Here is a 576,716-nt window from a genome sequence, read left to right as displayed (position 1 = left end):
TCCTTCCTCCTGTTACCTGCTAGAGGAGTTTGCATGGGCTTGCACTTCTCCATGTGGAATTGCCTTAGTATCTCATTGGCATACTTGCCTTGAGACACAAACACTTCCCCATCCTTCTGCCACACTTCCATGCCTAGAAAGTAGTGCATAAGACCTATGTCTTTCATCTCGAACTCTCTTGCAAGGTCCTCCTTGCAAGACTTGATCAACTGATCATCACCTGTCAATATCAGATCATCAACATAAAGAATAATGATCAATGGCTTACCCTCTACCACGATGTGGTAAAGGTTCACATCCGCTTCACTCTTTGTGAAGCCCAACTCGGTGAAATAGGTGTCGATCCTGGTGTACCAAGCACGATGTACTTTCTTCAGCCCATACAAATCTCTCTTGAGTTGGCACACAAGCCACTCACGATCGAAGGTCTCAAATCCTTCCGGCTGTTCAATGTACACCTCTTCCTCAATCTTGCCATTGAGGAACATAGTCTTCACATCCATCTGATGGATCTTCCAACCCATCTGAGTTGATAGTGCCAACATCGATCTGATATATGAGTACTTTACTACATGAGCAAAGGTCTCATCATAGTCGATCCCCTCGACCTGTGAGAAACCGTGGGAAACAAACCTTGCCTTATGTTTCTCCACATTGCCATTAGTTGCTTGCTTTACCTTGTAAAGCCATCGGGAACTCACCACTGACTTGTCCTCCGGTCTTGGGACAACATCCCAAACACTGTTCCGAATGATGGAATCATACTCCTCCACCATAGCATCAATCCAGATTGGTTGCTGCACTCCCTCCTCGAAGGAAGATGGTTCGATCTCTACACACTCCCCAACCAGGGCCATGTAACAAGTGTACCGCTCGGGTGATCTCCTCTCTCTGCGCTGAGAGGATGGTTGTCCCACATTCTCTCTCACATCCATCACCAATATGTCAGCTTCCCTTGAGCATTTCCTCCCATATCTGGAAGACTTTGCATGAGTGGATGTCTCCACTCCCGAATCCTCTGCATGCGGCTGCTCCACAACAATCTGAGGCTCCTCCTCCTTTATAACCAAAATTTCCTCCTCTGCATGCAACTTGAGCTCCCTCTCAAGGGACAATCGCATGGCTTTCTGCTCGTCAAACTTCAGATCTATGTGTATCACTATCCTCTGACTAGTAGGCAAGAACACCCGATAGTTGTGGGGTGTATTAGTCTACCCCACAAGTATCCCCAACTCAGTTGTTGGCTCTAGCTTCTTCTGGGAAACTTTGGTCACATGGAAATAAACCGATGATCCAAAGATCCTGAAGTGACTCACATCTGGTCTCTTCCCAGAGAAGGCCTCCACTGGTGTCTTCATCCCCAGTATACGATGCAGGCTTCTATTCTGCAAGTATACTGTTGTATTGCATGCCTCAGCCCACAAATGAAGTGGTAGGCTTTGGTCATGCAATATCGCCTGAGCTGCTCCCACAATCGAACTGTTCTTCCTTTTGGTCACCCCATTCTGCTGTGGGTTATGGGGTGTCGTCAACTCCTGTTTAATTCCTTCTGTTGCATAGAAGTCCTTAAATTATTGGGAGACATACTCTCCACCATTGTCGCTTCACAAGGCTCTTATTGTCTTTCCAGATTCTTTCTCAACCAAGGCTTTGAACTCACAAAACCTTGAGAAGGTTTGATCCTTCTTGTGCATGAAGTAGGTTCAACATCTACGAGAAAAATCATCAATAAAAATAACATAGTACCTTTGTTTAGCGGTGGAGGCTGTAGATAATGGTCCACATACATCTGTATGCTCCAGGATTGCTCCAACTCTATTGTCTCGATCCTGAAAGGAAGATTTTGCATAATTACCCAAGATACAAGCTTTGCATGTATCCACTTGCTCCAGTTTGCCCTTGGGAAGTCCAGTAGAAATTTGTTGCATGATCTTCAAGGCCCCATGGCGCAAGTGGCCGAATCTTCTATGCCATAGCTCGCCAACATCTTGGCTTTGCATCAACTCTACTTTGGAACTTAATGCAGCACAGTCGTCTACCTCCAGCTTGTAGAGATTCTTTACTCGAATCCAAATCCTCTTGGTCTGTCCAGTGCCGATATGCCTCAAGAATGCATTTCCTTTACTAAAGACTACATCATAGCCTTTGTCTTCCAGCATAGCGACAGACACAAGGTTCTTCTTCAGACCAGGCACATACTTTGCATCAGTCAGGGTGACAGGAGCTCCATGCTCCCTCTGAAACACAACCATACCTTCACCTGAAACACGGTATTTTCCATCATCGCCCATCTCTATGCGCATATGGAGGTCCTTCTCCTCCAAGGTACTGAATAGACTCTTGTCGTCGGTCATGTGGAATGAGGCTCCACTGTCTAGGTACCAAACACAACCCACCATTGATGAAACCATGCATGCGATGAGGGTGAAATCCAATTCGAATTGTGAGGCCAGTGCCTCACCATCTGATCCCTTTGAGGATCCCTTCTTGGATTTCTTTTGTGGACAATTTGTAGCATAATGGCCCACCTCATGACAATGAAAGCATCGTGCTTTTGATTTTTCAATCTTCTTCCTGCCATGGGAAGAACTCGATTTGGAATGGGGAGAATTCCCCTTCCCTTTCCTCACCTTACTCGCTAAGGCTAGATTTTCTTCATCATCTTGATTTGATGAAGATCCATATCTGGTGCTTCTCTTTATCTCCTCTTGCATCAGATCCGAGCAAAGTCATTCCCAATCTGGCAGTTTCTCTCTTCCATTTACTGAGTCTTGGTAGTTATGCCAGCTTTCAGGAAGACCGAGGGGAGCAAGACTCACGATGTCATCATTGACTGTCGTGATCCCTACACTTCCAAGCTCATCCCTGTAGGTGGTGAGCTTGTTCAGATATGTAGAGATCGTGTCGCCCTTTTCACACTTGATTTTCTGAAGCTTGTCTTTCAGCGCCAGCTTCCTCTGATCGTTGTTGTTCTGATATATATCCTTCAATGTTTTCCACATTGAAAATGGTGTCTCCTTCCCACAGAGACTCGAGACAATGTGGTCTCGAACTCCCTCCAGAAGGATTCTCCTCGCTCTAGCCACACATTTCTTCCATTCCACCAATTCTTAGGCATTAGCAGCTACTGGCTTGGGGACTTCTTGATCAATGAAGTCCTTCAAACCATTGTCCTCTAATACTGCTTCCATGTGATCCTTCCAGGCTATTTAATTCGAGTTGTTATCAAGGGCATACTCGAGTCTCAAACCGTTGAACGCCATTGGTGGAATTTGAGATGTGATAAGAATTCATGTTCTATAATTAGGAACTTCAAACTTCTCCCTTCTCCCTTCTTTGTATACTATTCTTCGCATTGATCACCTTTGCTCTGATACCATGTAGAAATTCCCACTGTAGATCACCTAATAATGCAATATACTAAAGAAAAATACTTGATCTACTTCTACAAACAAACTTGCGGAAGCTTAATCGATTTTGAGCAAGGTCAATTAGAACACATATAACAAAGAATGAGAAATCAATCACACATGAACACAGAAGAATACTCTGGGAAAAGCCTTAGCTAAAAACCTCGCTATCTGTATTATCATACAAGTGGAAATATCTCTGGATTACACAAAGCTTTAGCTCACAAACTATCCAGCTCTCAATAAAATCCCTCAATGCTGCTCATAGAATGAATAGACACAACATATGCCTTCCTCCAGTCCTCCAAGCCTCCTATTTCCTTGCGCAGTTTCTCCTAGGTCCTCTAGCTGCCACCTATGTGAATTCACCTCTCACACAACTCACCAAACTCAGAAGTAACTGCGCAATCTCCAAGGAATGAATTCCTTTTGCATGCAAGAGATATCCTCAATGGAATATTCCTGCAACTAATAGTACAATGTCCCATCATCTAGTATCAACTGGGTCTCTGACTGAACTGACATGCATGAGTTCTTTCTAAGAGAATATTCAGTTATCTGAAGTAGAGTAGTTACATGCATTCATGCATTAACTAACTGAACTCACAATCAGTTCCTCAAACTATTGGAACTAATCTAACTGGACTTAAATCAGTTAACTGATCTAACTAATTACAACTCAAAGTACAACTCATCATGATCACTTTAATTAAGGGATAACTTCCTCAATCAAAGGGAAAATTGTTGCATGTCTTCACACAGACTTCATGTTTGATTTTCTCCAACTAATTAACTCAAGATGAATTAATTAATTATTTTTCAAACAGCTGCTAAGATCAAATTTTAATTTTAATTCTCAATTTTAGTTCAGGGACTAACTAAAATTGGAATGTATCCCGAAATGCTATTTATAGCAATGCTATTTTTAGCACTTCTATATTTAGCATTTCTTTTTTATATTTTCAACAAAAGGTTCACCAAGATTTCGGATCAAATGGGTTTTAATTTCAGCTTCTTAAGCTTCTTAGAAAAATAGTTATAACTAAAATTACACGATGACCTATTTGAAGCAGTGAAACCCTGGAATCCAAAGCTCTGATACCAAATGTTATGCAACCAGCTCACAAAATAGAAGAAGAGATAAATCAAAGACTTCAAAATAAGCCTATTTGAGGAGGAAACCTCCTTCAAATTACACAAATGAACAATTCTTGGATGATTCAAATGAAAAAACCTCCTTTCTATATATAGGAGTCTAAGGGGTCACAATATAATCAGAGTTGACATAACAATAATAATGTAAGGGCACAAAAATAACAATAGTGGGCTTCTATGGAGAAAAACAATAACAATATGGGGACTACATGGGCATAACAATAACAATAACGGGGCTACACTAATAACAATGAGGGAATACACTAGTATTATAGGGACCTAACATGTATTGATTATTCATGTATGTCAGTTGCATGTGTGTCTCTTACACTTGCAATTCATGTGCTTGGTGTATTTGCTTAATGATTAATTATGGTTGTAGTATGGTTATCATGGAGAATTTGATATTGCTTTTGTGGAATGCATTTGTCGTGAGTAAGTGACTGGTTGTACATGGGTTATATGTCGCTTGTATGTTGATTTCTTGTCGCCTACTTACATCCTTGTATGTTGGGTTGCACTCTTGAATATTTTGATTACATGTATCAGTCTTGTAGGTTGATTACAAGAATTGATCACTTATGCTTGACTATATGTGTTTATACGTATCTGTAGTTGGTTAGGCATTGCTTATGCATATTTTTGGTTACATATGGCAATGTGTTTCATGGAGTAATGGTTGTTGTCATGAATGAGGTCATAGCATGCATTGTTGTTATGGCCTTGCATTGATAACTGGACCCTAACTAGAGTAATGTTTATGTGTTGAATATTTATTTCTAAATGTCTAGATGATGATATGTTTATGTTATACATGTATCATGTTGCTCATTGATTTTGCAGACAAGGTATCCTCCCCAATCTATATTAAGGTATGTTGATTTATTATGATTTGGTTTATCTGACATATTATCCATTGTAAGAAGAAATATCAAATGGCTAGCAAGATGATTGATTACAAAGACTCTCCCTTTGAATCCAAAGAGAAGTATGGCACTGGAAACCCTTCCAATTTGGCAGTTACATTAAGAAGCTTGAAGGAAGAGATAAGGAGTTGTAAGGCAGATAATGACTGGATCATACATGCACAAGAGAAACAAGCAAAGGTTAATGCTATACTTCTTCAGAGTTTGTCAAAATTGTAGCGACAAGGACCACTTCGGATCAACCATGGATAGGACGACATAATTAATGGGGCATATGGTAGTAGGTCTCCTGGTAGACATGGGTCAGAGAGATCTGACATAGTGAGAGATGGCAGGTTGTTGGATACTCCGTATAGGAGGGGCGATGAGTATAGGTGCTATTCTAGTTCTGGTTCTGATAGACATCATGATTGTCATCGCTATCATCCTTACAGGAGGAATGGCAGGGAATACTTGCCAGATTAATTTAAGAAAGAAAAGCCACCTACTTTTGATGGATATGTGAAGAAGCCGGAAGAGGCAGAGGCTTGGATACTTGGAATGAAGAAATTCTTTGAGTTTCATGAGTACACAGATAACATGAAGGCTAGAATAGCTATCTTCAGTTTGAAAGGTGAAGCAGATATCTGGTGGGAAGATGTTAAGCGGGTCAGAGACATCATGACAGATGACTTGAGTTGGCATGAGCTCAAGAGGCTTTTCAAAAAGAGGTACTTATCAAAGAGGTACTACGACAATAAGGCCAAAGAATTTTATGAGCTAAAGATGGGATCAATGACAGATGAAGTGTACATGGCCAAAGTTTCTGGAGCTATTGAGGTATGTACCATATCTTACTGATGAGAAGGCTAAATTTCATAGATTTTTCAATGGTTTTCCATTAGCATTTAGAGATCAGATTGAGTATGATGAGGTCACTTGAGGAAGTCATTGGGAAGTTGAAGCATTGCTATGGACAGGCAAAGCGTAAGAATGAATCTCAGCAAGGATGGAAAGGGAAAAAAAAATGTAAAGGTAAATTGAATCCAGAGAACAAGGCCTACACATGCAGATGGGAAAGAAAAAACGACACCACAAAAGAGATTCAATGCAGCTAAACAGGGACATGGGTCACAACAATAACAGCAGCATAGAGGTGAGGGCACTAGTGGGCTGGAGTGTTGGACATGTGGGGAAGAACACCTTAGGAGATATTGTCCACGGCATCAGGGTGGAAGGCCTAAGATATACAGTGCACAGGAGGCACAAACTATTGGAGTTTTGGGGCATAGTATTCCTCGCATTTATGCAGTCGTGGACAACAGATAGGTAGAACATCAGGAATCTATCATTGAGATGGACGATAAGATTTGCAATCAAGTTATTTCTATTTTGATTGACCTTAGATTTAATTATAGCTATGTTATTCTTGACTTGGTGGATAAGTGTGGTTTGAGTAAGGAATTGCATCCAAAATATTGGTGAGTGCAGTTGGCTACAAGTACAAAGAAGCGATTTCATCATTGGGTAAAAGCTTGCACATTTGATTTGAATGGTATGCCTACATCCGCACATTTAAATGTATTATCGTTGGGATCATACAGTATGTTGTTGGGCATGGATTGGTTGTATCTTCATAGAACTAAGGTAGAATGTTATGATAAAGCTATAGAGTGTGTTGATGACAATGGAGAACCAAGAGTCTTACAGGGTAAGAAGAAAGCCACATCAGTTAGGATGGTAACAGCTATGCAAGCAAAGCATAGCTGCAGGAAAGGATGCAAGTTATTTGCAATACACATTTCTAGTGATAAGGGTAAGGCGGTTGAGGATGTAGATGTGTAGAGCAGGTACCCAGTTTTGCAACAATTCAAGAATGTGTTTCCTAAGGACATTATAGAGTTGTCACCTCATAGGGAGGTAGACTTTTATATTGAGTTAGTGCTAGGGGCGGCTCCAACATCGAAAGCACCTTATAGGATGAGCACACCTAAGTTGGTTGAGTTAAAGCTATAGGTTAAGGAAATGTTGGACAAGGGATACATTAGGCCAAATATATCACCTTGGGGCGCACTGGTCTTGTTTGTGAGGAAGAAATATGGTACTCTCATATTATGCATTGATTACAGGCAGTTGAACAAAGTAACTATCAAGAACAGGTACCCTTTGCCGAGGATTGATGACTTGTTAGATCAGTTGAAGGGAGCAGCAGTGTTCTTGAAGATTGAATTGAGATGTGGATACGATCATGTACACATCAAAGAGGAGAACATTTACAAGACTGTGTTCAGGACCAGGTATGGGCATTATGAGTTTGTTGTTGTTCCATTTGGCTTAACTAATGCTCTAGTTACATTCATGTGTTTGATGAATAGCGTGTTGTGTTCGTACTTGGATAATTTTTTTATTGTGTTCATTAATGATATACTGATATTTATTAAGAAGATTTTCGGCGTAAATCACATGTAGAAAACCTTTGTCGACGCGTTTCGAACCAACTATTGTGGTTCATCGTCAGGACAAGTTGAGGAGTCAGAACATGGCTGATAATTATATAGGGAGAGCAGATCATCCGAACAGCTAGGTTGACTGGGTTGACCATCAATGGCTATCTAAAACGGCTAGATTAAAAATAATATTAAAATATTAATAAGTCAAAGGTAATAGAATAAATAACTACTTGTAATATATTAGTTATTCAATTTTATCATATTAATATATTTTTCTTAGGTTAATAAACTATTCAATTTAACTCATTTATAATTTATTTAATCATATACGTAAAAAGGGGGGTTTTTTATATAAAAGAATGTTATATTATTTTATTTTAATTATTATACTAAGATACCTAATTCTAATTTATTTAATCACTTGAATTGCTAGAGATGAGAAAGGGGGTTTATATATTAGAAAATATTATTTAATTAATTATTTATTTAATTATTTATTTATTTATTTATTTATTTTAATTATGATTTAATGGAATAAATTATGAGTATTGGTTAAAACTTATCTATATTTCTATTTTTATTTTTATTTTATTTATATGGTAAGGTTGAAACTTAGTAACAAATAAGAATAATAATATTCATAAAATTTTGATAAGGAAATAGTAATTAAAACGAGCGTCAATTTTTTAAAACAAGGAGGACAAGAACAGGACAATAGTAAAAAAATAACCAAAAGGAGAACCCTAGGAGGAAGGAAAAAATAGCTTTAAGGAGAAGGAACCGGGGAATAAGGGGAAACCTCGACAAGACTAAGAAGAAAGGGCAGGGATTCAACATCGAGCAATTGAGCAAGTTAAAGTGCAATGGAAGCACTTTGGGCTTGATGAAGCTACATGGGAGATGGCGAATCAGAAGCGGGCTATGTATCCTTCCTAGTTTTCCAGTGGAGGCAAAGCATCTTTATGGTGGTTTGTTATATGCTTTATGGTGGTTTGGTATATGCTTTGATATGGTGTTTTTGTATATGCTTTGATATGATGTTTTGATATATGCTTAGATATGGTGTTTAGTATATGTTTTGATATATGATTTAGTATTTGTTTTAATATATGTTTTGGTATCTATTTTGATGATGTTGCTATATGTAAATATGTGTATGGATGTAAATACCACCATGAGCTATGTTATAAAGCCCCCACTATGTGGTATGTGTTAGTGTCGGTCTTGAAAGCCCTCCATCAGCGATCAAAACTCTTTGCATTTGCATTAGTAGGTGTCTCATCAGTGTCAAATTTTGCATCCCGTTACGCATGCCATAACCCTGATGGAGGAGCTGGTCTATTTATACCCCTCTTGGCTTTGCTGGATCAGGTCATATCAGTCATTAAGTTTTTCAAGATTGTCTTGTTTTGTCTTGAGGTCAAAGTCCTAGGTCTAGGGTTTTGGTCATTTATCTCTACAAGGTCATGTCTCTGAAAATCCATGAGTGCTCAGCAAGCCAGAGGGAGGATTGTAAACATGTTTCTTCGATATTTTTTATCTTGTACAGTGAGCTTCCACCTTGGATTTAAAAACTTTGTTTTTAAAGCCAAGGTCATTTTCTCAGTTTTTGTAAATAAGTGATGAAATTTCAAAAGTCTTCAGCGGACAAAAAGCAACCCTGGTCCCCTTGCCAAGATCCCTCAGATGATCTACCTGCAAAAAGAATCAAGTCAAAGCACTCAATGAGTCAAATTCAGGATAAAGGAAACCAAAAGTCAGTGTTATAAAAGTGTCAAAGATAAACTTTAGAAAGTGGGTTTATGAATGAAATTTTTTCAAATGGAGTTTATAAAAGTTCAAATTCCCTCCTTTCACTCTCATTGTGCATTCCAACGCTTGCAAGAGAGGTTTGAAAGAGTGATTGAGAGAAAGGAGCAAAGGCACAGCGATTTCGGGCAGCAGAGAGGGGCGCGACCCATCGAGAGACGTGCGCGACCCGTTGGGTGGTGCGCGACCCGTCAGAAGCTCTTCCGCAGTTCAGAAAAACAACGTGCGCGACCCGTTGGGCGGCCTGCGCGACCCGTTGAACCGGCTTGCTGCAAACTTCAAAGAAATTTCCCAATCTCCCTCCAAATCATCTAATTTGTTCGAGGTAGGCTCTTTACACATTATTTTTGTGGTTGGTGATGAATGTAAGCCCTCATGCTTGTATTATAACCTCAAATCATGTAAGTGAAAGGACATTATATGGCTGCAAATGTTAATGAGCAAACTGTGCTAGGGTTTGTGTTGTTTCAAGCTATTTTTCCCTTTGGTTTGTTTCCCTCCTTTCCCTTTCACTCACACTTATATGTTCATCTCTTTTCCCATATTATTTTGTAAATGTAATGCAAATCTTTCCCCATCCCTAGTCACTAAAAATGAAAACCCTACCCCTCTCCCAAAGCATCAAAAAACAAAATTCAAAACCCTAATCCCCCTCTACCATATGCATGTGTAAATAAAAATGTTGGTAAATATGTCAGCATGTTTTGTGCATGGTTTCCCTTTTTCCCCTATTAAACATGTATACATATTCCCATGTTCACTTTCATACATGTTTTTCCCATATGCAATAATCTTTGCAAATGATTTCCCAATTACAAATATGTGTTCCTATATGCATAATGATTTGCAAAATTTCCCTTAAAAATTCCCTGTTATATTTACATATTCCCATTCCTTGTTAAAAGATCCCTCCCCTAACATTTCCCTCATATCTTTTTCCCCTTGAAAAAGCATAGAGTTCAACACTTTTTGCAGGCAGAGACAGCAGTTTAGTTTGTCCACTTTGCTCCTAAACCATGTCAGAAACCGAAACTTATGAGCAAAGTGATGACCATTCATCATCTACAGAGGTTGAGGTACAGAGGAGGCCTCGAAAAGGGGGTAAGGGTGGACATCATAAGCGAGAGGAGCCCACCTCTTTGGCAGAATTACAGGCCTGTCCTATGGCAGTCACTTGTTTTCAGTACATGTCTTGTTATCAGTTTTGTGAGAGCATCTCTCGGATTCAACATCACAGAGAGTTGGCTCGCCTCTTTGTTTTACATTTGCATGATGGACATGTCAACCTAGCAGGGGTAGATTTTACATTGACACCCGAGGTGATCTCACATGCTACAGGGATACCGAATGTGGGTGAGGTGTGGCCTAAGCGCAGGTTGCTAGATTTTGTTCACTTTGAGCCCTATGTCCGGCCACCATTCATGAGACATTTGGCGGGTGTTTTTCCATTCAGATTTCTCCGGAGCGAGTATGCTCCCATCATGAGGCTTATTATGCACTATTTTACCTGTGAGGGCAGATTTTCACAGGTGTACTCATATCACATTCGCCTTTTGATGCATTTCACCCGACTGAGGATGACGAACATCCCGGTCTTCTTCTTTCATAACATTCAGAGGATGGTTACCATGTTGTAGAAGAAGACCCCGGCCCAGCAGTACAGGAGCTTATGTCATTATGGTTTGATTCAGCTCATAGTCTTGCATCAGTTGACTCAGCAGGGCATCTCATGGGAGGAGTTCATTTCCCGTGAGTTTTTCACAGCACCACCCCAGCCACATCCAGAGATCATTCAGGAGGAGGGAGGACCATCTCAGCAGCCTGATATTCCGATCACTCGACATGTTAGTTCTTCACCTCAGCTCACTTATCAGAGAGGCCAGAGGGCCTTATTTGCAGCAGCCAGGCGAGTACTATCTCCACAGCAGGTGGAAGGGGTCTCGCCTTCATCATCAGCACATCGAGTGTTATCTCCACATCAGGTGGAAGGGGCCTCACTTTCTTCACCAGCACAGGTACCACAGAGGGGCAAACAGCCCATGATTCATGAGGGTCCATCAGGAGTTCCAGACACTGAGGTGATTGATCTTGAGGCCAGTTCTCCTAGCCGAGAGGCAAAGGAGATCATTCAGCATCTCAGGGCTGAAAATGATGTTTTGCAGAGGAGACTTGAGGGTGCCCAATGGACTATCACTTACCTGGAGCAGCGGAATAAACAGCTGGAGGAGGAGAAAGTATTTGATGAGTTATGGAGGATTCGTAGTGACCGAGTCTTGAACCGAAGAAGACCTGGTGATCCATTGCCTGCTGACCGAGAGTCTATGCTCATCCAGGTGAATGCACACTTAGAGAGGCTATTGGCTAAGGCCAACCAAGAGAAAAAGCTGCTGAGGAATATGAAAAATCATTATTGGGCAAGGATGCATGTATGCAAAGCCAAAATGAAGATGTTTCAAAAGAGGTTGACCGAGGCTCAAAAATGGAGAAAGAAGCCAAATCCCCTCTGTATCTTGGTTGAGGCTTCACTCAAGGATCATGGCACTCATTAGCCTAGCCACAGCTCAAATCCCAAAAAATTCTGAAAATTTTGGGTAATTTTGGCAATTTTTGGAAATTTACAGGTTTTGGCTCCTCAACGGGTCTCACCCCCCGCGCGACCCTTCATCAGGGCAACTTATTTTTGCAAAAACTCAGCATTTCTGGATTTTTCATGCAAAGTTACATATGCCTGTGGATGGACTTGAGTTTTTATGGAGTTTTGGGCCTCCAAAAGGTCAAAATACATGCAAAATTTGACTTTCTGCCCCTTTTTTGAGTTGCAGAAACCAGTCTTGGGAGAATTAAGTTTTGACAGGGCAAATGACCTCCAAATTCAAAAATTCCAGTTGGGTTGGAAAGTAGACTCATAGACCTTTACAACAAGCCCACTTTTGCTCAATTTTTCCACCTGAAAGTGCCTCAAACAGAGCTCCAAAGGGGCGCGACCCGTTGAGCAGGGGGGCGCGACCCGTTGAGCAGATTTTGCCAGAATTGACTTGTTCAACCCAGAAAACGCAGATTTGACTCTTTTTTACTTTTTGAGGTTAATGATGGTCCTCTTGGATGTAATTGTGACACTTTTTAGATACTTTTACTCTTGTTTAACACTTCTAGAAGATTCATTCATGTAAAGGGTAAAAATTGAATGTATGAACTGGTTTCCAAGTTTATAGAGGCAAGTTGTTTTGACTGCCTATTTTCTAGTGTCTAGTTTAGAAGTGGTTGAAACAGCTCCTAGGATAGTGAGCTCGACCCATGGAGGCAGGGAAAGAGGTTAGATCATCTATATTATGTACTTTCTTGCTCATTTTCATGGTTGGACTCTTGAGGGAGAAGCTATCATTGTATTATTCACTTGTATCTCTGCAATTTTTGGCTAAGGAAGACCAGGGTTTTGCAGTCCTCTTTGGGATTCTTGTGGACTCATGTGTTGATGGTGTGTCTCTTAATGTACTTGTAAGTGTCTTTATGTGATTCATCTCCTTTCTTTACTTCCGCATATTAAACAAATGAAGTGTTAAAGTAAGAATTCATGCTTGCCATGCTCTGCTTTTAAGTTTGTTTAATTTCTATGTTTTATGTTGTCTAAAGAGAATTCAAAGACATTGTTTGCTCTCTTTAGCTCCTCCTCTTTCATTCCTGACCATCCACCTCAGTTAAAGGCATCAACACTGTCTCCTACCTCGCCCCAAGGAACCCCCTGCAGAAGCTGTGTCCAATCCCCGCACCCTAAATTGCAATTCCTCAATTTGCCACCAAAAACCCCAAAAAAAAAACCCCAAATCAATTTTTTATATCAGTTTACTAGCCTAATATCAGTGTTACCGTATTGGTCATCTCATCCATTTGAAAATCTACCGAGATTGACCGGAGAGAGCCTTCTCCTGCCCCGTAGGGCTAGCTACGGGGCTGAATGGTTTGATGTTGCCTTGAGGTTTGCCTTTCTCAGCCTGAGGTGAAATCTCAAGCGCTAACATACTGGCGACCATACTGGGGAGAACAAATTGATTGTTTGCTCATTGATGTGTTTAATTCATAAGCTTAGACGGAGTCTGAAGATACGCCAGGTAGCCTTCGAAAACGCTCTTGTTTTACATCAGCGTAAGTAGATAAACGCTGCTTCAGTCGACCTCCGTGAGCTAGTGAATGTAACATGGCAATCTGCAGCTTAACCCCAGCGTGTTGATAAACTCTGAACTTTCGGATGATTAAGTTAAGAGTTTTCATAGGCTGATTGGTTATTTGTTCCTTGATTTTCAAACTGGCTTCCAATTCTGATCGAACATTTAAATCTCATTCATGCCCAGCTATTTTTGAGTATCTTGAAGATATTGATTTCGACGAGAGTTTTGAGTTGTCATTGTTCAAAACCAAATCTGAAAGTGCTGCTATTGAATTTGAGAGGCATAATAAATTGGTTGAAAATTTCATCTTGAGAAATCTTCAGACACGTGTACAGGCTACTACCCTCGCTGATTTTCTTGAAAATATCTCTGGTCATATTGGATCTTCTATCACGGCGCATGAACAGTCAAATCCTCCTTTTATTGCTATTTCTCCCATAGTTACTCATCCCCCATCTACAGTTGGTTCGCCTTCAACATCCCATACTGCTTCTCCTCCTCTTACTCCTCATACAGCTACACCTACTCCGCCTGCTACTCCAAGACCCACTTTACCTAGAACAATGGCAGCCCGTTTTGCCCCACTTGCTTTGCCTGCAAATCTCCATGACATGCCAGCAAATTATCAAAGTAAAATTCCCATGTTCGATGGTACCCCGCAAAGCATTACTGCTCAGCAACATATCGACAAAATGACCACTTTCTTTGATCTATATGAGTTAGATGAAGAAGATGTTACCATGCGGTTGTTCGTGCAAACATTCGCCGGAGAAGTTAGAAAACGGTTCAGAGGGTTACAAGCTAACAGCATTGCCACCTTGGAAGTACTTCAAAATCAGTTTTTAGATCGGTGGGAAATCAGAAAGGATCCGCTTCAGATTAATGCCGAATACAACAACCTCAAGCGTAGTCCGGGTGAGTCAGTTCAAGATTACATAATCAGATTCAATACGGTTTATAATGCTATTCCCGATGATTTGACACTGTCAAGGAAGTCAGCTCTACTTAAGTTCCCGGATGGCTTTGATCCGGAGATGGCATATTCATTGAGAGATAGAGATCCTCCTACCTTGGAGGATATGCAGAAAATTGTTGTTAGTGTTGAGGAAAATTTAAATGACAAAAGGGCGAGGATGAAGGCTGAAAAGCGAGTTACAATCAAAGAAGAAGGATCAACTTCAAATCAGATACTTCGTGATATGGAGCAGGTGAAAAGGTTACTTGAAAAGGTTACTATTGATAAGCCGGAGCCTCAGATTCGTAATCCAAATTTCAGAGGTCAGCAACAGCAGCAATATAGAATCAAGCAGCGTGAAACAAAGACACAAGAAGGAGCAGCTCAGCAGCAAATAAAACCTCCTTTTCAGCAGAACTTTGCCGGTCAAGAATCTGAAGATGAAGGTGACAATGTTGGAGAAGAGAATCACTTCTTCACTCCTGATGATCTGCCCACTTTTGTTACAGAAGAAGATGAGTTGGTAAGCAATTCCAATATTCCCCAAGATGAAAATTATATTTTGTCACATGATGCAATCCTTGAAGAGGAATCTGAAGAGTATCAAAGAGGATATTTGCATGCCTTGTCAGCTCAGCAAGGACAGCAAAGACAATTGAGAAATCGATCTATTCCCATAAATCCTATTCAAAAAAGGAAAGATGTTGCAGCAAAGAATGATTTGGTTTCCCAAAATGCAAAAGGAAAAGACATAGTCGGTCCTTCAACAACTCCATCATCACCAGCAGCTAAGATAGATCAGCCATCAAATGCACCAAAGGATAAAGCTGAGAAAAGAGATAATCCGGCAAAAGAAGGTGAGAAGCTTCCAGTTTTCAGTTTGGAGAATGAAATTGCAAAGTTGAAAGTGCCTATTCCTTTGATAGAAATCATGAAAAACAACACCTACCGAAGCCAGCTTTCCAAGATGTTGAATTTTGATCCAATGCTAGACACGGTAAATGTACAAGATGATCAGCCGGAAATGATTTTTGGACCAGCTTTAAATGGTGAATCTCCTGAAAGTGATGTTCCTCCATTTTATATCAGTTTGCGATTGCATGAGTTTGTGCTGCACAATGCCATGTTTGACTCGGGAGCTTCACATAATTTGATGCCAAAAACGATTATGGAGAAGCTGGGACTTGACATCACAAGGAAGTATCATGATTTGTACTCATTTGATTCCAGCCGAGTAAGGTGTATTGGTTTGATCAAAGACTTGGTGGTAAGCCTAGATCAAATTCCAGCAAAGAATGTTTTGATGGATGTGGTGGTGGCAGACATTCCTCCGCGGTTTGGCATGTTGCTGTCGAGATCATGGGGAGCCAAACTCAAAGGTACGCTTCAGCTAGATTTCTCATATGCTACAATTCCAGTTTTCGGTCAAATGAGGAAGTTATATCGAGAACAAAAGATGAAATACATGATCGCTAGTAAGGAAAAGCCCGTCAATCATCCTGTAAATTATGTACAGACAGATTTAGAATATTTTGTTTTGTTTGCGGAAAATTTCAATGAGGTAGATAGTCAGTTAGTTCAAGTAGACGATATACCAGACATTTCAGAAAATTTCAGGGAAGTTTTGAGAAAGGAAAGTGAAGAAAGGTCTGCTGTCATGAGGCCAATTGCTGAAATAAAAGGGCAGCAAACAGAACATGAATCAAAGTCAGATTTTCAGCACTTAGAAGATGATGAGGATGGTCTTTGGACCATGGATTTTGACGGTGCAGTGGGCAGCGATGGTGCTGGTATAGGTGTGTGGATTCGAATCCCATTCTCAGCCCAAAATCAAGTTCCAAGCAAGGTACGGGTATGTTCTTATAAATTGGCTTTTGATTGTTCAAATAATGAGGCGGAATATGAAGCTCTAATTGCTGGTCTGAAAATCCTTCGAAAGTTGAAGGCAAAGAAGATAGCGGCATATGGCGACTCCGAGTTAGTTATCAAGCAAGTGAAAGGTGAATTTCAGGCCAAACATCCTCGTATGAGAGCATATCGGAATGTTGTTTTAGATATTTTAAAAAGATTTTCTGAACATACTTTGACATGTGTGCCCCGGATTCAAAATGGTGTTGCGGATGCATTGGCTAAGGCAGCGAGTAATCTGAAAATACCCATGAATTCCAGCAATAAGTTTGAGATATATGTAAAGCATCGTCCTACAATTCCAGATAACCAAAGGTGTTGGCAAGTTTTCCAAGATGACGAAGAGATCAAAGATTTTCTGCAAATTGAAGGTAAATTTGAGGACATCTCAATAGATACGGAAGCTGAAGGAGTGAATCACATGGATGTATTGCAGCTCAAGGACAATTACATTCCTAAAGGATTGATTCCTTTGGAAGAATTGTTCGATCAAGATGATGTGGCCCGCAAGCCAACTTTGAGGCCAACGGATGAAGGAGTTGAAGATGTGAATCTCGGGACAGCTGAAAATCCGAAGATGGTGAAGCTCTCAAAAGCATTGCCGCCTAAGGTAAAGAGTGAGTATATCAGATTATTGTCTTTGTATTCTAATGTTTTTGCATGGGACTATTCAGATTTGAAAACTTATGACACAAGTATCATTCAGCATACCATTCCCATAAAACCAAATCAAAAGCCTTTCCGGCAAAAGTTGAGAAGAATTAATCCTAAATTGCTGCCATTGATTGAGAAGGAAGTCAACAGGTTGTATAAGTCTGGAATTATAGTGCCAATCCGATTTTCTGATTGGATTTCCAACTTGGTGCCCGTGCGAAAGAAAACCGGTGAGATTCGCTTATGTATAGACTTCAGAAATCTGAACAAGGTGTCATTAAAGGACAATTATCCGCTGCCCAAAATGGATCACATATTGCAGCAGGTAGTGGGGGCATCTAGGATGTCATTGCTTGATGGTTACTCCGGGTACAATCAGATTTTGGTGCACGAAGATGATCGTGACAAGACAGCATTTACTACTCCATGGGGTACATTTCATTATGCCAAGATGTCGTTTGGATTGAAGAACGCGGGTGCCACATTTCAGCGGGAAATGGACATGGCTTTTGCAAATGAGAAAGATGTCTTTTTAGTTGTTTATCTTGATGATCTGACCGTGTTTTCTAAATCAGATGAAGAGCATTTGTTTCATTTGACTAAGGTGTTTCAAAAGTGCAGAAAATATGGCATCTCATTGAATCCAAAGAAGAGTCTTTTTGCTATGAGCGAAGGCAAGCTGTTGGGCCATATCATTTCTAAAGATGGCATTCGTATAGATCCTGCACGAGTGGAAGCAATTCAGCAATTGGAGCAGCCACGTAGCAAGAAAGAAATTCAGTCCTTCAATGGTAAATTGAATTTTCTGCGTCGTTTCATTCCCAATCTTGCTGAACATCTTAGAGAGATAACAAATATGCTCAAGAAGGACAGCGAGCTCAAATGGACCAAAGAGGCGGTGAAGTCTTTTAATTTGATAAAGGTAATCTTATCTTCAGCCCCAACTTTGATCAGCCCAGATTATACACAGGATTTCATTTTGTTTTCATTCGCTTCTGAGCATACATTGGCAGCCGTATTGATGCAAAAGAGAGATGGAGTTGAGAGGCCCATAACTTTTTTCAGCCGCATCATAAGAGATGGAGTGCTGAATTATAATATCATTGAGAAGCAAGCATTGGCGCTGATCAAAGCTTTAAAAGATTTCCGGGTTTACATATTGAATTCTCATATTTTAGCATATGTTCCTAATGCAGTTGTTAAGGATGTTTTAGTGCAAACGGAACCGGAAGGAAGAAGGGGTAAGTGGATCGCTGCACTCTTAGAGTATGATGTAGAAATTAAGCCTACCAAGTTGATTAGAGGTCAAGGTCTAGCTAAGTTGATGGCTGAAACAAATCTTCACGTCCTTGATATCAACTTGATTGCTGCCTTATCCGACGAAGATGAAGAGAATCCAGCTGTACAGGTATCCAATATCTTTGTGTCCTCTCCTTGGTATGCTGATATAGTTTATGTACTTCAAAATCTGTCTGCACCCCCTGGTATGTCTAGAAACAAAGCTAGAACATTGAAGCTAAAGGCTGCCAAATTTTGTATCATGAAATCTGCACTTTATTGGAAAGATCCCGGTGGCATCTTGCTGAACTGTTTGGTCGAAGAGGAAGCTAAGACAACAGTAGATGATTTCCATAAAGGTGACTGTGGGGGTCACTTATTTTGGAAGACCACGGCTAATAAGATTTTGAGAGCTGGTTTCTATTGGCCTTATTTATTTTCTGATGTGTATAAAGCAGTAAAGAGCTGTCATGAATGTCAAATTTTTCAAGGAAAGCAAAAAGTACAGCCATTGCCTCTCAAACCCATAGAAATCAGTGCACCTTTTCAGCAGTGGGGCTTGGATTTTATTGGCGAAATCCACCCAGCATCTTCCGGGCAGCATCGATGGATCTTGACCGCCACAGATTACTTCACAAAGTGGATTGAAGCCATTCCAACTCGGCAAGCTACAGATTCGGTAATTATTTCTTTCCTTGAGAATAATATCTTATCACGTTTTGGCTGTCCACACAAGTTGATTACAGATAATGCAGCAGCGTTTAAATCAAAGAAAATGGTTGATTTTTGTTATAAGTACAACATCAGCTTGGGGCATTCGACGGCCTATCATCCGCAAGGTAATGGGCTGGCCGAATCTTCGAATAAATCTCTAGTGAACATCATCAAGAAAATGCTGGAAATCAACAAGAAGAGCTGGCATAAAAAGTTGGTAAATGCATTATGGGCTGATCGGGTAAGTCAAAAGAAGTCAATTGGTATGTCGCCATTTGAAATAGTCTATGGGATTGATGCAGTGTTTCCAACTTCACTTAGTGTTCCGGTCGCAAGGTTTCTTCAAGAAATAGGTGATGAGGAGGATGCTATGCAACGACGGATCAATCAAATGATTCATTTACAGCAGACACGAGAAGAAGTTCATCAAAATTCCTTGAAGTTGCAAGAGCGCATCAAGAAGATCTATGACAAAAAGGCCAAAGCAGATGATTTTCAGATTGATGATGTTGTGTTGAGATGGGATGCCCGCAATGAAGACAAAGGGAAGCATGGAAAATTTGACAACTTATGGAAAGGTCCCTACAAAATTGCAGCATACCGTGGTCCAAATGCTTTTCTTCTCAAAGAAATGAACGGTGATGAATGTCTTGGTGGGTTGGTGAATGGTCGGCTGCTCAAAAGTTTGGGGCCCGCGGTGAAGGCTATAATTCTGAAAATGGTGATTAGTTGGTGTGAGTTTTACAAGTTGTTTCATGTCAATTCATTTTCTGCATAAAGTAAGTGAGTTAGTGTCAAAGTTAGTTTAGAATTTCAGTCAATTGTCCAAGTCAAATAAAGTTGTTTTAAATTTGGTCACATGTGAATAAGTTGACTCCATTGCCCAATGAATAAAGCACTGGTCTGCTCTCCCAGAGGTCTAAGGTTCTTGGTACCTCCAAGGAGCTACCATCCCCATTGGAGCCAATGTTAGTGTCGGTCTTGAAAGCCCTCCATCAGCGATCAAAACTCTTTGCATTTGCATTAGTAGGTGTCTCATCAGTGTCAAATTTTGCATCCCGTTAGGCATGCCATAACCCTGATGGAGGAGCTGGTCTATTTATACCCCTCTTGGCTTTGCTGGATCAGGTCATATCAGTCATTAAGTTTTTCAAGATTGTCTTGTTTTGTCTTGAGGTCAAAGTCCTAGGTCTAGGGTTTTGGTCATTTATCTCTGCAAGGTCATGTCTCTGAAAATCCATGAGTGCTCAGCAAGCCAGAGGGAGGATTGTAAACATGTTTCTTCGATATTTTTTATCTTGTACAGTGAGCTTCCACCTTGGATTTAAAAACTCTGTTTTTAAAGCCAAGGTCATTTTCTCAGTTTTTGTAAATAAGTGATGAAATTTCAAAAGTCTTCAGCGGACAAAATGCAACCCTGGTCTCCTTGCCAAGATCCCTCAGATGATCTACCTGCAAAAAGAATCAAGTCAAAGCACTCAATGAGTCAAATTTAGGATAAAGGAAACCAAAAGTCAGTGTTATAAAAGTGTCAAAGATAAACTTTAGAAAGTGGGTTTATGAATGAAATTTTTTCAAATGGAGTTTATAAAAGTTCAAATTCCCTCCTTTCACTCTCATTGTGCATTCCAACGCTTGCAAGAGAGGTTTGAAAGAGTGATTGAGAGAAAGGAGCAAAGGCACAGTGATTTCGGGTAGCAGAGAGGGGCGCGACCCATCGAGAGACGTGCGCGACCCGTCAGAAGCTCTTCCGCAGTTCAGAAAAACAACATGCACGACCCGTTGGGAGGGGCGCGACCCGTTGGGCGGCCTGCGCGACCCGTTGAACCGACTTGCTGCAAACTTCAAAGAAATTTCCCAATCTCCCTCCAAATCATCTAATTTGTTCGAGGTAGGCTCTTTACACATTATTTTTGTGGTTGGTGATGAATGTAAGCCCTCATGCTTGTATTATAACCTCAAATCATGTAAGTGAAAGGACATTATATGGCTGCAAATGTTAATGAGCAAACTATGCTAGGGTTTGTGTTGTTTCAAGCTATTTTTCCCTTTGGTTTGTTTCCCTCCTTTCCCTTTCACTCACACTTATATGTTCATCTCTTTTCCCATATTATTTTGTAAATGTAATGCAAATCTTTCCCCATCCCTAGTCACTAAAAATGAAAACCCTACCCCTCTCCCAAAGCATCAAAAAACAAAATTCAAAACCCTAATCCCCCTCTACCATATGCATGTGTAAATAAAAATGTTGGTAAATATGTCAGCATGTTTTGTGCATGGTTTCCCTTTTTCCCCTATTAAACATGTATACATATTCCCATGTTCACTTTCATACATGTTTTTCCCATATGCAATAATCTTTGCAAATGATTTCCCAATTACAAATATGTGTTCCTATATGCATAATGATTTGCAAAATTTCCCTTAAAAATTCCCTGTTATATTTACATATTCCCATTCCTTGTTAAAAGATCCCTCCCCTAACATTTCCCTCATATCTTTTTCCCCTTGAAACAGCATAGAGTTCAGCACTTTTTGCAGGCAGAGACAGCAGTTCAGTTTGTCCACTTTGCTCCTAAACCATGTCAGAAACCGAAACTTATGAGCAAAGTGATGACCATTCATCATCTACAGAGGTTGAGGTACAGAGGAGGCCTCAAAAAGGGGGTAAGGGTGGACATCATAAGCGAGAGGAGCCCACCTCTTTGGCAGAATTACAAGCCTGTCCTATGGCAGTCACTTGTTTTCAGTACATGTCTTGTTATCAGTTTTGTGAGAGGATCTCTCGGATTCAACATCACAGAGAGTTGGCTCGCCTCTTTGTTTTACATTTTCATGATGGACATGTCAACCTAGCAGGGGTAGATTTTACATTGACACCTGAGGTGATCTCACATGCTACAGGGATACTGAATGTGGGTGAGGTGTGGCCTAAGCGCAGGTTGCTAGATTTTGTTCACTTTGAGCCCTATGTCCGGCCACCATTCATGAGACATTTGGCGGGTGTTTTTCCATTCAAATTTCTCCAGAGCGAGTATGCTCCCATCATGAGGCTTATTATGCACTATTTTACCTGTGAGAGCAGATTTTCACAGGTGTACTCATATCACATTCGCCTTTTGATGCATTTCACCCGAGTGAGGATGATGAACATCTCGGTCTTCTTCTTTCATAACATTCAGAGGATGGTTCCCATGTTGCAGAAGAAGACCCCAGCCCAGCAGTACAGGAGCTTATGTCATTATGGTTTGATTCAGCTCATAGTCTTGCATCAGTTGACTCAGCAGGGCATCTCATGGGAGGAGTTCATTTCCCGTGAGTTTTTCACAGCACCACCCCAGCCACATCCAGAGATCATTCAGGAGGAGGGAGGACCATCTCAGCAGCCTGATATTCCGGTCACTCGACATGTTAGTTCTTCACCTCAGCTCACTTATCAGAGAGGCCAGAGGGCCTTATTTGCAGCAGCCAGGCGAGTACTATCTCCACAGCAGGTGGAAGGGGTCTCGCCTTCATCATCAGCACAGCGAGTGTTATCTCCACATCAGGTGGAAGGGGCCTCGCTTTCTTCACCAGCACAGGTACCACAGAGGGGCAAACAGCCCATGATTCATGAGGGTCCATCAGGAGTTCCAGACACTGAGGTGATTGATCTTGAGGCCAGTTCTCCTAGCCGAGAGGCAAAGGAGATCATTCAGCATCTCAGGGCTGAAAATGATGTTTTGCAGAGGAGACTTGAGGGTGCCCAATGGACTATCACTTACCTGGAGCAGCAGAATAAACAGCTGGAGGAGGAGAAAGTACTTGATGAGTTATGGAGGATTCGTAGTGACCGAGTCTTGAACCGAAGAAGACCTGGTGATCCATTGCCTGCTGACCGAGAGTCTATTCTCATCCAGGTGAATGCACACTTAGAGAGGCTGTTGGCTAAGGCCAACCAAGAGAAAAAGCTGCTGAGGGATATGAAAAATCATTATTGGGCAAGGATGCATGTATGCAAAGCCAAAATGAAGATGTTTCAAAAGAGGTTGACCGAGGCTCAAAAATGGAGAAAGAAGCCAAATCCCCTCCGTATCTTGGCTGAGGCTTCACTCAAGGATCATGGCACTCATTAGCCTAGCCACAGCTCAAATCCCAAAAAATTCTGAAAATTTTGGGTAATTTTGGCAATTTTTGGAAATTTACAGGTTTTGGCTCCTCAACGGGTCTCACCCCCCGCGCGACCCTTCATCAGGGCAACTTCTTTTTGCAAAAACTCAGCATTTCTGGATTTTTCATGCAAAGTTACATATGCCTGTGGATGGACTTGAGTTTTTATGGAGTTTTGGGCCTCCAAAAGGTCAAAATACATGCAAAATTTGACTTTCTGCCCCTTTTTTGAGTTGCAGAAACCAGTCTTGGGAGAATTAAGTTTTGACAGGGCAAATGACCTCCAAATTCAAAAATTCCAGTTGGGTTGGAAAGTAGACTCACAGACCTTTCCAACAAGCCCACTTTGGCTCAATTTGGCCACCTGCAAGTGCCTCACATAGAGCTCCAAAGGGGCGCGACCCGTTGAGCAGGGGGGCACGACCCGTTGAGCAGATTTTGCCATAATTGACTTGTTCAGCCCAGAAAACGCAGATTTGACTCTTTTTGACTTTTTGAGGTTAATGATGGTCCTCTTGGATGTAATTGTGACACTTTTTAGATACTTTTACTCTTGTTTAACACTTCTAGAAGATTCATTCATGTAAAGGGTAAAAATTGAATGTATGAACTGGTTTCCAAGTTTATAGAGGCAAGTTGTTTTGACTGCCTATTTTCTAGTGTCTAGTTTAGAAGTGGTTGAAACAACTCCTAGGATAGTGAGCTCGACCCATGGAGGCAGGGAAAGAGGTTAGATCATCTATATTATGTACTTTCTTGCTCATTTTCATGGTTGGACTCTTGAGGGAGAAGCTATCATTGTATTATTCACTTGTATCTCTGCAATTTTTTGCTAAGGAAGACCAGGGTTTTGCAGTCCTCTTTGGGATTCTTGTGGACTCATGTGTTGATGGTGTGTCTCTTAATGTACTTGTAAGTGTGTTTATGTGATTCATCTCCTTTCTTTACTTCCGCATATTAAACAAATGAAGTGTTAAAGTAAGAATTCATGCTTGCCATGCTCTGCTTTTAAGTTTGTTTAATTTCTATGTTTTCTGTTGTCTAAAGAGAATTCAAAGACATTGTTTGCTCTCTTTAGCTCCTCCTCTTTCATTCCTGACCATCCACCTCAGTTAAAGGCATCAACATTGTCTCCTACCTCGCCCCAAGGAACCCCCTGCAGAAGTTGTGTCCAATCCCTGCACCCTAAATTGCAATTCCTCAATTTGCCACCAAAAACCCCAAATCAATTTTTTATATCAGTTTACTAGCCTAATATCAGTGTTACCGTATTGGTCATCTCATCCATTTGAAAATCTACCGAGATTGACCAGAGAGAGCCTTCTCCTGCCCCGTAGGGCTAGCTACGGGGCTGAATGGTTTGATGTTGCCTTGAGGTTTGCCTTTCTCAGCCTAAGGTGAAATCTCAAGCGCTAACAGTATGGATGTCAGGTTGTTATGATTACGTTTTCATGTTACTATGTTATCATGTGGTTATGTTATCATGATGTTATGATATCATGTGGATCGGCACTAAGCACGATGATCATTGTAAATACCGTAATGAGTTGTGTTATAAAGCTCCATTATGCGGCATGTTGTCATGATGTCTTGTCTTGAGAAGGTCTTTCATTGTAAATATTACATCGACATGTGTTATAAATCTTCATGAGAAATATGTCTTCTTTCAACAGGTTGGTGAGGTAAATGTGTGATTGAACACAGGGGACGGTGTCCCCCAAGGGGAAGGGTTTTGTAACAGCCTTGGTGAAAATTCCATGTAATAAAAGTTAAAAACAATAACCATAGTCGATGGGAAACTTATTCCAAGCTGAATCTTGGCCAGAACATCCTAGGGGGTGTTCATTTGGTTGTTTATGGCTAAGGCAATTGGAAAAGGAAATGTCTAAGGCTTTGGAAAGGTAAAATGGCATTTTTGGCACATATTTATGAAAATAATGGAAATTAGGAAAAAAGTAAGGTGAAAGGTCACATGTTGCATGTGAGGAGGAAAATGAAGGAAAATAATGGAAAATGAAGAAAATAGAGGCCCCGTTGATAAAAAGGCTTCTGAGGACCAGTTCATGGCTTTTGTCAGTTCAACCTTTGGTTAGTTTAGCTTTGGAGCTCTGTCATTATTCTCTCTCTCTCATACTCTTGCACGCTTAGAGTTTTTCTTGGAGCACTTTGGCATTGGAGCAAGAAATGAAAAGAAGGCAAGAGGAAGCAAAGATCAAGCAGGGAAAGGCAGGATCAAGCAGCTACATTAGGCTTCATTGCAGGTATCAACTTGCATGTGTATTTTCCTTGCTACATTTGGAATTCATGGCATTACATGTGGTTCTTTTCTATCATGGCATGGGTTTTTCCAGGTGTAATAGTGTTTTTCAACCTAAACTTGCCATTTCCGGATAGCCATGGCGTGATGGGGTTCTCATGTTTTGGTTGAGCTAGATTTCCAGATGGATTCGAAGTTGAGTGAGGTGGATCCCCTAATGATAGAGCACATGGCCTAGTGGTCCCTGAATTGGACTGTGGATCACAGTAAAGCCACTGGACTAGTGACCCTTGAGCCAGACTATGGTTTGGGGTAAATCCAGGATTGTGTTGCCTCGGTGCGCCTACGAATCCTTATCAGTGAATGGTAGGATATATGGTAAAGCCAAGAGGTGGTTTCTCTCTGTTGGGCATAGTAATACCGGGTTGGGATATGCGGTAAATCCTAGAGAGTGGGTCTCAATTTAGGACCTAGTGATCCAGGTTTGGATTGCGGTAAAGCCTAAGAGACTAGGAGGCAAGAAAATTCCTCACAGTGTAGGTGAAGAAATCCGGTGGAATCAATGCTTATTTGGCCTAGTGGTTGGGTGGAGATCACGGTAAATTCTGTTATGATGTTTTTATTGTGTTGGCCTAGTGATCCAGGATGGATTACGGTAAAGCCTGGTTTCTATTGATGAGGGTGAGGTGGTTTAGCCTCAGTATGCCCTAGTTGGCTCTTTTGGTTGAGACCCACATTCATGCTTGGAATATGGCATGGGGGTGATTGGATGAAGAGAGACTTGACTCATCCAATCTATGGTCAGGTGGAACGTGGTAGTCCCATTTCTAGTTGGCTAATTGAATTCATTAATGAGGAATTCATTCTCTTGATTTTCATGTGTAAATGTACTGATGTCTATATGGATTTTGATGGTTGATATGTTTATGGTATTTTTGTTCCTATTATGTTGGTTATATGTATATTTTGTGACATGAGCTATGTATGGCTCTCAGCATGTTTTTAATTGTATATGAATGGATAACGTGTCTATGACCTAATAGACAATAAGACAACAAATCACATGAGGAAGCAATGGTTTATGGTGATTCTCAGATAAGTATGAGATCCCTACACTTAATTCCATTATTTACACCTATAGGTTACATGTTGATGATATGTTTGAAGAAATGCTTATCATGGCTAGTAGGGGTCTGGTTAAGGTCTTGATAAAATTATTACTTTTTCATCATTGTTTCCCTATAATTTTATTAATTTCAAGCTATGACTTCATTATGGGCAGTGGCCTAGGCTTTGGGCCTGAAAAAGTGGCTTAAATCCCAGGGTCACTGGCACAAAACTGGAAACTTTTGTCTCTGGTCACTGGCAAGGAAACCTGTGAGAGTGACTTTGGGTTGTTGGTTGCTCCCTTGCCCATAGCATGAGAGTGATTATGGCCTAAGAGATCTAGAACAACAATGGAACCCAGGGACTGGCTAACTTGTCTCTTGAGGGCTTTGTTGATGATGTTGGATGATTGTTTGTGATGTTTCTATCGATTCCACTTCCTTAAGGTCACATAGGAGGTCAAATATGATCGTAGTAGCCTCTCGTCTCATGTTTACCCCGGTTCGCATGGTTACTTGGGTGGATGTGTGTTGTGGGGAAAAGTGTCTATTCAGAATGACCCTATCCCACTAAGGTGTGACAGTGCCTTAGCAACAAACAGAGAAAACTACTTTTGTATTCTTCTTTATGAATTATAAACGAAGAGGAATAGGATGAACCAACCTGTGTCTTGCGCTAGTCCTTTGATCCAATCTCTCTCCTCTTTGACAGCTTACAGCTACCTGCTCCCTTACTTGCCCAGCTTCACCAAGTTCCTGTAAGATCATAGAAGAAGAAAACTACACAAAGACATGGATTTATATTCATAAATAGCTCAGGATCAGATTTAAGCTAAACATACAAATGTAACAAGCATCAATGATACACAAGCATATAGGAGAAACTCAAATAGTTTTATTGATATAACAAGGAGATCCAGGAGGAGATACAACCAAGTGATTCCCGATCCAGCATCAACCTCCCAGCAAAGGAATCCCTTCTTCACCTCCAACAAAGCATAAATCACCCAATGCACTGATCTCAATCTCAAAACCAACAGCAATTCTCTGCAATGTACAAAATTCCAGCCTCTGGATCTCTGGGATGAGGGATCCATATATAGATGTATGCAAAGAGGATGAGTCAGCTTGCCATATGACTAGTGGCTTCTCTTTGTCAGTTCTTACTTCCACTTGGAGGCTGAGAGCCTCTTACTCATCCTTGGTCAAACTCAGTGAGGCAAGTGTCATGGAGGAATATTCTGGAAGCTTCCATTGTCTTTCCACCTCGCGGAATGGCACTGCCATTTGTCATTTCCCGCTCAGCGCACCCTGGTAGTGCATTTAGGTGCGTTGCAATGCACCTAGCTAGTGTACTGGGGTGCTATGCAACGCAGGTAGCTAGTGGAGCAGCTGAAATGATCCTGGTTTGACTGATTTTGAGCAGTTTCTGGTGGAGAACTTCTGGGAGAAGCTGTAGTTTGTTGACCTTGTTCCTTTAGGGGCAGGAACAACACTTTTAGGGACTTAGGATCCCTTGGTTTATGGACATTTCATGCTTAGAGCTGTAAGGCACAAAAATGTCTATAACAGTTGCCCCCTAAAGTATGAGGCCGTTTATCGGGTGAAATGCTTTATTAGGAGGATCCGAAGTTCTTTCAATGCTGAGAGGAGACCTGTAATAAGATACAATACAATACATTATCTTCATACTATTCTTCATGATCTAGCTGAGACGGGCATTCCCATGCTCAGCTTTATAAATTCATTTTTTATGTACATAGGACAGACAATCGTCTGATGGTAGACTGATGATTCTGATAGAGCCATCATCCTTTTGGTAGGATGATTATCTGTGCTGCAATGTTGTACATTTCAATGTCTTTATTTTCCTGAATATATATCGCAGCCCGGATGGATGAAACTAGATCCGGAGTCTTCAATCTCGCCCGATCTTCACTCGAAGTACAAGTCGATCCATGTGAGAAATGTTCTGAAGTCGAACATGGAAAGACATCGCTTGATTACCAGTCAATGATGTAAATTGTTAACAAGCGCGAGAGGAATCACCGATAATGATGATGACCCTCAAGGTACTGCAGTACAATTCACGTGGTGTGAATAAAGGACTTGGCGTCGAACACCACGCAAAATCTTTTGGTCAAAGGTCATTGATGTATACCTGTCGCCGGAAGTGAGAAACTTGCCATTGAGGCATGCAAGCTTTAAAGTACTGAAGGGGGTGTTCCTAGATCAACTTCTTGGATAATGAGCTGATGTCGACAAGAAGCGATCCGTCAAAGGAGGGCCTTAATGTATCCCACATCAGTGACACGGAACGGAGCAAATGATTTTGATGGAGGTGAAAACGATCTGATGATATATGGTTCAGGATGGCGGTCATGAAAGAATGAAGTATAATGTATGGTAGTGGATGGGACACAGGTGACTTCTCTGGATGACTTCTCTTGAACATATCGGCGACACTTATGTGATGGATTGGTAGCATTTACCCCAAATGTGGATGGTATGGCGTGACCATGGTGATGTGACCGGTGAATGAAACAACCCAACCCGACTCAGGCACGGAGTGGAAGTGTCATGTTCAAGAGAGACTTGCTACCAATAAAGATTCTTTGAGTTTTTCCCAATTTTTCCCCAGTCATTGTTGACCAGTACCTCTTTATTTTTGTCAAGCTTGAGGAGGATAACATATGCTTGTTCTATAATTTGCCCTTCGGGAAAACCCATCGCTATGTTTTAATGAGCCTAGCGATAGTGAAACTCGTTCTCGTCTAAAGACAAGTTTGTCGCTATTAATCTTTTTAACGAGTCTAACGACAAAAATAACTCGGTCCTTTTCATTTTTAGAGAGTCTGAAAAGGTACGTAAAGTTAACTCCGGAATTCCTTTTTCGTCATCTTATCCCTTAAGTCCGAAAAAGTATAAAATAATACAGAAGGGATGAATTTTTTATAGTTTTAACGAGCCGAACAAAACAAGCGCTCGATCTTTTTGTGCAATAATCCCTCAAGTCCAAAAAGATTAAAATCTAGAGGAGGGATAGCACTTCCGGACGCTTTAACGAGCTGGAAGGCCAAAACTCGGCAATCTTTTCATATTTTACGAGTCAGATGAAAAGAGCTTAAAGAAGACTCATCTTTTGAGGAACGAGTGATAAAATGGGTAGCAGCTGATTCCAGGTAAGGTTTGGAATTTTCCAATCACGGCAGTGTCACAAGGATGGCTAGTGAAATCACTCTTCGCAGCTGTTCCTCAAAATGGGTAAACAATCAAATGGAGGTGAATGATCAGCCAATGGAAAAGTGGAGGTGACGGTGCAAACACGACCAAGGCTTTAATGGCTGATAATGCTACATTCACGGTGGTTATTTACCGGAGGATAGTTCATTTTTTAACGAGCTTAAAAGCGGATTGAAACACTTGCTCGATCTTATGGTTATTTTTTAACGAGCTTGAACTATGTGCTAAAACTGCTCGATGATAAGTTTGCATGCCCCCAGCATAATAACGCAAATCGAGGTGCATGCCCCCCAAGCTTCATTGCATTCAACTCGGTTGTTGGAATGAAGGTTTACCTTTGAGACTTGGAAAGGTGATTTGTTTCATTTTTTAATGAGGTTGACACAGTAAAAGAACTATCCTCATGACTCCTTGTTTCATTTTTTAACGAGGTCGACACGAGATAAGAACTGTCCTCGGAATCCAAATCCATTAGATATAGAAGGTTTCATATTCCACTGAGGCCACTTCCGCCAGATTACTCGGAGGCGGTAGGGCAAAAGTACCCATTAAGGTAGGGTCTTTTAGGAGACCTACTCCGATGTTTTGGAGCGAATGATTGCTTCCATGGATCATTGGAATGCTTCCAGTAACTTGAGAACCATTGGGGAGGAAATTTTGTTGGTCGACGATTGTAATCCCTCCTTGAAAGGGAAATGCAATCTTTCTAAAATAGGTCGATACAACAGCTGCCATGGCATATATCCATGGTCTTCCTAGTAGGATGTTGTAATCAAGATTCCCATCGATGACTTCAACATCTATTTCTACCGTTTTCCCTCCTAGTTCAACTTTCAAGTTATTTAGGATACCATATGGGGTATATGTCCGTCCATCAAATGCTTTTAATGTCGTCGAAGATCGCGACAAGGTTGGAGATCCTAAAGTTTTCCAGCAATTCATCGACATAATGCATGTAGATGCCCCCTCATCAATAATTGTTCGATGAACAGTTTTGTTGAGGGCTTTCACTTGAACAAGGAAAGCTAGTTGAGCTGGTAACTGAGGATCGTATCCTTTATGATCGAAGGATACAATATTGGAATCCTTTGGGTCAATCCCACCAACGGCTGATAATAAAGCCTGCCTTTGGGATGGGCAATTTTGTAGTACTTCAAGAGTCGACATAGCGGATGGCGATTGGGCCAAATCTTCCACTATGTTATAACACTGCGCCGCTCTAGCGCGGGGATTAAATGTCGACTTGTGTACTACTCCCTTCGGCGGTTTTATCGTCAATTCAGGGATGGTGGGTGTTACAACTTCTGTCGAAGTTGTTGTCGAACTACTTGGTTGATCTTTATCCTTGTTGTTCGACAGCTGCGGATTCCCATAATCTTTGTTCCTTGTCGAAATCAAAGCATCATTCTGCTGTTTTGAAATCGACAACATTAGCACTTGAGACGGGGAAGCATTTCCACTCTCAACCAGATTTGCTCCTAGATTTGGAAACGGATCTGTTAACACTGCTGAGGTTTTCGAATTCTTAAAGAATTTTTTAAGCTCAGCTCTGTGTGGACAATCTAAAGTCCGATGATCCTCATCGCATATCATGCATGGATATTTTTGTTTCCTATTTCCAGGAGGGTTTGAAGAAGATTTTTCAGGTGATGACTCATCCTGTTTCTTCTTCTTCCCTTTGCCTTTCTTCTTGCTTCCTGGTTGTTTGGTTTCTTTGCCCTTATCTGTCGATACGGCATTTACTTCCGAAGCAAGAATTTCGTCTTTTGCATTTTGATCTGAAATCTTACGGGCCTTCTTGGATGTAGCCTTTGTCGATTTCGCGTCTGTTGTGCCAATCACGCCATCGCCGGCGTGAGAGTCATTGTTTGATTTAGGAGGAGGAGGAATTGAGAATTCTGGTCTAGGGGCGTCAGGTATTTTGTCGTAGAGCGTGCCAGACTGAGTATAGATCAAGTCCAGATATTGCACACAAGCTATAACTTGCTCTTCCGTTACGACTCCCCCCTTTGCCACATCTTCCGTGATGGAAGGTAGTAATGACTTGATAAACCATTCAGCTAATAGCTGATCGGGGACGTACGTTTTTACCATCCTACGACGACGTCGCCACTCATGTATATGATCAGATATGTGAGTGGCCATTGTCTGTTTGAAGTTGGTAAGGAGTTCCGTTCCCGTTTCATACCTTATCGGTAATTGAAAATGGGTTAAGAAGGTTGTGGCTAAGGTACTGAAGTTGTCGAACGAAGCTCTAGGCAATTCAATGTACCATTTTGCTGATGGACCCATTAACGTCCTCTGAAAGAGGAGAAGTCTTATCGAATCATCATTTAGGGTGTTTTATGAACACCATAGATGAAATGTCATCACGTGATTCGATGGATCTTCACCCAGATTTCCATTAAATTTAGGAATATCTAATGGAAGTTTATGCGGAATCGCTGGCCACCAAGGGGCGTAAGCAATTGGATCGTTTGTTAACCGGTGTAAATCAGGTAACTCTAAAGTTGCCACGAATGGTAACTGTTGATTCAGGTTAGGTGAAGCATACCCAGGATACGATGGAATCGCCTGAGCAGTTGGCCTTTGCATACCAGCATAATGCAGTTGATGCTGGTATGACTGATAAGGTTGGTGGACATGACCATTGTAAAATGGTTGATTTTGACCGTTTTGAATGTACGACTGTCCACTGTTCGCAAAGATCTGCTGCTCAGAACCTTGGTATACTTGTTGGAATTGTGGTTGTTGGTATTGCACCAGCCACGGTTGTGAAGCCATGTGTTGTTGCGCTATACTAACCGTTGGACCAAGGTGTGGGGTAATCGTACCCGTCTGGACCTATGTCGCCCCACTAGTTGGCGATTGTGGTTAAGTCACAGGGTCAATGGGCTGTTGCATTACAACCTGAGAAATCTAAGGTTGGCATACAACAGGCAGCATTTGAACTTGTGACACCGTGACAATAGCTGGTGTAGTCGGGATGTTCGACATAGGTACACATTGTTGCATTGAATACACAACTCTTGGTTGTTGAGGTAGCATAGGTACCCAACCACTTGAGGTGATTCCAGTGTAACCTGAATATTGTTGTGAACTCCCGTATGGATATCCTCCCAGAGGGGGTAATGAAAGGGCATACTGCCCCCCATACGGTGGTAATCCGGAACTCAAGGGGATTGTCTGCCCTTGGGGACTGGATTGCCCAAATTGACCTCCAAATGGATCAATTTGTTGAGACTCAACATAAGAGTTGCCAGATATTATTCTGGAGGAACAAACAGGAACGGACCATACTGTCGTAATAGCCCCTGAGCGGGCTCCTTCTAGCGGCTGAGAGCTAGTCGGGACAGATGGTATGTCGGCGAACATTTTCGAAGTGACGGCAGGGAGTTCTGTTGTCGCTGTGTCAGGTGCCACAGTCCTAGATGTTGACGGTTGTTCAGACATTTGTAGTCTATCCAAAAGATTCCCTAGCGATTCTACAGGAACTTCCGCTGGTGGTAGACTAACTTCTGATGAAGAAGGATATAGAGTGACCCCGACTCCAAAGTGTGTTGGAGTACTTGTTTGAGCATCTTCTACAATTTCTTCGATTGCAATCAGACCAGGTGGAAGGGGAAGACCGTCAGGTCCGTAAAATATTTCTGGTGTCGAAGAAGGTGTGGAATCGACAGCAACAGATGTTTGAAGAGCAAGACTCTCCGAACCGGTTATAGATGGAACTGGTTCGGTAACACAAGTGTTTACTCTCAGACTAGGATCAGTGTCACTGTCCCTCTATGGCTGTTGAACTTCTTCTATAGAGGCAGGGATCTCAGAAATGTTTGGAGTAACCGGAATCTCTGATGTCGTTGGAACACTTGTTCTAACTTTAATAGGAGATTTGGAACCAGTTAAACGAGTTCGCTTTGTCCGTACTGGTTTCGATTCCGGAGACAAAGACGGTTGACTCGTAAGCCTCCGCGAACGACGGGGTTTCAATTGACTTTCTTCCACAATTGCGGATTACTCGATCAACTAAAAATACAAAAGGGGAAGTATGTTTCTGAATTAAATGAATTTTAGACGCTTTAGACACAACTTGTTTTTTCAGTTTTTAAGAGTCGAGAAAAAACAAAAGATGACTCTAGTCTCCTTCGATTTTTAATGAGCCTGAAGTGACAAGTGCTCAGATGGACCTTTTCTGTTAAGGAGTCTGAAAAGGAACGAAAGGGACTGCTCTGGAGATCTAGGTAGAGGGAGTACCAAACCAATCACAAAACTGCAGAATACGTTTTACGGTACGGCAGTCAATCTTCCCGAATGTTGTGTTCGGTGCATTGCGATCAGTAGGGCGGCCGACACGGCTTCCTATGGATAAAAGGTTTTAAGCCTATAGGGGTCTCCCAATATATACTCGACGGTACGTGGGAGCACAAGTCCGTACTTGCACTTATCGTCTCACAGTGGAGGAATCACCCAACCATCAGTGAGGACAACAGTTACCAGGCTTTACGACGCCGGAACACGTCTCTAGCCTAGACCTCTATGTTGTGTGTTAAGTTCCAATGCGTTGTTAGATTCATTCAATTTATTTTAAGTTGATATTTCTTAGAAGTTTGCCTTTTGGGTTCACCACGAGATGTAGATGTAATTCCTAAATGCAATCTAAAGATGATAAGCAAATCTTTTATCTCTTTTCAACAATGAAAATCCTAGCTACAAGGGGAAAAGAAAGACACAATCTTTTCTCAAAGAGCAAAGAGCACACTGTAAATGCACTTTTCCTAAATCAAGCCATACAAACTATCAATATGCAAATGCACAAGTGCATGTATTTGTTTTTCACTTTCTTAATATTGATGCCTAAAAAGAAAGTTGATGTACAAATCTGAATTCGCTTTCAAATGACAAACACAAACAAGCTTCTTTTCGAAATCAAAAGGTAGAGATGATTACGACACTTTACGATTTTCGAAATAAATACTCGTTTCGACACTAGAAAGTCACAAATTCAAACCAAAGGCAAAAGTAAAAGCATAATCGACTGTCAACAGCAAATGAACTTTCTCCTAAGACCAAAATCGACAGTTACGACAGATCTAAATCGGAGGACGACAGCATGACTATTTCACTTTTGCAATGGAAAACTGTAAATGATGCCACAAACACACAAAAACACCTACAGTATTTTTGTACAAAGGAAGCGGAATTAAGGCAAAGAAAAGGAGTTTTCAGACAGGTACACACACTGATCACAGGCTGCAAAAATCAGAGACAAAACTGGAAAAAGTGAAGCAAAGAACCTCAGCTGCACAGGGCAAAGGCTGATCAGCGCACCTGTTGCACAGAGAAACTAAATTGCAGCGCAGGTAGCCTTCTCGGGACCTGCGTTGAAATGCAGAACCTCTTCACAGAGCCTGCGTTGGGGCAGAAACGAGACTTCTATTCAGGTTCTGGGTCACGGTTTGCAGTTTAATCTATGGTTTTTGGCCGAGTAAAAGCAATCAGTAAGGTACAATCAGAGGGATGATTTAAAGGAGGACTAAGAGCTATCACAAAGGGCAATCAGATCATTTGTGAATCCACTGTTCAAATCATAAACAGATCCAGTGAATGGATTGAAGTAGCAGGTGTCTACTTTGCATTTGTAAATGGCAAATGCAGTTCGATTGCTACTTCTAAGTCTATGACACAAACAACAAGAGAAACACAAATAAACTAATTAGACAATCGTCCCCAGCGGAGTCGCCATTTTTTTGTGGGGAAAAGTGTCTATTCAGAACGATCCTATCCCACTAAGGTGTGACAGTGCCTTAGCAACAAACAGAGAAAACTACTTTTATATTCTTCTTTATGAATTATAAACGAAGAGGAATAGGATGAACCAACCTGTGTCTTGCGCTAGTCCTTTGATCCAATCTCTCTCCTCTTTGACAGCTTCCAGCTACCTGCTCCCTTACTTGCCCAGCTTCACCAAGTTCCTGTAAGATCACAGAAGAAGAAAACTACACAAAGACATGGATTTATATTCATAAATAGCTTAGGATCAGATTTAAGCTAAACATACAAATGTAACAAGCATCAATGATACACAAGCATATAGGAGAAACTCAAATATTTTTATTGATATAACAAGGAGATCCAGGAGGAGATACAACCAAGTGAGTCCCGATCCAGCATCAACCTCCCAGCAAAGGAATCCCTTCTTCACCTCCAACAAAGCATAAATCACCCAATGCACTGATCTCAATCTCAAAACCAACAGCAATTCTCTGCAATGTACAAAATTCCAGCCTCTGGATCTCTGGGATGAGGGATCCATATATAGATGTATGCAAAGAGGATGAGTCAGCTTGCCATCTGACTAGTGGCTTCTCTCTGTCAGTTCTTGCTTCCACTTGGAGGCTGAGAGCCTCTTACTCATCCTTGGTCGAACTCAGTGAGGCAAGTGTCATGGAGGAAGATTCTGGAAGCTTCCATTGTCTTTCCACCTCGCGGAATGGCACTGCCATTTGTCATTTCCCGCTCAGCGCACCCTGGTAGTGCATTTAGGTGCGTTGCAACGCACCTAGCTAGTGTACTGGGGTGCTATGCAACGCAGGTAGCTAGTGGAGCAGCTGAAATGATCCTGGTTTGACTGATTTTGAGCAGTTTCTGGTGGAGAACTTCTGGGAGAAGCTGTAGTTTGTTGACCTTGTTCCTTTAGGGGCAAGAACAACACTTTTAGGGACTTAGGATCCCTTGGTTTATGGACATTTCATGCTTAGAGCTGTAAGGCACAAAAATGTCTATAACAATGTGGGAGGAGGGTGTTACATCAGATAAGGGAATGTGTATTTTTTATGTGAAGCCCACAATATGACATTTGGTTAGGTTGGCCTAGAGGAAAAACTCCTCCAACTCCTATAAATACAAGTGACCTCCACCTTATTTGGACACTCAACAATTCACACATCTTCTCTCTCCTCTCCTCATTGGTTCATACAAAATTGCAGGGTCTCTTCACATGTGTGGGCTAAAACAAAGACAAATTACAGGTGGCTGAAATTTGAAGCAGTTCTGCAACTTTGTCCAATGTTGACCAACAGTGACTTTGAATTTCTAGGTTGATTTTTGATTTGATATTTTGAGGGAATTTCTATTTAGGGAAGCTACAATTTTTGGCACATAAATCGAGGTGTTTGAATTGGATTGACTGTAGAAGAAATTGTAGACTTATCCGCATAGTTTTCTCTCTCCTTTGATCGAGTTTGACTGGATTTTTGTTAACTATTTTGGGATGACTTGGACCATCAATTGAGGTTGAAGTTGTGGGTTTTTTACTGATCTCTTGAAGGTTTGTTTGACCGTTGACTAAAGAACTAGTTAGGGCACACGGATTGCTATCGACTCTTTCAGAATTGCAGACTTTATGCCAGTTGACCAGATTTGACTATTGACTTATATTTTGGATATTGGTTGGTTATATTGTTTAATTTCATTTTATTTATGGACTTAGGCTCATTGTACTCTATAATGAACATTTGAAGACAATCTAATAGAAGAAGAATTTCAAAGGGTTTTCCCCCTGTGGGCTTTTTCCCAGGTCTTTGACCAAATTGGTGTCTCTTGTTGATGTGTTGATTATATTCTATTATCATTGCATTTACTATTCTATCTTCATTTACTTAATTATTTATTGGAAGAACTAATTGGTACTAAAAGATTTCTAATTGAATGATTGAATTGGGCTAAAGTAATTGAAACAACATAGAGCAGTGCAAAAATTAACATGGTATTAGAGCTAAGGTGAAGGACAAGACCAAAGGAGCCAATAGTTGAAGGAATCGTCTTTCAAAAATTTAAAGGAGACTATCTAATCAAGTTAAGATGTCTACTTCTTACTTCAAGGAAAATGAGAAGTTGGGTAACTCATCTAAATTTGCTACTTAGAAGATCAGGTTGGAAATCATATTAGAGGACAATGATCTTTTGGAGTACATATAAGGAAAATTCCCCGAGCCTCCAGAGAATGTTCCTGCTACTTCCAATACCAAGTACAAGAAAGGTGAGTTAAAAGCAAAGAAAAATATAGTTTATGGTTTACAAGATCATTTACTTGCATATGTTGGAAATTTAAATAAGTATAAGAAGATGTATGATAAGCTGGTCGACATGTATGAAGTCAACAATTTGAATGAAATCATCTCCTAGAAAGATCAACTCAAAGATATGAAGATGAATAAAGGAGAATCTGTATAATCCTACATTATGAGGATATCTCGTCTTAGAGATAAATTACAAAGAGTTGGGGAAATTGTGCATGACAAGGAGCTGGTTTTATTAACTCTTAGAGGTCTCCATCCTATTTTGGAAACCTTCATGAATACCACAAGTAATAACAATAGTTTCCCGTCATTTGATGAGTTCGTTGGAAAACTTACTCAAGAAGAATCAAGGATGATCTCAAGGGGCAAGATACAAAAGCATGAAGAAGGAGAGCCCACTGCTTTCATCATTCGTAACAAGAAAAATAAAGGAAAATGATATTCATCAAGTTCAGGGAAGCCTCCTCCTCTAAATTCAAATAGAAGGAATTGAAGAGACAAGGAATCATCGTACGTTGAATGTTACAATTGTCAAAAGAAAGGTCACTATGCTCAAGACTACCCTGAGAAGAACAATGTGGCATGATACAACACTAGAGGCAACCATAACATGTTTAATAATCAAAGAAGAGGAGATGATCATAATGAAGAGATGAAAGAAGAAGAAGAGATGATTTGAATGATCACAATGAAGAACATTGTCCTCAAAAGAAATCAAGAAATACTAGGTATGAAAGTAACGTTGCTACTAATCAATTTGAATATAACCTTATTTTTTCACTTTCTAGTTCCTCTCCTCTAGATACTTAGGATAGTTGGTTGGTTCATAGTGGGGCCTCTAATAATTTCTTTGGGTATAAATATTTTCTCTCCAACTTGATAGAGAGGGAGTACAATTTGAAGGTTGTTCTTGGGGACAACTCCACTCATCTCATTAAAGGCTTTGGTTCTATTAAATTTCATTTGGACTACGGGGAATCTTTTTTGCTTCAAGATGTGATGTATGTGTCGGGATTGAAGAATATTTAGTATTTATATCTGCATTGGAGGACAAAGGAATAAGAGTGGCCTTCATCAAAGGAAAAATACTTACTTGGCCTATGGGATCCTCTATGAGAGATGCTTTCACATTGGGGTCTAGATTTGAAGGACTCTATAGAGTCACTAGAAGACCCATTCAAGCAATGATCCATGAAACTAATCATCAAATCAAGTTGTGGCACCATAGATTAGCTCATCTCCACTATGAATCTCTTCCAAAATTGAAAAAGTTGGTCTTTGGGATTCCTGACGTTCAAGCCCAACATGATGGATTATGTCCAGGATGTGCCAATGGAAAGAATACAAGGGGAACATTCCCCTCTAGCAAGAACGAGAGTAATGACTTCCTCCAACTCATTCATTCTAACATATGTGGATCGATGCCCATACATTCTCTTGGTGGCCATCTCTATTACATAACCTTCATCGATGATTTCTCAAAGAAGACTTGGATATATTACTTGAAGAATAACGATGAGGACTTCGATTTATTCAAGGACTTCAAGGCTTTGGTCAAAAATCAAACGGGGAAGAAAATTAAGGTATTTAGGTCTGACAATGGTGGAGAGTATATTTCAAACGAATTCGTAGATTTTTGCAAGAAGGAAGGCATCAAGAAGGAGACAATTGTGCCTTATAATCCTAAACAAAATGGAGTGGTTGAGGGAAAGAATAGGTCTATTGTGGAATTTGTCTTAGCCATGATTCATGATCAAAAAATACCAAAGTTCCTTTAGGGAGAAGCAACAAATACAAAAGTATACGTTCAAAACATGGTGCCTCATCAAGCATTAGACAACAAGCCTCCTGAAGAAGTATTCACAGGTGTCAAGCCTGACATTCGTCACCTCCGTATATTTTGTTGCCCTGAATATTTCCATGCATTGAAAGATAAAATAAACAAGTTGGAAGCCACTAAAAGAAAAGGTATGTTTGTTGATTATTGTGAAGATTCCAAAACATTTAGAATATATATTACTGGTCAAAGAAAGGTTGAAATTAGTAGGGATTTAACGTTCGATGAAGATGTTTCCCTTGGGAAAGCAAGGAACCTTCATCTGCCTCCTCGTCCTAAGAAGGAAAGTGATGACATGGATATTTTAGAAGGTCCTTCCATACCTAAATCTGAGAGAGACATTATGATGATCCCATGGACCCATTGGATCCTCCTCCATGTGATCCCCTTACTAGGAAGAGGCCACTTTGGCTTCGTGACACATTAACCCATATCAAGGGACACATTCCCGCTAGAGGGACCATTAGAGAAAGTAAGAAGTCGTGCAAGTACCAGGGGTATGTTGTAGCGATGAGCAATATGATTCAAGCCGATCCTCCCACCTTTCAAGAAGTCATTAAACAACAAGTCTGGAAGTATTCCATGGCCGAAGAATACAAATTGATTATGAAGAACAACGTATGGGATGTTGTGCCGAGACTAAAGGGAAAATTAGTGGTGAATTAAAAATGGTTATTTAATATCAAGCATGGAGTCAATGAAAGTATTGAAAAATATAAGTCAAGGCTTGTGGCAAGAGGATTCTCACATAAAGAGAGGGAATATTATGATGATATATTTTCTCCTCTAGCTCGATACACCACCATTCGTTCAATAGTTTCCCTTGTCGCAAGTCAAGGATGGAACCTTCATCAGATGGATGTAAAGATGACATTCCTCCATTGCATGTTACAGGAAGAAGTTTATGTTGAGCAATCACATGGATTTGGAGTAGAGGAGTGAAAGACACACATTTGTAGGTTGAATAAGCCATTGTATGGCTTGAAGCAATCCCCCAAAGCATGGTACGCCCACATAGATAACTACCTATTGAAGATTAGATTCACAAGAAGCAGCATCGATCCAAACCTCTACTTCAAGGTGGCCCAAGGTATGCCATCAATTTTAGTTTTATATGTTGATGATCTATTCTTAACAGGTAGTGAGCCCTTGATGATCGAGTGTAAGAGGGAGCTAGCCTCTGAATTTGAGATGAAGGACCTTGGAATCATGCACTACTTTCTAGGTCTTGAGGTGTGGTAAAGGCCCGATGAGATTTTCCTTTCACAAGGAGAATATGTCGTGAAGTTGTTGAATATATTTAAAATGACATAACGCAAGTCCCTTCCAACACCAATGGAGATGAATTTCAAGAAGCTATATGAAGAAGATGCAAAACCTCATTTGGTGAATCCATCTAAGTATAGACAGTTGATTGGGACTCTGATGTTCTTATTAAACACCCATATGGACATATGCTATGCAGTGAACACATTGAATTAATTCACGACCGAGCCTCTCCATGCACATTGGATTGTTTCCATACACATTTTGAGATACTTGCTTGGGACAATCACCCTTGGTCTAAAATATTCTGCCGAAGACGTGAGACTTCATGGATATACCGATGTTGATTGGACAAGAAATGTTGTTGACAAGAAGAGAACTTCAGGTTGTTGTTTTAGCCTTGAATAGAAAACATGAGTTTGTATCTCTAAGTATCATTGAGGTAGAGTATATTTCTGCTAACATGGCTAGCTGTGAGGCAAATTGGTTGAGAAAGCTCTTTGGAAAGCTATTTGAGCAGGTCTTGGACACTATTATGATATATTGTGACAACAAGAGTGGTATGCGATTGGTGGAAAATCTCGTCTTTCATGACCAGTCCAATCACATAGAGATTATATATCATTACATTTGAGACGTGGTGTAGAGAGGAGTAGTTAGACTACATCACATATCTACAGATGAGCAGATATAAAATATTCTCACCAAGGCTTTGTCGAAAGGAAAGTTCTTGGTATTGAGAGAGAAAATTGGACTGATAGATCTGAGCCCTCCTGATAAGGGGCTTCACTGATCGAGAACATTGAGCATAACTCTTCCTCCTTGGTTGAGCTCCCAAGGTGGGCGTTGAGGACTCCTAGGGTTTAGGGATCTATGGAAAATATGGTATCTCCCCTATTTGTCACCCATAGGGTGTGTGTGTGATACTTTTCGCTTTTGACAAGTTAGCTATCTCCCCCTATTTTAGTCTAGTATAGTATACTCTGGTTGGCATCATACCCACAAGTTGGGCTTGTTGGGATTGTCCCTTCCCATCTAGAAAATGGGTTGACGAGGCTTGGGGGTGTGTGATCACTTTTGGTAATTCAGTATTTCACCCAAGCTCGGATTATAATGCAGGTGTTCTACCATATGACTCTTGAGGGTCATTATTTCGAAGATCGATAAGCAATAGGATGGATGTGATCCTTACCTCTTATATAGCAAGTGGTATATTTCCCATTGATTACATAATGGAATGGTTGTGATCCTTGCTTGGTAAGTTGTATCTAACCTATTTCTTGATATAGGGTGGAAGTCTTATGCTCCCCTATGAGATGACTTGGGGTGAGAGTGTCCCATAGGACCTTCCCCAATATCATAGACATGATGTGAGAGTGTCCCATAGGACCTTCCTCAATGTCCCTAGAGGATGGTAATTGTAGCCCCTCGATGATTCTTCTTCTTTAGATTCAAGAATGTTTCAGCAGATAGAGTTGAGAAAAAATGGTACATTATTTGATGACAGGATGTAACACCCTACATCTATATGATCTTTCTAAGCATTCTTTTTTTTGTTTGACATGGTTGAGCGACTCAATGCAATAGCTAATAATGATGTAATTTCATCTTCTTCTTTATCTTACTAACGAGGAAATATATGCCTGAATAAGATAAATCATATTTTATTATTATTATTATTATTGTTAATCTATAAGAACCACCATTAATAATAATTTAAAATTTAACAATGGTCAACTAAATATACTACAACTACATGACAATTAATGATTATAATTGTATATAACCATTATAATTGTGTAATTATATAATAATCTCTAAAATAAATAATTATTATAGTTGCATAGTAGTTTTTATAATTGTAACCAAAACATAAATGATAAAAACAAGCCGTAAAGAAGAGTTGAACTAATACAAACTTATTATATTGCTAAATTTGTGGATAGTGATGTATAACCAACTTGAGTAATGTACATAGTCACCCCAATAACAAACATGAATGATTTGATGATGAATCATGGAACTGTTACAATATGATTTATATTCTTACAAAAGTGGTTATATTCATCAACATTGGATAAAAGTTACCTATATTAATGATGGAATCTAGGAGCGATTTTTTTTTTTCGAGGAGAAGAGAGGTCAGGTTTGAGAGTCGACTTACCACTGCCACAATTAATAAATAAATATATATATATATATATATATATATATATATATATATATATGTTAGTTTCCCACCACTCGATTCTTTCATGTGTAAGCACTGGTAGCTTCACATAGAAGGAAACTCGAAGAGTTCTCTTTTAAAAATAGGGGGGAAATGGAGAAGAGGAGAGGGTGGACATGAAGGTGTTGATCATGTTACCTATTGAAATTACCTATTTTCATAGGGCAGATCTTGCATACTGAAGAAGACTAGATTGGTAAACCAGTGCTTACTGGCGCTGAAAATCCATGATGTCGTTGTCATTGTGCTTGTTTCCAGTTGACAAACCATCAGTATGGAAATTACCGGTGCTTATCAGGATTGATAAACCACTCTACCTCATGCTTATCCTATTTGATAAACCTAGGTTTGAGATATATATACACACACACACACACATATATATATGTATATATATCTGTATATAGATATATATACATATATATATATATGTGTGTGTGTGTGTGTGTGTATATATAACACACACACACATATATATATGTATATATATCTATATACAGATATATATACATATATATATATGTGTGTGTGTGTGTGTTATATATATATATATATGTGTGTGTGTGTGTGTGTGTGTGTGTGTGTGTGTGTGCGTGTGTGTGTGTGTGTGTGTGTGTGTGTGTGTATCTCAAACCTAGGTTTATCAAATAGGATAAGCATGAGGTAGAGTGGTTTATCAATCCTGATAAGCACCGGTAATTTCCATACCGATGGTTTGTCAACTGGAAACAAGCACAACGACAACAACATCATGGCTATCTATATCTATACATATTTGTATATATATGTATACATATATGTATATATATGTATATATATATATATATATATATATATATATATATATATATATATATAGATATATATATATATATATATATATATATATATATATATATATATATATAGATATATATATATATTGTGTGTGTATATATATATGTATAGATATATGTATATATATATCTATATAAATTACGGGTGCTTATCAGGACTGATAAACCACGCTACTTCATGCTTGTCCTATTTATAAACCATATGCAAAATTGTTTATCCCTTCTACCCACTAGTAACTTGGCTCAAGAGGATCAGATACTCAAACCTGAACCTAGCACGAGAGAGGAAAGTTGCAGAACAAACTCGTGACTACATATGGTTGGGGGGTGAAGTGTTCCTCTTCTCAAGTCATCATCAAGAATTCAATCAACCAGATAAGTAGTCGATCCTTGTCTGTGAAATTTCAAATTTGGAGTAACTCGTGATAATTTGTGTCTTGAATAATATGGTTGCACTGTATAGCTAACATGTTATATATACTGCCTCTGCAGTCGATTCATATTGAATGAATTGTTTGTGATAACCGCTCTCTCTCTAACTATCGTGTGCCTAAGTGTTTAAATCATGTTCATATTTGAGGCAACATATGAGTTTTATGTACCTGTATATGAGTCTCTGCATCTTGATTAAATTCTAGAAACTACTGTTCCATAAATAAAATTACCCAAAACCAAGGTTCTTCTTCAAGAATATAATGTTGCACATAGTATTTCTTAGAAAAAATAAATATATTATAGAAGATAGAAGTACATGCCTTAAACAGGGGCATATGAGACTATTAAGAGAATTTAATTATTGTTCTTAGATTTATGGAAATAATTGCAACAAATCCTTTGGCATAGAATATCACTTGTAACTCCTCTATCGAATTCGAAGTCATCCAATTTAGCAGATTATTTTTGTCTGTAAACAAAACACAACCAAAATTAAGAATAGTAAAATCTTCTATAACCATTCTTCTTGACATGTGACCATTGCATTCAGAAATTTCTTTAGAGCTACAAGATTATTGTGTAAATTCATTCATGTTGTTTATGATACAATTTTGTGTTTTCTTCAACGAAGCATTTGAATTTGGACTTTTAAATCCGAGAAGTCACATACCAATTTACTTCCTAATGTCATACGTTGACGAGAGGTGAACGTGAAGTTAACACATAGTTTCTCTTCATGTTGTAACTGCACATGGGCTAGTTGGATGATTGACCTAAATTAATAGTTAAAAAAAAAACCTCAAAATTCAACTGTGCCTTAGGTTCAATCACACAAGTGAGACGCCCATGTTAGATGGGAGTTTACCAATAACTTGTATTTATCATAATCATTACTATGTGTTGAATGAAAGGAAGGAGATGTTTGACAAAAACTCATATGAAGGAGATATTTTTAAGATATGTATCAATCTCTTGCTAAAATGATCTAATGTACAATGTCTAAACTGCAAAAGCCAAAGGCTGTTAACAACAAATCACTCTAATGAAACCGAATAAATAACTAAAACCAAAGTTAGTAAGTAGGGGACTTGTGCAACAATAATTAAGTCGACAGGATTTTTATGGTGAGGTTCCTCCTCACGACACCGTAGCAGATTCGTCAACCTTCAAAGAATATACCATTTCGACAGTGTGATTGGTCATGGACCTCTGATCTACGATTTTCTCCACCAGAGGTTCTTTGACATGACTATGGAACCACATCGCATGCATGGGACCATATCACACGCACCTGGGCCTTTATAATATAGTGGAATCGCAATCGGCGATTCCACAATGTAGCATTTGGTTGCTGTCCAAAAACTTGCGATCTCCTATGAGTGACGTGGCCTAATCAACGTGGAGAGGAAATGAGTGAAGCCCCAAATCAGAGCCCTCTATATCGGTGATTTCCAATCAGAGGTGTAACTTTGGTGCACAGCATGTCAATTCGTCAATTGGCAATCGCCGATCACCTTATGCATTTGGGCCTTGGTCTTGTGGCTCTTCCCTTGGCCGCAGTCTAGCCCCCATATTAGAGCCCCTCAATCAAAGGTTATCAATCGGAGGTTTCACTTCAATGCACAATATGCCTCAACCTCCGATCGTTGATCTCCCATACATGATGCCATCACTACCACGTGTCACCTTTTCAATAATGCCACATGCTAACCTTGATAACTTTGAACTCTTTGTGACCATGGTGCTAGCCCTGAAATCAAAGCCCTCTCTATTGGCGATTTCTAATCAGAGGTGTAACCTTGGTGTACACCGTATCAATTCATTGATTGTTGATCGTCGATCACCTTCTACGTCTGGGCCTTGGTCCTGTGGATCTTCACGTGACCGCAATCTAGCCCCCGTATTGGAGCCCTTCGATCGGAGGTTATGAAGCGGAGGTTTCACTTCGATTGACAAATCACCTCAACCTTCGATAGTTGATCTCCCATACATGACATCATCACTGCCACGTATATGCCACGTATAACCTTTTGAATAATGCCACTTGTCACCCTTTTTTGGCCTGTTGTGAGCCTTGAAACTGTCGAATCTACCTAGCACTTGTCAACCCTTTTGGCATGTCGTGATGACGCCAGCCTCCTCACTTCACTTGTTGCAACTAATTGCTGCTTGCAACGCATCCAGTCGTGTGTCGCTTATCAGATCCAATATTTTGCTACCATGTGTCCCTTTAGGAGCAGAGAGAAAAGGCTCGAGGTTCTTTGGTTTTGTAGACAAATCCTTTGTTAATTTTTTATCGTGCATCCCAACACTTTAACACTAACAGCCCATTGTCGATGGTTTCCTCGCATATCACAACTCGCGTATTGCAACTCACAATATCAACACTTTTAAGATGTGACCTCTTCTCGGAAAGTTTCTCTTGAGAGTGGATACGATGTTCTATTGAATTCTTTTTCATACCTCAGGAGGGTCCAGATATCAAAAGGAATAGCAATATCCAAAGTCAGAAGCTGAAACTTGAAAAAAACAAAGCATTTCGAGGTAGACAAGGATCGCTAGCTATCTGAAACAGATAAGGCACTAACACCTCGGAGCTCCAGGACATTATTGTTGGTCTGTTGGTCGAACTAACCTCTTTATAATAGAGTTATGTTGGACTAATAACATCAGGGAAATTATTTTCAAAATTTTCAATACATGTAGCATTGGTCCTATATAATAATAAACAAATATCTAAATTCTGAATCTCTGAACTATGTTATGGACCTCCAACCACTAATATGCACCCTCGATTGTTTTATCATACCAAACTTAAATGTGAAATCGCATCCGCTCCTTATCGTATCTTTTGGAGTACGATCTCTGATAAGATCCCCTCTCTATGCATGTACCTTTCTCTCGTTGTCTATTTTTATTCATTAATTACCACTGGTTAGCCAACTATGTGCATTTACTGTCATTTTATTCTCCCTCATACGAAGATCGCATGTTTTACGCCCTTGTACAAAGGCAAATTAATATAATCAATCGACATTTTTTTCCCACAAATTTACAAAATATTTCTTCTGGTGTGAAGGTTTCAATGCCCAAAAACTTTGATATATATTTAATCAATATGCCACATTTTTTTAACGATTGCAACTTAAAACCTCTACACGCATCTTGGTCTCGGCGACTACTCTATTCATTAATCTAATTAATGGACCGACCATGTGCGTTTACTTTCGCTTTATTCCCTCTTGCACGAAAGTGATATGTTTTATGCTCTGGGCACTTTATTATATGCATCTATTCAAAGGAGCCACAATGATATTCTGGAGCGGAATTTCGACTTGCAAGATTTCAAAAAGGATTCTTCTCATGTCAAAGTTTCAAAACCCTGAAACTCCCTTGTATATCTAATCAATATGTGAGATTTTCCTTTGATTAAGGTTTGAAACTTATCCACACATCCTGACGTCGAGGACTGTTCTATTCAACAATCTAATTAATGGCCCACTTATGTGCATTTATTCTCACTTTACTCTCACTCGGACGAGCATCTTTATCATTGTCTCTATCATTGGTAACCTTGCAACCTTTTCCAGGTGTCTTGACTCTGATTTATTGGTCCCTCTGCTTAGTTGGTAGATGGGCATGTGCTCTATTTAGCCTCTTCACATCTCACCATTTTGCTGATTTTTCAAGTTGCATTTTTTGTTGTTGTTATTGTGTTATTGCTAGTCTCTTATTGTTGCTACTGCACATCATGTTGTTGTCTTCAACCAAATAACTACCCCAGAATTTCAATAACAAACAAGTGAGAATCGAGAACCTGCTAACCATATCGTCTTATGCACTCAAATGGCAAGTATAAATGTTTTCATACTACATGTATAGCTTAGAATACTATGTGCTTTGTCACAACGTGCAAAACACCCGCTTGTAGAGTTTTTGAAATGCCATATATAGACATCCAACTTTCTATGCTTAAAATTTTCAATTTTCCTTTCCCCTTGCCTTTGACTATTGGCAAGAATCTAAATTGTAAATCTTTCTTCTTTCATTTGGCTCCAAGTATGCCAATCATGTGAACGATTGCACTCATTGCTTTATTTCCACTTCTCTTCCAATGTTGACAGCATTTTACAGGCTTTCACCTTTTAGGACATCTCCTTTCCTCGTCATCATGGAAGTTTCCTTGACAACGAATGCCATCACTTTATTTCTCGCTAGCTCTACATCGATCCAACTATCGCTCCAAATCATTGAACTCGACCTTCTTGCTTCCGCAAAGACATTGTCCCCACGCTACCGCATTTCTCTCCAACGGTACCTCTCAGCACAAAACTTTGCTTCTATATACTTACAATGGCCACGTGGTCTCTGGTGCCCTCCAATTGGGTTCGATTATCATTCTCAAAGAAGTTAGTTGCACTTTTTTGCAAAACTATGCATATGTTCACTCTTCACCATATTCTTGATGTTTTTCTGTTCCTTCCCTCTCTTCACCACCGTCACTTCGACTAATTTCGTGTTGCTTTTATCTTTCTTTCCTTCTTTTCAGGAATCTACAAATTATTGAACTGGAAGTTCTCAAACATCATGCAACTTTGAATTGGGCCACAGACCTTCTTCAAATTGTACAAACGTCAACATACCAACCAACCTCTTCAACGTCACATGCCCCCACCTCGTCTACTACTGCTTCGACACAAGAGTTTGGGTCATCATCAACTTAGTTGTCCTCCGCTCTACCTGTTGTCATTCCATTCATGGTGTTAAGACCCATATCGTAAACAATGGATGATCTAGGGTAGGGTGCTTAGAAAAATACAATCCATTTCTCTGCCTTCGGTGATCTGGAAAATTCATTGCATGACCTTGTCCAGATTGGGAAGCTTTACATGGTTTCAAATGGCACTGTGAAACCAACAAACATAAACTACAACCATCTTGATAGCAAATGGGAAGTCTCCCTCTCTGTAAATTCCACTGTTGAACCTTCTTGAGATGATGTTCTGACAATTCCTTTGCACCGTTTCCGTTTTAAATCTATAGATGAAATTAGATTTGCAAACCTCAGCTCAATTGTTGACATCTTTGGCATTGTCAGGTCCACTTCTCCAACTTCCACCATTCGTCGAAGTGATGGCTCTGAAACACCTAGGAAAACTCTCAGCTTGGAAGACATGTCTAGCTATAATATAGACATGACCCTATGGGGGGATCATTTCCACACCTTGGGCAAGAAACTCATTGAAATCACCTCTTCTGGTGCTTCGACCATGCTTGCAATCAAAGGAGGTCGCATGGCCGAATTTAATAGAAGGATTGTTGGGACTATCTCAACCACCAGCCTTGTACTATATCCTGCCATTCTAAAGGTTGAACAACTCCAATCATGGTTTCATCAAAGAGACCACTTATCCTTTTCACCATCATTATGTAGAAAATTCTCGAGAACTTCCAAGCAAGGCCACCCACAACGTACAATTGTCGACCTCATAAACTCGCATCCCAGCAGAAAACCAACACGGTTCTCTATTCATGGAACCATCACCTCTATTGACATGCAATATTTATACTTCCTTGCATGCCCTCTCTCATCTAATGGCATGTAATGCATGAAAAAAGTTGTCAACCACTCAAATGGAATGTGGCACTACACAAAATGTGGTGGGGCCTTCTTGAAATATGACTATCAGTATGTGCTGAAATTTGAAATTCATGACCACACAGGCATACTGGAAAATGTCATCGCATTTGATAATGTTGCAACTGAACTCACGTGTGCCCAAGAAAAATACTTGTTCATACTCTCCAGTGATCCTAGTGCTATCCACGAGCTTCGTACAAGGGTTTCATACTGTCCTTTCCTCTTCACACCGTCTGTGAAAACATATATCTTCAATGGTGTGGATCATTTGAAGTTTGTACTAATCAATTCAGAGGAAATCACCTATAACTCTACATGTTCTCTTCTCCTTCAGGAAATCGAAAAAATGTCTATTGCTCCAGTTGTTTGGCGCCTTTGAAAGTCGATTTCTTTTCCTCGTGCCATCGTGAAGTGTAAACAATAACTTCTATATGCTTTTCCATTCATTTTCTTTTTGTCCCTTGCCGTACCCCTTCTTTTTGTTCAATTCATCATTGTACTTCTCTTCTTTATGTATATACACCTATGATACATGTTGCAGCTTCCACCTTTGCATATTTTTCCATCTTTTACTTTTACATATAGTATATATGTTTTTTTCTTCTTCCTTCTAAGAAAAGAAAAAAAAGAATATTTACATCCTTTTATATTGTTCTTTGTGCACCTAAATACAAACATTGGCGTCTTACAAAGGGTTTTCGTTTGGTTGCCTTAAATCTACTTGGTAAATGAATGATAGACAGTTATCGAGCACCATAAAAATACTTCACTGAAATAAGCTTGATTCTAATCTCGTTCTAAACTGCAACATAGCTTTGACAAAGTTCCAACAACAAAATTCAAATTGCACAACATTAGTACATAATATAAAAGAAACATAAACTCTATTATAAAAAATGTCTCTCTGGCCACTAAACTTCAACTACTTTGTCAAAAGACACATCTACTTTATAAGCTAAAAGGCAGTACTTCGAAAATATACCCACTAATGAAGTTCTTGCTTTTGGGCACTATGTACTCTATCTTTGCGCTTAAGACAACTCTTTCTGATCACCTATATTCACTTGAACTTGTCTCCCCATGTTTGTATCAAGATGGAAATTCCAACGTCTTATATAAAACCCTCAAGAAATGCTCGGAAGAGACTCCTTTATGCACAGAATAAGGATGCGTCCAACAAACAAAGACGCCTCAAATATAAATCTGATTTAAACACCCAAACCTTTCCATCTATACCCCCGTCTAATGTTTCTCTTCCTCAACATCCCGAAGATTCACTTGCAAACCCATCTCCTTCAACATTCCCTGCTCTGACTGTACCTACCCTTCAACTTCCTCCATTCACTGCCACTTCTTACCCATATACATCGCACACCCCACCATAGACTCATCCTTCTTCACCCTCCCATCCCCATATTTTGGTCAACCCTCAACTTAACCATGCACACCACCGATTTCTTGAAAGGATAGATGACCTCTCTCCCTTGCATACCTGATCCATATGCAAAGAATCATACCCAAATATGAAAATAAAATTCTTACATGGTAACCTTTGTTGCTCCCGGTGTGCAACAACAAAATCCACCCATCGCTTCTCCCTTTTGAACAACATGGACCCTGGCGACCAACCGCTTGTCCTTGTTGCTCTAACACAAATAGAAGAAATGTTCATATCACATTTTAGTCCAATCTTGCAATTCACCCATGCACGAGGTGGAAAGTAAAAATACATTGGTCATACTATTTGTTTCCCACAAGACATCACTGCTATCGCAACCATTTTACTGCGCTTGGTTTCTGAATTGTACATCATCGTTGTTACTAGGCATGGTTGTGATCACAAAACATATGATTTCATTGTTAGCGAGACACGTGTTCTTGTGGCTTTGAGAGTACAAACTAGCCCATGATCCCAACTACAAGGATGTCCAACTAGACCAAGTTGCAATATTTGCCTTGTCAACTCACCCTACCGATATGTCTTCTATCGTCCATCACATCTCCCCCTCCTCTCCTGAACCATGACTTGACTTCCCTACTTTCAATGATAACATTATTGCACACCCCACTCCAACAAACCTCCAACCATCCTCTTTTGTATCAACACTCCCTAATTCCCATTCTAAGCTTGAAGAAATACGCAACTACCTGTAGTCTTCCCATCCTAATTCCACTACTTCACTTTCTTGGCCCTCTGTTTCCCCCTCGCTATCAATGAATATACCACAGAAGGTCTCCTTGCTATGGCATTCCCCACACTCTTCCCCATAGGGGCTGCCATGATTGGTCAACCACGTCTTAGAAAAGTTGAAATGAAATAATATGTTGTTCACCTCATACGCTACTATGATAACCATTTTTCCCAACATCCAAGATTATGGTATTACTTGTACAATCTTATGTTGTGACATCGTAGTCAAGAAATTGTTGTTGTTTTTGTGAAGAAAAACCTTGAAGAGGGCTTTCCAATGATCATTGTAGACCTTTGTGCATGCCTCCATGGCATGCATGATTCCATGCTTCTTGACCAGATTATGTGCTTTGGATCAGGCCTTAGAGGGACACACTCGTTTTGGAACAAACGCAGAGGTGAACTCACTAATATGATCATACAAATAGGTAGCCCTACTTTCTTCTTCACCCTAAGTGCAGCTGACACCAAATGGCATGACATGCACATGGTCATGCCTAGCAGCCCCCCCACAAGGATTCATCTGAGCTGTCTCGATGGAAATTCAAGAATATAATCAACAATCCACATCTTGCAGTGTAGTACATTCATTGTTAATTCACAATCTTCCTCGAAGAGGTCTTGCAAAAAGGTTTACATGCAAAGGACTTTTGGTGCAGGTATTTCCTTGACCATCCTTCTCCTTTTTGTTTCTTTGTCTGGATGTATAGTCGCCTCACAAAATTTCATTTTTCATCTTTGCAGGTATGAGTGGCAACATAGGGGCTCCACACACATACATGGTTTCCTTTGGCTCGAAAACGCACCTGATATGGACAACCTCGATTGGGATGACCAAGTCACGATGGATAGAGCCAGGTGCTTTTTCGATGAACACATTTCTACTTGGAATCCTTGCCCTCCTAAACAATGTGGACCTTATGTACACATCTCTACAAAGAATGACCCATGCATCCTCCCATCGCCATTGATATTTTCATCCTCTCACCTTCAAGACTACAAGAATCTTCTTAATTGTGTTCAACGACATACAAAATGCCACCCCTCTTCATGTCTTCGCAAAAAAGGTCCTACTCTTGTTTGTCGTTATGGAGTTCCATGTGATTTGAATCCCACCTCCTCTTGGATCATTGATGACAGTGGATGAAAGAAATATGCCCCCACTCGGAATGATGACAGGATTAATGTACACAACTCTGACATGTTATACATATGGAGAGAAAACATCGATTGCCAGTCGATTTTGTCTCGGTATGCTATTCTGCTCTACATTACGAAATATGCATCGAAACCAGAAACAAAATCAGAAAGTTATTGAAAAATATTGTCACATGTCTCCTAGGTTGTCCACCCCGAAAGACTTGTCGTTAATTTTGTCCAAAAAATTTTAACAAAAAAAATTACCGATAGGGACATCAGCGCACATGAAACATGCCACATGCTACAAAAACTACCCCTTTCACTTTGTAGTCACTCATTTGTTTCCCTCAATTTTACTCAAACTATTTTCCGTGTGTCTCTCATGGTCTAGGTTCCCCCTTCCCAACACCGGCCTTCATTGTAGCATACATTAATAGACCTACTTCGCTTGAAACACTAACTCTTCTTGAAGCTGCACGTTCCTGGTCCTTTTTTGCTCGTCGAAAACATAACCAATGGAAACAAATAAATCCTTGCAATATTGTTCATGTCCTCCCTTCCTATTCCTCAATCCATTCTCCTACTGATGCATCCTATGCTTCTTTCTGTTGGAGTGAACTACTTCTATACTTCCCTTTTCGCACACTCCCATCAGACATAGGCTCCGTTGAGGAAGCAATCATTTCACATTGGGAACAAAAAAGATATGTGTATGTTCCATGGCATGTTCATCAAGCCCCTGAAACCACCCTTTCCCCTTGCTCTGATGACATCTCCACTAATGATATGTTGAACCCCCGTGAATCCGTAGACATAGATCATTGCAAATTCCTTTCTCAGGTACACCCTGGAAACAACATGGAAATAGATGACATTGACATGCTTGGACACCGTGACTTTGAATCTAACCAAAATTGGGCCCATACTACAATCCCTCTCCCTTTTCAAGAGACAACCATATGTTTCATAGACTTTAGTCGCTCATCCACCCAAATCCATTCTAGCCCGTCTCCAGTTCCCCGCTCACTCACCTCACTATCGCCCACCTAGCAAGTTGATTTCACCATTGTTCTCACCCACTTTAGGACCACTTGCTCTATTCCTCCACTTAGAATGCTCATCCAAGGCACTGCTGGCACGAGGAATTCTCATTTAATTGATTGCCTAAAAGATACATTTCTTGTTGCATCTCTTCCAATTCAAGTCCATTGCTCCTACTCGCTCCAACAGGAGTTGCAACATTTAACATAAAGGTGCTTACAATCCATTATGCCCTTTGCATTCCTTTAGTATCAATGCATCCTCTTGAGGACCAACCACTTCTGAATCTCCAAGAAAAACTTTGTCACCTCAAATACATTTTAATAAATGAAATGAGCTTTATTGACCCTAAACTTCTTTCACAGATAGACGATCACTTAAGGGAGGTATTTCCTTCGTATCAGAATGTGCCTTTCGGCAATCAGTCTATCATACTTGTTGGTGATCTTGGGAAACTACCTCCTATGAAGGACATCCCCATGTATGTCGAAACATCACGCGACAATGCCATGTGGCACAGCTTTGACACAGTCGTCACACTATCTACCATCTTTTGTCAACAAGGGACGAACCCTCTTCAAATTGCATTCTGACAATTGCTCACGAATCTTAGAAATGCAACACCAACAGTCGAAGACTGGAACCTTCTCATGTCAAGGACAAATTCATTTTTTTCAAAGGATGAGTAGCAGGAATTTGACAATGCAATCCACCTATATCCAACCAACCTAGTTGTCGAATTGCATAACAAACAAATGCTCAAAAAATTGAACATGCCAATTGCATGCTGCTACGCAGAGAAAAGGAACCACCATCCTACTGGTGCACACAAAGAAGATGAATAGTTAAATTAAAAAGTTCTTATTTGCAATGAACAACATGTTTTCCTCACATGTAACTTGTGGGTTGAAGTAGGTTTTATAAATGGAGCACTTGGAAAATTAATTTCCATTTTCTATGCAACTGGATCAAAACCCCCTCAATTACCATCCTTTGTTGTTTTTGACTTCTTCTAATACAAAGGTCCGCCATGGGATGCCTTCAACCCATATTACGTTCCACTTGTCCCAATAATGCAAGGGTATCGTAGGCAAATTCCCCTTCGAATGGCATGGGGTTTGACAATACATAAATCGCAAGGAATGACATTACCAAAGGTGACAGTGGACATTGGCAACATAGACTGACAAGGCTTAACATTCATTTTTATCTCCAGAGTTCAAACGTTGGCTGATCTTCGCATCTCTCCACCATTTTCCTTCAGCCGCTACTCCCGCATGCAAGGCAATGCTTACATCAAGCGTAGGTAGCAAGAGGATCGATACTAGCATCAAAGTCTTTGCAACCACCTCCAGTCTAATCGCTGTGTCTAGCCCCTTTTGATTCGCTTTAAGTAAGTACACTTTGCATTCAATTTCACAACAGTTGCTTTATTTTACAAGTAGTTGTTGTGAAACTCAGTTAAAATTCCATACATTTTCCCCTTTCTACAAAAAAACATATTGTGTGCATTCGTCTTTAGAAGAAAAAAAATACAAACTTTACAAGTTCATATTTCGCTGATTGATATGAGCATACTTTTACAACTCTACTTCAAATCAGATACTTTTACAAACGCTTGACAGTGAAATAGAAACTAAAATATTTGTTCTCACTTACTGCCAAATCTCTTTTCAACTCTCCAAGGAGTGAATTACCACAAAAGTTCACAGTGATTTTTCCAAACAACAAAAGGACTCAAAATGAACAAACTTTCCAAATTGTTGTAGTAAAAAAGACCACACTCCCAACTTGACTTTATTGTTATCATATTGGTAATGGGGACCCCTATGTATTTGCAATTTCCCTTTGGATCATTTGTTATTTCACTTTTTCTTATTCTGTTGTTTTGTTTTATTTTTCAACTTGACTTAATCTTATTTTACAACTTCTTTTTTATTATTCATTAATTAGAATAAATGAAACAAATAACCCTCGAGTCCAACACTTGTATTGTCATGCGACTTTAACCCTTTTATATTGAACTAACCCCTTCCGATTTCATTTTAGTAAGCATACTTTTGATTCAATTTTAAAATATTTACTTTCTTTTACGGATAGTTTCTGCGAAACTCAGTTAAAATTCCAAAATTTTCCCTTTCTAAAAAAAATATAATGTTTGTTTGTGTTTAGAAAGAAAAAAAAATGGACAAATTTTACAAGGTCGCATTTCGGTGATAGAAATGAACATGGTTTTACAACTCTAATTCAAATCAAATACTTTCAAAACACTTGACAACAAAAAAGAAAGAAAAAGAAAATTTCTCTCGCTTACTCTCAAATCTCTTTTCATCCTTAAAGGTGCCTATTCCAATGTGTGATTGCCTCTAACCTCTGATATCGGAGACCCTACGAGATTAGCATATCGCAATATCGAAGTCCAACCCTTTATCACATATCGGAGAGCAGAGATTTTGAATCGTGTCACATAACAAAATCATCGATAGGGAATCTCTGATTTGCTAAAAAGGAGTCTAATATGCCATGTGGGCTCCTCTAATAATGCTTATTATAATACGCCAAAAACTTTTAAAAGCACTATCACTTATGTGTTTCGGAGTTTAGATATTTGCTTATTATTATAAATAACCAATGTTATATGTATTAAAGTTTTACTATCGGATATTTCTAAAATAATTCCTCCAATGTCATAACTTTGATATAACTCTATTATCAAAAGGTTCCTCCCACCAATAGACTACAACCACTCTATGGATTTTCTGCCACATCATTCTGACCAATCACGTGAGGGGAAATCTGGTTCCACCAATCAAAAGCCTCCCTTGACTAGGGTTTTGACCATCAAAAGGATAAGATTATCCCAAAATTTCCTTTAAGTTCATGGCCTCACTCCTATGGACCGCAACAAAGCCTTCTCTACGATTCTTGTCATGACTCGACCAAGGGACCTCAACTCTGCATCACGTAATGTCTTAGCCGAAGAGCTCTAGAACCTCCCTGGTTATAAGCTCTGTTGTTGCAAAGGCTTCTTCGATCCAGTCTTGCCGACTATGTCTCTATCTCAGGAATCACATACACTCCCAGACGTGATTGACGGTTTGATGATGATACCTTTGGTTACTTAGGACAATCCACAATGTTATCCCTCTTGAGCTTGGGTCATACGTTCTCCAATCGATTCATGGCCGGCTAGTCTTCCCTTCCCACTGTTAGGGAATCCTACACAAGGCGGCATAGGTGCTCCTGCGTTGCTTACCTACCAAGGTTTTGGTGTGGAATCCTGAGAGGTTCCTACCTCTCCTCCTACAGGCCGACGGTTCTAGACCCTATGCTAAGCCTACAAGCAGCTCCATGGTGCTTCACAAAATCTTTCGGTGCCTCGACAACCATCCTAAGATGCCAATAATAGATATCCATCCTGCTGAGAAGGCCAGGTTGCAAGTCATTTAGGAAAAGTTGCCAGATCGTCTGATCCCAAGGGAAAACTCCCCTTGACATTAATCTAATGATTTCCATGCAACACAACAACTTGTAACTTGGAAAACAAAAGGCATGCAAGTGAATAAAGACCCTACTATCCAGCGAGTCTTCCATGTAATCTTCATATTAATAAAAGGGTCTCATAACCCAATATCTTTCAAGTTTGATCAAACCTCTCATGGGTCGACGTGACATGTAATGATTTCTATCTCTTCCTTAATAAGTTATTAATCTTTGTTGTCATGCAGTTTGTTATAGCATGTGATTGTTATGCCTCTTAAGCATCAAACATTCTATGTTTACCTTTGGCAGTCATTACACACATCTTTGCCTTCAACTTTTACACACACACACACACATATATATAAGTCATCCCCACAGGGATGTACCACATATGAAAACATAATCAACATAATGTAGTCCTTCAATCTAGAACCAGTAGTGGAATTAGAGGTTTACTCGTAGGAACATTCAAAATGAGACAACACAAAACATTTGCAATATGGGTACCTCTGATCTGGAATGGATGCGATAACATAATTAACTCATTTTAATAATTGTATCGGGTCCATAATATCAAAGGTTTGATATTGAAGATAATCGCAACATTCCACAGTTTGCAAATTTGCACTATAATAAAGCTCTGATATGGTGCACGTCAAATTACAATTAAACTTGTTTTAATATCAATATCGCATCCATATTGTCGGCCATTTTAGATGATGGCACATAACAAAAGTTCCAATAAACAAATGCGATCTTAGATTAAATCAAATCTTATAATTATACTGGGTCCGCAAGTGAATCGATGATCGACGATTTGATATCGAAGGTTTCATACAAAAGTCCCAATATCAAGGTAGACGTGAAAATCTTAATAATCAACGTTAATACACCATATCGGATATGCATATTAGGGATTGGAGCAAATCCAAGGTCGGAGATTATCGCATATTGAAACACACGCTTTCAAGAATATCGGCGGGATATGGATATCGGAGGAAGTTCTCTATCGCAAGTCAGAGATCGGGGGGTTTCAAGTGATATCATATAACAAAAATATTGAATCGTCAACTGCACATATATGATATCATTGTTCGTCTATATACTTAACATATTTTGATTGAAACACATCAATGGTGATACTGATTTAATCGCATAGAATAAGATGTATGAAAAACTAGAATTAAAACAATACTTCAGCCCAAAAACATAGCATCAACGTAAAGATAATAGTACCTGATACAAATTCGCTCTGCTCATAAGTAAAATCATTGTGCTTCTTCTTTCTATTAAAACTTGTTTACAACTATAGTAGTAAAAACCAAAATACTTCCCGCAAAATTTCAGAACCCCCTTTCTTCATAACAACGAAGGGGATTTAATGTTTAAAATTGAAACTCAAACATAGAAAAGTCCATAAAAAGTTGTGTTGGACCAAACAAACCACACTTAAAATAAAAATACAAATTAATATTACAATCTTGTTACAACAAGTTGATCAACACTTGGACAAAGACTGCTTTGGCAATCGTTGTTGAAGTTCACATATATCTGTCATCTCCTTCAATTCAGGTGGATGTTTAGGCCTAATGCGCATCCGTGCAGTGAATAACGCATTGCTGAGTGCTGGCAGCACCTGACTGGTTGTATTTAGAAGACACCTCAGCATCAACCATTTCCCATGTGGTTTGACTAGCAAATGCCAATGGAATTCCAAGACAATATTGGATAGATATTTTATCCGCTAAGCCTTCTTCTCTGATGATTCTTGCCAAGATTTTGTCAATATTTTAACATCGGGCAACGTATCTTCTGGGCACTCCGAGATTAAATTTTCCTACAAGAGGTTATCGTTGATTAATTGAATCATGTTGCTAGATACGTCCCTGACACTATAGATTGTCATCTTCGTATTTTTAAGCCTTATCTCCCATTCTTGGAAGACAATCTCTTTCTCAGATTCTTCTATTTTGGGCAGATTTGCTAATCGGGGCTTAGAGTTGTTCTACTAGACAATGAAATCAAAGATTTTCTCTTCAACTTCCTTGCTATATGTCCTCGGAGCGGACAATTGATTCACAAGTGCATTAGCTGATTGGCACATCTCTTCGATAATACCTAGTTTTTGGCAAAGTAGAACCTACTGATGAGAAAGCGGGTTATTTAGCTCTCCTGCTTCATTCATGAATTTTGTCGTCTCAGGATTAGCCTTCAGTTTCCCAATCCTGCTCTCTAGCTCTTGTATGTGGGCATCCCAACTCTTCATGTCAGATTCATATTGAATCTTCAGCCCAATGAAATTGGTTTGCAATTGTGCAAATTGAGCTTGCCATTGCTGGATGATTCCTTGCTTTTCATTTTCTAAATTTTGTTCAAGGTGCCTTATTCTATTATCTTTCTCCCTTAGAAGTTGTTGCACTTTTGTGGCTTTGTCAATTGTTGCACTAGCATAAGTTCCTGCATATTGTGATAGTCTCCCAAGATCTTTAGTAGGGGTCTCTTGGGCATCTTTCCACAATACTTGAAAGGAGGTATTTGCAGGGACCAAAGCCTGCCTTTGTTCAGTCCTTCCCCTCTTTCTTTGCATGCTGACTACTTCTCTGTGTTTCGGACTGTAAAATATGTCCAAAGGAGGAATCTCCTCAATATTGAGAACGACCTTAGAGGTTAGAAAAACTGGGATGATTTCTAGATCATCATTGTCCATAGTTTCCTTAGAAGGCTCAACAGTGAACGAGCTCTTCTCATTGATTACAGAAGTCTGAGCAATCTATGTCTGTGATGAAGTTTGTTGTTTTTTAGGGTCACTGTCTTTAATAAACTAATCCCAAATCCCATCCAGACTTTCTTATGTCACTACCTTCTCTGCCTTTTATTCACTAGTTGTCGATGTTTCAGTTACATGAACTGCATCTTAACTCTGAGATGTGCTCGCTCTTGTGTCTTGTTCTGTGTTCTTGATGAAACTACACTAATTCCTTGGGGTTGAGTCGTGTTGTTGCTTCTCTATCAACCTCTGCATAATTTAACGCCGATTGAAATAAATAATCAAATTTATCAGGCTCGTTTGTAAACTACCTGATCTTTGCCTATGTTGTAATACTTTTCGTAGTATCAATTAGATCATATTGCTGATTTGGAATTGTTGGAAAGTTCATCAATTGGCTTTCCTCCATCTCCTTAGTAGCATGTTTGAAATCCTCTAAAGAATAATCCACAATGAAACGAAAAAACATGCCACATTATCTTTTTACTTTCTTTCACGACCTTAGATAGGTCGTTTCCCACATTCTAGTAGGCTATTTCATGGGCTAGGAGCTTATTGGGGACATACAGGGGCAACACATGAGGTTGTGCAAGGCTGCCAAAAACTCGAACATAAGTAAATGATTCCTCCCCAAACCATCTTCCAACTGATAACAAGGCAATGTTGCCTTCATTGGAGATTCTAGGGCACTTCTCATTGAAAACAAACTGGTAAATGGAAAGACAACACCATGGCTAATCTTGTAAAAATGAGATCAGTGTCGGGTCTCCAAAATGTCATCCACTTTCACTTTACTTTCCATTATTTTACCCTCATTTCGTAACTCTGTAACTCTATAAACCCTACATTAGTAACCATTTTCATGACCATATGGGTTTATTATTATTATTTTCCAAAGTCATTAATTTTAAGTATTTTAAGTGAATTTGTGATTAATTATTAGGAAATTAACATATTTTCATATATATATATATATATATAAAGTGTTATGAGTTTTATGATATGGTAGGCCTACTTGAAGATTCTAGAAGGGTCCTACTTGGCCTCCTAACTACAAATTCGAATTTCAAATACCAACTCATGAGGATTTGTAGAATATTTGAGGAAGATATGGATCATTAAGCTAAGCACATTCAAAGGAGAAGAATCATGGAGGTTTTGATATGTGTCCTTATCAAAACTATGAGAGAATTTGGAGAGGATTTGTATCTTGTATTTTTAGGAGATTGGTTGAGACAAATGTGGATTTAGGAGAGATTTGAGGGATATGTATTTATTGATCAGTTATCCCTAGTTTTTGTATAAATAGGGGTGCATCCTTCAAAGGAGCCCATGTATCTAATGTATATCCTATCTATGTATTCATCCATCTTGTAATCTTTTTGGAGCTTTTCTCCATCTTTATGAAATATAAGTTGTTGTTTTGATCTCCAAGATGTGATAGTTGTTCGGTGTGCATACTGAGGCATGGAGGGCCCCCATCAACCACAGTTTGCATATCTTTGTATATATTGGTAACATAGTATAGTTTTGTCATTTCATTTCCTTTCAACAAGTGTGCTTTCAATTATGCAAGTGTGAGTGTGATTTCCTTTCAGCAAGTGTGCTTTCAATTATGCAAGTGTGAGTATGATTTCCTTTCCGCAAGTGTGATTTCAATTATGCAAGTGTAGTGTAATTTTCAATTCTGCAAGCGTGGTGTGATTTCCTTTATGCAATTGTGATTTTCATTTATGCATGTAGAAATTTTGAATAATATGACACTTATTCACAGAGATTATCCCGATTATACACTATTTGTGGAATGCATGCATAATACATAACCTCCTCTACGTTGATCATCAATTTTGCAAAATTAAAAACAATGAAACATCAATCGCATGCGCACATTAACACAGTATGTAACCGGGGAAAGCATACAGCTGAAAACCCCCAACTATCTGTATATTATAATGATAGAGAACATGTAACAATACATAGTACAATACTCCTCACAAGTACTCAGTACTATCTCCACCTGCTACACACAAACTAGCTCAGATCTGAATCAAGTCACAGATTCAAATCTCCTCCGCTGCCTGCCTGCCTCTACTGCGCAATCCAAAGCAAGAATAGGAATGATCCAAGCTCGTTTTCCTTGGCTTGTACTGCACAATCCTCATTGGCAATCTCCATCAATGCATGTGCAAATCTCATGCATAGCTATAGTCACAACTGATAGCAGTCTCACTCTTTCACCCACCTCTAACACTTGTCTCCACTCAACTGTCCATGCACTGAGTTAACTGATGTATTCTTTAGTTGCTTTATGAGTTAATAATTAGTGAATTAATTAATAATTAATTCACATCACTCATCACTAGTGTATTCTGCAGTTAGACTAAATACAACTAGTTCAACCAAGTCAAACTGAACACAACTCCATCAACTCCTCAATCAACTCCACCAAACTCAATCACTTGAGTTCTAACTGAAGTCCATCATGCAATAGCTCAACTGACCCATAAGAAAAGCGTATTTCCTTCTGACAGCTGCATGTGCCACATCCGTAGCTCGAACTGAAGTGCTCCAAGAGGATAAGATAATGTTTATAGTCCAAATATTATTAAGAGCTAATAATATTCGACTGTTCTATTTTTAGCCTGGCAGTCTAAAAATAGACTCCGCCCATATGTCTAAAAATAGAAGTCCATCTATTTTTACCAACATGACCAATCATCCACAAATAGCATCCTGCAACTCATAAACCATGATCCATATGTCTAAAAATAGACTTTGCGCCAAAAATAGCCTGCGGGCCCACTTAGTGAAGGCGACTCCTTTCCAATAAGCTCCATCATCTTGTTGCATTTTCAACAATGCAAGCGTGGTGTGATTTCCCTTATGCAAGTGTGATTTCAATTTCTTTGGTTTGGATTTAGTTTTATTTGTTTTATTAGTTTCAATTGCATTAAATTAATCTAATCTGAAAGATAACCACCTAGTACATATAGTACAAGTATACCGCGTCAGTTTACAAAACCCAGGGTTAACAACTTAAATGATAGGGATTTAACTAACAATTAAATCACCCTACATTTTGGCATTGTTGCCGGGGAGGTATACATAGGTGTTTATTTTGAAAGATTAGACAACTCATTATAGTTGCATTCATTTTTAGATGCATGGTTAAAAGCATGTTAAAATCATTTTGCATTCTAGATTTTAATAATTTTTCAATACTGTGTACTGATCTGTGTGCATGACAGGAATTATCAATCTATTGGAGTAATTCACAGACAATTAAGGAGTTTGAAGAATGTCCTTCCAAGAACTCTCTCGAATCCTAACAACAACTGGAATATCTGCTTCTCAGGAAGAGTATATTTTAACTGCATTCAAAAATCTAATTGTCTCACGACCTCCACAAGAAGATCTTCAAGTCTCTTTTGATTCCTCTTGTCAATTTGTTGAAGTGACTAAAGAATCATGCAATAATGTTGATGGGGAGAAACTACTAGAATCTAAGGAATGCATAATAAAGGAGGATATTCAAAGTGATTTAAACCAAGAAAGGAATCAAGAATTTCATGACCTTATTGAAAGATGGTTCCAATCAAGGATCAAATCACATCACTCTTCCATTCTTCCTTACTTCTTGATTGTATTATCAAAACAATTGGTTTTTCATGCTTTGATGTGTTTTAATGCATATTTCTCAAATCTTAGCATGAATATATTTTTACCCTGTTACGCACATGGTTACACTGGAAATATGCCTACACTTAAAATAATTTTTCTATTTCGAGTAAAGTAGAGTAGGATAGATGAATAAAACCAAGTTTTGGTGATGTTTTTTTTTAGTTTTTAAGTTAGATTTCATTTTATTTGCAATTTTGTTTTTTTGTGGTGCAGTAAGAGCCACCCAGCTCACTAATAATTTGCAGGAGGATGTAGAAAGAGAATGAATATTTGAGAAGAAGGAGAATAAATAAGAGTTTTGAGAGCCACAATATGAATTTAGAGATCAAATCCTTTCACTTTGTCTTTTTAATTTCACATTCCAAATGAATAAAGAGCTTCAATATTGCTAAGTATGCTCTCTACTTGTGCTCCTTGTGATCTCGAAGATCAGAAAAGAAAATCGAACAAAATTAGTTTTAGAATTTTTCAATAAAAAATGGATAAGAAATATAAATTCACAATAAAAAGTATAATTACAAACCTTTAGAAAGCTCAAACAGCAAAATTGATGTCTCTAATGGATCCATCCCTGTCGAAAACCCCTGTTTTGACTCTTTTTGCACCTCAATTGGCCGAAATTTGAGAAATATATGACTCTTTTAAGTTTCTACCCAATTCTGTTGTTAATGAGCCTACAATTAAACCCAAACTCGGTCATGCACCAAGAAATCGGGAACGGCGCATGAATCTAGCCTTCCCGACCGGTGGGCGAATTTGTAGGATGGTTAAAACCACTCGCAATTCTCCGCGCCATGGTCATATTGTGTTGCATGGGACCAGGGGCTAAGGCTTAGCCCTGACCCCCTCCCCCAAAAGGGCACATTTTAAACTTAAATATAGTTTTTTGGTTATATTTAACAATGAACAATATAGTTGAGTTGGTAAAGAGATTTGGTGGTGTGTGTGAGGTCTCAGGTTCAATTCTTGTTGAGGCCATTCAACTTCAAAACATAATTTTGGTCGCCATGAGGAGGCCACGTGGCAACCAATGGTTTGTCCACATGGAACTTCTTCATTGGCCCACCACTCCAACGTGGCAACCAATGGTTGGTCCACGTGGAACTTCTTCATTGGCCCACAAATCCAACTCGTTGACCAATAAAAATTAAACACGTCAACCAATGAAACAGTGAGACTTGTCAATCACACATTAGTCGATGAGGCACATTTAACTTGCTGCGTCAACGTACGATGTGCTAACTGGGCATCCCTACAAACTCAAACTTTCTTTTTTTCGTTGTTTCCTAAAATTATCAGAACGCAATTTCAAGAGAATTCGAAGTCGGATTTTAGTGAAACAAAGTGTGTTGGATTCAGAATGACGAGATCTACGCTTTGGCGTTGGTTTCAAGCTGATCCAAGAATTTTGAATTTTTAGCATTTTCTTGATCCACAGGATCATGGACAAGGGTGGAGTGCTAAATAAAAAGGAAAAACACAGTTATAGGTTTCAATCTTCATAAAAACCTGAAAATATTAACAAACCCAACTGCGATAATTGAAAAACCACCATTTGAGTCTAATTGCAGGTTGTAAAGCAGTAAGGCAGTGCAACAATCCATGTTTTTGGTAGCTGTAGAATTGACACAATTCAATAGCTTATGTAAATTTGGCTTATGGTATATTGATGAAGCATTAAGTGTGTGGAGCTCAAAATTGGATAGAAACAAGTAAAAGTGCATTTAATTTTTCTTGAATTTGTTTTATTAGTACTATTTCTGAAGTTTTTTGTGTATATATCAGATGAAGAGGGACTAATCACCTCTCTTTTGATAGTCTTACATTTTATTGCAGAAAAAGTGCTAAGTTTTTGCAAGTTCCAGGATGATGAAGGAGATCACTATATGCACAGACCAAGTTTCTTTCAGAAGAGCATGATCATTTCATGTCAAATCACACAGATCCATTACACCATTGCTACTAAACAGATACCAATTTTACCATTGCTACTCATTCTAAGCCTACAGTCGATCCATAATTGTCCATCTCCCTACTACCAAAAACTCATTTCCCTTTGCAATCTTCATATTTTCTTGCCCAATTTTCACTCACCCTTAACCCAAAAATAAAGTCATTCAACTCCCTTACAAAGTTGAATCATCCCATTTTCCATTTCCTTCCCGTCAAATAAACCTTGCTTCAATGCAAATTTTCCATCTATAGTTCTTCAAATTATTATTTCATACTCGCATTAGATGATGGAGGATTCACTAAGGCCTTCCTTCTAACAAGTTTTGACCCATCGACTCTGACACATCATTTGGGATCAAAACTAGAGATCTTTCAACTACCTTGAGTCTTGCATGCCTTAATGGCAAGATCTCTCACCAATAAACAGTGGGAATACATCAATGTCCCTTGTTTACCAGATCTTCTAGGTGACTCGACTACGACACATCTATTCGTACCTAGTAAGATGTACTTAGGCATCTTGACTCTCATTGGCATCAATGGTGAGTAGTCTCGTGTTGGTTAATGGCATTTATTAAGGGCCAGTAATCCAACAATTTATTTTCTACGTTCGACATCGACACATATATTCACATAGATCAGAATTATGCCACCAAGTGGAAATGATTGAAGACTACATGATTTCAGTAGTTTGCAACACCACTTAATTCAAAACTTAGAAGTCATAACAATAAAGATCCCAATCTCATCCACACATACAACCAAGAGAAGGAAAAAGCAAATCAAATTATTTTACTACATATTCCATGATCTAATAGCAGCAGCCACACTCTTTGATATACATAATTTGTCCACTTTTAAGGTAAGTGAAGGTATGTTGTTTTCTAATCTTTACTCATGTAATTCCTTAAATGCTAAAATTGTGATTTTGGAAAATCCATCACCACATTCATATTCCCTTTCTCATTTGCCAAAAACTGAAAACACCTTTAGTTGGGGGGAAGGGATATTCACATTTCATGCCACATGACACATTTCATTTCATTTTAACCAACATATTTTTCCCAATCAACTATTATTGCATTTTGATTCCAAAAGATTATGTGTTTTGAAATGATCAATAGATGAGCATATTAAATGGTTGATAGTCCCTATGGGACTTAAAAAAGGAATTCTCAATATTTTCAAGCATTTTGATGCAACAAGTATTGTTACACAAGAACCAATACTTATAAATTTTGGTTGTCACACAAGAACCAACCATAAAAATATATGTTGCAATCAAATATTTTCAAAGTACACTTTGCAAATAAAACTTATCAAATGATACGATTATGCAAAGTTAAAAGAGAATTAATATAAAGCCAAAGCTCATATAAAAGCAAAACATTTCAAGAAGATAAACTAATGATTAAGGGAATCAATGCAATAGGTACATGGGGACATGCAACAACTTTAGTTGGGTGTATGTTGGGTATCCAAAATGTCATCGACTTTCACCTTTTTTCCATTATTTTACCCTTATTCCATAACTTTGTAACTCTATAAACCCTACCTTAGTAACCATTTTCATGACCATGTGGGTTTATTATTATTATTTTCCAAAGTCATTAATTTTAAGTATTTTAAGTGAATTTGTGATTAATTATTAGGAAATTAACATATTTTCACATACATAGATATATATATATATATATATATATATATAAGTGTTATGAGTTTTATGATATGGTAGGCCTACTTGAAGATTCTAGAAGGGTCCTACTTGGCCTCCTAACTACAAATTCGAATTTCAAATACCAACTCATGAGAATTGTAGAATATTTGAGAAAGATATGGATCATTAAGCTAAGCACATTCAAAGGAGAAGAATCATGGAGGTTTTGATATGTATCATTATCAAAACTATGAGAGAATTTGAATCTTGTATTTTTAGGATATTGGTTGAGACAAATGTGGATTTATGAGAGATTTGAGGGATATGTATTTATTGATCAGTTATCCCTAGTTTTTGTATAAATAGGGGTGCATCCTTCAAAGGAGCCCATGTATCTAATGTATATCCTATCTATGTATTCATCCATCTTGTAATCATTTTGGAGCTTTTCTCCATCTTTATGAAATATAAGTTGTTGTTTTGATCTCCAAGATGTGATAGTTGTTCGGTGTGCATACTGAGGCATGGAGGGCCCCCATCAACCACAATTTGCATATCTTTGTATATATTGGTAACATAGTATAGTTTTTTCATTTCATTTCCTTTCAGCGAGTGTGCTTTCAATTATACAAGTGTGAGTGTGATTTCCTTTCAGCAAGTGTGCTTTCAATTATGCAAGTGTAAGTATGATTTCCCTTCCATAAGTGTGATTTCAATTATAGTATAATTTTCAATTTTGCAAGTGTGGTGTGATTTCTCTTATGCAAGTGTGATTTTCATTTGTGCAAGCGCACTAGTGTGATTTCCCTTATGCAAGTGTGATTTTAATTTCTTTGGTTTGGATTTAGTTTTATTTATTTTCTTAGTTTCAATTGCATTAGATTAATCTAATCTGAAAGATAACCACCTAGTACATATAGTACAGGTATACCTCGTCAGTTTACGAAACCTCGGGTTGATAAATTAAATGACAAGGATTTAACTAACAATTAAATCACCCAACAGTCGGTATTTTGACTCCCATAGAATATTATGGTAAATGTGAATAGGCAAAGGGTCTTCAATAGTCCATTTCCATCCCATGGATGGAAAATCTGAAGTGCAACAAAAACAATCCATAATGTAGGCACTTGTGTAGAATGGGAGGACAACAGTTTCAGTAAAATTATGCTTTTTCCTATATTCTAGGATTACATTGGTTAAGTTATTGGATAGAATAGTTCCCGAATCCATTACATAACCATCAGAGGCAGCTTCAATCAGGGATGTCCATTGGTCTTAAAACTTCGGGGTATTCTCATAGCCAAACAATCTACACATCATTACATAATCAAAACAATAGGGTGCATTAATAGAGGCTATAACATACATACCCTTGTCCTCTAGCTTATGCTTTCTAAGGTCTCTTCTCCATCCTTGAATAACCCCAGTTGGTGTTCATTTTCCTGCATGAACTTCTCAACTAACTCTTTATTATATTTCTTCTAAGCTCCTAGGAGGTGGTACATTGTAGACAAGTCTTTTGCAGTGAAAGAGTTGATGACCGCATGTCTCTTGGTCATGAAGTTCCTATCTATGATGTTCATATGATCAATGACCCACTTGATCATATCCATATAAGGCAAGATGCTTGGGCGAGCGCCAATTCTATGGAGAAACGAATTGGCCACATCATTGTATGTAATTTCTGAAACAGGAACCCTATCCTCTGATGTGACTATTCTTTCTATGACTTTTGGCCCTTCATCTTCAAAAATCTTATACATGGCCTCCCAGCTAGAGACCCCATCGTCAGGGGTGCAAGTCATGTCGGAAAATAGCGCAAGCGTTTTTGTGACATCAGGAGGAGACCAACTGGTTGTTGTTGAACATGAATTTTCCTTCTGGGTTTAGCTGGTCAAGAAATTTCTCTTGAATTCTATTTATCAGGACTAGCCCGCGAGGAAAAAACACAAGAATGACCAGCGCCTACACTTACAAAAAATGACCAATTATGCATGAATCCAATATATTTATGAGAAAAATCTTCGGGAATCCTTAGTATTAATGAAAGCACTAAGAATATCGAAAACCATAAATTCACTGCATTTCGCCATTAATCGACAGAACGTGCATCCATGTGGCCTTCGACGCACGTTAGCTTTAATGAACATTTTTATCAAAGAAATCACATTGTTGTCCTACCAAAACTTGTGATCTCCTCTGTCTCTGGATCCGATTAATTTTATCATAACATCTTTAATATAAAATCGCATTCGCCCTTCATCGCAGCTTTTGGAATGAAACCTTCACTTCGATCCGTCGATCTTCGATCGCGATATGTCTTCTGTATGCGTCAACTTTACCGGAGATTTTTATCGGAAAATTCAGATGGTTGTCCTAGCAAAACTTGCAATCTCGTCTATCTCTGGAAACGATTTATTTTATTAGAACATCTTTAATATAAAATCGCATCTGCCCTTCATTGCAACTTTTGGAATGAAACCTTCACTTGCATCTACAGATGTCCGATTGCGATATGCCAATAGCTCTTGATTCCTTTGAACTCTTTGTGACTGTCGTGCTAGCCCCCAAATCAGATCCCTCTCTATCAGCCATTTCCATTCAAAGGTGTAACCTTGGTGGATGCCATGTCAATTTGCTGATTGCCGATCGTCGATCACCTTCTGCATTTGGCCTTTGGTCCTGTAGATCTTCACATGACAATAGTCTAGCCCCCGTATCAGAACCCTTCAATTAGAGGTTTCACTTCGATGCACAATACGCCTCAACCTCTGATTGTTGATCTCCCATACGTGACGCCATCGCTACCCCGTATCTGCCACCTGTCACCTTGTGATTAATGCCACGTGTTACCCCTTTTTAGCCTATTGTGAGCCTTGAAACTGCCGAATCCACCTGCCATGTATCAAATGTGTTTGCACGACGTAATGATGTCAGCCTCCATGTGTCACTTCTCGCAACCAATTACTGGCTGCCACACATTCCTTAATGCATCCAATCGATATTTCCATGCGTCTCTTATCGGATCCAGTCTTTTGCTACCATGCGTCCCTTTGGGAGGACAGAGAAAACGCTCCAGCTTTTTATCGTTTTGCACACAAATCCTTTGTTAATTTGTTATTGCCCATCCCGACACATTAACACTAGCAACCCATTCCCGACGATTTCATCGCATATCACCATTTTTGAAATGTTGTCACTCTGCTTAATATCGCATATTTGTGACGCCCGTCGTGTTAAAACCTATGATACCTAATAAGCTCTCTTTTGGCTCAAACAAGAATGAACTCACAGTCTACATATCCTATCGGCATTGCTTTGCTTGTCTTAGTGCAAAAACTAGTATATATTGTATATGATTTGAATGATAAATGATGCCGACGACATAATAACCTATTTGAGTAATATCATATTCTCATAATAATATAATAATATCGACTATTATATATTGGGTATGATCAAAGCGTTGGAAGCAATGTTAGGGTATTACGTTGCACTATATGCAAAAGTGATCACAAGAATAGTATAGCAAGTCAAAGGGTTCGAGTTTACGTTGGTGAGTGCATGGTGTGAAATTCCTTTTTAGAATGCAAGAATGTTTCTCTATTTCCTTTTATATAATGGGTTGGAATTTTTGTATGGATGTCTCTTTATATAATGAGTTGGAATTTTTGTATGGATGTCTCTTTATATAATGAGTTGAAATCGTTTTGACTCTTAAATATTCTCTTCTCGATTTCATTTTTAATATATATAATGGGTGGAAATTTTTATGGATTCCATTTTATATAATGAGTTAAAATCATTTAGTACTTTAAATAAATAATGTGTTTTATGTATGGTGTAACTTATTATGATATTGTAAGTTGGATGGTTAGTTCGCATGATTTCTTTCTTGTATTAAATTGGAGTACCTTTATTCATGGAAGTAGAAAAGGTTATATATCTATGTATAACTCTCACTTTTTTTCATTGAACTTGTGAAAATCAAACATGTTGGGTTAGGAATGGCCATGTAAATTCATTGAATTGTATTTGATCATTTATTTTTATTTCTTTTTATTTCCCGTAACAATTTTATGTATTTACTAAAATGTGATGTGGACACATTAATAAACTTGGCTCATATAATTATGGAAAAATGAGACATTACAAATTACTAAACATTGAAAACTCATGAGAAATAAGTTAGTAACACCATCCATGACAAATAACATTGAAATAGAGTGGTAGGTAGTGTTACACAAGATATTTGTGATGATCACATGATGCAGTTGAAATTTATCCTTAGCTAAGAGGGATTATCCCTAGAGGATGGTAGTTGTAGCTCCCTGGTGATTCTTCTTCTTTAGATTTGATAATGTTTCAGGAGATAGATTTGAGTAGAGATGGGATATGATTTAATGATAGGATATTTGCGATGATTCCATGATGCAGTTGGGATTTCTCCCTAGCTGAGAGGGAGTGCTAATTTGGCAAGTTAAAGACAAATTCCAATCATTGGACTAGATTCCTCATTCCAAGAGGACCTATTTTGACTTTTGAAGCATTGGATTTGGATAAGGAAAGTATCTTTTTGATGTGAAGTCCATAATCTAACATTTGATTAGGTCGAAGTTGAGGACAAATTGTCCCTCATCTAATGCCTATAAATACAAGTGACCTCCATCTCACTTGGATACTCAACAATTCACACATCTTCTCTCTCCTCTCCTCATTGGTTCGTATAAAATTGCAAGGTCTCTTCACACGTGTGGGCTAGAAGGAGGACAAATTATAGGTGGCCGAGATTTGAAGTAGTTCTACAACATTGACTAGTGTTGACCAACATTTACTTTGACTTTCTAGGCTAATTTTTGGTTCGATATTTTGAGGGAATTTATGTTTCGGTAGGCACACTTTATGGCACATACACTCAGGTGTTTGACTTGGGTTAACCACAAAGTTTTCTCTCTCCATTGGATGAGTTTGACTGCATTTTTGTTGACTATTTTAGGTTGAATTGGACCAACAATTGAGGCCAAAGTTGTGGTTTGTTGACTAATATCTTGAAGGATTGTTTGACCATTGACTGAAGAACTGGTTATGGCATGCTGACCATTGTCAACTTTTTCAGAATTGTAGACCTTATGATAATTGACCAAATTTGACTATTGATTTATATTTTGGATATTGGTTAGCTATATTGTTGGATAAGTCAGTGTTTTACTTTCATTTTATATATGGAGTTGGGCTCATTGTACTCTCTACTGAAAATTTGAAGACAATCTAATAGAAGAAGAATTTCAAAGGGTTTTCCCCCTTGTGGGGTTTTTCCTTGGTCTTTGACCAAATCGATGTCTCTTGTTGATGTGTTGATTGTCTCCTACTGTCACTGCATTTACTGTGCTATCTTCAATTACTAAATTGTTTATTGGAAGAATTAATTATTACTAAAAGGATTGTTAATTGAATAAGTGAATCGGGCTAAAGTAATTGAAACAACATAGAGCAGTGCAAAATTAACAAAAAAGAAAGATAATTGAATTGGAGGAATCTCTTAGTCCCAAACCTTTGTTTATACCCCTTTTAACTATTCACACGCCAATATGACAAGGATTGTAGAAAATTATAGTTCAAAAAGGTGCATGTTAAAAACAAAAAAATTACTAAAAAGTGGGAGTCACAAGTTGACGTCTCAGGAGCAGGACCTACTAGACTCCTAACGTTACACATGACTATAGGGGGTTCTCTTGCTCACTTTGTACTAAGAAAGAGGTTGAAAATCAAAGGTTAAAAAGAAAGATAAGTGAATTGGAGGAAGCTCTTAGTCCTAAACCTCTATTTATACCCCCTAGCTATCATGCACTTGAAGCTACAACAACAGTCACACCCAAGACACCCCAAAAAGTTAAGAAAGAAATAAAATTGTTAAATGATATTAGATCCTATGTCATTGAAATATTTATAAGTGATTAGGAATAATTAAGGAAGTGTGGGAAATTTCTTTACACTTAAGAAATTTGTCTTAAATAATTTCTCCATTTTTTGAATATTTGAAGAAATATTTGGAGCATGATCAATAATTCTTTGAAAACTATTTAATGAATTTTATTAATAAATCAGTACTATGTGATTTCAAGAAGAACCAATAAGGCCTTCCATCACGGAGGAGAATCAAGTAGATCAAGATAGGATGACATGCAAGGATAAAAATGCTAGAAGACGATCTTTCTAAATGTTCAGGAATTGATGATAGTAGAAGCAATGATTTCTACAAATATAGAAGTTATCAAAGAATTACAAGGACCAATCATGATTAGAGACTCCACGCTAATCCCTAAAGATATATTAAAAGATGAATTAAATATCATTAAAGCATCATAAGGTAACGATTTTGACAACTTGACTGATTTTACGGAGTGTGAGATTAAGAAGTGGTTGGTTACATTCATTAATGACAATGAAGACTAGCTAACTACTACTACACAACTACAATCAGATACAAAGGATGTAGAGGAGGAAATATTTCTGCTAAGAGTAAAGCAAGACGTAACCATCTCAATGATAAAGGAGTACATTGAAGAATGGCTTAGAAAATATTTAAACGCAATAGTTGATCTTGGATAACTGCCTCAACAATTAGATTAACAGACATTCCAAAGCCAATATACTCCAACAATATTTGTTTCCAAGGAGAGAGGATTCATTCCACTAGTCACCCTTCTACAATTTTGTGAGTGTCCTTTATTATGTTTTGCAGCAAATACCTTTCTTTCTCCCTAATATTTGATCATATAGCGTTAGAATTATCTTATATATTTGTGATGCATATCCCTGACTTCAATTTTTCTTTTTCTTTCGTGTAACCTCATATTATTTGGTCCACATGAGCCCAATCCTAGTCCCTTAGGGACAAATTCCTTTACTTTTACACTTACACACCAAGATTTTGTAAAGTGCTTTAGGTACTTTATTCAAAACTTAAAGTCTGTAAAATTATTCTTTCATTCTTGTAGAGAGCTATTTTTTAGAGTGCATGGCATTTCTAGTTTCAAGGCTTTCAAATTAGCAATAAAATCTTGTGAATGTTCTCCTATGATTGTTTATGATCTTTGGATGCATGAAATTATTTTAGAGTTCTCTAAATATCTGGATAATTTCTCTAATTTCTATCTATTCATTTGCATTAAATATGTTTTCCTCACGATATATGAATGGATCTTTACATTGGAATGAATTATTAGATTATATTTATTTATGACACTATTATTATTATTTTTCATTTTAAAAACACCTAGTCCACACACAGGTGAATGTGCAGAATTACCATATTTCTATGCTTTGGGTTATTTTGAATATCTAAGTGGATGAAAACATGAGTACCACCTTTATAAAAACGCAAATGGAACCTGAACAAGGCCTTAGGAGGTTGACTCTTTTCCTTGACTAGAAAAGACATCAACAATATATAAAGTTGATTAGAACTATTTTACTTAAAGTGAATCTTGAAATTTTATTAATGGTTGACGTTAAAATATTTTTTTATCATTTATATTTTTTTTAAATGTCACATGTCAACTCCATGTTGAGCACTAAAGGAATAACAAATCCCTCTCATGCTGGGTTGTAGAAGCACCTTTCGATTTAAATAGAAACAACCACTATCACTATTCCATCAACTACTAATATAATCATTGTCCATTCCTATTGCTACATAAGATCATGTGACAATGACATGTTTTGATCCAATTGTTTGATTCAACTTGTCAATCTAAAAAATTGACAAGAGTGTCATAGGCTATCCATTCTATTATTATGCATCTATCGCCTCCAATGCTCAACATCTCTGCCTCTAGCTTGAAGTTTATTCATCATGCAACCCTTGTAATGGCCACATGCACCTTAAATATCAAGATCAACAACATTCACTAATAATTTGGTAAATGCATATATTCTCAATTGGGAGGGTTTCACCTAAATTAATCACACCTATATCTGATTCATTTTGAAATCTACTCTTCACCTTATAAGAACTACAAATAGTACAAAAGTGATGGACCATTATCTCAGTCCCCTCAAATGGTACTTATCCACTAAGGGTTTTGATGGGATGGTCATTCTCTTTTTTATTCTTGGTAATGAGATTAACATCATATCAACATATTTAATGGATTAATATCACTTGAGAGGTGTCGATAAACTAGTCAATGTTGTTATCAACATATTTAACTACATATGAGTTAGCTACATGGGCCTTAATACTATTGACCATTATGCATGGCTTTGACCCTTCATTTTGACCTAGTTTTAACATTTGCTCTATGAGGCCTTGTGAAGCTTCCACAATTGCTATATATTTCCCTTTTATGCATGCACAATTGCTCCATCTTGCCCTTTTATGCCAGAGCAGATGTTGTGGCTTCTAGACTTGCTCATTCCCTAGGAGATTTGATCAATGGGTTAACTTTATGACTTGGATAGGGGCGAATTATTATGGAAGTTTCCTAACTTCTCTCCCCCCTGGGAGAATGAATCTGGACGCTTAGGGGGAAGAGAAATTAGGAAACTTCCATAATACTTCACCCCTAGCCAAGTCATCAAGGTAATATATTATTCAAAGCTCCTATGGAATGAGCAAATCTAGAAGGCCCAACATCTGCTTTGGCATAAAAGGGCAATATAGAGCAACTGCACAGGCATAAAAGGGCAAGATAGAGCAATTGCGCAAGCTTCACAAGGCATGATAGAGCTAATGATGAAATTAGGTCAAAATGAAGGGTCCAAGCCATGCATAATGGTTAACAGTATAAAGGCCCATGTAGTTGACTAAGATGATAACATATGTATTTTTGTGGTCTCAATGGAACTTAGTTATCAATTAAGGCAGTTGATACAATGGTTCATCTCTTTTGTAATCTCAATAATTTGTTGGGGTGTTGATAGGATGGTCATTCTCTTTTATAACACGGACAATGAAATTGATCACCATATCAACACCTTCAATTTATAAGTATGGCATGAGGGTCTTGATACAATGATTAATCTCTCGTGTAGTCTTTGTTCACTTACTTATCAACTGAGGATGTTAATATGATGGCCAATCTCTTTTGTAGTCTCAAGAGGGCTTACTTGTTAATTGAGGGTGATGGTACAAAGGTCTATCATTCATGTACTCTTTACAATGTTTTTAAGGCGAGTAAGACACTTTAGAATGGATTAGAAAGAGGATTAGTTGATGTAATCAAAACATTCGTTTTGGTTGAGTAGGGATGCATTTATAACATTTGGAAATATGCTTTTATAATTAATTTTACAAGAGTGAGTAATGTATTTGGATGGTGTGTTGAGACAACACATGACGCCATAATTAATGGATGAACATTTTAACACCTCAAAAAGCAATGTTTAAACTAGTTAATTGTGGTATTTACCAAGTCACCTCGTTCGTGTTCGTGTTCGAATTGGACAACTTTAAAGTTCAACAAAAAATCGATAGTTAAAATTTTGAAAATAAAATATCGTATTAAGTTCAACATACTAAAAAAATTGAAATATATATATATATATAGTAATCCTTTTCTATATCATGCTAAGAATTGTTGTAAATATTTTTTATATATAATGTGAAGATATTGAATGTGTTTTTAATATATATATATATATATATATATATATATATATATATGATATATATGACAACAAAATTTAAAGATGAAAATATTTATTTTTAATATACGTGTTGTGGTTTGGGGTGAATTATTATGGAAGTTTCCTAATTTCTCTTCCTAATTTATGACTTGGCTAGGGGTGAATTATTATAGAAATTTCCTAATTTATCTTCCCCCTGAGCGTTCAGATTCATTCTCCTAGGGGGAAGAGAAGTCAGGAAACTTTCATAATAATTTGCCCCTCGCCAAGTCATAAATTTAATGCATCGATCAGATCTCCTAGGGAATGAGCAAGTCTAGAAGTCCCAACATCTGCTTAGGCATAAAAGGGCAAGATAGAGCAATTGCGCAAGCTTCACAAGGCCCGATAAAGAAAATGATGAAATTAGGTCAAAATGAATGGTCCAGGCCATGCATAATGGTTAACAATATAAAGGCCCATGTAGATGACTCATATGCAGATAAATAAGATGATAACGCATATCTTTTGTGGTCTCAGTGGAACTTAGTTATCAATTAAGGTAGTTGATACAATGGTTGATGTCTTTTGTAATCTCAATAATTTGTTGGGGTATTAATGGGATGGTCATTCTCTTATTCTCTTTTATAGCATAGACAATGAGATTGATCACCATATCAACACCTTCAATTTAGAAGTATGGCATGAGGGTCTTGATACAATGATTAATCTCTCTTGTAGTATTTGTTCACTTACTTATCAACCGAGGGTGTTAATATGATGGTCAATCTCTTTTGTAGTCTCAATAACGCCTACTTCTTAATTGAGGGTGTTGGTACAAAGGTCTATCATTTATGTACTCTTTAGAATGTTTTTAAGCGAATAAGACACTTTAGAATGGATTAGAAAGAGGAGTAGTTGATGTAATCAAAACATTCCTTTTGGTTGAGTAGCGATGCATTTATAATATTTGGAAATATGCTTTTATAATTAATTTTATAAGAGTGAGTAATGTATTTGGATGGTGTGTTGAGACCATACATGACGCCATAATTAATGGATGAACATTTTGACACCTCAAAAAGCAATGTTTAAACTAGTTAATTGTGGTATGTACCAAGTCACCTCGTTCATGTTCATGTTCGAATTAGACGACTTTAAAGTTCAACAAAAATTCAATAGTTAAAATTTTGAAAATAAAACTTTCTATTAAGTTCAACATAATGAAAAAATTGAAATATATATATATATATCCTTTTCTATATAATGATAAGAATTGTTGTAACTATTTTTTAAATATAATGTGAAGCTATTGAATGTGTTTTTAAATTTTATATATATATATATATATATGACAACAAAATTTAAAGGTTAAAATATTTATTTTTAATATACATGTGTTTTTTTAATATATTTAACTTTTATATTTTATATTTTATTGAAACATTGCAATTCTACTATAATTATTTATAAATACATAAATTTATGTAATTTAAATGTATATTTTATAATAAAAAATTGATATATGATATGATATCTAATTTTAAGGTCATAGTACACTAAATTGGTCTAAAAGGTCTAGCAAAGACATGCATACTCCCTTTTACAAGGAAGCACATGCTCCTAACCATTAAGCCCATTTACAATATATCCAAAAAAAATATCACAACAATATTATTTTTTTTTGGTAGGTAAGCACCCACGGGGGATTTGAACCAATGACCTATCGCAAGGAGTTGCCTTAATAGTGCACCCATTCACCGTCAATCCAAAGCCCTGTGGGCAATATCACAACAAAATTTAAAATTTAAAATACTTTTTTAATTTGCACATATTTCTTTTATATATTTATTTTGATATTATTATATATATATATATATATATATATATATATATATATATATATAGTAAGCTTGGTAGATCCTTCCATTTTCATTAATATATAAGCAAGTTACAACCACATAAAATTGGTCAAGTGGCCTCAACTTGCCCACCAGGAAACCAAGTATGTTGGCCACCTAACCACATGATAAGCTTGTTGTAGCTAAACCTAGCAGCCTATGGCACAAGTGTTGCAGGGGAGATAGAAAGCCTCCTAGAGACAACCTCTGGGTTGATTGTAGACCAGTGCCTAAGATATCCTAAATAGACGAGTGCATGAAAGGTTATATATGAGGGGTTTGCAGCACTCAAATTGTCACGTAATGAAAGATAATAAGGGGGCTTGGTTCATTCCTCCAAAGGTATGAGTTATGTATTTCAGGTACTTCCTCACACACACAGTTCCCAGAAGTATCACATAGAACAACGGAGGCTGATTACTTCAAAGGGGATTACAACTTAATAGACTTTGTTGATTAAATGAGAGAGGATTATGAGAAAGCATATCTCATCGTATAGAGCCCAAAACGTCCATAATTCTATAGTGAACACATAGAGCTGCAAGCAATGGGAAATTCTACACTTGTTTGAGTTACAAGCAGAGATAATGGACTGAAGAGAGGATGGGTGCTATGATTCATATAGAGCAGTTTAAAGATATAATTTCAGCCCTTCATTCAGGCATATGCATTAATAAATCAACACACATGGATCTGCAAGGAAGCATGAAATCATTTCTAGCAACTATTATAGCATGAATGCAAAGAAGAATATGAACATAATGGAATTAAACATGAGGATAACATACTGTAATACTTAGAAGGGGGAATCACCACCATTTCTTTGCTTAGTCTGAAATATCTTCCTGTGTAAAGTAATACAGTCTGAAATACAAGTCATTCTCTTATAGATTTATGAGCCAAATTGGTATCACAGAGTTTAAACCCATCAGGTGAGAAATTCCGGAACCAGCCAAAAAACCCCCCAAAACTTGGTGTAAGTGTTGCTTCCCCCTTTTTATAAGAAGAGGGGGAGCTGGAATTATAGTTACAAAAATGTCTTAACCAGAGCTCTAGTTTTCCTACTAGACTAGATATCTCGGCCTATGTAAGGCGTTATTGCCCAAAACGATTACAATTGGGATTCAATCCCTTATTGGAAATAAATGGAAATTGCAGAAATATGAGGAAAATTGGAGGATGATGGAGGAAGAGGTCCTTTTTCCATTCCTGTGAAAGCCTCTGGTCAGGCCAAGTCTCTATCATCGTGCGTCCCTTTGGCTACTCAACTGGTTCCCTGTTGCTTCTGCCTTTACAGCGTGAATGACTCATTCTCTGGAGTACGGAGTGGGTCAACTGTAAATGTTTGTCTCGACAGTCCTTTTGTTGTGCATCGGAGTGGATTCCTGTGCTGAACCATTAAGTCATTACAGAGCCCCCCATACTGGTTTCACTACTACGCCAAGCTTCCTTCAATGCCCCAGCGACCGACCCATACACCTTCAATCCCTGTATTGTACTATCGAGGCCTCGCTGTAATCAGGGCTTTTCTCTTGAAATATTACGAATCCACGGGCTATGATCCCCCTCAACCCCCTTTGGTTTAGCCCCTTTCTGCTTTTCTTATCATATGGCTAAGGGCTATGACCAGGGGCTTAGCCCTCAGGCGCTAAGGCCTTCAGGCTCCTGTCTCGGGGGCCTTTTTCCTTTGTTACTTGGAATCCCGCATCCCAATGCTTGATAACACTTTACCTTTAGCCTTTTCCCCTTGACACTTGTGGTTGCCTATCTGCAGGATAGAGTGTTGAATGAGCGTGAGGCTTTTGAAAGGGACGAACCCGACATATTTATAACCTGAGTGTATAAAATATCGCGTTCGAGGAGTTCCCGCATATCGCAATCGTGGACCGGGAAGGAACTTTGACCGAAGAATGAACTTTGTTGTGTGCGATCGTCGATTGTCAATCTGAGGGGGTGAAGTCATCACTGCCACGTGTCACCCTATGAGTGGTGACACGTGTCACCTGGAAATGCCCCTATAGGACCCCTAAAAACGTTGAATTTGAATACCACGCATCCTCCGTACTTCCATGTCACTGATGACATCAGTTGCCATGTCATCACCGTACTACCATATGGAGGAGAGAGAAAGGGGGCCGCCCGTTCCTATTTTTGCATGTGTTTCCTTTGTTAAATGATTTTAGATTTTCCCGATGATTTAACGTTGAGGGCTTGAATTATCGGCGATTTGCGCTATTGATGTGTTTCACCCCCTACAATTCCTTAAGGATGGCCCATCGCAAGATTGTGGCATCGTGGGACTACAGGACTACGAGACTGCAAGACTGCGGGACTGTGAGACTACAAGACTGTGGGATCGCGGGACTACAGGACTGCAGGATCGCGATACCTCGAGACGTGGGATTGCGGGACTGTGGGACTGCAATATCGCGGGAATGTGGGATTTTCTATGCCCGGGGCCCTCCAATGTGCTCCTCTTTCATTTCAAGGCAACAAAACCCCCATCTTCAAACTGCTCTAACTTTTGATCTAGAAGTCCATTTTTGGACTTCTATATATCGTTGGAAAGCTTATCATAAGCACTATGCAGTGGACAGGGTTTGATTCGACATTAAGAGCTTCTATGGCTTGGTAAATGACTTCAAAATTCACTGCTTTTTTATACTTTGGGCAACTGATAACCTTATGAAGTAGTGAGTGACAACATTGGCTCCAACTAGGGACAATGCCTTGCTATAAAGGTGCTGAGAACGAGTAGACCAGTATCCTTTACCATTGGGAATGGAGTCAGAAATATATGAACTTACATAAAATATCCCTGAAAATTGGGTGTCACTTCCACCTCAAACTGAAATGCAGAAATGAAAATTCTAACAACTACAAATTAAATGCTCAGCTAGTGAGCTTATTTATGTACATTCCTACTTATGCATAGGGCTCAATTCACCTAAGTGAGTTCAACCCTCCAATGGAGCCAGGCCAACATTTGAGTACTGGACCTTATGCCTTCATGCTGCTAAAAAATAAAAATTAAAACAAGAAAGCACCATGAAAAATCTGCAAATGAAAAGCTTGATGCATGCTCTAGACATAACCTTTGATGTTGGCTTAAGAATATGCCCATGTACTCAGCCACAGGGTCATGGAATGGACAAGGAAAGTTTGCAGCTGCCTCTTTTTCATGAGCAATCTACTGACCAATATCCTCTTGGTCAGGGCAGCCACAATTACTTACCAGCTCCTCAACCTTAGGTCTTTCAAGAAAAGCTTGTTGCTGATCTTTTACTCCCCATTCTTCAAAGGGCCAACCCTCTTGGAAATCTGCAATGGAATCTTCAGCTTCTAAACTGTAAGAGTCATAAACTGGAGGGTCTGCTGAGAATTCCTGGCAGTAATCTTTTTGTGACAGACAGTAACAAACTCTGCGTGGTCTTTCAACTTTGGGTTCTCCTTGAAAAACTTGTTGTTGGGAGCTTTCTCCCCACTTGCTGGTAAACAGATCCTTCTGGACCTCTGCAACCATCTCATCCTCCTCTGAATAGTATGCATCATAAATGGGAGGAGGTTTTTGATCTTGCTCTCCATGTGAAGGGTGTGCATTGTAAACTGGAGCCTCTTTATTAACCTCCTGGTAGGCCTCCTCTCCTTGTGCAACTTCCCATGACTGGGGTTGTGGCTCTGCAACACTTGACTCTTCACCAGAGTCATGTTCATCATAGGAAGGAGGAACATCAAATTTAGTCGAATCATACCCCTAAGGGCTTGTTGGCAGCTCGATGATATTTCCTTCTTTTCTTTCTCGCTCATTTGGTGATGCTTCTTGATGCAAGTGGATGTTTTCATGGAGCGGAGCTCCACAAACATCTTTAGTAGGGTCTTCGACCTCGGGAATGTCTTCATCGTTAAAATGCGTGCAACAATCTTCAAATAGAGCATTCGGTGGGTAAAATCTTTTGAAATATTGATAGAATGTTGTATGAAAACATTTCAAGGAAGATATGTTGCCACGAGGTATCATTTTAAACCAAACTCTAGCATCCTCTTCTAAAGACAACTTGAACAACTTCATTTGTACATCTTCAAGATAAATACCTTGTTGCTCCAAGCATTCATAAAAATATTTGAGGTGTTGGTCAGGCCTTCTCTCTTTGTTCCCATTGAATCTAGGCAAATAGGCATTCCACACATGAAATGCAGGGACATGATTGGGATAACTAGCAATAAAAGAGAAATCCAGTGGGGCAAATTGGTTGGCCAAGAATGCAAGAAGGGCCATCTCGGAAACCTCCCTATATGAGTGATTTCAGTTTCAAAAGTAGGGAAAGTTTTGGTTGTTGTAGCATCAGAGTAAGTATTGGGTTGCTCGAAAGCTAGGATGATCAACTAGAGAAATGGACAGTGGAGTCACCAAGATGTTTACCATATAATGAAACAGTGGAGTTGCCAAGGTGAGAGATCTTCAACCCACACTTCCCCTTCTCACCTACAAAGGGAATGTAAAATTTTATCGTACCTAGGGAAAAATATTCTAATCTGTTCCGCGACAATGACGTTGGAAAGATGTTGTAGCTAAATCTAGCACCTTGTGGCACAAGCGTTGCAGGGGAGATAGAAAGCCTCCTAGAGACAACCTCTAGGTTGATTATAGACCAGTGCCTACGACGTATTAAATAGAGGAGTGCATGAAAGGTTATATATGAGGGGTTTACAACACTCCAATTGTCATGTAATGAAAGATAATAAGGGGGCTTGGTTCATTCCTCCAAAGGTATGAGTTATGTATTTCAGGTACTTCCTCACACACAGTTCCCATAAGTATCACATAGAACAACGAAGGCCGATTACTTCAAAGGGGATTACAACTTAATAGGCTTTGTTGAGTAAATGAGAGAGGATTAGGAGAAAACATAACTCATCATATAGAGCACAAAACATCCAGAATTCTATAATGAACACATAGATCTACAAGCAATGAGAAATACTACACTTGTTTGAGCTACAAGCAAAGGTAATGGACTGAAGAGAGGACGGGTGCTATGATACATATAGAATAGTTTAAAGATATAATTTTAGCCCTTCATTCAGGCATATGCATTAATAAATCAACACACATGGATCTGCAAGGAAGCATGAAATCATTTCTAGCAGCTATTATATCATGAATGCAGAGAAGAATATGAACATAATGGAATTAAACATGAGGATAACATACTGTAATACTTAGAAGGGGGAATCACCACCATTTATTTGCTTGATCTGAAAGATCTACCTATGTAAAGTAATACAGTCTGAAATACAAGTCATTCTCTTACAGATTTATGAGCCAAATTGGTATCACAGAGTTCAGACCCATCGGGTGAGAAATTCCTGAACCAGCCAAAAACTCCCCCAAAACCTGGTGTAAGTGTTACTCCCCCCTTTTTATAATAAGAGGGGGAGTTGGAATTATAATTACAAAATGTCTTAGCCAAGCTCCGGTTGTCCTGCTAGACTAGTTGTCTCGGCCTATGTAAGGCGCTATTGCCTAAAAATATTATAATTGGGATTCGATCCCTTCTAGGAAATAAATGGAAATTGCAGAAATAGAAGGAAAACTAGAGGATGATGGAGGAAAAGGTCCTTATGTCGTTCTTGTGAAAGCCTCTGGTCAGGCCAAGTCTCTATCATCGTGCGTCCCTCTGGCTGCTCAACTAGTTCCCTGTCGTTTATTCCTTTACTGCGTGAATGACTCATTCTCTAGAGTACGAGTGGGTCGACTGTAAATGTCTGTCTCGATAATCCTTTTGTTGTGTGCCGAAGTGGAGTCCTGTGTTGAACCATTAAGTCATTATGGAGCCCCCCATACTGGCTTCATCATTGCGCCATGCTTCCTTCAATGGCCCAGCTGCCGACCCATACGCCTTCAATGCCCTGTATTGTATTATTGGGGCCTCACTGTAACCAGGGATTTTTCCTTTGAAATATTACAAATCCGCGAGCTATGATCCCCCTCAGCCCCCTTTGGTTTAACCCCTTTCTATTTTTCTTATCATATGAACAAGGGCTTATCCCTCGGGCACTAAGGCCTTCAGGCTTTTGTCCCAGGGGCCTTTTTCCTTTGTTGCTTGGAATCCCGGATCCTGACGCTTGATAACACTTTACCTTTATCCTTTTCCCCTTAACACTTGCGGTCATCGATCTATGGGATAGAGTGTTGAATGAGCGTGATACATTTTAAAGGGATGGACCCGACATCTCTATAACCTCAGTGTATAAAATATTGCGTCCGGTGAGTTCCCGCATATCGCAACCGCGGGCTGGGAAGGAACTTTGGCAGAAGAATGAACTTTGTTGTGTGCGATCGCCGATTGCCGATCTGGGGGGTGACGTCATCACTACCATGTGTCACCCTGTGAGTGGTGACACGTGTCACCTAGAAATGCCCCTATAGGACCCCTGAAAATGCTAAATTTGAATGCCACACATCCTCCATACTTGCACGTCACTGATGATGTCAGTTTCTGATCTAGGTGGCTCTAGAGACACACACAAGACAAAGAGGGCTGATGGAAGCTCGAAAATCAAAGTAATCAAAATGTTTTTGAACTAGGACCAGAGCGTAGATCTTGTTGTCCTGATCGCGGCAGTGCGAACGGTTCGTCAAACCAAGTCCGTATGTGAGAGTTAGAAGCAGTCAAAGTTCGGTTGACTTTTTGCTGACTACGCTGGCTTATGGAGGCCACAATTTGGACAGAACCTGGCCACCAGATTCTGGGGAACCTGGACCAGATTCTGGACGAATTTGTGGGCCAGTTAATTTGTCTCCTACAACCTAAAATCTGAATATTTTAAAAAGGCCCATTTTAAAAATATATATAAATATTTTGGGTGGCGGGCCACCAACCCCGCCACCCTCACAACAACCATTCTATATATATGTGTTACCATATATTTGGGCCAGCGGGAATCGAACCCGCCCGGCCACGTGGCTGGCCCACACCACGGGCGGCCCAACCAATCATGTAATACGACAAACCAAACAATGGTCAACCCATTTAATGCGCGCACCCAAAACACAACACGCCAACAAAACGATGAACACGCCAAGTTTAAACTATGGGATTTGTGGTTGAAACAATTATGTAATAAAAATAGGGAGGGGCAGGAATTGATCCCCCGACCCCTCCTCAACCAAATGCCAACTTTACCATTGTGCCAAACTGACTTATTGATAAGTCTACCCAACAAATTTATATGAACCCAGTTTTCTCAGTGCACAGGAAGCAGATGGAGGAACCATGAGCGGGCATGGATTTCAAGGCAGAGGAGGCAGAACCTTGACACGCATTTCGAGGCAAAATATTCCTTGATGCCCAAAGATTCTCCAGGGAGGTAAAAATTCTTTTTATCGGAATGTAACCAAGTTTACAGTCAATTTTCATAGATTTTCGTCGGGAACGCCATGGCAAGGTCAGATTTGCCTTTTGAGCAACAGATTTGCAGATTCCCAATGGAGGGATTCTTGACGAAATCTTTCAGATTCCTTGGACGCTAAAATTTGCTACAGTCAGAATACAGCCAACTTCACACTCATTTTTCTCATAATTCCACAAGGAGCCTGATGGCGCAATTGGAATTTTGATTTGAGCAACAGATTTTCAAAGGACCCGAAGGAGGGAATCTTTGAGGAATCTAAAAGATTCCTTTAGCCAGATTCTCACTTTCTCATAATTCAAAAATTGGACAGTCAATTTTTCACTATTCGATGCCACAAATCTGATGGTGCATTTAGATTTCTCATTTGCTCATTCTATTTTTCAGCCACTTTTCTAAGTGGAATGCAGGTGTCAACATTCATGTGCGAGCAATCATTTCCGTGCGATTGATGCCGTGAGATTGATGGCACGAACAGCTTCACCTGTTTGACATCCGCTTCTTCAGATGGCCCTTGGATGTGAGGTATATGCAATGTGTTCATGTACTTCTTTTGCTATGCATTGTGCTGCACAGATCTGTGTTTGATGTTTGATGTGGGATCTTGTTTTCATACTTGCTTCATGATTCCTGCTTGATGTGATACAGAATCATCTGTGTGATGTACTTGTTGTCATGATTCATCATGTTTTGTTTGAGATCCCTTTGTCATTATGTTGATGGGATACTCATGTTGTCGACATGTATGTTTGCACTGAGATCGCTTTTATGTCATGTTGGTGGGATGCTCATCATGCATGAGTTTGTGTCATACTGATAGGAGTCCTTTTGACTGAGAGTTCCTGTAGTGGAACATATCTTGGAGCCACTCCTGCGTGAGGGAATTTTCCTTTTATGATAGCAACATCACCTCTTGTGTACATCATCACTATTGACATCACTTAATGCAGCGGCCTACACCATCTTAACACCGGGGCTCGGAGATGTAGTCCCTCCTGGACGAACTCCATTATCAATGGCTTATGTTTTTATGTTGCTGATGATTGTCATGTTCCTCTTCTTTACATCATGCACATGTATTCATTTATGTTTCTTTTAAAAAATGCAATTTAACACATCACGAAAGTAAAAGGTCTTGGAAGGGTCCTTCGTCACACCCGGACCTGGATCAAGTGGTATCAGAGCAATCTTTGCGTTGATGTGAATTGCAGTGTGAACAATGGAATGTGCAGTGACAGAGGATGAAAAAGCAATATACGAGACCATGCTCAAAATTTCCAAAAGGGTAGAGATAATGTATGAAACTCTACAGAAAGAGACAGAGGAAAATTTGCGATTGCAGCTTCAGTTGCAAGCCACAAAAGAGGCCCTGGAAGAACTGAAGCACAACAACCAAAGTCTTCAAACAGATAACGTTGAATTGAAGATGCGTCTACATGAAGAGAAAGTGGAGAAACATAGTCTGCTACGACATCTGCAAGCAAAGGACGAGGCCTTGGAAAAGCTGCAGCGTGACCCACGTGAGGTAAAAAGTAGTTCTCCATCTTCACGTATATCTCCTGATGATGATTTCGCTATTTTTGAAAATCACACCACAGGAATTGGCTCCAAACTGTTGAAGAAAATGGGGTATGAAGGAAAAGGCTTGGGCTTCAATGGCCAAGACATTGTCAACCCCATCAAAGTAGAGGAGGTAAAAGATGTTGATTTCCTTTCAGTTTCGTCGTCGCATAGTATGATTTCTGTTGGAGATTTGGAGATCCCAATTACAGGGACAAACATGAGGCTCCTTACCAGGACAAGGCACAAGAAGGAAGAAAAACTTGGTATTAATAACCAATACATAACTCAACCATTGGAGGTTGTGCAGAGACCTCAATTTGTAGGCTTGAGATACACCAAGGGAGAATGCTCGAAGGTGTCAGGTTCATTTGAGACATCATCGAAATCTTCGAGGAAAGAGAATGATGGGAACACATCCCCATCATCCCATAGCAGTTTTCATTGTAGGGAAAGAGCTGAGGCGAGATCTCATCGCCATAATGATACCAGAGACAGCAAGGGAAGGTATAACCACTCTCAACATTCGAATGCTCATTTCGATTATAATCATGTTGTTAATGATGAACGTAAAACATGGCATCGAAAAACATGTACCTTTTGTGGATTACATAACCATACATTTTCTAAGTGTTGGAAAAGAATGGCAGCACACAAAAGGATGAGGCGTGAAAGACCCTCTCAACAACAGGTAAAGAAACATGTTAAACAGATCTGGAGGAAGAAAACCTATTGCAGTCATTGCGACAGAAGTGGCCATCAAAGAGCCACTTGTCGGAGGCTCCATCAAGAGCAACACCTTAAAGACAAAGTGTCGATGCATGAACCAAATGAAACAATTGTTGCAAAACCATCACAGGGTGATGACCCGTTCACCTTGGTAAGTGAAAAATGGTTCCTAGATATGCTAGTGTTTCATGGTCGTACTTTTGTAGATCATTTGTTGCATTTTAAAATGTAAAAGTGATGATGTGTTTTCCATCACTTGTTAAGCAACAATGATGCCTGGTCTTGTTTTGTGTTGCATGATAAACTGTGAAAGTGATGTCGTGTTTCCATCACTTGTTAGAGAAAAAAATAGTGTTTTGCCTTATTATTGTAAATCATGTGTTGCAGTGATGACGTGTTTTCCATCACTTGTTGAAGCAACGATAATAGGTTGGCCTTGTTTTCGTAGCTGGGGTATTGCGTCCATCTTGTTGTAAACTTGACCACTGAGTATAAACTTGTGGCAAGTGTGGGACGCTTGGGTCATTAGTTGGTCATGACAGTCAAGCATGTAATTTGCGAAAACAATGTACTACAGGTTGCAGAAGTAGTAGGTGTCGGCTCATCGCTTAAGGCTCCGAAGAACAATGGTGAAGGAGATGGAAGCGAGGCCTTTCAGGATGCTTGTGATGTAGACAAGGTACAAAGAAGTTGCAGATTATTTTTCATGCTTTTGGAGGACCAAAAGCTCCTTAATGGGGAGGATTGATCCAGGTGGCTCCAGAGACACACACAGGACAAAGAGGGTTGATGGAAGCTTGCAAATCAAAGTAATTAGAATGTTTTCGAGCTAGGACCAGAGCATAGATCTTGTCGTCCTGATTGTGCCAGTGTGAACGGTTTGTCAAACCAATTCCATATGTGAGAGTGAGAAGCAATCAAAGTTCGGTTGACTTTTTGCTGAATGGGCAGGCTTAAGGAGGCCACAATTTGGACAGAACCCGGCCACCGATTCTGGCCAAACTGGGCCAGATTTCGGGCAAATTTGTGGCCCGGTTAATTTGTCTCCTTCGGCCTAAAATCTGAATATTTTAAAAAGGCCCATTTTAAAAAATAAAATTATATATATATATATATATATATATATTGGGTGGCGGGCCACCAACCCCGCCACCCTCACAACAACCATTCTATATATATATGTGTTACCATATATTTGGGCCGATGAGAATCGAACCCCCCACGTGGCCGGCCCAACCAATCATGTAATATGACAAACCAAATAATGGTAAACCCATTTAATGCGCGCACCCAAAACACAACACACCAACAAAACGGTGAACGCGCCAAGTTTAAACTGCGGGATTTGTGGTTGAAACAATAATGTAATAAAAATAGGGAGGGGCGGGAATTGATCCCCCAACCCCTCCTCAACCAAATGCCAACTTTACCATTGTGCCATACTGACTTATTGATAAGTTCGCCCAACAAATTTATATAAATCCAGTTTTCTCAATGCACAGGAGGCAAATGGAGGAACCAGGAGTGGGCACGGATTTCTAGGCAGAGGAGACAGAACCTTGACATGCAGTTCGAGGTAGAATATTCCTTGATGCCCAAAGATTCTCCAGGGAGGTAAAAATTCTTTTTATCAAAATGTAACCAAGTTTACAGTCAATTTTCACAGATTTTTGTAGGGAATGCCATGGCGAGGTTAGATTCGCCTTTTGAGCAGCAGATTTGCATATTCCCAGTGGAGGGAATCTTGAGGGAATCTTCCAGATTCTTTGGACGCTGAAATTCACCAGTCAGAATACAACCAAATTCACACTCATTTTTCTCAGAATTCCACAAGGAACCTAATGGCACAGTCGGAATTTTGATTTGAGCAGCAGATTTTCAGAGGACTCAGAGGAGGGAATCTTTGAGGAATTTAGGGGGAATCTAAAAGATTCCTTGAGCCCAGATTCTCACTTTCTCATAATTCAAAAATTGGACAGTCGATTTTGCACTATTCGACACCACAAATCTGATGGTGCATTCAGATTTCTCATTTGCTCATTCTATTCTTCAGCCACTTTTCTAAGTGGAATGCAGGTGTCAGCATTCATGTGTGAGCAACCATTTCCATGCGATTGATGGCACGAACAACTTCAGCAGTTTGACATCCGCTTCTTCAGATGACCCTTGGATGTGAGGTATATGCAGTGTGTTCATGCACTTCTTTTGCTATGCATTGTGCTGCACAAATCCCTGTTTGATGTGAGATATTGTTTTCATACTTGCTTCATGATTCCTGCTTGATGTGATACGGAATCATCTTTGTGATGTACTTGTTGTCATGATTCGTCATGTTTTGTTTGAGATCCCTTTGTCGTTATGTTGATGGGATACTCATGTTGTCGCCATGTATGTTTGCACTGAGATCCCTTTTATGCCATGTTGGCGAGATGCTCATCATGCATGAGTTTGTGTCATACTGATAGGAGTCCTTTTAACTGAGAGTTCCTATAGCAGAACATCTCTTGGAGCCACTCCTGCCTGAGGGCATTTTCCTTGTATGATAGCAACATCACCTATTGTATACATCATCACTATTGACAACACTTAATACAGCGACCTACACCATCTTGACACCGGGCCCGGAGACGTAGTCCCTCCTGGATGAACTCCATTATCAACGGCTTATGTTTTTATGTTGTTGATGATTGTCATGTTCCTCTTCTTCACAGCATGCACATGTATTCATTTATGTTTCTTTTAAATAATGCAATTTAACATATCATGAAAGTAAAAGGTCTTGGAAGGGTCATTCGTCACACCCGGACCTGGATCAGTTTTCATGTCATAACCGTACTGCCATGTGCAGGAGAGAGAAAGGGGGCCACCCGTTCCTGTTTTTGCATGTGTTCCCTTTGTTAAATGATTTCCGCTTTCCCCGATGATTTAACACTGATGGCCCTAATTATTGGTGATTTGCACTATTGGCGTGTTTCTCCCCCCGCAATTCCTTAAGGATGGCCCAACGTAGGACTGTGGGATTGCGAGACTATAGAATTGCGGGACTGGAGGACTGCAGGATTGCGGGACTGTGGGATCGTGGGGCTGCGCTACTACAGGACTACGAGAACGCAATACTGCAGGATCACGGTACTGCGGGACGCGGGATTGCGGGACTGTGGGACTGCGATATCTCAGGAATGCGGGATTTGCTATGCCCGGGGCCCTCCAATGTGCTCCTCTTTCATTTCAAGGCAACATAACCCCCATCTTCAAACTGATCTAACTTCTTATCTAGAAGTCCATTTTTGGACTTCTATATATCGTTGGAAAGCTTATCACGAGCACTATGCAGTGGAGAGGGTCCAATTCGACCTTGAGAGCTTCTGTGGCTTGGGAAATGGCTTCAAAATTCACTTCTTTTCTGTACTTTGGGCAACTGATAACCTTATGAAGCAGTGAGTGACAACAAAGTCGTCTAGTAACAAAAAGTAATCAGTCTTTCTACCCAAGCTATATAAATTTTTATATCATGTCCTTGTCCATACTCTATTTGTCTATAAACATATATGAATTTAAACTGAAAAGTAAAAGTTATCTGCATATGTACTAATTGAAAATAAAAACCAGTTAACATTCTAATCATCGTGCTCAACAGAGGTAGAATCGACTGGAGGTGTTTCTCAATGCGGCTGAGGCATCCTTCCTGCTTTTGCATTTGAAATTGCAACTTATGGAAATCATGTTTGTAATTGGGAAAGTCCTGCACTGTTTTCGCCATGCTCACTGAATTTTGCTCCAAGGCCTTGCCCAAGAGGCTCTTCATAATCCAATACAGGTACAGGGTCTGTTTAAAGTATGTCACCCGCCCTTGAGTATGCCCAGGATCTGGCACTAGCATGCGCCAATCTTCCATCTCTATCTCTGTTGCACTCCCCTAACGGTTCAGGTCAACTTTCCATTCCTCAATCAAACTTCTAATCCCTTCACTGGTCCCCTCTTGGTATGCATTGGTTGCTTCATTAATGAGGTCGGCGACAAGTTTCCTGCCATGTCTCCCGCATGAGGAACTAGACTCATTCTCTTGCACAGCCGCCCGAGACCTCCTACCTCGGCCCCTAGCCTTCACTGCACTTGCCATCACAGTACAAACTCAGTGCCTGGTAATGAAATAAGAATTGACAAATCCCTGTGTAGGTGAGGGTGCGAGCCCATAAACCACATATATATTTATATATTTAAATTATAATTTAGATTTATTTTATTTTATTAAATATTATATTATATATATATGAAAATACTAAATGGCAATAAAATGTTTTGTTTATTTTATATATTTTATTAAAAAATATATTTTTAATTAATTATAATTTTCTATTTTATTTTTCATCATTAATTAATATATTTATATTGATAGTTACATAGTATTTTTATATTGTTTTTGTTTTTAGTCAAAAAGGCTTGATTTTCAATTAGTTTTGAAAGTTCTAAATATTAAACTAAATATTTTGAAAATCAAAAATAAATTTTGAAATTTTTGAAATTTGAAATTCTATTTTTTGATTGGTTCATTTACAAGAATTGATTAATTTCATGGTGTTTAAAATTGATTCTTTACAAAAAAAAAAAATATTTAAAATACAAAAAGTCAAAAAAATATTGCATGCAACCAAGTGCCATAACATTTAATAAACATGTCAAATCTAAATATTTATAAAAATGATTTGTCACTGTACCAAACCAAGTGTCATAACATTTAAGAAAGAGTACACCTATCAAATCTATTTTAATATTTATTTTTACTAATAAAAATATACAAGACAACAAATATAATTATTCATATATTATGTTATATTATTTTTAATTGGACAGTTTTTATTTTTTTTAATTAATAATTGGAGAGTGAATTTATAACAAAATAAATAACAACATATTTTTAGGTTACACTATTTATTTAAATTAATTTATTTGCATAAACCATTTAAATTTCTTTTTAAATATAATTTATTTAGATAATTTTTAATTTATTTATTTTTTATGTTTTCTGTATGAAAAATATTGATATTGTATTTGAAAATTTATATATTTATAATTTTTAATACAATTTTTACATAATAATAACAATAATTTAATTTTAAAAGATATAAATATTATATTTTATGTAATCTTAAATTGAGGTTTATGATTACTATATAACATACTTTATATATACATGTTTTTGGAGGTTTTTAACTCTATAAACATTTAAGTTAATCTAAAGCAGCTATTAATTATTTTTTACATTAAAAACAAGTACTAAGTAACAACACTACATATAACCATATTAAATTTCATATTTTTTTGAAAATTTTCCTTTTATTAATATTTATTTTTTCATTTTTCATTATTTAATTAGAATGATTTGTTTTTTTTTTTTTTTAACAAGAACGAGTATGGGTTTATATTAGAATTGTGGCTAAAATGCCTTTATCGATTATAATAATTAAGGCCAAGCCCATGAACTTTCTTCCACCAGATGATCAAAGGCCCCAAGATTTGGGTGCCAATGTTTCTTACTCGGAACTAGAGAATCTATTTCTATTATTTTCCCTATCTTATGGACACAAACAAACTGATTTAGTATAATGCAGTAAAACATGAGAACAAGATTATGGAATGGAGTCCCACTCCTTGACCCCATCTCTCAAGAGAGAGCCAGCTGCAAGAGGCACCGCTCTGTTGGCTTCCGAGTCAACATCCTTATTGTTCTCCCTCAATACATGAAAGAAATTAACAGACTGAAGAGATTTCACCAAAAGTCTGATTCTTGACACCACTCTAGCTAATCTAAGATCAGCAGGAGGAGAATTCTCCACTATGACTTTAATAATGGACTGAGAATCTCCGATAACATTTACCTTTGTTAAACCAAGGGCCTTGACTTGCTTGAGACCTTGAAGAAGTGCCAAGGCTTCAGCTTGGATACTTGTGGAGTACCCTATTCCCCAAGCAAAGTTAGTCACAATTCTGCCTTCCTTGTTCTTTATAACTCCTCCTGCCCCTGCCATACTGGGGTTTCCTTTCGCTGCCCCATCAAAGAACAAGGTATGCCTAGATTGCCTGGTGAGCCATTCTGATAGTTCATTCTCCTTCCCTCTGAATTGCCATTCTTTTTTTTCCTTGTGATGTCTTATTTCTCGAGAGAAATGGAGATCCAACGAAGTGCCCCAATCTAAGTCCTGCTGACTTAGGTTCGAATCCGACAAATGCTCACCCAGACTTTCTTTCCATTGACTTTTTATCTTGATTATGATGAATTTCGGATTTTTCCCTTCATCTCTGAAAACTCTTCTATTTCTCTCAAGCCAAATTTGCCAGCAGATAAATTTTGGCAAGGAGAGCCAAGCAGCCTTAAAGCTTTCATTTTTTGGAAGTGTTTCTGGATAAAAATTTCGCCAGGTTGCAAATAAATCAGAGATAGAAATTGGCAAGATGAACACTCTTTTCCAGTGGCTCAAGAGATTCTGCCAGATTTCTACTGAGTATTTGCATTCCAACATTAAATGGTGGGCATTCTCTTCACTGTCACAACACAATTGGCATCGTGAGGGTCCATGGAATCCTTTCTTCTTTAACCTGTCCTCAGTAAGAATTCCTTTGTGGCATAACAGCCAACAGAAAAAGTCCACCTTTGGCATGGTCTTGTAACTCCATAGACCCTTCCACACAGCAGGATCTGGTGGAACATGTGGACGCTCCTGCAATGATTTATACCCCTGCGCTACTGTATATGTTCCAGGCTTAGCTCCCCAGCCACGGGCATCCTTCTTCCCTGCACGCAGAGGTGCCTTCCCATTCAACAGCGTGAGCAGAGTGTCCCGATCATTGGTCAACTCAGTTGGCACGGGCGGCAGGTTCCAACGCAGCCAAGTGTTGCCTGTCCATGTCGAGATGTCCCAAAGTGTAAAGAGCCCAGCGCCATCCAACCACGAACGCAGCTCTTGAAGGGAGCCGTTGCTCGACAGGGGAGGGTACATCATGATACCATCATCCCAGAGACTGATTTCTTTTCCATTGTCGGGTATCCAAAACGTGTTGTTTTTAATTAGAGGAATTGCTTTGTGACAGAGTTTTAACAATTGCGATCCGGTGGTGGGCAGGGAATTGTCCAAGCATCTTTTCCGCGCCCCAGTAAAATACTTCTTCCATAATGCTCTTTGCGCCCAGCCTGGATGAGGACCAATGATTTTCCAAAAAATCTTGGCTCCCATGGCTGTGTTTTGAAGACTGAGATCCTTAAAGTTCAGACCTCCTTCATTCAAGGGCTTACAGATTTTATCCCAGCTTACCAATGGGATTCTTCTTTCATTGTGATTGCCACCTTTCCAAAAGAATTTGCGGATGAAGGCTTCCATTTTCCTGATGATGCCAGTTGGAGCTAGGATAACAGAGAATTGGAAGATGGGTAGACTACTGAGTACGGATTTGATGAGAACTGTTTTGCCGGCAAGATTTAGCCAAGTGAATCCCCAAGCTTGAATTTTTGCCTTGAATTTGTCTAGCAGAGGGAACCAGTCTTTGCTGTAGGCAAGTTTGCGGAAGATAGGAAGGCCCAGATAGATAAAGGAAGTCCAATTGAGGGAGGCAGAGAAGCCTAAAGTTCTAGAGATGGCAGTGAGGGTGTTGGCAGAGATATTCCAACAGAAAACATTGCATTTCCCTTTGTTTAAAATGCTGCCTGTAGCTTCACAATATTCATCCAGTACTTCCTTGAACCTTAAGGCGGATCGGGCGGAGGCAGCCCCTAGCAGGAGAGTATCATCGGCAAATAGAGCATGGTTTACATTTTTAACCCCTCTGGCAATGTTGAGCCCCAGGATCTCTTGATCAACCAGCTTCTGATCTAAATAGAAGCTCAGGACAGAAACATGGAGGACAAAAAGAAGCGGGGAAAGGGGACAACCCTGCCTGAGTCCTCTTGATGCTTTGAAAAAGTCTGTTGCTCTCCCGTTCACCAAGGGAGCGATCCAAGGATCGGCAATACAAGCTCGAATCCAATTGATAAAATTCATTCCAAAGCCAAATTTTTGCATGACTTCCCAAAGAAAACTAAGTCTGACTCGATCAAAAGCATTTGCCAAGTCTAGTTTGATTACCATACCTTTCTCTTTGCGTTGTAGGCTTGAATGAATCGCCTCTTGAACTAGGATGAAGTTGTCCGCAATCTGTCTCCCTTGAACAAACCCGCCTTGATTCTCCGGAATGATGGCTGGGAGGATACCTTTTAGCCTATTGGCGATCACCTTTGTGATTAATTTATATCCAATGTTGCAAAGAGAGATGGGACGGAACCTATTGAAAGCCTTAGCGCCCTTTTCCTTGGGGATGAGGGCAAGGAAGGCAGAATTGGTGTTGCCCCCTATTTTCTGGCAATTTTGAGATTTCAAGATCATTTTGTAGAGGTCTTTTTCCACAATCTGCCAACAGGATTGGAGGAATCTTGCGGTGAAGCCATCCGGGCCTGGGGCTTTGTCGGGCTCCATGTCGAAGAGAGCATCCTTTATTTCTTTTATAGTGATCTTTGCTTCAAGATGTTGATTCATTGTGGGGGAGATCTTAGTAGGGACCGCCCCCAAGAATTTGGAGTTTGGGTCCGTCACTCCTTCTTCACTATAAAGTTTTTTAAAGTGAGTGAAAGCTGCTTTCTTGATGCTCCCGAAATCCTTGTGGATAGAGTTCCCTTCCTTAATTTCTGCAATAGAGTTGAAGCTCTTTCTAGCTTGGGCTTGTTTGTGGAAGAAGGCGGAATTTCTGTCTCCCGCTTTAAGCCATAGACTCCGAGACTTTTGTCTCCAATATTCTTCCTCCGAGAGGCAAGCTTTATGGAAATTTTGTTGAAGATCGGCCTCCTTATCTAATACATCTCTAGTGATTTCTGCATCTTCATTTTGGGCATGATGCTGATCGAGTCTGTCTTGGGCCAATTTTCTCTCTATTGCAGGGTTGGGGAGGGATTTGGCCCATGATTTTAGGACAACTTTTAGTCTTCTAAGCTTTTCCTCCCAGATGTAGAAGGGGGAGCCCTTCACCGACATTTTCCAACAATCTTGAACCAAGTTCAGAAACTCAGGATTCTTGACCCAAAGTGGACTGAATCTGAAAGGAATAGGGCCAAGATCATTATGATCCAGTATCTCAAGCTTAATAGGCTTGTGATCTGAAACGTTGCAAGGGAGGATGTGCATTCTGGACTCGAGACCAAGCAAAAGAAAGGAACTCTGCACCAGAAATCTATCAAGTCTTGCAGCAATGTGGTCAGGGCCTATTCTTTTGTTAGACCAGGTGTACTTACCATTGGAAGGAGAGATGTCGAGCAGATCCCAGTCCTGCATGAGATCCTCCACCCACTCCCTTGTTGGATCCCTTATGATACTGCCTCCTCGCTTTTCCTCCGCATGCAAGGTGAGATTTAGATCTCCAGCAACTATGATGTTTTCCAAATTCTCTGATTCCGACAGTTGCCTGATGGAGTCCCAACAGGCCCTTTTCTCCCCTGCATTTACTGGGACATAGACATTGAAGAGACAAAATGCCTCCCTCGAGTCCACGTGCTGTAGCTTCAGAAACAACCAATGGGTATTGAGGATCTCTGTAACCAACAAATACTTGGATTTATTCTAGAGAGAGCCCAACCCCCCAGAGGCTCCCCGTGCTGAGACGGCTTGACCTCTGCCTTCCTTCCAATTTTTTTTACTGATTTGGAGAAACTCGTTGTCCTCCATTTTTGTCTCCTGAATTAGAAGAATATCTGGGGCTTCTATTCTTATAAGACTTCTCATTGCTTCTTCTTTCACTCTACTCCCCATTCCTCTGCAATTCCAGGAGACTATCTTCATCATTTATTTTTATGTTGATGGGCCCCCTTGGAACCCTGTGCCTGATTTCTTGTCACCTTCAGATTTTTAGCAAGGAGTTTCTCCAGAGTGGGTTGACTACCTGTTGTGCTCTACAACAACCCCCCATTTCATATCAAGTTTATTCTCAAAACTATAATATGAAATGGGCCCCTTTTTATTTTAATTGGTATCAACTTAGTATTATTCAAAAAGATCCGAAAACAAAATGAAAACATTACAAAACCTTTTTGATAAACCAATTAATTGGTCTTATAATATATAAATGAGTAATCTTTTATCATTGCGATAAAGCGATCGCAAGATCGCATGTCGCAATGACAAAGGAGGCATAACTTAAAGACCCATTGGTTTTCTCCGACGCGACAACACGCAAAAGGCTATCGGATATCGGCAATAACGAGTTATCATAACAAAAGTCCCTTTCGCTCCGATGCGATGCGATATCGCTATCAGCGATCGGAGATGTACCATGCATGCTTTTCAAAGTTCTCAGTTAATACTCCCGATGCGAATTGGCGATATCGCTATCGGCAATCGGGGATTCCAAAAGGAACCAATATAACGATTTAAGTTTTCCCCGACGGCCGATTGCGATAAAGCTAAAAGCGCGAATTTCAAAAAATTGATAAAGCAGGGATATTACGGTTAATTCGTATTAAAGGCCTTATCTTCCCAATAGCGATTCACTTGCGCTCAACCGCCAAAACATCCAAGACATGCTTAAACGAATCATTCGGCCAATAAACGATATGATGGGCATTTAAAGGATTGACAGGTTTTAACGGCCATTTAATGAAATAGTAAGTCTAAAAAATCTTTTCACAGATTGTATCCGCGACCACTTTAAGTTAATCCTTCATCATGCATCGATCAATATATCTCGCTCATATTTGGTTTGCGCTACCAATTCTCTGTATTACGTTCATTGTCACTCCTGTGCAGAGCTCTTCCGAAGCAGTAGATTTAAACAGAATGGGGAAGAAGTCTAAGAAGACTGCAATAGCTTCCGCTTCGCCAGCCACAGGACAACTCATCGCTGATCCAGGAGCTAAAAGAAAAGGATTGATATCCGACACTACATGTCTAGGACTCGGCAAAACTACTTGGCAAAGTACCTATAATTTGATTGAGGCCGAAGAACCCGAGGTGACAGCAGTACAAGCCACAGCAGATACGACTCGAAAATCTGATGCTACTCTAAAGGATTTAGCTGACTCTTTCCTTCATCGGATAGCAGCCCGGGAACAAATTCTCCCATATACGGATGTAGTGAGGTGGGCAATTGAAGAAATCCCAATTACAGACAGAACCTTTTGCACCATGGATGGGAGAATCTTCAGTTCATTTCAACCTAATGATTTGAGGCAAATGTATCATTTGCCTGTACCGGAGAAGAAGTACAACAAGGCATTCCTGGAGAAATTCAGAGATGAAAACGAAATTGAATCCGAACCCATTCAGGATTGGAGGCAAAATCCAGCAAAACACAAGCATGAGTCTTCGGGTAAGTACTCTGTTGATTCTCTATGTTCTCCTTATTGTTATGCTGGGATAATGATGTGTAGATTGTGGGGGTTACATGATTCCGCAAATTTCACTATAGAAATGGTTCCTTTGATGGAGGCAGCATGTAATAGTGAAATAATGGATTGGGCAACTGTACTGTCGGATAAGCTAGCAACCGCAGTTCTAGATTTTAGAAGCAAAACCCGCATCACTGAAAGGTTTATTCCCCCATTCTACTATAGTGCTTATATCTTGGACACCCTGTGTTTTAATTCTGAATTTCCTGTGCTTGGATGGAGGTGGACTCCACAAGACCCCATGCCCATTCATATATACCATCGGAAGTTGTGGAAAACTTACTATAAACACCATTTATATCAAGTTTGCAATGGTTTTATGTTACCCATTCACTACTCTATTTTTGATAAACCTGCTCCTAAGATTTCCTACCAAGCAGGGGTTGATTTGACATCCATAGGAAGATGGTTTGGAGAGGAAAAATTTACCTATGTAAGAATTTTCGGCAGCCAAGCCAAACCTCATGTCCTCCCTTTGTACATACCTGATAAGCTGTTGGCTAGGGAGATAGCCTATCAGATTACATCCGAAGGAGTGACACAAACTCTAAAGAACAAAAAGAAGCAGGTTTGGCCCTCTTTTCCTCTAAGATGCGGTGTCTACGCTCTGCATGACTTTAAACATGCAGAGAAAGAAGCTGAAAAAATGAAGGCATTAAGTCTAGCAACTCTTCCTAATAGGCGATTTGATCCAAACAAAGTCGCCTATAATGCACTTGAACAGGCAAGATTGACAAAATTTTATCATAAAGAAGATATGTTCGATGACCTGTTCTCATCAGCTGAGTCAATGTCCCAAGTTAAATCGCTGGCCAGAATGGAACATAAGGATGACGGGTTAGTTGAATTCAACAGACTTAGAGAACAGAGGTTGCAAACTCTACCTCTAGATCTGTTAGCAACAACCCCAATGACAGAATCAAGCGAGCCTGAGCAACGACTCACTAAGGAACCTCCTGTTACATCAAAAGAACAGGAGGAAGTGCATATGGAAAAACAAGAGGAAACCCAGACAAAAGAGCAGGAACAGAGCAACACAGAGGTGAATGTAGATGCCCAGATTGACCCGAAATTGCTCCAGGAATGGCAACAATTCGACTCAATCATCAGCAATCTTGAGTGCTCGAAGGAAGCCGAAACATCAAAAGCGGCTGACACACAGGAGACAACTTCAAAACAGGTTCCAAGTGGAACCAGCGGCCTACCCAGTTCTAAAGAAGTAGAGATAATCCCTAAGGATCCCTCCGATCAGATTATTTTGCAAGTAGAAGAAATTCCTCCCTTAGATGTCTTCTACAGCGCAAAACACAAGGCTGTGGTAAAACGACAGCGGAAAAGGAGAAGGAATGATCAACCTTCCCTATTCCTTGAACAAACAGTGACGGGCAACGTGGTTTGGAAAGAGGAATTTGATCCCTCTGATGACCTAACAAAACTATCACAATATGTTGGAGCCTATTCAGCAGCTACAATAGACAAGGCATCAGAGGTGAGTAATTTATTAAAAGGAAAAGACCAGGAGATCTTTTCACTACAAGCACAACTATCGGAGGCACAACAGAAGGCAGAGCAAGCAGAGCGGCAATTGTTTACACAACAACAAATAAATAATCAATTGAATAAACAATTGTAGGAAGAGAAACAGAAGATTGATTACAGTGCAGCTCAAAAGCAGAAAGAGCTGTCTAAGGCATTGGCACAACTAAAAGCAGCGAATGAACAAATGCTGAAGTCGAAAGATGAGAAAATTGCTCAACTATCAGCCCAGCTTGTGAAAACAAATAATCTTCCACAGATAGATGAATTCAGAGCAGAGGCATTATAGATAAACAAGGCATTGATAACACAGATAAAGCTTTTATGTCAACAAATCGCCCAGGCGGAACCTTTATGCGACTTGACGACATCAATAGGTGAAAAATCGGAAAAAGCTAGAACAGACTTGGATCAAGCCGATGAAACACTAAATAATTTTCTTGAGTGGCAAGACACCGATGAGGGACAGGTGGCTAATTTGCCAAAAATCCTAGAATCACATAAGGAGATATTATTTACGGAATGGCAGTCCCAGTTAATGAAAGCAGAGAGAGAAATTTCAAGATGCAAATTAACCACAAGTAATTTGGCTGAATTGGTTAATGATACTCTCTACTTGTCTAACATGATTTCTCAATGTACCCCAGGTAAATTGACAGCGACTAAAACGTTGGAGCAGTCATGTTATCCGGAACTAGAGAAAAATGGGAGATTAATCGCAGGAATTAACAGTTTGACATGGGACACCTATTGGTTCTTCTTAGTCAAACCATACAGCTAGAGAGCTGCCCTCAAATGCCTCACAGATGCAATCAGGTATATCATTCCCGATATACAGGATGCCACCTATGCTGCCCAACTCAATTCTCGTCTCAACAGACCACCAGAAGTGGAACCAATGCTTGCGATATGCCAGCTCAGGTTTAAAGGCAAACAGCCTAAATGATGATTCATGCCGCTGACTGCCAGATTGCCGTGAAGGAGATATTCAGAATCAAGTTATACCAATTAAGTAGGATTTTAGTTTCATAGGTAGTTAGCTTAATCAAGTATTTATAGACCCTTTCATGTATTTAGAAAGGGTCGTAAGTTTTGTATATGACTTAAAACCTGAAGTTGCACTACTGTACTTCAGGCATATTCTTTTATAAAACTGGGCCAATCATTCTTATTTTGACAAAGAAGCTTTTATGCGGATGTGCACTACTGTCTTTGTTTGAAAGTATTTCTGAGTCGGAAGAAGAATTTCAAATAGCGATTGATATTGGGAGTGATTAGCAGCTCATATGGTACTATTATCTGTGTCTGAGTTCATTCTTTTTATATGAATTGTCGTTTGATCGCTTTTGCTATTATCGGATATATGCATGTGTTTTTAACAGCATTCTTTATTCCTTCCACTATTGGATGTTTACAGCATGCTTTTCTTTTGATCATATATATATCGATAATATAAATGATAAGTGTAGCAATATTGTGTTAATCACTTTGTTTAACTATTTAAACAAAGTAATCATTGAATGAATAAATGTCTATGTTTATTAGATAGAGTCATCTATATGCCTGTCAATAAACAAAGATCATCAAGCGCTACATTTCAAAGAATAATAGTTCCCGGGATTAGTAGTAATTCTTTTATTTTTGCTGATATATTAATTTATTCACCTATCATTAGATTAGATAATCAATCGTTCATCCACCCCTTTTATTCATTATTGGGAAACTGGTCCCATTATACCCAGTCGGAGCCACCATTCCAAACGGAAAAGGAGCTGTATTAAGGTCCGGACCGGGTGGTTATCCCCCAATGTTGATACAACGATTTTCGGGGCATCAACATTTTTGGCGCTAGAAGGAGGGCCTCAACTATGAATGGCAAGCAAACCCAAATCTACAGACCATTCTAAGAGTAATTCTCCCTCCACATCACCTCGTACTTCCCAATTGCATGCTGGTTCTCCAGTATCCAAACAAGAAGAAGAGGAATCAACTACCACTGCTCAAACCCACAATACTCCAGAACAACTAAGTCTTGAATCTCTTGAAGTTCAGTCCCTTATCCATAAACTTCAGAGCTTCTCGATATCACCACAGAAATCTGAGGTATCTCAAAGCAGTGTGACTTCGCAATTCAATTTACCTCACCCTCTCACCAGACTTCAGAGTGGAAAGCTCGGTATTGAACCTACTGGGTTCCATTTACCCAAAAGGAAAAAGGCGAAGAAAAACACTGAAGGATCTGACAGTGAAGCACTTTCATCCACATCCTCCATCTCATCTTCCCTAGTGCGAAGTCAACCATCCACTCCCTCATCACACATTGCTATTCATCAGGGATTAGAAACTTCAACATCCCAACCTGCGCAATCCTCAATATCAACTCCTTCCCAGGCATCTGGAATTTCAACAGTAGTATCATCCACTACTGCGGTTACAATGGCAGATCCATGGACCAGGCCTGGTGCAGTCAACATGCCTGCACCATTGCATGCATTACCTGATGCTCCTGAGAAATGGCTACCCAAGTTTAATCCAGATGATGGAACACAAGTTGAGGAACATATTAATAACTTCATGTTAGCAGTTAATTTGAAGGGAGTAACAGAGCAAGATGTTGTCGTTAGGCTTTTCCCTTATACTTTGCAAGGATCAGCAGGATCCTGGTATTTTTCCTTTCCTTCTAGTTCCATTACCAGTTGGACGACTTGCCAAGAACAGTTTCTTACTAAGTATGGTGATGCTAGGTCTCTAGCTACATTAATAAATGATCTCTCAAATCTTAGGATAGAGCATAGGGAACCGATTAAAGAATTTAATGCGCGATTCAATAAACTCTTGAATAAAATCCCAACGGCCTCCAAACCAAGTGAGCAAATAAGAAGCGAGTGGTATATAACTGCCCTACCTGCCAATATAGCTATTTTTGTAGACAGGGCTGGAAAACCAACTTTAGCTGAAAACATGAAAGAAGCACTTGCTGTGGAGAAACGTATTAATGCTCTAGAGAAGAAAGCTGCTCTTGAAGATAGAAAAACCAAAAAAGTTTCTTTTAAAGATGATTCAAAGAAGAAACCCCTAAAGATCCATATGACATGGAGGGTCTACAAAAGGTCCTCAAGACTATGTCAAATGAAATGGTTGAAATCAAAAAACAAGTAGCTGAAACCTCAACCAAAAGGCCCTTTAAGAATTACAAGAAAACTGAATCAAAACCACCGAATGTTATATCTAATGCAGATTCAGATCCTGATGAATGAGAAGAAGAAACAGTCTCACCAACTGATGAAGAAGAGGAAGTTGTTGAATGTCATGGAATGTGGGATTTTATATTGCCTAACTCCAATACAGAAAATGAAGAAGAAGCGTTTCCGGTCACTACTAGGAGTAAAAGTACCTCTGAACCTGTTCAGACAACTTCAAAGAAAAGGAGTGCAGGTGCTACTACAACAAAGGAAAAGGTACCCCCAAAGAAGCCACCTGCAACAGTTCCGCAAAACCAACCTTCAACCTCAAATATTCCGTCAACATCTAAGACATTGGTAGTATCTGATTCAATGGATTACAATATTGTTGATGACATGAAAAAGACTAAGGCAAACATTACCATGTTTGAACTTAGTAAATTGAAACATCAGCAAAAATTGCTTCTCAAAGAATTGAATGTTGTTCCTACTTCACCCCTTCCCAGTGCTAAAGATGCAAATGATGCAGGTCAACCACCTTCTGGTATGCTCGAAGCTACTGATGCAGTTTTGATTGGAGATAGATCAAATTCTCATACTCCACCTTTCCTTCTAACCTATGAGGTCTACAATAGAAACCTGAACAACTGTTTGATTAACTCAGGGGCATCCTCTAATATAATGCCAGCTTCAGTTTGTTCCAAACTGAACATTGAACCCCAAAAGTCCGCTATTCATATTGTGCAGTTGGACAGGACTAAAGTCCAGGTTTTAGGGGAAATCAACTCAGTAATTATCAGGCTATCAGCTGATCCTAGAGTAGTTCAAAGAATTGATATCTTAATCGCCGATATACCTGAATTTTATGGTTTGATCTTGAGTAGGGATTGGTCTGAAAAACTCCATGGGTATATTTCTACCGATTGGTCCCATATGTGGCTTCCCTACAAGGGAAAGCCAAATCAAATAAAAATCGATCGGGAGAAACACATGACCCATACAGTTACAGAATTTGAACAAGAAAATCAACCAATAGCATTTAATAACAACATTTTGGGGAATTATTCATCTGAGTCATTCTTTGGCAACTTCACTGCCCAACCATCTCCTTTCTCAGTAAACAATTCTACATCTCAGATCGAAAATTATTCACAAACAGATAGGTCAAGATGTTTTAATGATACTGAGGAAACTGTAAATAAAATTGTTAATACTTCTTTATTTTGGTCACTATATTTCGATGGGTCTAAGTCTAGCGAAGGCTCGGGAGCAGGATGTATTTTGGTTAGCCCTCAGGGAGAAAAAACAATGTTGTCCTGTAGGTTGGAGTTTGAATGCACGAATAATACAGCTGAGTATGAAGCCTTAGTCCAAGGACTATATAAAGCGATTGGCCTCAAGGTTCAATATTTGAAAGTGTTTGGAGATTCCGAAATTATTATTAAACAGGTAAGGAATACAATTCATTGTCTTTCTAGCCATCTCAAACATTATCAGTCGCTGGTACAGGAACTCACCTCCCACTTTTCGGCATTCAATATTTCTTCCATCCCCAGGTCTCAAAATTCAGCAGCCGACTTGCTAGCCAATGTTGCTTCCAAGCTCCTACCTTCCGAAGATTATAGCCCAGATAGATTTTCAGTAGAATTACTTTTTAGGCCATCGATTCCTGACAATGTCACTAATTGGAGAGTATTCAATCACGATGAAGACATTTTACAATTTTTAACTTCCGAAAAGTCCTATGATGATCAAATCATTGAGGAAAGCAAGCATGACCTTCAAATGAGAGGAAAACACGAGGAAAACTCAATACCAAAGCCTGTGGTGAAGCTTGAGGATCTTTATGATATTAAAGACAGGTTTAAACCTGTGACCAATACAAAGCTCCAAAGTTCCACCTTAAGGTTTGAATTGATAAACCTTGGCACTGAGCAAAATCCTCAAAACATTAATTTAGGATTAGGACTTTCCATGGAAGAAAAGGAAGCATTCATTAGACTGTTACGGAAAAATAAACATGTTTTCGCTTGGAAATATGACGATTTAAAGACATACGATACATCCATCATCCAGCATACCATTCCAATGCTTCCCGAACAGAAACCAATTCAACAAAAGTTGAGAAAAATACATCCGAACTTAGAGAGTCAAATAAAATCGGAACTCAATAAACTCTTGAAAGCTAAGATTATTTTTCCCGTTCGGCACTCAAACTGGGTCTCCAATATGGTGCCTGTCAGAAAGAAAAATGGCGACATCAGGATTTGTATAGATTTCAGAAATCTGAATAAAGCAAGCCTAAAAGATAATTTCCCATTACCTACTATGGAGCAGATACTCCAATCAGTGGCAGGCTCTGAGTTGATGGCCTTTTTAGACGGTTTTTCAGGATATAACCAAGTTTTGGTCCATCCTAATGACCGACTCAAAACCACATTCAAAACAAAATGGGGAACTTATGCTTATCAGAAAATGCCTTTCGGACTTATTAATGTAGGAGCCATGTTCCAAAGAGCGATGGATATAGCCTTCAAAGGATTGATTAGCAAAACAGTAGTTGTCTACTTAGACGATATTACTGTATTTTCTAAAAAGAAATCCAATCATTTGCATGATTTAAATCAAATATTTCAACGCTGCAAAAGGTACGGTATTTCACTTAATCCCAAAAAATCCTTCTTCGCTCTTGACCAAGGAAAGCTCTTAGGCTTGATTGTTTCTAAAGATGGCATTTATATTGATCCGGATAGGATTAAAGAAATCTCTGAAATCCCTTTCCCTCATAATAAAAAATCCATGCAGTCATTTCTAGGCCAAATCAATTTTGTCAAAAGATTCGTTCCAGACTTTTCTCAAATCATTTTGCCACTTCAAACTATGATTAAGAAAAATTCAGTCTTTAGATGGAGATCAGCAGAAAAGGAAGCGTTTGATTTAATCAAACAATCAATAATCAATGCCCCCGCTTTAAATACTCCTAATTTTTCTAATCATTTCACATTGTATACTATTGCATCCGATTTGTCTTATGTAGCAGTACTCACAAAGATTAATAATCACAACTTGGAAGCACCCATTTCATTCTATAGTTCAAATCTTCAGGGTGCTGAATTGAATTACTCCGAAGTAGAAAAACAAGCCTTTGCTGTATATAAAGCTGTCAAACATTACAGACCCTTCCTTTGAAAAGCCCATACAAAAGTTATAGTTCCTTTCCCTGCAGTAAGGCAACTATTAATCCAAAGGGAATTAGGTGAAAAAAGGACAAATTGGGTTACAGCACTTCAAGAATATGACTTGGAAATTAAACCAACAAAGATTGTCAGAGGCCAAGGTTTTTACAAGTTATTGGCAGGAGCATCCAACATTCAAGAATCAAGTGACACAGATCAAACCGAAGCGATCAACCAGATAAGTATTACTGATTCTGAATCACAATATGCTGACCTGATCTTTTATTTGAAAAATGGATATGCACCTCCTAACCTGTCCTACAAAAACAAAAGGGCCATTAGATTAAAAGCAAAAAATTTCACAATTATTGATGATGTGCTTTTTAGGCAAAATTATGATTCAATCTTATTAAGATGCCTAGAAAAACCTGAAGCACAAAACGTTTTGCAGGAATTACATGATGGACCAGCAGGAGGACATTTTGGAGCTGACACAACAACCCACAAAATCATTCATGCTGGATATTATTGGCCCACTCTGTTTAGAGATGCTCATGAATATGTAAGGAAATGCCGAAATTGTCAAACTTCTAGTAGAAGACAAAGAAAACCAGCTTTCCCTTTGCAACCAGTCAACATTGAACAACCATTTGAGCAATGGGGATTGGACATCATTGGAGAAATTACTCCACATTCTTCCAAACAGCATAAGTATATCCTTACCGCTACTGATTATTTTACTAAGTGGGTTGAAGCAATTCCTTTAAAGACAGCAAATTCTGAGGCAATTATAGAATTCATAGATCAATTCATCATTACCAGATTTGGTGTCCCAAATGCTCTTGTTTTTAATAATGCATCTTACTTCTCAGGCAATGCCATGTTTGATTTCGCTATTAAAAGAGGATTTAAATTAAAATATTCTGCTAATTACTATACCCAGGGTAATGGTTTAGCAGAATCCACAAATAAAAATATGATTAAAATTATTAAGCGGACTATCGAACAGAATCATAAAAAATGGCACAAATCCTTAATATTTGCACTATGGGCTGATAGGATAACGCAGAAGGCTTCCATAGGTTCTTCTCCGTTCAATCTCGTATATGGAAAAAAAGCAGTGCTACCAACAAATCTTGTCCTTCCTTCTCTAGCCCTAGTTCAGTTTATTGAGGAAAGCCCTTCTTCTTCTATTCAACTTAGACATGACCAAATTATAAAATTAGAAGAGGAAAGAGAAAAAGCCAAGGTTATTCATGCAAAACATCAGCAAATTATCAAGTCATCCTTTGATTCAGCTTCATCCGGTTCAAAACAATTTCAAGTCGGTGATTTAGTTTTGAAATGGGACAAAGCCCATGAAGATAAGGGAAAACACACCAAGTTCCAGAAAATGTGGCTTGGGCCATTTCAGATCTGTGAGAAGATAGGCCATTCGACCTTCATATTACAAGATTTATCAGGTTTGAGAGATTCTCTCCCTGTTAATGGCCTTATCTTAAAAAAATTCTTCAATTGAGGAGGTAACCCCTTCTCCTTTTTAGTTTAGTGGAATTTTGTAGTTTGTAGGACCATTAGAAAATAAAGTTGTAAGGTATCTTCCATTGACCTTTGCTATATTTAAAAGTTGCTCAAAAGAAGTAGTGTTGATATTTGCTTTTAAAATAATAGAAGTCTTAAACAAAAGGGATAATTTCTAGGAAACTAGGTATAATTGCATTCTGAAACCACACTTCAATTTTTGTGAACGCTTCTCAAAGTTTAGAAGTATTGTAAATCATTTTATGTTTTCAAATTGGTCACAAAAATGTTATCAATATCAAAACAGGAACTAATCCAACTTCAGCATCTTTAACTCTTACCTTGTCATCCATTTACTCTTAAGGACAAAATTGTCCATCCCACTCACCAAAGCTTATGATTACTCAGAGTGTAATTCTAAAATATTTGATATAAAAGATAAGAGGTCTTATTACATGCCTGCTTACCATGATCATAGGGAAATAGTTTAACTGACATTACCAATACTGCATACCAAAATAGGGTAATGGTTTAGGATTATAAGACAAGGGGTCTCATCACGAGCCAGCTTGTTCGGTTAAATTACTACCAGTGAATGGCATTGTCACTCAGCTGGTCACCAAACTAGGACAATGGCTTTTTATCTTACAAAATAACATAAAAGTAAAAAAGAAATGCAAAATATGAAAGCATGTTTTGAATTCATTCTGTTAATCATACTCTGAAATGGAAGGGATAATGGACAATAACATGGTTAAAAGGTATCCCTGTCGAAACTATGAACGTTTGCTGGCAGCAGAGGCTCTACCTATGACAAAGGAGTCAATTTTAAAAGCTGATTTGGAAAGGTTTTCTGTTTTATCATTATCAACCAATAGAGGCCAATTTAAAACTTAGAATGTATCTAATTTTAAACAAGAGAGGAAATTAGCAAAGATAGTTTCATTTTATTTGGAATGCATATATACCTAGTTATATTAGAATTTTCCCCTTTGATGAGATTCCTATTTTGAAAAAGTTTAAGTATTTCCGTACTTTTCAGAGATAATTGTTTCTTCCAGCGAATCGCCAATTGTTGTGCTCTACAACAACCCCCATTTCATATCAAGTTTATTCTCAAAACTATAATATGAAATGGGCCCCTTTTTATTTTAATTGGTATCAACTTAGTATTATTCAAAAAGATCCGAAAACAAAATGAAAACATTACAAAACCTTTTTGATAAACCAATTAATTGGTCTTATAATATATAAATGAGTAATCTTTTATCATTGCGATAAAGCAATCGCAAGATCGCATGTCACAATGACAAAGGAGGCATAAGTTAAAGACCCATTGGTTTTCTCCGATGCGACAACACGCAAAAGGCTATCAGATATCGGCAATAACGAGTTATCATAACAAAAGTCCCTTTCGCTCCGATGCGATGCGATATCGCTATCGGCGATCGGAGATGTACCACGCATGCTTTTCAAAGTTCTCAGTTAATACTCCCGATGCGAATTGGCGATATCGCTATCGGCAATCGGGGATTCCAAAAGGAACCAATATAACGATTTAAGTTTTCCCCGACGGCCAATTGCGATAAAGCTAAAAGTGCGAATTTCAAAAAAAATTGATAAAGCAAGGATATTTCGGCTAATTCGTATTAAAGGACTTATCTTCCCAATAGCGATTCACTTGCGCTCAACCGCCAAAACATCCAAGACACGCTTAAACGAATCATTCAGCCAATAAACGATATGATGGGCATTTAAAGGATTGACAGGTTTTAACGGCCATTTAATGAAATAGTAAGTCTAAAAAATCTTTTCACAGATTGTATCCGCGGCCACTTTAAGTTAATCCTTCATCATGCATCGATCAATATATCTCGCTCATATTTGGTTTGCGCTACCAATTCTCTGTATTACGTTCATTTTCACTCCTGTGTAGAGCTCTTCCGAAGCAGTAGATTTAAACAGAATGGGGAAGAAGTCTAAGAAGACTGCAATAGCTTCTGCTTTGCCAGCCACATGACAACTCATCGCTGATCCAGGAGCTAAAAGAAAAGGATTGATATCCGACACTACATGTCTAGGACTCGACAAAACTACTTGGCAAAGTACCTATAATTTGATTGAGGCCGAAGAACCCGAGGTGACAGTAGTACAAGCCACAGCAGATACGACTCGAAAATCTGATGCTACTCTAAAGGATTTAGCCGACTCTTTCCTTCATCGGATAGCAGCCCGAGAACAAATTCTCCCATATACGGATGTAGTGAGGTGGGCAATTGAAGAAATCCCAATTACAGACAGAACCTTTTGCACCATGGATGGGAGAATCTTCGGTTCATTTCAACCTAATGATTTGAAGCAAATGTATCATTTGCCTGTACCGGAGAAGAAGTACAACAAGGCATTCGTGGAGAAATTCAGAGATGAAAACGAAATTGAATCCGAACCCATTGGGGATTGGAGGCAAAATCCAACAAAACAAAAGCATGAGTCTTCGGGTAAGTACTCTGTTGATTCTCTATGTTCTCCTTATTGTTATGTTGGGATAATGATGTGTAGATTGTGGGGGTTACACGATTCCACAAATTTCACTATAGAAATGGTTCCTTTGATGGAGGCAGCATGTAATAGTGAAATAATGGATTGGGCAACCGCAGTTCTAGATTTTAGAAGCAAAACCCGCATCACTGAAAGGTTTATTCCCCCATTCTACTATAGTGGTTATATCTTGGACACCCTGTGTTTTAATTCTGAATTTCCTGTGCTTGGATGGAGGTGGACTCCACAAGACCCCATGCCCATTCATATATACCATCGGAAGTTGTGGAAAACTTACTATAAACACCATTTATATCAAGTTTGCAATGGTTTTATGTTACCCATTCACTACTCTATTTTTGATAAACCTGCTCCTAAGATTTCCTACCAAGCAGGGGTTGATTTGACATCCATAGGAAGATGGTTCAGAGAGGAAAAATTTACCTATGTAAGAATTTTCAGCAGCCAAGCCAAACCTCATGTCCTCCCTTTGTACATACCTGATAAGCTGTTGGCTAGGGAGATAGCCTATCAGATTACATCCGAAGGAGTGACACAAACTCTAAAGAACAAAAAGAAGCAGGTTTGGCCCTCTTTTCCTCTAAGATGCGGTGTCTACGCTCTGCATGACTTTAAACATGCAGAGAAAGAAGCTGAAAAAATGAAGGCATTAAGTCTAGCAACTCTTCCTAATAGGCGATTTGATCCAAACAAAGTCGCCTATAATACACTTGAACAAGCAAAATTGACAAAATTTGATCATAAAGAAGATATGTTCGATGACCTGTTCTCCTCAGCTGAGTCAATGTCCCAAGTTAAATCGCTGGCCAGAATGGAATATAAGGATGACGGGTTAGTTGAATTCAACAGACTTAGAGAACAGAGGTTGCAAACTCTGCCTCTAGATCTGTTAGCAACAACCCCAACGACAGAATCAAGCGAGCCTGAGCAGCGACTCACTAAGGAACCTCCTGTTACATCAAAAGAACAGGAGGAAGTGCATATGGAAAAACAAGAGGAAACCCAGACAAAAGAGCAGGAACAGAGCAGCACAGAGGTGAATGTAGATGCCCAGATTGACCCGAAATTGCTCCAGGAATGGCAACAATTCGATTCAATCATCAGCAATCTTGAGTGCTCGAAGGAAGCCGAAACATCAAAAGCGGTTGACACACAGGAGACAACTTCAAAACAGGTTCCAAGTGGAACCAGTGGCCTACCCAGTTCTAAAGAAGTAGAGATAATCCCTAAGGATCCCTCCGATCAGATTATTTTGCAAGTAGAAGAAATTCCTCCCTTAGATGTCTTCTACAGCCCAAAACACAAGGCTGTGGTAAAACGACAGCGGAAAAGGAGAAGGAATGATCAACCTTCCCTATTCCCTGAACAAACAGTGACGGGCAACGTGGTTTGGAAAGAGGAATTTGATCCCTCTGATGACTTAACAAAACTATCACAATATGCTGGAGCCTATTCAGCAGCTACAATAGACAAGGCATCAGAGGTGAGTAATTTATTAAAAGGAAAAGACCAGGAGATCTTTTCACTACAAGCACAACTATCGGAGGCACAACAGAAGGCAGAGCAAGCAGAGCGGCAATTGTTTACACAACAACAAATAAATAATCAATTGAATAAACAATTGCAGGAAAAGAAACAGAAGATTGATTACAGTGCAACTCAAAAGCAGAAAGAGCTGTCTGAGGCATTGGCACAACTAAAAGCAGCGAATGAACAAATGCTGAAGTCGAAAGATGAGCAAATTGCTCAACTATCAGCCCAACTTGAGAAAACAAAGAATCTTCCACATATAGATGAATTCAGAGCAGAGGCATTACAGATAAACAAGGCATTGATAACACAGATAAAGCTTTTATGTCAACAAATCGCCCAGGCAGAACCTTTATGCGACTTGACGACATCAATAGGTGAAAAATCAGAAAAAGCTAGAACAGACTTGGATCAAGCCGATGAAACACTAACTAATTTTCTTGAGTGGCAAGACACCGATGAGGGGCAGGCGGCTAATTTGCCAAAAATCCTAGAATCACATAAGGAGATATTATTTACGGAATGACAGTCCCAGTTAATGAAAGCAGAGAGAGCAATTTCAAGATGCAAATTAACCACAAGTAATTTGGTTGAATTGGTTAATGATACTCTCTACTTGTCTAACATGATTTCTTAATGTACCCCAGGTAAATTGACAGCGGCTAAAACGTTGGAGCAGTCATGTTATCCGGAACTAGAGAAAAATGGGAGATTAATCGCAGGAATTAACAATTTGACATGGGACACCTATTGGTTCTTCTTAGTCAAACCATACAGCCAGAGAGCCGCCCTCGAATGCCTCACAGATGCAATCGAGTATATCATTCCCGATATACAGGATGCCACCTATGCTGCCCAACTCAATTCTCGTCTCAACAGACCACCAGAAGTGGAACCAATGCTTGCGATATGCCAGCTCAGGTTTAAAGGCAAACAGCCTAAATGATGATTCATGCCACGGACTGCCAGATTGCCGTGAAGGAGATATTCAGAATCAAGTTATAACAATTAAGTAGGATTTTAGTTTCATAGGTAGTTAGCTTAATCAAGTATTTATACACCCTTTCATGTATTTAGAAAGGGTCGTAAGTTTTGTATATGACTTAAAACCTGAAGTTGCACTACTGTACTTTAGGCATATTCTTTTATAAAACTGGGCCAATCATTCTGATTTTGAAAAAGAAGCTTTTATGCGGATGTGCACTACTGTCTTTGTTTGAAAGTATTTCTGAGTCGGAAGAAGAATTTCAAATAGCGATTGGTATTGGGAGTGATTAGCAGCTCATATGGTACTATTATCTGTGTTTGAGTTCATTCTTTTTATATGAATTGTCGTTTGATCGCTTTTGCTATTATCGGATATATGCATGTGTTTTTAACAGCATTCTTTATTCCTTCCACTATTGGATGTTTACAACATGCTTTTCTTTTGATCATATATATATCGATAATATAAATGATAAGTGTAGCAATATTGTGTTAATCACTTTGTTTAACTATTTAAACAAAGTAATCATTGAATGAATAAATGTCTATGTTTATTAGATAGAGTCATCTATATGCCTGTCAATAAACAAAGATCATCAAGTGCTACATTTCAAAGAATAATAGTTCTCGGGATTAGTAGTAGTTCTTTTATTTTTGCTGTTAGATTAAATTATTCACCTATCGTTAGATTAGATAATCAATCGTTCATCCACCCCTTTTATTCATTATTGGGAAACTGGTCCCAGTATACCCAGTCAGAGCCACCATTCCAAACAGAAAAGGAGTTGTATTAAGGTCCGGACCGGGTGGTTATCCCCCAATGTTGATACAACGATTTTCGGGGCATCAACACTACCCTGAAGCTTGTCTTTGTAGGTTTCCTGTTCTCTCTTTTCTCTAGCAGATTTGCGGCCCTGTGACGATCTTCTGATCGATGTTTGTGAATCTCCTATTTCCCCTTCCTCCTCTGATTCCTCCGAGACTTGTTCCTCCTCGTTGGCTTCTGCTTGTTTTTCCTTATGTCTTTCAGTAACACTTTCTCCTGGCCTTGATCCTGCTGAGGTCCCTTTATCTTGGGTTTTATCTTGCATTTCCTCTTCCTGTGGAACCTCTTCTGCAGAGCTTAAGATCTCGTACCTGTTTTCTTGGCTTTTCTGTGGAGGTCCATTTTGGGCAGAGGCTGGCTGAGGGCCTTGGCCATTTGGGGCCCCAATTTTCTTGTGAGAGGTCTTTGTCCTCTTAACTTGATTCCAACCGTCCTCCTTCCCTTTCTCTGCTTCTCCTTTGTTCGGGCACCCTCTAGCAAAATGGCCGTAGATGTGGCATTTGTGGCACTTGAATGGGAGCTGCTCGTAATCCAGCTTTTGCACATGCGTCCAACTGCCAACATTTATTTTAATGGCCTCCGGAAGTCCCACCTCTAAGTCGACCTCAACACATATCCGAGCGCAGTCATACTGATCCTTGTTGTTTGCCCTGTCGATGAATTTTCCCAGGGCATTGCCTATGTGCTTGAGGGAATCCCAGTTCCAACAGTGCACTGGGAGGTTCGGGAGCCGAACCCAGACAGGGACTGCCGTCGGAACATCCACGGCAGGATCGAAGTCTGGGGTCCATTTGTTGAGGTAGAGGCCCTAGGGTCCCATGAAATAGGGACCATTCCTGAAAATCAAGTCTTTATCCTCCTTTGTGTTGAATTCGAACAGGAAGTAGCCTCTTCCCAGGAAGTATGAAGTTACGCTGTTCTTGATCAGCGGGATCCAGTTCTTGACAACCCAGATCTCCATCGATTTTGGAGAGGGCCAAAGGCCCGTGAACTGACCCACCAGGGCTCGATCTGCCAGGGACAAGGCAACCTGGATTGGGCCCTCAGGAGGAAGGGTGACCTCTGGTACATCCTCAAGCTTTTTGACAAACTTGGCGGCTTCTGACTTCTTCTTCTTAGGCAAAGAAGCTAGCAGAGAGTTGAACACAGCTTCCGCGGCAGGGGGAGGAGGTGGCGAAGGAGAAAGAGGCGATCCCTGGGTCTCCATGATCTTGAGGCCCGCGCAGCAAGCAGATCTGATCAAAGACTGCTACTAGCCCTAGCTGCGCTTTGACAAGCAGCAGGGAGACGCTGCATCTCACAGCCGAAGAGGGAATCACTAGCAGGATCGGATCAGAGCACGTTCAGAAATGGTGCTGAGGGGCGTGAGGCCCAGACCGTGAGCAGGATCGGCCGAGGAGGCTGCAGCCCTAGCTTCGTGCAGAGCAATAACGCAACAACTTGGAGGCGCAGCGGAAAAAATCTCATTAGAATGATTTGTTATGATATTATTTTAGTGTTATTCTTTATACTGTATAAAAAATAATTTTTATGATTATTATTATTTATCATAACAAATTAATTTATTACATAAATGTGTATGTGTGTATATATATATGCTTCTTTATATTATTATACGTGCTGGCATGCATGATATTAAGCATTCAGTTTTGCCTTTGACTGCCTATTAGTTTATCTTTGACCAAACATTTATGCCATTTATCCATAGTTTAACATTAGGAATTCATTTTTTGTTATTATTTAAATTTATTTATTTGTAAGGTGATTGATTGAGGTCTTATTATGGGTTGTTTAGTAACTTTCATTTCTGTTAGTTACTAATTTTTTGTTTTATTTCCTTTCTATTTATTTATTCTTTTCATTTTTTAATTATTTCCTTTCATGAATTATAGTTTTTTCTCCATATTTTCAATTTAAGATGACAAATTTTAAAGATAAAAAAATAATTTAAACACTTGTTTGCAGTATTTTTTTTTTAGTTTTATTACTCTTTAATTTGACTTATATTTTTTTTTTCTTCTTTTTCTATGGTTTTTTTTAAGATGACAAATTTTAAAGATGAAAAAATAATTAAAAAGTATTTTCCCAATATTGTTTTTTAGTTTTCATACATTTTAATTTGACTTATATTTTTTGTTGTTGTCTTTTTTCTATTTTTTTTTTCTCTATTTTCATTTCCAATTACATTAATCATATATATATATATATATATATTTTACATATAGCTTTTATAATTAATAACTATTACCATATTTAGTTATTAGTTTTTAAAATCTTATGAGTATTTCTTTACTAATTTTATTAAAAAAGTTTTATTGATGTACAATTACTAATTTTTAGGATTAGTGAGCATTTTTTTGGTAACTTTGTAGAATTTGTTTTATTTAAGCATAGATTTTATAATTTCGGGCTCCAAGTATATTATTATTATTATTATTCAATTTTAAGGTCACAACCAAGCTAGACGCTACATTGGTGTATGAGACCCCCTTGTTTGTGAGACAAGGAACCCACCTCCGCACAATGATTTGATTGCTAAGTATACGAAAGCTCAAGAAATCGATCTTATAACAAGAAATTGAATACAAGAATTAAATAAATTATTGATCTTATATATATATATATATATATATATATATATATATATATATATATATATATATATATATATCTATTAAATTGCTTTTGTGTTAATGTCTATTGTTCTTGTAGGTCAAAGGATTTGAAACTCCAATTGAGATATTATCAAGATCCCACTTTGAAGTTCCATATTCTATTTCAAATCTCTGGAGATTGTTCGACATTTATTGGGAAGTTAGTCTTCAATTTCTCATTTGTTTCAATTGGTTTGTTAAAGTTGTTTTATGTTCTTTCCTAGAATCAAACACAAAAGATTGGTCTTAGTTACCATGCAAAAAGTTAATGTGTGTATTTTGCTAAAGCAGTTTAATCTACAACAATTTTATTCAAAGTAATTGTCAAATTCAATCAATTTAGTACTAAATCACAAATCATAGACAAACGTATAATATTTAGAAAAAAATTGAAAAGACTATATATATATATATATATATATATATATATATATATATATACGATTATTTTTATTTACACAATACGAAATGTTTTAGGAAATAAGTATTTTGATTAGAAACTACGTGTTTTGATATCCATGATTTAATTTATATAGCTGTGCTAGTTATAATTTAGTTTTTAAATTAATAGTAAAATAATTGTTATTACGAATTATTCATAAATATTAATTAATATGTCTTTACAATTTAATTTAAAAATCAATTTAATACTAAGTTACAGATCATCTCAACTCAATTTCATTATGCAAAAGAGTGAGAGACCATTTGAGTGATACTGATAAAATTTTTGTTTCATATTCCCATGCCTTTACTGCCACAAACACAATTGCATTCAACTCTATATCAATCTGTTCAATTCCCATGAACTTTGTAGGAGACAATTAGTTGTACAAAACAAGTTTCTTGGAATTGACATCTCATTGAGTTGAAACTAAGTTTATCCATATCAATTTGAACCAAACACTGCCAAAAAAATAAAGTTATAAAGCTTTATTACAACTAATGAAGCTTCATTACAACATTTGCACTTTCATTTCTATTTGTTTATGAAACTTTAATTGATCATCTCACACCTTGTCAGAGCTTCATACTCCAATTAACTAGCACTTCATACTCCAATTAACTATATTTAAACTAAATAACAGATACTAGCTATTACATACTCCAATTAACTATATTTAAACTAAATGACAGATACTAGCTATTATGTAGCACTTGCTAATACTTATTAATGGCATATATATATATATATATATATATATATTCTACTTTATAGTATTATTATTATTATGACTTATTAATTCTCATATTTTTATTTTTAATTTTTAATTTATTTAGTCAATTTTTTCCTCATTGATTTAAAGATATATATATTTTTTATGGTTATTATTATTTACCATAACAAATTAATTCATTATATATATATATTCTACTTTATATTACCATTATATATATACACTGCCAAAAAAATAAAGTTATAAAGCTTTATTACAACTAATGAAGCTTCATTACAAAGCTTCATTACAACATTTTCATTTTCATTTCTATTTGTTTATGAAACTTTAATTGATCATCTCACACCTTGTCAGCACTTCATACTCCAATTAACTATATTTAAACTAAATGACAGATACTAGCTATTACGTAGCACTTGTTAATACTTAATAATGGCATATATATATATATATATATATCTACTTTATAGTATTATTATTATTATGACTTATTAATTCTCACATTTTTATTTTTTATTTTTAATTTATTTAATCAATTTTTTTCCTTATTGATTTAAAGATTTTGTTTTTTGTTTTAATGGTTATTATTATTTACCATAACAAATTAATTTATTTTATTATATATTCTACTTTATATTACCATTATATATATATATATATATATATCTTATTAATTCTCACCTAACCTTTTTTAATATTATTTCTTATTTTTAATTTATTTAATTATTTTTTCCCATTGATTTATTTTAATTTTTATATTTATATTTATTTTTATATTTGCTTTTAAGAGATTAGAATTGCTTTCAAATTCAATAGATTAGAATTGCTTTCAAGTTCAATACATCAGATTCATTTGGGAGTCCAATAAAATAAGATTTACCTTTATGCTTAATAGAATAGAATTTCCAAAAGCTTTCATAGTATAAATTTAGAATAGTTTCTTTCTTTCAAGTTCTAAATTCGATGCTTTGATAGATATAGTCTTTGAGAAAGAATGTGTGTGTGCTCATTTAGATCTTTTCATTAATTGGTTCTCTTTGAGTCTTGCAATCATTTCCATAACTTAATTTCCTTTTTGATTGAGAGTTAATTGCCTAGCATATATTGTGAAAGTCTATTTCACAAGTATACGAACCTGGATTGACATTTAATGCAAGTAATTTAACTCACAAATAGATTACCTAACATTTTGGCGTCGTTGTCGGGGAAGTATACATAGGTGTTAGCTTTCAATTTAGAATGCATCTTTAGCTTTCAATGTAATTTTTAGCTACATATGTAAAGCATGATAAATAGGATGCATGAATTTCAATCAATTTTTATACTATAAGGGTTTCGACTCTAATCAATTTATGGATAGGAGATCTAAAATGATGATCAAGCATTTCTTGGGGAGAAAGACTACATTGAAGATTGGTTTCAAGAAGTGATTATGTCACAACATTCTTCCATTCTTCAACAAATCCTAGCACCAAATCCAAATTTAGAGTTGATCTCTCATATCCTGGTGAAAAATGAGGTATATTTTTCAAAGTTGGAAGTGAACATACTAATGATCTTGATCTGTAAATGGCTTCATTGGAAATACTCTTACACTTACAATTTTTTTTCCTCCAAAATAGAGTAGGATAGAATAGGGAAATAAAACCAAGCTTGGTAATGTTGATGTTTTTGAGTTTTCGTTTTGACATTTGATTTCATTTATTTTCTTGGAAATTCTCATTTGGTGGTGCAGTAAGAGCCATCTCATTCACTAATCACTGACAGGAAGATCCACAAGAAAATGGATATTTATGAAGAAGGAACACAAGTAGAGTTTCGAGAGTTAAAATTTGAGGTTTGAGATCAATTCTTCCTACTTTGTTTTTCAAATTTTGGATTTCAAATGAATGAAGAATTGATAAAATTCCAAAGTATGCTCTCTTCCCGTGCCTTGTTGCAACCTGGAAGATCAGAAAGGAAAATTGGATATTAGTTAACTCTGCAAAATCTTCTTCGATCTGACATTCTGCAATAAAATTCAAAATAATAAAGATCTAGAAAAATGAAATGATTATAAGATCTAAATTTACTATTGATTTAAAAAAAAAATGTTTTAATTTTGATGTTTATATCAATTACTTTTGTCTCAAATCTTGCTAAAATAATTTCTTTTTCTTTATTAAGAAAAAAGAAGACAAAAAAAACCTAATTAAAATTTTCTCAAAATTTTCTAAACTAAATTTTTAAATTAAAAAAAATCATTTAAAAATTTAATAAAACAAATATTAAAGTAAAACAATAAAAAAACATACACAAAAAAAACAATCAAAACAAAAATTTATAAATTAAATAAACAAAACATAAAACAACAAAATACATAAAACAAAAATGAAATATTAACAAAACAATCAAAACAAAAACTTATAAATTAAATAAACAAAACATAAAACAACAAAATAAATAAAACAAAAATGAAACATTAAAAAACAAGAACTATATAGTAGCTAGTACATGCTTTAGTTTAAATAATTAAACTAAAAAATAATAAATACAAAAATTTTATCACAAAAATAAAACAACTAAAATTTTGTATTGTTAAATTTCATTGGCAAAAATTAAAAAGTATAATTAACTAATATTATTTCATGTATACGCACTTTAATATATATACTAATATTGTTTCTATATGTTTATTCTTTATATATATAAGAAGGAAAATAAATGCAATGTGCAATAAATATAAGAGAAATTATATTTTTAATTAAGTTGAACTTAGGCTAGGGTTTAGCTCCAATATTGGATGGGAGAAAGCTCTGCGTATGACACGAGCTCACAGTCCTCCCACCTGACCGGTAATTTGGACTTCGACGGTATTATGTTACAATCTGTCATGTCATTCTTATTCGACGAGTCAAACACGTTAAAACTTAAAACAGGGAGACGCATTAAATGCACGCACAAGGAAGATGGGCATTTGAATGGCGTTTGGCTATTACATCGTGCTGTGTATCCGTCTTCTCTTGCAGGTAGGAAATAGGAATACTCAAATTTAAACTGGTGACCCACATCTGTGGTCACTAATTGCTCTGCTCTCATATTAAGCGATCAGTATGGTTCGCACCAGGATTGTTTTCGGTCTCCTCACCTTCGTCACTGTTGGCATGATAATAGGTAAGAATACTTGTAACCCTAAAGCTACCCAATTGTTTTTGGAGAAAGATGTTATACTGAAGGCGCCACCATCAATGAAACCCATGGTAGTCCTTTCACAATAAGAGGAAAATTAAAACATGATAAACTTTCGTGGAAACACAGTGTAAAACATAAATGGTCTTTGGAGATTCCATTATGAATGGAACATCTAGATGTCAGGTGTCTGAGAGCTGAATTTTGGTTGATAGCTTTGTATTTTGGCAACTCTTAAGATGCTTCCTATTTACGAGTGCGGAGCATCCATCACCTATCAAGACCGTGTCCTGCTCTATGGCAAATGCCATGCCCGGTCTGACTAAGGGGCATGACAGCCTCGCTATTTCTCGGGACGAAATATGCCACACTCCCGTGGAATGGGACTGCGGTGGGGAATATCGCCACCCAGGCTTCACCAACTAGTCCATCTCCTTTTGGTGATAGCATGGCTTTCGACAAAATATTGCATTCAAATCTCTATTAACATGGACCGAAGAATGTCTAGATTTGGTGGAGATGATGAAATGAAACAAAAAGATCTATGGGACGTCATCAGAAACAGAGTACATAAAATTTATACAGCTCTAGGTAGCTGTATACAATAATTGACATTCCAGTGCTGGATATATATTTCCCAAATTACAGTGTAAATAAGATATGGGATATTCTAATATTCGATATATAATTCACAATTCCGAAATGACATCTTAAGTCAATAAATTCAATAAACTGTTTATTCTGATACTGGATGTACTTTTCAGTTCTATTGACTTACCTGTCTTTTTTAGGAATGGTAAAACTGGAAATAATGTCAATTTGCCATCACACACTTAAGTGAAGAATAGGGTTTGCTGGTACCTTGCAAGTGCCATGCAATAAGATGCCTGAAAGGCCATTTCAAGGATATGCAAAATAATCAACACATAGAGGAGGGCCATGCTTACTGTTATTTGAACCTCGGTTATTGTCAAACAACTGTTTCAAGTTGCCACTAGACCACGGCCTGACGTGTTGAAATTACAAGATAGTGGATCTATGGTGACATTTTCAATAAACCCTAATCAGCCAAGCAAAAACTACAACAAGAAAGGAAGTGCGCTTAAATGATGAACACAAAAGGATTTTTTTATAGTAGCCAAGCACATGAGAGTACTCTATAGAGAGATTGCCTTTAGGCTTTCATCAAACAATAATTAAATGAATGGTGGTTTACAGACAAAAAGGGTGTTGTATTTATACACCTCCATCAGGGTTTAGGGTGCTACCCCAAGAGGGTGACTTGGCTGACCTGAGCAAATACAGACAAATACAATAAGGTGGGTTAATTACCTATATGTAGGCTCAATAAGCCACCAATATGTCATTTTCAATAAACCCTAATCCAGCCAAGCAAAAGCTACAACAAAAAATGAACTGCGCTTAAATGACGAACACAAAAGAGTTTTTTGTGGTAGCCAAGCACATGAATAAAAGAAGCACTCTAGAGAAAGGTTGCCCTTAGGATTTAGCCCTTAGGATCTAATCAAATAATAACTTAAATGAATGGTTTACAGACAAAAGGGGTGATGTATTTATGCACCTCCATCAGGGTTTAGGGTGCTACCCCAAGAGGGTGACTGGGCTGACCTAACCAAATACAGACAAATACAATAAGGTGCGTTAATTACCCATTTGTAGGCTCAATAAGCCACCAATATGTCAAATAGAGAGTCAGCATGTAGCCTCAAGTGAGGATTAGCGATAATCTCAACATAATGGACTCCATTGACTTACTTATTGTGATCATTTGTTGGACATTAATAAAAGTATCTCATCTACATAAAAAGGGGATTTTTTTTTTCTTTCTATATTCTAGTAGTTCCTTGAGAGCGCTTCTAAATGCTTGGCTGGAAAATTCAGCACAGCTCCCTGGGCTGAAGTTAATGCATTGAATGTTTGATTCTGTTTTGTTCATATCTGTGATACATTTTGTTCTGTTTGTAACATCAATCAAGAGTTTCTGCATAGGTCCACTGTCAGGACTCAGATGTGTGAAAATCGTCCAAGAAGGTCCTTTCTATTTTATGATTCACTTTAATTAAAGTTAATTATTAAAGTGAAGAGTATTTTATTAGTGAGTAATTTTTAATAAAATATAAAATATTTATATTAGTGATTTAGTTGTAATTTCCACCATTGATTGTGATTTAATCTCAACTGTCAATCTCATTGAGGGATTAGGGTCATGGATGTTGAAGAATGTAACTAGGTTTGGTCTTCATAAATTATACTTGAGTCATAATGAAATGTATTTATCAAAAGAAAGAAAAAGAAATATTATTATTATTATTATTATGATTTATTAAAAGCATGGGTTTCATGCTTGGGCAATCATGTTTTAGGTCAAAGTCCCCATTGAGGACTTCTAGGATTTATACTGAGTCATTAGAGTCATTGTCCACTAAAAGAGATCCTTCTTGGGCTTTTGAATCATGTAAAAATATTAACTATAGAGTCAAATAAGTTATTTGTCACCTCCACACCAAGTCGGCCTCAAACAAGGTAATTCGACCTCACCAAAAGGGTATATATACAAGCAGTTCGAATTCATTTGGAGACATCTCTCACACAAGTTCGATATCCAAGAGAAGGAGGCAGAAAAAGTGCAAAATTCCAAGAGAAGGAGAAGAATTGCTGGAAGGTTGAATTTCTGGAACATCTCTCTTTGTAATATCCCCAATTTTGATTTTCATTTGAGGAGATTAACGAAGTTTATTGGGGAGGTGCTAGGCATAGCATAATTTTGTAGTTCGAGTTTCAAATATGGTTTCGGCTTGAGGAGCTTCGGTGAAAAGGCAAGATTGTAGCTCATTGGCAAGTGGGGGCCACAAGAGAGACAAAAAGGGAATGCACACTTGTGGAGCAAGAGAGAGAAAAAGAAAGGGGATGAACTAGTGGAAAGTGGGGGCCACCAAGGGAGAGAGAGGCCAACAATTATAAATAGAGAAAGGAGGCTCTCATTTGTGGATCTTTAGTCATTTTACAATTTCAACATTACTTCTCTTGAGCTGCTTAGCCAAGACAACTGTGCTGTTTAGCACAAGGAATTTTCGAGCGGGAATTCCACCTCTACCTTCGGTGAACTTTGAGTGTCACCCTAGGGGAGTAAGAAGGAGTCCATCTTAGGGCTTCTCTAGAAGCTACATTGCAGACCATTTCCAGCTGGAGCGTGCTTCTCTTAGGGTGCAGAAGGAAATTCGAAGGGCGCTGAGAGAAGCTAGAAAATAGTGGAGTTTTGGCTAAAGAATTTGCAGAGATTTATTCATTGGGAGGGCGAGTTATTCTTTGCTGATCTGCAGGGCCGAGAGTGCTGCATTTTGGAGGGCCGAATTTATCTGGATAGTTACTGCATATACATTTTGACAGGGAGATTTGGGAAGTTCGGGCTAAGGAGAAATAAAGAGGCTTGGAGTGATTTGCAGGGCTTGGAGGAGATTTTTATATAATTGATTAGCCTTGTGTAACATAATTATTTCTACAAGGTGTTTTTCTAGCTAGTTAGAACCATACACATTTCTTGGGGTCACCAGGGCACATTGGATTCAACCCAAACCCTTTCTGGGTTTTTTTGAGAGGAGTCTGCGGCTAATTTTATAGAATTTTTCGGGCAATATTCGGGCCTGAAATCCTCATTCTTATAGCAGGGCGAATTGCTAGTTAGCTGGGGAGTTTGCATCACTTGGTGGGCTCAGTTTTGGCTTGGAGTTGGGCCAAACCATTTCTGGGTATTTCTGGGGTTTTGGAGGGGAGTCTGTGGCTGCAATTTCAAGGTGATCCGAGCATTCTTCAGGGCAAAATCTTCAGTTCCATTCCAGCAGCAGTAGTAATAATTTTCTGGGTAGTGCACAGTACTAGTTTGGGCGAGTGTTTCCTCCAAATCATAGTTGTACTACATGGGGTTTGCATAACTTGCATAGCAAGCCTAGGTTCCAAAACTTCAACTCATTTTATGTACTCTTTTATCATAAAATTAACAAAATGGCTCAAATTGTGTTGCTGGACATTTTGGTGTTTAAATTATTGTGTATGAGTTCCATTTTACTTATTGTTCTCAGTCCATTGCTTGGTATTAGCTGTTAAACCAATTAGGAATATTATAGCTCTCACACGTGTGAATTTGTTGGGTTACTTCTAGAAGATCGAAGTTTTTACTGGGTCGAAGATTCTACTGGATATTAGTTTCTGTTGGGGTAACTATTGGGTCGAAGATTTTGCCGGGCTATTATTGGGTCGAAGTTCTACTAGATCGAAGTTTTGTTGCTGCTAGGTCGATGTTGTTGCTGAAAGGGTTATTATTACAGAAGGAAGAAAGGGTTGACTTGGTGTGGAGGAAGTCTATGTCTAGGTCAAGAGTTTTGGATTATCTCGTGAAACTATTGAAGGAAGAGTTGTTGATTGGGTTTTCCCCTAGATTGGGGTTTTGCCCTGGTTGCCCACCTACATCTGCTGTCTATGATCTTTGTGTTATTGTTTTTGTAATTGCTTGATGAACTAAAGATAAAAGAAGAACATAAATAAAACATAAGATTATCACAAGTAGTTATCAACATAAACAAAATATTTCTACCCTTTTGATTTTCTTACATGGTATTAGAGCTAAGGTGAAAGAGAAGGAAAAAGGCAACTTTAAGATCTGTTAAGAGGAGAATAAGGAATTCTCAAGAAGTTTGAATAGGGGTCATCAATAGGATCATATAAGAAGTCAAGCCTACCATTTTCAAGGACAATGTCTAACTCAATGGAGGGAGAAAACAAATTAGAAGGAGCATCCAACTATAGGGCATGGAAGAAGAGGATAGACCTCATCCTCGAGAAGAATAAAGTATTGGATTTAGTCAAAGGAAAAGTAAAGAAACCTACTAATGAGTCAAGTGATGCAAAAAAGGCAAAGTTCAGGGAAACATAAATATTGACCATGACACTAATGGTGGATGGAATAAAGGATAACCTCGTCCCATATATATCCAACTTAGATTCTGCTCAACAGATGTATGAGGCATTATCCAAATTATTCACAATCAAAAATCTTGGTCAAATAGCAAGTCTTTTGTTAAGTTTAGGTATGTTCTATGCTTAGAGCAATTTATTTCAATTTTCACAGTTAGCTCAATATCTTTTCTAGATTAGCAATCAAATCAGCATTAAAATAAACTGCAGATAGAACATAAACTTAAATTGCAAAAGACAAGCCAAGACAAGAGGACACAAGATGTGGCACTAGCCAGGGACAAACCCCATTGTGGGGAAACCCTTGATCAATTCTTCTTATATGTTCTTCAATAGTTCAGGAGGGAGAGAGAGAGATAGATAGTACATTTACAACAGAAGTCAACACTTTGACTTAGCTAAATAAGAGCATAGATCATCTCTATGAAGATGATACATGAGGTAGTTGAACTCAGTTGAAGACATGCTGCTTCAACTTCTTCTCCAAGGTGACTCCATCGCCTTGCTGCACCTATCGTTGTGCTGCTCCTCATCATCATGTTGCACCTCACCGTTCTGCACCATGCTGCACCCATCATCACTATGCTGCATCTCATCATGCTTCACCAATCATGATTGTACCATGTACTTGTTGCACCAAGTATCATTGTTGTCCCAAGTACTATTGCTGCATGTAGCTGCACCATGTACTTGCTGTACCTCGCTGTTGCTGCTGTCCCATTGTGCCATTGCTGCACAATGTCATTGCTGTCCTATTGTGCCACTGCTGCACAATGTCATTGCTGTCCTATTGTGCCACTGCTGCACAATGTCATTGTGTTGTCCCATCATTGTTGCTGTCCCATCATTGTTGCTGTCCCAACATGCTGCTGTCCCATTGAACATTGTTGTACCATGCTGCTGTCCCAAATGTAGCCTTTGTTGCCATGTCATAGTTTCTGTCCCAATTGTGCCTTTGCTGCACCATGCTAGCCGTCCATTGCGGCTCCTATGAATGCTTGTTGTCCCACTGTTTGCTGCACCAAGCACCATGCCTAGCTGTCCCATTTATCTTAGCATACCTTGCTATTGTCCCATGTGTCTTACCATACCTTGCTGCTGTCCCTTTACCCTTGCCATACCTTGCTGCTGTCCCATGTGTCTTAGCAGCACCATGTAGCCCAACTGTCCCATTTACTAGCACCGCTGTCCTTGGCATGTTTGAGCCCTCAAACTCTCCTCAAATAGTCCTCACTTTTAGCCACATTAGGCCTGCGTCTAGGGCACCATTGATATGTTTAGGACAACGTCTATCTTCATCTTAACAATGGCTAGGATACCCTTGAGATAGCGTAGGTTAGGGCTGCCTTTAGGACAACGTCTAGGGCTGCCTTTAGGACTGCGTTAGGGCTACCTTTAGGATGGCGTTTAGGGCTGCCTTAGGACAGCGTTTAGTGTTGCCTTAGGACAACGTTAAAGCCTCTCCTCGCTGCGCTATAGAAGCCTCCTTTAGGACAACGTAGGAGCCTCTCTTTGCTGTGATAAGACTCCTCCAAGATTACGGCTAGGGCATGCTTCCTTGACAACGTTTAGACTTTTCTTTGACAGCGTCTAGGGCTTCCATTGACAACTATAGAAACCCTCTCCTTGCTACTATAAGAGCCTCCTCTTGACTGCATATAAACATGCGTAGAGCCTTCTTCTTTTGACTGCGTCTAGGGCTAGGGCATCTCCTTTAGGGCAGCTCCCTTAGTCTTCTTTCCTCCAACGTCTAGGGCTTCCACTCCTAGATTTCTCCTCCACTAAAACCCAAGGCAAGTGGAGAGAAATCAAGATAGAAGTGTGTGAGAAATGACTCTCAAGTCATCTCCTTTTATACGAAAACGTTGAGCACATGTGGGGTTTATTTGGTTGTTGGCCGACCTTGACGAATTGTCCCATAACACAAATAAATTCACAACTCTATGAATACTTATCAGGTCGAATGATCTTTAGATCAATTCTACACCTCTTGATGAGAGGGATCCAAGAAAAATATCAACTGCCATAAATAAGATGACCCACATGGAGTTTGGCCTAAGTTGCCAATATTAACATCTTAAGAATGAACTGAGATCTATAAAGATGACAAAGGAAGACACTGTGGCATCCTTCTTTGTGAGAATAGCTAGAATCAAAGATGAACTCCAGGTAATCGATGAGATAGTACTTGAAAAAGAACTTGTAATCACTGCACTTCTAGGATTACCAACATCTTGGAGTGCCTTTTCATTAGGTCTCAACAGCTAGAAAGAAACTCCTACATTCGAACAATTATGGAATGCATGCAGTTAAGAAGAAGTCGAAATTTCTCTAGTAAGCAACAAAGAGAATGAAGAGGAGAAAGTTTCGAATGCCTATTTCGCTCATCACAAGAACAAAGGATCTTTCAAGAAGTCTAAAGGGTCTAGAAGGAAGATAGTGTTAATTTTAGGCAACAATGATATGTTCTATGCTTTAGAGCATTTTTACTTCAATTTCTTTATTAGCCCAGTGTCAATATTCAGATTAGCAATCATATCAACATGATAGTAAAATGTAGATAGCACATAAACATAAACAGTAGAAGACAAGCCAAGACAAGAGGACACAAGATGTGGCACCAGCCAGGGACAAACCCCAATGTGGGGAAACCCTTGATCAAATCTTCTTTTAGTCTTCAATAGTTCAGCAGAGAGTGATAGTACAATTTACAAATCTGATAATTTATAACAACAGCAAAAGAGTGCTAACTAGAAAAGTCAACGCTGATCAACAGGGAAGATTTGACGCTCAACAAATCGGTCAACTTCAGCCTCCAAAAAGAAAAATAAAACAACACTCAAAACAGTCAAATTCAACCTAGTCAAAGTCTGGTCAAACAACGCACCTGCGGTCAGCCCTAGCTGCAGTCAACGCTGGTCAACAGTCAACGTTTAGCCTCGATTTCTGTGCCCAGAAATGCGGCTTGCCCAAACAAAGATAGCCCTCACAAAAATGTAGTCAAAGGAGGTCACCACATGCTCGTTAACGCTTGGTCAAAGTCAAACTGTCCAGAAATTCGGTCTCCTAAAATTTCGCTCTCCTGAAATTTCGGATTCCTAAAATTTCGGCCTCTTGAAATCTCACTCTTGAAATTTCGGACGTGTGGAGAGAGAGGCCCAGTAATCCATACCCAATCAATGAGGAGAGAGAGAGGAAGTGTGAAGACGAGTGTGTCCAATGTTGGAATTTCTAAGTTTAACCCGTTAGAAATTCTTCTTGTACTATCTGGTTTATTTCTTCCTACTTGTTTAATTACTTAACAAGTTATTTACCATGTAAATACTGAAAATAAACACAAGTACAATATCAACATCTACAGATCATCAACTGAAAGAAAACAAGCACACAAGTGACAACGTTATTTTTGGACCAATGTCCCTGGAAAAACCCAATGCGGGAAAACCGGTGCAGCTATTCAGAGGGTTTTATTATTATGCAGTTTTCAGAATACAACTAGGGTGCTAGAAATGGCTCACCCAACAGAGAATGCCCTCGGCAGTAGTACCTCTCCTCGGAGACATATATTTCAGCTGATTAATCACTGGATGAATGATCCCACAACAACAATTGCAGCTTCCACTACTCTGCGTCACTCTGATAGGGACTGCATCACCCTTCCCGGCTCACCAGCACCCAGTCTGCCCCACGAAAATCTTCCCAGCGCTGCCTCTTGGCCCTGCGTCAGCTCTGCTAGCCTCTGCACAGCTACTGAAGCCTCTGCGTCAGCCCTCAGACCCTCTGCGTCACCCACGCTGGCCTCTCCTGGCTCTGCGCAACTCCCAGCTGCCTCTGCGTAGCACCCAGTTGCCTCTGCATCAACCTCTCCGGGCTCTGCATTGTCTCTCTGGTACCAACTCTGCCTCTCTATTATGTATTCACTGCCCGTTGCTACTGATCACTAATTCGATTTCTCTTAGCAAACCCCACTCTAGAAAATCGAATGACTGATCACTCTGGTGTGTTCTCCAACTGACCCTCAAGCCTCTTCTTATACTTTTCTCGTTGGTCCATCAACGACCGAGATTAAATCTCTAATCAACGATTGAGATTAGATTTGGCTTGATCCATGACTTTTGAAACATTCTAACCCGTTTTTATATTAATACCCATTAATATTTTATACTCCATTAAAAATATTAATTATTTTAATATCTCCCAAACCGTTTAGAATCTGCGCAAACCATTTCTAGGTCTTGGAGACCTCATTTGCTTTAGCCTCTCCACCAATTTTAATGGGTAGAGCACATCTGATGCTACCCCAAATCAACGCTCCCTCTTAGCGAGGACTATGCTCTAGTAATACTCCACACTGAGTATCACATTGATTATCCGACATCGGTCTCTGTGCTGATGCTAGGCCTCCCCGCCCAACATCCACTTCACTGCTACATTCTGTACTGCCACCCATGGCCCTACCACTGTCACTGCTACATCCGTATGAAAACTCCCTCTGCATCTGTGCTGCTGCTAGTCCATCCTCCCAGCACTGCATCTGCACTGCATCCCCTCTCATCACGATGCGTCATGCTAATGCATACTTCTACTGCACTTCAACTCAGTTATTGAGAAGTAAGTAACTAATCCACCCAACTTCTAACATCCCTATCAGGCTGGAAACACTCCCGATGTTGAAGCTCCCTCTGTCGCTAACAAGTGCTCCTCTATTGACCTATGCGCTGCTGCAACAACTCCCTGCATCTCGCACCGTTGCTCACCTCTTTGTGCCAACCTGCACTGGTGCAACACTCATGTACCTCTCGCATTGTTGCAGCCTGCTAGCCTCGCGCTGTCCTGGGACTCTTGCACTGTAGCACTCTCTGTCGCTCCATCCGCATTCGTCTCTACCGACATCCACCAGTCTTGTTACTCCTCTTCGGGGCTCCCGTAGCAAGGTATAATCCAAGATGTTGGGCACCTCAAGGACCTTGCCCCTCATCGCCTGTAGTCCATCTAACTACAGCTCGATATCTCCCCACTTCTTCTCAAGTGGCACATGAGCACTCATGGCACAATCATCATCCTCCTCGACTTCTTTCTCCGCCTTTGCAGGTGCTGCCTTCGAGTCTGAAGCCTCTCCCTTACTCTTCTTCCTAGGACACTGGTTCGCAAAATGACCTAGTTCCCCACAATGGAAGCACTTGACCTTGGAGAGGTCCTTCTTCTTCCTCTTCTCTTGCTTACCACAAATGCTAGAGTCGCATCCCCTTCTTCCTCCTTCTTGATTCTGACCCCTTTGCCGCTATTCCCTGCCTTGGTCACCCGTTTGATCTCTTCTTGACGAAGAGCCGCCCACAGTTCTTCTCAATCTGGAAGGCTCGTCCTACCCAATATGCTCTGGACAAATACCTCCTAATCCTCTGAGACTACGTTCAATGCGGTCCTCACCATCAATTCCTGATCCGGCGTGGCCCCTATGGAAGTTAGTTGGTCACGGATCTCCTTCAATCGATTGAGGAAGACATCTATCTGCTCTCCCTTCTGCATCTGGTATGACCGCAACTGATTTTCAAGTAACATCTTCCTCTACACGGAAGTATGCTGGTACAATTTCTTCAGGGCTTCCCACATCTCATTTGCTGTATCCTTTTCGGCAATATGTGGCACCACATGATCCTTGACCCCATCAAGGATGATGCACTTCGCCTTGGCCATTGCCTCCTCATTCTTCTCATTTTCAGCTAGGTCAACTGGGATCGCTATTGTTTTCAAGGCGAAGTCCTTGATGCGATATCTGTCAAGAATGGACAAGATCCTGGCCTTTCAGACCACAAAGTTGGATGCTCCGTCCAACCTATCCTGATCTCTCAGTGCATTCACAGCCATTATGTTGCCCGTCTTTCGACTCCTTCGAGTCTCTCTACTTCCCTCCTGGAAGTCCTCTGTTCGACTGCTGCTGAGTCTCTTAACTTCTCGTCTGGAAGTTCTCGGTTCAACTCCCTCTGAGTCTCGATTTCCCTTCTGGAAATCCCTCCTCCTTGGTCTTGCCCTGTTAGGTACTGTTCTGACCACAGTACCCCACCAGCTTCGCTCCGCAAATTACCTGCAACCTCCTATACCCCAGCAACTAAAGGATTGAGCCACTTGGCTCTGCGCAATCCCGACACCAGCAAATTAGCTCCCCTAGCCAATTGCGTCAACCCTACTGGCCTCTGTGTGGCTCTGCGTGATCCTGATTCTGCCTCCCTTAGCCTCTGCGCTGCCTTTCTCTGGCCCAGAATGATGACGCAGTCTCTCTGCGTCACTCCTTCCTCTGTTGCTTTTTGCACAGACCAACTCTGTCACTCGGGACAACTGAATCTGTTGCTACTGCTCTGCTAGTTGATGCCTTCAGTTATCCTATGATCTGCAACCATGCTCTAATACCATTTTGGAATTTCTAAGTTTAACTCGTTAGAAATTCTTCCTGTATTATCTGGTTTATTTCTTCCTACTTGTTTAATTACTTAACAAGTTATTTACCATGTAAATACTGAAAATAAACACAAGTACAATATCAACATCTACAGATCATCAACTAAAAGAAAACAAGCACACAAGTGACATCGTTATTTTTGGACCAATGTCCCCAGAAAAACCCAATGCGGGAAAATCGGTGCAGCTATTCAGAGGGTTTTATTATTATGCAATTTTCAGAATACAACTAGGGTGCCAGAAATGGCTCACCCAACAGAGAATGCCCTCGGCAGTAGTACCTCTCCTCAGAGTCAGATATTCTAGCTAATTAATCACCGGATGAATGATCCCACATCAACAGTTACAGCTTCCACTACTCCGAATCACTCTGATAGGGACTGCGTCACCCTTCCCGGCTCACCAACACCCAGTCTGCCCCACGAAAATCTTCCCAACGCTGCTTCTTGGCCCTATGTCAGCTTTGCTAGCCTCTGCGCAACTACTGAAGCCTCTGCGTTAGCCCTTAGACTCTCTGTGTCACCCACGCTGGCCTCTCCTGCCTCTGTGCAACTCCCAACTGCCTCTGCGTAGCACCCAGCTGCCTCTGCGTCAACCTCACCGGGCTCTGCGCTCTCTCTGGTACCAACTCTGCCTCTCTCCTATGTATTCATTGCCCTCGCTGCTGATCACTAATTCAATTTCTCTTAGCAAACCCCACTGTAGAAAATCGAATGACTGATCACTCTGGTGTGTTCTCCAACTGACCCTCAAGCCTTCTCTTATACTTTTCTCGTTGGTCCATCAACGACCGAGATTAAATCTCTAATCAACGGCTAAGATTAGATTTGGTTTGACCCATGACTTTTGGAACATTCTAACCCAGTTTTATATTAATGCCCATTAATATTTTATTTTTCCTAAGTTTAGACTTAGGAACTCCATTAAAAATATTTATTATTTTAATATCCCCCAAACCGGTTAGAATCTGCCCAAACCATTTATGGGTCTTGGAGACCTCATGTGCTTTAGCTTCTCCACCAATTTTCATCGCTAGAGCACATCCGATGCTACCCCAAATCAACATCCAAATGAGGCTAAGTCACCTTCTATTTATATGCAACGTTGAGGATGAATAGACGTGACTGTTGGGCTTCTGAGCCTACATAAGTTTGCTGGCCGACCTTGACAATTTGACCATAGTCAAAATAAATTCATAACTTCATTTGTACATGTCAAAATCGGATGATCTTTAGATCAATCCTACACCTCTCGGAGAGAGGAATCCAAGAAAAAATCAGCTGTCATAAATAAGATGACCCATGTGGAGTTTGGCCCTAGTTGTCAATTTTAACACTTCCTCTCAACTTGGGAGAACTCCATCTGCTAATCCATCTGCCAATCTGTACTATTTCTGCCATCAATGCACTGCTCTGCTTTGTTGAACTATGAAGAAGAAGAAGTGATCGAAAATGTATCATACCATTCTCTACTGACCCGAAGTCAGTCCCAATCAAAGGAGAGTGTGTCATACCACTCTTACTGATCCGAAGTCAGTTCCAATTAAAAGAGAGTGTCTCATACCACTCTTACTGACCTGAACTCTGTTCCAATTGATCCCAGATCAATATTGGTCATCCTAGCATAGGGAGTATGCTAGTACACGATGCGTCCATCGGTAGTACTATGGTCCCTATCCTCATTTCCCTACTCATTGGCCAGATGAGAGGTACTTCCCATGAGTCCCAGACTGCATGGGTAGGATGTCTCAGCGGGAGGATGAACCACTCATCCTGCCTACATGTTGCCAAGGGGTATTGTAGGGGAAGGATGAACCACTCACCTTGTACATAGCAAACCACTAGGGGAAGGCTGAACCACTCACCCTATGGTTGCTCATCGCTCCAAGAAGTACCCAAAACCCCCCAGAGCTCCCAAAGCTCAATGTCCATCTCATATAAGACCCTCATAAGAGGGTCTCTCCACGACTCCAAGTCATTCTCGGAAGGCCAAGAACTTGACCTTCCCCCGGGGCTTTGTCAGAATATCGACGACTTGCTCATCAGTCCCAATGTGATGGAGCCTTATTGCTCCTTGTTGTACCATATCCAAGATAAAGTGGTACGTGATACCTATATGCTTGGAGTGATCATGAAACAAGGGATTCTCTGATAATCGGATCCCACTCTGGTTGTCGCAGAGGATCACGGTGGTATCCAGCGCATGTCCAAACAACTCATTGAAGAGCTTCCTCAACTAGACAGCTTCACAGGAGGCCATACTAGCAGCTATGTATTCGGCCTCGGCAGTGCTCAAGGCAACCGATTTCTGCTTCCTGCTCATCCAGGATATCGAAGTAGAACCCAAAGAAAAACAACATCCACAAGTGCTCTTGTGATCCACCACACTGCCAACCCAATCAGTGTCAGAATAACCATGCAAGCTCACATCTCTGGCAGTGTATCTCATTCCATGAGTGATTGTGCCCCGAAGATATCTCAGAAGATTCTTGGCACCAATCCAATGTATATGATGAGGCTCAACCATATATTGACTCAATGTGTTAATTGCAAAATATATGTCTGGACGAGAGTTCACCAAAAACACTAGTGCTCCTATGAGTTGACGATACTTAGAAGCATTTCCCAATTCAGGTCTAGCAGCACTACCACATAACTTCTTAAAGTTAAGTTCCATCGGAGTAGTCACAGGCTTGTAGTCCACCATCCCAAATCTTTCCAATATCTTCACAACATATTTTCCTCGAGAGAGAAAATTTCACCTGGCTTTTGCCAGACCTCCAACCCTAGGAAATAGTGCATCGGTCCTAGGTCCTCCATCTCAAATTCAGAAGCCAACTCCATCTTACATTTGTGAATGAGAGGGTCTGCACTTCCATCAACTCCATGCTTGATTTTGTAGAGCCACTTAGAGGTGACAACCGATTTGTCCTGGGGTCTAGGGACCACATCCCAAACATCATTCTTCATAATTGACTCGTATTCTTCATTCATAGCATCCTTCCATACTTGATGCTTCATGGCTTCTTCGAATGATGAAGGCTCATTTTGAATGATAGTGCTCATGGCAGTCAAATATCCTTGATACTTGTTCAACTTCTTGCTTTCACGGAAAGTCCCCCTTGGTGCAATGTGTCTCTCGGCATCTTCGAGAGTCTCCCTAAGCCATGAGGGTCTCCTTTTGGAGGAGGAGGGCTCATGAGGAGGAGGATCAATAGGATCCATAGGTTCATCAACATCAGACATCGTTTCGTCTTCTTTTGCACCCTGATTTCCGGTGTCAGCTTCTTTGCCCTTCCTTAAGATAGGAAGGTTGTTGATCTTCCTGAGGGCCATATCTTTGTCGAAGGTGACATCATGACTTATCTCAACTTCCTTTTGACCAGCCACATAAATTCTATATCCCTTGGAATTTTCACTATAGCCCACAAAGATTCCTTTCTTCCCAGATGCACCCAATTTGCTTCTTTTCTCTTTCGGCACATGAAAATATATGGGACTTCCAAAAATTCTAAAATGAGAGACATTGGGTTTCTTTCCAGTGAACATCTCTTTGGGAGCCTTGGAGTCCAATGCTTGATGAGGGCATCGGTTTTGAACATACACGATGGTATTTGCAGCTTCAGCCCATAGGAACTTCAGAAGGCCTTGATCATGAAGCATGGCACAAACTGCTTCTACAATAGAGCGATTCTTCCTTTCAGCCACACCATTCTGCTCAGGAGTGTATGGCATTGTAGTCTCCATCTTAATGCCAGAGTCTCTGCAATAATCTTGGAATTCATTGGATTTGTACTCTGTCCCATTATTAGTCCTCAACATCTTGATTTTCTTCTCGGATTGGTTTTTGATCAAGGCTTTGAAGTGTCGGAACCAAGTGAACACTTCATCCTTCTTCTTTAAGAAGTAGATCCAAGTCTTACGAGTATAATCATCTGTAAAGGTGAGATAATATAAGTATCCTCCCAAAGAGTTTATGGGCATCATACCAGATATGTCAGAGTGGATCAATTGCAATATATCTGTGGTCTTGCTATTACTTGAGGGGAATGGTCCCCTTGTAAGTTTTCCTTCGGCACATCCCAGACATACACCTTCATGCTCTACTTTGAACTCGGGCATACCTGTCACCATCTGTCTCACATCGGGTAGGGCCTTATAATGAAGATGGGCAAACCTCCGGTGCCATAGTTCAGATTGTAGAGATGTGTCGCAAGACATGGCTCCTAATGGACTTCCTCCAACTTGATACAAAGTGTGAACCCTGAACCCAAGAGTAAAAGCATCTTTAAAATTTCTTTTCCAAACACATACCTTTCCATCGATGAATGCCACCTTGAATCCTTTGTCCTCCATGGCTGAAATGGACACCAGGTTCTTCTTGAGATCAGGTACATATAGTACTTCTTGCAAATGAATAGTGTTACCTTGATTCAATTGAAAGGTAACATTCCCTACTCCCTTCACGGGATAGGTGGCATCGTCTCCAAGGATGATCTCCAAGTTTCTATCATTTTCTATCAAATTAGAGAGGGTTTCCTTGTATCTAGTGAAGTGCCTTGAGGCACCACTATCAATCAACCAATTTCCCAAAGTGTTCGGAAGAGAGGCAGTGGAGAGGGCCGATATAAGATAGTACCCCTTTTGCTTATTGTTAACAACATTTGATTCTTCATACTTGGAGTTCCTTGATTTCTTGGAGGGTCGACCATTTCCTCGATGTCCCGCATTCCTTTTTCCTTTGCCATTGGACCTGCCATTCTTTTGATCGTTGTTGTTGAAGTTGACCATGGAATGATTGTGATCGTCATCATGCAATGTGTCCCTTCTATTTGGACACTCCCTTGCATAGTGGCCAAACTTATTGCAAATAAAGCACCCGCCATTCCTTCCTCCCTTAGATCTAGGCTTTCCATGGAAATGACCTTTAGACCTTGCATTATTTCTCCTTTTGGCATGAACGGAGAATGCAGTGGGGTTGCTTCTATTAGAAAGCATTTCTTGCTCCACCATTCTTGTTTCTTCTTGAATGCATCTCGACACCAATTCTTCAAACCCTGGAATTCGATCATTGTTGAGGATGGTGGTTCTAAATACATACCACTCAGGTGGGCATCCTCCAAGGGTGGTGAGAGTAAGTTCCCTGTCAGGGATGCCTTCTCCAATCGAGAGTAGATCATTCTTGATCTCAGTAATCCTCAAGAAATAGGATTGAATATTCTCATTCTTGCCCTTCTTAATATCCTTCAACTTATTCTTGAGAAATAGAATTTGATTAGTATTACTAACCTTGAACATGTCGACCAACCTGTCGTAAATCTCCTTGGAGGTCTTCAATTCGGAGATGTAGGCCACCAAATGCTTGTCAATGGAATCCCTAATAATCTTCTTTTCTTTGACTTCAGCCCTATTGTACTTGGTCTTTGCAGCAACCGGTGCATTTGAAGGAGGTTCAGGGATTTTACCCTGCACATAGTCCATCACTTCTTTTTCTTCCAAGGTCAAATCAAGAGACATCTTCCATCCATGATAGTCAGATTTATCATGGAGCTTGTCTTCAACCGGGAAGTAGGATGAAGAACCCATTGAACTTTTTGTCCTTGTCCAACTGTCTTTACTGATGTAGGAATTTACAGGGTAAGTTCCTCAGATAGAACACCAAAGGACACCTCTCACAAATAGATCACAGATCAATACACCAGTAGTCTTGACGTGGTTAAAACCCTCAAAGAGGGAAACAATTCACAGCCTGAGCCAATGCGGCCACTTCAGGCAATTTATTAATAAAAGAGAGAAAATTTACGTAAGTTTCTCTCATGAACGGTCACCTTACAAATGACCCTCCATGCTCTTTAAATAGAGATCATGGACCAATCGGGTGTTAAGCCACGGATCAAGTGTCGGTAATACCGAGGAGAGAATGAGCTGTCGGATCACTTCATGTCTAGAACATATCGTGACCATCGGATTGTAAGTTACAAAAGTACCTAGTAAAGGAACACACTTTACCTAACTCTACACTAGACCAAGTTATACTTAACTATTTCCTATGTGTCGGAATATCTTAACATCCCCCCTTAAGAACAACTTGGGATAGGATTGAAGGATGTACAAATATGACACAATAGGAGAAGGAAGGAGGCATTAGAGCCTATCCCCCCTTAGTGACAACTTCCTGAACTCCAACCATAATTCGAAGTTTAGTAAACTTCTCCTCTGTGAGAGTCTTTGTAAAGATGTTTGCAACTTGATCATCGGTTGAACAATATTGCACTTCAAGAACATTGCCATGAATGAGCTTTTTGATGAAGTGCATGTGTAGTTCAATGTGTTTTCTACGTCGATGTTGGATTGGATCTTTGCATAGTTGAATGGCACTTTGATTATTACACCAAAGTGTAGTTGGATGCTGCTGCTGAAAGCCAAACTCTGACAGGATCTGACGAAGTCACAGGGCTTCCTTACTAGCTTCTACGGCGCCACGATACTCTGCTTCTGCTGAAGAAAGAGAAATGGCACTTTGTTTTTTGCAAGCCCATGTAATAGGTCCAGAACCAAGAATGAAGACATAACTTGTAGTAGACTTCCGATCATTAGGGTCACTAGCCCAATCAGAATCAGTGAAACCAACCAATAGAGGAGATGTTTCTGCACTGTAATTAATCCCAAACTGAACTATACCTCGAACATAACGAAGTATTCTTTTAGCTGCTTTCCAATGACTTTCATGTGGGTTTTGCATAAACCGAGCAATAAGGTCAACAACAAAGGAAAGGTCAGGACGAGTATGGGTCAGATACAAAATTTTTCCTACAAGCTGACGGTATAAGATAGCATCAACTTCAAGGGAAGTACAAGTGACTGAAAGTTTGGCTCTAGACTGAAAGGGAGAAGGGGCTGGCTTACAGTCTTCCATGTGAAAGTGGCATAGAAGATCACAAGCATACTTGGGCTAGGAAAGGGAAATACATTCCTTGGATTGCAAGAATTGAAGACCAAGAAAATAATGCAAGTGTCCTAAGTCTGTCACTTCAAACTACTTTTTAAGGTTGGACTTCACATGGTTTATAAGGTTGGGATCACTACCAGTAAGGATAAGATCATCAACATAAAGAACAAGAATGATAAGAGACTTATCCACTTTCTTGGTTTAGACAGCATTGTCAGAATGACACCTAAAAAAACCAGTATCTAAAAGAAAGCTATCCATTTTGGCGTACCAAGCCCGAGGGGCTTGCTTGAGACCATAAAGGGATTTCTTAAGCCGACATACAAGGCTGGAGTCTGTTTGTATAAAGCCAGGAGGTTGTTCCATATAGATTTCTTCATGCAAGTCCCCATGCAAGAAGGCAGATTTAACATCCATCTGATGGCCTTCCCATTTGAAAGAGGTAGCAAGGGAAATAACAAGGCAGATATAGTTCATTTTGGCAACAGGGGAGAAGGTTTCAGTATAGTCAATGCCTTCAACTTGTGAAAAGCCCTTAGCAACAAGACGAGCTTTATGTTTATCAACTTTTCCATCTGGTCCAAACTTGGTTTTGTAAATCCATTTACATCTAACAATTTTTCTTCCCTTTGGAAGAGGAACAAGATCCCATGTATCATTTTCCAATAATGAACGATATTCTTCATTCATCGCTGCGTCCCAATTTGGATGGCCTGAAGCTTCTGCAAAGGTGTTAGGATCATAATTCGCTGAAGCTTGAGCCAGTAAAGAAGAGGCTCTATCGAACTGAGAACGTGTACATTGCTGATCTGTAGGATCACCTGCAAGAGAACTCGCTGCATCCCGAGTAGCACAGACCCATTTTGGAAGCCGAGGAGCTGAAGGAGGATCTTGAGAAGGTGGGGGAGGATTGTCATCGTTGTTGTCATCATTTGAAGAAGAAATATTTTCAGAAGTAGAAGGGATAGAGAGAAGTGACACATCCGCCGAACTAGGCTCGTAGGCCGATATATTTTCAACAAAATTTACATCTCTTCTAATGATAACATTTTTGGATTTAGGTGAAAGAAGTCTATATCCTTTGACATCTTCAGAATATCCAACAAAAATACATTTTTCACTCTTAGGTTCTAAGGCTTTATGTTTCTCATCGGGAATATGGGCCCATGCTTCACTTCCAAAAACACGAAAGTGACTTACATTTGGTTTAATTGAGCTCCATGCTTCTTCTAGAGTGATATTCTTTAAAACTTTAGTAGGAGTGCGATTTACTATGTAATTTGTACAGTTAATTGCTTCTGCTCAAAAATTAAGACTAAGTTCTTTAGATTGAAGCATACAATTAGCCATTTCCTTTAAGGTGCGATTCTTCCTTTCAGCTACACCATTTTGTTGTGGAGTATATGGAACAATATGTTGCATTTGAATTCCATGCTCAGTGCAAAAGTTGATGAATTTGTTGTTAACATATTCTCCACCATTATCAGATCTTAGCTTAAGAATTTGATGTCAAGATTGTTTCTCAACAAAGGCCTTAAAGACCAAGAACATGTTAAATACTTCACTCTCGAGTTTTAAGAAGTATACTCAAGTGCGTCTGAAGAAATCATCAATGAGAGTTAAGAAATACTTGTAGCCAGAGAATGAAACAACATGAAGTGGACCACATAAATCACTATGCACAAGTTGTAAAGGGGCTAAGGCGTGCCAAGGTGCACGTTTTTCAAAACTATCTCGATGATGTTTTCCGAGTACACATCCGGAACAAACACCATCTCTGCAAGATACCATAGGAAGACCTGTCACCATATTTTCTTTACATAGATTTTGAAGGGAGCGATAGTTTAAGTGACCAAATCGCTCATGCCAAAGTTTGCTCACTTCATCATTATGAGCAACAAATATCGAGGGAAGAGTTGATGACCCAAAGTTGTTAAACTTATACAACCTTGTAGAATCATTAGCAATGCCAGTAGCTAAAATCTGTCTAGGATCTCTTAGGTCCTTAATTACAACATCATGAGGTGAAAATTCAACGATTTTACCTTCACCTGAATGAGTTATCTGATATACAGATAGAAGGTTGCAGGATAAGGTTGGAACACATAATACATCATTAAATTGACCATTGTCTAGATGAATAGTTCCAGTCCCTACAACACTAAGAGATCTATCATCACCAACATATATATTTTTGGTGTTACAATCATTTAAAGAAGAAAACATGGCTTTGTTTTTGGCCATGTGATAAGAAACTCCAAAATCAATGAGCCACTCATGAGAATGAGAAGAAGAAGATACATTTAGTGCATAATCAGACCGAGATGCTTGACAACTACATGCAGAAAGTGCTATTCCTGAAGATGAAGTTGAAGTTGAAGAGTGCTCCTAATAGATGTTATGCTTCTTCATCACTGCTTCCAAGGCTTCCATCTTCTTAAAGCATTTGGATTCTAAGTGGCCATCTCGATTACAAAAGTTGCAATGTCTATCATTCTTCTTCCCTTTGTTTTTATTTGCCTTATCATTTTGTTGAATTGATTTTTCATTTTGTTGAAATTGAAAGTGCTTAGGACTCTTGGTTGGTTTAGGACCATTCTTTTTAGGATGCTGCTTCTTAGGATTCTTTGAACTTGGTTGCTGCTGGGCGGCTAATGCTTTCTTAGAAGAGTTTCCAAGATTAAAAAGACCAAGATGCAAGAGTTTTTCTTGTTCTCTTATTAAAGAATCACAAAAGGCATCAAAAGAGGGAGACTTGTAGGCTTGTCCTTGAGAAATAAAGGCTTCTTTAGTAGAATGGAAGGTGGAAACAAATACAGAGTAGGCTGGTCCCAACTTAGTAAGAATGGAATAGATAAGGCTACTATTTTCTTTTTTAACCTTAACACCTTCCAAGAGAAGTTTAAGGGTCTTGAACTTGGACAAAAAATCTTCAATGGAAAAAAAATTATTGGGGTCCAATGTAAGCAACTCATTTTCGAGTTGATGGGCTCTAATTTCATTTTTAATTCCAAAAACTTTATTGAGCTGTTTCATTGCTTCATTAGGGGTATCAAGTTCTGCGATATGGAATCTAAGGTCTGGAGAAATAGACATCCCTATCAACCCACGTGCTTGATCTTGCTTATTTTCCCATTTGACTACCTTATCTTCATCTTTAGGTTTAGACTCTTGGCCTGAGGTTATTCTATAAAGACCTTTACTTCTAAGTAAATCCTCCATGTAGGACACCCATTGGAAGTAGTTGGTACTGTCAATAATAACTTGGCATGGACTTTCCATTTTAACAGAAACTGAAGTTGTAGATGCTGAAACTAAGTGTTCCAATGAAAAGATCTCGAAAAGTTAGACCGATTAAAAAAAACGGCTCTAAAAACGGCTTTTGGATGAAGAAGTTATGGCATTTTGAAGAAAAGTTTTTGAAGATGCCGATGAAGTACGTGAATGTGGGGAAGTAAATGATAATGTTATATTTTTAAAAAATCCCCCCCTTTCCAAACTTAATCTAATTAGCTCACTTTAAAAAAAATATTTATGTGACCCACTTTTATAAATAAGTGAAAGTCACTTTTACAATGGTACTTTATGAGCTACCCACTAATTGTAACTTAAATAAAAGATAAAGAGACTTTAGAATTATAAGTCTCACTTTTTACAATGGATGAGAACACTTTTACATAAAGTAACTTTAAAACATAAGTTACATGTGCTTTTTGAAAAAGTAACTCAACAAAAAGAAAGACTTGAACCTAAAACCTCTATTCTCATAAATTAACTTTGGACCAAGTGAGCTAGTTTAAAAAAGGTTAGTAATTTTTGGAAAAGAGGAAGGGTTTTTTTTGTTTTTTGTTTAGTCACTGAAGCTTTGGAGTGCGTGCTTACTTGAAAAAGCTCTTTTTACCTACAAAACAAAAAAAACACACAACCCAACACGGACATGCAAAAAAAACCAAACCTTATGGCTTGAAGTTAGCTTTCACCGGAAACTAAATATTTTACTCAATGTTTCTGATTTTTTGACGCATGAGAAAAATCCTTCCTTTCTGTTTCTGATTTGCCTAGATCGCATAAAGTCGTGGGGCAAAGAGCATACACATAAATGAAAGGTATAGATCCGATAATAAAAAACAGAGAGTTAAATAAACCGAAATAAATAGAGAGATGAATAACTAAAACTGCAAATAAACACTGTATACCTCCAGATCTTAACAATGACGTAGCTAGGGCTATTAGAAACCTTTTCGCGTGGAACGAAAGGGGTTCCTCACTGGAACAGATGCTCCTAACACAATAGAGCAGTCCCTCGACCCGAAAGCAGTCAGAAACAATAGATCTAGGAAATGACAGTTGGATGCAAGTGTACTGGCTTTGGATTTGGATCACCAACGAATGCGGCCCTCAAATAGCTCTGATACCATGCAGGAATTTACAGAGTAAGTTCCTCAGATAGAACACCAAAGGACACCGCTCACAAACAGATCACAGATCAATACACCAGTATTCTTGACATGGTTAAAACCTTCAAAGATGGAAATAGTCCATGGCCTGAGCCAACTCGGCCACTTCAGGCAATTTATTAATAAAAAAAAGAAAATTTACATAAGCTTCTCTCATGAACGGTCACGATATATTCTACACTAGACCAAGTTATTCTTAACTATTTCCTATGTGTTGGAATATCCTAACATTCACTCTTGCTTGGGCCTTGTCTTCACCTCAACTCTGATACCATGTGAATTTTAAGCAACAATGGTATGTTCTAGGGTTTGCATTAAATCCTAGTAGAAGTCTAACATAAGAATTCTAAAGTTGTTGGATGCATTGTAGAAATATACTTGTTTGAATTGCTTCTAGGGTTTGTAATATATTATAGTAGAATATGTCATATCTCTGGAAGAAATAATTGATACCCTAGATATAATCCTGATTGAGTTGCTCAAATGTCTTGATGATGAAGTCTAGGGTTTATGACAAAACCCTAGCAAGAAATTGAAGTATAAAAGTATGTGTCTCTTGTTGTTTGTGAACCTAACTAAGTTTAGGTATTTGATGTCTAAAGTCTAATGCTTCCATTATTGTATGATTCTAATATAGTTAAGTTCATGCTTCTATATATGTATTTGGTTGTACTTGCTATCTAAGTTGTGCAGGTACATAATCTTCAAGATGCTGAAGATATTCGTAAGTAAAGTTGATTTGATAAGCATGATGAAGTTATATGAATGATGATAATTAAGAGGATGGAAGCCATGAAAGATTCTTCGATGTCATAGAAAGAAGTTGATCTCCCTAAGTTAAGAGGGAGTCGAGATAAAAGGAAGGATATCTCCCAAGTTGAGAGGGAGGGCATATTATAGTCATGATGGATACCTCGAAGAAATTGGAGAATGCATAAAGAAGGAAAGTAGGATTTGGTTTCTGCATGTGAAGTAGGAAAGGAAGCTGAATGATTGAGGAAGCCTTTGTCAAGGTTTGTTTAGGAAACTGTAACACCCTCCTCCCACATTTACCTAAGTAACTGGCCAACTGGGGTAAACATGTGACAAAGAGTTACTATGATATGATTCAAATCCCTATGTATTAGTTAAGGAAGTGGAATCGACAGAACACAAACAACCTGACCTTCTACACCTGCAACAAAACCCCCAGGAGCCATCCAACCCATCCAGGTGACCAACCCCTGAGACAAACTAACATTTTGCTGCATTAAAGCCTCAGTCGCTCCCTTGACATGGGCATGCATGTGACTGAGAACCTCTAGTCGCTCCCACAGCAAGGCATGCTTGCGATTGGGGACTTTTCCAGGTAGTTCTGTGCTAGTGACTCCGGATTCTGTGCCACTTTTTCAGGGCTAGGATAGAGGCCACTGCCCAAAAATCCATGTAATTTCCAAAAATGATAAGTAACATCAAAACAATGATACAAATGCAAATACCTGAACGAGTACTTGACTGGACCCCGCAAATACTTGAACGAGTACTTGAATGGACCCCTACTAGCCATGACAAACATTTTGTCAAACATGTCACATATGCATTCTATAGGTTTAAACAACAAAACTAAGCATAGGGGTCTCGTACTTATCTGAGAATCACTAAGAAGCATTGTTGCCTCATCATAATAACTGCATTACCATCTATTAAGCCATATATTCATTGTACATTCAGTGATTAACCAAAACATGATGAGAGCCATACATTTTCACTATCATAAAACTCACTCATAACCAACATATAACCAATAGAAATATCAAGGATATAACAACCATATAAGCCACATATAAACAAGTATATTTACCCATAAAATACCAATGAGAAAGAGCTCTTATTGATGATTGCATAAGCTGACCAGGTATGGGACTTCCACGAACCACTCGACCATAGACTAGGCTGAACCAAATCTTTCTTTCAACCAGTCACCCCTGTGCCATATTCCAAGCATGAATGTGGGATCTCATAAAACAAATCAATCAAAACCATCCAGGGCTTCCAGAGGCCAAACCACCTCAACCCTCAACCAGTGATTCCACCTCACGGTCGGACATCACTAACCATCACCAGATTGGTCTCTACCCAAGCTGTCCAGGGCTCCAGAGCGTTTGTTCCAACCAGGGCTTCCAGGACTAGTAACTCAACCCATAGCTGCTGTCGGGCTTCCAGAGCGTTTGTCCAACCAGGGCTTCCAGGACTAGTAACTCAACCCACCAAGGGCTTCCAGAGCATTTGTCCAACCAAGGCTTCTAGGACTAGTAACTCAACCTAAGTTGTTACAGGGCTTCCAGAGCGTTTGTCCAACCAAGGCTTCTAGGAACTAATAACTCAACCCATAGCCAAAGGCACAAGAGAACCAACCAGAAAACAAAAGTAAAACCCACAACACCATGGCTATCCAGGAAATGGCAAGGCTAGGAAAAACCACTGTCAATCTAGGCAATCCTCCATGCCAATGACAGATCATAACCAAATAACCACATGCATATGCCATGCATGCCAAAACTAGCAAGGAAATCATACATGCAACTCAGTACTTGCAAGCGAAATCCGCTGTAGCTACTGATCCTGATGTCCTATTGTGCTTTCTTGCTTTTCCTTTGCCTTCTTGCTCCAAATCCCAAGTATGCCACACTCCTCCAAGAGTGCTCCAAGAAAACTTTAAGTGTCCAAGAGTATGAGAGAGAGAAAAATGAGAGCTCCAAAATTGAATTGATCAAAAAGCCATGAACTGATCCTCAAAAGCCTTTTTATTAATGAGGCCTTTATTTTCTTCAATTTTCCATTATTTTCTTTCATTTTATTCCTTACATGCAACCTGTGACCTTTCACCTTCCTTTTCTCCTAATTTCCATTATTTTCACATGCCATTTTGCCTTTCCAAAGCCTTAGCCATTGTCTTTGCCAATTTCCATAGCTATTAATTAATCACAAGTGATCCCCATCCCTATGTTTCTACCCAACATTCAGCTTGGAATACGTGTCCCATGACCAAGGTCTTATTTTACCTTTATTAATTTTTACATGGATTTTTGACCAGGGCTGTTACAAAACCCTCCCCCTTGGGGGAACATCGTCCTCGGTGTTCAATGACACCTACAGCGAACAACACTGCTGAAAGCAAAAAATACTGCCCATGGAGCTTTATAACTTAGCTCATTGCAGTATTTACAATGATCAACTTGCTGAGAAGCAAACCAACATGACAACATAACAACATGACAACCATAATGACATGACACCCATATCGCTTATTGGAGCTTTATAACACAACTCGTGGCAGTATTTACATCCATATACATATGTACATATACCCAAAACATCATACCAAGCATATACCAAAGACATATATCAAGGACATTCGCTCAACCAACAAATAGAGAAGGATACATAGCCCGCATCTGATCTGCCATCTCCCATGTAGCTTCATTGGGCCCAAATTGCGTCCATTGCACTTTAACCCGCTCGATTGCTCTGTTTTAGAGCATAAGCGCCTTTCTCTGCAGTATACATTGAGGTTCCGACTGGAATTCTCCTTCTGGCTCCACCTGCAATACAAACCAATCAATTATATGATCAACATCTTTAACATATTTCTTAAGCAATGACACATGGAAAACATCATGGACTTTCACTGTCGGAGGCAGTGCAAGTCGATAGGCTACTGGTCCAATCCTTTCAAGGATCCTGAAAGGTCCACAAAACCGAGGTGCCAACTTGGCACATGATCCAATCCTCAAGGATCTCTTCTTGGGCTTGATGCGCAAATACACCTGTTCCCCAACCTGAAACTCCTTAAACAACCTGTTCTGATCTGCATAACTCTTCTGTCTATATTATGTTGCCTTTAGATTCTTCTTGATTACCTGCATTTCTTGTTCCATTTCTGATAATGTGTCCAGTCCAATCAACACCCTGTTCACTAGATCACTCCAACTGATGGGAGTATTACAACTCCGCCCATACAATGCCTCAAACAGACTCATCCTCAAAGATTCTTGATACCCATTGTTGTAAGCGAACTCAACCAGTGGAAGATACTCTTCCCACTTTTGCTGCTGATGCATCACATACATCCTCAACATATCCTCCAATATCCTGTTGACCCTCTTTGTCTATCCATCTGTTTGTGGATGATAAGTTGTGCTGAAGGCCAACTTTGTACCCAAACCTGTAAATAACTCTTTCCAGAACCTAGAAGTGAACTTGGCATCCCTGTCTGATATGATCTTCTTTGGTACACCAGGCCCTGATGAATACCTGTGCTACATCATTAGCTAAATAATTAGACTTCATTGGAAGGAAGTGCGCTACCTTAGTCAACCTGTCCACAACAAGCATGATAGAATCATGCTGTCTAACTGTCCTTGACAAACCTATAATGAAGTCCATGGAAATGATCTCCCATTTCCACTCTGGAATTGAAATAGGCTAAAGTCAAATGCTTACACTCTGCTTTTATTTGTTGACAATCCAAGCATCTAGCGACAAACTCTGCCACTTCTTTCTTCAAGTTCGGCTAGTGGTAGAACTTCTTCACCACTGCCAATGTCTTTTGATATCCCGAGTGATCTGAATATGGTTTCACATGAAACTCTCTCAAGATAAGCTTCTTGAACTCGCTGTCATCTGGCACATATATCCTGTCCCTAAATTTGACCAAGCCATCTATTGTGAGACAATAGTCCACATCTTGTGCACCTGCATCTGGGTCCTGCACCTGTACCTGTACCTATACCCTGCTGTAACATGTGTCTGAGCTCCATGTACCTGTTATCCCACTGACTTGGCTGTAAGTTTCGAGCTTGTAAATCTGTCCCATAAGAACTCATAACTACTATTTGGTTTACCTATATTTGCCTGCTAAGAGCATCTGCAACCTTGTTCTCTTTACCTTTAATGTACTTGATCTCAAATTCGAACTTGTTGATCGTGGCCAACCATCTAGCTTGCTTGGAGTTCAAATTCGGTTGGTCAAATGCATACCTCAATCCACTGTGATCACTCATCAGTACAAATCCCCTGCCAAGAGGATATTGCCTCTACATCTTCAATTCATAGATGATCGCTACCAACTCAAGATCATGTGTCGGATAATTCTGCTTGTGGTCATTTAGTTTCCATGATTCATAGCATACTATCTGTCCTTCCTGCATAGGAACTCCACCAAGTCCTCTCTTGCAAGCATATGTGCATACCACAAACTCTTTGTTCGGATTTGCAATCTTTAACATTGGGGCATTTGTCAACCACTGTTTCAACTGCTCAAAACTTGTTGCACATTCTTCTATCCATTCAAACTTCTTACCTTTTTCACTGCAATGACATGATAAGATATGCAATGCGAGAGAAGTTCCTGATGAACCTCTTGTAGTAACTTGCTAACCCCACAGTAAACAACATTCCCCAAGTAATGTACCTCTGTTTGAAATAAACTGCATTTGTGAAGCTTAACATACAACTAATGCTCTCTTAACAATCTTAACACTGCTGCTAAATGTTCAACATGTTCTTCCTCATTTTTAGAATATATCAAAATGTCATCAATGAACACAATAACAAACTTGTCCAGATAAGGACTTAACACACTATTCATCAAGCACATAAAGGTAGCTGGAGCATTAGTCAAACCAAATAGAACTACAACAAACTCATAATGTCTGTACCTAGTTTGGAAAGTTGTCTTGTGAATGTCATCTTCTTTAATGCGCACCTGATGATATCTTGATCTCAGACCAGTCTTTGAGAACACCGCTGCTCCCTTCAACTGATCGAACAAATCATCAATCCTTGGAAACATATACTTGTTTTTAATGTTCACCTTGTTCAACTATCTGTAATCAATGCACAACCTGAGAATACCATCCTTCTTCACAAACAATATCGGTGTGCCCCATGGTGATACACTTGGCCTAATGTATCCCTTGTCAAGCATTTCCTTCAACTGCAACTTCAACTCTACCAACTCTGGAGTGCTCATCCTGTATGGTGCTTTTGATGCTGGTGTTACTCTGGTACCAACTCAATAGAAAAATCCACTTCCCTGTGAGGTGACAACTTTGAAATCTCTACGGGAAATACATCCTGAAATTGTTGTAAAACCGGGTACTTGCTCAAAACATTTGCATCCTCAACTTCCTTACCTTTATCACTAGAAATATGTACCGCAAATAACACATCCTTTCCTGTGACTACACTTTGCTTGCATAGCTATAACCATTCTAACTGATGTTGCCTTCTTCTTACCCTGCAAGACTCTTTGTTCTCCATTGTCATCCAAGCACTCAATAGCTTTGTCATAACAGTCCACCTTGGTTCTATGGAGATACAACCAATCCATACCCAAAAGCATGCTATATGAACCCAACGACAATACATTCAAATGTGCTGATGTAGACATACCATTCAACTCAAATGCACAAGCTCTTACCCAATGATGAACTCGCTTCTTTGTACCTATAGCCAACTGTACTAACCAAGATTCTGCATGCACTTCTTTATTCAAACCACACTTATCCACCAGGTCAGGATTAACATAACTATAATTAGATCTAGGGTTAATCAAAATAGAAACAACTTGATCACAAAGCTTATTGTCCATCTCGATAATAGACACCTGGTGATCTGTCTACCTGTTATCCAACACTGCATAAATCTGAGGAACACTCTGTCCAACATCCCCCACTATCTGCGCTTCCTGAGCACTATAGATCTGTGGTCTACCACCTTGATGTTGTGGACAATCTCTCCTGTGATGATCTTTGCCACAAGTCCAACACTGTATAGGCTTCCAACCTGCACCCTTGTTTTGCTCCTCAAACTGAAATCCCTGCCCTTTGTCAGATGCATTGAACTTCTTGTGCGGTGCTGCATTCTCTTTGTTACCTGTGCTGGCTTCTTATCCCATTTCCTTTTATTCCTTGCATTACCTTTCCAGTGCAGTTTAGTCCCAGATCTGCGCTTTGATTGCTCATAACAATGCTTTAGCTTTCAGATGGCCTCCTCCAATGATTTAGGCTCATCAAACTCAATCCTGCCTTTGAATGCTATTGGTAACCCACTGATGAATCTCTGAATCTTGGCCTTCTCCTCCTTGAGGTAAGACACATATCTCAACAACTCCAGAAATCTGCTAGTGTACTCCTCATCGATCATAAAGCTCATCTTTAGGTCATAAAACTCTTTTGCTTTGTTGTCATAGTACCTCTCCGATAGATACTTCTTCCTGAATAGTCGCTCGAATTCACTCCAAGTCAACTCCTCCTCATAAATATCTCTGACGTTCTTTACATTTTCTGACCAGATATTTGCTTTACCTGTAAGACTGAATGTAGCTACTCTGGCCTTCATGTTCTCTGAATATTCGTGCAATCTAAAGAACTTATTCATTCTAAGCAACCAGGCTTCTGCATCCTGTGTTTTCTTCATTTCCCCATCAAATGTAGGTGGCTTTTCTTTCTTGAACTCATTCGGCAAATATCCCCTATCACTCATCCTTTAAGGATGATAACGATGATGACCATGATCCCTATCATAACCAAAACTAGAATAGTCCCTGTGTCCATCACCCCTCCTGTTCGGAGTATCCAAGAACCTGCCATCTCTGATCGTGTCATCTCTATCTGACCTGTACCCAACAAAAGGCCTACTACCATATGCCCCATTAGTTCTGTCCTCCTGTCCACGGATTATTCGAAGTGGTCCCTGTCTCTGTAGTTCTGACAAACTCTGAAGGATTATTGCATTAACCTCTACTTGTTTCTCCTGTGCCAGCGTGATTCTGTCATTATCTACTTTACAACTTCTTATCTCTGCCTTCAAACTTCTCAATGTGTCTTCTAAGTTAGAAGAATGCCCAACACCACGCTGCTCATCTGATCCATAGGGAGAGTCTCGGGAATTGTAGTCTACCATCTTGCTAGTCATCTTTGTTGTTTCTCTTCCTGCAAGGTATATCATATTAGCTAAACCAAAATATAAATAAACTAACGTACCTCAGTGTAGTTCATGGAATGATATCTCGTCTGCAAGACCAACCAAATTAGCGCAACATATATATATATATATAATCATATCAACATTTATTCATCGTTTCAATCATTATCCAGTCATCAATGCATGACCATACCAACCACATGCTATGACCTCATGCATGACAACTACAACCACATCAATGTATGCATAACGATATATAAGCACTGACATGCATAACCAATGCATAACTGACATACACTCATGACAACCACATACAACAACACCATCAACTTCCACATGGCGACATCACTGCAACCATGACCAACACCATGCATATGCAACAAGCACATAGACCACAAGCATAAGGAACACATATATGCAACCGACATGAATGCATGACCAACACACCGCCCATCCAGTCCAAGGGGTGAACCATGCTCTGATACCACTCTGTAACACCCTCCTCCCACATCTACCCAAGTAACCGGCCAACCGGGGTAAACATGTGACGAAGAGTTACTATGATATGATTCAACTCCTTATGTATTAATTAAGGAAGTGGAACTGATGGAACACAGGCAACCTGACCTTCTACACTTGCAACAGAACCCCCAGGAGCCATCCAACCCATCCAAGTGACCAACCCCTGAGACAAACTGACATTTTGCTGCATTAAAGCCTCAACCGCTCCCTTGACGTGGGCATACACGCGACTGGGAATCTCCAGTCGCTCCCACAGCAAGGCATGCCTGCGACTGGGGACTTTTCCAGGTAGTTCTGTGGCAGCGATTCCAGATTATGTGCCACTTTTTCAGGGCCAGGACTTAGGCCAACCAAGGCTTCCAAAACTAGTAAGTCAACCCAAGTTGTTACAGGGCTTCCAAAGCGTTTGTCCAACCAAGGCTTCCAGGAACTAATAACTCAACCCACAACAAAAGGCACAAGAAAACCAACCAGAAAACAAAAGTAAAACCCACAACACCATGGCTATCCAGGAAATGGCAAGGCTAGGCAAAACCACTATCAATCCAGGCAATCCTCCATGCCAATGACAGATCATAACCAAATAACCATATGCATATTCCATGCATGTAAAACTAGCAAGGAAATCATACATGCAACTCGGTACCTGCAAGCAACATCTGCTATAGCTGCTGCTCTTGATGTCCTCTTGCACTTTCTTGCTTTTCCTTTGCCTTCTTGCTACAAATCCCAAGTATGCCACACTCCTCCACGAGTGTTCCAAGAAAACAAGTGTCCAAGAGTATGAGAGAGAGAAAAGAAAATGAGAGCTCCAAAACTGAACCGATCAAAAAGCCATGAACTGATCCTCATAAGCCTTTTTATTAATGAGACCTCTATTTTTTTCATTTTTTCATTATTTTCCTTCATTTTCCTCCTCACATGCAATCTGTGACCTTTCACCTTCCTTTACTCCTAGTTTCCATTATTTTCATAAATAAATGCCAATACATGCCATTTTGCCTTTCTAAAGCCTTAGCCATTGCCTTTGCCAATTTCCATAGCCATTAATTAATCACAAGTGATCCCCATCACTATGTTTCTGCCCAACATTAAGCTTGGTGTGGAAATTCCAAAAATTGGAATCCTCTTGCAGCTACGAGTATTATTTCTTCTAAATGATAAGTTAATTATTTAGTTTATTGCTATGACAACATCGAAATAAACACACTACAACCTTCACAAATAAAAATTGCGGAAATAAATAGCGCTGGAACTAAGAAAATACTAGCGCACGTATACAAATTAACATCATTGTTTTTGGACAAAAGTCCCTGGAAAAACCCAACTTGGGAAAACCGGTTCAGCAGATGAGAGTTTTATTATTATGTAGCAGTGAAATAATCTGAGTACAATTTGGATTCCAAATACGGGCAAAAATATAGTGAGGAATTTTCCTCACGCCACAAGGAAATCTGGCCTCTGACTGCAGCTCCAAATGAGCCGTCCAAACCAGGGTTGCGAGGGAGAGCCGCCCCCCTCACGTTCCCGTTCGCAATTCGCGCTCTGTGCGGGAGCTAGTCGGGTGCGCGCCCCCGGCGAAAAAAATTCTCCCCGTTTTTGCCGGAGCGGTTGGGAGCGTTCGCTCCTTGATCGCTCCCGTAAGCTCTGCGAGCGTTTTTTCAGAGGAGGGTCCCCCTTTAAAAAAACACTCCCGTTCGCCTGTGGCGAAAAAAAAGGCCGACGACCGAGAGGGAGGGCAACGACGGGCGACAGAGAGGAGAGAGGAAAGGGAGGGAAATGGGAGGGGGGAAAAGATAAATAGTTCCTCTCCCCTCCCCATTATTCACTTCATCCATTGAGAGCAAGAGGAGCAAGAGATAGTTTGGAGCTTGGAGAGAGGAGCTTGGTGAGAGAGGAGCTTGAAAGGGGAGATTGGAGCTTGGGATTGAAGGCCAAAGAGGTAGGATCTACACTCTAATCTAGCATTTTTTTTTTTTATGTTCATTGCTAAATAAATAAATAATTTTTTTCTCTATTTCCCATTCCCATTCCTCCATTTTTTTTGCAGATTCAAAACTTCAAAGTTCAAACATTATTGTTACATGGCTTGGCATTTTCTTCTTCTTGGTTCTTTTTTTGGTTATTATGGTGTTGGAGAGTAGGAGGAGGAGGGTTGATCAAGAAGAGGATGAAGAAGTGGGTTATAGTGGATTTGATGAAAACCCCAAAGAGGAGTACCTTGGTGAGGAGGAAGAGAGTGAACATGATTCAGCCCAAAAAACTAAACAAGACCAAACCCCATTGTGGAAATATGTTTCTAGGCTTGAAGGAGGGAAAGGGGGTGGAACCACTAAATTTCATTGCTCCCATTGCAACAAAACTTACACAAATTCATACACCTGTGCCAAAAGGCACCTCTGTGGGAAAAGGCCATGGGATGAAGATAAACCAATAGGAATTAAGACTTGTGCAAGTGTGTCAGCAACAGATAGAGCCAAATACGTAAGGGAAGAAGAGGAAGCCCAATACAAATCTAAAAAAATCAAAGGGTTTCTTTGAACATAGTTCACAATCACATCAACATGTACAAAGAACTCCTTCAACATCCTCTCATGGCAGTGGATATGGAGGCACAAGACCAAACAAGGCGTAGAACCATATCATATTTCCTTGATGAAGGGTGTACGAATGATGTGGATTCAAAAGTTTACCGGTTTCTCTATGCATGTGGGATACCATTCAATGTTCTTTGCTCGCCTTATTGGCATGAAATGGCTTTTGCTATAAATGATGCCCCTAAAGGATACACGAGCCGTGGGTATGACAAGGCTAGAACTGTTGGACTTGATCTGAAAAAGCACAAATTCTTGGACTGAGCATGGGGTGTCCATTGTATCTGATGGATGGACAAATGTAAAAGGCAAGCCATTGATAAGTGTTCTTGCTGTGTTTGTTAGTGGTGCCATCTTTCTTTCAACATATGATTACTCTAAGAAGTTCAAGACCGGCCTCAACATTGCAGAACCATTACTTGAAACAATTGAACGTATTGGGCCATACAATGTCATTCAAGTCATCACTGATAATGTTGCTAATTGTAAGGCAGTGAGAGCATTTATTGAGGATAAATACCCCAACATATTTTGGTATGGGCGTTTGGTTCACACAATGAACCTTTTGATCCATGATATTATTAAGAACAAAAACCAACAATACAATTGGATTGGTGATTTGTACAAGAGAGGCAAACAAATGATAAAATTTATTACAAATCATAGTAATACCCATTGGCTTTTCCGCAGTCACTCAAGATTGGAGCTGTTGAAGATTGTGAAGACTAGATTTGCTAGCTATTACCTCACCTTCAAGCGCCTTTTGAAGGTAAGAGAGTCATTGGCTAGCATGGTATTAAGTCCACACTGGCAGGTATTAAAGGAAAGGGGTACAAATGCAGTTGATTGTGAAAATTCCTGAATTTAACACATCAGAAACCCCTACTGCAATTTCCGGTTTACAATCTCCTAATTTTTCTTTATATTAACAAGTTATTTAATTGCATAAACATCGAAGTAAACACTATTGCAACCTTCACAAATATAGAGATCATGCATTGAAATAACCAGAGACAATAACACAAGGGACATTGTTATTTTTGGACAATCGTCCCCGAAAAAACCCAACTCGGGAAAACCGGTGCAGCATATAGATGGTTTGTATTATTAAGTAGATTTCGTGTATACAACTAGGGTGCCAGAAATGGCTCACCTAACAGAGAATGTCCTTAACAGTAGTACCTCTATCCGGAGACAGATATTCTGGCAAATCAGCAACCGAATGATCAAACCCCAAAGTGACTCCGGCTGTTCCCTATGCTGGATAGCGAAAGCTGCTCCAAGCACTGCTCGCGTCACTCCTCCAGGAGCTGCGTAACCCTCTCCCGGTTTAGAGTCTGCTGATTTGCTCCCAATCTGCCCCACATAATCTCCCCAACACTGCCTCTGAGGCACAACGTCAGGCTCTATGGCTTCTGCGTCCTTTGCGTTAGCCTTCTGCGTCCTCTGCGTCAGCCCTTCTAGGGCCTGTGCTCTCTCTCTTGGCATTGCGTTGCCTCTCTGCTATGTATTCTTCAGCCTTAGATGAAAATCCCTTGCTGAACTGCCCCTCACTGCAACTCTGATCACTAACTCGATTTCCTCAGCAAACCTCGCCCCAGAAAATCAAATTCTATGATCTCTTGGTGTATCTCCAACTGATCCTCAAGCCTCCTCTTATACTTTTCCTGTTGACGAATCAACAACCGAGATTAAGTCCCTAATCAATGGCTAAGATTAGAACTAGCTTGATCCTCGTCACTTAGAACTTTCTCACCCATATTTTATTAATACACATTAGTATTTTTATTTTCCTAAGTTTAGACTTAGGAACCAATTAAAAATATTAATTATTTTAATAACTCCTCATTCGGGTGGAATTTCTCCAAACGATTTTTGGGTCTTGGAGATCTCATATGTCTTAGCCTCTCCACCAAATTTCATGGCTAGAGCACATCCGATGCTACCCAAAATCAACACTGACAAGCAAGGTTTTAAACATGTGGAGGAAACTGCTCTTGATGGTCAGTTTTGGGCACGTGTGAGGCAAGTATTGGAATTCACCAAGCCCATTTATCACATGATTTGTTTTGCAGATATAGATAAACTAGTGATTGGGGAGGTGTATGAGCAGATGGATACCATGTTGGGGCAAATAAAAGATATTGTTCAGAAAGATGATCCCAACTTGTATACATTGATTCACAATTGTGTGTGTACACGATGGAATAAACTTAATGTTCCACTACATGCCTTGGCGTATATCCTTACGCCAAAATACTACTCTCCATCTTGGTTGGGGCAACCTGCACCTGGGGTTGGGGTTAGGGTCAAATCCTATACAGATCAAGAGGTATCTACAGGATATATGCAAGCATTAGACAAGTTGGTACTTGACTGGGAGAAGTGTGCTAATCTGCGTCTTGAATTAGGTAGATACTTCAGTTGCACTGGTTTGTTTGGTTCTTTGCATGCAATGGAAGATAAAGACAAATTTGATGCTATCACATGGTGGGAAGCGTATGGTGGCATGGAAATTTTGCCAAAATTGGCAAAAAGTTCTCTCACAGGTTGTAAATACTTCTTTTGCAGAGAGGTGTTGGAGCACTCACAACTTCATACATAATGTGAGAAGAAACACACTCAATGAAAATCAGGTAGAAAGCTTGGTTTATGTGCACTACAACTTGAGTTTGTTGAGTCATTACTGTGATTGGGCTTATGAAGATTCAACATATAAAATTTGGGACAACCACCTAGAGGACGATAATTTGGAGGATGGCACTATACATCTTGAAGAATTGGAAGAACTTATGGGAGATGAAGATGGAGCCACAACAACAACCATGCCACCCCCACCATCCAGTAGCAGTGCCAGTGCTCGAGTTCCAAGTATTGTTCCTTTGCTTTACGACACCTCCATGTACATCCTCATAAAAAGGGCATGTGGCTTTTGGTTCTGGTCGTGCAACAGTACGGGAGGAGACTCCTAGAAGACCACCATGACCTGCTCAGAAATTAGACATTTCTCATTGCGGCAAGAGGAAGTTGTAGATAATAGATTTACTTGTCTTTTCTAGTTTCTAGTAGTTTTAATAATTGTTGACTCTTTCATATATATTATGATATTTTTTGTAAACAATCTATGATTATGACAATTTAAGTTTGAAGTTTGAAGTTGGCAATTATAACTCATTGGTAATGAATTATGAATATGATGCTTTGTGAAAGTTGAAAGTTGTTTCATTTCATTTCATGTTAGATATTCTTTGTTGCATTGGTTACACTTAGCTTACAAGTACAACTTTGGTGATCAATTATGATAAATGTTATATTTTGAATTTTGAAAGCTTGAAACTTTAAGATTGATGAATCATGAGACTCAATATGTTGTATGTTACTAACTTGTGGATGTGGTTGATGAAGATTATAACCTCTAGATGATTGTTGTTATATGGTTCAATCTATGTTTTTATATCTAATTCGTCATTCTACATGTTTTTGTTGACATATATGCATAAAAAAATAAAATAAAATAAAAAAATATATATTATATAAAAAACGCTCTTGGAAACGCTCCCAAACCAAGAGCTTTTGAAACTGTCGCTCCCACTCCCGCTCTCGCCCCCGCTCCCGCTCTTGCCCCCGCCCTCGCCCCCACTCCCGCCCCTGCTCCCGCTCCCGCTCCCACTCCCGCTCCCGCTCTTGCCCCCGCCTTCGCCCCCACTCCCGCCCCTGCTCCCGCTCCCGCTCCCAAGTAACCTTGGTCCAAACTGCCTCTGCGTTGGCTCTGCGTCACCCAGCACAGTCCCTTATGCACTCAGTGTGAATCAATCTCTCCTCAAGCCATCTAGTCTGCTGCTGTTTGGGGAAATGTCTCTCCTGGCCTCCTGAACTTCTGTCTAGCTTCTGGCACTGAAACTCGGCTTTCTCCAGCAAAACCGAAATTGCCTCTAGAGGCTACTGCGCTGCCCCAACATCAGCCTCTCTGTGGCTCTTCTGCCTCTTTGCAAATGCATTCACCGGATTTGGAAATCTTCCTTCGGCTTCACTGACTTTGCCCCTCTCACACTACTTCGATCTTCGCTGTTTGGGGAAATGTCTCTCCTGGCCTCCTGAACTTCTGTCTAGCTTCTGGCACTGAAACTCGGCTTTCTCCAGCAAAACCGAAATTGCCTCTAGAGGCTACTGCGCTGCCCCAACATCAGCCTCTCTGTGGCTCTTCTGCCTCTTTGCAAATGCATTCACCGGATTTGGAAATCTTCCTTCGGCTTCACTGACTTTGCCCCTCTCACACTACTTCGATCTTTGGCTTTCTCTCCGACAACTAACTACTGCTACTCAGGAAATCGATTTGCTCATGAAATCGAACCTCCCAAGTGTATTCTCCATCACCACATCGACCTCCTCTTATAATCCTGTGTTGGACCACCAACGACCAAGATTAAAACTTAATCAATGGCTAGGATCATCTCTCGATCGATCCGTGTAAGTTTCTAGATCATTCACGCTTTGATTTAATTAATACAGATTAATTAACCATATTCCCTAAGTTTAGACTCGGGAAATATTTAAAAACGGTTAAAATCTAATTAAGTCATTTCTAGGTGGAATTTCTAGAAACGATTTCTGGGTTTCAGAGATCTTGTGTATTCTAGCCTCTCCACAAAATTTCGAGGCTAGAACACATCTGATGTGACAAAGACTAACACTCCCTCTTAGCGAGGAATGTGTTCTAGTGCCACTGCATACCTTGTAGCAACACCCTATCTTTGCATCATCTCCTGTCACGTTGTTGATGTCTGGCCATACTGCCCACCAACCACTGCGCAACTTTGATGTACACTGCATCTGTGCTGCTGCTGACCCTGCTGAACCGCTGCCAACACTGCATCTGCACTGCAACTCCTCCTCATCTGTTGCTGTTGCAACTGCAACATCTGCAATTGAAAAACATCCAAAATACTGAATCAATTGTGATCAGTATAATGCATGTCACTCGAGTTTCTAACCTCTTGCTAGTATCTGCACCGTCAGTGAGGAATCTGCGTTGCTGTTGATTCTGCACTGTGCCAACTGCACTGCTGCCAACTTTGCGCTCTGCAACATCTGACTGCTACTAGTCTTTGTGATGCAGGAGCATCTAACCCGGGGCAATCATTTACTAGAGGAGTTAGTTTGTAAAGTAGGATTTAATTAATTAATGTATATTTTTAATAGTTTTAAGAGAGAATGAAGATTATTGTAAATAGGAGAAGATTCAAGAGTATTGTGGAAGATTTGAGAGGATTATGGATTAGTTAGCTCTATTCTAGAGATAAGGATTTGAATGAGAGATTTTAGGGATCAAGAGAGATATTGTTGGAGTTTGTTAAGGGATCTAGAACCTACTTGGGTTCTAATCCATTTGTATAAATTGAAGAGAGCCTAAGAGGCATGTATGTATGTAGAAGAGTGTGAGAGAGTGTGAGAAATGAGAGGCCATGAATAGGCCATGATTTCTCCTTGTAGAGATTTTATTGATTAATGAATTATTTGTGGAAGAGTTTTATGTGCATATGTTTGGTGTGAGTTTCAATTTTAATTTTATTGTTTTTGTGTGACCTATGGTTAGAGCTGTTGCACCATTTTTGGTATCAGAGCTTGGAAGGACACAATTTGTAAGTAAAATATCTCTTGATCAATGAGTGAGAAAAGACTAAGCCTGAGGTGCGCGGTTGCCTGAGACAGACATGGATAGCATATTGAGAATGTCCTGCCACTGGCCATGAATATCACCCACCACCACAATGCTGCAATAGTTGTCAACATCGATTTCCAGGCAAACTACAGAGCTGACACCACAATCTTTCGATGCAGGTTTACTGCTATGTCTTTTATTGATTTGTCTTTTCGACTCTTCCGAGTCTTTGACTGAATATAGCTATCGTTGCAAAGGACTGGATATGACAGTGAAGGAGCTTGCGTATTGGAACGATTATTGCATTGATTGCAATCTTTGGTGAAGTTGGACTCAACGAGTAATTGAAGTTCAATTTCAACATTTGTTGTTGTACTTCGCTCCTTAAATTGACTACGTGCCTTCACAGTGAATGCTACATGGTTTTTTTTAATGTCGTTCTACTTGAGTTTCAACCCATATTAAAGGCTTTACCTAAGTGTTAAGTCTGTATGTCATTAAATCAAAAGAAGCCTCAGGAAGTATCAACTGCTTACCCAGTTGAATGCTACACCTACTTGCTGGTTATCTTGGATATAATATTGTTTGAGAGTTGTATGGAGCACAACGATACGGTAGTATCTCCTCTTCTCCCTTAAAAGCCATCTAGTTTTGGGTATTGATTTAATGTGCCGTGGTGCAACACTGGTTGAAGTTTTTGTCGGAATTAAAAATCATGTGTTAAAAAAAACTAATATATATTGCATAGTGTTTTAGAGGAAGGAACATACTAGAAGAATGTGGGAATATTTCTAGGAGAGATTTTAAAGAATTATGAGGAGGATTTATAAAGTGTGAAAAAGGAGTTTATGTTATTTTTTTGGGTTTTTTTTTTTTGTAAAGAGTGATATCATAATAATGTCACGAGTTTAAAGAGATGAGTTATAATATTGAAAAAGTTAAGAAAAGAAGGATGTCAAAGGTCAAGAAGTTAATGTTATTTCGTGTGAGTTAAGTCAAGATAGAGTTTAAAGTCCACCATTAATTATTGAGTTATTGTACAAAAGGGGGCATTCTTGGTTATAAAGTCCACCCAAGGTCCATTAAAAGTTGACGCCAAATAAAAATTCTGGGTCAAAAGAAAATTAAGAGTCAGAGAGTCAAGTCAAAAAGTTCGAGTCTTTGATTGTAATGGGTGCATGATCAGCAGAGCTTGACACCCAAAAAGTCTGGTCATTGTAGTACAATGTGAAGAGATACTGCAATTGTTGCTTGTGGCAAAGAGAAGCAAGGAGTGCTCATGAGTAAGGTTCAAGTGAAAGGAACCATTGACCAAGTTTAGAGGAGTTAACTTGGTAAAATTGCAGGTTAGAGTGAACAAGGTGAAGTTCACGACAAAAGATGCAAATTCTAGAAAAAGGCCACGATGATGCCATAGCAATTGGCATTAATAATGACGAGAAAGAGATTGCTGAATTAAAGGTATGGCTTGACATATTGCTAGAGCTATTACAGAGACAGAGACACGGATGGATTATGAAAAGAAAAGTCAAATGGCATAGATTGCAAGTGAAGTGGGAGCGTAGATTGAATGCTCAACTGAAGGAAGAATTACTCAGAGTAAATGAAGTTTTGGTATGTGAACTAGAACATGGCCCATTGCTTTTTGAAAGTAATGAAGATACAGAGGAGAAATCTACAGAGAATCTTCTGAATCATATGAAGGATTCAGAGCAACAAGAAGACCTGGTGGCTGAAGCATCAATTGAGACCGCAAGGTCTTATGTTTTTAAAACTGACAATTTGTGTATGATTGCAGGTATTGCGGGAGATAGGCAACCTTTTGAAGATGTCTTCAGGACAGGTGAAGATCTTGAAGTAAAATATGATGAAGAAAACCTCTTAGATGAGGAAGGGCAGCTACTGAAAGACATTAAGAAAGAAGAAGAACCTATTGAAGACTATAAACAACATCATGATGAAGTACTTGTGAGGTGTCAAAGAGAAATTGAGTTGCTGGAGTATTTGCTAAAAGAACAGGAGTATGAGAGTGTAACTGCAGTTAGAAATGAGGGAGTGTCTCAAGCTTTGATTGGGACAAAGATATGTGTTAGTTGCCAAGTTTCTAATGTACTGGCTAACAGAGAAGAAAAGGTGGATGAGTATGCAGTCAGAAAGATGACAGACAATTTACTTCTTGAAAGTAAATTTGAAGATAAGAAGCAACAAATGGAAATTGCAGAGGAAGATGTTTTCAAAGACATTAAGGATGTATGGATGGCAGAAAAAGTTGAAAAGAGTAGCCAACAAATTAAAAATGAATGTGCAAAATTGCAGCAGAGAAAGGATCTCAGGCAAGTTGCTGAGACAAAAGGATTCCATGAGAAAGCAGAAATTGATTCTGTGATTGAAGAACTGTGGAAATTGATGATGAGACAGTCCAAATGGAGACAACTGACAACAGAAGGGATGATCAATCAGAATTTGAAACTGATTGAAGAAAGGAAAATGAACCAGAAGATAGTAGACATGCAGCAACAGCAAAGGTGCAGAGCATTTGGACAATTACAAATTAAGGTTTGGGATCTAGGTGGAGTTTTATCATCTATTGAAGATTAATGGTCGGGAGACCATGATTTTCTTTTACCTGGGGAGTCTGATGCAGGAGCATCTAACCTGGGTCAATCATTTACTAGAGGAGTTAGTTTGTAAAGTAGGATTTAATTAATTAATGTATATTTTTAGTAATTTTAAGAGAGAATAAAGGTTATTGTAAATAGGAGAAGATTCGAGAGTATTGTGGAAGATTTGAGAGGATTATGGATTAGTTAGCTCTATTCTAGGGATAAGGATTTGGATGAGAGATTTTAGGGATCAAGAGAGATATTGTTGAAGTTTGTTAAGGGATCTAGAACCTACTTGGGTTCTAATCCATTTGTATAAATTGAAGAGAGCCTAAGAGGCATGTATGTATGTAGAAGAATGTGAGAGAGTGAGAAATGAGAGGACATGAATAGGCCATGGTTTCTCCTTGTAGAGATTTTATTGATTAATGAATTATTTGTAGAAGAGTTTTATGTGCATACGTTTGGTGTGAATTTCAGTTTTAATTTTATTGTTTTTGTGTGACCTATGGTTAGAGCTGCTGCACCACTCTGCAACTGTCACTCTAGCATTTGACTGCATCAACTGTTACTGATCCATCCTGCTACTGAATACTGTGGGTCCCTGTAACAAGGTATTGATCCATGAGGTGGACTCCTCGAGGATCCTTCCCATCTGTGGCACTTTGGGGCTACAACACCAAGTCACCCCACCTCACTCCTAGAGGTATATCAATGAACATGGCAAAGTCTTCCTCCAGCCTAGAGGAAAGTCTATCAATCTCTGCTGAAGCTGCCTGCTGGTCTTGCTTCTCCTCCTTGCCCTTCTCCCACTTCCAAAGCTTAATTATTCCCAAGACAACTATGATTAACCAATGCAGAATTAATAATGTGCTTGACAATAAGGTGTATGCTTATGTTTGTTTTAAAACTGTCTATGTGCTGATATAAAACATATAACAGTGGAACAATGCAGCAAATGAACATCACACATAAGACAACAAGTTTAATATGGAGTTCACCCAAAACTCTTGGGCTACGTCTCCTTGAGCTCTAGTCAACTCAACTAGGCTCTCTGGGATTATGGAAATAGTTCTTTTACAAGCTCCACGCTCAACTCCACTGGTTTACACAGAACTCAGTGGACTTAGAACACCAACTTATCCCTGGCTCTTGAAGCTCTCGGCCCTCTGGCTCTCGGCTCTAGCTCTGGCTCTGGCTCTGGCTCTGGCTCTGGCTCTCGGCTTTGGCTCTCGGCTCTGGCTCTTTGGCTCTGGCTTCTCTGAGCTCTCTCTCTCGGCCTCTGCGTGCCTCGGTAATCCGCTTGACCTCCAAGCGACTCCCTCAGCTGCTCTGCACATTAGCTCTCGTTAGCATTGCTCTCCTTCTGTTTTTTTGTTTTGTTGTTTGTGTTGTTCTTTGTTCTTTGTTTGTTCGTGGCTTAAAGCCAATCTGCTCCCTGACTGTTCGTTTCCTCTTCCTGGCTCTCTAGATCGCTTGCCTTTGTCCGCTGGAATTCCCCTGCTTTGCATTGTCATCGCTGTGTAATGCTGCACAGAGAGATGGCCACTTGTCGCCTTACGGACTGCGTGTCAGTTTTCTTTTGAACGGTCGTTATTTCCGTTACTCCAGGATTTGCCCGCGAAATTGACCCTTCTGCCAGTTCATTGGTCATGCTGGACCTCAAATCTTTACGTGCCTCAGTCTATTTTCTTGTTGAATCTGGTCATCCATCGGGTTAATTCTCCGCCGTTGATCTGGAGCCTCCAGATCCTACGGTCTCCGTCTATATCACGTGGGTAAGTTGCTCGACCGTTACTCACGCGATGTAAGCGGTTTTCTCTCTCATCCGCTGGACACGCGTCGCCCGGTGTATGGCATCGCGCTGAACTTGGCCAAACCCGCTTACTGCTCGAAGTGCACGCGATATCCTGCTGGTTTTGGGCGCGGGACTCGCCTTCTGACGTTTTCCGCACGGTTTCCTGTTTTCCCTCGTGACCGAGCGCTCGGGGCTTTCCTTCTCTGAGGGTTTTGTCCTGTGATACCCAATTAGCGCTAATCGCGTATCAGAAATTGCCTCTATTTCTGGATCTGGGCTTCCGATTGCCAATTTGCGTCCATGCGCGGTCTCCATGGGCCAACGGTCAGCGTGCTTTGACCGAGGATCCTCATTGTTCTGTGCAGGCCACAATTGCCATTGTCCAGAGGTCATTTCTGATACTTGTTATTCATAAGATTTGATCTGACATAATTTTGAAACAGTCATGAGAAATGTTTAAGGATGCAATCTCCCTTTATAAGGGTTTTTTTTGCCATTTTTGAAGAATTTGCCTCTTTTTCCAAAGAACAAAAGGGCAACTTCTTTCTGCGATAACTTCTGCCTTCGAAGTCCATTTTAGCCCATTCAAGTTGCAGTAGATTCAGAAGGAAAAGATCTCTGCAATGGGGCTATTTCCAGGAACATCCTTGGACCTCCATTTTCCTCTGTGAGGAACACTTAGACTTAGAAGTCTATCAAAAATCCATTTTGATCAGTGTGTTTATGAGAAAGGGCATTTAATTGAATGAGAGTGATAAGGTGAAATTAAAACCGGGTTGGGATTGCAGGAAACTTTTTTACTCATCAAATTTCAACAGAGGAAAGGCCAGCGCAAGAGACCCTAGGAGATCAAATTTTTTTGTGGCTAGCTTGTCAGGAAATTGATGCCCTAGGCACTCCAATGTGGCTAGACTTGGGAGAAGGTGAAAAACTAAGAGTTTTGGTGACCACCCTTGGTAGATCAGTGCCTTAATCCTTGGGAGAATGGAGTCTATGTTGATTATGTGTAATATTTCTTGGTTCCTAGTCAAGGAGGCCTCAAAATTACTTCACAAACCCTCTAGGTCAAGTGAAAGCAATCTTGCAACTTTTATACTTCAAATGCACAAGAGGAATGCCTGGTCAAGGTCAAATTTTACCCCTAGGAGATTTGGCTCATACTACATGGCCCATACAATGGAGAGAACGTTATAATAGAGACAATTCCACAATATTAAGCAATAATTTGCTTGCAGGAATTAGCCTTATAACAACGAAAATCCCAATCTAACATATATGACAAAAGTAACAAGAATAACATTAAAATTTCGTACTTACATGCAGTAGAATATATCCAACCATTCACAAATGACAATAGAGAAGCTCCAAGAGAAGATAAACCAATAACCATACATCAAAATTCATCCATAAATGCTCAAATTCATCCTCCAAAAAAAAAGTGCAAAGTTCTCCAAAGAAGAGAGAGATCCAACCCAAAGTGATGATGAGAAATTATCTCACCTCACTTGTATTTATACACATCTTAGGAGTTCTTTTCATAATGTGCTGCCCTTCCATAATGGGCTTCGGGATGTGCCAATGTCTCCTAAACTACAAATGAGGCTAACCAAGTATCCTATTAGGTGGTTTCTACTTCTAAAGGGGATAATATATTCAAGGTACATCCTTCAAAAGGTGGTGGCATGTGACAGATAGGTGAATGAAGTAGGGGATGAGAAGGGGTAGCCCTGGGCCACATGTTGGAGTACAATGATAGCTAATAAAAGGGAAGCCCACGCTTGGGTTTATAATGTGTAGGAGGGAGTAATCGTGGTACATGAGATGCCCCGACCTAGATTTTTCCACCCTTCGATATATGCCTTTTTATTTTTATGATTTTCTTTCATTAATTGCTCGGGGCTCAAGGGATCAGAGCATGATGCATAAGATATAGCAGTGAATTCCCCCTTTTAAGGTAGGGCGGTTCATCGCCCACCAAGGATTGGGACAATCATGGGTTCGTATATGATGAAGAAGGCTCATAAAACCTGTAGGAACCAGGGTGATGACGATGATGGTGGGGAAGAGCTCATGTATTGGTTTTTTCCCATGTGCTAAATGTTTTTGCCTCGACCATCTTTTGCATTTTGTGGTACTTTTCCTGTTGAATGTGACCACATATGCTTTTAATTTTCTTTTCAGCTGCATCAACCTTCGGGCTTCATTCCAGGCCATGACCCAAGGTGTGGGCAAGGGGAAGGGGCGAGCCGACCCTATGTGGACTCGATGGAGGAATGTGGACCCAAGTGGGAGAAATGATGGATGGGGTAATAATTAATGGAAAGAGGAGAATGTTGATTTTGGGTAGCTTCGGATGTGCTCTAGCTCCTAAATTTTGTGGAGGGGCTAGAATAAATAAGATCTCCAAGACCCTGAAATTGTTTGGAGAAATTCCACCCGGATTGTGAGTTATTAAAATAATTAATATTTTTAATGGGGTTCCTAAGTCTAAACTTAGGAAAATAAAAATATTAATGGGTATTAATAAAAATATGGGTGAGAAGCTTCTGAGAGACGAGGATCAATTCTGTTTTGATCTTAGCCATTGATTAGGGACTTAATCTCGGCCATTGATTCATCAACAGGAAAAGTATTAGAGGAGGTTTGAGGGTCAGTTGGAGATACACCAAGTTGATTAATCAGTTTGATTTTTCTGGGGCATGGTTTGCTGAGAAAATCAAACCAGTGATGTGAGTTGTAGTGAGAGGGGCATAAGTAGAGATTTGGATCGGAAAGGAGTTCTGAGCCAAAGAGTACATAGTAGAGAGGCAGTGCAGAGGCCTACGCAGCCTAGGAGGGGCTCACGCAGAGCTGACACAGGCCAGGAGGGTCTCTTGCAGTGGTAGTGCAGAGTATTCGTCAGAAGTCCGAGATTTTGTTGGAGAAGCGAGGTTCTGAGCCAGGAGAGCTGAACAACAGTCTTCCTCCAGCAAATCGATCCAGCAGAAGGGGTGACGCAGTCTTCTGAAGGCAAGATGTTGGCCCACGTAGTGATTGCGTAGGGACTTCACAGTATCTGTCGAGAGGAGCTAGATTGCTCATTGGATCAGCTGTGACTTGAGGAACGAGGTAAACCCTCGTATGTATTTCTTGCTGCTGTGATTTCTCTGTAAGGTTAGCCGGTGTGAGAGGCAACCTGTTGTACTCAGATTTTGCTTGCTTAATAATACAAACCCTCTATCTGCTGCACCGATTTTCCTGCATTGGGTTTTTCTGGGGACGTGTTGTCCAAAAATAACGGTGTCCCTTGTGTGTTTGTCTCATCTATTGTTTCAATTTATGATCTGTATGTCAGTGTAGTCTGCAATAGTGTTTTTCATCATTGTTTATAAATTAAATAACTTGTTGAATGAAATAACAAGTAGGAGATGTTAAACTAGTAACTACAACAGGATTTCTGTTTGTAAAGATTAAAAAATTTTCACAGGTAATATGAGCGGATAAGGGAGCGAGAGCACGCAACCAAAATCAGGGTTTCTTGTGAAATACCATCCCTGGAACCAAATGGTCAGTAAAAGAGATCCCACGGAACTAGAATCCGAGGTTAAATCCTAAAAGGGGTCTAGGGGACACAAGCACAGACCTAGCCCATTCTTTCCGTCGAATCACCCCCATTAATCCATACCCAGAAGTGTCCATGATAAGAAAACTACAATATTCAATGTCCAAAATGACAAGGCATACCTTTAGATTTGGGAGGCCCACCTTCAAACATAAGATCACGGTAGATGGGGGAGGGACCACATGGCTCGCTCAGGTGGCAGAGAAATGGCACAATGAGCTAGACAATGGCTGCAAGAGGCTGCTGGCTGAGGACCATCTTGGAGAAAAAATTTCTCCTAGGGATATTACCCACAAAATGTTGTGTAACAGGACCCTTAGATGCAAGGGCCACATACTACTCCTCCTTCACCTGCTTCTGTCCGTTATTGTTGCCATTGATGGAGCTCTTTAGAAGAGCTCACCTTAATTCCTCCTATTGCAACTCAGCCCAGATCCTGTCCCAATCTGGTAGCTTGTCTCTTCCCAATATGCTTTTGACAAAGACCTGCCAATCCTCGGAGACACTGTTGAGTACCAATCTCACAAGCTCTGTTGGTTGAGGCACTGCCCCAACAACTGAAAACTGGTCCCATCCCTCTTGAATTGTAGTGAGGAAGGGGTCTATGTCTTCCCCCTTCTGCATCTGGATGAGCCTTAACTTTTCCTCGAGGTACATCTTTCGCTGCTCAGAAGTACCTTGATACAATGTGGCTAGAACATCCCACATCTACTTGGCAGTATTCTTGCTAGCTATATGTGAAACAACATGATCCCGGACTCCATCTAGGATCAAACTCTTTGTCCGTGCCATCTCCTTTTTGTACTCCTTTAGCTGATCTGCATTCCGGGGAACGACTACCACTGCATCAATATATGTTTTCAGGCCAAACTCATCTAGAAGGAAGGACATCCTTGCCTTCCAGATGACGTAGTTGGAAGCCCCATCCAACCTGTCCTGATCATGAAGCCCAGCAGTGGCCATCTCAACAAAATGTCTAAAATCTCCGCTTTCCTTCTACTTAGTCGTTGTTTTGTTATTCGCACTCCCTTCTCGAGTGAGAATATTTGCTCACCACGACTGTTGATCTACAAGGAAAAAATCGAACTTCTTGAGACTAGAAATTCCCTGAGGAAATTTTTTCCCTCTGTGTGTGCTCTGCTTCCTTCCACCTGATGTTGGCTCTGCTCTAGTGTACTGTTGTAAAACTTTTGTGTCCAGCTAGAGATCTGCTCAATGAAAAAAATCTGAGTTGCTCCCTCTGCCTCTAGAATCACTCGATCTGGAAAGATCGATTTTTTTTGCCCCTTACTCAGAAAAATCGAACCTCCACAAGTAATTCGACCTTCTGGCAGAACGACTGCGCTGCCCTTGGAAATTTCGGCCTGCTGCCCATAATGAGCAGCGAAATTCCTTCTCTCTTCGGCTTTGAGCTCTCCTACTGATCAACTGCGTTTTGATACCATGTGAAAATTCCAAAAACTGGAATCCTATTGCGGCAACTGGTATTATTTCTTCTAACTGATAAATTAATTATTCAGCTTATTGCTACGACAACATCGAAATAAACACACTGCAACCTTCACAAATAAAAACCGCGGAAATAAATAGCGCTAGAACTGAGAAAATACTAGCGCACACATAAAAAATAACATTGTTGTTTTTGGACAAAGTCCTCGGAAAACCCCAACTTGGGAAAACTGGTGCAACAGATGAGGGTTTTATTATTATGCAACAGTGAAATAATCTGAGTACAATCTGGATGCCAAATACTGGCAATCTTGCAGAGAAAATACTGGCAAAAATCTAGTGAGGAATTTTCCTCACCCCACAGGGAAATCCGACCTCTGCTTGCAACTCCAAGTGAGCCATCCAAACTACCTCTGCGTCACCCTAGCGCAGTCCCTTCTGTGCGCGGTTTGAATCAGCCTCTCCTCAAGTCGTCTAGTTTGTTGCTGTGTAGGAAAATGTCTCCCATGGCCTTCAGAATGTCTGTCCAGCTTCTGGCACTGAAACTCGACTTTCCCTAGTAGAATCATAACTGCCTTTAGAGGCTACTGCGCTGCCCCAGCGTCAGCCTCTTTGTGGCTCTTCTACCTCTCTACAAATGCACTCACTGGATTTGGAAATCTTCCTCCGGCTTCACTGTCTCTGCCTGTCACATTGCTTCGATCTCTGGATCTCTCTTCGGCAACTGACTGCTGCTACTTAGGAAATCGATCTGCTCATGAAATCAAACCTCTCAAGTGTATTCTCCATCATCACATCGAGCTCCTCTTATAATCTTCTGTTAGAGCACCAACGACCAAGATTAAAACTTAATCAATGGTTAGGATCATCTTTGGATCAATCCATGTGAGTTTCTATATCATTCACACCTTGACTTAATTAATACAGATTAATTAACCATATTCCCTAAGTTTAGATTTAGGAAATATTTAAAAATGGTTAATAATCTATTTAAGTCATTTCTAGGCGGAATTTCCAGAAACGATTTCTAGGTTTTGGAGATATCACGTATTCTAGCCTCTCGACAAAGTTTTGTGGCTAGAACACATCCGATGCTACAAAAACTAACACTTGGAATACGTGTCCCATGACGAAGGTCTTCTTTTACCTTTATTAATTTTTACATGGATTTTTGACCAGGGTTGTTACAAAAACCTCTAATCCTACTGTGATAAATTGTGAAGCAACATCAAGATGTTTGAAAACCCTAAAGGTCTGTGTTTACTTATGTATATTTGAAAGTTTGTTATTGATTGGGGTTGTGATTGTTTAAGTAAATCTCTCGAAGTTTTAGACACATGCTCGATAGAGAGAGATTTGATCTGTTGAGGCATTGTGTGTGTAAAATGCCTGGGAGTACATCTGGTTGGCATGTGTTGATGTCTAGTTCCCCAAGTAGAAGGGAGGGTGGCGTTGGTCATAGAGGTTTGACCTTGCATTATGCACCTAGTTCCCTGGGGTGATGGTTAACAAGTAAGCCTAATGATAACTAGAGAGGCTGAAAGCTTTCGTCCATCTTAGTCCCACTCGGATAGATTGCCCTGGTCAGGATTCTAGTCTGTGGCATCGTAAGTGCCTAAACTCTTCATGGTTCATGTGTTTTGAGATCTTCCATGTACTTGTATATAAATACGAATACCTCCCTAGTTAAGAGGGACTGTTGAAGAATGTAACTAGGTTCAGCCTTCATGAATTATATTTGAGTCATAACGAAATGTATTTATCAAAAGAAAGAAAAAGAAATTTATTGTTATTATTATTATGACTTATTAAAGCATGGGTTTCATGCTTGGGTCGTAATGTTTTAGGTCAACATCCCCATTGAGGACTTATAGGATTTATACCGAGTCATTGGAGTCATTGTCCATTAAAAGAGACCCTTCTTGGGCTTTTGAATCATGTAAAAAGATTTATTATTGTGTCAAATAAGTTATTTTCACCTCCACACCTAGTCGGCCTCAAAAATGGTAATTCGATCTCACCAAAAGGGTATATATACAAGCAGTTCGATTCATTTGGAGACATCTCTCACACAAGTTCGATATCTAAAAAAGGGAGGTAAACGAAGTGTGAAATTCCAAGAGAAGGAGAAGAATTGCTGGAAGGTCGAATTTCTGGAACATCTCTCTCACACGTGTGAATTTGCTGGGTTACTTCTGGAAGATCAAAGTTTTTATTGGGTCGAAGATTCTGCTGGGGTAACTGTTGGTTCGAAGATTTTCCCTAGCTATTGCTGGGTTGAAGTTCAGCTAGATGAAAGTTCTATTGCTGCTAAAAGTTGTTGCTGCTAGGTTGAAGTTGTCGCTGAAAGGGTTATCATCTATAGAAGGAAGAAAGGGCTGACCTTGTGTGGAGGAAGTCTGTGTCTAGGTCAAGAGTCTTGGATTATCTCGTGATACTATTGAAGGAAAAGTTGTTGACTAGGTTTTCCCCTAGATTGGGGTTTTGCCCTAGCTGTCCACCTACATCTGGTGTCTATGATCTTTGTGTTGTTGTTTGGGTAGTTGCTTGATGAACTAAAGATAGAAGAAGAACATAAGAAAACATAAGATTATCACAATTAATTATCAACATAAAGAAAATCTTTCTGCCTTTCTGATTTTCTAACAATGGAGACTTGGTCATCAACTTAATGTTATAAAAGACACAGAAAATAAAAGGAAAAAACATAGAGATTGTTAGAAAAACACAAAGTGAGAAAATGATAAGGGATTTTCAGTTAGTGTGCAAGTCCAAAGGACAAAAGTAGAAACAACGTGAGCAACAAAAGGAGATTTACTCAACTCTCAGAAATTGAAGGGGCTGTACATAGCAGGTGTATAGGCAACTTTAGGAGGCTGTACAACCCAACAAAAGAGAAGGGTGACTGTACAAATTTCTAGGGTCAATTATAGCAGCAGGAGGTTTTTACAGCAGGCTTAGGAAGGGTCGTACAAGCAATGCAATGCACCAAAACAGCTAGGTTTCACTGTAAATTGTTTTGTTTTCTTAGTGGGCTATTTACCTAGTTTGTGAGCCATTGTAAGCTTGGAGTAATTTTAATGAAAAACTAATATTTGAAGGGAAATTTTTTTGTGTGTATTTTGGAGATTAGTTTTGTTTACTTTTTGCTGATTTTTTATTTCCAAATAAATTTCCAACAAGCGTATTTTATTCTATGAGTTGAAGAATTCAATTTAAATTAATATTTTAGTAAGGAAATCATAGTGAAGTTATGTACCTAGGTTGCTGGAATAAAGGTTTTAACATGGTATCAGAGCTTGATCTTTGAGAGAAGTTGATTTCCAAGCAGTTACAACAGCAGATTTGAAGGTTACAACAACAGATCTAAAGATTACAGTTTCAGTTCCAAGTTTCCAACAGAGAATTCTAGTGCAAATTTGGATATACAACAAGCAGATCTGAGTGACCATCAGATAAATCTAGTGTAGATTTGGGTATAGAACAAACAAATTTTACAGATTTGAGTGATCAGTTTACAGATCTAGTGCAGATCTGGGTTTACAGTAGGAAATCTTGCAGATCTGAGTGACCAATAGACAAATCTATTGCAAATCTAAGTATACAATAAGTAGATCTAGTAGCTTTGGAGGCCAAATATTATTTTCCACTGGGTGCTTGAAGGACTTAGTACATTTGTAGTGCAGTTTTGTTTAGATCTATAAGATGGCAGCAATTAGTCTCAAGTTTGAAGACAAATTGAATGGAGCTTTAAACTAAGCTTCCATGGAAAGTAAGAGTGACTTTGCTTTTGAAGGAAAATGATCTATGGGTGATTGTTGACAAAGTAGTTCATTCATCGAGAAATCTGCAGCAATTGGAAGCTCATGAAAAGGAGGAGATTAGAGCCATTCTGGTAATCTTGGATGCAGTCAAGTATCATCTGTTTTCTCAGTTGTCTGAGAAGAAGACAATCAAGGAGATGTTTGATGCCTTGGTAAGTCTCTATTAGAGTGAGAACATAAACAAGAATATGGTATCAAGGAATAAGCCCAGATTTGTACAGATGTCCAGATCATATTTGGTTTTTAGTTACCTCATGAAGATCACTCATATCCATGATCAACTTGCAGTAGTTGGGGAGAAGGTGATCGATGCTGAATTGGTAAATATGGCATTGACAGGATTTTCAGCGCCTTTGTAACCATTTCTCAAGGGTATATATGCATGGGAGAACCTTCCCACTTTTGAGAGGTTATGGGATAATTTTGTTTAGGAAGACACTCAAGAAGGTGACGAGAACCCGACCCTTGTTAGTGAGAAAAGAAAGGGCAACGGAAAGGGTTTCGATAAATGAAAGAGTGAGGAGTCAGCCTCACAGTCGAGGAAGAAGAAATACTTGAGTGAAATCAAGTGTTTTGTATTTCAAAAACATGGTCACCATACATCACAATGTCTAGAGAGGAAGAAGGATGGAGGGAAGACATAGCAGTAGGAGGTAGTGTTAGTTTTTGGTAGCATTGGAAGTTCTCTAGCCTTAAAAATTTGTGGAGAGGCTAAGACACATGAGTTCTAAAGAACCCAAAAACTGTTTGGTGAAATTCCACCCGGATTGTATTTTATTAAAATAATTAATATTTTTAATGGAGTTCCTAAGTCTAAACTTAGGGAAATTAAAATATTAATGGGTATTAATCAAAATATGGGTGAGAATGATTTAGAAGGCGGATCAAGTCATGTTTTAATATTAGCCGTGTTGACCACTGTGTGTCAACTTCCCAGCAGTACACCCCATTTTCTTCGCAAAAAGGGATAGCGCTTGATCGACATGTCCGTGCCATTCGACAGTCATCGTCGACTTGATCATATTATGTTGTAAACCCAGTCTGCATGTGTAAATTGTAAATAATCTTAGCAGATATGAGTCATGTATGTAAATTGCCTAGGTGGACCTAATTTCCTAGTGATAATCTACGTTCCAGAAGGTTTTTTGTCTCACCGATCTATGATCGGCAGAGTTTTCCTTCAGCCTAACCCAAAGCCGGAATGAATTTTGTCATTAGAATCTTAGAGGAATCTTAGTGTGTTAATCTGCTAGATTATAGTTGTGTCGCAGAACTGGGTGGTTTATGAGGGTCTATGTCAAATGGGTTTTCCCCTTTGGGATGTAAAGTTGTAAAAGTCATGATGTAAAGTGTCTTGAGGGTTAGGAAATGTTTTAATCCCCTCATAAGTCCTAAGTCCTAGGTCTTAGGTGATTTTTTCCAAAGGCTAAGTTCGAGGATCCATTTAAAAATAAAAAAAATTGAAAAAAAAAACAATAAAAAATTAAAGACATAAAAAAATATAATAATAATAATAATAATAAAATAATAATAAAAAAATAAAAAAATAAAAAAATAAAAAAAAAATAAAAAAAAATATATAATAATAATAATTAATAAAATAATAAAAAACTTAGAAATAATAAAATAATAATATTTTGAGTAAATAAATGCAGAATTTCAATTTTTTAATACATTAAAATTCGACGGATGAGATTAAGAGATATCTTGATCCTCATCGACGGTCGAGATCATTTTGACGTGGATCACTCGAACTAGCTGTTGGGAATTTTTCCTTTAAATAGGGTGCTAGGGGTCATTTGAGATTAGATCTCTGAGTCTTGTGCTGAAGAAGCTCTCTTGTAAACTTTTTCTGGTGCTAATAAAGAAAGACTTTGGGGTTAAAAATCTTGCTGGTGTTACATCTTTTGAAAATGCTGTAAGATTGTTTTATTTTTCTGCATAATCTTATTTTTAGCCATTGAGGATAGCTTAATGAAGATTGATCTAGGCACAGGTATCTTGTCTGATCTTTGGGGTTTGAATGATAGTTTAGATTCTGAAACATAGTGGCAGGTATCTCCATTTGATCTGGGTTTTACTATTGTTTTCTCCCTCTATGTTAATGGTTGATTTTAAGCTGTGCAGGAAATCCTTTTTTTTTTTTCAGATTACCGGGCGTTAGGGGAAGTTCTAGGCTGAACCAGCCAACTCCCCGATTGTGTTTTCTGAAAGAGCCCAGCCAGTTCTTGATCTCGGGCTTATCATTTGAAATTTTTTATGAATGCATGCAGGGTTTTCTGAAGCACCTCACATTAAGTTTGAAATTCTGAAAATATAACTGTGGATTATTGACAAATCTGGCTGCTAAAGAGCCTTAGATCTGTAAATACTGTAAATTTTTAGCTAGGTTTAGGGTTTTCAGCTTCGTTTCTTGCACATTATTTTTGGGTTTTCGGTTCTTTGTCATTGCAGGTTGCAGGTACAGGGTTTGAGAAATTTTCAGGGTTTCATCAGGCAGTTTGGAGCAGGAAAGATTTAAATTTTGATCAAGCTTCTGGACTGCAGGTTTGCAAACTGCGTTTTCATTTTTCACTGCTACAGAAAAATTTCGAATTTTTTTTTAAGGGATCGCAGTTTTTGCTGCTACCCTGCACACGCAAGTCTCCCTTCAGCTGCTGTCACCAATCATTCTTCGAACCTGCGCAGCAAACGACAAGCAAAAGAAAAAAAAAAGAGGGTCAAAGATTTGTTTTGTGTGGAATGGCATGATCAGGTTCTGAGGTTAGCGTATCATTTTAAAAAAAAAATCGATTTTCAGATCTGCAAAAAGCCCACGCAGTAACATTCTCGCTCTTCCCATTGCTGTTGCTATCTCTCACGCCATTCCCACACCTACAAGCAGCATTTGAAGCCTTCGATTCTATCCAACCTGCAGCGTCCAGGCCAGCAGCACCCTCACGCAGGTACTCCAGCCACCTGCGTGTTCACCTCACCCTTCTGCTCCACGGTGCCCACGTCCTTCAACCCTCACGCAGTAAATTCATTCCTCCTCCACGCAAATGATCTGCATTTCCTTCCTACGCAGCTGAACTCTCAGAATCCATTACGGCTCCAGTGCCTCGTCCCTCACCGCTTTACTCTTTTCCGCAACCTCCTCTACGCTGCGTGCATCTCTCCTGATCCTCACGCATTCCTTTCCGCCATCAAACTCTATCATCTCCTTTGCGGCTGTTTAGACCTGCAAAACACAAAAAAACGGCAAACACATAATCGATTTTGTTTTACGCATGAGGATAAGGGTTGTTTTTTTGTTTATATTACATGCTTTGCTTTAGTTTAGTTTTAGTTAGTGTTATATTTGTTTTAGATTTAACATGCGTTTGATTTTATTCTGTGTATATTCATGCATTAGGCTCAATAATTTCTATTTATTTTAGTGTTTTGATTTAATTAAAATCATAAATTTTTAAGTTTCTTTTTTTATTTAGCGTAGGTTTGTAATTTAGTTTTATTTTTTATATGTGTGTACGCTGATTTAGTTTAGGTTAGAGTTAGATTAGAGTTAGACTTAAAAAAAAAAAAAAAAGTAAAAAAGTAAAAAAGTTCATTTTTTTAAAATTAGATTTAAATCATAAAAATTCATAAAAAGCTCCTTTTTGTTTTTTTTAGTTTAGATTTTGATTAGATATTTAGATTTATCTTAAGCTTAGAATTCTATTTAAAAAAAAAATAAAATTATAAAAATAAAAATTCATAAAAAGTTAAAAATTTTCTTTTTACCTTTAGGAGTTTAGTTTAATTTAGAATAGTTTTAAGTTTTATTTATTTTATTTAGGATTTTTTATTTAAGATTTTATAATATATATATATATATATATTTAAATATAAAAATTAAAAAATATTTTTGAAAAAGCTTAGCTAAAAATTGAAAAATAATTTTGGTGTCTTTTTGTGGTATTTTTCTATAGCTAAATGCACTTAATGTTTATCTTGAAGTTAGCTATGTGAAAGTGGTAACTGATTCAGCATCTAAATTTTATGATCATTTAAAGCATTTAACTTTTCTTTAAGTTTAATTGCTGGAGCATCATTAAGGCATTGTGAATTTACTAGATATCTCGCATTGCTCGAGTTATTTGATGATAAATGATTGCTCTACATGGTTTACATTTCTGCAACATTTAGTAAGTAATCATTTAAACATTAACTCCATAAGGAACTGGTCTATTAAACTTAACAAAACCAATTTAGTGCTTGTTTCTTCGTGTCTCCCAACCCAACTGGTCCACAGTTGGTCTTCATCATCTCATAGGGTTTACCCCCTTAGCCGTGGGAGACAGGCTTAAACGAAGAGATCGGGGATCAGGGTGACATCCTCCGATCTGAGCGTTGTCGTGACAATCTGTGCGACAACAGATAGTATCTTACAACCCATAGCAGGATGGGGTTGCAAAGAGAAAAAACAGGGCAATCATAGGGGCTGCTAAGGCCATGATCCATGATCAACATTTGCCCATGTTCCTTTAGGTAGAGGCATGCAATACGATGCTCTACATCCAAAACAAGAGTCCTCATATGATCTTGGAGGACAAGACACCATAGATAGCATTCACTGGTGTGAAGCCAGAGGTGAGCCACTTATGTGTCTTTAGTTGTCCAATGTTTATACATATACTAGAAGAGAAGGGGACCAAGATGGAGCCCTCCAATATAAAGGGTGTGTTTGTGGGATATAATGAGACTTCGAAGGCTTGCAGGATTTTCATTACGACGTAGCTAGGATGTATGTTGCATCCAGAAAGTGACATGAGACCATATCAGTGATTGAGGACGAGTAGCAAGAAGCTCTGAAGGTTGAGTCTAGATTAGCAGCTTACATTTTAGGAAGTCAACATTCATATGAGGAGGAGGAGAGATCAACTGCTTCTAGTAATGTCAAGAGATATCAATGGTTCATGTAGACATTAAGAGATGCTCAAGAGCATTTGGAGGGTCCTAGGAATGCAGTTAGGAGAGCGGGTCTCTGAAGAAGTTTCCAAACTTATGACACTAATTAGTAGCGTCATTGAAGAAGCAATTGACCAACATGTTTGGAGAAATGCCATGGTGGAGGATCATGTGTTGGACATTGTGCCAAAATCAGAGGGAAAGGCAATCCCAAGTGTCTCTTCAAAAAGTTCCTTCCTCGCTAAGAGGGAGTGTTGATGTTTGTAGCATCAAACATGAACTTCCCCACAACTGTAGTGTCAGATGTGTGGAAATTGTCCAAAAAGGTCCTTTCTATTTTGTAATTCACTTTAATTAAAACTAATTATTAAAGTGAAGAGTCTTTTATTAGTGAGTTGATTAAGGTGTTATAAAATATAAAGTATTTACATTAGTGATTTAGATGTAATCTCCACCGTTGATTGGGATTTAATTACAATGGTCAATTTCATTGAGACATTAGGGTTATGGAGAGTTGGTCATCAATTCAATGTTATAAAGGAAAGACAACGTAACAGGAAGAGACACAAAGAGTGTGATACAAAGGGAGTTGTTGTCGCGCAGATTGGCACGACAACGCTCGGACCGGGGGCTGTCACCCTGATCCCCGATCCCTCCGTTTAAGCCTGTCTCCCGCGGCTAAGGGGGGTAGACCCTGTGAGGCGATGAGACCAACTGTCGACCAGTTGGTTGGGAGACACGAGATACGATAATAAAAAGCACTTGAAAGATTTGATTAATTTAACAGACCAGTGCCTTAAGAGATTATTATTTGATCGATTACTTATTAGATGATATAGAAACATGAACTGTGAACATCAATCATTAATCATCAGCTAAATCAAAACGATATCCAGCGACTGAAAGATTCAAAAAAGATAAATGCTTTAAACCACCACGAAAATTCTAAACCATTAACCAGATATCAATTCGTATCTCGACTCAGAATATTCAGCATGAAAGATATAGCATGATAATAACTGAATCTCGCAAAATAATTTTCCACAAAAATTTTTATTTTTTCAAAGTTTTTATTTTTTATTTTTTTTTAAAATAAAAATAAATAAAATCTAAAACATAAGATATAAAAAGAACTAAATATTAAAATCTAACTACAACAATCTTAAACTAAACATAAATTAAAATCTACGTTAAATCTAAAAAAAACTCAACACATTTTTTGTATTTTTTATATTCAATCAAAACAATAATTTAAATCTAAAGAAATGAATTAAAGCCTAAGTTTAACAAAACCAAATATGGACCTTTTTTATTTTTATAAAACAACAAATCTAAAAAAATCTAAACGATGCTAATAAAAACGAAACTATAGTTACAAATCAAAACCCTAATCTAAGGAATTAAAACGTAAATGACTACTCGTAATACAGGATGCTTCAATGCCAAAAATCGAATGAGCGTAAAACGAAAAGCCCTGAGTGAAATATCCGTGGGTGAGCTAGAAATTGACGGCGATAAGTCTGAAAAAAAATATAATTTTTTTTTTTACCTGTCAAACACCAGCCGTAACGCCTTTCTGATGCCCACGCTGAAGACTGTAAGAACATCAAACCATTTCTTGAAGCCAGCAACCAGACGACATAGGAAGTGAGACGCAAATCGGTTGTGATTTTGATGCTAACACGCAGTGACGGAATGTTTCAATGGCGCTGCAAATTAACTGTATATATTGCTGCCGCTGTTTCATTTGAGAGTTTTTTATGCTGGATTCAGTGATAGATAAATGGAGTAGATGCGTTTCTCTTTATCCAGCCAATGCACCGATCATGAGATGATTTGCCCGGAAAACTCTGGCATATGTTTTATAACCTCGGATCAGAAATACGTGAGACTCTAGGGCAGCGTTGAAGATTGCAGGCAATGGAAGACGTGTTGTCAGGCTTGGCCTTTGCTGGGGCAAGAGCGGCTCACGTGAAGGTTTTCTCAGCTGACATCCACGTGCATAACACCGAAAACACATCTAACTTGACTTCAGCTTGATGGCGGACTGGAATATACAAAATCACTGCTGAAAAAAATGTGGAGAGCCGTCAACAGCTTAATAAATGATCTCAAAAACTTTGTCTTTCTCGCTCATAAACCCTTGAAGAGAAACCCTATTCCTACAATTTCAAGAAACACGCACTAATTTTAAATCTGTATAAAGCAAAATTTGAAACAAAAAAAAAAAAAAAAAAAAAAAAAAAAAAAAAAAAAAAAAAAAAAACTTTAAAACCCTAGAACATCTGACCAATGTACAGATTTTGGCTCTTTAATAACCAGATCTGGCAATAAGCACGGAAGATATTTAAAAGAACAGAAATTTTCAGATTGTCACTGTGAGAAACTTCAGAAATTTTCTCATGCAAACTAAAACATAAAACCGAATGATAGACCCAGGATCAAATCCAGCTGGGCTCAACAAAAAACGCTTGTGGGAGTTGGCTGGTTCAGCCGAGAACTTCCCCTAACGCCCACCAAATCTTCTTCACTAAAAGGTTTTCCTGCACATCTCAAGCAGCCATCAGCAAAGAGAGAGAGAATGCTGCTAGATCTCAGGAAATAATGGAGATACCTGCCATTATTTCAGAGACCCTAACAGCACCCAAACCCTAGCAGGTGAACAAGATACCTGTGCTCACAATACTCTTAAAAAAAAAGCTATTATCGATGACTGAAAGTAAAATATGCAGAAACTAAAACAATCTCACAGCATTTAAGAGAGTAACACCAGCAAGATATGGACCCCAAAGTCTTCTTTATTAACCAGAAACAGATTTACAAGAGAGCTTCTTCAGTCTTAGACTCACAGATCGAATATCTTGAAATGACCCCCTAAGACCCTATATAAAGGAAATGATCCTAACAGCTAGTTCAGTGATCCATGTAGAAATGATCTCGACCGTTGATGAGGATCAAGACATCTCTTGATCTCATCCGTCGATTTATTCACTTAAAATATTATTATTTTATTAGTTAGGGTTTTTGCTTCATTTATTAATTTTTTATTATTTTATTATTTTTTATTCATTTTTTAATTCATTTTAACATGGATCACTGAACTAAGCCTTCGGAAACATCACCTAGGACCTAGGACTTAGGACTCATGAGGGGATTTAAAACATTTCTCGACCCTCAGGACACATTACATCATGACTTTTACAAAAATACATCTTAAGGGACAAACCCATTTAATACAGACCCTCACAAAAACACCCAGTTCTTCGACACAACGATAATCTAGCAGATCAACACACTAGGATTCTCCTAAAGTTCTAATGACAAAATCAATCCCGGCTTTGGGGTCAGGTTTGAAGGAAAACTCTGCCGACCCGTGGGTCGGTGAGACAAAAAACCTTCCGGGACGTAAATTATCATCAGAAAGTTAGGTCCACCTAGGCAAATTACATACATGACTCATGTCTGCTAAGATTATTTACAATTTAATACATGCAGACTGGGTTTACAATCAAAAAGATCAAGCTGCTGATGATGGCAGGACGGCACGGACATGCTGATCAGGTGCTGCCCCTTTTTGCCAAGAAACGGGATGCACTGCATGGGTAGTTGACCAGTAGTGGTCAACAGGAGTGTTAGAGAAACACAAATGAGAGAGTGATAAAGAAAATTCACTCAATATGTCAGTCAAAAGGAGAAAAGAGGAAACAATGTGAGTTGCAAAAAGAGATTAACCTAGCTCAAAAGTTGTAGGCGCCGTACACAAAAGGTGCAGGGGCAACTTTAGGAAGTTGTACAACCCAGCTAAAGAGAAGGGTGATCATCTAAGTAACATGACACGTCCTCCCCCCCCCCCCCACGTGTCATGTATTGTTGATTTGTGGTAGCATCGGATGTGCTCTAGCCACGAAATTTGGTGGAGAGGTTGGGGCACATGAGATTTCCAATACTCAGAAAGGGTTTGGGCAGATTCTAAACAGTTTGGTAGATATTAAAATAATCAATATTTTTAATGGAGTCCCTAAGTCTAAACTTAGGGAAATTAAATTATTAATGTGGATTAATATAAAACTGTGTTAGAATGGTCCAAAAGACATGGATCAAGCCAGATCTAATCTTAGTCACTGATTAGGGACCTAATCTCGGCCGTTGATATGTCAACGAGAGAAGTATAAGAGGGGGCTTGAGGGTCACTTGGGAACCACACCAGAGTGATTAATCATTCTATTCTCTAGAGCGGGGTTTGTTAAGAGAGATAGAATCAGTGATTGGGAGAGCAGCTGAGGGGCATTGAGTACAGAGAGACAAAGAGGTAGAGATAGTGCCGGGATACTAGTGTAGTAGCCAGAGAGAGATGCAGGAGCAACGAGTTCTCACGCAGGGCCAGGTAGAGGCAGCTAAGTGCTGCGCAGAGCACCAGAGGGGCCAACGTAGCTGACGCAGAGGTTCAGAGAGTTGACATAAGGCCTCCTGGGGCTGACGCAGGCCAAGATAGACGTAGGCCAAGATAGGCTGACGCAGTCCAGATTGGGCAGACGCTGGGGTTTCAGGGGCAGATTGGTGCTGAGTAGCTGGCAGAAGGATTATCCGAGGTTTTAGCCAGTAGATTTGTTTGAAGCAGAGAGGTATTACTGCTAAGGAAATTCTCTGTTGGGTAGGCCAGTTTGGGCACCCAGATTGTACTCTGATATTGCTTAATAAGAAAACCCTTAGATAGTTGCATCATTTTTCCCGCATTGGGTTTTTCCGGGGACATTAGTCCAAAAATAATGGTGTCATGTGGTGTGTTTGTTCTTGTTTCTTTTAGTTGCTGATCTGTAATATGTTGAGCATGCACTAGTGTTTATTTTCAGTATTTACATTGTAAATAACTTGTTAAGGAAAACAACAAGTAGGTAGGAATAAATCAGATAAAGTGCATGGAGGGTTTCTAACTAAGTAAACTTAGAAACTTCAACATGGTATCAGAGCGTGATTGCAAATCACAGGAGGACGAAAGGACATCAGCCGAGCGGAACAATAGCAGCAGAAAACAGCGGTCCTGAGGTGACAGAAGCTGTTTCTAGCAGCGCAGAAGCCAAGGAAGTGTGACACAGAGCCAGCCAGAGCCACGCAGAAGAAGCCGGGAACTGCAAGAATATTGCAGAGTGGAGTTGGTGAGGTATTGTACTCAGAATAGTACTTGACAGAGCAGGGCCAGAGGAGTTGTTACTGAGGGTTTCTAGTCGAGGAACCCGGATCAGAAGTGCAGCTGCACAAGTCGATCAAAGTAGGGGGAATCTCGACAAGCGGCAAAAGGATTTCCAGGAGGGAAATCAGGACTCAGAGGGAGTCCAGAAGAGAACTTCCAGACGGGAAGTGGAGACTCAGAGGAGTCGAACAGAGAACATCCATGAGGGAAGTAGAGGAGCATCATGGCACTACACGGGGTAAGAGACTAGGATAAACTGGATGGAGCATCGAACTTCGCAGTCTGGAAGGCCAGAATCTTATCAGTGTTTGACAGGAATCGTGTCAAGAACTTCGCCTTGAAGGTAATAGTTGTCCCAGTCAACCCCAATGATAATGACAGGGACGAAGAAGTGATGGCGAGGGCCAAGTGCATTATCCTTGACGGGGTCAAGGATCATGCGGTACCACATATAGCCGAGAAGGAAACAGCATTTGAGATGTGGGAGGCTCTTAAGAAGCTGTACTAGCATACTTCTGTGCAGAGAAGAATGCTGCTTGAGAACCAGATGAGGTCGTATTAGATGAAGAAGGGTCAATCGATTGGCACCTTCCTCGGAGGACTGAATGCGATCCGAGACTAATTGATTGCTATAGGAGCTACACCGGATCAGGAGCTTATGGTGAGGACAACCCTGAATGTTGTCTCAGAAGATTAGGAAGTATTTGTCCAGAGTATCGTGGGCAGAGGGACTCTCCCACCTTGGGACGAGATGTGGGCAGCTCTTCACCAGGAAGAGATCAGACGACAATCGAAGACAGGTAGCAGCAGCAAAGGGATCAAGGTCAAGCAGGAGGAGGAGGATGTGGTCCTAGCATCTGAGGGAAAGCAGGAGAAGCGGAAGAAGAAAGATCTCTCCAAGATCAAGTGCTTCCACTGTGGGGAGCTGGGTCATTATGCGACCCAGTGTCCAAGGATGAAGGGTAAGGGAGAGTCTTCCGAGACTAAGGCAGCGCCAACATAGGCAGAGAAGGATGTTTTGACAGACGATGACTGTGCCATGAGTGCACACGCACCACTTGAGCGGAAGTGGGGAGACATCGAGCTGTAGTCAGGCGGAATACAGGCGATGAGGGGCAGGATCCTCGAGGTACCCAGCCTCTTGGAATAAACCTTGCTACGGGAGCCCCGTCAAGGAGTAGTAGGATTGGCTGAGTCGCATAGAGACAGATGCGGATGGAGCGACAGAGAGAGCTACAATGTAGGAGTCCCGAGACAGTGCGAGGCTAGCAGGCTGCAGCAGTGCGAGAGGCACAAGAGTGTTGTACCAGTGCAGGAAGACATAGAGAGGTGTGCAACAGTGCGAGATGCAGGGAGTTGCTGCAGCAACGCAGAGGTTAGAGAGGGAGCACTTGTCAGCGACAGAGGGAATTTCAGCATCAGTGGGTGTCTCTATCCCAACAGGGAGGTCAGATGGAGGATCAGTTACTTACTTCTCAGTAACTGAGTTGTAGTGCAGCAGTGGGCAGCACGATGCAACATGATGAGAGGAGGTGCAGTGCGGATGCAGTGCTGGGAGAAAGGACCAACAACAACATAGATGCAGAGGGAGCTGTCGTACAAATGCAACAGTGGTAGTGGCAAAACCATGGGCAACAGTACAGGATGCAACAGTGCAGAGGATGTTGGGTAGGAAGGCCTAACATCAGCACAGGTATCGATGCCAGATGATCAGAGTAATACTCAGTGAGGAGAATTGCTAGAGCACAGTCCTCGCTAAGAGGGAGTGTTGATTTGTGGTAGCATCGGATGTGCTCTAGCCACAAAATTTGGTGGAGAGGTTGGGGCACATTAGATCTCCAATACCCAGAAAGGGTTTGGGCAGATTCTAAACAGTTTGGGAGATATTAAAATAATTAATATTTTTAATGGAGTCCCTAAGTCTAAACTTAGGGAAATTAAATTATTAATGTGGATTAATATAAAACTGTGTTAGAATGGTCCAAGAGACATGGATCAAGCCAGATCTAATCTTAGTCGTTGATTAGGGACTTAATCTCGGCCGTTGATATGTCAACGAGAAAAGTATAAGAGGGGGCTTGAGGGTCATTTGGAGACCACACCAGAGTGATCAGTCATTCTATTCTTTAGAGCAGGGTTTGCTAAGAGAGATAAAATCAGTGATCGAGAGATGCAGCTGAGGGGCATTGAGTACAGAGAGACAGAGAGGCAGAGATAGTGCTGGGATACCAGCGTAGTAGCCACAGAGGGAGACACAGGAGTAGCCAGTGCTCACGCAGGGCCAGGCAGAGGCAGCTAAGTGCTGCCCAGAGCATTAGAGGGGCCAACGTAGTTGACGCAAAGGCTCAGAGAGCTAACGCAAGGCCTCCTAGGGTTGACGCATGCCAAGATAGGCTGACACAGGCCAAGATAGGTTGACGCGGAGCCAACGCTGGGCTAGGAGAGGTTGACGCAGTCCAGATTGGGCAGACGCTGGGGTTTCAGGGGCAGATTGGTGCTAAGTAGCTGCCGGAAGGATTATCCGGGGTTTCAGCCAGTAGATTTGTCTGAAACAGAGAGGTATTACTGCTAAGGAAATTCTCTGCTGGGTAGGCTAGTTTCGGCACCTAGATTGTACTCTGATATTTCTTAATAAGAAAACCCTCAGATCGCTGCACCGGTTTTTCCGCATTGGGTTTTTCTGGGGACATTAGTCCAAAAATAATAGTGTCATGTGGTGTGTTTGTTCTTTTTTCTTTTAGTTGTTGATCTGTAATATGTTGAGCATGCACTAGTGTTTATTTTCAGTATTTACATTGTAAATAACTTGTTAAGAAAAACAATAAGTAGGTAGGAATAAATCAGATAAAGTGTACGGAGGGTTTCTAATTAAGTAAACTTAGAAACTTCAACACGTATTTCACATGTCAGACAAGACACATGTCCAACATGAGGTTGACTTGTGTATAGTTTGTAGGATGAGTTTGACTAGTGTTGGACATGAGCCCTATTGGTGTCCCGAAATTTGCACGCATGTCTAGAGAAAAAGCATCTTGAAATTGATTTATTGCCTCTTTCTCAACAATTCAGTGATAGGTTTGGAGCTCTCTAAGATTTTGGAGTGCAACTAAGGGTGATTAAGCAAATTTCAAAGGGATTCCAAGTGTTGGGAATTGGATTTGTCTAGGCTCTACTAATGCCATGCAATTAATGGTAATGTTAAATTCTTAAAGTAAAAGTGACATTCTCCTTTGTCTTTCATTTTCATCCTTTTACTTTACCATTAATTGATTCATGATGTTTGAGAGTGGTTCTGACGTCATCGAATTTCATATGGAGAAAGTAGAATTTTAGATCCTAGTTAAAATTCAACAGACTTAACAATTTTCAAGATTTCAGAATAGGAGGTATTGCAATGTTTCCTTTGGAGTTTGTCATGCATGTGGGTATGGAAGTAGCATTTAATTAAGAGGACCAAACCCTCAATGTACCTCGATGTTGGTGGCATTGATTGTTGAATTCCTTTGTCATGACTATAGTAAAAATGTAACCATCACTCAAACAAAATCTTAAATTAACATGTTAAGTTTTTTCTATCTTATTTTAAAGCTTAGAGGGTGATATTGATGATGAGGATCCCAATATAGGAAATGATTTTGATGATATGTAGCACTAGTTATTTGTTGTAGCATGATTTTTTTTGGACTGTACAGGCCATTTAGGGCCTCTTTGTTGATGTATTTTTGGTCCAAAGATGGATTCCACTCAATGCTATTTTGGTTATATGCATTAGTTGTATGATTGAATTTTATCATCATCATGTAAATGTTTTATATATTTCATATTTCATGTGTAATTCACCAATTTGTTATATTTTTTAATTTATAATATATAACGTGTCCATTGTGTCATGTTTCGAGCAATGTTTTGAAACTCCGACTCCGACTCTGACTCTGACTCGGTCGAGGGTCAACTCCGACTCCCACTCCGACTCGGTATCGACTTGGCCGACTCAATTTCAATGACTCGGTCGTTGTAAAAAATACATTAAATATTTATTTTTTATAAAAACACATAATTTTAAAGATTTTCATTCATGTTTCCAAACACACATCATTAGAATATAGATAGAAGACAACATATGATCAAAGTAGGCTCATGAATATATCCATTATATGAAAATGGCACCCAGTGCACTGTCCAATACATACACGATGATGATATAGAGATCAAAACAAAAACACATAACCAAGGAGGCTATAAATGGTCTCTACAACAAAAGTCTGTGACCAGTATTACTGGCTACTGCTAGAGTTGCCAACATCATCTGGCTCAGTGTTACTTGGGAGCGGGAGCGACATTTTCAGAAGCTCCTGGTTTGGGAGCGAATCTCGGAGGAGTTCGACAACAAATGTCACTAACATCAAGGTACATAAAGGGATTGGGGCTCTTGATTAAATACGAGTTCCATACCCTAATACATGACAAAATTCAATGGAAACATTGCAATCCTCCAATCCTGAAATCCTGAAAAACTGATAAGTCCGCTGGATTTTGAATGAAATCTAAAATTCTACTTTCTCCATATGAAATCCAATGAGGCCGGAACCACTCTCAAACATCCCGAGTCATTTCATGGTTATGTTAAAAATTTAAGTAAAAGGATGAAAATGAAGATGAAGGAGAATGCCACTTTTACTTTAAGAATTTAACATTACCATGAAATTTGAATAGCATATCAATACTAGAAGAGGGGAATGGACCCCAAAGACCAAAAAACCAATTAATAAAACCATTTGGAGTCCCCCACACATAAAAAACATAAAAAGAAAATTGTGTTTTTGGGGTTTACTGGCCACATGAAGTGATCCGGCCGAGTTGATACGGACTCGGCCGAGTCATGGCATGACTCGGCAGGGTCAGTATCAACTCGGCCGAGTTGGCTGAGTTAAGACTGACCCGGCCGAGTCATGCCATGACTCGGCCGAGTCCGTATCAACTCGGCCGGGTCACTTCATGCGGCCAGTAAACCCCAAAAACGCAATTTTTTTTTCTTTGTTTATATGTTTTTTCTGAGTGTGGGGCATGCCATGACTCGGCGGGGTCAGTCTTAACTCGGCTGACCGAACCGGTTCGACGGCCGAGTCGCAAATTTTTTTACCGGCTCGAATCAACTCGGCCGAGTCGCTTCCAAGCCTATCGGCTTTTAAAACACTGGTTTCGAGGGGTCTGTTGTCGCACAGAATGTCTAGGCACCACGACAACGGCTCAGATCGGGGGCTGTCACCCTGATACCCAATCTCTCCGTTTAAGCTGTCTCCCTACAACAAGCTAAGGGGGGTAGACCTTATGGAAAAATGGAATGAAGAAGAACTAGTTATGAACCAACCAGTTCGGGAGACACAATGAAGCGATCAAGTACTTGATTAAGATTTAGCAAGACTTATATAATTTGATTAGATTTTAAAAGATTGATACCAGTGCGTTATGGAGTCAACGATCTTGCTAGGGAAATTAAGACCAAGTAATCGATTAGCAACTGCTGCTTAGATGAATGACTATCTTATATGAAATGTAGATCCTAAAACTAATGTGAGATGCAAGAATTTTGGTTAATTTTAGTTAAATGCCTATTTAAATGTGAATCTTTCAATCCTTTCCGTGTTGAGCTTGATTTCGTAGTAATTGGCAGAGAGAAGATAAGGCGAAGCACACTAAGGTGTGATTAATGATACCTCTCCTGAAAATCTAACATACCCAGTGCCTTTCGGCGCTGCAGAGCGCTGTGGCTTTGACAACTGCAAGGTCACCATTTTAAGTACTATTAAAAGCAGAGTTCTCAAGCAAATATAGATGGATACCTATCTCTCTATCGACCAAGCTTATGCTTGGAAGTAAATTTTATTTATGCAAAGCTAACTTATATGCGAATGCACCAGATGATGAAAAGATGAGATGAAGTTAGATTTAAGGATGAAAAGTGCTTATGCTACGATTTGATTCAGAGTTATATATCAAAGCCCTTAATTGTCAAAATGAATGTTCACTTCACTAGACAAAGATTGAAAGGTAAACTTCTTAGCAATGTCACATTTAAACCACAAGCTTATTTCAAATGCAATTATAGCTCAAAGAGAACAAAAGCGTTTTCACAAATTAATATCAGATGCTTGAAAAATACTCGGTTTATGAAACAAAAGATATGCATTTTATCACAGTTCCATGACAGAGTACTTAATTTTCAGAAATTGGTTTTTAGGACAGCAGTAAGAAAAACTTTGATATTAGCAATATGACAATGAAAACAGTAAGTTATCAATGATATCTTTATGCCAAAAATTTACTGAAAAGTTTCCAAACTTGCCCACATGAATTATCAAAATTTTTTACCCTGTTATGATGTGATTTCCAGAATTATATCAGATCTGATATACTTATTACGGCCAACAATTAAAACATGAAATAAGCCTAATGATGAATGCCCGACTCAAGAAATTAATTCCTTAATGTATTAGACAATTTAGGAATTGATTTTAGGCTAACCCACATGAAATTTTGCTATTCTTATATTTCAGACTTTAGAAATAGAATTATTCAGAGACAATAGTCACTCAAAATGTAGATCTAGGCCAAATTTTTTATACACATCAAACATAAATGACTTATTAATGTATTTAGCAATTTTTTTAGTTAATTTCAAACCACTTAGATGTGTTTTTCACCACTATTAGAAAGGTATATGACTGTTGTAGCAAACAGTGAGGAAAAAGATGGTTTAGAGATCAAACCCTTAGGCCCTAGGCCTTGAAAATCACTTGCCCAAGTTGCCAAAAAAAATTCAATACCTGAAACACAAATTTTTACCAAATTTTCTGCAAAAACCCACCAATGATTAGCTTCAGAAAATCAAATATTCAAATCAGAAATGGAGCAAGGGGAATCTAGGGCCAATGAGAGCTAGCACATGGCCAATAGAACTAGCGTTGGGCTAGGAGAAGGCAGATCTGGGCTTAGGAGCCCCAAAACTTGAAACCCTTGTTGAAAAAATTATTTTGCTTCAGATCTTCAAATTTATTGCAAAATCTTTAATGGCTGGCCCTGCAAACAAATTTGGGACAAGATATTGCCCTCTAGGGCCTAGATCTGTCTCAAAACCCCTAGATCTGAAGATTTTCTTGGCTGATTTCTCATATCTATTCCTGCAAACAATTTTTGAACCCAGATCTTGCCCTCCAGGGTCTAGATCTAGCTCAAATCTGAAGATTTTCTTGGCTGATTTCTCAGATCTATTTCTTCACAAGTAAGAAGAGAAACCCAATACCCAATATGTACAAAAATAGAGAAAATCCCAAAAACCCAAGTGTTAAAATTCAAAATTATGTTACAAAATTTCAAATCTACACAAGTAAATAACAGATCTATACAAATAATATACAGATCTATACAAATAATTTACAGATCTATTAGATTTGAGGAGTATGAGTCCAACTCCGCTCCCAGATCTGATAATCTAAGGCTTTTAATAGCCAAATCTATCAAAATTTTATAAAATATTTAAAATATTTTGAAATTTTAGAGAGGTACTAGCCCAAAAATATTCTGCAGAAAAAATATTATCGTTAGATAAATCCTGAGGCTTATATGAAGTAGGCTCTTTAGAAAATATGTGTTGAGAGTTCGTTGGTCCAACCGAAGACTATCCCCAAACGCTCAATGAGAACCTGAGAGGTCTTCTGCAAACACTAGATCAACCATCAAATCAAGTAGAGAAATAGAACAACAATAAAATTATGAAGAAATAAAGATACCCGCTACTTCAATCAAAATTAAAAAGGTTACCCTAGATCCAGCAAACTGAATAAGATACCTATATTTAGATTATTTTAAAAGAGCTATTGATTGATAGTTTTCACATAATATTAAGCAGAAATTAAAACAATGTTACCCTAAATTCATGAAGAGGAACACTACAACACGTTGAAACCCCAGAGACTTTTTCATTAATTCAAAAAAGTATATAAGAGAGCTTGAGAGCTTAGGACACGATCCAGAGATCGGATGGATCAACTGACAAATGACCTCCTATTTAAAGGTAAATCTTCCAACGACTAGTTTGAGTGATCCTTGTCAAAGCAATCTCGACCGTTAATGAGGATTAAAATTTCTTTTAATCTCATCCGTCGAAATTTTAAATTCTTGAGGAAATTCGAATTTTTCAATTAAATGCATTTTAATCAATTCAAAAATAAAAAAATTGAGTTAATTTCCTTAAAAAATTGACTTTGACTTAAACCCCAGGGACCAAAGGCTTAAAATTTAGCAAAATAATTAATTTACCTCAGTTCTGGGACCTTTTAAAATTGGAATTTTAAGAACCCACGAATTTTGCTTTTGGAAAATTTAAATTTACTTAGGACTTATAATTAATTAAATTTCTGGCTTAGGATTTTAATTAATTTTTGGTCAGAAAATTTAATTAATTAACCTATGAGGGGATAAATTATTTTTCCAACCCTCAAGGTACTTTACATCATTATTTTCATATCTTTTACATCACAAGGGGGAAAACCCATCTGAAATAGACCCTCACAGACTACCCATTTCTGCGATACAAATATAATCCAACAGACTAAGCAATTTGTAATAAAATAACCTAACCAAATAATTAAGATTATGCCCAAATCACTTTTACATAGACTCGTGTTGAAGTTTCTAAGTTTACTTAGTTAGAAACCCTCCATGCACTTTATCTAATTTATTCCTACCTACTTGTTATTTACTTAACAAGTTATTTACAATGAAAATACTAAAAATAAATACTAGTGCATGCTCAACATATTACAGATCAACAACTAAAGAAAACAGAAACAATCACACCATATAACACCATTATTTTTGGACCAATGTCCTCGGAAAAACCCAATGTAGGAAAACCGATGCAGCTATCTGAGGGTTTTCTTATTAAGCAATATCATAGTACAATCTGGGTACCGAAACTGGCCTACTCAACAGAGAATTTCCTTGGCAGTAATACCCCTCAGTTTCTGACAAATCTCCTGACTGAAACCCCAGATAAACCTTCCGACATCTACTCAGCACCAATCTGCCCCAGAAACCCCAACGTCAGCCTCTCTTTTAACTGTGTTAGCCCCTCTCTGTCTCTCGATGGCCTTGCGTCACCTCGGATAGGTTTGCGTCAGCCTTAGGAGGCCTTGCATCAGCCCTCCGGCCCTCTGCGTCAGTAATGCTAGCCTCTCTGAGGCTCTGCGCAGCTCACGGCTGCCTCTGCGTGGCCTTGTGTGAGCCCTTGCTGGCTTTGTGTCACTCTCCCTAGCTACTGCGCTGCTCTCCCGACACTATCTCTGCCTCTCTGTCTCTCTGTACTCAAATGCCCCTCAACTGCATCTCCCGATCACTAATTCTATCTCTCTTAGGAAACCCCGCTCTAGAGAATAGAATGACTGATCACTCTGGTGTCATCTCCAAGTGACCCTCAAGTCTCTTCTTATATTTTTCCTGTCGACATATCAACGGCCTAGATTAAGTCTCTAATCAACAGCTAAGATTAGATCTGGCTTGATCCATGTCTTTTGGACCATTCTAACAGAGTTTCATATTAATACACATTATTATTTTATTTTCCCTAAGTTTAGACTTAGGGATTCCATTAAAAATATTAATTATTTTAATATCTCCTGAACTGTTTAGAATATGCCCAAACCCTTTCTGGGTATTGGAGATCTCATGTGCCCCAATCTCTCCACCAAATTTCGTGGCTAGAGCACATTCGATGCTACCCCAAATCAACAATTCGATCTATAAAACTAGGACTCGCCTAAGATCTCGGTGACAAAATTCATTCCGACTTTGGGGTAAGGTTGAAGGAAAACTCTGCCGACCATCCAAGAATGGATTGGTGAGACAAAAACCCTTCCGGAATGTAGATCGTCACCAAAAAAATAGGTTTACCTAGGCAATTACATACACGACACAGATCTGCTGAGATTATTTACATCATATACATGCAGAATGGGTTTACATTATAACATAACAATCAGGTTGATGATGAAAGATGGACGGCATGGACACATCGATCAGGCGCTATTTCCCTTGTGAAAAAAGGGGGTGTACTGCTATGGGTCGTTGACACGTAGTGGTCAACAGGGTCATTGTGTCACGTGTCAAAGACTTGTATTTTCGACCTTTGTGTCTCGTGTCCTCATGTCACGTGACTTAGGCAGCCGTACAAAATCTTTGGGACATATTTCAACAACAATCGAGTTTTTACAACAAATTTTGGCAGTGCCATATAGGCTATACACTGCACGAGAACAACTAAGCTTTGCTGTAATTTTTTCTTGTTTTCTCAGAGAGCTATTTTCCTAGTTTGGGAGCCCTTGTAAGCTTGGAGTAATCTTAATGAAACGCTAATATTTGAAGAGTAAAAATTTCTTTGTGTATTTTGGAGATTGGTTTCTTGTAGCTTCTATTGAGTTTTTATTTCTAGTTTAATTTTCAGCAAGTGTATTTGGTTTTGGTATGGTCGTACACACTATATGTTAGTTTTTTTGAACCCATGTTAGATTTAATGTCCAATAAAATTTTCTCAGAACATAAATAAATTGATTTCTTCAGATCTGAAATTCATGACAATACACTGGGTTTCTAACCTAGTATGCCCAACAAAAATAAATAAGTAGAAAACCAGGCACATAAAATTTGTTTGACATAGTTTTACCCTGGAAACCCCAATGTGGGGAAAATAAAAAAACTTGGGCTTTTTATTCAACTTCAAAAAATTGATTACAACAACTACAATATAGGAATTTATAGCAACAAATTTACTTAAGGAATTTCCTTGTACGACCTAGCTAACTTGCTGTATGACCCCCAACATAATTTGGATTGTACGACTAGGTGGTTTTCAGCCTGTACGACCCAACTGAAATCGGCCTACACAACCTAGCCAAATTGACCCAACAATTTTGTCTGGTACGATCTAGTCAATTCGACCTAGTTCAGCCCAGTCAAATCAACCCAGTTCTGCCATGTGGAATCGACCTGTATGGCTTAGGTAATTCAACCTCCTTTTTGCCTGCTTGCTGCTTCTAAAATCAACCTATTTGTTGCTCTTCACTTTGTTGTCAGTTTGACCTCCTCCAGCTGAATGCCCAGTTCTTGTGCCAATCGATCTACCTCTCCAACAACCTATTTCCTCTTTTGTAATTTGTAACCTAATATCCAAAGTGATGGAGGGTTGAGATTGCATCTCCACACTTGAGATCTATAGTCAAGATATAATCTCAAGTTGACTCTTTTAATTTTACAAATGTTGGCCAATAAAGTCAAAAATTAAATCAATGACTTTATGCCTAAGGTCCAAATTTAGGAAATAATTAAATAATTGTGGTAAGAGAATTTTGGTGATTTACTGCATGTCGTGGCACTTGACCAATGCAAAGTACTGAGGCTGTATTTGGTGCTACTGAAGAAATGAAAGAAGAAGAAAACTCAGACAAGTTGTATTTGGATAACTTGATGTTGATATAAGTAGCATCATGATGATTGAGGACCTCGAAGGTTTGTGTTTACTTGTATATATTTGAGGGTTTATTACTGATTGGGATTGTGTTTGTGCAGGATCTCTCCGTAAAAAGGTTAAACATTTGAAGCATGCTTGGATTGGTGGATATATATCTAAAAAGGAGAGATGAAGCATCTTGTGGCAACAAGATGCTTGGGAGGACATCTAGCTGGCCTATGTGTTGATGTCTAGATCTTGAAGTAGGGAGGGTGGCGTTGGTCATGGAGCTTCGACCTTGGATACGCATCTAGATCCCTAGGTTGGTGTTAGAGCTTATAAGCCTGATGGTACCTAAAGTGGGTAAAGCTTGAGTACACATTAGTCCCACTTGATTAGAGTACCTTGGTTAGGTATCTAATTTGTAGCATTGTGTGTGCTGTAACTCTTCATAGAGTATATCATTTTGAGATCTTCCATGTACCTCTATAATTATGAATACCTCCCTAGTTAAGAGGGAGTGTTGAAAAATGTAACTAGTGTCGGTCTTCATAATTGTATTTGAGTCATGATGTAGTATATTTATCAAAAGAAAGAAAAATAATTTTTATTATAAAAGAAATTGACTTATTAAAGCATGGGTTTCATGCTTGGGTGAATGGTTAATAGGTCAAAGCCTCCACTGCAGGCTTCTAGGGTTTGTGTTAAGAGTCCTTGTCCTTTTCGTTATGTAACAAACCCTTCTTGGGCTTTATTAGTCAAGAAATAAATTTATTTTGATGTAAATTAGTTCTTCTAGGCCTCCTCCACTAGGTCAGCCTCAAAGAAGAACAAATTGGCCTCATTAAGGGAATTTGACCTCATGGAAGCAGTATAAATAGAAGCAACTCAACCTCATTTGGAGCACACTCACTCAAGTTTGATTTGCAATAGCTGGAAGTAGTAAAAGGGCCTAAAATTCAAGGAAGGAGGAGGAAAAGTTAGCGAAGGAAAAGGAAGACATTGTCAAGCAAAAAAAGGTCGAATTTTTCTTTCTTTGTCTCACATGTGCAAAGGAGTTGAAGCTATGGAATGGCCAAAATTGCAGAATTGTCGCTGGGCTGAAATTCTGAAGTAGCTGGGTCGAAAATCTGAAGTAGTTGGGCCGAAAGTTTGTCTTTGATGCAGTTGATCTTTGGAGTTTGAAAGGACAGTTTGAGGGCTGACTTGGTGGAGTGAGAAGAGTCTTTTGTTAGGTCTAAGGTCTTGGTCTATCTCAATTTGATTAGTGGAAGAGTTTGACTGGGTTTTCCCCTAGAGAGGGGTTTTAGCCCTGGTTGAGTGCCTACATCTGGTGTCGTTGATCTTCATGTTTTGATTTGATGATTGCTTGATGAAAATAAGATAAAAGAAGAACATAAAGAAAGTTAATAAGAATACAAGAATATCACAAGTAATTATCAACATAAGAGAATCTTTCTGCCTTTCTGATTTTCTAACATAGAATCGCCTTCCAAGCTACATTTTGAGTTAACATATTGTGCACTAGAACAACCAGGTTTTGTTGTAATTTTGTTTGTTTTCTCGAAGGCTATTTTTCTAGTTTGGAAGCCCTTGTAAGCTTGCAGTAATCTTAATGAAAAGCTGATATTTGAGGAGTGGAAATTTCTATGTCTATTTTGGAGATTGGTTTCTTGTAGTTTCCATTGTTTTTTTTATTTCCAATTAAATTTCCAGCAAGTATATTTAATTCTATGAGTTGAAGAATTCAATTTAAACTATTTTTTCATTAGGTAAATCAAAGGAGAGTTATTTGCCTAGATTGTTGGAGTAGAGGTTTTAACACTTTTGCACATGAGTTTTATTTGCAACCACTTATACATTACATAGGAGACGTTGGTGGTTTGGTTTTAGGAATCTTTGTCTACTATACTAGAACTATTCGAGCTCTACTGAACAACATTGTCTCTTTGGCAAGAACTCTCAATTTTGCCCCTCAGTTTTTGTTGCCGGAAACTTCTTGATTGCATCCTTTGCCCCACAAGTTATATATGGCTTGGAAGAAGCCACAACAGGCTCTGTTGTTATATGTGCAATTTCTTACAATTTTATCTTTCCTTGGAAGTTTCCTCTGGTGTCAAAGTGGTCGAGGATTTCAACAGGTGAAAGATTATGAATAACGTTAATATTTGTTGAGTTGAGTGAAAATAGACTAGTGAAATTGTGAATTAGTTTGGGTAAAATGGATGTTCTTGACAAATTTCAAGGATACTCTAGGAAGATTCCAAGGATAACCCAAGCATATAGCTTCAGTTTTGACAATCATGGACATGGATGGTTTGAACAATATGATCATTTTGCCCATCCATTATTTTTGTAATGCATTGAATCTAAATTTTTTGTACAAGTTGAAACTAAAAACTGTGAAAATTTCTAACCCGAAATTCCACTGCAGTAACTGATTTATTTCACCTACTTATTTCTCACAATAAGTTATTTACGAAATCCCTTCAACAAATATTAAAATAAATTCTATTGCAGTTATCACATAATTTCATAGAGAAAATAACAAGCACAATAACCAATCACATCAACACAGTTATTTTTGGACAATTGTCTCCGAAAAAACCAATTGTGGGAAAACCGGTGCAGCAGATAAGGGTTTTATTAATCTTCAACAACAATCACTTTTACAAGGAATGATTTTACAGAGAAACTGAGACACTACTGAGAGAAAACACCTGAGACAAGGTTCATCCCTTTCCTGGAAACTTTCTGACACCCTGGAGACCCTTCTCCCAGCTCTGCGTCACTTTTGCGTCACTTTGCGTGGTTCTGCGTCCCTCTGCGTCAGCCTGCGTGAGGACTGTGTCTCCTGGACTGCATCTTCCCTTTGCGTTGTCTCTCAATACCTCTGCGTCACCTCCTTCTCAGTGACTGACTGCTGCTGATGCCCTTCTCTTCCTCCACCCTGCAACTCTCCATCTGAAATCGATCTCCTTCTCTTTGAGAATCGATTTTGCTTGGGATACTGAGTATTCGCTGGTTTCTTTCCAAATGATCCTCAAGTCTTCTCTTATACTTTTCTTGTTGATGAATCAACGGCCAAGATTAAGTCTCCAATCAACGGCGAAGATCAAAACAGACTTGATCCTCGTCTCTTAGAAGCTTCTCACCCTTATCTTTATTAATACCCATTAATATTTTTATTTTCCTAAGTTTAGACTTAGGAACCCATTAAAAATATTAATTATTTTAATAAGTCCTCATCCGGGTGGAATTTCTTCAAACGATTTCTGGGTCTTGGAGATCTCATGTATTCTAAAGACTAAACCCTCCACAAAATTTTGGAGCTAGAGCACATTCGATGGTACCAAAAATCAACAAAAACATGGGTTTTGTATGATGGCTTTCAATTTGGATTTCTGGTGATTTAGATATTGTATTTTCAATGGTAAAATTATAAGAAGCAGTTTCCATGTCAAGAAGACAGAAAATGCAACATTTTGAAAGGGCAATTTTTGTGGTTATTCTCGTTCTTTCTCATTTTTTGAATCATCTTAGATTTTACATATTGTATGTGGGTCTCGAGGAGTCATTCATGTTTAGTGCTTGCACGATCCCAACCTCAAGCATTGTGAAAATAATCATATAATAGCGACTTGGATTGGGTACTAAATGTTTAAATAAATTCCTCTTCAATCCTCTTCTTAATCTAAAATATGAATTTAATCTCTTTACAAAACCAAAGTATTTTATAGTGGTTTTCAACACTACTATAAAATTTGCAAAACCTATTGAGAAGGGTACGCCTTTTATGTTTAACATAATCATCATTTACAAGAAATACAAGGACAAAAAACCTGCTATGAAGACAGTTCTTAGTCTGATAGATCCTTCATGGACCTTATTATAAATTGAAAGTAGTTACAGTTAAGTTTCTTAAAGCTAAAGCTCATGTCTAGTGGCCAATAATGGAATGTCACTCAGCCCTTTTTAAAATTGCTTAATATTTTTCATAATTGGCAAGTATAACTTGTCATGCTGATGAGCTTGAAACAACTACAAATGTTAATAGTGAATTCTGCATATATCCCCTGAAAAATTTGGGTTGTGCTCTAGCTGTTCTAGGTACACGTTCCCCGGTCCCCGCCATTCCCCCATTTGCAACACCAGTGCAACATAGGTACTTTCTTTAATACTACATCTATCAACAATTATCATCTTAGTTAAAATTCTCAACTGGTATGATGCTATATTCTGGGTGTTATCTGTTCTTGGTTGTATACTATGGTGTGAATTTGTGAAGAATGATCTTCGATGTTGACTTTAATTGTTTTTCTACATTTATGGGAGTCATCGTTACTTTACAAAACAGTATACTGTTCTAAGTCCACTACAAATCCTATGGTAATATTTTGATGTATTTAGGGAGCTACCTTAATTTGACAATAGATGAAATAAATCACAATAGAATGTAGCTAACAAGTAAATCACAATATATGACATATAGGCTAGCGACTTCTGCAGGACTGTACATTTATGGACTATAACCTTTGCCCTATTGTGATCTAGTGGGAAGCCAGGATTTGGTATTCCACTGCCATAATGTAGTTTGAAAATGTTTTAACTGATCTTTTGATTTCAAAGATATTTCATGGTTCTTTCATAAATGGAGTCACACTTATTATTTTTATTTTGACATTAGCGAATAATTTGGGCAAAGCTAATAACTTCAGATAAACAGGTCTAAAGCATAATTAGTCATTCACTTTTTACACTAGATAAAATGACTACAAAAATTCAGATTGATCACAGCAATTTTCATGCTTAGATAATGAAAAAAATGTATCTATTTGGTATTCAGATTCCATATCATGGATTGCTGTTAGAAAAGTCAGTTTTTGATGCAGAACCAATACATTTAGAATTTGTTGAAGAAACGTTGGGAAAGATGCACTGAAGAAAACATTCTTGTTGCTTTTGTTGCAGGTGCATTGTTTCAGTTGGCATTTATTCGGCGCTTGGAAGAGTCAGCTGGTATCCCACATCCTGTATTTTTAAACTGCAAGGCTTTTATCAGATATTTGTTGTATGCTATAGATGTACCAATTCCCAAGAGACTGTTTTCATTGACCAATGCTGTAAAGCTTTTCTTTTTTCTTTCTTTTCTTTAAATGCAACATATATTACAGTATAGATCAATATACATATACATTAAGTTTAACACATCCAGAAGCCAAAAAACAGATACATGAATGATGATATCATCCTCCTTAAATATGAAAGGAGAGTTAGCATATGCACTTCGGTTCCGACTTGAAGAGCTTCTACACATTTCCTAAAAATAGCATTCATGTCTGAAATCTGGATAGCCAGATCAGATCTAAAAGCAGAAACTTCTCCAAAATTGAACTGAGTATTCACCTCATCGTAAGTTGCTTGACAGCGTGGCTTTTATAAGAAAGAGATGCCCGACAGTCTGATCACATCCCACATATTTCTCTCTGCATGTTGGACCATCCATTTGTCTCCAAACACAACCCCTTGGGCCTATCTAGAGAAGAGGAGAGGCAGAGAACACTATACTCAGCAGCAACTCAGACCCAAAACATTTGACAACGTTGCAATTCTACATTACACACAAAGATTTACCAAGAAAGCATAGATCCTTGTAGATTTTTTGACCTAGTCCATAATGTCTTTCTTTCAACTGAAATTAAATACCTGGGAATTCTATTTCAATTTTTCTGGAACTTATTTATTTATTCTTTTATTCGATTTCTCTTTGCAGCTGATGTGTCTATTGAGTTTAGCCATAATATATGATATCTGGAACGTGAAGGCTTGTTTTTTTATTATATGATATGACAGTTTGACAGTTTAACACTAGAATTACAACATCCCTAAACCTTGGCTTAGCCTCAAAATATCAAATTAAAAACTAGTAGTATTACTCTCAGTTTGAATTTGTGATAGTTGGAAATTCAGACTTATTCTTTCTTTGTGAAAATTCCTTAAACCCGGGAATCCCCCTTGCAACAACTGATGATATTTCTCCTACTTGTTACATTTACATGAACAAGTTATTTGCAGTTTCCTACGGCAAACATTGAAATACATACACTGCAGCCTACACCAATTAAATAATATGCCGAAAACAAGAATAGAACAATAGAGAAAAATTCACGCAAGTGACAGTTTTTTTGGACAAATGTCCCTGGAAAAACCCAATGTGGGAAAACCGGTGTAGCAGCTCTGAGGGTTTTATATTATTTAGTAGTTTTTGAATACAACTTTGGATGCCCTTTTGGCAATCCAGTTACAGAGAAAATAAACTGGCAGAAAAACTTAGTGAGACTACCTCACTCTACCTGGCAAGTCTCGTCTGATCCGACAATTGAACCAATTGTCCCTGGCTATCTTTGCGCTGGCCTGGCGTAGGCCTCAAAAGGTTCTGCGTCAGCTCAATTGGGAAACGTTTTCCCTCTTGAGTAGTTTCAAGTGCTCCTGACTCAGAAATGCTAGCTCCCTCAACAAATTTGGACTTCTGCGCCGAAGACTGCACAACTTTTGTGTGAGCCCTCCTAGCTCAGTGTCAAGCTCTGCGTGGGCCCTTCTGGCCTAGCGTCAACCCCTCCTGGGTCTACGCTGCCTCCTCCTGGTGTCCCTCTGCCTCCTCCTGGTGTCCCTTTGCTTCTCTGTCTCTCTGTTGTGTATCTTGGGTCCTGAAGAAGATACTCCAACCCAACTATCCTTGCCCCTCACTGCAATAGCCCACTATCGAAAATCTCCCGGCAGCTCCTCTACTCTGCTTCAGAAAATCATATTTCTGAATTCTCTGTGTGTTTTTCCAAATGACCCTCAAGCCTCCTTAAATAATCTCCTCGTTGACATTCGATGCCCCAAATTAGAAGCTAATCAATGGCTGAGATCATTTCTGCTTGATCCTTGTCTTCTTCTAGAAGTTACATTCACAGTTTATATTAATACCCTTTAATTATTTTATTTTCCTAAGTTTAGACTTAGGGTCCTGTTGTCGCACAGAATGTCTAGGCACCGCGACAACACTCAGATTGGGGGCTGTCACCCTGATCCCCAATCTCTCCGTTTAAGCTGTCTCCCTATAGCAGGCTAAGGGGGGTAGACCCTATGGAAAAATGGAATGAAGAAGAACTAGTTGGGAACCAACCAGTTTAGGAGACACAGCGAGGCGATCAAGTACTTGATTAAGATTCAACAAGACCTAAGATTTGATTAGATTTTAAATAGTTAATACCAGTGCCTTATGGAGTCAACGATCTTGTTAGTGAAATAAAGACCAAGTAATCGATTAGCAATAGCTTCTTAGGAAACAGAGGTATGTAATTTATTTATAATTTCACGATAATTTTTTTTAACAATCGCTTGAAAATATTTACAAAATGTCTTAACATGTAACGAGCATTAAATAGTTCAAGCAATGATGATATATTTTTATAGATGCAAGATATTCAAGAGATGCACAATGTTCTAGCAATTAAATTTCAAGAGATACAAATACTTTAAACAACCACGAAATTTAAATGCTAACCAGTTTAGATGATTATGCTTAGTGACCCAAATCTAGGAAATTCACCACTTTCCAATAGCTAATCTTTAGATATAAAAATTTAAGCACATTTAATTATAGAGAAATGACAAATACCAATACCACAAAAATTCACCATTAGATTTTATCCTTAGCACAAAAGATACCAAGAAGGAATTAAAAATTTGACAAATTTAGTTAGTCCTTTAGGAAATCTTTTTCTCAATATGCTAAGCAAGACTTAATGTGCAGTAAATGATTAATCAAGATTTTCTTTTAATATGACCAAAGTAAATCGAAAGATTAAATATATTTTAAATTTTTTAATGGGCTAGAGGCCACATAAAAAATTCTAAAAATATCTTTTAACGCTAAAAATTTACTTTTGATTTAAAAATTTCAGGATGCCTCAAAATCAAATAAAATTAATTTGAAGGCCCTTTTAGCTTTTTTTTTTTTAAGCTTTTATTTAAATTTTTTTAGGGTTTTTAGATTATTTATATTTTTTTGAAGATTTGAATGATACGAAAAAAAAAATCAAAATTAAACTGAACAATGTGAAAGGAAAAACAAAATCGAAAGCCCTTTTTATGTTTATTTATTTTCTAGATCAACAAACAAAGCTATGAAAAAAACCAAAATCATAAACTAAAAGATATATCGAACCTAACTAAATAAATCGAAAAGGGCTAAATCTATCTCTAATGAAAAATAAAAATCCACCCAAAACCTAACTTACCTCATGCGTTAAACATAAAGTCGAATGTTTTGTTTTAGATGTGAATGTAGGTTTGCGGAAGCTGAAGCTTGCTTGACGGCGGGGAGATGAGGTTTGTTTGTAGGTCGACGACGGGAGAGGAGATTTGCTCGACAGTGATAGCTGCGAGGAGAGGATGCAGGTTTATTGCAGGTGAAGCCGGCGAGGCAACAAGAATGGACACATGGAGGGCTAATGGAAATGCAACAACAAAGTGAAGGATAATAGAAATGGAGAGCGACAGACAACGAAAGGGAATGAAGGCCGGATAGCTCAAAGAGGGAAGGGGATGGAAGGGGATGGAAGGGGAGAATGGAGTGAAAGGAATAGGGCAGCGAGGAATGCATGAGGAAGAAGGGAGATGCGTATAGGTATGAGGGTCGAGGGAGCGAGGGAATGAGGATTCTCCAAGTCGACGGACAGGGTGAGGGCAACGTGGAGCGGAAGGATCGAGCTGTGGATAAGGAAAGAGAACGCTGCTACGAGGATGCTTGTGGCAGTACACAGGTGAGGGGAGAATGTTGAGACTGCAGCGTTGAGGGATTAGCCAGCTTCATCGAGAGGAAGAGAGGAAATGGATTGGTAATGAAAGAAAGGGGCAGCAAATGAAGACGCAGTATATGGCAGCGTACAGGTGATGAGAGCTGCTGATAGATGGAAGGTTAGGCAAGCATGGCGTGAATAAGCGAGGAGGTAAAGTCAAGAAATGAGGGAATACACAGATTTTATAAAGAACTGGACTGATGATTGATATTAGCGAGGGTTTGAAGGAATGCATGCAGGAGGAAGGATCTAAAGTCTTTAGGAGACCCCAGGATGTAGAAAAAAATCGAAATTTTCGACCTCAGGCATAGAGAAATTCGAAAAACCCAAACCCAAGCAGCAAATAGAAAATTTTAATTAAAATTTCAAAACCAATGCCTCAGATTTATTTGAATGAAAACCCTCAAAACTTTTCCCCAGAAAAAATACCCTTAGACTACAAAAATAATGTCCCTTCCAAAGTTGGTTTTGAGGCCAGATCTTACCCTCCAGGGCTAGATCTGGCTTCAAAATTCAAACTTCACCTTCAGATCTGCAACCTATACCTGAAAACACAAACACCCAGAAATCGGATATACAAAATAAATGAAACCCTAGAAAGCCTAGTCAGAAAAGTAAAAACAAAAATTACAGATCTATGCACAGGAACAACAAATCTATCAGATCTGGCGAGTGTGAGTCCAACTCTCCTCCCAAATCTGATAATATAGGGCTCTTTAAAAGCCAGATTTATTAGCTTAGCGCAGGAAAATTTGAAGATTTTAATTTAAACGGAGTTGATTTGCCTAAAACCCTTTATGCATCACCAATAAAAATCTTATGATAAGCCTGGGATCAAATCAAGCTGGGCTCTTCAGAAAATACGAATCAAGAGTTGGCTGGTCCAACTGAAAACTTCCCCGAACGTCTGATGATCTAAAAAATCAAGAAATTCTTCCACAACTCAATTCAACCATTAACACAAAGCGAGAAAACAATAATAAAATTCAAATCTAATAGAGATACCTGCTATTATATTCAAAATTTAAATTACCATTTAAACCCTAGTGATTGAGCAAGATACCTGTGCTCAAACCACTCTCTAGAAAGCTATTATCAATGGCTAAAAAGGAAATCTATGCATGAAAATAACACATCTTACAACATTTCCATGAAGAGTAACACCAGCAGAAATTAACCCCAAAGTCTTTCTTTATTGCTCATGAAAAAGATTACAAGAGAGCTTTCACTTAGCACACGACTCCTAGATCGAATTAACTGAGTGACAAATGACCTCCTATTTAAAGATAAATCCTCCAACGGCTAGTTTGAGTGATCCTTGTCAAAGTAATCTCGACTGTTGATGATGATCAAAATTTCTTTTAATCTCATCTGTCGAATTTTTTTTTTTTTGCTAAGGTGAGAGCGGATCCTTCTATTCAATTGATAAAAAAAGAAATAGTGTACAAAAGGCTTAACCCACAAATATCCGTTAGATCCTGAGCTAAAGATCCAGCGGATGAGAGACAATTCGGGTGGCCAACAAGCACACCATTTAACAAGCAAATCAGACCCGATGGACTCAGTAGATCATAATTGATAATTCGATCGGGTCCATTTTTAACATAACCATTGTTTATTTTCTCCTCCCGAAATCTGTCATAAGCGCGCGATTCCAGATAGGCCGTGCGAATAGCTCGAGCTTTAACCGCTGTTTCGGACCCACCAACAAGCACGATTAATCCTGGCCGTAGAATGACCGCGATTGATCCAACGGTTACGAATCATATCGTGCGGCCTTAACTCACCGATGATTACCACGCGATGAGGGCAGTATTTCCTCCCCACTCTGAGCCACGTGTTGCATGGTGAGTGGAATTGCTTCCAAATGAGAAAAACCACATCCAACCTAACGGTGGTGCGATACACCGGAAACCACTTCGAGGGCGGTAAAGGTACCGCAGGCAAAATGGCAGGGTTTTGCGGCTGCCGCGAAAGACTGGATTCCAGTGCCTAGGCCAAAGGAAGATGAAGATCCCTTCTTCCAGCCATCCCCCTGAAACTTCTGGTTCGTTGTTGCCAATCATAGACCTGCATCCCAAAAGCGACCTTACTTGTGTCATAACTCTGCAAAAAAGTCAACCAGATCCCGTCTCTGTGGCCCTGTTTCGGAATACCTTATTGTCCTCTTTCGCCTGACTAAAACACTCCTCCCTTAATCTATTCTGAGACATCTCTCGCCAAATCAACTTGACCCTATTTTTAGTGCATACCACTCCTTGATTGGCCAAAATGTCCGCCAATTTATTGGCCGTCCTTTGCACATGAGTGAAACTCACTGTGCGTAAGTCTAGGAGGTGAAATTGGATCCTTTGAAAGACCTGGATCAGCCTCCAATGACTTGAGACTTTTTCCGGCTCTGTTCCACAGCATATTCTTTTAACCGAGTTAATGATCAACTCAGAATCGGCTTCAATAATAATATTCTGGAGATTATCCTGCTTCAGGAAATCTAAACACTGTTCAAGAGCCATTAATTCAGCCATATTGTTTGTAGCTCTTCCCAGATGGCAATGGAAAATAAAGAGAATACAACCATTATCATCTCGTAGCACTCCTCCAAAACCAGCAAGACCTGGGTTGCCTTTTGAGGCCCCATCAATGTTGAATTTCAGAAAACCCTGAGGGGGAGGATGCCAATAATCTGGCTTATTTGCTGGATTCATAACCTTCCTATCCATTCCCTGTGGTATAAGCCCCTGCATACCCAGCTGACGAAGTATCTGCATCTCATTTTCTGAAGGTGGATTTTTTGGGGAGTTTTGCACAATAGTGCTAACTGTCTCCTTGAGCTGTCTTAAGATCTGCTCAAAAATGTGTTGGGTGGTGTTGTGTACATTTTTGAAGATTCTATTGTTCCTTTCTTTCCAAACATTCCAAATTATGAAGCCTGGAGTTAAAACCCAAGCCAAGTGAAGAAACTCATACTCAGAGAAGTTTCGTCTCTAGTTATTTAGGGTGTTGATAATGCTTTCTTTGTCCCTGTCCGTCTGTTGGAAAATTGTGGCAAAAGTGTCCCACAACCTAGAGGTAAAGATGCAGTGATTGAGAAGGTGCTCCATTGTCTCCTCTTGGGCTTCACAGAGCTGCCATCTAGAAGGTCCCAGAACACCCCTCTTCCTAATATTTTCCCAAGTAAGTTTTCTTATGATGTACCAACCACATGAAGAGTTTAATTTTCATCCAACCTTGATGCCTCCAAAGGTTCTGCCAAACCCTGTCCGATACATTGGAATCCAGCTCAAGGAATATCTTCTTGGCTTCCTTAATATTGAAGGTACCTTCTTTATTGTTGCCCCATCTAAGTTGGTCATGCCCCTCTGAAACAAGAATCTTCCTTTGGTCCAAAATTGTCAATAGTGCATCTGCTTTTGCTTTCAAGGGGTTGTCATCCCCGAATTCTATATTCTTCCAGGTTCTCCATTTGTCTTCTATACTGGTTTGTTCCCAAAAATCTTTAACCTTGAAAAACCCTTTGGTATCCGTTCGTTTTTTAAGGTCCAGAAAGTCCTCTTTTAACAATGTAGGTTCTTGTTGCCATTTATCCTCCCAAAACAGAGCAAGGTCTCCTTCTCTGATTTCCCAGAAACTGTTTTTCTGCACTAAGCCTCTATTCTCCCAGGCCTTATTCCAAATGTGGGATCCTTTTATGATTCCCGTCATCCTTATGTGATCATTATCTTGCCAAGTGCTAGCATATTTTTCTTTCCAAACACTAGCCCACTGAGCCTTTGGATCTTTCACCCAACGCCACCATAATTTTGCCCCTAAAACCTTGCTGAGTACATCTGGATCATCCAATCCAAGACCCCCATGGGTTTTCGGTTTACATATCTTATCCCAGGCTACCAAGGCCCATTTCTTTCTCTCCTACCCCTTCCCCCAAAGAAAGTCTCTTTGAATGGTTTTAAATTGATGTAAAACTCCCTTTGGAGCTGGAAGTGTTGAAAGCATGAAAATGAGGATTGATTGCAAAACAGCTTTTGTAAGCACCAACCTACCCGCCAAGTTTAAAGATCTGATGGTCCATTTTATGATTTTATCCTGTATCTTATTAATTATCGGCTCCCAGATGCTTTTGTGCAAAGGTTTATCAGTTAGAGGAACTCCCAGGTACTTGGAAGGAAGGACCTCCCTTTGAAAGCCCAGAATTCTGGAGATATTTCTCTAAATAGCGATATTAGTATTAAAGAAAAAAATCTTAGATTTGGACAGATTTACCTCCATACCTGTGGCCATGGCAAAGTCACACAGGATTTGTTTATAAGCAAGAGCTTCTTTTACCGTGGGGACTCCCTGCAACATAGTGTCATCAACAAATTGTTGATGGGACAAAGCTTTTCCAGTTTCAGAAAGTTGGATACCCTTGATGTTACCCCCTTCTTTCGCATGCTTGATAGACCGCCCAAGTCCTTCCATCATGAGGATAAAGAGAAAGGGAGAGAGCGGATCTCCCTGTCTGAGACCTCTTGAAGGAGTAAAGGTCTTGGAAGGAGAATCATTGACCAAAATTGAAAAGCTGGAAGAAGTGACTAGTGCCGTAACCCATCTTACCCAATTATGATCAAAGCCAAAGGCTAGAAGGACCTTCCTAATATAGGTCCAATTCAACTTATCATAAGCTTTGGCAAGGTCCAATTGCATAATCATTCCCGCCTTGCTATTGCTTAACAATGAATGCACCACTTCATGCGCTTGAATGATGTTGTTGAGAATTTGTCTACCCTCCACATAACCTGATTGCTCCACAGAAACTAGAGTAGGAAGAAGGGGTTTAAGTCTATTGGCAACCACTTTGGATATTATTTTATACACCACATTGCACAAAGCTATGGGTCTGAACCTGTCCGGAGTCTGAGCATTATCCTGTTTGGGGATCAAGGAGATGAAAGAAGTATTGAGCGCCTTCAGAATGGTTCTATTCAACCTGGAATCCTCCACTACATTCATAATATCTTGTTTAACAATGCTCCAATAGGCTTTAAAGAAATCCACATTGAAACCATCAGGGCCTGGCGCTTTGCCATTCTACATCTCCTTAACGGCCTCACTGACCTCCTCTTCAGTCACTGGCCTGTTGAGATTGAAATTATCCTCTCTTGATACTAGTCTAGGTATATGCCTTGTTAAGTCCCTGATAAAATGATCTCTGTCTGCAGTGGTCTCCTTCGCTATACCTTGAAAGTGCTGGACTAACACAGTTTCTATCTCTTCATGGGAATTGCGAAGATGACCTCCCTCGTCCTTGATTGAAGAGATCCTATTATGGGATCTGTTTGCCATGGTGGATCTGTGGAAAAAACTGGTGTTTCGTTCCCCTTCTTTTAGCCATTGAACTCTAGATTTTTGTCTCCAATATATTTCCTCTTGTTTACATAAGTTCTCCCAGTTGTGATGAAGTTTGGTGGATTGTTCATCTCTGCCTCTATCAAAGCCCTCTGTAATAAGAGTTTGATTGAGTGTCTGCATTTTATCTTCAACCTCTTTTTTCGCTGCAAAAATATTGCCAAATACATTCTTGTTCCAGTCTTTGAGAGCTTGATGTATTTTAGTCTTTTGTGGAGCAGAAACATTCTTGTTCCCTAAATATGCAGATCTTCTTTCCACCATCTTGTTATAGTGCTGATGAAATCTGGGTGGATGAGCCAGATATTCTCAAATCTGAAAGGTCTATTCTTGGGGCTACCAATGCCCTGTACCTCCATTTGAACAGGCCAATGGTCGAGCCACCAAAGGGGAGAATTCTCACTATCATTTCCTTGTCTGTGAGCATAAGGTCCTCCAAAATTATGAATTTGTCTAACTTCGAGGCTACTTGAGACTCCCCTCCTCTCTTGTTGTTCCATGTAAAGAGGCCATTATTCATTTCAGTGTCAACTAGCTTCATATTATCTATGAAAGCTTGAAAAGCTGTAGAATCTTTGCTTAATGTTCTTGTTCCCCCTTTTTTTCCGAAAGCGATTTGATCATGTTGAAGTCCCTGCCCAAGATCCATGCAACTCCTGCATGTCTATCTCTTAGTTCTACAAGAGAATCTAGAAATATGAGTTTATCATCCAGTCTTTGTGGGCCATAAACATTCGTGACCAAATAAGTCTCGCTGTCTCCCACAGGTTGAATAATCACTGATAAATAATTCCTAGATGCCTCAGCATCTATTATGCCAATCTTTTGGGGGTTCCAAAGAGTGAGTATGCCTCCTGCTGTATTATCTGCTTTAACTTCTAGAAACTCAAATCTATTGAGCCATTTGCTATGAATTTCTTTGATTTTTTGAATGGAACATTTAGTTTCCTGGATAAAGATCATATCCGGAGCTTCTTGTTTCATTCTATTGCTAAGTATTCTTTGTTTTCTTTTACTACCTAAACCTCTGATATTCCAAGTTGTGAACTTCATTATTAAAGATTTGTAAAGGAGTAACTGGATAGGTCTTTCATCTTACCTGAATCTATCATTAGCTTTCCACATTCCATCAATAGCTCATTCTGCTTTTTCTTGCCTCTTTTCTTTCCTGGGTTTCTGGGAGCTAATCCTGGTGTGGTTTTCATAGTTTTCACTCCTTCGTTGCCCTGCCTTTCATTGTTTCTTTGCCTTTCCAGCCCTTTGGCCTGAGTTTTCCATAGAAACAACTGCTATAATCTGTTGAACTCTTCTTGAGGTAATGAGTCTACCCCTCCCATGGTGCCCTGTTTCAAGAATCCTTCCAGATCTAGGTTTTCTCTTTCCAGAATCTCCTGCAGTTCATGATCCTCCATTTCCATTTCACTCTGAGTCATTTCTTGATCCATCTCAAGTTCTCCATCGCTCAGCATTGTCTCTTTCTGTTTGGTAACATCTTGTGCTTGTTCCCTATCTTCTTCTTTCTCCTTCTCCCCTGAGCTTCCTTCCATTACCTGATCTGCTTTTGGTATTTCTTCCTCTTCTTCGAGAACTTGGAACCTGTGTAGACTGGCCTGTTGCCCTTCTATTTGCTGTTGCTTTGGCCCCCTTTTGCCCCCTTTTCCTCTATGCCCCACTTTGTGAAAGCTTTCAATGTCTTTCATTGTGGTTGCTTTACTTCTATTCTCTATCTTGCTGAGAGGGCAGTCTCTAAATAGGTGCCCATGCTCATGGCATCTGCGACATCTGAAAGGAATATGTTCATAATCTATTGTTTGCACCCATTCTTGATAAAAAACTTCCAAGATGACCTCATCTGGCAGGGCTCCCGATAGGTCCATATCCACACATATTCGTGCGAAGGAAGTATATTTTCCCCTTTTGGTGGCCTCAGAGGATTTAACAAAACGCCCTAGTTTATTACCTATGGCAAATAACGATTCCGTTTGCCAGTAATCAAGGGGTAGGGAGTAGAGTCTTACCCAGACTGGGATCAAAGTAAAGGTTTCTAGCTCCGGGACAAAATTCATCATCCATGGTGGCATGTAGAGGCCTGCTGCCACATAGAAGTAGGGTCCTCCTTCAAACACTTTGTCTTTGTCCTCAATATTTATAAAGATCACAGTGAAGAAACCCTTTGACCCAAGGTGTAGGTCTATGCTTACTTTCGGTTTCCAATGGTATTTAATCCACGTTTGTAATGCCTTTTCAGTGGGCCATAATCCCATGAATTTACAAATGATAGCATAGGTCCTCATGTGGTCCCTATGCGCCTACAGTCCAGGATCATTTAAAACTATTCTAGGAGTGACCTCAGTCTTGGGTTTATATGGCCCCTTCTGTGCCTTGTTTTTTGCTCCCTGTTTCTTGTCTTCTTCCTCATTGTCTTTTATGCTGTTGACCTCACTTGGTTTGGTAAAATCTTGATCCTCTTCCAGATTCTTTTTCCTTTCTCCTGAAGGCCCTCTGACAGATTCTATAGGTTTCTTACCGCGGCCGGCCACTGCCTGCCTGTAGGAGGGAGTGGAGCTCCCCCCTTTGCATGCCTCCATGAAGCTCAGAAACCTGAAACCCTAGCTATTCATTCGCTGTTCGCTATCCACTGTCCAGGATTCATCAACATTTCCAGTCTAGAAATAATTTTCACTCCTGCCTATGGTTTTGAAAAATATTTTAGTTCATTCGTCGAATTTTAAATATTGAGGAAATTTCGAATTTTTCAACTAAATGCATTTTAATAAATTCAAAAATTAAAATTTTGCATTAATTTCCTCAAAATTTTGACTTTGATTTAACCCCAAGGACCAAAGGCCTAAAATTTAGCAAAATAATCAATTTACCTTAGTCCCTGGTGCTTTTAAAATTTGAATTTTAAGGACCCACGAATTTTGCTTTTGGAAAATTTAAATTCACCTAGGACCTATAATTAATTAAATTTCTGGCTTAGGATTTTTATTAATTTTGTCCAGAAAATTTAATTAATTAACCTATGAGGGGATAAATTATTTTTCCAACCCTCAAGACACTTTACATCATTATTTTCATTTCTTTTACATCACAAGGGGGGAACCCATCTGAAACAAATCCTCACAGACCACCCATTTCTGTGACACAAATATAATCTAGCAGACTAAGCAATTTGTAACAAAATAACCTAACCAAATAGTTAGGACTATTCCCAAATCACTTTTACATAGACTCGATTTATAACATTAGGACTCGCCTAAGATTCTGGTGACAAAATTCATTCCTGCTTTGGGGTAAGGCTGAAGGAAAACTTTGACGACGCAGACATATCGATCGGGTGCAATCTCTTTTGCGAAAAAGGGGGTGTACTGCTATGGGTCGTTGACACGTAGTGGTCAACATCTGGCTCTACTTGGGGACACGTTGTTGCACTGTAGGAATGTGAGAATCCAAAATAGAGGATGCCCCATGGCATCAGATGTCATCTTTGAAGAATAGCTTGAGCATTTGGCCATTCGCAGGTAAGTCAAGTGGTTCGCCATCCAATCTGCTCAAGTGGAATGAATTTGGCCCAACAATGTCTCGGATAATGTATGGTCCTAGCCACAAACTGTCAAACTTCTTATGTTTTCTTGGTTTTTCATTTTTGCGATCCCAAAGGAGAACCATATCTCCAACCTGCAAAGATCTAGATCGAGATGATTTATCAAAGCTTTTCTTAATGTTAGATTGACTTTTACATATATTATCAAAAGCTGTTCTATGAGTTTCATCCAACTCCACAATCTGATCAATTCTATTTTGAACAATATCTTTATTAGTGGAAAAATGCTGAAGGAGTTGATAAGCTGGCAATTTCAGGTGCACAGGTAAGGTTACATCCAAGCCATAAACTAATTCAAAGGGACTTTTACTAGTAGCTTTCTTTTTAGTAATCCTATCTACCCATAAAGCATACTTGATTTTGCTATCCCAAGATCGCTTATTATCTCCTACTATCTTCTTGATAATGGTTATGAGTTTTTATTACTTGATTCAGCAAGTCCATTACCCTGAGGATAGTAATTTGACGAATGAGATATAACAATGCCATACTTGAAACAAAAAGATGAAAATTCTGAAGAACTAAAATCCTTGGCATTATCAGTAGTGATCTTAGCAAGGACACCAAATCTAGTAATAATATTATTTTCAATGAAATACATAATGACTTTTTATTCTTAGCAGGGATGGCTTCAACCCATTTAGTGAAATAATTGGTAGCAGTCAAAATCCATGAGTAGCCATTGCTAGAATTTTCATGAAACTTCCCAATGAAGTCCAGACCCCAATGCTGAAAAGGTGCCTCAACAACGACATGTTGTAAGGGCAGGGCAGCAAGCTTCTGTTTCCCAATGAACAGTTGGCAGGCTTGACAACATCTAACAAACTTATGCACATCAGAAAAAATCGAAGGCCAATAATAACCAACTCTTAGAATTTTGTGGGCGGTAGTTCTAGCAGCATAATGACCACCACAAAACCCCAAATGAAACTCAGAAACCAATTTCTTGGACTCAATTTCGTCAACACACCTAAGTACTATGCCCTCAGGATTTCTCCATCCAAGGGTTTTATTATTATTCTTCAACAACAATTTTGAGTACAATAATTAAGATGCCCAACTGGCAATCTAATATGAGGAAAGTACTAGTAAAATTATTGTGATAATTTTCTTGTCACCCCACAGTTAATTTCTGCCACCGAAATTACCTCCCTAACCTCTGCGCTTAGCCTCCTGTGTCACCCTTTGCACAAAGCTTACGCTGGCCCTATGAGAATTTCGGCCTTCCTTCCTTTGCCTCTTCCGAGAACTGGAAACCTTCCTCCTGGAATGCTGCTACCTTCCTCTTCCACCTACTACTCACCCTCTAGCTCTATCTTCTCTACTGAGCTACTACTACTGAGAAAATTGAACTGCTGGGGCAACTGAGTATCTGCACTGGTGTATTCTCCATCACAACATCAATCTCCTCTTATAATCCATTGTTGGAGCACCAACGACCAAGATTAAAACATAATTGATGACTATGATCATTTCTGGATCGATCCATGTGAGGTTTTAGATGATTCTCACCTTATCTCAATTAATACTGATTAATTAACCATATTCCCTAAGGTTAGACTCAGAAAATATAAAAAAACAGTTAATAATCTAATTGAGACACTTTTAGGTGGAATTTCCAGAAATGATTTCTGGGTTTTGGAGATCTCATGTACTCTAGCCTCTCTACCAAATTTTGTGGCTAGAACATACCCAGTGCTACAAAAACTAACAAGATTGAGAGCATTGGTAGTAGGTCATATGAATGACTAGAGGCATCTTGGAGTATGCCATTGTCAGACATTTGGGTTCAATGTTTGCAGCAGTACAGGGTCTTTGATTTAGTGATGTTTGCTAGCCAGTGTTGTGAAGTACAGTGATATATAGTGGCCTATGTGAACAGTGATCTGTGATCGTGCTGTGCAGTTGAGCAGTGACAATGATGTGCAGTTGACACTCAGAGTTTGATGTGCAGTGTTGTACGGTGATAGTTTGGGTAGCATTTAGTAGTGATCAACTTGAGCAGGTTGTATAGTGGTCAGTGGCTACCAGGATTTGACTGGACATTCTATCTTCTTTACAACCTTCTTCTATTGATTTAGAGCACAGGGGGATCCAATGTGAAAATTGTGAAACGTGGTTTGCTGGCTCTTCAGGGTGATTGGAGACACCTTCAGGTTGTGGCCTGAGATCTCTTCAGGGTGGCAAAGTGGTGCTAGAGAAGGTCATGGCCTACACAGGGTGTTGCGACGTCCTTTCAGTTGTCGCTGATAAACTACAGGGCGAAGAAGCATCCTTCCTATAACAGCTGGTAAACAGAGTGTTGGGACACTCGCTAGGTTGTGGCTTGACTTACAAGGCATTGGGGCGTCCTTCCTGTTGCAACATGTTATTAGGGTGTAGTAGCGTCCTACAGGTTGTAGCCTGTAAATCAAGGGGTTGGAGCTTCCTTCAGTTGTAGTTGAAAACTTGATGTAATTATTTTCTTTTAAAAGGGAGAAGACAATTACTAAGAAGTGTTCGGTGGTTTTTGACCCGGAGGGGGTTTTCCACTTAAAAATCTCGTGTCTACTGTCTCTATCTTTCTATATTGTTGTATGGTGTTGTTTACTGGTTTTGCTATCTGACACTGAATAATAATAATATTGCTGAAGATTAACTAATGCTCTGAAAAGGATTAATAAAGTGCTAATTGCTAAGAAATATTGATTCACCCCCCTCAGTATTTCCGACAAAAATGATAAGCTACCTTATTTATCTTGTTTTGATGATATATAATATGATAACAAATAAAAAATTATGATAATGAAGCAACTTGAAAATCATGAGTTTGAATTTAAAGCTTGTTTTGGAGCCATTTAAAGGTTACATCTAAAGTTTGTTCATGTTAGGTGTAAAAATATGAAACACTAAAATATTAATTAGATATTTTAAAATTGTATGAATATTGTTGTATGATTTATTTTTCTACATTGAAAAGTAAGAATGCATGATTTATACAATCCATTGAAAGATATAGATAAAATAAGTTCGAACGCTTTTCCCTTATTATTGCTCATTATGATGAAAACATTATTATTGTGGTATTTTACAGGATCGAGCTTCCCTCTATATAGAAGAAAAGGACGTGAAAATCAAGAAGGATATCTTTACCTACCTAAAGGTGAGATGATCATATCTTATGTTGAGTTTGCTGGTGGGAGATGCTATTTTGGAAGATAGTTTGATTGTTAGGTTTTCATTTACTTAAACAGTTAGTTATTAAGTAGGAGTACCACATGGTATCGAAGGAAGTGCAAGTTTGACATCAACAAGTTATTTATATTATATTATTATGAATACTTATACTCTTGATGCCTTTTGAAGGTTCCACTCTAGCAACTATACAAGGGTTGTAAAAGCTATGAAGATCAAGGTCTCTTGGGACCATGTTTCTTATACTAAATGTTCTTACTTGATATACATTTGTCAAGGTATTATTTCGTATGCTTAGGCCTTGTTGCATATAGGTAGCTCTATTTCATACTGTAAATAACTTTTTGGTCATAAAATACAAGAATTTATATAAATATTGGTAAACAAAAAAAGTGTGCCCCCAACGAACTAGCCTCAAATTCTCAAGTAGGTGCAGGCAACAAAATATCATATTTTTGAAAAAAATATTACAAGATGCAGACTTTACAAGGCAATATTGTCATGATGATTATGGAAAAGATGTGATCAATGAAATATTATAAAATAAATGATCATGAAGACCCACTATGTCATGTCCCTGATAAATAATTTTGCTAAGTGAAATCCTCATTTTGGCAATTTTGGCGCTATAAAATATGTTGGCTTTTGAAACTTAGGAAAAGTGGGTCAAGGAACTACTTACTTTATTTTTGGAGAAAAAGGAAAAATAAATATTAGAGAAAATAAAATTATTTTGTAAGTGGAATGTGGGGGCCACTGAAAAGGGAATTCGACCCCCCTTGAGAAATTCGCACTAAGAGAAAGAATGGAGTTCAAACTTGATCGACATCTATAAATAACACATGGGGGCTCCATTTTTGCATCTTTTGGTCATCTATTTTCTAGTGATCAAACTCTCTCTTGTATTCTGTTCAACACAAGAGGAGCATAGTGTTTAGCTCAAGAGTTTCAAGCAAAACTCAACCTCATTTTAGAAAACTTCGAGTGTCTCCCTAGTGAGGCTTTGGGAAGTCTATTTTAGGACTTCCATTGGTGTTTATTGTAGAGATTCCACTCATAATTGTTCACTTCCTGGGTGCAGAAGAATTATGAGGTGCATTTGGAGCAACTTCTTTCCATTGCAGGTTTCGAGCTTTTGCAAATGATTTCCTCTTGGTAGGGGCAGGAGTTTGGCAATAAATTTTAGAGTTGAGCTAATGTCTTATTGCTTGGCCAAATTTCTCTTTCCAGGGCCTGTCCAAGGGTTGATAGACAAAGATTTCATAAGGGTTTGGAGCTGGTGATTGCTTGGGGTTTTCAGCTGGAAAGATTGTCCATTTTCGGAGGATATTTGCACAATTTCTTAGCTATTTGCATGAGGATTTTTTCCATTTCTCAGCAGTGTTCATCTTGTGTGTTTGTCTATTTATTTTAGTTGATGATCTGTAGATGGTTGAGACTGCATTGAGTTTATTTCAGTATTTATATGGTTAAATAACTTGTTAAGTAATTAAACAAGTAGGAGAAATAAACCAGAAAGTGCAGGAAAATTTCTAACGGGTTAGACTTAGAAATTTCAATAATTTCTTATATTTGTTAATATAATTAAAGAAATTATTTACTATGTGCTATGACAAATATCGAAACAAATACATTGCAACCTTCACAAAACAAATACTGTGGAAGAAATAAAAATGTTGTAAGAAATAGATGCACACACACAAAATACACCGTTACTTTTGGACTAAGTCCCCGGAAAAACCCTAATCGGGAAAACCAGTGCAACAGTTGAGGGTTTTAATATTATGCAGTAGTGAAAATCTGAATACAAACTATGGATGCTTAATCTAGCAATCCAAACAGAGAAATAACTAGCAATAATAACTAGTGAGAAAAATTACTCGCTACACAGGCAATCCCACACTGACCTTAGCTCAAATTGAGCTACTCCTTGCTCCCTCTGCGTAGTCACTGCGTCAACCTATGCAGCGACTGCGTCCCACAAGCTCGTAATTGCGTCTCACTGTCTCGTCAACTGCTATTTGGGAAACTGATACTCTTTGCCTTCCGAGCCTCTGCGCAGCTTTTGGCTCAGAATCTCGACTTCTCCCTAGCAAAATGGAAATTTCCTCTAGAGGGGTTTGTGTTGCCTCTTTGTGGTAATCACTGCCTCTCTGCAATGTACTCACTGGAACTGGAAATGCTTCCTTCGTCCTCACTATCTCTGCCTCTCTCACTGCTTCGACTTCACTGAATCACTTCCGGCAACACACAACTGCTACTTTGGAAATTGATTTCTTAGCAAAATTGAACTCTGCAAGTGTGTTCTCCAAGCCCCATCGACTTTCTTCTATGTTGCCAGGAAACGTGGGTTCGGGGACGGGGACGACATTTTTGGAAACAAGGTGCGTGGGTTCGTCGGGTAATATAATAATATTAAATTTTAATAATTAAATTTTATAAATTATAAATTTATAAATTATAATTAATAACATATATGAAATTTGAATTTGTATATTTTTTCAACTTTAAACAAGAAAACTTTAATCATTTAAACATGCACATCATTGAACATTGAACATTCACATTGAAATTTCAAAATTTATCACCAAAAAACTGTTCATTGTTTACATATTAATAAGAATCATGAATCATGATATATGTCCATTGTCATACTACATTCAAAATTTGCCTTAAGGCGTCTTCAAACATGAACTAGGAAATTTTAAAATACTAAAATAAAAATAGCTAAAGCCTAATGAACAATGGCTTCCTCAACCCATGTCATCAACATCCATGTCACCAACATCACTTAGATCTTCAGCTAGCATGTTCTCCAGGTAGGAATCACTCTCATCTTCAGGCTCTCGCTCATCCATAGCAATTGGAGGTAGCTCAATAAGGCCATCTGGTTGTATATCCTCGTCCACACACGCAGCATCATCTATGTGTTGGTCCCATCTCTTGAAAGGACCCTCCTTGTACCCAGGGTCTTTTCGAGATATGAGACGAAGTGTGCTATGAATGTACACTAAGTTCTCTACCTTCTTTGAGCCCAACCTATTTCTCTTTACTGAATGAATAAAGGCATACGTGCTCCAATTCCTCTCACAAGATGAAGAACTAGCTACTTGAAATATTAGGGGGAGCCCATTAAATTAGTTATAATTTTGAAAAATAAAAACTAAAACTAAAATGAAAATTTAAAATTAATTTCCTATATTTAATTGAGAATTTTTCAAATTTTGAATAAGATGAGGAACTCCAAACTAGCTACCTGTCCAAGTAACCGTATGGCAAATTGCTGCAACTCAGGAGCATCAACACCATGAAGCCACCACCAATCAATTGGATCCTTCTTTTTGCGTCTATCTGCCAAAGATGCATGTGAACCAAAGACAACTCGGCCACATGAAAATTGGGCAAACTGAGATCGTATGTCAGAGGCTTCTTCTGTATTACCATAAATTTTCTTGACAGCATTCAAGAATCCTGTGAACACCTCTCTATCTTGGGATGGAGGCCTCCTTCCTGTTGTGGGATCATACCATTTTGGATTAACTGCATAAGCTGCCATATGAAGAGGGGTGTTCAGTTTATTCCAACACCCATGTATAAACTCTTTCAGTTGTGGCCATAAAGTAGGATCCTTCCTATTTGTGACGGTTTGGATCCTCTCACACATCAAGTCCATGTTCTCATAAATCTCACCTAAACATGGACCATTTGTGTCTGCATAGCGGATCATATCACAAATTGGTTCTATAATTTCCACAACAAATTTGGCATCAACCCAAAAATTATCATTCAAAATCAACCTCTTCACCTCCAAAGCTGCATCTGAGGTAGATAACCTTCATTGTTCCCACATGTCACTGATGACTGTGGCAGATAAAGCCTCCTTCATCTCCACAAGCCGCCTAAGTAAAATGTAGTAAGTTGCGAATTTGGTATCTGCTGGTTTAAGAAGCTCCATTTTTGCATGCTTGCGGTAAATGGCTTGTGACTGATGATGGTTGCATATAAATATTTGAATTTTGCGGCCATTTTCAATTAATGCTTGAATCCATTCAATTTTGCCAATGTCCTTCAATGCATTATTCATAGCATGCACTGCACATGGTGTCCAAAAAATATGCCTGGGTACATCAAAGACAAAATTAAAATATTAATAAATCAAATTGTAATCAAGGACTAAAGTTAAAACAAATCAAACTTGTACTCAAAATAAAAAATGTAATTTAAATAAAAGATAAATCAAACTTGAAAGTTGAAACTTGTCATTTACTTGTACTCCTTCTGAACCATTCCTCCTGTTGCTTTGCACACTGGAGCTGCATCAGTAATAACTTGAACAACATTGGATGGCCTCACCTCTGCAATGGCATCACATAATTGGTCTTTTAAGAACATAGTGTTCTTTTCTTGACCAGAACAATCAATGGCCCTGAGAAAATAAGGCCCAGACATGGAAGAGACAATGATGTTTATTAATGGACGATTCCTACAATCAGTCCATCCATCCATGACAATGGAGCATCCATCTACACTCCAAGATGCTTTCAAGGGTGCCATTGCCTTCTCAAGACGGGCTTTCTCCTTGTCCACCAATACAGTTCGAAGCTTTTCATAACCAGGAGCTTTATACCCTTGAGGTCCATCATTAATAGCATGAACCATTTGCTCAAAATAGGGGGAACGAGTTGCATTGAAGGGAATGCCACATGCAAGAAAAAATCTTGTTATTGCAAGATCAACACCCTCCCTACCTTTCACATCAAACATGTCATAAAGGCCACCAAGTTTAGGCTTCTTGCGTGTTTGACTGGTAGTACTTTTTTATGCTCTAGATGACACTGACACATGCTCATCACCAACTTCAACTTCATCATCAAATGGTAATTCTTTCTCATTTGAATCATTATTTTCATCCACATTGTGACATAGTCTAAAGATTTCTTTGCTTGCCTTACCATCAGCCTTTTGTTGCTCTCTTTGTGCACTAGGGAGTCTAGTGGGATCATTTGGGTTTCCAGTGCAAACATAAACACTCTTCCTTGGTATCTGCATAAAATGAGTTTTAACTTTGGTATAGCTCCCTTTCCATTCAAGCTGACATAAAGTGCATTTTATTGTTGCTGTCCCCCCCAGCACCTTTTGGAGGTTTTTGCCTATCCACATATTTCCAAAGTGGATATTGTGGATTTGCTGAAGACATTTTTTATTTTGCAAATTTTGGAAGACAATTTGAATCTGTTTAACAAAATTCAAAGTAAAAGTTATGTTAATAGATGTTAATAATAAATATTAATGAGAGACTAAGCTATATTTTATGAAAGCATAGCATTCTTTTGAATCTTTTCCGTGTAACCATGACAGCTATGTGAGAGAGCTCAAGGCTACTACTAAAACTGAAAATTCAAAATACATACTAGGATACGGCTTGCATGAATGACATGTTTAAGTTATTTCAAAAATTCAAACATAAAAGAAGAATTTACATGTAACATTGTAAGATGTCTAATGCCAAAGCAGCGAGTCCAACATTTACTTAAGTAAATGCTAGACTCAGCTATTTTGGTGAAACTTGGGACAGATTTTGTCTCACACATCTGACTGAGATACACTAGCCAAGTTTCCTACAAACTCAGGATTACGCTCAAAAATCCTAAAGTATTCTGAGTTCTCAAAGACTCAACATTTTAAATTTTGTTTTATTGGGCTGCCTTGTGTGTTTGGTGGGACAGCAGTGAAATATATGCTGCCAGCAGCCATAATTTATACTTTAATGTATCCACAAGCCTAAAAAAAACCGCAGAATTTATATGTAATGATTCAAAATATATATAGTATAAAAAACCCTCTCGATCTAGAAGCTTCTAAAAATTGTGTCCCCCACTCTGGCTCCCACTTCCAAGCAGCCTTGGTTCTTATACCTATTAGTTTTTTTAATAAAAACTTAAAAGGGATGCAATAATATTGGAGGTCAAATAACTTGTATTTTCCAATTTTTTGGTCTTTGACAAATGCACCTGGAAGTTACCGTGCCCACTGCCTACATATCTCTCAAAGTAAGCTTCATAGGTTCATGATTTTAAAAAGTGTTTTAGCTCTACTGCAGGTTCAAAAGGCATTCAAAATGCCTCAATCTATTTCTCTCATTGGCCATGGTAGTGGCTATCGAACTAATTGGATGAAGTAATGTTTATTTTTCTGCTATCCCTTCCTATGGCTAGCTGTGAAGATTTTCATGAAGGAACTGTTTTAGTTGTGAATAATTGAATAACATGATAACTGTATTTTCAAAATCCGATTTATTTGTGAATAACATGATAACTATATAACTGTTTTAGACTATACCACTGCTGTTGAAATAAACTAGCTGAGTAAGAAAATTGAAAACGAAAACTTGAGGAGCACCGTAAAGTAGTAAATACCACTGCCGTTGAAGCTGCTCTGTCCACTGCCGCTGAAGCTGCCCACTGCTGCTGAAGCTGCCCACTGCCCACTGCTGCTGAAGCTGCCCACTGCCGCCGGAAATGGTAAACGGGAACGGCTCAAGCCTCAACCAAATGGAAAAAAGTTGAAACAAAAATGAAATCACGTATCAGAAATTTCGATGTGTGCGTTCAAAGAGAGTTAAAGATTTAGGGTTTTTAAAGTTTTTTACATTTGTTAAAAGTTAAAACTTAATAATAAAATAATTTTTAATTTAATTTTATTTTTTTTTATTTTTATTTTTTTTTTTTTTTTTTTTAAATTTCAATAAAAAAAATTATTTGAAAATTAATTTTTTAATATAGTTTTTTTATGAAGAACCCAAAGAACCCAAAGAACCCAACCCAAGAACCCATTAAAGGAAAAGAAGCCAATGTTTTTTTTTTGAAGAACCCAGTTCTTCATGTAAGAACCCGGTTCTTTTGGGTTCTTCTGAGAAGAACCCGTACCCGAATCCGGTACTTAGGTGCGGGAACCCGAGACGGGTTCAAAACCCCCCCCCCGGGTGCGGGAATCCGAGACGGGTTCGAGAACCCCACCCCCGGGTGCGGGTACCCGTGCAACATAGACTTTCTTCTTATAACCCTTTGTTGAGACTTCAATGACCACAATTAAATCTTAATCAATGGCCAGGATTAACTAGAAATCGATCCATGTGCTTTTTTAGAACATTCTCACCATGACTTAATTAATACTGATTAATTAGTCATATTCCCTAAGTTTAGACTTAGGAAATATTAAAAAACGACTAATAATCTAATTAGGTTGTCTCTAGGTAAAATTTCCATAAACAATTTATGGGTTTTGGAAATCTCACGTATTCTAGTCTCTCCACAAAATTTCGTGGGTAGAACACATCCGATGCTACAAATAGTAACAACAATTTTATTGATGCATGTTGGTGGAGTGTAGAGGCATACATATAGAGGCTTTAGAGGGATTCTCAGTGCTAGTACCTGGAGATTGGACCATGCAATGCACGAGGTATGTACCCAATATGACCCTAACCATGGGGAACTACTTTGTGACAAACCATTTCTTTGTTGTTGATGTTCTAGACACCAATGTGGTGAGGGGTGTCCAATGGCTATATTCTTTGGGGTGTGTCACTACAAATTGGAAGAAACTGGAGATGGAGTTTGTGGGACCGGATGGGAAGTTGGTAGTACTGAGAGGCATGTATTCACATCCACCACAAACAGTGTCAGCTCATAGGATGGAAGTTGATTTGAGGCATGGAGATATAGCATGGGCAATTGAGCTACACATATCAAATTCGAGAAAATAGGGGCTGCCATCGCACCCAAATATTTTGGCATTATTGGAGAAGCATTTGGTAATATTTAGAGACACCCCACCAAGCCATCCACCATATAGGGGCTTTGAGCTTACCATAGAGTTGGAGGAGGGAGTGCATGCAATTATTAGTGACATTACTACTCCCTACAAGCATCCCAAGGCATACCGAGATGAGATTGAGAGGGCTATTCAAGAGTTGTTGGCATTGGGGCACATTAGGCCCAACTCTAGTCCCTTTGCTGCTGCAGTGGTGCTAGTGAAGAAGAAGGATGTGACCCTTCACATGTGCATTGACTACAGGGCCCTTAACAAGAAGATGCTGAAGAATAGGTACTCGATAACGTGTATTAATGAGCTTAGAGGAGCTAAATTCCTCTCTAAGATAGACCTGCATTCGAGATACCACCAGATTTAGATGAGGGAACAGGATATTCCAAAGACTGCATTTTGATACCACTATGGGCATTTTGAGTTCTTGGTGATGCCCTTTGGGCTAACCAATGCACCAACGACCTTCCAATCTTGCATGAACCATGTGTTCTGCAAGTAGTTGCACAAATTTGTGTTGGTGTTTTTTGACGACATTCTGATATACAGCGGGAGAGGAGCACCTGCAACACTTGGAGGAAGTCTTGAGCATCTTGGACAACAACAATTTTATGCCAAGATGTCCAAGTGTGAGTTTGGATTGACAGAGATGTTGTATCTGGGACACGTGATTGGCAAGGATGGAGTTAGAGTTCATCAGGAGAAGATTAGGACCATTCTAGATTGGCCTATGCCCAGGAATGTGTGGAGTTGCGGGGGTTTCTGGGGATATGTATCTACTATAGGTGGTTTGTGAGGGGGCTTTTTCAGCAAATAACATCTGTCATAGATTTGACAAAGAAAGGGGTGTTCGAGTGGACAAATGTGGCATAGGAGGGTTTTGAGCACCTCAAGAGAGTGATGAGAAGTTGTGTCGTTTTGGCCTTACCTGATTTTTCACAGCTGTTTGTTTTGGAGTGTGATGCATTTGGAGAGGGCATTGGGTGGTTTTGATGCAAGGAGGCCATCCGATTGCTTTCGAGAGCTAGAAGTTGTAGATCCATGAGAGGTTATATTCCATATATGACAAAGAGATGTTGGCCATTATGCTACCCTGAACAAATTCCGACAGTGTTTGGTAGGCAACAAATTCAAGGTGAAGATTGATCACGATAGTCTTCGATTCTTTTTGGAGCAGAGGGAGCTTCAGGTTAGGCAGCAAAAGCGGGTTAGTAAGATTTAGGCTTATGAGTTTGAGATAGAGTATGTCAAGGGCAAGCAGCACATAGTGGTAGATGCACTCTCGAGGAGGCCCGTGGCACTCGCTCATGGAGATTGCACAAGATTAAAAGGCTTAGTTGCTGGTTGAGTACTCCAAGAATCAACAGGTGTGTGAGATCTTGGATGGTACTTTTGGGGATGACAAATATCAGGTGATAGACGAGGTCATATACTACAAGGATAGGATATATGTAAAGAATCCATGGAATTCTAATATGTTGATAAGAACAATCTGAAAATTTCTTTCCTTTCTTACTAACACAGGATTTCTCTACTCAATTTGCATCGGAATTAGGAACAAAAATAAAACATAGTCACACAATTCAAGACAACTTTTTTTTACTAGGGAACCCAACTGGGAAAACCTTTTACTTGATGAGAATTTTGTTGATAGAAAAACTGAGCAATTGATCTCTTACAAATGCAACTGTTTCAATCTGAAAACAACCTAGTTTTCCTGCCTTGAACCAGGCTTGAAATCCTTGCAAGACTGTTGATATCTGCTGCCCTCTACCAATCTGTGCACAAGCTTCTCTTGCACACTCTTCCTCTCACAAGATCCACGCACAAACTTGTGTTACCTATTGCTTGGTCTCACCAACTCGTGCTCACCAAAACAATGAATAAACTTGTGCCTTTGTTCCTCTTTTTAAAGGCAATTTGAATGGTTAATATTAGTGAGTTTTATGTTTGGAAAGTCGAATTGGTGCTTTTCTAGTTAACAACAGTTAAGACAACTTGTTAACTAGTTCCCCCTAAAATTTAGGAGGCTAACTCCCCTTGTTCTTTCAGTTTCCAAACTAACTCACACTAGAAAATCAAGATGTTGGCTTTCAATTTCAACACATTAGTTAATTGCCTCATGCAGTCCTAATTTTTAGGGAAACTCCTAAATTTTAGGAACTCGACCATGCACAACAAGGAACTCGACTTTGACTCCTTAAATTAAGGCACAAATCAAGGAATCACTTTTCTTGCTAATTTCAACAATATATTTGGTGCTAGGTTCATAGTTGAGGGAGAAAATCTTGCATGCAGCTCATGACTCACCCATGGTGGTCCATCAGGGGTTTTACAAGGCATACTAGATTATTAGGGAGTGTTTTACTTGAAGAGGTCTCAAAGGGGATGTTCTGAGGCATGTTCGGGAGTGTGATACTGGCCAGAGAAACAAAGGGGAGCAGACACATCCGACTGGCTTACTTCAGCCCCTACAGATTCTAGAGAGGAAGTGGCGTGATTGTATCTATGTGGTGGTGGACAGATTGACCAAGTATGCCCACTTCTTTGCTATTCCATCCAGGTCCTGAGCTTCACAAATAGCTGAGTTTTTCTTCAGGGAGGTATTCAGGGTGCATTACAGTTGCCACCATTGGATGATGAGGGATATTTGATCTTGTACTAGAGGCTATTTTGCTGGAGAGATAGAGGAAGCTAAGGGACAAAACCATCAGAGAGTATCTTGTAAGGTGGAAGGACCTACCAGAGGAAGGTGCCACATGGGAAGGAGAACATGTTTTACAACATCAAACATTGCAATTGCTTGAGGACAAGCAACCTTTGGGCGGGGAGGACTGTCATGTCCCCAATGAATAATTTTGTTAAGTGAAATCCTCATTTTTGCAATTTTGGCATTATAAAATATTTTGGCTTTTAAAACCTAGGGAAAGTGGGTCAAGGAACCACTTACTTTATTTTTGGAGAAAAAGGAAAAATAAACATTAGAGAAAATAAAATTATTTTGTAAGTGAAATGTGGGGGCCACTCAAAAGGGAATTCGATACTCCTTGAGAAATTCGCACTAGGAGAAAGAAGGGGAAAGGAAGGGAGTTCGAACTTGTGGAGAGAGGGACCTACCAAGAGGAAAGGGATCAACATCCATAAATCGCACATCGGGGCTCCATTTTTGCATCTTTTACTCTTCTCTTTTCTGGCGATCGAACTCTCTCGTGGATGCTGTTTAGCACAATGTTTTAAAACTCCGACTCGGGTTTGGAACCGGTCGAGGGTCGACCCTGACTCCGACTCTGACTCGGTATCAACTCGGCTGGTTTGATTTCAATGACTCGGTCGTTGTAAAAAATACATTAAATATTTATTTTTTTAATGAAAAAACATAATTTTAAAGATTTTCATTCATGTTTCCAAACACAATGCATTAGAATATAGAGAGAAGGCAACATATGATCAAAGTAGGCTCATGAATATATCCATTATATCAAAATGGCACCCAGTGCACTGTCCAATACATACATGATATAGAGATCAAAACAAAACACATAACCAAGGAAGCTCTAAATGGCCTCTACAACAAAAGTAAACTGTAAAACATCACTAGGCACCAATACTACTGGCCATTGCTAACCTCCCAGTGAAGCTTCTAAGTTTTGCCTCCAAAGATTTATAGTGATACCTTAGGTCCAGAGAAAACCCTGCTGTATGTATAGGGTAATGGAGTTGATTGTTCAATCTTTGATCAATGATTTCCCAAATGGGCCCATACTTAGCCACTCTATCCTTGTATGTTGCCTTTATTTGCTCCTTTGCTTGATCCATAGCCTCACAAATGAAGCCCATAGCCAATCTTTCCCAATCCACCAACCGCAACACCTTAACACACTGGCCAAGGGTCTGACTCAGTCGGCTCGGCCGATTCGGTAACAAACCGGCCACCGAACTGGTTTTTCTATCGAGTCGACCTGGCCAGGGGTCTGGCTTGGTCGGCTCGGCCGAATCCGATTCGGTTCGGCGGAATTTTAAAACACTGGTTCAGCACAAGAGGAGCAATGCTGTTTAGCTCAAGAGTTTCAACCGAAACTCAACCTCATTTCAGAGAAATTCAAGTGTCTCCCTAGTGAGGCTTTGGGAAGTCTATTCTAGGACTTCCATTGGGGTTTATTGCAGAGATTCCACTCAGAATTTCACACTTCCTGGGCACTGAAGAAGAACTACGAGGTACATTTGGAACAACTTCTTTCCATTGCAGGTTTTGGGCTTTTGCAGATGATTTCCTCTTGGTAGGAGGAGTTTGGCTCCAAATTTCAAAGCTGAGCTAGTGTCTTATTGCTGGGCCGAATTTCTCTTTCTAGGGCCTGCGCAGGGGTTGATAGACAGAGATTTCAAGGGGTTTGGAGCTGGTGATTGCTTGGGATTTTCAGCTGGAAAGATTGCCCATTTCTGGAGGATATTTTTTTGCACAAAATTTCTCAGCTATTTGCAAGAGGATTTTTGCCATTTCTCAGCAGTGTTCATCTTGTTGGGTGCAGAACGAGGTGGCCAAGAAATTCACACTTTTAGGGCATTCTGGGTCAATTGGAATTAGCCCGGAAGATTTCTGGGTTTTGTTGGATTAGGTGTGAGGAGCTTAAGGCTAATTTTTTCAAAGTTTTTGGAGCAGATTTGAGGGCCAAAATCACAGTTCACCTCCAGCAGCAGCAGAGTTTTCTGGGCAATGTGAATTGCCAGATTGAGCTATATCAGTTGGAGATTGCACGTTATTTCACCTAGGTGTTGCATGCTTGCTGTAGCAAGCCCAGGTTCCATCATTCTTCCAGTGATGTATTCTTATTTCCAGATTTAATACAATGGCTCAGACTTTTGACTCCATTATCCGTGTATACTGATTAGTGGCTGTGTTATAAATTTTTCTTTTGTTGTAGCTAATGCATGCATTTGATATTTACTGTTAATTCCTAATTAGGAACATTACACACTAGATAAGACAATTATTTTATTGTCCAACAAATAACTACAAAAGTAGGTAAATGGGACTGCTGAATACAGTGATGTCAATGCAAAGCAGATGTATTAAAATTTAAAAGGTCTCCTATAAAAAGGACAATAAGTACAAACATGGAGTCTGTATGTGAGAACACGCGAAACCCCTTGGATCCAAGTGCGACCTCCTGTTTAAGTTAAGGGGAGATGTTGAAAATGGTGTAAGCTTCACTTTCCACCATGGCTGTCCTTATTGTGATCATCATTATATTTCTGTGTTTGCTCAAGGTTAACCTTGTACACGTAGTTTCATAACCTTATACCCAACTCTCGTTTGTAATTGATAATCAAGTGATTTGTTTTCATTCTAAATAAAGTGGATTGCCTAAGGGCACCTATCAAGTGTTGCATTTTCTGGTGCTTGGGTTTATTTCTCTCACTAGTGCACTTGTTCTTGGGTTCACTCTCTTGCTAGGGTTGGTTTCCACTTGGCTGATTTCTTTTCAAGTGTTGTGCTACCCTAGTACTGGTTTGTTCTTTTCTTTATTGCAGAATTTGGGTTTGTGTTTTCCCTGTTTAATTCTGTTGTTATTTCTTGTGAATCTCAACAAAATCTAATGCAATTTGAAACCCTTTTAGATCAAGGTCTGAACATTTATTTAAGAATTCACTGGTTATGTCTCTAGGCTGATAGAACTAAGAAAAGGGGAAGGTCAAAGAACTTACGTCCTTGCATTGGAGTAAGATAGGTGTTCCTTGAAATTTTCCATTCCTTACATCTTGGTCTGTTGGAGAAGCAATATTTCAATGCTTTGTTTTCTCGAATCACTTCTGTTGACCACTACCAGTCAACTACCCATGCAGTACACCCCCTTTCTCTTGGCAGAAAGGGGTAGCACCTGAACGACGTGTCCGTGCCAGCCTACAGTCATCAACAGCTTGATCATTTTAATTGTAAACCCAGTCTGCATGTATGAATTGTAAATAATCTAAGCAGATCAGAGTCATGTATGTAAAATTGCCTAGGTGGACCTAACTTTCTAATGATAATCTACGTCCCGGGAGGTTTTTCGTCTCACCGATCTACGATCGGCAGAGTTTTCCTTCAACCTGACCCCAAAGCCGGGATGCATTTTGTTATTAGAACTTTAGGAGAATCCTAGCGTGTTAATTTGCTAGATTATAGTTGTGTCGCAGAACTGGGTGGTTTATGAGGGTCTATGTTAAAGTGGGTTTGTCCCCTTAAGATGTAAATTGTAAAAGTCATGATGTAATGTGTCTTGAGGGTTGAAAAATGTTTTAGTCCCCTCATGAGTCCTAAGTCCTAGGTCCTAGGTGATGTTTCCAACGGCTTAGTTCGAATGATCCATTTAAGAAAATAAATGAAATACTAAAATAATAAAATAAATAAAAATTAAAAAATTAAAAAAAATGAAATAAATAAAAAATAATAAAAAGTTCATAAAATAAAGCAAAAACCCTAAATAATAAAATAATAATATTTTTTGTGAATGCATGCAAAATATCATTTTTTAATAAAATCGACGGATGAGATTAAGAGATGTCTTGATCCTCATCGACGGTCGAGATCACTTCAACATGGATCACTCAAACTAGCCGTTGGGATCATTTCCTTTATATAGGGTCTTAGGGGGTCATTTCACAGGTTGATTCGATCTGTGAGTCTGTACTGAAAAAGCTCTCTTGTAATCTGATTTCTGGTTAATAAAAGAAGACTTTGGGGTCCAAATCTTGCTGGTGTTACTCTCTGGAATTGCTGTGAGATGTTTATTTTTCTGCATATTTCAGTTTTCAGCCATTCATAATAGCTTGTTTTCAGAGTATTGTGAGCACAGGTATCTTGTTCACTTGCTAGGGTTTGAGTGTTGTTAGGGTTTCTGAAATAATGGCAGGTATCTCCATTATTTCCTGAAATCTAGCAACATTCTTTCTCTCTTTACTGATGGTTGCTTGAGCCGTGCAGAAAATCCTTTACTGAAGAATATTGGTGGGTGTTTGGGGAAGTTCTAGGCTGAACCAGCCGACTCCCACAAACTCTTCTTTGCAGAGCCCCGCTGATTTTGGCCCTAGGTTAATCATTTAAAGTTTATTTCCTGTTTTGCATGAGAGACTTTCTTTCTGTTCACAGCAAAATTCAATGTCTCTGATATCTCGAAAATATTACTGCAATTATTGTTAAATTTGGCTGTTCTAGAGCTGTAAATTTTTGTGATTCTAGGTTAATTTTGAAGGGTTTACTACAAAATTTTGTGTATATCTGCCAGATTTCTTTTCCTGCAGGATTACTAAGACAAAATTGGGAAAAGGGTTTTCTCTAGTACTGTGTTGATTGTCTGCCCATCTGCTGGGCTGGCTGTTGAGGGATTGAGTCCCACAAACCGTTTACTGAAAGGAACATAGTCCAGTTAAAGGGTTTTAACTAAGCTTCGGAGGAAACGCTGTTCCAGAATAGAAATCAAGCAGTCTGATTTAACATTTGCAAACATTTAAAAGACACAGGATATCTATCATCAGGTGAGGTTGCAGTTCAATCTTTAGTGACCAGGTAATCTCTTCGTAGCATCATCTCCAGGTATTTTTTAAATCGTTTCTGCCGCCGCCATTAGCTTTTCCAGTTTCGAGTCTATTTGTTGAATCCGTCGCTTGTCTGACTGTAATAGCCATTCATATGCACCCAGAATGTAAAGCAAAATAGAAAAAGGGTTACGTTTGATCTTTTAAAAGTTTCTTTGCCCATTTATATCTTGTCATAGTTCCGGTACAGTTATTTACATTTGGCATCAGGGCAACAAACAGCGAGGTCATAGCGTATGAATGGCCGCTGTAAAATCTTCGTAGGCCTGTAATCACCGCTGAACTTTTTCTTGGCTGACGAGCGAATTCTGCCCAGTCTCCCTTCACACCGGCCGACCTGCGTACAAAACAATCTTGTGTGGATTCGATTTAGGTTCATATTGTTTAAACGCCAGCGAATTGAATGCAGTGCGCAGGTAACATTTTTTAAATCCGACTCCATATTTTTCCTTGCCGTCGGCTGTGCATGCGTTGACATTTTTTGTTTGAGCCGGCGTTCATTAATCCGTGGCTTGGCCTATCATATCAGATTACCTGGATACGCATTTAAATCTTTTTTGTCTCTCGTCGAAATTCGCCCTGCCGTCACCATTCCTCACATCAGAATTTCTCTGCGTGTTCGGTCTTTTATCAAGTTTTTTTTTTCTTTCTGGTGGGCATCAGGGAAATCCGCTTGATTCATACGCGATCAAATCCCTCCAAGTCGAAGTCTTTGCTGCCTTACGCACAGTCTCATCTCCCTGCAGCTATCATTTCTCACTGTATCATCCACGCAAAACTCTCCCGCAGGCTTCTCGAACCTCTGCCTTTCGATCCATTTGAAGTCACGATTTTATCGTTTTATACGTCATTCGGTTTTTGCCATTGAAGTATCCTGTATTACGTTCAACGAATAACCATTTACGCTCTTGTCACCCTGCCATTTCCGTGAAGATTTTTCTGTTTGCTCGTCGTTTTCCTTTTAGGACTTAAGTTTCTGCATTAAACTTTGAAGAAAATGTGCATGGCGTAGGGTAAGCGTGGTAGCGTATAACGTATTGCTGACCGCTTAGTTCTTTTTTTATGTTCTGATAACCATTTTTACAGTTAGGTTTCTAATTAGATTTCAATTTAATTTTTTAAAGTAGTTTAGGTTTTGTTTTATGTAGTTTTTAATTTAGTCTTTTTTCTGGTATTTTGAAAATATAAAAAAAATAAAAAAGATTTATTTAATTTTAGTTTAGTTTTTTTTTTTTTTTTTAGATTTTTTCCCTTTTTTTTTTAGATTTTTATCATATAAAAAATAAAAAAGAGTTTAGATTTAGTTTTAAATTTCTTGTTTTCATTTAAAAAAAAAAAAAAAAAAATTTAAATTTCGTTTTTCTTTTAAAATTTTGAAAAATAAAAATATTGTGGAAGTTTCTTTTGCCAGATCCAGTTATTTGAGAAATTTTCATGATGAGATTTAAAGTTATTGATGCAGAATGAATGTTTTTATCTGTACATGAATGATTATCTTAATACGGTATCTGGTTAACAATTTGTAATTGCATTATTATTTTCCTAGTCGCTGGATATCGTTATTGCGATTTGGTCATTACAGGAACTTTTAAGCACTGTTCTAGTTATTTGATGATAACTGATTGCTGTTCATGGTTTATATTCTTACATCACCTCACAAGTAATCGTTTAAACATCAATCTCATAAGGCACTGGTCTACCAAATTAATAAAATCTTTTTAGTGCATCATATCTCCCAGCCCAACTGTTTGGCAGTTGGCCTTCATCATCTTACAGGGTCTACCCCCCTTAGCCGCGGGAGACAGGATTAAACGGAGGGATCGGGGATCAGAGTGACAGCCCCCGGTCTGAGCGTTGTCGTGTCAATCTGCGCGACAACATTTTTTTGGCGTCGCTGCCGGGGATAGAGTTTTTCTGTCCTTGGTTCTTTCATTTCAAGCTTTTCGGTGTTCAATTTCTTGTTCAGGTGGCGACTCCACTTCCTATATTATCTGCAAGAGTGTACACTAGAAGACATCCAAGCAGTCTGTGCAATCCTACTCTTGATCCTGAAAAGGTTTATAGGGTGCGATCACACAAACTCGCTTCTCGTACACTTCTTGGAAATCTTGGACAAGAAGCCCTCTCCGATATTCATTTGCTCTTTAAAGGTCAAGTTAGGCGCAACACCATGAGTCTGTATGCCCCTTGTAATTTTTCTAACCTTCCTGGATACCCCAATGCTATTCCATCTGTTGGGATAGACAAATTGCCTAGCTTTCAAGGAGAAAATGCTATTACTGTTAATTCCCATTTGCAAGATTTCAACATATGGATGGCTAAGTATGCTAGATCTCCTGATTTTGATCATGAAGATGTCAGGATGACTCTTTTTATCTTGACTCTAGGAGGTGATGCTTATGACTGGTTTACAGAAAAACCTCCAAATTCATTTGACTCTTTACAATCAATCATTAATTCATTTAGAGACAAATATGGAGATAAGAGAGAGGGAAGACATCTTGTAAAATCTCTTACTCTAATGAAAAAGAGAGAGGATGAAACTGTTGAAGAATTTAATAGAAGGTTTAATGGTATTATTAGAGAACTACCTCAAGACTATAAACCTACAGATAAAACTCTCCAAGACTTTTACATCGATGCCTTTAGTCCTGAACCGTCTTATGAGTTAAGGCGTGCTAAACTTAATGATTATAGAGATTGCCAAGCCTTAGCTATAGAACTTGAAAAGGACAAGGCAGCTTCTGGGAAGTGTGAAATCCCAGGTTTTGATAGGGCTGCTACAAAACTAAAGGAACCTAAGGGAAAAGCAGTCCAAGAACCTGAAAGTGAACTTGTTCTCAAGTTGCTTCAAAAAATTGAAACTATGGAAATTAATCATAATAAGGAGATAAACACTTTGCAGAATAGGTTGATTCAGATGGAAAGAGCGCAATCGCAAAATTTTCAACCTCGAAATAATAATAACAGAAATAATAATTGGCAAAGAAAGGGTCAATCTAGTGAGCAGAGACCTCCTAATCCGCTTACTAATCTGGTTGATAATGCTCCTCCTTACTGTCGTGTTTGCGATGCTTTTCATGAAGAGTCCTCTTGTCCCATCGTCAGAAGAATCTTAGATGATGGAATGTTTGGGACAGGTGAGCAAATAAACGTAGTAGGGAGCAAATTTCCTTTGCCTATGAATGATTGGATAGAGGTTAAGGAAAGGAGCTATGATGTTATGAATCCTTCATCTGCTTTTAGTATAAATAACTTTGAAAACGAAGATGACATTTTGGCTAGGTTATATGGTGAGAAACCCTCTCCTGAGAAAATTTTAGAAATTGCTAGAGATAAGGGTTTAACATACCAGAGAAGGGATAAAGATCAGAGCGGGAATCAAATTCCCTCTCGAACTTTAAACCCTGGCATAAACTCTGGAATAGATGTCGATTTGGGAAGTTGGTTTAATAATGCTAAAATCTGGGTTCCTGTATCTGAGATCGCTAAGATCCCTTCCCAAAGAGACAAGTTACTAAAAGCAATTCAGGGTCCTCAAGTCAACGCTTCTCAACAGAAGATTCGTGAGGTTGATTATCATGATGCTCCTATTTATTTGCAAAGCGTAGATGCTGATAACAAAGATCATCAACCCTTCTTTATCACCTTATTAGTCAATGGGTATAAATTGAATAACTGCATGTTGGATTCAGGTGCATCTGCTTGTGTTATGACTAAAAGGGTTATGGAACAGCTTAACTTAAGAGTTTCCAGACCCTACTATAATATATGTGCCATGGATTCTAAGAAAATCGAAGTACATGGTTTAATCAAGGATTTGCAAGTTCATCTTTCGGTTTACCCAGACATCATGGTTGTTATGGATATTGTTGTCGTTGATGTACCTGATGCTTGGGGTATGCTGTTATCTAGAAAGTGGGCCTCTGATCTAGGGGGAAGCATTCAGATGAATTGGTCATATGCTATGATTCCTTCTCCTGGCGGTGGTGGTTTCGTTAGACTAAATAGAGAGCCTGAGAGGAAATTTCATGTTGAAGATCCTAAGAAGCCTCATAACGAAATAATTAGAGAACAATCTGACATCGGGAACTACTCTATCATGTCCAATTTCATAATTCCTCCCGATGATGAGATTAAAGATCTTAAGGATGAAGTCTGGTATATGTACTTTGATGGTGCGTCCTCTAGTCATGGTAAAGGTGCCGGAGTAGTGCTTAAATCTCCCCTTGGTCACATATTCAAGTTTGCCTATCGTTTAGAATTTGAAGCAACCAACAATGTCGCTGAGTATGAAGCCATATTGTTGGGACTTGAATTGGCCAAAGCTTTGAGGATTAAATTACTTAGCATCAAGGGGGATTCCGATCTGGTTATCATGCAGCTTAAAAACAAATTCACATGTAGAAATCAGAGATTAAGAAACTATCGAAATGCTGTGTGGGATACTATGGAGCACTTCGATGCCCTTAACCTTGAAGCAATTCCTAGAGAGCTAAATAGTTTGGCAGATGAACTTGCCGTAGCTGCTACCACTTTCCAGTTGTCTGACGAGTTAATTAACGATAAAATTAAAATTGAAGTAATATTCAGACCATCTGTTCCAGACAACTCAGAGCATTGGCAAGTTTTTAATGATGAAAAACAAGTCGTTCGTTTTCTCAGTAGTTTGGATGAGTTTGAGGATTTCCGGATAGTTTCTGGCGAGGATTGTTCTTTAGATCATAGACATATCATAAATCCTACTCCCAGAAATGTGGTTGCCTTAGAGCAACATTTCGATCGGCATGATGCCACGAAGCTGAGAGAAGAAAACAAGTTGGACCCAGGCGAGTACCTTGAAGTTAACATTGGTACTCCTGAAAATCCGAAAATGGTTAAAATCGGTAAAGGTACTAGTTTGGAGGAAAGGAAAAAGTTAACTGATTTACTTCGCGAATATCGAGATGTTTTAGCTTTTTCCTATGATGAGTTGAAGGGCTATAGGGAAGATATTATGGAGCATACTATTCCCTTAAAAGGCGAAAATGCTAAACCCTTTCGGCAGAAACTTAGGCAGATTAATCCTAAGTTAGCCCCCCTGGTCTAGAAAGAACTTGCGAAGATGTTTGCAGCAGGAATCATCGCTCAAACTAGGCATTCGACATGGTGTTCGAATTTGGTGATTGTCAGGAAGAAGAATGGTACAATAAGACTTTGTGTCGATTTTAGAAACCTTAATCTAGCATGCAAAAAGGATAATTACCCTTTGCCAAACATGGAAACTTTGTTGCAAAGGGTAACTGGGTATAGAATGATGTCATTGCTAGATGGCTTTTCTGGATACAATCAAGTTTGGGTTAAAAAGGAAGATCGACACAAGACCACATTCACAACACCATGGGGCACTTTTGAATACATTAGAATGCCATTTGGGTTGACAAACGCTGGGGCTACATTCCAGAGGGCCATGGATTATGCCTTCAAAGGGTTGATCGGGAAAATTATCGAAATTTACCAAGACGATCTTACCGTTTTCTCTAAAGATGGTATCAGTCATATAGATCATCTTAGGAAAGTTTTCGATAGATGTAGAGAATATGGAATTTCTTTGAATCCGGCTAAATCTGTTTTTGGGGTAACAGAAGGGAAATTACTCGGTCATATCATTTCTAAGGAAGGAATCAAGATCGATCCCGAACGAGTTGAAGCGATTCAAAAGATTCCTCTCCCGCATAATCTTAAATCCCTTCAGTCTTTCCTTGGAAAGATAAATTTTATTAGAAGATTCATCCCAAATTATGCAGAAATAGCTAAGCCCATTCAAAGTCTTCTGAAGAAAGATGCGAAATTTGTCTGGCAAGAAGAGGGCAAAAAGGCTTTCCAAGAAATCAAGTCTGCTATTGCAAAAGTTCCTGTCTTGGTTAGTCCTGACTACTCCAAGGATTTCATGATTTTTTCTTTCGCTTCTGAAGATACCATCGCCGGTGTTTTGCTTCAAAAGAATAAAAATGGTCACGAGCAGCCTATTGCTTTCATGAGTAGAGCACTTCAAAACTCTGAGTTGAAGTACAATACCATGGAAAAGCAGGCCTATGCCCTGGTCAAGTCTCTCAAGCATTTTAAAACTTATGTGGGTTATTCTAAGATCATTGCTTTCGTCCCACATTCTGCTGTTAAGGACATATTAACTCAAACTGATTGCTTAGGGACTCGTGCTAGGTGGGTTACTAAGATACAGGAGTATGATTTAGAAATTAGACCCACCAAGCTGATCAAAGGCCAAGGTTTAGCTCAAATGTTAACGGAAAGTAATGAAAAGACTCTTGGTTTGTTTTGCCTTGACGATCTATCTTCACCAGAATTGAGAAGATTAGCAGAGCATGAATGGTATAAGGACATAGTTTACTACTTGACAAATCTTGCATGTCCTAACCATTTAGTCGCTCATAAGAGAAGGGCTCTTAGACTAAAGGCCACTAAGTATTGCCTTATGAAGGATGGCCTTGGATGGAGAAATCCTGAGGGCATAGTGCTTAGGTGTGTTGACGATGTTGAGTCCAAAAGATTAATCTCCGAATTTCATTCAGGATTTTGCGGTGGTCATTATGCCGCTAGAACTACCGCCCACAAAATCCTGAGAGCTGGCTATTATTGGCCTTCGATTTTTTCTGATGTGCACAAGTTTGTTAGAACGTGTCAAGCCTGTCAACTGTTCACTAGGAAGCAGAAGCTTGCTGCCCTTCCTCTACAACCTGTTATTGTAGAGGCACCTTTTCAGCATTGGGGTCTGGACTTCATAGGGAAGTTCCATGAAAATTCTAGCAATGGCTACTCTTGGATTTTGACTGCTACAGATTATTTCACTAAATGGGTCGAAGCCATTCCTGCTAAGAATGCCACTGAAAGGGTTATTATGGATTTCATTGAAAATAACATCATTACTAGATTTGGTGTCCCCGCTAAGATCACTACGGACAATGCCAAGGCTTTTAGTTCTTTAGAGTTTACATCTTTTTGTTTCAAGTATGGCATTGTCTTATCTCATTTGTCGAATTACTATCCTCAGGGTAATGGTTTGGCTGAATCAAGTAATAAAAATCTCATAACCATTATCAAGAAGATAGTAGGAGATAACAAGAAATCTTGGGACAGCAAAATCAAGTATGCTTTGTGGGCAGACAGAATTATTAAGAAGAAATCTACTGGTAAATCTCCCTTTGAATTGGTTTATGGCTTGAATGTTACCTTACCTGTGCACCTAAAATTGCCAGCTTATCAGCTTCTCCAAAATTTTTCCGCTAATAAAGATGTTGTTCAGAATAGGATAGATCAGATTGTGGAATTAGATGAGGCTCGTCGGACAGCTTTTGAGACTATATGTAAAAATCAATCTAATATTAAGAAAAGCTTTGATAAATGCTCTCGATCTAGATCTTTGCAGGTTGGAGATATGGTTTTACTTTGGGATCGCAAAAATGAAAAACCGGGAAAGCATAAGAAGTTTGACAGCTTGTGGCTGGGACCATACATCATTAGAGATATAGCTGGGCCAAACTCATTCTACTTGAGCAGATTGGATGGTGAACCACTTGATCTACCAGCGAACGGCCAAATGCTCAAGCTGTTCTTCAGAGATGATATCTGATGCCATGGGGCATCTTTTGTATTGTATTTCTATCCCTACTCCTTGTCTTTTCAGCATTTCATTTCTGTTTTTAGGATTAGATTTACTTTTCATGTTATTAGTTAGTCAATAAATGAAGAGCTTTTATCTTTCCTGTGCTTAATGTATACGATGATTTTGGAATGGACGCTACTTATTTTTATTTGTGTGTTGTATGGATGTAGATTCTGGATTCTCACATTCCTACAGAGCAACAACGTGTCCCCAAGTAGAGCCAGATGTTGACCACTACCAGTCAACTACCCATGCAGTACACCCCCTTTCTCTTGGCAGAAAGGGGTAGCACCTGAATGACGTGTCTGTGCCAGCCTACAGTCATCAACAGCTTGATCATTTTAATTGTAAACCCAGTCTGCATGTATGAATTGTAAATAATCTAAGCAGATCAGAGTCATGTATGTAAAATTGCCTAGGTGGACCTAACTTTCTAATGATAATCTACGTCCCGGGAGGTTTTTCGTCTCACCGATCTACGATCGGCAGAGTTTTCCTTCAACCTGACCCCAAAGCCGGGATGCATTTTGTTATTAGAACTTTAGGAGAATCCTAGCGTGTTAATCTGCTAGATTATAGTTGTGTCGCAAAACTGGGTGGTTTATGAGGGTCTATGTTAAAGTGGGTTTGTCCCCTTAAGATTTAAATTGTAAAAGTCATGATGTAATGTGTCTTGAGGGTTGAAAAATGTTTTAGTCCCCTCATGAGTCCTAAGTCCTAGGTCCTAGGTGATGTTTCCAACGGCTTAGTTCGAATGATCCATTTAAGAAAATAAATGAAATACTAAAATAATAAAATAAATAAAAATTAAAAAATTAAAAAAAATGAAATAAATAAAAAATAATAAAAAGTTCATAAAATAAAGCAAAAACCCTAAATAATAAAATAATAATATTTTTTGTGAATGCATGCAAAATATCATTTTTTAATAAAATCGACGGATGAGATTAAGAGATGTCTTGATCCTCATCGACGATCGAGATCACTTCGACATGGATCACTCAAACTAGCCGTTGGGATCATTTCCTTTATATAGGGTCTTAGGGGGTCATTTCACAGGTTGATTCGATCTGTGAGTCAGTACTGAAAAAGCTCTCTTGTAATCTGATTTCTGGTTAATAAAAGAAGACTTTGGGGTCCAAATCTTGCTGGTGTTACTCTCTGGAATTGCTGTGAGATGTTTATTTTTCTGCATATTTCAGATTTCAGCCATTAATAATAGCTTGTTTTCAGAGTATTGTGAGCACAGGTATCTTGTTCACTTGCTAGGGTTTGAGTGTTGTTAGGGTTTCTGAAATAATGGCAGGTATCTCCATTATTTCCTGAAATCTAGCAGCATTCTTTCTCTCTTTACTGATGGTTGCTTGAGCCGTGCAGAAAATCCTTTACTGAAGAATATTGGTGGGCGTTTGGGGAAGTTCTAGGCTGAACCAGCCGACTCCCACAAGCTCTTCTTTGCAGAGCCCCGCTGATTTTGGCCCTAGGTTAATCATTTAAAGTTTATTTCCTGTTTTGCATGGGAGACTTTCTTTCTATTCACAGCAAAATTCAATGTCTCTGATATCTCGAAAATATTACTGCAATTATTGTTAAATTTGGCTGTTCTAGAGCTGTAAATTTTTGTGATTCTAGGTTAATTTTGAAGGGTTTACTGCAAAATTTTGTGTATATCTGCCAGATTTCTTTTCCTGCAGGATTACTAAGACAAAATCGGGAAAAGGTTTTTCTCTAGTACTGTGTTGATTGTCTGCCCATCTGCTGGGCTGGCTGTTGAGGGATTGAGTCCCACAAACCGTTTACTGAAAGGAACATAGTCCAGTTAAAGGGTTTTAACTAAGCTTCGGAGGAAACGCTGTTCCAGAATAGAAATCAAGCAGTCTGATTTAACATTTGCAAACATTTAAAAGACACAGGATATCTGTCATCAGGTGAGGTTGCAGTTCAATCTTCAGTGACTAGGTAATCTCTTCGTAGCATCATCTCCAGGTATTTTTTAAATCGTTTCTGCCGCCGCCATTAGCTTTTCCAGTTTCGAGTCTATTTGTTGAATCCGTCGCTTGTCTGACTGTAATAGCCATCCATATGCACCCAGAACGTAAAGCAAAATAGAAAAAGGGTTACGTTTGATCTGTTTAAAAGTTTCTCTGTCCATTTATATCTTGTCATAGTTCCGGTACAGTTATCTACGTTTGGCATCAGGGCAGCAAACAACGAGGTCATAGCGTATGATGGCCGCTGTAAAATCTTCGTAGGCCTGTAATCACCGCTGAAATTTTTCTTGGCTGACGAGCGAATTCTGCCCAGTCTCCCTTCACACCGGCCGACCTGCGTACAAAACAATCTTGTGTGGATTCGATTTAGGTTCATATTGTTTAAACGCCAGCGAATTGAATGCAGTGCTCAGGTAACATTTTTTAAATCTGACCCCATATTTTTCCTTGCCGTCGGCTGTGCATGCGTTGACATTTTTTGTTTGAGCCGACGTTCATTAATTCGTGGCTTGGCCTATCATATTAGATTACCTGGATATGCATTTAAATCTTTTTTGTCTCTCGTCGAAATTCGCCCTGCCGTCACCATTCCTCACATTAGAATTTCTCTGCGTGTTCGGTCTTTTATCAAGTTTTTTTTTTTTTTTTTTTTTTTTTTTTTTGTTTCTTCTGGTGGGCATCAGAGAAATCTGCTTGATTTATACACGATCAAATCCCTCCAAGTCGAAGTCTTTGCTGCCTTACGCACAGTCTCATCTCCCTGCAGCTATCATTTCTCACTGTATCATCCACGCAAAACTCTCCCGCAGGCTTCTCGAACCTCTGCCTTTCGATCCATTTGAAGTCACGATTTTATCGTTTTATACGTCATTCGGTTTTTGCCATTGAAGTATCCTGTATTACGTTCAACGAATAACCATTTACGCTCTTGTCACCCTGCCATTTCCGTGAAGATTTTTCTGTTTGCTCGTCGCTTTCCTTTCAGGACTTAAGTTTCTGCATTAAACTTTGAAGAAAATGTGTATGGCGTAGGGTAAGCGTGGTAGCGTATAACGTATTGCTGACCGCTTAGTTCTTTTTTTATGTTTTGATAACCATTTTTACAGTTAGGTTTCTAATTAGATTTCAATTTAATTTTTTAAAGTAGTTTATGTTTTGTTTTATGTAGTTTTTAATTTAGTCTTTTTTCTGGTATTTTGAAAATATGAAAAAAATAAAAAAGATTTATTTAATTTTAGTTTAGTTTTTTTTTTTTTTTTTTTTTAGATTTTTTCCCTTTTTTTTTAGATTTTTATCATATAAAAAATAAAAAAGAGTTTAGATTTAGTTTTAAATTTCTTGTTTTCATTTAAAAAAAAAAAAAAAAATTTAAATTTCGTTTTTCTTTTAAAATTTTGAAAAATAAAAATATTGTGGAAGTTTCTTTTGCCAGATCCAGTTATTTGAGAAATTTTCATGATGAGATTTAAAGTTATTGATGCAGAATGAATGTTTTTATCTGTACATGAATGATTATCTTAATATGGTATCTGGTTAACAATTTGTAATTGCATTATTATTTTCCTAGTCGCTGGATATCGTTATTGCGATTTGGTCATTACAGGAACTTATAAGCACTGTTTTAGTTATTTGATGATAACTGATTGCTGTTCATGGTTTATATTCTTACATCACCTCACAAGTAATCGTTTAAACATCAATCTCATAAGGCACTGGTCTACCAAATTAATAAAATCTTTTTAGTGCATCATATCTCCCAGCCCAACTGTTTGGCAGTTGGCCTTCATCATCTTACAGGGTCTACCCCCCTTAGCCGCGGGAGACAGGATTAAACGGAGGGATCGGGGATCAGAGTGACAGCCCTCGGTCTGAGCGTTGTCGTGTCAATCTCCGCGACAACAACTTCCATTGCTGAACTTATTTTCTTCCTATCTCAATTGGCTGGATTCGAAAACATACATCTACTACCGAAACGAGCTAGACAGGAAAATGTTGGTTGAAGACCCAGTAGTTGCTGAGGACTTTATTTGATGGGTGGGAGGAGGAGAAGAGGAATCTGTGAGAAAAAATTCTCTTTAAATTTCCAGCACCAGGAAAATGGTGTAAGTTCAACTGCCTCAAATTGTACAAAAAATAATCATATGACCATGATGAGATGGCTTGCAAGAACACTATCCAACTGCAAGAGTTGATCACGTCTAATTCTTAGAGTCTTACCTTAACAATTTAGAAATGATTAGTGTTGAATGCTTTGGACCTCTGCTTTTTGTCTAAGTTGCATGGAAATGGATACTATCCACTGGATTTTTTGAAAAATCAGTATTTGGATACGGGGATATGATATATAAACAATATAAATATAAAAAATACATGAACTGAAAACATATAAAATTTCAGATTCTGAATATATTTTGCTTTAATTAGCACTTACAACTTCATAAATGCAAATGGCTATGAGAAACTTAGCTCTGTGTGTTTGTGATGGTGGAAGGGGCTATTCTCTAGGCAAAAGTTAGGGTTTAAGGTTTTTTACTTCACTTTTTCATCTTTTATTGTATGTTTTTAAATGTGAATACCTAGTAGTTGCTGAGGACTTTATTTGGTGGTTGGGAGGAGGGGAAGAGATACCTGGGAGAAAAATTTCTCTTTGAATTCCCACACCTGGAAAATGGTGTATGTTCAACTTCCTCTAATTGTTCAAAATATACTCATATGAAAGTGAATGAGATGGCTTGCAAGAGCACAAATTTATTCTTCTGGACACTATCCAAAAGCAAGAGTTGACCATGGCTAACTCTTACAGTCTTGACTCTTAACTTTAGAGTTTAGAAATTATTTGCTTACCTGTGCTTTTTGTCCAAGTTGCTTATAAATGGATACTGTCCACTGGATTTTTTGAAATGTCAGTATTTGGATACAGGGAAATGTTATATAAAGAATATAAATATGAAAAGTGCATGAGCCGGAAAACATAGATAATTTCAGATTCTGAATATTTTTTGCTTTAATTCATGCATACAAATTCATAATTGCAGAAAATGATGAGAAACTTAGATTTGTGTGTTTTGGATGGTGGGAGGGGTTTGTTGGTCAATAATTGTCATTGATGTCAATATGAGCACTGATGAAGATATGATGACATGGATAATTGTTGAAGGTCACACTTGGAGTCCTAATGAAGAAGCCCTTGTCCTAATGAAACCCTAGCTATTTGATGTCCTTACTCTTGATGAAGAAACCCTCCCTTATGTCTAGATTCATGACACCTTGCTCTACATGAAGAATCCTAAAATCCAAGGTCTGTACTACAATTCTTGGACTGTCATAAAGAAAAATACTTTTGGTAACGTTTGAGACATCATATTACAATGACTCTTTCACCATCTTGTAGAGGGCACCTTCCCCTTTCCAATGAGCCCTTACTCATCATCTAACTCCTCTTAATCTAAGAGAAATTGATTTTTTTAGATAATATAATATATCCTTATTCCAGCCGACTTAAGCCTACCTGAACTGTTGGCATCACCTCTAAAAGACATGTCACTTCATCTAAGGTCAAATTTGTATAAATAGAGCATTGAACTCTTCATTTCCATCATCAACTTTCGGTGAATATCAATACAGGAATACAGAAGAGGAAGAAAAGTTCACAGCTCGTGAACTAAGGAGGCCGAGGACATAGAAGTTTGCACTAGTTAATCTCGGACCTAAAGGAGCAGATCTCCTACTACAGAACAGTAAACTAAAGGAGCTCGGATCTGCAAGATTGTTGAAGGCTCGGATTGCTAGAGTTAAATATAAAAGGGCTTGGACAATCTTCTCTAAAAATCTGCTTGGACCAGTAACATTATACTGTAAAGCTGTGACATCTGTGGCTCGGATATACTTCTCTGAAGGAAACTGTCACCTGTGAGAATCTCGTATACCTGACATAAGTTTTCAGAACAGACCTGTGGAGGAGGCCTAGCCTAAGGGTTCCGACCTGTAGAAGGTGTGTATCATGGCTCCGATCAGTGATTAGACCTCGGACTATCACTTGTGGAGTCTGCCTGGGTGGGTTGGACTTGTGTAAAGACTCAGCTTTACCCTCAGTACCCTCGGCCCTTGACTGTATCATTTCAAACTCGGTTTCAGATTCGGATACTTGAAGGATTGCCCCTCGGACCTTGAATTACAGAGCTACAGCAACCTGAGAAGAGAAGACTCGCACCCTGAAGAAGTAAGTTAGACCTGTGATTAAGAAGCTCGGATCTGTGGTGGTGTCTCAGTCATACAAACGTGCGACATTACACCTCGGATAGTGGACAGTCTTCTATATTAATTCAGACCAGTGATCAGTTCTGTGATATTTCTGAAGTAGATTATAAGCTAAGATTGGAGCAAACTTTGGACAGTGTAGCATATAACACTTTGAGCAGTGTAGTATTTGAAGCTCTTGGAGAGTGGGTAAATTGAAGTCTGGTGCAGTCTTATGGAGCAGATGTTCGACTATTAAAGTAAGTCATTCATACATTCTATTTGTTAAAAATTTGAAGGTTTGGAGCCTCTAAAACAAGGTTGGAGCCTTGAGGAAGATAGGGTCGGAGCCCTAGAGGTTGGAGCTTCATAAAAGCTCAAGTTGGAGCTTGGTAACAGGTTGGAACCTTGTAGATTGAAGGGTTGGAGCCCTCATCATCATTTTACTCAAAATTTTGTAAAAAGAGGATTGGTGTCCTCACTTGTTCTTAATTAATATTCTTATTATTTATTTTTCTGATTATAATTGTGAAGAATCTTAACTGTTAATCATAACAATTCAAAAGAAATACTGGCGGAAAATCTGAGTGAGTTTTACCTCACTTCACTCGGCAAAATTTCCGCTGATCTGGCACAAGATTGGCTAACCCCGGCTATTTTTGTGCTGGCCCTGCGTAGGCTCTGCGTCACCTCTTCTGCCCTCTGTGTCAGCTATCTCGACTGTTCCGGCTGTTCCCGACAGTTATGGATTCTGCGTGACAGACAACTTTTCTGCTCTGCGCTGGCCCTTCTGGCTCTGCATCAGGACTGCGTGGGCCCAGACTGGCCCTGTGTCAACTCTCCCGGCTACTGCGCTGCCTCTCTGCAAGCTCTCTCTGCCTCTCTGTTAGTGTTCTCCAAAAAGTTCTTCTCTTGGATTCTCATTGCCCCTCTGCTACTGAATGATCACCTAGTTCGAATTTCTCAGCTTCCTAGTCCTAGAAATCAAACTCTAGATCAATTCTCTTTGTGTGTGTGTGTGTTTCTCAATGAACCCCAAGCCTCCTTTTTATACTTTTCTCGTTGAGACTTCAATAACCGAGAGTAAGTCTCTAATCAACGACTAAGATTAAAACATGACTTGATCTGCCTTCTAGATCATTCTCACCCGTCTTTTGATCAATACCCATTAATATTTTAATTTTCCTAAGTTTAGACTTAGGAACCCCATTAAAAATATTAATTATTTTAATAAAATACAATCCGGGTGGAATTTCACCAAACGGTTTCTGGGTTCTTTAGAACTCATGTGCCTTAGCCTCTGCACCAATTTTCATTTCTAGAGCACATTCGATGCTACCAAAAACTAACACTCCCTCTTAGCGAGGAAGGTGCTCTAGCAACAATGTCCACCTGCATGCTGCTCTATTTCTGAAGCACCTCCTTTCTGCACTTTTGTTGTTGCTGCTACTGTACTGCTGCCCATGACATTGCCACTGCCACTGTTGCATCTGTACTATAGCTCCCTCGCAAACGCTTCATCTGCTATGCTGCTGGCACTGTCACTGCTAACACTGCATCAGTACCGCAACTCAGTTGCTGAGAGAAGCAACTAAAAAGCAACTAAAAAGCATCCAAAATTCATTGATCTTAACTGTGTTCAACATAATACAATGAATGTTGGAATCTGACTGCTACTAGTTTCTAACCCTTTGAATCTTCTGCGCTGCTACTGACTACTGCACTGTGCCAACTGCACTACTGCCAACCTTGCTTTGTGCTGATTTGTGTCTGGTCCCCAGCTACTCCATCTGTCCTCCAAACACTCCACTACATCATCTGACACTAAGTCCATCTCACTACCGCTGAATCTTGGGCTCCCGTAGCAAAGAATTGATCCAAGAGGTGGACTCCTCAAGGATCCTGCCCACATGTAGTCCTCCCAACTACAACTCAATATTGCCTCATCTCCCTCCTTGAGATGCGTGGGCACTCATGCCAAACTCATCCTCGTCAATCTTTGCTGAAGCAGCCTTAGGATCATGTTTCTCATCCTTGTCCTTTTTCTTCAAAGGACACTGGGATGCATAGTGGCCCAACTCGCCACCACTAAAACATTTCACCTTCGAAATTCCCTTCCTTTGCTTCAGCTTCTACTGTCCCTTTGATGCAAGAGCTGCGTTTTCCTCCTTCTCCTCCGTCTTTGAGCTGCTCCCACTGCTACCACTGAGGTTGACCTTCACTAGGTCCCTCCTTAACTCCTCCTGTTGAAGAGCTACCCACATCTCCTCCCATGAAGGTAGTTTTTCTCTGCCCAATATGCTTTGGGCGAAAACTTGCCATTCATCCGAGACTCCATTCAGGGCTATCCTCACCATCGCGGTTGGCTGAGGAGTGGACCCCACTGTAGCAAGCTGGTCTCTAGTGTCCTGAAGACGCTGAAGATAGAGGTTCACCCCTCTTCCTTTCTACATCAAAGTCTGCTGCAACTTCTGCTCCAAATACATTTTGCGCTCTTCAGAAGAGCCTTCATATAGAGAAGACAAGGCTTCCCACATATCCTAGGTTGTATCCTTGCCCTGCAAGTGTGAGACCACATGATCTTGAAATCCATCGAGAATGGGCCTCTTTGCCTTCCCTTGCTTGGCCTTGTATTTCTTCAATTGATCGTTGTTAACAGGAACAACTACAACACTATTGACGTAGGCCTCGAGATCATATTCCTCCAGAACAACTAAGATTCTGTTCTTCGGACTTCCATATGACATAGTTGGAAGCTCCTTCCAACCTGTCTTGATCTCTGAGCCCATGCGATGCCATCTCACCCAACTGTCAAACTGACTCCTCTAGTCATTGCTTAGCACTGCTCAGCTGCTTAGCAAGTGAGAAATTCGAACTTTCTGGTGGAAAGCTCTCTGAGGAGAAAAATTCCCCTTCTACGTGTCTTCTTTCTTTTCCAGCGAATTTCTTACCTGGCAGAAACTGCGCCCTTCAAGCACTGCACTGAGGCTTTGCGTCACTCCCTCTGCCTCTGCAAACTCACGAACTGGAAATCGTACCTCTCTATCATCTCACTCAGAGAGAGATTTCCTCGTATCTGCTTCCCGGCAAGGACTGCGCAATCCCTTCAAGGGGATTCAAATTGCTGCCAAGTGCAACTTTCGGCCTCATTGCTCAGCACTGGATCTTCTCTTCCTGTTTCAAAATCAATCCTCTGATAACATGTGAAAATTCCTACATTGAAGGAACCCCTACTGCAGCAAATTTGAATCTACTTCACCTACTTGATTTTTAACATATATTAACCAGGTTATTCTTCTGAATACTGAAGCAAATTACTTCTGCAGCCTACACTCATTAAATGTTTGATCTCATGAAACAAAAAACAGAAGAAAGAACAAGATACATAGGACACACTTATTTTTGGACACATTAGTCCCTGGAAAAACCCAATGCGGGAAAATTGGTGCAACAGTTCTGAGTGTTTATTATTATGCAGGAGAAATATCTGAATACAAATCTAGGATGCTCATCTAGCAATCTTTTACAGAGAAAAATACTGGTGGAAAATCTGAGTGAGTTTTACCTCACTTCACTCGGCAGAATTCTGGCTGATTCGGCACAAGACTGGCTAACCTCGACTATTTCTGTGCTGGCTTTGCATAGGCTCTGCTTCAATCTTTTAGGCTCTGCGTCAAACCTGCATCATTTCTTCTGCCCTCTGCATCAGCTATCCCGACTATTTTGGTAGTTCTCGACAGTTTCGGCTATTCCCGACAGTTTTGGATTCTGCGTGACAGGCAACTTTTCTGCTCTGCGTTGGCCCTTCTGGCTCTGTGTCAGGACTGCGTGGGCCTAGACTGGCCCAGCGTCAGCTCTCCCGGCTACTGCGTTGCCTCTTTGCAAGCTCTCTCCGCCTCTCTGTCAGTATTCTCCGGAAAGTCCTCCCGGATTCTCACTGCCCCTTTGCTGTTGAATGATCACTTAGTTCGAATTTCTCAGCTTCCTAGCCCCAAAAATCGAACTCTAGATCAATTCTCTCTCTCTCTCTCTGTGTTTCTAAATGAACCCCAAGCCTCCTTATACTTTTCTCGTTGAGATTTCAACGACTGAGATTAAGTCTCTAATCAACGGCTAAGATTAAAACATGACTTGATTTGCCTTCTAGATCATTCTCACCCATATTTTGATTAATACCCATTAATATTTTAATTTTCCTAAGTTTAGACTTAGGAACCCCATTAAAAATATTAATTATTTTAACAAAATACAATCCGGGTGGAATTTCACCAAACGGTTTCTGAGTTCTTTAGAACTCATGTGCCTTATCCTCTACACCAATTTTCATGGTTAGAGCACATCTGATGCTACCAAAAACTAACAATGATGAGGTGAGTCATGAATTTGCTCAAAACATGTTGAAGGAATTTGAAATGTCTATGATTGGTGAATTATCTTACTTTCTTGGATTTCAAGTAATTCAAACTAAAGTAGGTATGTTCATATCCCAAGAAAAATATCTTAAAGACATGCTTAAGAGATATGGGATGGAAGAATGTGCTCCTATGAGCACACCAATGACTACAAATTGCAAATTAAGCAAAGATGATGAATCCCCTTCGGTAGATGCAACTCTTTACAGGTCAATAATTGGAGCTCTTCTATACTTAACTGCTTCACGACCCGATATTATGCAAGCAGTAGGAATGCTGGCAAGAGTTCAATCTGCTCCTAAGGAATCCCATTTGTTGGTTGTGAAAAGAGTTCTCAGATATTTGAAAGGTACTCCTAATTTTGGCCTATGGTATCCCAAGAGAACAACCCTTACCGTGATGGCTTACATCGATGCTGATTGGGCTGGAAGCATAGACGATAGAAAAAGTACTAGTGGAAATGCATTCTTCATGGGAGATTGTCTTGTATCTTGGCTTAGCAAAAAAAATCTTCTATATCTCTCTCCACTGCTGAAGCCGAATACATAACTACTGCAGATTGTTGTACACAAATACTCTGGATGAAGGAAGCACTGAAAGATGTCAACGTAGAAACTAATCAACCTATCATTATCTATTGTGACAACACCAATGCCATCAGTCTTTCAAAGAATCCGGTAATGCACTCAAAGACAAAACACATTCCAATCAAATATCATTTTCTCCAAGAACAACTTGCAAAACAGAACATCACATTGGAATACGTCAATACAAAGGAAAAAATTGCAGATACCTTCACAAAACCCCTACCACGAGAAGCATTTGAATATCTTCACCAAAAGATGGGGGTCATTGCTCTTGCATCACATTAAGACAACTCATTAACAAGGGTAGGTGCACCATGATAGGGGGTGCAGTATGTCAAGAAGCAGTTTGATAGGGGGAGTACTTGGACACCCCATTTGCCATTGATGTCAAAGGGGGAGAACATGACGGAAGAAGAAAGAATATTTCCATCAATGACAAAGGGGGAGATTGTTGGTCAATAATTGTCATTGATGTCAATATGAGCACTGATGAAAATATGATGATGACATGGATAATTGTTTAAGGTCACACTTGGAGTCCTAATGAAGAAGCCCTTGTCCTAATGAAACCCTATCTATATGATGTCCTTACTCTTGATGAAGAAACCCTCCTTTATGTTTAGATTCATGACACCTTTCTCTACATGAAAAATCCTAAAATCCAAGGTCTGTACTACAATTCTTGGACTGTCATAAAGAAAAATACTTTTGGTAACATTGGAGACATAATATTACAATGACTCTTTCACCATCTTGTAGAGGATACCTTCCCTTTTCCAATGAGCCATTACTCATCCTCTAACTCCTCTTAATCCAAGAGAAATTGATTTTTTTATAGATAATATAATATATCCTTATTCCAGCCGACTTAAGCCTACCTGAACTGTCAGCCTCACCTCTAAAAGACATGTCCCTTCATCTAAGGTCAAATTTGTATAAATAGAAGATCGAACTCTTCATTTCCATCATCAACTTTCAGTGAATATCAATACAGGAATACAGAAGAGGAAGAAAAGTTCACAGCTCGTGAACTAAGGAGGCCGAGGACATAAAAGTTTGGGCTAGTTAATCTCAGACCTAAAGGAGCAGATCTCAGACTACAGAACAGTAAACTAAAGGAGCTCGGATCTGCAAGATTGTTGAAGGCTCGGATTGCTAGAATCAAAGTATAAAAGGGCTCGGATATACTTCTGAGAAGGAAATTGTCACTTGTGAGAATCGAGAATCTCGGATGCCTGAGATAAGTTTTCAGAACAGACCTGTGGAGGAGGCCTAGCCTAAGGGTTCCGACCTGTAGAAGGTGTGTATCATAGCTTGGATCAGTGATTAGACCTTGGACTATCACTTGTGGAGTCTGCCTGGGTGGGTTGGACTTGTGTAAAGATTCAGCTTTACCGTCAGTACCCTCGGACCCTTGACTGTATCATTTCAAACTCGGTTTCAGATTCGGATACTTGAAGGATTGCCCCTCGGACCTTGAATTACAGAGCTACAGCAACCTGAGAAGAGAAGACTCACACCCTGAAGAAGTAACTTAGACCTGTGATTAAGAAACTCGGATTTGTGGTGGTGTCTCAGTCATACAAACCTGTGACATTACACCTCGGATAGTGGACAGTCTTCTATATTAATTCAGACCAGTGATTACTTCTGTGATGAGAAGCAGACTTGAAGTCAAAGTAACTACATCCTTTGAAGCAGCCCATTGATATTTCTGAAGTAAATTATAAGCTAAGATTGGAGCAAACTTTGGACAGTGTAGCATATAAAGCTTTGAGCGGTGTAGCATTTGAAGCTCTTGGAGAGTGGGTAAATTGAAGTCTGGTGCAGTCTTATGGAGCAGATGTTCGACCATTAATGTAAGTCATTCATATATTCTCTTTGTTAAAAATTTGAAGGGTTGGAGCCTTGAGGAAGATAGGGTCGGAACCCTAGAGGTTGGAGCCTCATAAAAGCCCAAGTTGGAGCGTGGCAACAGGTTGGAGCCTTGTAGTTTCTAGGGTTGGAGCCCTCATCATCATTGTACTCAAAATTTTGTAAAAAGAGGATTGGTGTCCTCACTTGTTCCTAATAAATTTCTTATTATTTATTTTTCTGATTATAATTGTGAAGAATCTTAACTGCTAATCATAACAATTGAAAAGAAATACTGATTCACCCCCCTCAGTATTTCCAACAGGGTTATTTTCTAGGCAAATGTTAGGGTTTAAGGCTGTGCACTTTGCTTATTTATTTATGTTTTTTAATGGTTTTTAACATAATCATGCTTACAAATTCATAAATGCAGATGTTGATGAGAAACTTAGATTTGTGTGTTTTGGATGGTTTGAGGGGTTATTTTCTAGGCAAATGTTAGGGTTTAAGCCTTTGCACTTTGCTTATTTATTTATCTTTTTTAATGTGTTTTTAACATAATTATGCTTACAAATTCATAAATTCAGACAATGATGAGAAACTTAGATTTGTGTGTTTTGGATGGTGTGAGGGGTTATTTTCTAGGCAAATGTTAGGGTTTAAGGCTTTGCACTTTGCTTTTTTATTTTTTATTTATGTTTTTTAATGTGTTTTTAACATAATTTGTTTTTTGAAGTATCCACCAGCTTGACATTTGGCAAGTTGGAACCAGATATAGAGCAGATCCTCTGGTGCTTCCAAATCAGAAATGTTTCTGGATTCAGATCCATGGACACATTGTTTGAAATTCTTAAGCCACTCAAAAAGTTTCAGAAGTTATAAAATAGTACACGTTGCATCACAGTCATAATAAGCATGAAGGTAGCATAACCGGATCCCTTTTTGAGAGTGGTGTAAGATAGGAGTTCCTTGAAGTTTTCCATTCCTTACCTTTCGAGCTGTTAAAATCAAAATTTCAGTCCTTTGTTTCCTCCAGTCACTCCCATTACCAAACTCGTTTTCTTCATACCTGAATTAGCTGGAGTTTAAAATATCAAAACGTTCATCTATTACTAAGACAAGCTAGACAGGAAGACATTGGTTCAATACCCAATACTTTTTCCTGAGGATTTTATTTGATGGTTCGGGTGAGGAGAAGCGGAATTTACCTAAAATAATTCTATTTAGAATTCCTGCATCTGGAAAAGTGTGAAAGTTCAGCTGCCTCTAATTGCATTAAAATATAATCATATGAAAGTGGATGAGATGGATTGCAAGAGCACATATTTATTCCCACAAAAACTAGACAGTAGTAAAAGTTGACTGTCTGTAACTCTTACCTTAACAATTAGAAATTATTTGGTTTGATTTCATGGGACCTCTGTCTTCTGTCAATACCATGTTTGAAATTCTTAAGACACTCAAAAAGTGACAGGAGTCGTGAAACAGAACACGCTGCATTGTGGTCATAAGTTAGCTTGAAGGGAGAATAGTTGGATTCCTTTTTGACAGCAGTTCTGTTAGCCTACAATGCTTGGTAAAGCTTGTTGTCTCAGCCTTGTTTGTTGTCACTCACTGTTCGACTCCAAGCCAGGAAAGAACTAACAGACAACTATCAGTGATTGACAGCACTGCAGATTACTCCTGATGACAATGGGGATCAGTGGGATTACTCCATACCCTCTGGTCCTTTTTTAGTTTCTACTCTCTTCTACATCAATTACTAATTTTACTTCATTGTATATCAAAGGGATTATGTTCTTGATAGTTATAGTTGGTGTCATGTAATCTTTTAGGGTTTACATTCTTTTCCTGGTAAACCCGTTTATTTTGTAGTTTTCTTAGGTGGAAGATACTCTAGGCCTTCTTTTTACTACTATTTGTGGGTGCAGTTTCGAGTTGCATTTGACCTATTTTGGTCATTCACAGACATTAATATAATTTCTTTATTTGTTCTTTCTTTATCAACTTTCTTCTTCTGTCCATCCTTGAAGGAAAGTCGGTGGAGTTCTCTCAATGTATGTTATAATGGCTTTCAAGTAAAATGTAAAATAAAGAGATGGACACATTCATTATGGTGGACCGTGGGTGACATTCTTTAATTTTGTTGCTCTTATATCTAAAGTTGTTCTTGATCATAACAACTTCCTTCTTCTGTCCTCTTTGCTTGAAGGAAAATCAGTGGAGTTCTAAATTGATTTATTGGCTGCAGACTGATATGCCTTTTTTTTCTTTCCTTCACTCTTTTGGCTAATGGTTGCTTTTGGAATTCTTTTCTGAGATATGTGTCTCCATTGCTAGGATTTCCGCTGTGGGAGCAGGATGAAGATGCAAGGATTCTTCGCATTGGATTTGTATGTGGGGATCACCTCCTTTCTCTTGAAAATGGTTTATTCTAATTTTGTGTCTTCTTTCCCTTTAGGTAAGGGGGCCATAGAAATTCCAAATAGCAATTAACAGAACTTAGTATTGAGTATTTGGTTCTCCCAATTGAAGTGGAAGCAATTTTCAGTAGCTCACGATTTGTTCCCCATCAAATTTGATTGTATTTCACTGGTATGCCTGAACCTATTTTTGGGGCAAAGTTTAAAGAGTTTTATTTTAAATGTGGACCTTTTTTTTGAGAAATGCTGTTAATTTTCTTGAAACTCTGCACACTGCCTAGATGAATTACTGAAAACAAGGCAACTAAAAACTGAAACCAAGTTTAACTTTCACCAAGATATAGAGTTTCTTAACATTCAACATGCAGCGGAAAATAATCGATATAAAAACACATGCACACAAAATTGACACACCTGTTTTACCTAGGAAACCCAAACGGGAAAACCTGCTTTCTTTGTTGTGGTCTTTTATTGATTGTTCTTTGAGCAAATGGATCTATTACAATTCACGCTGCTACTGCAGCCAGCAATTTGTCATTGAGAAAGCGTTAGGCTTCTCCTCACTAATCTCATCTCTACAATTGATCTTGACCTGCCTTGATCATTGCTCTCGGCCATGCACGCAATTGTTCTCTGCTTGAGATAGTCTCGACCTGCTCTGCGAATCCTGATCCCCTTGCTCGACAATCCTTGCGCTCCTTTGCTCCTAAATCTGTGCGCACTCTTGCTCCTCAATAATGCACATTCCACACAAAGAATGATTATTTATCTTGTGCCTTCGTCCTTCTTTGCCTAGTAGAGTTCTATGCATGCTAGGAGGCCAAATTTGATTAGTAGTTCACACTAGTGTCACACGTTTCCTTAAGTTGTGATTGCGAGTTAATTGAGAACTCAACTCGTTCTCTCTCCAATCAACACCGAAGTCTTAACTCATTCTAACTGAACTTGTCACTGCCAACTCATCTTGTAGTATAAATGAAGAAGACTCCAACGAAATGAAGTTCCAACACTACGCATGTAAACTTGATGACATTCTAGTAAACTGGAAATCAACTCATCGTAACTGAAGTCTATCTCATGAATTCACATTCATGTGAGAGAAAGACTAATTCATGGTCTTCACTAGCTAAGGCACAAGCCAAAAGACCTTCCATTGCTACATTTTCAACACTCCCTCTTAGGGAGGAAGGGATTTTGTACAACTCCCAAGTTATCTCTAAAAAACACAAACTTGCCTTTAACTAAGGCTTTCGTCAAGATATCCGCAACCCGGTCATCTGTTGGAACGTACGATAGCTTCACTATCCCTTTCTGCGTATAGTCCTTGAGATGATGATACTTGATCTTGATATGTGTTGTAGCTCAGATTGTATAGGCATGGTGCGACAACGATTCGGGTTGGGGGCTGTCACTCTGATCCCCGACCTCTCCGTTCTAGCTATCTCCCAACAACAGGCTATGGGGGTAGTCCCTATGGAAGATGGAAATGCAAAACCTATTGGCAACCAACAAGTTCGGGAGACATGATTGAATGGCATAGCCACTTGGTTGATTTTAGCAAGTTACGAGATTAGATTGAATTATTTATGAGATCAGTGCCTTATGGAGTCAACTATTTGCTTTAGATCAATTAGATACCAGGTGACCGGATGAACAATCGTTGCTTAAGGAAATTTGTTGATAGGTTCTTCTTGGAGGATTTATGTTGAGGCAATTTGTTGGGTTTATTAGCAATTTATATTTGTAAACATGAGAAATAATTCTTCAACACAACATACGTATTGTACAAAAATAATAGACAGACAATTAATTGCAACTAACTTTATTGTCACAATTATATCAAGAAAAACATGCTTGTGACCAAGGTTACTTGGGAGTGGGAGCAAGGAGTGACATTTTCAAAATCTCCCGGTTTGGGAGCGAATCAGCAACAAATTTTTATATAATATATATTTGATGCATATATGTCAACAAAAGCCTGTAGAATGATGAATTAGATATAAAAAGCATAAAAACATGGATTAAACCATATAACATCAATCATCTAGAAGTTATAATCTTCATCAACCACGTCCACAAGTTACAAGTTCTCATTTATATAACATGTAAGGGTTCACATAACCAAAATAGCATCAAGTGCAATCCATCTCTAAATCGAAAATACATCAACAAATAGGCTCTAGATGGCCTCTAGCATCCAAAAAAATCATGCTACAATAGATAGCTACATATCATCAAAATCATTGCCTATCTTGGGATCTTTGTCATTAATATCACCCTCTAAGCAATTAACATAAGATAGAAAAAACGTAGCATGTCAAGTCAAGATTTTGTTTGAGTGATGGGTACATTTTTAGTATGGTCATGATAGAGGAGTTCGACAACCAATGTCACTAACATCAAGGTGCATAGAGGGTTGGTGCTCTTGAATAAATACGAGTTCCATACCCTAGTACATGACAAAATCAAATGGAAACATTGCAATCCCGCAAAACTTGAAATCCTGAAAAACTGATAAGTCTACTGGATTTTGAGTGAGATCTAAACTTCTACTTTCTCCATATGAAATCCAATGAGGTCGGAACCACTCCCGAACATCCTGACCCATTTCATGGTAATGTTAAAAATTTAAGTAAAATGATGAAAATGAAAGATAAAGGAGAATGTCACTCTTACATTAAGAATTTAACATTACCATGAAATGCATATCAATACTAGGGCCATAGGCTTGAATATTAGGTTGCCCTACTTAAAAGCTCTTGTTTCTTTGAAAAACATTTATGTATGGAACATCTTTGAGACAAAAAATTTGCAAATAAACCAAGGAGTGAATTTTTTTCCGGGAGTGTGTAATGTTTCAAACTAGGGAAAATAGTGCTATGCAAAGCAAACAATTAAAACAATACCATAAAATTAAATCAGACCATTAGACCACAAAATTGGCAACCAAACTGCTATGTCTACTCATTTTATTAAATGGGAAGAGGTGTATAACAAGGTGCTGGAATGTGTGCACCTGGGCTTGCTCTAGGCAAGCTAGCAAAATCCCAAAATGAACAATGGAACACCCTCCTCAAATCTGTTGGTAATCCGGCCCAAGAGTTGCGTTGTTACTGCCCAAAAAGGTGTTGCTGCCTAAAATGATTTGCTGTTAGAGCCTTCTTTGTTGCTCTGAAAATTATAGGAAATTAATCACAGCCTCTACGCAAGAAACCCAAAATGACCCTTGAAGGAATTGGCCAAATGTTGACCTCGGAATTAGGAGTGCGATCCTTGCCCAAAACCCAGAAAAACCCAGAAAGGGTTTCCCTTGGTTCCAACCTTCAAAAATTAACCCTTCACAACTTGGTCCTCCTCCAATTTCGAATTCTGTTGTTGTGACTGATCTTGTCAATTTTTACTCGCCGAACTCCAGCAATCCTCCTCAAATGGCCCTCCAAATGATCTCCCACCGTCCCAGCTCCAAACTTCCCCGGATGGTGTTGCCCCAAAGAGTCTCACTCCAATGATTGCACAGTCATGGAGGAGATGGCACAGTCCTACATGTGATGCAATGAGAGTTGCGTGTAGGATGGCCCTCTTATCTATAGATGCCCTCTATACTCCTGAAAATGATGAAGGATGCTCCTGTCTCCCCACATTCCCATAGTGCCTCACGCTGTGACTGCGCAATACCCACGCCGCTGTAACTCCCCCCGTTGCTGGTACTTGACTTACAACTGCTGTAACTCGTCTCCTTGCTGCCGCTACGAACTGAGATGAAGAATAACTCCCTTCTAGGGTTGGCACTCGAAGTCCACTGAAGCAAGGGTTGAGATCTCAAAAGATAAGATGCTGAAATGAGGAGAGTTGCCTTATATGGATTTCGTAGAGCACTTTTCCCTCCATTTTCCCTCCATCGTGGGTCCCCTACTTAAAATCATCGATTTCCCCTCCATGCAAATCGAACTCGGGAATGCGTATTCTCCTAGTGTGGTTGGCCCCCGCGTACAAATTAACCACATTGAAATAACTTCTATTAAGTCTAGCCTCCTAATAAAATCGAATGGGCCCCATCACCTCCAAAATTGGCCCCAAAATGTAGAAATTAATCTCGTTCCAAAATAATTTAGGAAGGGACATTATAGAGCATGCTCCTGAGTGGAGCACACTCCGGGAGCGGATTCGGGGGGGGCTCCCCTGCAACCCTGCTTGTGACCACTTGGTGCCTGAAGCTGCCAGTATGATCAAGGAGCAACAAAATACCAATTCCTCTATGTGACCCACCTCCTCGTTGAGTGATGGGGAAGATTTCTTGTTGGCACGAGATTATGATTGTGCTACTATTGTGCTTCCATGTAACTAATTTGGCACAATTCTTCCCTGACTGCAATATTCCATGAGGATACTTGTAACATGTGCTATTGCTCTCACATGATCTAGTTGGTCTGTTCAAAGTTGATCTCCAATGGAATTGTTCAGATCTGTACCATTGCAACTTGATACCTGTATTCTTCAGCTATAGCGACTGGTCTATGTTGAATTGGGGTAGCATCGGATGTGCTCTAAGCCTCAAATTTTGCAAGGAGGCTTGGGCACATGTATTCCAAAGAACCCAGAAAGCGTTTTGGTAAATTCCACCCAGAGACAATTTTATGAAAATAATTAATATTTTTTAATGGGACCCTAAGTCTAAACTTGGGAAATTAAAAATATTAATGGGTATTAATCTAATTGTGGGTGTAAAAAGAAGACGAGGATCAAGCTAAAATGATCTTAGCCATTGATTAGCTTTTAATTTGGGCCGTTGAATGTCAACGAGAGGATTATTTAAGGGAGCTTGAGGGTCATTTGGAAAACACACAAAGAGATCAAGAGATCAAATTTTTGAAGTGAGAAGTTCTTAGGAGGAAATTCTGATCGAGTAGATTTCTTGCAGTTGAGGGGCAAAGATAGCGTCCAGAGAGAGATTTTCTCAGCCGGAGAATCATCAAGAAAGAGAGGCAGAGAGTGATCCAACAACTCTCACGCAGAGGCTGACGCAGGGCCACGCAGAGGCAACGCAGAGGGTGAGAGAGAGTCTTAAATTTTGTAACAGAGTCAGTTTCAGAAGCCAGGAGCCGGGGTGTGAGACCGCGAGGCGAAGAGAAGTGACTCCGGGCAGCAAATCGATCAGCTGGCTGGGTGACACAGTGTCTAGAGGGGTTGACGCAGGGTCTGCGTGAGGATTGCGTAGAGGTAGCGCATGGCTTGCCAGAGGCACCTCATCTAGTAACCGGATCAGCTGGGATTTTTCTCAGTGATTGTGTGAGGTAATCTCACAAATATTTCTGCCATCATATCTCTCTCTGTAACTGAATAACCCTTGAGGTATTTAGAGATGTATTCAAAATTTGCTACTGCTTAATAATAATAAACCCTCAGATCTACTGCACCGATTTTCCCGTATTGGGTTTTTCCGGGGACATTTGTCCAAAAATAACCGTGCTATTGTGTTGTATTTTCTCTCTTGCTCAGTCTCTTGTTTTCGCATATAAATTAATTAAGTGAAGGTTGCAGTGTATGTATTTCAATATTTGCTGTAGAAAATTGCAAATAACTTGTTCATGTGAATCTAAAAAGGAGTAATATCATCAGTGGTTGCAGTAGGGATTCCGATTTAGGAATTTTCACATGGTATCTGAGTTGCCGGTGGAACAAGAAGAGTAGTGCCAGAGAGCCCGACGCTGAGCAGAAGAGGGAGATCGAAACGCTGCAAGAAGCAATAGTTCGAAACCCTAGAGGGTTTGCACAGTTCTTAGTCGGAGGGCTGAAATTTCGAGGCAGTCTCTCTCTGAGTGAGTCGACGGAGAGGACTCCCAGTTCGAATTTTTGTTGGGGCAGAAGGAGCAGCGCTGAAGCCTCAATGTAAGGAGAGCTAGTCGGACGCAGATTTTTCTGCAAGCAGTTTGTTGGGTAAAAATCATTAGAAGCAAGAGGAGAAGCACAACTGAGGGAATTTCTTCCTCAGAGAATTCCTAGAAAAGGAATTCGATTTCTCTAGAGCTGAGAAACAACAAGGGGCAACAGTTTTTCTAGCTCTAGTAGGGAGTGCATAGGCTAGCCCAACAACATAACAAAGGGGAGAGGAGGTCATTCGACTTTCTATTTTTGGTAGAAATGGCAACTGATGGCTTGAGGGATTAGGACAGGTTGGACGGAGCTTTTAACTGTGTCATCTGGAAGGAAAGGATGTCATTCCTTCTAGATGAGTATGCCCTCAATACATATGTCGACAACATGGTGGTTGTCCCTGCAGATGCAGATCCATTGAAGAAGTACCGAATAGAAATGGCGAAGGCCAAGAGGATGATCCTGGATGGAGTAAAGGATCACGTGGTGTGTCATGTCGCTAGCAGAGGGACTGCTAAGGAGATGTGGGATGCCTTGGCTACATTATATCAGGGATCTTCCGAGCAGCGAAAGATGTACTTGGAGCAGAAGCTGAGATCTGCTCAGATGCAGAAGGGGGAGCGTGTGGATCCATTCCTCACAAAGCTGAAGGAAACTCGTGATGAGTTTTCTACTGCGGGGCTTACACCTCAAGATTCAGAATTGGTTAGACTGGCCCTCAATTCTGTCTCAGGTGAGTGGAAAGTCTCTGTACAGAGTATCCTGGGTAGAGCAGCATTGCCGAATTAGGATGAGATGTGGGCAGCTCTAAAACAAGAGGAGTTGAGGAGAGACTTATCAAGGTTAAATTTGACGGACGCTGCAGCAGTGGGTCGAAACCCAAGGAGGAGAAGGATAATGCAACCCTTGCATTGAAGGGACAACAGGAGAAACAGAGACATGAGAAGGACGTCTCGAAGATCAAGTGCTTCAGGAGTGGTGAGATGGGTCACTACGCTACTCAGTGTCATCTCAAGAAGAAGGACAAAGATGAGAAACACGATTCGAAGGTTGCGCCCTCGAAGATCGAAGAAGAAGAATTTGCCATGACAACTGAGATACCTCTAGGATGGAAGTGGGCTGATTTGGAGCTGTAGTTCGAAAGAGATACAGATGGGCAGTATCCTTGAGGAGTCCACCTCTAGGATCATTTCCTTGCTACGGGAGCCCATATTAGAAGTAGCAAGATGGACTAGTGTTAGATGGTGCTAAGTAGTGTCGGGGAGACAGTAGTAGTGGTTAGGAGCTCCAGAGACTGAACAACGCAGAGCAGAGTTGGCAGCAGTGCAAATGGCACAAAGCAGAGGTCTACAACAACACAGTAGATTCAAAGAGTCAGTGCAGAGACCAACAATAGTCAAGCTCCAACATTCACGTGGTATCATACTGAACATAGTTAGTTTAGTAATTTTGGATGTTTTTCCGTCGCTGATGGAGTAGCAGCAACAATTGCAGTGCAGTGGCAGTTGGCAGTTGGCAGTGGTAGTGCTAGCAGCTGCACAGATGCAGCACTTGAGAGGGAGCTATAGTACGGATGCAGTGTAGACAGTGGGAGTGTCAGCAGTAGTATAGTTGCAGCAGTAGCGCAGTAGTTGGTGGACAACATGTCAGACATCAACAACGTAGAGGACGATGCTTCAGAGTTAGAGCAATATGCGGCAGGGTATATTGCTAGAGCACATTCCTCGCTAAGAGGGAGTGTTGATTTGGGGTCTCATCGGATGTGCTAAAGCCTCAAATTTTGTAGGGAGGCTTGGACACGTGTATTCCAAAGGACCGAGAAAGTGTTGATTTTGGGTAGCATCGGATGTGCTCTAGCTTCGAAATTTTGTGGAGGGGCTAGAACACATGAGATCTCCAAGACCCATAAATCGTTTGGAGAAATTCCACCCAGATGAGGAGTTATTAAAATAATCAATATTTTTAACGGGTTCCTAAGTCTAAACTTAGGAAAATAAAAATATTAATGGGTATTAATAAAAATATGGGTGAGAAGCTTCTAAATGACGAGGATCAAGTCTATTTTAATCTTAGCCGTTGATTAGGGATTTAATCTCGGTCATTGATTCATCAATAAGAAAAAGTGTAAGAGGAGGCTTGAGGGCCAGTTGGAGATACACCAAGTGATCAAAGAAGTTCGATTTTTCTGGGGCGTGGTTTGCTAAGAAAAATTGAACTGGTGATCTAAGTTGCAGTGAGAGGGGCATTAGTAGAGAGTTGGATCGGAAGGGAGTTCCGAGCCAATGAGTATCAGGCAGAGAGGCAACAGTAGCATCAAAGAGGCAGCGTAGGGGCCTACGCAACCCAAGAAGGGGTTGACGCAGGCCAAGAGGGTTCTTGCAATGGCAGTGCGAGATAATTGTCGGAAGTTCGAGATTTTGCTGGGAGTTCGATGTTTTGAGCTGGGAGGGTTGAAGTCGAAGCTCCTGAGAGCAAATCGATCCAGCAGAGAAGTGACACAGTCTCCCAGAGGCAAGACGCTGGCCCACACAGAGCAGATTGTGCTGGGATTTTCGCAGTGCTTGCTGGAGTCAACCATTCAGTGGATCAGTTGTGACTTAGAGAACGAGGTAAACCCTCGTATGTATTTCTTGCTGTCGATATTTCTCTGAAAGGTTAGCCGGTGTGAGAGGCAACCTGTTGTACTCAGATTCTGCTTGCTTAATAATACAAGCCCTCTATATGCTGCACCGATTTTCCCACATTGGGTTTTTCTGGGGACGCTCGTCCAAAAATAACGGTGTCCCTTGTGTGTTTGTCTCATTCTATTTCAGTGTATGATTTGTATAACAGTGTAGTCTGCAGTAGTGTTTTTCATCAGTATTTAAATAATTAAATAACTTGTTGAATGTAAAAACGAGTAGGAGATGATAAACCAGTGATTGCAGTAGGATTTCTGATGTGTAGATTCAAAAATCTTCACATGGTATCAGAGCATTGCAGATCATAGGACACTGAAGCCATTAGTCGGGTGATTCAACAAATCTACTGCAGAGAGGCAGCTGTCCCAAGTGACAGTACTGTTCCAGAGCCAGAGATGGAGAAGGGAGAGTGACGCAGTGCAGAAGAGGTCATGCAAAGGCTCACGCAGTGCCTGCATTAGCATTCTCAGCCAAGAGAAGGTGATGCAGTAGCTGGGAGGAGCCCATGCAATGATTGCGTTAACTTTCTGGGCTAGCGCAGAAGCAGAGGGGCAGATAACGCTCACGCAGTGCCACATCATCTTTCTGAACCTAGAACGAGAGATGTAGTGGCCAGGAGGAGATGATCTAGCTCACACAGTGATTGCGCAGAGACTGAGAAGCTCAGATTCTTCAGTTGCTGGGGCAGAGAGAGCAGTGTAGATCGAATATGAGTAGCTGGTGGGATGCTCTTGCTGTTGGTGCAGAACAGTGTCTGAGGAGACTGAGCCGAGGTAGAGGGAGTTACTGCCTTGACTGATTTCTAGCCAAAGAAATCTATATCTGGGTTGCAACAACAAAGGAGGAGTGGAGAGGAGTGATTTGACATTAGGCGGGAGTATTTCCGTGAAGGAAATCAGGACTCAGATGGAGTCTGGAGGAGCTTGTTCCTTAGAGGATTTCTAGCGCCAAAGAAATCCAAATCCGTCTCTTGCTAGAGTAGTAGCAGGAGGGAGAAGAGAACCAGTCCTACATTTGGTCGAGCAGAGATGGCAATCAATGGACTGAGGGATCAGGACAGATTGGATGGAGCATCCAACTTTATCATCTGGAAGGCCAGGATCTTGGCAGTCTTGGACAAGAATCGCATCAAGGATTATGCCTTGAAAGGGGTGGTTGTACTGGTCGATGCTGATCCTCTCAAGAAATACGAGGAGGCTCAAGCGAAGGCTAAATGCATAATTCTATACGGGGTCAAAGATCATATGGTCCCACACATTGCTGAGAAGGAAACAACAAGGGAGATGTGGGAGATGTTGAACACCTTGTATCAAGGGACTTCCGTTCAACGAAAGATGCTATTGGAGAATCAACTGAGACATCCCTTCCTCCTCAGGGTTGCAAGGGATTCGAGATCAACTGACTTACGTGGGGTCTACACGGATCCTGAGTTCATGGTCAGGACTGCCCTGAATGCAGTTACCGAAGACTAGGAGACATTTGTCCAGAGTATCTTGGGCAAAGCTTCTCTCCCTAGTTGGGAGGAAATGTGGGTAGCTCTTTGACAGGAAGAGATTAGGAGGCTGACCAAGGCAGGAAGTAGCGGCAAAGGAGCCTGGGTCAAGAAGGAGGAGGAGGAGGTTGCAAATCTCGCATCATCGGGATAGCATGGGCAGCAGAAAAGGAAGAAAAAGGATATATCCAAGGTCAGATGCTTCAGGTGTGGTGAACTAGGACATTTTTCCACTCAGTGCCCTCGGAAGAAGGGCAAGGAAGAGGCTTCTGACTCGAAGGCTGCCCAACGAAAGCTGATAAGGAGGATGATGACGCGGATTGTGCAATGAATGTTCATGCACCTCTGGAGAAGAGGCGGGCGACATAGAGTTGTAGTCGGGAGGACTACACAAAAGGGGCAGGATCCTTGAGGAGCCCAAACTCTTGGATCACATACAACTACGAGAGCCCTTAGCGATAGTAGCAAAATGACGGGTGTCGGTTGGTGCGAGGTATGATGGAGCAACAATGGCAGAGCTAGAGTGCCAAAGTCTGAAGCAACGCAGTGGCTGTTGTAGTAGTGTGAGAGGCACAGAGCAGATTGCAGTGACGCAATGGCAACAGAGGGTCAGCACAAATTAGCAGCAAAGGTAGCTTCAGCATCACGAGGCATCCATATTGACAAGCATGTCAGTTTTCGGGTGAAGTTTCAGTTACTTCTCAGTAACTAAGTTGCAGTGCAGTAGTTAGCAATGGTAGTGTTATGGGCAGTATGATGCAGCATTTTGAGAGGGAGCTCCAGTATAGATGTAGCAAGAGAGTGGCGGAGTCATGGGCAGCAGTACAAAATGCAATAGTGCAGTGGATGAAGGGTAGCAGGCCAAGCATCAACAACACAGAGAACTGATGTAGTGGATTAGAGTGATGCTTCTATTGGGAAGTATTGTTAGAGCACATTCCTCACGAAGAGGGAGTGTTGATTTTGGGTAGCATCGGATGAGCTCTAGCTCCGAAATTTTGTGGAGGGGCTAGAACACATGAGATCTCCACGACCCAGACATCGTTTGGAGAAATTCCACCTGGATGAGGAGTTATTAAAATAATTAATATTTTTAATGGGTTCCTAAGTCTAAACTTAGGAAAATAAAATCATTAATGGGTATTAATAAAAATATGGGTGAGAAGCTTCTAAGTGATGAGGATCAAGTCTGTTTTAATCTTAGCCGTTGATTAGAGACTTAATCTCGACTGTTGATTTATCAATAGGAAAATTATAAGAGTGTTGATTTGGGGTAGCTTCGGATGTGCTCTAGCCTTGAAAATTGGTGGAGAGGCTAAAGCACATGAGATCTCCAAGACCCAGAAATGGTTTGGGCAGAATCTAACCAGTTTGGAAGATATTAAAATAATTAATATTTTTAATGGAGTCCCTAAGTCTAAACTTAGGGAAAATAAAATATTAATGTGAATTAATATAAAACTGAGTTAGAATGGTCCAAAAGTCATGCATCAATCCAGATCTAATCGTAGCTGTTGATTAGAGACTTAATCTCGGCCGTTGAATTGTCAACGAGAAAAGTATAAGAGGAGGCTTGAGGGTCAGTTGGAGAACACACCGAGTTGATCATGATTTTGATTTTTTGGGGCAGGGTTTGCTGAGGAAGTCGAAAGAGTGATCAGAGTTGCAGCTAAGGGGCAGTGAGTACAGATGCAGAGAGGTAGAGATAGTACCAGGAGGATCAGCGCAGAATCCAGGAGAGAGGGACGCAGAGCCAACCAGGGCTCATGTAGAGGCATCCAAGAGTTGCGCAGTGCGTCAGAGAGCCAGCGTGGGTAACGCAGAGGCCCTAAGGGTTGATGTGGTGCCTCCAGAGGCTGACGCAGGGCGAGCTAGGGTGACGCTAGGCCAGAAAGGGCTGACGCAGTCCCTAGAGGCTGACCCTGGGGTTTTCGTGGGGCAGATTGGAGCTGGGAATTGTCAGAGTGTTTATCCGGGTTTCAGCCAGAACATCTGTCTCCAACTGAGAGGTACTACTGGCGAGATTATTCTCTGTTGGGTGAGTTGGTTTTGGCACCCAGATTGTATTCTGAAAATGCTTAACAATTAAAACCCTCAAATAGCTGCACCAGTTTTCCCGCATTGGGTTTTTCCGGGGACTTTGGTCCAAAAACAATGGTGTCACTTGTGTGCTTGTTTTGTTTCCTTCAGTTGATGATTTGTAATGTGTTGAGCATGTACTTGTATTTATTTTCAGTATTTACATGGTAAATAACTTGTTAATTAATCAGAACAAGTAGGCAGAAATAAATCAGAAAAGTACATGAAGGGTTTCTAATGTTGATCTAGATTGTCATTAATGTCAATATGGCAATATTCTAGGATGCTAAATGATGATATGAAACCAAGGAGAAGTAGAGCAGATCCGTGAAGAAACAGGAGCAAGAAGCCAAGGAGCAAAGCCATCAGGGAAGCCATTGGAAAGACATTGGAAGCCAAGAACAGGAGCAGTCAAAGAAGAGCTATCAGAAGAGTTCATCAGAAGCAGTTTATTGGAAGCCATCATGAAGTCAAAGTGTAAGAGGAAGAGGTCATTGGAAGCCATGAGAAGCAAAGAGGAACACATCGGCGGAGGTGCATAAACAGTGTTATCGGAGGAGTTAACATATCAGAGGAGTATTGCAGAATATCAGAGCAGAGAATATCGGAAGTCATAGGAGCTATTAGAGCAGAGCAGAGCTATTAGAGCAGAGAAGAGCTATTGAAGCAAGTAAAGAAGAAAACAAAGAGCACAACTATCGGAAGAGCAGGGGTAGGAGTGTACGTCGGTTTTGATCGTGGCTGAAGGCCTGCACTAAATCCTAGCCATCGATCAAGGAAGTCAACCCTTAGATCACCGTCAGACTGCGGGGGTTAAGGCCGACTTTAATCCATGTGCCAGACGAGGTCCCGTAAACCTCCGATTGCGATATGTAATACAGACCCGACTGCACCACTATGACATAACTTAATGCAATATCGCATCTGTTATAGATTTGATCTAAAAATATATGATAATAGAAATAAACCCAAGAAATAACAAGATTTGAATATAGAAATGCTTCACTTTATTAATCAAACCCTTAAGGTAGGGCAACACCATACATTCACTCCTTAAGGAAGGAGAACACTCCACAAGCCGTATGCTTGTCCATACAATATTCCTTGACATCTCTCAATGGGGAGTCTCTAGCCTCTATATAAGCTTCATACATACAATATCATGGGTCATTACCATGGTTCCCTCAATACCATCTAATACCATGTGCTTATTACATTATTTCTAACTACTTGTGGTCCCTTACATGATGCGAGTTAACCACTTTACTTATTACTATGGCCCATCCCATTATTACATTATTCCCTTGGGTACCTCCCTCTGTACCCCATACTATTCCCCCTAGGTATACTACATTCCACCCCCCTTAAACATGTTTCGTCCCCGAAACATAAGAAGAACACAAATAATAAGATCTACTCAAAAGAGTAGTCCACTGGTACCATGCACATGCATCTAGCCATCCCAGAGAAAGGTGAACCCTCGATCTAGCTGGTGCTTTGCTTGCTTGAGATGGAAGTTGACCTTGGCGGCTCTTCTGCGTTGCTGTGTTGTGGGTGGATTGTCGCCCCTCTCTATCTGTCATGCGGGGGTTTTCCTTGTTGCTGATTCGTTGCCACCTTGTTGGTTGTTTTCTTGCGGGGTGATGTGGGTGGTGATATGCTGAAGTTTTAACCAATGGTGTATCTTTCTTTAATTCACCACCTAATGGAGCCTGATTGGTATCTGGTACATGTTGTGGTCCCTGTTGTTGTTGCTTATCTTCCAATATTACTTCAACCACGGATTCCTCATCTGATGTATCCATCCCTGTAACATTTTCTACTTCAGCCTCCTTGGACTCTACTTGTTTTTCTCCTACCTAGTTTGATGTTTGTGTTTGGTTGTCGACCATCAAGGGTTCATCATCTGATGTGTTAGTTCCTGGAACATCTTCTGCTTTAGCCTCCTTGGACTCTACCTGTTTATTGATGGAAATATTCTGTAATGTAATTTTCTTCTTTTTATATCAAAGCTTCAGGAATTTATTTTGCACATTAATATTGATAGTACCCATAGATTCCATCCAAGGGTAGCCCAAAACAACATCCACATTATCCATATCTGAAGCATAAAAATCAGAATGCAATACATACTTGTCCATAGAAATCTTCAAATCTTTATAAACTTGCACCTCCTCATTATTAACCTGTGTGTGTTCCATTTGTTTTGCTGGAACTTGCAATTTTTTTTGCCAAATTGACATTTATAAGATTTTTCTTGCAACTAGGGTTTATACTATATAGACACAATGCTCTTCTCCTTCTTAATATATCCATGAACTTGTAATAAGCAGATACTAGTAAAAAATAACCCAACATGTTTCTCATTATCTTGTTTTCTAACATGAGACCATTTGTCTAAAAAGAATTTTTCAAATTCTTCATCGGGTAGGTTGGAACACTTCTTTTTGTTAAGTAATTCCCATCATGTGGCCACCTCATCTTTAAAACTAGCCACTACCCAAAATTTTCGATGTTTTGCCCATAATGACTTTTTTTTGTTATGTATTCTTCAATAATATGACCATTATCTTTTCCTGTAAAATATAGAACCGCCATGAAGAGAGTTTTGAAAAAAATTCACTCACTTGGCGAAAATTTTAAATTGTCACAATTTAGTCAATATTGCTTAGAATTCCTATCATGACCTGTTTTCGGAAATGGAACAACCATTCTGCATCTTCCCATGTGATAGAAATCCCGATCTAGGCACTGGAATTTCAGATTTGCGCTGCAACTGTCCCGCCGTCACAAAAATTTCTGAAAAAAGAGCTGATTTTAAATCAGCGATATCTCCCTCATGCGGACTCCGATTCAACTCATTTTTATTTGAAATTGGGTATTATTTTGCAAAGAACCCACATCTATAATTAGATTCTGAAAATTTTGCACCAGAACGTACAGATTTGATCTGCAAACTCGCCGCCCCGAAAAATGTCTGCAACACAACTGATTTTTAAATCAGCGATATCTCCCTCATCTGGACTCTGATTCGGCTGATTTTTTTTTTCAAATTGGGTATTTTTTTGCAAAGAACCCAAATTTGTAATTAGATTTTGCAAGTTTTGCATCAAAACGTATAGATTTGATTTGCAAATTCATCGCTCCATAAAATGTCTGCAACACAGTTGATTATACATCCCTCTGTACCCCATACTATCCCCCCAGGTATACTACAACATTTGCTCGTTGGAACTTTCATATCGCAATTCATAAATGGATGTCACGTTAATAACTGTGATTGCGATATTGTTGTGGACCCACTACACCATTATAACATGATTTAATAGTATATCACATCCACATTGGAAGTTATGTATCACAAAGGAATGCCGCTTGAAAACTGCGATTGCGATAGCATTGCGGATCCGCTGCACCATTATAGCATGGCTTAACTAAATATCGCATTTGTTGAATCACAAAGTTCAAAAGGGTTGACACCGCTGGACTGCCGATTGCGATAAGTCTTGTGAACCCGACCGCTGATTGCGATATAAGTTGTGGACCCGATTGAGTTATCAAAAGAAGCTTATTGGAATATCGCATCCATCGGAAATAGGGGCATCGACAATGTTATATCGTGAAGCCAAAGGGTTGCAATTGCGGGAGTTTCCGAAAGTTGCGATTTCAAATTGAGGTAGTGATGTGGCATGTGGGACCTCCCTATTGGTATAGCCTCTCCTATGAAATCCTCCGTAAATATTGAGTCTATTGTATAAATATTTAAAAGGGCCTCTTTGATATAATTTTAATATGCAACACTTTTGTAATTCGGCCTCTCTTCCAAATGAACGTGTTTTTTGAGTATTGGTGAACTCGAAGAGACAGAGGAAGCCGAAGAGCGAGAAGCCAGAAGATCAAGCGAGCGAAAAGGAAGCCAAAGGTCAGGGCGTATCGGGCATCTATAACAGAGAACAAGGAAAGTTTACAGGTGTGTACTGTAAGAAACAGAGGAAGCCGAAGGTCTGGCAGACGTGGAAGAAGCAGGAGGACAGAAGTAAGTCGTAGGTCCAGCAGGGTTGGGAGCAGAGAATTACTACCAAATATATCCAGACAATTTATAGCAGAGGGTTGGAGCCCTTGGGGTTGGTGCCTCAGAACTGGAAGGATTGGTGTCTTGGGAGTTGGTGCTCCTAAATCCAAGGTTGGTGCCTTGACAAGACAGGGTTGGTGCTCTGGAGGTTGGAGCCTCACAAAAAGTCCAAGTTGGTGCTTGGCAACTGGTTGAAGCCCTATATACATTGTACTTGATTTGTTGCAAAGATTATATTAATAAAAGCATTTATTCCTGTTATTTATTTATGTGTTCTAAATATAAATGATTTAACTGATGAAAATAACAATTGAAAAGAAACATTGATTCACCCCCCCTCTCAGTATTTCCAACAATTGGTATCGGAGCCAGCTTCTTCATATCAGCCTAACAGCTTGAAGAAGGATTCTTAGTCATGACGAGAAATCAAGAAGTGTCAGGAAGACCTCCTCTGTTCGATGGCACAAATTTTGGTTTTTGGAAAAAGAGAATGTCCTACTACTTAATGTCCCTTGGACCTGAAGTTTGGCATTCGGTTTTAAATGAGTACACAGCTCCTTCCACTCTTCCAACAGATCAAGACGAAAGGAAAGCTTACATTGCAAATGCAAAAGCCTTAAACTCCATCACTAGTGGAATCACTGATTCTGAATTTACAAAAGTCATGAATTGTAACTCGGCCAAAGAAGTATGGGATAAGCTAATTAGCTTATACGATGGGGACTCCAAAGTTAAGAAGGCAAAGTTTCAAACTCATAGAAGGCAATTTGAAAGTCTGAAAATGGATGATGAAAAAGATATTGCATCATACTTTCTTCGAGTAGCTGTAGTGGTCAACTCTCTTAAAGGATTGGAAGAAAACTTTGAAGAAAGCACTATTGTTTAAAAGGTCTTAAGATCTCTCCCAGACAAATTTGACTCCAAAGTAAGTGCTATAGAAGAAATGAAGGATCTAGACACTCTCAAGATGGATGAACTTCATGGAATCCTCATTGCCTATGAGATGAGAAAAGGATGCCCAAGTTCCAAAGATGCAGCATTCAAGGCCTCAAAATCAAAAAAGGGGAAAGAATGGAATACCAGTAGTGATAACTCCGATGTTGAATCTGAATTGGCGCAATTTGTACGAAGACTAAAGAAAGGATCTAAGCTAAAAGGTAAGTACCCTCTTATTTGTTTCAAATGTGGAAAAATAGGTCATTATGCTGCAAAATGTCCTCATAAGCATGATAGTGATGGTGAGGAAAATTCTAAAAGGATGGTATACAAAAAGAAAGGGTTCAATAAGAAGAATTTCTTCTCTAAGCAAGATGAGTCTGATGAAGATGAATTTGTAGTCATCAAAAAGAAATCAACTAATCAGTTCCCTCACCGCAAAGGAGGTAATGAAGAATCAGATGAAGAAAATGACCATGCTGGAAGCCAAGAAGTATTATTCATGGCATTCACAAATGATGATGATTCAGGGCTAGAAGGAAATGTAGATGAATTGTTAATGAGTGCCATTGAAGAAAATGAGAAATTATGAAATAAAATCATCTCTCTCAAGGTAGAAAACGAGGAAACAAAAAGAAGGGAAGACCTCTTGAGAGATAAGCTAAAAGAAAAAGGAGAAGTTTGTGAAGAACGTGAAGCCGAAATAGTATCTCTGAGGAAGGAATTGGAGCAAGTCAAAAGGGGTTGGGAAAGCTCTCAAATACTTGACACTATTCTAAATAATCAAAAACCTCAACATGACAATTCTGGAATAGGTTTTAAGGGAGAATCATCAAGTACTAAGAATAATGCGAAAAACTATGCCGACGTACTTTCCAGCAACCCAAAAGAAGAAAGATTATTTCATCAAAAGCCCATCTCAAATCCAAAGAATGAAGAGAGAGTAACTCCAAGGAAGAATGTTGATTCAAATCATGGCTATTACAACATGTACAAAACTATCTTTTTTTGGGCACTGTTTTTATTGTAAAATTTTGGTCATCAAGCTAGACATTGCATGGCCCGTAAGAATGAAACACCAAAATTGAAGGATCAAACAAACAAAGGACAAATCAAGACCTACAACTCTTTTGACTGCTTGGCCAAATTTGATCTGATCTGCTCATTATGTAATGATAATGGACATAATGAACAAAATTGCCCCCCTCAAAAGAAGAAAAGCAAAAAATGAAAATCCCAACACGGATAAATGTGGCCTAAGTCTATGTGTTCACAGTGATGAAAATCATTGGTTTGTGGATAGTGGGTGCTCCAGACACATGACAGGGGACAAAAAGAAGTTTGTCTCATTGAACAAAAAGGAAGGAAATGTATGCTTTGGAAGTGGATCTGCAAAAATTACTGGAAAAGGAACTGTTGCCCTTATTAATGGAAAAGGAAAGGCTCAAAATGCTTTGCTAGTAAACAAGCTCAAACACAATTTCCTGAGTGTTAGCCAAATCTGTGATCAAGGAAATAATGTTTCCTTTAGCACTAAAGATTGTGAAATAAGGAACTCTTCCTCAGGGGAGCTTGTGGTGAAAGGGGTTAGAACACCAGACAACATCTACATTCTAAACAAAATTCAAGAAGATAAATGTTACTTAAGTCAAAGAGATCAAAGTTGGCTGTGGCACAAGCGACTTGGACATACAAGCTTTGATAACTTGATCAATATCAGCAATATTAATGCAGTGCGAGACATCCCAAAGTTATTCAAGCCAAATCAAGGAGATGTCAACATGGAAAGCAAACTAGAACCAGTCACAAGACCAAGGAGTTTTCTACATCAAAGCCTTTGGAGATCATCCATGCTGATTTATGTGGACCAACTAGAACTTCGGCACTCCAAGGAGTATGTGGTCCATGTCAACTAGATTAATGCAGTGTGAGACATCCCAAAGTTATTTGTTGATGACTATACTAGAATGATGTGGGTATATTTCATAAAATATGAATCCGAAGCATTTGAGTGTTTTAAGAATCTTAAAGCTCTTGTAGAAAATGAAAAGGACTCTAAGATTAAATGTCTCAGAATAGATAGAGGAGAAGAATTCACATCAAAAGAATTTGATGAATTTTGTAAAGTCCATGGAATCGAAAGAGAACTCTCTGCTGCCAGAACACCCAAACAAAATGGGGTAGTTGAAAGAAGAAACTGAACAGTTCAAGAAATGGCAAGAACAAATCCCTCCCCAATGCTGTACTAATCAACCAAGGGTAAACAAACCCCAGTAGGAACGTTCTACCTCCATCTCAAGCGAAACAAATCCCTCGGTCTCGTTAAGCAGATCTGAGCATGTGAATAAGGTCTACTCTGGCGATAAAGATAGATCCAATGAAGAATCGACCCGATCCTTCATTCGATCCAGCTAGGGTGGATGATCGTCCACCGAAACTAGATTATTTCTCCTAAGGGCTTTTGTCTGAGGAATAGATGAGAAGCTATGCTCACCAATTCAAACTCCAAAAAACAAAATGCACAATGATAAGAGAGAAATCAATTTCCTGTCTTTTAATTTCCCTTTGTCCAATTTGAATTTCTTTCACTCTTAAAATAATAGTGACTTTTTAATAAAGTCTTTTTAACCCCAGAAAGTTATTAATTTGCATATACAACTTCTCCAACCACTAAAAATCACTTTTCATTATCCCATCCTATAGATCCTTTCATCCCGATTCCAATGAGATATTACACTAAGGTGTTTCTCCAAGGAATAAGCTGCAAATAATATATTTAGTGTAATTAATTAAAATTTGCACAATAATAACCCCGTTTTATGGTAATCGACGAAATGCAGCGAAACCAAGAATAAACTGTGCAAAACTGATCTTGTTGATGAAATATGGTAAATGAACCAAGCTAGGCCCTATAAAACTCCTCCAAACCCTCCGAGCTCACGAATGACGTAATCTCACTCCTATGACCTAGCTGACACAAACTCTAGAAATCCACTCTAACCACATCATAAAGGAATCTAGAAATGGAGACATTATAGTAAATGTAACTTGGATTGTTGAAACGTCTTTTTTTGTTGTTGATCTTCTGTATTATGTCTTACAAATGTTTGGATCTGCAAAATAAATCAGCTAGATACAAGAGTAAAATGGGCAAAAATAGTTACTTGTACCTATCTTTGGTCAAATATTTCAATTTAATCAACATTCCGCAAGAAGATGCTTGCTAAATAAATAAAACAAATGAAATCCAACAAGCTATATTCTCTTAAACTAAATGTTGAAAAGTAAAAGTTTTAGAATCTTTTGAAAAGAGGTGGTTGTTGGGTTATACTTGTGCCTTACCTCATGTTGAAGTTTCTAAGTCTGACACGTTAGAAATCCATACTGCATTATCTGGTTTAATTTCTCCTAATTGTTCATTCCCTTAACAAGTTATTTATAAATATAAATACTGAAATAAACACAAATGCAACCTTAACTCATATACAGATCAGCAACTGAAATAACTGAGACAAACACACAAGGGACACCGTTATTTTTGGGCAATTGTCCCCAGAAAAACCCAATGCGGGAAAACTGGTGCAACAGATATGAGGGTTTTATTATTATGCATTTTCTGAACACAACTAGGGTGCCAGAAATGGCTCACCCAACAAAGAATGTCCTCTACAGTAATACCTCTCCTCGGAGACAGATATTCCGGCTGATCAATCACCGGATGAACAATCCCACAACAACTACGACAACTCCTTAACTGGACAACGAAAGTTGCTCCAAGCTTCTCTACTGCTCCGTGTCACTTCTATAGGGATTGCGTCACCCTTCCTGGCTCACCAACACTCAGTCTGCCCATGAAAAATCTCTTGGCGCTGTCTCTTGGACCTACTTCAACTCTCCTAGCCTTTGCGTCAACCCCTTGGCTCTCTGCGTCAACCCTCAGAGCGTTTGCGTTACCCACACTAGCCTCTTCAGCCTCTGCGTAGCTCCTAGCTGCCTCTGCGTCAGCCTCTCCAGGCTCTATGCTGTCTCTCTCGCACTATCTCTGCCTCTTTGCTATGTATTGTCAGCCTCGTGCCGTACTGCCCCTCGCTGCAACAAATCACTAGCTCGATTCTCTGAGCAAAACCTCGCTCCAGAAAGCCGAACTAACTGATCAATTTGGTGTGTCTCCAATTGACCCTCAAGCCTTCTCTTATACTTTTCTTGTTGATGAATCAACGACTGAGATTAAGTCTCTAATGAGCAATTACGATTAGATTTGGCTTGAGCCATGTCATTTAGAACATTCTCACCCAATTTTATATTAATACCCATTAATATTTTAATTTTCCTAAGTTTAGACTTAGGAACCCCATTAAAAATACTAATTATTTTAATTCTCTCCAGCTAGGTGGAATTTCCCCAAACCATTTCTAGGTCTTGGAGATGTGCCTTAGCCTCTCCACCAATTTTCATGGCTAAAGCACATCCGATGCTACCACAAATCAACACTCCCTCTTAGCGAGGAATGTGCTCTGGTAATGCTCCATCATTGAAACATCACACTGACCCTCCGCACCGGTACCTGTGCTGATGCTTTCCCTGCTGCCTCACATCATCTGCACTGCTGCTTCTTGTACTGCTGCCCATGACACTGTCACTGCCACTGCTACATCTGTACTACAACTCCCTCTCAGTCTGGAAACCTCGTGAAACTGAAGCTGCCTTTGCTGTTATCCTGTACTCCCTTTGTTGCCACTGCGCTGTTGCATACACCTCTGTGCCTCTCGCACTACTACGACCTCCATTGCGCTACCTCAGATTTCTGCACCCAAGCACTGCTTTGCTGCTCCACTACACTTTGCTCCACCCGACCTGTGTCATCCTGCTACTGTCGTTAAGGGCTCCCGTAGTCGGATATGATCCAAGAGTTTGGGCACCTCAAGCCTGCCCCTAGTATGTAGTTCTCCTGACTACAACTCGATGTCTCCCCACCGCTTCTTAAGAGGTGCATGAGCACTCATGGCACAGTTGTCATCAGTCTCAACCTCTTTCTTCGCCTTAGTTGGAGCTGCCTTGGAATTGGAAGCCTCTCCCTTGTTTTTCTTCCTTGGACACTAGGATGCATAATGTCCCAGCTCCCCACAATGGAAGAACTTCACCTTGGAGATGTCCTTCTTCTTCCTCTTACCTTGCTGTTCCGCATATGCTAAAGTCGCATCCTCCTCCTCCTCTTTCTTGATTCGACTTCCCTTGCCACTACTCCCTGCCTTGGTCAACCTCCTGATCTCTTCTTGACGAAGAGCTGCCCACATCTCCTCCCATCCCGGAAGAGTAGCCTTGCCCAAAATGCTTTGGATAAATGTCTCCCACTCCTCGGAGATTGCATTCAGGGCGGCCCTCACCATAAACTCCGGATCCGGTGTAGACCCCATGAAAGTAAGTTGGTCACGGATCTCCTGTAATCCGAGGAGGAACAGATCTATTTGCTCTCCCTTCTGCATCTGATACGACCGCAACTAATTCTCCAATAGCATCTTCCGTTGCACGGAACGGAAGAGCCTTGATACAAGGTCTTCAAAGTATCCCACATCTCTTTTGCTGTGTTCTTTTTAGCAATATGTGGAACGACATGATCTTTGACCCCGTCAAGGATCATGCACCTTGTCCTCGCCATTTCGTCCTCATACTTTTCATCTCAGCTGGGTTGACCGGGATAGCCATGGTTCTCAAGGCAAAGGCCTTGATGCGATGTCGATCCAGGATTGCCAGGATCTTGGCCTTCCAAATGACAAAGTTGGAAGCCCCGTCCAACCTGTCTTGATCCCTTAGTCCGTTCACTGCCATTTCAGCTCCTCTTCTGGACTCCCTTTGAGTTTTGACTTCTCTCCTGGAAATCTCCCTCTAAGTCCTGATTTCCCTACTGGAAATCCTCTTGCCAAATGTCGAACCTCTCCTCTCCAATCCTCCTTGCAACTGCAACTTGGATCTGGATTTGTTCGCTAGAAATCCGTCAAGGCAGCGACTCCCTCTACCTTGGTTCTATCTCCTTAGGTACTGTTCTGCACCGACATAAATAGCAGCCCACTAGCTTCTCAATCACAATCCGCCTACAACTCCCCAAGCATCGACAACTGAAGACACTGAGCCTTTCAGGGTCTGCGCAATTCCGGCAACGGCAAAATCTGCTCCTCCTGGCCACAACGTCAATCCTTCCTAGCCAAGAAAGATGACTGGGCCCTACGTAGATGTGATTTGCCTCTCTCTGCTTTTGTGCTGGCCCTCCTTCTGGCTCGAAATGATGACTCCGGCCCTCTGCGTGGGCCTGTGTCACTTCTTCTCTGCTGCGTTTGCTTCTGGAACAACGCTGTCTCTCGGGCAACTGCTACTATTGCAAATTCTCCATATTAATGCTGGTGCCTTCAGTTCTCCTGTGATCTGCAATCCTCTGATACCATGTTGAAATTTCTAAGTCTGACATGTTAGAAATCCCTACTACATTATCTGGTTTAATTTCTCGTACTTGTTCATTCCATTAATGTTATTTATAAATATAAATACTGAAATAAACACAAATGCAGCCTTAACTCATACAAATCAACAACTGAAATAACTAAGACAAACACACAAGGGATACTGTTATTTTTGGACAATTGTCCCCGGAAAAACCCAATGCGGGAAAACTGGTGCAACAGATATGAGGGTTTTATTATTACGCCGTTTCTAAATACAACTAGGGTGCCAGAAATGGCTCACCCAACAGAGAATGTCCTCGGCAGTAATACCTCTCCTCAGAGATAGATATTCCGGTTGATCAATCACTCGATGAACGATCCCACAACAACTACAACAACTCCTTAGTTGGACAATGAAAGTTGCTCCAAGCTTCTCAACTGCTTTGTGTCACTTATGCAGGGACTACATCACTCTTCCTGGCTCACCAACACTCATTCTGCCCCACGAAAAATCTCCTGGCGCTGCCTGTTGGCTCTGCGTCAGTTCTGCTAGACTCTGCGCAGCTACTAAAGCCTCTGTGTCAGTGCTTTGGCTCTCTGCGTCAGCGCTCAGACTCTGTGGGCCTCTTCAGCCTCTGCGTAACTCCCAGCTGCTTCTGCGCCAGCCTCTCCAGGCTCTGTGCTGTCTCTCTCGCACTACCTATGCCTCTCTTCTATGTGTTCTCAGCCTCGTGCCAGACTACCCCTCGCTGCAACAGATCACTAGCTTGATTCTCTCAGCAAAACCTTGCTCCAGAAAATCGAACTGACTGATCAATTTTGGTGTGTCTCCCACTGACCCTCAAGCCTCCTCTTATACTTTTCCTATTGATGAATCAACGTCCGAGATTAAGTCTTGTAATGAATGACTAAGATTAGATTTGGCTTGATTCATGTCATTTAGAACATTCTCACTTAGTTTTATATTAATACCCATTAATATTTTAATTTTCCTAGTTTAGACTTAGGAACTCCATTAAAATATTAATTATTTTAATATCTCTCTGACTGGGTGGAATTTCTCCAAACGATTTCTGGGTTTTGAAGATCTTATGTGCCTTAGCCTCTCCACCAATTTTCATGGCTCGAGCACATCCAGTGCTACCACAAATCAACACCTCACCCTTGCTAGAGGATGAAATCAACACCTTCTTAGGTCAATATAGCTTGATAATTTAAGGTAGTGGGTTTGGTCTTGAAAATAAATCACCCCCATGATTGACTTAATCTCCTTGATAATTTTCGAACCCACTTAGGAGCGACCCCTCTCAACGTGGCATCTCTAGTCTTCAGATGTTGTGTGAGATGAATGCGATATCCTCCACAATTCGAAGCTTCCCTTCGAAATGGATTGGTTGCTTGGACCCACTTGCAAACCAAATTGGCAAAGTGGAGTTTCCCCCTAGGTTGCCCTTTCCACGTGACTGTGTAGCTGCCTGATTGTAATATCCGTTAACCTTTGTGTAATTTTATGTATTATTAAAAAAAAGGCTAAAGCCTAAAACCCAATAGCATATATTAAGAAAAAAAGTGAAAATAAAATTTACGCCACACAATGTGTATAAAGATAGACAAAGGTTTGGAAGAAATGAATTTTTTCATCAATGATGGAACCGATCTAAAATGACAACAAGAGTGATACAATGAAGGGAGGCTAGCCATTTATAAAAAAATTGTAACGACTAGTTTTGAGTCCTCAAATAGTGATATACTAGCCATCCACAAGTTGGAGACTTGGTAATAAATATTACAATACAATTTTTTAATTATTCACTAAGGGGTCGACTTAGCACAAATTTCCCAATTTGGCCCACAATCCCCTTTGCCAATGTCCTAGTATGATCAAAAGAAGAAAATAGTAGAGTAACTCAATGTCCCACTAGTTTGCCTTCAACGAAATTCGACTTGGTTGTTTGTGTTGGTTTTTCGTAATACTTCAGAAGTTCAGATGAGTTCTATGTCTAATCACGATCATAACCACACAATACACAACTTCAAGCACTTTGCACATCGGAAATGTAACAACTGTGAATCAACAAAGTACGCAAGACAAATATTTGACCAAAAACTTGTTTTTATCACTCCTTCAATGAAACAAATGTAGGGCTCTCGTACTGAGGATCACGACCCTTACAAAGCCTTAATATGAGACACTAGTATACATAGTATACACTAGGGCTTGAAGTCAACTACTTTTGATTGTCAATCTGCCCAAGAGAACAATGACAAAAATGACCAACTTACTTGCTGAAGATGCCCTTGCACAACAATCCTTTCAATTGTCTTTTGTTGCTGACACTTGACTGTCCTTTGCCTCCAATGACCACAGAGAAATACAATCTTATACTCCTCTACCCACCAACTGCTTACAGAGTATTTGCTCCTTCGAATATTTAGAATTAGCTTTTCACAGTGAATAAGCCCCTTCAATTCACTGTACAATCAACTCCTTGCCCTTACTATTCAACCCTCCTTTGCAAACAGAGTTCAACAATCCACCTCAACAACCAATCTACACCACCAAACAATCCCTCCACACTGTCCTCTAACCTTATCTTTGTGCTTGAAGATATTCGTCGTCGTTGTTCCAAGTTTGAGGCTAATTCGACCTCTTCTATGGCTTGACCTTACTACAAAAATCTCTGTGCAATATCTGAGGCCTTCCGAGCCTCCACAACATACTAAATTGAAACTTATTAGGCCTCTTTCCAGGGCTCAACCCTCCTCCCTGTGAACAGAACATAAATTCTCCTTCAAACAGAATTTCAGTGGTTTGTTGCTCCTCAATTCGCCCTGGACAGAGCCCTTTTAGGGCATAGATATAACATAGAAAATTCGGCTTGGCTGCTAGGGAAAAACTCAACTCCTTTTCATCACAAGCAAACCATAAACTTGCTCCTTCTCTAGCTGCAACTCTTCTTGAGGTTTTGCGTCTCTCCTTAGCTCGTTAAGCTTCGTGAGATGGGTTGCTATGATGTTGTGAGACGTCTCCTTAGGTCTCCTATATACTTTTCCATATTTGCCTTAGGTGCCCCCTTTAGTCCATCAAAGGTGCCCTCTTACAACAAATAGAATAAACAATCATTATCTTTGGGTCTTTAGCCCACATCATTGGGTTCAAATCTCATTGCGTGGGTACTTTGCCCACCATGGTTCATTTTTGTGGGTCAAATCCACACAAACTGTTGATTTGGGGTAGCATCGGATGTGCTTTAGCTATGAAATTTGGTGGAGAGGCTAAAGCACATGAGATCTCCAAAAGCCAGAAATGGTTTGGGTAGATTCTAACTGGTTGGGAGATATTAAAATAATTAATATTTTTAATGGAGTTCCCAAGTCTAAACTTAGGAAAAAATAAAATATTAATGGGTATTAATAAAAAACTGGGTTAGAAGGTTCCAAAAGTTATGGATCAAGCCAAATTTAATCTTAGCCGTTGATTAGAGATGTAATCTCGGCCGTTGAAGGACCAACGGGAAAAGTATAAGAGGAGGCTTGAGGGTCAGTTGGAAGACACACCAGAGTGATTAGTCATTCGATTTGCTAGAGTGGGGTTGCTAAGCAAAGTCGAATCAATGATTAACAACAAGGGGCAGTGAGTACTGGATAGAGAGGCAGAGATAGTGCCGAGAGACCAGCGTAGAGGCAGAGAGTGAGACGAAAAAGCCAGAGCAAGCCACAGAGAGCCCAATAGAGACAATGTAGAGCCCAGAGGCACTGCGTCATCCATGCAGAGGGCAGCAGGAGTGATGCAGAGTGTCCTAGAGGCTGCACAGTGCCTCAGAGGGCTGACGCAGAGGGTTCTAAGGCTGATGCAAAGCAACAGAAGGCTGACGTAGTGCTTCAGAGTTGCTGGAGAGGGTTTCGTGGGACAGGTTTTCTGAATACCTGTTTCCGAATAGAGAGGAATTACTGCCGGTTGTTTTTCTCTGTCGGGTGAGCCAGTTTGGCACCCAGTTGTACTCAAGGAAATACTGCATAATATTAAACCCTCAGAATTGTTGCACCAATTTTCCTGCATTGGTTTTTTTCGAGGACGAGTTGTCAAAAAATAACGGTGTCACTTGTGTGTTTGCTATTTCTTTTAGCTGTTGATCTGTAGATGGTTGAGACTGTATTGTGTTTATTTCGATATTTATATGTTTAAATAACTTGTTGGTAATTAACAAGTAGGAGAAATAAACCAGAAGAATACAGATAAAATTTCTAACGGATAGACTTAGAAATTTCAACATGGTATCAAAGGGTGGTTGCAGATCACAGGAGAGCTGAAGGCATCTATTGAGCAGAGCATTTGCAGCAGAATCAGCTGTCCCGAGTGATAGAAGCTGATCCTTGCAGAAAACGACAGAAGAAGGGTTGACGCAGAGGGACTGCATCATCAGTCCGAGCCAGAGAAAGGCTAGAGCAGAGGCTGAGGAGGGCAAAAAAGGGCTCACGTAGAGCCACGCAGAGACTAGGAGGGTTGACGCAATTGGCTGAGGGAGCAGTTTTTCTAGTGCCGGGATTGCACAGAGCCTAGAGGCTTAATCCTTCAGTTGCTGGGGCATAGGAAGCTGTGGGCAGTTTGTGGGAGCAAAGCTGGTGGGGTACTGTGGGCAAAACAGTACCTAATAGGGCAAAACCAAGGTAGAGGGAGTTGCTATTGAAGCAGATTTCTAGTGAAGGAATTCAGAGCAGTTTTGCAGGTGCACAAAAGATCGGAGAGGTGCAACTTGATGATTGGTAGAAGGATTTCCAGAAGGGAAATCGAGACTTAGAGGGAGTCGAGCAGAGAACTTCCAGGGGGGAAGTAGAGAGACTTAGCAGGAGTCAAAGAGAGAACTTTCGAAGGGAAGTAGAGAGACTCGGAGGTGTCGATAGAAGAGCAGAGTGATGGCCATGAATGCGCTGAGGGATCAGGACAGGTTGGACGGGGCGTCTAACTTTGTGGTCTGGAAGGCCAGGATCCTGTCCATTCTCGATAGACATCGCATCAAGGCCTTCGCCTTGAGAAATGTGGCTATCCTAGTTGACCTGGCTGATAATGAAAAATATGAGGAGGCAATGGCCAAGGCGAAATGCATCATCCTTGATGGGGTCAAGGATCATGTGGTCTAACATATTGCCGAGAAGGAGACGGCAAAGGAAATGTGGGATGCCTTGAAGAAATTGTACTAGCATACTTCCTTGCAGAGGAAGATGCTACTTGAGAATCAACTGCAGTCATACCAGATGTAGAAGGGGGAGCAAATAGATCACTTCCTCGGTCGGTTGAAGGAGATCTGGGACCAATTGACTTCCATAGGGGCCATGCTAGGTGAGGAGATGTTGGTGAGGATTGCACTAAACGCAGTCTCAAAGGAGTGGGAGACATTTGTCCATAGCATACTAGGCAAGGCGGATCTTCCAGATTGGGAAGAATTGTGGGCGGCTCTTCGCCAAGAGGAGATCAGGGGGCTGAGCAAGACGGGAAGTAGCAGCAAAGGAGTCCGGATCAAGAAGGAAGAGGAAGAGGATACATCTCTGGCATCTGCAGGGAAGCAGGAGAAGAGGAAGAAAAAGGACCTCTCCAAGGTCAAGTGCTTCAACTGTGGGGAATTGGGTCATTATGCGAACCAATGTCTGTGGAAGAAGATTAAGGGAGAGGCGTTTGACTCCAAGGAAGCGCCAACAAAGGCAGAAAAGGAGGTAGAGGAGGATGATGGTTGCGCCATGTGTGCTCATGTACCTCTAGAGAAGAGGTGGGGAGACATCAAGTTGTAGTCAAGAGGACTGTAGGCGATGAAGGGCAGAATCTTAAGGTACCGAACCTCTTGGATTATACCTTGCTACGGGAGCCCTGAAGAGAGAGTAGCAGGACTGGCAGATGTCAGTAGAAACGGATGCAGATGAAGTGGCAGAGAGTGCTACAGTGCAGGAGTCCCCAGGCAGCGCGAGGCTAGCGAGTTGCAACAATGCGAGAGGCACAGAGAATGTTGCAACAGTGCAGGATGGCACAAGGAGTTGTTGCAGCAGCGCAGAGGTCAGTAGAGGGAGCACTTGTTAGCGGCAGAGAGAGATTTAGCATCGTGAGTGTTTCTAGCCTGATAGGGATGTTAGTAGTTGGGTGGATCAGTTACTTACTTCTCAGTAACTGAGTTCCAATGCAGTAGTAGTTGGCAGTAGCACGATGTACCATGATGAGAGGGGGTTGCAGTGCAGATGCAGTACTGGGAGGAAGGACCAGTAGCAACACGGATGCAACAATGGCAGTGGGAGAGCCATGGGCAGGAATACAAGATGCAACAATGCAGAGGATGTTGGGCGGGGAGGCCTAGCATCAACACAGGTACCGGTGCCAGATAATCAGAGTGACGCTGAGTGTGAAGTATTACTAGAGCACAGTCCTCGCTAAGAGGGAGTATTGATTTGGGGTAGCATGGGATGTGCTCTAGCCATGAAAATTGGTGGAAAGGCTAAAACACATGAGATTTCCAAGACCCAGAAATGGTTTGGGCAGATTCTAATCGGTTTGGGAGATATTAAAATAATTAATATTTTTAATGGAATTCTTAAGTCTAAACTTGGGAAAAATAAAATATTAATGGGTATTAATAGAAAACTGGGTTAGAAGGTTCTAAAATTCATGGATCAAGCCAAATCTAATCTTAGCTGTTGATTAGAGATGTAATCTCAGTCGTTGAAGGACCAAGGAGGCTTGAGGGTCAGTTGGAAGACACACCAGAGTGATCAGTCATTCGATATGCTAGAGCGAGGTTGCTAAGCAAAGTCGAATTAGTGATCAACAGCGAGGGGCAGTGAGTACTGGACAGAGAGGCAGAGATAGTGCCGAGAGACTGGTGCAAAGACAGAGGGAGCAGGCCATGCAGAGCCCAACAGAGACAACACAAAAGCCAGAGGGCCTGTGTCATCCACGCAGAGGGCAGTGGGAGTGACGCAGAGGGTCCCGAGGCTACGCAGTGCCTCAAAGGGTTGACACAGAGGGTTCTGAGGCTGATGCAGAGCAGCAGAAGGCTGACGTAGTGCTTCAGAGTTGCCGAAGAGGGTTTCGCGGGACATGTTTTCTGAATACCTGTTTCTGAATAGAGAGGTATAATTGCCAGTTGTTTTTCTCTGTCGGGTGAGCCAGTTTGGCACCCAACTGTACTTAAGGAAATACTGCATAATAATAAACCCTCAGAATTGCTGCACCTATTTTCCCGCTTTGGGTTTTTCCAGGGACGAGTTGTCCAAAAGTAACGGTGTTACTTGTGTGTTAGCTATTTCTTTCAACTGTTGATCTATAGATGGTTGAGATTGTATTGTGTTTATTTCGATGTTTATATGTTTAAATAACACGTTGGTAATTAAAAAGTAGGAGAAATAAACCAGAAGAATACAGATAAAATTTCTAATGGATAGACTTAGAAATTTCAACACAAACTTCGTACCCCAATGTTTGTGGGAGTACCCCCTGTTGTCGCCCAAAGTGTACACCAAGGGCCACAACGCTCAGGGCAAGGGCTGTCACTCTAATCCTTGCCCACTCCGTTCTAGCTATCTCCTAGGCAAGCTAAGGGGGGTAGTCCCTAGGGGCTGAAAGATGGATGATGAAGGAAAACTTGTTGGGAGATAACAAGTTCTAGGAGATGCACTGAGAATTATCTTATTAACTTGACTTAAATTAGATGCAAGCGAGGTTGATTGAGCAATGCTTTTAGGATATTCAATTAGATTAGACAATTTAGATTTAACGTTATAAGACCAGTGCCTTTCAATTACAATGCTCAGAGAAATAAACTTGTAGAATAAATGGAGTATCAAGTCATAGGATAATAAATGCTGCTTAAGGAAACTTAAAACAAGATGAGTGCCAATTACACTTCGCTGCTCCAAAACAAATCAATTATCCAATCTTGCAATCAGAATGACTCATACAAAAAATTGTCAACTCATAAAGCGATTTAAGATTGTATCAATGAAGCAATATTAGCAATGAAAGCTATCTTGTGAGATTAGTCAAAAAAATCTTAAAGATTTATTAAGCATACTAAAGTAAGCACAGAAAGGCAGTGAAATGGAACCACTTACAGTCAGAATCAATAAATCAATGCTGCCCTTGGTTATATGCTTTTTAGAACGATTTTTACTTAAGATAGATCAGTTAGAAGCACAAATAATAGAACTTGCAGACAGAGCAAATGCAAATTACAAATCTACTATGACGCACCAGCAAGATGAGATTACTAATAATGACAGAGAGTATGAAAAGCAATCCCAGAAAAAACAAGTCAGTCCCAAAGCAATCAGCTCATCCAATATGATATGCACATGATAATGATCCAAAGCTGCAATAAGAGTAGTACTTGCTCTTAGTCTACTTCAGCAAACCACCAATGCTTAGCTAGATATTTCTAAGGTATGATCAACAAATAAGATAGCAGTGAGCAATGGTTATAGAGCAAGGCACAATGAAATTTCTTTATGCTATCATAAATCAGTCCCTGGGACAGCAAAGAAGAATTAGTAAGTTTGCCAATGAAAAATGTGCCCAGAACAGTCTTAATTATAGCTCTTTATAAAAAATGCAAACAGTGAGAAAATGAATGCCAGTGTGTAAGAGGGACGCAATCACCAATGTTGGTTAAGAGTCATAGTTATACTCCAGGTGCTAGACTTAGAGCCCAGATGAAAATTTTATATCAAGGCTATCAAACAGGTCAGAAATACCTCTTATCAAATGCCTATATTCTTAGGAGCAAATGAGAAGCACTTACAACAAAGTATTTGGAAAATGACATAACCCAGTGACTTGAAGACAGCAGCAAGCTATTTGTGCTTCAGTGAAAAAGGAGCAGCAAATAAATTTATTACAGCAGAAGATAATTCATATGCCAAGAACCCTTATATGACTTGTATCCCAATTACCATGAGAAAAATAAGAAATTTTATAACAGCAGTGAGCAAATTATGAACACAGTAAGGTATTGAATGCCAAACAAACCCAGAATTCCCCTGTTTCTTTCACTTAAGATGAAGTTACCCAAGGCCATAAGCAAATCAGACTTTAGCTGCTTTTTTTAAATAGTGACATTCATGAATGCCTAGTGAGTGTAATAGGCACTTTAGTGATTGATTTTATGTCAAATAAGTAAGTCCTTTACCACTGTTATGCAACTTGTTAGATGACTGTAATAAGACAGTGAGATGAAGAGAGGTTAGGGACCAAACCACTAGGCCTTGAGGCCTTGAAGGTGACTGCCCTCCTTGTTAAGATACCTTTTGAAGAAATGGCTACCTATGAGAACAAAATCAGTCCTAGAAAAATCTTTGAGCCCAGATCTTGCCCACCAGGGTCTAGATTTGGCTCAGATCTGAAGATTTTCTTGGCTGATTTCTCAGAGCTATTCCTGCAAACAACCTTTGAGCCCAGATTTTGCCCTTCTAGGGTCTAGATCTGGCTCAGATCTGAAGATTTCCTTGGCTGATTTCCTAGATCTATTCCTGCACAAGTGAAAAGAGAAAAACCCAATACCCAATATGTACAAAAATAGAGAAAATCCCAAAAACTCAAGTGTTAAAATTCAAAATTATGTTACAAAATTTCAGATCTATACAAGTAAATAATAGATTTATACAAATAATTTGCAGATCTGTCAGATCTGTGGAGTATGAGTCCAACTCCGCTCCCAACTTTGATAATCTAAGGCTCTTACTAGCCAGATCTATCAAATTTTCTACAAAATATAAAAGATAAATTTTGTTTTTTTAGAGAGGTACTAGCAAAAACACCCTGCAATGTTTTTTTATCATTAGATAAATCCTAAAGTTTGTATGAGGTAGGCTCTTCAAGAAAATATGTTGAAAGTTGGTTGGTCCAACCGAGGACTATCCCCAAATGCTCAATGAAAACCATAGAGATCTCCTGCAAACACTAGATCAACCATCAAACCAAGTAGAAAAATAGAATGACAATAAAATTATGAAGAAATAGAGATACTTGCTAATTCAATCAAAATAAAAATGTTACCCTAGATCCAACAAACTGAATAAGATACCTGTATTCAGATTGTTCTAAGAGAGCCATTGATTGATAGTTTTCACATAATATTAAGCAAAAATCAAAACAATGTTACCATATATTAATGAAGAGGAGCACCATCGCAATCTGAAACCCCAAAGATTTTTGCATTTATTCCAGAAAATAGAAAAGAGAGCTTGAGAGCTTAGTACATGATTCAAAGATCGGATAGATCAACTGACAAATGGCCTCTTATTTAAAGATAAATCATCCAATGGCTAGTTCAAGTGATCCTTGTCAAAGTAATCTCGATCGTTGATGAAGATCAAAATTTCTTTTAATCTCATTTGTCAAAATATTTTATTTTTGAGGAAAATCGATTTTTTTGTTTAAATGCATTCTAATTAACTCAAAAATTCTATTTTTGAGTTAATTTTTCAAAAAATTTGATTTTGACTTGACCCCGGGGATCAAAGGTTTAAAATTGATCAAAATAATTAATTTACTTTAGTCCTGGGACCTCCGAAAATTTAATTTTTTAGGACAGACGAATATTTCCTTTGGAGAATTTAAATTTACTTAATACTTAGAAATAATTAAATTTCTTGCTTAGAATATTAATTAATTTTGGGTCTGAAAATTTAATTAATTAATCTATGAGGGGATAAATTATTTTCCAACCCTCAAATGTTTATCCATGGTTTTCTAATTATGAGGGATCATGCACTAGACATTTTACATCATGATTTACATATTTTTACATCATAAAGGGGGAAAACCCATTTGTTACAGACCTTAACATACTACCCATTTCTGCGACACAACTATAATCCAACAGACCAAGCAATTTGTAATAAAATATTCTAACCAAATAGTTAGGATTATTCCCAAAATACTTTTACATAGACTCAATCTAGAACACTAGGACTCGCTTAAGATCTTAGCGACAAAATCCATTCCAGCTTTGGGGTAAGACTGGAGGGAAAAACTCTGCCGATTATTCAAAAATGAATCGGTGAGACGAAAAACCTCCTAGAATGGAGATCGTCATTAGAAAGGTAGGTTTACTCAGGTCATTACATACATGACACGGGTTTGCAGAGATTATTTACATTATACACATGTAGAATGGGTTTACATAACATCTTGAAAGTCAGGTTGATGATGATAGCTGGACGACACGGACACATCGATCAGGCGTTATCCCTTTTGCGAAAAAAGGGGATGTACTGCTATGGGTCATTGACACGTAGTGGTCAACACCTCCCAAGCTATACTTTTCAACATCCCTCTTAGTGAGTGAGGTGGTTCCATTCCTCAGAAGTAAGTCGTTAGGTACACAATCCCAATCTTTGGCATCCAACACTACAACGTACCCTGAAGTATGAACAACATGTTCCTCAAAAGTGTCCCTGCCACCAAAAGCCTCTCGCTTCTTCTCATGACAGGCCTTCAACCCATTCCATGGTTCCTTCTTGCCAACTGTAGAAGTCTCCCTACTCCCCATTGACCATGCACTCTTCTTGGGTTGTGAATTCTCCCACTAAACCTACAAACTCTCCCTCGAACTCGACTCCCTCTGAGTCTCAAGAATCTGCTTCTTCCTTTGATCTATAAGCTTGCCCGTCAACCTTTATAGACCACTCTCCCTAACTCCAATAACTGCTCCATTAGAGTTGGAGCCTCTGGGCCTGAGTATTGCCTTCCCATCTCAGAATATCACCTCAAACCCCTTCATCTCAATCATTGAGACAAACAACATGCTACACTTGAGTTCCGATATCCACATTACATCCTAGAATCATATCAACAACCCACCTGAGTCCATCTTGAATGGCACCATACCTGACCCTCTGACAGTCTTCTGACTCTCATCGCCAACCTCCGCGTGCAATTTCGAGTCCCATTTAGTTAGAGTCTAAAAAATTTCCCATGATCCTGTCATATGCTTCAATGCTCCACTATTAATGAACCATGCACCCTCATTAATGGTGCCCTCAGAGAAATGAGAAACCAAAGCAAAGTATTCCTCAAACCTTCTTGAGAAGTCATCCAACTCAGCAGAAGATGTAGCATCCATTGCTATCTCCTTATTCTTCTCATTATCTCCCTTCTTCCGACGCAAACACTTACTTGCATAATGACCATCCTCACCACATGTGTAACATTTCACCTTATTGAAGTCCTTCTTCTCTTTTCCCCTCATCTTTCTTGCAAGAGCCATGTTCTCTCCATCAAACTTCTTCTTATGGAGATTTTCATCTCGCAGTTCCTCTTGGATGAAGTCGTCCCATAACTTGTTCCATTCTGGCAACTTATCTCGAGCAACTATGCCTTTGATAAATGGCTTCCATTCCTTGGAGAAGCCCTTCAGGGCAATCCTCACTAACTCAAAATCGAGAATGTTATCTCCAATGGTAGCTAGCTCATCATGAACTTGAGAAATCCTCGTCATATACAGAGCCACACCATCATACATCATCTTGGTGTTCTCGAGCTTCTCTCTCAATACCAATAACTGATTCTCGTTCTTATTCTGGAAGAAGTCCTAAAGAGCCTTCCACATCTCACGTGCAATGTTCTTCCCGGTCAGATGAGGTATTAAGTGATCTTTTACACCATCTAGGATGATCAACTTAGCCTTTGCATCCAACTCTTCAAATACTTCCAACTCCTTGGGATCTGTTGGTTTTTGAATCTCCTTGTTAGCAAATTCCCATATCTTGTTCACCAACAAGACCAACCTGATCCTTTCCTTCCAAGGACTATAGTTGGACAACCCTTCCAACCTGCCCTCATATCTCAGACTAGTAACCAACTTCGCCATGTCTTTAATCCTTCAACAAGGCAACTAGCTCCCTCTTGAGTTGTTCCCTGTGCACACTTTGATTTAGCTGTCCCTTCAAAGTAGCTTTGATACCATGTTGGTTTTTCCTAGTACTTGAGATCAGGTCTATGTCTAATCACTATCATAAATACACTGAAATGTACAACTTCAAGCGCTTTGCACAACAAAAATGTAACAATTGTGAATCAACAATGTACACAAGACAAATATTTGACCCAAAACTTGCTTTTATTATTCCTTTAATAAAACAAACATAGGGCTCCCATACCAGGGATCATGGCCCTTACAAAGCCCTAATACAAGACACTAGTATACACAATATACACTAGGGCATGAAGTCAACTACTTTTGATTGTCAATATACCCAAGATAACACTGACAAAAATGACCAACTTGCTGAAGATGCCCTTGCACAACAGTGCTTTCAGTCCTCTTTTGTCACTAACACTTGGCTTCCCTTTGCCTCCAATGACCACAGAGGAATACCTTCTTATACTCCTCTATCCACTAGCTGCTCATAGAGTATTTGCTCCTTCAAATACTTAGCATATTCAGCCCCAAAACACTTAGCTTCTCACAGTGAATATGCCCCTTGAGTTCACTGTGCAATCAATTCCTTGCCCTTATTGTTCAACACTCCTTTGTGAACAAACTTCAATAATCCACCTCAATGACTAATCTACACCTCCAAACAAGGCCTCCACACTGTCCTTTGACCTTATCTCTTTACTTGAAGATATCCGCTGTCATTGTTCCAAGTCTGAGGCTAATTCAACCTCTTCTAGGGCGTGACCTTACCATAGAAATCTTTGCACATCTGAGGCCTTGTGACCCTCCACACCAGAGTAAACTGTTGATTTTTGGTAGCATCGGATGTGCTCTAGCCTTGAAATTTGGGGGAGCGGCTAAGGCACATGAGATTTCCAAGACCCAAATATCATTTTGAGAAATTCCACCCAGATGAAGAGTTATTAAAATAATTAATATTTTTAATGGGTTCCTAAGTCTAAACTTAGGAAAATAAAAATATTAATGGGTATTAATAAAGATAAGGGTGAGAAGCTTCTAAGAGACGAGGATCAAGTCTGTTTTAATCTTAGCCGTTGATTAGGGACTTAATCTCGGCCATTGATTCGTCAACATGAAAAGTATAAGAGAAGACTTGAGGATCATTTGGAGACACACCGACAGATACTCAGTATCTCAAGGAAAATCGATTCTCAAGTAGAGGAGATCGATTTCAGAGGGAGAGTTGCAGGGTGGAGGAAGAGGAGGGCATCAACAGCAGGCAATGAGAGAGGAGGTGACGCAGGGACAATGGGAGATAGCGCAAAGGGAGACGTAGTCTAGAGGAGAGACGCAGAGCCTACACAGGCTGATGCAGAGCCACTCAGAGCCACGCTGGGCCACGCAGAGTGACGCAGAAGTGGGAGCAGGGTCTCCAAAGTGTCAGAAGGTCTCAAAGGGAAAGTCTCAAGTGTTTTCTTTTAGTTTCTCTGTAAAATCATTCTTTGTAAAAGCAATTGCTGTTGAAGATTAATAAAGCCCTCATCTGCTCCACTGGTTTTCCCACATTGGGTTTTTCCGGGGACAATTGTCCAAAAATAACTGTGTTGATGTGATTGGTTCTTGTGCATGTATTTTTTCTCTGGGTAATTGTGTGATAACTGCAGTAGAATTTATTTTAATATTTACTGAAGGAATTTTGTAAATAACTTATTGTGAATAATAAGTAGGTAAAATAAATCAGTTGCTGTAGTAGTAGAATTTCAGTTTAGAAATTTTCACATGGTATTAGAGCAGAGATCCGACAACAGGAGAGGAAAATCAATTATGGGTCAAGAGCATGATGCAGAGGCCTCGCTCAAATTTCCAAAAGAATGCACAAGGGACATAAATTACGATTATTCTATGTTAGCTTCCAGATTGGAAGAAGAAGTCACTTGCGTAGCATGCTCTGCCTCCTCGGAGGTTTGGTATCTAGACAATGGAGCTTCCTGGCATATGACAGGAATCTGAGAATGTTTTTCAGATTATTAGGAAGAAAGAATGAATTTTCAGATCACCATGGGAAATAAGGCAAAGTATACTCCAGTAGGAAGAGGTACTATAGTTTTTCAAAGCAGGAGAGTAGCGTCAAGAAACCAATGTGTTGCATGTGCCAGGATTGGGGATGAACTTACTTTTCGTATCTGAACTTCAGAACAAGGGCTATGATGTTTTTTTCATTAAGGAGAAAGTATATGTCAAACACCCGAGTTGGAAAAAGAAGGCCTAGATTGGAATCAAAAGTAACAAGTTGTACAGGTTGCAGCTAGAATCACCAATGGCACTGATAGGTAGTAATGGAGACAAAGATTTGAATGAACTATGGCACAGGAGGATGGGACACTTACACTATGGGGCTTTGAGAATTCTCAGGAAAACGATATCAGGGGTTCCGGAACTAAGTACTGAACGAGATGATGTATGCAGAGGGTGCGCTCTGGGCAAGTATGCAAAAGTAGTGTTTTCCATAAGTAACAATAGGGCTAAGAGTGTGCTAGGATTGATACACTTAGACATCTGCGGACCGATGTCCATAAAAGCTCTTAGTGGTGCCGAATACTTCGTCACCTTCATCGATGACCATTCCAGGAAGGCTTGGATCTACTTTCTGAAAACCTTCAGTCGATTCAAAGAGTTCAAAGCTCTAGTGGAGAATCTGACGGGAAAGAAGATAAAAATGTTGCTCTCAGACAATGGTGGAAAGTATGTTGACAAGGACTTCACCAATTTTTGTGCTAAGGAAGGCATCAGAAGAGAGTGGACAACTCCCTACAATCCGGAGAAGACTGGAGTAGCAGAAGGGAAAAATAGGACTATTGTGGAAGCAACAAGGGCAATGTTGTATGATCAGGATATGCCTAAATTCCTGTGGGCAGAAGCATGCAGCACGACAGTTTATGTCCAGAATAGGATTCCTCACAAGGCATTGGGCAAAATCACTCCGGAGGAGGTCTTCATCGGGAAGACACTTGAAGTCAGTCATTTCAAGATATTTGGGAGTTTAGCATATTGCCATATACCCGAAGAGAAGAGAAAGAAATTAGATCAAACTGCTGAGAAAGGATATCTTGTGGGATATAGTGAGAATGCTAAGGCATATAGAGTCTATCTTCCAGGGAGTAGGAAGGTAGTAGTTCGACGGGATGTAAAGTTCATGGAGGATAGAGCTTTCAGGAAATCCCGAGAAATGCCTTTCGAGGAGTAGTCGAAAGACGAACCGTTGGTCAAACTAGTTCAACTAGCGGAAACTAGTACTAGAAATTCTCTTGAAGACAAAGCTTCAGAACAGGAGGAATCTCAGGAAGAGGATGAGCTGATAGATGTGCCTACTACCGGTGGAAGAACGAGCCGAGAACTCCGACAGATTTTATGAGATGCAAAAGACTTCATTGGTGCACCCTGTTGATTTGTGGTAACATCGGATGTGCTCTAGCCATGAAAATTGGTGGATGCTAAGGCACATAAGACCTCCAAGACCCATAAATGGTTTGGGGAAATCCATCCGGTTGGAGAGATATTAAAATAATTAATATTTTTAATGGGGTTACTAAGTCTAAATTTAGAAAAATTAAAATATTAATGGGTATTAATATAAAACTTGGTGAGAATGTTTGAAATGACATGGATCAAGCCAAATCTAATCTTAGCCATTGATTAGAGACTTAATCTCGGCCGTTGAAGACTCAACAGGAAAAGTATAAGAGGAGGCTTGAGGGTCAGTTGGAGATACATCAAATTGATCAGTCAGTTCAATTTTTTGGAGCCCAGGCTTGCTGAGAAAATTCGAGCTAGTGGTCTGTTGCAGCAGAGAGGCAGGGATATTGCTAGAGGTCAGCGCAATGACCGAAGAGGCTGACGCAGAGGCAGTTAGAGCTACGCAGAGGCAACAGGAGCTACGCAAAGGCAGCTGGGGACTGCGCATAGGCTGAGGGGCCTGCGTGGGTGACGCAGAGGGACAGAGAGCTGATGCAGAGAGCCAGGAGGCTGACGCAGAGGCTTCAAGAGCTGAGCTGAAGCTAGCAGGGTTGGTGCAAGGCCAAGAGGAAGCGCTAGAAGGATTTTCGTGGGGCAGACTAGAGCTGAGAGGTTGAATATCTGTCTCCGAGAAGAGGCATTACTACCAAGTAACAATCTCTGTTGGGTGAGCCATTTCTGGCACCCTAGTTGTACTAAAAAATCTACATTATAATAAAACCGTCAGAGCTGTTGCACTGGTTTTCCCGCATTGGGTTTTTTCGGGTATGATTGTCCAAAAATAATAGTGTCCCTTGTGTGTTTGTCTCAGTATTTCAGTTGTTGATCTGTATATGAGTTAAGGCTGCATTTGTTTTTATTTTAGTATTTATATTTATAAATAACTTGTTAATGGAATGAACAAGTAGGAGAAATTAAACCAGATAATGCAATAGGGATTTCTAACGTGTCAGACTTAGAAATTTCAACATGGTATCAAAGGATTGTAGATCACAGGAGAATTGAAGGCACCAACTATCATTTGGAGAATTTGCAGCAGTAGCAACTGTCTCGAGAGACAACGCCGTTCTAGAGCAGAAGCAGCAGAGAATAAGTGACATAGAGGGCATGCTTCATCATTTCGAGTCAGGAGGAGGGCCAGCGCAGAGGCTGAGAGGGGCAGATCAGACATACGTATTGCCTGGTCATCTTTCTCAGCCAGGAAGGATCGACACTGTGGCTAGGAGGAGCAAATTCTGCCGTCGTAGAGAATGGGCCTCTAATCCTAGTGCTATATGTGGATGATCTTTTCCTGACAGTATCATCCAAGATCATCAAAGACTGCAAGAAGAACCTAGTCATAGAATTCGACATGAAGAATTTGGGATAGATGCATTATTTCCTGGGGTTGGAAGTTTGGTAACAAAAGGGTGTGATCTTCCTTAGACAAGAGAGATATGGTACAAAAATATTGAAGAGATTCAAGATGCAGGATTGTAGACCTATGGCTACTCCAATGACCACCAACTGGAAGAAGATTGATGCATCAGAAGATAAAGACATTGATCCCACCTTGTACATACAACTTATAGGGTCCCTGATGTATCTAGTCAATACCAGGCCAGACATTTGTTACGTTGTCAACACCCTCAGTCAGTTCATGGTGGAACCTAAGAGGGCGCATTGGGCAGCAGCCAAACATGTTCTTAGGTATATACAAGGAACAATCGAGCATGGGCTATTGTACACCAGAGGCAATGACATCACGCTGAGTGGGTTCACTGACACAGATTAGCTGGAAGTTCAGTAGATCAGAAAAGTACAACTGGTACTGTTTCAACCAGTGTTGTTAAAATCGCGATAAAATCGCGATTTTATCGGAAAATCGCGATAAAATCGCGATTTTATCGGAAAATCGCGATTTTTTCATCTTGCCGATCAAATCGCGATTTTTATACGAAAAAATCGCCTAATTTTTTTTTGCCGATTTTTACTGAAAAAATCGCGCTTTTTTCAAAAAATCGCGATTTTTTCGAAAAAAGCGCGATTTTTAACAAAAAAATCGTGGGGGATCAGGACAGCATAGTTTTATAACTTTTTTTGGGTTTTTTCATGCAATGTTTTTTGAAAGAAACAAATAATTTTTGAGTGGGGTAGCTTAATGATCAAGTCTAGGCCCTAGTATGGATATGCTATTCATGGTAATGTTAAATTCTTAAAGTAAAAGTGACATTCTCCTTAATCTTCATTTTCATCCTTTTACTTAAATTTTTAACATTACCATGAAATGACTCAGGATGTTTGAGAGTGGTTCCAGCCTCATTGGATTTCATATGGAGAAAGTAGAATTTTAGATTTCATTTAAAATCCAGCAGACTTATCAGTTTTTCAGGATTTCAGGATTGGGAGATTGTAATGTTTCCAGGTGACACCACCTGCCCGGGCTACCCCTGCCACCAGTAGAGGACGTGGTCTACCTCCTATAGCTCCTACTTCTAGTTCTTCAACGTCTAGATCACATCAGACTCCACTGCCATTTCCACCTGCACGGGCACCAGCATCTACATCTAGAGGGAAAGGGAAAGCTGTGGCATTTTCTCGCAAGAGGGGCAGAGGAAATCAATAGGATTAGACTTTCATTTTATTGTATATGACATTATGACATGATGAGATACATTATCATATTTTTTGTTGATATTTTGAGGCTGAGTTGGGACTTACTATTCAGGACATGATTCAATGTTATGTGTGATTTTAGCGCTAGAAATGATATTAAACATCTTATATATTAGTTTTTTTATCATATTTATGTGTCAATGTATTTATTTTATGTTGTAGATGGTTTAGATATTAAAAAAATTGAAAAAAAATGAAAAAAAATGAATATTTTTGTGCCAAACGATTTTTTCCCGCTTTTTTCCGATTTTTTTCCCGATTTTAACGATTTTTTCCGCTTTTTTCCCGGCGCCGATTAAATCCCGATCGCGATGTGTGCAACACTGGTTTCAACATTGGATCAGGAATGACCTCCTGGTGCAGTTGGAAAGAAAAATCCGTGGCTCTAAGCTCAGCTGAAGCAGAATATATGGCAGCTAGCATAGCTTCGTGCGAAGTCATATGGCATAGGAAATTGCTTGTGGATCTATTCAGGAGAAGGATGGAAACGACCAAGATCATGTGTGATAATTAGAGTTGCATCAAGCTCTCTGAGAAACTAATATTTCATGATCGGTCGAAGCGCATTGATATTAGGTGTCACTTTGTCAGAGCCTGTGTCCAATGAGGGGCAGTACAATTGAGATACACTCCTACAGGAGAATATGTGGCAGACGTCCTCACCAAGGCTCTAGGAAGAACAAAGTTTATTTATTTCAGGGAGAAGATGGGGATGGTAAAGAAGCCATTTCAGTAGCAGAAATGGATAAGTGTTAGGAGTTGTAGTGCAATAGTTAGCAGTGGCAGTGCTATGGGCAGCATGTTGAGAGGGAGCTGTAGTACAGGTGCGGCAGTGGCAGTGGCAGTGTCATGGGTAGCAATACAGGAAGCAACAGTGCAGGGGATGTGAGGCAGCAGGCCAAGCATCAACACAGGTACTGATGCAGAAGATCAGTGTGATGTTTCTATAGTGAAACATTGCTAGAGCACATTCCTTGCTAAGAGGGAGTGTTGATTTTTGGTAGCATCGGATGTGCTCTAGCCTTGAAATTTGGAGGAGAGGCTAAGGCACATGAGATCTCCAAGACCCAGAAATCGTTTTGAGAAATTCCACCTGGATGAGGAGTTATTAAAATAATTAATATTTTTAATGGGTTCCTAAGTCTAAACTTAGGAAAATAAAAATATTAATGGGTATTAATAAAGATAAGGGTGAGAAGCTTCTAAGAGACGAGGATCAAGTCTATTTTAATCTTAGTCGTTGATTAGGGACTTAATCTCGGCTGTTGATTTGTCATCAAAAAAAGTATAAGAGAAGACTTGAGGATCATTTGGAGACACACCGACAGATACTTAGTATCTCAAGGAAAGTCGATTCTCAAGTAGAGGAGATCGATTTTAGAGGGAGAGTTGCAGGGTGGAGGAAGAGGACGACATTAGTAGCAGGCAGTGACAGAGGAGGAGGTGACGCAGGGAAAATGGGAGACAGTGCAGAGAGAGACGCAGTTCAGAGGAGAGACACAGAGCCTATGCAGGCTGACGCAAAGCCACTCAGAGCCATGCTGGACCACACAGAGTGACGCAGAAGTGGGAGCAGGGTCTCCAAAGTGTTAGAAGGTCTCAAAGGGATAGTCTCAGGTGTTTTCTTTCAGTTTCTTTGTAAAATCATTCCTTGTAAAAGCAATTGCTGCTGAAGATTAATAAAGCCCTCATTTGCTGCACCGATTTTCCCACATTGGGTTTTTCCGGGGACAATTGTCCAAAACTAAATGGGTTGATGTGATTGGTTCTTGTGCATGTATTTTTTCTTTGGATATTTGTGTGATAACTCATGGAGAATTTATTTTAATATTTACTAAAGGGATTTCTTAAATTACTTATTGTGAATAATAAGTAGGTGAAATAAATCAGTTGCTGCAGTAGTAGAATTTCAGTTTAGTAGTTTTCACATAAACTAAGGTTTATTGGGCCTCTTTCTAGGGCTCGATCCTCCTCCTCATGGACAGAACAAAAACCCTCCTTCAACTAGAGATTTAGTGGCTTGTTGTTCCTCAATTCGGCCTTTGATAAAGCCCTTTTAGGGCACAAATATAACACAAAATTCCGTCTTGGCTGACTTGGCTCCTTTTCATCTCAAACAAACCATTAAATTGCTCCTTCTCCAACTATGGCTCTTCCCAAGGTTCCGCGTCTCTCCTTAGCTTGTAAAGCTTCTTGAGATGGGTTGCTATGATGTGGTGGGACCTCTCCTTAGATCTCCTATATTTATACTTTTCCATAGTGAAAATTTCTGAATCTACACATCAGAAATCCTATTACAATCACTGGTTTATCATCTCCTACTTGTTATTACATTCAACAAGTTATTTAATTTATAAACAGTGATGAAAACACTATTGTAGACTACACTGACATACAGATCATAAACTAAAAATATATGAGACAAACACACAAGGGACACCGTTATTTTTGGACAACACGTCCCTGGAAAAACCCAATACGGGAAAACTGGTGCACTAGCTCTGAGGGTTTTCTATTATTAAGTAGTAGTTCTGAATACAACTTTGGATGCCCTCTTGGCAATCCAGTTACAGAGATAAAATATATTGGCAGAAACCTAGGTGATATTACTTCACTTCCCCTGGAAAAATCCCTCCGATCTGGCAGCTAAACTGATTATTCCTAGCTACAACTTCGCTGCCCTTTCGTAGTAGCTACATGGGCCTACGTGGAGCACTTTGAGACTCTTGCATTAGCGCTGCGCTGGCCTCACTACCTCCTGGAGATCTGACGTCAACCTTCTCGGCTGATCCTGCTGCTCCCTGGCTGATTTTAGACTTCTGCTGGAGGTCACTGATCCTCTGTGGTGGCATTGCGTCAAGCACTGCGTGGGCCCTCCAGGCCCAACGTTAGTCCTCCTTGGTCTGCGCTGCCTTCTCTAGTGTGTCTCTGCCTCTTTCTGCTGAGTATTCAGGGTTCTGAAGAAGATCCTCCACCCCAACTATCCCTGCCCCTCTGCTGCAACTCAGATCACCTGTTCGACTTTCTCAGCAAACCTCGCCCTAGAAAAACCGAACTGACTAATCAATTAGGTATCTCCAACTAACTCTCAAGCCTCCTCTTAATCAATGACTGATATTAAGTCCCTAATCAATGGCTAAGATTAAAACAGACTTGATCCACGTCTCTTTGAAGCTTCTCATCCATATTTTTATTAATACCAATTAATATTTTTATTTTCCTAAGTTTAGACTTAGGAATGCCATTAAAAATATTAATTATTTTAATAACTCACAATCTTGGTGGAATTTCCAAACGATTTTTGGGTCTTGGAGATGTTATGTATTCTAGCCCCCCACAAAATTCCGGAGCTAGAACACATCCGATGCTACCCAAAATCAACACTCCCTCTTAGCGAGGAATGTGCTCTAGTAATAATTCCTAATAAAAGCATCACACTGATCCATTGCATCAATCCTCTGTGCTGCTGATGCTTGGCCTGCTGCCTTTCATCCACTGCACTGCTACATCTTGTATCGCTGCCCATGACACTGCCACTGCCATTGCTGCATCTGTACTACAACTCCGTCACGAAATGTTGCATCATGCTGCCCATAACATTGCCACTGCTAACTGCTGCATTGCAACTGAGTTGCTAAGAAGTAAGCAACTGAAAGGTCACCCAAACGCTGACACTCTGGTCAGTCTGGATGCCTCGTGATGCTGAAGCTACGTCTGCTGCTAATTTGTGCTGACCCTCTACTGCTACTGCACTGCTGCAATCTGCTCTGTGCCTCCTGCACTGCTGCAATTCCACTGCGCTGCTTCAAACTCTGTCACTCTAGCTCTGCTATGGTTGCTCCATCATCCGTCGCACCAACTGACTCTCGTCATTCTGCTACTGTCATTAAGGGCTCCCGTAGTCATATGTGATCCAAGAGTTTGGACACCTCAAGGATCCTGTCCCACTGTGTAGTCCTAACTACAGCTCTATGTTGCCCCACGTCTTCTCCAGAGGTGCATGAGCATTCATGGCACAATCCTCGTCATCCTCCTCCTTGTCAGCTTTCGCTGGAGCAGCCTTTGAGTGTAACTCCTCTTCCTTGCCCTTCTTCTGAGGGGACTGAGTGGCGAAATGTCCTAGTTCCCCACATTTGAAGCATCTGACTTTGGTTATGTCTTTGTTTTTCCTCTTCCGCTGCCCTGGCTGTCTTGATCAGTGTTGATAATATTGGTATCGACAAAATATTGACGAGGGTCCAGAAAACATCTCATCAGCAATATCAGCGAAAATATCGGCAAGCATAAAAAATGCATAACATATTTAATTTTTTAGATTTTTAAAGATAAAACAATAACAACATGAAATAAACGCATTGACACATATGAAGAAAGCACTGATATATATGATGTAGTGGATGTAAAATAAAAATGATACATCAAAGGCAATACCAAATCTTGCTAATCCCTGATAATTGTCCAATCAAGGACTCAAATGTGGAGAACCAATACAAAATAACATCACATATATAAAAGTATCTCATCATCATGAGTTATAAACTTATATGTAGCAAAACAAATAAAACTAGCAGCTATCTATTTGAGACCAGTGCCCTCTCCCTAACAACTATCTTTCTGTCTTGTTCAGCAATTGCTTCAAGAGCTTTTTGTATAACCTCCACACTAGAAACCATACAAGGCATTACATCATGTGCAGGGAGTCTAGCCAGATGGTATTTCAATCGCGTAACCCCTCTTGACATCTTGGTCCCACACAATTTGCATGATAGATATGCCCGATTTGCCCCACCAACAGGCTCCCCATACTCCCAAAATGGGTCCAAGGCTTTCGACATATTTGTAATGAACTAATTCAAACCTAGGGCACAAAAAAACAAAAGATTGGCATTAAACCCCCCAACACAAAAAATAATAAGTAATAACCACCTCATTTAAAAAAATTTACTACATTATTTGCAATGTGAATGAAAAATGGCAATAAGAGGGTGCATAAGAAAGCTGAAAAAAAAATGAAGCTTGCTGTCCAAATATGGAGAAAACCCTTGCATTGGCTCCTGGGCATGAAAATCATAGCAAATGGAAAAAAAACAAAGAAACTAAATGTTGGTAGGCAAAGAGGCAAGCAAACATAACCCTAAGTCTATGAAAAAATCATTAACATAGGGGTTTTTAAGAACGTACCTGTTAATGGAAGAAATGAAGTTTGCCTCACTGTTCTTCAATCTTGGATCCACAAAAATTCTTAGTTGGTGGTGATAATGGTTGTTTAATCCTCAATCCCTCCTTGACAACCACCACAAAGCTCTTCCCCTTCCTTCTCCAACACTCAGAAATCGAAATGAGGAAAAAAAATGGCAAATTTCCCTTTTTTAGCTGCAGCCCAGCCAACTCGACGATATTTTATAATGTCGTGTGATATTTTATATCGTCGCGTGATATTTTACCAAGATATCGGTGATATCTCGAAAATATCGCAATATTTTTGGGAGCCAAAATTTCGCGATATTTTCTCGGCGATATTTCGGCTTGCCAAAAATATCGCAATATTTCCGATATTTGGTGATATATTGCCGATATTATCATCACTGGTCCTGATGATGCGAGAGCTGCATCCTCCTCCAACTCCTTCTTGGCTCTGACTCCTTTACTGCTACTCCCTGGCTTGGTCCTCTGTGCTGCTGATGCTTGGCCTGCTGCCCTTCATCCATTGCACTGCTGCATCCTGTATTGCTGCCCATGACACTGCCACTGCCACTGCCACTGCTGCATTTGTACTACAACTCCCTCTCAAAATGTTGCATCATGCTTCCCATAGCATTGCCATTGCTAACTGCTGCATTGCAACTTAGCTACTGAGAAGTAAGTAACTGAAACTTCACCCAAAAATTGACATGCTTGTCAGTATGGATGCCTCGTGATGCTGAAGCTACCTCTGCTGCAAATCTGTGCTGACCCTGTGTTGCTACTGCGCTACTGCAATTTGCTCTCTGCCTCTCACACTGCTACAACAGCCATTGCGCTGCTTTAGACTTTGGCACTCTAGCTCTGCCATTGTTGCTCCATCACACCTCGCACCAACCGACACCCGTCATTTTTCTACTGTCGTTAAGGGCTTCCGTAGTCGTATGTGATCCAAGAGTTTGGGCTACTCAAGGATCGTGCCCCTTTTGTGTAGTCCTCTTGATTACAGCTCTATGTCACCCCACCTCTTCTCCAGAGGTGCATGAGCACTCATGGCACAATCCTCGTCATCATCTTCCTTGTCAGCTTTTGTTGGAGTAGCCTTCGAGTTAGAAGCCTCTTCCTTGCCCTTCTCCCTGGGGCACTGAGTGGTGAAATGTCCTAGTTCACCACATCTGAAGCATCTGACCTTGGATATATCCTTTTTTCTTCCTTTTCTGTTGCCCATGCTATTCCGATGATGTGAGAGTTGCATCCTCCTCCTCCTCCTTCTTGACCCAGGCTCCTTTGCCACTACTTCCTGCATTGGTCAGCCTCCTGATCTCTTCTTGTCGAAGAGCTGCCCACATTTCCTCCCAACTGGGGAGAGAAGCTTTGCCCAAGATACTCTGGACAAATGACTCCCAGTATTTGGTGATTGCATTTAGGGTAGTCCTGACCATGAACTCAGGATTTGGTGTAGACCCCATGGAAGTCAGCTGGTCTCGAATCCCTTGCAACCTGAGGAGTAAGGGATCACTTTCTTCTCCCTTCTGCATCTGGTACTGTCTTAGTTGATTCTCCAATAGCATCTTCCGTTGAACGGAAGTCCCCTGGTACAAGGTGGTCAACGTCTCCCACATCTCCCTTGCTGTTTCCTTCTCAGCAATGTGTGGGACCACATGATCTTTGACCCCGTCTAGAATCATGCATTTAGCCTTCGCTTGAGCCTCCTCGTATTTCTTGAGAGGATCAACATCGACTGGTACAACTACCACTTTCAAGGCATAATCCTTGATGCGATTCTTGTCCAAGACTGCCAGGATCCTGGCCTTCCAGATGACAAAGTTGGATGCTCCATCCAATCTGTCCTGATCCCTCAGTCCATTGACTGCCATCTCTGCTCAACCAAATGTAGGACAGGTTCTCTTCTCCCTCTCCTACTGCTACTCCAACAAGACACGGATCTGGATTTCTTTGGCGCTAGAAATCCTCTAAGGAACAAGCTCCTCTAGACTGTTCGAATTTCTAAGTCTAACCTGTTAGAAACCCTTCATGTACTTTCTGATTTATTCCTGCTTACTTGTTCTGTTAATTAACAAGTTATTTACCATGTAAATACTGGAAATAAATACAAGTGCATGCTCAACACATTACAGATCATCAACTGAAGGAAACAAAAACAAGCACACAAGTGACACTGTTGTTTTTGGACTAATGTCCCCGGAAAAGCCCAATGCGGGAAAACCGGTGCAGCTATCAGAGGGTTTGATTTATTAAGCAGTTTCAGAATACAATCTGGGTGCCAAATTTGGCTCACCCAACAGAGAAAAATCTTGGTAGTAGTACCTCTCTACTCGGAAGCAGATATTCTGGTTGAAACCCCGGATAAACACTTCGGCAGCTCCAATCTGCCCCACGAAACCCCAACGTCAGCGTCTAGAGACTGTGTTAGTCTCTCTCTGGTCCAACGTTAGCCCAGCGTCTCTCTAGCTTGGCTTGTGTCAGCCTCTGGAGGCATTGTGTTAGTGCTCTGGCCCTCTGCGTCACCCACGCTAGCCCTCTGAGGCACTGTGCAGCTCCTGGCTGGCTCTGCATGATCCCTGGCTAGCTTTGCGTGAACCCTTGGCTGCTTTTGCGTCCCTCACTCCAGCTACTGCGCTGATCCTCCCGGTGCTATCTCTACCTATCTGCTTCTATATTCACTGCCCCTCAGCTGCAACTCTAATCACTCTCTCAACTTTCTCAGCAAACCCAACCCCAGAAAGTCAAAATCTTGATCTCTAGGTGTGTTCTCCAAGTGACCCTCAAGCATCCTCTTATACTTTTCTTGTTGACAAACCAAAGGCCGAGATTAAGTCCCTAATCAATGGCTAAGATTAGATCTGACTTGAGCCATGACTTTTGGACCATTCTAACACAGTTTTATATTAATTTACATTAAGATTTTAATTTCCTTAAGTTTAGACATAGGGACTCCGTTAAAAATATTAATTATTTTAATATCTCTCAAACTGTTTAGAATCTACCCAAACCCTTTCTGGGTATTGGATATCTCATGTGCCTTAGCCTCTCCACCAATTTTCGTGGCTAGAGCACATTCGATGCTACCCCAAGTCAACACTCCCTCTTAGCGAGTATTGTGCTCTAGTAATACGCCTCACTGAGCATCACTCTGATCATTCGGCATCGGTCCTTGTGCTGATGCTAGGCCTGCTGCCCAACATCCTCTGCACTGCTGCATCCTGTACTGCTACCCATGGCCCTGCCATTGCCACTGTTGCATCTGTATTGCAACTCCCTCTGCATCCGTGCTGTTGCCCATGGCCCTGCAACTGCCACCGCTGCATCTACACTGCAACCCCTCTCATCATGCTGCATCGTGCTACCCATAGCACTACCACTGCTAACTGCTGCACTGCAACCCAGTTACTGAGAAGTAAGTAACTGATCTCCCAACTTTGACATCTCCGTCAGGCTAGAAACACTCCTGATGCTGAAGCTCCCTTTGTCATTGACAAGTGCTCCCTCTCTGACCTTTGCGTTGCTGCAACAACTCTGTGCATCTCGCACCGTTGCACACCTCTCTGTGCCATCCTACACTGGTGCAGCACTCCTGTGCTTCTCACATTGCTGCCTCAGTTGTCCTGGGAATCCTGCACTTTAGCTCCCTTCTCGCTCCATCCGCATCCGTCTCTACTGACATCCGCCAGCACTACTACTCCTCTTCGGGGCTCCCGTAGCCAGGTATAATCCGAGAGGTTGGGTACCTCAAGGATCCTACCCCTCATTCCCTGTAGTCTGTCTGACTACAGCTCGATGTCTCCCCACTTCTGCTCAAGTGGCGTGTGTGCACTCATGGCATAGTCATCATCTGTCTCCACTTCCTTCTCTGCCCTTGCTGGTGCAACCTTGGTCTCGGAGGCCTCTCCCTTGCTCTTCTTCCTTGGACACTGGGTCGCATATTGACCCAGCTCCCCACAGTGGAAGCATTTGACCTTGGAGAGGTCCTTCTTTCATTTCTCCTGCTTTCCCTCAGATGTTAGGGTAGCATCCACCTCCTCCTCCTTCTTGATTTTGATCCCCTTGTCGCTGTGTCCCGCCTTGCTCAACCTTCTGATCTCTTCTTGGCGAAGAGCGGCCCACATTTCCTCTTAATCTGGAAGGGTCGCCCTGCCCAGTATGCTTTTGGTAAACACCTCCCTGTCTTTTGAGACTGCGTTTAGGGCTGTTCTCACCATCAATTCTTGATTCGGCGTGGCCCCTATGGAAGTCAGCTGATCCTAGCTCTCCTTCAATCGACCAAGGAAGGGTTCGATTTGTTCTCCCTTCTGCATTTGGTATGATCGCAACTGATTTTCTAGTAACATCCTTCTATGCAGAAAAGTATGTTTGTACAATTTCTTTAGGGCCTCCCACATCTCATTTGCCGTTTCCTTTTCGACAATATGTGGTACTACATGGTCCTTGACCTCGTCAAGGATGATACTCTTGGCCCTCGCCATTGCCTCCTCGTACTTGTCGTTATCAGCTGGGTCAACTGGGATAACTATTGTCCTCAAGGCAAAGTGCTTGACACGATTCCTGTCTAGAACGGATAGGATGCTGGCCTTCTAGACTACGAAGTTTGAGGCTCCGTCCAGTTTGTCCTGGTCTCTTACCCCATTCACCGCCATCTCATTTCTCCTCTCCTTCCCTCCTGGAAGTTCTCGGTATGACTCCCTCTGAGCCTCGATATCCCTCTTGGAAATCCTTCTGCCAATGTCGAGATGCCCCCACTCCGATCCTTAGTGCCGTTGCACCACTGATCCATATTTCTTGGCTAGAAAAAATTGGTAGCAACTCCTTCCTCCTTGGTCTTGCCCTATTAGGTACTGTTCTGACTACAGTATCCCACCAGCCTGACTCTGCAACTTACGCACAACCTCCTAAACCCCAACAAACTGAAGGTTAGAGCTCCTAGGCTCTGCGCAATCCTGGTACCGGCAAATCAACCTCCTCAGCCAACTGCGTCAGCCCTCTTGGTCTCTGCGTGGCTTTGCATTAGCCTGCCTTTGCCTCCCTCAGCCTCTGCGCTGACTCTTCCTGGCTCAATCTTGATGACACAGGCACTGTGTCACCCCTTCCTTGCTGCTACTCTGCTAGGAACAACTTCTGTCACTTGGGACAACTATTTTCTGCTACTGCTGCTCTGCTTGGCTGATGTCCTTAGTTCTCCTATGATCTGCAACCACCCTCTGATACCATGTTGGAATTTCTAAGTCTAACTCGTTAGAAACCCTTCATGTACTTTCTGATTTATTCCTACCTACTTGTTCTGTTAATTAACAAGTTATTTACCATGTAAGTACTGTAAATAAATACAAGTGCAGGCTCAACACATTATAGATCATGAACTGAAGGAAACACAAACAAGCACACAAGTGACACCATTGTTTTTGGACTAATGTCCCCGGAAAAACCCAATGTGGGAAAATCGGTGCAACTATCTTAGGTTTTGATTTATTAAGTAGTTTCAGAATACAATCTAAGTGCCAAATCCGACTCACCCAACAGAGGAAAATCTCAGCAGTAGTACCTCTCCTCGGAAGTAGATATTCCGGTTGAAACCCAAGATAAACACTCTAACAGCTCCAATCTGCCCCACGAAACCCCAGCGTCAGCCTCTAGGGACTGTGTTAGCCTCTCTCTGGCCCAACGTTAGCCCAACGTCACTCTGGCTTGGCCCGTGTCAGCCTTTGGAGGCACTGCGTCAGTCCTTTGGCCCTCTACGTCACCCACGCTGGCCCTATGAGGCACTTCGCAGCGCCTAGCTGGCTCTGCGTGAGCCCTGGCTGGCTCTTCGTGAACCCTTGGCTGCTTCTGCGTCCCTCTCTCTGGCTACTGCGCTGATCCTCCTGGTGCTATCTTTGCCTCTTTTCTTCTATATTCACTGCCCCTCAGCTGCAACTCTGATCACTCTCTCAACTTTCTCAGCAAACTCAGCCCCAGAAAGTCGAAATCTTGATCTCTTGGTGTGTTTGCCAAGTGACCCTCAAGCCTCCTCTTATACTTTTCTTGTTGACAAATCAAAGGCCGAGAATAAGTCCCTAATCAACGGCTAAGATTAGATCTGGCTTGATCCATGACTTTTGGACCATTCTAACGCAGTTTTATATTAATTTACATTAATATTTTAATTTCCCTAAGTTTAGACTTAGGGACTCCATTAAAAATGTTAATTATTTTAAGATCTCCCAAACTGTTTAGAATCTGCCCAAACCCTTTCTGGGTATTGGATGTCACATGTGCCTTAGCCTCTCTACCAATTTTTGTGGTTAGAGCACATTCGATGCTACCCCAAATCAACACAGACTCCCTCTGAGTCTTGATTTCCTTCATGGAAATCCTCCTGCCTAATTTCGGATCACTCCTCTCCAATCCTCCTTTGCTGATGCTCAGCAACCCGAATCTAGATCTCTTTGGCAAGAAATCTGCTAAGGCAGTGACTCCCTCTACCTCGGCTTTGTCTCATCAGACACTGTTCTGCACCAACAGCAACAACGTCCCATGAGCTCCTCAGATCGAATCTGCACTGCTCCTCTAGCCTCGGCAACTGACTAATTTGAGCCTCTCAGGCTCTGCGCTGGCCCAGAGAGCTGATGCAGTCACTATGTGAGCTCCTCTTGGGTATTGCGTCACCCTCTACAGGCTCGAAACGCTGATGCAGGCACTGCGTGAGAACCTCTGCGTCACTCCTCTGGCTCTGCGTCACTCCTTCACCTGCTCCTTCGCCTATGAAACAACACCGTCATTCGGGGCAGTTGCTTCCCTGCAGCAAATTCACTGGATCTCCTGGCTGATGTCTTCGTTGATCTACAATGCTCTGATACCATGTGAAAATTTCTAAATCTACACATTAGAAATCCTACTGCAATCACTGGTTTATCATCTCCTACTTGTTATTACATTCAACAAGTTATTTAATTTATAAACAATGATGAGAAACACTACTATAGACTACATTGACATACAGATCATAAACTGAAAATATATGAGAAAACACATAAGGGACACCGCTATTTTTGGACAACACGTCCCTGGAAAAACCCAATGTGGGAAAACTAGTGCAACAACTCTGAGGGTTTTCTATTATTAAGCAATAGTTCTGAATACAACTCTAGATGCCCTCTCTGCAATCCAGTTACAGAGATAAAATATACTGGTAGAAACCTAGGTGAGATTACCTCACTTCACTCGGCAAAATCCCTCCGATCCGACAACTGAACTGACTATCCCCGGCTACAACTGCGCTGCCCCTTCGTAGTAGCTGCGTGGGCCTGCGTGGAGCACTCTGAGACTTTGTGTCAGCTCTGCACTGGCCTCACTGCCTCCTGGAGCTTTGACGTCAACCTTCTCGGCTGATCCTGTTGTTCCCTCGCTGATTTGGTACTTTTGCAGGAGGTCACTGATCCTCTGCGCTGGCACTGCGTGGGCCCTCCTGGCACAGCGTTACTCCTCCTTGGTTTGTGCTGCCTCGTCTAGTGTGTCTCCGCCTCTCTCTGCTGAGTATTTAGGGTTTCGAAGAAGATCCTCCATCCCAACTATCCCTGCCCCTCTGCTGCAACTCATATCACCTATTTGTCTTTCTCAGCAAACTTTGCCCCAGAAAAATCGAACTGACTGATCAATTAGGTGTGTCTCCAACTAATCCTCAAGCCTCCTCTTATTCTTTTCCTGTTGATGAATCAATGACCGAGATTAAGTCCCTAATCAACGGCTAAGATTAAAACAGACTTGATCCACGTGTCTTAGAAGCTTCTCACCCATATTTTTATTAATACCCATTAATATTTTTATTTTTCTAAGTTTAGACTTAGGGACCCCATTAAAAATATTAATTATTTTAATAACTCGCAATCCGGGTGGAATTTCTCCAAACGATATCTGGGTCATGGAGATCTTATATATTCTAGCCCCTCCAGAAAAGTTCAGAGCTAGAGCACATTCGATGCTACCCAAAATCAACATATAACACAAAAATTTGGCTTCACTGACTCGACTCCTTTTCATCTCAAACAAACCATTAAATTGCTCTTTCTCCAACTGTGACTCTTTTCAAGGTTCTGCGCCTCTCCTTAGCTTGTTAAGCTTCTTGAGATGGGTTGCTATGATGTGGTGGGACCTCTCCTTAGATCTCCTATATTTATACTTTTCCATAGTTGCCTTAGGTGCCAATTTTAGTCCATCAAAGGTGCTCTCTTACAACAAATATAATAAACAATCATTATCTTTGGGTCTTTAACTGACAACATTGTGTTCAAAGCCCACCACTTGGGTACTTTTCCCATAAGGGTTCATTTTCGTGGGTTCAATCCACACAAACCTAGTACCACAATGTTTATGGGAGTACCTCCCAAGCTACACTTTTCAACAATTTGGAAGAATAATTTGTCTTCCAACATTGACTTTTTTGGTCCATTACTCAACTACTTGATCCATGAAGTCCCTAATGGCTAGTTGACTTGTCTAATGACCAGTTTGAATTGACTTCTTTTTTGACAAACTTGAACTTGACAACCTTTTTATAGTTCCCCAACACCTTGATGAATTTGCCAATTCTGCCACCTGGGTTTGCTGTAACTTGGCTTGATTTCATCTAGGTCTTTCTTCTTTTGACCAAATTATGCATTGTGTTGCAACATTGTCACTGTCTACTATGTGATCATTCCCTTTGTTGGATCTCTAACGCAATTGGGAAGTTAGGGAAATTGAGACTTTTGGAGAACACGAAACATGGGTTTTGTTCTTCTCGTTGAATAGAATAGACCACTCTTGACGTAATGCAAGCATCATTCTACCCAACGCTATCCCTATTCTACCACATGGAAACCTAGTTGACATGTTGACCAAGTTTGACCAAGCTGTAACTAGCCACTGTCACCTCTAATTGGAAAACTAGAACATGGCGTGGAATCCTCTCATGAAATTGCATGATCTAAAAGCATGTTGACATTTTGACGATAGGACCACTTTGCATTGGGAATTGTGAACCACCTTGAGAAACGTGAAAAGTTGTCAAATGACACTGCCATACTCTGAAAGATGTTTGAGGAATACTGCACCAAATCCAAGGCCACCTACACATTGTATAGACCATAACCATGTGGAATTACATAGGTGCACCTTGATACGGGTTGGACTGGCCCATACCCTGGTGGTCAACCCTACAAATGTAGGCTCCCATAAAACTATGGTCCATGAGTTCTCAAGAGAGTTCACCTAAGCCCCTCCAATCCTTTACGGGATGAGAGTAACTTGAAGTGAAACTTCAAGGGACCAACTATGGTTTGACCATGACAACAAGATTAAAACTCAGCAGATGCAGGTCTAGGATACCTAATATAGGCCCTCACTTGGTTTTTAAATTGCTTTTGACTTGTGAGCTTGGGCATACAATGGTGGTTATAAATACTACAAAGTGTTCATATGTACTCCTGCTGACATGAGGGGTAATGAATTTTACAAAATTGTCTAAAACTAGTATAGATCCATCTTAATTACAGATCTACCAAGCACTAAGAGGGATCAAATCTCTTGAAATGCAAACCTCTTTTTAGAATGTGAAACTTGAAAAATATTTACATGTTTAGAGATTTAATCCATTTTAGTGCTTGATATATCCGTGGTTAAGATGGATTTATAGTGGCTCTCTCTCTCTCTCTCTTTATATATATATAGACCATGTATAATTTTTCATTGTATGTGTGTGTGTCTCTCTCTTTATATTAGTTAATATGGATATTCAAACAGTTTAAATAAGTTCTATATTGAAATATTTACAAGGGAAATAGAAGATTTTGTTTTGTTTTCTACTTTTAATTACTTTGTCTGTATAAAATTGATATAAAATTATATTATTTAACATAGAAATTGAAATATTTTATATATAACTCCAATAGTGAAAGTGAAATGTTTTTGCCACATCTCTTTTATAATGGATTGTAATACTTGTTATTAACAATGAACGAAGTGAGCACAAGGATAATAGGATTATTGCTGTTTTATAATGCTTTTAATTTAAACTAAGCAAATATATATTATCATTTTTCTTTTTCTTATAGGCAGCATTGTTTTATTTATTTATTTAGAGTATATATATTTTAAAAAGGACATGTGTCAACTCCACATTGAGCACGGACAGAATCACATATTGCCCTCATTCTGGGCTGTAGAATGCACCTCTCGACGCAATGAGGCTAAAATCAAATATTCCTAATGTTATTGGGAGTATACAACATTATTATTCATGCTAAATGCCATATGGTTAGCAGTGGGATTATGTTGTCAATATCATATATTGAACTCATATATAGCATCTCTTAATTGTATAATGATAGTTAATGCTCCGAATCGACCATTTCTGTTTGTAATGAAATTTCAAGTTGTGTATATGATGTTGCTTGTTTGGACTGCGTTGTCTTCATCTTGCAACAGAGAGTTCTTTGAGCTGGTTCCTTACACTGGCAGTAGAGAATTCTTGACATATGTGGACAGCATATCAATTCTCCTGTGGATGATCTATATTTGGTTTTTAGTTGCCTCTCTTGTTTTTTTACATTTGAAGGGCTATCAAGATCAATATCTGCATGCAATTTTTATTAGTAGGCCATGACAGAAAAAAAAATCTCCTATTCTATTTTTGTATTTCTTATAATAATTGGAACCAAGATTTCATGATTATATCATATGACAAAAGTTCATCAATTGTCAACTGTTACGTGGCTGGATATATTTCCATGGAGTGCATCGTCCCATTAGAGTTGTGTTAGGCTACCAATTAAGGACAGTTGTAATAAGCATGAAATTTCTTCAGTACAAGTGAACCCTTTCCTTGAAATGTGCTTACTTTATATGAGCAGCTGTTAAGAACTGTTTTGTGCAAGATGATAATTTGATCTTGTTGAAGTTGAATCTAGATGTTTTGATATTTAAGCATGAAAATTGTTTACTTTTCTATCAGGTCAAACCTGAAGTAGTTTCTTGGTCCCCAAGAATTATTGTACTCCACAATTTTTTGAGTGCTGAGGTATGTAATCTATACTAAAATTATTCGATCTCTCTTCTCTTCAGTATATTATTTTTATATTATATTGAAATATCATATATCTGAGTGTTTCTGACTCTTGAGTTTCATGTGCTTTCATGTGTTAATTTTGAATGCAGTCATCTTATGAGACATATTCTGTCTGTAAAAAGTCATAAACTGGATTTAATTTTGAACTAGTGCTGGTCGAAAGAGATTATTTTGATAGTATTTTTTTTAGAGAGATAAATATCCATATATTCCATATGAGGAATATACATATTCTGGTCCATTCCATCAAAGTTTATCATGTCACTTGCGGGAATTGAACTTGGGTGGGAAGGATCCTATTCATTCTTCCCAACCACCCAGGATAAACCCTATTGACGATTATTTTGATAGTATAAACAAATTCTTTCTATTGATTGTTACTAGAAGATCCTGAATTTAAGGCTTCAACTATACTTTCAATTATACATAGCATGGTGCGTAATAACCATTGTAGAAGGGTTTGCAGGCTTTAGTAAATACACATTCAAAACAACACAGAGTATGGAGCCAAAGCATAAATCTCATTACTAGAGTGAAGCCATAGGTGTACATGAGGAAGTAAAAAAAATGTATAGGCTTGAAGAGAATAATGAATCCTCAACTGCTTCAGTAATATTAGTTTCCTAAGAATCTTCATGATGACTCAATATTTGTAACTTCCTCGCATAAATACTTCCTATGACACCATACACTATTCCTTTCTTTTGTAACTCCCAAAGTCATCATCATGATTTCAAGATCCTCAAAACTCCCTAAGAATACGATGATTGCATTTATGAAATATTATTCCTTTTTTGACATGCACCAAACCTCACTGTCTTATGTAATATAGGTTTAAAATTCATGACAGATAAACCCAAATTTTATTTTGACAGCTTACCTATAACATAAAATAAACAATCTAACATCCCCCCTAAGTGCTTATTTTCTCTCCCACTTATGTTCTAACACGTCTCTATTTTTCTCAAATTTCTCAGTACATAAAAGCTTTGTGAAAATGCCTGTGACTTGCTCTTCAGCGTTGTAATAGTCTAAAATCCTAATACTTTGAATTTGCATCAATTCTTGAGTAAATTGTTGATGCACTTTGATGTACTTAGTCTTCGCATGAAACACTGGATTCTTTGACAAATAAACTGTACCCAGTAAGGGTGGTCTATTCCATCTGATACAAGTCACGATCTCCTAGGATGACCCTTGGGCCTCAACCAAATAGCTCCACTTGTGGCTGCAACCGTGGCCTTATACTTTAGGTTGCCGTGGGTGAAAGAGAAACAGTAGGTTACAGTTTACTGCTCGAAGAAACAATCAATGAACTAAGGGAAAACATGTATCGAAATGTATAATTTCTTCTTTCATACATTCTACGTTGTTTGAATATGCAAAGCCTATAAGCTTGAACTCATCGGTGCTGAAATATTCCAAATGATAATAAAGAGTACCCTCAACATATCTGAGAATTGTCTTAGCCACTTGCCAATGAATCACCTTCAGTACAGCCATGAATCAAGAGATTAAGCCACAGCATAGCTGATATCTTGTCCAGTAGTACTCAGATAAATCAGACTCACAAATAACTGTCTGAAGATGAGTCATGCCATCAATTTCACATTTGTTGCAACAGGAGGCAACACTGGTCTATTGTCATCCATTCTGAATTTGTGTGAAATATCCTTAGCATATTTAGATTAGGACATGAAAATTTCATCATTGCTTTGCCAAACTTCAATTCAGTTATGAGGCTAACCAAAATCTGATGTTATAATTGAAGGAACTCATAATTGAGTTCTAGAAATCTGAACAGATCTAAAATCTGCAACTAATTGAATATGGATAATAGTATTATAACAGCAATAAAGACAGTAAATCAGTGCTGACAGCAGTAATTTCACTGCTAACAGCAAAGTATTCAACATTAATCAACTATAATTTTACAACAGATTATTAGAGAACCGTAATAACAGATTTTCAGAGTTGTAACAGCAGCTAAAGACCAAGATGCAGCAGAAGAACCATTAAAATATCATATATTCCAATAAGTCAGAGCTAGAAGATAGAGAAGAAAAATTCTTCCCTGAGAAGGCACAGTGACATCATCGGCTCTGATTATCCAAGGTAATGTGGATGCTACTCTTGGCCCAGCTTATTCTTCTAAAAAATAACTGCTAAATCCAAAGCTCTGGACACCTCATTCTTATTGCACGCATTATAAGTAGGCAAAGGGATACAAGAAACTATCAATACAAAATCGATTGATGGCTTTAAATAAGGAGCCATAATCACGTACCCTGTCAACAAGACTTATCCACAAAGTACACAAAATCTTTTGAGAAGTATAGCTTGAGAAGGAGCTTCTTGCACAGATTATGTGTGAATGTGGGAGAAGTAGTTCGAGACAACTTCTAATGACCATTTAATAAAAGTGGGAAATGATACCATCTTGTAATCTCACTTAAATAAATAAAAGTGAAAGCCGAATTTCCTATATTCTCTGAATCTTAAAAATCTAAATGAAATATTCTAGAGATTCTAAAATATTTGTGAACTAGATTTGATCTAATCTTAGCCGTATAGCTTATTGGTTTTTTTTTGTAAGTTCGGCATTGGTGAGGCTACATCATGGTCATGTTCAAGAATAACACTTGAATAGGGTGGGTAATTGAACTGGTGACTTAACATGTAAGACTGCCTTAACAACGCACCCGATCACTGTTGAAATTTCTAAGTCTAACCCGTTAGAAATTTTCCTGCACTATTTGGTTTATTTCACCGACTTGTTTATTTACTGAACAAGTTATTTAACCATATAAATACTGAAATAAACACAATGCAATCTCAACCATCTACAGATCATCCACTGAAAGAAATAGACAAACACACAAGGGACATTGTTATTATTTGACAATTGTCCCTGGAAAAACCCAACTTTGGAAAACGGTGCAGCAGTTTTGAGGGTTTTATTATTAAGAAGATTTTCTTGAGTACAACTGGGTGCCAAACTGGGTCACCCGACAGAGAAATCTATCTGGCTATAATACCTCTCTTCGGAAGTAGATATTTTGAAAGTCTGCTCGAAACTCTCTCCAGCGTCTCTCTGAGGCTTAGCGTTAGCCCTCCTGGCCTCTGTGTCAGCGTGAAACCCTTTGTGTTAGCCTTCTAAGGCTCTGTGCAGCTTCTCTGACCCTCTGCGTCACTTCTGCAGCCTCTACGTCACTCACGCAGGTCCTCTACGCAGTCACTGCTGGACTCTGCGTGGCTCCTGCTATCTTTGCGTCTGCCTCCCTACCTCTATGCTAGTCTTTCGACACTGTCTTTGCCTCTCTGTTATGCACTCACTGCCTTTCACAGCAACTTTGATCACTGGTTTGATTTCTCTTAGCAAACCCCGCTCTAGAAAATCGAACTAATTGATCACTTTGTGTATCTCTAACTGACCCTCAAGCCTCCTCTTATACTTTTTTATGTTGAGTCTTCAACGGTCGAGATTACATCTCTAATCAACGGCTAAGATTAGATTTGGTTGATCCATGTTGTTTAGAACCTTCTAACCCAGTTTTATATTAATACCCATTAATATTTTTATTTTCCTAAGTTTAGACTTAGGAACCCATTAAAAATATTAATTATTTTAATATCTCCTTCACCGGGTAGAATTTTCCCAAACCATTTTTGGGTTTTGGAGATCTCATGCGCTTTAGCTTTTCCATCAATTTTCATGGCTAGAGCACATCTGATGCTACCCCAAATCAACAATCATTGTCTATCGAAGACCCCATGGACTATTTTTTTGTATGTTAGGCAACAATGAGGCTACATCATGGTCATGTCCAAGAATAACACCCGAATAGGGTGGGGAATTGAACTAGTGACTTAACATCTAAGAGTGCCTTAATAGCGCACCTGATCACCTTCTATCCAAGACCCCATGGACAGTCGTACAACTTATTGTTGAGATAAGGTTGGTTTTTGGATTAAAGACATTAATTTCTAAGATTTGGGATATTAGTTGTTACGATTGAGGAGATTAGTTATTTCTCTTAAAGAATAAATAAAACAAGACGGGAGAGGTTGAAGGTACACAATTTGTACACCAAGTAAGACTCAAGAGATCAAGAGAGATCATTGAGCAGATCCAAAGCATAGGAGAGGAGCCGAGATTGAGAAGAAGGTCAAAGTACAGTCCATATGGTACTGTACAGTTCAGTTAGAGAGATTCTCAGTTTACCTGCAGGCAGATCTATCTCATTGAGTGTAGATCTGATTTTTTTTGTGTATACTGTACAACTGTTAGTTTAACAGCTTGTGGAGGTTTCTCTGTAAGCTTGGAATTTTGAAATGAAAAGTTGATTTGAGGGGGTAACTATCAGTGTACCATGTGTATGCTTTTGTTGTTCTTTTTTCAGCTATATGTGTGATTGTTGCATGTTCAGAAATATTTATTTTTGAGGTTAAATAAATTCAGATCTGATTTATTTAGTTAAGAGAAACATAGGATAGCAGTCGCCTTGGGCTTAAAATTTGACAAGGTCTTCGCAACTAAGTGGTAGTTGGGAAAGGTGGCCATTAATTCTAACACACCTATCCTATTCTAAGTTTTGCCATCAAGCCTATAAATCACTTTTTAGCTACGGTTAGCCCATTTAATAGAAAATGAGGTGTTTAAACTTCAACTTTTCACTACCTAGCATGATAATATCATTTCTTCTTCTAAGCTGGAAACAATGTTAGTCTTCGGTAGCATCAGAAGTGCTCTAGCTTTGAAAATTGGTGGAGAGGCTAAGGCAAATGAATTCTAAAGAACCCAGAAACCGTTTGGTGAAATTCCACTTGGATTATATTTTATTAAAATAATTGATATTGTTAATGTAGTTCTTAAGTCTAAACTTAGGAAAATTAAAATATTAATGGGTATTAATCAAAATATCGGTGAGAATGATCTAGAAGGCAGATCAAGTCATGTTTTAATCTTAGTCATTGCTTAGAGACTTAATCTCGGCGGTTGAGATTCAACAGGAAAAGTATAAAATGGAGGCTTGGGGTTCATTTGGAAACACACACAGAGAGGTTGAGGAAATCGATTTTCTGAAGTGAGAAGTTCTCAGGAGGAAAATCGATTGGGGAGATCTTGTAGTAGAGGGGCAATGAGAATCTGGGAGAAGGACTTTCCGGAGAATACAGATAGAGAGGCAGAGAGAGCCAGCAGAGCAGAAAAGCTGCCTGTCACGCAGAAGCCGAAACTGCCAGGAACAACCGAAACCGCCTGGAACTGCCGAAACAACCAGGGAAGCTGATGCAGAAGGCAGAAGCCAGAACTGCCGTGAACAGCCAAAACTATTGGGAACTACCGGAACAGTTGGGAAAGCTGACGCAGAGGGCAGAAGCCAGAACTGCCAGGAACAATCATAATTGCTAGAACAATCAAGAAAGATGTCATAGAGGGCAGAAGTCGGAACTGCCGGAACAACGGGGAAAGCTGATGCAGAGGGCAGAAGAGGTGACACTGAAATAGTCGGGGTTAGCCAATATTGTGCCATATTAGTCGGAATTCTTTTGGGTGAAGTGAGGTAAAACTCACTCAGATTTTACGCCAGTATTTTCTCTGTAAAGGATTGCTAGATGAACATCCTAGATTTGTATTCAGATATTTCTCCTGCATAATAATAAAACCCTCAGAGCTGCTGCACCGATTTTCCCGCATTGGGTTTTTCCGGGGACTATTGTGTCCAAAAATAACTGTGTCCTATGTATCTTGTTCTTTGCTCTGTTTTTTGTTTCATGAGATCAAATATTAAATTAGTGTAAGCTGCATAAGTAATTTGCTTCAGTATTAAGAAGATAACTCGATGAATGTAATTAAAAATCAAGTAGGTGAAGTAGATTCAGATTTGCTACAGTAGGGGTTCCTTCGAGTCTAGGAATTTTGACATGGTATCGGAACATTGATTTTGAAACAAGAAGAGCAGATCCAATGTTGAGCAGTGATTCTGAAAGCTGCACTTGGTAGCATTTCGAATCCCCTTGAAGAATTGCGTAGTGCTTGCCGGGAAGCAGATTCGAGGAAATCTCTCTCTGAGTGAGACGACAAAGAGGTACGATTTCTAGTTCGCGAGTTTGTAGAGGCAGAGGGAGTGACGCAGAGCCTCAATGCAGCGCTTGAAGGGTGCAGTTTTTGCCAGGGCAGAAATTCGCTGGAAAAGAACGAAGACATGTAGAAGGGGAATTTTCTCCTTAGAGAACTGTCCGCCAGACAGTTCGAATTTCTCACTTGCTGAGCAGTGCTAAGCAGTGACTAGAGGAGCCAGTTCGATAGTTGGGTGAGATGGCGTCGCATGGGCTCAGAGATCAGGGCAGGTTGGAAGGTGCTTCCAACTATGTCATATGGAAAACCAAAATCTTAACTGTTCTAGAGGAATGTGATCTACCTACGTCAATAGTGTTGTTGCTGTTCCTGCTGACAATGATCAAAAGAAGAAGTACAAGGCCGAGCAGGGGAAGGCAAAGAGGCTCATTCTCGATGGAGTTCGAGATCATGTGGTCTCACACTTGCAGGGCAAGGATACAACCCAAGAGATGTGGGAAGCCTTGTCTTCTCTATATGAAGGCTCTTCTGAACAACAGAAGATGTATTTGGAGCAGAAGTTGCAGCGGACTTTGATGCAGAAAGGAGAAGGGGTGAACCTCTATCTTCAACGTCTTTAGGACACTAGAGACCAACTTGCTGCAGTGGGGTCCACTCCTCAGCCAACCGCGATGGTGAGGATAGCCCTGAATGGAGTCTCGGATAGATGGAAAGTTTTTGTCCAAAGCATATTGGGCACAGGAAAACTACTTTCATGGGAGGAGATGTGGGCGGCTCTACAATAGGAGGAGTTAAAGGAGGGACCTAGTGAAGGTCAACCTCAGTGGCAGCAGTGGGAGTGGCACAAAGACGAAGGAGGAGGAGGAGAACACAACTCTAGCATCAAAGGGACAGCAGAAGCCGAAGCAAAAGAAGGACATTTCGAAGGTGAAATGTTTCAGTTGTGGCGAGTTGGGCCACTATGCATCCCAGTGTCCTTTGAAGAAAAATGATAAGGATGAGAAACATGATCCTAAGGCTACTTCAGCAAAGCTTGACGAGGATGAGTTTGCCATGAGTGCCCACGCATCTTCAGGAGGGAGATGCGGCAATATTGAGCTGTAGTCAGGAGGACTACATGTGGGCAGGGTCCTTGAAGAGTCCACCTCTTGGATCAATTCCTTGCTACAGGAGCCCAAAATTCAGCAATAGCGAGATGGACTTAGTGTCAGATGATGCAGTGGATTGTTTGGAGGATAGATGTAGTTGTTTGGGACCAGAGGATCAGCGCAGAGCAAGGTTGGCAGCAGTGTAGATGGCACAGTGTAGAAGTCAGCAGCAGCACATAAGACTCAGAGGATTAGCAGCAGTCAGATTCCAACATTCATTGTGTTATGCTGAACATAGTTAAGTTCAACTAATTTTGGATGTTTTTCAGCTGCTTCTCTCAGCAACTGAGTTGCAGCACGAATGCAGTGTTAGCTGTGGCAGTGTCATGGGCAGCAATATAGTAACAACAACAACACAGTGTTGGTGGCAGCAATAGTGCAGAAAGGAGGTGCTTCAGAACAGAGCAACATGCAGGTGGACATTGTTGCTAGAGCACTTTCCTCGCTAAGAGGGGGTGTTAGTTTTTGGTAGCATTGGAAGTGCTCTAGCCTTGAAAATTTGGTGGAGAGGCTAAGGCACATGAGTTCTAAAGAACCTAGAAACCGTTTGGTGAAATTCCACCCGAATTGTATTTTATTAAAATAATTAATATTTTTAATGGGGCTCCTAAGTCTAAACTTAGGAAAATTAAAATATTAATGGGTATTAATCAAAATATGGGCGAGAATGATTTAGAAGGAGGATCAAGTCATGTTTTAATTTTAGCCGTTGATTAGAGACTTAATCTCGGCTGTTGAAGACTCAACAAGAAAAGTATAAAATGAAGGCTTGGGGCTCATTTGGAAACATACATAGAGAGATTGAAGAAATCAATTTTTTGAGGTGAGAAGTTCTCAGGAGGAAAATTGATTGGGAAGATCTTGCAGTAGAGGGGCAGTGAGAATCTGGGAGGACTTTTTGGAGAATACAGACAGAGAGGCGTAGAGAGCCAATAGAGCAGAAAAGCTACCTATCACGCAGAAGCCGAAACTGCTAGGAACAGCCGGAACACCCGGGAAAGTTGACGCAAAAGGCAGAAGTCGAAACTATTGGAATAGCCGGGAAAGTTGACACAAAAGGCAGAAGCCGGAACTGCCGGGAACAGCCAGGACTGTTGGAATAACTGGGAAAACTGACGCAGAGGGAAAAAGTCGGAATTGCTGGGAACACCCAGAACTGCCGAGAACAGTCGAGAAAGCTGACGCAGAGGGCAGAAGCCAGAACAACCGAGAACATCCGGAACTGCCGTGAATTGCCAGAACAATCGGGAAAGTCGATGCAGAAGGCAGAAGAGGTGACGCAGAAATAGCCGGGGTTAGCCAGTCTTGTGCTGGATCAGTCGGAATTCTGCCAGGTGAAGTGAGGTAAAACTCAATCGGAGTTTCCGCTAGTATTTTCTCTATACAGGATTGCTCGATGAGCATCCTAGATTTGTATTCAAATATTTTTCCTGCATAATAATAAAACCCTCAGAGTTGTTGCACCGATTTTCCCGCGTTGGGTTTTTTTGGGGACTATTGTGTCTAAAAATAAGTGTGTCCTATGTATTTTGTTCTTTGCTCTGTTTTCTGTTTCATGAGATCAAATATTAAATTATTGTAGGCTGCAAAAGTAATTTGCTTTAGTATTTAGAAGAATCACTTGATGAATGTAATTTAAAATCAAGTAGGTGAAGTAGATTCAGATTTGCTGTAGTAGGGGTTCCTTTGAGTCTAGGAATTTTCACATACAATACATATTTACAGAGGAATAGTGGTACTATAACAGTGCCCTCTCCTTGAATTTCTTTGCCCCAAAGCAATTGTAGTGATGACATTTTCGCAAATTCTGGCACAAAGAACTACAACAACAATTATCTGGATAAAAATATGATGACCCAGCCACTTTTTTTATTGTCATGCCAGGAAGCCACTAAGGCAACATAGATCCCTCTCAACAACTAGCTAAAGGGGGGCACATGGCTTCCAGAGAGCTATGTTAACCAACCTTATCCTTTTACATTGAAATTCGTAATCACTAATAAATATATTTGAGGGGCATGCTCCCTTTTCCAATTCCAAATGCTAAATCATGACACATTCCCATTTTCCATGCGGGCCTAATTTGGTGTGCCTCACTCTATTTGCCAAGGTCAACATTTTAAAGTTGTATTCCTAATAGATTCATGGCCAAAATAATCATAGTGCCCATGATAAAGTGATGATAAGAATTTTTAAAATAATTTATCCTAGAACCATAGTCCAAACTTACGAAAATAGTTAATTAATCCTCATTAGCCAGAAATATGTGTATTCTCTAGTAGAAAGTATCCAAATACATGAACAAAATTCATGATAAAGATGCTAGAATACAAATATATGACCATGATACACAATGGGGTGATGTGATACACCCTCCTAACTAAGTATACCACCAAGGAAACCATGCATATGTTGGAAATAATGAGGAATGTGGTTGAAAAAATGGCCCTAGGGGCATGGGTCACTTTGTGTCGATGTCTTTAAATGAAGGCACTACACACCTACTATAGTGTTGAGTTACTAACTTACTAGGCAATCTTGGTATTTCTCAGTGAACCATCATGGTGATGCCCAAAAAGGTATGCGTGTCCATGGAATGCCCATGGGAAAACTAGTAGCCAATCTATAATGATCACATCTGTAAGTTCAATGATGCTTGTGCTCTAGAATATGCTCATGTGTGCTGCTTTAAAACTACTACAAGATGATGGAATCATATGCTTTTGAATATGTTCATGTATGTTGCAGTGAAACTGCTAGAAGACCATGGGTCATGTTGCATAGACCCCCATGTAGTATATGTGGTAACAAGCCCTAAAAAGAATTCTATGCGATCTGTATAATTAACTTCAGAATTACAATTTTAACCTTAGTAAGAAAATGTTTTTCCTTGGAATATTTACCTGGGAATTTTTGGTTTCCTTGTGTTTCGTGCCAAATTGTGTTATCTATTTGTTGTTTTGGGGGTTGGCTTGTTATATATCTACTTGTGCTGAGTTGTGGTCTTCATTCAAGGGTATTAGTTTATGGTATACTGTATTATCAAATAGGTGTTCTAGTCTTAGATGATGCTAAGAGGCTAACGAATGCTAGAGCTCCAAAACACAGAGAGGGTTTCGTGAAATAAGCTTGGGAAACACCTTAATTAATTTAATTTTCTATAATTAAAATATTTCCTAAGTCTATAACATAGGAAAAGTGGTAAATTAAAGTTAATTAATGAAGAATGTTCGAGATTGCTCTAAAGGCTTCTATTGATGAAGTCTAATTGATCTTTGCCGTTGATGGAGATTAAATCGTGGTCATTGAAGACTCAACGAGAGATTATAAGATCAGGTCGAAGGGCTTGGAGATAACGTCAAAGTCATCAAGGTGATCGTAGTGGCAGATCGAGCCACCCAGCTCATAGCTTCAGTAAAGGTGCAGTTCGAGCTAGAGGGAGAGCATCAAAGAGAGGGAGCAGCAGACAATTTGGGAGTAGAATTCTGGAGAGTTTTCCAGTGATTCTGCAGTGTCGGAGAGGTAGGCAATAGGTGGCCGAATTACCCATGGAGAGGGTTGCAACAACCAATGTGAGTAGCTAGAAACCCCAGTTAGAGTTGCCAGAAGAGCTGCAGATCAGCAGCTAGAGGCAGAATCTATTACCAGATGTAGGTGCGAGTGGTTTCTAGTGATAGAGGGAGGCAGGATGGCTCAGTTAGAGCTAGTTTGTAATCTTCCCAATTTTTGTGAGTGCAAAATTCACTTAGGAGTTTTGCCAATTTTGGGTGATATTAAATAAAAAGAAGAAAATATTATTTTGTGGGAGAAAAGTGGAAATTGTTATTTTAATGAAGAATGGCAGCAAAGTAATATTTTATTAGTGGAAAGTGGGGACCACCAAGGGAGAGGGCTAGCAATTATAAATAGAGCTTGGAGGCCTCCATTTGATATATTTGGATTATTTGACAATTTAACACTAGTTCTCTTGAGTTGCTTAGCCAAGACAACCTATGTTGTTCAGCACAAGGAATTTCTGAGCGTGAATTCCACTCTCATGTCGGAGAACTTCGAGTGTCTCCCTAGTGAGGCAATTTGGGGAGCTCAATTCAGAGCTTCCATTGGACATTGTTGCAGGAGTTTACTCAGCAATGCACATTTCTTGAGTGCAAAGGTATATTTGTGGAGGACATTGTGGGAGCACGCGTGGGTCAGAGGCTTTGGGCTTTTGCAGGGAATTTTCATATTGTTAGACCAGAGTTTGGACAACGATTCGCCAGGATGGATTGCAGGTTATTACTCTGGTCAATTTTTCTATCTTTTGATAGGGGCACATAAGTTATTTGACCAAGTGTTGTGTAAGGGTTTAAAGAAGTGGAGTCGGGAGAGATAAGGGTTGAAGATAGGAGGTATTTCCCAGTGGATAATTTCGCCGAAGTTGGGAGAAATTTCCCGTGGTATATTTGGCCATAATTCAGTAGTATCAAAACCATGGGGCGTTTTCTGGGTAGTTTGGGCAATTCACACTTGTTGGGGTCACCGGGGGTCAGTGGATTCAACCCAAACCCTTTCTGGGTTTTTGTGGGTTTATTGAGAAGAGTCTCCGGCTAATTTTATAGAATTTTCCAAGTGATATTCAGGCCTGAAATCCACATTCTTATAGTAGGGCAAATTGCTAGTTCGCTGAGGAATTTGCATCACTTGGTGAGCTTAGTTTTGGCTTGGAGTTGGGCCAAACCATTTCTGGGTTTTTCTGGGTTTTGGAAGAGGAGTTTAGAGCTAAATTTTCAAAGCATTTTGAGGAGTATTCAACCCTAAGATCAACATTCTAGCCAACAATTAGTAGCAACTTATTTCTGGATAGTGCATAGATCACTCTGGGACCATTTCTACCACTTGGGTTTGGGCCATTTTTCTGGGTTCTGCTTAGCTTGCGTAGCAAGCCCAAGTTCCAAAATTTCATCTTGTTTTATGTACTCCTTTATCATAAAATTAATTAAATGTCTTAGATTGTGTTGTTGGACATTTTGGTGTTTTAATAGTGTATGAGTTCCAGTTTATTTATTGTTCCTAGTCCATGGGTTGGTATTAGCTGCTAAATTCCAGTTAGGAATATTATAGTGGTACCAGAGCCATGATCTTGGCCAACTGTGGGCCTTAAGCCAAGTGATGACAAGACCAGAATAAAAAGCTAAGAAATCATGGGATCCAAAGAAAGGTTAAAATCAAACAACATGGCAGTAACCTTGAATGAGGTGATTAGGATGCAACAAATGATGATTGATGTGGGGGAGCAACTGATTCATACCACAATTGGGAATCAAGACCATTCTCAATTATACAACAAATCCACTATGCCCAAAATTATGGATAATACATCAAGATGGCAAGACATGATTGCAACTGATGTGGAGTTATTGGTAGCAAATTGGAGGGCATACCAATCATTGGGACATGACATTCAGGTGTCCCTCTCCTTTTGGGAGTTTTGTGAACTAAGAGACATGCACAAATCAGTGGGAATTTAGTGGAATTATGCAAGGATGATGAGGAGGATCAAGGCAGAAGATGAAAAAGTAGTTGAAGGGGCCATGGGGGACAAGGAGACATTGAGCATACACCCGTTGATGAGATGTTGACAGTTGATGAGGTACCCAGTGTTGTGATCGAGTTTTCAGGTGATAGCAGCACACCACAGGTTGATGAGGCGCCGAGAGACATCTCCACCATTGACGATGAGCTGATAGGTATAGAGGCATCGCGATCTATGACAGAGCTTCTGGATGATAGTCACCTACAACCGACCGGTGAGGATGTTTTATATGATGGGTTGTTGGTGGAGTAGTTGGAGGCTCAATTTGAGGCCATTTTGGAGGAAGATGCACAACCATCCTAAGGACTAGACATTGACGAGAGGTAGCACAGAGAGCACATGTTGGGATTCCAGCATGTTGACAAGGTCCACAATGTTATTATCTCATCCTTATGCATTGGATGGAGAGAGGCGGAATTTTCCAGAGAGATCATAGGGGATGACCAGGTTAGTAGGGGCCAGCGACTTGAGCTAAGTATGGCACAACGTTAGCATGGAGGGCTTGTCTTGTACATAGGTGATTGTACATTCGATCCCTCTTTTGGGATTGAATGGCGAGAGGTACTGAATTGGTACCCGAGGGAGTAGGTTAGGCAGTTGGCTACATCCATGGCCACATTTTAGCAGAGGCCGTGGATTACTAGAGGAGTACGAGGGCAAGATTGTTGTTGGGATCTAGGTGGGAATCCCCGTCACAACATGGGCTTAGTTAGTGATGGTATTAGTAGTGTGATAGGTTTGGTGACCAAGCTCCCACACACTTTTAGATCTCCATCAACGCTAATGTCGGGTTGGATTGACAGGGGGCAAGCAAACTCCGTGGGTTGTCTGGAGATGTTGGGCGTGCATGGGACTGTAGGATGTTCAACATACTTTGGTAGGGGATGTTAGAAGGAGGTGGCATCAACAGGCTATCAGACAAGGCATTTTATGGAGACAGTGCTCTCTTATTGGCATATTGGATGCAGGAGCTACTTAGGCTAGGCACAACTGTATCATTCCCGTTAGCATGTGAGAAGCTAGGCCGCTCAGGTCTACTAGGGCAGATGAGGAGGTATAACCCACATCATGGTGGATTCACTAGTAGAGTAGTCGATGCATTGGCACATGTGGGATGGTTGAGGATGCATGGTGGTGCGACAATTGGCGTAGGGGTTCAGTGGTGGACAAAGTTGTGGCACAAAGTTCAATGTTCTGCAGAGGAGCACAAAAGTGCATGGAGGAGTGTCGTAGTGTGTTGGATTGCGCTGTGGAGTAGGAGGAGCGTCTCACATCACATTGAGTAAATGAGTGGAGCGACAGGTACAGTGACACATGCAGGACATGAGACGGTATAGGATGGTATAACAATAGTAGGGGGTACCCAGTGGTGTACAGGGACAAGTCTCGGTGTACAGTGGCATGCTAAGGAGTACGAGGATAATTGTTGTTATGTAGTGGCATATGGTGCAACACAATGGCTCTTAGAGCATTGCTTCCAAGGAGACTTATGGACAGGGACATTAGGGGTACCATTGGGTGCAACTCACCCAGGATCGATGAGGACATTGTTAAGCATCTAGGGATGCCATGTTCAGCAGAGACAGGTCTTTGATTGGGTTACCAGTGGATCCGAAGCAGAGAGAGGGACGTCCATAGGATTACTCTTCAGTATCCCTCCAAACTCTTGATCATACCCTTGGGGACCTACCCAGCCATCACTCTCCAGTATTGCTTATAGTCGCAGAGCGTTTGGTTGCTGCCCCTTGATGCTCTCAATACAGACATCAGGACATGGGAGGATCGATCACCCTAGGCAGTTGGATGAGACACAATGTGTCGTTGGAAGGAGGGAGACTCCCTAGTTGAGACATTTGGTGGGTGCACAAGATGACAGATACATGCTTAGGGATGGCGTGGTTTATTGCCGAGGTAGCATACGTTCCACCCTTGGGCTCACACTTGAGGAGTTGATTGCGAGGGAGCTGCATGAGGCACTTTCAATGAGACAATCCGAGGCATTATATGAGCATGAGGCACAGTGGATGGTAGACCTTGTCTACAGGCAAATGTTTAGACTCTAGGTAGTATCTGGGTGCGCTTTCAGGAGACAGGATAGCATATTTCATTGTGTTCTGGCAGGAGCAAGGAAGATTGGCATGCGTGGGACAAATTCTTAATACTTGGGTTGCATCTATCAGATACATACAGGGGTCAAAGACGAGCCACAAAGGGGTCCCAATAGGTAGGAGTAGGTCACAACCGCAGGCAGGGAGTTGTGGGAATTGTGTATCTCTAGTATGGCTATGGGATCCAATTGATTGATAAGACACTCCATTCTATGATGAGGACGACCATAGGAGAGGGTGATCTAGTTCACGTTGCGTGTGACGCATGGGAGATCGCTGAAACCTCCATTGTATGGTGAGGTATCTTTATCCTGTTGCTGCTCAGAACTGAGATTGACAGCGGATGGGTAGACATTGACATCATGGAGATGCCTGGGCAGGACAATCTTGGCCTTCCCAGATATTCCACCATCAAGTTTTAGGAGGGGAGGATACAGTTTGAGCATGGTGGGCAGTTTATCATAGTGAGAGTGGCATAGCATCAGCATGGTGGCACCCTTCTGAGACTAGCATGGGATCCGGGTACAACAAGATTTGGCGGTTCAACTACCCTTAGGCGTGAGCTGGTTTCTACAGGGGAAGATCATTCAAATATTCCATTGGGTTCTAGTGATTCATTGTTGACATTGGGTGTTGATTTTTGGTAGCATCGGATATGCTCTAGCCATGAAAATTGGTGGAGAGGCTAAGGCACATGAGATCTCCAAGACCCAGAAATCGTGTGGGGAAATTCCACCCGGATGGAGAGATATTAAAATAATTAATATTTTTAATGAGACCCTAAGTCTAAACTTAGGAAAATTAAAATATTAATGTGTATTAATATAATATGGTGAGAAAGTTCTAAATAACGAGGATCAAGCCAAATCTAATCTTAGCTGTTAATTAGGGACTTAATCTCGGTCGTTGAATCGTCAACAAGAAAAGTATAAGAGGAGGCTTGAGGGTCAACTGGAGATGCACCAAGTTGTGATCAGTGAATTCGATTTTTTGGGGCAGGGTTTGCTTAGAAATCGAGTTAGTGATCTATTGCAGTGGGGCAGTTCGACAAAAAGTCGAGAATACATAATAGAGAGGCAGAGATAGAGCCGGAGAGACAACACAGAGGCAGCCTGGGCTGATGTAGAGGCAGCTAGAGTTGACGCAGAAGCTTGGAGGGCCAACGCTGAGGACACAAGAGGCCGAGAAGCTGACGCAGAGGCTAGCAGAGTTGACGCTGGGCAAAAAGAGTTGCACTGTGGTGTTTTCGTGGGGTAGACGAAGAGCTGAGAGGCAGACGCAGAGCCATAGAGGGTGATGCAGTCCCTAGAGGGTGACGCAGTTCCAGAGAGAAGCTTGGACCAACTTTCGTAGTCTAGCTGAGGAACAATCAAAGTCATTGTGGGAATCATCATCTGGTTGCTGATCAGTCGGAATATCTGTCTCTGGAGCAAGGTATTTCTGCCAAGGAAAATCTCTGAAGGGTGAGCCATTTCTGGCACCCTAGTTGTATTCAGAAAACTGCATAATAATAAAACCCTCATATCTGCTGCATTGGTTTTCCCGCATTGGGTTTTTCCGGGGACGATTGTCCAAAAATAATGGTGTCCCTTGTGTTGTCTCAGTTATTTTAGTTGTTGATTTGTATATGTGTGAAGGCTGCATTTGTGTTTATTTCGGTATTTATATTAATAAATAACTTGTTAATGGAAAGAACAAGTAGGAGATAATAAACCAGATAATGCAGTAGGGATTTCTGATGTGTTAGATTCAGAAATTTCCACATGGTATCAGAGCATTGCAAATCACAGGTGTACTGAAGACACCAACAGAAATCTGAAATTTGCAGCAGTAGTAGATGTCCTGAAAGACAAAGCTGTTCCAGAGTAGAAGCAGCAATAGAAGAGGTGACACAGAGCCAGCGTCAGTAGTTCGAGCCAAGGGAAGGGCCAGCGCAGAGGCAGAGTGAGGTAGAAGAGGCTCACAAAGAGCCACGTCATCCTGCTCAGACAGGTAGGATTGACGCAGTTGGTTGGAGGAGCAGATTTAGCCTTTGCCAGGATTGCGCAGAGCCTGAAAGGCTCATTTTCTTCAGTTGCCGGGGCTTGGGGAGCTAAGGGTAGATTGTGATGTGAGGAGCTGGTGGGACGCTGTTTTTGTCGATACAGAACTTTGTCTAAGGAGATGGAACCAAGGTAGAGGGAATCGCTACCTCAATGGATTTCTAGCCAAGGAATCCAGATCCGAGTTGAAGTTGCAAGGAGGATTGGAGAGGAGTGGTTCGATCGCTGCCCAGAAGATTTCCAGGAGGGAAATCAGGACTCAAAGGGAGATTTCCAGGAGGGGAGTCGAGACCCAGAGGGAGTCTAGAAGAGGAGTTGAATGGCAGTGAAAGGACTGAGGGATCAGGACAGGTTGGATGGGGCTTCCAACTTTGTCATCTAGAAGGCCAGGATCGACATCACATCAAGGAATCTGCCTTGAAAGTAGTGGCTATCCCAGTTGACCTAGCTGAGAATGAGAAGTATGAGGAGGCAATGGCGAGGGCAAAGTGCATGATCTTAGACGGGGTCAAAGATCATGTCATACCACATATTGTTGAGAAGAACACAAGAAAGGAGATGTGGGACACCCTAACCACCTTATAGCGGGGCTTTTTCGTGCAGCCGAAGATGCTATTGGAGAATCAACTAAGGTCATATCAGATGCGTAAGGGAGAGAAGATAGATCCATTCCTTCTCAGATTGTAGAAGATTCGCGACCAGCTTACTTCCGTGGTGTCTACATCGGATCCAGAGTTTATGGTCAGGACTGCCCTGAATGCAGTCTCCGAGGAGTGGCAGACATTTGTCCAAAGTATTTTGGGCAGGGCTACTCTTCCCAGTTGGGAAGAGATGTGGGCAACTCTTCGACAGGAAGAGATTAGGAGGATGACCAAGCGGGGGAGTAGTGGTAAGGGAGCTCGAGTCAAGAAAGAGGAGGAGGATGCGACTCTAGCATCTGCCGGACAACAAGGAAAGTGTTATGAAACCAACTCACAAAAAGATAGAAAAGATAGTTGAACGCCTTAGAATTCAGCCTCTTCAAGGGGGCAACCTCCTATACATTACACAAATGAACAATTCTTGGATGATACAAATGAAAATACCTCCTTTCTATATATAGGAGTCTAAGGGGTCATAATATAATCAGAGCCGACATAACAATAATAATGTAAGAGCATAATAATAACAATAGTGGGCTTCTATGGGGCACAATAGTAACAATATGGGGACTACATGAGTACAACAATATAATAAGGGGGTTGTACTAATAACAATAAGGGGTTACATTAGTGGTATAGGGGCCTAACATGCCCCTCTCCTTCAAAAAGTGTTGTCCTCAACGCTTGAGTAGTTTTTGATGCTTCTGTATAAAATTCTTGTCCTCCCATGTGGAATCTTCAGCGGGTAAGTTCTTACACTTGATGAGATACTCTGAAATTGATCGATTGCGTGGCTGTCGGGTTCTTGCTTCTGTGACTGCTCTAGGTTCCAATATGAATTTTCCTTCCTCTTTAAGTTTTGGCAATATTGTTTGAATTGGGATATTCTGCAACTTTTGAATGAGTGGCCATAATTCGTCTTCCTTCTTTCATTCATCCCTTGCTTTGTTTATCCAATCTGGTTGGATAATAGAAATGGCACAAAACAATGCTTCCACATCCTCATCTTTTCTTGAGAGTGCATCTGCAACAAAAAAATTCTTCCCTTTTCTGTAGATGATGTCAAAGTCATAACCCAACATATTTGTGACCCATTTTTTATGTTCTTCTAATGATAATATTTGTTCTAAAATGTATTTAAGACTATCATGATCCATTTTTACCTTGAAGTGTCTTCCCATTGGGTAAGGTCGCCATTTCTTAAGTGCATGTAGTATTGCCAACATTTCCTTCTAATAAATAGCTTGCTTGAGATGTAGTCGTAAAAATACCCAATTAGCTACATCAAAACTTTTTTCACTGCGATGTTGATCTACCTGTTGTTTCATTCGATTTTGCACCAAAGTGGCATTATCCTTTAAAAGTTGGAGAACTTGTTGTTGATGCTCGATGTGATATTTCATTGCTTGAACCTTTTTCTTCTTGATATTTCCTTTTATCTTGAGAGTTTGAGGAGTGGTAATTTCTTCCAATGCTTTACAAGATATCGTCGGATTCATTTTTTGATGCTCGATGTGATCTTTCACTTCTTGAACATTTTTCTTCTTGATATGTCTTTCTATCTTGATAGTTTGAGGAATATTAATTCTGACCAATGCATTACAAGATATGGTTGGATTCATTTCTTCTTTCTCGATGTGATCTTTCACTTCTTGAACCTTTTTCTTCTTGATATGTCCTTCTATCTTGAGAGTTTGAGTGGTAATTCTTGCCATTGCTTTACAAGATATGGTCAGATTCATTTTCTTTCTCTAGGGTTGGGTCCTGGCGTATATCCTCTTCTTTTGATGTTTCTTGATCCTTTTCTTCCTCCTCTTCATACTCTATGTAAAATAATTTCTTCTCAGCACACTTATGACCTTTAATGCATTTTCTATCACAATTGTAACAAAGCCCTTTTTCTCTTTTTTTTTTCCAATCGTTGTGGTGTAAGCCTTGTAGGTTGTGGAAGGCTAGGAGAAGAAACACTTCCATAATTATAGTCATGAGTGGTGGGATTCCTTGTTTTCATAATTTCGCTTTCAATTTTTCTTGCCAACTCGAATGCCTCCTCCAATGAATCAGGTTCCCAAAAACGAACCTCATGTTGAACGTTATCCTTTAAAGTCCCTATGAAGACATCAATCCTTTGCTTCTCTAGAATATAATTTACCCTTCTATTCAATTTTTGAAAGTCTTCAATGTGCTCTTCCATTGAACCCTTTTGTTTGAGATTTATCAATTGGCTAAAGAAGGAGTTTCTCTTTGTATCCTCATAATGTGCTATCATTTCCTCCATGAAAATTGACCACGTGACAAGTGGTTTACGAGAACAAAGCCCTTTATACCACAAAAATTGTTTCAGTTCTAAATAATTAGATGCAATACATACCTTTTGTAACAGTGGTACACCATGTAGATCAAAATATTTCTCCATCTGTAGTATCCAATTTATTAGATCCTTGCCATCAAACTTCTGCATCTCACTTTTTCTTGAGTTTAGGAGCTTGATCTTGAAATGACTATAACTCTGTAATTTCAGATCTTCCAGTTTTGAAATTGCGACTTGCAGTAGCCCTCTGTGTCCTCTTTCCAATGCCACCAGTCTGATCGAATTTAGATTCTCCAAGCAAGAGTTATGCACAATCTCCCAAGATGACCTGATTATATACTTTTTCAGAAGAGCGAAATTGTATGAAGTGCCACGTGTCACTGTTTTGACATTCGGGTCTAAAAAATATACACAGGAAACTACAGTCTGTCCTCTTTTTGTAACTTCTTACGAAATTTCAATCCGATGCTCAGAGAGAAAGTTATGACGATTTTCCCTAGGTCACCTGTTTGGAATGTAATTCGGGGGTTTGCAAAAACCCTAACTTCCTCAAACTATATCTCCGAAAATATAGCGAGATAGGATCTGAAATTCGGAGCCAAGGTTCAGACCGATTTCATCTCAAATGGGTTTTTTCTTAGCTTCTGAAACTTCGTAGTGAAATAGTTATAGCGAAAATTCCACGATGACCTGTTTGGAGCAGCGAAACCTTAGAATCCATAGCTCTGACACCAAATGTTATGAAACCAATTCACAAAAAGATAGAAAAGATAGTTGAACACCTTAGAATTCAACCTCTTCGAGGGGGCAACCTCCTATACATTACACAAATGAACAATTCTTGGATGATACAAATGAAAATACCTCCTTTCTATATATAGGAGTCCAAGGGGTCATAATATAATCAGAGCCGACATAACAATAATAATGTAAGGGCATAATAATAATAATAATAGTGGGCTTCTATGGGGCACAATAGTAACAATATGGGGACTAGATGGGTACAACAATATAATAAGGGGTTTGTATTAATAACAATAAGGGGTTACACTAGTAGTATAGGGGCCTAACAGAAAGAGGAAGAAGAAGGATATCTCCAAGGTCAAGTGCTTCAATTGTGGGGAGATGGGTCATTATGCGTCCAAGTGTCCCAGGAAGAAAGGCAAGGGAGAAGCTTTCGATTCAAAGGAAGCTCCAGCTAAGGCGGAGAAAGAGGTCAAGACTGATGACGATTGTGCCATGAGTGCTCATGCACCTCTAGAGAAGAAGTGGTGTGACATCAAGTTGTAGTCACGAGGACTGCATACTGGGGGCAGGATCCTTGAGGTGCACAAACTCTTGGATCACATCTGGCTATGGGAGTCTTCAACGACAGTGGCATGATGACAGATGTCGGGTGGAGCAAAGTGTGGTGGAGTAGCAAGGCAGGGCTAGAGTGCAGAGTTCTGTAGCAGCGCAGTAGAGGTTGCAGCAGTGCGAGAGGCACATAAGAGGTTGCAACAGTGCAGTGGCAATAGAGGGAGCATGAGTTAGCAACAGAGGCAACATCAGCATCACGAGGCTTCCAAACTGACTGGGATGTCAGTGGTTTGGAGAGGTCAGTTACTTACTTCTCGGTAACTGAGTTGCAGTGCAACAGTTAGCAGTGGCAATGCTATGGGCAATATGATGCAGCATGTTGAGAGGGAGCTGCAGTACAGATGTAGCAGTGGCAATGGCAGTGGTAGTGTCATGGGCACTAGTACAAGAAGCAACAATGCAATGGATGTGAGGCAGCAGGCCAAGCATCAACACAGGTACCAGTGCGGAGGATTAGTGTGATGTTTCCATGGTGAAGCATTACTAGAGCACATTCCTCGCTAAGAGGGAGTGTTGATTTTTGGTAGCATCGGATGTGCTCTAGCCATGAAAATTGGTGGAGAGGCTAAGGCACATGAGGTCTTCAAGACCCAGAATCGTTTGGGGAAATTCCACCTAGATGGAGAGACATTAAAATAATTAATATTTTTAATGAGACCCCAAGTCTAAACTTAGGAAAATTAAATATTAATGTGTATTAATATAATATGGGCGATAAAGTTCTAAATAACGAGGATCAAACCAAATCTAATCTTAGCCGTTGATTAGGGACTTAATCTCGACCATTGAATCGTCAATAGGAAAAGTATAAGAGGAGGCTTGAGGGCCAGTTGGAGATACACCAAGTTGATCAGTCAATTCGATTTTCTGGGGCAGGGATTGTTGAGAAATTGAAAGAGTTGAGAGGCAAACTTAGAGCCATGGAGGGTGATGCAGTTCGAGAGAGAATCTTGGAGTAGCTTTCACTCTCCAGCTGAGGAATAGTTGAAGTCACTGTGGGAATCATCATCCAGTTGCTGATCAGCCAGAATATACATCTTCGGAGTAAGGTATTTTTGCCAAGGAAAATCTCTGAAGGGTGAGCCATTTCTGGCACCCTAGTTGTATTCAGAAAAATTTATAATAATAAAACCCTCATATTTGTTGCACCGGTTTTCCTGCATTGGTTTTTTCCGGGGAGGATTGTACAAAAATAACGTTGTCCCTTGTATTGTCTCAGTGATTTCAGTTGTTGATCTGTATATGTGTGAAGGCTGCATTTGTGTTTATTTCAGTATTTATATTAATAAATAACTTAATGGAAAGAACAAGTAGGAGATAATAAACCAGATAATGCAGTAGAGATTTCTGATGTGTTAGATTCAGAAATTTCCACATTGGGAATGTCACTAGTATCACAAGATGTTCAACAGTGACGAGTGGTTCAGTGGCACATTTGGGGCCCTGACGTTGGCTAGGCCAACGTTTAGAGCAACAGGATATTGCTAGAGGACAAGCAATTTTTGGCGGCGCGGACTGTAATGTTCCCAATTTTTGTGAGTGAAAAATTCACTAAGGAGTTTTCTAATTTTTGGTGATATTAAATAAAAAGGAGAAATATTATTTGTGGGAGAAAAGTGGAAATTATTATTTTAATGAAGAATGGCAGCAAAGTAATATTTTGTTAATGGAAGGTGGGGACCACCAAGGGAGAGGGCTAGCAATTATAAATAGAGCTTGGAGGCCTCCATTTGGTATCTTTTGATTATTTGACAATTTAACACTAGTTCTCTTGAGCTGCTTAGCCAAGACAACCTGTGCTGTTCAACACAATGAATTTCCAAGCAGGAATTCCACCCTCATTTTGGAGAACTTCGAGTGTCTCCCTAGTGAGGCAATTTGGGGAGCTCAATTCAGAGCTTCCATTGGACATCATTGTAGGAGTTTACTTAGTAATGCACATTTCTTGAGTGCAGAGGTATTTTTGTGGAGCACATTGTTGGAGCACGCGTGGGTTAGAGGCTCCGGGATTTTGCAAGGAATTTTCTTATTGTTAGACCGGAGTTTGGACAACGATTCGTCGGGATAGATTTGAGATTATTACTTGGGTCATTTTTTCTATCTTTTGGTAGGGGCGCAGAAGCTATTTGACCAAGTGTTGTGCAGGGGTTTAAAGAAGTGGAGTCGGGAGAGATAAGGGCTGAAGATAGGAGGTATTTCTCAGTGGAGAATTTAGCTGGAGCTGGGAGAAAATTCCGTGGTAGATTTGGGCATAATTCAGTAATATCAAAACTATGGGGCGTTTTCTGACCAGATTAGGCAATTTACACTTGTTGGGGATCACTGGGGGTTGGTGGATTCAGCCCAAACCCTTTCTGGGTTTTTGTGGGTTTATTGAGAGGAGTCTTCGACTAATTTTATAGAATTTTCTAGGCGATATTCAGGCCTGAAATCCACATTCTTATAGCAGGGCGAATTGTTAGTTAGTTGAGGAATTTGCATCACTTGGTGGACTTAGATTTGGATTGGATTTGGGCCAAACCATTTATGGTTTTTTCTGGGTTTTGGGAGAGGTGTTTAGAGCTAATTTTCAGAGCATTCCGATGAGTATTAAGCCCTAAGATCAACATTCCAGCCAATAGATTGTAGCAGATTATTTTTGGATAGTGAACAGATCACTTCGGGATCATTTCTACCACTTGGGTTCGAGCCATTTTTCTAGGTTGTGCTAAGCTTGCATTGCAAGCTCAGGTTCCAAAATTTCAGCTCATTTTATGTACTCTATCATAAAATTAATAAAATTGCTCAGATTGTGGTGTTGGACATTTTGGTGTTTTAATTGTGTATGAGTTCCAGTTTATTTATTGTTCCTAGTTCATTGCTTGGTATTAGCTGCTAAATTCCAATTAGGAATGTTATATAGTTTCTAGGCAGTGCGAGTGGTTCCAAAGCCAATAATGCGAGTAGCTAGTGTGGGGTTCGGGGAGGCCAGAGGAGGCCAAGTTGATTAGTAGAGGAGATCTTGGATCTCCAGATTATTTTGCTAGTATTTTTTCTGGAGGATAGCCAGATGGGTATCCAATTGTAATAATTTCCAAATTGCTGAATAATAAAATAAACCCTCATCTACTGCACCGCTTTTCCCTTTGGGTTCTTTACGGGGACGTTTAATCCAAAAATATTGGTGTCATTTTTATTGTGTGTGCATCTATTTCTCAGTTCCTTATTTTACTTCCACAACATATTTTGATAGTGAAGAATGCATTAGTTATTTATTCGTTATTTGCCGTAAGCAAATAAACTACTAATTAGTTAGAAGAATAAAATCTGGTTGATGCATTCATGGAAATTTCACATGGTATCAGAGCATGATTGATCAGATCAGAAGCTCAGAGGCGAGAGGAAGAGAGATCGTGCAGTTTCAGAGGGAGATCCGAGGCACTTTCTCCAGATATGTGCAGGCCAGCGATGTAATGCAATTTGTTGGGCAAAAAAATCGGTTTCCAAAACCAGTTACGAAGAAAAGTTTGATTTTGTCTATGAGCAGTAGAAACAGGTAGTGGATTTATTTGGAAGAGGTTCCGATGAGCAGATCAATAATTTCGCAGAGTAAACTTGGGAACAAAGATTTGCAACAAGGGTTTGCAATTGTATATCTATGTAGTGCAGGAAGAGAAAAATACACAGAGAGGGAATTTCCAGTTTACTTCTCAGTGGGTTTCCATTATTTCAGAGGAGAAAAGGAGGTCGTGATTTCTAGCAGCAAGAGGTCGTACCAGACTTGTCAATCCAACTAGTACGTGTTTCAAGGTTAACAATTCCTGTGCTAGATATCAGAGGACTTTTGGGAGGTAGAGCAAGTTACTTAGTAGAAGTAGCAGGCAGTGTGAGTTACGGGAAGGACACCAGAGATAGGCACAAAAGCAGATTTGCACATTCCAAAATGGAGTGTGTGTAGCAGAGGAAAGGGTGAGTTGCCAGAAGGAGAAGGAGATTTCTAGTGTAGAGTTTGTGAAAATTTCAAAATAGAAATCCTACTGCAGTGATAATATTATTTCTTCTACTTATTAACTCAAGAGTCAGAAATAAGTTATTCACAGTGTTCTTATGGGGAATATCAAAATAAATTCTACCGTAGACTTCACAAATAAAATTTTGAAAGTGAATGTAATAATAACACAAGAATAACCACAATGACACAATTATTTTTGGACAATCGTCCGTGGAAAAAACCAATGTGGGAAAACCGATGCAGCAAATGAGGGTTTCTTTATTATTCTTCAGCAGAAGTCTTTTGTACAATATACAACTAGCATAACAGAAGTGAGAAAGTTTACAGACGCTTCTTGACAAATATCTGATCTAGGAGAAGTGCTCCTCAGCCCTCTGGATCCCTCTATGTCTTCCTGCATCACTTTTCCTCACGCTGGCCCAAGGTTAGATTGCTCACGCAGTCCCAACATCAACCTACCATGCGCTGCCTCTTTCTGCGTCATACTTCTGCGCTGACTTTCCTTGCTTTGCATCTTCTTGCCTTGTACTCTCGACTGGTGGTGATGCCCTCTCTCTCTTTCTCACCTGCAACTCTCCCTCTGATTTGATTTTCTCTTGTCGAACTTCGACCAGTGAGAAAATCGATCTTACTCGGGTAACTGAGTATCTGCCTCTGGTATGTTCTTCAAGTGCCCATCGAGCCTCCTCCTATAATCCTCTCGTTGATCAATCAATGACCTAGACTAGATCCTAGTCAATGACTAGGATCATATTGGCTTGATCTCTGCCTTCTTCTAGAAGTTTCACCCACAGTTTAGATTAATACCCATTAATTATTTTAATTTCCTAAGTTTAGACTTAGGGTCCCATTAAAAATAATTAATTATTTTAATAAAACTGTCTCCTGGTGGAATTTCCCAAAACAATTTCTGGGTATTGGAGAATGCATGTGTCTAAGCCTCCCTGCAAATTTTGAGACTTAGAGCACATTCGATGCTACCAGAAATCAACACTCCCTCTTAGCGAGGAATGTGCTCTAGCAATGCAATCTACTAAAGCATCACTCTGACTTCATAACATCATCCTCTGCACTGCTGATGTTTGACATGTTGTCCATCAACTACTGCGCAAATGTTGCTTCTGTATTGTTGCTGACCCTGCCACTGTCAACATTGCATCCGCACTGCAACTCCCTCTGAATTTATGCATTCATGCTACTATTGGCACTGCCACTGCCAACTGCTCCTGCACTGCGAACTACTGCTGCTACTGAAACAAATTCTCTACCATACCCATCTTCTCTCTGAACTGAGTGAACCTACCCCTTCCGAGAGCCTTTGTGAGTAAGTAGACTACCTTCTCTCTTGTGGGGACATACTGTCGCTGTACTGCCCCACGCTGAACACAGTCTCTGATAAAGTGACATTTGATACCTACGTGTTTCGACCGATTATGAAATACTAGATTCTCAAAGAGTTTGATACAATTATGATTGTCACAATAAACCCTAGTCGCTTCCATTCTTTTTCTGAACAAGCTCACAAGCAATTTTCTGAGCCATATAGCTTCGCACGTAGCTGTGCTGGCTGCCATATATTCTGTTTCTGCTGAGCTCAGAGTTATTGATTTATGCTTCTTGTTGCACCGACATATCATCCCTGATCCAACAATGAAGCAGTACTCCGAGGTACTTTTTCGGCCTACTGAACTACTTGCCCGATCTGCATCTATGAACCCATTCAATCTGATGTCCTCCCCTCGAGAGTATTTCAACCCATATCCGACTGTTCCGCGCACATACTTAAGAATGTGTCTAGCTGCCGCCCAATGCACCCTTTTTGGTTCCACCATGAACTGACTAAGAGTGTTGACAACAAAGCAAATGTTCGGCCTAGTGTTGACCAGATACATGAATGACACAATGAGCTACCTATAGAAGGTGGGGTCTACTTCCTTGTCTCCTGATGCATCTATTTTCTTCCAGTTGGTGATCATGGGAGTAGCCATGGGTCGACAATCATGCTTTCTGAATCTCTTCATAATTTCTGTAGCATATCTTCATTGTCTAAGGAAGATCTCCCCATTCTTCTGCCAGACTTCTAACCCTAGAAAATAATGCATCAACTCCATGTCCTTCATGTCAAATTCAGCTTCAAGATTCTTCTTGCAATTGTGTATGAGCCTGGATGACCCAATTAGGAACAAGTCATCTACATATAATACCAGAATAAGTGGCTCATTCTCTACCATCAAATTGGGATCAACATCACTCTTGACAAATCCCAATTGCTGCAAGTAACTATCAATCTGACCATACCATGCTCTGGGTGCTTGCTTGAGCCCATACAGGGATTTCTTTAATCTACAAACATGAGTTCTCTTCTCATGAGTTTCGAAGCCTTCGGGCTATTCTATATACACCTCCTCTTCTATCACCCCATTCAAGAATGTTGTCTTGACATCCATCTGGTGAATCTCCCATCCCATTTGAGTTGCTAGGGATATAACGAATCTGATAGAGGTGTATCGAGCAACTGGGGCGAAGGTCTCTTCATAGTCTATTCCTTCTTTCTGAGCATACCCCTTTGCCACGAACCTAGCCTTGTACTTCTCTATACTGCCATCTGCAGCATACTTGATCTTGTAGATCCATCGTGATCCTACAACTGATCTATCTTCTGGTCTAGGTACTACTTCCCAAACATCATTCGTCATGATAGAGTTGTATTCTTCTACCATGGCATCCACCCATACTTGGTGTTGAACAACTTCCTGAAAGCTAGAGGGTTCTTCAACCTGAGCTACCAATGCCTGGTATCTGTCAGGTTGTCTACGCTGCCTTTTCTCGGTTCTAGGAGCTCCAACAAACTCCTCTGCGTCCCTTAGTGTCTACCATACTTCTTTGCTAGTTCTACTGCTGGTAGTGGGAGGCTCAACCAACTCCTCCTGATCCTGTTGTTCCATTTGCTGAGAACTATCTGGATTTCCTCCTTATGAGGAGATATTGGTACTGGTCATTGTACTCGATCTAGGTGTCTGTCCTCTTGCCTGTCCTCCTTGCTGCCCTTGCTGCACTTGGACTAGTAGAACATGTCCTAATTGATTTTCTGCAGGCATCTCACGAGATTTCCTGAAATATCTATCCTCCATGAACTTTGCGTCTCGTCTCACTACAATCTTCCTATTGTTAGGAATGTAGATTCTATATCCTTTAAGGTCTCGCTGTATCTTATGAGATAACCTTTTTTTTGCAGTTTGATCCAGTTTACTACGTTTCTCGTCTAGAATGTGACAATAAGCCATGCTTTCAAATATCCTTAGATGACTGACTTCCGACTTCTTCCCTGTGAAGACCCCTTCAGGCGTTTTCTTCCCCAATGCTCTATGAGGAGTTCTATTTTGGATATATACTGCTGTGTTACAAGCTTTTGCCCGTAGATACCTAGGTAGATCTTGATCATACAACATAGCTTTGGCCACTCGAACAATTGTTCTATTTTTCCCTTCTCCTACTCCATTCTGCTCTGGATTATATGGAGCTGTCCACTCTCTTTTGATGCCCTCCTTTGCGCAGAAACCTGTGAAGTCTTTGTCCGTATATTCTCCACCATTATCTGAACGCAATACCTTTATCTTTTTCGTTGTTATATTTTCAACAAGAGCTTTAATCTCTCGGAAACGATCAAAGACCTCATCCTTGGTCTTTAAGAAATAGATCCAGGTTTTTCTGGAGTGATCATCAATAAAGGTGACAAAATATTCGCCACCACTAAGAGATCTTGTGGGCATAGGACCACGGATATCTGAGTGTATCAATCCCAATACACATTTCGTTCTATTGTTACTTCTGGAAAAGGCTGCTTTAGCATACTTCCCTAGTACACACCCTCTGCATAAGTCATCATGGTCACTACTAAGCACTGGTACTACTGTAATAGTCTCTCTGAGCATCGTCAATGCTCCATGGTGTAAGTGCCCCATTCACCTGTGCCATAATTCATTTTCTTCCTTTTCACCATCATAGTTGCTGCCTATCAGTGCCATTGGACTCAAAATGCAACCTATACAATTTGTTGCTTCGAGTTCCAATTTGTCTTTTCTTCTTCCAGCTTGGATGCTTGACATATACTTTCTTTCCAATGAAGTATACATTGTATCCCTTATCCTGTAACTGAGACAGAAATCAGATTCATTCCTAATCCCGACACATGTAGAACATTGGTGGTTCGGATGTTGGTCCCTACTTCTGTCTAAAATGCTATGGCAGCCCTCCCTACTGGAGTACACTTTGTCCAATTTCTCACTATAATATAGAAATCCATTTGTTCTTCTTGATAGCTCGAGAAATATTCTCATACTCTAGTCATATGAGTTGAAGCCCCGCTATCAATATACCAAACATCTGTTGATGCTGAACTTGCTAGGCATGCAAATTCTTCTTCTAGTCTATATGCCAATTATGAGTTACTTTGAGTGTCCATATTTGCGTTGTTTTCTGACGCTATCCTACTCCAGCAACTGGAGTAGAATAAACTGCGTCCTTTCCCGAGAACTACACAATTCCCTAGGGTTTCGATTTTCTGCCTTTGCAACAATATCAAACTCCCTCCTTTTCCTCAATGAGAGCTCTTTAGTCTGCACTCCTGCTTAACCTTGCTCTGATACCATGTGAAAATTTCAAAATAGAAATCCTACTGCAGTGATAATATTATTTCTTCTACTTATTAACTCAGAAATAAGTTATTCACAATGTTCTTACGGTGAATATCAAAATAAATTCTACTGCAGACTTCACAAATAAAATTCTGAAAGCGAATGCAATAACAACACAAGAATAACCACAATGACAGTTATTTTTGGACAATCGTCCCCGGAAAAACCCAATGTGGGAAAATCGGTGCAGTAGATGAGGGTTTCTTTATTATTCTTCAACAAAAATCTCTTGTACAATATACAACCAACAAAATAGAAGCGAGAAAGTTTACAGACGCTTCTTGACAAATCTATGATCAAGGAGAAGTGCTCCTCAGCCATCTGGATCCCTTTGCGTCTTCCTGTGTCACTTTTCTTCATGCTGGCCCAACATTGGACTGCTCATGCAGTCCCAACGTCAACCAGCCTTGTGCTGCCTCTTTTTGTGTTACACTTCTGCGTTGGCTCTCCCTGCGCTGCATCTTCTTGCCTTGTACTCCCGAGTGATGGTGATTCCCCCTCTCTCTTTCTCCCCTGCAACTTTCCCTCTGATTCAATTTTCTCTTGCCGAACTTCGACTAGTGAGAAAATCGATCTTACTCGGGTAACTGAGTATTTGCCTCTGGTGTGTTTTCCAAGTGCCCATTAAGCCTCCTCTTATAATCCTCTCGTTGATCAATCAACGACCCAGATTAGATCCTAATCAATGGCTAGGATCATATTGACTTGATCTCTACCTTCTTCTAGAAGTTTCATCCACAGTTTAGATTAATACCCGTTAATTATTTTAATTTCCTAAGTTTAGACTTAGGGTCCCATAAAAAATAATTAATTATTTTAATAAAACTGTCTCTGGGTGGAATTTCCCAAAACGATTTATGGGTATTGGAGAATGCATGTGTCTAAGCTTCCCTGCAAATTTTGAGACTTAGAGCACATCTGATGCTACCAGAAATCAACAGTGTTCTCCAGTTTATGTGAGTTTCAGAGATATGGCAACAATAGGACTTAGAGATCAAGATAGACTTGACGAAGCCTCTAATTTTGGTGTCTTGAAAGCTAGAATGCAATTCCTACTGGATGAGCATTCCTTGAAGGAGTTGGTGACAAATGTCATGGTTGAACTAACAGATCCACAACAGTTGGCAATCTTCAAGAAAGTGATGACCAATATTAAGAGGATGTTCTTAGACAGGTTTCAGGATCATATTGTCCCGCATATTACAAATAAGAATACAGCAAAGGACATGTGGGATGCCGTTGTGAAGTTATACCAGGATCCATCTGAGAATCATAAAATGATTCTCAAGGAGAAGCTGAGGACAACGAATATGTAGGTGGGTGAAAGCATGACCTCGTATCTCACCAAGATTCAGGGAGTCCGAGATGAGCTTGTAGCTGTTGGAGAAAAACTAGTTGATGGTAAACTGATGCAGACAATTCTAAATGGGTTTACCAAGGAATGGTGGACCTTTGTTCAGGGGATCATTGGACGAGATTAGCTACTAGGATGGGAACGCCTGTGGAGTTACTTCACTCTAAAGGAGTTGAGGCCCAGTCTTATCGAGGGTGCTGCAAGAGTTGAGGCCCAGTCTTATCGAGGGTGCTACTAGCAACAGTGGCAAGGGACTGAAATTTGAGGAGGAGGAAGAAGAAAACATAGCCCTTGTAGTTAAAGGGAAGGCGAAGAAGGGTCCCAATCAAGAACAAAGCTCAAAAGGAGGAGAAAAGAAGACAAAGGACTTGTTGAAGGTCAAATGCTTTGGATGTAGTGAGTTTGGTCACTACATCACCAAGTGTCCCGAGAGGAAGAAGGACAAGAATGGGCACTAGTAGACAACAACTTTGACAAAGATAGATGAGTTGACCTCTAGATTAGAGGAATTCACATTGATAGCAATGATACATCTAGATGGGGGAGGAGCATGATTATTCAAAGACCAGGATGGGCAGGGTCCATGGGTGAGCAACAGGAAGTCTAGAGTAGATCCGGTTACTATTAACATGGATCATTGCCTTTGCTACAGAGTCCCACAGTACAAACTAGTAAGAGGATCGAGATGTTAGCAAGGTGCAGTCAGATCTTGAGGGATAGTGCAGAGCTAGTTGCAGTCAGATATTTGAGAGACAGTTGCGGAGTCAGTTGGGTGTAGTTAGATGCTCAATAGATAGTGTAGAGCCAGTTGTAGTCAGAGATTCAAGGGATAGTTGCAGAAGCCAGTTGCAGTGACACAATAGATCAAAGCTTGATTCAGTTACAATTAGTAGCAGGTGGATAAGAGTATGCACAATTGTTGATGGACAGTGTTTGCCAGAGTGACCTCTTCACAATGATTTCCAGTGACAAAGAGTCAGATCAGTTGAGATGTGAAGAAAGGATGTATAACAGAGGTCAGATATCAACAACATTAAGCAGTCCAACTATAGCATGTTCCCACAGAGCAGCAAGTTGCAGATATACTCACGAAAGCTCTAGGGAGATCTAAGTTCTTCTATTTTAGAGAACAAAGAGGTGTAGTGGAAAACACCTTCCTCGCTAAGAGGGGGTGTTAGCTTAAGGTAGCATCAGATAGGTATTCTAGTCTCAGATGATGCTAAGAAGCTAAGGAATACTAGATCTCCAAAACCTAGAAAAGGTTTTGCTAGATAAGCTTGGGAAACACTTTAATTAAATTAATTTGCCATAATTAAAATATTTCCTAAGTCTAAATTAGGAAAAGTGGTAAATTAAAGTTAATTAATTAAAGATGTTCGAGATTGCTCTAGAGGTTTCTATTGATGAAGTCTAATTGATCTTACTGTCAATGGAGATTAAATCGTGGCCGTTGAAGACTCAACGAGAGATTATAAGAGTAATTCGAAGGGCTTGGAGATAGCATCAAAGTCATTAGTGTTGGAAAATGTAACTAGGTTTGGTCTTCATTTAATGTATTTGAGTCATCATGTAATGTACTTGTCAAAAGAATAAAGAAAATAATTATTATTATTATTATTATTGTGACTTATTAAAGCATGGATTTCATGCTTGGGTCACCATGTTTTAGGTCAAAGTCTCCATTGAGGATTTCTAGGATTTATTCTAAGTCGATAGAGCATAGTTTTAAAAACCGACATCGGTGACTGGACTGGTCAACCTAATAAATCGGGTTTTGAAACCAAAACTAGTCAAACCAGGACTGGTTAGATCTCAATGAACCGGTCTTACAAAACACATGAAATAATTATTTTTTAATGAAAAAACTATTTTTAAGATGTAAACCATGATTCCAAACCAATAGGCGCAAAATATGCAAATTTTGCTCATATATATACAATGTAAAGGTGAATATGTCAAAATGGCAGCAAGTGCAATACATATCAGCAACAAAATATATAATCAATGAGTCTTTAAATGGCCTCTAGAGTGCAAAAACAAAACCTACAAACTATGGGGCCACTGGCCTACTACAAGTCTACATATATGATAATAGTGATCAACATTATCACTTGAAACTTCTCATGAGTCATCATGATCAAACTCAGTTGGTTGAGTCTCGACTCCCAAACTTTGCAACTGTTTGAGTCACAAACTTCTCTATTGGTTTAGTGACTTCAGTCTTAAACTTCTGAAGGTATTTTGCCCTAATATGCCCTACTACTTCATTTGGTGCTCCACATGGCTTTACATGGCCTCCAACCCCAGCCAAGTGTTGCTTGAACCGGTTAATACACCCTCCTTCAATAGATTTTTGGCAATATTTGCAGATCATTTTGCCATCAATCATATCACAATGAGCCCATGCAGTGTCCTTGGCTTTTGGAGGCATGATGCCTACTACCTAGCTCAAACTCTCTGTTGTTCCACTACTCTAGTAAGAACTCAACACTCTCCAAGCTCCCAATCAAGCTCACAAAAACTCCAAATCAGATGTGTGAGGCAAATGAGGGGGGTGAGCTCTTTTCAAAGTCTTGGAGAGGGTGTTTTTGGAGTGAGACAACCCTTATTTTCCCTCCAAAACACCATAGAAGCTTCATAAATTGCGCTGTGTGGGTCCTCCGTGGCCTTGGCAGCTAACCAACTGGTTTAGGACGGAACTGGCCGGTTCCATCCTAAAACGGCCAGTTAGCACCGATTTTTGTGGTTTCTGGGTGAAATGAGGGGTCGAACCCGATTTTTCTGCCGGTTTGACTTAGTCGGCTAATGAACTGGTCGGTTTGACTAGTTTCCGGTTCAAACCGGTTGGTTTTTAAAACACTGCAATAGAGTCATTGTACTTTTAAAGAGACCCTTTTTGGGCTTTTGAATCATGTAAAAAGGTCAAGTATTGAGTGAAATATAATTTATGTATCCTCCACATCAAGTTGGCCTAGAAGAAGATCAAGTTGGCCTAAGGATCCTATTCGACCTGACATGGGGCCTATAAATACAAGCAAGTCGAATTCATTTGGAACACACTCTCTCACAAGAAGTTCAATATCTCTTGTACCTGGGAAAAGTGCGAAGTTTGTTTCTAGGAAGCTGAAGGAAGTGTGAAATTTTGGTGCCTCTCTCTCTTTGTTTCGTGCTCTAAATAGGGAGATCGAAGTCTTTCAAGTTTTACTATGTTGATTTGTGGTAGCATCGGATGTGCTCTAGCCATGAAAATTGGTGGAGAGGCTAAGGCACATAAAATCTCCAAGACCCAGAAATGGTTTGGGGAAATTCCACCTGGTTGGAGAGATATTAAAATAATTAATATTTTTAATGGGGTTCCTAAGTCTAAACTTAGGAAAATTATAATATTAATGGCCATTAATATAAAACTGGGTGAGAATGTTCTAAATGACATGGATCAAGTCAAATCTAATCTTAGCCATTGATTAGGGACTTAATCTTGGCCGTTGAAGACTCAACATGAAAAGTATAAGAGGAGGCTTGAGGGTCAGTTGGAGACACACCAAATTGATCAGTCAGTTCGATTTTCTAGAGCGGGGTTTTGTTGAGAGAATCGAGCTAGTTATTTGTTGCAGTCACAGGCAGTTCAGCACGAGGCCGAGAATACATAGCAGTGAGGCAGAGATAGTGCCAGAGAGACAACGCAGTGCCTGGAGAGGCTGACACAAAGGCAACTCGGAATTACACAGAGGCTGAAGAGGCCAGCATGGGTGATGCAGAGGGCCAGAGGGCTGGCGCAGAGAGCCGAGGGGCTGACGCAGAGGCATCAGTAGCTGCGTAGAGGCTAGCAGAGTTGATGTTGGGCCAAGAGGCAACGCTGAAGATTTTCCGTGGGGCATACTAAGTGCTGGTGAGCTGAGAGAGTGATGTAGAGCAGAGGAGAAGCTTGGAGCAGCTTTCACTGTCCAACTAAGGAGCTGCCGTAGTTGCCGTGGGATTGTTCATCTGGTGATTGATCAGCCGAAATATTTGTCTCCGAGGAGAGGTATTACTGCCGAGGACATTCTCTGTTGGGTGAGCCATTTCTGGCACCCTAGTTGTATTCAAAAACTACATAATAATAAAGCCCTCATATCTGTTGCACCGATTTTCTTGCATTGGGTTTTTTCGGGGATGATTGCCCAAAAATAATGGTGTCCCTTGTGTGTTTGTCTCAGTTATTTCAGTTGCTGATCTGTATATGAGTTAAGGCTGCATTTGTGTTTATTTCAGTATTTATATTTATAAATAACTTGTTAGTGGAATGAACAAGTAGGAGAAATTAAACCAGATAATGTAGTAGGGATTTCTAATGTGTCAGACTTAGAAATATACCGGAAGCCACTAGTTGCCGAAAGTTGCTGCCTAGTCGAAGTTGCTGGAAAGGGGTCGAAATTCTGAGAGGTTGACTATGGAAATTCCTAGACCTGGAATCCCTACCATAGCAAACTGATATTACTTCGCCTACTTGTTAATGCATGCAAGTTATTTACTATGTTACACTGTAAATATCGAAGTAAATACTATTGCAGCTTTCACTAATTAAATAAAATGCAAAAACAAGAATCTGAGCAAGAATAAATACAACACAAGTGACACTATTATTTTTGGACAAATGTCCCTGGAAAAACCCAATGCAGGAAAACCGGTGCAACAGCTGAGGGTTTGTTATACTAACCAATAGTTTCGGAATACAATATTTGGATGCCTTATTGGCTATCCAATACAGAGAATCTGACTGACAGAGAGATGAGTGAGATATACCTCACACTATCATTGGTGATCTTGACTTATCCAACCACAGAATGGCTAGCCTCTTGCTGCTTCTGCGCAGCCTCTGTGCAATCACTGCATAGGCCCTCCGTCATAGCTTCTGGGGACTATGTCACTCCTTCCGCTGATCGATTTGCCTCTGGAACTTCGACTTCTAGTCCTTCCAGTCTCACACCGCAGCCTCTAGCTCTAGAACTTGACCCTCCAGCAAAATACGGATATCCTCTCAGACCCTGTGCTGCCTCTGCGTGGCTCTACGCTGCCCAACGTGGCTTTGTGTTAGCTTCTCCGGCTCTGCGCTCCCTCTTCTAGATCTCTCTCTACCTTCTTTGCAATGTATCCCCGGATCAGGAACTTCCAATCAGAAACTATCCCTGCCCCTCACTGCAAGAACCTCCTCGATGATCTCTCTAGCTGCTCTGTGCTGTTCTCTTGAGAAATCGATATCTTGATCCTCACTCGATGTGTTTTCCAAATGCCCATCAAGCCTCTTCTTATATTCCTCTCGTTGATCAATCAATGACCCAGATTAGATTCTAATTAATGGCTCAGATCATATTGACTTGATCCTTGTCTTCTTCTAGAAGTTTCACCCCCAATTTAATTAATACCCTTTAATTATTTTAATTTCCTAAGTTTAGATTTAGGCACCCATTAAAAATAATTAATTATTTTAATAAAACCGTCTCCGGGTGTAATTTTCCAAAATGATTTCTAGGTATTGTGGAATACATGTATCCAAGCCTCCCTGCAGATTTTGAGGCCTAGAGCACATCCGATGCTACTAGAAATCAACACTCCCTCTTAGCGAGGAATGTGTTCTAACTCCTAGTAATGCAACCTGCTGAAACATCACCCCCACTCTGTAGCATTTCTCTCGGCGCCGCTGATGTCTTTCATCACTGCCCATCAACTACTGCACAAATGTTGCATCTATACTGTTGCTGGCCTTGCCACTGCGAACACTGCATCAATACTGCAACCATTGCAAATCCTGCATCTGTGCTACTGCTGGCCCTGCCACTGCTTGTTGATTTGGGGTAGCATCGGATGTGCTCTAGGCCTCAAATTTTGCAGGGAGGCTTGAGCACATGTATTCCAAAGAACCCAGAAAGCGTTTTGGTAAATTCCACCCAGAAACAATTTTATTAAAATAATTAATATTTTTTAATGGGACCCTAAGTCTAAACTTAGGAAATTAAAAATATTAATGGGTAGTAATCTAATTGTGGGTGTAACTTCTAGAAGAAGACGAGGATCAAGCTAAAATGATCCTAGCCATTGATTAGCTTTTAATCTAGGCCGTTGAATGTCAATGAGAAGATTATTTAAGGGAGCTTGAGGGTCATTTGGAAAACACACCGAGATATCAAGAGATTGAATTTCTGAAGTGTAGTTCTCAAGAGGAAATTCTGATCGAGGAGATTTCTTGCAGTTGAGGGGCAAGGATAACATACAGAGAGAGAGATTTTCTCAGCTGGAGAATCATGAGCAGGGAGAGGCAGAGAGTGATCCAATAGCTCTCACATAGAGGCTGACGCAAGGCCACGCAGAGGCAGCGCAGAGGGTGAGAGAGAGTCCAAAATTTTGCAGCAGAGTCAGTTTTAGAAGCCGAGAGCCGGGGTGTGAGACCGGGAGGCTGAGAGCAGTGACTCCGGGTTGCAAATTGATGAGCTGGCTGGGTGACGCAGTACCTAGAGTGGTTGACATAGGGATTGCGTGAGGACTGCACAGAGGCAGCGCAGGGCCTGCAAGAGGCACCTCATCCATTGTCTGGATCAGCCTGGATTTTTTCTTAGTGATTGTGTGAGGTAATCTCACAAATATTTCTGCCAATAATTGCTGGTCAAGCCCCAAGGGAGGCCGAATTAGAGGCCAAATTGTTACTCTTTCAGGGCTACGTCCGCACCAGTAAAGAAGCTGAGTTTCTGGGCTGAATTGCATGAAGGAAGAGGGCTGCATTGCCTGGCCAAAATTCTTTGTGGAAGGGCCGAGTTGACACAATATTCTGGGCAAACATTTCTGAAGTATATCTACCAGGTTCTATCTCAGAAATTTGTGTAAAATTCCTCCAAAGAATTCCATTTAGAAAAATAGTGCTGGAGCTTCAGCATTTCATTTTTGGGTTGCACATTTTATTTAATTGCTGGTGGTTTCTATTATGTGGATTTTTGAGTAAATTTTATGGTGTTTTGGAATAAAAATTCATGCCATAAATTTTCTAAATCAAAACTATTGATATTTTAGTAAATTAATAATATAGGGATATTACACACGTTTCTCTCAATAGATGAATACACACTCTCTCAATGGTTGTACCTTGCGTGTCGATGCTTTTTAATCACTTGACGGTGCTGATAAAATTTCATTTTCAATTTAACTTCAAGAGATCCTAAACCAAAGCTTCAAATGCCCTACAATGAAATACAAGCTGCCTGGTGTTAATATTTTAGAAGTAATACTTGTCATGTTTATGCCATCCTATGCTCAAAACCAAGGTTTTTAATATATTATTGGTGTAGAATCAAGGTATGTGACATTTTTTAGACTTCAGTGATGTTAAATTAGAGCATGACACCATTAATCCCATCAGCATAATAACTCTATGAAAATCAGCTAACTAAACATACATCAACATTTTGCTCAAGAGAAGACATTGGCAGCATTATTGTGTGATCAATCAGTGCTTCATTGATGCTTCAGTTGTATTCTTCCTTGCAATATAGACATATGCTTTTCTCCATCTTTTCGCTGTGTTAATGGAAGTCAAATTTTTATTTCTGTGAATTTAAAAACGATTTCTTTCTTTTACCAAATGCTCACTGTGTTTGCATGCATTTGTTTTACTATTTCAAGATGGACTCAATTTTGCAGAATTCAAGGGAATGAGGCATGACAGTGTCTGAAAATGAATTGTAATTCTACTAAGGAATTTAAGCACTGATGTCATTTGTAATAGTCATATTTTTGGCTCAATTTTGATGTCGTCTTTTCCTTTCACAGGAGTGTGATTACCTGATTGCAACTGCTCGTCCCAGACTCCAAGTTTCTACTGTGGTGGACACTAAAACAGGCAAGGTACTGATTTGATATTTGAAGTGATATATGAAGCATTTCCAAAATTGACACGGAAGGCGTGCTTGCTAAAACTATTTGCTTGAGTTTCGAAGAATTTTTTGAATGTCAAGTTTGTTATTTAAACTCTAGGTCTCCATTGTTTGTAACCCCTGCTTTCCCAGTCTACTCTAAATGTTTTCCCTACCTAAACTTTCAATAAAAGCTGAGCAATTTTGTGTAAAAAATCAGCACATGCAGTAGTTGACACTAGTCAGTAGATTTTCATAAAATCCGATGGTTTGAGTCTTGTTTGGTTGTGTTCACTTGCGAATGTCTAAACATGGTTGTTTATGCTTGTGAAACTTTGTTACGAGAATTTTTTTTGGCATAAATTGATCATATGTTTTAAACACTAGATTTTATCATCTTGAAGATCAAAAACATAAAAGGACACAGTGGTAGTAATGAAATTTCATGTAAGACACTCTTGCCTAGAATGTCTAGACTCTAGACATTCATAAATAATCACTGAAAAATAACTTTTTTGTAAGATTTCTGAGAGTTTAAGATTGTATCCCATTTTTTCTTTTCTAATTTTAATCAAAGATTGCATTGTCAGCTTTGTGAGCATGGTCCATTCCTTGTGGGTATTGGTTTGTTGAAGGATGAACATCAATTGGTTTTTTTTTTCATTGAAATGGTTATGGGACTACCCAGTAGAACTCGTTTATATGTGTTTTTTCACAATCTCACCAAGTAGAGCATGTCTCCGGAGATTTGAACTCGCCACAGCCAGAAACACAATATGTGTCTCTACCGCTTGAGCTCAACTCCTTCAACGAAGGATGAACATTAATTGTTAATAGCTTCTTTGTTGCAGCATTTCTTGGAGGAAGTGGTTGAAATAATTTTTATGATAATTCTAATGGTCATGCATGAGAAGTTCGTGTTCCATCTTGCCCAGTGCCTTACTCTAGCCCTGGATACTCAGAGGGATTACCGTTCTCTTGTACCATTGAATAAACAGAGCTCTCTTGTTAGGCGTTGGTTTCCTCTAAGATTTGAAGTTTGTACCTCTCCCAGGACCTTCCAATACACCATTCTACCTCAGAAACAACCTCCATCCGAGATTTTCCCTTGTACTTGGTCAATTCATACATTTTTTATTTCTACAATTCTTGGCCATATTCTCACTGATGTTTCTTGTACCCACTCCTCTTATAACCTCTTCTCCACTAGTCTTATTAGAAGTTCCATGTGAAAACTCTGCTCTAGCAAAGCTATTAATTTATAGGGCCTTCAATCTGAATTTCAAGTATGGCATGTTACCATTCATGCACCCCATCGCTAGACTCCTTAATGACGTTGTTTGCTTTTGATTTCCTATGTGCTAGTCTGGAATTCTAGGGATGTCTTCGACTCTAGTGATTGAAGAATTTGTCATAATTGACACTCTTGCACCAACTTGTATGAAACAACTATTGATATCCACATTTAGATTGGCTAGAGATACATGGCTTTTGTACCACAGGGTAGCTTGGTTTTAGGAAAGGTTATTAGGCTATAGACCACTTCTTCAGCCTTTGAGCTATTATTGAGGAGGCTAGGTAGATATCCCCATAGGTCTATTGCTGCTTTGTTTATTTCAGATGGACTTTGACATGGTACCTAGATATTTTCTCTTTGAGAGGCTTAGAGACCTTGGTCTTCTTGATAGCATTGTTACAAGTTACAACAATGATGAAGCTTTATGTGATAGTGGGTTGACACTACACATCATAGTTGTCCCGATTTCCAAGTACCATTGGGTTAAACAAGTGTGCCTCTCCCCCATCCTTTTTGATGTATACATTGATGAACTTGAGCACTTAATCAAAGAAAACACACATATGGATGATGGTTGTCTCCTTCACTAGGTCCTTAATCCATTCCACTTGTTTGTTGATGATGTGGTTTTATTGACTTATTCTTCCAAGGGACTTCAAAGGAAGCTAATTGCCATAGCCTAGATTTGCAACTTCACGAATTGATGGATATTCAAAACAAAAATTACAACCTTTAACACTACTAAGGAGGCCCTCTTGAGACTCCATTTCATGTTTCGAGGGCAACAAGTTTACACCAATACTACTTAGATATGGCTCTAGTTTAGCAACCCTACCTTCATTATCATGCCTATTGTTGAAGCTAGTGGTAGCTTCAAAAGGTCTTCTGCATAGGCTTGGTGTCTTAGCATGTGGATGATGATTTATTGCCTCTTTAGGTGCTTGCTTGGTGGAGTAAGTGATTTATGACTTCTTTCCTAAGTCTAACTTAGGAAAAGTACAATAATTAAAGTCAATTAATTATTGTGGACTATTAAATCATTTTCTAAGGATGAATATATTAATTATTTAAGCAACTTAGAAATATTCTCAACCTATGATATCCCAGAAGTTCTAGAAGGGAGATTAGGGTTAGGGATTTGGACTTAAAGAAGATTATAGAGGAAGCCTAGCGAAGAGGTGAAGACACACAAGAACTCAAGTGAGAGCAAGTCATCATAAAGAGTGATTTTTGCTAGTGCGAGTGTCTCCGTAGATTGGACCGCAAAGGAGGAGAAGTACGGGTGAATCCAGGAGGACGAGTTGAGGAGATTGCAAGGTTGAGTTGCTGGGAGACGGTAGATTTGATTTAAAGAAAGTTGAATTGCTGGGTAAAATTCTTGAGGCGCAGTGATAACACATAGGGAGGGGGGAGGAGGCAGGTTGATTTGCGAGCTAATTGATTAGGCCAAAATTCTCTAGTACATTTTCTTCTAGGGGCCGACTTCCAGGTAGTTGAATTCCTTGGGTTGTGTTAACACAAAATCTAGTAGGCATTGGAGAGGGAAACCCTACAAGACACGAGCTAGACAAAGTGCTAACAATGGGGTAGAGGCCTAGTGTCACCTCAACCAAAATCCCCTTCTCTTTACAGATTTTCAGTGATGGGAGGAGTCCTGGTAAAGGAGGAATCACTTAAGATAGGTATCCTAAATGATAAGGTACATAGTGACCCTAGTATAGCTCATTCAAAGAGAGGCACAATAAAGGTACAAGGCTTCAAAGAAGCAAATCGCTCTCTAAGAAAAGCCCCATAAAAGAAGGCTCAAGACCTAGGGGTTTGAGGTTAGGAAAGGGTTTCTTACAATGAAACCCTCAAGAAATTCCTTTGAGTGGATGCCCGCCAAATTGATAGGTTGGGTAACCTAGACCTACCTCTTGATGTTTAGGCTCTCAAATCACCAAAAACCTGCCTCCCTAAAATTTTGCTTCAAGCCCTAGATTTTTGCCCTAGCCTTAAAAGGACCAAATTTGAGCAGAGAAATTTATGGAGAAACTTTAAGGGTGATCACCAAGTGATAGGACTAGTGCCTTGTCCTATGGGGATATGGAGTCTAGGATGTTCAAGATAAGCCAAATTCCTTCTAAGGAGGTTGAAATTTGATGCCCTAACTATACAAATTTCAACAATTACCCACTTAATCGAATAATGGGTTTTGATGGAGACTAACAAGAAGTACACCACTAGGAACATTCATTACAAGATACAATGAGTAATGGATACAACATTCATCTAGATATTCTTCAATAAAATGATCTTCAACGAATTAGGGCTCATAATTTCAACATAGAATCAATAGTTCCATGCATTAGACATTTAAAAAAAGATATTCAACTAAAAGATGCCACTTACAAGATAACATGCAATATATCCTTCCATTAGACCAAGAAAGAGCTCCAATGAATATCAAAATCAACTTCCATACATCAAAATGCATCCAAGTATCTCCAAAACCACCCTCAACAAGCGAGTGTGAATTCTCTAAGAAGTTCGAAATTCACAAGTTGGATGATGAGAGATATCAAATGAGATCTCTCTAATTTATGTGTTCAATGATCTCTAATTTTAGCCTATAAGCCCCTCAAATAATAAAATAATGGGCAAATACTAAGTGAGGTTACAAGCCAACCTCATAGCCAATGTAAAATCATAATAAATCACCCACAAGAGGGCCAAAATGCTGACGTCATGCATGCGTAGGCCTCTTGAGGGCATGCGTTGGGCTCCTTTAGTGCCAAACTGAGTATAGAGGGCTCCAAAAATCATGATTTAGGGGTTGGCCCCTAAATCTCATGCAAATCATCCTGTGGACCCCAATTTTGTGTTTGGGGCACAAAATGGGTCTCATGGGTCTCCTAGTGATAGAATAGCCTAGTTTTGCTCCAACGTTGAGGGCTTTGAGGATGGTGCTAGCCCTTCCATGTCTCAAAGGGCAAGACAAACCTCATTTGGGCCTCAGATCAATTGCCAAACCATGTGTACACTGCTAAGCCAGTTCAGGCATGCTGGTCTAAGTGCATCGTCTCATGAATAATGTGGGGCAAAGTGCAGACTGCTGGGGGTGTTGTAGGTGCCCACAAAATGGAATGATTCTCTATAAGTAATAAGAGTCCCATGACTCTCAATGCTTCACCTGTAGGGTGTCATATTGCTCCTCTAGTGGACTTGGGCCCCAGTTAAGTTGCCCAACCCATGATGAACATTGAAAACCACTTGCTAATTGCTAGTTTTTGTAGCATCAAAGGTGTTCTAGTCCCGAAACTTTGTTCAGAGGCTAAAACACAGGAGTTCTCCATAACCCATAAATCGTTTATGGAAATTCCACCTAGAAGTGTCTCAATTAGATTATTAGCCTATTTTTGAATATATCCTAAGTCTAAACTTAGGAAAAGGGGTTAATTAATCAATATTAATTGAGAAAGGTGTGAATCATCTAGAAACTCACATGGATCAATCCAAAAATGATCTCAACCATCGATTATGTTTTAATCTTGGCCATTGGAGTCCCAACTAGAGATAAGAAGAGGTCGATGGGTAGATGGAGAACACACTTGAGATCATTGGGGATCGATTTGAAAGGTCGAATCCCTTCGCTGCTGATCTGGCCAAGCTATCATCAATTATGGCGATGTTCCTGACATTGAAACCGTAGGAATCAGAGGGACAAAATATTTTTTGCAGGGGTTCGGGTGGCTGTAGCAAGTCGGTTGAGGAAAAGGGGCCGACGAAGACAGAATCACCCAATTCTTAAGCTAGCTTCGGTGAAGGTTGGTTCCTTTAAAGCCAAGATTCACATTTATTGTATGAATCCAACTGAGTTTAATCTGTCGCTTGTTGTGGGAACCACTGAGATTTTCTTGGAGTCGAACAGTCCAGTATTTTTGTGCGATTGAGCAAGCATTGTTGTGAATTTCTTGTGTTGTGTGATTTGCAGAAGTTGGTGTACGATTGCGGTGTAATTGCTTCATAATTAGCATGCCAACTCTCAAAGGGATCGAATAATTCTACTGATTGTAGCTCACTGTTGAAGTTCAGAAAGGGGCTGCATTCTCTCAATTTACTGCTGAGGAGAATGCATTACCAGATTGAAGCTAAGTTGAGGGACTTGCTTAGTTGCATCGAACCAGGACAAAACTTATCATTGTTGTGTGCATGAACAACCTCCGAGACACACTTTCTGAGCTGTGTTGAGTGGGGGAGTCAATATGGCCACTGGCACAAGCAGATAAGTTGTGGAAGCTGTAATATGGGTAAACGCAGAGACTTCTGGGTTCATTCAAGATTATTCAACTTGCTCATACTTTCTAGGTTTTACTATGTATCATTTTTGAGTTATACTTCTGTTATATTTATTAATAAAATGTTGAACATTGTGTCTTCATGCTTATGTAAACTATAGATTGATATTTAAAGAAGAAGGTGCATTTACATTGTGATCCGTATTGTCCATCTTTATAAGTTGCTTGCTATTGTATTCTGTGGTTGGAACTCAACATTTGGGCGATGAAATTCTCTACAAACCACTGGTTGGAAAAGTATAATCTCTCATATACACCTACAATAGTGTGCAAAGGAACTGTTTGACAAAGGTTATCAGTGAGAATTTTATGTCCCAAACCCAAAATTCGTTGAAATCTTGAGATTTGAAGGGAAGGTAATTTTATTGTCAACGAGCTGTTTGTCAAAACAATTCACTGAGAAATACAAACTCAGAAAAACAGTAACTTTCTGTCATCATTGGGTTAAACTATGAAGGAACTCACAAAACTCCTAAATAAATTGAAGAGATTGAACGAAGCAAAAGTTGGTTTCATGGAACACCATGCACCCAAACAAAACAACAGACCCTTTTCTAGGAAAGTGCATAATATGCTCCAACAAAATCATCCGAGGGATTTACAAAAGGAGAAAGAAGTGGGGAATTGGATTTTCTTACTTGAGTTTGATTTAAAGGCTGGAAGATCAGGAGATGACCTCACATTGGAAGAGCTGAAATCCTATCTTTCCAAGGTGGGTCAATCTGATTGGAGTTTAAATTGGGCTCTGGAACTAGCTATGCTTGCATTGGTTCAAGACAAATTCTTGGAGCATCGAGGAGAAGAAGCCAAGCTTATCATTGCATCCTGTTTTAGCAATATTTCGAGGATAGTAGCACCCTTTCCTCCCTATAATGATGACATCATGAAGAGGGTCTTTCAATTGATTGTAGAATGCTATTCAGGACTGCATGACACCTAGAGCTCAAACTTTGATAGAAGGCTTGTAATTCTAGACAACATGGCCAAAATAAGATCTTATGTGATGTGTGATCTAGAACAAGATGATCTGATCTTTCAGATGTGGCAATTCTTCTTCACCAACATCAGAGAGCATCACCCTGAGGAGGTAAAAGCCAACATGCAAGATATCTTATCTTCATTATTAGTTGAAGGTGACATCATTCGCAAGCAACTGCAAACCAAATTGTTAGCCATTTGGAGGAAGACACAAGTTGTCTCACCAACTGCCTATGAGCTAGCCAAAAGGTTGGTTGAGCAAAACGTGAGGTTCTTCAGAAGGCAGTTGACCCAAGAGGAGTTGCAGAGGATTTGTGGTGACTAGCCATGCAACATGAATGAGCTGAGGAGAAGAGGTCTCTGCTTCATTTGCAACGAACCTTGGGGACCTGACCACTTGTGCATGAGTGACACTGAGGAGATGAAAAAGGTAGGTGAAGAGGAGATTCCTTTTGACTTTCAGGATGAGTATTCTTGTTTTATAGTTGAGTGCATGGGTTCTTATGAGGACACCTCTGAGGAGCATGAGTAGTCATGGGGAGTTGTCGACAACAATTTAGAGATACAACCATGCTTTGTAGAGGAGATTGATGAGCAACTGCGTGTTCCCATTCAGCATGAGCAACACATAGTGGAGCACAGTACGCATGCTGGGCCACCTTTGGAGAGTCAACTAGTGGCTCATGATAGAGGAGGATGAGCAAACATCCCGCTGGCCAATCATTGATGAGGAGCAGGCAAATGTACAGACAAGCACTAGGGAGGTAGTATTTGCAGACATTGTTCATCAGTAGACCTTGGAACCTGATAGTACAGTTTTGAAGGTGACAACTGGACCGATGGAGAATGGAGTTTTCGGTCAGATGAGGGAGGCTCTTTTGGAGATAGTGGTGCATCCATATTTGGGTCTACCCACTGATGAGGTGTAGGTAGATGTAGTGGCAGCTAGCAAAAGCTGCAGTATTTCCAGGTAGCAGTCCTCTCCAGGAGTACATAGATAGGGCGTGCAGCATGAGTTGCCCACTTATAGGGAGAGAGGCAGGGATTCTTAGGTATATGTGGTTGATTGGTTGGGTAGAGCTACATGAGTTGAGCATGGTGCAACACAATCAACTCATGCCATATATAGGTGCACATGCATCTAATCCTGCACACGGGATGGATTGGCAGGAGATCATGAGTTTGTACACAGTTGATGGGGCAACATTCATAACCAAAGCTATAGCACAACAGGAACCATGGAGCATTGTTGTTGGTTCTTGGTGGCATTGGGATCCAGGAGGATTTGTTGATGATAGGTCTAGTCAGAGATTGGTCTAGGATCTGGGCATTGAGGTGTCCATTCATGGTGGGTTGACATAGAGGCATAGCATGACCCAATGGTTTGTATGGGATTCGGGCATCGGGTCTCAGTTGCATTGGGCCACTAAATTGGTTCACAGGTTTGGATTGCTTGAGGGCAAGCAATCTTGGGGTGGGAGGATTTGTGATGTTCCTTATGGATGGACTTTCAGGGTTGGAGGTAAACATGTCATAGGTGCAGGTTTACTTCAGCAGAGAACCCAGGGGATTTTGGAGATGTTTCATGGGGTTTTGAGGAGTTTCTATGGGATTGGATGACATTCGCTTGGCATAGTCCATCATTTGCACAACTTGCCTTTCGTTCTGTTGCATTCCAACAACTTTCAAGAAACATGGTTATTATTGGGCTAACTCAATTAATTATGCTTAAGGTGGCATTCCGAGAGGAATACTTGACGAAACCCCTTAGTGTAATAGCAAGATGGAACCAGAACAAGAAGATCTACTTGATGGTATGGTTAGAAGTGATTTTCAGTGACTTAGGGTGGCATGGTGGTCAATTCACCATTTTCCCACATATAAAAGAATATTTTAATTGAAATAAAAAGAAGGAAATGTGTTTAATGATTAAATTGATAATAAAATAGGAGGTTCTGGAGGGGTCCATTAGATTTATAAAAGAGGAGGAGGAGAACATTGGGGGACATCTTGGATTGTTGATATTTTCTATTGATGAGGTTTGGAGAACCTAGTTCCCAACTTCTCTAGCCCCAGGACGGAAACCCTCAGGTATGTTGTTGAGTGTTGGATGAAAACCCAACTCTCCTTGAGGAGACTTCATCCAGGAGTTTCATAGAACTTCAGGGATATTAGAGTGAGGATCATTTAGGTCCTCAATTGGTGCTTCATTGTCTTTCAGTTGATTTAGTGGCAGCTATTGTTGGAGGGAGAGTGATGTCGTTGTTGAGTTTTGAGAGATCAAGATCAACATAGCAGCAAAATATTTGGAGATCCACTCAACTATCAACTTTTCTATTTTGTCTAAGATATTTCCAGTTGTACTCTGCATGCTGTATTATAATAAATGACGCTGAGTCATTCCTTGTGCTGCATTTTCTGATGTTATTTGAGTTTCTGGGTTTACTTCTGCAAATTGTCAATTTATTTGTTGCGCTTGTATAATTTCTGGGTTCCTATTTACTAGTGCATTTTGGTGTAATTTCGTGAATTTTTGGCGAAAATGTTGGCATGAAATTTTATAAATAAAATTCTTAGAAGAATACCCCAAAATTCTCAAAAGGATTATTACATCCACAAAGCAAGGAAGTGGTTTTTACCCAGAAAGTTACTGCTATTCGGCTGGTTGGTGCATGTTGATTTGGGGTAGCATCAGATGTGCTCTAGCCACGAAATTTGGTGGAGAGGTTGGGGCACATGAGATCTCCAATACCTTGAAAGGGTTTGGGCAGATTTTAAACAGTTCAAGAGATATTAAAATAATTAATATTTTTAATGGAGTCCCTAAATCTAAACTTAGGGAAAATAAAATATTAATGGGAATTAATATGAAACTGTGTTAGAATGGTCCAAAAGACTTGGATCAAGTCAGATATAATCTTAGCCGTTGATTAGGGACTTAATCTCGGCCGTTGATATGTCAACGGGAAAAGTATAAGAGGAGGCTTGAGGGTCACATGGAGAATACACCAGAGTGATCAGTCATTCTATTCTCTAGAGCGAGGTTTGCTAAGAGAGATAGAATTAGTGATTGGGAGTTGGAGCTGAGGGGCATTGAGTACAGAGAGACAGAGAGGCAGAGATAGTGCTGGGAGAGCAGCGTAGTAGCCGAGGAGAGTGACGCAGAGCCAGCTAGGGCTCATGCAGGGCCACGCAGAGGCAGCCGGGATTTGCGTAGAGCCTCGAGAGGCCAGCGTTGCTGACGTAGAGGGCTAGAGGGCTGACGCAGGGCCTCCTAAGGATGACGCAGACCCATCCAGGGTGACGCAGGGCTAGCACTGGGTAGAGAGGGGCTGACGCAGTCCAGATAGATTCTGATGTTGGGGTTTCTGGGGCAGATTGGTGCTGAGGAGCTGTCGGAAGGATTATTCGGGGTTTCAGCCAGGAGATTTATCTCAAACTGAGAGGTATTACTGCTAAGGAAATTCTCTGTTGGGTAGGCTAGTTTCGGCACCCAGATTGTACTCTGATATTGCTTAATAAGAAAACCCTCAGATAGCTACACTGGTTTTCCCACATTGGGTTTTTCCGGGGACATTGGTCCAAAAATAATGGTGTCATATGGTGTGAGTGTTTCTGTTTTCTTTAGTTGTTGATCTGTAGTATGTTGAGCATGCACTAGTGTTTATTTCCAGTATTTACATTGTAAATAGCTTGTTAAGTAACATAACAAGTAGGTAGGAATAAATCAGATAAAGTGCATGGAGGGTTTCTAACTAAGTAGACTTAGAAACTTCAACAGTGCGTAGAAACAAAATCCTCACATGGGATAATTTATGCAAATGAGGCTTTAATGGACTTGGAAGATGCGGTCTATGCCAAGGGGATTTCGAAAATGCCCTTCACTTATTTATCAGGTGTCCAATTGTAGTGGGTATATGGATTTTTGTATTACATGAACTCAAAATCAATGCGTGGTGGTGCTTTACCTCAATTGATGAATGCTTCAAATACTGGTTTGACTTGGAGTTGGAGGTATGCAAACTTCCTCTTTTATTATCTGGGGAATATGGAAGGGACGAAACACTATTATTTTTGATGATGGCAGATTCAGTATTTGGATGCACAAGCATCAGCATTTGTGCACATTACTTGGAATATAAAAGAAGAGTTGGAAACAAGGTCAACAGAGTTTTGAGAATATGGATCCAATGACTCCTTTCTCCACAAGACATTTTGATGGGGCGGCCTAGAATCAAATCTGTGGTTTTGGAGCTAGAATTGCCATTGATGAAGGACACATTTATTGTTTCAGCTGGTATGGTGGATAAGGAACAAACAGTAGAGCAGAAATCTTGGCTTTATGGGGAACTCTTTACTCTGCGAAGCTTTTAAAACTGGAGGAGGTTCATATATTTGGGGATTCCCAAGCGACAATTGACTGGATCAACGAGGGAACTTCTTTCGTCCCCCCTCTCATGTTCAACTGGATGCAGCGGATCCTTATGCTGAAGAATGCTTTCCGCAGGATTACCTTCAATCACCTTCATATGGAGTTCACCTCGGCAGCAGACATCTTATCCAAGGAAGGTTTGACAATGCAACGGGCAAATCAAATTCTCAGTCTTTAAGCAGGGCATACACATAAGATCGGGATTTATAAACTGGAGCTGAGTTTTTGTTCCTCATTTGGACTTTATGCTCTTCACATTGTGGGACATTACTTTTCTTTTTTTGGACATAACCCGTGATCTCTTTTAGGGTTTTTTATATTTTTTTGTGTGCTTAAAACAACATAAAATTCCCTATGGGCAGCTGGTTCTATGTTTATTTTGGCATGCAAACTATATACATCAGTGCTAAACAGAAAATAATTCCTGCCTTTATTTATATTTTTTGCTGAGGGAGGCTGTGTCCTCACTATGCCCCGCTTCTAAGGAAATTAGACAATCTGGCTTATAGCTTTTTTTTTTATTATCAGACTGCATGTAAACATGTTTATATCTAATAGAACATGTTTGATTTTTTCTTTCTGAAAAAAGGTTAGTTCAAGAGGATTAAGTGAATGCAAATCTATGATTCAACCAAGGGCATAGGTGAATCGTTATATGATTATCTCATCCTAGATCAATCACATTGTATTTTGTGATTTTGGAATAATTCTTAGTTGATATGAATTTTCAATTCTATATGGCATAGATAATGAGATAATTTTGTAGGAACTTTGCTTGATGTTGTATTTATGTTTTAAACTCTGATATATTACAAATGAAAATTTCCTACCGCCAGTTAAGAATATCTTTTGCATTGCGTTATCCTTTTGAACATCCTTGATTGTCATGAACAGGCCACCTATAAATACTTCTTCCAAAATATTATTTGAACTTTGCAGGCACTGGGATATGTAACATCCCAATATGTTATTAGTTTTTCCGTACACGTTTCCAAACTACTCAATCTACATTCAAATTAGAAACTCAATATTTAACTATGACAATTATTCTTGCTGTCTTTTTTACTATGTGATATTGCATATGCTTTTCATTGGAAGATGAAATGAATTGTGTAGAGAATAAAAGGAAATAGGAAATCGTCTAGAGTTAAGGCTGTTTTGCTTTGGCTGTTTTGATTCAATGTAAATTATAATCCACAGAATATCTTGAAATAAAGGAGAAGAAGATTACTTAGTGTGCAAGGTAATTTATGAAATGGATAGCCTCTGCATATTTCAGCTGAACTTAATTGATTTCATTTTAAACAGTATTCTTTATCAAAGCCTTGTGTGAAATAAAACAAATTCATCGTAAAATTTTTCTTAAATTTTGTGGCAGTATGAAATGGCTCCTAGTCAATGAAATTAGTAAAATTCAATATTTAATAGCACACCTATGCAGAGTGCCTAGAGAATATGTGATATTGGAATAAAATTTAGCTCTCTATTCAATTCAAATAAATGTATAAGAGGTTGGTAATATCTCTCATTGTTCCTAGCCCTCGAGGGTTAGCTTGACTGGTTGAGCCATCTGCCCATGGTATGTTGCCTATGGGGAGGCCATAGTACAGGTTCAAATCCGGGCAAGTTGCTGGGGTTACCATTTGTAATTGTGGTCAATGGTTGAGCCACGCTCCATCTGGATGGTTCAAATCCGGGCAAGTTGCTGGGGTTACCATCTGTAATGCCACGCTCCATCTGGATATTTAGGTCCAAAGGGGGATCCTACTGTTGAATTTTCTAAGTCTATTCGTTAGAAAATTAATCTGTATTCTGCTGGTTTATTTCTTCTACTTGTTTAAATTCGACCAAGTTATTTAAAACATTTAAATATCGAAATAAACACGATACAGTCACAACATCTACAAATCATCAATTGAAAGAAAACAAGCACACAAGTGACACTGTTATTTTTGGACAAATGTCCCTGGAAAAACCCAATGCGGGAAAACTAGTGCAACTATTTAGAGGGTTATATTATTATGCAGTCTATCTGAGTACAACTGGGCGCCTAATCGGCTCACTCGACAAAGAAAAATACACAGCAGCAATACCTCTATATTCGAAAACAGGAATTCAGAAATCCTGTCCCACGAAACCCTCTCCGGCACAACTGAAGCTCAACGCCTTTGCGTCAGCCTCCTGTTGACCTGCATTAGCCCCAGGACCCTCTGCATCAGCCCTCTGAGGCACTGCGTAGCCTCTGGGAGCGTCTGTGTCACTCCCTCTGCCCTCTGCGTGGATGACACAGTCTCTTTGGGCTGTGTGCTGCCTCTGTTCGACACTGCGTAGCCTGGACTGATTGCTGCTCTCGCTCTCTTTGCTTTTGTGCTGGTCTCCCAGTATTGTCCCTGCCTCTCTTTCTCGTACTCATTGCCCCTTGCTGCTGATCACTGATTCAACTTTGCTTAGCAACCCCGCTCTAGCAAAATGAATGACTGATCACTCTGGTGTGTTCTCCAACTGACCCTCAAGCCTCTTCTTATACTTTTCTCATTGGTCCATCAACGACCGAGATTAAGTCTCTAATGAACGACTAAGATTAGATTTGGCTTGATCCATGACTTTTGCAACCTTCTAATCCATTTTTATATTAATAGACATTAATATTTTATTTTTCCTAAGTTTAGACTTAGGAATTCCATTAAAAATATTAATTATTTTAATATCTCCAAACTGGTTAGAATCTGCCCAAACCATTTCTGGGTCTTGGAGATCTGGTGTGCTTTAGCCTTGTTGACCACTACGTGTCAACTATCCATAGCAGTGCACCCCCTTTTTCGCAAAGGGATAGCGCTTGATCGATATGTTCATGCCATGCAGCCATTCAACTATCATCATCACCCTGATCATGTTATTTTATAAACCCAGTCTGCATGTGTAAATTGTAAATAATCTTAGCAAATCTGTGTCATGCATGTAATTTCCTAGGTAAACCTAATTTTCTAGTGATGATCTACATTCTGGAAGGTTTTTTGTCTCACCGATCCACGATCGGCAGAGTTTTCCTTCAGCCTAACTTCAAAGCCAGAATGGATTTTGTCATTAGAATCTTAGGGGAGTCCTAGTGTGCTAGATCGAGTCTATGTAAAAATGATTTGAGAATAATCCTAACTATTTGATTAGGTTGTTTTATTACAAATTGCTTGATCTGCTAGATTATATTTGTGTCGCAAAACTGGGTAGTCTATGAGGGTCTATGTCAAATGGATTTTCCCCCTTGGGATGTAAGAATGTAAAAAATCATGATGTAAAGTGTCTTGAGGGTTAGAAAATAATTAATCCCCTCATAGGTCCTAGGACCTAGGTAAAATTCCCAAAGGCTAAGTTTGAGGGTCCAAAAAAAAAAATTAAAAATAGATATATATATATATATATATATATATATATATATATATATATAAAATTAAAAAAAAATTAATAATAATAATAAGTCAAAGTTTTGAGGAAATAAATGCAAAATTTTAATTTTTTAATATATTAAAATGCATTTAATTTAAAAAAATGTGAAATTTCCTCAACATTTAAAAGATTAAAAGAGATTTTGATCCTCATCGATGGTCGAGATTACTTTGACATAGATCACTCGAACTAGCCGTTGGGAAATTTATCTTTAAATAGGGTGTCAGGGGTTATTTGAGATCATTCGATCTATGAGTCTTGTGCTAAAGAAAGCTCTCTTGTAATCGTTTTTCATGTGCAATAAAGAAAGACTTTGGGGTTGAAATCTTGCTGATGTTACTCTTCGTGGAAATACTGTAAGATGTTTTATTTTTGTGCATGGTTTTAATTTCAGCCATTAATGTTAGCTTTATGAAGAGTGATTTTAAACATAGGTATCTTGTTTAGTCACTAGGGTTTGAATGGTAGTTAAATTTCTGAATATGATGGCAGGTATCTCCATTAGATCTGGATTTTAGTATCGTTTTTTCCCTCTTTGTTAATGGTTGAAGTAAGCTGTGCAGGAAAATCTTGATTTCGAAGATCAACGGGCGTTTGGGGAAGTTCTTGCCTGAACTAGCCAACTCCTGAGAAGCGCTTTCTGAAGAGCCCAGCTAGTTTTGATCCCGAGCTTATCATTTGAATTTTTCTTGTGAATGCATTAAGGGTTTTCTGAAGCATCTCATATTAAATTTAAAATTTTGAAAATATTTCTGTGGCATACTGATAAATCTGGCTATTTAGAGCCGTGGAACTCTGAATATTGTAATTATTTAGCTGGTTTTAGTGTTTTTAGTTTTGTTTCTTGCATATTTTATTTCCGAGTGTTTTGTTTTTGTCATTGCAGGTTGCAGATCTGAGGAATTTTTTTTGTTTGTTTGTTTGAAGCCAGATCTAGGCCTTAGAGGGTAAGATCTGGCCTAAAAAATTAGTTATTGTAGGGGTATTTATCCTAGATCTAGAAATTTCTTGCAGGGTTTTCATCAGGAGTGGAAGGATTTAATTTTTTTTCAAGTTTTCTGGAGAAATTCGAGGGTTTCTAGGGCATCTTTGTTACATGAACTTTTTGATTTTTTTTTAGTAAGCTGTGATTGCTTGATTGCCGCTGGCAAAACTTCTTGGCAGCCTCAGTTTTCCCTATTCACGCTGTCTCCTTTCCAAATCTCTCCCCGCAGTCGCAACCTTCAATCTCCGCCGGTTCCTATCCGTGCTTTCCCTCAGTCCATCTCACCTCCACACACCTGCACACAAAACAAAAGAAAAAACTGAAATCCTCAAGCTACACGCAGCTCTAACCTGCATTTCCAGCCATCTCCACGCAGCTTCCTAAACCCCACGTCCATTCCTTCACCAACAGCAAAATCGTTTTCCTTCAACCGTCATCGTCTAGCTCACAGTCCATCCCCACGCTGTCCGTCAGCCCCTTTGCTGCCATCCTCGCCTCACCCTCACGTTGTTCTTCCTGCGGCTTCATTGCAGCTCCACGCTGCCTCAAACCCTCGCTCCTTCTGCCCACGCAACTTCATACCTTGGTCCTTCATTCCGCAGTCAACTCTTCACCTGCGTATTCACCTCTCCACGTTGCTAAAACTTGCAATCCCCACCTGCAAAACAAACGCTCCATAACCCTTATGCGTCCCCATTTGCTGCTACCTGTAGCTGCTTCTCCCTCATGCGTCCACTGTCATTCCTCGCTCTCCAACCTGCAAAAAATCCGTAGCCTTCATGCTGCCCATCTCCTCCATAGCTCTCGTTCCACAGTCTTCGAGCTCATTTTCTCGCCGTCGAAGCTCTTCACGCTGTTGCTAATCCTACAAAGAACAACGCGCAACAAAAAGGCTTTCGATTTTCATGTGTTATGTGTTAAGTTAGGACTTAGGGTTAGCGCTTGTTTTTCAGTTAAATTTTCATTAGAATTGATTTTATTTTTCTTATAGTTTAGAACTTTATAATTTTTGTTAATGTTCCGCTTCATTTAAATTTTAATTAGATTAGATTAGATTTTGATTTTATTAAGCTAGGTTTTAGTTTTAGATTTATTTGATTTTAGTTTTGTTCTATTTAAATTTTAAATTTAGAACTTTATGACATTATGTCATAAAAAAAAAAAAAAAAAAAAAAGTATAAAAATCCTAAAAAAGGGATAAAAGTTAATCTTAGGGTTTTGATTTATTTTTGTTTAGATTTTTCTATATATATATATATAAAATAAAATAAATAAATAAATAAATTTTGAAATATTTTGTCACATTTAGTCTTGGCATATTCACTCAAGGATTTGTCACATTTATAATTTTGGTGTATCTTTTCCACTAAGGCTAAAAATTTTAATGTGGGATTAATATTTGTCATTTTTATATAGTTAAATGCGCTTAAATTTTATCTGAAGATTAGCTATCTGAAAGTGGTGAATCATTTTATGAACTGGTTAGCACTTGAAATTCATGAATTTTGATCCTTTCAAATTTAATTGCTAGAGCTCTGTGCATCTTTTGAATGTCTTACATCTGGTGAAATTAATGCTCATCATATGCTAGACATTTCAGTAAATATTTTTAAGCAATTGTCAAAGGATTTGTTCATATTTCTATTTTCCAAGCAGCAACAAACCAATTACTTGATCTAGCAAAGGCACTGGTCTTAAGTATTTAAAATCTAATCAAATTATCTCTGAGCTTTAATCAAGCGCTCAATTGCCTCGCTGTGCCTCCCAACCCAGCTGGGTCCCAGTTGGTCTTCCTTTATCCCATAGGGTCTACCCCCCTTAGCCTAGGGAGACGGCTTAAACGGAGAGATTGGGGATCAGGGTGACAGCCCCCGGTTTGAGCGTTGTCACGGTGCTTAGACACTTTGCGTGACAACAAGCCTCTCCACTAATTTTCATGGCTAGAACACATTCGATGGTACCCCAAATCAACACTCCCTCTTAGCGAGGACTATGCTCTAGTAATACTTCACATTGAGCATTACCTTGATCATCTAGCACCGGTCCCCGTGTTGATGCTAGGCCTCCCCGCCCAACATCTGTTGCACTGCTGCATCCTATACTGCTGCCCATGGCCCTGCCACTGCCACTGTTGCATTCGTACGATAACTCCCTCTGCATCCGTGCTGCTGCTGGTCCATCCTCCCAGCACTACATCTGCACTGCATCCCCTCTCATCATGCTGCATACTGCTACTGCACTGCAACTTAGTTACTGAGAAGTAAGTAACTAATCCACCCAACTTCTGACATCCCTATCAGGCTAGAAACACTCCTGATGCTGAAGCTCCCTCTGCCGCTAACAAGTGCTCCCTCTATTGACCTTTGTGCTGCTGCAACAACTCCCTGCATCTCTCACCGTTGCACATCTCTTTGTCCCATCTCGCATTGTTGCAGTTTGCTAGCCTCGCACTGCCCCGAGACTCTTGCACTGTAGCACTCTATGTCGCTTCATCCGCATCCGTCTCTACTGACATCTGCCTGTCTTGCTACTCCTCTTCAGGGCTCCCGTAGCAAGGTATAATCCAAGATGTTGGGTACCTTAAGGATCTTGCCCCTCATCGCCTGTAGTCCTCCTGACTACAGCTCGATGTGTCCCCACTTCTTCTTAAGTGGCACATGAGCACTCATAGCACAATCGCCATCCTCCTTGACTTATTTCTCCGCCTTCGCTGGTGCTGCCTTCGAGTCAGAAGCCTCTCCCTTACTCTTCTTCCTCAGACACTGGTTCGCAAAGTGACCCAATTCCCCACAATGGAAGCACTTGACCTTGGAGAGGTCCTTCTTCTTCCTCTTCTCTTGCTTTCCCGCAGATGCTAGAGCCGCATCCTCTTCTTCCTCCTTGATCCTGAACCCTTGGCCGCTACTTTCCGCCTTTGTCAACTGTCTGATCTCCTCTTGACGTAGAGCCGCCCATAGTTCTTCCCAATATGGAAGATTTGTCCTGCCCAGTATGCTTTGGACAAATACCTCCCAATCCTCGGAGACTACATTAAGTGCGATCCTCACCATCAATTCCTCATCCGACGTGGCCCTTATGGAAGTTAGCAAGTCACGGATCTCCTTCAATCGACCGAGGAAGACATCTATTTGCTCTCCCTTCTACATCTGGTATGCGCTTAGCTGATTCTCCAGGAGCATCTTCCTCTGCACGGAAGTATGCTGGTACAATGTCTTCAAAGCGTCCCACATCTCCTTTACTGTTCCTTCTTGGCAATATGTGGTACCACATGATCCTTGACCCCATCAAGGATGATGCACTTTGCCTTAGCCATTACCTCCTCGTACCTATCATTTGCTTTTGGGTCAACTGGGATAGCCATCGTTCTCAAGGCGAAGCCCTTGATGCGATGTCTGTCTAGAATGGACATGATCTTGGCCTTCCAGACCACAAAGTTGGACGCTCCATCCAGCCTATCCTGATTTCTCAGCCCATTCATGGCCATCTCTTTGATCTTCTCTGTCGACTCCTCTGAGTCTCTCTACTTCCCATCTGGAAGTTCTCTTCTGGACTCCCTTTGAGTCTCGATTTTCCTCCTAGAAATCCTTCTGTCAACGTCAAGTTGCTCCACTCCAATCGTTTGTGCAACTACAACACTGATCCAGATTCTTTGGCTAGAAATCTGCCTCGACAACAACTCCTTTTACCTTGGTCTTGCCCTGTTAGGTACTGTTCTAACCACAGTACCCCACCAGCTTCACTCCGCAAACTACCCACAACCTCTTATGCCCCAGCAACTGAAGGATTGAGCCTCTTGGCTCTGCGCAATCCCGACACCGGCAAAACAACTTCCTCATCCAACTGCTTTAGCCCACCTGGCCTTTGCGTGAGCCTGTTTCTACCCTCCTCAGCCTCTGCGCTGCCTCTCTGTGGCCTAGACTGATGACGCAGTCCCTCTGCATCACTCCTTCCTTTGTTGCTTTCTGCAAAGATCAACTCTATCACTCAGGACAACTGAATCTGCTGCAAATGCTTTGCTAAGTTGATGCCTTCAGTTTTCCTGTGATCTGCAACCATGCTCTGATACCATGTTGAATTTTCTAAGTCTATCCGTTAGAAAATTAATCTGTATTCTATTGGTTTATTTCTTCTACTTATTTAAATTCGAACAAGTTATTTAATACATTTAAATATCGAAATAATCACAATACATTCACAACATCTACAGATCATCAACTGAAAGAAAACAAGCACACAAGTGACACCGTTATTTTTGGACAAATGTCCCTGGAAAAAACCAATGCGGCAAAACCCTTGCAGCTATTCAAAGGGTTATATTATTATGCAGTCTATCTGAGTACAATTGGGTGCCTAACCGGCTCACCTGACAGAGAAAAATACACGGCAGCAATACCTCTATATTCAGAAAACCTGTCCCACGAAACCCTCTCCGACACAACTGAAGCTCAGCGCTGGCCCTTTTAGCCTCTGCGTTAGCCTCCTGCTGACCTGCGTCTACCCTAGGACCCTCTGCGTCAGCCCTCTGAGGCACTGCGCAGCCTCTGGGAGCCTCTGCTTCACTCCCTCTGCCCTCTGTGTGGATGATGCAATCTCTCTGGGCTCTACGTAGCCTGGACTGGCTGTTGCTCTCGCTCTCTCTGCTTCTATGCTGGTCTCCCAGTATTGTCCCTGCCTCTCTGCCTCGTACTCACTGCCCCTCGCTGCTGATCACTGATTCAACTTTGCTTAGCAACCTCACTCTAGCAAAATGAATGACTGATCACTCTGGTGTGTTCTCCAATTGACCCTCAAGCCTCTTCTTATACTTTTGGCGTTGGTCCATCAACGGCCAAGATTAAATCTTTAATCAATAACTAAGATTAGATTTGGCTTGATCCATGACTTTTGGAACCTTCTAACCCAATTTTATATTAATACCCATTAATATTTTATTTTTCCCAATTTTAGACTTAGGAACTCCATTAAAAATATTAATTATTTTAATATCTCCCAAACTGGTTAGAATCTGCCCAAACCATTTATGGGTCTTGGAGATCTCATGTGCTTTAGCCTCTCCACCAATTTTCATCGCTAGAGCACATCCGATGCTACCCCAAATCAACACCTACAAGGTTTTCTTTGGAAAAATGATCTTTGTTCCAATTCTAATTTATCCTAGAATATACAAGTCAAATATTGTATGGCTCTTTTGAATGAACGTGATGTCACGCTTCAATATGAGCTGATTAAAATATTATAGCACCCATGCTAGTCATTGTGATTATTTATGGTAACATTTTACATTGCTTCACGATGGGCATTTTAACAAATACATAGAACACTTTGGGGATGTCTTTAAATTCTTGTTGAGATAAGATATTTTAAATGTTTCCTTAAACATTGTTTATTCATGCTTCAATATGAGCTGATTAAAATATTATAGCACCCATGCTAGTCATTGTGATTATTTATGGTAACGTTTTACATTGCTTCATGATGGGCATTTTACCAAATACATAGTACACTTTGGGGATGTCTTTAAATTCTTGTTGAGATAAGATATTTTAAATGTTTCCTTAAACATTGTTTATTTATTCTTTGTTTGTAGGGTGTTAAAAGTAATGTTCGAACAAGTTCTGGGATGTTCTTAAATTATGAGGAGAAAAAGTATCCAATGATTCAGGTAGTCTCCTATAATACTTTTTTCAGTCGACCAGTTGTTTGGTTTATATTTCTGGTAACCAAGCAAAAGTCGTCTTCTTTTCTTTAGCTTTTGTTTTGAATAAATTAATGATCCATTTTGTTTATCTTATTATATTGGTTGTTTCCTACTATATTTTCATTCTATGTTTAGCCTACACTAGGAGACTTAGATTTCTACTCATTTTTTTGAAAAACATGCATGTTATATTCCAAGTAAAAATATAATGATTACATCAGAAAAATCATTAATTGACCAGGTGGTAGTCAAATTGGATCCCTTTCCTAACATAGGAGAGCAAATATAGCTTGTCCGATTTAGCACCAAACTTAGGAGAATCTACATGCTATGCATGTCAATTCTAGCTGTCATTTCTGCAAAAACAGCAACTTTAAACGCAGTCAACTCTGCAAGGAAAAGGCAGACAGATTCATCATTAATAGTTGTCTATCGAACTAATTGGGATCACTTCTAAGAAAGGTGATCATTATTTGTCATATACCACTACATATCTCCCTGTCATGCTGTCTGAACAGACATGTTTTTAACAAGATTGGTCTTTTCCATCTGATATGCCTGTTACTACTTGGGTTGCCAAGGTCCTTGCAACCTGCTAAGACGATACACATAGGACAAGTGCCCATTGTCACTGTCACAACACAAAGAAAATGATACACAACAGATTAAGATAAATTGTTGAATGCATTATTATTCACAAAGATATAGATTTATACAATGTCTAGTGACCCTTGGTTTTCATATTCCAAGTGGTCTCTTGGATTCCATTGACCTTCCACATTCCACACCATAACTCTTAGTGGATTAGGTGTCCAACATTCCCACCCTTAATCTGAAGGGATATATATGTTGATTTGGGGTAGCATCGGATGTGCTCTAGCCACGAAAATTGGTGGAGAGGCTAAAGCACATGAGATCTCCAATACCTAGAAATGGTTTGGGCAGATTCTAAACAGTTTGGGAGATATTAAAATAATTAATATTTTTAATGAAGTCCCTAAGTCTAAACTAAGGGAAAATAAAATATTAATGTGAATTAATATAAAACTGTGTTAAAAGGGTCCAAAAGTCATGGATCAAACCAGACTTAATCTCGGCCGTTGATTAGAGACTTAATCTCGGCCGTTGATTTGTCAACGAGAAAAGTATAAAAGGAGGCTTGACGGTCACTTGGAGGATATACTGAGGGAGACGAGCTAGTTCAATTTCTGGAGCGGGGTTAGCTAAGAAATTCAAACTAGTGGTCTGATGAGCAGTCAGGAGGCAGAAAATACGGAACAGAGAGAAGGGATCAGCCACTGGAGACCAGCGCTGAGGCAGGAGAGGTAGACACAGGGCATTTCAGGCAGACGCAGAGGCAACAGAGGACTACGCAGTCACTAGAGGGTCTACGTGGGTGACGCAGAGAGGCCCAAGGCTGACGCAATCAGGCAGGGGCTGATGCAGAGTGTCTGGGAGCCACGCAGAGGTCAGCCAAGCTGATGTTGGGACTAGGAGAAGTGTTGGAGAATTTTTCTCTCTGTGGGTAAGCCAGTTTGGCACCCTGTTGTACTGAAGAATTGCTGAATAATAAAATCCTCCCTTGCTACACCGGTTTTCCCACATTGGGTTTTTCCGGGGACTATTGTCCAAAATATCTGTGTCAATGTGTTGATTCTTGTACATGTGTTTGTTTCTGTATTACAGTGTGATATCTGCAGTAGAATTTATTTTAATGTTTATTGAAGGAATTTCATAAATAACTTATTGAAGAATAAGTAGGAAAAGTAATCAGATGTTGCAGTGATAGAATTTTCACAATATATGAGGCCAACAAGAGAGCTACAATATAAAAATACAACAATGCATGACAACAATAGGCTGAATGTGCTCTCTAAGATGATGATACAAGGTGGGAGAACTTGAGGTCTCAACTGATGGTGGTTTAAGGATGACCACCAACACTGGAACGCTTGGTGCAGTCCCTGGAACTCTTTCAAATCTGGCTAGAAGATGAAGTCTTGTGCTAGAGGAAGTGCTCCCTCTTGTTGTGAAAAGGAAGACCTTTGGGTCTCAACTTGAAACACTTAGTGCAATTCCCAGAACAATTCCAATTCTGACAAGAAGCTATTAGTCTTCTACTAGAGGAAGTGTCCCTAATGTTTTGAAAAGGGAGACCATCAAGTTGGAAAAGGGAGGTTTCAACTTGCGGAAAAAGGGAGAACCTCAACCTAAAAAGGGAGGTTTCAACCTATGGAAAAAGGGAGAACCTCAACCTGAAAAGGGAGGTTTCAATTTGCGGTAGTTTAAGGAATGCCACCAATCAAAGGCATGCTCAGGGGCATTGCTTTGTCTCTGGCTACAACTCTGAATCTGGGCATGGATGTCTCTGGATGTAGGCTCAGGTAACAGGTTTAGGCTGTGGCTCGGGCTTACTTGATGTATTTTTGAAGCTTGTAGATTATCATCAATTCCCCCCTTGTCAGATACAAGGTGAGAAGATGAAGAAAACTCAACTACAAGACTTTTCAACACTCGAGAACAAATTCTGTGGTATGAGCAAAATATTTTCTTGGTTGTTGAAGCCCATTTCAAAAAAGTGATCCATCCAAGGTGAATCTTCATTCTTGCAGGAGGCTTGTTTCTGAAGCATTTGTTTGAATGATGAGTGTGCTGACTATTACCCACCACCTTGTGGGTGATATCCCCAGGAGAAATTTTTCTCCATGGTGAGCCTCAGCTAGCAGCCAACAACTCCTTGATGGCTCCTACTAGCTCGTTGTGCCATTTCTCTGCCACTTGAGCCAATCATGTGGCCCCTCACCCACCTGTATTGATCATATGTTTTAAGGTGGGCCTCCCAATCTAAAGGTATGTCTTCTCATTTGGTAATTGAGTATTGGGCTTACTTGTCATGGATACTTTTGGGTATGGATTGATGGGGGGATTTGGTGGAAAGAGTGGGCTTAGTTTGTGTTCCTGTCCCCTTGATCTCTTTTGGGCTGTTACCCTTTGATCTTAGTCTCGTGGGATTTCCTTTATTGACCATTTGGTTCTAGGGTGGTACTACTTGGGAAACCTTGATTTTGGGTGCATGGTCCCGCTCCTTTATCCGCACATATCACTCTCTTTCCACTCACTATACCCCCATTCATCTTTTCTCTCACCTGGGTGCTAATTCTCATTTTGGGTCCACATAGGGCTAGCCTCCCTATCCCCTTGCCCCCACCTAAAAAAAAGAAGAAAAAGCATAATTGGCCACATTTAACAGGAAATTGTACCACTAAATGTAAAAGATGGCTGGGACAAAAATAATTAGCACGTGGGCAAAATCCGACACATGAGCTCTACCCCATCCATGACCATCAACCTGGTTCCATAGGCCCTAAATGAGCCTCCTCTATCATTCAGGAGCCCATGATTGTCCCAACCCCTAGAGGGCAATGAACTGCCCTACCTCAAAAGGGGTAATCATTGCTATATTATACACATCATGCTCTTGTCCTTTGAGCCCCGAGCAGTTAATTAAAGAAAATTCATAAAAGGAAAAATGCATTTAAAGAAGGGAAGAAAAATTAAGGTCGAGGCACTTAATGTACCACGACTGCTCCCTCCTATACATTATATACCCAGGTGTGGGCTTCCCCTTATCTAGCTAGCCCTATGCCCCATTTGTTGATTTGGGATAGCATCGAATGTGCTCTAGCCATGACAATTGGTGGAGAGGTTAAAGCACATGAGATCTCCAAGACTCAGAAATGGTTTGGGCAGATTCTAACTGATTTGGGAGATATTAAAATAATTAATATTTTTAATGGAGTTCCTAAGTCTAAACTTAGGAAAATTAAAATATTAATAGGTATTAATATAAAACTGGGTTAGAAGGTTCAAAAAGTCATAGATCAAGCCAAATCTAATCTTAATTGTTGATTAGAGATTTAATCTCGGCCGTTGAAGGACCAACAGGAAAAGTATAAGAAGAGGCTTGAGGGTTAGTTGGAGAACACACTGAGGGAGACCTGTCAGTTCGATTTTTGGAGCATGGTTAGCTGAGAAATTCAAACTAGTGGTCTGGAGAGCAGCAGGAGGTAACAAGTATGGAACAGAGAGTCGAGAATAGTACTAGGGGAACAACGCAGAGGTTGGAGAGGCAGACGCAGAGGTTGTAGACTGCGCAGTCACTGGAGGGCTTGCATGGGTGACGCAGAGAAGCCCAGTGCTGACGTAGAGAGGCAAGGGTTGATGCAGAGGGTCTGGGAGCTATGCAGAGGTCAGCCAGGCTGACGTCGAGACTGGGGGAAGTGCTGAAGAATTTTCTCTTTGTTGGGTAAGCCAGTTTGGCACCCAGTTGTACTGAAGAATCGCTGAATAATAAAATCCTCCCTTGTTGCACTGGTTTTCCCACATTGGGTTTTTCTGGGGACTGATTGTCCAAAATATTTGTGTCGATGTGTTCTTGTGCATGTGTTTGTTTCTGTATTATTATGTGATATCTACAACAGAATATATTTTAATGTTTACTGAAGGATTTTCATAAATAACTTATTGGGAAATAAGTAGGTAAAATAAATCAGTTGTTGTAGTGATAGAATTTTCACATGGTATTGGAGCAAGAAATCAGAGATAGGAAGGGAAAATCAATTATGGGTTGAGACCATGATGTAGAGGCATCTACGTCAGGAGACTGGCACAAATTTTCAGTAAATTGCACAAGAGAAAGTGATTTCGATTTCTCTGTGTTGGCTTCTACGCTGGAAGAAGAAGTGGCTTGTGTGACTAGCTCTGCATCATCAGAGGTATGGTATATAGACAGTGGGGCCTCTTGGCATATGACGGGAATTTGGGAATGTTTCTCGGATTATCGAGAGGAGAAGATGAACTTCCAAATCACCATGGGGAACAAGGCAAAATGTACTCCAGTAGGGAGGGGTACCATAGTTTTTCAAATAGAAACAGGAGAGCGGTTTCGTTTTACCAATGTGTTGCATGTACCAGGATTGGGGATGAACTTACCTTCCGTGTCGCAACTTCAAGGCAAAGGCTATGATGTTTTCTTCATCAAGGAGAAAGTATACGTCAAACACCCGAGCTGGAAGAAGAAAGTGCAGATCAAGATAAAAAATAACAGGTTGTACAGGTTACAACTAGAATCACCAATGGCACTAATAGGCAGTCATGGAGACAAGGATTTGAACGGGCTATGGCACAGAAGAATGGGACATTTGCACCATGGGGCTCTGAGAATTCTCAGGAGCACTGTAAGAGGAGTTCCGGATCTTAGTATGGAACGAGATGATGTATGCAGAGGATGTCCTCTAGGAAAGTATGCCAAGGCAACATTTCCTAGAAGTAAAAACAGGGCCAAGAGTGTACTAGGATTGATACACTCAGATATCTGCGGATCCATGTCCACTAAAGCTCTTAATGGTGTCGAGTACTTCCTTACCTTCATTGGTGACCATTCAAGGAAAACTTGGATTTATTTTTGAAAGCCAAGGACGAGGTTTTCTGTCGATTCAAAGAGTTCAAGGCTCTAGTGGAGAATCTGACTGGGAAGAAAATAAAAGTTTTGCGCTCAGATAATGGTGGAGAGTATGTCAATAAGGACTTCACTGATTTTTGCTCTAAGGAGGGCATCAGAAGAGAGTGGATGGCTCCTTACAATCCGGAGCAGAATGGAGTAGCAAAAAGAAAGAAAAGGACTATTGTAGAAGCAATTAGGGCCATGATGTATGATCAGGATATGCCAAAGTCCCTGTGGGCAGAAGCATGCAACACAATAGTCTATGTTCAGAATAGAACTCCTCATCGGGCATTGGGCAAGATTACTCTAGAGAAAGTCTTCACAGGTAAGATGCCTGAAGTCAGTCATTTCAGGATATTTGGGAGCTTAACATATTGCCGCATACCCGAGGAAAAGAGGAAGAAGCTGGATCAAACTGCAGAGAAAGGATATCTAGTAGGATATAGCAAGAACTCTAAGGCATACAGAATCTATCTTCCAAGGAGCAGGAAGGTAGTAGTTCGACGAGATGTGAAGTTCATGGAAGACATGGCTTTTAGAAAATCTCGAGAAATGCCTTCCGAGAAGCAGTCAAAAGAGGAACCGTTGGTCAAACCTCTTCAACCAACGAAGAAAAGAATTCTTCCTCGGGTCAAGAAGAATCACAGGATGAGGAGGAGCTAACAGAAGCACTTGTTGGCAGAGGAAGAACGAGCAGGGAACTTTGTTAGATTCTGCGAGATGCAGAGGACTTCATCGGTGCGCCAAGGAACAATAAGAGGGACCGAAAACAACCAAATAAATATCAGGCATTAGTAGCTCAGGATGGGGAGCTTGCCGATTTTCAGGAGGCAGCTCAACATCAGATTTGGCTGGATGCAATGGTAGAGGAGTACAACTCCATAATGGTGAACGAAGTCTGGGAGGTAGTGCCAAGGCCTCAAGATAGATCAGTGGTAGGTTCGAGATGGATCTACAAGATTAAATACGCTGCAGACGGCAGTGTTGAGAAATGTTGGACACCTAATCCTCAATGGGTTAGTGTGGAAGCCGAATGGACAAAAAGAGTCCAAGAGACCTTGGGATGTGAAACCCAACGGTCACATAATGTACTATAAATGTATATCTCTTGTTAATAAAAATTGTACTCACATGATTTATCTTTCCTATTTTATGTTTCCCATGTGTGTTTAACATGGTATCAGAGCAGGCGATTGCTGGTCCTGCTCCAATTTGAGCCACTTGTTTTGTGGTCTCTATATATATGTCAGTTCTGCGTTACCTGACCTCTGACTCTGCCTTATTCCCCTCAGACCTGAGATAACCTGCCTCTGCCAGCGCTACACATCTGTCCATATCATATTAACGCTGTCCCATAACAGTTGAATGCGTTTGAATATTAATGTTGTGCGTTGAACTGGCCTGACATGCTGATAATTGAACGCTGGTATGAGCGCTGTTTGAACGCTGCTGTATATTAAATCATAGCACTGTCTTTTCCAGTTTTAGCGCTGAGACCTGACGGTGCCACTGCAGAGATACGCCACCAGCTCCTGGTATGCGTATGATTCTGTTTGAATACGTTATGAAGTTGAATGCGTTTTGGTATCAAGTTTGAATGCGTTATGAAGTTGAATGCGGCTGTTTGAATACGTTATGAAGTTGAATGCGTTTTGGTATGAATGCGAGTCCTGCACCTCTGCCCATTCTCCCAAAATAAAAAAAAAAAAATGGGCGTTTTCCCTCATCCTCAGATCTGTCACCATCTCTGCACCTCATTATAGCCTGTCAACAACTAGAGTGACCGTTGTTTCTCAGACTCCGAATTACACCACCAGAACTCTCCGCTGGAGTTTCCTAGTGACCTTACCCCTCACACGACTGAACCTGTGTGTTCTCTTGACGAGCTCAAGAAATGAATTTTCAAATTCTTTGGAGTTAGCCATCAACAAATCTGTCAATATTTTGGCCTAAAACAAGCATTTGGCATTGGTGGCCCTTCGACATACAATGGCATTTGAACCAGTTCAATAAAGAGAGTTGCTGCTGCTGGAGACCATTCCGTGGCTGCTGTAATCAAAACGTTCTGTCAGTTCTGGAATCAAAACGTACTCTCTCTTCAGTGCTTGTTCCTATGCACTCAAACATCTCATTTACATAACATTGCTAGCACCAGATCCACGCTTGTCTTCATTATAGAAGGGTGATGATCAGTGAGAAGTACAAACTTTCATCCTTACAAAATCCCTGTTGGGGGTTGACTTTCGGTACGCACTTTCGACAATGGAATTTGTGGAAGCTTTGGTGACTTGTCGGATGTCTGAATCGCACGACGTCAATCCATCAGAAGCAACGAAATGACTATGATTCTGCAACAAAAAGAGAGACCCGAATTGTGCAACAACTGATATTCGAGTTTCAGAGGAGAGAGGGAGGAAAGCAGTGAGGAATTTTATAGTGCGAGGTGGGGTTGAAATTTGTGTCAGTGGATAAAATCGGACTTCCTTCTGTCAAGATGGCAGTTTTGGAGACGTTTTCTATGAAAATAGCGATTGCAGAGGACAAATTTGGAGCCCTCTCTGTCCAAATGGCTGTTTCAGAGAGATGAACTTGAGGTAAATAATTGAGGGTAGCTCAGTTGAATTCGGCGTGTCGTGGACAAATTAGTTCAACAAAAGGTCTTTAGAGGCTGTTCTGCTTAAAGCTCGAGGAAGGAGGGAAGCTTTACATGCAATAAGCTTAGGCGATCCGTGTTTACCAATAAATAGAGTTTCTGGAGAAAATCATCTGTGGATACCTAAGAAATAAGTAGTTGTAGGTGGAAGTTGATTATCGTCCAGAGAAATCAGCAGTTGTGTAGGCTTGCTAAATTTCAACTGCCCTGGGAAGTGAAGTGTTGAACTGAAAGAAGTACTGTCAACACTTCAAAGGTAGAGAGGATGCTATAGAGGAGGAAGCTTTGTTTATAAGAAGAGAGCAATCTCACCAAAGGCCGCATATCCAAATTATTGCCATTGTGGTGGACAAAACTTGAAGTTCTGTCACAAGTTGACAACTGATAAAATTGGTGATCAATACTGCCATAGTTGCATCACTCTAAGGCGTACAAGCTCGCAAAAATGGGTGTGCGCTTTGCTTGGCTTAGCGAAAATGGTTGTCATCCGAGGAACGCATTCAATGGCAATCCATGCATCAACATCATCTGCCGTAATTGTATATTCAGGTTGAGCTGCCCCCTCAATATACTGCACAGTGCCATCTTGTAAGTGACGAACCCACTGAAAAACACAAAGAGAAGTGCCATTGACAGAAATTCCACATGCTTGTAATGTGTTCATGGTTGTGTTGAATTTTCTGCCGCTCCTGCGCGTTGAGACTTTGACTGGCCGTGGTATACATCAAACAAATTTTCAAGGACTGTGGTGAAGAGGGAATCTATTCTTCCATTTCCTGGGCAGCGTACATCATAAACAAATGTTGAGGTGCCATTTTGGGGACTGATAATTGCATATCTACTAATTTGTGTTCGCTGACATTTAATTATCAGGTTCTATCTTCCAATCTGTTCGTTGTTTAGTTAAGTTTTTGAATGAGAAAAGTCCATTATGTAGTAGCTATCACTTAAAGGCCGTTGCATTTAATTTCTGAATTTGCTATTGGATAATATAAGTTTATTTGGAGACTGTTACTACATGTGGAAGCATTAAAAACAATGTACAGTGAATAAACTTACGAAAATCACCCACCGTGGAGAACATTGTGGCAAAAATCATTTGCATATCAGGGTTTATCTATTGAGATAATGGCCAGACTTGAAGATGCATTAAAGTTATTGAATATCCTAATTCATTCCACTGTTGATGGGATGGTAAAAGTCAACAAAGAAACTCTTTTTGACATTCAAACTTATTTGCAAAATGCACAAGAAAAGATCGATTTTTTGCAGCTTGAATCACAGCTACAACAAGAAGAGCTACATCAAAATAGACATCATTCTGAACCTGTTTTTGTTCAGAACATTGAGACAACCACCCATCAGCAACAAGTCAATAATGTTACAGTTCATTCAAATAAAGCAACAATTGTTCATGCAGATGCAGAAACTCAATCTGCACTTCCCAAGCCCATCATCAGACCTTGGGAACAGCTTGTCCACAACAAGCACAGAACTGGTCTTGGATATGACAAGGACTTGTCCTTTCATATTCCAGACTACTCAAAGCCCATTCAATTTCCGAGTGTTGGATTTATTCATGACAGTTCACCTGCTCCTCATGACAGTTCACCTCTAGTTGTTCCAAATTCTACTCCTCTTCCACCGCAACAACAACAACAACAGATTGTGAAATGCCAACACTGTGACCAAGTTGGCCATTTGAAAGATCACTGTTTTGATCTTCATCCATGTAAGCACTGTCATAAAACCAGCCATTCTTCACACAGATGCTTCAGAAACAAACGTCCTGCAAGAACAAAGATTCATCTTGGATGGATCGCTTCTTGGCAATGGGCATCAACAACCAAGAAGATATTCCAAACACATGTTAGAACTTGTTCCAGAGTATTGAACAGTCTTGCAGTTGAGTTTTCTCCATCATCTCACCTTGTATCTGACAGGGGGGGAAATGATGGTCATCTACAAGCTTCAAAGTCACATCAAGCGAGCCTGAGCCACAACCTGCCACACCAGTTTCAGAGTTGTAGCCAGAGACAAAGATGCCCGTGAACATGCCTTCAGTTGGCAATCTGGGACACTTCCTCTAGCATAAGACTTCAGCTTCTTGTCAGTTTTGGAAGAATTCCAAGAACAAAATTGAGAACACTTCCTCTAGCAGAAGACTCCAGCTTCTTGCCAGTTTTGGAAGAGTTCCAGGAATTGCATTAAGCATTCCAGAGTTGTTGGTCATCCTTAAACCATCACAAGTTGAGACTTCCCTTTTCAGGTTGAAGTTCTCCCTTTTATGCGAGGTGAGGCCTCCCTTTCATGGTTGAAGGTTTCCCTCTTTAAAACAATAGGATCACTTCCTCTAGCAGAAGACTTCAGCTTCTTGCCAGTTTTGGAAGAGTTCCGGGAACTGCACTAAGCGTTCCAGTGTTGGTGGTCATCCTTAAACCACCGCCCTTTATACCAACATTTCAGAGAGCACATTCAGCCTTGTGCTGCCATGCATTTTTGTACATTTTGTATTACAGCTCTCTTCTTGGACTCATACATAACCCTTCGGATTAAGGGGGGGAATGTTGGACACCTAATCCTCAATGGGTTAGTGTGGAAGCCGAATGGACAAAAGGAGTCCAAGAGACCTTGGGATGTGAAACGGATTAAGGGGGGGAATGTTGGACACCTAATCCTCAATGGGTTAGTGTGGAAGTCGAATGGACAAAAGGAGTCCAAGAGACCTTGGGATGTGAAACCCAACGGTCACATAATGTACTATAAATGTATATCTCTTGTTAATAAAAATTGTATTCACATGATTTATCTTTCCTATTTTATGTTTCCCATGTGTGTTTAACAAGAAATACAAAGCCAGGTTTGTGGCTAAGGGGTATGCTCAAAAGGAAGGAATTCACTACGAAGAGACCTTCGCTCCGGTAGGTAGGTATACATCTATTAGAACCGTGATATCTCTTGCAGCACAGATGGGGTGGGAGATTCATCAGATGGATGTCAAAACGACATTTCTAAATGGTGTGATAGAAGAAGAAGTACACATTGAACAACTAGAGGGCTTTGAGACACATGAGAAGAAGTCTCACGTATGCAGATTGAAGAAAGCCTTGTATGGGCTGAAACAGGCACTTAGAGCATGGTATGGGCAAACCGATGGCTACTTGTAGAAAATGGGATTTGTCAAGAGTGATGCAGATCCAAATCTCTACTATCCGGTTGTAGAGAATGAGCCTCTAATCTTAGTATTATATGTGGATGATCTCTTGCTGACAGGATCATCCAGACTCATAGGAGACTGTAAGAAGAATCTAGCCACAGAGTTCGACATGAAGGATTTGGGACGAATGCATTATTTCTTGGGGTTGGAAGTTTGACAGCAAAAGGGGGAGATCTTCCTTGGGCAAGGGAGATATGCTACAGAAATCCTGAGGAGATTCAGGATGGAGGACTGTAGACCCATGGCTACTCCAATGATAACCAACTGGAAGAAGATTGATGCATCAAAAGACAAAGATGTTGATCCCACGTTATACAGGCAACTCATAGGGTCCCTGATGTATCTGGTCAATACCAGGCCAGAAATTTGCTACGCTGTCAACACCCTTAGTCAGTTCATGGTGGAGCCGAAGAGGGCGCACTGGGTAGCAACCAAACATGTTCTCAGGTATTTATAGGGAACAATCGAGTTTGGACTCTTGTACACCAGGGGTAAGGATATCAGATTGAGTGGGTTTACTGATGCAGATTGGGTAGGAAGTTCAGTGGATCGGAAAAATACCTCTGGGTATTGTTTCAACATTGGATTAGGAATGCCCTCTTGTTGCAGTAGGAAACAAATCCGTGGCTCTGAGCTTAGCTGAGGCAGAGTATATGGCCGCAAGCACAACTTCGTGCAACGCCATATGGCTTAGAAAACTGCTTGTGAACCTATTCAGAAGAAAGATGGAGGTGACCAGGATGATGTGTGATAATCAGAGTTGCATCAAACTCTCTGAGAATCCAGTGTTTCACGATCGGTCAAAGCATATTGATATCTAGTGTCACTTTGTCAGAAACTGTGTCCAACGAGGAGCTGTACAGTTGATCTACACTCCTACAGGAGAAGAGGTGGCAGACATCCTTACCAAGGCCCTTGGAAGAACCAAGTTTGATTATTTCAAGGAGAAGATGGGGATGATAAAGAATCCATTTCAGTAGCAGAAATGGGTATGGTGTTGCAGTGCAGCAGTAGCATGATGCAACATGATGAGAAGGAGTTTGTAGTGTAGATGCAGTGTTGGGAAGAAGGACCAGCAGCAACACAGATGCAGAGGGAGTTGCAATGCAGACGCAGTGTTGGGAAGATGGACCTGCAACAACACGCATGCAGAGGGAGCTTCAGTACAGATGTAGCAGTGGCAGTGATAGAGCTAGGACAACAGTGCAGAGGATGTTGGGCAGGGAGGCTCAGTATCAGCACAAGTATCTATGCCGTATGATCAGAGTAATGCTTAGTGTGGAGTATTACCAGAGCACAATCCTCGCTAAGAGGGAGTGTTGATTGGGGTAGCATTGGATGTGCTATAGCCATGGAAATTGGTGGAGAGGCTAAAGTTCTAAACCACATGAGATCTCCAAGACCCAGAAATGGTTTGGGTAGATTCTAACCGGTTTGGGAGATATTAAAATAATTAATATTTTTAATGGAGTTCCTAAGTCTAAACTTAGGAAAAATAAAATATTAATGGGTATTAATATAAAACTGGGTAAGAAGGTTCCACAAGTCATGGATCAAGCCAAATCTAAGAAGAGGCTTGAGGGTCAGTTGGAGAACACACTGAGGGAGACCAGTCAGTTCGATTTCTGGAGCGGGGTTAGCTGAGAAATTCGAACTAGTGGTCTGGAGAGCAGCAGGAGGCAGCAAGTACAGAACAGAGAGTCGGGAACAACACCAGGGGAATAGCGCAGAGGTTGGAGAGGCAGATGCAGAGCCTCTCAGGCAGATGCAGAGGTTGCAGACTGCGCAGTCACTGGAGGGCCTGCGTGGGTGACGCAGAGAGGCCCAGTGCTGACACAGAGAGGCAGGGGCTGACGCAAAGGGTTTGGGAGCTACGCAGAGGTCAGCCAAGCTGACGCTGAGACTGGGGGAAGTGCTGAAGAATTCTCTCTGTTGGGTAAGCGAGTTTGGCACCCAGTTGTATTGAAGAATTGCTGAATAATAAAATCCTCCCTTGTTGCACTGGTTTTCCAACATTGGGCTTTTCCGGGGATTGATTGTCCAAAACATTTGTGTCGATGTGTTCTTGTGCATGTGTTTGTTTCTGTATTATGATGTGATATTTGCAACAAAATTTATTTTAATGTTTATAACTTTATTGAAGGATTTTCATAAATAATTTATTGGGAAATAAGTAGGTAAAATAAATCAGTGGTTGCAGTGATAGAATTTTCACACCATTATGTGGCCTAGGGCTGCCCCTCTCATTCTCTACTCCATCTCACCTATTTGTCACTTGTCACCCCCATTAGAAGGTTGTACCTTGGACATATTATCCCCTCCAAGGGCTGAAACCACCTAATAAGGTACTTGGCTCAATGTTGCGAACATTGCCATCGGGATAAAATCGGCAAGGGTCTGGAAAACCAAAATATCATAAAAATCTAGAAAATATTGGTCAAAATTGGCAAACATCGACAAAATCAAGTGTTAAGTTATGGTATGCTCTATGCTTAGAGAAATTTACTTCAATTTCTTCGTATTTGCCCAATGTCAATTCGTAGTTTAGCAATCACATTAACATAAAGTAAAATGCTGATAGAACATAAATAAATCGACAGAAGACAAGCCAAGACAAGAGACACCGAATGTGGCGGCTAGCCAGGGACAAACCTCAATGTGGGGAAACCCTTCAGCAATCAATAAAGTCAAAGCTAGTCAAACAACTTCGATTTGACCTCTAGCCAACATTGAAGAACTTGGTCTGCAATAGAAAACATCAGCAACCCAAAACAACCCTTAGTCAATGGTCAAAACAACAGTCAACAAATCAGCAGGCTGCAGTCAGCCCTAACCAGTCAACACTGGTCAATGATTTGGTCAACGCAACACCCAAATAGCAGTGCGCAAGTCAACGCATTCCCAACAGCCCTGCACCTTGGTCAACGCAGCCCAGAAAGTCAACGCTGCCCTATAAACAGTGAACACTGCCCTAGAAATAGTCAATGTTGCCCTAAACAGAAAATTTCGTCCTTCTTGCACGTGTGAGAGAGACTGCTCCTACTCTGGCCTAATAAGATTAGGAGAGAGAAAATGTGTGTTGAGATGATGGAGAAATGAGGCACAATGTCTCCTTCCGTTATATGCAACATTGAGGTTAAGTTGGGGGTGTGTCACACACTTTATCTTGCTGGCCGACCTTGACAAATTGTCAAAAAATACAAATAAATTCATATCTCCATAAATACATGTCGGAATTGAATGACCGTTAGATCAATCCTATAGCTCTCGACGAGAGGAATCCATGAAAAATATCAGCTGCTATAAATAAAATGACCCACATGGAGTTTGGACCTAGTTGCCAATTTTAACACTCCCTCTCAACTAGGGAGAACTCCATCTGCCAATCCATTTGATCGTCGATACTATCTTTGCCATCAAATGCACTGCCCTACACAGCTCGGCTATGCTCTGCTGAACTTTGAAGAAGAAGAAATGATCAAGGATGTATCATACCATTGTCTACTAACCCGAAGTCAGTCCCAGATAAAAGAGAGTGCTCAATAGCGTTCTTACTGACCCGAAGTCAGTCCCAGAGAGTGTCATACCACTCTTAGTCATCCCAGATCAGTTCCAAGTGAGTGAGCTATATCACTCTTACTGACCCGAAGTCTGTTCCAATTGATCCCAGATCAATGTCAGGCATCCTAGCATAGGGAGTATGGTAGATGCACAATGCGTCCATCGGTACTACTATGGTCCCTATCCTCATTTCCCTACTCATTGGCCAAATGAGAGGTACTTCCCATGAGTCCCAGATTGCATGGGTAGGATGGCTCGGCAAGAGAAGGATGAACCACTCATCATGCCTACAAGTCGCCACGGGGTATCACAGGGGAAGGCTGAACCATTCACCCTGTACACAATGCACCACTAGGGGAGGGTGAGTCGCCTTATGGTCGCTCGTCACTCCAAGAAGTACCCCAAGCCCCTCGGCTCCTAGAGCTCAATGGATGCATCATACAGGACCTTCATAAGAGGGTCTCTCAACGACTCCTAGTCGTTCTCGGAAAGTCAAGAATTTGACCTTTCCCAAGGGCTTCGTCAGAATTTTGGCGACCTGCTCATCTGTATTGATATGATGGAGCCTTATTGCTCCTTACTGTACCATATCCTGGATAAAGTGGTACCTGATATCGATATGTTTGGAGTGATCATGAAATAGGGGACTCTCGGATAAACGAATCTCACTCTGGTTGTCACAAAGGATCACGGTAGTAGCCAATGTATGTCCAAACGGCTCACTGAAGAGCTTCCTCAACCAGACAACCTCACAGGAGGCCATACTCGCAGCAATGTACTCTGCCTCAACGGTGCTCAAAGCCACTAACTTTTTGCTTCCTGCTCATCCAGGATATCGACGCAGAATCCAAAGAGAAACAACACCTGGAAGTGCTCTTGCGATCCTCCACACTGCCTGCCCAATTATCATCGGTATATCCATGTAGCCTCACATCACGGGCAGTGTATCTCAACCCATGAGTGATTGTGCCCCGAAGATATCTCAGAAGATTCTTGGCACCGATCCGATGTGAGTGATGAGGCTCAACCATATATTGGCTCAATGTATTGACTGCAAAACATATATTCGGACGGGAGTTCACCAAGAACATCAATGCTCCTATGAGTTGACGATACTCAGTAGCATTTCCCAAAATAGGTCTGACAACACTACCGCATAACTTCTTGAAGTTAAGCTCCATCGGGGTAGTCACGGGCTTGCAGTCCACCATACCGAATCTCTCCAATATCTTCACCACGTATTTTACTTGAGATAGGAAAATCTCTCCTAGCTTCTACCAGATCTCCAACCCTAGGAAATAGTGCATCAGTCCTAGGTCCTCCATCTCAAATTCGGAAGCCAACTCCCTCTTACATTTGTGAATGGGAGGGTCTGCACCTATTAGAAAGAGGTTGTCAACGTACATCACCAGTATGAGAGGCTTATCTTCCTCAACCTTAAAGTAAAGGTTTGGATCAGCGTCACTCCTAGTGAATCCCAGCGTCATCAAGTAGCTATCGATCCTCTCATACCAAGTTCGGGGTGCTTGCTTGAGCCCATAGAGGGCTTTCTTCAACCTGCACACGTGGGATTCCCAATTATGAATCTCAAACTCCTTGGGTTGTTCCACATAGACTTCCTCTTTGATCGAAGCATGCAAGAACGCGGTCTTGACATCCATCTGATGTAGGTTCCATCCTTGCAAAGCAGCAAGGGCTATGATCGAGCGGATGGTGGTGTATCGGGCAACAGGTGCAAATATCTCGTCATAGTTTATGCCTTCCTTTTGAGAGAAGCCATGAGCGACAAAGCGAGCCTTATACTTTTCAGCACTCCCATCAGCTCCATGCTTTATTTTGTAAAGCCACTTCGAGGTGACAATTGTTTTGTCCTAGAGTCTAGGGACCACATCCCAGACATCGTTCTTCATGATGGACTCGTATTCCTCATTCATAGCATCCTTCCACGCTTGATGCTTCACGGCTTCTTTGAACGATGGAGGCTCATTTTGAATAATGGTGCTCATAATGGTCAAGTATTCCTAATACCTGGTCGGCTTCTTACTTTCACGGAAAGTCCCTCTGGGTGCAATGTGTCCTTCAACATCATCAAGTGTCCCCCTAAGCCATGAGGGCCTTTTCCTAGAAGAGGAAGCCTCTTACGGAGGGGGAACAATAGGATTCATAGGTTCTTCCACATCGAGCACCGTCTCATCTTCCTTCTCATCCGGCTTCCTCGTGTCAACTTCTTTAGTTTTCCTTAGTATAGGAAGATTGTCAACCTTGCTAAAAGCCATATCTTCGTCAAAGGTGACATCATGACTAATCTCGACTTCCCTTTGACCAACCACATAGATTCTATAGCCCTTAGAGTTTTTGCTATAGCCCACGAAGATTCCCTTCTTTCTAGATGCACCCAATTTATTCCTTTTCTCTTTTGGCACATGAAAATATACGACACTTCCAAAAATTCTAAAATGAGAGACATCAGGTTTGTAACTAGTGAACATCTCTTTGGGAGTCTTGGAATCCAATGCTTGATGAGGGCATCGATTTTGAACATATATGGTGGTATTTACAGCTTCAGCCCATAGAAACTTCGGAAGCCTTTGATCATGGAACATGGAACGAACATCTTCCAAAATTGTACGGTTCTTCCTTTCCGCCACACCATTCTGCTCAGGAGTGTATGGTGTTGTGGTCTCCCTCTTAATGCCAGCTTCCTTGCAAAAGTCATGGAACTCATTGGATTCATACTTAGTCCCATTATCAGTCCTTAAGATCTTGATCCTCTTCTTGGTTTGATTCTCGATCAAGGCTTTGAAGTGACGAAACTAGGGGAACACTTCATCCTTCTTTTTCAAGAAGTATCTCCAAGTCTTGCGAGAATAATCATCTGTGAAAGTGAGATAATATAAATATCCTCCCAAAGAGTTCACAGGCATCATACTAGATATGTCGAAGTGAACCAACTGCAAAATGTCGGAGGTCTTGCTATGGCTTGAGGGGAATGGTCCCCTTTTGAGTTTTCCTTCGGCACACCCCGGACATACACCTTCTTGCTCTACTTTAAACTCAGGCATCCCGGTCACCATTTGTCTCACATCAGGTAGAGCCTTATAATGAAGGTGGGCAAACCTCCGGTGCCATAGTTCAGACTGAAGAGTTGTGTTGCAAGACATAACTCCCAACAGAGTTCCTCCAACTTGATGTAAAGAGTCAACTCGAAACCCAAGAGTGAAAGAATTTTAAAATTCTTTTTCCACACACGTACCTTGCCATTGATGAAGGCCACCTTGTAGCCTTTGTCTTCCATTGCTGAAATGGACACCAGGTTCTTCTTGAGATCAGGTACATATAGGACTTCTTGCAAATGAATTGTGTTACTCTGATTTAATTGAAGAGTAACATTCCCTACACCCTTTATGGGATAGGTGGAGTTATCTTCAAGAATAATCTCCAAGTTGGTCTCCTTCTATATCAGATTAGAGAGAGCTTCCTTGTAACCAGTGAATTGCCTTGAGGCACCACTGTCAATAAGCCAACTACCCAACGAGTCCGGAGGAGAGATAGTGGAGAGGGCCGCTATCAGATAATATTCATCTTGCTTATTGTTAACAACATTAGATTCATACCTGGAATTCCTTGCATTCTTGGAGGGTTGATCACTTCCTTGATTTCTGGCATTCCTCTTTCCTTTGCCATTGAACCTGCCATTCCTTTGATTGCGGTTGGAATTTCCCTGGGAGTGATTTTGATCATCGTCATGAGATGTGTCCTTCCTATTTGGACACTCCTTCCACCTTTCGATCCGGCCTTTCCTTTGGATTTAGACCCAAAATTATTTCTCCTTTTAGCATGAGAGGAGAAAGCAGTGGGGTTTCCTTTAAATGAAGGCATTTCCTGCTCTTCCATCCTTGTCTCTTCTTGAATTCATCTCGCCATCAATTTCTCAAATCCCGGAATTACATTATTGTTGAGAAGAGTGGTTCTAAATACATACCATTCGGATGGGAGTCCTCCAAGAGTTGTGATAGTCAGTTCCCTATCAGGAATGACTTATCCAATCGGTAGGAGGTCATTCTTGATCTCGGTGATCCTTAAGAAGTAGGATTGCATATCCTCATCTTTGCCCTTCTTAATTTCCTTCAGCTTATTTTTGAGGAACAAAACTTGATTTGCATCACTAACTTTAAACAAGCTTACCAGTCTATCGTAGATCTCCTTGGAGGTGTTTAGCTCGAAAACGTAGGCCACCAAGCGCTTGTCAATAGAGTCCTGGATGATCATCTTTGCTTTGACTTCACCCTTAGTGTACTTGTTCCTTGTAGCAGCCGATGCATTTGATGGAGGCTCTGTAATTCTGCCTCTCACATAGTCCAACACTTCTTGCTCTTCCAATGTCAGATTGAGAGACATCTTCCATCCGTGATAGTCAGACTTCTCACAGAGCTTGTCTTCGGCGGGGAAGTGTGATGAGGAATGCATGAAGTCTTAAGACTTTTTCCAACAGTCTTCGGTGATTGCTCTTTCTCTTGCTCTTGCTTGGCTTTGTCTTCACCTCAGCTCTGAAACCATGTTAAGTTATGGTATGTTCTATGCTTAGAGCAATTTACTTCAATTTCTTCTTATTAACCCAATGTCAATTCACAGTATAGCAGTCACATTAACATAAAGTAAAATGCTGATAGAACATAAATAAATCGATAGAAGACAAGCCAAGACAAGAGACACCAGATGTGGCGGCTAGCCAGGGACAAACCCCAATGTGGGGAAACCCTTTGATCAATTCTTCTATATTCTTCAATAAGAGAGAGAGATAGTACAATATCACAAATCTGATATTTTTATATCAGCAATAATATATCAGCAATGATGCAATCAATAAAGTCAAAGCTTGTCAAACAACTTCGATTTGACCTCTAGTCAACCTTGAAGAACTCGGTCTTCAACAGCGAACATCAACAGCCCAAAGTAGCCCTCAGTCAACGGTAAAAGCAACAATCAACAAATCAGTAGCCTGCAGTCAGCCCTAACCAGACAACGCTAGGCAACGATTTGGTCAACGTTGGTCAACACAACACCCAAACAACAATGCTTGGTCAACGCATTCCCACCAGCCTTGCACCTTGGTCAACGTAGCCCAGAAGTCAATGTTGCCCTATAAACAGTCAACGCAGCCCTAAACAGAAAATTTCGTCCTTCTTCTTGCACGTGTGAGAGAGACTGCTCCTACGCTAGCCCAATAAGATTAGGAGAGAGAAGATGTGTGTTGAGATGATGGAGAAATGAGGCATAATGTCTCCGTTCTTGATATGCAACGTTGAGGTTAAGCTGGGGGTGTGCCACACACTTTATCTTGCTGGCCGACCTTGACAAATTGTCAAGAAATTCAAATAAATTCATATCTCCATAAATACATGTCAGAATTGGATGATCGTTAGACCAATCCTACACCTCTCGATGAGAGGAATCCAAGAAAAATATCAGCTACTATAAATAAGATGACCCACATGGAGTTTGGTCCTAGTTGCCAATTTGAACATCAAGATACCATCAAAATATCAGTGAAAATCGGCAAACATTGGCTAGGCCAAAAAATCGTGATTTCAAGATAAAATCGGGATGTTATCGAGATGTTCGCAACATTGACTTGGCTAACCCCCTTTGGAGTTTGGAGACACTAGCACATGCCAAAGCCCGCTACGGAAGAGCATGCCATTATGAAGTACCCACCTTGTTATCCATGGTTTGTAAGCTCCTTTACCCGATTATTTTAGTGACTGATTGTACTGGAAGCCTAGGGGATGCATTGGATCTTATGCAGGGTTGCAGGTGTTTTCTACTTGGGTTTGGCTTCCCTATATGGGGTCCTGAACCCCATAGGCCCACATTGGCACATGTAGGGTGTGCATAGAGAGCCATGGGCCTCCACAACAATAGAAAACACTCCTCAGATCTTCATGGATGTTCAGAAACTATTAGCGATCCACTTTTGATTGATGGTGACATGATTGGTACACTATGCCTAGCAGGCCCCCACAGGAGCCCCACACTCTTGGCAGGTACCATAATACTTGTATGATGTCATGGAAGCATTCATTCCACCACCTAGACCATTGCAGAGGATCTACAGACATCTACGATTCATATGGAGACCCATGGCATCATTGATGTGCCCTCAGAGTCCAGACCCACTGAGAGTACCACAAGTCTACTACTTGGAGAACAAGGGGCCACCCCCTTGTCCATCATATTCTGAGGGATTTATTCCTCAATATGGCACTTCAGGATGTTATTGAGCCTTTGGAGGGCCCTATGACATGCATACATCATTATTTGGCCCCTTATGAGGCTTGTTTTTACATTATGAGCTAATATGGTGGGCTTGTCACCGTTTAGAGCCATTATTTGCACATTATTTTATCTTTAGGGGCCCATAGGCTAAGTCAAAGTCATTAGGAGGCTATATATTGATGTTAGATACATTTATTTGTATCATCGCTTGACTTGGGATCTCTCTATCCATAGAGACTTCACAATTTTTCCTTGGAGGATTATTTTGGATGATGGATGAATTTTGATGTATGGATTTGGGCTATTTATCTTGTCTTGGAGCTTTGTCTTGTAAACAAAATGCTGGTTGGATATACTTTATAACGTTGTAAGCAAATTTTGATGTTATTATTATTGTTGCTGCATACGGCTAAAATTAGGGCTAGTTGCTGCATTATCGAAATGTGGAATTGAGCATGTTTTAGCTAATTTAATGTATGGGCCAATGTTATATGAATGAAATGTCATGGAGATTGTTTGTCTGGATAAGCTTGCATCGTTTGCATTGAAGTATAAATGCTTAAAGGTTGCTTTTCTTTTCTTTCTCTCAACATTGCATGAAGTTGACTTTCTGGGCCTCCTTGATCAAGAAACCAAGTTCTTACTCATTATCATCTTTGACTCCATATCCCCAAGTGAATTAGGCACTGTCCCTAAAAAGGGTGATCGTTTTAATCTTTCTTTTACTATTTTTCCCCTTTTCCCAAGTGTAGCCCCATTGGGTCACCTAGGGCATCAATTTCTCCGCAATTGGGCCAAGGAAAAATCGTAATCCTCTCCCTTTTTCTGGGAGAATCCTCTAGCCACAAATCTTGCTGTGTACTTGTCAATTTTGCCATCCACTGCATGCTTGATCTTGTATACCCATTTGGAGGTCACCACTAACTTCCCTTCAAGTCTAGGAACAATCTCCCATACATCATTCTTCATAATAGATTAGTATTCTTCCATTATCACATCCTTCCAAACTTGCTGGATAGTTGCTTCTTCATAGTTTGAAGGTTCAGAATCAATGAGATTACTCATCAATACTGCATATCCAGAATACCTCTTCGGTCTCTTGCTTTCCTTGAAGGTGCCACGTAGTTTTGCATGTCCTTCTACTTCCTGGAAGGTAGATCTAAGCGAAGCTGGCCTCTTCCTGATTTCAGGAATAACAACTGGATCCATTGATTTACTAGGCTCTTTTGGCTCTTCTTAATGATCTACGGGATGTTTTGTAGAATTGGAAGGACCTGGACTCTCTTCCTTGGGAGCTTCATGTTCGTCATCATCATTGGAGTCCATGGGAATTTCTTTGGATTTCCAATAGGCAACATTCACATCAAAAGTAATGTCCCTGTTGACTTCAACCTATCACTGTCCCGGAACATAAATTTTATGGGCCTTTGATGACTCATTGTATTAAACAAATATTCCTTTCTTTCCTGAAGGTTCCAGTTTCTTCCTCTTATCTTTGGGTACATGAATGTAAACTGGACAACCAAAGATTCTCTAATTTCCAACCTTTGGTTTCTGTCTGGTGAACGCTTCTTCAAGAGTCTTCTCTTCCAATATTTGATGGGGACTCTTATTTTGAATATAGACTGTTGTCATGGATGCTTCGTTCCATAACAACATGGGCAAGTCTTGGTCATGCATCGTTGCCTTCACAGATTCTTCAATGGACCCTTTATTTCTTTCAACAACACCATTTTGTTGTGGATTGTAAGGGACTATCAACTCCCTCATAATCCCAACTTTACATAAGGCAACAAGTTCCTTGGAAGTGTATTCTCCTCCATTACCTGATCTCAAAATCTTGATTTTCTTGTCTGTCAAGTTTTCTACTTTAGCCTTGAATTCTTCAATTTTGTTGAAGAATTCATCCTTGGTCTTCATGAAATAAATCCATGTCTTACGAGAGAAATCATCAATAAAAATTACATAGTACGAAGAGCCTCCAAGAGATTTCACTAGCATTGGACCACACACATTAGATTGAACTAGATCCAAGATTTCCTTGGACCTACTGTCACTGCTTGGAAAAGACTTCTTAACATTTTTCCCAAGTGCACAACCTTGTTGACATGAATTGATACCATTGTGCCCTAATGCTGGAGCTAGTTGTTTTAAGAGTTTATACAACCTTCCTTCACAAACTCCAATTACTCTAGCAGAGTCTATACTTGAACCCATGGACCATGCAAGGATTTGACCATCGACATATGCTACTCTAGATCCTTTATCTTCCAAACATGAAATAGAAACCAAATTCTTTTTCAAACCTGGTATATATAATATGTTGCCAATGTTGAAGAATCTAGGGCAATTCATGGCTTAGTGATTCTTCGTAAACTTATTGATTACGTTTGTGTTGTCTTTCTCTGCTTATCTTCATTATGTTACTGTGTTCTTCAAACAATTATCAAAATAGAAGATCAACAGTAGAACAAGTACACAGTATGTTCGCTTTAAGCCAGGGAAACACCTCTCCTCTTGAGAGTAAAACCCTTGAATCTCTTCTTATAGATGTTTAGTGGATGAATACCAAGACCCTTGACAAAACTTTGACTAAAGATTACCTTCAATATGTTTGTCACTATCCCTTGCACTATTCGGTCTTCGTTTCACAGTCTCTTGTCTTTATGACACTGCACATCTTCACCTTTGGCCTCCTTATACATTCGCCTTCTTATCACAGTCCACTGCTTCTCGACTACCATAGTTCTTCTCTTTATCTTGAATGACACAGTGTTTGAGACAGTGTGTTGAGTTCTCTGCTGTACTGGCCGTGATAGGACAGCCTTATACCGAGAGAATATAGATCATCCGAGCTTCACCAAGAGACAGACTTCACCGAGAGACAAACTTCATAGTGAGATAGATGACTTCTTTGAGAGATAGACTATGTTCTGAGCTTAACCAAGAGATAGACTAGTATCCGAGCTTCACCGAGAGACAAACCAGTGTTCAAGCTTCACCGAGAGACAGACTTCACAGAGAGGAGGGTATTTCACTGTGGTTCACTGTGTTCTTCTTCGCTTACTTCTTCAGAGATGATCTGAAGTTTTGTCTTTGTGATGCCACTTCATGCGTTATATATATGGATCAGCATTGACATACATTAGGCCGACATGTGAGCCATAAGCTGGGTCGACTTATCAAGGAGATTACTTTTTTCATTTAGCCGACTTGCAAGGGATAGTGACACTTGTTTATTGAAGCGTAGATCTTTGACATGACTTCAATAATACTTATGTTAAGACACAAAATCCTAAAGACATCAAGAAGATGTCTTTGACCTATGGTAAACACATCTTGCTCATGAAACCCATGATGCAAGGAATAATAAATGTTTCTTTTCTTTACATAATATTATATTTACAAGTCATAATGAAAACCGAACCTAGTTACATTTTCTTCAACACTCCCTCTTAACTAGGGAGGTATTCATTAAATGGTACAAGGCTATTCATCACTAAAGAGATCTCATAAAAAGAGTCGAACTAGTAATCAATCTGTATAGCATCATGATAACCAACATTGTCACATAGTAAGGCCTTGACTAACAACTCTATCTCTTAATAGATTAGAGCACAATGTTGGCGAGACCAATGATGATAGACACCTTCATCATTGTCTCTCAAGGTACATACCCACCTGGGTGTTCACTGAGTATGACCTTCTAGGACTATTCTTATCTTGGGTCCCCAACCCTCAAAGAATATTGGTCCTCTTGCCTACTCTTATCTTGGATGCCCTACACATCCTCAAAGAGTATCAGATGTCAGATGATTGCTCAATCCTCCATCCTTTCTTCAAAATGAAGACAAGGATGATGTGTCTATCTCTCCCTCTCAACTAGGGAAGATATGTCAACCAAGCCAAGCTTATTTCTGAAATACATAAGCTTTTTATTGGGTATAGACTTCGTCAGAATGTCTGCAATTTGATCATCGGTGGGGATATACTCCAGCTTCAACACACCATCTTGTACCAACTTTCGAATCTAGTGGTATTTTTTGTTTATGTGCTTCGTTTTCCCATGAAATACTAGGTCCTGAGATAGTCTTATATAGCCGGTATTATGACAATGTATGATGGTAGGGTCCAATGGTCTTGCAAACAAATCAAATAGCATCTTTTTCAACTAGACTGCTTCCTTGCTTACTTCACAGGCTGCAACGTACTCGGCTTCAACACTACTTAAGGTCACTGTCTCTTGCTTTTTGTTCATCCAAGAGACCATAGAGGATCCTAGGTTAAAACATCCTCCTGTAGTGCTTCTTCCAACCGTCTCGCTTCCACCCCATTCGGAATCAACGAATCCTTCTAGATTTACACTTCTTCCCTTTTCATATTTCAGGCAATAGTGGATGGTTCCTTGTAGATATCTTAATATGTGTTTTGCAGCTATCCAATGATCATGTCTCGGTTCTATTTGAAATTGGCTGAGAATGTTTACTGCAAAACATATATCTGGCCGACTAGTTACTAGATACATCAGAGATCCTACTAGTTCTCTATACTTGGTAGGATTTACTGGACTGGATTCATAGTTTCTTAACATCTTCAAGTTTGTGATCATCAGAGTAGTCATGGGTTTGCATTCCATCATATCAAATTTTTTTAGTAATTCGATCACATACTTCCCTTGCCCCAGGGAGATTTCATTTGGCTCTTGCCAAACTTCTAGACCAAAATAGTAGTGCATGAGTCCTAAATCCTTAATGTCAAATTCTGCGACTAGCAATTTCTTACATTCTTGAATTCTTTCTTCGATCCCAGTGATAATAAAATCGTCTACATATAGAAGTATGATGACAAGTTCATCATTTTCTATTTTGATGTAAAGGTTTGGATCTCCAGTACTTGTCTTGAAACGCAATCTTTGCAAGTATGCATACATTCTGGCATACCATGCCCTAGGAGCTTGCTTGAGTCCATAGAGTGCCTTCTTTAATCTGCAAATGTGAGTCTTTCTTTCCTTTACTTCATATCCTAATGGTTGTTCGATGTAGACTTCTCCATCTATGGTGTCATTCAAAAATGTTGTTTTGACATCCATTTGATGTACCTTCCATCTCATGGATGTTGCCAAAGATATGAGAGATCGGATTGTGGTGTACCTTGCTGTGGGAGCAACGGTTTCTTCATAGTCAATGCCTTCTTCCTGAGAGAAGCCTCGAGCCACGAATCTTGCCTTGAGTTTGTCAATGCTTCCATCGGCAGCGTGCTTTATTTTATATAACCATTTGGAGGTTACCACTGACTTGTCATTTGGTCTTGGGACAATTTCCCAAGCTCCATTTTTCATGATAGATTGGTATTGCTCATTCATTGTGTTGTCGCGCGGATTGACACGACAACCCTCAGACCGGGGGCTGTCACCCTGATCCCCGATCCCTCCATTTAAGCCTGTCTCCCGCGGCGAAGGGGGGTAGACCCTGTGAGATGATGAGACCAACTGTCGACCAGTTGGTTGGGAGACACGAGACACGATTAAGATAAGCACTAAAATGATTTGATTAATTGTGCAGACCAGTGCCTTAAGAGATTATTATTACAATGATTACTTGTTAAATGATACAGAAACATAAACCGTGAACAGCAATCATTTGTCATCAGCTAAATCACATGACCAAAATGATATCCGGCAACTGAAAATTTTGAAGAAATAAATGCTTTAAACCACCACGAATCATAAACCATTAACCAGATATCATATTCGTATCTCGACTTGGAAATTTTAGATCTCAGCATGAAAGATAATAATTCCCGAAAATAAAACTGGATCTGACGAAGAAAAATTTTCCACAAAAATTTTTATATTTTTTTCGATTTTTTTTTTTTTTTTTTAAATAAATTTCAAAACCTAACTATATTAAAACTAAACGTAAAGCCTAAAATCCTTTTTATTTTTATTTTTTTATATTAAAAAATCTAAAATAAAACTTAAAATCTAAAACATTAACTAAATAAAAACTACAAAATTTTAAATCTATACTAAGAATCAAAATTTTGGAAAAATTAACAAACAGATACTAAAACTTAATTCTATTCACTTTTTATTTTTTTTATTTTTTATTCTTTTCAAGACTTTACATATAAATAAATAAAAAAAATCTAAAAATAAACTATTAAAATCTAATGAAATATGAAACTAAAACTAAACAAAAGAAAACTATACGAATTTTTTTTTAAATCTAAACCTACCTAAAAGTCAAATTAAAATCTAAATTAAAAAAAACCTACGCTAAAAATGAAAACAACAAATCGTATTTTTATTTTTCATATGATTTAAAATTATTAAACCTAAAAGTAATGAAACGAAACTATGATTATGCTAGCCTACGTTAGAACAACAAAAAAAATTCAAACGCGTTGAACCCTAAAGCTACGCTATTGACAAAAAACGCATTGGATCACTGTAAAAATATACCGAAACTATATGCTCAGATCAAAATCGGAAATATAACTGCGTGAATGCCCTCGAGAAAAATCACGAAACTGTATAACCCTGCATACTTTCGAATATGTCATAGCAAATTTTTTTTGACAACGTGATGGAATACGCGGGGAAGCTTACCTGAAGCGTATTGAAAGAATTCTGGCTTCTGCAGATGAAATGTAGATGCAACTGAAATTTAACTCTGCAACGTATATAGTGATATTACCTGCTACACCGACAGAAACTGTGTGGATTGTGAGATTCGTTTTACTGACAGTGTAGTGTAGAAAATTTCGATGAAGTCACCAAAACTCCATCTGTCATTCTCAGTCAGCCCTTACTCCGTTTGACGATTGCAGAATCCTGGATGATTGGCGTGAATACGGTTTGATGCCACTGCAAATGTTTTTTCAGAAGGATAGGAATACGATTTCAAGATATCACCTCCACGCAGAAACAACAACCAATGACAACACAGGCGTATGTGAAGACAACGGTTGGACGTGAATCGTTTCCGAGATTTAATGCGTAAATGCCACCATCTATTCACTTGAATGCTGGGAGCAGATGTAAATACTTCGCTGCTTGGACCTGGCTTGGCCCTCAGATCGATATCTGGTGTTTGCTTCTGCCACCTGAAATCACCCAAAAATAATATGTACATAAAACCAAAATCAAAACCCTAAATAAACCTGACCTAAGCAAAACTGAAAATGAAACCCTAGATCAGAAAATTTTGAAACCCTAGACATCTGATTAATGTACACATTTTTTGGCCCCTTAGCAGCCAGATTTAGCAGTACGCACAGAAATATTTCAAAGAAATAAAGATTTTAGGTTTTCACTGTGAAGAACTTCAGAAAATCTCTCATGCAAATTAGAAAAATAAATCGAATGATAGACCCAGGATCAAATCCAACTGGGCTCAGCAAAAAATGCTTGCGGGAGTTGGCTGGTTCAGCCGAGAACTTCCCCGAATGCCCACAAAATTCCTTCAGAAAATGTTTTCTGCACAGCTCAAAACAACCGTCAATAAAGAGGGCAAAAATGCTGCTAGATCTCAAAAAGTAATGGAGATACCTTCTATTACTTCTGAAACCCTAACAGTACTCAAACCCTAGCAAGTGAACAAGATACCTGTGCCCACAATACTCTACAAAAAAGCTATTATTAATGGCTGAAAAGAAAATATGCAGAAAATTAAACAATCTCACAGCATTTCAAGAGAGTAACACCAGCAAGATATGGACCCCAAAGTCTTCTTTTATTAACTAGAAACAGATTTACAAGAGAGCTTCTTCAATCTTAGACTCACAGATCCGATGATCTGAAAATGACCCCTAGCACCCTACTTAAAGGAAATGCCTCCAACGGCTAGTTCGAGTGATCCATGCTGAAATGATCTCGACCGTTGATGAGGATCAAGACATCTCTTGATCTCATCCGTCGATTTATTAAAAAATAATATTTTGCATGCATTCACTTAAAATATTATTATTTTATTAGTTAGGGTTTTTGCTTTATTTTTTAATTTTTTATTATTTTTTATTTATTTTAATTTTTTTAATTTTTAATTATTTTTTTAATTTTTTATTAATTTTATTATTTTATTATTTTTTATTCATTTTTTAATTTTTTAATTCATTTTAAAATGGATCACCGAACTAAGCCTTCGGAAACATCACCTAGGACCTAGGACTTAGGACTCATGAGGGGATTTACAACATTTTTCGACCCTCAAGACACATTTCATGATGACTTTTACAAATTTACATCTTAAGGGGGAAAACCCTTTAACATAGACCCTCACAAATCACCCAGTTCTGCGACACAACTATAATCTAGCAGATCAACACACTAGGATTCTCCTAAAGTTCTAATGACAAAATCCATCCCGGCTTTGGGGTCAGGTTTGAAGGAAAACTCTGCCGATCCATGGATCGGTGAGACGAAAAACCTTCCGGGACGTAGATTACCACTAGAATGTTAGGTCCACCTAGGCAATTCACATTCATGTTTGCTAAGATTATTTACAATTCATACATGCAGACTGGTTTACAATCAAAATGATTAAGCTGCTGATGACTACAGGATGGCACGGACACGCTGATCAGGTGCTACCCCTTTTTGCAAAGAAAAGGGGGGTGTACTGCATGGGTAGTTGACCAGTAGTGGTCAACATCTGGCTCTACTTGGGGACACGTTGCTGCTTGCAGGAATGTGAGAATCCAGAATCTGCATCCATACAACACAAAAATAAGTAGCGTCCATCCAAAAAATCATCATATACATTAAGCACAGGAAAGATAAAAGCTCTTCATTTATTAACTATCTAAAGCAGAAATAAAAATGCGGAAAAAACAAGTAGGGTTAGAAATACGATACAAAGGATGCCCTACGGCATCAGATGTGTTCAATATAGTGCATACTGAGCATTTGCCTGCTTTCAGGCAAATCTGTGGGCTGCTTGTCGGATGTGCCATGTCCAATTTTGCATATGGTAGGACTTTTTCCTATCCGAAAATCAAGCTGCTCACGGCGGTCTGATGCATCAAATCTTCTTCTTATTTTCTTTCTCTTACGTTTTTTCTTTCTGGCAGGTTGAATTACTGATGACCTGGAACTTTCTGTTTCAAAACTATCAGATGAAGTATGCGTGATATGTCTTTCTTTAGCCTGCATCTGATCTTTATCATTCTTAAGTCTATCTTCAATCAACCATCTTTCAACTGAACTAATAACCTCCTCATAATAAGATGGAGCTTGTTGCAACAAATGAGAAGGCTCCTGATCTATTGATGTCATTTGGTTTCTTTCATCTTCCAATTGCTGAAACTTTTGAACCTGTATTCTAATGGCATCCATCTGTCTAGAGTGTTCAACTTTTATAGCACTAATTTGTCTGGCCTGATGTTCTTCCATGTCTTTTATTACTTTAACATTTTCTTCCTTTATGTTCATCAAGCAATGCTGTATAGAGTTTATTTCTTCTTTATGATTTGCTTGCATGGTGGCCAACTGATGATCCATAATTAATAACTTGTTTTGCATAGAATCAATTTCCCTATCATGATCAGCTTTCATGGTCGCCATATTTTCTTCTAAGCCTGACATCTTGCTTTGCATGAATCTAATTTCTGTTTCATGATTAGTCTTCATTGCCTCAATTTCCTTAGCATGCTGATTTTGTGTGACCTCCAACTCCATATTACGTTTTTCCAGGTGGGTGCATAAAGTTTTAACATCATTGATAAGACTAGTTTGATTGCTTTCCATATTTCTTACCAGCATCATTAGATCTTGTATAATTTGCTTTTGTTCTTCCCTTTCACTATTATTTGTCCCTGATTTTCCACTATGATGATCTGCAATATTTCCGGTTGATGACATATCTTGAAAACTTTCTTCAACAGCTGGATTTTTTATAAGATTACTTTCTTTCGTTTGCACAATTTTAGAGAGAGAAGGCAAGCTGTTTGGACTATCATATCTATCTTTAAAGGCATTGAGAATGTCTTGTAAAGAAGTGAAAAAATCATTAGGAAAATTATTAAACCAATTCAAGGCATCACCCTCTAAAGAATGGACAAATAGACGCATCTTGAAATCTTCATGATTATATTGAGGAAGTCTACAATATATGATCATTACACAATTAAACATGTTTAAATGTTTTCTAACAGCGACCGAATCACCACCCGAGAACTTAAATAATTTAGAAATGGCCTCTTTCGGAAGATCATGGAGATTATCAGTAAAATGACATGGTTTAAATGAATAATCCATGATGAACAATAAGGGATCAAATGGCTGATAGAAAGAGATTTCTGCTCAAGAAAATTAAGAGATGAAAGAAGTGGAGTCGCCACTTGAACAATGAATCTGATTCTAGGATCCAAAAAGTAACCACAAGCAGATATGAGGAAAGCTTCTTGTCTGGGAAGAATGAGAAAGTGGAGTCGCTACCCAAACAAGAAACAAACCGAAGAGATGCTACTGATATGGCGAAAAATAAGGCAATAAAAGATCTAAATGATAACCCAAAAGGTTGAATTTGCCAGCTCAAATGAGAGATGAGAAAGATGAGAAGGTGAATGTCGATGAAACCTCCAGGAACAGAAAAACTCTATCCCCGGCAACGGCGCCAAAAAATGTTGGCGTTGCCGGGCCAGATGAAAAGATAAAAATGAGAAAGATGATTGTCGTTGAAACGCCGAGAAAACAAAGTTCCCCGGCAACGGCGCCAAAAAATGTTGTCGTGCGGATTGACACGACAACCCTCAGACCGAGGGTTGTCACTCTGATCCCCGATCCCTCCGTTTAAGCCTGTCTCCCGCGGCTAAGGGGGGTAGACCCTGTGAGATGATGAGACCAACTGTCGACCAGTTGGTTGGGAGACACGAGACACGATTAAGATAAGCACTAAAATGATTTGATTAATTGTGCAGACCAGTGCCTTAAGAGATTATTATTACAATGATTACTTGTTAAATGATACAGAAACATAAACCGTGAACAACAATCATTTGTCATCAGCTAAATCACATGACCAAAACGATATCCGGCAACTGAAAATTTTGAAGAAATAAATGCTTTAAACCACCACGAATCATAAACCATTAACCAGATATCATATTCATATCTCGACTTGGAAATTTTAGATCTCAGCATGAAAGATAATAATTCCCGAAAATAAAACTGGATTTGACGAAGAAAAATTTTCCACAAAATTTTTTATATTTTTTTCGATTTTTTTTTTTTTTTTTTTTTTAAATAAATTTCAAAACCTAACTATATTAAAACTAAACGTAAAGCCTAAAATCCTTTTTATTTTTATTTTTTTATATTAAAAAATCTAAAATAAAACTTAAAATCTAAAACATTAACTAAATAAAAACTACAAAATTTTAAATCTATACTAAGAATCAAAATTTTGGAAAAATTAACAAACAGAAACTAAAACTTAATTCTATTCACTTTTTATTTTTTTTATTTTTTATTCTTTTCAAGACTTTACATATAAATAAATAAATAAAATCTAAAAATAAACTATTAAAATCTAATGAAATATGAAACTAAAACTAAACAAAAGAAAACTATACGAATTTTTTTTTAAATCTAAACCTACCTAAAAGTCAAATTAAAATCTAAATTAAAAAAAACCTACGCTAAAAATGAAAACAACAAATCGTATTTTTATTTTTGATATGATTTAAAATTATTAAACCTAAAAGTAATGAAACGAAACTATGATTATGCTAGCCTACGTTAGAACAACAAAAAAAATTCAAACGCGTCGAACCCTAAAGCTACGCTATTGACAAAAAACGCATTGGATCACTGTAAAAATATACCGAAACTATATTCTCAGATCAAAATCGGAAATATAACTGCGTGAATGCCCTCGAGAAAAATCACGACACTGTATAACCCTGCATACTTTCGAATATGTCATAGCAAATTTTTTTTGACAGCGTGATGGAATACGCGGGGAAGCTTACCTGAAGCGTATTGAAAGAATTCTGGCTTCTGCAGATGAAATGTAGATGCAACTGAAATTTAACTCTGCAACGTATATATTGATATTACCTGCTACACCGACAGAAACTGTGTGGATTGTGAGATTCGTTTTACTGACAGTGTAGTGTAGAAAATTTCGATGAAGTCACCAAAACTCCATCTGTCATTCTCAGTCAGCCCTTACTGCATTTGACGATTGCAGAATCCTGGATGATTGGCGTGAATACGGTTTGATGCCGCTGCAAATGTTTTTTCAGAAGGATAGGAATACGATTTCAAGATATCACCTCCACGCAGAAACAACAACCAATGACAACGCAGGCGTATGTGAAGACAACGGTTGGACGTGAATCGTTTCCGAGATTTAATGCGTAAATGCCACCATCTATTCACTTGAACACTGGGAGCAGATGTAAATACTTCGCTGCTTGGACCTGGCTTGGCCCTCAGATCGATATCTGGTGTTTGCTTCTGCCACCTGAAATCACCCAAAAATAATATGTACATAAAACCAAAATCAAAACCCTAAATAAACCTGACCTAAGCAAAACTGAAAATGAAACCCTAGATCAGAAAATTTTGAAACCCTAGACCGCTGACTAATGTACAAATTTTTTGGCCCCTTAGCAGCCAGATTTAGCAGTAAGCATAGAAATATTTCGAAGAAATAAAGATTTTAGGTTTTCACTGTGAAGAACTTCAGAAAATCTCTCATGCAAATTAGAAAAATAAACCGAATGATAGACCCAGGATCAAATCCAACTGGGCTCAGCAAAAAATGCTTGCGGGAGTTGGCTGGTTCAGCCGAGAACTTCCCCGAACGCCCACAAAATTCCTTCAGAAAATGTTTTCTGCACAGCTCAAAACAACCGTCAATAAAGAGGGCAAAAATGCTGCTAGATCTCAAAAAGTAATGGAGATACCTGCTATTACTTCTGAAACCCTAACAGCACTCAAACCCTAGCAAGTGAACAAGATACCTGTGCCCACAATACTCTACAAAAAAGCTATTATTAATGGCTGAAAAGAAAATATGCAGAAAATTAAACAATCTCACAGCATTTCAAGAGAGTAACACCAGCAAGATATGGACCCCAAAGTCTTCTTTTATTAACCAGAAACAGATTTACAAGAGAGCTTCTTCAGTCTTAGACTCACAGATCCGATGATCTGAAAATGACCCCTAGCACCCTACTTAAAGGAAATGCCTCCAACGGCTAGTTCGAGTGATCCATGCTGAAATGATCTCGACCGTTGATGAGGATCAAGACATCTCTTGATCTCATCCGTCGATTTATTAAAAAATAATATTTTGCATGCATTCACTTAAAATATTATTATTTTATTAGTTAGGGTTTTTGCTTTATTTTTTAATTTTTTATTTATTTTAATTTTTTTAATTTTTAATTATTTTATTAATTTTATTATTTTATTATTTTTCATTCATTTTTTAATTTTTTAATTCATTTTAAAATGGATCACCGAACTAAGCCTTCGGAAACATCCCCTAGGACTTAGGACTTAGGCTCATAAGGGGATTTACAACATTTTTCGACCCTCAAGACACATTTCATGATGACTTTTACAAATTTACATCTTAAGGGGGAAAACCCCTTTAACATAGACCCTCACAAATCACTCAGTTCTGCGACACAACTATAATCTAGCAGATCAACACACTAGGATTCTCCTAAAGTTCTAATGACAAAATCCATCCCGGCTTTGGGGTCAGGTTTGAAGGAAAACTCTGCCGATCCATGGATCGGTGAGACGAAAAACCTTTCGGGACGTAGATTACCACTAGAAAGTTAGGTCCACCTAGGCAATTCACATTCATGTTTGCTAAGATTATTTACAATTCATACATGCAGACTGGGTTTACAATCAAAATGATTAAGCTGCTGATGATTGCAGGATGGCACGGACATGCTGATCAGGTGTTGCCCCTTTTTGCAAAGAAAAGGGGGGTGTACTGCATGGGTAGTTGACCAGTAGTGGTCAACACATTGCATGTTTCCATTCTTGATGTTTGACTGCTTCTTCAAAGGTAGAGGGTTCTTCTTCAATGAGCTTTGATATGTATGTTGCATATCCCGATATCCTTTTGGTTTCTTGCTTTCTCTGAAAGTTCGGTTTGCTATGTGACCTTCTGCTTCTTGAAGAGTGGATGTTAACCAGTAAGGTCTTTTTCTTCTTTCAGGGATGGTGATAGGTTCATTAAGACCTTCTTCTTCATGGTGAGAGATTTCTTCTTCATTAGAAGCTTCCTCTTCAAACATAGGGAGATCCTCTTCATCAGAATTAGATGGGAGATCCTTGGATTTCTTGAAGGCAATGCTTTCATCAAAGATTGCATCTCTGCTTACTTCTATTTGATGTCCTTCCTTTATGTAGATTCTGTAGGCTTTGGAAGAGTTGCTATATCCAACAAAGATTCCCTTCTTGCTTGTAGGATCTAGCTTCTTCCTTTTGTCCTTGGCAATGTGGATATATATTGGACATCCAAATATTCGGAGATGATCAATATTAGGCTTCTTGTGAAAATTCTATCACTGCAGCAACTGATTTACTTTTCCTACTTATTTCATCATGAGTTATTTATGAAATTACTTCAACAAACATTAAAATAAATACCACTGCAGATATCACACCATAATACAGAACAAACATATGCACACATTGACACAGTTATTTTGGACTAATGTCCTTGGAAAAACCCAATTTGGGAAAACCGGTGTAGCAAGGGAGGATTTTATTATTCAGTAATTTTCTCGTACAACAAGGTGCCAAACTGGCTTACCCACAGATAGACAATTTTTCTAGCACTTCTTCTGAACGCAGGGTCCCAGCGTAGGCCCTACTAACCTCTGCATCAGCTTGAAACCCTTTGCGTCAGCCTACTGAGGCTCTGTGCAACCTCTCTGGCCTTCTGCGTCACTCCTGCAGCCTCTGTGTGGATGAGGCAGGCCTTGCTAGCTCTGCGCAATCTCTGCTCCCTCTGTGTGGTTTCCTCTAGCCCTGTGTCTGCCTCTTCTGCCTCTACGCTGATCTCCTGTCTCTTTGTTTCGTACTTGCTGCCTCTTGACTTCTCTCCAGACCACTGGTTCAATTTCTCAGCAAACCTTGCTCCAGAAATTGAATTGATTGGTCTCTCTCAGTGTGTTCTCCAAGTGACCCTCAAGCCTCCTCCTATACTTTTCTCGTTGACAAATCAACGGTCGAGATTATGTCCTTAATCAACGGCTAAGATTAGATCTAGCTTGAGCCATGTCTTTTAGACCATTCTAACACAGTTTCATATTAATACACATTAATATTTTATTTTCCCTAAGTTTAGACTTAGGGACTCTATTAAAAATATTAATTATTTTAATATCTCTTGAATTGTTTAGAATCTGTGCAAACCCTTTCTGGGTATTGGAGATCTGATGTGCCCCAACCTCTCCACCAAATTTCGTGGCTAGGGCACATCCGATGCTACCCCAAATCAACACTCCCTCTTAGCGAGGACTGTGCTCTAGTAATATTCCTCACTGAGTATCACCTTGATCATCCGGCATCGGTCCCTGTGCTGATGTTAAGCCTTCTTTTCCAACATCCTCTGCACTGCTGCATTCTGAACTACTGCCCATGACTTTGCTACTGCCACTGCTGCATCTGTACGACAGCTCCCTCTGCATCCGTGTTGTTGCTGGTCCTTTCTCCCAACACTGCATCCGCACTGCAACTCCCTCTGCATTTGTGTTGCTGCTGGTGCTTTCTCTCAACATTGCATCTGCACTGCAACTCCCTCTTCATTCGTGCTGCTAACACACTACTTCTGAAAGGGGTTCTTTACCATCCCCATTTTTTCCCTGAAGTAGTCAAATTTTGACTTTCCGAGGGCCTTGGTGAGGATATCTGCCACTTGTTCTCCTGTAGGAGTGTAGCTCAATTGTACAGCTCCTCGTTGGACACAGTCTCTAACAAAGTGACACTGGATATCAATATGCTTCGACCTATCATGGAATACTGGATTCTCAGAGAGTTTGATGCAACTCTGATTATCACACATGATCCTGGTCGCCTCCATATTTCTTCTGAATAGGTTTACTAGCAGTTTTCTAAGCCATATGGCCTCACACGAAGCTGTGCTTGCTGCCATATATTCTGCCTCAGACGAGCTCAGAGCCACGGACTTTGTTTCCTACTACACCAGGAGGTCATTTCTGATTCAATGTTGAAACAGTACCCAGAGGTACTTTTCTGATCCACTGAACTTTCTGCCCAATCTGCATTGGTAAATCCATTCAACCTGATATCCTTCCCTTTGGTGTATAATAGTCCATAATCAACTGTTCCTTGTAAATACTTGAGAACGTGTTTGGCTATTGCCCAATGTGCCCTCTTTAATTCCACCATGAATTGACTGAGGGTGTTGACAACGTACAAATATATGGACTAGTATTGACCAGATACATTAGGGACCCTATGAGCTGTCAGTATAGGGTGGGATCGACATCCTTGTCTTTTGATGCATCAATCTTCTTCCAGTCGGTGATCATTGGCGTGGCCATAGGTCTACAGTCTCCCATCCCAAATCTTTTTAGGATTTTTGTAGCATACCTCCTGTTGACCACTACGTGTCAACAAACCATAGCAGTACACCCCCTTTTTCGCAAAAGGGATAGTGCCTGATCGATGTGTTCCTGCCATCCAACTATTATCGTCAACCTGAGGATCATGTTATAATGTAAACCCATTATGCATGTGTATAATGTAAATAATCTCAGTGGATCCGTGTCATGTATGTAATCACCTAGGTCAACCTAGTTTTCTGGTGACGATCTACATTCCGGGAGGTTTTTTGTCTCACCGATCCATTCTCAGATGGTCGGCAGAGTTTTCCTTCAGCCTTACCCCAAAGCCGGAGTGGAGTTTGTCACTAGAATCTTAGGGGAGTCCTAGTGTTATAGATAGAATCTTTGTAAAAGTGATTTGGGAATAATCCTAACTATTTGGTTGAGTTATTTTATTACAAATTGCTTAGTCTGCTGGATTATATTTGTGTCGCAAAAATGAGTAGTCTGTGAGGGTCTATTAAATATTTCAAATGGGTTTTCCCTCTTGAGATGTAAAAAATGAAAAAATCATGATGTAAAGTGTCTTGAGGGTTAGAAAACTAATTTATCCCCTCATAGGTTAATTAATTAAATTTTCTGGCCAAAATTAATTAAAATCTTAAGCCAGAAATTTAATTAATTATAGGTCCTAGGTAAATTTAAATTTTCCAAAGGCAAAATTCATGGGTCCTTTAAAAATTAAATTTTAAAGAGGTCCGGGGACTAAGGTTAATTGATTATTTTGCTAAATTTTAAGCCTTTGGTCCCTGGGGTTAAGTCAAAGTCAAAATTTTGAAGAAATTAATTCAAAAAAATTTAGTTTTTGAATTAATTAAAATGCATTTAATTGAAAAATTCAAAATTTCTTCAATAATTTAAAATTTCGATGGATGAGATTAAAAGAAATTTTGATCCTCATCAACGGTCGAGATTGCTTTGACAAGGATCACTTGAACTAGCCGTTGGAAGATTTATCTTTAAATAGGAGGTCATTTGTCAGTTGAGGTCATCCGATCTCTAGATCGTGTACTAAGCTCTCAAGCTCTTTTATATACCTTTTCGAATTAATGCAAAAGTCTTTGGGGTTTCAACATGCTGTAGTGTTCCTCTTCATAAATTTATGGTAACATTGTTTTAATTTTTGATTAATATTATGTGAAAACTATCAATCAATAGCTCTCTTAGAATAATCTGAATACAGGTATCTTATTTAGTTTGTTGGATCTAGGGTATCATTTCTAATTTTGACTGAAGTAGCAGGTATCACTATTTTTTCAGAATTTTATTGTTGTTCTATTTCTCTATGATTTGATGGTTGATCTAGTGTTTACAGAAGATCTCTCAGGTTCTCATTGAGCGTTTGGAGATAGTTCTCATTTGGACCAGCCAACTCTTAACACATATTTTTTGAAGTGCCTACTTCATATAAGCCTTAGGATTTATCTAACGATAAAATTTTATTTTATTTTTTATTTATTTTTGTAGGGTGTTTTTGGGCTAGCACCTCTCTAAAATTTCAAAATCTTTTAAATATTTTGTGGAAATTTTGATAGATCTGGCTATTAAGAGCCTTAGATTATCAAATCTAGGAGCGGAGTTGGACTCATACTCTTCAAATCTGATAGATTTGTAAATTATTTGTATAGATCAGTTATTTACTTGTGTAGATCTGAAATTTTGTAACATAATTTTGAATTTTAACACTTGGGTTTTTGAGATTTTCTTTATTTTTGTACATATTATATATTGGGTTTTTCTCTTTTCACTTGTGCAAGAATAGATTTGAGAAATTAGCCAAGTAAATCTTCAGATTTGAGCTAGATCTAGACCCTAAAGGGCAAGATCCGGGCTCAAAGATTGTTTGTAAGAATAGATCTGAGAAATCAGCCAAGTAAATCTTCAGATCTGAGCTAGATCTAGACCCTGGAGGGCAAGATCTGGGCTCAAATATTGTTTGCAGGAATAGATTTGAGAAATCAGCCAAGTAAATCTTCAGATCTGAGCTAGATCTAGACCTTGGAGGGTAAGATTCGGGCTCAAAGATTGTTTGAAGGAATAGATCTGAGAAATCAGCCAAGTAAATCTTCAGATCTGAGATTTTTTCAAGCAAATCTGGGGGTTTTGAGACAGATCTAAGCCCTGGAGGGCAATATCTTATTCCAAATCTTTTTACAAGGCTAGTCATTAAAGATTTTGTAATAAATCTGAAGATCTGAAGCAAAATATTCTTTTTGAGAGCAAGGGTTTCAAGTTTTGGGGCTCCTAAGTCCAGATCTGACTTCTCCTAACCCAACGCTAGTTCTATTGGGCCAAGTGCTAGCTCTCATTGGCCCTAGATTCCCTTGCTCCATTTCTGATTTGAATATTTGATTTTCTGAAACTAATCATTGGTGGGTTTTTGCAAAAAATTTGGTAAAAATTTGTGTTTCAGATATTGATTTTTTTTTTTGGCAACTTAGGCAAGTGATCTTCAAGGCCTAGGAACTAAGAGTTTGATCTTTAAACCATCTTTTTCCTCACTGTTTGCTACAACAATCATATACCTTTCTAATAGTGGTGAAAAACACATCTAAGTGGTTTGGAATTAACTAAAAAATTGCTAAATACATTAATAAGTCATTTATGTTTGGTGCGTATCAAGAATTTGGCCTAGATCGACATTTTGGGTCACTTTTATCTCTGAATAATTCTGTTTCTGAAGTTTGAAATATAACAATGGAAAAATTTCATGTGGGTTAGCCTAAAATCAGTTCCTAAGTTGTCTAATACATTAAGGAATTAATTTCTTGAGTTGGGCATTTATCATTAGGCATATTTCATGTTTCAATTGCTAACTGTAATAAGTATATCAGATTTGATATAATTCCGGAAATCACATCACAAAAGGCTGAATTTTTTTTATAATTCATGTGGGCAAGTTTGGAAAATTTCGGTAAATTTTTGGCATAAAGATATCATTGATAGCTTACTGTTTTCATTGTCATATTGCTATTGTCATAAAGTTTTTCTTACTGCTATCCTAAAAATTAATTTTTGAAAATTAAGTACTCTGTCATGGAATTGTGATAAAACCAGCACACATCGCGATCCTTTGTTTCATAAACTATATTTTTTTTTAGCATCGCGATTTTTTCGATAAAAATCGCTACGATTTTTTCGATAAAAATCGCGCTTTGAATCGGCAAAATGCGATTTTACGATTTTATCGCGATGTGTGCAACACTGGATAAAACGCATATCCTTTGTTTCATAAACTAATTTTTTTTTAGCATCTGTTGACATTGATATCGAATTGCAAAGTTGTTTTTGTTCTCTTTGAGCTAAATTGTATCAAGAAGATTTGAAATAAGCTGGTGTTTTAACTATAGTATTTTCAAGAGTTTATTTTCTAAGTCTTCATCTAAAAATAACAAGCATTTCATTTGGGTAATTGAGGGTTATTGCGGCATAAGTGTTTTCCCATTCTCGAGTCTAACTTCATCTCATCTTTCGGTGCATTTTCATATAAGTTAACTTTGCATAGATAAAATTTACTTCCAAGCATAAGCTTGGTTGATAGACAGATAGATCTCCATTCGTCTTTTCTTGAGAAGCCTATCTTAATAGTACTTAAAACAGTGACCTTGCAATAGTCAGAGCCAAAGTTCTCTGCAGCGCCGGAGGTACCGAAGGCACCGGGTATGTTAGAATTTCAGGAGAGGTATCGTTAATCACATCTTAGTGTGCTTCTCCTCATCTTCTCTCTGCTGATTACTATGAAATCAGACTCAACATAGAAAGGATTGAAGGGTTCACATTTAAATAGGCATTTAACTAAAATTAACCAAGATTCTTGCATCTCACATTAGTTTTAGGATCTGCATTTCATATAAAATAGTCATTCATCTGAGCAACAATTGCTAAATCTTAATCAAGTACTTGATCGCTTCACTGTGTCTCCTGAACTCGTTGGTTTCCAACTAGTTCTTCTTCATTCCATTTTTCCACAGGGTCTACCCCCCTTAGCTTGCTATAGGGAGACAACTTAAACGGAGAGATTGGGGATCAGGGTGACAGCCCTCGATCTGAGCCGTTGTCGCGGTGCCTAGACATTTTGTGCGACAACACCTCCCTTGCCCAAGGAAAATTTCTCCTTTCTGCTGCCAAACTTCCAACCCTAAGAAGTAGTTCATTCGTCTTAGATCTTTCATATCAAACTCTGTGGCTAGATTCTTCTTGTAGTGCTCAGTGAGTTTGGATGATTCTGTCAGGAAGTGATCATCCACATATAATACTAAGATAAGTGGCTCGTTCTCTACGACCAGATAGTAGAGATTTGGATCCATGTCACTCTTGACAAACCCCATCTTCTGTAAGTAGCCATCTATTCGACCATACCACACTCTCGGTGCCTGCTTCAGCCCATACAAGGCTTTCTTCAGTCTGGTTGTTCAATGTATACCTTTTCTTCGATTACCTCGTTCAGAAATGTCGTCTTGACATCCATCTGATGGATCTCCCATCCCATTTGGGCTGCAAGAGATATCATGGTCCTAATAGATGTATACTTGTCCACCGGGGTGAAGGTTTCCTCATAGTCAATCCCTTCCTTTTGAGCATACCCCTTAGCCACAAACCTGGCCTTGTATTTTTCAACACTGTTGTCCACAGCATATTTGATCTTGTAGATCCATCTTGAACCTACCACAGATCTGTCTTGAGGTCTTGAAACCACCTCCCAGACATCGTTTACCATTATGGAGTTATACTCCTCCACCATCGCATCTAGCCAGACCTGACGCTGAGCTGCCTCCTTGAAACTGGTAGGCTCCCCATCCTAAGCTACTAATGCCTGATACCTGTCTGACTGTTTTCGCTCCCTCTTACTGTTCTTTGGCTCTTCGATGAAGTTCTTTGCATCACGCAGAATTTGATGAAGTTCCCTGCTAGTTCTTCCTCTGCTAGCAGGTGCTTCTGTTCGCTCCTCCTCCTCATCCTGAGAATCTTCCTGACCTGAGGAAGAATTCTTCACTTCTGTTGGTTGAAGAGGCATGACCAACGGATCCTCTTTCGACTGCTCCTCGGAAGGCATTTCATGAGATCTTTTGAAAACTCTGTCCTCCATGAACTTTACATCTTGTTGTACTACTACCTTTCTGCTCCCTGGAAGATGGATTATGTATGCTTTAGCGTTCTCGCTATATCCCACCAGATATCCCTTTTCTGTAGTCTGATCCAGCTTCTTCTTCTTTTCTTCGGGTATGCGACAATAAGCTAAACTCCCAAATATCCTGAAATGACTGAATTTAGGTGTCTTCCCAGTGAAGACTTTCTCTGGAGTAATCTTGCCCAATGCCCAATGAGGAGTCCTATTCTGAACGTAGACAGTTGTGTTGCATGCTTCTGCCCACAGGAATTTTGGCATATCCTGATCATACAGCATGGCCCTAGCTGCTTCTACAATAGTCCTGTTTTTCCTTTCTGCCAGCCCATTTTGCTCCGGATTATAGGGAGCTGTCCACTCTCTTCTGATGCCCTCCTTAGCGCAAGAATAAGTGAAGTCCTTATCGACATACTCTCCACTAGAGCCTTGAACTCCTTGAATCGACAAAAAACCTCATCCTTGGTTTTCAGAAAATAAATCCAAGTTTTTCTCGAGTGGTCATCAATGAAGGTAAGGAAATACTCGGCACCGCTGAGAGCTTTAACGGACATGGGTCCGCAAATATCTGAGTGTATCAATCCTAGTATACTCTTGGCCCCGTGTTTGCTCCTAGGAATTGCCGCCTTGGCATACTTTCCTAGAGCGCATCCCCTGCATACATCATCTCGTTCCGTACTTAGATCTGGAACTCCTGTTACAGTACTCCTGAGAATTCTCAGAGCTCCATGGTGCAAGTGACCCATCCTTCTGTGTCGTAATTCGTTCAAGTCCTTGTCCCCATGATTGCTTATTAGTGCCATTGGAGATTCTAGTTGTAATCTTTACAACCATTTGCTTTTGATCCTGATCTGCACTTTCTTTTTCCAGCTCAAGTGTTTGATGTATACCTTTTCCTTGATGAAGTAGATGTCATAGCCCTTGCCTTGTAGTTGTGACACGGAAAGTAAGTTCATCCCCAATCCTGGTACATGCAACACATTTGTGGCATGGAACCACTCTCCTGATTCTGTCTAAAAAACTATGGTACCCTTTCCTACTGGAGTACACTTTGCCTTGTTCCCCTTGGTGATATGAAAGTTCATCTTCTCTTCTCGATAACCTGAGAAACACTCCCTGATTCCCATCATTTGGCATGAGGCTCCATTGTCTATATACCATACTTCTGATGATGCAGCACTAGTTAGGCATGCCACTTCTTCTTCCAACCTGGAAGCCAACATAGAGAAATCGAAATCTCTTTCTCTTGTGCAATCTTCTGAAAATCTGCGTGAGTCCCTTGAGGTGGATGCCTTTGCATCATGGTCTTGACCCATAACTGACTTTCCCTTTCTGTCTCTAATTACTTGCTCTGCTACCATGTGAAAATTCTATCACTGTAGCAGCTGATTTACTTTTCCTACTTATTTTATCATAAGTTATTCATGAAATTACTTCAACAAACATTAAAATAAATACTGCTCAGATATGACACCGTAATACAGAAACAAACATATGCACACATTGACACAGTGATTTTGGACTAATGTCCCCGGAAAAACCCAATGTGGGAAAACCGGTGCAGCAAGGGAGGATTTTATTATTCAACAATTTTCTAGTACAACAGGGTGCCAAACTGGCTTACGCACAGATAGACAATTTTTTCAACACTTCTTCTGAACCCAGCATAGGCCCTACTAACCTTTGCGTCAGCCTGAAACTCTCTGCATCAGCCTACTGAGGCTCTGTGCAGCCTCTCTGGCCTTCTGCGTCACTCCTGCAACCTCTGCGTGGATGACGCAGGCCTTGCTGGCTCTGTGCAGTCTCTGCTGCCTCTGCATGGCTTCCTCTGGCCCTGCGTCTGCCTCTTCTGCCTCTACGCTGATCTCCCATCTCTCTGTTCTGTACTTGCTGCCTCCTAACTGCTCTCCAGACCACTGGTTCAATTTCTCAGCAAACCCCGCTCCAGAAATTGAACTGACTGGTCTCCCTCAGTTTGTTCTCCAAGTGACTCTCAAGCCTCCTCTTATAATTTTCTCGTTGACAAATCAACGACCGAGATTAAGTCCCTAATCAACGGCTAAGATTCAATCTGGTTTGATCCATGTCTTTTGGACCATTCTAACACAGTTTCATATTAATACACATTAATATTTTATTTTCCCTAAGTTTAGACTTAGGGACTCCATTAAAAATATTAATTATTTTAATATCTCCTGAATTGTTTAGAATCTGCCCAAACCCTTTCTAGGTATTGGAGATATCATGTGCCCCAATCTCTCCACCAAATTTCGTGGCTAGAGCACATCCAATGCTACCTCAAATCAACACTTCTTTCCAGTAAAGACTTTTTCAGGAGCTATGTTGCCAAGGGACCTGTGAGGACTTGTATTTTGAATATATACTGCAGCTTTTGTTGCTTCTCCCCACAAGAATTTTGGTAGATCTTGATCATGGAGCATAGCTTTGACACTTTCCTCTATAGCTCTATTCTTTCGTTCAGCTACTCCATTTTGTTTAGGAATATAGGGAACAATGAGCTCCCTCTTAATCCCAGCCTCTTTACAGAAAGCGATAAGTTCTTTGGAAGTATATTCACATCCATTATCTGATCTCAGGATCTTTATCTTTCTTTCTGTAAGATTTTCTACCTCTGTCTTGAATTCTTGAAATTTTGTGAATACTTCATCTTTTGTTTGAAGTAGATAAACCCAAGTTTTCTTTGAATGATCACCAATGAATGTAACATAGTATAGATGACCTCCAAGAGATTTGGACATAGGCCCACATACATCAGAGTGAATGAGATCTAGAATCTCTTGAGCTATAGATGTGTTGTTAGCAAATGGTTTCTTTGTACTCTTTCCCAGGGCACAACCTTTGCAGACTCCTTCATGTTCTTCTTTAAGATTTGGAATCCCATTTACAATGGAATTTAGGGTTGGTAGAATTTTGTAATGGAGATGGCCCAATCTTCTATGCCATAATTCACATGGGCTTATTTCGATGTGAACAAGTGCTTGATTTTGAGGAGACAACAGTCTGTATAGTTTGCCTTCTCTAACTCAAATGACTCTAGCTTTTTCAATGCTTGAATCTTTCGCCCAAACTACTACTTTACCATCAATAAAAGCAACTCTATCACCTTTTTCTTCTACAGATGAAACTGAAATTATATTTTTGTCCAAACCTGGAACATATAATATGTTATTGAGATGAATGTTACCTCCACCTTCCAATGCAATTGATGTTGATCCAATTCCTTTGACGGGATAACTCTTGTTGTCACCAAGCTCCACTGAGTATGAAGATTTTCCTTTAGACAAGGTCTTGAGTTGCTTGTGATACCTAGTCATATGCCTTGAAGCTCCATTGTCTATTACCCATATGTTTTCATCTTGGAATGTTCCGGAGAGAGCTGAGAACAATCCTTCATTTCTTGAATCTTTTGGATCTTGGGAAGAGAAGAATTTACTCCATACTGTTTTGAAGTATTGCTTGATTAGTCTAGCTAAATATGAGCACTTCTTTACCAGCTTTTCTATGATATAGTTGATCTCCTTCATGCCCTCTTTGAACCATAGCTCTGATACCATGTTGAAGAATCTAGGGAAATTCGTGGCTTAGTGATTCTTCTTAAACTTATTGATAATGTTTGTGTTGTCTTTCTCTGCTTATCTTCGTTATGTTAGTGCATTCTTCAAACAGTTATCAAAATAGAAGATCAACAGTAGAACAAGTACACAATATGTTGCCTTCAAGCTAGGGAAAAACCTCTCCTCTTGAGAGTAAAACCATTGAATCTCTTCTTATAGATGTTTAGTGGATGAATAACAAGACCCTTGACAAAACTTTGACTAAAGATTACCTTCAATATGTTTGTCACTATCCCTTGCACTATTCGATCTTCGTTTCACAACCTTTTGCCTTTATGACACTGCACTCCTTCACCGTTGGCCTCCTTATACATTCATCTTCTTATCACAGTCCACTGCTTCTCGGCTACCATAGTTCTTCTCTTTATCTTGAATGACACAGTGTGTTGAGTTCTTTGCTATACTGGCAGTGATAGGACAATCTTATACTGAGAGAAGATAGATCATCCGAGCTTCACTGAGAGACAGACTTCACAGTGAGATAGATGACTTCTCCGAGAGATAGACTATGTTTCGAGCTTCACCGAGAGATAGACCAGTATCCGAGCTTCACAGAGAGACAGACCAATATTCGAGCTTCACCTAGAGACAAACTTCACCGAGAGGAGGGTATGTCATTGTGGTTCACTGTGTTCTTCTTTGCTTACTTCTTCAGAGATGATCCGAAGTTCTGTCTTTGTGATGCCACTTCATGCGTTATATATATGGATCAACGTTGACATACATTAGGCCGACATGTGAGCCATAAGTTGGGCCAGCTTATCAAGGAGATCACTGTTTTCATTTAGCCGACTTGAATGGGATAGTGACACTTGTTTATTGAAGCGTAGATCTTTGACATGACTTCAACAATACTTATGTTTAGACACAAAATCCTAAAGACATCAAGAAGATGTCTTTAACCTATGGTAAACACATCTTGGTCATGAAACCCATGATGCAAGGAATAACAAATGTTTCTTTTACTTACATAATATTATATTTACAAGTCATAATGAAAACCGAACCTAGTTACATTTTCTTCAACAACTAAGATGAAAGTTTTTAGCTGGTTCTAGCTCAACAGATGTTGACCCAACGCCTTCGATTGCATAATTGTTGTTATCTCCAAGCTCTAACTTTTGAGATGATCTCCTTTCCATCAGACTTGTGAGACTGTCTCAATCTCCTGTCATATGTCTTGAGGCACCACTATCTACCAACCACAATTCATCGGTATCTGAAACATAACTTGTAAGAGCAGAAAAATATAAGAAATCTTTGTCACTTGGATTTTCATTCTTGGGTTTCTTTGGATGTTCTTCAATGTTTGCGGTGGTAGCATGTTGCTTTTCCCTTCTCTTTCTATCATCCGATCTTTTAGGACAATGGCTTCTATAATGACCAAATTTGTGACAATGATAGCATTGAATCTTCAACATATTATTCTTCCCTTGAGGATTAGGTCTTCTACCTTCATTTCTTCTTTGGAAGCAAAACTTATTTCTTCCTCCAACCTTCTTCGATCGTGTTGCAAATGCTTGAGAGTCACCTTCTTGAGATCTCTGAAACTTTACTTTTGATATAAGTCTATATTCTCCTTGAGAACATGAGATCCATAGTTCTTCAAAACTTGGAATTTCCTCTTTGCCACATATACTAGATGCAAATGAATCAGGTTGACCACACTTTGTCAACAGTCCTAGGAAGCAAGGTGCAAAGCAATGAATAAAAATTTTGAAAGTTCAAAGTCAACAGCCAACACCATTGTATCATTGTAAATTCAATTTCAGCAAGTTATATTGTAAATGATGCTAGTGTAACCGTTTAATTGTGTAACAACAACTAGGTAAGCCTTTGATTTTGGCAAAGAATTTCATTCTAGGAAGTTTTTTAACCTCACCGAATTATGTGTGCTTCTAAACACGAATAATCGACAGAGTTTTTCTCCCAGATTAAACCCCAAAGCTAGGGTGGAATTCCTTGACAAGGTCTTAGGTGAGTCTTAATGTTATATCGAGTCTTTGTAAAAGTGTGTTTGGGAATAATTTAAGCACATTTAGCTAAATCATTTTTCTACAAACTGTTGGAATTTCTAAGTTTAACTCGTTAGAAATTCTTCTTGTGCTATCTGATTTATTTCTTCCTACTTGTTCAATTACTTAACAAGTTATTTACCATGTAAATACTGAAAATAAATACAAGCACAATATCAACACATACAGATCAACGACTAAAAGTAAATAAGCACACAAGTGACACCTTTGATTTTGGACTAATGTCCCTGGAAAAACCCAATGTGGGAAAACTGGTGCAGCGATTCAGAGGGTTTTATTGTTATGCAGTTTCAGAATACAACCTCGGTGCTAGAAATGGCTCACCCAACAGAGAATTCCCTCGGCAGTAGTACCTCTCAGTGGGAGATGGATATTTTGGCTAAATCACTGGATGAACGATCCCACAACAACAGTGCAACTTCTGCTGCTCTACGTCACTCTGATAGGGACTGCGTCACCCTATCCGACTCTCCAACGCCCAGTTTGTCCCACAAAAAATCTCCTAGCACTGCCTCTAGGCTCTGCGTGAGCCTCTCTGGCCCAACGTCAGCCTCTTTGGTCCAGCGTCAGCCTCTTTGGGCTCTGCGTCAACCTTTGGAGCCTCTGCGTCTCATACGCTGGCCCTCTCTGGCTTTGCGTAGCTCCTAGCTGCCTCTGCGTGGCCTTTGGATGCCTTTGCGTGGCCTCTAGCTGGCTCTGCGTCAACCTCTCCCGACATTTGCGCTGATCCTCGGTACTAACTCTGCTTCTCTGCTATGTATTCACTGCCCCTCAGCTGCAACTCTGATCACTCACTCAATTTCCTCAGCAAACCCTGCCCCAGAAAATCGAGTTCTTGATTTCTTTTGGTGTGTTCTCCAACTGACCCTCAAGCCTCCTCTTATACTTTTCTCGTTGGTCCATCAATGGTCGAGATTAAATCTCTAATCGACGGCTAAGATTGGATTTGGCTTGATCCATGACTTTTGGACTATTCTAACTCAGTATTATATTAATATCCATTAATATTTTATTTTTCCTAAGTTTAGACTTACGAACTCCATTAAAAATATTAATTATTTTAATATCTGCCAAACTGGTTAGAATCTTCCCAAACCATTTCTTGGTCTTGGAGATCTGATGTGCTTTAGCCTCTCCACCAATTTTCGTGGCTAGAGCACATCCGATGCTACCCCAAATCAACACTCCCTCTTAGCGAGGATTGTGCTCTAGTAATACTGAGTATCAGCTTGATCATCCAGCATCGGTTCATGCGCTGATGCTAATCCTCCCCACCCAACATCCTTTGCACTGCTGCATCCGATACTACTGCCCATGGCCCTGCCACTGCCACTATTGCATCTGTACGGCAGCTCCCTCTGCATCCGTGTTGCTGCCCATGACCCTGCCACTGCCATTGCTGCATCTGCGCTGCACCCCTCTCATCATGCTGCATCGTGCTGCCCATAACACTGCCACTGCTAACTGCTCCACTACAACTCAGTTACTGAGAAGTAAGTAACTGATCCTCCCAACTCTAACATCTCTGTCAGGCTAGAAGCACTCCCGATGCTGAAGCTTCCTTTGTCACTGACAAGTGCTCCCTCTATTGACCTTTGTGTTGCTGCAACAACTCCATGCATCTCGCACTGTTGCCTCACGTTGTTCGGGGACTCATGCACTTTAGCACTCTTTGTTGCTTCATTCGCATCCGTCTCTACCTACATCCTCCAGTCCTGCTACTCCTTTTCGGGGCTCCTATAGCAAGGTATAATCCAAGAGGTTGTGTACCTCAAGATCCTGCCCCTTATCGTTTGTAGTCCGTCTGACTACAGCTCGATGTCTCCCCACTTCCTCTCAAGTGGCGCATGAGCACTCATGGCACACTTATCATCTATTTCCACTTCTTTCTCCGCCCTCGCTAGTGCTGCCTTGGTCTCAGAAGCCTCTCCCTTACTCTTCTTCCTTGGACACTGGTTCACATAGTGACCCAGTTCCCCACAATGGAAGCATTTGACCTTGGAGAGGTCCTTCTTCTTTCTCTTCTCCTCCTTTCCTGCAGATGTGAGAGCCGCATCCTCTTCTTCCTCCTTTTTGATTCTGACCCCTTTTTCGCTACTCCCCGCCTTGGTCACTCGTTTGATCTCTTCTTGACGAAGAGCCGCCTACAGTTCCTCCTAATCTCGAAGGCTCGTCCTGCCCAGTATGCTCTGGACAAATACCTCCCAATCCTCTGAGACTGTGTTCAATGCGGTACTCACCATCAGTTCCTGATCCAGCATGGCCCCTATGGAAGTTAGCTGATCACGGATCTCCTTCAATCCATCGAGGAAGACATCTATCTGCTCTCCCTTCTGCATCTGGTATGACCCCAACTGATTTTCAAGTAACATCTTCCTCTGCACGGAAGTATGTTGGTACAATTTCTGCAGGGCCTCCCACATCTCATTTGTGTGTCCTTGGCAATATGCGACACCACATGATAATTGACCTCGTCAAGGTTGATGCACTTAGCCTTGGCCATTGCCTCTTCGTACTTCTCATTTTCAGCGGGGTCAACTAGGATCACTATCGTTTTCAAGGCGAAGTGCTTGATTCGATACCTGTCTAGAATGGACAAGATCCTGGCCTTCCAGACTATGAAGTTGGAAGCTCCGTCCAGTCTATCCTGATCTCTCAGCCCATTCACTGCCATTTCACTGCTCTTCTTTCGACTCTTTCGAGTCTCTCTACTTCCCTCCTGGAAGTCCTCTGATCGACTCCTGCTGAGTCTCTCAACTTCCTGTCTGGAAGTTCTTAGTTTGACTCCTTCTAAGCCTCGATTTCCCTTCTGGAAACCTCTTTTCCAATGTCGAGATGCCCCACTCCGATCATTTGTGCAACTACACCATTGATCCAGATTTCTTGGCTGGAAATCCTTGGCAACAACTCCCTCCTCCTTGGTCTTGCCCTGTTAGGTATTGTTTTGACCATAGTACCCGACTAGCTTCGCTCCGCAACTCACCCATAGCCTCCTATGCCTCAACAATCTGAAGGTCTGAGGCTCTGCGTAATCCTGACACCGGCAAAATCTGCACCACTTGGCCACAGTGTCGATCCTTCCTGACTGAGAAAGATGACCGGGCACTGCGTAGGTCAGGTCTTCTCCTCTCTGCCTCGGCGCTGATCCTCCTTCTGGCTCGAACTGATGATGCAGGCTCTCTACGTCACCCCTTCCTTGCTGCTTTCTGCTAGGAACAACTTATATCACTCAGGACAACTGTTTCTGCTGCTGCTGCTCTACTCGGCTGATGCCTTTAGTTATCCTGTGATCTGCAACCGCTATGTTGGAATTTCTAAGTTTAACCCATTAGAAATTCTTCCTGTGCTATCCGATTTATTTCTTCCTACTTGTTCAATTACTTAACAAGTTATTTACCATGTTCAATACAAGCACAGTATCAACACATACAAATTAGCAATTGAAAGTAAACAAGCACATGAGTGACATTGTTGTTTTTGGATTAATGTCCCTGGAAAAACCCAATGCAAGAAAACCGTTGCAGCTATTCAGAGGGTTTTATTATTATGCAGTTTCAGAATACAACCTAGGTGCCAAAAATGGCTCACCCAACAGAGAATTCCCTCGGCAATAGTACCTCTTAGTCAGAGATAGATATTCCAGCTAAATCACCAGATGAACGATCCCACAGCAACAATGCAGCTTCTACTGCTCTGCGTCACTCTGATAGGGACTGCATCACCCTATCCGGCTCTCCAGCGCCCAGTCTGTCCCACAAAAAATATCCCAGCGCTGCCTCTAGGCTCTGCGTGAAACTCTCTTGCCCAGCATCAGCCTCTCTGGTCCAGTGTCAGCCTCTGGAGCCTCTGCGTCTCACACGCTGTCCCTCTCTGGCTCTGCGCAGCGTCTGGCTGCCTCTGTGTGGCCTCTCGCTGCGTCTGCGTGGCCTCTAGCTGGCTTTGCGTCATCTTCTCCAGGCTTCTGCATTGATCCTCTTGGCACTAACTCTGCCTCTTTGCTATGTATTCAATGCCCCTCAACTGCAACTTTGATCACTCACTCAATTTCCTTAGCAAACCCTGCCCCAGAAAATCGAGTTCTTGATCTCTCTTGGTGTGTTCTCCAACTAACTCTCAAGCCTCCCTTTATACTTTTCTCGTTGGTCCATCAACGACCAAGATTAAATCTCTAATCAACGACTAAGATTAGATTTGGTTTGATCCATGACTTTTGGACCATTCCAACTCAATTTTATATTAATACCCATTAATATCTAAACTTAGGAAGTCCATTAAAAATATTAATTATTTTAATACCTCCCAAACTAGTTAGAATCTTTCCAAACTATTTTTGGGTCTTGGAGATCTCATGTGCCTTAGCCTCTCCACCAATTTTTGTGGCTAGAACACATCCGATGCTACCCCAAATCAACACAAACACACTTGGTCTATACTAGATCATATTGAGTCACGAAATTGGGTAAATTGTTGAGGGTATGAATCTAAATGTGTTTTTCCCTTTCAAGGGTTGATATTGTAATAATTTGATGTAAAAAATATTTTAGTGCATGGTCCCTCATATTTAGACACCATGGCTAAAGTATCTGAGGGTGGAAAAATTATTAATCCCCTTTAGTGTCAATTAATTAATTTTTTTGGCTAAATTAAATAAAAATCTTAAGCCAAAAAACTAATTAATTTTGAATCAACAAATAATTATAGAGAAAATAATTTCTCTCCAAGTGGAAAACTCGTTTGTCAAAGAGAAATCAATTTTTGGAGATCCCCCACCAAGGGAAAAATGGATATTTTAAGAAAATTTCAGCCTTTGGATCTTGGTGATTAAGTCAAAGTCAATTTTTTGAAGAAATTAATTCAAAATATTAATTTTTGAATTAATTAAAAGTGGGTTTTGAGATTTTTTCCTCAAAATTAAAAATTCGATAGTAGAGATTAAAAGATGATCAAGCTATTTTCAACAATCGAAATTATTTTGATGAGGATCAAGCCAACTATTTGTCATTTTCCACTTGGAGGGATTTCTCTATATAAATACGTCATTTTGCTTCTATGGGATATCTTTGGATGATGTAATTCTTAAATGCTGGTATTGAGCTACTGCTCTGTTGGGAACATTTTCTATCATAATAGAAAGACTTTGGGGTTTATTTCATGGTTTTTTCTTCTGTTGATCTATGGTATGTTTAGCTATGTGTGATCCTATATTGTGTTTAAATTTCCTAAACAATTGTTATGTTATTTGTCAGTGATAAGAACATTCTATTGGCACATGTTATCTTAGGTGATTTGATTCACCACATGGTCTAACAATTTTCTTGAGAATATTATGGAGATTTACAGGTATGCTAGCCATTGGGCTCCAAGTTCACAGACTGTGGGGAAGAGCCGACTATGTTTGGACTTTGAGATTTCTTTATGGTATTTGATTTCGCAGGAGGGTTTCAACCAATATTTATTTTTTGAAATTTGCTCATCCATTGTTATTTATCAATATTATTTCTCCAAAAATTTTAAATTTGTAAATAATTTCTAACCCATTTGTTTTGCAGCACTTGGGGTTTTATTATTTTTGGGGTTTTGTATTTTTGTATATATATTTGGGGTTTGGCATTCTTTGATTTATTTATGCAAGTGGATTTCAAGGTTGATCAAGAGCTTTTCGCTGGGGTTTTGAGGTAGACCTAGGCTTGAGAAGGCAAGATCTATCCTCCAAGCTCAACGTCTAGGCTCAAGAAGAAGCCGTCTGGCATTGTTTACAGTGATTTGTGGCAATTTTTGGCTATTGTAGGAATTGGAAAAAAATTCAAAGGTCTTGGGCCTAGTCGTCCTCCTTTTTTAGCCTAGCTGTGGGGCTTGGGAGCCTCCTAGGGCCCTCGACCCTCCTCTTTCCCGTTGGACGTAGTCTTTTAGGGCTATCCGTGGGCCTAAAAAGGCCTCGACCCCCCTTTAGAGGAGTCGTCCAACCCTCAAAGGGCCTTGACCCTCCTCCTTGACCCCTGTCGTGGCCTCTCGGAGGCCCTCCTCCCTCTCAGCTTGGCCTTCTACCTTAGCCGCAACCCTCTAAGGGTTGTTCCCTTAGCTGCTAGCCCTTCTAGGGCTCTTTCACCCTCAGTGTCAGCCTTTCTAGGTCTGACATCAGCCCTTGTTTGCCCTTCTAGCCTCTCATTTGCCATTTCTAGCCCTAGTCTTGGGGTTTTCTAGCCTTGTAACTCTTTCCCTGCCCTTGTATTCAGTCATCTATGATTTTGATATTATTTGAGTGGGCCAACATTGTGGTTTTGCAGCAATATTGGAGCTAATTTGGTGGTTGTAAGTACCCAAGCTCATTAGAGGTCAAACTAGCCCTCAACTAGGCCTCTAGGCCTCTTGGTTTGACTCTTTTCCCCTCCTCATTTTCTCTGTTTTGTTACAGTCATCTTATGCAGTCATATAACTCTAATAAATTCATTAAAATTGACTAAAAATTACCTACTAATCACTCAACTTGATTAGCTAATGATTGGAGCTTCTTTGGCATTGATAATTTGGCACCTTCTTTGACTGAATCACTAAATTTCTGAATTGTTTCAAGTCTGATATATGTTTTTTTGAGGTCTGATCTGAACATTAAAAATCTGATCTATAGTGTCTAAGTAGTCTTATAATCAAGTGAATATCATTGGAAGTTGAATGCATTGATTTTCTAGCTTATCTTTGGCATCTTGCATCATTTTTTTTTATTGCTGATATAAAATTGCAAACGTCTAAAAACAAGATTGCAGCAATAATAAATCATATATAAGTCTCTAAAATTGGCTAAGGAATTTCTTTTTACAATCCACAATCATTCATGGTTGAAGTCATTTGGGCTTAATTTCAGTCATTGGCATCTAGTTGCACTCTTACATTCACACACATAAGTGCTCTAATTGGATTGGTAATTCTGGATTTTAGACATTTGTTGGGATTTGAAATGTTGACAGAATATGGTTATCACTGTGGGTTCTCCGGTAACTAACTCAGTGGATTGGTAATTGTTGATGAAATTTGCTCCAAGTGACGTTGCGGATTAATACTCTTAATTTCTCATTGCCATTATTGTCATTGGATAAGTGGATTCAGTTCTCATTGTTAAATTGGATATTTCTTGCAAATGGATCTAATTTTCTCTCTTATATATCTAATTGACATATTGGTGATCGTACTTGAAAATTACTAATTGCCTTAAATAGCATTGATCTCGTCTTGTTTATCTCTTGAGCTAATTGTTTAATAATATTACCGGCAACATTTTCTGGCACCATTAAATTTGAGCACTTTCTCTTGTGGTTGAGATTGTTTATTGTTTAAGTATTTCATTGTTTATAATTGAAGATCATTGTAATTGGGTACTTAAGTAACCAAATAATCTCACCTTAAGAGCACTCAAATCTTGCATTTGCATCTTAGGGATAGCCTCTTGCATTAATTAATTAACTTCCAAGCATAAGCTTGGTCGATAGAGAGATAGACCCACCTTTCTCATCTAGCTTGAGGAGTCTAGCACCTCTTTAGTAGTTAACACGGTGACCTTGCAGTCGTCAGAGCCGCAGTCTCTGCAATGCCTGTATCATTGAACCATATAACAACAATCATCTAGAAGTTATAATCTTCATCAACCACGTCCACAAGTTAGTAACATAGTAACATACAACATATTGAGTCTCATGATTCATCAATCTTAAAGTTTCAAGCTTTCAAAATTCAATATATAACATTTATCATCATTGATCACCAAAGTTGTACTTGTAAGCTAAGTCTAACCATTACAACAAATAATATCTAACATGAAATGAAATGTTATAAAATGAAATGAAACAAATTTCAACTTTCATGAAGCATCATATTCATAATTCATTACTAATGAGTTATAATTGCCAACTTCAAACTTAAATTGTCATATATTGTTTTAAAAAATATCATAATAAATATGAAAGAGTCAATAGTTATAAAAACTACTAGAAACTAGAAAAGACAAGTAAATCTATTATATATTTCTTATGCTTGGGCCTATTGCCACCACGAGAAATGTCTAATTTTTTAGTCTTGTTGGAAAATCAGGATCTTTGTCATTGATATCACCCTCTAAGCATTAATATCCAGAGGTATCTTTGTCATTACCTCTGTATCTGTATAGGGATCTTTGTCATTAATATCACCCTCTAAGCATTAACATAAGATAGAAAAAGAATAGCATGTCAAGTCAAGATTTTGTTTGAGTGATGCGTACATTTTTAGGAGGGTCATGATAGAGGAGTTCAACAACCAATGTCACTAACATCAAGGTACATAGAGGGATTGGTGCTCTTGATTAAATACAAGTTCCATACCCTAATACATGACAAAATTCAATGGAAACATTGCAATCTTGAAATTCTGAAAAACTGATAAGTCTGTTGGATTTTGAATGAAATCTAAAATTCTACTTTCTCCATATGAATCCAATGAGGTTAGAACTACTCTCAAATAGCCTAAGTCATTTCATGGTAATGTTAAAAATTTAAGTAAAAGTGACATTCTCCTTCACTTTTACTTTAAGAATTTAACATTACCATGAATCGCATATCACTACTAGGGCCATAGGCTTGATCATTACGCTGCCCCACTCAAAACTTATTTGTTTCTTTGAAAAAAAATTGCATTTGGAACATTACTGCAAAAAAAAAATTGCAAAAAAGGCTAAACGCTCCCGAAAAGGCAAGGAGCGTTTTTTTTAGGGAGCGCGCTCCTGACCTGCTCCCGAGTCGCTCTCGCCTGGAGCGCGGATTGGGAGCGGGATCGGGGGGGCGCTCCCCTGCAACACTGAAGAAGACCTTCACATACATGAATGAAGCCCTAATCCTAATGAAGAAGCCCTTGCCCTAATGTCCATGAAAAGCCTTAGATCATTGATGATGAAGCCTTAAATGAAGATGCCCATGAAGACATATTGAAAAGGCACCCTAGTCTTGTTGATGCCCATGATACCTTTAAAGAAACCCTAATCCTAATCAGCTTGATGGCCTAATTCTATAAAGAAGGAGCCCTAAACATTGGATGCCTAAAACTAAAATCCTAATGGCTGCCATAAATAAAATAATAATGACAGTCTCACAAAAATAATTTTATTGGTGGTAAAATGACCCTATTTAAGGATGGGATTGGCATAGGAGTGTAGAGGATTTTTTCCTCTTTCTAATGAGCTATTACACGCCCCCAAACTCCCTACCGTTGAAGAGAAAATGAATTTTTAAGTTGAAAAATAATATTTTTTAATGCAAGCCGACATGAGCCGACTCATGCAAGTCGGCCTACCTCCAAGAGTCATGTCTCCTCACCTTAACACAAAACTAGTATAAATATAAGTCCGTCTCCTCATTCTAGCCATCAGATTTCGGTGATCTTTTCTGAGATTGAGCACAGAATTAAAAGGAGGCCGAGGAGAACATTATAAAACATTGTTTGGGCAACATTTTTAAGGATGCCGAGGAGGAATACCTCTGTGGTATTCTGGATCTGTGGAGAGAGTCAAGACTACATTGCAGCAGACTTCGAATTTTATGACAGTCTGCCTGAAAGCTTGGATTGCAGTCTTGTGGAAGAATTACAGTCTTGGGTTTGTGGTTATTTTGGCTGGGTTATCACTCAAGGTTGGACAAGAAGCTCAGATTGTTGACTAGTTGAATTGCAGTCCTGTGGTGGTGGACCTTGGGCTTAGCGTTGAAGGTTTAGACTCTTAGAGCTGTTGCAGCCATTGTGGAAATGAGTTTAATTCCTTTTGAAGACTAAATTTGAACAAGACCTATTCAATCCAGGAGTAGTCTACTATTGAGGGCTTCCTTGTAGACTTTCTAAAGTAACCTTTAAGTGGAACCTGAAGTAGTGTTGGGCAGAACTTTAAATACTGTTATAGCAGATTTGAAGCAGCCTTTTGTGCCTATTCTAGAAGATCTTCATTAACCAAATTTGTGGGCCAACCTGTGAAGCATTTATTGGTATTCCTAGATTATTGCTTGGACCATCATTGAATACCACTTGAAGCATAATTTGAGGCTTGATTGAAGGTTGATTTTGAATTAGACATTGAAGCAGAATTGAAGTACCCTTCAAGTCTTGTTGAAGAACATTGTAAGAGTGGTGTGTAGATCTATTGAGAATACACTTGGAGTGGCATTTGAAGAGCTTTTGAACACCTTGGAGAATATCTTGGGGCAGCCTATTAAAGACACCTTAAGCATTGAAGACTTGTTGGAGAAGACTTAGTTGAACAACTCATTGAAGACTTGGAAGCAACCTCATTGAAGAACTTGTGTAGCAGCAGTGTTAAAGCATTACTAAGGCAATTGTGTTGAAAACATCTTGTTGGGGCAAGCATTGTTGAAGACATTTTTAGAAGCTAACTTGGAGGCATTAGTGAAGACCTTGATGCATGATTGAAGCCCTCATGGAATAAACTTGGAGAATTTTGTTTGGGTGACATGAAGAGTAGTGGTGACACCTTCTGAGAAGACAAGGTTGTCATTGATGAAGTGATTTGGAGAAGGCATTGCTAAAGAGATTGACAGGGGTTGCTGAAGAAGATATTGGGAGCAGTGAAGAATCATCAAACTTATCTTGACAAATTGAAGCTAGAGGTTGGAGCATCATAGAGACAAGGTTGGTGCCTTGGAAGATAGGGCTATAGCCTTAGAGGATAGGAGTCCTCAAGAGACTAGGTTGGAGCCTGTACCAGAGATAGGGTTGGAGCCCTAGAGGTTGGTGCCTCAAAGTGACAAGGTTGGAGCCTTGGGAAGTCTTAGTCGGTGCTTGGAAAAATAAAGGTTGGAACTTGGGAGATTGAAGATTGGTGTCTTCATCTAGGGTTGGAGCCCTACACATTATTGTTGAAGTTTCCAAGTTTACTTAGGTAGAAACCCTCCATGCACTTTATCTGATTTATTCCTACCTACTTGTTATTTTTCCTTAACAAGTTATTTACAATGTAAATATTGAAAATAAACACTAGTGCATGCTCAACATATCACAAATCAGCAAATAAAAGAAACAGAAACAAACACACCATATGACACCATTATTTTTGGACCAATGTCCCTGGAAAAACCCAATGTGGGAAAACCGATGCAATTATCTGAGGGTTTTCTTATTAAGCAATACTAGAGTACGATCTGGGTGCTGAAAGTGGCCTACCCAACAGAGAATTTCCTTGGCAGTAATAACTCTCAGTTTCTGACAAATTTTCTGGTTGAAACCCCAGATAATCCTTCCGGCAGCTACTCAGCACAAAAATCTGCTCCAGAAACACCAATGTCAGCCTCTCTTTGGACTGCGTCAGCCCCTCTCTGTCTCACGCTGGCCCTGTGTAACCCCGGATGGGTCTGCGTTAGCCCTGGGATGCCCTGCATCAGCCCTCTAGCACTCTGCGTCAGCTACGCTGGCCTCTTTGAGGCTCGGCGCATCTCTTGGCTGCCTCTACATGGCCCTACGTGAGCCCTGGCTGGCTCTGTGTCATCCCCTGCTACTGCGCTGCTCTCTCGACACTATCTTTGCTTCTCTGTCTTTCTATACTCAATGCCCCTCTGTTGCAACTCCCGATCACTAATTCTATCTCTTTTAGCAAACCCCGCTCTAGAGAATAGAATGACTGATCACTCTGGTGTTTTCTCCAAGTGATCCTCAAGCCTCCTCTTATACTTTTCCTGTTAACATATCAACGGCCAAGATTAAGTCCCTAATCAATGACTAAGATTAGATCTGGCTTGATCCATGTCTTTTGGACCATTCTAACACAGTTTCATATTAATACACATTAATATTTTATTTTCCCTAAGTTTAGACTTAGGGACTCCATTAAAAATATTAATTATTTTAATATCTTATGAATTGTTTAAAATTTGCCCAAACCCTTTCTGGGTATTGGAGATCTCATGTGCCCCAACCTCTCCACCAAATTTCGTGGCTAGAACACATCCTATGCTACCCCAAATCAACAGTCCCTCTTAGAGAGTACTGTGCTCTAGCAATACTCCTCACTGAGTACTACTCTGATCATCGGGCATCAGTCCTTGTGCTGATGCTAGGTCTGCTGCCCACCATCCTCTGCACTATTGTATCCTGTACTGCTGCCCATGGTTCTGCCATTGCCACTGCTGCATCTGTACGACAACTCCCTCTGCATTTGTGCTGCCGCTGGTCCTTTCTGCCAGCATTGCATCCGCACTACACCTCCTCTCATCATGCTGCATCGTGCTGCCCACTGTTGCAATGCAACTCAGTTACTGAGAAGTAAGTAATTGATCTCCCAACCTGACCTCCCTGTTGGGTTAGAGACCCTACTGATGTTGAAGCTCCCTCTGCCACTGACAAGTGCTCCGTCTCTGACCTCTGTGCTGCTGCAACAACTTCTTGCATCTCACACCGTTGCAAACCTCTCTGTGCCATCCTGCACTGGTGCAACACTCCCGTGCCTCTCGCACTGCTGAAGCCTGCTAGCCTTGCGCTGTCTCGAGACTCTTGCACTGTAGCTCTCTCTGTCGCTCCATCCACATCCGTCTCTACCTGACTCAGTGAGTCCTGCTACTCCTCTTCGGGGCTCCCGTAGCAATGTTTAATCCAAGAGGTTGGGTACCTCGAGGATCCTACTCCTCATCACCTGTAGTTCGCTTGACTATAGCTTGATGTCCCCCCACTTCTGCTCAAGTGGCGCGTGTGCACTCATGGCACAATCATCGTCTGTCAAAAATTCCTTCTCTGCCCTTGCTGGCACTGCCTTAGTCTCAGAAGACTCTCCCTTACTCTTCTTCCTTGGACACTGGGTCGCATAATGACCCAGCTCCCCACAGTGGAAGCACTTGATCTTGGAGAGATCCTTCTTCTTCCACTTTTCCTGCTTTCCCTCAGATGCTAGGGCAACATCTTCCTCCTCCTGCTTGACTTTGATCCCCTTGCTGCTGCTACCCGTCTTCGACTGTTGTCTGATCTCTTCTTGGCGAAGAGCCACCCACATCTCATCCCAAGGTGGGAGAGTCCCTCTGCCTAGTATACTCTAGACAAATACCTCCCTGTCTTCTGAGACAACATTCAGGGCTGTCCTCACCATCAACTCTTGATCCGGTGTTGCCTCTATAGCAGTCAAATGATCTCGGATCTCATTCAGTTTTCCAAGGAAGGTGTCAATCGGTTCTCCCTTCTTCATCTGATACGACCTTAACTGGTTCTCAAGCAACGTTCTTCTTTGCACAGAAGTATGCTGGTATAGCTTCTTGAGAGCCTCCCACATCTCAAATGTCATTTCCTTCTCGGTTATGTGTGGTGCTACATGATCCTTGACCCCGTCAAGGATAATGCTCTTGGCCCTCGCCATTGCCTCCTTGTACTTGTCATTATCATTGGGGTCGATTGGGATAGCTATTGCCTTCAAGGCGAAGTTCATGACACGATTCTTGTCAAGTACGGATAATATTCTGGCCTTCCAGATTGCGAAGTTCGATGCCCCATCCAGTCTATCTTGGTCTCTTACTCCGTGTAGGGCCATGATGCTCCTCTACTTCCCTCCTGGAATTTCTCTGTTCGACTCCTCTGAGTCTCTACTTCCCATCTGGAAGTTCTCTTCTGGACTCCCTCTGAGTCTTGATTTCCCTCCTGGAAATTCTTCTGCCGCTGTCGAGATGCCCCCTACTCTGATCGTTTTGTGCAACCGCACCATGATCCGGGTTCCTTGACTAGAAACCCTCGGTAGCAACTCCTCTGGCCTTGCTCTGTCAGATACTGTTCTGACTACTGTACCTCACCAGCTCTACTCTACAATATTCTCGTAGCCTTCTAAACCCCAACAACCTGAAGATGAGAGTTCCTAGGCTTTACACAATCCTGGCACCAGCAACCCAGCCTCCTCAGCCAACTGCGTTAGCCCTCCCAGCTATTGCATGGCTCTGTGTGAGGCTTCTTTTTCCTTCCTTAGCCTCTGTGCTGCCTCTTCCCAGCTCACCCTTGATGACGCAGAGAGAAACAACTTTTGTCACCTCGGGATAGATGTTTCTGTTGCTATTGCTCCGCTTAGCTGATGTCCTTTAGTCCTCCTGTGATCTGTAATCACGCTCTGATACCATGTTGAAGTTTTTAAGTTTACTTAGTTAGAAACCCTCCATGCACTTTATCTGATTTATTCCCACCTAACTGTTATTTTTCCTTAACAAGTTATTTACAATGTAAATACTAAAATTAAACACTAGTGCATGCTCAACATATTACGGATCAACAATTAAAAGAAACAAAAACAAACACACCATATGACACCATTATTTTTGGACTAATGTCCCCGGAAAAACCCAATGTGGGAAAACCGGTGGAGCTATCTGAGGGTTTTCTTATTAAGCAATATCATAGTATAATTTGGGTGGCAAAACTGGCATACCCAACAGAGAATTTCCTTGGCAGTGATACTTCTCAGTTTTTGACAAATTTTTTGGCTGAAACCCTGGATAATCCTTCCGGCAGCTACTCAGCACATATCTGCGCCAGAAACCCCAGTGTCAGCCTCTCTCTGGACTGCGTCAGCCCCTCTCTGTCTCACGCTGGCCCTGCGTCACCCCGGATGGGTCTGCGTCAACCCTGGGATGCCCTGCGTCAGCCCTCTGGCCCTCTGGCCCTCTGCGTCAGCTACGGTAGCTTCTCTGAGGCTCTGCGCAGCTCCTGGATGCCTCTGCGTGGCCTTGCGTGAGCCCTAGCTGGCTCTGCGTCACTCTCCCCGGCTACTGCGCTGCTCTCCCGGCACTATCTCTGCCTCTCTATCTTTTTGTATTCAATGCCCCTCAGTTGCAACTCCCAATCACTAATTCTATCTCTCTTAGCAAACCCCGCTCTAGAGAATAGAATGACCGATCACTCTGTTGTTTTCTCCAAGTGACCCTCAAGCCTCCTCTTATACTTTCCTTGTTGACATATCAACGGCCAAGATTAAGTTCCTAATCAACGACTAAGATTAGATTTGGCTTGATCCATGTTTTTTGGACCATTCTAACACAGTTTCATATTAATACACATTAATATTTTACTTTCCCTAAGTTTGGACTGAGGGACTCCATTAAAATATTAATTATTTTAATATCTCCTGAATTGTTTAGAATCTGCCCAAACCCTTTCTAGGTATTGGCGATCTCAGGTGCCCCAACCTCTCCACCAAATTTCGTGGCTAGATCACATCCAATGCTACCCCAAATCAACAATTATTGTATTGGATTTATTGTAAAGAAGAGATTAATAAAAGTATTTATTGTTATTGTTCATTTTGTGTTTTAATTATAAGTGATCTAACTGGTAGAAATAAAAATTGAAAAGAAATATAGATTCACCCCCACTCTCAGTATTTCCAACAACACAGAGGCAATGCGGGGGCTTCATTGGGAAGTTCGATTTGCTAAGGAAGACATTTCAATTTCAGAGGTTGGGCTGAGGTTCTAGAGTGCCAAAGAAGTGTTTTCCCAGTCATCAGCTAGCAGGACACCTTGAATAACAGACGATTCAGGCAGCAAGTGTGGCATGCAGCTTTAGGTTGACATCGAGCCTGCGCAGGCCCAGTTGGACGGCTTGCTTTTCAGTGGTGGTCAAGTGTTGGGATTGCTCGAAGTGAGGGTTATTTCCCTCTAGATATTTTTGGCAGTATTTTCTTTGCAAGATTGCCAGTTTTCGGCATCCAGATTGTACTCAGAATTTCTCACTACTGCATAATAGTAATAAAACCATCAGTTGCTACACTGGTTTTCCTGCATTAGATTTTTCTAGGGACATTTGTCAAAAAACAACAATGTTACTTTTTATTGTGTGTGCTAGCGTTTCTCAGTTTCCAACGCTATTATTTTATGCAGTTTTATTTGTGAAGGTTGCAGTGTGATTTATTCAATATTGTCGTGGCAAATAAATTGTTAAATTAGTTAACAATTAGAAGAACAATTTCCTATTGCTGCAATAGGGTTTTACACTTGAAATTTTCATAGCGCCGAAGGCATCGGGTGGTTAGAACCCCAGGGGAGGTATTGTTAATGAAGCCTCAACTTGCTTCCCCCCGTTTACTCTCTCACAACTCACTTTAGGAACTAGCTTCAAAACAATTAAGAGGAAGGACACACTTAGAATAGGCATATAACTTAAATTAAATCAAGATTTTGCATCTCACCTAGATTGTAGGGTTTGCCTCTCATTTATGATAGTGAAGCATCCTTAAGAAACAACTGTTCATCTGGTGACTTGGTAAATAATTTGTTTTAAGCAAGTAATTGACTTCATTTAAGGCATTGGTTTTCCGTGCTAATTTAATCAAAATCATTTAACTTGCTAGTTCAACCAAATTGCTAGGCCATTCAGTTGTGTCTCCCAGACTTGTTGGTTTCCAATAATTCTTCCATCTTCGCATTTCATAGGGACTACCCCCCATAGCTTGTTGTAGGGAGACAACTAGAGCAGAGAGGGCAGGGATAAGAGTGACAACCCCCGTCCTAAGCATTGTCGCACCTTGCCTGTACAGTTTGAGTGACAACAAGCCCCATGAGTCAAGTAAACCATTAAGTGTTGTAGTTACAAGTTCCTTTTCAAAAATAGTTTCATCAATTTCTTGAAGTTGATCTCTTATATGAGAGATCATCATGAAATATGAGGTCACAGTATCATTCCTTGTCATTTTGACATCGTGAAGTTCATTCTTGAAACCCATTGCTTGACCAATGTATAATCCAACTAGGGCATCATATATATTCTTTTAAGTGTCAAGATTTGCAATATATGGAATCAAATGATCTCTAATAGAATCCACAATAATACTTCTGGTTGTGATATCATCCTTCTCATATTTTTCTTTCCCTTCATAATCTGAAGGTTTAATGACATTTCCCTTCACAATATCCAAGACATCATTCTTTGCAAGAATGAGATCAATCCTAGTCTTCCAAGCCTTGAAATTTGTAGCTCCTTCTAACTTGTTCTCTGACTTCATAGAGGAACCCATGATTACAGATAAACAATTAAATTGCGGATGTAAGTCTCTTCAAATATGATATCAATGTCCTTTCCTTCACCAAAGCTTTGATACCATGTTGATTTTTCAAGTGCAATAGATACAAGCACTAATTTCTGAAAATTGATAATTACTTCTAATGATGTAGATATTCTTTTAGCACTTCTAGTTTATCATTAAGAAATTACACTTCAGAAATTCAACCATAAATGCATAAGGACAGTAGAGATCACAATGCACAAAGATAACACAAGATTTACCTTGGGAAAACCCACTTGGGGAAAAACCCAACAATCTTTTCTTTAGATATATTCTTCAATTCAACAAGAGATACACAATACAATGGTCAAACCTGGTCAAACAACCCTCTTGTTAGGTCCAACAAACTCGGCCCTGCCAGATCTACCTAGGCCAAAATTCAGCCTCCCAGAACCTGCCCAAAAACTCAACCCTTCTCCCTAAAATATACTACCTAGAATTTTGGCCCTGCTGCCCATAAACTGCTACTGAGAAGTTCGACCTGTTGCCCAGAATATACTCATATAATTGTACGTGCAAAGTCAAAGAGAGATAAGTAAAATTCTAGAGATGTCTCCGTCCTTCTTCTTCGCCCTTCTTCTCCTTCTTCTTTACTTGGATGCCCAGAAGATACTTTGTTATGTGAGTGATCGAATTGTGCTTTGTGGAGGAGGTCGAGTGCCTTATATATAGTGATTTGGTTGGCTTGAATGGGTGTCTCTTCACTGGGGCAGACTTGACTTGAAGGAGGGTCAATCTGACAAGTTTGGAGCCAAAAACTCAAAACTCTCTTTTGAAACCGACATGAAGAACATGTCTTATATTAATCATTTCAAAGGTTAATCAATAAAATGACATGAAGAACATGTCTTACATTTTCATTATACATTTCAAGGGCTAAAATATTAATTATGAATACCAACCATAGCTACAAAATTCAACAAACAACATTGGGGTAAAAAAATAAATATGCACTCAACAAGTGAGTGCACTCATAGAGAAAAATCACCCAAGAATACTAGAGAAGAACACTTAAGAGAAAACCATTAAACAATAGATCCTGCCATGAAATGGATCACAATGCTAGATATGGTGCCCTTAGGATAAAAGAATAAATCACTTGTTTAGGAGGGCCATAGCTCACATTGTTGTTACAAATGAGTTTTGAGTTTTATTTACACACAACTCAAGAGTTAAGGTACCCTCTGTTGAAATTGTAGCTATTGTCTGTCTTCATAAAATTATTTATTTTCATTATATTTGAGAAAAAAGAACAAAATTATTATTTTTATTTTCAATTTCAAGTGGCTCCACAAGTACTAGGCTGGCTCTTCTAGATGATCAAGTCGACTTGCCTAGAAACTCACATGATGGCTAGTTGGCTTTGTAATATTCCTAACGAAGATTTACAGTAAATATACAAAGCAAACATAGACAAAAATCCATAAAATAGTGAACTCAAGAGTAAATGAGTTTTGAGTTGTATTTACACAACTCAAGAGTTAAGGTACCCTCTGTTGAAATTGTAGCTATTGTCTGTCTTCATAAAATTATTTATTTTCATTATATTTGAGAAAAAAAACAAAATTGTTATTTTTATTTTTAATTTCAAGTGGCTCCACAAGTGCTAGGTTGGCTCTTCTAGATGATCAAGTCGACTTGCCTAGAAACTCACATGATGGCTAGTTGCCTTGCCTTGAAACTCTCTCATTCAGATCACATGATGGCTAGTTGGCTTTGTAATATTCCTAAGGAAGATTTACAGTAAATATACAAAGCAAACATAGACAAAAATCCATTAAATAGTGAACTCGAGTAAATGAGTTTTGAGTTGTATTTACACACAACTCAAGAGTTAAGGTACCCTCTGTTGAAATTGTAGCTATTGTCGGTCTTCATAAAATTATTTATTTTCATTATATTTGAGAAAAAAAACAAAATTATTATTTTTATTTTTAATTTCAGGTGCCTCCACAAGTGCTAGGTTGGCTCTTCTAGATGATCAAATCGACTTGCCTAGAAACTCACATGATGGCTAGTTGCCTTGCCTTGAAACTCTCTCATTCAGATCACATGATGGCTGGCTGGCTTTGTAATATTCCTAAGGATGATTTACAGTAAATATACAAAGCAAACATAGACAAAAATCCATAAAATAATGAACACACAATCAGACCCTAAACATGCACCAAAAACTACGTTGCTTACCTCTTTTAGTGATAAATAACGAGGGTACAATATGGTGCTAGAAGGAATGCACCTATGCTTGCTCAAGGCAAGCTAGCAAAGCCCCAAATGATAAATAAATCACCCCTCTCTAATCTGTTGTTGCGCTGCTCTAGCTTTGCGCTGAAGATGCCCAAAAATACGTTGTTGGTTGAATAGAACTGCTGCTAGGGCCCTCTCTGGTGCTCAGAAAATTCTGGGAAATTAATCTCGGCCTCTCCACCAAATACCTAGAATAACCCACGAAGGATTTGGCCAATGATTGACTTCGAAAATTCGGCCCTATTTCCCCTCAATGGCTCAATTGCTGGGTGATTCGACCCACTTGTAAATCTTGCTGCAAATGGCCTCCAAAATAGTTGCAATCCTCACCAAAATACTTCCTCGGCCTTCTCTCCAAGTTTCAGCCTCAACCACACCTCACTCCTTCACCTCTCGGAGTGCCTCCACCATGAACTGCGTAATCCCTGTGTTGTTGTAGCTGAATCCTCTCCCTAAAATCGGTCGTCCTGTTGTTGGTACGAAATGACAAGGTAAAACTCCCTCCTTGGGATGGCACTCGAAGTCCACCGAAGCAAGGGTTGAGATCTCCGCTCAGAGACACTTGTGTGCTAAACAACACTTGCAGACTTGGCTTCAGCTCAAGTGTGCTATTGTCAAAAGACAATTTTGCAAATGATGAATGAATGAGCAATTGAGTGTCTCTTCCTCCTTTTGTCAAGATGCCTCCAAAATGCCCATGTGGGCCCAACTCGAACTTCCCACACCAAATCCGCTCCAATGAGAGCGTACTCCCCATGTGGGCCAAAATTCTCATGAGGTGGCCCCCACGCTCCACTAAGGCCGCAATATTTCCTCCAGCTCTAATGTTTGGGTGTGTTCTAAGCCAAAAATCATGTGTGGGACCTCTAAACCCACACTTCCTAAGTGTAACCGTGCAATATAGCAAAAATGATCAAAATTGATATTTCACTTAGCAAAATGCTAAGTGGGAATATCATAGGCTTGCCTTGAAACTCTCTCTTTTAGATTGCATGATGGCTAGTTGGCTTGCCTAGAAACTCACTCATTTGGATCATATCATGACTATATGGAGAGGTTAATTCGCTCTCCTTTGCATGCAATTCGAACACACATACCTTACTCATCTACTCTCCTATGTGAAATGGTCTGAGATCTATAGATCTGCTCATTACATTTATGATCTGAAATCTTTGATTCGAGATTGGTCATCATACATATAATCTAAAGTCAGAAGTTCGAGATCTGCTCATTATACTTAGGATTTGAAGTCAGAGGTTCAAGATCTGTTCATTATACTTATGATGTGAAGTCAAAGGTTTGAGATCTTCTCATTAAACTTATGATCTGAAGTCAGTAACCAAGGTCTTCTTATTATACATATGATTTGAAGTCTGGTGATTGAGTTCTGCTTATTATACTTTTGATCTGAAGTCTGGTGACCGAGATTTGATTATTATACTTGTGATCTGAAGTTTGGTGACCAAGATTTGCTCATTATCAAAAGTTTGTTTTGTTCCCAACTAAGACTAGGTCATGATCTAAGCCTAGATCTGAGCTCTAATCTGATTGTGATTCTATTCGAGGTATGCACCATAGGAGATCTATTATCTGAGCCTTGACTTTTGTGCCATGGTGAGAGGATCAACCTCTCGGTGGTGAACTCGTTGGACACTCTATTGGACAACTTATTGACATTGTGTTGCAGACATTTACATTGGAGACTTAGCACCTATGGATGCCATCTTGTGGGATGTATTATCTGTGTTTAGCTTACTGTTGAAGGATCTCTCTAAGGAAAAGCTTGGTTGGGAATTCCCCTTTGTGGGGTTTTGCCCTAGTCTCTGACCTAAACATTGGTGTCTTTTGGTATTGTTCATTGTGATCTCTTCTTTCTCTTTACTGCTATTGGTTGAATTTTTGAAGTATAATTATTTGATGAAGAAGAATAAATTGTAATAAGCTCACAAATATTTATCAGTAGATCATAAATATTGCTTGTACATCTTGTACTTGGGTTTTCAACACCCTCCCTAAGAGGGGCTATGGTCCCACATAATGACTAGGTTGTTCTTGACAACCTTTGAATATAATGAATGAGTGTTGACTAGGTCGGATTTAAGCCAAACACTGGAAACACACTAACATAGAATAATAGTGATTCGAGACTAAGGTTGGTCATAGTCGTATGTGAAGATTACACCATCATTTAAACACCCCCTTGTTTAAGGTAACAAGATAGCCATGGAGAAAGACTAGGTTATAGAGATCCAATTCAATATAGGGTCAGCCTTGGCTGAAATACAAAAAGAGTGAGTTTATGTATACCAAAGACAAATACATATGAGTGAGCTTGAATACCACTAAGAGGGCTCCAATATGGCTTGGTCATGGGTTTATGGATCCCCAACTCAAATATGCCTAAGAGAGCTTGAATATCGTTAAGCAAGATTGAATACAATTTGAGAGTGGGGTTTATAAATACCTAACTTGAATATGTTGAATTTTTGTAGCTATAGTCGGCCTTCATAATTATATTTTTGTCAATGTAGTGAGAAAATAATTTGTAATACATGTTATTAAGATCATTTTGATTATTTAGACCTTGAAATATTTATTGTAAGACATGTTCTTCATGTTGGATTTAAAAGATAAAATTTTGAAATTTGAAAATTGAATTTTTGGCTCCAAAATTGTTAAGTCGACCCTCCCTCAAGTCAAGTCGGCCCTGTTGACCCTGCCGCCTACACCTACCTACAAGTCAGTGAGAAAAAGCCTTTAACCCCACAAGGTGTGGTTGGTGGCAGGGAACTTAGAGAAGGCGTTGTTACACTAATTCCGACTCTCTTTGTTTGAGCTATCTCCTAGGTTAGCTAAGGGGGGTGGTCCTTAATCAAAAGTTAAGTTAAAATATGTGAGTTTCAAGGAGAATGTTATTGTGAAAATGGATTACTTTTAAGGATTTATGGGCAAATATGAAGTGAGCAACTTGAAATAACAATGCCAATCATTAATATGATTAAAAACCATAAAACCAGTGCCTTATAAGGAATTTGCTCAACAATTTAAAGATATATTTGCTCAAAGTAAAATGCAATGCTCTCAAAAGAGAAAACGAAGTAACCCTGAAATGTGAATAAAAATTGTTAACACAAGATATGTAGGATACAAAATGATTTTGAGATAATCAACTTTATAAATCAAAACATGTGAAACATATCTTGCCAAAACCCAAAAATTAGTAATTAACTTGGAAATGTAAAAGAAAGGAAGTGCTAAACCAAGACATCAATATGCAATTAGACTTGAAACATGAAAAGAAAACACTTGTTTGAAATGATTACAATACTTGCTTTTGGAATAGACTTTGCATATAAAAACTCAAACCATCAAGAGACAAGTAAATGTAATGGAAAGTGCTCTTGGTTAATTTTATTAATTATCTCTACAACAAGATTACAATTTAACTCTTCAATCCGTAGACCTCACCCTCGCCCAATGATATGGATCTCACAGTGAGAAGTCAATAGAGGAGTAGAGGATCCCTAAGATGTCTACTTCAATCAACTTATGTTGGAGGTAAAATTTTAATGAGGCTTGGGGTCTTCTTACACTAAAATGCCTAGATGAAATGCAAGTTGTGTTAATTCCCCAAATTAAAATAATGATACATGCAAATGCTTCAAAGAGATTGATTTGCAATGCTTGAAAATGAAATAATGTTCAACATAAGTTTGCAATTATAACTTCAATTAGAGGAATAAAATTAGCTTACAAGTGTTGCATGTGTTTCATCAATGAATTAAAATGATACAAGTAATTTGCTTGAAAGTAAAATTTGTTTCAAATAGACAATGACAATAAATTGCTCCAATATTCAAGATAACAATGTAGCATAAAATTGAAGCATGTATTCAAGTGCTCATGAAACAATTTACCAAGGTAAATGGAAATGAATCAAAGTTTGTTAAGAATATAAAATGCTTGCATGTAAAGGATGAATTGCCCAAAGTAAAGTGTAAGCTTGTAGCTCCAAGCAACAATGAGAAAGAAAATGCAAAGCTCAAATGAAATCGTAACAAACTTTAACTTAATGAAATGTGATAGTGAGGTTGTGTTAATTCCCAATTAAAGCATGCAAGTGATTGAAATATGAAAGTTTAAACCATGCAAATGTCAATCCACCCAAGAGAGGCCTCCCTCTAAATGGGGAGATAGAATACCATGGGAGAAGTCCCAAGCTCCCACAAGCAAGTTAGATCTGTTATTAATATTACAATGAGAAGAGGGCCCTTTAAAGTTCTCAACTATACTTCAAGGAGAGTCCTCACAATAATTGCTTGAAACTTGGACACTAGACCTCTTTTCTTGAGAAAGTAGTGACAAGATCTCACAAAACTTTTGCAAGGGAAGAAAGGTGTGAGTTTCCTCCACTACGGCTTAGAGAGGAAAATGGGCAGCCCTCTAGTGAACTTGACTTGGCAAAAATAAGCCTCAAAAGGGCTCACGACATCCTTGGAAATCGAACCCCCAACACTTGCCAAAGGTCCTACAAACACTTGTTAGCTGTTGCTGGAAGTTGCTCTTCAAAATCTGCCACACAAGAGTTAGCAAACAATCCAAACAATGACTGCAAAATAAGTTAAGTATTAATGGAAAAATCAGCAAGATAAAATGTATATGTACAATTATAATTTACAAAAGGCTAAGCTAAAGAGTGAGAGTAAACTCTCGTCTTTGCTTAGCCATCTTCAAGCTCTTAAATAGCAAATGAAAGAAATGAAGTACAATGTTTTTTTAAAGAGATTTAAATTTAGAAGTTCTTGGCTTGTGTACATGCTATGTGTTGAAATCCCTGCAAAACCACTTTGTAAGATAAGACTATGAAGCTTCAAAGAACAGATGATAGCTCCTTTAAGAATGTATCAAGAGTGGGTTGGTTTCTCCAAAGACTTCTCCTCATGCTTGATTCTGTAATCCCAACAAGATGTTCCCTCTACAAAACTTCAATCAAGAATTAGTTCCATATAGATTTAGCAATAAACAATGATAAGAAACTCTAGAGATTTATTTAAAACCAACTAGAGCATTCTATACTTAGAGCATACTTCTAAATCAAATGTCAATGCAAGATAGCTCTACATTAACAAATCTATAAGAGCATATGGAAGCAAATTAGATCAAAGCATGAGTAAAAGGAATTATACCAATGCTCAACAATTCATCACACTCGAAAAGGAGGAACACCTCATGAATGAAACCCCAAAGTCTTTATTGATATTTCTGAAAGTGTACAAGGCAGCAACGCTTCCGCAAGCACAATAGCTAGTAACAATATTATACAATGTGAGAGCCCATGGCTCTATTATATAGAGAGTTGGGAGCAAATCCCAATGAAGAATGACAATGACAAATGGCATTGGGTGACAATCCCAAAGAGAAATTCGAATTTGTTGAATGGAGCTCCAATGCCAAGTGTAAAAATTGAATTCTGGCAAGTGGACATCATTTTCTTCTTCCCTTATGTGCCAAATTCGAATTTTGATGGTGGAATGACAAGTATATATACGTGGTAACCCATGTGAGGACAATTTTCCACAAAAATCTCCACCAAATATTCTCCCAAATCCTCTCAAATGTGCATTAACTTCATAAATTCGAATTTCCAAGTAGCTTTCTCATTTAATGCCAGAAATTTGATTTTATTTGAGCACATGTCCTTTCCTTGATTTTAGGAGTTCACATCACCTTGGGACTTCACTTTAACTCCCCCAAAATTTTCTACCTCATTTCCACAACATTCAGCATGTGTGGATATTTTTTTTTTTTCATTTATTTAATTTCTGGCTTAATTAATTGCCAGATTTCCCACTAAAGTTAGGAAAAGTGGGATTTGAGGGTCCAAAGCACATTATTAATCCTCAAAGTCTGTCATAGTAGAAAGTTGAGGGTGAGGTGTAATTTTGATTACTCATGCCCCATACAACTTCTCTAGACTACACTTATTACAATTTAAATACAATTTTATTTGCAATTTTTGACTTGCGGGAAATCTAAAAAATTAAAAAATGACTACCTAGACCTAACCAAATTCCACAAAATTTTTTGTATGATCTAGTATGGTAATATACATCGACTCTAGACACTAAGATGTGTTAGGGGATCAACTTTCAAACCGTCACCCCGACTTTGGGGTAAAAAGTGAGTGAAAAAACCCAGAAAAGTATCCGCCTCTGAAAAAGAAGGGATAATTAACCAAGTAAAAAAAACACTCTAAGGTGTACCCGTTTTCTGATCAAGTTCCAACATCCTAGGCCTGTTACAGACTCAAAACTCATCATTACTAGTATCACTTATTACAATTCCTCGTAGGGTATGGAATCTGGGTACAAGAAAGATGATGAGAAGATAGAAGTAGAGTTAAAAAACTTTGTTGAGTGACGATATCTGATGGTACAAGTGTCCTCTGGATCATCCTTGGGCATGGAGTCTTCATATAATCATCAGGTGCCACTCCAGTGGTCAACAGGCCCTAGTGAAGAGACATTCCCGTTTGTGAAGGCAGAACATCTACATAAAGGCATTCAACCTCCTCCAAAAGAGCACCATTTGATCTCATCACAAGAAGGCATTTTATGCGCATCTAAGCGAAGGAATAAGGAGAAAAAGAATGATGAAGATCTCTCTATCTCTCTTTAGCTCGCATCTCTCTCTCTAAATGTTAATTTTTAGGGGTTCTCTATTGTAGATAATTGCAATTTAATCATTTTCACATTACATTCACCTCATAACATCATAACATCATAGAAATTATGTAGAGAGAACAATAACATCAACAATACAATAGAATAGTAAGGAACAATGGAAGAAAAGCATGCATAATAAAGACACCAAGATTTACATCAAAGACTAGGGAAAAACCCCACAAGGGGAAAAGCCCAACCAAATTCTTCTTCTATTAAATATTCGTCAAATGTTCAGCTGAGATACAAAGTACAATAAGCATGAGACACATCTTACACCATCCAATATTAGACCTCCTAGGCTAAACTTGGCAACAGACAAATTTACACAAGTCTCCATATCACTATCACTAGAGTACTATAGATACATTGTTATCACTATCATCTAGATTACAGTTGTCATTGTCATATCAAGGTAAATAGCATGTCATGGTCACTACCATATCAAAGATCGCTATCACTATGATCCATTAAGGTTACTATTATGCAAACAAGGTCATTGTCATCAAAGTCACTATTTCACTCCCACATAAATTACAGTCTCACTATCAACAAGGTCACTGTTATGTCAAGGGTTACTCTGTCAAATATCAAAAGTATCTTTGTCCAAAAATGTTACTCTGTTATACCATTGTTCATACATTAACTGCAAGGTTTGTATATGTATATATACAAGCCATCGCGTAATGTTACCGAGTCAAACGAAGATGCCACAGAGTTAAATGATAATACAATTCAATACCATAGAGTCAAACGATGATACTACAAAATCAAATGATACCACAGAGTATAGTGATGCCAGGATGACACAGAGTATAGCGATGCCATAGTAGAGATAACGAAGTCACTGTAGAGAACGATGTCATAAAATATTGATGCAAGCCATTGTAATGTTTGTTACCCAACACCCGTGGGTGACACCCAGACGATAAATTTTTCTCCTAGATGTGAAAATTCCTAGTCCTCAAGGAATCCCTACTGCAGCAAATCTGAATCTACTTCACCTACTTGATATTAATTACATTCATCAAGTTATTCTGCTGAATATTGCAACAAATTACTTTTGCAACCTACACCACTTAAATTTGATTACATGAAATAAGGAAACTGAGCAAAGAACAAGATGCATAGGACAAAATAGTCTCCGGAAAAACCCAATGCGGGAAAACCGGTGCAGCAACTCTGAGGGTCTTATTATTATGCAGTAGCAAAATCTGAATACATCACTGAATACCTCACAGGGTTATTCAGTTACAGAGAGAAATACTGGCAGAAACTTTGTGAGTTACCTCACATAATCATTGAGAAAAATTTCTAGCTATTCCGACTGCTGGATGAGATGCCCCTGGCAGGCAATGCAATGCCTCTATGATGTCCCAGCGTCAACCCTCGCGGGCACTGCGTCACCAAGTTGGGAATTTGATCAGAAGCCTAGAGTCACTCCTCTCAGCCTCCCGGTCTCACACCTCGGCTTCTGACTATTGAAACTGACACTTTGCTCTGACTTTTGACTTTCTCTCTCTGCCTCGACATCACTTCTGCGTGGCCCTTCTGGCCCTGCATCAGCCTTTGCATCAAGGCCTCTGGATCACTTACTGCCTCTCTCTACTGATGTATCTCCAGCTGAGAATCACTCTCTCCGGAAGATGCTATCCCTACCCCTCATCTGCAAGATCTCCCTAATTGATTTTCCTCTTGAGAACTTCTCACCAAAGAAAATCGATTTCCTCAATCTCTCTGTGTATTTCTAAATGAACCCCAAGCCTCATTCTTATACTTTTCTCGTTGAGACTCCAACAGCCGAAATTAAGTCTCTAATCAATGACTAAGATTAAAACATGACTTGATCCGCCTTCTATATCATTCTCACCCATATTTTTATTAATACCCTTTAATATTTTAATTTCCCCATGTTTAGACTTAGGAATCCCATTAAAAATATTAATTATTTTAATAAAATACAATCCGGGTGGAATTTCACCAAACTGTTTATGGGTTCTTTAGAACTCATGTGCCTTAGCCTCTCCACCAGTTTTCAAGGCTAGAGCACTTCTGATGCTACCAAAAACTAACACTAGATGGTCCTCAACTGGTAGCCAACAGCCCCTTGCAGCCCCTAGATAGCTCGATGTGCTACCATATCCGCTACTTGAGCCAACCATTATGATTCCTCGCCCATCTATTATGATCGTATGTTTGAAGGTGGGCCTTCCAACTCTGAAGGTATGGCTTTTCATTATGTAGTTGGGTATCTTTGCTTACTTATCATGGACAGTCCTGGACATGGATTGGTGAGGGGATTCGATGGAAAGAATGGGCTTGGCTTGTACTCTTGGCCCCTTGTCCAATTTGGTTGTTAACCTTGTATCCTAGTTGTGAAAATTTGCTACAGTAATTGATTTATTTCTCCTACTTATTTACAATAAGTTATTCATCAATGCTTCAGTAAATATCAAAATAAATTTCGCTGCAAGCTTCACAAATTAAGAACTGAAAATTAAAAGACAAGAGAAACATCAGCATATGAACAATCACATTGACACACTTGTTTTTGGAAAATCGTCCCTGGAAAAACCCAATGTGGGAAAACCGGTGCAACAGATATGAAGGTTTCTATTATTGGCAGTAAATATCTGAATACAATCTGGATGCCCCAGAGAAAATGGAAATCCACTCAGAGAATTCTAGAGATTTTATCCTGTCCCTAGCTCCTGGATGACCCACTGCGCAATCTTTGCATGAGCCTACGCAGCCACTGCGTGGAGACTCCCTCTGACTGCGTCAACTTGGGCTGCTGCTGCTGAGAAATCGAGATTTCTCCTGCCAATCACTCACAGTGATTCCCGACACTGATCTCTGCCTGTCCCCCAACACTTCTGCGTCAACCTCCTCCAGTTTCTACACTGTCCCTCTGCGTCAATCTCCTCTAGCTGCTGTGCTATCCCTCCTTGGCCTAGTGCTGGCTCTATTATCCTTCCCTATCTTCTTTGACATATATTCACTGGGATTGGAAATCACTTCCTTCTAGTACTGTCTCTGATCCTCACTACTTGATCACTGGTTCGAATTCCTTAGTAAACCCTGCCTAAGGAAAATCGAAATGACTGATCAACTCTCTGTGTGTCTCTAGCTGAACCCCAAGCCTCCTTCTTATACTTTCACTGTTGAGACTTCAACGACCGAGATTAAGCCTTTATCAACGACTAAGATTAAAGCTTGACTTGATCCGCCTTCTAAATCATTCTCACCCATATTTTGATTAATACCCATTAATATTTTAATTTTCCCAAGTTTAGATTTAGGAACCCCATTAAAAATATTAATTATGTTAGTAAAATACAATCCGGGTGGAATTTCACCAAACAATTTCTGGGTTCTTTAGAACTCATATGCCTTAGCCTCTCCACCAATTTTCAAAGCTAGAGCACTTCCGATGCTACCAAAAACTAACACTCCCTCTTAGCAAGGAAAGTGCTCTAGCAACAATGTCCAACTGCACGCTGCTCTGTCTTTGAGGCACCTCCTTTCTGCACTGTTGCTGCCACCAACACTATGCTGTTGCTGCCACTATACTGCTGCCCATGACATTGCCACTGCCACTGGTACATCTCTACTACAACTCACTCTCAAATGCTGCATCACGCTATTGAAAGGGATTTTCCAACGTACCCATCGGTTCCCTAAATTGAACAAACTTTGTTCTTCCTAGAGCCTTGGTGAGTACATCTGCTACCTGACTTCTTGTGGGAGTATACTCCAACTATACTACCCCACGCGGAACACAATCTCTGATGAAGTGACACGGAATATCGATGTGTTTGGAGCGATCATGAAATACTGGATTTTTAAAGAGCTTGATACAACTTTGATTATCCCATAAGATCTTTGTTGCTTCCATCCTTTCCCTAAATAGATTTACAAGCGGTTTCTTGAGCCATATAGCTTCACATGTTGCTTTGCTAGCTGCCATATACTTAGCTTCAGTAGAGCTCAGTGCTACAAACTTCTGCTTCTTACAACACCAGGAGGTCATCCCAGATCCAATATCGAAGCAATACCTTGTGGTACTTTTCCTGTCTACTGAACTTCCTGCCCAATCTGCATCAACGAATCCACTTGATATCATCGCCCTTGGTGTATCTTAATCCAAAATTGACTGTTCCCTGCACATACTTGAGAATGTGCTTTGCTGTTACCTAGTGCGCCCATTTTGGTTCCACCATGAACTGACTAACGGTGTTGACAGCATAACACATGTTTGGCCTGGTGTTGACTAGATACATAAGCGACCCAATGAGTTGTCTGTATAAGGTGGGGCCTACTTCATTGTCTCCAGAAGCATCTATTTTCTTCCAATTGGTAATCATAGGCGTAGCCATAGGTCGACAATCCTGCATTCTGAATCTTTTCAGAATTTCTGATGCATATCTACCTTGGCCAAGGAAGATCTCACCATCCTACTGCCAAACTTCCAATCCTAGAATATAGTGCATTAGCCCCAAGTCTTTCATATCAAACTCTGTTTCTAGGTTCTTCTTGCAGTCCTTTATGAGTCTGGATGATCTTGTCAAAAATAGATCATCCACATACAATACCAGAATTAATGACTCACCTTCTACCAACAGATAATAAAGACTGGCATCAACATCACTCTCGATGAATCCCAACTACTGTAAGTAGCTGTCAATTCGACCATACCAAGCTCTGGGTGCTTGATTCAAACCATACAAGGCTTTCTTCAACCTACACACATGAGCTCTCTTTTCATGTGTTTCGAAACTATCTGGCTATTCGATATATACCTATTCATCTATCACCACATTCAAGAACGTTGTCTTGACATCCATTTGGTGAATCTCCATCCCATCTGTGCTGTAAGGGATATAATTGATCTGATAGAGGTATATTGAGCTATTGGGGCAAAGGTTTCCTCATAGTCTATTCCTTCCTTTTGAGCATATCCTTTTGCGACGAACCTAGCCTTGTACTTGTCTACGCTACCATCTGCAGAATACTTGATCTTGTAGATCCATCTCGAACCCACAACTGATCTGTTCTCTGGTCTTGGTACAATTTCCCAGACATCATTTGTCATGATGGAACTGTACTCTTCTACCATGGCATCCACCCATACTTGGTGCTGTACAGCTTCTCGAAAACTAGAAGGTTCTTCGATCTGAGCTACCAATGCTTGGTACTCGTCAAGTTGTTTCTAGGCGCTCCAACGAATTCCTTTGTGTCCCTTAGAGTCTGTCGTACTTCTCAGCTAGTTCTTCCACTGGTGGTGGGAGGTTCCATTTGTGCCTCTTCTTATTGTTGTACTTGTTGTGACACTCTTGGCTCCTCTTCTCTTGAGGAGATGCTAGTACTGGTTACTGTGCTTGAACCAGATACCTCTCTTCTTGCCAGATCTGATCCCTGTTGCTAGACCAGAGAAGCATCATCAACCTGTTCTTCAAACGACATCTCTTGAGATTTCCTGAAAGCTCTATCTTCCATGAACTTTGCATTCCACCTTACTACAATCTTCCTACTGCTCGAAATGTAGATTCAATACGTCTTTGAAGTCTCGCTGTAACCCACGAGATACCCAACTTCGACAGTCTGCGCTAACTTGGTGCGCTTCTCTTTTGGAATATCGCAATAAGCCATACTTCTGAATATCCTGAGGTGACTTGCTTCTAGCTCTTATCTGTGAAAACACCCTCTGGCGTCTTCTTTCCTAAAGTCCTGTGAGGTGTACTTCTCTGAATGTATACAACCGTGCTGCATGCTTCATAAAAACTTGGGTAGATTTTGATCATATAACATCGCCTTTGCTGCTCCAACAATAGTTCTGTTCTTCCTTTCCACGACTCCATTCTGCTTTGGATTATAAGGTGTTGTCCATTCTCTTCAGATCCCTTCTTTTGCGCAAAAATACGTGAAGTCCTTATCTGTGTACTCTCTGCCATTGTTTGAGTGCAATATCTTGATCTTCCTTCTTGTTAGGTTTTCCACTAGAGCCTTGAACTCCTTAAACTGATCAAAGAGCTCATCCTTTGTTCACAAAAAATAAATCCAAGTTTTCCTGGAATGTTCACCTATGAAGGTGACAAAATACTTAGCACCACTGATGGCTCTTGTGTTGAAGTTTCTAAGTCTAACAGTTAGAAACCCTCCATGTACTTTCTGATTTATACCTTCCTACTTGTTCTGATTAATTAACAAGTTATTTACCAGGTAAATACTGAAAATAAACACAAGTACATGCTCAACACATTACAGATCATCAACTGAAGGAAACAAAAACAAGCACACAAATGACACCGTTATTTTTGGACTAATGTCCTTGGAAAAACCCAATGCGGGAAAACTGGTGCAACTATCTGAGGGTTTGATTTATTAAGCAGTTTCAGAATACAGTCTGGATGCCAAATCCGGCTCACCCAATAGAGAAAAATCTCGGCAGTAGTACCTCTCCTTCAGAGACAGATGCTCTGGTTGAAACCCTGGATAAACACTCCGGTAGCTCCTCAGCTCCAATCCGCCCCACGAAAAACCCCAGCATTAGCCTCTAGGGACTGCGTCAGCCTCTTCTGCCCTCTGCGTCAGCTTTCCCGGCAGTTCTCGACAGTTCTGGCTTCTGCCCTCTGCGCCAGTTTTCCCGATAGTTCCGACAGTTCCCAGTAGTTTCGGTTGTTCCCGGCAGTTCTAGCTTTTGCCCTCTGCGTTAGCTTTCCCGGTAGTTTCGGCTTCTGCCCTCTCAGCTTTCCCGGCTTTTGCCCTCTGCGTCAACTTTCCCGACAGTTCTAGCTTCTGCCCTCTGCGTTAGCTTTCCTGGCTGTTCCGGCAGTTTCCGACAGTTCCGACTGTTCCCAGCAGTTTCGACTTTTGCCCTCTGTGTCAGCTTTCCCAGTTGCTGCGCTGATCCTCCTGGCACTATCTCTGCCTCTTTGCTTCTATATTCACTGCCTCTCAGCTACAACTCTAGATCACTCTCTCAACTTTCTCAGCAAACCCAGCCCCAGAAAGTCAAAATCTTGATCTCTTGGTGTGTTCTCCAAGTGACCCTCAAGCCTCCTCTTATACTTTTCTCGTTGACAAATCAACGACTGAGATTAAGTCCCTAATCAACGGCTAAGATTAGATCTGGCTTGATCCATGACTTTTGGACCATTCTAACACAATTTTATATTAATTCACATTAATATTTTAATTTCCCTAAGTTTAGACTTAGGGACTCCATTAAAAATGTTAATTATTTTAACATCTCCCAAACTATTTAGAATTTGCCCAAACGCTTTCTGGGTATTGGAGATTTCATGTGCCTTAGCCTCTCCACCAAATTTCGTGGCTAGAACACATCCGATACCCCAAATCAACATCTTGTAGACATTGGACCGTAGATGTCTGAGTGTATTAAGCCTAATACACTCTTAACTCTATTGTTGCTTCTGGAATAAGTTGCTTTGGCGTACTTGCCTAGCACGCAACCTCTTCATGTTTCATCATGCTTGGTAGTAAGCATTGAAACCCCCGTAACAATTTCCTTGAGCATCCTTGACGCCTCGTGATGTGAGTGTCCCATCCTTGTATGCCAAAGCTCATTTAATTCTTTTTCTCCATTGGCATTACTGCTTATCAGTGCAAATGGCATAATCTGTTGCTTTGAGTTCCAATCTATGTCCTCTTTTTCCACTTAGGATGCTTGGCATATTCTCTATTACCAATGAAGTATACATCATATCCCTTATCTTGTAATTGAGATACAGAAATCAAATTCATTCCCATACCTGGCACATGCAGTACGTTTGTGGCCCAAACACTATCTCCTGCTGCTGTCTGGAATGTAACGGTTCCCTTTCCTACTGGGGTGCATTTCGTCCTGTTACCCATTGTGATTTGGAAGTTAATCTATTCCTCCTAATAGCTCGAGAAATATTCTTGTTCTCCAGTCATATGAATTGAATCCCCGCTATCAATGTACCAATCCTCGGCTGATGCAGAACTTGATAAGCAAGCAAATTCCTCTTCCAAGCTGGAAGCTAATTCAAAAATATTCTGATCCCTACTGTTCTCCATGCTCTTTTTCTTTGCTTCTATCTTGCTTGGACCTTGTTTTGATACCATGTGAAAATTTGTTGCAGTAATTGATTTATTTCTCCTACTTATTTACAATAGGTTATTCACCAATGCTTCAGTAAATATCAAAATAAATTTAGCTGCAGGCTTCACAAATTAAGAACTGAAAATTAAAAGGCAAGAGAAACATCAGCGTATGAACAATCACATTGACACACTTGTTTTTGGACAATTGTCCCCGGAAAAACCCAATGTGGGAAAACCAGTGCAACAGATACGAGGGTTTCTATTATGGTCAGTAAGTATCTGAAAACAATCTGGATGCCCTAGAGAAAATGGCAATCCACTCAGAGAAGATGAATGAGAATTCCTCACGCTAATTCTAGAGATTTTATCTTGTCCCCAACTCCTGGATGATCCACTGCGCAGTCTCTGTGTGAGCCTATGCAACCATTGCTTGACTTCTGTTGAAGAAAGTGTAACTAGGTTCGGTCTTCATAATGACATGATCTTGTATTTGATGTAATAAAAGGAAATAAATTATTTTTGTAATCTTGCTACATGGGTTTCATGAGCAAGAAGTGTCACTAGGTGAAAGACTTCTTCTTGATGCCTTTAGGATTTATTGATGTGTCAAAGAGTCATGTCATGAATGGAGAATCTCTTTAAGAGTCTATGTAAAATGTATTGGTGTCAAATTAGCTCTCCAAGACCAAGAAGAATCCTCCAAGAGCAAGGTCACTGAAATCTGCAAGCAAAACAATAAAGGAATATAATGTCAGCTCCAAAATGAATCAAATAAATAAATATAAGTCATGTCGGCTTGGAAAAATAGACATGTCGGTTCATAAACATACGTTGGCTCATATAGGTGGCTCACTACTATAAATACCCACGATGGGTCAGCGAAAAAGGAACAAGAAAAATTTCGGAAGGCTCTGAAATTTCGTATGGAGGAGAAGAGCCACAGTTAGGGCTTGATTGCACCTCATTTGGGGTTTAGGTGTAGTCATGACCTCGGTCTAATGGAGCAGGAATAACCTTGTATAATGAATGCTGCAATGATTGAAGGATTAGACATTCTCGACATCTCCGTTTTAGCATACGGATCTACCTAGACATATCACAATTGCATAGCTAGTGATCTCTGCATACTTGTGAGGATCTCGGTTGAATGGAGCAGCGAAAATCTAGGACAAATGCACAGTGTTAATGGATCTCGCATAACAGTCTTGGCATCAAGGTCTTGGTGATACTCTTATAGAAGTCTAGACAAAGAACAACACTGATAGAACCTCTCTCTCTTGGCCTATTAAGATTGATGTTAGATGTTGTCTCAATCACACACACACACACACACACACACATATATATATATATATATATATGCTACAATCCTGGCACAATAACAAAGCCGCAGAGATGATCATTCTTGGAGGATACAGTCCCTGCATAACAAAGAGCCACAGTAACCATTACAGTCTCTGAATAAATGAGACAATAAGGACCTCAGTACAGTGAGGAATAGTATCGCATCTTGGTGGATCTATTTCTTAAACAGTGAAGGTATATATATATATATATATATATATATATATATATATATATATATATATATATATATATATATAATGGAAAGATCTTCGGATCCCTCACCATATTTACATGGTCTCACTGTCTCAGTGTAAGAAAGATCACAATGATCCTGCAGTGATGGAATACACTCTCACATGATCACAGTCAACATGATGGTCTAGAGTACAGTGATGAAGGTAGGATAAAACAACTATCATGACTGTCATAATGAAGCTCTCAGTGCATTGTTGAAAGCATAGAGATCATAGTGAAAATTTCAATAGATCTCGTTGATATGGTGAAGAAGCAACAATGAAGATCTCAGTGATGTTGTAGTGATGGCTTCAATGGTGCAGCAATGAGGATGATCTCAGCAACGACAAAAAGGAGGATTGGTATCTTGGTCTTGGAGAGGCAGAGTGTGTCAAGGGTCATGGTCTTGGTATTTGTCAATGGAATCTCTATAAGAAGAATTTATGCATGGGTTTTCCTCTCCAAGAGGGAGAGGTTTTGGCCTGGGCAGAAAGCCAAATATTTGTGTTATTGTCTCTTTTGTTTTTGGTAGCAGTTTGATGAAGTAAACACACACTCTAATAATGAATGGAATATCAATCTAAGATAAATTGTTTAAATACTTCATAAATTGTTATCATGTAACGAAGAATCAACCTAATTATGCATGCCCTAGATTCTTCAACAACTTCTACGTGGAGACTCCCTCTGATTGCATCAACCTGGGCTGATGTTGCTTCTGCTACTGAGAAATCGAGATTTCTCCTGCCAGTCACTCACAGTGTTTCCCGACACTGATCTCTGCTTGTCCCCCAACACTTCTGCGTCAACCTCCTCCAGTTTCTACGCTATCCCTCCACGTCAATCTCCTCCCGCTGCTGCGCTGCCCCTCCTTGGCCCAATGCTGACTCTATTATTCTTCCCTGTCTTCTCTGACGTATTTGCACTGGAACTAGAAATCACTTCCTTCCAGTACTGCCTCTGATCCTCACTGCTTGATCACTGGTTCAAATTCCTTAACAAGCCCGCCCTAGGAAAATCGAATTGACTGATCAACTCTCTGTGTGTCTCTAACTAAACCCCAAGCGTCCTTCTTATACTTTTATTGTTGAGACTTCAATGACCGAGATTAAGTCTCTAATCAACGACTAAGATTAAAACTTGACTTGATCTGCCTTCTAGTTCATTCTCACCCATAATTTTATTAATACCCATTAATATTTAATTTTCCTAAGTTTAGGCTTAGGAATCCCATTAAAACTATTAATTATTTTAATAAAATACAATCCGGTTGGAATTTCACCAAACAGTTTCTGAGTTCTTTAGAACTCATGTGCCTTAGCCTCTCCACCAATTTTCAAGGCTAGAGCATTTCCGTTGCTACCACAAACTAACACTAGTCCCGTGGGATATCCTTTATTGGCTACTATCTTTAGGAGTGCCACTACATGAGAAATCCCGATTTTGGTTGTGTGGTCCCGCTTCTAGACACCATATATATCACCCCCCTCTGCTCATTATAACCCCTTCTCATATATTTCTTGTTCGGATCCACATTTGTCCATTGAGTCCACAACATGTCAGCATACCCCTCCCCTTGTCCACATTCTGAGTCGAGCCTAGAACGATGTCCAGGAGGTTGATGCAACTATAAAGAAAATAAAAAGCATAATTTGGCCACTATCAACAGGAAATGTACCACAAAATCCAAAGATGGTCGAGACATACAAATTTAGCGTGTGGGAAAAATCCAACATGAGCTCTAACCCCTATTATTATGGCCGTCTCCCTGGTTCCTAGGGCCCCTATATGAGCCCCCTACATCACTAAGAAACGCATGATTGTCCCAACCCCTGGTGGGCGATGAATTGACCAACTTTAAGAGGGTATTTAATGTTATATCATTCACTTCATGCTTTCATCCCTTGGAGCCTCGAGCAGTTACAAAAAGAAAAATCAATAAAAGGATAAAGTCATATCAAGAAGGGTGGAAAAAAAAGGTCGGGGTAACCAATGTACCACGATTTCCCCCTCCTACTTTCATACACCCAAGTGTGGGCTTTCCTCATTATAGCTACCCTTGTACTGCAACGTGTGGCTTTGAGCCTTCCCTTGATGCCCCACTCTGTTCCATCATAATATCACATGCCCCTTGCCATTTGATGGATGTACCATGGACATGTCACTTCCCTTAGAGCTTGAAACCACCTAATAGTGTCCTTGGTTAACGTTTTTTTTCAACTTGGAGACAGTTGTATGTTCTAAAGGCCATTATGGAAGGGCATGCCACTATTAAGTGTCCTCTTGGTTCCATGATTTGTAAACTCATTTACTCGATTGCACTAATGATTTGTTGTACTGGGAGGTGAGGGGAAACATTGGATCTTATACAGGATTACAGGTGCGTCTTTAGTGTGGGTTTGGTCTCCCTATACGGGGTCCATGTCCTCCAGAGGGTCATATTGACATTTCTAGGGTGAGCGTTGAGAGCCATGGGCCTCTACCATAGCAAAGAGCAGATTGCCACATCACGGGATCCTTCAATTCCACTCATTGCTTGCTTGTGTTACATTTATTTGATGATGATGATGCACCTGGACCACCTTGTGAAAATTTCATCTATTGTAGCAACTTGAAATTATTCTTTTAATTGTAAATTTAATTATGCAGTTTATTTGCTATGGAAAACAACGAATAAAATCACAACTGCAATTTTCACCATAAAATATACTGTGGAAAATAAAAATACTAGAAACTGAGAAATTGTAGTGCACACAAGAATTTTAACAGTGATTTTTGGACAATTGTCCTTGGAAAAACCCAATGCGGAAAAATCGGTGCAATAGCTGAGGGTTTTATTATTATTCTTCAACAACAAATCTGAGTACACAAATTTAGATGCTCTATTGGCAATCTAATCTGAGGAAAGTACTGGCAAAATTATTGTGAGACTTTTCTCTCACCCCACTGCTAATTTCTACCCTCGAGATTGACTTCTTAGCCTCACGCTGGAACTTCTGTGTCACTTTCTGCGCAGAGCCATTGTGGAATTCGACCTGCCTCTCACTGCCTCTTCCTGGAACTAGAAAACTTCCTCCCGGAATGCTGCTACCCTCCTCAACCACCTGCTACTCACCCTTTACCTCTATCTTTTTTGTTGAATCATTGCCACTGAGAAAATAAAACTGACTAGATAACTAAGTATCTTCACTAGTGTAATCTCCATCATCACATTGATCCCTTCGTATATCTTCCTGTTGGGACTCCAACGATAAAGATTAAATCTTAATCAATGGCTCAGATCATTTATGGATCGATCTGTGTGTGTTTCTAGATGATTCTCACCTTATCTCAATTATCTAGATGATTCTCACCTTATCTCAATTAATATTGATTAATTAACCATATCCCCTAAGTTTAGACTTAGGAATATTTAAAAATCGGTTAATAATCTAATTGAGACACTTCTAGGCAGAATTTCCAGAAACGATTTCTAGGTTTTGGAGATCTCATGTATTCTACCCTCTCCACCAAATTTCGTGGCTGGAACACACCCCATGCTACAAAAACTAACACTCCCTCTTAGCAAGGAATGTGTTCTAGTGCTGAACACCCTGCCACAACACTTTATCATTGTATCATCCCCTTTCATGTTGCTGATGTCTGGCTACTGCTGCCCACCCACTGCTGCGCATCTCTGATATACGCTGCGTCTGTGCTGCTACTGACCCTGTTGCACTACTGCCAACACTGCAACTCCCTCTCATCTATTGTTGCTGCAACTACAACATCTACAACTTAAAATTTGTCCCTGCTACTAGAATGGGTTCTCCGCCATACCCATTTGTTCTTTGAAATAGACGAACTTAGCTCTCCCTACAACTTTTGTGAGTATGTCTGCAACCTGCTCTTCTATGGGAAGATACTGTAGTTAGACCGCCCCATGTTGTAGACAATCTCTGACGAAATGACACCGTATATCTATGTGTTTAGACCTATCATGAAACATTGGATTCTTAGTGAGCTTGATGCAACTCTTATTATCATAGTAGACTCTGGTCACCTCCATTCTCTGCCTGAACAAGCTTACTAACAACTTCCAAAGCCATATAGCTTCGCACATGTGCTTGCTGCCATGTACTTTGCTTCTACAGAGCTTAGAGCTACTGACTTCTACTTCCTATTGCACCATGAAACCATCCCTAATCCAATGCTGAAGTAGTACCCGAAGGTACTTTTCCTGTCTACTAAACTGCCTGCCCAATCTACATCTGTGCACCCACATAGTTAGACGTCATCCCCTTGGTTATATCTGAAGCCATACTAGACTATGCCATGCACATACCTCAGAATATGCCTCACTGCTGCCCAATGTACCCTCCTGGGCTCTACCATGAACTGACTGAGAGTATTAACTATGAAGCAATTATCTGGCCTAGTGTTGACCAGATACATGAGAGACCCAATAAGTTGTCTATACAAGGTGGGATCAACATCCTTGTCATTTGATGCATCTATCTTCTTCCAGTTGGTGATCATGGGCGTAGACATGGGTCTACAATCGTGGATTCTGAACGTCTTAAGAATATCTATAGCATATCTTCCTTGCCCAAAGAAGATCTCTCCATCCTTCTGCCTCACTTCCAATGCTAGGAAATAGTGCATCAACCCCAAGTCCTTCATATCAAACTTTGCTGCTAGGTTCCTCTTAGAATCCTCTATGAGCCTTGATGATCCTATCAGAAAAAGATCATCCACATACAATACTAGGATAAGTGGCTCACCCTCTACCATCAAATCGTAAAGGTTGGGATCTGTGTCATGCTTGACAAATCCCATCTGCTGCAAGTAACTGTCTAAGAAACTAGATTCGCTCCCCTGGCCCCACGTGTCCCAAATCGGACGAATCAAACACGATTCGGTGGGACACGTGTCCTCCGGATCGTGTCTGATCGTATCCCATTAGGACATGATCATGTCTCGATACTAGGACATGTGTCACAAAATTTTTCCCTTCGCGCGCCTTTAAAAGTGTGATTTGGCCATTCTTTCTTCACCAAAGTCATTGTGGGTTTGCTATGGGTGTGTGAGAGCTAAGAGCAAAGGGTGTGGGAGCATTTTGGAGGCGATTCAAGCAATAGGTAAGTGCATTTTCTCTCTATTTTTTTTGCATTTTTATTACAACAGTTTGCATATGCATTTGTTTTACAAATTTGTGTATTTTTCTTTATTTTTATACAACATTCATGTCTCAATCAAGGGCAGCAGGGAAGGGGCAAAGGATGGTGAAGAATGTCCCCATTGGAGATGCACCTCCTCTTCCAATTTCATCAAGATCTGCAAGTGTTCCCTCTACTGTAAGTGGGGCTGCAACAACAACTTCAAATGTTGAGGAAAGACAACAACCTCAAGATAACAAATATCCCTTGTGGAAATATGTCACAAGAGAGCAAGGGCCAAGCAGCAAGACGAAGGGAGGAGGCAATTTTGCTTGGAAATGCAACTATTGCAAAACTCATTTCATGAACACATATTTCCATGTGAAAGCTCATTTGTTGGCTTTACCAAGTTGTGGAATTGCAGCATGTACACAGGTGTCTTTAACTAAGAGGAAGGAAATGGAAAAAGAGGCCAACGTTGGTATGGCAAAGGTGGCTGCAACATCTAAAAAAAGCAAGAATGAAGACCCCCTTCCATTGTTGAGGAAAAGCAGCAAAAAAATTCTATTTGAGAGTTTTGGTGGGGGACAAGCAGCAAAAAGAAAGGCAATGGCACTTGGTCCAATGGACAAGATTTTTTGGAAAGAGAAACGGGAAGAACTTGATCTCATCATTGCATTTTTTCCTATCAGAACTTCATATCTTTTAATGTTGCATGCTCACCTTTATTTATTGAGATGTGCCGACCTCTAACTCAAGGGGCTCCATCAGGGTATGTGTCTCCTAGGTCAGAAAAGCTTAAAACCACATTGTTGACGAAGGCAAATAAAGAGTTGGACAAGATGCTTGAGCCTATTAAATCAGCATGGCCAACATCTGGGTTAACATTATTTCTGATGGATAGATAGATCCAACACGACATCCACTCATCAACTTCATGGTGTCTTCCTTAAATGGTCCAGTTTTCTTGAAATCAGTGGATGTACTTGGACAATAGAAGGATGCACAATATATGGGTGAGTTGTTTATTATAGTTATTGAAGATGTATGTGTTGATTCTTGTGTGCAAATCATTACAGATAATGCACTTGTTTGCAAGGTTACTGGCATGATTGTGGACACCTTGCATTGTCCATTCTTTGAATTTAGAACTTAAATCTATTGATTTTGAAGTGCTTTGGATTGGAATCATTATTGAGGATTCACGACATATCCGCAACTTTGTACAAAATCATACAAATTACCTCACTATCTACAAGGAGTATACCAATCTATCATTGTTGATACACAGTTTGCCTCTTCATTCATCATGTTAAAGAGGTTGAGGGAGGTCAAGACTGCTCTTGGGGCTTGGTTATTTCAGAGTTTTGGTTTTTTTGGAGAAAGACAGATCAAGCAGCCTCAAAAAGAGTGAAGGACATAGTGTTAGATGATGCTTGGTGGGAGAGGGTAGATCTACTTATTAAGATCATGGACCCTATCATTTCTTTGCTTCAATTTGCAGATACATACCAACCCATCCTAGGAGAGGTTTATGAGGGATGAGATTCCATGATTGAGTCTGTGAGGGGCATTATTTTACAGAGTGAGTGCCCCGAGTATGAGACATCATTAGAGGCCTTTTTCACCACCATACAAGATATTCTTGTTAGCAGATGGGACAAGAATTGCACACCTTTACATTGTTTGACTCACACATTGAACCCAAAATACTACAACCATGAGTGGCTAAATGGTGGACCTTCCCGCAGATTCCCTCCTCACATGGATGGGGAAATTTCACACGGGACGAAGCTGCATTGAGGCGGATTTTTCAAGATATAGCATCCCTTGATGAGGTGGAGGATGCCTTTGCAGAGTTTTCCACTGGCACTGGTTGATTTCCAAGATACGATGTGATTAGAGACAGGGGGCTAAGAAGCCCTAGTCTTGGTGGGCAACTCATGGGGCAACAAGCCCTCCTCTACAATAGTTGATTTCATCAGGTGACTTCATCTTCTTGTTGCGAGAGGAATTGGAGCACATATGGGAATTTGTATAGTGTCAAGAAGAGCAGGCTTGAGCAGTCCAGGGCAAAGACAATGGTGTATGTGCACACCAACCTTCATCTTATTTATAGGCAGAGGGATGAGTGGTTGAAGGGAAAGACAAAGATGTGGGATGTCTTTCCTGATGATATGGGTTTGGACAACAGTGTTGAGTTGGCATTGGCCAACATGGATCTTAATGACCCAGTGTTAGAGCCTGTCACTTTTGATGATCTTGGTGGGCAACTCATGGGGCAACAAGCCCTCCTCTACAACAGTTGATTTCATCAGGTGACTTCATCCTCTTATTGTGAGAGGAATTGGAGCACATATGGGAATTTGTATAGTGTCAAGAAGAGCAGGCTTGAGCAGTCCAGGGCAAAGACAATGGTGTATGTGCACACCAACCTCGTCTTATTTATAGGCAGAGGGATGAGTGGTTGAAGGGAAAGACAAAGATGTGGGATGTCTTTCCTGATGATATGGGTTTGGACAACAGTGTTGAGTTGGCATTGGCCAACATGGATCTTAATGACCCAGTGTTAGAACCTGTCACTTTTGATGACGGTGATAATATAGAGGGGTCATCCTCCACACCAACAGATGCAGAGATGACATTGGATACGGAGGAGGATGCAACAGAGGAGAGCAGTGGTGACCATGATGATGAGTACAGTGATGTTGATTTTGATTATGAGGATTGATGACTCATGAGCTACCTACTGCCTTTAGGCTTGTAATTGTTTTGTATTTGCTATTTCTATTTGCCATTGGCATTGATACTACCAATGTAGCATTGTACAAATTTTGATTTTGATGACTTAATGAGAAAACTACAATATCTTGTCTTTCTCCTATTGGATCATCGATGAATATGTATTATGATTTATGATTTATCATTTATGTCACAATTGTATTTGTAATTTTGTATGCATAATGTTACTTTGTAAAACTTACATCTAGATGAGTCATGAAGATCTATGTTTGAATCAATGAACTTTTATCATGAATGAGAATTTGTGTAAGAAATATCTAATTTTTAATATATATATATATATATATATATATAATAAAATAATATATAACGTGTCCTATTCCCAGGGGTCAATGTGTCCGTGTCCGACACTCGAATCCCTGTGTCCTTTGTGTCTTGTGTTCCCGTGTCAGGTGACTTAGGTAAGACATGTTCTTCATGTCAATTTATTGGTTAGCCCTTGAAATGATTAATACAAGACATGTTCTACATGTCGGTTTCAAAAGAGAAAATTTTGAACTTAAATATTTGGCTCCAAACTTGTCAGGTCGGCCCCAGTGAAGAGACACCCATTCAAGCCAGCCAGACACTATATGTAAGGCACTCACCCTCCTCCACAAGGCACAGGTCGATCACTCACATAACAAAGTGTCTTCGAGGCATCCTAGTGAAGGAGAAGGAGAAGAAGGACAAAGATATCTCTAGCATTTTACCTATCTCTCTGACTTTGCATGTGCGAGTTTCTAGGCATATTTTGGGCAGCAGGTCGAACTTCTGGGCAGCAGGGCTGAAATTTTGGGCATAAGGGAGGAGTTTCTGGGCAGGTTCTGGGAGGCTGAATTTCGGCCTAGGAAGATGAAGCAGGGCTGAGTTTGTTGGGCTTGACAAGAGGGCTGTTTGACCAGATTTGACCATTGTATTGTTGGTTAGTTTGACCTCCATATTTGACTAGCAGAATTAGATGTATCTCTTGTTGAACTGAAGAATTTCTCTAAGGAAAAGGTTGCTTGGTTTTTCTCCAAGTGGGTTTTCCCAGGGTAAATCTTGTGTTATCTTTGTGCATTGTGATCTCTACTGTCGTCGTGCATTTATTGTTGAATTCCTGAAGAGCAATTGCTTAATGATAAAACTGGAACTGCTAAAAGAATATCCACATCATTAGAAGTAATTATCTGTTTTCAGAAATTAGTGCTTGTATCTATTGCACTTGAAAAAACAACACTGTTTTATCTTCTATTTGTGCAGATTGGTTTGCTGGTTGGTTCCATTTGATCCTTTCCTCTCTTTTATGGATGTCAACTCTGTTTCTTTATGCTTCCATATCAGGCTAAGGAGTTAATTGCTTGCTCAGACTTCTTTAAAGACAATGTACTTCTCAAGTAGCAAGTGCCTTCCATTAGTGCTGCTGTCGCCATATGCTATTCCTCTTTACATCCAACCTGTCATGGAAACTTGATTCAAGGACAACAGGGACATTTCTTTTGTCTACTATTTTTTATTATCCTTCATTACTAGCATGCCTTTAATCCAAAATTGGCTTGAACTTGATGTCATAAATGATTGGTATAAAAGGGTATATCTCTCATTGACCTACTTAAGTTTCTTAGCGATAATACAAAAGTGTGCCAAATATATATATATTCTGAACAACTTCCTCTTATCACAATGCAGCAAACGTACTCTTCCTTAATTTGGGATTACAATTAATTATAGCCAGCTAAAACATGAAATGAAAAATCCTTCGACTAAGAAGTGGTGGTTGGAGTGTATCTATTCCATAAAGTCACCTGGGGCTTGCACCTAGCCTGATTTCCATGGAATGGCTCACTTGCATTGGTGAGAGGGACCCATGAGGGACAATACATGTCTTATGGGAATCTGTACCTTGGTGGAGGAAATATCACTACATCCTCTTAACCATCAAATGAAGACCCCATTGAGTTATTCTAATTTTTTGTTTCATACTGTCTATCAACACCTATTAAAACCTTGTGTATGACCTCACTAACCATGGCTTGATAAAAATGTAAGAAATTTGTTTTATTTTATTTTTTGGAAATTCATATTTATTTTTATTCTCTTATATATTGTTTTTCTGAATTGGGATGAGTTATTCATTTTCTTTATTCTATATATGTAATTTCATTGCACATATCCAGCATGCTGTACATACTTTGTGACTGTATATCATGATAGTCTGTTATAAATTTTACTAGCCAATTTGGTACAAATGATTGATTTTATTTCATTTTGTTTGTTATCTGAAAGGCAATTGAGAAGCGCATTTCAGTTTATTCTCAAGTACCAGTAGAAAATGGAGAACTTATGCAGGTTCTACGGTATGCAGTTAAATTTTAATGTAACCATTTTTGTCTCATTGCAGATTGTATTTCTGTTAGTTATGTACAGCTCATCTTTGCAATCCGTTTTATTATTATATAGTTCCATAACTGGATATCTAAGTGATAGTACATGAACACAGGTATGAGGAAGGTGAATTTTATAAATCTCATCATGATTATTTCTCGGATGAGGTATGACCTTATGAGTTAGCCAATGTCCCGGTAACCTTTGTTTTGAAGTTTTGGATTACTTATAGATGTTCAAACTAATATTTCTTTCCAACTGTACTCTAGAAATTTATTTTATGCTGAGAACACATATTTGGTTGTGCAGTTCAACTTGAAACGAAGCCAAAGAGTTGCAACAATGCTGATGTATCTAAGTAATGATGTAGAAGGGGGAGAAACACATTTTCCCTTTGTAAGTGTGATCTTCGTCCAGAAATCGTGAATTCAAATTTACGTTGACAAGGCTAATTCCTAGTCTTTTTTAATTTCTTATAATTGTGAGATTCAATTTTAGAGTTCATATTCTTAGGCTTGAATTTGAAATGTCTATATCCCATTTTCAGATTGAGGCAGTTTCTCGTGCTTGTGATATAGCTTGATTCCTGTTTGTGTTTTTCCAAATTGGGTCATTTTCAAAGATTGAGGCAGTTTCTTGTGCTTTTGCTGTAGCATGGTCTGTGCTTGTGTTTTTTCCAGTTGGGCTGTGCATTATTGTAATTTATTATATGCTTCCCCCAATTATTCCTATGTTCTATCGAGATCAATATTGAGAGGAATGAAATGAACAAAGGCTGTAAATTGCCCCATAAGGCATGATAACCTGTTGCCTGATCTTTGCTGTTATTGATTTGAACCTTACAAATGTCATCTTTTCTTGCACTTAGAACTGCGCTACCATATTTTTTCTAGAATCTAAACATGTCTTTCATAGACTGATTACTTGTCCTGTCTAGCCAATTGTTTGTGGTTGATAACTACTAAAATTCATATAGTGCCCAACCAAGTTTGCCCTTTAAACTTTAATTTCCTATTAGTTACTGCCATACTTATTAGAATGGCTTGGACCCACCAGAAAGTGAGTGTAATATAATCTATTGCCCACAGTCCTTTTGTAAAATGCGACATCATTTTGATTAGGTTCATGCTCCCAGGTCTGCAGAATTTCCAAACACAGGATCTATACCATACTTGGTTATCTAGTATATGTTTAGGTAAGCTTGGGCATTGCCCAGAGAGTTCACAAAGATTTGTGGAAACACTATAAAATAAATCAAAGGATATGGAGTAATCCTTGTAGTATGCCTGCAGCATGCTAGGTGTCAATAGCAGATGAAGGCAGCACCTTCCTCTCCCTTTCAAACATATATATACACACACACACACACATATATATACATATTACTTACATAACATATACATGTGTTCTTATCTATTTGTGCATTTGAGCGTTTTGGTATATACAATGAGAATGATTCTTTGTTCATCATTTGACATGTTACGACCAGTTTTTGTTGGAGCCAATGGATGTACAGTTGTAGCAACTTGTACCTACCTATTTATTGTTGTTGAAATTTGGGGCAGCTATTGGATGAATTTCCCATGAAAAACCAATCTACCCTGAAAGAAGCCCATCTTGCCCCATAAGAAGAATTCAAATTGAACAAAAGAAATATTATTATTAATGTGTTTGGCACTCTTCTCATTATTATTTAATGTGGCACAAATTTGGGCAAGCAATCGTTAAGGAAAATATATTTAAATATTATTATGAGCAAATTTTGAATTTATGTTTCACTCGAAATTCATGTTGGCCTCATAATGTTCAAGTCGGCCTGCCCCAAAGGACATGACCTTTCGCATGTGGAAACAACTATATGTTGGCACTGACCCTCTGTCATTTTGGCAATGATTCGATGGTCTTCTGAGGCAGAATAATTCGGATCTGTGGCATGGGTTCTTGAGGTAGCCGAGAAGGACGCAAAGGGGCCGAATCAAGGATAGAAGTCTATCTCTTTCCCATGCAGAAGTCTGTGGTATCTTGAGCAAGGCTAGCTGAGTTTTCTGGCTTTTTTCTGGGCATATATTTTGGATCAATCTTCTGTGATCAGGCCACAGAGATCTGAAATTTATAAAAGGGCAGAGTCACCTTGAATAGGGTTGCTTACCTGTTGGTGTCTCTGGAAGTGGAGAAATGCATGCATTTTTCAGGATTCCAAAGAACCAATCCTCTCCTCTCTCATTCACATATCGGCGATGCTAAATCCATCATGTTGATGTCTCTGTTCTTTATATGTCTTTTCCTTCTTCAAGTTTTCATGTCTTTGCACAGGTTTTCCCTCTATATTGGCCGTGGGTTTTTGGCTCTGTTTTGTTCCTGGCCATTTTTATATCTCAGGTTCCTCCTCGATGCGCAATGTCTGATCGGGTTTAGACTCTCGGCTCCAGGATTGCAATGGCTCTGCAATTTTTTGTATGCTCCATGCTTTTTTTCTGTCTTTATCATCTCGCTGTAACGTCATATGGACTTCCTTTTGGTCTTATTCGGCCCCTATGCCTCTTCATGGCCTGTACATTTCCTCTGGAATGTTATTGGACGGTCATCACCTGCTATTGAGGCTCATAATAGCATACGCTTGCTATATTGGCTCATATGTACATCCTTATATTTTCTCAATATAAATATGCTGATTTTCACTCTGAAAAAAAAGGGTTGCTTTAATTTGCCGTGAGGTCTGATAGAGCCTTGAGACTAGTCCGCATCCAATAAGGGATAGTTCTGTGCATGTATATTGGTATATTGTCACTTGAACAAGGGCCGAATGTTTTTTGATTGCTACAGGAAGGCCGATCCCTAACTCAGTGCAGTGTTGAGGTCAGATCAGCATGGAAGCAGTCTTGTAAATGGTGGCTGAAATTCCTTGTTGAACTGCACAGTAAGGAGGGCTTGTAAGAGGAGGATAAGCACTGGGTATGAAGAAGAATAGGCCACAGATATAGGGCAGAACTGTTAGTCACAGAAAGCCATAATCAGAAGGCCACATCTCCAGAAATTAGTGCACAAGCCGTGGGTATTTTGAGGACAGAAGTAAACGTCCAAGGTATGTTGACTTTCTATGTTTAATGTTTTGCAAGGTGTGTAAGTCGTGTTGGACTGTGTTGTTGGTCAGACTTGTATGGCTTGTGCACAGTTGGAGGACTGTTAGAAAAAGGCCTTATTGAGCAAGGGTTTATGTGTCCTTCTGCATATGATTGGACTTTGATGATTGGCTATAATGATTTTTCTTATGACTGTGACATAAGACACTGATACCTATAATGTTTGACAGTGATATATAGCAGCTTAATGACAATGCCATAAGACAGGGATATCTATGACATATGACATTGACTCTTGACAAGTGATAGATGGCAATGTGACCTATGCATATGACAGTGATATGTTGACAGTGTGGCAGTCATGCATGACAGAGATGTTTATGATGATAGTGATGATGTCAATCTTGTAAGGCTATGATATTTACTTTTATGGCAGTATCCTTGTGACAAAGATGACTATGATATGTGGCAATGTATTTGCGACAATGATAACAGTGACATATATAGCAGTGTCCTTTGACATATGGCATGTCCATGTGTCAATAATGCCTGGTAATATGGCAGTGATGTATGGATTTGTAAGATTCTGGTACAGAGATGACGCCAGTGTTTCTAATAAATTTCCAAAGGGTTCCTTCCTCACTGTTCAACCCAGACTTGATATGTATACTGCTGTAGGTGATTAGCTGTTTATTTAATTGACGTTTCATACAAACAGTGATTTTCTTTCAACATACAGGCAGTTCAACACATATTAAGATGCATTGGGAATACACCCAGAAATGTAGGCAGCATTGTCACAATTCATAGCAGAGTATAAGCCAGAAATACTCTTGCATTTATTTGAAGTGAGCAGCATACAATAACAGAGAACCACAAAGTTTAGGCAATGTTGCACACATCGCGATCGGGATTTAATCGGCGCCGGGAAAAAATCGGAAAAATCGTTAAAATCGGGAAAAAAATCGGGAAAAAATCGGAAAAAAATCGTTTGGCACAAAAATATTCATTTTTTTTCATTTTTTTTTCAATTTTTTTAATATCTAAACCATCTACAACATAAAATAAATACATTGACACATAAATATGATAAAAAAACTAATATATAAGATGTTCAATATCATTTCTAGCGCTAAAATCACACATAACATTGAATCATGTCCTGAATAGTAAGTCCTGAGTCCCAAGTCCAACTCAGCCTCAAAATATCAACAAAAAATATGATAATGTATCTCATCATGTCATAATGTCATATACAATAAAATGAAAGTCTAATCCTATTGATTTCCTCTGCCCCTCTTGCGAGAATATGGCACAGCTTTCTCTTTCCCTCTAGATGTAGAAGCTGGTGCCTGTGGTGGTGGAAATGGCAGTGGAGTCTGACGTGCTCTAGAAGCTGAAGAACTAGTAGTAGCAGCTACAAGAGGCTGAGGTGGACGGAGACCACGTCCTCTACTGGTGGTAGTGGTAGCCCGGGTAGCCCGGGTAGGCGGTGTCACCTCCTCCTCCTGCTCCTCCAACTCCTCCTCCTCCTGCTCCTGCTCCTGCTCCTGCTCCTCCTCCTCCTCCTCCTCCTCCCCCTCCTCCTCCCCCTCATCCTGCACTAACCAATCCTCAGTGGGATCCATGAGAGGCCTCTCGGTCTCAACCCTCCATTCAGCAGTGGTGTCAATCCCATCCAATGAGATGGCTTCCGTATCAGGTGTCTTCTCTAGTTGTTTCACCCACAATCGAAGATTGTAGTAGACATAGACCATGTCATTAAGTCTATGGGACTCCAACCTGTACAAAGTTCATGAAATAATAAATTAATAATTAATATTATAAAAAAAATATTGTTTAAAACTTTAATGAATTCAAAAATTTATTTGGAAATTTGCAATATTTTAAATGTTTAAGTGTTAACCTATTGCGCTTCTTGTTGTGTATTTTTTCAAATACACTCCAATTGCGCTCACATCCCGAGGAGCTGCATGTTTGGCTGAGGATGCGCACGGCAAGATTTTGCAAAAGGGGTACTCTGCCACCATACATCTTCCACCATGCGTCTACAACAAAATTACAAAGAAAATTTTAAATAAACATAAGAAAAAAATGGAATTTGAAGAAACAATGAAATTTGAAACAAAGTTACAAAGTACATACTACAAACTAAAAAATACCTGGGATTTTAACCGTCCTATCATTGATAGCCATCTCAAAGCCAAATGTGCCACCTGACAACTTATATTGCTCAATTTGTCTAGAGACCTCCATACGTTCTTCTGGAGTTTTCACCATCTTCTGGACACAGGTTAATAATCCTTCCACGACCTCAACATCAAAATTAAACCCACATGCATAAGAAAATGCAGGGTTCAGGAAAAGGCCAGCAGCATGAATGGGACGATGGAGTGTGTTGTTCCATCGCTCATCAATGACCTTCCATAGAAGGAGTTGTCTCTGGAACCCATCATCTCCCTTGTCATCATAGTAGGACCGAATGGCTTCTTTGGCCCTATCCATGGCTTCATACAAATAGCCCATTGCGGGCTTCTCACCATCTACCAACCGAAGAACCTTTACCAAAGGTTCTGTGACAGCGCACACCTCCTGCACTCCCGCCCAGAAGTCTTCTTGGTATGAAACAAGTCTGCAGACGGCCTCTCCTTCTGGTTTGCGGCTCATTGGCGAAGAACGCCACTCCTCTGAAACAAACATTCTCTTCAAATCCCACATAGAATTCAAGAGGGATTGAAGAGATATGAAACTCGTCGCAAACCGTGTAATGGCGGGGCGCACCAACTCTTTGTTGTTGGTGCATTTTCTCATCAAGCTAAGCACAGATGTGTGATTGTAAATAAATTTTGTGATGGTTTTTGATGAGTCAACAGCCTCTTTGACAAAGGGAATTTTCCCTATGTCCTCTAACATCAAATCAATACAATGGGCAGCACAAGGTGTCCAAAATAAAGTAGGATGCCTGTCCATAAGCAATCTACCAGCAGCAACATAATTTGCAGCGTTGTCCGTTATGACTTGGACAACATTTTCTGCACCCACCTCCAAAATAAACACATCCAGCAAATCACATAAATTTTTTGCATCTTTGATTTGATGAGTTGCATCAACAGATTTGATAAACATAGTCCCCAAGGGACAACTAACCAAGAAGTTTATAAGGGTTCTCCCCTTTTGGTCAGTCCAACCATCTGACATAACAGTGCATCCTGTTTGTGCCCATGATGCCCTAAAATCCTCCAATCTTTGGGTGCAGTCACGCTTTTCATCTTGAAGAAGCCGGCCTCTGAAATCATGAAGAGAAGGGAGTTTGTACCCCGGGCCAACACTGGCAACAGCATCAAGAGTAGGTTGGAAAAATGGATTATTCCTTATAATGCTGAAAGGAATATCACTCCAGAGGAGAAATTTTGTCATCAACTTGTCAGCTTTTTCTTTTTCAGTTCTTTTCATCATTGAACCGATAGTTGGTTGTGAACCAGGTGTGGTTCGAGGAACAAAATATGATGATGCAGCAAACGGATTGACTGACGCTGCAGTAGAACCTGTGCCACTTGGCCCACTTCCTTCAACTGACCTTCTTAGTTGCCTTTTGAGTTCTTCTTTGGCGTCTCTAGTGTGCTCTAATTCTCCCAATGCTCTCATGGCTTTTTGGATAATTTCAGCATTTGTCTTTAGACAGGGCCCCACATCACGTCCAGGGATTTGTGCAAGGTGGAACTTCAACCTGTACACCCCCCGAATATTTCCTTTCCACACAACTTGCAAATCAAGTTTTGTCTATCATTCGGAGTTTTAGGGTCACCATATTCCCAGAAAGGATCCAATTTCCTTGGCATGTTTGTTTTTGAATTTTGAATTTGCAAACCTATGGAAAAATAAGGATTAGGAAATAGGAATTTAGGATTACATAAATGATAATAGTAAATAGTAAATACAAATTACAATTTAGCATTTGCAAAATTACAAGCTAATTATTTCCAAAATCCCAATTTGAATTTCTAAACCCAAAAAACAATGAAAAATAAAAAAAAATAAACAATGTTTAAAGAAAATGAGAAAATAAAAATCAAAAATTGGTTCTCATAGTCATAACAAATAACCCATCCCAAATCAATGAAAAATTTCTAAAAATTCTTTAAAAACAATGAAAAACAAAGTTTTTAGAGAACCAAAACAAAAAAAAATTAATCTACATACCTGGTTTATGGACAAATTCGCGATCTTGGCTTGGATTCCTCCTAAAATCGGCTCCCACAAGCGACGGCAACCCTCTCCCTCCCTTCTTCTCCTTCTCCTCCTTCTCCTCCGCGGCGGACTGCTGAATGAATAAACAAAAAATCGATTTTACATATAAAACCCCCGCTGCCCGCGCCTCCCGCGATTTTTTCCTTAAAAATCGCGATTTTTTCGAAAAAATCGCGATTTTTTAAAAAATCGCGATTTTTTCGATAAAAATCGTTAAAAAAAATTTCCGCCGATTTTTTGGATAAAAATCGCGATTTGAATCGGCATTTTGAAAAAATCGCGATTTTCCGATTTTATCGCGATTAAATCGCGATGTGTGCAACACTGAGTTTAGGGATGTGAAACAACAGTAATGCAATAGAATAAATGAACCTGGTGTGTTGAGTGATCAATAGGTCCCTCCAGTAGAATAACTAAATCAAAATATTGCTTCAACAGTGTAGGCCAGGCATTTATCTTTACTGTAAGATGGTATTTACATCGCTGTTCCAGCCTTGGTATGAACCCAGAAACATGTGCACCAGCTCAGGAAATTTTGTGAGGATGTAGCCCAACATACAGAGATCCCTCCTGGTTTCCTGTAGCAGTTTGAATGGGGTTCCAGTGAGAAATTACACCAGCACCTCACACATCTTCCAGCAGGGGAAGCAGACACCCACGTGATATATGAAAATCTGTTCATGTACGTTTAACAGTGAAAGATGGGTAGCGTGGGCCCTCTACTCAATTAATAACTCAGCAGCAGACAGTTCGTGGTCCCCACTCATAAAAAGTCTCATCTTTATATTAATAAAGTCCCAGCTACGTCCAGGCATAACCAACAGACTTATCCTTAGTCCAAATAACATTCATGGCCCCAAAACTCAATTTTCTTGGCATCTACACACAATAACAGAGGCGTGCAGCATTGCATTCAGCAGAGATGAGAATATGACCATGGTTTGACAGAGAATGAGTCCCCACAAATAATGCGCTCAGCTTAAACAACTGTATGCAGTTCAATAAGTGAAGATAGCCTGTCCTAGGGTGAATAGAACTCGGCGCTTTGACTAGATGTTCGAGCTGCCTCTTCCAAGAAGAATTTCGAGCCACCCTTTTCTACAATCTATGGCTACAATGGGAATGATAACTTCCAGATTTAAACTCAGCCTCAGTTTGGTCCTGTTGCCCTATTTCTCATGCCCAGAATTTCATGTACATGCTCAATCTGCAAAAATGATATAGAAAATACCCAATAAGCTTTTAAAATCAAACTATAGCACACAAATACCTCATTATTTTTCGAAAGCCTTGTTCTCCATTGAAGCTCAATGGTGAAATCTGAGTGATTTCACTCTCATGTCTAGACTAGGGGGTCTCGTTGCAACAGTGAAGTCTGCTATGGCAGCTAGGGTTCCAAAGCCCTCAGCTTCCTCTTCCAACTCTCTCCAAGAGCTCTCTCTTCAAACTCACACAATGCACGAATGAATTAGAGTCTCCTCAATTCCCTTCTTTAATGAGTTTAGGATTGTCTTTTCATCTTTGCCTTCCCTTTTGTCTTTTCATCTTCACCTTACCTTTTCTCTCTTTATTTTTTTTATTTCTTTTCTTTTTAGTAAATTCACTTTTATAAAGTCACTTTATGATATTCCACTTTCTAAAGTTAAAGTGAGCCTAGGAAATATCATCCTTTCTCCTTCTTTAATAAAGTCTCCTTAGGCAAATTTAAGTCCCCTTATTAATTATTTCACCGCTTTAACCTACTGGAACCACTTTAGGCTAGCGGACTCTGTCATAAGCTTCTTAGGGGGACAGGGACATTACAGTGCTCCCCGCCCAAGATTGCTTGTCGTCAAGCAATTTCAATTTGGGATGTTGATAAGGAGTGGTTGTTATTGCCTGCACACTGTCCTCGAGTTCTATAAGATGCTCAAAGCCTCTATCTGGTGGTATAGCTGGAGGAATATCAACAAAAACTTTATGATGTTTATGAAGTAATACCTATATGTCATCTGAGTCTGGTCGTGGATGCTCTGACAGTCTGTTTATTGCCTGCACACTGTCCTCGAGTTCTATAAGATGCTCAAAGCCTCTATCTGGTGGTATAGCTGGAGGAATATCAACAAAAACTTTATGATGTTTATGAAGTAATACCTATATGTCATCTGAGTCTGGTCGTGGATGCTCTGACAGTCTGTTATCTATAATACGGAACTCTACTGCCCACTCGATATCACCGTGTTTCAATACAACCTCCATGTGGTTGGACGACACGAGCTTCAGTGGGTATTTATGCATGGCTCTCAAGACTACCCTCCTTCCATCTACTGGATCATTGAACTCCATTTCCATGTTCTGCTGATCTGTGGTGTACTTTCCTATGTAATAAAGCCACTGACACCCCAACACCACACTAGAGCCCGACACATCCACTACAAAGAAGTCATCTATCATTGTATAGTTTCCCATGGTGAGCTGTAGCTTGGGGATGTACTTTGTTGAAATTTGGTACCGGAGGACAGGTGGTTCCCTTAGGCTTTGATCTTTGGCCTAGGGAAAAGTGTCCAAAAGAATTTAATTTTTCTCCTAAAGTGACTTTATAATTTTATAAAGTTAAATCTAATTTAAAAGTGACTTTAAGTGATAAAGTTACGAAGTCTAATTTTAAAGTGACTTTTATAAAGTCAATGAAAAATTAGAAAGGAAAAGTGACTTTGGAAATAAATGACTAAGTGGGTCTTTATTAAAGTGGGGTGAATTAAAAAATAGAAAGTGAGATTTAAATGAGCATTTAATCTCAGCCATTGATTTAAATCTATTTCAGCCATTGGATTTAGAGATCACCCAAAAGTCACTTGGATCACCCAAAAGTCACTTGGAGTTATATTAAAGGAGGAAAAGGAGGAAAAGGTCATTCATTCTTTCATGAGCAGATTGGGAGAAGGAGAGCAAGAGAGCAAGAGAGATTTCTGAGCAGGGAGGAGAAGGAGACAGCAGCTTGGCACACATTCCAAGGCAGCAGTTGAGCAGATTTGTACAGCTGATTCAGCACATAGTGAAAGGCAGATTTTTGCACAAAAATCGAGGAGCAGTTTGCTGATTTTTCTGCACACAAAACGGAGGCCGTACAGCATTTATTGCTGTCCTGTTTGCTGTAATTTCCAGATTGCTGTGAGGCACGGGAAAGGAGATAAGTTGTAAATTTGCTTGCTGATTTTTTGCTGAATAATTCTCACTGTAAAAAGACAATTTTCAGAAATAAAGAAGAGCTCTCAAACTGGTTTTCCCCAAGAGTTGTAGGGGGTTTTTCCAGGGTCAAGTTGACCAAAAATATCAGTGTTTTAATGTGTTTTAATGGCTGTTTTTGATTGCTGATTTTTAATTCTGCAATTTCCAGCATTCTGAAAAATTTCCAGAATTTGTGTTTTCAGCAAATTTATTTTTTTCAGCTTGTTAAATGTATGGTTATGGGAAAGGGCATTTAACTATATGGGAGAAATAAGGAGAAACTGAAAACCGGGGTGGGAAAACAGAAACATCTAACATGGTATCAGAGCTTGAGTGCTGAAGGGCAGTTTGGGACAGCAAAAGGAAAAATTACAGTTGCTGATTTTTCACTCAGAAAATTCCAGCAAGCTGATTTTTTCATAAATAGCAGTTTTATCTTTACCACAGCAGTGCTATTTTTCAGTTTTAGGACAGCAAGATGTCATTGGGATTGAGGGTGGAGGATAGGCTGGATGGGCATATAAATTACAGTGTTTGGAAGGAGAGAATGCAGAGTATCTTTGAGGAGGCAGAAGTCTGGGATATCATGGTGCATACCGCACAGAACCCTGTTGTTGTGCCCACTGATGTTACTCAGTTGGCTGAGTATAAAAAGAAGAACAATAAGGGTAAGAGGCTGATTCTAGACGGAATCAAAGACCATTGCATTCCTCATGTGAGAGGAAAGAGCAATGCCCATGAGATGTGGACAGCATTGTCCAATCTCTACCAGAGTACCAATGAGAACCGGAAGATGGTCCTGAAGGAGAAGCTGAAGAACATTAAGATGGGGAATGATAGTGCAGCTGGATATCTCACAAAGATTACCAATGTGAGAAATGAGTTGGCAGCGATTGGAGAGGCCATTCCACCCACTGAGTTGGTGCGGATTGCAGTGAATGGCCTCCCCCATTCATGGTTGAACTTTGCTGATGGGGTTTGTGCACGTGAGACCCTTCCCACATGGGAGAGGTTTTGGGATGATTGCATTCAGACAGAGATCAGGAAAGGTCAGCTTGGGGCAGCCAAGCCAGTTGAGCAGGATGAGGATGTAGCACTGGTGGCAGGAGGCAAGAAAGGCAAAGGGAAGAAGCAGGCTTCCACAAGCAGTGGTAGGGGCAAAGGCAAAGGTAAAGGTAAACAGGGGAACACACAGAAGGACTATTCCAAGGTGAAGTGTTGGAATTGTCAAAAGATGGCACACTATGCAGTTGTGTGTCCGGAGAAGAAGAAGAAGAAGGGGAAGAACGAGGACGTGGCAGCTTCAGCAGAGATTGAGGACTTTGCTGGTCGTTTTGACCGAGAGTTTGCATTCACTACGTGTGAGTCCTTTAGTGCAGGATCACCTGCCACACAGGTTCAGAGGGAGCATGCTTTTCCCTCGATTAGCGGAGCATCTTCAGGTATCTGGTATGTGGACAGTGGGGCTTCACGTCATATGACAGGAGTCCGTGAGTACTTCTCAGAGCTTTCAGAGAGTGGCACTAATATTGAGGTAGTACTCGGTGATGACAGAGTTGTTAGAGCAGTCGGGGTGGGGACAGTGACATTTCAGAGGGAGTCCAAACCTCCCTTGAAGGTGTCAGAGGTTCTTTATGTGCCAGGGATGAGGAAGAACCTCATATCCGTCTCAGCTTTGGAGGACAAAGGATATGAGGTACTGTTCAGGGGAGAACAGGTGTTGATGTATCCCAGGGGCACTCCAGCTGATTCAGCTAGAGTGATGGGTGTACGCCATGCAAAGGTGTACAAGTTTGCATTCCAACCCCTTTTGGCATTGAGCAGTAGTACCGACAGCAGAGCTAGCAGTTCTGAGCTGTGTGAGATTTGGCACCGCAGGATGGGACATATGTATCATGGAGCCTTGAGGACATTGCGGGAGATCACTACAGGTGTGCCAACTTTCAGTACTGATCACTTTGATACTTGCAGAGGTTGTGCGATGGGCAAATTTGCCAAATCCCCTTTTCCCAGCAGTGACAACGGAGCGACGGGGATACTTGATTTGATTCATTCCGATGTGAGCAGTCGGATGTCTCATGTTTCCTTGAGTGGATATGAGTACTATGTGTTATTCATTGATGATCACTCCAGGAGGACTTGGATTTATTTTTTGAAGACCAAGAGTGAGGTCTTCAAGCGGTTTCAGGAGTTCAGAGCTCTTGTGGAGACTCAGACAGGTCGAAAGATCAAGTCCTTGAGGTCGGACAATGGAGGAGAGTACACCCTTGGAGAGTTTGTTGACTATTGTGCGGAGGCAGGCATTAGGAGGGAGTTCACTGTTCCTTACAACCCCCAGCAGAACGGGGTTGCAGAGAGGAAGAACAGATCCATCATAGGGGCTGCCAAAGCCATGTTACATGATCAAGGGTTGCCATTGTTCTTGTGGGCAGAAGCCTGCAACACAGCTGTTTACTTGCAGAACAGGAGTCCGCATCGTGCCTTGGGGCACATGACTCCGGAGGAGGCTTTCTCTGGGAAGAAGCCTGATATTGGTCATCTTCATATCTTTGGATGCATTACATACTCCTATATACCCAAGGAGAAGAGGACCAAACTAGAGCCCACCGCAGAGAAGGGTATCTTTGTGGGCTACAGTGAGACCTCAAAGGCCTTTCGGATTTACATTCCTGCACAGAGGAGAGTTGTTGTCAGACGGGATGTGAAGTTCGAGGAGGACAGGCCTTTAGGAGGTCACGGGAGTTAGAGTATCTGGATCAGCCAGACCCTCAGCAGCAGCTGAGTCAGTCGCAGGGATCCAGTGGGCAGGGATCAGAAGGATCAGGAGGTACATCTATGAGGATGTCAGGTCCGTCAGTGAGCAGTGGCTCATCGAGCCAGAGGGGTGGTGCTCCGGGCAGCATGCAGAGCAGTTCACAGAGCAGTTCACTAGGGAGTCCACTGATGGACAGTTCACACGGTACCTCAGCTTCTACAGGTTCAGGTGCAGGCAGGAGGACAGCAGACAGACAGTCAGGAGTTCAGGCTACTGATGATGATGAGGAGGAGGAGTTTCATTCTCCGGTGGGAGAAGTGCGCTCAGGGAAGAGGAAGCCCAAGTGGCTTCAGGACACCTTGAGAGATGCCACATCTGTTGCTGAGCCGAAGAGGCCGGTCAGAGAGAGTAGACCACCTGAGAGGTTTTGTAGCTATATGGCGATGGTTACCAGCATCCTTGACTCTGAGCCTTCTAGCTATGAGGAGGCAGCTAGCCAGCAGGTCTGGAGAGAGGCCATGCAGGAGGAGTATTCTTCTATCATGAAGAATGATGTTTGGGAGGTGGTGCCGAGGCCTGAGGGCAAATCCGTGGTTACTTCCAGATGGCTTTACAAGGTAAAGCATGCTGCAGATGGCAGCATTGAGAAATTCAAAGCGAGGTTTGTGGCTAGAGGGTTCTCCCAGGTAGAGGGAGTTGATTATGAGGAGACCTTCGCTCCCGTGGCTCGATATACTTCGATCTGCTCCATTATATCGATAGCAGTAGAGATGGGTTGGAAGATCCACCAGATGGATGTGAAGACCGCATTTCTCAATGGCTTCATACAGGAGGAGGTGTACATTGAGCAGCCACAGGGCTTTGAGGTGCTTGGGAAGGAGTCCCATGTGTGCAGACTGAAGAAGGCCCTTTATGGCCTGAAGCAAGCTCACAGAGCTTGGTACTCCAGGATAGATACATATTTGCAGGGGATGGGTTTCACAAAGAGTGAGGCAGATCCGAACCTTTACTTTATTGTGATTGGTGAGGAGCCTCTCATTCTGGTGCTGTATGTGGATGACTTGATCATTACAGGTGCAGAGAGACTCATAGAGCACTGCAAGAGAGATCTTGCGGCGGAGTTTGAGATGAAGGACATCGGCTTGATGCATTACTTTTTGGGTTTGGAGGTGTGGCAAGAGGAGGGGCATTTCTTCCTGGGGCAGGGGAAGTATATTGTGGACATCCTTAGCAGATTCCACATGGAGGATTGTAGACCCATGTCGACACCGATGATCACCAACTGGAAGAAGCTTCATGCTTCGGATTCCGAGTTGGTGGATCCCACATTGTACATGCAGCTGATTGGTTCCTTGATGTATTTGGTCAACACTAGACCAGACATCTGTTTTGCAGTCAACACGATGAGTCAGTTTATGTGTGAGCCTAGGAAGGTTCACTGGGTGGCTGCAAAACACATTTTGCGGTACTTGCAGGGGACAGTGGATTATGGTCTGGACTACAGGCAGGGAGATGGAGTGAGATTGGCAGGATACACTGATTCTGATTGGGCAGGTTGTGCTTCTGATAGGAAGATCACTTCAGGGTGTTGTTTTGGGTTGGGTTCAGCAGTAGTGTCATGGTTCAGCCGGACGCAGCAGTCAGTAGCACTGAGTTCAGTGGAAGCAGAGTATATGGCAGCCAGTCTAGCTAGTTGTGAGGCCATCTGGCTTCGCAAGATGTTGTTTGGCTTATTTGGTCAGCCGTTGAGACCTTCAGTGATTTACTGTGATAATCAGAGTTGCATTAAACTCACGGAGAATCCAGTATTTCATGACAGGTCAAAGCATATCGGGATCAGATATCATTTCATCAGAGACTATGTTCAGAAGGGAGCTGTGAAGCTTGAGTATATTTCCACTGATGAGCAGGTTGCAGATATTCTTACCAAAGCCTTACCACGGGGCAAGCATGTCTACTTCAGAGACAAGATGGGTGTGGTGAGGAACACCTTCCTCGGTAAGAGGGAGTGTTGAAATTTGGTACCGGAGGATAGGTGGTTCCCTTAGGCTTTGATCTTTGGCCTAGGGAAAAGTGTCCAAAAGAATTTAATTTTTCTCCTAAAGTGACTTTATAATTTTATAAAGTTAAATCTAATTTAAAAGTGACTTTAAGTGATAAAGTTACTAAGTCTAATTTTAAAGTGACTTTTATAAAGTCAATGAAAAATTAGAAAGGAAAAGTGACTTTGGAAATAAATGACTAAGTGGGTCTTTATTAAAGTGGGGTGAATTAAAAAATAGAAAGTGAGATTTAAATGAGCATTTACTCTCAGCCATTGATTTAAATCTATTTCAGCCATTGGATTTAGAGATCACCCAAAAGTCACTTGGATCACCCAAAAGTCACTTGGAGTTATATTAAAGGAGGAAAAGGAGGAAAAGGTCATTCATTCTTTCATGAGCAGATTGGGAGAAGGAGAGCAAGAGAGCAAGAGAGATTTATGAGCAGGGAGGAGAAGGAGACAGCAGCTTGGCACACATTCCAAGGCAGCAGTTGAGCAGATTTGTACAGCTGATTCAGCACATAGTGAAAGGCAGATTTTTGCACAAAAATCGAGGAGCAGTTTGCTGATTTTTCTGCACACAAAACGAAGGCCGTACAGCATTTATTGTTGTCCTGTTTGCTGTAATTTCCAGATTGCTGTGAGGCACGGGAAAGGAGATAAGTTGTAAATTTGCTTGCTGATTTTTTGCTGAATAATTCTCACTGTAAAAAGACAATTTTCAGAAATAAAGAAGAGCTCTCAAACTAGTTTTCCCCAAGAGTTGTAGGGGGTTTTTCCAGGGTCAAGTTGACCAAAAATATCAGTGTTTTAATGTGTTTTAATGGCTGTTTTTGATTGCTGATTTTTAATTCTGCAATTTCCAGCATTCTGAAAAATTTCCAGAATTTGTGTTTTCAGCAAATTTATTTTTTTCAGCTTGTTAAATGTATGGTTATGGGAAAGGGCATTTAACTATATGGGAGAAATAAGGAGAAACTGAAAACCGGGGTGGGAAAACAGAAATTTCTACATACTTGTTGCAGTCCATCTGATGTTTCCCGGGTATGATGATTGTAAAACGATCGAATTCTGCTGTAGGGATTGCCCTTAGTTCCACCAGCTCTATATCTATGAAGTTGTGAGAAGCCCCACCATCAACGAGTATTGTCACCTTGTGCCCAGCTATAAACCCTCTAACTCTGAAGGTATGGTATTTAGGGAATCCTGGCATAGAGGCAAGAATACGAGCTTGGCCCTCTGCATGCGAGGACTCACCTCCAACAGTTTGGTGCATTTGCCCCTGTATTTGTCCTTGCGTTGGTTGTTGTACCGGTCCGTGTGCTTGCTCCTCATCATTGTCACTCTCTGAGCACACCTCAATGTACTGGGCCTTGCCCGCTTTGTCTTTGCTTGCACACTTGTGCCCTAGTGCCCAAGGTTCTTGACAGCTGAAACAAAGTTTCTTCTTCCTCAACTCTTTTCGGGTCTCCTCATCCAAATTTGGTTTGTCAATCCACTCCTTTTGACAGGGATTGATGTCATTACCCTTAGGAGTGAATTTATTTATTGAAGCTGCATCCTGTAAGTCCCTAGTTTTATTGATTGCTGCACGAAGTGTGGCGGGTTCAGAACTCTTGACCCATCCAAGTAGAGGTTCTGCCAACCCCTCTACAAATAGAATCACCAATTTGACTTCTGAAATATCTGTGACCATGACTGCCAATCTCTGAAACTCTGCAATATAAGCCTCTGGACTACCCGTCTGCTTGAGTTGTGTCAACTCTCTAAAATGTGTCGCCGGATCCTTCTTGTCAAACGCTCAATAAGCCTCTCAGTGAACTCTGTGTATGAGATGATGTTGTTATGTCCCAATGTCACCAACCCATGGTACCACCACTCATGGGCCTCACCATCCAAGTGTAGGGGCCAATTTGATAGCCTCCTCCTCTGTCATATGATTATGTTGAAAATAAGTGTCCAATTTTTGCACCCATGATCTAGCTGAGAATTTGGACGACCCATCAAAACAGGGGATGGTCACGTTCCCCAGTTTTTTCTGTAGCTCATGATTCTGCCTTGGCAACCTCTGAGATGGTTTGGGCTTGCTCTTCAGCTGAAGGTGGCAGAAATCAGTGAAGCTCATAGCACCGCGGAAATCTCATCCTAGAGATTGATATTGTTCCATGTAATCTGCGTAAGGGATTCCAAAATCAGCTTTCTCTGTTAAGTCTTCTGCAACCTGCTCCACAAACTGAGGCATATTGGGTCTTGCCATTTTGCTATCAGTGCGGGATGGGTTCTACACATAAGTCTGGGCATGACTGCTTTCAGCACTGTTGGACCCTTCCCCATTCAATGGCTCTTTTCCAGTGGAAGCCCTTGTGTGTGTCATGCCCTTCATCACCTCCACCATCTCTTTTTGGCCCTTAGACAAGTCATTTATGGCCCTGAGTAAGCTATTAAAAGCTTGTTCCTCCTTATCCCCCATATCTGGTCTTTCAGGTGTCTTCTCTAACCCCTTGTCCCCTTTTGGCATCTCTTCACTCTCTGTATCAGGGATATCTTCCTCTGAAAGGGGAGTTGGCTCTTTGTAAGTATGCTTCCTCCTATATGTTATCCTTGTGTATGGATTTTCCTCTGTCATGAATTTTACCTGTCAACCGTTTTCAAGCCAAAACCATAGGGTGAGCCAAGATTAAGGCATTGATACCACAGTAAGATTCCAGTACAGAGATTTCTCCAATGTTTCTAATAAATTTACAAAGGGTTCCTTCCCACTGTTCAACCCAGACTTGATATGTATACTGTTGTAGGTGATTAGTTGTTTATTTAATTGACGTTTCACACAAACAATGATTTTCTTTCAACATACAGCAATTCAACAGATATTAAGATGCATTGGGAATACACCCAGAAATGTAGGCAACATTGTCACAATTCATAGTAGAGTATAAGCCAAAAATACGCTTGCATTTATTTTAAGTGAGCAGTATACAATAACAAATTAGCACACAGTTTAGGGAAGTGAAACAACAGTAATGCAATAGAATAAATGAACCTGGTGTGTTGAGTTGTCAATAGGTCCCTCCAGTACAATAACTAAATCAAAATATTGCTTCAGCAGTGTAGGCCAGGCATTTATCTTTATTGTAAGATGGTATTTACATCTTTGTTCCAACCTTGGTAGGAACCCAGAAACATGTGCACCAACTCAGGAAATTTCGTGAGGATGTAGCACAACATACAGAGACCCCTCCTGGTTTCCTGTAGCAGTTCGAATGGGGTTCCAGTGAGAAATTACACCAGCAACTCACACGTCTTCCAGCAAGGGATGCAGACACCCACGTGATATATGAAAATTTGTTCATGTACGTTTATTAGTGATAGATGGGTAGCGTGGGCCCTCTACTCAATTAATAATTCAGCAGCTGACAGTTCGTGGTCCCCACTAATAAAAGTCTCATCTTTATATTAATAAAGTCCCAGCTACGTCCAGGCATAACCAATAGACTCATTTGTAGTCTAAATAACATTCACGGCCCCAAAACTCAATTTTCTTGGCATCTACGAACAATAACAGAGGCTTGCAGTATTACGTTCAGCAGAGATGGCAATACGACCATGGTTTGACAGAGAATGAGTCCCCACAAATAATGTGCTCAGCTTAACCAATTGTATGCAGTCAAATAACTGAAGATAGCCTTTCCAAGGGTGAATATAACTTAGCGCTTTGACTAGATGCTCGAGCTGCCTCTTCCAGGAAGAATTTCAAACCACCCTTTTCTATAATCTATGGCCACAATGGGAATGATAACTTCCAGTTTTAAACTCAACCCCAGTTTGGTCCTGTAGCCCTATTTCTCATGCCCAGCATTTCATGTAGCTCCTCAATCTGCAAAAATGATATAGAAAATATTCAATAAGCTTTTAAAATCAAACTATAGCACACGAATACCTCATTATTTTTCGAAAGCCTTGTTCTCCATTGAAGCTCAACGGTGAAATCTAAGTGATTTCACTCTCATGTCCAAACTATGGGGTCTTGTTGCAACACTGAAGTTTGCTATGGTAGCTAGGGCTCCAAATCCCTCAACTTCCTCTTCCAACTCTCTGCAAGAGTTCTCTCTTCAAACTCACAGAATGCATGAATGAATTAGAGTCTCCTCAAGTCCCTTCTTTAATGAGTTTAGGATTGTTTTTTCATCTTCGCCTTCCCTTTTGTCTTTTCATCTTCACCTTCCCTTTTCTCTCTTTATTACTATTTTTTTCTTTTATTAAATTCACTTTATGATACTCTACTTTATAAAGTTAGTGACATCCAATTTGCCTACGAAATATCATCCTTTCTCCTTCTTTAATAAAGTCTCCTTAGGCAAATTTAAGTCCCCTTATTAATTATTTCACTGCTTTAGCATACGGGAACTACTTTAGGCTAGTGGACCCTGTCATAAGCTTCCTATGGGTACAGTGACATTACAGGATTCAATGCTTTGTACAGTGATGGATGACAATATCTTCGTGACAATGATGACTATGATATATATGGGAATACTTTTGCTCTTATGTATGCAGTGTCCATGATGAAATATATTATTGACAGAGACAGATGCTACTTGTGTTAGTGATTTGGAGGCAACTCCTTGATAGATTTGTTAGTTGCCATCTCATTATCTGGGGTTGGCCCTTGGAGGCCTAATGTAATTGATGATGAAAGACTTATGTCTTATGATTATTGTACTTTTTATCTCCACTAAACATTTAATGAATATCTAATAGAAGAAGAAGAATTGACTATGGGTTTTCCCCCTTGGGTATTGCCCTGGTCTCTGACCAAAATCTTAGTGTCTCTATTGTGTATGATTTTCTTATGTTGTTACTTACTGTTCTGCTACATCGTTGATGTTATTGTTCTCTCTACATAATTGCTAATGATATTATGATGATATGGGGTGAATGTATTATGAAAATTGTTTAAAAGTTTAAAAATGCAATTATCTACATCAGAGAACAATCTAGCCCAAAATTAGCATGGTATCAATGTTGGGTTGAAGAAAAGTCATTGAGATCACCCCTGTGTAGACACCTATGATAGATTTCTTGATCAAGCAGTGTGAAAGGGATGAAGATGTTGGAGACGTAAAAGAATGCTAGGTTTTGAAGGTAACCCTAGGGAGCCTTTGTTCTTACTAATAATGATTAGGGTTTGGGAGAAACCCTAGGAGTGGCCTTGGATAAGATAAAGCCATGGGTTCTATATTGGAACTCTTGTATGATTCAGAACCTTCATGATATGATATGATCAGAGAGAAGCATATTACAGATTGAAAGTAATGGTATGATGCAGGTCTTGTGGTCATGTTGTACATTGATAGCTAGGCTTGGAAGGATTTGGAATGACAATACAAGTGATGCTCAAGAGGATGCATTTCTCTAGAAGACAATATTGACATATGGTTGAAGGACAATAGTGACTTTTGGAGGAGGATTAAAAGGGAGCTGATAGCTTCCTACAATCCTTATAAAATAACTACTTTCATGATTTATGTTATTTCTTTGTGTCACTATTCTTGTTGATTTATCTTAGACTATTGTTTATTTTTTCTGAATGAGTAGTTGGCTAATCAAATGCTTCTTTTCCTAACTTCTTAGATGAGGATGTTGTCGGAAACACTGAGAGGGGGGTGAATCAATATTTCTAAGCAATTAGTAACTTATTAACCTTTTCAAGCATTAATTAATCTTCAACATCAATTCAAAGCATAAATAAGCCATAAACAATAGACACAAGAATTTTTAGGTGGAAACCCCTCCGGGACAAAAACCACTGAATGCTTTTCTAATAATTTTGTGAGTATACCAAACCGCATAAGTGATGAGGTTTCTTCACTATATAAGCACAAAATTTTGATGCCCTAATGAGGGCCGCAAGTGGGTGATGAGGTTGCTTCAAATAATCAATTTATCTCTCAAACTTCTTCAAACAAGCCCAAGCGATCTATAAACCTTCGTTGTTGCAAGATGAGCCGAATTCAAATTAACATACCAGGTTTTAAAACATTCTTCGTTGGTCCTTCATTATAGGAATATGAATGCAACAGTTCTGTAAAGAAGCCACAAAAGTTTGATCCCTTTTGATGATGTTGGTCTTGTTCTAGAGCAAAGTCAAATGTTTCTACAAGAATGAGCAATGAATTCTAGGAGCCAAGACCAAGAATAAAACAAATACCCAACCCTTCTTCATTTGATTTAGCAATCCTCCGCAAAGGGCCAAAAATTTGAGAGGTCAATCACAAGAGATTTTGCATTTAAGTGCATACCTTAGGAGGTGAGATCAATGCCATTTTATAGTTTTTGGAGGGGCTCCTATTAGGCATTCAAATTCCTATTTTAGAGGGAAAACCCCTTTGACGGTTTTTAAAATTTTGAATTTTAATGCCTTTTAAAAAACAAAAACGCTCACATGCCCTTGATTATAAGAATACATATTCACAATTAGACCTTTTACTGCAAGATGTATTATTTCAATTTTTGGAGAGGAGCCTTATCACTTAACCATTTGACTTGACCAAAGAGGAGCTACCACATCATCGTCCTTTAGGGTTCTTGCCCACAAGTTGGGTTTTTCATCTTCAAAAAAGCATAACTCACAAACTGTGAAGACTCTCGTGGCGTGCAACATACCATCATGTTGAAGAGTGTAACTAGGTTTGGTCTTCATAATGACATGTAACTATGACTTTCATAAATATTGTAAAGAAGGAAAATAAAATTATTATTGTAAGACTTGCTTCATCGGTTTCATGAGCAAGGGATTTTATTTTAGATGGTTCCCATTGTGAGCCTTTAGGAATTGTCATAGAGTTAATGTCATGTATGGAATGTATATAAGTCTATAAAGGTGTCTAGAAGCCCTCCAACGACAAGCACTAGTCATCCTCTTCCTATGTCGGCCTCAAGATGAAGCATAACTCATGCTGGCCCACAATTATGGAGACACAACCCTTCAGATACACATGTAGACTTATTTGTGGAGGACCAACCACTATAAATAAGCGTGAAGACACTTCACATTTCCACAGTCAGTAATTCGCATATACCTTTGAGATTTTCAGATGAACAAAACAGTGGCAAGTTCGGATTTCTAGTACAGTAAACAAATGGTTCAGATCTCTGAATTTGGGTGGATAGCTATAGTTAGGAAGTTCGGATGTCTCTATAATTTCGGATGGACAGAGGCAGAGTGAAATTCGGATACATCTCTGTGATTTCGTGTCATGTCCCTTCTCAAACACATTTGTAACAAGGTGTTTCCACACATTTTTGCACAATTTTGGCTAAGGGAAAGAACCCAGCATTTTCGACTTAGGGACTTAGGAGGAAATTTGACTTAATTTGGTTGCTAGTGGAAAGTGGGGGCCACCCACGTGGGAATTCGAACTAGGCCATTTGAATGGTTTGGAGGGAATTTGAAGTGTTGGATGGAGGGGCCCACATGAGGCAAGGAAGACCCACAAGATAAAAGGAGGAGAGAGCTCTCATTTGGATTCATTCTTACGCCTTGCAATCAAAATTACTTGATTGTTCGCTCTGCTATTTAGCTGAGTCAACCGGCTCTTTAGCCATGAATCTCTCAAGCAGGAGATTCAACCTCTACTTCGGCGGACCATCCGTGCCCGCCCTAGAGAGGTAGTTCCACAAGTATTTTAGGAGTTCTGGGAGTGTGTACAACACTACCATTCAGCAACAATAGGGAGTGCGTATTTCTAGCTAGCTGCAGACTACGAAGGGGGAGTTTGGAGCTATCATTGATCAAGCATTTGCCAGGAGAATTAGAGGATTGGGAGAGCAACAAAAGGCCAACCTTTCTTGTGAGTTTTGGAGCCAAGAGAACCAGGATCAACAGTTCGATTTACAGTTACCTAGGGCCTGCACAGAGAGCCACCAATAGGCTCACGTGGTTGTTGGAGGAAGGAATTGTAGAGTTGGAGCTGGCCGGGAGAAGTCGGAGATCACTCGGAGGGCCATTTGAGGAGGATTGCTGGAGTTGGGAGAGTAGAGATTGACAGCATCAGTCACAACAACAAAATTCGAAATTGGAGGAGGGCCAAGCTGTGAAAGGTCAAGTTTTGAAGGTTGGAACCAAGGGAAACCCTTTTTGGGTTTTTCTGGGTTTTGGGCAAGGATCACACTCTTGATTTTATAGAATTTTCTGGGCAGATTTAAGGGGTCAAACAAGGGTCCCAATTCAGCTAGCAGCTAGAGGAGCTAAGGGGAATTTGGGCCAAAATTCCGAGGTCAACATTTGGCCAATTCCTTCATGATTTTTTCTGGGTTTAAGCCAAGGAGCAAGGAGCTGAAATCTCATAATTTTCTGAGCACGGGAAGCAGTGATTCCAACCCTTCGAAGTCAGCAGACAGAGCAGTTTTCTGGGGCAACGCAGTTCAGTTTGGTGCAGCAGTTGTAGCAGCCTTCAGTTCACATTTTCTCACCTAGGTTTTTTCAAGCTTGTCCATTGAGACAAGCCCAAGTGCATCATTCTACTTTACTATTGTATTTTGCTCCTGAAGAAGTAATAAAATGGCTCAGCAGTTCTCTATTTCCAGTGTTTCCATGGGTGCTTAATGTGTATTTCGTTTTTCTGATTGTTGGATTATTTGCATGCTTTGTATATCACTTACATTCATGTTTAGGATCATTACAATTCGGATGGGCAGTAACAAGATATCTCTAAGGAAACTACAGTGACATAATTCAGAAAGGAAATGAGACTACAATTCGGTGTTGTCTACAGTCAAGGGAATTCAGATCACTCTGAGACTCGGATCATAGAAAAGGTAGAACAGTTCAGATGGGTGAAGGGACAACAAGGAGAGATTAAGGGACAACGGAGTTTTGTCTAGTTAAGGAGCTATTATTCTGTGATGCATCACTGTGTTTTGATACTGCTCGAGAGGTCACATTTTTGTGACATTACATTGACATTTTTCAACACCATGTCTAGTATATCTACAACTCGTTGAGGAGATGATCTCCGAGCAAAGAGGGTCGAAGAAGAAGAGAAGAAGAACAAAGAACTAGTGTCTTGGTCTTGGAGTGGATGATAGGTCAAGGGTCTTCATCTTGGTATTCGTCAATTGGAATCTCTATAAGAAGAATTTGTGCGGTTTTCTTCTCAAAGAGTGAGAGGTTTTGGCCTTGGTTGATAGCCTACATTCTATGTCTCTTGTCTTTTTATGTTTATGCATTGGTAGTTGTTTGATGAAGAAGAACACTAATAACTTAAGCAAAGAGAAGATCCTAATCTAATGAAGTAAAATACTCACATGCTGTTACTAATGAAGAAGACAAATCACCTAACTCATGATGCCCTAGATTTCTCAACACATTGGAATCAGCTTGACGAGGAGAATCCGATAAGGATGATCCCGAATCAAAGAACCAAGAATTTCCATGTCATTTTGGTCAACAAAGGTAGGGCATCTCTTGGTGCTGCTTGGGTTGACATCAATGACAACCACATATCAACAATCTCCCCCTTTGGCATTGATGGCAACACATGTACTCCCCCTGCAATCACTACTCCCCATGACTTCATGCCTCGGATCTTCTTGACCCGCTTTCTCTCCCCCTTACATCAATGGCAAAGGATGGCTCCCCCTGAAAATCTCTCTATTGTTGTGTATTTGGCTCTGCTCCCCAACTGTTTGACTTGAATAAGAAGTATTTCAATGTGAACATGGGATAATCCCAAGTTTTTGTCAAAGATACTCAAATGTCTCACGCTGTAAAAGTTTGGTGAAGATGTCATGTATTTTCTCCTTTGTCCCAATATATACCACCTGTATGTTTTTTTCTCCAATCTATTCATGAACAAAGTGATATTTGATAGGAGTGTGTTTTTTTTTTAATGCATGACAGGACTTTTGGAGATGCTTATGGTGCTAGTGTTGTCACAAAACATCGGAATGGGCTCATCAAACTTCACCTGAAGATCTTGCAATGTTTGTTTCATCTAGAGGACTTGAGTACAACAAGTTGCCACTGCTATATATTCTACTTCCGCTGTGGATAAGGAGACTGAAGTCTTCTTCTTGCTCAACCAAGAAACAAGACAACCTCCTAGATAGAAAGTTGCTCCACTAGTGCTTTTATGATCATCCACACTGCCTTCCCAATCTACATATGTATAAGTTGTGATGGTTAACCCACTTACTTTTGGACACTGTTGACACCTAATCTTCATGATTGGGGGAATTTGTAAATAAATAAATCAGGAATGTGAACAGTCATCGGGAGATGAACTGAACAATCACTCCTAATGTATATAACAATAACCTACCTATGGAATAATCAGACTAATTAGTTTTATTGCCTTTGGAGAATTACAGCCTGGCCTGACATGGTATCAGATTCAGTTCTAAAAATAGTTGTAACTCCCTTCATTTTTGCTACTGTGTGTTGTACGCAGGCCTAAGCTCTGTCCTCAAACGCCTCTGTCGTTCTGTCCACTGAGCGCTGCTCTGCCTCCATTGCATTGCATTCACCTGATTACTCTGTCCTATCTGACTGTTCTGCTCTCTGACATGCTGCGACTGTTCAATCTGTCGGATTCTGGTGGGCTAGTTCCGTTGCAAACTCACCTCTGTCCATAACCCGCTGCCTTTCCAGTGCTGCCTCTGCTGCAAACTCATCTGCTATCCATTTCCTGTTGAATGCTCATTGGAATATTCGTGGTGAAAGAGTCCGTTGGCTTTGCAGCTAACGAAGACATCGCGGAGGGCGCTCTGGAGAGAAGCCAAGGGCATAGAATGTTTTCCATGGAATTTTATCAAGGGAAAACTGGTCGTCTTCTCGGCCTCCTCGGTGTTCTTTTCGTCATCTGATTTTTGGTTTACAGCAGATACAGCAAGCCTTCTATGCTTTGAACGTAGAGGAGGGTGCCCGATCCTATTGCAATTCCAGATAGGCAAGCCACCCCTCAATGTCGCTGCGGCACCAAAGCTCTCAACAGCCATTGTCTTGATCCAATCTCTGTCTATTGTCCTTCCCCTATTGTACTTGCAATTTAAACAAGATCCAAGACCAAATTCTACCTTATTTTCCGAAACAGAAAACAAGGCCTTCGAAGCTCGGCCCCCGCCCTTGGCTCCTCTCCAGAACGCCGCATAGTGGCAACGATCCCCATCGAAGGTGTGCTCGGCATAGATTGCCCCTCTCTCCAAAAGCATCCGGGCTGCGTCCAAGTGCCCATCGAGACCCTAAATCTCTGCACTCGCCAGCTACGATTTATTCTGCCTCCAGCATTTTGGTCCTTACCAGTTTGGGCCTCCTTTTGCAGTTTCGACACATAGCCGCTGCGATTCTGGGGAGTTTCTTTGGCTTAGATTCTTGGGGTAAAATTCTGGGTATTGTGGTTTGCTCACACTAATTATTCAAAGTCAAAGATTAGTGTCTATGTTTTGTCCCAGAAAGTTATAAGGTGAAACTGAGTTTGCATCATTGTAATGTTTAAGTATTCAGATAATCTTGTAAGTATTGAAGTTATTATATGAGTGAATGTATGGATGAACAACTGGTATTATTCTGGATGCTTTTATCTAACATTAGAGGGATTTGAAGAAAATATAGTGCATAAAGTTGTAGCGTAAGGAAGAGATTTGAAATCCTTTGAGAATGCCTTTTTGAGTGCAATTTCACTGTATATTAGCAGAAGTTTTTTTTTATCAGCAGAAGTATTTTTTACAGAATGCATTCAATCATCTCTATGGTAGGAATAGTTCTCACTGGCAAGGAGAACTATCCTGAATGGTCCCGGATGATAAAACACACCCTCATCTTCAATGAGTTGTGGAAAGGAGTGTGTGTCAGAGAAGGAGACAATGACCCAGTGCAGCCTACATCAGACAAAGAGCTTGTCATTTGGGAAAACACGAACAGCAAAGCCTATGCATTAATCGCAACATCTGTAAATGAAGAGGTGAGTCGCCATATTTCATCATATTCAACTGCCTTTGAAGCTTTACAAAAGCTGAAAGAACTCTATGACTCACATTCTGCACTTGAAGTCATCCAACTCATGATTAAACTCTTCACTCTTGAACTGCAAAATAATGATCCTCTTGCTCTTGCATCTGAAATAAAGTCTATAATGCATGATATCAAATCCACTAAGGTTGAGCTGGATATCCCTCTTATTGCTTTTCTCAAGGCACTTTATCCTACTTACTCCAATTATCTTGAGTCTTTGCAAGCAAATGGAAATCTCAAAGATGTAACCTTTGAGACTCTTGTGAAAAAGTTTGCTGAAAGAGAAAAAGCTTTTGGAAAGAAGACAACCCCTGAGTCTTCTGAAGAGACTGTGTGCCTTGCTCATAAAGAAAAACATCCTGCTCAAGATTCTACAAGAGGAAGAGGTGGACGAAGAGGAAGAGGAAGATACTTCAGAGGCAGGGGGGGCAGACATGCTCAAGGAGAAAAGGCAGACTTACATTGCATTCGCTGCAAAAGAAATGGATCACATGATGCCTCTACATGCAAGCTACCATGGGACAAAATTGAGCAGAAAAGAAACCAATAGAAAGGTAAAACTGATGATACAGACAAAGGTAAAGCACCTGAATCCGCTCACTATATTGAGGCACAATGTAACATTGGAGTAAATGAAGATTTGTTTAATGCTTCACTTGCTTCTTCGAAAAATGATTGGTTGCTTGATTCAGGCGCAACCTGTCATATGACTCATAGAAAAGATTTTTTGAAGATTTCACTAACAATGTTGATGGAGCAGTATACTTTGCAGATCAGTCAAAAATCAAGCCATCAGGGCTTGGCACAATCAGGCTTAAACTGCCTGGTCTTCCAGACTTTCTTCTGGATCATGTTCTATATCTCCCACAGCTCAAGAGAAACTTGTTGTTCTTGGTCCACATCCGCCAGCAAGGTCACTCCATTCATATGTTTGATGGAAAGCTTGAGGTAAGAAAAGCATCTGACCACTCACTTGTCATGAGGGGAATAGAAGAAGAAAGACTTCTCAAACTGCAAGGAACCTCTGCTCATGCACAACATTTCTCATATATTTCTCATCATGAAGAAGGTACACTTCCATCAAGTTTATTATGGCATGCTAGATTTGGACATTTAAACTATGACAGTCTTCGCTTATTGAAGAAAAATGGTGTTGCTGGTTTGCCTACAATTCTTAGGAAACATAAGCAATGTGATGCTTGCATTCTAGGAAAGCATAGCAAACAGTATTTTCATGATTCACATTCAAGAGCACATAGGAAGCTTGAACTCATTCATTCAGATTTATGTGGTCCAATGCTTGTTCCTTCTGCAAATGGAAATAAATATATCATGACATTTATTGATGATTACACCAGAATGTGTTGGGTTTATTTATTGAAGAACAAATCTGATGCCTTTCAAACATTCAAGAATTTTCATAAATGGATTGAAAATGATGCACAATCTCATATTGGGTCTATTCGCACTGATAATGGAAAAGAATATACATCAAATGAATTTGAAAACTATCTTCGCCAACATGGGATCAAACATTAAACAACTGTGCCTTATAATCCCCAACAGAATGGTGTAGCTGAAAGAATGAATAGAACAATCTTGAATATGGTACGATCCATGCTTTTTTTCAAAAATGTAAAGATAATGTTTTGGGCTGATGCTGTTCTATGTGCTGCATATATAAAGAATAGATGTCCATCTAATGCTATAAGAAATAAGACTCCTTATGAATTGTGGTATGGACATGTTCCTTCGGTAAAACATCTCAGGGTTTTTGGTTCCACCTGTTATGCTTTGATACCAAAGGTATACATAGAAACAAACTTGGTGCTAGAAGTTGTAAGTGTATCTTCCTGGGGTATTCAAACACCTACAAAGCATACCGCCTCTATGATGAAGTAAATAAAAAGTTTGTTGTATCTAGAGATGTAATTTTTCTTGAATCATCCAAATCTGACAATGTTGTTGAGCGGCAACTTGATTGCTTGGATAGATTCGCAAAAACGAAATCATTTCAGGAATTTGATAATCAGATTCCACTTCTTGAAGGGGGGATTCCTATACTAGATCAACATGTGGAATCTTCTTCTGAAGAACAATCTCCTCTGCATGAAACTCCAACAACGGATGATGCTTTAAGTGATGTAATTTATAGAATTGGGAGACTCAATCTTGATTCAGTCCCAACTCAATCAACAGAGCAGCTTGGACCATCTCAGAAAGGTCCGCCGAAGTGGCTGACAAAGACACTTGAAAGTGTTCATCTTGATGAAATTGGAAAAACAGGAACCAGAAATTCAAACCGAGAAAATGGAGGTGATGTAGATGACTCTAATTCACATGTTGATATGGATGTTACTTATGATTGTGAATTGAACTTGTCTACATATTTTGAACCAACTTCCTTCAAAGAAGCTGCTTCTCATGATGAATGGAAAGATGCGTGCAAAAGGAGTTGCCCTCATAAAGAATGGCACTTGGAAGCTGGTTGATCCTCCATTTGGAACCAAACCAATTGGCTGCAAGTGGGTCTACAAGAACAAGTACAAAGCTGATGGCTCACTTGACAAGCACAAAGCTAGGCTTGTGGCAAAAGGTTTTGCACAGAAGGAAGGGGTCGATTATGAGGAAACTTTTGCCCCCACAGCAAAATGGGCCACCATTCGAACACTCTTTGCACTAGCAGCTCAGAATGGTTGGAAAGTCCATCAAATGGATGTAAAAACTGCATTCTTGAATGGAGATCTAAAAGAGAATGTTTTTATGTCCCAGCCTGAAGGATTTGCTGTGAAAGGACATGAACATAAAGTATGCAAACTTGTGAAGTCCTTGTATGGCCTCAAACAAGCACCGCGAGCCTGGTATGAAAAACTAACTGAGCATCTTCTGAAACTCAACTTCAATCATTTTGATCTTGATGATGCAACTTTATTTGTCAAGAAAGTTGGCAAAACAGTTGTGTATCTTGTGGTATATGTAGATGATCTTTTAATGACAGGGAACAATGAAAGCTACATTGCATCCATAAAGAAGGAATTGGGGAAAAGTTTTGAAATGACTGATTTGGGCTATGTTCATTACTATCTTGGCATTGAAGTAACCCAACATCCAAAATCCATATTTCTTTCTCAAAAGAAATACATTGGAGATTTGTTAAACAGATTTGGCATGACAGAGTGCAATCCTCTTTCTACTCCAATGGAACAAAACTTAAAGCTCACATCTATTGAAGGAAAGGAATTTGAGGATGCAACAAAGTATAGACAGCTTGTAGGAAGTCTCATCTACCTCACTACTACCAGACCAGACATTTCATTTACTGTTGGAATCCTCTCCAGGTTCATGCAAAAGCCTTGTGAGGGACATTGGTCTGCTGCAAAAAGAGTTCTAAGGTACTTGAAGGGAACTCAAGACCTTGGAATCAAGTATACACAGGTGGACGACTTTAGCTTGATTGGATACTCTGATTCAGACCTCGATGGAGACAAAGAAACTGGGGTATCTACTTCAGGATATGCTATGAGTCTTGGATCAGGAGCTGTCTCCTGGAGATCACACAAACAATCAGTTCCAGCAGATTCCACAACAGAAGTAGAATACGTGGCAACAGCTGAAGCGACGAAAGAAATTGTGTGGCTCAGGGAAATTCTTGAAGATTTGGAGGTAAAACAAGTACAATCAACTCCACTCATGATTGATAACACCTCTGCAATAAAGTTGGCCAAGAATCCAAAGTTCCATGATCGAACAAAGCATATCAATACTAAATATCATCTGATTCGACATCATGTTGAGGCCAAAACAATCCATCTCCGTCATTGTTCCACAAATGAGCAAATTGCAGACATCTTCACCAAAGCACTTGGAAAGGAAAAGCTTGAACGATTCAGAATGATGCTTGGACTCACCAACATCCCTTCAGATTAAGGGGGGGAATGTTGACACCTAATCTTCATGATTGGGGGAATTTGTAAATAAATAAATTAGGAATGTGAACAGTCATCGGGAGATGAACTGAACAATCACTCCTAATGTATATAACAATAACCTACCTATGGAATAATTAGACTAATCAATTTTACTGCCTTTGGAGAGTTACTGCCTGGCCTGACAGATACCAGAGGCCAAAATCCACTGTTCTCTTTGTTGAAATATGTAACTAGGTTCGGTCTTCATAATTTCTATTGTAATCTTGATTTTATATATTTGATATTAAAGAGAAAAGAAATTTATTATTGTCATTCTTGATGCATGGGTTTCATGCTAAAGATAAATTTATTTGTAGGTCAAACACCTATTGAGTGCTCCTAGGTTTGTCATAGAATTATGAAGTCAAAATAGTCGTTGTCATACATGTAAGACCCCTTTGGGCATGTTGTATCTTGTAAATATTTTTTTTTGTAAAGTCAAAAGTGTGATAAAGACCCTCCAAGATAAAGACCCTCCTACAAGAAGGATCAAGTCGGCCTACAAGAAGGATCAAGTTGGCCTCATGGAAAGCGATTTGACCTTCAGAGAAGCCTATATATAAGAGACATTGACCTCACTTGAAGATCACTCACTCACCACACAAGAAATTTGATCAAGGAAGAGAAAGAGACCTAAAAGAGAGAAAAAGAGGAGGACTAAAGGAACGAAGTCTTTGAGTATTGTTTTTGGGCTATCTTCTCGTCACAAATGCGAAGATTAGGGCAACTTTACTACAACAAAGTCAAAGTTGCAGAAGAAACTACTGGGAAGTTGAAGTTGCAGAAGAAATTGCTAGGAAGTTGAAGTTGCTGGAAGGTCGAAGTTGCGGGGATGAAGTTGCTAGGTCAAAGTTGCTAGAAGTTGCTAGGTCGAAGTTGCCGCAAGTTGCTGGGTCGAAATTGTTGGAAGCTGCTAGGTCAAAGTAGCTGGAAAAGTTCATAAAGAAGGAGAAGTTTGACTTGGTCTTTGACAAGGGTCTTAGGTCTTCGAATTCGTCATCTGAACATTTTATGAGAAGAGAAGAAGTCTTGTGGGTTTTCCTCTCAAGAGAAGAGGTTTTGGCCTTGGCTTGCAGCATATATTTTGTGTCCTCTTGTCTATTTGATGCTCATAGTTTGGTAGTTGTTTGATGATAAGAACATAATAATAATCAAGTGGAAGAAGAAGCTAATCAAGTTAAGTAAAAATACATCATAGGAAGTTATCAAAGTAAGAAAAATCATCTTATATAGTTGCCCCTAGATTTCTCAACATGGTATCAGAGCTAAGGTGACAACAAAAAGGAAAGGCAACTTGAAGATCACATCATTGAAAAAGGATACATAAGGGTCGAGCACAAGGAAATCATTAAGGAGGACTAAGAAGCACCAAGGAAGAATACTCATCTCAAGGATCATATCATCAGAAGGAGAAGAAGACCTCAAATAAAGAAGGACTACACTTTTTTTTGAAGTCTCCATATTCTACATTTCTACATCCAAAGAAAGTAAGAAGAAGCATTGCCATCATCATTAAAGAAATCAAGGTGATCTCCCTCTCATTGAAGAAAGGATCACATTTCAAGCATACTTGAAGTAAGACATTTTCGTCAAGAAGGCATCTTCTATTATCAACATCATCAAGTTGAAGATATCATCATCAAGGAGCATCTTCACTTGACAAGTAAGTATCTTTATATTTATGTCTAAATCTACTATCAACATGACTTCATTCTGCAAGGAAAGCAATAAACTAGTTGGGTCATCGAATTTCCTCCACAAGGGGGCCAAGTGAACTTGGCCAAGGCTTGGGGATGGAATGTAGCAGCTAATGATGTTCCTATCCTGGACAAGGTGAGGGGTAAGGAACAAACAAGAATATTTACTTTGAAAGGTTGAATTGATCCTATTGAGGTCTAGCCCTAGGGATACCTAGGCAAAATCTGATCCTAGAGCTAGATCTTGGGATTCCCAGAGATTCCACCATTAGAATAGCCTCAAATTTGGAGGAGGGAGGGAACCCACGAGTGTAGTAACCCCTAGGAGATTGAATTTTTTTTCTTGGGTCAATTCCGGGAAATTGATGCCCTAGGTGACCTAATGGGGCTAGACTTGGGGAAAAAAGGGAAAATGGTAAAAGGAAGGTTAAAATGATCACTCATTTAAGGGACTAGTGCCTAATTCACTTGGGGATATGGAGTCAAGGATGGTGATGAGTAAGAACTTGGTTTCTTTATCAAGGAGGCCCAGAAAATCAACTTCATCCAATGTTGAGAGAAAGAAAAAACAAGGGACCTTCGAGCATTTATACTTCAAAGAAAACGATGCAAGCTTATCGAGACAAATAATCTCTAGGACATTTCATTCATATAACATTGGCCCATACATTAAATTAGCTAAAACATGCTCAGTTCCACATTTTGATTATGCAACAACTAGCCCTAATTTTAGCAGTATGCAGCAACAAGAATAATAACATCAAAATTCACTTACAATGTTATAGAGTATATCCAACCAGTGTTTTTTTCACAAGACAAAGCTCTAAGACAAGATAAATAGCCCAAATCCATACGGCAAAATTCATCTATCTCCAAAAAATATCCACCAAGGAAAAAATTTGAAGTTCTCTATGATTAGAGAGATCCCAATTCAAGTGATGATACAAATGAATGTATCTATCATCAATATATAGCCTCCTAAGGAACTCGAATTAGCTTATGGGCCTACCTTAGCCCCTAATGATAAAATAATATGCAAATAAAACCCCTGTTGGTGACAAGCCCACCAAACTAGCTCACAAGTGTAAAAATAAGCCTCACAAGGGGCCAAATAATGATATGTGCATGTCATAGGGCCCTCCAAAGGCTCAATAATATCCTGAAGTATCATATTGAGGAACAAATTCCTCGGAATATGATGGACAAGGTGGTGGCCCCTTGTTCTCCAAGTAGTAGACCTATGGTGCTCCTAGTGGGTCTAAGGGCACATAAATGACCCCACGGGTCTCCATATGAATCAGAGATGTCTGTAGATCCTCTACAAGGGTCCGAGTGGTGGAATGAATGTTTCCATGACATCGTACAAGTCCTGTGACACCTGCGAAGAGTGTGGGGCTCCTATGGGGGCTTGTTGGACATAATGTACCAAGCATATCACCATCATCCCACAAGTGGATTGTTAGTCGTCTTTGAACATCCATGAAGATCTGTGGAATGTTGTTTGCCGCTATGGAGGCCCATGGCTCTCTATGCACACCCTACATGTGCCAATGTAGACCTCTGCTGGTCAGGATATAGGGAGACCAAACCCAAATGGAAACCACCTATAATCCTGCATAAGATCCAATGCATCCCCTAGGCTTCCAGTACAACCAATCATTAAAATAATCGGGTAAAAGAGCTTACAAATCATGGATAACAAAGTGGGCATTTCATAATGGCATGCCCTTCTGTAGTGGGCTTTGGCATGTGCTAGTGTCTCCAAGCTCCAAAGGGGGTTAGCCAAGTACCTAATTAGGTGGTTTCAGCCCTTAAAGGGAATAGCATGTCCAAGGTACATCCCCCTAATGGGGGTGACAAGTGACAAATAAGTGAGATGGAATAGGAATGAGAGGGGCATCCCTGGACACATAATGGGGCATAAGGGTAGCTAGATAAGGGGAAGCCCACACCTGGGTATGTAATGTATAGGAGAGAGCAATCGTGGTACATGAGGTGCCCCGACCTTGATTTTTCCACCCTTCTTTATATGCATTTTTACCTTTTATGAATTTTCTTTGATTAACTGCTCAGGGCTCAAAGGACAAGAGCATGATGTGTAAGATATAGCAGTGGTTACCCCTTTAAGGTAGGGCGGTTCATTGCCATCTAGGGGTTGGGACAATCATGGGTTCCTGAATGATAAAGGATGCTCATCTAGGGCCTATGGAACCATGGTGATGGCCATGGATGGGGTAGAGCTTATGTATGGGCTTTTGTCCATGTGCTAATTATTTTTGTCCCAACTATCCTTTGCATTTTGTAGTACAACTTCTTGTTAAATGTGGCCAATTATGCTTTTTCTTCTTTTTTTAATTACTTCAACCTTCGGGGCATCATTCTAGGCCCGACCCAAGGTGGGGGGCAAGGGATAGGGAGGCTCGCCCTATGTGGACCTAGGTGGGAGAAATGATGAATGGGGTCTAGTGAGTGGAAAGGGAGTAATATATGCGGCTAAAGGAGTAGGACCACGCAGCCAATGTCCGAGTTTCCCAAGTAGTACCACCCTAGAACCAAATGGTCAATAAAGGAGATCCCACGAGACTAAGATCCGAGGGTCACAACCAAAAGAGATCAAGGAGACAAGAGTACAAACTAAGTCCACTCTTTCCGCCAAATCCCCCATCAATTCATACCCATAAGTATCCATGATAAGTAAACTCGATACTCAATTACCAAATGACAAGACATACCTTTAGCTTCAGGAGGCCCACCTTCAAACATACGATCAATATAGGTGGGTGAGGGACCACATGGTTGGCTCAAGTGGCAAAGAATTGGCACAATTAGCTAGTAGGAGGCATCAAGGGGTTGTTGGCTGTCGGTTGGCGCTCATCGTGGAGAAAAAATTTCGCCTAGGGATATCACCCACAAAGTGGTGGGTAATAGTTCCTATGATGAAGGAACCGTTACCACTCAAACCAGTAGAGGACCTAAAAGGGGTTCCTAAGAGGGCAACTGCTAGGTGAAGGGCAACGGTGGAGGCTTAGCCCACTGTCACCACAGCTAGGTCTCCCTCCTCTTTATGGACTTTCACTGATGGGAGGAGTTCCGATAGTGTAGGGATCACTTGTAAAGTATGTGTCAATGGATAGGTGGAAAGTGACCCTGGAAACCCTTTACCAAGGGTGGAGTGAAGAATGGAACTTGCATGCTCTTTAAGCAAGGGACTTGGTCCTCCAGGGGGTAAGGGGTGAGGATTGGAGGGTTGAGGGAGAAGGAGTAGGGTTATAGACGAGGTTCTCAATCCCTATAATCCTTGGGAAACTTGGATTCCCAAATGGTCCTTGACAAATAATCTTTATTGAGAAGTGGGACCATACAGGACCAAGTGGACCTAGCCCGTGTTCGGGGATGGAATGCAGCAACTAGTGATGTTCCTATCTTAGACAAGGTGAAGGGAAAGGATCAAACAATAATATTTACTTCAAAAGGTTGAATTGATCCTGTTGAGCTCTAGCCCTGGGGATGCCTAGAAAAATTCAATCCTAGAGCTAGGGCTTGGGGTTCCTGGAGATTCCACCGTTAGAATTGCCTCAAATTTGAAGGAGAGGATCGGGACCCACTAATGCAGTAGCCTGTAGGAGATCAAAATTTTTCCTTGGGTCAATTCTTGGGAAATTGATGCCCTAGGTGACCTAATGGGGCTAGATGTAGCGAAAAGTGGGGAAATGGTAAAAGTTGGGTTAAAATGATCACTCTTTTTGAGGGATCAGTGCCTAATTCACTTGGGGATATGGAGTCGAGGACGATGATGAGTAAGAACTTGGTTTCTTGATCAAGGAGGCTCGAAAAGTCAGCTTCATCCAATGTTGAGAGAAAGGAAAGAGAAGTGACCTTCAAGCATTTATACTTCAAAGTAAATGATGCAATCTTATTGAGACAAATAATCTCTAGGACATTTCATTCATATAACACTGGCCCACACATTAAATTAGCTAAACCATGCTTAATTCCACATTTCAATTATGCAGCAACTAGCCCTAATTTTAGCAGTATGCGGAAACAAGAATAACAACGTCGAAATTTACTTACAACGTTATAGAGTATATCCAACTAGCATTTTGTTTGTATGAAAAAGCTCCAAGACAAGAAAAATAACCCAAATCCATACATCAAAATTCATCCATCTCCAAAAAATATCCTCCAAGGAAAAAATGCGAAGTTCTCTATGATTAGAGAGATCCCAAATCAAGTGGTGATCCAAATGAATGTATCTAACATCAATATATAGCCTCCTAAGGAGTTCGAATTAGCCTATGGGCCTACATTATCCCCTAATGATAAAATAATGTACAAATAAAACCCCTATTGGTGACAAGCCCACCAAACTAGCTCACAAGTGGAAAAATAAGCCTCACAAGAAGCCAAATAATGACATGTACATGCCGTGGGGCCCTCCAAAGGCCTAATAATGTCTTGAAGTGCCATAGTGAGGAATAAATTTCTCGAAACATGATGGACAAGGGGGTGGCCCCTTGTTCTCCAAGTAGTAGACTTATGGTGCTCCTAATGGGTTTGAGGGCACATAAATGACCCCATGGTTCTCCATATGAATCAGAGATGCCTTTAGATCCTTTGCAAGGGTCTGAGTGGTGGAATGAATGCTGTCATGACATCGTACAAGTCCTGGGACACCTTCCAAGAGTATGGGGCTCTTGTGGGGGTTTGCTGGTCATAATGTACCAAGCATATCACGATCATACCAAAAGTGGATTGCTAGTAGTCTTTGAGCATCAATGAAGATCTGTGGAGTGTTGTCTGCTGCTGTGGAGGCCAATGGCTCTCTATGCACACCCTATATGTGCCAATGTAGACCTCTGGGGGTTAGGATCCCGTATAGGGAGACCAAACCCAAATGGAAACCACCTGTAATCCTGAATAAGATCCAATGCATCCCTTAGGTTTTCCAATACAACCAATCATTAAAATAATCGTGTAAAAGAGTTTACAAACCATGGATAACAAAGTGGGCAAATCATAATGGCATGTCCTTCCGTAGTGGGCTTTGGCATGTGCTAAGCAGCTAGTGTCTTCAAGCTCCAAAGGGGGTTAGCCAAGTACCTTATTAGGTTGTTTCAACCCTTATATGGGATAGTATGTCCAAGGTACATCCCTCTAATGGGGGTGGCAAGTGATAAATAAGTGGAATGGAGTAGGTAATGAGAGGGGCAACCCTGGGCCACATATTGGGGCATAGGGGTAGTTGGATAAGGGGAAGCCCACACCTGGGTATGTAATGTGTAGGAGGGAGCAATCGTGTAACATGAGGTGCCCTGGGCTTGATTTTTCCACCCTTATTTATATGCCTTTTGCCTTTTATGAATTTTCTTTGACTAACTGCTCGGGGCTCAAGGGACAAGAGCATGATGTGTAAGATGTGAAAATTCTTAGTTCTAACAATCTCAGGAATCCTACTGCAACCAATTGAATCTACTTCGCTTAGATTGTAAATTACATTACAAGCTTATTTCAGATTTCTTCTTGAAACATTGAAGTAAATTACTGAAGCATACTACACCAATTAAATATGATTCTGAAACATAGAAACTGAGCAAGGAAAATAGAAACACATAGGATAGTTATTTTTCGACAAAAGTCCCCGGAAAAACCTAGTGTGGGAAAACCGGTGTAGCAGCTCTGAAGGTTTATTATTATTAAGCAGTAGGAAATTCTGAATACATCACTGAATATCTCACATGGTTATTCAGTTACAGAGAAATACTGGCAAAAGCTTTGTGAGTTTACCTCACACAATCACTAAGAAAAAGTCTCGGTTGTTCCGCTGTTGGATGAGGTGCCCCTGGCAGGCTCTGTGCTATCACTGCACTGCCTCTACGTTGTCCCAGCGTCAACCCTTTCAAGCACTGCGTCACCAAATTGGGGAATTGATTAGTAGCCCAGAGTCACTACTCTCAGCCTCCCGGTCTCACATCATGGGTTCCAACTGTTGAAATTGACCCTCTGCTCTGACTTTCGACTTTCTCTCTCCCTCTGCGCTTCTTTCGTGTGGCCCTTCCAGCCCTACGTGAAGGCTCCTGGATCACTCACTGCCTCTCTCTGCTGACGTATCTTTGGCTGAGAATCTCTATCTCCGGAGGCCGCTATCCCTACCCCTCAACTACAAGAGATCTCCTTAATCGATTTTTCCTCCTGAGAACTTCTCACCTCAGAAAATCAATTTTCTCAATCTCTCTGTGTATTTTCCAAATGACCCTCAAGCCCCTTCTTATATCTTCCTGTTGGAGAACCAACAGCCTAGATTAAAGCATAATCAAAGGCTCAGATTGTTTTGGCCTGATTTGTGGCTTTTTCTAGAAGTTTCACCCCTGATTATATTAATGCCCATTAATATTCTAATTTTCCTAAGTTTAAACTTAGGAACCCCATTAAAAATATTAATTATTTTAATGAAATCACTTCTAGGTGGAATTTCGCAAAACGCTTTATGGGTTCTTTGGAATGCATGTGCCCAAGCCTCCTTGCAAAATTTGAGGCCTAGAGCACATCCAATGCTACCCCAAATCAACATAAGATATAACAATGCTTACTTCTTTTAAGTAGGGTGGTTCATTGCCCTCCAGGGGTTGGGACAATCATATGTTCCTGAATGATAAAGGAGACTCATATAGGGCCTATGGAACCAGGGTGATGACCATGGATTGGGTGTATTGGCTTTTCCCCACGTGCTAATTATTTTTGCTCCGACCATCTTTTGCATTTTGTGGTACAATTTCCTGTTAAATGTGGCCAATCATATTTTTTTCTTTTTCTTTTTAGTTTCTTCAACCTCTAGGGCATCATTCTAGGCATGATTTAAGGTGGGGCCAAGGGGATAGGGAGGCTAGCCCTATGTGGACCCTGTTGTCGCATAGATTGTCATGACAACACTCAAACCAGGGGCTGTCACCCTGATCCCCGATCTCTCCGTTTAAACCGTCTCCCGTGGCTAAAGGGGGTAGACCCTATGGGATGAATGAAGACCAACTGTGGACTAGTTGGGTTGGGAGACAGAACAAGGCGATTTAGCAGATTGATTTTAAGAATTAATGTACCAGTGCCTTATGGAGCTAATGATTAAATGATTATTTATTTAATATTGCACAAATATGAACCTTGTAAAACAATCATTTATCAAATAACCCAAGCAATGTAAGATATCCAATAAATTCACAATTGCTTTAACGATGATCCAGCAATTAAACTTCAAGAAAAATTAAATACTTTAAATGATCATAAAATTTAAATGTGGACCAGATTTCAAATAGTTAATCTCCAGATATAAACATTAAGTGTGTTTAACCATAGAGAAATGGAACATAGAGACACCAAAAATGAAATTTTCAATTTTTTGTTAAACTTTTTCAATATATATATATATATATATATATATATATATATAATTTTTATATTTTTATATAAATAAAACAAAATTAAACTAAACTCAACTGAACTCAAAATTATTAAAATAAAATCCATTAAAATCTAAAATATTAAAAATTTTTATGATTTTTTTTTTTTTTTTTTAAAGCTTAAAATGAAATAAAATTGAAATCTAAATAGAATCTAATCTAAAACTAAACTAACACCTAACTTAAAAAAAATCAAATATTAAAGTAACCTAACTCAAAAAGAATTCTTTATGCCTTTTTTTATTTTTTAACTTTTTATGACTTTTTGATATTGTTTTTTTATTTTTATTTTTCTTTTTAAATCAAACTTCTAAAAAAAATTAAAACTAAACAACCTAAACATGAGCTAACGTATATCGAACAAAATAAAACTAAACTAAAGCTAAACCGAAAAAAACATGAAACTTAATTCTAATCTAAATCTTATACTATACAAAAATTGAAATGCCTAACCGTATGTATATAAAAAAAGGTGAGACCTATAAAATCTAAAATTTAAATGAACAAAACTCAAATCTAAATCAGAATTAAATAGACTATAGGATAAAAAACCTAATCGTATCTGATTTTTTTTTTTTTTTTTTTTTTTTTTTAATTTTGTTTGCAAGTACGCATGAGGGATGCTTGGACGGCGGCAGATTGAGCAGCATCGAGGAAATGAATGCAGGAATGCTGGTAATGTGAATATGGGAGGAGAGAACTGAAGCTACGTTGATTTGATGAATTTTTTGTAGGTATGCGTGGAAAGGCAGCTCGATGGAGGGAGCAACAATGCGGGCTTGAATTTTCATGCAGATGAAGAGCTTGTATGGCAGCGTTTGGACAGAAAACGCTGCGCAGAGAGGAGAAATGCCGAGCGGTGGCTGCGCAGGTCGAAAATGCAGCCAGACAGGGATGATACGCTGGTCAAAGAGTGAGGAGCGGATCACTGTAGCAGAGGATTGGGTAGCGGGTAAAGAAAAGCGCATGGAGGAGCTGCGTGAGGGACACGTTCAGGTCCAAGACAACGTAGAGGGAGGCAGCATATAAGTGAGACAGATAAGTTGATGAATGTAGTGGATGCAGAGAAAAATGCGTGGAACAACAAAGAAGAATGGGGTTATATGCAGAATGAGGGACTGAAATCGAAATATATATATATTAAAAATAAAAAATAAAAAAATTGAACTGTATGGTGTGTGGATGTGCAGAAGAAATGCAGCATGAATGGAGCTGGGAGAAACACAGGTCTTTTGCAGGTATGGCAGCACTGGAGTTGAAATGAATGGAGGACAGGCTGTGTGTAGGGGCAGTTGCTTGTGGTAATATATAAAAAAAAGAATGCAGATTTGCCCTAAAATTTAAAACGTTCCTGTAACACCATGAAATCCCAGGATGCCAGAGTATAAAAAAGTTTCAAAAAATTTCTGTCCAAAATGAAATCCCAGGCAACAAACAGATAGCCTGAAAAAACCCTTGAATTTCTTCAGAAGTGGAAGGACCTCAGGATAGAACAGCCAGAAAAATGCAGATCTGGAAGCTTGGACAGCGCACACTTAAAAAAAAAAAAATCGAAATCTTTCTGCGAAAAGGACACCCCAGGTAACAGCAGACGGATAGCTTGAACAAACCCTCGAATTTTTTTTAGAAAACTTGAAGATCTTTTGAAGAATATCCCTGCAATTTTTTTTTAAGATTTGTACCTGCAACTTGCAATGGCAAAAACAGAACACCGAGAAGTGAAATGTGCCAGAAACAAAACTGAAAACCCTAAAACCAGCGAAAAATTTACAGTATTTATAGTTCAGAGGCTCTAAATAGCCAGATTTGTCAATAATCATAGTAATATTATCAGAATTTAATTTTAATGTGAGATACTTCAGAAAACCCTTCATGCATTCATAAAAAATTTCAAATGATAAGCCTGGGATTAAAACTGGTTGGGCTCTTTCAGAAAACGCAATCCGGGAGTTGGTTGGTTCAGCTGAGAACTTCTCCGTATGCCTGGTAATCTGAAAAAGGGATTTCCTGCACAGCTTAAAATCAACCATTAACATAGAGGGAGAAAACAATAGTGAAATCCAGATCAAATGGAGATACTTGCCATTATATTTCCTGTGCTTAATGTTATATGAATAACTGAAGCCAAATCATAATTAACTACTTAAGGTCAATGAATAATCTTGAGTCAGGATCACTCAAATCTATCTTGCATTTCTTTCTAGGCCTAGTTGTGCATTCATTAACATACCTCCAACCATAAGCTTTGTTGATACAAAGATAGGAGCACCCTTCATCTCTTATAGCTTGCGAACGCTAGACCCTCTCTAGTGGTTAAAATGGTGACCTTATAGTTGTCAAAGCCACAGTCTCTGCAGCGCCGAAGGCACCGGGTATGTTAGATTTCATGGGGAGGTATCATTAACCAAGCCTTTGCTTGCTTCACCTTGACTTCTCTCTGCCACTTACTTTTGAGACTAGCCTCAAAATAGATAAGGATCAAGGGATACACTTAGCTAGGCATATAATTAAAATCAATCAAGATTCTTGCATTACACCTAGGTCATAGGATTTGCATAGCATATAAGATAGTTAAGCATTTAAGCAACGGTTGTTCATTTGGTCACCTAGTTCATAATTGATCTAAAGCAAGTAGTTGACTCCATAAGGCACTTGTCTCATATATAAATCCTATGTTGCCAGGAAACATGGGTTAGGGGACGGGGTACGTCATTTTTTGAAACATGGTGCGTGGGTTCGTCGAGGGTATATTATAATTTATATATAATATATAAATATTATATTATATAAATTGTAATATATATGAATTTCTATATTTATGATTTAAACTTTAAATATTTAAACATGCACATCATTGAACATTCAACATTCACAATGAAATTTCAAAATTTCTAGTTTGATATCAAGTGCATGTTGGAAACACTGAGAGGGGGGGTGAATCAGTATGCCTTAGCAATAGCGCTTTTAAATCTTTTCATAGCATTAGTTAATATTCAATTATTATTAATGTTTATGCAGTAATAATAATAAATAAAAGAACACACTAGGCACAAGAATTTTAGGTGGAAAACCCCCTCTGGGTCAAAAACTACCGAACGCTTTTCTAATAAATTCTTTAATCTTCAGCCCCAACTGAAATGAAAGCAACAACTTCCTAGAATTATAGAAAAACAATCTTCTCTAGCTCCCACTGAAGGGACGCCCCAACGCCCTGGTTTCTTCAGTAATCAACTGAATGGATGCCCCAACAACCTAGCGAGCCACAACTCGCCTTAGCACCACCCTACCACCCTGAAGTGTTTCCAGGCCCCAACCTGTAGGTGACTTCATTCACCTGCCTAGCACCACCCTACCACTCTATAAAGACAAAAATTAAATATAAAAGTGTGGACTCCCGTACCAGGGACAATGATCCACGATACAATATGATTTACACTGATTTTGACTGAACACACAATCACACTATGACCTGCAACCCAACCATGACATCATCCCAATAGAGACTCCTATACCTCCCAATAATGCCTTTTCGACTCTAGGCAGATTGAATTTTTTACAATAATGACTCTTCCAATGATGACATTTTTACAAATGACTCTTTTACAACTTTACAATGATGACTCTTGGCCTTGACACTTCTTCACAATATACTGATGGTTGTCATGTCTTCAAAGGATGTCCCGCTGCAATGCTTCCTTTGATTTGATACCTCTTCTCTTGAATTCTTGCTTGAAGTTGTACTTGAATCTTCTTCTACCTGCATGCAAAATTTGCCCGACAGAACCAATCCCAAAACAAAACAAAATACCCTTCAACTTACCTCTGCCTGCAAAACACATTTAAGTGCATAATAATGAATAAATACAAATTAAAATTACAATGCAGACTTGAAGTGTGCTTGTCACTTTTGTTGTTGACTTGTTGCAGCAGTAGAGAAAGACTCCCACTCTTGATATAGGCCTAGACTCTATGCAAGACTATATCCAAAACTGACCTAAAGATGTATACAATAAAAACTGATGACAGAACATAGACTTGTGATGGACCAAGTTCTAAGTACAACAACAGAGACCATTCTATCAACTATGACAAGACAAGTAACAGGAACTTACAACATCATATAGATTTAGCAAACTTGGTGTAGCATCAAGAATATGTAGCATAAAATGTGTAGTATCAAGAATAGGACATCCGAAAAACTATTTGTAACATATAGAGACATAGAGATATAATTGAGACACTATATATACTTACGTTGTCCTGCAAAAACATATGTCAGAGATGATACTCAAAATTCAAATGTAAACACTAATCATACATACCTTGTTGTAGGAGACTTACCCTTGACTGTTGATGTGTGGTCCTTACTGTAGTGACCTTTGAATGTATGTTTTTTCTTGCCTTCTAGGAGCTCGATATTGAATTTGTTGTATCTATGTAATTTCGGATCTTCAGGGTCTGAAATTTCGTCCTTTGGTAGCCATCTGAGTCCTCTTTCCAACTCCATAGGTCTGATCAAGATTGGATTCTTCAAGAAAGAGTTATGCCCAATCTCCCACGATGACCTGATTATACACTGGTTCAGTAGAGCAAACTTGTACGAAGTGCCACATGCCATTGTTGTGACCTTCAGCCCTAAAAACGCTACTCAACAAACTACAGTCTGTCATCTTTCTATGACTATTTACGAAATTTGAATCCAATGCTCAGAGAGAAAGTTATGATGATTTTCCCAACGTCACCTGTTTGACATGGAATTCAGGAGCCTGCAAAAACCCTAACTTCCTCAGATCATATCTCTGAAAATATAGCGAACCAAGATCTGAAATTCGGTCATGAGGTTCATCAAGATTTCAGCTCAAATGGGTTTTAATTTCAGCTTCTGAAGCTTCACAGAAAAAAAGTTATAGTGAAAATGCCACGATGACTTGTTTGAAGCCACAAAATCCCTACTAGAGGAGGATATGAGGGTCATTATTTATATGAATGTCTTGAGTTGAGAGGGTCCTCAACAAGTGAACGTTGGAGGGATTTTAGGAGCGAAAAAAACATTATTAATTATTGACTATTCAATGACCACAACCAATTATGAGTGCCATGCCACAACCCCATAGGGTTTTAGCCCACTAACTGGGGTTACTAACTTCAAACATGAATATCTCTCAAACCGTGAAGAATTACTTGGTGTGCTATATATCAACAAAAACATCTCGAAGAGTAGAATCCATCTAGAAGATCCTTGACTCGGAATAGAGTAAGTTGTCAAATCAAAATGCCCACGCAAGATCGGGAAAGCCCTTAGTGCTGCTTGGGTTGACATCAATGACAACAACTGATCAACAGTGCAAATTGGAGTTTACATATTAATAAGAATCATGATATACATCAATTGTCATACAACATTCAAAATTTTCCTTAAGGCATCTCCAGACAAGAACTAGGAAATTTTAAAGTACTAAAATAAAAATAGCTAATAGTGAACAATGGCTTCCTCAAGTCATGTCATCAACATCCATGTCATCAGCATCACTTAAATCTTCAGTTAGCATGCTCTCCAGGTAGGAATCGCTCTCACCTTGAGGCTCTTGCTCATCCATAGCAACTAGAGGTAGCTCAATAAGGCCATCTGATTGTATTTCCTCATCCACACACATAGCATCATCTGTATATTGGTCCCATCTCTTGAAAGGACCCTCCTTGTACCCAGGGTCTTTTTGAGATATGAGAGGAAGTGTGTTATCAATGTACATTAAGTTCTCTGCCTTCTTTGAGCCCAACCTATTTCTCTTTATTGAATAGATGAAGGCATAAGTACTCCAATTCCTCTCGCAAGTTGAACTAGCTACCTAGAATATTGGGGGAAGCACATTAAATTAATTAAAAATAAAAACTAAAATGAACCTTGAAGAACCCCAAAGAACCCGATTTTGGGGTTCCAAGTACCCATCATTAGGGTTCTCTGTACCCATCAAAACAAAAGAACCCAAAAAATCTTAATGAAGAACCACGTTCTTCATAGAAGAACCCAATTCCTATGGGTTCTTCTCAGAAGCACCCGTACCCAAATTCGGTAATTGGGGACGAGAACCCTACCCCCGTGTTCACGAACCTGTGCAACATAGCATAAATCTAATCAAATCTTTAAAACTTGCTAAAATCAGCCAAGTGGCTAGGTCATTCAATCGCGTCTCCCGGACTTGTTGGTTGCCAACGAGGATTGCATTCTCTCATTTCATAGAGACTACCCCCCATAGCCTACTGTTGGGAGATAGCTAGAATGGAGAGGTCAGTGATCAGAGTGACAACCCTTGACTTGAGTCATTGTTGCACTGTACCTGTACAATCTAAGTGACAACACTTCCGAAGACTCAAAAATGTTTGATATTTGTTGGTCTTCCCCTCCATGGCTCATACAAAGTCTTATCACAGTTGCTTCTAAGCAATCATCTATTCAAAGGTACATTGTTGTATCAACTGCCAGAATCCAAAATTTGTTGTCCAATTTTGAATCATTTAGCATTGATCTGGCCATTTCTTCTACCATTCTCTTTTTCCTTTCAATGAATCTATTTTGTTGTGGTGTCCTAGCTGCTAAAAACTCTCTTTATTCCATGTTCCTCACAGAAGTGTCGAAATGCTTTGGAGGTGAATTCTCCACCGTTATCTGATTTCAAACATTTGATCTTCAAATCAGTTTCATTTTCAACCATTTCCTCGTAGATTTAGAAACATTGAAACGCTTCGGACTTTTTCTTCAAAAAGCTGACTATTGTCATCCTGATATAGTCATTAGTCATAAGCATGAAGTACTATTCACCATCTAGTCCTTTAGTTTTCATCAATCCACATAGATTAGTGTGTATCAGTTCCAATGGTTTTGATGTGGAATGTTCCTTGTTCTTGAATTCAACTCTTGTCTATTTTCCATGTCTGCAATGTTTACATGTAGTACTGCTTTGTCTCAAAATCTACGACATTTCTCTACCTCCTTTTCACTGATTCTGGCAAGGTTTTCAAAGTTATATGACCCATCTATTTGTTCCGGAGCCAACTTTCATCTTCTTTCGCCAAGAAACAACCTTTGTCAATAGTCTCGTCCAAAGTGTATATGTCCTTTAGAGTCCTAGTTGCAGTAGCCACCAACTTGCCAGATTTCTCTCTTCTTATTTCACATTTCTTTGAGTCAAAGAGCAACATATGTCCCTTATCACACATTTGACTTACACTCAGCAGACTATGATTCATATTTTCAATAAGAAGCACATCCTTTGTTGTAGCATCCTTTCCTCCAAGCTTGATTATGTCTGTTCCTATAACGTTTGCAGATCTGTCATTTCCAAAGGATATTGTTCCATCCTTTCCTTCTTTCAAAGATATGAATTTATTCCTGTCTCCGGTCATATGCATTGAGCAGCCACTATCAACATACCACACATTTTTCTTTCTTTGAGATTTTAGGGCAAGTGCGCATCTCTTAGTTTTCTTCCTCCAAACCTAAGCATTTTGATTTTGCTGTGATTCCCTTGGGGGAGCAGTTAGCCTGTAATCTTTAGCCAAATATCCAAAGTTGTTACATTTATGGCATTCTACTTCATTGCTTAAATATCCAAACCTATTGTAGTTTTGCCTGTAATCTTCTCGAGAGTTTCTGGGATAATCATTTTTGACAGACCTTCCAAAGTTTCTTTTGCTCCTATCATAGGCCTAGCAATTTACAACTTTATGTCCAAAATTTCCACAAGAATAGCAGACACCAAGAAAGATGGTTTCATGCTTGAGAGGGGGAGACCTTCTTTGTGGAGTTGTTCTCCAAGAGCCTTCTTACTACTCTTGAGCTCTCCGTTTTGTTGGAAAACCTCTTTTCTTCTCAATAGATCCTCTAGTAATTTCTACATGAGATTTATGTCTGTCTCCCTTTTCTGTCGGGGAGGAGGTCATGCCTTTTACGAGTGTTTCCCTATAGCCCAATCATGTCTTGTCACTATTCAACCTTTGATTGTTGATGAGCTCATCCAATGCTCTGGAGCTATTTGCAAAGTTATGCTGACAATTTCTTCTTTGTGCTTCCTTTCGTAGAGGGACTATCTCTGCTTCTAAGTCTTCCCTTGCCTTGTTTCTTTCTTCCAATTCTCTCCCTAGTGATTCTTCAATTTTTCTAGCTTCTTCCCACTGTACTTTAAGGCTGCTAATGGTTTCACTTGATTCTTCATTCTTCTTGTTGCGGCTTCTAGCATGTTCTTTTACTTCTTTTAATTCAACTTCCAAATATTTGACATTTCCTCTTTCAACCTTAAGATCCTTTATAACGTTGATCATCTCGTTTTGAAATTCGATCTTGTCCATCTCTTCTTCATCTCCTACTTCTTCTTCAGGAGTTCCTTCCTGTTGTCCCTTGTTGATTTGGGGTAGTATCGGAGGTGCTCTAAGCCTCAAATTTTGCAAGGAGGCTTGGGCACATGCATTCCAAAGAACCCAGAAACCGTTTTGGGAAATTGCACCCAGAGATGATTATATTAAAATAATTAATATTTTTAATGGGGTTCCTAAGTCTAAACTTAGGAAAATTAAAATACTAATGGGTATTGGTCTAATTGTGGGTGAATCTTCTAGATAAAGACGAAGATCAAGTCAAAATGATATGAGCCTTTGATTAGGAATTAATCTAGGTTGTTGGTTGTCCAACAAGAAGATGTAAGAAGGGGCTTGAGGGTCATTTGGAAAACACTCCAGGCAAATACTCAGTTGCCCAAGCAAAATCGATTTCCTCATTGGTTGAAGTTCGTCAAGAGAAAATCGATTCAAAGGGAGAGTTGCAAGTGGAGGAGAGACAAAGAGGGTTCAACATCAGTTAGGAAGACAGGGACGAAGACGCAGAGCAGTGAGAGGACAGCACTAGGCAGATTGACTCTGGGAGTGTGAAAAATCCTACTACTTAAGGAACCCCTACTGCAACAAATCTGAATATACTTCACCTACTTGATTTTTAAATTACATTCATCAAGTTATTCTTTTGAATACTGAAGCAAATTACTTCTACGGCCTACACTAATTAAATATTTGATCTCATGAAACAGAAACTAGAGCAAAGAACAAGATACATAGGACACACTTATTTTTGGACACAATAGTCCCCGGAAAAACCCAATGCAAGAAAACCAGTGCAGAGTTCTGAGGGTTTATTATTATGCAGGAGAAATATCTGAATACAAATCTAGGATGTTCATCTAGCAATCCTTTAAAAAGAAAAATACTGGAGGGAACTCTGAGTGAGTTTTATCTCACTTCACCCGGAAAAATTCTGGTTGATTCAGCACAAGACTGGCTAACCCCAAGTATTTCTGCGTTGGCCCTGCGTCATCTATCCCGACTGTTCCGGCAATTCTATATTCTATGTGACAGGCAACATTTTAGCTCTGTGCTAGCCCTTTTGGTTCTGCGTCAGGATTGCGTGGGCCCAGACTGGCGCAGCGTCAATGTTTCCCAGCTACTATGTTGCCTCTCTGCAAGCTCTCTCCACCTCTCTGTCATTATTCTCCGGAAAGTCCTCTCGGATTCTCATTGCCCCTCTGCTGCTGAATGGTCACTTCGTTCGAATTTCTTAGCTTCCTAGCCCCAGAAATCGAACTTTAGATCAATTTGTTTTCTCCGTGTGTGTTTCTAAATGAACCCCAAGCCTCCTTATAATTTTCTCGTTGAGACTTCAACGACCGAGATTAAGTCTGTAATCAACGGCTAAGATTAAAACATGAATTGATCCGCCTTATAGATCATTCTCACTCATATTTTGATCAATACACATTAATATTTTAATTTCCCCGAAGTTTAGACTTAGGAACTCCATTAAAAATATTAATTATTTTAATAAAATACAATCTGGGTGGAATTTCACCAAACGGTTTCTAGGTTTTTTTAGAACTCATGTGTGTTAGCCTCTCCACCAATTTTCAAGGCTAGAGCACTTCCGATGCTACCAAAAACTAACAGGGAGAGGCAATGCTACCTTGGGTGACGCTAGCACTATGCGGGCCAGTCCAGGAGCCAGAGAAAATGACGTTGGGCAAGCTAAAGAGACGCTGAGGGTGGAGGAACTTCTCTCTCAGGTCAGATATCTGTTCAGGGATGTCTGTAATTTTTTCTCAGAAAGCCTTGTTCTATATTGCTGGGTGTAATTTGTACATGAAGATTTTTGCTGAAGAATAATAAAACCCTCATCTGTTGCACCGGTTTTCCCACATTGGATTTTTCTAGGGACAATTGTCCAAATATAACTTTTTCATTTTGATTGTTATTGCTGTCAGTGTTTTACTTACATTTACTTTCTGCAATGTTTTAATTGTGAAGGTTGCAGTAGAATATATTTCGATATTTGTCGTAAGAATATTGTAGATAACTTATTTCTGAGGTAATAAGTAGAAGAAATAATATTAATCACTGCAGTAGGATTTCTATTTAGAAATTTTCACATGGTATCAGAGCTACAAGGAAGCAGAAGAGAAAAGTCGGAGGATCCAGTGCTGAGAAGAGAAGGGAATTCGAAATTCTTGCAAGGGCAAAAATTCGAATCTCCCTGAGGATTGCACAATTCAAGCCAAGGAGATTGGATTTTGAGGGAAAACTCTCTTTGAGTGAGTCGACAGAGAGATAATTCTTTCCAATCGAAATTTATCAGTGGTAGAAGGATCAACGCAGCAAAAGATTCAGTAAGGAGGATTATCTCAGGTGGGACATAGTTTTTCCTACAACAGTTGTTGGGATAGGTTAGCATCAGAAATTGGCACAATATGGATACTCAAAGTGTCTCAGATTTATCTACTAGATTAGATGAAGAACTCGAATGCCTAGCAAATTCAGCATCAGTGGATGTTTGGTACATTGATAGCAGGGCTTCGACTCATATGACTGGAATACGAGAACATTTCTCGAACTATCAAGAAGAACAAATGGACTTCCAAATAACTATGGGAAACAGAACGAAATGTACTCCAATAGGGAGAGGCACCATAGCTTTTTAGACGGAAGCAGGAACCAACATCCGAGCCACCAATGTTCTGCATGTGTCAGGATTAGGAATGAACTTAATTTCAGTGTCCTAATTACAAGACAAGGGATATGATGTATACTTCACAGGAAAGAAAGTATATGTTAAGCATCTAAGCTGGAAGAAGAAAAAACAATTGGGGTTCGAAGCAACAAGTTGTATAGGTTGCAACTCAACTCGCCAATGGCATTGATAGGCAACAACTGTGATGGTGAGAAGGAGCAAAATGAATTATGGCACAGGCGAATGGGGCACTTACACCATGGAGCACTGAAGATGCTTAGAGAGACTGTTACAAGGGTACCAGTCCTTAGTAGTGAACATGATGACTTGTGCAGAGGATGTGTGCTAGGAAAGTATGCTAAAGCAGTGTTTTCCAGAAGTAACAATAGAGCAGAGTGTGTATTAGGATTAATACACTCAGATATCTATGGTCCTATGTCCACAAGAGCTCTTAGTGGTGGTGAATACTTAGTCACATTTATTGATGATCACTCCAAAAAAACCTGGATCTATTTCTTAAAGACCAAGGATGAGATCTTTGATTGTTTCCAAGAGTTTAAGGCTCTTGTTGAAAATATGACAGGGAAAAAGATAAAGGTATTGCATTCAAATACTGATGGAGAATATACAGACAAAGACTTCACAAATTTCTACGCAACGGAGGGCATCAAAAGAGAGTGGACAACTCCATATAATCCGGAGCAAAATGGAGTGGCAGAACGGAAGAAGACAACTATTGTTGGGGCAGCGAAAGCCATGTTGTATGATCAAGATCTACCTAGGTATCTATGGGCAGAAGCTTGCAACACGACAATATATATCCAGAATAGAACTCCCCATAGAGCATTGGGGAAGAGAACGCTCGAAGGAGTTTTCACAGGGAAGAAGCCAGAAGTCAGTCATCTCAGGATATTCGGAAGTGTGGCTTATTGTCACATTCCAGACGAGAAGCGTAGCAAACTGGATTAGACTACAAAAAAGGGCTATCTCATAGGATACAGTGAGACCTCAAAGGCATATTCCTGGCAGCAAGTGTTGATTTGGGGTAGCATTAGATGTGCTCTAGCCATGAAAATTGGTGGAGAGGCTAAAGCACATGAGATCTCCAAGACCCAGAAATGGTTTGGGGAAATTCCACCCAGTGAAGGAGATATTAAAATAATTAATATTTTTAATGGGTTCCTGAGTCTAAACTTAGGAAAATAAAAATATTAATGGGTATTAATATAAAACTGAGTTAGAAGGTTGTAAATGACATGGATCAAGCCAAATCTAATCTTAGTCGTTGATTAGAGATGTAATTTCGACCGTTGAAGACTCAAAGAAAAAGTATAAGAGGAGGCTTGAGGGTCAGTTGGAGATACACCAGATTGATCAATCGGCTTGATTTTCTAGAGCGGAGTTTGCTAAGAGAAATCAAACCAATGATCAGAGTTGCAACGAGGAGTAGTGATTGCATAGCAGAGAGGCAGAGATAGTGTCAGAAGACCAACGCAGAGGCAGAGAGGCAGACGCAGAGCCAGCAAAAGCCATGCAAAGGGCTAGAGGGCCTGTGTGAGTGACGCAGAGGCTGCAAAAGTGATGCAAAGGGCTAGAAAGGCTACGCAATGCATCAGGAGGCTGATGCAGAGGCTAGGAGAGCTAACGTTGAGCCTTAGAGAGACGCTGGAGAGAGTTTCGTGGAGCAGACTTTCAGAATATTTGCTTCTGAAGAGAGGTATTACTGCCAGATAGATTTCTTTGTCGGGTGAGCCAGTTTGGCACCCAGTTGTACTCAAGAAAAGCTGCTTAATAATAAAACCCTCAGACTTGCTGGATCGGTTTTCCCAAGTTGGGTTTTTCCTAGGACGATTGTCCAAAAATAACAGTGTCCCTTGTGTGTTTGTCTATTCTTTCAATTGATGATCTATAGATGATTGAGACTGCATTGTGTTTATTTTAGTATTTATATAGTTAAATAACTTGTTCGGTAATTACACAAGTAGGTGAAATAAATCAGATAGTGCAGGAAAATTTCTAATGGGTTAGACTTAGAAATTTCAACAGCAGGAAGATTGCAGTAAGACTGGATGCAAAGTTCATGGAAGATAGAGCTTTCAGGAAATCTCGTGAAATCCCTGTAGAAGATTAGTCAGGAGATTTTCGTTAGTCGAAGAGTAGCAGGGGCAGCAAGAAGGACAAGTAGGAGAGCATACACCTGGGTCGAGTACAGTGACCAGCACCAGTATCTCCTCAAAAGGAGGAAATACAGATGGTTCTCAATAGACAGAATGACAGGATCAAGAGGAAGAGTTGGTTGAGCCTCCCACCACCAGTTGTAGAACAAGCAGAGAAGTGCGGCAAACATTGAGGGATGCAAAGGAGTTTGTTGGAGCACCTAGAGTCGAGAAGAGACAACGTAGAAAACTAGATAGATACCAAGCATTGGTAGCTCAGGTTGAAGAACCCTCTAGCTTTCAAGAAGTTATTCAACACCAAGTATGGGTGGATGCCATGGTTGAAGAATACAACTCCATGATGAATGATGTTTGGGAAGTAGTACCTAGACCAGAAGATAAATCAATTGTATGATCACGATGGATCTACAAGATCAAGTATGCTGCAAACGGCACCATAGAGAAGTACAAGGCAAGGTTTGTAGCAAAGGGGTATGCTCAGAAAGAAGGAATAGACTATGAAGAGACCTTCGCCCCAGTTGCTTGATACACCTCTATCAAATCTATTATCCCTAGCAACTCAAATGGGAAGGGAGATTCACCAGATGGATGTCAAGACAACATTCTTGAATGGAGTAATAGAAGAGGAGGTGTATATAGAACAACCCGAAGGCTTCGAAACTCATGAGAAGAAAACTCATGTTTGTAGGTTAAAGAGAGCCCTGTATGGGCCCAAGCAGGCACCCAGAGCATGGTATTGTCGAATTGATAGTTACTTGCTGCAGTTGGGATTTGTCAAGAGTGATGTTGATCCCAACCTCTACTATTTGTTGGTAGAGAATGAGCCACTTATTCTGGTACTATATGTAGATGACCTGTTCCTAATTGGGTCATCTAGGCTCATCCAAGATTGCAATAAGAATCTTGAAGCCGAATTCGACATCAAGGACTTGGAATTGATGCATTATTTTCTAGGGTTGGAAGTTTGGCAGAAGAATGAGGAGATCTTCCTTGGACAAGGAAGGTACGTTACAGAAATTCCGAAGAGATTCAAAATGCAGGATTGTTGACCCATGGCTACTCCCATGATCACCAACTAGAAGAAAATAGATGCATCAGAGGACAAAGAAGTAGATCCCACCTTGTACAGGCAGCTCATTGGGTCGCTCATGTATCTGGTCAACACTAGGCCAGACATTTGTTTTGTTATCAACACTCTTAGTCAGTTCATGGTGGAACCAAACAAGGTGCATTGGGTAGCGGCAAGACACATTCTTAGGTATGTACGTGGAACAGTTGGATATGGGTTGAAGTACTCCAGATGGGAGGACGGCAGTTTGAATGGGTTCACTGATGCAGATTGGGCAGGTAATTCAGTAGACCGGAAAAGTACCTCAGGGTACTGCTTCAGTGTTGGATTAGGGATGATATCTTGCTGCAGCAGGAAGCAGAAATCAGTAGCACTGAGTTTAGAGAAGCAGAATATATGGTAGCCAGCACAGCTAAGTTCGAAGCCATATGGCTCAGAAAATTGCTTGTGAGCTTACTCAGAAAAAGGATGGAAGCGACCAAGGTTTACCAGCGATAATTAGAGTTGTATCAAACTCCCTGAAAATCTAGTATTTCATGATCGATCGAAAAATATAGATATCCGTTGTCACTTTATCAGAGGCTGTGTTCAGCGTGGGGCAGTACAGCTACAGTATGTTCCCACAGGAGAGAAGGTGGTCGATATACTCACAAAGGCTCTCGGAAGAGCTAAGTTCACTCAGTTCAGAGAGCAGATGGGTATGGTTGAAAATCCGTTTAGGTTTTTTCGAGGACAATTTTCCAAAAATAACTGTCATTTAATTGTATTTGTGTCAGTGTTTTACTTACATCTACTTTCTGTAGTGTTTTAATTGTGAAGTTTGCAATAGAATATATTTCGATATTTGTCGTAAGAATACTATAGATAACTTACTTCTAACGTAATAAGTAGAAAATAATATTAATCACTGCAGTAGGGTTTCTATTTAGAAATTTTCACATCCCTAACACTGAATAACACTCTTCCTGTGTCATTTTCTTCGTCACCATCACTCTCTTCTTGAAATGAGGAACTGTCTTCTTTAGAGAAAAAGATTTTCTTAAATCCTTTCTTCTTACCTTTCTTGGTGAATCTTCTTTGACCCTTCTTCCCTTTCTTGGGGGCTTCATCTTTGTTACCAGAGTTCTTATGAGAACATTTAGTTGCAAAATGACCAATCTCACCACAATTGAAGCATATTAATGGAAGTTTACCTTAAACCTACCTGTTCCTCTTTTCAACTTTCCCACAAAGTTAGCAATTTCTTTATTGGAGTATTCTTCTTCTTCGCAACAACTAGAGCTTGGTATTGATTCCTATTTATTTTTCTCGGTCTTCTTGGATGCTGTGAATGTTGCTTCTCTGTTAGATGGACTTTCTTATTTTTTCCTCATTTCATATGCCATAAGTATTCCATGCAATTGGTCCATGCTAAGCTTTTCCAAATCATCTCTTTCTTCTAGCACAAATACTTTAGCATCAAATCTCTCTGGAAGAGATCTGAGAATCTTTCAGACAACTACCTTGATTTCCATTAGTTCTTCGATGCTTCTATAACATTCACTATTTCATCAACACAAAGAAAGTAAGCTACAATGTTTTCCTCTTTGTTCATTTTCAACTACTCAAATTGACCTTAGTGGGTTTGGAGCTTGGCCTCCATTACCTTCTTGTCTCCATATTTTGAAGCTTGTCCCAAATTTCTTTTGCTAATTTGCAATGCATTATTTTGACATATATAGAATCTGACACACCAGTCATGACGGCATTTTTAGCTTTACCATGGCTTTTGTAAACCCTTCAGTTGTTATCATCTGAAGGAGGAACAATAGGTTCTGTTGACCACTACGTGTCAACTACCCATAGCAATACACCCCCTTTTTCGCAAAAGGGATAGCGCTTGATCAACATGTCCGTGCCATTCGACTGTCATCATCAGCTCGATCTTGTTATGTTGTAAACCCAGTCCTCATGTGTAAATTGTAAATAACCTTAGTAGATCTGAGTCATGTATGTAAATTGCCTAGGCAAACCTAATTTTCTAGTGATAATCTACATTTCGGAAGGTTTTTTGTCTCATGGGATCCATGGTCGGCAGAGTTTTCCTTCAGCCTAACCCCAAAGCCGGAATGAATTTTGTCATTGGAATCCTAGGGGAATCCTAGTGTGCTTCGGTCTATGTAAAAGTAATTTGGAAATAATTCTAACTATTTGGTTAGGTTACTACAAATTGCTTGATCTGCTAGATTATGTTTGTGTCGCAGAATTGAGTGGTCTATGAGGGTCTATGTCAAATGGGTTTTCCCCCTTGAGATGTAAAATTGTAAAAGTCATGATGTAAAGTGTCTTGAGGGTTAGAAAATGTTTTAATCCCCTCATAAGTCCTAAGTCCTTGGTCCTAGGTGATTTTTCCAAAGGCTAAGTTCGAGGATCCAAAAATAAAAATAAAAATAATAAAAAATTAAAAAATTAAAAAAAATAAAAATAACTAAAAAATTAAAAATAAAATAAAATAAAATTTAAAAATAAATAAATAAAAAAATTTGAAAATTAAAATAAAATAATAATAAGTCAAAATTTTGAGAAAATAAATGCAAGATTTTAATTTTTTAATATATTAAAATTCATTTAAAATTTCGACGGATGAAATTAAAAGAGATTTTGATCCTCATCGACGATCGAGATCATTTTGACATGGATCACTCGAACTAGTCGTTGGGAAATTTTCCTTTAAATAGGGTGTCAGGGGTCATTTGAGATCATTGGATCTTAGAGTCTGGTGCTAAAGAAAGCTCTCTTGTAGTCATTTTTTTTGTGCAATAAAAAAAGACTTTGGTGTTGAAAATCTTGATGGTGTTACTCTTCTAGAAATGCTGTAAGACATTTTATTTTTCTGCATAATTGTATTTTCAGCCATTGATAATAGCTTGATGAAGATTGATCTAGGCACAGGTATCTTCTCTGATCTCTGGGGTTTGAATGATAGTTTAATTTCTGAAATATAATGGTAGGTATCTCCATTTGATTTGAATTTTACTGTTGTTTTCTCCCTCTATGTTAATTGTTGATTTAAGCTGTGCAGGATATCTTTAGTTTTGAGTTTACCAGGCATTAGGGGAAGTTCTCATCTGAACCAACCAACTCCCAGATTGCGTTTTCTAAAAGAGCCCAGCTAGTTTTAATCCCGGGCTTATCATTAGAATTTGTGTTGCAGATGCATAGAGGGTTCCTGAAGCACCTCACATTAAGTTTAAAATTCTGAAAATATTTTTGTGACATAATGACAAATCTGGCTATTTAGAGCCTTTAATTTGTAATTACTGTAATTATTTAGTTGGTCTTAGGGTTTTTAGGGTTTCATTTATTTTTTACATTTTCAGGTTCTGGCTGTTTGTTTTCATTGTTTTCAGGTTGCAGGTACAGGTTTTGAAAATTTTGCAGGGATAATCTTCAACAGGTTTTCAATTTTTCTGAAGAGGGTTAGCTATCTGCTTGCTGGGGTTTCATTTCCGTAGGAAAATTTTCAATTTTTTTTTTTTTTAGGAAGGCTCTTGGATTGTGCCAAGTTTCAGCACTGCTATTTTTTTTACTCAGCTCCTTCCCTCAGCAATCTGCCCAAGTATCATTGTCACACCTCTGGCCAGTCTCTACCTACAGATTTGTGCAAAATCATGTTCATCTTATGTAGCTCCTTCATCAAAATCTGCTGCCCGTTCTGCGCATCTCTCTCCTCACACAGCTATTCATGTGCTCGATTTTCCATCGATCCGTTGCCCTCTATCCCCATCACGCTGCTGCATTCAAACCTACGTTTTTTTCATTCAAGCTCAATGTTGCACGAAGCGGAAGCGTTTTTTGGAAGGACGCCGAAGCGTCATTTTCCAAAAATCTAGGAAGCGAAGCGTCCGCGGAAGCGTCTGCTATATATATATATATATTTTTATATTTTTTTGCATTTATACTCAAAACAAACATCCTAAATACCAAATTAATTATAGAAGACATGAAAACATGCATATTTTTGCATAAATCAAGATAGATATAACATCCATTGTACATTAATGATCTAGAATCTAGATTCTTCTCCTCTTGTCTAGCCTTTGCCTCTACCTCGATTGTCTAGGGATATTAGTCAACATTGCCCAATTTTGATCAAACTACCTAATTCAAGACTTAAAATATGGTAGAAAAAGCTTAACATGTTTGATCGATGATTTTGACTTGATTGAAAGGTAATTTTTTGCTAAGGGCGTGCTGCGTGACAAAGGAGTTCAACAATTAACACCACCAACACCAGGGTACATATAGGGCTTGGTGCTCTTGATTAAATGCTAATCGCATACCTTCATACTTGATATAATCTAATGAAATGCCACAATCCCATTGATCCTGAATACCTGAAAACTGTTAAGTCTGCTGAATTTTGAATAGGATATGAAATTCTATTTTCTCCATATGAAGTCCAATGAGGCTGGAACCACTCTCAAACATCCTGAGGCATTTCATGGTAATGTTAAAAATTTAAGTAAAAGGATGAAAATGAAAAATAAAGGAGAATGTCCCTTTTACTTTAAGAATTTAACATTACCATGAGGGAGCATCTGCTATATTTATATTTTTTTTGCCTTCATTCGTCACCCTAACCCAAGGTGGACCCACCCCCAACAAGCAAACTCACCTAAAATTTAAAAAAAAATTGAAAAAAAAACGATTTTCTAAACGCTTTTCCGGAAGCTTTTCTGGAAGCGTACGGAAGCGTCTGGGAAGCATACGCTTCCTCCTCCAAAGCGCCACGCTTCCGACGCTCGAAGCGCCGTACGAAGCGTGCTTCGGCGCTTCCGTACAGCGCTTCCAAATTTCCAGGAAGCGGCTAAAAAAGCCGAAGCGGCGCTTCCGAATTCCGGCCAAGCTTCCTAGGCGCTTCCGTACGGGACGCGCTTCGGGGCTTGGAACCGGGGGGGGGGGGCGCTTCGTGCAACACTGTTCAAGCTCCTTCCATATCCCTCACGTCCCTCTGCCTGCATATTCCGTTGTTGTTCATTGCACCCTGCTGCCATCCTCACGTTGCTTTCCTCTTCTCCTACGGGCTTCATTACCTTCACCAAATCCTGCAGTCGCCTCCTCTATGTTGTCGTTTCTCATCCCATTGCAGCTGTCTGTTCTCACAGCTCCATTTCCCTGCCTTCAACGAGTCTGTTCAAGCACCCTTCCGCAGCCTCCTTGGACCGTCCACCAAACCTGCTAACTTGCAAACATAGACATCATTTCAATATATATGAATGCATTAGGTTGAGTATAGTTCATTCGTATTCTTATTTTACGGGTGTATATAATTTTTTTTTTTTTCAACTTAAGACTTTAACTTTATTAAAATTTCGATTTAAGTTCTGTTTATTTTTTTATAATTTCAATTTTATAAAAATAAAAATCATAAAAATCAAAAAACGGCATAAAAAATAAATTTTTTAGTTTTCTTTTATTTTAGATTTAGATTAGTTCAATATTTGATTTTTTTAAGTTAGGTTGTAGTTTTAGACTTATTAAATTTTAGTTTTAGTTTTTAGATTTAAGCTTCTTTAAGTTTAGATTTAATTTTGTTTAAAGTTAGATTTTAATAATAAAATTCATAAAATATAAAATCATAAAAAAATTTCTTTTTCCAGGTCTGAGTTTTATTTAGAAATTAGATTTTATATTTCGTATATAAATTAGAATTTAGATCTTAGTTTTAGACTTTATTTAGTTTTAAATTCCATTTCATTTGTATATATTTAAAATTTCATTTTCATTTAGATATTTTGGTCTATTTTGATATAAGAAAAAATAATGAAAAATATATTAATTTTTTTTGAAAAAGACTAATTAAAAATTGACAATTTATTTTAATGTCTTTTTCTTTTTCTTTTGTGGTATCTATGTTCCACTTGTCTATAGTTAAATGCACTTAAATGTTTATTTAAAGTTGGCTATATGAAAGTGGTAGCTGGTCAGCGTTTAAATTTTATGGTCATTTAAAGCATTTGATTTTTTGAAGTTTAATTGCTGGATCATTGATAAAGCATTGTGTGTTTATTGAATAGCTTGTATCGCTTGGGATATTTGATGATAAATGATTGTTTTACAAGGTTCATATTTCTGCAACATTTAATAAATAATCATTTAATCATTAACTCCATAAGGCACTGGTACATTAATTTCTAAATCAATCAGGTGCTAAATTGCCTTGTTGTGTCTCTCAAACCAATTGGTCCACAATTGGTCTTCATTCATCCCATAGGGTCTACCCCCCTTAGCCTCGGGAGACGGCTTAAACGGATAGATCGGGGATCAGGGTGACAGCCCCCGGTCTGAGCGTTGTTGCGACAATCTGTGCGACAACATTTTTTGGCGCCGTCGCTGGGGATATTTGATTCTTGGCGTTTCAACGACATTCATTTTTCTCATTTCTCATTTGTTCATTTCAGCCAGCAACAACAACATTTTTTGGCGCCATTGCCGGGGATAGAGTTTTTCTGGCCCTGGCATTTCAACGACATTTCATCTTCATTCTTCTCTCTCATTTGGAATCTGGAATCTTTTCATTTGAGCCGGCAAAGTCAACATTTTTTGGCATCATCTCATCTTTTCCGCCATTCGTTAGCCTATCAAATGACCAACATTCTTTGGCGTCATTTGATCTTTTCATCGCCTTATCTTTCGTCATATCATTTAATCATTCCTTCAGCACCTACTCTTCAGTTCGTTTCTTGTTTGGGTGGTGACTCCATTTCTTTTCATTTATTTTTACCAGACAAGAAACCTCCCTCATATCTGCTTGTTTGTTGCTTTTCGGATCCTAGAATTAGATTCATTGTTCAAGTGGCAACTTCACTTCTTTCATATCTTGATTTTCTTGAGCAGAGATATCTTTCTATTATCCATTTGGTCCCTCGTTATTTATCATGGATTATTCGTTTAAACCATGTCATTTTACTGATGATCTGCATGATATTCCGGAAGTGGCCATTTCTAAATTACCTTTGTTCTCGGGTGGTGATTCAGTCGCTGTTAGAAGGCATTTATGGAATTTTTATCGTATAATGTTCATGTATTGTAGACTTGTTCAATATAATCATGAAGATGTCAAAATGCATCTATTTGTCCTTTCTTTAGAGGGTGATGCTGTGAATTGGTTTAATAATTGTTCTAAAGACTCTTTCACTTCTTTAGAAAACATTTGCAATGCTTTTAAAGATAGATATGGTCATCCAGATAGCTCGCCTTGTGCCCCTAAAATTGTGCAATAGAATGAAATTAATCTTATAAAAGGTCTAGCTGTCGATGAAAGATTTCAAGACAATTCTTCATATCAGAATGTGCCATCCACCTGTACCATTGCAGATCAAATCCATGATAGTGGAAAAGCAAGGACAAATTGTAAAAACGGTGTTGACAAGGAAAAGGAAGATCAGCAAATTATACAAGAACTAATGCGACTGGTAAAAAATATGGAGATCAATCAAACTAATTACGCCAATGATGTGAGAAATTTATGCACCCACCTGGGAAAACATAATAAGGAGATGGAGATCATGAAAATTAAACACTCTGATCTCATAACGGACATGCAAAATCAACATGCTAAGGAAATTGAGGCCATGAAAACTAATCATGACACAGACATTAGTTTTATGCAAAGCAAGTTATCAGGCTTAGAGGAAAATATGACGACCATGCAAGCAAATCATAAGAAAGAGATAAACTCTATGCAGCATTGCTTGATGACCATAAAGGAAAAGGACGATAAAGTAATAAAAGATATGGAAGCTAATCAGATATGTCTTCAAAATAAGTTATTGACCATGGAAGAAGACCATGCCAGGGAAATCAATGCTATAAAGGTTGAACACTCTAGTCAGATAGATGCCCTTAAAATACAGGTTCAGAAATTTCAACAGCTGTCAGAGGATGAAAGAAACCAGGGAATGTCAATAGATCACGAGCCTCCTTATCTGTTACAGCAAGCTCCATAATATTATGAGGTCCTTTGTTCCATTGAAAAGCGGATAATTGAAGGTGACCTGGATAAAAGCAAAATTAATAATCCGGTTGATGCTCACACGGTTAATCCACTAGTCATTGAAGATCAAGTTATAACTCATGGCACCTGTAAGATTGGTCCATCATCCTTGACAGGGCAAATGCAGAATGAAAAAAGACATGTCACGCATATCTTACATACTTCATCTGAGAGCTTTGAAGCAGAAAGTTCCACGTCATCAGTGATACAGCTTGCCACGAAGAAAAAGCGCAAGAAAAAGAAAATGAGAAAAAGATTTGATGCATCAAACGGCCACGAGCAGCTTGATTTTCGGATAGGGAAAAGTCCTACCGTATGCAGAATTGGACACGGCACATTTGATAAGCAGCCGACAAATTTGCCTGAAAGCAAGCAAATGCTCAATATACACTATATTGAACACATCTGATGCCATGGGGCATCCTCTGTATTTCTAGCCCTACTCCTTGTTTTTTCAGCATTTTCATTTCTGTTTTAGGATTAGATTTACTTTTTCATGTTGTTAAACTAGTTAATAAATGAAAAGCTTATATCTTTCCTGTGCTTAATGTTATATGATGATTTTTGGATGGACGCTACTTATGTTTTTTTGTGTGTTGCGTGGATGCAGATTCTGGATTCTCACATTCCTACAGTGCAGCAATGTGTCCCCAAGTAGAGCTAGATGTTGACCACTACGTGTCAACAACCCATAGCAGTACACCCCCTTTTCCGCAAAAGGGATAGCGCTTGATCAACGTGTCCGTGCCATTCGACTGTCATCATCAGCCCGATCTTGTTATGTTGTAAACCGAGTCTGCATGTGTAAATTGTAAATAATCTTAGCAGATCTGAGTCATGTATGTAAATTGTCTAGGCAAACCTAATTTTCTAGTGATAATCTACATTCCGGAAGGTTTTTTGTCTCACCGACCCATGATCGGCAGAGTTTTCCTTCAGCCTAACCCCAAATCCGGAATGAATTTTGTCATTGGAATCTTAGGGGAATCCTAGTGTGCTTTGGTCTATGTAAAAGTAATTTGGAAATAATTCTAACTATTTGGTTAGGTTATTACAAATTGCTTGATTTGCTAGATTATGTTTGTGTCGCAGAACTGAGTGGTCTATGAGGGTCTATGTCAAATGGGTTTTCCCCCTTGAGATGTAAAATTGTAAAAGTCATGATGTAAAGTATCTTGAGGGTTAGAAAATGTTTTAATCCCCTCATAAGTCCTAAGTCCTAGGTCCTAGGTAATTTTTCCAAAGGCTAAGTTCGAGGATCCAAAAATAAAAATAAAAATAATAAAAAATTAAAAATAACTATAAAAAAAAAAAAAAAATTTAAAAAAAAAATAAATAAAATAAAAATTTGAAAAATAAAATAAAATAATAATAAGTCAAAATTTTGAGAAAATAAATGCAAGATTTTAATTTTTTAATATATTAAAATGCATTTAAAATTTTGATGGATGAGATTAAAAGAGATTTTGATCCTCATCAATGGTCGAGATCATTTTGACATGGATCACTCAAACTAGCCGTTGAGAAATTTTCCTTTAAATAGGGTGTCAAGGGTCATTTGAGATCATTGGATCTTAGAGTATGGTGCTAAAGAAAGCTCTCTTGTTGTCATTTTTTTTGTGCAATAAAGGAAGACTTTGGGGTTGAAAATCTTGCTGGTGTTACTCTTCTGGAAATGTTGTAGGATGTTTTATTTTTCTACATAATTTTATTTTCAGCCATTGATAATAGCTTGATGAAGATTGATCTAGGCACAGGTATCTTGTCTGATCTCTGGGGTTTGAATGATAGTTTAATTTCTGAAATATAATGGCAGGTATCTCCATTTGATTTGAATTTCACTATTGTTTTCTCCCTCTATGTTAATGGTTGATTTAAGCTGTGCAGGATATCTTTAGTTTTGAGTTTACCAGGCGTTAGGGGAAGTTCTCGGCTGAACCAGCGAACTCCCGGATTGCGTTTTCTGAAAGAGCCCAGCCAGTTTTAATACTGGGCTTATCATTAGAATTTGTGTTGCAGATGCATAGAGGGTTTCTGAAGCACCCCACGTTAAGTTTAAAATTCTGAAAATATTTTTGTGGCATAATATGACAAATCTGGCTATTTAGAGCCTTTAATTTGTAATTACTGTAATTATTTCACTGGTCTTCGGGTTTTTAGGGTTTCATTTATTTTTTACATTTTCAGGTTCTCGCTGTTTGTTTTCATTGTTTTCAAGTTGCAAGTATAGGTTTTGAAAATTTTGCACGGATAATCTTCAACAGGTTTTCAATTTTTCTGAAGAGGGTCAACTATCTGCTTGCTGGGGTTTCATTTCCGCAGGAAAATTTTCAGGATTTTTTTTTTTTTTTTTTGTAGGGAGGCTCCTGGATTGTGCCAGGTTTCAGCACTGCTATTTTTTTTGCTCAGCTCCTTCCCTCAGCAATCTACCCAAGTATCATTGTCACACCTCTGGCCAGTCTCTACCTACAGATTTGTGCAAAATCCTGTTCATCTTACGCAGCTCCTTCATCAAAATCTGCTGCCTGTTCTGCGCATCTCCCTCCTCACACAGCTATTCTTGCACTCGATTTTCCATCGATCCGCTGCCCTCTATCCCCATCACGCTGCTGCCATCAAACCTACGTTTTCTTCATTCAAGCTCCTTCCATATCCCTCACGTTCCTCTGCCTGCGTATTCCATTGTTGTTCGTTGCACCCTTCTGCCATCCTCACGCTGCCATCCTCTTCTCCTACGGGCTTCATTACCTTCACCAAATCCTGTAGTCGCACTCCCCTATGCTGTCGTTTCTCATCCCATTGCAGTTGTCTCTTCTCGCAGCTCCATTTCCCTGCCTTCAACGAGTCTGTTCAAGCACCCTTCTGCAGCCTCCTTGGACCGTCGACCGAACTTGCTAACTCGCAAACATAGACAACATTTCTATATATATTAGGTTTAGTATAGTTCATTCGTATTCTTCTTTTACGGGTGTATATAATTTTTGTTTTTTCAACTTAAGACTTCAACTTTATTAAAATCTCGATTTAAGATTTTTTTATTTTTTTATTTTTAATGATTTCAATTTTATAAAATTAAAAATCAAAAAATGGCATTAAAAAAAAAAAAAAAAAATTCTTTTATTTTAGATTTAGATTAGTTCAATTTTTTATTTTTTCAAGTTAGGTTGTAGTTTTAGACTTATTAAATTTTTGTTTTAGTTTTTAGATTTAAGCTTCTTTAAATTTAGATTTAATTTTGTTTAAAGTTAGATTTTAATAATAAAAATCATAAAATATAAAATCATAAAAAAAATTCTTTTTTCAGGTCTGAGTTTTATTTAGAAATTAGATTTTATATTGTGTATATAAATTAGAATTTAGATCTTAGTTTTAGACTTTATTTAGTTTTAAATTCCATTTCATTTGCACATATTTAAAATTTCATTTTCATTTAGATATTTTGGTCTATTTTGATATAAAAAAAAAAAATGAAAATATATATAATTTTTTTTTATTTTTTTTTTTTTTTTTTGAAAAAAGACTAATTAAAAATTGACAATTTATTTTAATGTCTTTTTCTATTTTTTTGTTGTATCTATGTTCCACTTGTCTATAGTTAAATGCACTTAAATGTTTATTTAAAGTTGGCTATATGAAAGTGGTAGCTGGTCAGCATTTAAATTTTATGGTCATTTAAAGCGTTTGACTTTTTGAAGTTTAATTGCTAAATCATTGATAAAGCATTGTGTGTTTATTGAATAGCTTGTATCGCTTGGGATATTTGATGCTAAATGATTGTTTTACAAGGTTCATATTTTTGTAGCATTTAATAAATAATCATTTAATCATTAACTCCATAAGGCACTGGTACATTAATTTCTAAATCAATCAAGTGCTAAATTGCCTCCTTGTGTCTCCCAAACCAACGGGTCCACAGTTGGTCTTCATTCATCCCATAGGGTCAACCCCCCTTAGCCTCGGGAGATGGCCTAAACGGAGAGATCGGGGATCAGGGTGACAGTGCCCAGTCTGAGCGTTGTCGTGACAATCTGTGCGACAACAGGTTCCATGTATTCGGTCAGCACAACATTCCAAACATCAAATCCTTTTGCTTGAAGATTTGCCTTCATCTTTCCAATCCAAAATGTATAGTAGTTCCCATTAAGTACTAGAAGTCCCAATTTATTGCACTCCATGATCTCCTTCCAGTGGTTAAACTGCTAGTGAAGGAACCTACTCTGATGCCAATTATTGGAAACACTGAGAGGGAGGTGAATCAATATTTCTTAGAAATTAGTAGCATTAATTTTTTCAGAGCATTAATTAATCTTCAACATCAATTCAAAGCATAAATAAGCAATAGACATTAGGCACAAGATTTTTTAGGTGGAAACCCCTTTGGGACAAAAACCACCAAACAATTTTCTAATAATTTTGTGAGGACATCAAATGCTTCAACTCCAACTGAAATGGGATGCAACAACTCCCTAGTACTCTAGAAAAGCGTTCAATTTTCCAGCTCCAACTGGAAGGACACTTCAGCACCTTTATTTTATCATCCAAGGCTGAAAAGATGCTCCAACACCCTTGCAAGCTCAAGCTTGCACTAGTACCACCGTACCACCTTGAAATGTATTCAGGGTTCAACCTGAAGGTGACTTCAACCACCAGCCTAGCACCACCCAACCACCCTGTAAATGATAATGAATTTGACACACTACTATGGGCTCCCATACCAGGGACAATGACCCACTTACATTGAATCAACTTCTGCAATTTATGTGGGCTCTCATAGCAGGGGACAATGACCCACTTACAATGAATTTCAACAAAACCTTTTTTCCAATACTCTTCAAATGTACAATGATCTTTAGACAATGATACTCTTACAACTGAATTGCAAAAGCCCAACTGCACACATACCTCTGCCGCTGCTTCTGTTCTCAATATTCTAAATCTTGACTTGACTGTGTAAATCTGTGAAGCCGTAACAGAACCCTTAATGTGCTGCAAAACCACTCCTACTGACAGATGCTGCTACAGGAAGAATATGACAGTGAGGTTCCAACAAGTAGTCCTTGCACAACCTTAAATGGTGAAACCCTATTTCATTTCAAATCCTCACTGCAGAAGGCTTGTTTACTGTTGCCAAAATGTTGATGTCACTGCCTGTAGATGTCAACTGTAACTGCTCAATAAAACTTGATGAATCATGCTACGAACAAACTGCTTTAATGGTATCATAGGCATATAGTGCACCCCTGGTCAACCGTTGTTTGCATCAATCATTCAACATACTATCTTCTGTCCACAATCTGTTGAGAGATGTATCTTCAAAATAAACAAAAGCTACTGTACTGTGGCAATAAGAATTAACAATTGCAGCCCATACCTCATTAGTTGGTGACAACCTTCACATCTCTTGTGTATAAGATTTGACTGCTTCTTGCAGTGAGGTTGGCCTAATTTCTTTTGATTTGGAGCTGTAGGTAGTGATACATATGCAAGCCTCAGAACTTCTTCAACGTTCAGGTCTGCATTGAGATGCTACTGGAGGTAACGCTGTAACTTTCAACAGTGTAATGCTACTCCAGGTCAATAAGATCACTGCTGAAAACCAACCATTTAATCTGCAAGTAATCTGCTTTTATGCCCAGCATGCAGGCCTTATCTCGCTGGTTCTTGTTGTAAATTTGCCACATGAATAGCCTTGTCAAACTTCCAGGTCAACGTGCTCCATAGATCAACTGTAATGGCCAGCGAGTCTGGTTCAGATTGATGAATTAGGTTTACGGACTTCAGTTCTGCTTCTTTAACAAGACTTAGGCCATAGGATGACTAAGCCACGGGTATAATCTCACAAGAATCATCTTCCAGACTTTGGAGAATAGACCTTAAGGAGAGCTGAAGCATCTGCAGAGATTAGGGCTACTAAATCTGATTTTGTTCTGCTCAGATCATACATTCATCATCAAGGATCCACAAATAAATTCAGGTAACCAAGCCACAGAAGTGATGATGTTTCTTCACTGTATAAGCACAAAATGTTCATGCCCTAATGAGGGCCGAAAGTGGGTGATGAGGCTGCTTCAGACAATCAATTTATCTTCCAAACTTCGTTAAATAAGCCCAAACGAATCTATAAACCTTTGCCGTTTCAAGCTGAGCCGAATTCAAATTAACACTAACAGACCAGGCTCTAAAACATTTTTCACTGGTCCTTCATCACAAGAATATGAATGCAACATTTATGTAAATAAGCCGCACAAGTTTGAGCCCTTTTGATGATTTCAGTCTTGTTCTAGAGCAAGGTCAAATGTCTCTGCAAGAATGATGCCTTTCACCACCAAAGCTCTGATACCATGTTGATTATATAGTGCTTAATAGACAAGCACAAATTTCTGCATCTGGTAATTACTTTCAATGATATAGGAACATCATTAAGTAATTACACACAGAAATTCCAACTTGTTAGAAAAACTTAGGGCTCTTGCATAGATCTGTTCCACGTGCGAGGGAGAGAGAAGAATTTGTGAGTGATGTGTGATTTATTATTGTATCGGGTGCCTTTTTATAATGGTATTAGGTTGCCCCAAAGAGACACGACTGTTTTTAAATTAAACTTAAAATTAACTTTAATTTTCTTACTTTTAATATTAACTTGTGTAGCTGGGGAGTGCCACAGCTACCCAAAAATCAACAGATATGCCATTGTAGTTCAACAAGTTATACAACCTGGTGCAGTTATGATATCGTATTTCTGTAGATTCTTCTTTGAAACAATGGACTGATGGAAATGATTCAAATAGAAATTTTACTGAGGTGTGTGTGTATATATATATATATATATATATATATGTGTGTGTGTGCGTGTTCTTCCTAGGTAAGTTTCATAGCAATTATTTTCCAGGGTTTCCAATTATTATCCAAACTAATCACATTTGTACATTGCATTTGAAAACATAGAATGCTCTTAATCATTTGTGTTTTTCACGGCATCGTAATTATGGTCTAACATCATGTTTAGTTCTCACTACGTCTCATATGGTATGTCAGATTCTATCCAAAGATCTAGTAGCAAGGCATCATATGTAGGTGGAATACATTGGTGATTACTGCTTTGTTTTGTTTTCACAAAAGAAAAATTGAACAAGATTTGTATTAAATCAAGTTTACATATGGACTGATATACATAGATATGTCGCCATGATTTCTGCTTTGTTTGCTTGCATACTCTGGTGTTATTATAATATCTGCATTAATTTTTTTTTTTTTATGTAATGTAACTATATTCATATAAATCTTCAGGCTGGAGATGCAGACTGTAGTTGTGGAGGCAAGAGGGTGATGGGAATTTGTGTGAAACCAATAAAAGGAGATGCAGTTCTTTTCTGGAGTGTGGTAAGTTTTGTCCTTGCTCAGTGTGATAGCAATAATAATACATTGATTCTTTGATAATTTAACTGTGTTCGTCTTGTTGGCTTCGTGAATCTCACCCATTTGTATATAGCATTCAAATGCCCGTAGAAGGAAAAAAAAAGTAGTATAATGCTGACCAGTAAAGACAAGAATGGTTCTCTGGATAATTTTGTTTGATTATTTTCTAGGATCTAGTTCGCACATCCATTTAATGCTGTAAGTAGTATCAGTTAGTGTACTTGATTCCCTGCTGTGGCTTAGAAATTACACTGCCTTTTAATGTAATTAATGTAAATAATCTTGGATCTTAAGGATTGATAGGCATTATATTCTATTTTCCAGGGTCTAGATGGTTCAGTGGATCCGAAAAGTCGTCATGGAGGTTGTGAGGTGCTAGGGGGTGTTAAATGGTCGGCTACAAAATGGATGAGACAGAAAAGCATTGCCTGATGGTCCATGTATTATAGTCTATGTTAAATTAATTTATTGAAGTAGCACATCTATGGAGAGTTGTCGATGCTTAGCACATCACAAAGATGAATGATGCAAATCCTTTTAGATATTGATACAAAAGGCTGTGCAAATGCAATGCAATATATAGGAACGATGTTTTTCTGTGCAAAGTTCATTTTTGGATGAGATCAAAGTTTCAAGAGCTTAATTGTGAAAGTTTGCCTCTTAAGATGTAATGGTCACGGGACAATGATTACGTCATTAACCCAATAGATGGTTGTAATGGTATATGGCACGAAGAATGAAGAGAGTAGTTATTGCAAGCATGGAAATTTAAGCTATTTTTCAATTGCTAGCCGTGACATTGATGGCCGGTGGTGGCATGTCCTTGAGGTTAGCTGGTTGATTTCTAGAATGTCTTCCTCAGTGCCATGAAATTATATCAAAGGCTAAATTCAAAAGTCTTCTTTGTGTAAAGATGCATTATTTTTTCCCTGTACTACTTTCTACCTAACTAAAACAGGTTGTTCAACATTTTATCTTTTGATTTTTAAAAAGATTTGCCAATTTGGGTGGAAGAATGGGCACAATAATGATTTTATTAGTTGTGGATGTTCTAGATAAAAAGACAATCTGGGTACTTTCTCCTGTTCATTGCATTGTCAACTTTTATTTTTAACAGTAGAGTATGCACTTCAAAACTCTTACAAACCATGAAAGAGAGACTTGGAAAATCTTTTAACAATGCAATATCTCCTATGCTTCCAAAGCAGCCTATGCCTAGAAAAGTCTATTAGCAGCTCCAATTGAAACATCCCCATTTCTGAAGGAGAGAATCAACTAGAGACAACTGGAGAAAAAGTTAAAATTTGCAAAGAAAATACATGGATAAAATGGCAAAAATTACAACATGAGGTTAAGAGTTGTCTCGCCTCCTTAAATATTTAAAATGAGATTATCTATCAATCAGAATAGCTTTCGAGAATGTCAGCTTGACTTATTAATGTTAGAATAGCAAAGTACTGAAATCTTCAAGCCATTGGAACTGTCTAATAGCCTTTGGCTTGTCATTATTTTTATGTGAGTGAAGTATGAGGTATGATAGTCCTCTAGATGATAGATCACAAATATTGTTAGAAAATCAGAAAGGCAGAAAGATTTTCATATTCTTGATAATTACTTGTGATGTACTTGATTTGTTATTACGATTCTTTATAGCTTCTTTCTTTTAGTTCATCAAGCAATTACCAAAGCAATACCACATAAAACAATGGACACCAAATGTAGGCACTATACCAAGGAAAATCCCCCCTTGAGGGGGAAACTCCGTAAAGAAAATTCTTCCTTTGAATAGCATTCTTTGAGACTCTTCACCCTAGACAAAGACTAGACCTTCCCTTCACACCAAATCAACCTCCCAGATCTTCGACCTCCTTTCCGGCAACTTCGACTAAGCAACAGCTTCCGGCATCAGTGAAACTTGGAAGACTTTGATCTCCTAATATAGGGCACGAAACAGAGATAGAGAGGCACTTAAAATTTTGTTTTTCTTCTTCTCCTTAGATTACACCCAACTTGCACTTCATTTGGCTTCTTGGCTTTGTACTTCGCACTTCCCAGCTTCCTTATAGATATTGAACTTGTTTGAGATGAAGTGCTCCAAATGAATTCAACTTGCTTCTATTTATAGGCTTCAAGGGAGGTCGAATTGATGTCTTTAGGCCGACTTGATGTGGAGGATACATAAATTACATTTGACTCAATATTTTTACATAATTCAAAAGCCCAAGAAGAGTCTCTTTAAAAGTTCAATGACTTTTTGACTCATAATAAATCCTAGAAGTCCTCAATGAGGACTTTGACCTAAAACATGGTGACCCAAGCATGAAACCCATGCTTTAATAAGTCACAATAATAATAACAAAAATTCTTTGCTTTATTCTTTTGACAAGTATATTACAAGATGACTCAAATACATTAAATGAAGACCGAACCTAGTTACATTTTCGAACACTCCCTCTTAACTAGGAAGGTATTCATTATAAACAAGTACAAGGAAGATCTCAACTATATGAACCATGAAGAACTTTAGGCACTATAATGCCATGGACTAGATTCCTGACCAAGGCAATCTATCCATTAGTCTCTCAACAATTTAGGCACTGCAATGCCACAGGCTAGTTTCTTGACCAGGGCAATTTATCCAAGTGGGAATAAGGTGAACTCAAGCTTTTGTCCCCTCTAGGTACCATTAGGCTTGCTAACCACCAACTCAAAGATCCAATCGTGTATCCAAAAATAGAGCTCTATAATCAATGCCACCTTTCCAACTTTGGGACCTAGACATCAACACAACATGCCGACCAGATGTCTTCCCAGGCAATGCTTCACTCACAAAGTCTCAACACTCCTTGATCCGTAGATCAGGGATGACCAATCTCTCCCAATCAAATTGATTGGTAACTAGCATGCTATCAAAACCTTCGAGAGATTCACATGTACAAACACAACCCCAATCAATAATATATTTTCATATGTACATAATCAAATACAAACCTTCGGGGTCTAGATGTTGCTTTTCAACTTTTCATAGTAGGACTATCAACTGAATCTTTGACAGAAGATTCCTCAATCATACACTTTCCTTTCCTACTTCTCATGCAGCGACATATCCTCCAAAATTCATTTTTCAATCAAAACCAAGCTATGCCCTCCCTCTAAACCAGGGAACATCTCTTTATCTAGACTCCCTCTTAATCTTAGGGAGATCTCTTCTATTCAGGGTTTCTTAGGGAGATCATCTTCTTTTTGTCATCGGAGAATCTTTCGTGGCTTCCAACCATTTTATCAGAGTTATCATGATCTTCATCATGATTATCACATCAACGAACATCTTCACCATATTGAAGATTGTGCATCTTCACTATGAAAATTCCTTAAACACAGGACTTCCTACTGCAACACTGATGATATTTCTTCTACTTGATAGATTTACATGAATAAGTTATTTGTAGTTTGTTACGACAAACATCGAAATACATACACTGCAGCCTACACCAATTAAATTGTATGTCGAAACAAGAAACTGAACAATAGAGAGATTCACACAAGTGACAGTTGTTTTTGTACAAATGTCCCTGGAAAAACTCTGGATGCCCTCCCGGCAATTTAGTTACAGATAAATACAACTGGCAGAAGAAATTTGTGAGATTACCTCACTCTATGCGGCAATTCCTGGCTAATCCGGGAGTTGAACCAATGTGTCCCCGGTTATTTTTGCATTGCGCCTGCGTGGGTCCAGCGTCAGCCTCTAAGGCTCTGTGTCTGCTATACTAGGAATTGATTTTCCTTCTGGAGCAGTTTCTAGCCTTCCCAACTCAGAAATGTCAGTTCCCTCAACAAATTCAAACTTTTGCTTGGAGAACTGTGTTGCCTTTGCGTGAACCCTTCTGGCTCAGCGTCAACCCCTCCTTGGTATTGTGTTTCCCCCTTCTGGTGTCTCTCTGCCTCTTTGTTGTGTATCCTGGCTCAGGAGAAGACTTCTCCAACCATTCCTGCCCCTCACTACAAAAGCTCACTATTGATATTCTCCCAGCCGCTGCTCTGCTTTAGAAAATCAAACTTCTAAACTCACTTTGCGTGTCTTCCAAATGACCCTCAAGCCTCCTTAAATAATCTCATTGTTGACATTCAACAACCCATATTAGAAGCTAATCAATGGCTAATATCATTTTTGCTTGATCCTCGTCTTCTTCTAGAAGTTACACCCACAGTTAGATTAATACCCATTAATTATTTTATTTTCCTAAGTTTAGACGTAGGGTCCCATTAAAAATAATTAATTATTATAATAAAATTGTTTCTGGGTGGAATTTCCCAAAACGCTTTCTGGGTTCTTTGGAGTACATGTGCCCAAGCCTCCCTGCAAAATTTGAGACTTAGAGCACATCTGATGCTACCATAAATCAACACTCCCTCTTAGCAAGGAATGTGCTCTAGCAATGCCTCCCACTAAAGCATCACCCTGGCTTCATCTCATCGTCCTCTGCACTGCTGATGTCTAACATGTTGTCCACCAACTACTGTGTTGTTGCAACTGTACTCTTGTTGACCCTACCACTATCAACTCTAGATGCCCTCCCAACAATCCAGTTACAAAGAAATACAACTAGCAGAAGAAATTTGTGAGATTACCTCACTCTACCCGGTAAGTCTCGGTTGATCTGGCAACAGAACCAACGTGTCCCCAGTTATTTCTACGATGCCCCTGCGTGGGTCCAGTGTCAGCTTCTAATGCTCTGCGTCTGCTCAACTGGGAATCGATTTGCCTTCTGGAGCAGTTTCCATACTTCCCGGCTCAGAAATGTCAGCTCCCTCTGCAAATCCGGACTTCAGCTTGGAGAAATGCGTCGTCGATGCGTGAGCCCTTCTGGCTCAGCATCAGCCCCTCCTGGGTACTGCACTACCTCCTTCTAGTGTCTCTCTGCCTTTCTGCTATGTATCTTGGCTCAAGAGAAGACTTCTCCAACCAAACTATCCCTGCCCCTCATTGCAAAAGCTCACTATCGATATTCTCCCAACAGTTGCTCTGCTTCAGAAAATCAAACTTTTCAACTCCCTATGTGTGTCTTCCAAATGACCCTCAAGCCTCCTTAGATAATCTACTCGTTGACATTCAATGACCCAGATTAGAAGCTAATCAATGGCTAAGATCATTTCTGCTTGATCCTCATCTTCTAAAAGTTACACCCACAATTAGATTAATACCCATTAATTATTTTATTTTCTTAAGTTTAGACTTAGGGTCCCATTAAAAATAATTAATTATTTTAATAAAATTGTTTTTGGGTGGAATTTCCTAAAACGCTTTCTTGGTTCTTTGGAATACATGTGCTCAAGCCTTGCAAAATTTGAGACTTAGATCACATCTGATGCTACCAGAAATCAACATGCACAACTTAGATAGCAAGCACGACCAAATCTATAGAAGCGTGAAGTTAGTCAAATCAGAATCATAGAAGCATTTCAACTATATACATATTAGATGCCCAAACTTAATTACAAACAATAGACATCTACTTTTCAACATCTTGCTAGGGACTTTGTCATAAACTCTAGACTACTTCATAACAACTTTCATTCCATCTAGGTTTTCAATGTTTCTTTCAAAGGTGTAACATACCCTACTCCAACGTATAGCAAACCCTAGAAACAATTCAAACAAATATAGATATACAAGGTATCTAACAACCTTCATAATTCATATGTTAGATTTTCCACTAGGGTTTCATACAAATCCTAGATTTCATACAAGAGAATCAATCAAAACCAATCACAACTTAGTCATTAACATGACCAACTTCCGTAGGGTTAGCTGCAAACCCTAGATTTTCAATCAATCATCAATCACAACTAAAACTCAAACTTCAACGATTTAATACAAATCTCAAATTATCACATACATCAAAGATTTTCACTTCTACTAAGGTTTAACTCCAAAACCCTAGAATTTCATTTTCACAATCTCAACAATCATTATATAAATAGATCTTAGATTGTTGTATTACACATGTTAGAGAATTTTTAACTACTATTAGAGTTTAGTTGCAAAACCCTAGATTTCCAAATATCATCATCATAGAATCTCAGACAAGGACTTATATTAAATCCTAAGACTTATGATCATCAATAAGTAGGTCAACACACATATCTAGGAATTCATTATCATGCATAAGCATAGAAAAAAGCCCAACCAAACCTTAAAGATCTAGGGTTTCATAACATAGAAAAAAGCCTTACTATTCCAAAATTTCAAAGGTTTGAGATCTCAGACAAACATCATTCAATCCTCACAAGTTAAGGTTTTATGATCATACTAAAATCCCAATCATGACATCATCAACAAGAACTTCAAACAACATTTCACAATATTCTTAAGTAGTTTAGGGTTTTAGACATTCACATTAGCATACCCTTAGGTTAGGGGTTTTTTTGAGAACTTGTCTAGGGTTCTATAAAATCAATTAAGAGTAGGAGTGGGGTAGATTTATCAAGTGATGAATCACCCAAAATAAGAATCAATATGATTCAATATAGCTAAACACAACCATGTTAGTAACAGATTGTCAAATGAATAAACATTTACTAAAGAAGTCAATGTTTTTGTAGTTTGAGGCATACCTTTGTTTCTTGACAAACCTTATCTTGGGTGGCTTCACTCCTAAGATCTTACTTTATAACAAAGGTTTTGTTCATAGGCCTTGTTGTCGCACAGAGTGTCTAAGGACTGCGACAACGCTCAGATCAGGCGCTGTCACCCTGATCCCCGATCTCTCAGTTTAGGTCGTCTCGCTATCGCAAGCTAAGGGGGGTAGAGCCTATGGGATAAAAGAGAACTAGCTATGAATCCGCCGATTCGAGAGACACAGCAAAGCAATCGAATACTTGATTAAGGCATAGCGAGACTTAGAATTTGATTAAATTTTAATTTATTACAACCAATGCCTTGTGGAGTCAATGATCCAAGGTAATCGATTAGTTGTTGCTGCTTATGAAATAATTAATGATTGCTTGAAAAATTAGTAAAATATCTGATATGTAACGAGCATTATATAATTCAAGCAATAACGAAAGATTTTCTATAGAAGCACAATGTCTTACCAATTAAATTTCAAGAGATGCAAATGCTTTAAATAACCACAAAATTTAAATGCTAACCAGCTAGAATTTAAATTGATTATGCTTAAAATTCCAAATCTAGGAAATTTATCACTTTCCAATAGTTAAACTCTAGATAAAATTTAAGCACATTTAACTATAGTAAAATGATGAATACTGATACCATAATAGAAAAAAAGACATCATAAGGAATTTCCAATTTTTAATTAGTCTTTTTCAAAAAAAATTACTCCTTTTTTTTAATGTTTTTAAGTGTTTTAGATTCAAAATTTTAAAATGTTTATAGATTTTTAAATTTTATGATTTTTTAATAAAATTGAAAATGAAAATCAACGAAATGAAAAGAAAACACAATCATTTTTTTTTTCTTTAATAAAAACGGAAATCAAAGTTAAATTCGAAAAATGATAAATTTAAACAAACAAAATAAAATCAAACCTAAATCTAACTCATAATAATACAAATGAAAATTAAAATGAAAAGTCGAAATGCTAAACCACTGACTAAAACACTAAATACATACAAAACCAAAAATGAAATAAACCCAAACAATATAACCCAATGTAATACACCCAAAAATCGAAAAATGCTGTGTGTTTGTTGTGGTGCAGATATACTTCGACGGCGGAAAGGAAGACCGAGAGCAGGCTTCGCGATGAATAGCAGTAATGGAGAGTTTAGCTTTTGCAGGTTGGAGGATATACACAGTGAGGAGCACGCAGAGCTTAAGGATGTTGGAGCAGCGTTGAGGGGGAAAAATGGGGGTCACGCAGGTTGAAAATTGCGAATTTTTTTACAGGTATGCGGAGAGGAACGCAAGTTATATGGCTACGGATACAACTGCGTGGAGGGGAGAAGGTTTTCAGCATAAGTGCATGGGAGAGACTGCAAACAGTGAGGAGGAGTATGGGTGCGTTGAGGGAAGGAGCCACAGAGGGAGATTGTGTGAAGTTTAGATTGGTTTAGAGAAGGTTGGACAACGGATGGATGCGATGACAGAGGAAGGGATAGCGTGGAGAGGGGTGTGGAAGAATGTGGGAGTCGTGGAAGGGAGATGGAGAACGCAGTTGCAACTCGGCAGAGGATGGACGACAGCGTGATTCGCTGATTCGTTTTGCAGGTTCAGGAGGAGGCATAGCGATGAGGGTTAGAAAGTTTTCACATAGGACGCTGAGCGAGTGAGGTGTGGAAAGAATGGTGATATAGCAATCCCACAACTTGCTTAAAAATTTCGAAAAATTTAACACAATGAAACCCCAGGCAACAACAGACAGATAGCTTGACAAACCCTCGAATTTCTTCAGAAACCCCCACAAGAGCTGATCCTAAGGCCAGATCTTACCCTCCAGGGCCTAAATCTGGTTTCAAGCCAAAAAAAATTCTTCAGGCCTGCAACTTGCAATGGAAAAACAAAACGCCCAGGAACAATATATGCAAGGATGAAACTAAAAAAAACCCCCCAAAATTAGCTAAATAATTACAATATTCACAAGTTAAAGGCTCTAAGCAGCCAGATTTGTCATTATGCCACATATATATTTTTAAAATTTTAAATTTGAGATGAGGTGCTTCAGAAAACCCTTCATGCATCCACAACAGAAGTTCTAATGATAAGCCCGAGATCAAAACTAGCTGGGCTTTTCAGAAAATGCTAATCGGGAGTTGGTTGGTCCAACTGAAAACTTCCATGAATGCCCGATGATCAAAAAAATTTCTGCACAACTCGATTCAACCATTAACATAGAGAGAGAAAACGACAATAAAATTCAGATTTAATGGAGATACCTGCCATTATATTCAGAATTTAAACTATCATTCAAACCCTAGTGATCAAACAAGATACCTGTGCTTAAACCACTCTTCAGAAAGCTACTATAAAAGACTGAAAAGGAAATCTATGCATGAAAATAAAACATCTTACAACATTCCCAAGAAGAGTAACACCAGCAGAAATTAACCACAAAGTCTTTCTTTATTGCACATGAAAAACAATTACAAGAGAACTTTCACTTAGCACACGATCAAAAGATCGAATGATCTCAATTGACAACTGACCTCCTATTTAAAGAAAAATTTCCCAACGGCTAGTTCGAGTGATCCTTTTTAAAGTGATCTCGACCGTCGATGAAGATCAAAATTTCTTTTAGTCTCATCCATCGAAATTTTAAATATTGAGGAAATTTCGAATTTTTCAATTAAATATATTTAATAAATTCAAAAAATTAAAATTTTGCATTTATTTCCTCAAAACTTTGACTTTTACTTAACCCCAGGGACCTAAGACATAAAATTTAAGTAAATAATCAAATAATCTTAGTCCCTGGACCAGTGAAGATTTAATTTTTTTTAAAGGATCCACGAATTTTACCTCTAGAAAATTTAAATTTAACTAGGACCTAGGACCTATGAGGGGATAAATTATTTTTCTAACCCTCAAGACATTTTACGTCATGATTTTTACATTTTTACATCTCAAGGGGGAAAACCCATTTGATATAGACCCTCATAGACTACCCAGTTCTGCGACACAAACATAATCTAGCAGATCAAGCAATTTATAATAAAATATCCTAACCAAATAGTTAGGATTATTCTCAAATCACCTTTACATAGACTCGATCTAACACACTAGGACTCCCCTAAGATTCTAGTGACAAAATCCATTCCGGCTTTGCGGTAAGGCTGAAGGAAAACTTTGTCGACCATGGATTGGTGAGACAGAAAACCTTCCGGAATGTAGATCGTCATCAAAAAATTAGGTTTACCTAGGCAATTACATACACGACACGGATCTGCGGAGATTATTTACAATTTTACACATGCAGAAAGGGTTTACAATATAACATGATCAGGGTGATGATGATAGTCGAACGGCACGGACACGTTGATCAAGCGCTGTCCCTTTTGCGAAAAAAAGGGGGTGTACTGCTATGGGTAATTGACACGTAGTAGTCAACATCTGGCTCTACTTGGGGACACATTGCTGCAATGTAGGAATGTGAGAATATAAAATCTGCATCCACGCAACACACAACAAAACACAAGTAGCGTCCATCCAAAAATCATCATATAACATTAAGCACGGGAAAGATATAAGCTCTTCATTTATTAACTATCTAGTAACATGAAAAGTAAATCTAATCCTAAAACAAAAATGAAATGCTGAAAAGACAAGGAGTAGGGTTAGAAATATAAAGGATGCCCCATGGCATCAGATGTGTTCAATATAGTGTATATTTAGCATTTTCCTGCTTTCAGACAAATGTGTCAGTTGTTTATCAGATGTGCCATGTCCAATTCTGCATAACGTAGGACTTTTTCCTATCCAAAAATCAAGCTACTTACGGCTATTTGATGCATCAAATCGCTTTCTCATTCTCGTTCTCTTTCTCTTGTGTTTTTTCTTTGTGGAACATTCTGCTTCAAAACTTTCAGATGAAGTATGTAAGATATGCGTGACATGTCTTTCTTCATTTTGCATTTGATCTTTATCGTTTTCAATTTTATCTAGGTCACCTTCAATTAACCACCTTTCAATGGAACAAATGGCCTCCTCATAATAATATGGAGCTTGTTGCAGCGAATAAGGAGGCTTCTGATCTATTGACATCTCCTTGTTTTTTTCATCCTCTGACCGATGTTGAAATTTCTATACCTGTATTGTAATGGCATCCATCTGGCTAAAGTGTTCAAGCTTCATAGCACTGACTTCCTTGGCATGGTCTTCCTCCATGCTCAATAACTTATTCTGAAGACATATCTAACTAGCTTCCATATCTTTTATTACTTTATCGTTCCTTTCCTTTATGGTCATCAAGCAATGTTGCAGAGTTTATCTCTTTCTTATGGCATGGTCTTCCTCCATGCTCAATAACTTATTCTGAAGACATATCTAACTAGCTTCCATATCTTTTATTACTTTATCGTTCCTTTCCTTTATGGTCATCAAGCAATGTTGCAGAGTTTATCTCTTTCTTATGATTTGCTTGCATGGTAGCCCACTGATTATTATAATCGAATGTCATGATTGTCATTTCTTCATCCATAGTTAGTAACTTGTTTTTCATATAATTAATTTCCCTATCATGATTAGCTTTCATGGTTTCCATCTCCTTATCTGGCTTTTCCAGGTGGGTGTACAAAGTTCTCATATCATTGACGTAATCAATTACAATTTTTTCTTGATTAATCAACATATTTTTTACCAGCCGCATTAGTTCCTCTATAATTTGCTTTTGATTTTCCCTTTCATTGTTGATACTGATTTGACAATTTGTCCCTACTTTTCCACTATCATGGATTTGATATGCAACGGTACAGGTTGATGGCACATTCTGATATGGAGAATTGTCTTTAAATCTTTCATCGACAGTTGAATCCTTCACAAAATCACTTTCATTCTGTTGTATAATTTTAGGGGAACAAGGCGAGCTATCTTGATAACCATATCTATTTTTAAAAGCATAAACGATGTCTTGTAAAAAAGTGAAAGAATCTTCAGGACAATTATTAAACCAATTCAAAGCATCACCCTCTAAAGAAAAGACAAATAGACGCATTTTGACATCTTCATGATCATACTGAGGAGAACTACAATATATGAGCATTATATGAGAAAATTGCATAGATGCTTTCTAACAGCGACTAAATCACCACCCGAGAACAAAGAAAATTTCTGAATGGCCATTTCCGAAATATCATGGAGAACATTAGTAAAATGACATGGGGTAAACGAATAATCCATGATGAATAATGAGGGACCAAATGGATGATGGCGAGAGACCTCTACTCAAGAAAATCAAGAGATCCGCAAGAAGCGAGCTTCGAGTAGAAATTCTTGTAGAAATGAAAGAAGTGGAGTCGCCACTTGAACATGAATCTAACTCTAGGATCCAATAGGCAACAAACCACCAGATATAAGGGGGGGCCTCTTGCTTGAGAAAAAATAAATGAAAAGGAATGGAGTCGCCACCCAAACAAGAAACGAACCGAGATGTCCAGGTGCTAAAGGTACAGATGAAACGATTAATGAGATGACGAAAGATAGGGCGATGAAAAGATCAAATGATGCCAGGAAATGTTCGCCGTTTGATAGGCTAATGAATGGCGGAAAAAATGAGATGATTGAAAATATGAATGTCGTGAGGACCAAGGACAAAAAAACTCTATCCCCGGCAACGACACTGAAAAATGTTGTCGTTGCCTGCTGAAATGAAGAGATGAGAAATGAAAAGAATGATGAGGAAATGTCGTTGAAATGCCGAGAATAAAATGTCCCCATCAATGGCGCCAAAAAATGTTGTCGTTGTCGGCTGCAATGAATGATAGATAGATGAAAGTTGAATGATGAATGTCATAAAGCGCAGGCCCAGTAAATCAGTCCCCGGTAGTGGCGACAAAAAATGTTGTTGCATAGAGTGTCTAAGGACCGCGACAACGCTCAAATCGGGGGCAGTCACCCTGATCCCCGATTTCTCCGTTTAAGCCATCTCCCTATAACAGGCTAAGGGGGGTAGACCCTATGGGATAAAAGAGAACTAGCTATGAATCAGTCTGTTCGGAAGAAACAACGAAGCAATCGAAAACTTGATTAAGGCTTAGCGAGACTTAGAATTTGATTAAATTTTAAATGATAACAACTAATGCTTTATGGAGTCAATGATCCAAGGTAATCAATTAGCTACTGCTGCTTATGAAATAATTAATGATTGCTTGAAAAATTTGTAAAATATCTGATATGTAACGAGCATTATATAATTCAAGCAATAACGAAAGATTTTCTATAGAAGCACAATGTCTTAGCAATTAAATTTCAAGAGATGCAAATGCTTTAAATAACCACAAAATTTAAACGCTAACCAGTTAGAATTTAAAATGATTATGCTTGAAATTCCAAATCTAGGAAATTTATCACTTTCCAATAGTTAAACACCAGATAAAAATTTAAGCACATTTAACTATAGTAAAATGATGGATACTGATACCACAACAAAAAAAGACATCAAAAGGAATTTCCAATTTTTAATTAGTCTTTTTCAAAAAAGTTTACTCTTTTTTTTAATGTTTTTAATTGTTTTAGATTTAAAATTTTAAAATGTTTAGAGATTTTTAAATTTTATGATCTTTTAATAAAATTGAAAATGAAAATCAACGAAATGAAAAGAAAACACAATCATTTTTTTTTCTTTATTGTTTTTAATAAAAACAGAAATCAAAGTTAAATTTGAAAAATGATAAATTTAAACAAACAAAATAAAATCAAACCTAAATCTAACTCATAATAATACAAATGAAAACTAAAATGAAAAGTCGAAATGCTAAACCACTGACTAAAACCTTAAATACATACAAAACCAAAAATGAAATAAACCCAAACAATATAACCCAATGTAATACACCCAAAAATTGAAAAGGCTTTGTGTTTGTCGTGGTGCGGATATATTTTGACGATAGAAAGGAAGACCGAGAGCAGGCTTCGCGATGAATAGCAGTGATGGAGGGTTTACCTTTTGCAGGTTGGAGGATATACACAGCGAGGAGTACGCAGAGCTTAAGGATGCTGGAGCAGCTTTCAGGGGGAAAAATGGGGGTCACGCAGGTTGAAAATCGCGGATTATTTTTGCAGGTTTGCAGAGAGGAACGCAGGTTATATGGCTACGGAGATCGCTGCGTGGAGGGGAGAAGGTTTTCAACACAGGTGCATGGGAGAGACTACAAACAGCGTGTTAACGCTCGAATTTGTCCTCAGGATGAAGAAGGCAAAATCCCAAGCAACATCAAACCACTTAGCCTCGTAGCTAGCCCTACGGGGACAGGAGAGGGCTCTCTCCGGGTCTATCTCGGAAAAAGGTCTTCAAAGGGCTGAGATGACCAATAAAGAACACTGATTTTAGGCTAGTAAACTGATAGGGAAAGTTTGATTTCAAATTTTTAGGGTTTTGTTGGAAAACTGAGCACGACAATTTTGGGTGCGGGGATGAGACACAATTTTTGCAGAGGTCTTTTTGGGGCAAGGTAGGAGATTGTCTTGATGCCTTTGAAATAAGTGAATGGATAGAAATGACCGGTGAGGAGCTAAGGAGAGCAAGAAACCATCGAGAGTTTTCCTTAAACAGATGAAAACATAGATATTAAGCAAACTTAAAGGCAGAGCATAGAAACCATGAATTCTACCTTAACACTTCATTTACTTAATTTGCAGAAGAGAAGAGTAGGAAAATGGTACACATAAAAAACTTACAAGTACATGAGAGAAACACACCATCAACACAAATAACCACAGGAATCCCAAATAGTGCTACAAAACCCTGGTCTTTCCTTTGCCAAAATTGCAGAGATACAAAGAGTAATACAGTCTAAGCTTATCCCTCAAGAGTCCAACCATGAAAATGACTAAGAAAGTACATAATATAGGCAAGCTAATACATTTCCTTGCCTCTAGGGGTCGAGCTCATCATCCTAGGAGCTGTTTCAACCAATTCTAATCTGAGCACTACAATCTAGGCAATCAAAACAACTTGCCTCTATAAGCTAGGAAACCAATTCATTCATTAATTTTTTGCTATTTTATGAATGAATCTTCTAGAATAGGTAAAAAAGTGTCATGTCAACATGAAAATACATTAATTACATCAAAGAGGGTGAAAAATCCCATAAAAAGTCAAAACTGGTCAAATAGCTGCGTTGTCCTGTGCTGTAGATGAAAACTGGAAAATTTCCCTGATGCGTAGCGCGCCATTTCACAACGCGTAGCGCGCCTTTGAGCCCACTTTTGGGGCACTTCTCTACATCCAAATGAGGCACAAGTGGGCTTGTTGGAAAGGTCTGGATGTCTACTCTCCAGCCCAAGTGGAATTTCTCAATTTGGTGGCCATTTGCCCCTCCAAAAATGCAATATCCCAAGACTACTTCCTGTGTATCCAAAAAGTGGCAGAAGGTCATTTTTTGCTTGTTTTTTGACCTTTTGGGGGCTCAAATCTCCATGAAATGTCTCGGCAGTGGCTGAGCAAGTGTAATTTGTCATGAAAAATCCAAAAATGCTGAGTTTTTGTGAAATGGACCTCCCCAACTTAAGGGTAGCGCGCGGCGCGCTACGCGTTGAGGGCAAAAACCTGTTTTTTAGTGCAAAAATTCCAAAATGTCAAAAATTTCTCCAAATTTCTTGAAATTTGGACTGTAGGTTCTTCATTAAGAGTACTGATGAGCCAAGGATGCCTCAGCCAATATCTAGAGTCCTTCATCCACTTTTTGCCTCCTTGAAGCTCTCTTTACCTTTGCTTTCAAACTTCCGTTTCTCGCTTTGTACACCAAGTTCCGGGACAAGTAATGATATTTCTGCCACCTCTATGAAGCCTCATGAGTGCATGTCCTTTCAAGGGTGAGTCACTTTGGGTTTCCACTTCATAATAGGATGAATGACTGGATGACATAACTGTTGTTGCACGACTGCCTTGGATGAATGCTGATATGTGAAACTGCTGTATACAACTGAATGTGAACTGCTCTTCTGATCTAAACAATGTTGTGACCAAGGGGAAAACAAATGTAACAAGGGAATATTAGGAAGGGGAGAATATCAGGGAATTAGGGAATAATGGAAATAAAACAAGGAATTTAGGGAAGGGAAGGGATATGGAAATCTTGATATTGTAGGGTTTTGGTGTAAAGTAGGTTTTAGGATTAAGAGAGGAAAATTACGAAATTTTATGGGAAAATTTGAAGGAGAATGTGGATGGAGATGAGGGAAAAGAAGGATAAAAAATGGGCAACCTTGGACAGCAAAATATTTTGAAACCCTAGCACCATTAAGTTTTTTAAATCTTCCACAGCAAAGTAGGGTTTTGACTTTTCATTTTCATGGCATTTTAACATATTAATTTCTCATTCATCTTGCAAAACCAAATCTAGCCATGGAGGAGAGGCCTACCTGCAATTTGCTTGAGAGAAAAGTGGATTTGGTAGCTTGATGACAGTTTGTTGGGCGAAAAACCCAATGCGTAGCGCGCCTTGCCCAACGTGTAGCGCCCCTCTGACGCGTAGCGCACGAGCAATTTTGCTCTGAGAAAGGCATCCTAATGCGTAGCGCGCCCCTGACGCGTAGCGCGCCCCCAGCTACATAGTTCATTTTGCAGGAGGCGTTTGGAGGCCTTCCCGGTGTCGAAATCGGGCGCAGGATAGCTCGTTGGAAAGATATTTTAGTCTACTTTCCAATCCAACTAGAATTTTTCAATTTGGAGTTCATTTGCCCTGTCAAAAAGCAAATCTCCCAAGACTGGTCAAAATGTGCCAAATGAGGCTGCCTCAAGGCAGAGTGTTGTTGCAGTCAACTTTTGAATGCCTTCCTCAACTCCAAATTGAGCTCATGATAGCTCATTGGAAATATATTTGTGTCTAGTTATCATTTGACTCATCAAGAAAGTCATTTGGCCAACCAAGCTAGGAGAAAACTTGATTTTCCCAAGGTCACTTCAGAGGTGCATTTGATTCTCTCGAGGCGATTGTATTTTTGACATTTCTCTAAAACCCTGACACCTGTGTAAAAAGTGAAGGAGGTTTTTCTTCTTTGGCATGTTGTGGACAAAAACCTCTCTCAGTTTTCCAAAATTCATTTTTGATTGCTCTAAAACAGCTTTTGAGTGAAACTTGTCCCGATGTGTGGAACAAGGGATTTTGTGGAAATGAAGCGAAATGAAGGGGATGAGGGGCTTGTAAATTCTTGGGGAAATTTTTGGAAGTAGGGAGGGATGTTAGGAAGCAGGGGAAAGTGGAATCTCAGAGATCAAGTGAGGGGAAGGGGTCCAAAAGGGCAAAACACAGGCCCAACCTAAAAAATTGCCAGGTTGTAGCAATAAACTAGGGTTTGTGGAAAAATGAGGAATTTGAGGGATCTCAGAGATGGGAAGTGTTTGATAAGGTACATGAAGGATAGGGGAAGGTGTATGAACATCTGGATACAAGTTTTTCTAATGATTTGACCATCCAAGAGAAATTGCCTTCAAAACCCTAGGAGAGGGAAATGAACCTTGCCTAGGCGCAACTGAAGCATGAACAAGGTGTAAAATGACCTAATGGAACTTGACATGATGATGACAACCCTATGAATGATGATAGACTCAGCTGAATAGTGGAATAGACTGACATTTGGGCAATTTTGAAAGGAATGAAAGCAAACCCTAGACCTAATGCCTAGTGACCAAATTTTGCTTGAAGACTCACTGAAATGACAAAATTTGACCTTGACACTCTGAGACCACTTTGTAAGAGCATATTTGATCACTGAAGGAAGGCTGGAAAGACTGATACTAACATTGGCTCCAATGGGGATGGTAGCTCCTTGGAGGTGCCAAGAACAGCAGATCTTTGGGATAGCAGACCAACGCCTTATCCATTGGGCAATGGAGTCAAAAACTCAAACTAAAATGCATGACTGAAAACCAACACAAACTAACTTAACAACAAAACTGAAAATTGACTCACAAAGGACTCATGACTCAACTAAAAACTGACTCGATACTTAAACACAATCGACCAACTGAAAATGATGCTCAAAGTGGAGCTTATTCATCAAAACCTACTCTAACAGTTTCATTCATCACCTGATCAAGTGAAATGAAACAACCAGTGCAACCAAGTAAGTATCCCGTTTGCTGTTCGAATTCTCCGCAAGTGCTCACTTATGAACAACAAGAGAGAACTACTCAAAGGAAACTCCCATGACAACTTGGGAACAGATCCGTAGAATGATATGAATTCTCTATCCACCTCCAAAAACACTGCATAAGGATCTTGAAATTCAAGCACACTGGAACTTAGCTCATCCAATGGATTACTTCTCTTCTCTTCATACCATGAATGCAAACTTTGATCTGAGCCTTGTGACGAGACCTCTGCTGAAAATGAGAAAGAAACCGGCTGCCGGATCAAATTCATATCAGCACATGTTTCAAGCTCACATGTAGTCAATGGAGAAAGACTTTGACTGCAAACCTCATCCAAAACATCAGCTATTGGATCATGAAAAACTTGAAAAGACTGTTGTAATGTATCCATTGAAAATGTATGACATCCTTCTAGCTGTTCATCTTTTTCTTGAGAGATTTTACGAAGATTCTGCCTTATACACTAAAATGCTTCGAAACAAAAGGGTATAGAATCTTCCTGCATCATCAAATCATGTATTTCGTCTTCCACAGCTTCATCTGTAATCTTCCCTTCAATTTCATTTGGTGGCTGCAAATCTGATGCTACAGGCTGCTCAAGATTTTTGTTATCTGTCTCATCCTCAACATTAACACTGAGAGATTGCTGATTTGTTATAGGCTGTTCATTTGAAGATTTACTATGCAATCTACCCTTCAAAAACTGAAATTATTCAAAATAGAATGGTACGGAGTCACCTTGAATCATTAAATCATGTGTGTCCACTTCCAAGTCTTCAGCTGCGACTTGACAACCAATGGCTTTCGGGGGTTGCAAATCTGAATATGAGAAGTCTTGAACAAAATTTTCATTGCTCTCAAGATGATTCAAATCAAGATTTGTTGACATTTGATTTCTGATTGCATGGTAGATATCTCTGATGAACTGAAACGAATCAAAACAAAAAGGCAAAGATCCTTCACTTACTTCAAAATTTGCTACACTTTCCTCATCATTGTCATAGCTCATATGCATCATTTGATCATTGTACTCGAGCCGCTGTAAGTGAACTTCCTCCTCCCACAAACTAGCTTCTGGTTCATCTGCAAGATTAGCTTCTGTTTGGAGAACATAATCATCATCATACTGTTCAAACTGAGGCAAATCATCATCAAACATACACATCATATCAACAGCTCTCTCTTCTTCACAATGATCTATAAAACAATCACTATGACAATTGGGATCAGAAACAAAATGTTTTGGATCAGCAACTTGTTCTTCTTCAATCAGTGAGCCTTGAACATCATAATCATTCCTTGCGTTGATCTTGTCCATCATCTCTTCCACGGCACTTACCAAAATGTCAAGCTTCACCTCTAGAGATGTTGATTTTTCCGGATCTATGTTTTTCATCTCTTCTTCTTTCAACCTTGCCCTTCGGATCAGCAGATGAGCCTCTACATTTACTGCACTGTTTTGCATCTCGTGAAGGGTTGCAATATCCCTTTCTCTCAGCTGAAACTCCATCTCCGGATCAAAGGCACCCGGATAGTGCAAGAGAGCCGATCTAGGAGTAGGTCTTATATCAACTGGCATCGAATAATAAACTTGGTTAAATCTGGCTGAAAATTGTTGTACTGTCTCCCCTGGCAATATTTTCAGCTGGTTATACTCTTCTACAATCAAGAAAAGGTTCTGCCCGATCATCCACCTGTCGAGAAAAACTTTGACAAACTGTTGGAAATCTGAAATGCTTGCATCAGGCAGGGCTTTGAACCAACTCTTCACTTTGGCTTGCAAAGTAAGAGCAAAAAGCCTTATACTAACATCTTCGCTATCAACTTCAAAAAGGTCTAGAAAAGACTCAAAATTCTGCACATGTTGCTTAGCGTTGACATTCTTACATTCACCATCAAACCTCGGCAAGTATAGATCATAGTTTTTGGGGAAAGGATGGAGAACAGAAGGTAAAACAAGAGGTTTATACCGATCTAGAATTTTACAAGGTGTATGGGTATGTATAGCAGGTATAGAATCGGTCTTGGTCTTTTGAGGTTCATCAATTTGAAGATGGTCATCACAAAATTTGGAAAAAGGATCCTGATCAAGCTCAAAGGCATGCAAATCTTTGGTATTCACAATCTTCAAAGGGAAGGAATCAACTGCAGGCCAAGGATCTCTTCTCAAATACAATATACTTTGCAAAGCCTTCTTGACATTCTTGGGAAAAGAGAAGAAATAATTTATGACAAAGAACAAAATGTCTTGGATGAAATTCCAACTTGAATACCTGATCTGTCCATGTTGTCCTTTCATGTTTCTGTTGGTCAGGATCATTCTCCAGTGGAGTCTTTGGATCTAATCTCAAAACTAATTTAGATTCGCCAGGTGAATGATTTCAGCCTTGCAAGTGTTTGATTGTTGTCCACCATCAACAATCAGATCTAAACTTGATACATGTATTGGCGTAATTAACAAGTTAGATGTCACGATTACAAGCTAGACCGGAGATTGACTGAAGCAGTGTTTATCTACTTCCGCTAATGCAAAGAAAAAGCGTTTCGAAGGCTACCTGGCATAACTTCAGGCTCCGTCTGTAGCTTATAAAACAAATGACATCAACAAGTAAACCATTTGTTCTTTCCCAGTATGGTCGCTAATATGTTAGCGCTCGAATTTGGCCTCAGGCTGAAGAAGGCAAAATCCCAGGCAACATCAAACCACTTAGCCTCGTAGCCAGCCCTACGGGGACAGGAGAGGGCTCTCTCCGGGTCTGTCTCGGCAAAAGGTCTTCAAAGGGCTGAGATGACCAATAAAGAACACTGATTTTAGGCTAGTAAACTGATAAGGAAAGTTTGATTTCAAATTTTTAGGGTTTTGTTGGAAAACTGAGCACGACAATTTTGGGTGCGGGGATGAGACACAATTTTTGCAGAGGTCTTTTTGGGGCAAGGTAGGAGATTGTCTTGATGCCTTTGAAATAAGTGAATGGATAGAAATGACCGGTGAGGAGCTAAGGAGAGCAAGAAACCATCGAGATTTCTCCTTAAACAGATGAAAACATAGATATTAAGCAAACTTAAAGGCAGAGCATAGAAACCATGAATTCTACCTTAACACTTCATTTACTTAATTTGCAGAAGAGAAGAGTAGGAAAATGGTACATATAACAAACTTACAAGTACATGAGAGAAACACACCATCAACACAAATAACCACAGGAATCCCAAATAGTGCTACAAAACCCTGGTCTTTCCTTTGCCAAAATTGCAGAGATACAAAGAGTAATACAGTCTAAGCTTATCCCTCAAGAGTCCAACCATGAAAATGACTAAGAAAGTACATAATATAGGCAAGCTAACACATTTCCTTGCCTCTAGGGGTCGAGCTCATCATCCTAGGAGCTGTTTCAACCAATTCTAAACTAAGCACTACAATCTAGGCAATCAAAACAACTTGCCTCTATAAGCTAGGAAACCAATTCATTCATTAATTTTTTGCTATTTTATGAATGAATCTTCTAGAATAGGTAAAAAAGTGTTATGTCAACATGAAAATACATTAATTACATCAAAGAGGGTGAAAAATCACATAAAAAGTCAAAACTGGTCAAATAGCTGCGTTGTCCTATGCTGTAGATGAAAAACTGGAAAATTTCCCTGATGCGTAGCGCGCCTTTGAGCCCACTTTTGGGGCACTTCCCGGCATCCAAATGAGGCACACGTGGGCTTGTTGGAAAGGACTAGATGTCTACTCTCCAGCCCAAGTGGAATTTCGCAATTTGGTGGCCATTTGCCCCTCCAAAAATGCAATCTCCCAAGACTGCTTCATGTGTGTCCAAAAAGTGGCAGAAGGTCATTTTTTGCCTTTTGTTTACCTTTTGGGGGCTCAAATCTCCATGAAATGTCTTGGCAGTGGTTGACCAAGTGTAATTTGTCATGAAAAATCCAAAAATGCTGAGTTTTTGTGAAATGGACCTCCCCAACTTAAGGGTAGCGCGCTACGCGTTGAGGGCAAAAACCTGTTTTTTAGTGCAAAAATTCCAAAATGTCAAAAATTTCTCCAAATTTCTTGAAATTTGGACTGTAGGTTCTTCATCAAGAGCAATGATGAGCCAAGGATGCCTCAGCCAATATCTAGAGTCCTTCATCCACTTTTTGCCTCCTTGAAGCTCTCTTTACCTTTGCTTTCAAACTTCCGATTCTCGCTTTGTACACCAAGTTCCGGGACAAGTAATGATATTTCTGCCACCTCTATGAAGCCTCATGAGTGCATGTCCTTCCAAGGGTGAGTCACTTTGGGTTTCCACTTCATAATCGGATGAATGACCGGATGACATAACTGTTGTTGCACGACTGCCTTGGATGAATGCTGATATGTGAAACTGCTGTATACAACTGAACGTGAACTTCTCTTCTGATCTAAACAATGCTGTGACCAAGGGGAAAACAAATGTAACAAGGGAATATTAGGAAGGGGAGAATATCAGGGAATTAGGGAATAATGGAAATAAAACAAGGAATTTAGGGAAGGGAAGGGATATGGAAATCTTGATATTGTAGGGTTTTGGGGCAATGTAGGTTTTGGGATTAAGAGAGGAAAATTACGAAATTTTATGGGAAAATTTGAAGGAGAATGTGGATGGAGATGAGGGAAAAGAGGGATAAAAAATGGGCAACCTTGGACAACAAAATATTTTGAAACCCTAGCACCATTAAGTTTTTTAAATCTTCCACAGCAAAGTAGGGTTTTGACTTTTCATTTTCATGGCATTTTAACATATTAATTTCTCATTCATCTTGCAAAACCAAATCTAGCCATGGAGGAGAGGCCTACCTGCAATTTGCTTAAGAGAAAAGTGGATTTGGTAGCTTGCTGACAGTTTGTTGGGCAAAAAACCCAACGCGTAGCGCACCTTGCCCAATGCGTAGCACCCCTCTGACGTGTAGCGCACGAGCAATTTTGCTCTGAGAAAGGCAGCCTGATGCGTAGCGCGCCCCTGACGCGTAGCGCGCCCCCAGCTACATAGTTCATTTTGCAGGAGGCTTTTGGAGGCCTTCCCGGTGTCGAAATCGGATGCAGGATAGCTTGTTGGAAAGGTCTTTGAGTCTAATTTCCAACCCAACTGGAATTTTTCAATTTGGAGTTCATTTTCCCTGTCAAAAATCAAATCTCCCAAGACTGGTCAAAATGTGCCAAATGAGGCTGCCTCAAGGCAGAGTGCTGTTGCAGTCAACTTTTGAATGCCTTCCTCAACTCCAAATTGAGCTCATGATAGCTCATTGGAAATATCTTTGTGTCTAGTTATCATTTGACTCATCAAGAAAGTCATTTGGCCAACCAAGCTAGGAGAAAACTTGATTTTCCCAAGGTCACTTCAGAGGTGCATTTGATTCTCTCGAGGCAATTGTATTTTTGACATTTCTCTAAAACCCTGACACCTGTGTAAAAAGTGAGGGAGGTTTTTCTTCTTTGGCATGTTTTGGACAAAAACCTCTCTCAGTTTTCCAAAATTCATCTTTGATTGCTCTGAAACAGCTTTTGAGTGAAACTTATCCCGATGTGTGGAACAAGGGATTTTGTGGAAATGAAGCGAAATGAAGGGGATGCGGGGCTTGTAAATTCTTGGGGAAATTTTTGGAAGTAGGGAGGGATGTTAAGAAGCAGAGGAAAGTGGAATCTCAGAGATCAAGTGAGGGGAAGGGGTCTAAAAGGGAAAAACACAGGCCCAACCTAGAAAATTGCTAGGTTGTAGCAAGAAACTAGGGTTTGTGGAAAAATGAGGAATTTGAGGGATCTCAGAGATGGGAAGTATTTGATAAAGTACATGAAGGATAGGGGAAGGTGTATGAACATCTGGATACAAGTTTTTCTAATGATTTGACCATCCAAGAGAAATTGCCTTCAAAACCCTAGGAGAGGGAAATGAACCTTGCCTAGGTGCAACTGAAGCATGAACAAGGTGTAAAATGACCTAATGGAACTTGACATGATGATGAAAACCCTATGAATGATGATAGACTAAGTTGAATAGTGGAATAGACTGACATTTGGGCAATTTTGAAAGGAATGAAAGCAAACCCTAGACCTAATGCCTAGTGACCAAATTTTGCTTGAAGACTCACTGAAATGACAAAATTTGACCTTGACACTCTGAGACCACTTTGTAAGAGCATATTTGATCACTGAAGGAAGGCTGGAAAGACTGACACTAACACAGCGAGGAGTATGGGTGAATTGAGGGAAGGCGTTGTAGAGGGGGATTGTGTGAGGTTTAGATTTGTTTAGAGAAGGCTGGGCAACGGATGGATGCGATGACATAGGAAGGGATAGCGTGGAGAGGGGCGTGGAAGAATGTTGGAGCCACGGAAGGGAGATGGAGAACGCAGTTGCAGCATGGCAGAGGATGGATGACAACGTGATTAGCTGATTTGTTTTGCAGGTTCAGGGGAAGGCACAGCAATGAGGGTTAGAAAATTTTCACACAGGAGGATGAGCGAGTGAGGTCTGGAAAGAATGGTGATACAACAATCCCACAACCTGCTTAAAAATTTTGAAAAATCTCCTGTAACACAATGAAACCCTAGGCAATAGCGGACAGATAGCCTGAACAAACCCTCGAATTTCTTCAGAAACCCCCGCAAGAGCAGATCTTGAGGCTAGATCTTACCCTCGAGGGCCTAGATCTGGCTTCAAGCCAAGAAAAAAAATTCCTCAAGCTTGCAACCTGCAATGGCAAAACAAAACGCTCAGGAACAATATATGAAAGGATGAAACTAAAAAAAAACTCCAAAAACTAACTAAATAATTACAATATTCAAAAGTTAAAGGCTCTAAGCAGCCAAATTTGTCATTACGCCACACATATATTTTCAAAATTTTAAATTTAAGATGAGGTGCTTCAGAAAATGCTTCATGCATCCACAACAGAAGTTATAATGATAAGCTCGGGATCAAAACCAGTTGGGCTCTGTAGAAAATGTTGATCGGGAGTTGGTTGGTCCAACTGAAAACTTCCCCGAACGCCCAATGATCAAAAAATTTCCTGCACAACTCGATTCAACCATTAACATAGAAAGAGAAAATGAAAATAAAATTCAGATTTAATGGAGATACCTGCCATTATATTCAGAATTTAAACTACCATTCAAACCCTAGTGATCAAGCAAGATACCTGTGCTTAAACCACTCTTTAGAAAGCTACTATCAATGGCTGAAAAGGAAATCCATGCATGAAAATAAAACATCTTACAGCGTTCCCACGAAGAGTAATGCCAGTAGAAATTAACCCCAAAGTCTTTCTTTATTGCACATGAAAAACGATTACAAGAGAGCTTTCACTTAGCACATGATCAAAATATCGAATGATCTCAATTGGCAACTAACCTCCTATTTAAAGAAAAATTTCCCAACGGCTAGTTTGAGTGATCCTTGTCAAAGTGATCTCGACCGTCGATGAAGATCAAAATTTCTTTTAATCTCATACATTGAAATTTTAAATATTGAGGAAATTTCGAATTTTTCAATTAAATATATTTAATAAATTCAAAAAATTAAAATTTTGCGTTTATTTCCTCAAAACTTTGACTTTTACTTAACCCAAGGGACCTAAGACATAAAATTTAACAAAATAATCAAATAATCTCAGTCCCTGAACCAGTTAAGATTTAATTGTTTTAAAGGATCCACAAATTTTACCTTTGGAAAATTTAAATTTAACTAGGACCTAGGACCTATAAGGGGATAAATTATTTTTCTAACCCTCAAGACATTTTACATCATTATTTTTACATTTTTACATTTCAAGGGGGAAAACCCATTTGATATAGACCCTCATAGACTACCCAGTTCTGCGACACAAACATAATTTAGCAGATCAAGCAATTTGTAATAAAATAACCTAACCAAATAGTTAGGATTATTCCCAAATCACCTTTACATAGACTCGATCTAACACACTAAGACTCTCCTAAAATTCTAATGACAAAATCCATTCTGGCTTTGAAGTAAGGCTAAAGGAAAACTTTGCCGATCATAGATCTGTGAAACAAAAAAGCTTCCGGAATGTAGATCGTCATCAAAAAATTAGGTTTACCTAAGCAATTACATACACAACACGGATCTGCTAAGATTATTTACAATTTTACACATGCAGAAAGGGTTTACAATATAACATGATAACGTTGATGATGATAGTCGAACAACACGGACACGTTGATCAAGTGCTATCTCTTTTGCAAAAAGAGGGGGTGTACTGCTATGGGTAGTTGAAACGTAGTAGTCAACACCTGGCTCTACTTGGGGACACGTTGCTGCACTGTAGGAATGTGAGAATCCAGAATCTGCATCCACGCAACACACAACAAAACATAAGTAGCATCCATCCAAAAATCATCATATAACATTAAGCATAGGAAAGATATAAGCTCTTCATTTATTAACTATCTAGTAATACGAAAAGTAAATCTAATCCTAAAACAGAAAAGAAATGCTGAAAAGACAAGGAGTAGGGTTAGAAATACATAGGATGCCCCATGGCATCAGATGCGTTCAATATAGTGTAAACTGAGCATTTGCCTGCTTTCTGGAAAATCTGTCGGTTGTTTCTTGGATGTGCCATGTCCAATCCTGCATAACGTAGGACTTTTTCCTATCCGAAAATCAAGCTGCTTACGGCTATCTGATGCATCAAATTGCTTTCTCGTTCTCTTTCTCTTGCGGTTTTTCTTTGTGGAACATTCTACTTCAAAACTCTCAGATGAAGTATGTAAGATATGTGTGACATGTCTTTCTTCATTTTGCATCTGATCTTTATTGTTTTCAATTTTATTCGGGTCACCTTCAATTAACCACCTTTCAATGGAACAAATGGCCTCCTCATAATAAGATGGAGCTTGTTGCAGTGAATAAGGAGGCTTCTGATCTATTGACGTCTCCTTGTTACTTTCATCCTCTGACTGCTGTTGAAATTTCTATACCTGTATTGTAATGGCATCCATCTTGCTAGAGTGTTCAAGCTTCATAGCACTGACTGCCTTGGCATGGTCTTCCTCCATGCTCAATAACTTATTCTGAAGACATATCTTACTGGCTTCCATATCTTTTATTACTTTATCATTCTTTTCCTTTATGGTCATCAAGCAATGTTGCATAGAGTTTATCTCTTTCTTATGATTTGCTTGCATGGTAACCAACTGATTATTATAATCGAATGTCATGATAGTCATTTCTTCATCCATAGTTAATAACTTGTTTTGCATAGAATTAATTTCACTATCATGATTAGCTTTCATGGTTTCCATCTCCTTATCTCGATTTTCTAGGTGGGTGTACAAAGTTCTCATATCATTGACGTAATTAGTCACAAATTTTTCTTGATTAATCTCCATATTTTTTACCAGCCGCATTAGTTCCTCTATAATTTTCTTCTGACTTTCCCTTTCATTGTCGATATTGATTTGACAATTTGTCCCTGCTTTTCCACTATCATGGATTCGATCTGCAACGATACAGGTTGATGGCACATTTTGGTATGGAGAATTGTCTTGAAATCTTTCATCGACAGTTGAATCCTTCACAAAATAACTTTCATTCTATTGCATAATTTTAGGGGCACAAGGCGATCTATCTTGATAACCATATCTATCTTTAAAAGCATGAACACTGTCTTGTAAATAAGTGAAAGAATCTTTAAGACAATTATTAAACTAATTCAAAGCATCACCCTCTAAAGAAAAGACAAATAGACGCATTTTGACATCTTCATGATCATACTGAGGAGACCTACAATATATGAGCATTATACGAGAAAACTTGCATAGATGCTTTCTAACAGCGACTGAATCACCACCTGAGAACAAAGACAATTTATGAATGGTCGTCTCTGGAATATCATGGAGAACATCAGTAAAATGACACGGGGTAAACGAATAATCCATGATGAATAATGAGGGACCAAATGGATGATAGAGAGAGACCTCTGCTCAAGAAAATCAAGAGATCCGCAAGAGGCGAGCTTCGAGTAGAAATTCTTGTAGAAATGAAAGAAGTGGAGTCGCCACTTGAACATGAATCTAACTCTAGGATCCGATAGGAAACAAACCACCAGATATAAGGGGGGGCTTCTTGTTTGAGAAAAATAAATGAAAAGGAATGGAGTCTCCACCCAAACAAGAAACGAACCGAGATGTCCAGGTGCTAAAGGTACAGATGAAATGATTAACGAGATGACGAAAGATAGGGCGATGAAAAGATCAAATGACGCAAGGAAATGTTGGCCATTTGACAGGCTAATGAATGGCGGAAAAGATGAGATGATTGAAAAGATGAATGTCGTGAGGACCAAGGACAAAAAAACTCTATCCCCGGTAATGGCGCCAAAAAATGTTGTTGTTGCTGGCTGAAATGAACAGATGAGAAATGAGAAGAATGATGAGGAAATGTCATTGAAATGCCGAGAATAAAATGTCCCTGGCAATAGTGCCAAAAAATGTTGTCGTTGCTGGTTCAAATGAATGATAGAAGGATGAAAGCTGAATGATGAATGTCGTAAAGCCCAGGCCCAATAAATTAGTCCCTAGCAGTGGCGCCAAAAAATGTTGTTGCACAGAGTGTCTAAGGACCGCGACAATGTTCATATCGGGGGTTGTCACCCTAATCCCTGATCTCTTCGTTTAAGTTGTCTCCCTATAGCAGGCTAAGGGGGGTAGACCCTATGGGATAAAAGATAACCAGCTGTGAATCAGCGGGTTCGGGAGACACAGCGAAGCAATCAAATACTTGATTAAGGCTTAGTGAGACTTAGAATTTGATTAAAATTTAGATGATTACAACCAATGCCTTATGGAGTCAATGATCCAAGGTAATCAATTAGATGCTGCTGCTTATGAAATAATTAATGATTGCTTGAAAAATTTGTAAAATATCTGATATGTAACGAGCATTATATAATTCAAGCAATAACAAAAGATCTTCTATAGAAGCACAATGCCTTATCAATTAAATTTCAAAAGATGCAAATGCTCTAAATAACCACAAAATTTAAATGATAACCAGCGAGAATTTAAAATGACTATGCTTAAAATTCCAAATCTAGGAAATTTATCACTTTCCAATAGTTAAACTTTAAATAAAAATTTACGCACATTTAACTATAGTAAAATGATGAATACTGATACCACAATAGAAAAAAAGACATCAAAAGGAATTTTCAAATTTTAATTTAGTCTTTTTCAAAAAAATTTACTCTTCTTTTTTTTTAATGTTTTTAAGTTTTTTAGATTTAAAATTTTAAAATGTTTAGAGATTTTTAAATTTTATGATTTTTTATAAAATTGAAAATGAAAATCAACAAAATGAAAAGAAAACACAAGCATTTTATTTTATTTTATTTTTATTGTTTTTAATAAAAACGGAAATCAAAGTTAAATTCGAAAAATGATAAATTTAAACAAACAAAATAAAATCAAACCTAAATCTAACTCATAATAATACAAATGAAAATTAAAATGAAAAGTCGAAATTCTAAACCACTGACTAAAACACTAAATACATACAAAACCAAAAATGAAATAAACCCAAATAATATAACCCAATGTAATACACCCAAAAATCGAAAAATGCTTTGTGTTTGTCGTGGTGCAGATATACTTCGACGACAGAAAGGAAGACTGAGAGCAGGCTTCGCGATGAATAGCAGTGATAGAGGGTTTAGCTTTTGCAGGTTGGAGGATATACACAGCGAGGAGCACGCAGAGCTTAAGGATGTTGGAGCAGCGTTGAGGGGGAAAAATGGGGGTCACGCAGGTTGAAAATCACAGATTCTTTTTGCAGGTATGCGGAGAGGAACGCAGGTTATATGGCTACGGATACAGCTGCGTGGAGGGGAGAATGTTTTCAGCGTAAGTGCATGGGAGAGACTGCAAACAGCAAGGAGTATGGGTGCGTTGAGGGAAGGAGCCACAGAGGGAGATTGTGTGAAGTTTAGATTGGTTTAGAGAAGGCTGGACATTGGATGGATGCGATGACAGAGGAAGGGATAACATGGAGAGGGGTGTGGAAGAATGTGGGAGCCGTGGAAGGGAGATGGAGAACGCAGTTGCAACTCAGCAGAGGATGGACGACAGCGTGATTAGCTGATTCGTTTTGCAGGTTCAGGAGGAGGCACAGCGATGAGGGTTAGAAAGTTTTCACGTAGGAGGCTGAGTGAGTGAGGTGTGGAAAGAATGGTGAACTTGCTTAAAAATTTCGAAAAATTTCCTGTAACACAATGAAACCCCAGGCAACAGCAGACAGATAGCCTGAACAAACTCTCGAATTTCTTCAGAAACCCCCACAAGAGCTGATCCTAAGGCCAGATCTTACCCTCCAGGGCCTAGATTTGGCTTCAAGCCAAAAAAAAAATTCTTTAGGCCTGCAACTTGCAATGGCAAAACAAAACGCCCAGGAACAATATATGCAAGGATGAAACTAAAAAAAAACCCCAAAAACTAGCTAAATAATTACAATATTCACAAGTTAAAGGCTCTAAGCAGCCAGATTTATAATTATGCCACACATATATTTTTAAAATTTTAAGTTTGAGATGAGGTGCTTCAGAAAACCCTTCATGCATCCACAATAGAAGTTCTAATGATAAGCCTGAGATCAAAACCAGCTGGGCTTTTCAGAAAATGCTAATCGGGAGTTGGCTGGTCCAACTGAAAACTTCCCCGAACGCCCGATGATCAAAAAATTTCCTGCACAACTCAATTCAACCATTAACATAGAGAGAGAAAACGACAATAAAATTCAGATTTAATGGAGATACCTGCCATTATATTCAGAATTTAAACTATCATTCAAACCCTAGTGATCAAGCAAGATACCTGTGCTTAAACCACTCTTCAGAAAGCTACTATCAAAAGCTGAAAAGGAAATCTATGCATGAAAATAAAACATCTTACGACATTCCCACGAAGAGTAACACTAGCAAAAATTAACCCCAAAGTTTTTCTTTATTGCACATGAAAAACAATTACAAGAGAACTTTCACTTAGCACACGATCAAAAGATTGAATGATTTCAATTGACAATTACCTCCTATTTAAAGAAAAATTTCCCAATGGCTAGTTCGAGTGATCCTTGTCAAAGTGATCTCGACCATCGATGAAGATCAAAATTTCTTTTAGTCTCATCTGTCGAAATTTTAAATATTGAGGAAATTTCGAATTTTTCAATTAAATATAGTTAATAAATTCAAAAAATTAAAATTTTGCATTTATTTCCTCAAAACTTTGACTTTTACTTAACCCCGGGGACCTAAGACATAAAATTTAAGTAAATAATCAAATAATCTTAGTCCCTAGACCAGTTAAGATTTAATTTTTTTAAAGGATCCACGAATTTTACCTCTGGAAAATTTAAATTTAACTAGGACCTAGGACCTATGAGGGGATAAATTATTTTTCTAACCCTCAAGACATTTTACGTCATGGTTTTTACATTTTTACATCTCAAGGGGGAAAACCCATTTGATATAGACCTTCATAGACTACCCAGTTCTACGACACAAACATAATCTAGCAGATCAAGCAATTTGTAATAAAATAACCTAACCAAATAGTTAGAATTATTCCCAAATCACCTTTACATAGACTCGATCTAACACACTAGGACTCCCCTAAGATTCTAATGACAAAATCCATTCCGGCTTTGGGGTAAGGCTGAAGGAAAACTCTGCTGATCATAGATCAGTGAGACAAAAAACCTTTCGGAATGTAGATCGTCATCAAAAAATTTGGTTTACCTAGGAAATTACATACACGACACGGATCTGCTGAGATTATTTACAATTTTACACATGCAAAAAGGGTTTACAATATAACATGATCAGGGTGATGATGATAGTCGAACGGCACGGTCACGTTGATCAAGCGCTATCCCTTTTGCAAAAAAAGGGGGTGTACTGCTATGGGTAGTTGACACATAGTGATCAATAGGCCCAATCAAACCCTAAAGATCTAAGGTTTCATATCATAGAAAAAAACCTTACTGTTCTAAAATTTCAAAGGTTCGAGAACACAAACAAACATCTTTCAATCTTAGCAAGTTAAGATTTCATGATCATACTGAAATCCCAATCATGACATCATCAACAAGAACTTCAAACAACATTTCACAATATCCCTACGTAGTTTAGGGTTTCAGACATTCACATTAGCATACCCTTAGGTTAGGGTTTTTTTAAGAACCTGTCTAGGGTTCTATAAAATTAGTTAAGAGTAGGAGTGGGGTAGATTTATCAAGTGATGAATCGCCCAAAATAAGAATCAATATGATTCAATATAGCCAGACACAACAATTTTAGGAACAGATTGTCAAATGAATAAACATTTACTAAAGAAGTCAATAATTTTGGAGTTTGAGGCATACCTTTGTTTCTTGACAAACCTTATCTTAGGTGGATTTCTTCCATACTTCTTGAGGATATAACAGAAGTCTTCCTAATCAAGACAATAGAGGGAGAATGGTGATTAGTATTTAATATAATCAAAACTAAATGAGTACATGAAACCAAAAACTGAAAGGAAATGAGATACTTATATTTGGGAATTGTTGGGGGCTCCCTCCAAAACTTGAGGGATATCTATAAATGTTAATTTCTAGTATGTTCTATGCTTAAGAGCAGTTTACTTCAATTTCTTAATTAGCCCAATATCAATGTCCAGTTTAACAATCACATTAGCATGATAGTAAAATGCAGATAGAACATAAACATAAACAATAGAAGATAAACCAAGACAAGAGGACACAAGATGTGGCGCCAACCAGGGACAAACCCCAATGTGGGGAAATCCTTGATCAATTCTTCTTATATTCTTCAATAGTTCAGCAGAGAGAGAGATAGTACAAATATACTGATATTTATGACAACTTTGAAAGTCCATCATTCTGCTAATGATGATTGTTCAAAGATGCAGTCCTGAATTCTTATGTCAGTCTTCAACCAATCACTAAGAGTGTTGTAGCATATCCTTTGAGTTCATCAATCTAGTAGCCCTTGCTGCAACATGTTAGCATTGAGGTTCGTTGCATTATAGGTTAGGGAAAGTCTTGTGGCTTTAGTTCCACCCCACAATTAGGAGACAAGTCCTTTTAGGACTGCGGTTTACCTTGGAGACCCTTCTCTCATGCTGCACTGCCTTATAAAGGTGTTGTCCACCCTTGACAACCCTTAACTCAGCCTCTAGTTGTGTGTTATTGCCTGCGGCCTAGCACAAAAGCTAGTTGTAGCTTTTGGCCTACCCAAATGACACTCAAATGGTAGTGTTTCCTTCCTGAAGATCTCAGCCTAGCTGTCTACTCTTGGCAACACCCAAATGCATAACCTATTCTGCCCTACGTTGTAATGAAGATAGACTTCTTCAATGCAATGCTTCTCCTTATGATTGTAACTTCCAGCCTAGCTAACAGCCCTTTAATTCAATCCTTAAGGTTGCCTTATTTGCCACATTGTCACTTACAACACACAAAGATTTCCACGTTGTCCATCTAGACTTCTTCACACTTATGTTGAGGTCTCCTCTTGTTGCAGCTAGGTCTCTCCTCATCTTGCTGCGACTAGGGCTTCATAAAATAGGGCTAGGGCTTCATTGGCTGTGGCTAGGCTTCATTATGACAGCGGCTAGGTCTCCTCTCTATGATTGCGGCTAGATACAAGGACTCACTCTTGACCTCTCTTTCCACTAAACCCAAATGAGTGGAGAGAGATCATGAACGATGTGTATTTCAAATGGCTTGAGGTCACCTCTATTTATAATGCAACGTTGAGGTTGAGTCGGGGGTAATTTGCTTGCTAGTCGACCTTGACAAATTTTCAAATAATACAAATAAATTCATATCTCCATAAATACATGTCATAATCGGATGATCTTTAGATCAATCCTACACCTCTTAGAGTGAGGAATCCAAGAAAAATATCAGCTGCCATAAATAAGATGATCCACATGGATTTTGGCCCTAGTTGCCAATTTTAACACTCCCTCTCAACTAGGGAGAACTCCATCTGCTAATCCATCTGCCCGGTAATATCTCTGCCATCAATGCAGTGCCCTGCACTGCTCTACTCTACTCTACTGAACTATGAAGAAGAAGAAGTGATCGAGAATGTATCATACCATTCTCTACTGACATGAAGTCATCCCCATATAAAGAGATTGTCTCATACCACTCTTATTGATCCAAAATCAGTTCCAAATAAAGAGAGTGTCTCATACTACTCTTACTGACCCAAAATTAGTTCCATTAATCCCATATCAATATAGGTCATCCTAGTATAGGGAGTACGGTAGTACACGATGCGTCCATCGGTAATACCATGGTCCCTATCCTCATTTCCCTACTCATTGGTCAGATGGGAGGTACTTCCCATGAGTCCCAGATTGCATGGGTAGATGTCTCAGGAGGAGAAGGATGAACTACTCATCCTAACTACATGTCATCAGGGGTATCCTTGGGGAAGGTTTAACCACTCACCTTGTACACAACAAATCATTAGGGGAAGGTTGGACCACTCACCCTATGATTGTGTCTCAGCAAGAGAAGGATGAACCACTCATCCCGCCTACATAGAAAACCACTAAGAGAAGGCTGAACCACTCACCCTATGGTTTCTCATCGCTCCAAGAAGTACCCCAAGCCCCTCGAAGCTCCCAGAGCTCAAAGTCCATCTCATACAGGACCCTCAGGAGAGGGTCTCTCCACAACTCCTAGTCGTTCTCGAAAAGTCAAGAAGTTGACCTTTCCCAGGGGCTTCGTCAGAATATCGGCGACCTGGTCATTAGTCCCAATGTGATGGAGCCTTATTGCTCCTCATTGTACCATATCCCGGATAAAGTGGTACCTGATGTCTATGTGTTGGGAGCAATCATGAAATACGAGATTCTCTGATAATCGTATCCCACTCTGGTTGTCGCAAAAGATCATGGTGGTATCCAACACATGTCCAAACAGCGCACTGAAGATCTTCCTCAACCAGACAGCTTCACAAGAGCCCATACTCGCAGCTATGTATTCGGTCTCAGCAGCGCTCAAAGCAACCAACTTTTGCTTCCTACTCATCCAGGATATCGAAGCAGAACTCAAAGAGAAACAACAACTAGAAGTTCCCTTGTGATCCATCACCCTGCCTGCCCAATCAGCATCAAAATAACCATGAAGTCTCTCATATTCAGCAGTGTATCTCAGTCCATGAGTGATTTTTCCCCAAAGATATCTCAGAAGATTCTTGGCACCAATCTAATGTGTAATTGCAAAACATATCTTCGAACGAAAGTTCACCAAGAACATCAATGCTCTTATGAGTTGACGATACTCAGAGGCATTTCCCAATTCAGGTTCAACAACACTATCGCATAACCTCTTAAGGTTAAGCTCCATCGGGGTAGTCATAGGCTTGTAGCCCACCATTCCAAATTCGGAATCCAACTCCCTCTTACATTTGTAAATGAGAGGGTTTGTACCTGTCAGAAAGAGGTCAT

The 576,716-nt window shown here is 39.7% G+C and overlaps 3 protein-coding genes across 9 annotated transcripts; 1 reads left to right on the top strand and 2 right to left on the bottom strand.

Moving 5' to 3' along the window:
• Window positions 1–95,231: 95,231 nt before the first annotated feature.
• Window positions 95,232–117,586, bottom strand: LOC149240094 (uncharacterized). Its single transcript, XM_089370049.1, has 3 exons — window positions 117,293–117,586; window positions 116,410–117,187; window positions 95,232–99,211 (listed from the first exon to the last, which is right to left on the bottom strand). The coding sequence occupies exons 1-3, from the start codon at window positions 117,584–117,586 to the stop codon at window positions 95,232–95,234; spliced, it is 5,052 nt and encodes a 1,683-aa protein (XP_089226175.1).
• Window positions 117,587–122,951: 5,365 nt separating this feature from the next.
• On the top strand, window positions 122,952–542,417 carry LOC149240092 (prolyl 4-hydroxylase 1). 7 transcript variants are annotated; one of them, XM_089373624.1, is made up of 12 exons: window positions 122,952–123,216; window positions 202,830–202,877; window positions 218,773–218,841; window positions 257,350–257,402; window positions 316,206–316,271; window positions 355,413–355,487; window positions 376,553–376,627; window positions 471,144–471,214; window positions 471,358–471,409; window positions 471,552–471,638; window positions 541,315–541,407; window positions 541,768–542,417. In XM_089373624.1, exons 1-12 carry the CDS (start codon window positions 122,991–122,993, stop codon window positions 541,873–541,875), a joined length of 1,023 nt encoding a protein of 340 aa, XP_089229750.1. In that variant the 5' UTR covers window positions 122,952–122,990; the 3' UTR covers window positions 541,876–542,417. The 7 variants fall into 7 exon arrangements, with proteins under 7 accessions (XP_089229750.1, XP_089229751.1, XP_089229752.1 ...); XM_089373627.1 differs by having other exon boundaries at window positions 123,092–123,361; XM_089373625.1 differs by lacking the exon at window positions 218,773–218,841.
• Window positions 475,410–488,272, bottom strand: LOC149240093 (uncharacterized). Its single transcript, XM_089461018.1, has 4 exons — window positions 487,577–488,272; window positions 476,485–477,364; window positions 476,229–476,370; window positions 475,410–476,104 (listed from the first exon to the last, which is right to left on the bottom strand). Exons 1-4 carry the CDS (start codon window positions 488,270–488,272, stop codon window positions 475,600–475,602), a joined length of 2,223 nt encoding a protein of 740 aa, XP_089317144.1. The 3' UTR covers window positions 475,410–475,599.
• Window positions 542,418–576,716: the final 34,299 nt, after the last annotated feature.

Source organism: Pinus tabuliformis, chromosome 8, assembly GCF_031772625.1.
Source record: "Pinus tabuliformis cultivar Carrire ecotype Pingquan chromosome 8, CPIR1, whole genome shotgun sequence".
Classification (NCBI taxonomy): Eukaryota; Viridiplantae; Streptophyta; class Pinopsida; order Pinales; family Pinaceae; genus Pinus; species Pinus tabuliformis.
This window is presented reverse-complemented; position numbering and strand designations above follow the sequence as displayed.

Excerpts from the sequence above, each read along its gene's own strand:
- LOC149240094 (XM_089370049.1), bottom strand. The coding sequence starts at position 117,586 with ATGGAGACCCAGGGATCGCCTCTTTCTCCTTCGCCACCTCCTCCCCCT. Across the intron at positions 117,188-117,292 it reads TCCCGCTGATCAAGAACAGC|GGCCTCTACCTCAACAAATG; the intron begins GTAACTTCATAC and ends ATGGGACCCTAG. Across the intron at positions 99,212-116,409 it reads CTACAAAGACAAGCTTCAGG|AGATCCTCAATACCCATTGG; the intron begins GTAGTGTTGATG and ends TGTTGGTTACAG.
- LOC149240093 (XM_089461018.1), bottom strand. The coding sequence starts at position 488,272 with ATGGTCACAGATATTTCAGAAGTCAAATTGGTGATTCTATTTGTAGAG. Across the intron at positions 476,371-476,484 it reads TAGGACGGTTAAAATCCCAG|ACGCATGGTGGAAGATGTAT; the intron begins GTATTTTTTAGT and ends ATTTTGTTGTAG. Across the intron at positions 476,105-476,228 it reads CACAACAAGAAGCGCAATAG|GTTGGAGTCCCATAGACTTA; the intron begins GTTAACACTTAA and ends AACTTTGTACAG.
- LOC149240092 (XM_089373624.1), top strand. The coding sequence starts at position 122,991 with ATGGGAGAAAGCTCTGCGTATGACACGAGCTCACAGTCCTCCCACCTG. Across the intron at positions 376,628-471,143 it reads AAAAGTATCCAATGATTCAG|GCAATTGAGAAGCGCATTTC; the intron begins GTAGTCTCCTAT and ends GTTATCTGAAAG. Across the intron at positions 471,215-471,357 it reads GAACTTATGCAGGTTCTACG|GTATGAGGAAGGTGAATTTT; the intron begins GTATGCAGTTAA and ends ACATGAACACAG.